The 571,688-nt window shown below is 30.7% G+C and overlaps 75 protein-coding genes and 7 long non-coding RNA genes across 128 annotated transcripts; 39 read left to right on the top strand and 43 right to left on the bottom strand.

Annotated features, from left to right (window-relative positions):
* The first annotated feature begins 1,197 nt into the window (after positions 1 to 1,197).
* LOC128389125 (RNA-binding protein Musashi homolog Rbp6-like) lies at positions 1,198 to 36,837 on the top strand. Of its 2 annotated transcripts, XM_053348647.1 has the most exons (11): positions 1,198 to 1,838; positions 2,037 to 2,202; positions 4,024 to 4,105; positions 21,648 to 21,732; positions 21,822 to 22,005; positions 26,052 to 26,134; positions 27,569 to 27,653; positions 28,165 to 28,197; positions 31,448 to 31,485; positions 31,844 to 31,969; positions 36,231 to 36,837. In XM_053348647.1, the coding sequence occupies exons 2-11, from the start codon at positions 2,106 to 2,108 to the stop codon at positions 36,330 to 36,332; spliced, it is 915 nt and encodes a 304-aa protein (XP_053204622.1). In that variant the 5' UTR covers positions 1,198 to 1,838; positions 2,037 to 2,105; the 3' UTR covers positions 36,333 to 36,837. The 2 variants fall into 2 exon arrangements, with proteins under 2 accessions (XP_053204622.1, XP_053204623.1); XM_053348648.1 differs by lacking the exon at positions 31,448 to 31,485 and having other exon boundaries at positions 1,268 to 2,202; positions 36,231 to 36,826.
* A 2,105-nt stretch (positions 36,838 to 38,942) lies between these two features.
* On the bottom strand, positions 38,943 to 40,463 carry LOC128389126 (replication protein A 32 kDa subunit-like). Its single transcript, XM_053348649.1, has 2 exons — positions 39,613 to 40,463; positions 38,943 to 39,498 (listed from the first exon to the last, which is right to left on the bottom strand). Exons 1-2 carry the CDS (start codon positions 40,379 to 40,381, stop codon positions 39,353 to 39,355), a joined length of 915 nt encoding a protein of 304 aa, XP_053204624.1. The 5' UTR covers positions 40,382 to 40,463; the 3' UTR covers positions 38,943 to 39,352.
* Positions 40,464 to 40,595: 132 nt separating this feature from the next.
* On the top strand, positions 40,596 to 43,412 carry LOC128389124 (endoplasmin-like). Its single transcript, XM_053348646.1, has 2 exons — positions 40,596 to 41,672; positions 41,763 to 43,412. Exons 1-2 carry the CDS (start codon positions 40,726 to 40,728, stop codon positions 43,084 to 43,086), a joined length of 2,271 nt encoding a protein of 756 aa, XP_053204621.1. The 5' UTR covers positions 40,596 to 40,725; the 3' UTR covers positions 43,087 to 43,412.
* A 1,382-nt stretch (positions 43,413 to 44,794) lies between these two features.
* LOC128389021 (beta-1,3-galactosyltransferase 1-like) lies at positions 44,795 to 46,048 on the top strand. The gene has a single exon (XM_053348528.1). The coding sequence runs from the start codon at positions 44,958 to 44,960 to the stop codon at positions 45,939 to 45,941; it is 984 nt and encodes a 327-aa protein (XP_053204503.1). The 5' UTR covers positions 44,795 to 44,957; the 3' UTR covers positions 45,942 to 46,048.
* Positions 46,049 to 46,349: 301 nt separating this feature from the next.
* Positions 46,350 to 50,058, bottom strand: LOC128389018 (WD repeat and FYVE domain-containing protein 2-like). Its single transcript, XM_053348526.1, has 9 exons — positions 49,207 to 50,058; positions 49,004 to 49,071; positions 48,057 to 48,336; positions 47,738 to 47,977; positions 47,559 to 47,664; positions 47,370 to 47,471; positions 47,148 to 47,278; positions 46,967 to 47,075; positions 46,350 to 46,892 (listed from the first exon to the last, which is right to left on the bottom strand). The coding sequence occupies exons 1-9, from the start codon at positions 49,353 to 49,355 to the stop codon at positions 46,851 to 46,853; spliced, it is 1,227 nt and encodes a 408-aa protein (XP_053204501.1). The 5' UTR covers positions 49,356 to 50,058; the 3' UTR covers positions 46,350 to 46,850.
* Positions 50,059 to 50,204: 146 nt separating this feature from the next.
* LOC128389017 (2-amino-3-ketobutyrate coenzyme A ligase, mitochondrial-like) lies at positions 50,205 to 52,102 on the bottom strand. Its single transcript, XM_053348525.1, has 4 exons — positions 51,838 to 52,102; positions 51,555 to 51,778; positions 50,611 to 51,475; positions 50,205 to 50,546 (listed from the first exon to the last, which is right to left on the bottom strand). Exons 1-4 carry the CDS (start codon positions 51,902 to 51,904, stop codon positions 50,389 to 50,391), a joined length of 1,314 nt encoding a protein of 437 aa, XP_053204500.1. The 5' UTR covers positions 51,905 to 52,102; the 3' UTR covers positions 50,205 to 50,388.
* Positions 52,103 to 52,304: 202 nt separating this feature from the next.
* LOC128389015 (uncharacterized) lies at positions 52,305 to 55,192 on the bottom strand. The gene is made up of 2 exons (XM_053348523.1): positions 54,540 to 55,192; positions 52,305 to 54,454 (listed from the first exon to the last, which is right to left on the bottom strand). Exon 2 carries the CDS (start codon positions 54,241 to 54,243, stop codon positions 52,444 to 52,446), a length of 1,800 nt encoding a protein of 599 aa, XP_053204498.1. The 5' UTR covers positions 54,244 to 54,454; positions 54,540 to 55,192; the 3' UTR covers positions 52,305 to 52,443.
* A 136-nt stretch (positions 55,193 to 55,328) lies between these two features.
* LOC128389019 (protein phosphatase 1 regulatory subunit 7-like) lies at positions 55,329 to 56,941 on the top strand. Its single transcript, XM_053348527.1, has 3 exons — positions 55,329 to 55,655; positions 55,804 to 56,074; positions 56,163 to 56,941. The coding sequence occupies exons 1-3, from the start codon at positions 55,580 to 55,582 to the stop codon at positions 56,815 to 56,817; spliced, it is 1,002 nt and encodes a 333-aa protein (XP_053204502.1). The 5' UTR covers positions 55,329 to 55,579; the 3' UTR covers positions 56,818 to 56,941.
* Positions 56,942 to 56,975: 34 nt separating this feature from the next.
* On the bottom strand, positions 56,976 to 58,032 carry LOC128389022 (very-long-chain (3R)-3-hydroxyacyl-CoA dehydratase-like). The gene has a single exon (XM_053348529.1). The coding sequence runs from the start codon at positions 57,824 to 57,826 to the stop codon at positions 57,143 to 57,145; it is 684 nt and encodes a 227-aa protein (XP_053204504.1). The 5' UTR covers positions 57,827 to 58,032; the 3' UTR covers positions 56,976 to 57,142.
* Positions 58,033 to 58,186: 154 nt separating this feature from the next.
* LOC128389016 (cyclin-dependent kinase 8-like) lies at positions 58,187 to 60,403 on the top strand. The gene is made up of 7 exons (XM_053348524.1): positions 58,187 to 58,391; positions 58,532 to 58,607; positions 58,698 to 58,808; positions 58,876 to 59,016; positions 59,094 to 59,497; positions 59,607 to 59,777; positions 59,860 to 60,403. The coding sequence occupies exons 1-7, from the start codon at positions 58,264 to 58,266 to the stop codon at positions 60,158 to 60,160; spliced, it is 1,332 nt and encodes a 443-aa protein (XP_053204499.1). The 5' UTR covers positions 58,187 to 58,263; the 3' UTR covers positions 60,161 to 60,403.
* A 1,430-nt stretch (positions 60,404 to 61,833) lies between these two features.
* Positions 61,834 to 62,832, bottom strand: LOC128389023 (zinc finger protein 830-like). Of its 2 annotated transcripts, none has more exons than XM_053348532.1 (2): positions 62,662 to 62,832; positions 61,834 to 62,604 (listed from the first exon to the last, which is right to left on the bottom strand). In XM_053348532.1, the coding sequence occupies exon 2, from the start codon at positions 62,540 to 62,542 to the stop codon at positions 61,967 to 61,969; it is 576 nt and encodes a 191-aa protein (XP_053204507.1). In that variant the 5' UTR covers positions 62,543 to 62,604; positions 62,662 to 62,832; the 3' UTR covers positions 61,834 to 61,966. The 2 variants fall into 2 exon arrangements, with proteins under 2 accessions (XP_053204507.1, XP_053204505.1); XM_053348530.1 differs by having other exon boundaries at positions 61,834 to 62,574.
* A 150-nt stretch (positions 62,833 to 62,982) lies between these two features.
* Positions 62,983 to 67,667, bottom strand: LOC128389014 (uncharacterized). The gene is made up of 3 exons (XM_053348522.1): positions 65,242 to 67,667; positions 64,150 to 64,412; positions 62,983 to 63,715 (listed from the first exon to the last, which is right to left on the bottom strand). Exons 1-3 carry the CDS (start codon positions 66,689 to 66,691, stop codon positions 63,464 to 63,466), a joined length of 1,965 nt encoding a protein of 654 aa, XP_053204497.1. The 5' UTR covers positions 66,692 to 67,667; the 3' UTR covers positions 62,983 to 63,463.
* Positions 67,668 to 69,148: 1,481 nt separating this feature from the next.
* On the bottom strand, positions 69,149 to 72,721 carry LOC128389013 (fragile X messenger ribonucleoprotein 1 homolog B-like). Of its 2 annotated transcripts, none has more exons than XM_053348519.1 (3): positions 72,518 to 72,721; positions 71,379 to 72,303; positions 69,149 to 70,422 (listed from the first exon to the last, which is right to left on the bottom strand). In XM_053348519.1, the coding sequence occupies exons 1-3, from the start codon at positions 72,630 to 72,632 to the stop codon at positions 69,549 to 69,551; spliced, it is 1,914 nt and encodes a 637-aa protein (XP_053204494.1). In that variant the 5' UTR covers positions 72,633 to 72,721; the 3' UTR covers positions 69,149 to 69,548. The 2 variants fall into 2 exon arrangements, with proteins under 2 accessions (XP_053204494.1, XP_053204496.1); XM_053348521.1 differs by having other exon boundaries at positions 71,379 to 72,300.
* Positions 72,722 to 77,962: 5,241 nt separating this feature from the next.
* On the bottom strand, positions 77,963 to 83,567 carry LOC128388922 (uncharacterized protein DDB_G0283357-like). Its single transcript, XM_053348392.1, has 2 exons — positions 82,220 to 83,567; positions 77,963 to 80,988 (listed from the first exon to the last, which is right to left on the bottom strand). Exons 1-2 carry the CDS (start codon positions 82,380 to 82,382, stop codon positions 79,607 to 79,609), a joined length of 1,545 nt encoding a protein of 514 aa, XP_053204367.1. The 5' UTR covers positions 82,383 to 83,567; the 3' UTR covers positions 77,963 to 79,606.
* A 148-nt stretch (positions 83,568 to 83,715) lies between these two features.
* LOC128388923 (trithorax group protein osa-like) lies at positions 83,716 to 86,553 on the bottom strand. Its single transcript, XM_053348393.1, has 2 exons — positions 86,201 to 86,553; positions 83,716 to 86,042 (listed from the first exon to the last, which is right to left on the bottom strand). Exons 1-2 carry the CDS (start codon positions 86,370 to 86,372, stop codon positions 84,772 to 84,774), a joined length of 1,443 nt encoding a protein of 480 aa, XP_053204368.1. The 5' UTR covers positions 86,373 to 86,553; the 3' UTR covers positions 83,716 to 84,771.
* Positions 86,554 to 89,342: 2,789 nt separating this feature from the next.
* On the bottom strand, positions 89,343 to 92,189 carry LOC128388987 (protein dead ringer-like). Of its 2 annotated transcripts, none has more exons than XM_053348478.1 (2): positions 91,867 to 92,189; positions 89,343 to 91,230 (listed from the first exon to the last, which is right to left on the bottom strand). In XM_053348478.1, the coding sequence occupies exons 1-2, from the start codon at positions 92,036 to 92,038 to the stop codon at positions 90,113 to 90,115; spliced, it is 1,290 nt and encodes a 429-aa protein (XP_053204453.1). In that variant the 5' UTR covers positions 92,039 to 92,189; the 3' UTR covers positions 89,343 to 90,112. The 2 variants fall into 2 exon arrangements, with proteins under 2 accessions (XP_053204453.1, XP_053204452.1); XM_053348477.1 differs by lacking the exon at positions 91,867 to 92,189 and adding an exon at positions 91,385 to 91,687 and having other exon boundaries at positions 89,380 to 91,230.
* Positions 92,190 to 94,257: 2,068 nt separating this feature from the next.
* On the top strand, positions 94,258 to 150,629 carry LOC128388946 (potassium voltage-gated channel subfamily A member 2-like). Its single transcript, XM_053348417.1, has 5 exons — positions 94,258 to 95,235; positions 146,143 to 146,382; positions 146,959 to 147,496; positions 149,113 to 149,857; positions 149,904 to 150,629. Exons 1-5 carry the CDS (start codon positions 95,141 to 95,143, stop codon positions 150,377 to 150,379), a joined length of 2,094 nt encoding a protein of 697 aa, XP_053204392.1. The 5' UTR covers positions 94,258 to 95,140; the 3' UTR covers positions 150,380 to 150,629.
* Positions 150,630 to 151,202: 573 nt separating this feature from the next.
* LOC128389110 (beta-galactosidase-like) lies at positions 151,203 to 158,454 on the top strand. The gene is given in 11 exon segments (XM_053348631.1): positions 151,203 to 151,551; positions 151,770 to 152,127; positions 153,300 to 153,633; positions 155,697 to 155,881; positions 155,985 to 156,138; positions 156,217 to 156,737; positions 156,801 to 156,960; positions 157,028 to 157,049; positions 157,052 to 157,287; positions 157,419 to 157,553; positions 157,736 to 158,454. Coding segments are annotated over 9 exon segments (2,079 nt in total). The 5' UTR covers positions 151,203 to 151,551; positions 151,770 to 152,127; positions 153,300 to 153,573; the 3' UTR covers positions 158,342 to 158,454.
* A 238-nt stretch (positions 158,455 to 158,692) lies between these two features.
* On the bottom strand, positions 158,693 to 168,825 carry LOC128389108 (sphingomyelin phosphodiesterase-like). The gene is made up of 7 exons (XM_053348630.1): positions 168,029 to 168,825; positions 161,930 to 162,115; positions 161,333 to 161,863; positions 160,409 to 160,575; positions 159,756 to 159,866; positions 159,042 to 159,659; positions 158,693 to 158,969 (listed from the first exon to the last, which is right to left on the bottom strand). The coding sequence occupies exons 1-7, from the start codon at positions 168,449 to 168,451 to the stop codon at positions 158,834 to 158,836; spliced, it is 2,172 nt and encodes a 723-aa protein (XP_053204605.1). The 5' UTR covers positions 168,452 to 168,825; the 3' UTR covers positions 158,693 to 158,833.
* A 505-nt stretch (positions 168,826 to 169,330) lies between these two features.
* On the bottom strand, positions 169,331 to 170,510 carry LOC128389115 (piwi-like protein 1; the record flags this gene model as incomplete). The annotated part of the gene is made up of 1 exon (XM_053348636.1): positions 169,331 to 170,510. A coding segment is annotated over one exon (1,038 nt), but the record flags the coding sequence as incomplete, so codon positions are not given.
* Positions 170,511 to 174,746: 4,236 nt separating this feature from the next.
* LOC128389112 (uncharacterized) lies at positions 174,747 to 176,523 on the top strand. The gene is made up of 2 exons (XM_053348633.1): positions 174,747 to 174,882; positions 174,999 to 176,523. Exon 2 carries the CDS (start codon positions 175,133 to 175,135, stop codon positions 176,495 to 176,497), a length of 1,365 nt encoding a protein of 454 aa, XP_053204608.1. The 5' UTR covers positions 174,747 to 174,882; positions 174,999 to 175,132; the 3' UTR covers positions 176,498 to 176,523.
* Positions 176,524 to 176,713: 190 nt separating this feature from the next.
* Positions 176,714 to 181,787, bottom strand: LOC128389111 (cryptochrome-1-like). The gene is made up of 6 exons (XM_053348632.1): positions 180,617 to 181,787; positions 180,167 to 180,364; positions 179,556 to 179,853; positions 179,143 to 179,346; positions 177,209 to 177,567; positions 176,714 to 177,095 (listed from the first exon to the last, which is right to left on the bottom strand). The coding sequence occupies exons 1-6, from the start codon at positions 181,128 to 181,130 to the stop codon at positions 176,719 to 176,721; spliced, it is 1,950 nt and encodes a 649-aa protein (XP_053204607.1). The 5' UTR covers positions 181,131 to 181,787; the 3' UTR covers positions 176,714 to 176,718.
* On the top strand, positions 181,769 to 182,935 carry LOC128389114 (pyrroline-5-carboxylate reductase 3-like). Its single transcript, XM_053348635.1, has one exon. It carries the CDS (start codon positions 181,833 to 181,835, stop codon positions 182,751 to 182,753), a length of 921 nt encoding a protein of 306 aa, XP_053204610.1. The 5' UTR covers positions 181,769 to 181,832; the 3' UTR covers positions 182,754 to 182,935.
* Positions 182,936 to 183,148: 213 nt separating this feature from the next.
* Positions 183,149 to 184,541, bottom strand: LOC128389075 (putative enoyl-CoA hydratase/isomerase YngF; the record flags this gene model as incomplete). Its single annotated transcript, XM_053348584.1, has 2 exons — positions 183,149 to 183,918; positions 183,992 to 184,541. Coding segments are annotated over 2 exons (999 nt in total), but the record flags the coding sequence as incomplete, so codon positions are not given.
* Positions 184,542 to 193,058: 8,517 nt separating this feature from the next.
* On the top strand, positions 193,059 to 197,330 carry LOC128389139 (uncharacterized). The gene is made up of 6 exons (XM_053348669.1): positions 193,059 to 193,560; positions 194,332 to 194,513; positions 194,835 to 194,987; positions 195,614 to 196,023; positions 196,246 to 196,390; positions 196,607 to 197,330. Exons 1-6 carry the CDS (start codon positions 193,346 to 193,348, stop codon positions 196,711 to 196,713), a joined length of 1,212 nt encoding a protein of 403 aa, XP_053204644.1. The 5' UTR covers positions 193,059 to 193,345; the 3' UTR covers positions 196,714 to 197,330.
* A 2,654-nt stretch (positions 197,331 to 199,984) lies between these two features.
* LOC128389140 (serine/threonine/tyrosine-interacting protein B-like) lies at positions 199,985 to 201,102 on the bottom strand. The gene has a single exon (XM_053348670.1). It carries the CDS (start codon positions 200,865 to 200,867, stop codon positions 200,220 to 200,222), a length of 648 nt encoding a protein of 215 aa, XP_053204645.1. The 5' UTR covers positions 200,868 to 201,102; the 3' UTR covers positions 199,985 to 200,219.
* A 125-nt stretch (positions 201,103 to 201,227) lies between these two features.
* LOC128389142 (RNA polymerase II subunit A C-terminal domain phosphatase SSU72-like) lies at positions 201,228 to 202,442 on the top strand. The gene is made up of 3 exons (XM_053348672.1): positions 201,228 to 201,598; positions 201,786 to 201,925; positions 202,141 to 202,442. Exons 1-3 carry the CDS (start codon positions 201,375 to 201,377, stop codon positions 202,359 to 202,361), a joined length of 585 nt encoding a protein of 194 aa, XP_053204647.1. The 5' UTR covers positions 201,228 to 201,374; the 3' UTR covers positions 202,362 to 202,442.
* Positions 202,443 to 205,224: 2,782 nt separating this feature from the next.
* Positions 205,225 to 207,418, top strand: LOC128389098 (tyrosine--tRNA ligase, mitochondrial-like). The gene is made up of 9 exons (XM_053348619.1): positions 205,225 to 205,381; positions 205,481 to 205,594; positions 205,668 to 205,997; positions 206,066 to 206,273; positions 206,336 to 206,524; positions 206,601 to 206,766; positions 206,844 to 207,035; positions 207,098 to 207,220; positions 207,281 to 207,418. Exons 1-9 carry the CDS (start codon positions 205,365 to 205,367, stop codon positions 207,313 to 207,315), a joined length of 1,374 nt encoding a protein of 457 aa, XP_053204594.1. The 5' UTR covers positions 205,225 to 205,364; the 3' UTR covers positions 207,316 to 207,418.
* Positions 207,364 to 211,780, bottom strand: LOC128389097 (coatomer subunit alpha-like). The gene is given in 3 exon segments (XM_053348618.1): positions 207,364 to 209,861; positions 209,864 to 210,996; positions 211,116 to 211,780. Coding segments are annotated over 3 exon segments (3,741 nt in total). The 5' UTR covers positions 211,469 to 211,780; the 3' UTR covers positions 207,364 to 207,606.
* Positions 211,781 to 212,447: 667 nt separating this feature from the next.
* LOC128389096 (diacylglycerol lipase-alpha-like) lies at positions 212,448 to 225,323 on the bottom strand. 6 transcript variants are annotated; one of them, XM_053348616.1, is made up of 9 exons: positions 223,778 to 225,323; positions 223,421 to 223,635; positions 218,615 to 218,894; positions 218,083 to 218,112; positions 217,726 to 217,810; positions 216,100 to 217,646; positions 215,930 to 215,953; positions 213,665 to 214,974; positions 213,427 to 213,594 (listed from the first exon to the last, which is right to left on the bottom strand). In XM_053348616.1, exons 1-9 carry the CDS (start codon positions 223,870 to 223,872, stop codon positions 213,569 to 213,571), a joined length of 3,612 nt encoding a protein of 1,203 aa, XP_053204591.1. In that variant the 5' UTR covers positions 223,873 to 225,323; the 3' UTR covers positions 213,427 to 213,568. The 6 variants fall into 6 exon arrangements, with proteins under 6 accessions (XP_053204587.1, XP_053204590.1, XP_053204588.1 ...); XM_053348612.1 differs by having other exon boundaries at positions 212,448 to 214,974; positions 223,778 to 225,320; XM_053348615.1 differs by having other exon boundaries at positions 212,448 to 214,974; positions 218,657 to 218,894; positions 223,778 to 225,320.
* Positions 225,324 to 227,681: 2,358 nt separating this feature from the next.
* Positions 227,682 to 230,688, bottom strand: LOC128389095 (F-box/LRR-repeat protein 6-like). Its single transcript, XM_053348611.1, has 4 exons — positions 230,549 to 230,688; positions 228,906 to 230,121; positions 228,409 to 228,807; positions 227,682 to 228,332 (listed from the first exon to the last, which is right to left on the bottom strand). Exons 2-4 carry the CDS (start codon positions 230,112 to 230,114, stop codon positions 228,030 to 228,032), a joined length of 1,911 nt encoding a protein of 636 aa, XP_053204586.1. The 5' UTR covers positions 230,115 to 230,121; positions 230,549 to 230,688; the 3' UTR covers positions 227,682 to 228,029.
* A 510-nt stretch (positions 230,689 to 231,198) lies between these two features.
* On the top strand, positions 231,199 to 236,968 carry LOC128388912 (RB1-inducible coiled-coil protein 1-like). Of its 2 annotated transcripts, XM_053348382.1 has the most exons (7): positions 231,199 to 231,380; positions 231,577 to 232,077; positions 232,243 to 233,721; positions 233,800 to 233,927; positions 234,655 to 234,725; positions 235,857 to 236,212; positions 236,281 to 236,968. In XM_053348382.1, the coding sequence occupies exons 1-6, from the start codon at positions 231,310 to 231,312 to the stop codon at positions 236,193 to 236,195; spliced, it is 2,589 nt and encodes an 862-aa protein (XP_053204357.1). In that variant the 5' UTR covers positions 231,199 to 231,309; the 3' UTR covers positions 236,196 to 236,212; positions 236,281 to 236,968. The 2 variants fall into 2 exon arrangements, with proteins under 2 accessions (XP_053204357.1, XP_053204356.1); XM_053348381.1 differs by having other exon boundaries at positions 235,857 to 236,968.
* LOC128388913 (GATA zinc finger domain-containing protein 14-like) lies at positions 236,955 to 247,098 on the bottom strand. Its single transcript, XM_053348383.1, has 7 exons — positions 246,884 to 247,098; positions 246,396 to 246,767; positions 244,168 to 244,317; positions 241,771 to 241,954; positions 239,488 to 240,038; positions 238,306 to 238,408; positions 236,955 to 238,234 (listed from the first exon to the last, which is right to left on the bottom strand). Exons 1-7 carry the CDS (start codon positions 246,941 to 246,943, stop codon positions 237,141 to 237,143), a joined length of 2,514 nt encoding a protein of 837 aa, XP_053204358.1. The 5' UTR covers positions 246,944 to 247,098; the 3' UTR covers positions 236,955 to 237,140.
* On the top strand, positions 240,144 to 246,025 carry LOC128388914 (uncharacterized). Of its 5 annotated transcripts, none has more exons than XR_008325373.1 (7): positions 240,144 to 240,603; positions 241,516 to 242,024; positions 242,175 to 242,241; positions 243,234 to 243,352; positions 244,182 to 244,435; positions 244,955 to 245,068; positions 245,175 to 246,025. It is a non-coding gene; the product is annotated as an uncharacterized LOC128388914 (long non-coding RNA). The 5 variants fall into 5 exon arrangements; XR_008325372.1 differs by having other exon boundaries at positions 244,179 to 244,435; XR_008325371.1 differs by having other exon boundaries at positions 240,148 to 240,603; positions 243,234 to 243,630; positions 245,175 to 246,021.
* A 7,133-nt stretch (positions 247,099 to 254,231) lies between the features above and the next one.
* On the top strand, positions 254,232 to 255,696 carry LOC128388940 (uncharacterized). The gene is made up of 2 exons (XM_053348413.1): positions 254,232 to 254,428; positions 254,659 to 255,696. Exon 2 carries the CDS (start codon positions 254,717 to 254,719, stop codon positions 255,296 to 255,298), a length of 582 nt encoding a protein of 193 aa, XP_053204388.1. The 5' UTR covers positions 254,232 to 254,428; positions 254,659 to 254,716; the 3' UTR covers positions 255,299 to 255,696.
* On the bottom strand, positions 255,399 to 258,146 carry LOC128388939 (U4/U6.U5 small nuclear ribonucleoprotein 27 kDa protein-like). 2 transcript variants are annotated; one of them, XR_008325377.1, is made up of 5 exons: positions 257,958 to 258,146; positions 257,398 to 257,877; positions 256,983 to 257,044; positions 256,308 to 256,683; positions 255,399 to 256,063 (listed from the first exon to the last, which is right to left on the bottom strand). XR_008325377.1 is itself a non-coding variant. In XM_053348412.1 (4 exons), exons 2-4 carry the CDS (start codon positions 257,866 to 257,868, stop codon positions 256,629 to 256,631), a joined length of 588 nt encoding a protein of 195 aa, XP_053204387.1. In that variant the 5' UTR covers positions 257,869 to 257,877; positions 257,958 to 258,146; the 3' UTR covers positions 255,399 to 256,628. The 2 variants fall into 2 exon arrangements, 1 of the variants encoding a protein (XP_053204387.1); XM_053348412.1 differs by having other exon boundaries at positions 255,399 to 256,683.
* Positions 258,147 to 258,158: 12 nt separating this feature from the next.
* Positions 258,159 to 258,985, top strand: LOC128388941 (uncharacterized). The gene is made up of 2 exons (XR_008325378.1): positions 258,159 to 258,316; positions 258,497 to 258,985. It is a non-coding gene; the product is annotated as an uncharacterized LOC128388941 (long non-coding RNA).
* A 3,049-nt stretch (positions 258,986 to 262,034) lies between these two features.
* Positions 262,035 to 269,549, top strand: LOC128388936 (CAD protein-like). The gene is made up of 5 exons (XM_053348406.1): positions 262,035 to 262,227; positions 262,406 to 265,239; positions 265,315 to 265,413; positions 265,481 to 269,010; positions 269,115 to 269,549. Exons 1-5 carry the CDS (start codon positions 262,146 to 262,148, stop codon positions 269,227 to 269,229), a joined length of 6,660 nt encoding a protein of 2,219 aa, XP_053204381.1. The 5' UTR covers positions 262,035 to 262,145; the 3' UTR covers positions 269,230 to 269,549.
* Positions 269,550 to 270,762: 1,213 nt separating this feature from the next.
* LOC128388937 (leucine zipper putative tumor suppressor 2 homolog) lies at positions 270,763 to 287,393 on the bottom strand. Of its 3 annotated transcripts, XM_053348407.1 has the most exons (5): positions 286,871 to 287,393; positions 285,207 to 285,373; positions 273,102 to 273,953; positions 272,030 to 272,173; positions 270,763 to 271,606 (listed from the first exon to the last, which is right to left on the bottom strand). In XM_053348407.1, exons 1-5 carry the CDS (start codon positions 286,902 to 286,904, stop codon positions 270,950 to 270,952), a joined length of 1,854 nt encoding a protein of 617 aa, XP_053204382.1. In that variant the 5' UTR covers positions 286,905 to 287,393; the 3' UTR covers positions 270,763 to 270,949. The 3 variants fall into 3 exon arrangements, with proteins under 3 accessions (XP_053204382.1, XP_053204385.1, XP_053204384.1); XM_053348410.1 differs by lacking the exons at positions 285,207 to 285,373; positions 286,871 to 287,393 and adding an exon at positions 275,103 to 276,039; XM_053348409.1 differs by lacking the exons at positions 285,207 to 285,373; positions 286,871 to 287,393 and adding an exon at positions 275,626 to 276,039.
* LOC128388938 (protein starmaker-like) lies at positions 276,221 to 282,243 on the top strand. Its single transcript, XM_053348411.1, has 4 exons — positions 276,221 to 276,939; positions 279,021 to 279,356; positions 279,675 to 279,840; positions 281,539 to 282,243. The coding sequence occupies exons 1-4, from the start codon at positions 276,559 to 276,561 to the stop codon at positions 281,667 to 281,669; spliced, it is 1,014 nt and encodes a 337-aa protein (XP_053204386.1). The 5' UTR covers positions 276,221 to 276,558; the 3' UTR covers positions 281,670 to 282,243.
* Positions 287,394 to 298,032: 10,639 nt separating the features above from the next.
* Positions 298,033 to 300,764, bottom strand: LOC128388863 (uncharacterized). Its single transcript, XM_053348322.1, has 3 exons — positions 299,860 to 300,764; positions 299,681 to 299,776; positions 298,033 to 298,911 (listed from the first exon to the last, which is right to left on the bottom strand). Exons 1-3 carry the CDS (start codon positions 300,138 to 300,140, stop codon positions 298,131 to 298,133), a joined length of 1,158 nt encoding a protein of 385 aa, XP_053204297.1. The 5' UTR covers positions 300,141 to 300,764; the 3' UTR covers positions 298,033 to 298,130.
* Positions 300,765 to 305,241: 4,477 nt separating this feature from the next.
* LOC128388857 (uncharacterized) lies at positions 305,242 to 307,397 on the bottom strand. Its single transcript, XM_053348316.1, has 3 exons — positions 306,394 to 307,397; positions 306,209 to 306,304; positions 305,242 to 306,134 (listed from the first exon to the last, which is right to left on the bottom strand). Exons 1-3 carry the CDS (start codon positions 307,227 to 307,229, stop codon positions 305,363 to 305,365), a joined length of 1,704 nt encoding a protein of 567 aa, XP_053204291.1. The 5' UTR covers positions 307,230 to 307,397; the 3' UTR covers positions 305,242 to 305,362.
* A 119-nt stretch (positions 307,398 to 307,516) lies between these two features.
* On the bottom strand, positions 307,517 to 308,583 carry LOC128388861 (uncharacterized). The gene is made up of 2 exons (XM_053348321.1): positions 308,426 to 308,583; positions 307,517 to 308,344 (listed from the first exon to the last, which is right to left on the bottom strand). The coding sequence occupies exons 1-2, from the start codon at positions 308,463 to 308,465 to the stop codon at positions 307,653 to 307,655; spliced, it is 732 nt and encodes a 243-aa protein (XP_053204296.1). The 5' UTR covers positions 308,466 to 308,583; the 3' UTR covers positions 307,517 to 307,652.
* Positions 308,584 to 309,148: 565 nt separating this feature from the next.
* On the top strand, positions 309,149 to 310,281 carry LOC128388860 (uncharacterized). The gene is made up of 2 exons (XM_053348320.1): positions 309,149 to 309,305; positions 309,459 to 310,281. The coding sequence occupies exons 1-2, from the start codon at positions 309,248 to 309,250 to the stop codon at positions 310,169 to 310,171; spliced, it is 771 nt and encodes a 256-aa protein (XP_053204295.1). The 5' UTR covers positions 309,149 to 309,247; the 3' UTR covers positions 310,172 to 310,281.
* On the bottom strand, positions 310,096 to 313,046 carry LOC128388858 (uncharacterized). The gene is given in 5 exon segments (XM_053348317.1): positions 310,096 to 310,700; positions 311,352 to 311,597; positions 311,665 to 311,910; positions 311,913 to 312,335; positions 312,588 to 313,046. Coding segments are annotated over 5 exon segments (1,410 nt in total). The 3' UTR covers positions 310,096 to 310,664.
* On the top strand, positions 311,374 to 313,735 carry LOC128388862 (uncharacterized). Of its 2 annotated transcripts, none has more exons than XR_008325352.1 (3): positions 311,374 to 311,505; positions 312,572 to 312,775; positions 312,891 to 313,735. It is a non-coding gene; the product is annotated as an uncharacterized LOC128388862 (long non-coding RNA). The 2 variants fall into 2 exon arrangements; XR_008325351.1 differs by lacking the exon at positions 311,374 to 311,505 and adding an exon at positions 311,922 to 312,060.
* LOC128388859 (uncharacterized) lies at positions 313,565 to 316,135 on the bottom strand. Its single transcript, XM_053348319.1, has 3 exons — positions 315,852 to 316,135; positions 315,405 to 315,760; positions 313,565 to 315,200 (listed from the first exon to the last, which is right to left on the bottom strand). The coding sequence occupies exons 2-3, from the start codon at positions 315,651 to 315,653 to the stop codon at positions 314,502 to 314,504; spliced, it is 948 nt and encodes a 315-aa protein (XP_053204294.1). The 5' UTR covers positions 315,654 to 315,760; positions 315,852 to 316,135; the 3' UTR covers positions 313,565 to 314,501.
* Positions 316,136 to 319,604: 3,469 nt separating this feature from the next.
* On the top strand, positions 319,605 to 320,949 carry LOC128388899 (adult-specific rigid cuticular protein 15.7-like). The gene is made up of 3 exons (XM_053348365.1): positions 319,605 to 319,761; positions 319,931 to 320,225; positions 320,298 to 320,949. Exons 1-3 carry the CDS (start codon positions 319,756 to 319,758, stop codon positions 320,735 to 320,737), a joined length of 741 nt encoding a protein of 246 aa, XP_053204340.1. The 5' UTR covers positions 319,605 to 319,755; the 3' UTR covers positions 320,738 to 320,949.
* A 243-nt stretch (positions 320,950 to 321,192) lies between these two features.
* LOC128388887 (uncharacterized) lies at positions 321,193 to 324,581 on the bottom strand. The gene is made up of 4 exons (XM_053348350.1): positions 324,288 to 324,581; positions 323,977 to 324,141; positions 323,312 to 323,834; positions 321,193 to 322,935 (listed from the first exon to the last, which is right to left on the bottom strand). Exons 3-4 carry the CDS (start codon positions 323,757 to 323,759, stop codon positions 321,833 to 321,835), a joined length of 1,551 nt encoding a protein of 516 aa, XP_053204325.1. The 5' UTR covers positions 323,760 to 323,834; positions 323,977 to 324,141; positions 324,288 to 324,581; the 3' UTR covers positions 321,193 to 321,832.
* A 409-nt stretch (positions 324,582 to 324,990) lies between these two features.
* LOC128388901 (defective in tip formation protein A-like) lies at positions 324,991 to 327,234 on the top strand. Its single transcript, XM_053348368.1, has 5 exons — positions 324,991 to 325,512; positions 325,741 to 325,828; positions 326,025 to 326,149; positions 326,676 to 326,804; positions 326,874 to 327,234. The coding sequence occupies exons 1-5, from the start codon at positions 325,455 to 325,457 to the stop codon at positions 327,056 to 327,058; spliced, it is 585 nt and encodes a 194-aa protein (XP_053204343.1). The 5' UTR covers positions 324,991 to 325,454; the 3' UTR covers positions 327,059 to 327,234.
* Positions 327,235 to 328,118: 884 nt separating this feature from the next.
* Positions 328,119 to 331,815, bottom strand: LOC128388893 (glycerol-3-phosphate dehydrogenase [NAD(+)], cytoplasmic-like). 2 transcript variants are annotated; one of them, XM_053348360.1, is made up of 4 exons: positions 331,518 to 331,815; positions 330,581 to 331,230; positions 330,149 to 330,308; positions 328,119 to 329,954 (listed from the first exon to the last, which is right to left on the bottom strand). In XM_053348360.1, exons 3-4 carry the CDS (start codon positions 330,190 to 330,192, stop codon positions 328,946 to 328,948), a joined length of 1,053 nt encoding a protein of 350 aa, XP_053204335.1. In that variant the 5' UTR covers positions 330,193 to 330,308; positions 330,581 to 331,230; positions 331,518 to 331,815; the 3' UTR covers positions 328,119 to 328,945. The 2 variants fall into 2 exon arrangements, with proteins under 2 accessions (XP_053204335.1, XP_053204334.1); XM_053348359.1 differs by lacking the exons at positions 330,581 to 331,230; positions 331,518 to 331,815 and having other exon boundaries at positions 330,149 to 330,493.
* Positions 331,816 to 331,851: 36 nt separating this feature from the next.
* Positions 331,852 to 333,320, top strand: LOC128388904 (uncharacterized). Its single transcript, XR_008325367.1, has 2 exons — positions 331,852 to 332,508; positions 332,780 to 333,320. It is a non-coding gene; the product is annotated as an uncharacterized LOC128388904 (long non-coding RNA).
* Positions 333,321 to 333,903: 583 nt separating this feature from the next.
* Positions 333,904 to 335,761, bottom strand: LOC128388892 (uncharacterized). Its single transcript, XM_053348358.1, has 6 exons — positions 335,541 to 335,761; positions 335,420 to 335,482; positions 335,259 to 335,359; positions 334,898 to 335,186; positions 334,581 to 334,813; positions 333,904 to 334,500 (listed from the first exon to the last, which is right to left on the bottom strand). Exons 1-6 carry the CDS (start codon positions 335,626 to 335,628, stop codon positions 334,132 to 334,134), a joined length of 1,143 nt encoding a protein of 380 aa, XP_053204333.1. The 5' UTR covers positions 335,629 to 335,761; the 3' UTR covers positions 333,904 to 334,131.
* A 2,381-nt stretch (positions 335,762 to 338,142) lies between these two features.
* On the top strand, positions 338,143 to 340,123 carry LOC128388900 (protein FAM76B-like). The gene is made up of 2 exons (XM_053348367.1): positions 338,143 to 338,885; positions 339,332 to 340,123. The coding sequence occupies exons 1-2, from the start codon at positions 338,651 to 338,653 to the stop codon at positions 339,706 to 339,708; spliced, it is 612 nt and encodes a 203-aa protein (XP_053204342.1). The 5' UTR covers positions 338,143 to 338,650; the 3' UTR covers positions 339,709 to 340,123.
* An 812-nt stretch (positions 340,124 to 340,935) lies between these two features.
* LOC128388889 (MFS-type transporter SLC18B1-like) lies at positions 340,936 to 345,879 on the top strand. Of its 2 annotated transcripts, XM_053348352.1 has the most exons (6): positions 340,936 to 341,474; positions 341,759 to 341,941; positions 342,250 to 343,861; positions 344,654 to 345,158; positions 345,244 to 345,337; positions 345,418 to 345,879. In XM_053348352.1, the coding sequence occupies exons 3-6, from the start codon at positions 342,994 to 342,996 to the stop codon at positions 345,466 to 345,468; spliced, it is 1,518 nt and encodes a 505-aa protein (XP_053204327.1). In that variant the 5' UTR covers positions 340,936 to 341,474; positions 341,759 to 341,941; positions 342,250 to 342,993; the 3' UTR covers positions 345,469 to 345,879. The 2 variants fall into 2 exon arrangements, with proteins under 2 accessions (XP_053204327.1, XP_053204326.1); XM_053348351.1 differs by having other exon boundaries at positions 340,936 to 341,578; positions 341,759 to 343,861.
* On the bottom strand, positions 345,841 to 351,843 carry LOC128388884 (nose resistant to fluoxetine protein 6-like). The gene is made up of 12 exons (XM_053348343.1): positions 351,405 to 351,843; positions 350,918 to 351,235; positions 350,169 to 350,265; positions 349,682 to 349,911; positions 349,514 to 349,607; positions 349,293 to 349,385; positions 347,853 to 348,018; positions 347,576 to 347,775; positions 347,383 to 347,500; positions 347,035 to 347,221; positions 346,484 to 346,626; positions 345,841 to 346,350 (listed from the first exon to the last, which is right to left on the bottom strand). Exons 1-12 carry the CDS (start codon positions 351,715 to 351,717, stop codon positions 346,048 to 346,050), a joined length of 2,262 nt encoding a protein of 753 aa, XP_053204318.1. The 5' UTR covers positions 351,718 to 351,843; the 3' UTR covers positions 345,841 to 346,047.
* Positions 351,844 to 351,962: 119 nt separating this feature from the next.
* On the top strand, positions 351,963 to 355,692 carry LOC128388891 (isocitrate dehydrogenase [NADP] cytoplasmic-like). 3 transcript variants are annotated; one of them, XM_053348356.1, is made up of 3 exons: positions 351,963 to 352,144; positions 353,763 to 354,503; positions 354,856 to 355,692. In XM_053348356.1, the coding sequence occupies exons 2-3, from the start codon at positions 353,774 to 353,776 to the stop codon at positions 355,362 to 355,364; spliced, it is 1,239 nt and encodes a 412-aa protein (XP_053204331.1). In that variant the 5' UTR covers positions 351,963 to 352,144; positions 353,763 to 353,773; the 3' UTR covers positions 355,365 to 355,692. The 3 variants fall into 3 exon arrangements, with proteins under 3 accessions (XP_053204331.1, XP_053204330.1, XP_053204332.1); XM_053348355.1 differs by lacking the exon at positions 351,963 to 352,144 and adding an exon at positions 352,661 to 353,198; XM_053348357.1 differs by lacking the exon at positions 351,963 to 352,144 and adding an exon at positions 353,436 to 353,625.
* An 87-nt stretch (positions 355,693 to 355,779) lies between these two features.
* LOC128388895 (probable 3-hydroxyacyl-CoA dehydrogenase B0272.3) lies at positions 355,780 to 357,095 on the bottom strand. The gene has a single exon (XM_053348362.1). It carries the CDS (start codon positions 356,993 to 356,995, stop codon positions 356,048 to 356,050), a length of 948 nt encoding a protein of 315 aa, XP_053204337.1. The 5' UTR covers positions 356,996 to 357,095; the 3' UTR covers positions 355,780 to 356,047.
* A 224-nt stretch (positions 357,096 to 357,319) lies between these two features.
* LOC128388890 (probable serine carboxypeptidase CPVL) lies at positions 357,320 to 359,245 on the top strand. The gene is made up of 2 exons (XM_053348353.1): positions 357,320 to 357,875; positions 357,943 to 359,245. The coding sequence occupies exons 1-2, from the start codon at positions 357,621 to 357,623 to the stop codon at positions 359,047 to 359,049; spliced, it is 1,362 nt and encodes a 453-aa protein (XP_053204328.1). The 5' UTR covers positions 357,320 to 357,620; the 3' UTR covers positions 359,050 to 359,245.
* Positions 359,246 to 359,387: 142 nt separating this feature from the next.
* On the bottom strand, positions 359,388 to 361,177 carry LOC128388897 (transmembrane protein 19-like). The gene is made up of 2 exons (XM_053348363.1): positions 360,718 to 361,177; positions 359,388 to 360,480 (listed from the first exon to the last, which is right to left on the bottom strand). The coding sequence occupies exons 1-2, from the start codon at positions 360,833 to 360,835 to the stop codon at positions 359,711 to 359,713; spliced, it is 888 nt and encodes a 295-aa protein (XP_053204338.1). The 5' UTR covers positions 360,836 to 361,177; the 3' UTR covers positions 359,388 to 359,710.
* Positions 361,178 to 361,736: 559 nt separating this feature from the next.
* LOC128388886 (probable serine/threonine-protein kinase DDB_G0278845) lies at positions 361,737 to 367,218 on the bottom strand. Of its 5 annotated transcripts, none has more exons than XM_053348349.1 (5): positions 367,121 to 367,218; positions 364,630 to 364,700; positions 364,494 to 364,562; positions 363,292 to 364,427; positions 361,737 to 362,156 (listed from the first exon to the last, which is right to left on the bottom strand). In XM_053348349.1, exons 3-5 carry the CDS (start codon positions 364,516 to 364,518, stop codon positions 361,776 to 361,778), a joined length of 1,542 nt encoding a protein of 513 aa, XP_053204324.1. In that variant the 5' UTR covers positions 364,519 to 364,562; positions 364,630 to 364,700; positions 367,121 to 367,218; the 3' UTR covers positions 361,737 to 361,775. The 5 variants fall into 5 exon arrangements, with proteins under 5 accessions (XP_053204324.1, XP_053204323.1, XP_053204322.1 ...); XM_053348348.1 differs by having other exon boundaries at positions 364,494 to 364,564; positions 364,636 to 364,700; XM_053348347.1 differs by having other exon boundaries at positions 363,292 to 364,448; positions 364,512 to 364,564; positions 364,636 to 364,700; positions 367,121 to 367,217.
* Positions 364,712 to 367,623, top strand: LOC128388894 (uncharacterized). Its single transcript, XM_053348361.1, has 2 exons — positions 364,712 to 367,137; positions 367,200 to 367,623. Exons 1-2 carry the CDS (start codon positions 366,238 to 366,240, stop codon positions 367,347 to 367,349), a joined length of 1,050 nt encoding a protein of 349 aa, XP_053204336.1. The 5' UTR covers positions 364,712 to 366,237; the 3' UTR covers positions 367,350 to 367,623.
* A 183-nt stretch (positions 367,624 to 367,806) lies between these two features.
* On the top strand, positions 367,807 to 369,949 carry LOC128388885 (acetylcholinesterase-like). Its single transcript, XM_053348344.1, has 3 exons — positions 367,807 to 369,332; positions 369,402 to 369,580; positions 369,660 to 369,949. Exons 1-3 carry the CDS (start codon positions 367,897 to 367,899, stop codon positions 369,695 to 369,697), a joined length of 1,653 nt encoding a protein of 550 aa, XP_053204319.1. The 5' UTR covers positions 367,807 to 367,896; the 3' UTR covers positions 369,698 to 369,949.
* Positions 369,950 to 370,099: 150 nt separating this feature from the next.
* Positions 370,100 to 371,033, top strand: LOC128388902 (DNA replication complex GINS protein PSF2-like). Of its 3 annotated transcripts, none has more exons than XM_053348369.1 (2): positions 370,100 to 370,270; positions 370,446 to 371,033. In XM_053348369.1, the coding sequence occupies exon 2, from the start codon at positions 370,476 to 370,478 to the stop codon at positions 371,007 to 371,009; it is 534 nt and encodes a 177-aa protein (XP_053204344.1). In that variant the 5' UTR covers positions 370,100 to 370,270; positions 370,446 to 370,475; the 3' UTR covers positions 371,010 to 371,033. The 3 variants fall into 3 exon arrangements, with proteins under 3 accessions (XP_053204344.1, XP_053204346.1, XP_053204345.1); XM_053348371.1 differs by having other exon boundaries at positions 370,412 to 371,033; XM_053348370.1 differs by having other exon boundaries at positions 370,404 to 371,033.
* LOC128388898 (uncharacterized) lies at positions 370,888 to 372,041 on the bottom strand. The gene is made up of 4 exons (XM_053348364.1): positions 371,887 to 372,041; positions 371,397 to 371,815; positions 371,248 to 371,330; positions 370,888 to 371,181 (listed from the first exon to the last, which is right to left on the bottom strand). The coding sequence occupies exons 1-4, from the start codon at positions 372,035 to 372,037 to the stop codon at positions 371,031 to 371,033; spliced, it is 804 nt and encodes a 267-aa protein (XP_053204339.1). The 5' UTR covers positions 372,038 to 372,041; the 3' UTR covers positions 370,888 to 371,030.
* Positions 372,042 to 372,165: 124 nt separating this feature from the next.
* Positions 372,166 to 373,254, bottom strand: LOC128388903 (50S ribosomal protein L20-like). The gene is made up of 2 exons (XM_053348372.1): positions 372,672 to 373,254; positions 372,166 to 372,563 (listed from the first exon to the last, which is right to left on the bottom strand). Exons 1-2 carry the CDS (start codon positions 372,969 to 372,971, stop codon positions 372,387 to 372,389), a joined length of 477 nt encoding a protein of 158 aa, XP_053204347.1. The 5' UTR covers positions 372,972 to 373,254; the 3' UTR covers positions 372,166 to 372,386.
* Positions 373,255 to 377,427: 4,173 nt separating this feature from the next.
* LOC128388882 (uncharacterized) lies at positions 377,428 to 379,288 on the bottom strand. 3 transcript variants are annotated; one of them, XM_053348341.1, is made up of 3 exons: positions 379,091 to 379,288; positions 378,422 to 378,592; positions 377,428 to 378,334 (listed from the first exon to the last, which is right to left on the bottom strand). In XM_053348341.1, the coding sequence occupies exons 2-3, from the start codon at positions 378,488 to 378,490 to the stop codon at positions 377,651 to 377,653; spliced, it is 753 nt and encodes a 250-aa protein (XP_053204316.1). In that variant the 5' UTR covers positions 378,491 to 378,592; positions 379,091 to 379,288; the 3' UTR covers positions 377,428 to 377,650. The 3 variants fall into 3 exon arrangements, with proteins under 3 accessions (XP_053204316.1, XP_053204315.1, XP_053204314.1); XM_053348340.1 differs by lacking the exon at positions 379,091 to 379,288 and adding an exon at positions 378,740 to 378,865; XM_053348339.1 differs by lacking the exon at positions 379,091 to 379,288 and adding an exon at positions 378,720 to 378,858.
* Positions 378,917 to 381,963, top strand: LOC128388883 (uncharacterized). 3 transcript variants are annotated; one of them, XR_008325365.1, is made up of 4 exons: positions 379,509 to 379,633; positions 379,807 to 380,161; positions 380,242 to 381,013; positions 381,105 to 381,963. It is a non-coding gene; the product is annotated as an uncharacterized LOC128388883 (long non-coding RNA). The 3 variants fall into 3 exon arrangements; XR_008325366.1 differs by lacking the exon at positions 379,509 to 379,633 and adding an exon at positions 378,917 to 379,054 and having other exon boundaries at positions 380,242 to 381,963; XR_008325364.1 differs by having other exon boundaries at positions 379,505 to 379,633; positions 380,242 to 381,963.
* A 7,285-nt stretch (positions 381,964 to 389,248) lies between these two features.
* On the bottom strand, positions 389,249 to 470,887 carry LOC128388930 (protein turtle homolog B-like). Of its 3 annotated transcripts, XR_008325375.1 has the most exons (9): positions 470,381 to 470,887; positions 469,940 to 470,145; positions 437,389 to 437,715; positions 409,205 to 409,501; positions 407,300 to 408,328; positions 403,122 to 403,244; positions 397,929 to 398,311; positions 390,364 to 390,533; positions 390,087 to 390,212 (listed from the first exon to the last, which is right to left on the bottom strand). XR_008325375.1 is itself a non-coding variant. In XM_053348401.1 (8 exons), exons 1-8 carry the CDS (start codon positions 470,584 to 470,586, stop codon positions 389,481 to 389,483), a joined length of 3,303 nt encoding a protein of 1,100 aa, XP_053204376.1. In that variant the 5' UTR covers positions 470,587 to 470,884; the 3' UTR covers positions 389,249 to 389,480. The 3 variants fall into 3 exon arrangements, 2 of the variants coding, with proteins under 2 accessions (XP_053204376.1, XP_053204377.1); XM_053348401.1 differs by lacking the exon at positions 390,364 to 390,533 and having other exon boundaries at positions 389,249 to 390,212; positions 470,381 to 470,884; XM_053348402.1 differs by having other exon boundaries at positions 390,071 to 390,533.
* A 642-nt stretch (positions 470,888 to 471,529) lies between these two features.
* LOC128388928 (rap guanine nucleotide exchange factor 4-like) lies at positions 471,530 to 487,399 on the top strand. 3 transcript variants are annotated; one of them, XM_053348397.1, is made up of 9 exons: positions 471,530 to 471,985; positions 472,471 to 472,556; positions 477,570 to 477,986; positions 480,879 to 481,518; positions 483,594 to 484,793; positions 485,457 to 485,839; positions 485,916 to 486,094; positions 486,217 to 486,514; positions 486,749 to 487,399. In XM_053348397.1, the coding sequence occupies exons 1-9, from the start codon at positions 471,859 to 471,861 to the stop codon at positions 487,058 to 487,060; spliced, it is 3,642 nt and encodes a 1,213-aa protein (XP_053204372.1). In that variant the 5' UTR covers positions 471,530 to 471,858; the 3' UTR covers positions 487,061 to 487,399. The 3 variants fall into 3 exon arrangements, with proteins under 3 accessions (XP_053204372.1, XP_053204375.1, XP_053204374.1); XM_053348400.1 differs by lacking the exons at positions 471,530 to 471,985; positions 472,471 to 472,556 and adding exons at positions 474,419 to 474,613; positions 474,755 to 474,826 and having other exon boundaries at positions 486,749 to 487,398; XM_053348399.1 differs by lacking the exons at positions 471,530 to 471,985; positions 472,471 to 472,556 and adding an exon at positions 474,419 to 474,826 and having other exon boundaries at positions 486,749 to 487,398.
* A 95-nt stretch (positions 487,400 to 487,494) lies between these two features.
* Positions 487,495 to 487,956, bottom strand: LOC128388929 (uncharacterized). Its single transcript, XR_008325374.1, has 2 exons — positions 487,733 to 487,956; positions 487,495 to 487,665 (listed from the first exon to the last, which is right to left on the bottom strand). It is a non-coding gene; the product is annotated as an uncharacterized LOC128388929 (long non-coding RNA).
* A 183-nt stretch (positions 487,957 to 488,139) lies between these two features.
* Positions 488,140 to 519,949, top strand: LOC128389001 (uncharacterized protein DDB_G0283357-like). Of its 9 annotated transcripts, none has more exons than XM_053348504.1 (16): positions 488,140 to 488,303; positions 488,382 to 488,472; positions 488,572 to 488,859; positions 489,125 to 489,338; positions 489,438 to 489,887; positions 489,989 to 490,365; positions 490,713 to 490,914; positions 491,363 to 491,506; positions 491,584 to 491,697; positions 499,656 to 501,436; positions 504,340 to 504,853; positions 516,012 to 516,119; positions 516,200 to 516,293; positions 516,619 to 516,706; positions 516,779 to 517,458; positions 518,133 to 519,949. In XM_053348504.1, the coding sequence occupies exons 10-16, from the start codon at positions 501,105 to 501,107 to the stop codon at positions 519,527 to 519,529; spliced, it is 3,213 nt and encodes a 1,070-aa protein (XP_053204479.1). In that variant the 5' UTR covers positions 488,140 to 488,303; positions 488,382 to 488,472; positions 488,572 to 488,859; positions 489,125 to 489,338; positions 489,438 to 489,887; positions 489,989 to 490,365; positions 490,713 to 490,914; positions 491,363 to 491,506; positions 491,584 to 491,697; positions 499,656 to 501,104; the 3' UTR covers positions 519,530 to 519,949. The 9 variants fall into 9 exon arrangements, with proteins under 9 accessions (XP_053204479.1, XP_053204478.1, XP_053204481.1 ...); XM_053348503.1 differs by having other exon boundaries at positions 491,363 to 491,697; positions 499,656 to 499,892; positions 501,010 to 501,436; XM_053348506.1 differs by having other exon boundaries at positions 491,363 to 491,697; positions 499,656 to 499,892; positions 500,238 to 501,436.
* A 146-nt stretch (positions 519,950 to 520,095) lies between these two features.
* Positions 520,096 to 525,571, bottom strand: LOC128389000 (uncharacterized). Its single transcript, XM_053348498.1, has one exon. It carries the CDS (start codon positions 525,345 to 525,347, stop codon positions 520,335 to 520,337), a length of 5,013 nt encoding a protein of 1,670 aa, XP_053204473.1. The 5' UTR covers positions 525,348 to 525,571; the 3' UTR covers positions 520,096 to 520,334.
* A 4,321-nt stretch (positions 525,572 to 529,892) lies between these two features.
* On the top strand, positions 529,893 to 537,548 carry LOC128389004 (homeobox protein 5-like). Of its 2 annotated transcripts, XM_053348511.1 has the most exons (4): positions 529,909 to 530,028; positions 530,268 to 530,464; positions 530,560 to 532,253; positions 536,024 to 537,548. In XM_053348511.1, the coding sequence occupies exons 3-4, from the start codon at positions 531,911 to 531,913 to the stop codon at positions 537,433 to 537,435; spliced, it is 1,755 nt and encodes a 584-aa protein (XP_053204486.1). In that variant the 5' UTR covers positions 529,909 to 530,028; positions 530,268 to 530,464; positions 530,560 to 531,910; the 3' UTR covers positions 537,436 to 537,548. The 2 variants fall into 2 exon arrangements, with proteins under 2 accessions (XP_053204485.1, XP_053204486.1); XM_053348510.1 differs by having other exon boundaries at positions 529,893 to 530,464.
* Positions 532,247 to 536,026, bottom strand: LOC128389011 (uncharacterized). The gene is made up of 4 exons (XR_008325388.1): positions 535,781 to 536,026; positions 535,118 to 535,690; positions 534,968 to 535,058; positions 532,247 to 534,115 (listed from the first exon to the last, which is right to left on the bottom strand). It is a non-coding gene; the product is annotated as an uncharacterized LOC128389011 (long non-coding RNA).
* A 52-nt stretch (positions 537,549 to 537,600) lies between the features above and the next one.
* On the top strand, positions 537,601 to 540,170 carry LOC128389005 (M-phase phosphoprotein 8-like). 2 transcript variants are annotated; one of them, XM_053348513.1, is made up of 3 exons: positions 537,603 to 538,676; positions 538,892 to 539,068; positions 539,219 to 540,170. In XM_053348513.1, exons 1-3 carry the CDS (start codon positions 538,448 to 538,450, stop codon positions 540,052 to 540,054), a joined length of 1,242 nt encoding a protein of 413 aa, XP_053204488.1. In that variant the 5' UTR covers positions 537,603 to 538,447; the 3' UTR covers positions 540,055 to 540,170. The 2 variants fall into 2 exon arrangements, with proteins under 2 accessions (XP_053204487.1, XP_053204488.1); XM_053348512.1 differs by having other exon boundaries at positions 537,601 to 538,676; positions 538,892 to 540,170.
* Positions 540,171 to 540,307: 137 nt separating this feature from the next.
* LOC128389006 (protein arginine methyltransferase NDUFAF7, mitochondrial-like) lies at positions 540,308 to 542,716 on the top strand. Its single transcript, XM_053348514.1, has 4 exons — positions 540,308 to 540,745; positions 540,850 to 540,930; positions 541,318 to 541,695; positions 541,816 to 542,716. Exons 1-4 carry the CDS (start codon positions 540,626 to 540,628, stop codon positions 542,437 to 542,439), a joined length of 1,203 nt encoding a protein of 400 aa, XP_053204489.1. The 5' UTR covers positions 540,308 to 540,625; the 3' UTR covers positions 542,440 to 542,716.
* Positions 542,717 to 543,009: 293 nt separating this feature from the next.
* Positions 543,010 to 545,207, bottom strand: LOC128389002 (MAGUK p55 subfamily member 7-like). Its single transcript, XM_053348509.1, has 2 exons — positions 545,010 to 545,207; positions 543,010 to 544,887 (listed from the first exon to the last, which is right to left on the bottom strand). The coding sequence occupies exons 1-2, from the start codon at positions 545,029 to 545,031 to the stop codon at positions 543,113 to 543,115; spliced, it is 1,797 nt and encodes a 598-aa protein (XP_053204484.1). The 5' UTR covers positions 545,032 to 545,207; the 3' UTR covers positions 543,010 to 543,112.
* A 340-nt stretch (positions 545,208 to 545,547) lies between these two features.
* Positions 545,548 to 546,876, top strand: LOC128389008 (vesicle-associated membrane protein 8-like). The gene is made up of 5 exons (XM_053348516.1): positions 545,548 to 545,735; positions 545,889 to 545,914; positions 546,053 to 546,210; positions 546,292 to 546,428; positions 546,513 to 546,876. The coding sequence occupies exons 1-5, from the start codon at positions 545,694 to 545,696 to the stop codon at positions 546,522 to 546,524; spliced, it is 375 nt and encodes a 124-aa protein (XP_053204491.1). The 5' UTR covers positions 545,548 to 545,693; the 3' UTR covers positions 546,525 to 546,876.
* A 92-nt stretch (positions 546,877 to 546,968) lies between these two features.
* LOC128389010 (vesicle-associated membrane protein 8-like) lies at positions 546,969 to 548,438 on the top strand. The gene is made up of 5 exons (XM_053348517.1): positions 546,969 to 547,143; positions 547,304 to 547,329; positions 547,493 to 547,650; positions 547,733 to 547,869; positions 547,943 to 548,438. Exons 1-5 carry the CDS (start codon positions 547,105 to 547,107, stop codon positions 547,952 to 547,954), a joined length of 372 nt encoding a protein of 123 aa, XP_053204492.1. The 5' UTR covers positions 546,969 to 547,104; the 3' UTR covers positions 547,955 to 548,438.
* Positions 548,439 to 550,620: 2,182 nt separating this feature from the next.
* Positions 550,621 to 552,530, bottom strand: LOC128389007 (interaptin-like). Its single transcript, XM_053348515.1, has 3 exons — positions 551,976 to 552,530; positions 551,562 to 551,871; positions 550,621 to 551,497 (listed from the first exon to the last, which is right to left on the bottom strand). The coding sequence occupies exons 1-3, from the start codon at positions 552,060 to 552,062 to the stop codon at positions 550,743 to 550,745; spliced, it is 1,152 nt and encodes a 383-aa protein (XP_053204490.1). The 5' UTR covers positions 552,063 to 552,530; the 3' UTR covers positions 550,621 to 550,742.
* A 481-nt stretch (positions 552,531 to 553,011) lies between these two features.
* On the top strand, positions 553,012 to 553,819 carry LOC128388924 (mite group 2 allergen-like Ixo r 2). The gene is made up of 4 exons (XM_053348394.1): positions 553,012 to 553,179; positions 553,260 to 553,364; positions 553,428 to 553,597; positions 553,664 to 553,819. Exons 1-4 carry the CDS (start codon positions 553,098 to 553,100, stop codon positions 553,748 to 553,750), a joined length of 444 nt encoding a protein of 147 aa, XP_053204369.1. The 5' UTR covers positions 553,012 to 553,097; the 3' UTR covers positions 553,751 to 553,819.
* The last annotated feature ends 17,869 nt before the right edge of the window (positions 553,820 to 571,688 follow it).

Here is a 571,688-nt window from a genome sequence, read left to right as displayed (position 1 = left end):
ATCGGCAATTCTGATTTACAATCAAGAGTAAAATTAAGTTTCTAATAATCATCACCAGTTATTGATTCTTGATTAATATGAACATGACGATTGTGAGATAATTGAACTTAGTACAATATATTGAATAGTTAATCGAGCTAATCATACCTTTGGTCAGGTTCAATTCTGAATTGAAAACTGAGAAAATGAATTTGTATCATAATTCATGGTAACATTATTTATCCATGATGATGGAGATGATGATAAACATTAAGCTTAATTGTTGGATTTAATTTACACAGAAAAGGAGGAAGAGAGAAAGTAAAAAAGTTTCTCCTCGTCATATTATCATTTCAATATATTTATTATTAGAAAATATTATTTATAATTCCCACCCCCACGATCATTTATCCACCACCACCTTCACCTCCTCCTTATTATTTTCATTTTGAATCATTATTAACGATACAATAATAATATTCATGATAATCATAATGATCATAAAATTTACACTATAAATATAAGTTTTGATTCTGAATTTGATTCAGTAGAAAAATAAAAAATGAAATACATAAATTAAATCGAAAGGGAGAGGAAGAGAAGAAGAAGAAATCGAAACCATAGAACTGTTCTGATATATTATCATTATCATCATCATCATCACCCATCATGCTCACCCCTGATATATTCATCAATATAATCATCATCACAATCAACTAACAATCTTAACGATTATCTATTAAACAAGAAAAAAAAATGTATTAGTAAGAAGAAGACAAAAAAGAAATGATTTAAACCCATATGATGATGATGATGCAAATGATGATAAGGATGAAGATGGAAAACAAAAAGTTAATAATAATTGAGCGTAAGGAGAGAGCGAGAGAGAGAGAGAGAGAGAGAGAGAGAGAGAGACAAGGAGAGAGACAAGGAAAAGGAGGACGAGGAAATTTCGAAGTCGTAGTAAAAAAGGAGAAGACAAGAAGAAGATGAGGAGATGATGATGATGATGATAAGATGGAAAAGAAAGCGAATCAAATTAATGGATTCATGATAATGAAAAAAAAAGAGAAAGAGCAAGATGATAAGGGAGAAGAAGATGATAAAATTAAAGTTCTTTTCGAAACCGTAAGGTGACACTAATCGAACGTCGGAATTGAATTGAATTTCTATCAAGTTATATTATCACTGGAATATGCGTAGACATACACACCATAGAATCTAACCAAAGTCTCACTTGGTTTATATCTCTTTTTTACCATCATCTTTTTCCTCCTCTTCATCATCTTCTCTTTCTTCTTCTCTCTTTCGCTCACCATCATCATCATCATCTCTCTTTTTCCTCTGTCTTCTATTTTTTTCCTTCTCCATCCTCATTCTTATTCTTATTTTCCTCTGAGCAACTATTCACTTTAGCTTGAGCTTCTTCTTTAGCTTTAGTTTTTTTCTTCCTTCTCTTCTCTCTTTTTTCTCTATCTTTCTCTATCTCTATCTCTCTCTCTCTCTTTTTCATCCTCATCATCTTCAACTACTCTGAAAGATTCTGTCATGCAAGTTATCATATAATTATTATTATCATTCAAAGTCTCTGTCTCTCTCTCTCTCTCTCTATTCCTGTGTGTGTATTAAAAACAATATATAAGAACCAGGATTTTGTTTGTTATCTGTGTTTTTATTTTGTATTATTATCATATTTTTATCAACATCAAACACCTCCAGCTGACCATCATTTAAATATCATCATCACCACCAACCCCATCAACACCATAACCACCACAAGCATCACCATCATCATCATCTCATCATCTTTGTGGTCATCGTCAGTCCAACAACAAATCAAATTGTTCTTAAAAAAAAAAGTAAATCAAATTCAAATCTCTTCCTCATAGTGAATCCAGAATACGAATAAAAGTTCAAGTGAAAATCTTTGTTGTTTCCATTTCCATTCATATATTTTTCTCTCTCTCTCAATTCTTTGGGATATTATCACCTTTTGATTATCATCATTTTATCATCATTCTATCAATCATCTTATATATATATATAATATTCTAAAGCCAAATTCAAAGGAAATTATTTAATTGTTGGGTTTTAATTAAAAAAATAAAACAACGATAACAACGAAGATGGAAACTGAAACCAAAATGGAAACCGAATCTACTAAAAACATGGAATCAGAAACTAAAATGTTCATCGGAGGCCTTAGTTGGCAAACTGCTCCAGGTAAGATTTAATTGTTGACAATTAAACCCCCAAATTAAATCAGAGGTAATAATGATCGTAGGTTTTTAATTAATCTTCTCACAATTAGATGAGTAAAATGGAGTAATTTTCATTCACATAACTGTAAATTCAGTTCGACACCCAAAAGTTTTACTTGTTGTCTCCAAAGGTCAAGGGCAACAATTAAAACTAAATTTAGAATCATTGATTAACTTGATTATGTTAACGATAACTTTTCTTTTTCTGTTTAATTGTTAAGATTGATTGATTAGCAAGGTAAAAAAAATCAACAATAACAACAATATCAAGTTGATTATTAATCTTATATATATGAAAAGTTAATTTTGTAACATTTTCTCAATGATACTTAAATTGTTCACAATTGATAAATTGTTTACCTTAATCTTGTTTCCAGAATGATTATTTAGTTTAATTGATTTAATTACTATATTAAATCAATGGTTATTATCTAGCTGCTGATGATGATGATACCATTTAAATTGTTATTAATTTATTATTGATGATGGCAATTAACTTGATTTAGTTTTAAAAATAATCAACTCAGTGAATTAGGTTAACAAATTGTTATCATTAATTTTTTATTACACTTTTATTGGTATTAATTAATTTTACCTGATTAAGATGATTAACGAATTAATTATTTAACTTATTAATGAATTTAATTGTTGAGATAAAGACCGAGACACAATCAAGTTAATCATGATAATCAAAGATAATCATTAAAAAAAAACTTAATTTCCATAATTTTCAAGTCTTTTTTTTAACGATTTCCAATTGAAATTAAAATGTCCTTTTTTCTGTCAGCAATTAAAGTTGATTGTTGATTTTAATTTGTTCAACTTGAGGGTAATTAAGTGACAAAATTGAGAGTAAAAACAAAACAATTAGTTGATTCAGTTTTCCTGGTTAATCCATAATCACGAAATTAATTGTCACCATTGAGCCTCATCATCTTGATTGTTACCATTTAAGTTATTATTATTATCTAGTGAGAGAGTAAACAAATCAATTACTTGATTGTTGGCGCAATTAATTGATTGACATGGTTAAAGTAAGAGAGAGAGACAGTTAATCTTTTGATAGTAATGATTAACTAAATCAAGAAGCTTTTGGATGTTGATTAGATTAAATTTACCACCACAAGAGATGAAGCAAAACAAAATAGAAATATGATCTTCTCAATAATCAACAAACAATCAAAGTTAATTGTTGCCTTGATTACTATTATGATTGTGAAAAAAGACACCAATCCCATTTAGTGGAAAGACTTAACTGTCATCCTAATCGTGATAATTTAAATTAGTTATCAAATAGTCAAACAAATTCAGTTAACAATCAAGACCGAGAAAAGTAAAGCAAAAAAAAATATAATACAATTTAAAGGTTCCAATTGATGTTAATTGTTGAAAAAAAAAGAAAGAGAGATAATCAATTAAGTTAATTTACTAATTTACCGCAACTACAACAACAATTTATAAATTATCTTTGGACGTTAATTGTTAATTTAAATTGTGTTTTACTCTTTCTCTTTTTTTTTCTTTCTGTTTGTTTTTTCTTGTGATTTACCATCAAACAATCAATCATCATCGTGTTCATCCCCTCACAATCAAATCAACAATTAACGCTGATTGTCAACAACAAACAACCAAATACAACAACAACTAAATAAATCACCGATCAACTTGAAAACAATCAAACAATTAAACACCAATTTGTTATTTGTGATGAAATTTTCTCGATGTTTCAACTTTAATCATGAAAATCTCACCTAATTAACTTAATCATCATTCTAATCATCAGAGAGCCTAAAAGAGTATTTCAGCAAATTTGGAAACATAACCGAGGTCATGGTGATGAAAGATCCAACAACTAGAAGATCAAGGTTAGTAATTAACTTTTATTCTTAATTGTTGACCTTTAATTGTTCCAGAAAAACACTTGATCGTATTGTTGACAATCAATCAACTAAACTGTGAATTCATTTTTTTTTTCAATATCAATTTCATCATCAACTTGATTGTTTACTATTCCACTGATTTGCAATTAAATTAAAAAAAGTAAACATCCATTCATTGGTTGATTGAAACAATTAAATCTTTCAGTTAATCATCATGATACTGATGCTGATTGTTGATTTAATTTCGTAATCCATATTGACCAGAAATCTAATATATTAATAAGTTGACACTTTTTTTTGTCATTTATTTAATTCACTTGAGATTGAAAAATTGTTACTTGATTTATGATTAACATAATTGAAAAGTTAATCAATCATTGATTAATTTTGCTAAATCCTGTCAAGAAGATAATGACTCTGATTGACTGATCATCATTATTAATCAAGTGTATATTAAATTTCATGATAATTTGTTTCAGATTTTCAAAGAGTAATAACAAAAAAAGTTCAGTATTTTTTTTTCTCATTCATATAAATTCAGTTCAATCAAAAATCTTATGATAGTAACATCATGATGATGATAATAATTGATTGACAATAAACACTGAATGACAAATTATATTGATCAAATTGTGAAATTGAAATGATAATGAGGATCTTGTTTTATTACTGATGATGATTATAATGCTGTTATTAATAACAACATGACGATAATCATGGTGATATTAATAGTAGCTGAAAAATAATAAATGAATAACATGATGAAAACAGAAGTTCTGGAAAAAGAAAAAAGCAAATTTTTTCCCAAACTTCTAATATGAACAATTAGAAATACTAATTACAATGGACATGAAAGTTTATTGTTCAATCAGCTATGGTTTAGTGAGTATGACATGAGAGGTGGGGGGAAGTTCATGGTAGAGAGAGAGAGGAAAAGTGGGTGGAAATAGTTCCAGGGTGGGAGTTGGGGTGGGCTGATGGAAGACGAGATGATGATAATCAACTGATCCATGTAAAAATGGTTTTTAATTTCGACTCATTCATCATTATAACGATAGAGAGACAGAGAGGGAGAGAGAGAAAATTTCTGATATTCTTTTTCACCTCTATTTCAACTTCCTCATCCCTTCAGTTTCATGATGATGATTATGATGATCCACTTAGTTGTTATTCTGAACATGGTTGACAAAAAAATTTATCAAAACCATGATGATGAACGATGATGATGATTAAGTTTAACAAGTGCTAAATATGTATTATTAATAATGATAATTTTATATAAATATCATCATTTTATCTCCGTTTTTTTGAATTAATTCAATGACGAAAAAAAAGTTCTTATTATCGTAATTCAGTGATTATCTTGAATTTTTATCTTCGTCATGTATCATCTTTTTATCCTCTTTGCCTTTTCTTTTGCTCTGAAGAAAACGACCTTGCTCTTTTCTTTATCTTTCGTTTTCTTCCTTCTCTCATTTTTATCTTCATCTTCATCTCTTTTCTTTTTCTACCTCCATTCTCACTCATTCACTCTCTCTCTCTCTCTCTCTCTCTCTCTCTCCTCCATCTAACTCACTCTGAATTTACCTCTTTCTCTTCATCCGTATCTTCGTCATCTTTATCTGCTACTGTTTATCATTCAACTTATTCCTCTCGGTCCACCCTGTGTCTTTATCTTACTTTTTTCTTCGTCTTTATATATCATTAAGATGAGACGATGATGAGAAGACAAAATGTTGCCAAAAAATTATTTCTTCATCTTCATCTTTATCATCATCTGAACTTTATACACAGAACTTTTTTCCAGTAAAGAAGACGAAAGTAAAGAAAGAAGATGAAAAATGATGATGAGTATGATTCACTCTCTCTCTCTCACTGGTTGCTTCATCTTCTTCATCATCTTGATCATTTTCTTGTAAAAAAATTTTATTTGCTCCATTTATCCGATTCCATGGAATCTCAGGAAGAAAAGAGATAAAGAAGAAAATTCTGATTCATTGTGTTACATTATCCATCCCTCTTGCTTATGATAATCCAACAGAATCATCATCAGGGATGAGAACACCAGTAACAAACTGGAAGATGATGTTGATGATGCTGATGAAGATGATGATGATATTAAACTGAGAAAGTGAATGATGATGATAATGATGATAACAAAGATGAATATGACAGAAACAAATTTTTTCATTCATTAATCTAATCAAATAATTCAGTAAATCTATTGAAGCATCATGAACAAAAGGAGATCTGAAAAAAGGCTCCATGATAAAGGATAAGTTAAAAGTTGAGTTGGTTTTTTATTCATTTGCTATTTTTATTTGTATTTAGATGATGATGATGATGATAACCTAATATCTTCAGCCTGTTATTAATTAATAATAATCACCATTATCTTCATCAATGATGAAGATAATGATAATAGGTTATCATCATCATCATCATCATCATCGCCCATGATGGTGAAAAATTTTGTTCTCATGTCAAAATATATAATTTTTTCTTCTTTCTTTCTCTTGAACATTTTTACCCTGAAAATGAATATATTAGTATCATGGTAATAATAGTAATAGCTCAAGTATGGGGATAATGTTTATGGTGAAAATGTTTGGTGGTGATGATGATGTTCAGGATAATAACGATGATAATGATAGAAAATGCTGAGGAAAATGTTATTATCTGATATAAATACCGTTAGTTTTTTCTTTCTTTTTTCTCTTGCCTAATTCGAATGGTATATATAAAATAGAGAGAGAAAAATTCTGTCGAAAATTATTCACAGACTTAGAACTTATTAGAACATTTTTTTTCTATTCCCCTTTTTTCTGCTCAGGAAATAATCTGCCCAACAGAGTGAATGATTTCGAGGAAAAGGGAAATCCGGAAAATGAACAAGATGCAAGAATTTCTCCCTCTCTCTCTCTCTTTACTCAATCATCATCAGCTCACTAATCATCCTCATCAATTTCATGATGATGATAAGAAAATCACCATGATGATGATGATAGTATCGTGATGATAAAAACTGAATCAGAAAAAGAGAGAAAAGAACAAAAAAAAACAATGAAATCGAATCCAGATCAAGTTATCATTTTCACTTCCTCATTTTCGGTGTAATCTTAATCCGATAAAAAAATTTTCTCATCTTTTATCACTTAACAATTAACTTTCATCATTATCATAAACTTATTCTGTCAAACTTTGTGTACGTCTACTTCTTGATTACTTTTCAATAGAAAGTAAATTATTTTTCATCTTTTCCTTTTCCGGTTCTTCCAAAAAATTACAATTTTCTTCCTACTCCTCATCCCAACTCACCCATCGCCCTCACCCTAACATACACACACACACATACACACACTACCCACCATCAACCAACACCCAAACTTGTCCATATTTAATACTCAATCTGTTCAAGGTTAACAATAAATGATGAACCATAAAATTGATTACAGCTTATTGTTACACTTACAATTGTATTATTGAGTTGAGATTATTACTTATTATAATCATGATCATGATTATGTCATTCATTGATTTTCAGCATCATCATCATTATCAATAATAATAATCTAACATTACGATCTTAATGAATGACATTATATACAAATGAATGATATAAGATTAAGATGCTTCTGAATATAAGAAGGAAAAAAACAAAATACATTAACACTGTATCGATATCATCACAATGATGATGATGATCATCTTTTACTAATGATAATTATATATTCTCATGATATATATTATCTAATAAATTAACATTGAAAGTGTTTCATGAGAATGTGAATCATGAAAATGAATGAATAAAGTTCATGGTTTTATCTTGATAGTTGTTTATTGTAATAATGATAATATTTTTGCTTTTCAAATTCTGTTACATGAAAGTTGTAAAAGTTTTATCATTTTTTTATCTCTAACAGTTATTATGACTCGAGAGAGAGAGAGAGAGAGAGAGAGAGAGAGAGAGGGTGGTTAAAGGATGAGGATGAGAGTCTGATGATAGTAGTGATGGAGAGAGAGAGAGAGAGAAATGTCGATTTTCCCTCCATATGAAATTGATGAAACAGAAGATGATCAAGGAAGAGAGAGTGAGTGAGTGGGTTAAAAAAACGAAAAATTTTGTTGATGAAAGAGTAACAATATAACATGATGATGATGACACTCTGATGAAGATGAAAAAAAGAGGAGGAAGAAGAGGATGAAAAATGGATGAGATATTTGATACAATAATAAATTACACCAATCAACGGTTCAATGAATGATAATTGATGCTTTTAATAAATAATAAGTCACAATCTATCAATTTTCAATCATCCTCATCACCATGTTGCATGATTTTTATCATCATTTAAATTGCTTATTTTTAAATTGTTCAATTGTTGTGAAATAAATGATTTGTAAATAAATGATGGAGAAAAATAAATTTAGAGACATGAACCTTGTTCTTGACCATCATCCTCATCATTTTACCACATGTTCCCCCTCTGATCAGTTCTTGACCAACAAAAACAATATAACAAAATAATCAACAAACAAACAACTCAAGTACACAAGAACCTTTGAAGATTTGAGTTATTGTTGTTGTTTTCCTAAAATTTGATGACAATTGATGATAAAATGAATTGCCCAAAGTAATGAACTAAGGTGAGGGTGAGATGGAAGTTGATATGAGGGCTGTGATTATAACTAAACATTGCAAGGTAATTTTGTTTACTAACCAGGGGATGGAGAGAAAGAAAGAAGAGAGAGAGAGAGAGAGAGAGAGAGAGAGATAGGAGAGAGGCCAAGGGTCAGTTGTTTCTATTAATACATTGGTTGTTTATGTGAGAATGAACTAAAAAATTACTTGTAATCTTATCAACTGATTGTAAAAAAGGTTAATTAACAGAGATCGAGCTGATAACCAAAGTTAATTGCAGTTATAGATGAAGTAAACAAGTTGAATTGTAATTGCAAACAATTAGTTAACTTTCCCCCGAATGGAAATTAATAGAAGAGAAAAAATTTCTCATCAATGATGAAATTTGATGAACAAGAACAATTTCAAGCATGTAAAGGTATTTGTATCCAGGGTAAGGAAAAGATGAGGATGATAACAATGATGATGGAGAAAGTTTCTCTCTCTCTCTCTTGCATAAATATGCTTTTTTTGCATTTCTCTTTCATCTCTTCATCAGCATCCTTATTAAATCTCGATCTTAAAAGTTTTGTCTCTCTCTCTCTCCATCATTATAATAGTTCGTATGCATTTTCTTTCCAACTTAATCATCATCAGCATCTTTTTTTACCTTTTACTTTTCCAACATCATCTCCCTGTTACTCTGTTAACGGGTCACAAAATTTCAAGAATGAAATTACTTCCTTCCATGCATAACTCATTTTCCACCATTTTATTCTGATTCCCTGATAATCTTGATGATAATGATATTATACCTGATTCAGAATTTATCATCCTTCATCCATCTATTTTTCCACTCCTTTTGTTAATCAGTCACAAGTCTAGACTTGGGTAGATATTTTTTTCTACTATATTTTTAATATACAATTGAAATTCATGGTATTCATTTAAATGGGGATTTAGATTTCAGGGGAATCACAAAACTTGGTTTACTTTTTTGTTCCCTTGGTTCTTACTTAGTTTATCTCTCTCTCTCTCTCTCTCTCTCTCTGATGTTCAATAACATTTCTTATTGTTATCATGGAGATGAAATTAATTGTGATGATTAAAGATGAGGATGATGATGATGGTGGTGATGGTTAGGAAACAGTCAAACAGAAAATTGTATCAGAATCTCGGATGAAGGAGAGCTGCGAATAAGAAAATAAGAAGAAGAAGATAAAGATGATGATAAAAAGGAATGAGAATGAAAATAGAAGAGAAAATAAGTTTTATCGATCTTGACAATCTTCTTGTTTTCATCTTCATCTTTGTCTCCCTCTTTTTCTTTCTTTCTTTCTCCTTTCCACCTTCATGGTTAATACTCTCTGAACTTCAGAATCACTGAAAATCTAACTGAATGACGAACACAAACTCTGAACCAAAGAAGATAAGGAAGAGAGATGATGAGAAGAATATATATATTTATAGTTATTCTGATTTACTATTAGGTATTATTACAAATGTATTATTTTAAAGAAGAAAATAAAAAAGGAGAAAAGAAAGATGAAGAAAAACAAGAGAAAAGAATAAAAAAATCTTTCAAATTCAGGGAGAGAGAGAGAGAGAGAGAGTTAAAAATTCTGAAGAAAAAAACAAAGATACAATTGGAAGTAAAAGTTGAACATATTATATCGATTCGTGGCCATCTAATTGAAAACGAGCTGAAATGCTAAGCAACCAAGGAACATTTTTCAGGATGAAAAGAAACTAAATGATTAGAACTATTATGATTAAGGGGGTGGAGAACAGAAGAGGAAGAAGAGGAAGAAGAAGAGGAAAAGGATGAGGATGAGAAGTGGGAGTGGGAGTGGAAGGAGAGCAGGAGGAGGTGGTGGTGGATTGAAAAAAAGATTGAAACATTTCGAATTGAAAACTGAAATGTAACCCAAATAACAAGAGGAAAAAGGAAGTTGAAAAAAAGTTAGAACTTTTTTATCGAACTTCTCTCTCTCTCTCTCTCTTTCTTTCTTATTCCATAAATATTAAAGTTTCAATCTTTTATCGTTATATTATTAATATGCATTCATTGTTATTTACCTCAGTTCAATCATCTTATAAATTGTTTCACCGATCATCTTATGATTAAATCTCTCATGAAATGAACTTTTCTGTTTTCTCAATTATCATTTAATCAAAAGTAATTTAATTTAAACTTTCCACTCTTTCCTATTATGTAAAAAAAAAAGTTGACAATTAAACAAAAACAGTTTAAATCTCTTGATTTAATTGTTTTTCGTAAGGTTGATTTGATTGTGAATTAACTTTCACCAAAAAGTTAATTGTTGTTGTTGTTATTTGATATGTATTTTAATTAATACCATTTACAATATAATATGATTATTGTCACACTAATTGTTGATTTAGTTAAGTTAGCACACAAATTATCATTTAATTGTTGATGATGATAAAGTGATCACTATTTAACCTTTGATAAAACTAATAAATCAAATTGTTATCATATTTTTTTATATATTAATATACTTGTAACATTAATAATATTAATACAGGTAATTACACCTTAAAATAAAATGATTAAAGGTTAATTTAGTTAATTCAGTTAGGTTGATTTTTTTGTGTTCTGCTCCTTGGACAGTAACAATTAGTTTATTAACTATTTCTATTATATCTGATTACTATGTAAAAAAAAAGTTAATTGTTGGTAAACAAAATGATTTTGTCCAATTACATAGACAGTTAATGATTACAGAGTAAAAACTGATATAACTAAATTAATACAATTAATTGTTAATGATCAACATTATGTAATATTAACACTTAGACATTTACCGGTGTCACTAATCATGATTAGTTTACTGGTGATTAAGATGATTAGGATGATTACAATTAACAGAATCATTAAGTGATAGGTAAACACATTTAAGGAAACAAAAAATTAATCTTCTTTTAATTGTTACAACAATCAATTCTTAAAGTTTACTTTGTAATTTACAAATAATCAATTTAATAATATCCAATCAATTAACTTGCTGGATATTAAATGTTAATCGTAATTACAATTAACCGATTAAATTGTAATTCAATATGATGATTGAATTAAATTGTTGAAGGAAAAGTTTTCCAATAAAATTGTCTCATCAACTGGATTAACTTTTAAGTTTTTGTTTTTGTTTCTTCCAATGATTTTGATTGTCAACAATTAAATTAATCGTCAAATGGATAAAACAAAAATTTATTACTATTGACACAATGATGACCATAAATATTAAACTAAATCAATTTGATTACTAAATTGAATTGAAAGATTTACAATTGATGATTAACCAGAAAAAAAAGTGAGCATGAGATGAATGTCAATGTAATATATATAACATATGATGATAAATGTATTGGGATGATAATGATGATGATGATGATGATGATGATCACCATTTTATCATCATGTTGTCAAGAAGATTGAGAATCATCAATTAACACACTAAATCAACACAAACAATTATTCCAATAATTCATAATTTACGGATTCAGTTGAAACTGGATAAGCTAATCAATCATTTATCATCATCATCTTAATCATCTTAATCATCCTCATCCCTTGTGATGATCATTTGTAAGTCAATCCGGTTAAATTGTATTTAGATAAATAATATCATATAATATTAATATCAATCTGAAGGTGTAACAAATGATAACAATGCTTGGATTTTTTTTTCAGTTTTATCATTGAAATTGAAGATTATCATGTTGTTGTTGTTATTGTTGTTGGTGTTGTTGTGGGTGGAAAAGTGGGAGTTTGAATTGATTGTGAGTGTTTTTTTATTCATTATCATCGTTTAGTGATTCTTGAGTTTGTCTATGTGCGTGAGTAGGGTGAGTAAGGTAACAAGAAAACTAATCATGATAATCAGGTAAATCATCAGGAACACAAAGAGACAGGTAGTTAAGTCAAAACATTAACCTGGTGGGTGGTTGATGGTTGGTTTAGTTTGTAAGGTTAAAGAATAAGATAAATGTTAACAATAAATGAGAAGGGAAAATATGTTTGTTCAATATTATTAGAACTCGATATCTATGGGATAATATTATGTATTCGAAACCATTAGACTAATTTGTCGTTCTCAAAAGTCATTACTTTTACTATTAATATCGACAACTTAATAAAAGAGGTAAAGAAAAAGAAAGAGATTAAAGAGAGAAAGAGAGAAGAAAAAAGAAACCAAATCAATCGATTAGAGATAACAATCGATATCATCATCATCATTATCATCTTCATTCCCACTTCCACCCACTTCCACCTACTTCCAAACTTCCTCTTACCCACCGATTCCCTTCCCACTCCCAGAACTTACCATGAACTCACTACGAATAACAGAAAACCAATTGATAACTTTTACATAACTCTCTCTCTCTCTCTCTCTCTCTCTCTCTCTCTCTCTCTCTCTCTCTTTGTTTCTCCCTTTTGTCTTGCAATCTTTCAAGATTAAGCTCACAGAATGAAAATTTTATTTCATCTTTTGTTTTTATTATCATCTTCATGATGATATATATTTTGTGCTTCTGACTAACATTTACCGTTATGATGATGATTATTATTACTGTTATTATTACATTATATCGTGATAGCGTGATGAACAATAGCTCAGCTCATTACTTGAGAACTCAGAACTCCCATGTAAATATGAGAGTAATTTTTTGCTGCTCTTTATACATCTCTCTCTCTCTCTCCCTACTCACTTTTCTCCCTCATGTATATTAACTCTCATTGCACTCATATTATTTTCCAATATGATGTTGATCATCATCATCATCTGATATAATTTTTTATTACATTGTCTTTGGTGAGTCAAGTATCATGACTTAAGAGAAGGAAGAAAGAAATAGAGAGAGAGAGAGAGAGAGATGATGATGATGATGATGAACTACTTTCATCAAGTTTTCATCATCTTCATGATGATGAAAATGATCATCTTCATCATTCTTAAGGTCTCATCTTGATTCTGAATTGTTTGGATAAAAGAGGAAAGAAAAACAAAAACTTTTTTTCTGACATGATACTTGCTTATCGTTTATTAGGTGTATCATGTTTGATTTGATATAATTGAAAACCAGGTAATCAGAAATAATTCACAGGGAATTGTCATCAGTTAATCATGATGATTAAGTTAATTTTTATATATTATTTTCTTTCCCCCTCTTTCAACAAATGATAGATCATCATCTTCATGTTGATGATAATTCATCATCCGATTGTCATTTTGTGTAACCAATATATTGACTTGAGGGATATTGAAAACTTGATGTGCCTTAGAAAGAGAGAGAGAGAGTTAATTGTTGTTTAATTGTTTGCTTTATCTTACATATTATTGATCTAATCAATTATCTTTACTGATGGACAATCACTTCATTTTAATCAATGATTTTCTACCAGGTTAGATATTAATATTATTGTATATGAGTTACGTTTCTCTTTTCATATAAACAATTTGATTGATTGTTATAATCAGATGGATCATGTTGATTGTCGGTAATCAAATTGATGGTATCTTACATTTGATTCACAGTTTCAAGATAAATTCACAGTGTGTGATGGTAATTATGATGACGATGTTGATGGCGAAGATTATTAAGATTAGGATTAAGAAAAAGGATAAAGATGAAGATGAAGATGCTGATGATGCTCTATTGTTGATGAATGAGTGTACAGATTGTTTTTGGAGTGGAACCAAACAAATGTATTGTAAAAGTTTATTCATTTACACTTTTACTCTGGAAATAGACCAACATTGAAAATGTATTTATAATGATAACCACGATGTCTATGTAATACAATGTGAGTTTTGTTTTAAAGATGAAGATGGAGAGGATAAAGAGGATGAATGAGAAGAAGATGATGAGAAGGATGTGAGAAAAGAGAAGAGAGAGAGAGATTTCTCATCTTTCAGATGAAGATAAGAAGAGAATAAGAAAATAAAAAGGTTACTATTGTTTACGATTGTGTTTTTTTTTCTCATATTCGAAATTCACTTTTTTTCCACAATTTTTTCTCTTCCAAAATGAGAACGATTCTTTTTCATATTAGATCCAATTTCATCATTTATCCATTTTCTCCCTTCATCTTTATCTTTCATCTTTTACTTAACCAATTGTATTTCAATCAATCTGATATCAATTGAAGTTGTTCAATAATATTAATAGATTAGATTGACCACCGAATGAAAAAAACAAACACACACACGAACACAATCAAGTTAAATTGTCACAGTTTTGCCTCAACTATTAGTGTAACTTTTGATTGGAACTGATTTATTGGTTGTTATCTTTACCATTGGCCAATGTAGTGTGTGTATATCAGGCTAATGATATTGATTGTGTCGCAACGACAATTGTGCTCTTGAAAAAACTACACCAACCGGAAACAGTCAATTCCGGAAACTTTGATTTCCATAGGAGTTTTTGCTCTCTCTCTCTCTCTCTCTCTCTCTCTCTCTCTCTCTCTCTCGCTTTGATTATTATCTGCAACCATTGAACTAACATTGACATTGAAATTTATATTATATTTAAAGTGACCGGAAATTCATTTAAGTTGGTCACTTTGTTTCTGTGTCATTCCCAACAATCATGATCACTGTTATTTATCATTATATTAGTTGATAGCAATTAACATTATTCAGGTAACTAAAAAACTAGTTAACAAATGAAGTAGATTAAATTGTGTTCCCAGAAATTTACAAATTGCAATTATCAAAACTAAATCAGTTGAAAAGCAATAATAAATTAATGCAAATGCAATGTCAATTTATATTATTCTATGTGAATTTGATATTTAAGTTGCTCTCTCTCTCTCACTCACTTACTCACTCACTCTCACTCGGTGACTTTTTAGTTGAACAAACAACCGGAAGAAGAGGAAATGAGAAGCAAACAACAGCAATAAAAACGCAAGCAAACAATAAGTTGCAATACACAGACATAAATAGAGTACATCTAGTAGTTAGTTGAAAGCATAATGATGATTATAAAGGATGAGGATGAGAGAGAGAGAGAGATTTTCGTTCCAAGGTAAATGTTAGGTGAATTTTTCTCTTGCTTTTTGTTTTCCTCGTTCTGGTAACTTTACTTTACGAGTAACAAAATGTTAACAGGAAAGTTGCATTTATCAATCCAGGTCAAAGTTTCGAAAAGTTGTAAAATGTTCAAACATGGGACCCGAAAGAGGAAAACACTGAGAAAAAGATAAACTTTAAGGAGATAGAACATGGAAATGAATTGATTGGAATCTGTAATATTACTTAAGAATCTTTCTGCAGAAAGATAATGATGCAAAAGAAAAAGGAAGCAAATTGATTTATCAGGTTTTTCCTATGCACACATGATGAGGATGATAACAAACAGAAGATGAGGATGATAAAGAAAAGAGAGAGAGAGAGAGAGAAAGAAAGTTGAAAAATAAAGAAAATTTTAAATGAAAAAGTTGATAGAATGATGATAAACATGATGATTTTAACCACTCATGAATCAAGAAACTTAGAAATGTGATGAAATTGAAGAAAATATAAAACATGATAACTCCCTGGAAAAATTGGAAAACATTGATTATTACATGGAGAACATGATTAAATTAGATTGGTGATGATAAATTAAACTGATATTTATTATTATTCTTTTCTCTGTTAAAACTCCAGAATTGATAATTTAACCACCAAAGTTGAACAACATTTTCACTTGCTCATGATAATAACATTACCCATGAATACACCTTGTTGATGACATTGATTCTTGAAGATGATAACATTTTCAGTTCAATTGAGTTTTTTAATTTAACTTTGAAATTTATTTCTTTCTGATTCCATCCTGAAAATCTTGATGATGGTAAAGCATTTATATAAATACACAGGAGAGAGAGAGAGAGAGAGGAAATGATAATAATGAAATATATATGAAATTACATAATATGAAAATAATATCAATCAAAGTTAAAGGGATGAGATGAAGAGAGGAGGATGCTAAGGTGGGAGTGGGAGGTGGTTGATGATGATAATATAATAAAGTATTAAAATTGTGCTTATCAAGCAGAAAAATGAGCAAAAGGAGGCAGAAAATATTATGACTGAGTTATCAGAATGAATTTTTTTTCGGGTTTATCCTTAAGGTAAAGAATCAATTTTGGGTTCATATCAGAACTTGACTATCACCTATTCACACCGTTAATTCATCTTCCACTAACTGAATCTTTATCATGTTCACCTTGATAATTTCAATAACTGATTTTTGTTTACCTTGGGATTATTTCATGAGGAAGAAAGAAAGAGAGAGAGAGAGAGAAAAGTTCTGTCAACATTTTGTTTCAATTGCTCTTAAATAAATGTCATTGATACTCATCGAAATTTATTAGTAACTTTCGATGAAATAAATTGCATTGATTATAAATGTTTAGAATTTATTTTCTTGTTTTCGTTTTCTATTTAAGAATCAATTGGAAATCTGTCTGAACATTGTTTCGACTTTTTCGAGAGAGAGAGAAAAGAATTAGAACTTTTAATCAAATCAAATTGTTTCTTTTTGACGGATTTCGATCATTACAGTTGATTCAGAACAACAGATTTATGTAATGATATATTTCAAGATCTCTCTCTCTCTCCCTCACTCGGTCTCTCTCATCTACATCATCCTCCACAACCACCACCTCCTCATCCTCCTCTTATACTTGAGAAAATAAAATCGATTTAGAAACAGTCATTTGTAATAAAAGAGGCAAGTCAAGGGAGGAAAAAGAAAGGAAAGAGAGAAAAGTTCTGAGTATGAACTAGGAATCTATTGGCATTCAGCCAATATATTATTATATCAGAATTTTGGTAAAGAAAGAGAAAAGAAAGAAGAAGATGATGACAGAGAAAGAAAGAGAAAGAGAGAGAGAGAGAAAAGTTCTGTCAACATTTTGTTTCAATTGCTCTTAAATAAATGTCATTGATACTCATCGAAATTTATTAGTAACTTTCGATGAAATAAATTGCATTGATTATAAATGTTTAGAATTTATTTTCTTGTTTTCGTTTTCTATTTAAGAATCAATTGGAAATCTGTCTGAACATTGTTTCGACTTTTTCGAGAGAGAGAGAAAAGAATTAGAACTTTTAATCAAATCAAATTGTTTCTTTTTGACGGATTTCGATCATTACAGTTGATTCAGAACAACAGATTTATGTAATGATATATTTCAAGATTCTCTCTCTCTCTCTCTCCCTCACTCGGTCTCTCTCATCTACATCATCCTCCACAACCACCACCTCCTCATCCTCCTCTTATACTTGAGAAAATAAAATCGATTTAGAAACAGTCATTTGTAATAAAAGAGGCAAGTCAAGGGAGGAAAAAGAAAGGAAAGAGAGAAAAAAAGTTCTGAGTATGAACCAGGAATCTATTGGCATTCAGCCAATATATTATTATATCAGAATTTTGGTAAAAGAAAGAGAAAAAGAAAGAAGAAGATGATGACAGAGAAAGAAAGAGAAAGAGAAAGTGAGTGAGAGAAATGGTAAAATCAATATGACCAAAGGCTATGCTTTGTCATGGAAAGTTAATTCTTTGCTTTCTTTTCTTCTTTCCCTCCTTCAATTTTTCTTCCCCTTTATCATCATCGTCTTCATCTTCATCTTCATCTTCATCTTTATCTTCACTTTCTCTTTCTCTCAATTTCGAACCTTCCATTTCGTCTATGGGCTTCTTCTTAGTGAGATGTAACTTCCTGTTTCCGGGTTTCTAAACTTATTCCTCTGTTGTCTCGATATAATAATAATAATCATCATCAATATCATTCTTGGAATCACCATCATCTTCTGGTCACTTGGAAAAAGGCTATTATATTATATAAATAATGTATTTTCATATAAACACAATCTGGACAGTCTTTGTTGTTCTTGTTATATATATACTTTAATGTTTTCCTTTTCTGGTTCTGAACAAAAAATTCCTGTTCCCTATCCTGTTATCATCAACTTGATGATAATAATCATCATGAGCATCATTTTAACCCAAACTTTATCATGGCTTCAATCATATGTAGCAAACAAACATTGAATTCAATCTTGTTGAAAAGGTATAAAAAAAAGTTCATGATACATTAAGATTTTTTTTCCCTTCTTCCTGTACTTTGGGTTCTGAACCTCTGAATTTCAGTGATTCATGATTCGTATTGATTTTTAAGATGATTAATGAATCAAGAATCAAAATTGAATGCGATTTGCAAATACAACTTTCTCTCTCTTTTTTTTTCTTTATCGTTAACAATCAATTCTCACAATCAATCATTGCAATTAAATCTAATACAACAAAATTAACCTCATTCACCATGAATCTATCATCTGTTTAGGTGTATAAGTTTCAAGGTAAATTCTGAGAGCATGGGAGAGGTTGAGATGGTGGGTGAATATGTTGATGGTGATGATTGAAAAGTAAAATCACCCTGAGGTGTTTTGTTTAAAGTAAACTGTTTTTCTTGGTTAATCTCCAAGTCTTTTCATTTATCATGAAGATGAAACTTGAAGATAAATCAGTGAGAGAGAGAGAGATATTGATGATAATGATCATGAAGATTAAGGTGTCGAAATCGATTGATAAATTAATGTTTGTAATAAGATGAAAACAAGAAAGTAAAATATACAAGCCGATAAATAATTTCTTCCGATTGATTAGTTGATTCATAATTTACAATTAACGTGTTAACCGTCAATTGATTAGCATTCAAACGATTAACTAATTTAGTTATTACGATTATCTAATATGAGAATTATTTTCTAATGTAAATTTTATCATGACAAACCAAAAAATCAATTACAATTTAAGAGAGAGAGAGAGGAAGAAAAATTCATTATTAATCATTGAGATTCACTTGATTAATAAATTTGATAATATAAATCATCTTGATTACAATTAACTTTCGTTCCAATGTAATATAACTTGACAATTTAATGATCTCTCTGTATTCACATTGATTAACTGTGTATATTTACATGATGGTGATGAAAAAGATGAGAGAAAAAATTATTTTTTTCTGATACTGAAAATTTGAAATTCTGTCTTTTATTCTGAATAATATCATGATGTGTATTATTATTGAAATGTAATAATGGTCTATGCTAATAAATAACAGATTACATGGAAAACTCCTGAACTCTGCTCTCTTTCTCTATCTCTCTCTCTCTTTATCTCTCTCCCTGAATTCATTGGATGATGATGAAAATGAATTATATCAAATCATACGTTACCCTGAATCAAACTGAGAGAAACCAGAAGGAAGAAAAAATTTTTCTCCATGATATCGATCCATATGAAAATATATATTAATAAACTTTGACTATGATTCCATGTTGTTGGGTGTTACATGAGGGAGAATTGAATTGAAGGAGTGAAGAGGTTGGTTCTCATGGAGATTCTCATTGGAAAAAAGAGAAAGAGAGAGAAAAGTTACTTAGAAGAAAAGATTTTCTTTTCTTCTCGTCACAAGAACTTTTCATCATCAGAACTTTTTGTTCACCCAAATGCTCCCATTCTGATACTCACCTCATTCAGAATTCATTACAATACTTGTACCAACCTTTGGCTCTCTCTCTCTCTCTCTCTCTCTCTCTGACTCACTCACCAGCTCCTTAAAACTCACCTTTAGGATTTTGAACAACTTATCAATTCAGAACAAGTTGAATTCATGTCAATTAGGGTTACATTTTTTTTCATAATTCACTTGAAATCAATCTTAATGAGATTTACCATGAAAAAGTGTAAGGATAATAATCACTTGAAGTGGATTAGGCTTTTGTTATCAAGAAATTATCATTGGCGGTAAATTTTTCCCACCTCCACCAAGAGACAACCATTATGCTTGTTAAGATGTTGATAATATTTGATATTTCATTAAAATATCACTTACCTGTTTTTTTTACAACATACAATTGTATTAGTTTAATTGTTTGGTATTAATTAAAGGCTAAAGTTAATCAGTGATGATAAAAGGATGAGGATAAAGACGATGATGATGATGTTCATATTGTTAATGTGTCTTCTTAACTGATTAACCAGAAAGAAAATTGCATCTAAACAGTAAATAAGTAAATAGCCTGAGGCCTATTTATTTATCTTTTGTTTATTCAACTTTGTGTTATTTTTTTACTTCATCATTTTCTCAATCACTTTGCTTTTGTGATGATCATAATCAACGGTGGGGTGGGTAAGATGCATGGAAGATGAGGATTAACAAAAAAAATCGTATTGTTATTAATCTTAACCCTAAGAAAACTCATTAAAATGATGATACTGATTTCTCATCATCCTTATCCTCATCATCATCATCTGATAATTTTTCACTTCTTCCTTTGATCTTTAAACTGGATTAGTTTTAATTGTGTATTTCTTCAAAAAGTCAAGTTGAGTCAATTGATTTACCGGTAAATCTGTACTAAGATATGTAATTATTATCATATAATTATAATCTCATCTGAATTAATCTGGTTTTAACTTGATTATAATTACAACACATATCAGACTAATCAGAGAGAGAGAGAGAGATAAACAAACAAATTATTGATACAATTAATCAATTGCCAATTGATTTATCAATTATCTATCTATTTCTTTGTCCTCAATGTAAACAATTAACTAATTGCAATTGATTACAAGTTTTTGATATTGAATAATACATTAGACTCAATTAATCAACTAAATCAATGGTGATTATCATCATCATCCAAGGACATTTGAAAGGCGTGATGAAACACATTGAATCAACATTATCATCATGATGATCATGATTACCATGATAGATTAAATTGTATTTCCGGAACAATTAACAATGAATAAGCAGAATTAAAGTTTATCAAATTAATTTTTTATTTCTTTTTCTAATTGTTTTTCCCTTAGAGGGTTTGGGTTTGTGACGTTTACAGATTCCTCGAGTGTGGATAAAGTTTTAGCGAATGGACCTCACGAATTGGATGGTAAAAAGGTAAAAAAGTTCGAACAAAAACTTTCTTGGTTCGATTGATTTTCCAGTTTGTTCTAAAAGTTTGACTTCTCTCTTCTTTTTATCGTTAGATTGATCCAAAAGTCGCGTTTCCAAAGAGAGCACATCCGAAAATGGTGACGCGGACGAAGAAAATTTTCGTCGGAGGTCTTTCAGCACCAACAACACTCGAAGATGTTAAGAACTATTTTCTTCAGTTCGGTAGAATCGAAGATGCAATGTTAATGTTTGACAAACAAACGAATCGCCATCGAGGTAAGAATAAGAAGCGAAACTCAAACAGAAAAAAGAAATATCATAAAATAATAAGAAAACTTTAGAACTTTTTTTTCGAAAAATTCATGAACTTCATCTTGGAATCATTTATTTTTCTCTGTTTATCTGGTTAAATGAAAAACTTTCGTCATAAATGAATAATGATGAACATTTTCACGAACAAAATTAAGATTCAAATCAATTTATCTTATTGTATCTTGATGCAAATCTTAATTCTCAATTCTGGTAAATGTTTATCGGGAATAATTCCATGATGATGATGATGATTATTATTATTACTCCCATTGAATGATACTGATGGAAAGGTAAATACCTTTCATTATAAATAAGATGCTGATTCTCATTGCGATCATCATGAAGATGATGAGGTAAAAAAAATCAAGTTTTCTTGTTTGCTGGTCCATTAATCCTTTTCCTCATCTTCATGATGAGCTGTTATTTAGACGATGATGATGATGATGATGATTGAGGAGGAAGATAAAAGTAGAAAGAAGATGAAGAAGAAAATGAAACTGAATAATGATGATTCTAAGTGAAGGTTATTCGACTCGATGAAATTTGATTAATGGTCTCTTCCAATGGGAAGATTAATGTAAATACAATAAAATGAGAAGAGAAAGTGAAATAAGATACTTTCACTTTCCATGATGATAATGATGAGGATGAAGATTATGATTTGCTTGAATCATCATCATCATCTTCATCAATGAACCTTTTCTCTCTCTCTCTCTATCTCTCTAGTTCGTTGTTCCAATTGATTTGATTCTATTGGAATCGGATAGATGGAACTTGATGAAAAAAATATATTCCATCTTCAAGTTACCATTATATTTACTGAACATGTTTTTTTTTCTTCTTCCGATATTGTAAATTTACTGTTAATAGAGATGATGATGATTATCTTGATTGTTATGTAGTTGAGTGTATGTGTGTGATAATAATAACAAGAAGCGTTGATTGTTGTTTATTTGATTGCCTATCATGTTTATGTTACATTTCATTCAGTGAGTGTGAGTGAGTTTGGGTGAGTTAGTGAATCTGATAGCTTAAAGGTTGAAACTTTGTGTTTTTATTGGCAAAATAAGATGAGGAAAGAAACATCGAGTTCTAATACATATCGAGTTCTTTTGGTGAATGTTATTTTCTTTTCCATTCTTGTCTGCATATCCTCTCGTTCCTTATATATCCTAATCATTATACTCAGTTCTGGATTCAGTTTTTCTTGAAACACCATCATCATGATGAACATTTTCACCCTGAAATCCAGAACTACAATTTTATCTTTATTCTCTCTCTCTCTCTCTCTCTTCAGTCTATCTCTCTTACTCCCCCTGTCTATCCCTGTGTGTTGTTAACAGTTTTGACAGAATTGAATCAATAAGAACTTTTTTTTTCTCCTTCTACGATTCTGATTGACTCGATGATCATCATAATGAACTGACAGGATTTACAGGGTGTGTAGATTCAGGGAAGGTTAGTTGGGTTGTATGGGTAGAAATATTTCCACTCTTCATCTAAAGATGATGATGGTGATGATGATGATGGGAGAAGATGAAATAAGAAAAGAAAGAGAGAGAAAATCTGAGATTCGATGTGAATGTTTTTCCTCGATTTCTATTCAATTTTATCGACAGCTATTAATGCATGATTCAACTTCCATGGTTATCGGATTGATTTCTTGAGTTTATATCATTTTGGTGTAATAATTAGTTTCCATTTATTGACCAGTCACATGAAAAGCATCATGAATTCAGGAAGAGATTCAACTTTTTCTTTTCATTTCAGTGGTGATGATGATGATGAAGGATCCAAAACAAAGGAAGTGAAAAATTTTCATGAAATTTTCCCACTCTCACTCATCATTCAATTTCAATCTTATATCAAGTTTCTCATGATGATCATTTTTTTCACCTCGTGGATTGAACTTTTTTTTTTAATTTCCGGTTCAATTTTTCTCCACATGAAAACCTACATTTTCAATGGTTGATTTAACCTGATCATCATCATGAGCATCATCATCATTATTAACCACCCACAATCTTACCAGGGGGAGAGTGAGAGGTAAAGTTACTCATTGAAGAGAAAGAGAGGAAAAGTTGACTCCAAATCTCAGGAAGAAGAGAAAAAATTTCGAATCAGTTCAGGTAAAAAAACAGAGGAAACTCGATGAAATAGATAGAAGTTGTAATGGAAGTGTTTTTTTCTCTATTCTGAATTTCGAATAGAACTTTTTCTCAGAACTTTTTTTCTCTCTCTTCTTTTATTTCTCAGTCTCGAACACATTTATTCATATGTGTCTGTTAAAATTGTTTCTCTATCATTCCCAGTAAATAATCACGTTCCGATTCAATTAAGAGAATCATCATCATGTTATTATTATGGAAACGAAGAAGAAGAAAAAAAATCTTCAATCTTGATGAACTTTTAGTCTTCCAAAAGTGATCTGTTTTGTTTTTTTCTCTTGTTCCCTTTTTCCTTCATGATAGACAAACTTAATCTTCAGGTAACAATCAAGGTAACATTCAAAATGATCCCAAGAGATGATGAGTTGGAAGATAAGTTGATGAGAAAATGATGATAAAGTCAAAAAATCAAAGGGTTTCAAGTCGACATTTTATCATTTTCATGGGGATACAACAAAAAATTACATGAAAGTCATCAAAAAATATCTAATACTCGATGATGATAATCATCATCTTGGATGAATATTAAAGATATCGTCCTTATCTTCATCACCATTTTCAGTCTCTCTCTCTCTCTCTCTCTCTCTCTCTCTTCATCTTCCACTTTTACTTACCCTTTCCTGTCTTGGAGGCTCAGGATAATTTGTCACTCCCTAGATCCCTGATGATGATATTAATAATATTTAAGAAGATGATAATAATTTTTACCTCCTTTGATCGACATTTACTTTGGGCAATTCTTGATATTGCTAATTTTGTTTTTCTTTTATGCAATTTTATCATGAAATTTCATCATGATCATGATGATGACAAGAAATACATTTCTCACTTAAATGATAAAATGATACTTGATATATAATAATAATTTATAAAGATAAATTTCTCTCCCACCTTTTAACTTGAACTTATCCTCCACCTTCAATGTATCCTTAGCATGGGTATTATCATTATTATTATCATCATGAGATATCAGCAACTTTATATAACTTATATTATTATTATCATGACATGATTCAAATTATGATTGTATTATAAATGTATATACATCAAAGTGTTATAAGATGATGAGGATAATGATGATAAAGGGGATAGAGATTGAAAATCTCATAGATCCAATATTAAGATGTTGATGTAAGATTATTTTCTTGTGAATCGACTTTATTTTTTTATCTTTTCTACTCTCATCATCATCATCATCATCTAATGAAGATGAGAATATCTGTCTTTTTGTCAGTCTTTATCTTCTTCTTCCTTTTCCCCCTTAATCTATCTTCTTATAAGACGATATAACTCATGTCCTGAATAAGTGTATTTCCTTGTCATGAGAACACGATCCAAGTGTGAAGATGAAGAAGACAGGGGAAAAGAAAAAAGTTCTAACGGAATAGAGAGAGAGAGAGAGAGAGAGAGAGAAGAAGAAGAAAAAAGTTCTGAGATGAATTAGAATTTTCTACCTTATCTTCGTCATCATTATCTTCATCTTCTATTAATCTTGACTATTCTCTTTCGAGAATTTATTTGAATAATCAGTTTACATTTTTAAGTCTTCTCTTCAATTCGATAATATAAGATTACCCTTCTCATCATTTTCCATCTTCATCTTCCTTCCAGTTCAATATCATCTCGAATTCAAAGAAAAGAAATATAATTTTTTTTTCTTCCATTTCGACTGAGATGAGCAGAAATTTTTCGAACTAACTGTACTTTTTTGGAGAGAAAAAAAGAACAGTTATAAAAAGTTCTAAATGTTTATTATTATAATAATCACCAACTGACCATCAAATCGATTAATTAATAGAATTTAATTAATTCAATTAACTTTTCTATTTTTTCCCTTTCCAGGTTTTGGTTTTGTAACATTCGAGTGTGAAGATGTAGTTGATAAAGTTTGTGAAATTCACTTCCATGAGATTAATAGTAAAATGGTAAGTAATCAAGTTGACAATCAACTAATTGTCAGTGAAAAATTAGTAACTATTTATGCTTTTATATGTTTTCGGTGAAAGTTTCATCAATCCATGGGAGGGAATATAAAATTTCAATTGTTTCCCTGAAGAAATATTTTTCTCACCATCAAGTAGTACTCACTGTTTATGAACCTCTACTTTTCAAGTAGATATTCAAGTTTCAAGTTTCAAGTTGAAATTTCAGCTTCTTCCTTTTTTTTTGCCCTGTTATTTTCATCATACTCATTATCATGCTCATGGTGGATTTATTTACAGGAATTAAAGCTAATCTCTTGTTGGTTTTAACCCACTCTTCCAAAGTGGAAATGATTTTGTGAAACTGGGAAAATGTTGATATTACTTTTTATTGTTTTTCCATGATGATTATTATCATGGTGATGAAAGAAACAAATTGATCATTTTTACCAGCATTTTAACCCTTAAGTCTTATCATGAACTTGAAAAACTATCAAAGCCAAGAGGATGAATAGTAATGATGATGATATCTTGAAATCTGAGAAGGAAGATAAAATCGAGAGAGAGAGAGAGAGAGAGAGAGAAGTTCATAATAGAGAATGATGAGAATTAAGAATGACGCAATTCACCTCTTTCTCTTTTTCGAAAGGTAATTTTTCCTTCTCTCAACCAAAAGGATTTCCTCTGAGTTCGTTACCAGAATTTCTAATGCATAGCATGATGATGATGATGATATGATAATAATTCTGAACGAGAAGATAAATTCAGCAAAGAATCAAGAGAATCCTTGAAAATGTTAACAAGCATCTACTTTTTTTACTCGCGTTGTTTTGGTTGATCTGAAAAGGCTAAGAATCAACTGGGAGTGAAGATGATGATAATAAGGGTTATTATATAATCTTTTCATTATATTATCATCTTCCACCCCTAACCAGCTCCTCCTCTTGCTCTTCTCTCTCTCTCTCTCTCTCCTCACTCATCATTATCATAATAAAATCATCAAAAAAGACAATGAAGAGAAGGAAAAAAAATTTTTCTAATGAATATGTTGTTGAGTGAATGAAATGGAAGATGAAAAATGACCATTGGTGTAATTTAAATGACCACAGAGGAGTTTCACTAATTAAAAGGTAGTCTAATTATCATGAGGAAATAAATGAATGAATCAGGATGATAATGATGATATAAAGCTAATCTTCAATGACCACGATGATGAGTATATAATGTTAATAATGATGAAATAAAATTCATCTTAATCTGTTGATGGAAAACAATTGAAACTTTTTCTTGTTAATTTTATCATAACTCAATTCTGTTGATTGAATTTTCCAACTTCCCCTGTGGGCTGATAATTAACCTAATAAAGGTTTAAATTGATTACACATTTTCAGGAACTAATTGTTGTCTTAATTGTTCAATTTTCACCCTGTTCTTCAGGTTGAATGTAAAAAAGCTCAACCCAAAGAAGTAATGATGCCTAATAGCGTAGCTCGAGGCCGTGGAGCGGGTCGAGGTGCCTATGGTAAGTTTAAATGGAAAATAGAATTTTATTTTTTACCGTTATCTTTTATTTTATTATTTCGACGAAAGAACTTTTCCCCCATATCTCTCTCTCTCACTCTCTCCCATTGTTGTTGGTGTGTCTCATTCCAAACCTCTGAGCATATTAATCATTCATACCCTAACCTCCCACTCGCTTTTTACACATCAATTTATCACAATCAACCAAGAGACATGACAACAAAACGATAAAAAAAACAACAATATGATAAACATTTAACTCTTATTATCAACACTTATTATCATGAAATTCATCATGATAATTTATTTCGCACTTTTCTTGATTCAATTTTAGACAAAAAATAATTACATGAAACTCACATGGAGAGAACTTTTTTCTCCCATTCTTTTCTCATTTCAACACCTTATTATTTTCTTATTGATTCTTTTTTCCATCTCCATCTTCATCTTCTCATCTTCTCATCTCTTTCTCTCTCCATCTCATTCTCTCTCTCTCTCTCTCTTAAAAACAGATTTAGTATGGCCCTTGGGTCCTATCACTGATGGTGAGTATCATTAACCAATTTAACTTGTCTCAACAAGCCAATTTAATATTACCTAAATTTCATATTATGATTTGAATCGCAGGGTAAACATTTCATGATGAAATTCACCTTAACATGATAATGATAACCTTTTCCTGACCTTTGAAATACTTTCATTTTCACTCCCAAGTCAAGTCCCAGTCTCCACTTTTAATACAACATTTATTACATTATTTTCTTGTTGCTACTGTAAATGTTTACCATTATTACTTTGAGTTTATTTCATTTCCCTGTTGACAATTAGATTCAAATTTAAATGATATTAATCATCATTGTTAACTGTTTATGATGATAATGATGATAATGTCTCCATGTTAATCATTGTGGTGGATAATCAATATTCAATGAATCATTTTCATGGCTTGATGAATGAAGATGATGATCAAGTTATGTTTTTTTCTGCTTCTTCTTGTTTTGTTTCTTGTTTTTGCTTATCCATTTTTCTGCTATTATATATGGTAATTAATGTAATTGTTAATTAGTTAATTATCATTATCATGATTCAGAAAATTTTTCTTCTTTTTCTTCCTTCAGCTAATGATATTATTTTCATGAAAATATTATCATGAACAGTTTTCGGTTAAGGTAACAGCCTTTTTATTATTATATAAAAAAAAACTTTTTTCAACATTTTTATGATGATGATGATTTTCATTTATCAGGAAACGGAAATGATGTAAATAAAAAGACAGAAAAACAACAAGAACAACAAAAGATAAGGTTAACTGAATGGATTTTTGCTCTAAATTATCTTGAAATTTGTTTCAAGACTCATTAAGAGATTGACTTTTTTTTTCTTTATTCTTTATAATTTCTATTAATAAATTATCATGAATAGAATTGAGAGAAAGTATCACGACAATAACAGTAAGTGTATGAGAGAGAGAGAGAGAGAGAGAGAGAGGATGATAATACTAATGACTTGATAATGTATTGTTACAATTAAAGTTTACGATGGTCAAACAACAATCAGTTGGATATTGGATCAGTGATTAAAGTGATTTAATAGTTTCACATGAACTCCACCTTTTTATCGTTTTGTGTTAAGAATTGAATCAGAACTTTTCCTCTCTCTCTCTTTAGAATCAAACATCCACCCATCTCCTGGAAAGTTTGCTAGCTCTCTCTCTCTCTCTCTCTCTCTCTCTCTTTTTGAATGATAAAATGATAATGATGATGATGATAAGCATCATTATCTTCCTCCTCATCATAAAACAATAGTGTAACAATTTAAAATCAAAGACACAAATAAATATCATAGTCCATTGAAATTGTGTCAAAAAAAACTGCAACAAACTCATTACCGTTTTCAATGGTTCCTCAACTGATATAAAAGTAGTAGCAACTTTTTCATCTTGAAATTACTTCACAGTTTTCTAGTATATGAGGCTCATTCAATTTTATCATCATCATCATCATGATTACATCTTATAACCTTGGTTATTTTCATGGTATTTTAACTTACAACCACTACAGAACCATTGAAATGATGATCATGATTCATTCAAATATCCACTCTTGACCAATAACGCCTTTATCTGGTTCCACTTTCAGATTGAAAACTTTTTTATTTCCTTTCCTGTTGTTAATCTAATACCTTTTCAAGTAACACCAAAGGAAGAGATAAAGTGAGTGAGTGAGAGAGAGAGAGAAAATATAAGAGATAGAATTCAGAATTTGGAATCAATTTAGATTGGGAAAAGATATTCAACTCACAGGAATCTCATTTTCAGCATGATTCCAACATGATGATGATTTTCATGGTGAATGTTAAAGTTAATTGATTGATTTTTTTCACGCTATTAAAACTTACGCTTCAATTTACTTGATTTACCTTTGATTTTTTTTTGTTTATTTCAACACCTTTTTCAAGTTTAATCTTAATTGCTTGTAATTAAGTTTAATCATCAATCATTAACACCTCACATTTACTGTAACAATTTAAATACACACATCTATTTATAGTATAACAATTAACTTTATATCTACATAATTATATTGATATTTTCATGAGTAAGTAAACGATAATAATAAATTATATATCTCTGTTGATAGTAAATCATATTTACCTGATTAGCTTGTTGTTTGCTTTTGTTTCTGATTAATTGATGATTACTATTAACTATGTGTGTTTGTGATAATTTACATGTAATTGTTGTTAACATGTAATCATCATCATCATAATGATGATAATAATATAATAACAATAACAATAACAATAAAAATCAACAATAACAATGATACATTTCCTATTAGATGATTGAAAATAAATGTTAACCTTATTAATGGTTAACATTTGAAATGCCCAAACATTAATGTTCAATTATATCATGATGATGATCATGTTTTATATCCAGTGTTAGATTAACATGATACTAATCCATTATTAATTCTAATTCTCTTTTTAAATTGTTGATTATGTTAATGATTAACTGATTCTCCTTTATTCCTGATACATTGGATGAAATGAAGAATCGACAATCGATTACCAATTTAATTTCTGTCTCTACCTTTTCCATCAGCTGATTAAGTGATTGTTGATTATTTTTTATCATGAAAATGTACAAAATTTTCATCATCATGGGCGTCAATTAATGGTAATCATTATGATTATCATGGTGATGATGATGATGATGGAATGATGTTGATTAATCTAATTATCATTGTTTGATGATTAATTGACACCATTAGGTGTGGCTACGATTCTGATTTAATCTATTGATTCATATTACACAATTACTATTAACCTTTACCTGGTTTTTTCTTGTTGTTTTTAATATCAAAATACTGAAAGAACCAAATTGATAAATAATTAAATAACATTAATATAACATTGTTAATATTTAACTAACTATCGTGTCTCAATTCAAATAACAACAATAGCAAATCAATCAATCAATCAATCAATAATATATTAGATTATCAATATATAAGTAATATTTAACTAGAGAAAACAAAAATTCAAATCAATATCGATCAGAATTAATATTTCAGTTAGTTGATAATATTGAGAAAATGATTTTATTTTAAAACTTTTTGATATAATTAAAGTGTCATTTAGTTTATGTGAAAGTTTTGGTTAATTTTTAGTCAAATGAAAGTAATAATAGGAAAAGGTTATCATTAAATTGTTGAGTAAATTGAGTAGATGATTAACAATTAAGAATTACCTGAGAATCTGAATGAACAATTTATCTCCCACCCAATTTAGTGTCTTACCCTTGCGATGATTATCTCGAAGATGAAAAGGTAAAATTAAACAGAGAAAACAACAATTTATTTGATTGTAAAAGTTTCTCTCTCTCTCTTTTTTTTTGATCATTTTGATAATAATAACACAACGACACTTGATTTGATTATCATCATAATCATAATCATCATCAATTCAATTTCTAATCAATTTGAAACCACACCCAATAGAAAAGATTGGGAGAGATAAATCTGACTCTTTCTCCATCATTCCAACATGATGATTATGATGAAAAATGATGATAATCTTTTCTTTTTTTTTCGTTGTTCCTTGTATTCCAATTGACTATCAAATCATTTCCTTATTTCTCATCCATTATCATCATCTTGTCTCTCTCTCTCTCTCTCTTCAATTCAGATTCACTCAAGTCCTTGTCTCCTTCCACATCAGTTCCCTTATTTCCAGGATTCCCTGGAGCCTATGCTGGTTACGCAGGGCGTGGTGGTTATCCAGGTTACCCTGGTTTCGGGTATCCCTTTGCAGGTATGACTCTCAATCAACTACAAGGGATCTGCATACCTTTGGACCATATCAACAATGTGCACGCCGCCGCTGCCGCATTACAACAATTATGATAAAACGTAACTAGGCCAAGTGTAAATTACACAAACACACACACACACACAAAACAAAACAAAAAACACACAACACAAACATACAAAACCCCACACACACACACACACAAAAACACAAACACAAACACCCAAACAACAGACACACTTACAAGAAAACAAAAGTCTATACACACACAGTGAATCAAATTAAATCGCAATTTATTAACTATGCAATTTGCTGTTTTAATTGCAAATGTTCAAAGTTGTTTCCTCTTTTTCGAAGTGAAAAAAACCCAAAAAAAAGAGAAACCCAAAAAATCACCACAAACAGTTTTCTTTTTTCATTAATTTTATCTCTCTTATTGATCTACTTTTATCTTTCTCTTTCATTATCTTCATCCTCTCATCTTCATCCCTCATCTCTCTTTATCTCTCACTCTCTCTCTCTCTTTTATCATCTTCATCTTCATCCTTATTAATAATTATCATCATCATCATCCTCTTCTTCTTGATCATTTGACAACAACAACATAAAAAATTACATGAAAATCAACCAAAAACAAAGAGATAACAAAAAAATCAATCGATTATCAATTACAAGGCTATAAAATAATTAACATGGAAGAAGATTTAAAAAAAAATCTCTCAACAAAATTAACAAGCAATACAATTACCATGATTTGCCTAATTGTGATTAACTCAATTACTATTATTTATATGATTTATTGATTAACTTTTCTCTCTCTCTCTCTCTCTCTCTCTCTCTCTCTCCTTTCTTTTAATCAATATGCTGAAAGTCATATATAATTATTATTATGATGATGGTTAACAATACAATTTAAATTAAATCAACAAACAAAATTGTCAACCAATTGTTCAATGCAAATTATAATCAAATCATTAAATCTCATCAAAAACTTTTCTGTCTTTCTGTTAATTGTTGTTGCCTCTCTCAATCCATTGTTTAATTACATATACAATTGGCTTCACAATTGAATTAAATTGTAAATTGTCAATTTAACTTCTCTCTCTCTCTCTCTCTCCATCCTCATCCTCATCCTTATCCTCCTTCATAATCATCAATAATTAAACTTAAATTGTTGATATAAATCATATTTTTCTTCATCACTTTTTCTTGTTGCTCTCATGTTAGTCCATTGGGATTTGTGTATATTCACATGGGCAAAGTTAATTGTTGTTAATCATTTGATTATTATCATTTAGATGACAATTTATCTCTCTCTCTCTCTCTTTCTCTTTCTCTATCAGTTGATTAACCTTAATTTTTCGGTTGATTTAAGTCGATGATAACAATTAATATCTAATAGATTATCATGATGATGATAATTAAGCTTAAGAAAAGTTAATCATTAATATTATTAAGATAATTTCAATCAATCTTAATGATGATTAGTTTTTGATCATCATTATCACAATTCACTGATAATAAGTAACCAAACTTATTGATGATAATTAGGGTTTAATTAAAGTCTAACCAACAATTAGAGGTAAACCTAATCATCATCATTAAAATTATCTTACTAATTGTAATCATGTCGATAAAGTTAATTAATAGGATTAACATGAATAAAATCATTAAATTGTTGAATAAGTAATCAAACCAAACAGGAACAAAAAAAAATAACAATAACAATTAACATGAAAATTTGATTCTGTAAAATAGTTGAAAACAATTAACTAATCAATTGTTGATTTACTGAAGAAAATCATTTGGGTTAATTTGAAAGTTAGTTAAATTAGAGGAAGAAAAAAAATGTTAAATTGTTATAATTTAATTAGAAAGAGGTAAAGTTAATTGTTTCGAGTTAATTACAAAGGAAAACGATATTAAAATAATAGAGAAAAAATTTTTTTCTCTTCATTAACTTTAACCGGAAGAGCAAAGGAGTTCACTCGGAGTGATAACCAGGGAGTTTTTTAATCTTCCTCTTCCTCCATCTCCTCCCTTCAATCATCACACATCATCATCATCATCTTCATCCTTAAAAGTCATTACAATTATAATGATAATGATAGAAAAACGTAAATTAATCAATATCATATCAAGTTTAATCTTTTACTATTATTTTGTTTTCCTTTTCCAGTTTTCTGTTGAGGTTAACCTGAACTTGCTGATAATCAACTCTTACATTTTAACCCTAATTGTATTCAGATAATCACCACACCCTTTAATCATCATCTCTCACCATCATCATCAAGTTAAATATATTCTTAATCATGATCATTATCTTTCAGCTGCTTTTGTATTCATGTTAATATGTAAGATTTTGTTTTCTCTCTCACTCCCTACACACTTCTTGTTGTCTCTTCTCATTCAGATAATATTATCATCTCTGAATTAAATAGTAATAAATTTAATTTGATTTTCTTGAAACCGCAAATTTTGTCTCATCAACATGATTGACATTTGAAATTTTTTTCCTTCTCTTCATCTCTTTCTTTCTCAGAATCATGTTGATAAAATTGATCAGAACTTTTTCTCAGAACTTTTTTTTTTCCAGAGACAAGAAGAGAAAGAACTTTTTTTTCACTTTCGTTTCTCTCGATTTTTCTCTTTCTTTTTTTTTTTGATTCTTCCAATTGATCATGATGATGATGATGATGATTTCGATTATCATAAACAAATGATTATTAGAGTAACTGAATTTCGCTCTCCCCCTGAAAAAGTTATTCAGAATTCACAATTTGTATGAAGAAATGAAAGCGAATAGAATTGAGAAGATGAGAAAGAATAAAAATTATAGCGAAAAAATTGTAATATAAGTTTTTCTTTTTTTTTTCTTCTTCTTTTCATTCATTTCAACGGTTTCATCTAATAAGGATTTTGATTCATTTACTATTCAATTGTTGAGGATGATGATGATTCCCTTGATTGTTACAATCTAACGATTGTTAACTTTTAATCTTGGTTAACTTATTGAATTGAATTCACCCGAAAGTCATCAAACAATCAATGACTAAATCACAATCGTAATCATCTGTTACTCTGAAATAAGTAGTAGAAGAATGAGAAAAAAAAATCTAGAAACAATTAGAATCAATTTCTGATTCAATTGCTTTTCTCCTTTTTTTTTAGATTTTTTTCTCAATTCATTCTGATTCCAAAGGGATGAGGATGAAACTCCAGGATGAAATCATCATGAACCATTTAAACTTTCCTTGAATACTTATACTTATATTTACTGTGATTCAATCATGATCATGATCATCCTCAGGCAAAGTTACAACGAAACTTGATCCATCTCTGATGATAATATAATGATATCGCCCAAATGATTCAAATATTTTATCAGAATCATTGATAATATCATTATGATGATGATATTGAACCTTGTGTTGGGTGATGGGGATGATGATTGTATTATTATCCCTTGTTGTGTATTATCATGATTCAATTAAATTGTGTAACCATTATTATGGTGTAACAATTAACTCGTCATAAGTTTTGCTGAGAAACAATTAAGGTTGTAATTAATATGGCAAAAGTACATTGGGTAGCACATTGTTGATCTGGTATGTAAAGAAAAATAAAATAAAACCAAATCATCAAAATAATTAACTCACAATTTAACTAACAATTAACCTGATTGTCAACAGCCGTTTAAATATATTTAACAATTAACTTTCTTAATGTCCAATGTCCATCATAATTGTTGATTCATTAAGTTTTTTTTAGGTTATCACAATTGTCACCCAATCTAATCAATACGTTTAATCAAATTGTCCAAGAAAATATTGATCAACTAATCTAATTGTTTACAGGCAATTAATGTATTAACAACCATTGGAAATAATTTAGATTAGATTGAAAGAAAAAGCTAATTGTAATGATTATGTATTAATCTGCGTTAATTATAGATATTTTTTACCGTTAATTACAATCCTAATTAGTTAATTGTAGGTTTTCATTGTAGTGTAAAAATTTGTTTCATGTTTTAATTTGATTAGTGATTAACTTTTTTTTTTCACTCTTTTTGATGATTATGATTTAATTTAATTTCTTCTGTTTGATTTTTACATAATTAGAAGGAATTAATTTAATCTTATTTTTTTTCGTTAATTTTTTTTCTCTCTCTCGTTTAAATTTGTTACAATTACAATTAAATCGAAACGAACTTTAAATTTCCTTTGGACCTTAACGATCTGGTCTTCGATTTCCTTGACCTTAGGCTTCATTTCGGCCTGGTATCCAGCTCCGGTCACAAGTCAACGTAGTTACGTTAAATCAATGGAAACCTCAACGGACTCAATTCGACAGGAATAGAGAATAAGAGAGAAAGAAAGTGACAACAATTAATCCAAACAATCAGTCAACAATCAAGTGATTAAAACGAAACAAACAAAAACTCACAAATATAAGACAAACACACAATCAAAGGATTTCCTTTATTATTTATATATATCAAGATGAAAAACAAAATATTAATAATAAACAAGCAAACGAATGGTGCAAATATCATATTAATTAATTATATACAAAAAAAAATTGATTAATGACCAAAAGTTAACAATTAACTTTACTTGAAAAAAAAACTCCCTGTCAAAAAATCAACTGATTGTATTTTATTTTTTTTCCTTGTTGTTGTATGATGATGCTCATGATAATATATATTAATGGTGACAATTAACATTGGGGTGTACAGTTGACAAGACTGACGACAAATGCAGATGATTATTATAATTGTTAATTGTGATGACAAGATGATTTATCATTCGTTAAAATGGTTGCTCTCTCTCTCTCTCTCTCTCTCTTTGATAATCTAAACAATTTACACGGTGGGTTGAATCGTAAATGTTAATTTTCTTGCTCCAACCTTAATTGTGGGTTAACCAGAATTGATATCAATGATCATTCTGATGGTGTTTTAGCCTTAAAATCCTTCAAATCAGATCCAAAGTTTTCCCACTCCACCCACTCACCTCTTCCTCTGTTTCCTCCTTATATCATTCCTTTTACATGGAGGGAAAAAAATCAAAGCAAGAAATAAAATCTCTCTCTCTCTCTCTCTCTCTCTCTCTCTGTCTCTTTCACTCTCCATCCTCATCCTCATCCCCATCATCAGGAATCTTACCTTGTCGTGATGATATTTATCACCAAGCAAAAAAGAAAGACAGAAAGAAAGAAACCATTTTGCTCATCATCATCATCATCATCATCAGTTGAGGCAAAAAAGGCTAATTCATTTAATGATAGCTTACAATCATCATCATCATCATCATCTAACTGATAACAATATAATCATAATTTAATAATAATGGTAATAGTATTAACATGATAACAACAATGATATTAATACAATGTAAAAATTGGTTGAGAATTGAAAATGAGACAATCAAAAGCCAAAGGAAAATATAATTTGTCGTTATTATTATTAACTGATTGCGTGATTTAATCACGATGGTCCAACGACAATGAAGGAAAAAAATTAACTTGATATATATAATATTTCCTATTATGATTGTGATTATTATTAATATCATCATGATCATGATCATTAATTTAAGGTGTAAGAGATACAATAACAAGAAAATCAATCGATTAACAATTAACAAAGTTTATTATAATTACTATTACATGGACTCACCATGATTTGTCTAATTGTGATTAACTTGATTACACTAAATCATATGTACATCATCATTTGATATGATTTATTGATTAACCTTTTACCTCTCACTTTTCATTGTTAATCAATAGGGAAAAATAATTGTCACGATGATGATGATGATGATGGTTAACAAAACATAAACAATTAAATTTTTGTCAACCAATTGTCCAAATTATAATCAAATCATTAAATCTCATATCATAATAATATCAAATATAAAAGTTTCTATCAACTAATTTAATTGTTTGGATCATCTCTCTCTCTCTCTCTCTCGGTTAATTGTCTTTGTTCACCACACACAATTAACCACAACAATTGAATTAGATTGTTGTTCACAATTGTCAACATTACTCTCATAGCCACTCAGGATTATCTTGAAACGATCAACATGATGATCAATTTTATTTTTTTTTTCTTCTTCTCATTTTTGAACAATAATCATTTCCATTGGTTTATAAATCACATTTTCCTTTGCATATCATTCAAAAGTAATGATATCCTTCAAAAATGATCATTTCAAATGTTTCATCATGAAAATCACAGTTACTATCATCATCTAAATCATATAAATATATGAATTTATTGACATGATGTTTCATTTCCCTTTGGAAATGATTGGACATGATAATAAGATGAAACTTTTACTCTTCCTATTCAGAATCGATTGACTCTTAACATGATGAAAAAAATTATTCTTCAAATTTTTCTCTCAATATATCAACAAGCTCTTTCTTATTATCATCATTTTCATCTTCATCTTCATCTTAATCTTTATCATCTCTCATCTTGCAATTTTTCAATATCATATCCCAATCAAAGTTTTCAAATATTCCTCATGATTGATTGTCAATAAGTAAAAAAAAAAGTAACAGTTCTGAGATAAATTTAAATTGTTCACTGATATAGTTATTATAATGGTGACAATTTGATTACAAATAATATTCATACATTTGTATCAAGGTGATCATATCATAAATCGTATCAATTTCAGGCAAATCAAAATGGCGGAAAAATGTATTCATATAAATAATTATTTCAACGATTACCTGGTTATTCAAACTTTAATTGCTTTGCTAATCACTGGTAATTTGGTTGGTAATTAACGGAAGAAAAATGTTATTAAAAGCTCAAAATTAAATAGAAATTGATATTAGCAGCAAAAAGCTTATTCGAATCAAATTAACCAGAATATTGATCAACTCAAATTGTGGACAAAATTTGCAACAATTAATTGTAATTCTTAAGAGCAAATTGCTCATTATAATCAATAAATTTATGGTAATAAATGGACTACCTATTATGTTTATTTAATTAAATAATGTCCCAGAAATTAAAGTTATCTTTACATGAGAACGTCTTAGATTTGATTAAATCTTATTATCAAACAATTGGTGAACAATTTAAATACTGTAGATGATTAAATATATAAATATAAATGGTTATTGATTGGGGAAAATTTTACATTCACTTGTAATAGTAACAATAGATTAACTTAAAAAGATTTAGATTAACAGTTAAGTCTAATTGTTTCACATTGTTTAAAGGATTATCACAATTTAGATATCAAGTAACTCTCATAGATTTGTAGATTTATAAATATTTTATATATAAATTAAATGTCGATTAAGATTGTAGATTTGGCAGATTAAATTTTATGATTAATTGATTGTCCTTGTTTGTTGTTACTCGGCAAACCAAACACTTTGATAATGATTATCGTCAATTGTATGATAAATATGAGCCTCGCAATCAAGGAAATCCATGGCTGCCTGGAACTCAGAAAGTGAAACCGTAGGAAATGAATTACGAATTTCTGACCTGGATAATCCTGGATAGAGAAAAGAAAATTAAAGCAATAAGAAAAAAAAAGAATTACAATTTGTCACAATTAGTGTACAAAGTATTAAATAGAAATCGGAAAAATTGTAACAATCAAACTTACCCTCGGGTTTTTTACACTGAACGAGTAGATTTAAAATGCTAGACTGTAAACCACTAAGACTCAGGAAATCACCAGGACCCTTTGAATTATCGGTAACCGATTCATTTATTTCACTTGTAGATGGACAAGGAGTATCATCTATCATAGCTTGACCTTCAGTTTCATTAGGATTAGTGGTCACTTCGGTTGTGTTATTATCGGTTTCGGTTTCGGTTGTATTATTATTAATTGTAATGTTTGTGGTTACATTTTGATTACTAATGCCACTGGTATTGGGAACGGTTGGAACTTTGAAAATCTTATTCTTAACTTGTCTCAATTCAAGTGAATCTCTAACAATTTCACAACAATGTATCGAGATTTCATTAAATTCAGTTATCGGGGACACAGAATAAACAACAAGACAAGGTAATCCATTGGTTTCCATTTTAATTTTACCAATAAATTTACAATAATCACCTTGATTTAAGATATTTGAATCAAAACGATAACCACGGTAACAAATGACTTTTAAACAATCAATATGAGAACCATCATTTACCTTAATAGTAATGTAAGTATCTTCCATTGATTTATCAACAATTTTACCAACCAATTTAACCAAACCAATTAGATGTTTATGAACAATTAAACCAATTGAAGGGACAAATAGTTTAATAATCTGGTTAACCGAAACACTTAACAAAGGAATACATTTCGATGAACTTATGGTTTCATTGATTCTATTAGTGGTTGGATCTAAAAGCGATGATTGTGGAATCCTCAACATGATTAGAACAATTAATTAATGAGAATGAGAAAGATAATAAACAATGTTAACTAAAAGAAAATGAAATTAACGAATAAATTTAGTTTAATTAAGCCGCTTTTTTGTTGTTCTTTTAAAAGAAAACATATGATTCGGTCGAATTTAAATTTGCCGCTTCTCTCTGATTGGTCGACCTGAATAGCCTCTCATAAGCTTACACATCGGCTTAAGGAATCTGAGAGTTAATTTAATGTTCACTTTGTTAATTTGATTTGGTAGTTTTAATTTAGTTTCTATTGTGATTAAGTAAATTTTGATTTGGTGTCTGTTTGGTTGGACGTTTGTTTAAAGAAAAAGGGTTAACCATGTCGTCTAATCTTGGTAAATTGTGTCTTCTTTTTATTGTTTGTCTATCATTTTCTTTTTCCTCTTCAGATGAATCTTCAAATTCGGGTTCTGGTGAACAATATCAATTCCAGGCTGATATGAATCGAATGATGAAATTAATTATCAATTCTCTTTACAGTAATAAAGAAATTTTTCTTAGAGAATTAATTTCTAATGCTGCTGATGCATTGGATAAAATTAGAGTTCTTGCTTTAACTGATAGAGATGCTCTAGAATCAAATACTGAGCTGTCAATTAAGATTAAGGTTGATAAAGATAATAATTTACTTCATATAACTGATACTGGTATTGGTATGACTAAAAGTGAATTGATTAATAATCTTGGTATTATTGCTAAATCGGGTACTTCAGAATTTTTGGAAAAAGTCAGCTCATCTAGTGATATCTCTGTAACCGAGTTAAATGATTTAATTGGACAATTTGGTGTTGGATTTTATTCCGCTTTCCTTGTAGCTGATCGGGTTGTTGTCACCTCAAAGTCAAATGATGATACTGATCAATACAGTTGGGAATCTGATTCTGCTTCATTTACTGTCACCAAAGATCCTAAAGGGGCTACATTAAAACGTGGAACCCAAGTTACCCTTCACATCAAGGAAGAAACTAAAGATTTCCTTCAAGAGGAAACTTTAAAATCTCTCATAATCAAGTACAGTCAATTCATCAATTATCCAATCTATTTATGGTCAAGTAAAACGGAACAAGTTGAAGAACCAATTGATGATGAATTAACACCCGATGATGCTGTTAAAGAAGGTGAAGATGATAAAGAAAAGGAGATTAAAGATGAGGATGATGTTAAAATTGAAGAAGACAAAGAAGACAAACCAAAGACAAAGAAAGTTGAAAAGACAATTTGGGAATGGCAATTAGTTAACACTGCTAAACCAATTTGGACTCGAAAGTAAGTTAAATTAATTCTCTACTCTTTTTCCATTCTAATCAGAATACTAAACAAATTGAATCTTGTTTTCTTTTTTATATTAATCTTTAGACCCGCAGAAATTACTGATGAAGAGTACAATGAATTCTATAAATCAATTACTAAGGATACTCAAGAACCTCTTGCCAAAATTCATTTCATTGCAGAGGGAGAAGTTACTTTTAAATCTCTTCTTTATATTCCACGTGTCCAACCATCAGAATCATTTAATCGTTATGGAACCAAAACCGATAATATTAAACTTTATGTTCGACGTGTTTTCATTACCGACAATTTCCAGGACATGATGCCAAGTTATCTAGCATTTTTACGAGGTTTAGTCGATTCGGATGATCTTCCGCTTAATGTATCCCGAGAAACTTTACAACAACATAAGCTTCTCAAGATAATCAAGAAAAAGCTTATCCGAAAAGCATTGGATATGATTAAGAAAATAACCGGTACCGATTATGATAAATTCTGGGGTGAATATGGTACCAACCTTAAACTTGGAATTATTGAAGATACTTCAAATCGAGCTCGATTAGCTAAATTGTTACGATTCCAAACCTCTGGACTGGAAAAGGGTAAATTAACCTCTCTTGAAGAATATGTTTCACGAATGAAACCAAATCAAGAGCATATTTATTACATGGCGAGTTCTAATTATGATGAGGTCGCTTTCTCACCTTTTGTTGAGCGACTTCTCAAAAAGGGTTATGAGGTTTTATACTTAACCGATCCCGTTGATGAGTATTGTATCTCAGCTTTACCTGAATTTGAAGGTAAAAAATTCCAAAATGTAGCCAAGGATGGACTTAAATTGAACGAATCTAAAGAGAAACTTGAAGCTCTTCAAAAACAATTTGAACCACTTACCAAATGGCTTGAGGGCACAGCTTTAAAGGATAAAATCTCGAAAGCATCAGTATCTCAAAGGTTACACGATTCACCTTTCGCAATTGTTGCCAGTCAATTTGGATGGACAGGTAACATGGAAAGATTAGCCAAAAGTAACGCTCATTCCAAGAGTAATGATGTAACTCGTGAATATTATTTATCTCAAAAGAAATCACTTGAAATTAATCCTCGACATCCATTCATCAAAGAAATGCTCAGACGAATTGAAAGTGACCCTGAAGACCCAATGGCCAAAGATATGACATCGATCATGTTTGAAATGGCAAACCTTGAATCGGGTTACATGTTATCCGATCCAATCTCATTTAAATCTAAATTAAGAAATTTACTCGGTGAAAAATTGGGTGTCGATGAATCAGCCATAGTTGAAGAAGATGATTTTGAAGATGATAACTCAGATTTACCAGTTAAATCATCGGAACCAATTGATGAAGATCAACTTGATGACCATTCGGATGAACATTCAGAGCTTTAAACAAAAATTGAATTTGAATACTTTTAGTTTCTCATTTTGATCTTTTGCAATCCCCTTTTTCTATTCATTCTTTCCAACAACAATTAACTTGTTATAATAATAATTTATTGTCATTAATTTACAACAATCAACAAACAACAAAACAAAAAGGTAACACCCATACCCACCTAATTATAGATAATTCCAACAACAATTCCCTAATTGTAAACTCTTCAAGCAAAAATACTTGTGTCACAAAAGTGTTTCACTTATCCTACAAATGAATTGAATACACATGACAATTAATCACCGGTTCTCAAAATAAATTACATGCAATTTTTACCTAATCAATTGTAGTTAATTTCTCTCACAATGATTATCGTCATTTGATATTCTTTTAATTTTTAATATTAAAAATCGAATCGAAATACAAATTTTCTATGGAAAAACATTCAAATCTTATTTTCGTAATTTAAATATTCAAAGTTTTCCCAATCGAAATGGAACAAATTTAAATTGTTGACATTTAATTGAATGATTAAGTTGATTGTGCGATTTTCTCAGGAAAAATATCAGGGAACTGAAAAAATCCATTTTCTTCATCACTTCGAACCTTCTTGAGTAAGTTGAACATCCAAGTGAAGTTCGAGGTTTCTGATTGTTTCCTAAATTGTTTTCGTCAATTCTGATTCTTATTTCATCTACAGTCATCGACAAAAGTTTACGGACAAAATCAACTGATTGAAATTCTAGTTCTGGTAGAAATGAATTGAAAATTTTTTCACAAATATCATATTCTCGGATAATATTTTCATAATTGTATTGCATTTATAAATTAGTTGACTAATTAGCTAATTATTGCTTTGAAATCAAATAGTCCATCGACTAATTTAATTGTATAATTACTTTGTATGAATATTTGTCTATCCATTGTAATTATTAATCTAAATGGGTAACAAATTGATCTATGATTAGATTGTTTCGTTGTATCGATTTTCTTTGAACGTTGAAAAAAGTTTTTCATTTGAATTGTTATTTCTACGAAAAGTTGCCTCGTTGATAAGATAATTAATTACCTTACAATTAATAGAAGAATTGACGTCATTTGAATATGAATCTATTCTCTTGTTTTAATTAGAATAGTTAATTAACGAGAAGAACTCGTTTTCTACAGTTACCTTTTATTTGGAATTGAGTATCTCTCAAAGTTAATGATTTTCTATCCATCGAAACTATTTGAATTTCTATTGATATTTAATCGATTCTTAAAACCAAATTGAATCAAAGTTATCCCTTGAGGCGATTCTTATGAATATATTAACTAAACAATCAAAAGCTTTTCATAGTTAGAATTCACTAATTTCATTAATTTGGACACTAAAGGGACAACAACTCGACGATCCATCTGAAAGGTTAATATTGACATTTGTCTCTGTCAACGACTTGATATGTAAATTTAGTGTTGATTGTTGTCAACAGGTAGCAATGATCTACACACAATTAACTAATTGTAAATCGAATTGGTTGGAATCAATAAAAGAAAAATCAATCTAAGATGTTCCAATTGGTGGAAGTTCATAATGCATAATCGACTTTCTCCTTGTCATCCAATTTAAATTTTCTCTTTCGCAATTGGAAGATAAATTTATCATCAGATGCTCACTTTTCTCTCTCTCTCTCTCACACTCATTCACTTTCATACTTGCTTATCTCCTGATCTTCATTGATTATTTATCATCATGTTGCCTTAGTTATGCTTATGATAATTACTATGGTTTGACAAACTAAATCAGTTTGTCATGTTAACCTTTTTCATTATTATGTTTTGATTTGATTGTTTCCTAATATTGACCCATTGTGATGGTCAAGGTGTTGATCTGATTGTATCGAGAATGGACTTTATGAAAACCAAATTAACTTTGTACATTCTACCTCATCGTAGGCGTAATTGTTTAATCATCTATTTAATTTTGTTAATTCTCTTTGTAACATTAGTTGTACACAAAATTTATCTCACAACGCGAACCTGGACTGAGGACGATTGGTTTAAATTAAGACCCACCGGTGGAATCATAAATTATCAACATGATTACCTGATCCAAAGTGAACCCGCTTGTGATGATTCAACTCAACTTGTGGTGTTTATATTTAGCCGACCTGAAGCCTTTTCCGTCCGATCTGTTTTACGGAAAACTTGGTTATCGATGGGACCTGAAGATCACTCAGTGGTCTATAGATTTATCCTTGGATCCGTTAAGGATGAAAAAACTTCCGCCCAGGTTAAAAAAGAGTCCCAACAATTTGGTGACATAATTTTAGATCAAACTTTTTCCGATTCGTATCAACTACTTGTCCTTAAAACAATTTCCATGGTCAATTGGGTTACTAATTATTGTCCAAATGTCGACGCCATGTTGAAAACCGATGATGATTCCTGGATAAATGTACCAAAGTTACTTGAAATTATACCAACTCTTAAATCCGGTATTCATGGTCATGTTTACAGATTTTCAGGATCATCGACTGACCCTAATGACCCTTGGTATATGCCACCGGAAACTTATCCGTTTGGACATTATCCCGATTTCACCAGTGGCTCAGGCTACTTGTTGGTTAACCATGGTACCCGATTGTTCAATAAGCTACTCAAAACTTTGTCCACGATACGAACAATCTGGACGGAAGATATTTTCCTAACTGGCCTGGTCGCTGAAAAAGCGGGAATCCATCGGTACCACCATGAGGGATTCAATCCAACCAAAGTGCCCACCGATCAAATTTGCCACTACAAACATCTAATATCCTCTCATAAGCTTAATGAATATGATTTGTCCCAAATTTACACTTCGCTCACTGATCCTAATTTGAATTGTTGACAGTTAATTAAACAACTTTTTTTCTATCTCTCTCTTTGCCTTTTCAATTTAGCTCAATCAAATTAAATATTTTCTCATTGTAATAAAAATTTAATTAACCTTAACAATCGTTAATTGTTGTCTCCTTTTGTTGACTCTTCCAACAATTTATTGTTTGATGAGTTTTTATATTCTCAGTGGATGATGATGATTAGCTTGAAAGCTACTAAATAACAGTTACAATCAATTTAAAAATGCAATTTAGTTGTTCATCGTTGAGACAGTTAAATTAACTTTATGACAACCTGTTGATTTTCAACACTAACTTAATCAATTTCCAAGGTTTTCAAACAATTTACAATCAAATTTGCAAAAGATTGACAATATAAATGATTTTGATCAAATGAATGAAAAAATTTTTTATCAAAATTTATCGATTATAATTGATTATCAAATATTTATTATAATCGATACAAGATATTGGTGTTAATTGTTGTTGATTGTTTCCAAGAGACATTTGATTTAACAGATTAAAAGTTAATTATTGGTCCATTTGATTTTTTTGTGTGAGAAAAATTTAAGTTGATTGTTAACATAATACAAAGAGTTTGAAAGAATCTCAATTGACAATCGATTGGAAACAATTAAAGATCAAAATTAATATTAAAGACCAATTGTTAATTGTCATCTTCTTTATCATCTTCATGATGGAAGATATTTCTTCATGAATTTTGCTCTTCTTTTGCTTCTTGGAACGTTTCTCTTTCCTTTGTTTGAAATTAATCCTCTTTCATTTTGTGTTGATTTTATACTCCAATTGTTTATATGTTTCATTTTAATTAATGATAATAACCAATTGTAATAATTATAATCATAATAATAGTAATAGTAATAAACATTCATCTATAGATGGTGGTCAAGGCCTCAAAATCATTGAGATGGACTAGTAGTTAGATTACTAATATCCCATATCTACAGAAAAGGGGAACAAAATGATTGATTAATATTAATTGTTATCGTCATTTCTAATTAATTAGCAAATTTACCTTAATAACTCTATCGGTACCGGAGGTCATTAAAAGTGAACGAGACTCATCCAGATCCGTGTGCATCATTGAGTGTTTAGTATCATAAGAAGTTGCCAACGATTGTAAACTAAATTATATGATAGAAAAATCAATAATAATTACGAACAATGAAATTGAAATTAACGAAATTAAAACTTACTCTTCATCTGCGATACAACTTTGACATTCATCGCAGATTCTTACTCGAAACTCGAACCCCATGATAGGAATATTACTTCTATTGCTACTACAAGAATCACAAACCGCTTTACCACAGCGACGACAATGATGCTAGAAAAACAATCGAAAGATAATAATTAATAAAGGTAGACACAATTAAGAAGCTATCTAATGAGGTGTAAGAATATAATTAAGAGCCAACCTGCCGTAAGCCGATAGTCTTTTGGTCCAACATCGCTTTTATATTCCAGAAAAATGGTCGGGAACAACGTTGACAATAATCGCTTTCTAACCAATCAGGAGTCTAAAATAAGAAACAAAAAAGTTGATTAGTGACTCGACTCTTTCAAACTAATTGTTAATTATCTTTCTTTAAATTTGTTGACACTACCTCTCGTCTTTTAATGTCCATCCTCCAGAAAACAACTTTAGAGTCTTCACTTGAAGAAATCAAAAGTTTGGCTTGATTGGCAAAACACAGGGAGGTTATTTTACCGCTACAATTAGACAGGAGAAAAAGAAACAAATAATTAACAAATTGTAAAATAATTATCAACAAGAGATACTCACTAGTGTCCTTGAAGTTCATAAGCTGTTCCTCTTTTACCACCAATATCCCAGCAAATGATAACCTTATCATAGCTTCCAGAAAATAGCATTTGCTTTTCTGGATCCCAGGCAAGGCACCGAATGGCATCACTATGACCTTTCAATGTTGTTATTGGTTTATAACTATTTTCCTCCAATTTAAGCATAGTAATTTGGCCAGTATGATCACCGATAAAAGTGTGTTTTGACTGTACATCGAATCTGTTGACAGAAAAAGAAAGTGGAAAGAGATTAGGAAAACAGATTCAATAAGATTCGAACATGATAAAAACAAACTTACTGTAGTGCTGTGCACGAAGAATTGAACTGAAATCCACCAATTCTATTCCCTGTTTCTGAACAATGCCAACAAAAATATTTGTCTTTAGATACACTTAACACCCATTCATGGAATACGGTGAATATAAGTCCAGTAACACGCTCATTATGAGCGATATAATTTCTTTTATGTGTTATTCGGTTATAATCATCTGCTACCAGGAATTCAGAGATGGAACCATTTTCCATTCCAACGAAAAGCCTTTTGGTTTCATGGTTAAAGTTCATTATGGTTCCAGCAGCTGAAAGAGAAAAATAATATTCACAATTAGAGAGTAATTAAAGTTTCACAGAGTTGATAGAATGAAGTTTAGAAAGTCCTAAATAAAAAGAGATTTAGAAGTAAGATCAATCATTTAAATTCTCAATTCCATTCTTTAAATGATAGTAATATATGTTATCCATTCAAGAGAATCATTTGAATGGATAATTAGTAGAGCAACAAGTTTGTATATGAACGAGGAAATTAGTAAATCTACTAATTGTCATAACAAGAAGAGGTACTTAGTTCAGTAATGAACATTTCTGACAGTTAGGACAACGAAAATTTCATCATTGTGATTAGAATGATAACCTTTTCCTTCCCAATATATTGATGCTCATTTTATATTCACTGATTTCATCTTAAGTAATTGTAACAATTGAGCTTTTAAGGGATGAAAGAGAGGTTGTGATTGTGTGAGAGAGAGATAGAAATGGAAGATAAAATTTCCTGTGACTAATATAATCATGAAATGATATTTGTATTAGAAGCAACGTCATCTTTGTTGGTGTTGATTTTTTTTGTGCATTAGAAAGATGAGAAAGGAGAGAGAGAGAGAGACTGAGATTGTAATGGATGAATTGAGAGTGAAGATGATCTTTGGGTGTTTCTGGAAAGGGCTCGACCAAATATGGAACTTTATTAACCTGGCATTCGATGACAAACACTTGGCCAGTAATGTCCAGCATCTCGTTTGAGCCAAATCATGACACTTCTGTAAACAAAAAGAGAAGACAAATTGATAAGATTAGAATTGTAATTATATGTTTACATTGGAAATTGAAGTAAACTCAATAGTTGATTGACATTTACTTGAATTTTTAAAGAGAAAACAAAATTGATTACTAACTTATCTTCACCAGTGCTGATCACACCTTCTTCATTTTTAAGCAGAATAGCAAAATTAACGACATCTTGATGTCCTTCAAGTTTGGCTACCAATTCAAGTCGCTTGTTGGATGAAGCACTTCCAGGGAAAGGTCGTATCTCAGCTGTCATTTTCTGATCGATTGATGGATGATGAAGACAATCAAATTAGTGAGATTAAAGTGTTTTGTTAACAAGAGAGAGAGAGAGATGAGGAATAGAATCGGAAAGGGTAATCAACAATAGATAATTGGGGAATGAATTGTTATAATTTATGATGATAATTGTGGTGAAATATTAGTAATTGTTTTGATAACGATGGTGATGATAAAGAGGAGAAAAATAATAACAACTAATTGTAACACAATCAGAGAGAAAGAAACAATAGAAGGTGAAGAAAATAAATTTGATCAATTAAATAAATCACAGAGTAATTAATTAAGCTGAAGGTAAGTAATTCCACAATAAGTGGAACATAATTATCAATGTTTTGTACAATGTATCCAGGTAAATACTGATGGCTAATCAACCGGGAAGGTAAAGGGGAGTACAATTTAAATTCAGTTATTAGCTAATGTTTTGCAGCTTGGGTGATAATGAAAGTAAACAACAGAGAAAGAGAAATAAAAAGAGGATGAAAGAAAGAGAGAGAGAGAGATGATGATGACAAATAAAGTGAGATAAAATCTCAAACAAGATTATGATGAAAGATGAGAATAGAAAAGTAAAGATGAAAATTCCAATAGTAATTTTGATGGAGAATTTGTAACAATAAGAATGAAAGGAAGAAAAACTTAATTTAAAGAACAAAAAATCTAAAATAATTAACACCACAATCTAATTGAAAGACTTTAATTAATGTAATCAAAATGAAAGAAAAACAAAACAAAATTTTGTTTTGTTTTCAAAAAAAATGTTTACCAAAATTTGGCGCAATTTTCGAAAAAAAATTCTTTTCCATTTTTAATTGATTCTAATTAATTCTAATTGAGAAATAGGTTTTATTTTTTTCGTTTTAAATTGTAACCGTTGTAGGGAATTTAATTAATTGACAATAAATGGATAATATCAATAGTATTTGTGAAAATTCAATGATTAAAGTTTGAAAAGTTTTGTAAAATTTTGGGCAAATTTTTCATTGTTGACGATTTTAATTGTTACTCGTTTAATTAATACATCCTAATTGTTTACCAGTTTCGATGAAGGCATTAACGGCTTTGTTTATATCTTCTTCTGTATGAGAAGCTGATATTTGTACTCGAATTCTGGCCTTTCCTTTTGGAACAACCGGATAACTGAAACCGATCACATAGATTCCTTGATCTGTGATGAGAGATGAAATTTTAGTTGCAAGTTTTAATTAACTTTGATTCCGTTGATAACTTACCTAACATTTTATCGGCAAAAGTAGAGGCCAATTTTGCGTCAGCCAGAAAAACTGGACAGATCGGATGTTCATCACCAAGAATCGTGAATCCAGCGGATTTCATTTGCGATCTAAACGATTGTGTCAACGAAGCCAATTTTTTGGGAAGATCAGAATTTTCCGTTAACATATCAAACACTTCGGAAGCTGAGGCCACAACTGGCGGGGGAATAGAGTTCGAGAAAAGGTAGGGTCGAGCTCTTTGACGAAGTAAATCAATCAACTCCTTAGGTCCAGTGGTGTAACCACCCGCTGCTCCACCCAAAGCTTTACCCAATGTCGAGTTGATTATATCAACGGAACCGTTGAGGTTGAAAAATTCCTCGGTACCTCGACCAGTTGACCCAAAGAAACCGGTGGCATGACACTCGTCAATAAACACCATAGCTCCATACTCTTTGGCAAGAGAGACAATCTCACCTAACGGAGCAACATTTCCGTCCATACTGAAAACACCATCAGTGGCGATTAACTTACGACGAGACCCTTTAGCCGATTCAAGGTGATTTCTTAGATCGTTCATATCTCGATGTTTATATCGATAACGTTGAGCTTTACACAAACGGATTCCATCAATGATCGAGGCGTGATTAAGTTCATCGGAAATGATTGCATCTTGTTCACCCAGAAGAACCTCGAATAGTCCAGCATTGGCATCGAAGCAACTTGCGTATAAAATGGCATCTTCTCGACCATGAAAAGCGGCAATTTTACGCTCCAGGTCACGATGAATATTTTGTGTACCACAAATGAATCGAACTGAACTCAATCCAGCCCCGTAGTCTTTTAAAGCCGTAATCCCGGCCTGAACAACTCGTGGATGACTCTGATGAAGAGAGAGAGAGAGAGTGATGAATTAGTTAGATAATTAACAATCAATTGAAAATCTAATTGTCGATACTCACCGAAAGACCGAGATAATTGTTGGCACAAAAGTTAAGAACCTTTTCCTTTTTACCTTCAATGTTAATCCATGAATTTTGTTCACTTGTTATGATTCGTTCGGTTTTATAAACACCCGATTCTTTAATTGTTTCCAATTCCGAATCTAATGAAGATTTCACCGAAGCCCAAGCATGAAGATTATGACGACAATCAACTAATCCACAAGATCCACTTCTAATCAGTCCTGGAGAAAATAATTAGTTTCAAATTGTAAACAAACTCAGCAATCAAACATTCACTTACCATTGGATGTTTTTGGAAAACTTAACAATCGTTGATGAAAATTTGTAACGATCTTTCTGATGATCATGTTTACCTTTTAATTGCTCATGTATTACAATTAGAAACAAATAGATTTACATGTAAACTGATTGTGAGTAAACAATTAACTCAGACAAGAAGAAGAAAATAATTCAAGGTAACTAATAGAGTTTACTGTTGATCAGAAAAAAAAGAAACAATTTCTTATTGGTTTTCGTTGGAAACTTTTTCTGGTTTATCAACTTTTCCAAACGAAGGGAAAAAAACAAATTCAAGATTATTATTAAATCATCTTCCATTTGATTAATCATCATAATGATGATTTACCTTGAGGCAAGATGATTAAAACCTTAGTAACAACATAACCATTTAAATTGACCATTCAATTGATTCTCAATGTTAATTGTGTTGATCAGATGATTTTAAATGATGAAGACAAAATTTTGAGATTTGAATTTTCATTAAGATTAGAATTGTTTTCACTTTAATTGTATCAATAGGTTTAGATTAAAATGATTAGATTTGCGAAAGGAAAAACAATTAAGATTATCAGTTAATTTTCACAGTTATCTTGTTGATTGTTTACAATTAATTTGGAATCAAACATTTAATTATCCATAAAGTTGGTTCACGAATTATTCCAATACTAATATGGAGACGACTTAATTCAAGTCCACCATAAGAGTCGATTATTTTAATTATTGGACAATTAACGAGTTCGTGGGATAATTTACAGAATTTAGAATCTTGATCAGTTGAAATAATCGTGTTCAATGGTTGGATTATTGTTTCTCCGTTCGATTGGCCTGAAGGATGCGATCGACAATTCAAATTGAAAAATGAACCATCGACACGGTCAAGTATAAAATAGATCACTTTAAAGTCAAAATTTTGTCCATCATTTTTGGTCCGTTTGTTTTTGTTTCGTTCATTTGAATCAAATTTATTGTGATACTTTTGTAATCGTTGATCTTTAATTGCCAATGTGTAAATGTCGGACGATGTATCGTAGGTGATGCCGTTTATTTGAAGGAACCGAGTGTAACCCGTTTCGACTGTGCGTTTACCCAAGTAAACACCAATCTCCTGAGGCTCAATTAGCGGTAACTCTGTCTGTTTAATGTGCTCATTAAGCCAAGCAACGGCTTCCCCGCCAGGGTAACAATGACAAGTAGTGGACGCATAATAAAACACAGCGATTGCATTGGCGAGAAACTGAAAGGTCACTAATGCCGCAAGAACTGACCCAAAGTGTGAAGCCTCACTATGGATTATACTATCAGTCTCAATGGGAATCCGTTTTGGTCTAATTGAGGTGGACTGGTCATCCGATGTTTGATCATCTCGATGTGTGTTACAAGTTGTCACACTTTTATGGCCTGTCAAAGCTTTTCTCAGGCCACCACGTCGACGTAAAAAATTGGTTGGTGAAGATTGAATTGGTTTTCGTACTCGCGGTGATTGATTAAGTTGTAAATGAACATCTGATGTTAATGGTGTTTCTTCAGGACTTTCCAGTGGTGAGGAAGAAGCCGTTGATGTGTACGGCGGTGGTCCCAAGGCCAACCATTCGGCCGGAGCTAATGGTTCGTATAAATTAACTGAATCATTTCTAGATCGGTCGATTGTAATATTATCCCAAAATGAATCTCGATTTTTTTCCAGTTTTTCTTGGTCGTCCATCTTTTTCTCTTCAGCTTCGAACTCTTCCAAAGAAGTGACCTGATATCCAAGTTTCCGACGTATGAGATAAAGTAACCAACTTTCCGTGTGTGGTTGCAAGGTGAAAAAACGATAGAAACTAATGGCGATCGCATTAGCGGCACAGGTATTCAATAACGGGTAACAATAGATGACCAGGTCAAAGTCCTTGTAGTTGCACAATGAGCATAGTACGAGGTAAGAGTAGGAAACCATGAAGGCACTTTTAATGCATCGTCGAGAGGCAAATGGTACAAATATTATGCTGAATAAAAGGTATCGAGGTAGTGCAATCAAAGTGTACCAGGTGAGTGTTGAAAATCCGAGATCGATTGTCGATCTGTTCAATAGATCTTTGAACAGTTTCGATTGAGACCAAACGTACTCACCCCACATGTACGAGTCTAATAAACTCGTGGTAATAAATGTCAAGTACGAAACTGACGCACACATGATGATTGACCTTCCAAGGGGCATAGTTTTCCGAATGACCAGTGAATAAAATACCATTGGAATAAAGAGTAAAATTGTCACCGAGTGAAAGCCGACAACAGTTATTGTGGCCAAGGCAATAAAGGTCATATTCCGTCGGGAAAACCATGAAGCCGTTGTGACGAGAACCATAAACATTGACAAAGAATTGGGTACAAGTCGAGATAAATTGAAGAGAAAATAAAATTGGGACATCGTTAAAAAGGTCAGTACACTTGTTGTATGATGGCCAAATTTTCAGTCACAGAACTACAATAAATAGCGAAACCGATTAAGGTCACAATGGAAACGCTTAGACGGGTCATCGATTGTAGAAACAATTTATCAAATGTCCGCTGGTAAAATGACCAGGGAAGAGTAAAGAAACTTGTAAGATAAGGTCCAATCATCGATTTGTGATCAGGTTCTAATGGTACGAAAAAAGAAAATGTATTGATCGATTATCGATTTGGTGAGATAATTAATTACTCGAGTAATTTTAATTAACTTACTTGGATGATCTTTGTAGTCCCAAGTCCAACCATCGTAATCATAATTATGGAAATTGTTGATCGGCTGTTTGTTGAACTTTAATTTCAACGGGAATTGTGGGTCAATACTAAAGTCAATTGTTCCATTGATTAGTTTACTCGCAATGTCCAAAGCTCGAGGTATTCCGAGAAAGGTGAAGTCAAAGATCACTTGGACATCGAAATACGATCCAGGTCCAGTGTAAGGGAATAGAAAAAGGTAAACAAAGGTCAAAACGGTAAGTCCAAAAAACTGAAGTCCACGAGAAGCGATTAAAAAGTTGACGATAATTGTCATGATTAGAGAATTAAAAAAGATTAATGATTAACTGTAATTAAAAGTGATTAATGTTGTTGTCCAGGTTAAAAAGGTTAAGGGTCAAGTGTGGGCAAAAAATTGAGTCTTTATTAATACCCTTTCAAGAGTAACAATCAACTGATTAATTTGATTGATTTGCAAATCAAATCAAAGTTAAAATTACAATAAGTTTAGTTTACAACAATTAGTTAACCAATTACATTAGATTGTCATTGAATTTGAATTTTAAGCAGGTTAATCAATGATCAACAATCAATTTATTATTCAGAAACAATTTAAATGTTTTAAATATAAATCAAAATTAACAGTTAATTAATTAGCCAAAGTAATTAAAGTAACAAAAAAAGTTTTCTGAAAACTTTTTCACTTTCAAATTTTGATCAATCAATCAGTCAATTAATTTGATGATTTAAAATATTTTCTGCTCTTAAATCAATTCTATTGATGATTGTTAGTTGATTCGCAATTTGTTGATGACAATTTAGATTATTAATATTTGATTGTGATTAGTAAATTGAAGATCCCTCGTAAAATGAAAATGGGTTGATACAAATGGAAAAGTAAGAGATTTGATTTGTTGATTTACTTTCATATTGTTGTTGGTTTACAATTTGTTTCCATTGTTAAATTACACTTTGATTTTACCTTATTATTGATTGTTGTGTCCAAATTACTTAATAATCGTAAATTATCTCGAATCAAAATGTCGGAGGTAGAAGATCAAAAGTCGATATCAACCGAAGCCGATGCCAATCTAAAAAGCGATGAGAGTGAAGAAGGTAAATTAAATTTTCTTATTCATTTTGGTTTATTCTTAATTCTCATTCTATCAACAAAGTCTAATCTAATTTGGATTGTATTCCCTTTGTTTTAATTGTGTTCCATGTATTCTAATCTAATTGTATTTCGGTCCAATTTTTCTTACAGAAAAGGAGATTGTCGAGGTCGAAGATCGAGCCTCCGTTGAAGAGATGCGAAATTTTCTCGCTCCAGATCAATCGTGTGTCGATCTGAACCACAGTCGGATACGACAGATCGACGGATGTGAAATGTTGGAAAAATGTGAAATTCTTGGCCTACGAAATAATCTCATCAAAACGATCGAGAATCTTGAAAGTTTAACATTACTCCGAGAATTGGAATTGTATGACAATCAAATAACCAAAATTGAGAATCTCGATAATCTCGTTAATTTAGAGTAAGTTAATCACATAGAGAATTTAAATTCTATTCTCTATCATGATCCAATATTAATTGTGAATATTTTTCTTTCATTTCAATTTTAGGACATTGGATCTTTCTTTCAATAGAATTTCGAAAATTGAAAATTTAACTTCATTGGTTAATCTTAAGAAGCTTTACTTGGTTAACAATCGGATTACTAAGATTCAGAATGTTGATCATTTGGTTAATCTCGAAATGTTGGAACTTGGTGGAAACAGAATTAGGACCATTGAGAATCTTGATGGTCTCAACAATTTACAATCTCTTTTCCTTGGTAAAAATAAGATTACTAAATTACAGAATCTTGATAAATTGGTTAAACTGAAACTTCTTAGTATCCAATCAAATCGTCTTACTAAGATTGAAGGATTAAATGGATTAATTAACTTGGATGAGATTTACTTTGATCATAATGGAATCGAGACCATTGAAAATTTAACTAACAACGTTAATCTTACACATTTGGATATTGCCAATAATCGTATCGTTAAATTGGAAAATATTGATCATTTGATTAATTTAAAGGAATTGTGGGCCAATGATAATCAAATTGAATCCTGGAAAGATTTGGAAATATTGAAAAATTTTCCTCAATTGGAAACCGTTTATCTGGAACGTAATCCAATCTCAGCTGATCCAATGTATCGGGTGAAGATTAGTCTTATTAATCCAAATATTAAGCAAATTGATGCTCTTTTGTGTAGAAATCAATCATAATCAATTGATCATTGTTACTAATTTTACTTCATCTCATTTAACCAAATCAACGGCCATTTTTTTCCAAGCCTTATAGTTGATACATTCACGATTATTATTATTATATTATTCATCTGATTCTCAATCTCAACAACTTAATCATTTATTGGAGAGAAGAGTTAAAAATTGATTCTGTTTCTTATTCATTTCAAATAAAATCAATTATGTATAACAAAATTAATTGTTTAAAATAAATGGATTTGATATTGAAATTAGTCAATATTCATTCAACTGGTTTGTTGTTGTTGACAATTTTTTTTTGCCTTGTTGATTGATAGTTAATTGATCACATTGAAGACAAGGCTTTCCTTGATTGTCTGTACATATGAGACAATAAAAGATATGATACTGGAACAATTAACAGATTTAAATATAATCTACATAAAGTTGGTAAATGGAATGAAAAATTTGCTTGATTGGGTAAAGAGATTGACCATTTTCCTGAAGTTTCCAATAGATTTACTGAGTAATAGATTGTAATTGCTTCCAAGATGATTCCAGAAGGTAAGAGAGGAACCCAAATTGTGTATCGAAGGAAAGTAATTAACTTAATTTTAAATCCAACAATTGAGGTTAAGTAAAATGAATAGCGAAAGATTTCAATTGCTGACCAGACCAAAAGTAACCAAAGTACAAACCATTGACCATGTTGAGAGGTGAAACAATTGATACACAAATGAAGGATTAAATTGCGACCACCAATTTGTACTAACGGAATCAACGGAGAACCACGAGTTAGACCAATCAAGGTGTGAACAATTTCAATTGATTGTAATCCTTGGAAGAAAATAAATCTCGTTGAAATTGTTGAATAAATTTGCTTCCCAGTGATTAAACCTTTCGGTTGATCGGAAAAAAGTGAATGACAAAGGTAATAAACAACATTGGAAAATCCAATCAATTGAATCAAATTGTAACCAAATAAATAGATTGTCGACAATCTAACCAATGGAGGTGATTTAGGGCTCATGTTAGTTAACTGCGAAAACGATTAATTTAAATTAGAATGACAAATAGAAATTAAAACAATAGATAAACAAAAAACATAAATTCTTTTAGATGAAAAAAAAGTCAATCATATGTTTAAGAGAAAAGAAAGAGAAAAGAGACTGAGAGAGTTAATTGTCTTCGTAATTAAGAATCGAGTGATTGTTTAAGAGTAGATAATTTTTCTTAATCAGTATAGATTAAATCTCTAATTAGATTGAGATTAAATTTATCTTTTCGTTTTCTATTTACATGAAAATAAAATGAAAATCTAAATTCTTGTTAACACATTTTGAAAAAAGCGCGAATTCAATTGTTTAGTTTTCTTCATTTTGTCCAATCAACTTTACTCTTGATTTTGATTTGTTTTCATTTTTATTTTACTAATTAAATGTTTCTCAATTGTTTTAATTGCTTGTAATGGATTATGAATTTAAGATTAAATTAACTCAAGAAAGAGCAAAAGTTGAAGATTTTTTTGAATATGAAGGATGTAAAGTAGGAAGAGGGACTTATGGTCATGTATTCAAAGCTCATAGGAAAGATGGGTAAGTAATTTTGATTCATCTTCTTATTTAGAATTTTGTTTTTTTTTCTTTGTTCTTTTTTCTTTCTTAATTGTTTTCGAATTTGACTTTTTATTCTTTTTACTGATTGACTTTTCTAAATGTTTCTCTTTCTCTTTTAGGTCTGATAATGAAGATTATGCTCTTAAACAGATTGAGGGAACAGGAATCTCCATGTCTGCCTGTAGAGAAATAGCAGTAAGTGTAAAACCTTTCAAATTCAATTGTTGGCTAACCTTATTTTTTTGTTCTCTTTCTTTTTTTCCCTTCAATATTTGAATAATTTAGTTATTGAGAGAATTGAAACATCTAAATGTAATTAATCTTCAACGTGTATTCCTATCACATCATGACAGAAGAGTTTGGTTACTTTTTGACTATGCGGAACATGATCTTTGGGTAATTAACCTTTTTCTTTTCAAAGTTTAACTGTCTCATCATCAATAACTGTTTTTCCCTTTTCTAGCATATAATCAAATTCCATAGAGCAGCTAAAGCCAATAAGAAATTAGTTAATCATCCCAAAGCAATGGTTAAATCACTATTGTATCAAATTCTTGATGGAATTCATTATCTACACACTAATTGGGTTCTTCACCGAGATTTGGTAAAAATGGCTCTTCGAAAGGATGAGAAATGAGTTGTAAATGTTTTCTTTTCGTATTGTCTATATTTTATCAACAGAAACCAGCAAATATTTTGGTCATGGGAGAAGGACCGGAACGAGGACGTGTTAAAATCGCTGATTTGGGATTTGCTCGACTTTTCAATGCTCCATTAAAACCTTTAGCCGATTTAGATCCAGTTGTGGTTACCTTTTGGTATCGTGCTCCTGAACTACTTTTAGGTGCTCGTCATTATACCAAAGCAATAGACATTTGGGCAATTGGTTGTATTTTCGCTGAATTATTAACATCAGAGCCAATTTTCCATTGTCGACAAGAAGATATTAAAACGAGTAATCCGTATCATCATGATCAATTAGATAGAATTTTCAATGTAATGGGATTTCCACAGGAAAAAGAATGGGAAGACATAAGAAAAATGCCAGAATATCAAACACTTCAAAGAGATTTTAAAAGAACCAAGTAAGTTTCGAAAAGAAAATGAAAACTTTTATCATAATGATTATCAATTTTATTTGTTTCCTCTCTATTAACTTCTATTCAAATTGATTCTTTTTCTTTCTTAAATCAGTTATGCCAGTTGTTCACTAGTCAAGTACATGGAGAAACACAAAATTAAGCCTGATAGTCGAGCATTTTTACTTCTTCAAAAGCTTTTACTCATGGATCCAACCAAAAGAATAACGTCTAGTGTAGCGATGCAAGATTCCTATTTCTCTGAAGAACCACAACCAACCGGAGAGTAAGTTAATCTAATATTTTCTCGAACTTTAACTCACCAAGAAAATTAATCATCGCATTTATTTTATCATGATTGTTTAAAGTGTTTTCAATGGTTATCCTATTCCTTATCCTAAACGAGAGTTCCTTAACGATGATGACAATGAAGAGAAACCTGATAACAATAAGGCTCAAGCCAATAATCAGCAAGCAAATCATGGGGATAATAATCATGGACCACAACCAAATAAACGCGTTCGTATGGCGGGTATGGGTGGACCAGGGGGTCCAGTCCAACAATCAAATATGCCCAACCAGGGGCATGGAATGCAAAATCAACCCAACTTACAATATGGAAATAATAATGGTCAACCAATGAACAATAATTTCCAACAAAGATATTGATGAGAGAAAAGTTTTTCTCTTTATTTTAATTCCAAATTATGTTAATAACTCATAAATATTTATATATTTCATCATATTGAAATTACGACCAACGATTTGGAAAAAATCATCGGATAACCACTAGACACATTAATCTATGGATTAAATTTGGTCTCAATGAAGAAAATATTATCTCTTCATTAGAGAGATATTGTAAAACTACAAAATTATTTACACAATGGAAAAGAAAAATTTCAACGAAAATTCTGATGATGATTTTACTTGGCCGGTAAATTTACAGTTTACAAAATGATAGAGAGAGAAAGAGACAATTTCGGACAAATCGAAATCATCTTCTTCACTATCGCGATTATCTTTAGTTACAGTCGTTGACTTCAGCTGACGATCTCACGGGTTCAATCCCAAGTTAATCAACCTTCAAGGTTACAATAGTCTACAATCTTCATTTGAGTCTTCATCTGAATCTTCATCAGAATTTGAGTCGGAAGATGAACCTTCTTTAATAGTTGTATCATAAAACAGTTTAATACCAGCGGCAATTCTTTCGGCTATTCTCGGGCTATGTTTTCGAAAAGCTCTTGGACAGTAGCAAAACAAGCATCCATATTTCTTTTTTGCACTGGTGTTAGTTTCATCTTTCGTTTAACGGGAATCAGTACCAATTCTTTCAGCTCATATTCATCTTCACTATCAGGCTGCCTGTGGGTATCTGTCTGGTCGGTTGATACATTTGGTAGAGTTGTGGCTAATGTAGTTGGAGATGGACCTGGTTGATTCGAAAAAGATTCTATTTCAGCCGGAGGGTCAGTTATATCATTTGGAACATTGACCTCATGGGCTTTGGGCTCATCTGGTATTGTGTGAATATCGCTTGGAGGAGGAGGTGAGTCATTTGAAGACATAGCCTTAAACTTGGGATTTGCTTCGATTGTCACTGGTTAAACAAAAATATGAAGAATTGATTAGTAGTAATTAGTAGGTAAAGGAAAATTGAAGAGAATCAGGCAAATTTTAATCCACAAAATCCACAATAACTTGATACTAGATGAGGTAACTGCAGAAAATAACAAGAATTTCTGAAAAAATTGAATATTCTTTTCCTTGAAACTTTTTGTTACTATTTCATTGATCGTTTTCATAAACTAAAATAAATTCACTAATTAGAGTTGATGAAAGCTTAAACTTTTCCTCTCTAATTATTTAGGCTCAAGTGTCTGATTGTCCAAATATTATCTGTCATTTAAAAGACAATCTTCAATCTTACTCCAGGAAAAGTTATGTTGACAAACAAGTAAACTTGTAAACAAGATAAATGGTCATTCCACTTCTTGACCGAAGAAAACTATCATTTATTGGCTAAATAAACTGATTTCGTTTTTTTAATTGACAGTAATTTGTTTTGAACACTGTTCAAAGAGTTTTATCGATTGGATCGATCATGTTTGATGTTCCCTGTGGATACATGTGAGACCAAAATTCAACGGGATAAAAGTCGGTGGGTGGCTGACGGAAACCTCTATTTTAGTAGGAAAAAAGACCCGCCATTGGTTGGTCACATAGCCCATGTTTTTGAAAGAATCCCAAACGAAAGGTAAACCGCCATCCCAGTCAGTAAAGCCATAGAATTGGGGAAAGAGTTTTTTTTCCTCAACTCGAACAAGAAATATCATCTCTTTATTAAAGAGATATTATAAAACAAATTTAATGTTATTTACACAATGGAAAAGAAAATTTTCAACGAAAATGAAAATGATTTCACTTAATTTTTCGATAAATTTACAATTTACAAATGAAAGAGAAAATTGATTATTTGGTTTCTTGAGTGATTGATTTCGCTCTCCATTTGGAGAAAACATTAATTTCGGACAAATCTAAATCTTCTTCCTCATCTTCACTATTGCGATTATCTTTAGATTCATTTGTTAATTTTTCTTTCAATTTTTCAGCTTTAACTTGTAGTTCATTCACTTTAGCCCATTGATTGATTTGTTCGTCAACTTCCTCATAGTCTCGATCAATTTGTAATTCTTCCAGTGATTCTTCAACCATTGTCTCTGCTTTAATTGTCTCAGCGACAATTGTTTTCTTAAAAAGGTCCATCTCCTCTTCCAATGGATCCTTGAAAGGAGTATTTCTTATTTTCGCATCAACTTTAGGATCATCGAAAAATCCTTTTGGAAGCTCTTTAGGTGGAGATGGAATTGGATCATTGTCACTTATATCAACTGTTCCATCCTTACGATCACCATCATCAGTAGCAATCAATTTAACTTTTTCATTTTCTCCAATTGTCTTTTTCCTCTTCTCAATCACTGAACAGTCGATCAATTGTTTCCTCTTCATAGGAACAGAAATTTTACCAGAGGCAGATTTAGAAGCCATCACACCAAATATCCAATTAAATCGATTATAATCTAGAGAACAAAAATTACAAACAAAAGAAACTTAATTAAAGACAAAAAGTCAAAAAGTAAACAAAACAAAATAATTTAAGAATTTACTTTGTCACAATAAACAAGAACAACACAAAAAGATTAGAGAAAAAGTCTCATCAATAGCAAGAACATAATATAAAACCAATATTCTTAATTACAATATAAATCGAGAAATTTTGAGCAACAATTAAGAAAATCACAATTAAGAGACAATTGGAAATTGATGCAAACATAAACATAAGATTTTAATTTGGAAACTGAAAATTATGATTCATACATTTACTTTCTTTTTTTGGCGCGAAATTTGAGTTGAAGAAAATTTTTTTTTTTTGATCAAACAATGGAAAGTGATTAAACTAATTAGAAATTATTGTTTTTCCGTTTCAATTATAGTTAAATTAGATTAAGTTTATTAATATTGGAAATCACTAAATTGGTTTATTTTTTGGTTGGCAATTGATATGATGTTACATTTAGAATACAATTTGGTTGCTTGGAGATTTTTGTAACAATTAAGCGAAAATGTTTAACAATTAATTTCTCATGTTACAGGAAAAAAAAGAGACTCAAACCTGATTATAAATCAGGAATGTTTTCCCATTGATTAATAATTAGGATGATTAAATAGTTTCAGGTAACTACAGTATTTTTTGATGATGAAAATGCATTGATGATTGTTGATTGTTGTTATGATTTGATTTTTTTGTTTGCTTTCTGTGTTGTTTTTGGTAAGTTTTAACTTTCGATGATTTAAATTAAAATTATTGTCAATTAATGATAATTATCATTATCATTATCATTATGCCATTTAGAAATTGTGTCAATTGGTTATGCTTCTCGTTTTTATCACAATTAATCAGGTGAAAAATCAAACTATTGTAACGTTAACATTTTTCAGTAAATGATTAACACAAAGTAATTTAGTTAAGTATTTAGAGTACGTTGAAGATTTTAATTTATTTGCTGGATCATAAAGTGTCCATTGACTCCAACGATCTTCGGTTGTATTTCTCCAACGATAAATTGTCCCGGTAATCACAGCGTGGCTTGGCCTTACATCGATGGTTAAATTGACTCTTTCATATGTAGACCAGGTTTCATTTGATCGTGGATAATAATACTAAATCAAATTGAGAAAAAGTTAATCAAATTAAATCAAATCAGTGGTTATTTTTGCATAAACAAAATGTAAACAAATCAATCAGTCAACTATAATTGGGTGTTGAGAAAGTGTCACAATAAACATTAATCTGTTTACAGAAAATTAAACAATAATCAGAATTAAATTGTTGACATAATTGGTTTGAGGGATCAAACTAAATCAAATTAATGTCTAACTGTAAAAGGAACAAATAATATAATAACAATGGTAACAATCAATCAACAATCAACGGTCGACTTGGTTAACTAATCTATTAGAAATTGCCATTCTATTCCCTATTATTAGATGTGACATATTGATACTTAAGGAAAATTACACTTTAATCAATGGCAATTTGATCACGAAAAGTTAATCAAAAAGTTAATTATGATAATTAACATAAGTAAACTAACCTCTCCGGCTAATGTTTTACCATAGGTTATTCTTGATCGACATTTATTTTTCTGGAAAATGACTCGTAATCCATCAACTAGACCTTTAGCTGCATCAATATGATGAGATTTTAATCTGGGATTAATCCCAACTCGACCATTACAGGCACAGTAGATCGGATTAACATTGGCATCGTCGCAGGTTCGAGAAATGGGAACCTCTTCACGAAACAATGAGTAGGCTACAGGTATTTCCTTTCGTCGTCCAATTGGATTAAAATTACCTTCATTAAAAGATATTAAACAATTTATAATCGATAATTTATCATCTCAATTGATCAATTTTCTGTTAACATCTCAAAATCTGATAATTGATCTTTTTATCGAAATAATTATCTAATATCTAAGAGAGGGAATAAGGGAATTAAGATAATTAAAATATCGAAGACTCAAAGAATCACGAAGAAAAAAAAAACTTTTTCTCTTCAACTAATAATCGATTCGAATCTACTAACAGTATATGAAAATAGAAAATAACATAATAATATTGATTAGTGGACTAACCATGAGTATGATTAAGTTTCATGCTGATTTTTCTAGTCTCTCTCTCTCTCTCTTTCTCTCTCATTGAAAACCTATTATCTATCAAGGTAGCAGAATATTAATGATACAATATAATGAAGGTAAAAGAAAAAAAAATCGAGACATGTAATAGCATTAGTGGTGAAAAGGCTAATCGATAATAGTTCTCATCATCTTCTCGAATGACAAGTTAAACTGATTATCTGAATTGTAAGCAAACAATTTAGTTAAAGTTATTATTATTTACTCGAATGTTTCCCTTAATCTTCAATTATTACAATCAATTGACTTTTTCTTTCGATAGTCACTCCAAAATATGAATAGAAAATGAATAAATATAAACATTACTATTACCAAATCAATGGAAAGTTGAATATCGAATATCAATCAATCAAGTATAATAGAAGAGTATTGAATCATTAAAGTTATAGTTCAATTATAAGCGAGAAAAACAAAAGTTTATCATCTCGATTATCATTATGATTCCAGAAACGTTTCAACTGTACTATTTATGGAGAAAGGGTTATTTACCTTGAGCAACGTCCAGAAGAATCTGATGAATATCGAACCAGGTAGATAAACGATCTTCATTAAGTGAAAGGTATTTTCTTAGAAGAGGAAATTTAATGTCCAGAGAATCGGGAATTCTAATTGCAGCAAACGGAAGACTACCTTCGAAACGTCCCATAGGTGAATCGGTTGGATCACCGGCTGTAGGTGTTACTTGACCTACACGAGAACCATGATCACCCATAACGATGATTATTGAATTATCCAGAACTTGAGTTGATAGAGATGATATAAATTGAGCCACAGGTTTATCGACTAGTTGAAAATTATTAAAATCTTCATGTGTCATTTGACTATAAAAGGCATACAAAAAATATGGATTCTGTTGGTGGACTAAAACGTTTTCCACAAATTTGGAGCACATATTCAAATACATTTCTACCTTGGGACCAACTTTCTCGAAACAATAATTTATCGGATCAACTAGTAAATCGATCATGTTTGATGTTCCCTGTGGATACATGTGAGACCAAAATTCAACGGGATAAAAGTCGGTGGGTGGTAGACGGAAACCTCTATTGTAGTAGGAAAAAAGACCCGCCATTGGTTGGTCTTCAAGAAAAGCGGTCACATAGCCCATGTTTTTGAAAGAATCCCAAACGAAAGGTAAACCGTGATCCCAATGGACACCGGGAACCGCGGAAGCTGCATCATCGGTAACCGCCATCCCGGTCAGCAAAGCCATAGAATTAGGGAAAGAGTTTTCCTCAACTCGATTTAATGATTTTAAATGATGAAATTTACCAATTTCGGCAAGAACTTTTTTAGTGGAAGACATGAATCTTTCATAACTTAAACGACCAAGAGATTCAATTACTAGTATAAGAACGGAAGGTTTAATATCATAAGTAGATGGAGAAGATGATGAAACATCAAAATTGGGAATACGAAAATGAATATTGCGATAGATAGTTTGATGAGTTATTCGATTGGTACAACTGGTATTAACGGCGACAACATTTCTTTCAAATTGAACACCTCCAGGAGATGGAATCAATGTAATCGGACCATAAGAAACAGCACCATCTGAACCAGCTCGATTTACCCAAGAATAGAAACAATCAACAGGAGTATTGGCATGACCATCAGGATTTTGGACAATTAAACGATCGCCCGGACTAGTTATGGCAGTTAATTGGTGGGGTGATTGGGGACAATTTAATGACTTATTTGTCAAGTAGACTAATATTGCAGGATCAAAGGGATCAACATAAGGTAATACACATCCTGGTTTGGTTTCATTATTGTAACCATTTTCCTCTGGATTACCGTTAATCGCTCTGGGAAAACAGAAATTTGTTTTAACCAAATGAGTGAAAACATCATCAAATGAAACGTTGGCGATTAAAACAATACCGGTAAGAAGTAAACATATTAAACTGAAAAGAGTTGAGACTTTTCTTCTACCCATGGAAATTCAAAAATGGATCAACTTATTAACTTAATGTAATCCAATTGGTCTGATTGAAATAATCAATTCTCTATAAACCAAGTGAATGATCATTTGATTCATTTACTGGTTATTATTGATTTTGGTATAACAGAAATGAGAAGAACGTCTGTTCCAAATGATAGATGATGAATTTGTCAGGGCAATTTTACATGGAGACGATTGTATAGATGGAAGAGAGAGAGAGAGAGAGATAGAAATTAGAGATTATCTCTGGTTTTCCAAACTAAGATACTGGTAAATTCCAGTGAATATGTTGTTTAATTTGTGGATCCAAAATGGCGATGAGAGGGATGATTAATAAGGTTAAAGATTTCCAGAGGTTTAAGATGAATAGACCAGTAGATTTAACCGTTTTTTCACTAATGTAGAGCCCATGTAACTGATAGAATTAGGTATAGATGAAATGGTAACACAGGGAGAATTTGATTCTCATAATCACAGTGGTATTAAGGTATGAATGTGATAAGTGAAAGAATTGATTGAACAGGTAAATAGAAGAAGAGAAAAGAATAACTGAAAACAAGGAAAAACAGAAGCTCGTAAGAGATTTGGAGCAAACAAACAGGGATTCGGTGTCATCAGTTAATTTTCATTATAGAATTAAATTCTATATTGATAATTGACCAAAAAATGAAATAATTAAAACACACAATATAAGAGAAAATTGATTAAAATAAATAAAATTGGTGATGAAAATGATTATGTGTCATTAAAGCTTAAAAATAACTAAAAGGTTAACAAGCAACAGAAAAGCAAAACAATCACATTAAAGAAAAAGTGTCCAACATGGAAACAAGTCAATTAGCGAGAATTAAATTACATTTTTAAATTAAACAAAGCAAAATAATAAATAATAAACAATTGGTGAACAATTAAAAGTGATTTTTGTAAACACAATTAAAAATTTTCGAGTTCAAATCGACCAAGAAAATGTTTTTCTTAAGCTCTAACAGCGACCTCAGGGGAGGCTTCGATCAACTAAAATTCGTCGTATTCGGTTGCGACTATGTAGGGATAGGGAAAAGGTACAAGGAAGGGAATTGTAATTAATAACAAATTTTCTCCCCTGAGGTCGAAATTAGTCAGGAGATATCAACTAACAATTAAGGCACAGCTAAATGGACAGAACTTCTGTTCGGCTTAAGCTTAACATGTTCTCCATGGACAAAAGTCCTTTCAAAGCAAATGTCAGAATGAAGCGATTATCTTAAGGTCCAAAAAGATTAGTTCGTTAGTTATAACTCGAAAGAATGAAAAAAGAAAATTAGAATTTGAAACTTTTAAAATGTGGAAACAATTATCATCTTGTGGTAAGAAAATACACTAATTCGAATTTTTCTCTAACCGATATTATTGAGGTTCTGATCTAAATCAAGTGCTGCAATTTTCTTCCCGCAGGCCAATTTACCGAACATCAATTCCGTGGGTATTGCATTGGGTGTGATGAGTTTATACCTTCGTTGAGCTGATACTCCAGTTCGCAAGTTAATGTCTAACGAATTAGCCCTCGAGGTGTTTCAAGTAGATTTTGATTCTGACGATTTATTGGAACCTTTTTATTTTCTGGTTAAATTATTTTGATCGTCGAATTTTTTAATTGTCAAATTGCTATTCAACCTCATCCATCGAGATTCATAATATGGGTTAAGTTATTTCTTCAGATTTTCTCATCAAAACAAAAGTTTTGCTCTTTTCGCTTGAAATTTAACTTAATTGTAATTTAACTTTTCGAAAATCAACTTGTAATTAAGTAAATTGTTCATTTAACTCATTCTTTCAATATTAAACAACAATTAGAAGAGAGTTTGTATTCTATTGTCCTATGGAAGAGAGAAAGTTGGATGTTCGAAATCTTATTAGTTAATGAAAATTCGATATTTTGTTTAGTTCAACAATCTGACGATTTAATTGTTTTATTTAATTCGTTGATTAACGCGGGCAAATTGACGACCGTCCTTTTATTTTTCTTGATTGCTGTTAATTAAACACAGAAATTGGATTTACACGCGACTTGTATCATTATAAAAGGAAGATAAAGAATCTTAAAAGCGTTTTTCTTTCCATAGGCTTGTATAAAATCCTTATACTAATTAACGGTGATTAAACTAATTCTCACAATTATTTTCTCTTTTTTAGTTTTGTCTCTCTAAATAATCATCGCAACAAAATTGTTAAACATTTATCAGAAATAATGATGTTTTTGCGAGTGAGAGAGAGAGGAGAGAGAAATAGGAAGATAGAAATAGACAGAGAGAGAGAGGAGAGAGAGAGAGAGAGGTGTTGATGAAAGAAATTAAATTCTTGTTGATTGTCATTGGCTCCGATAGAAAGATGAATGATTGAGTAGATTTGCCAAAAATAACGAAGTGTATGATTGTTCACCTTAAAACATACAAACACAATTAGAAAAAGAAATTTAAATTGTCTCATCAAATTGATTTGTTTTTCTTGATAAATCATTTGCTTTACACAAAGTGATAGATCCCAATTAGTGTAACACTAGTTAAGCAGAAAAAAATGAAATCATTTTAATTAAGGACGCGCTCCAAAAAAGATGAGATAGAGAGAGAGAGTTGGTAATTCTTTGAATGTTGATTTGTTTAACTTCTGGTTGTTGTTGTTGTTGTTGTTGATAAAGGTAATTATTGGTGTTATTGTTGACGTTGTAGTGTTAATTGTTGTGGTGGTGGTTTTGGTGTGTAATTTTTTTAGATTTAGTTGTTTTTTAATTTCATTTGTTTTGCTGGTTTTCTTTTGTTTTGTTGTTGTTGTTTTTGTTGATAAGGTTGATTTTATATTATTTGTTTTTAGTTGGTTAATTTGTGACTTTTTCAACTTCTTTAGAAGAAATTATTTCTTGATTTTTTATATTGATTGGAGGTGGATTGTTGGTACTATTTTCCACCAATGTTGATGATGTTGCCTCCTTGTTTGAGAGTCTTTGCTTGTTATTTGAGTTTCGATTAGATGTGTTACCATCTCTTGGTTGTGATCGCCTATTATCCATCATACCACCGGAAAATCTTCTACCAGATCCTCCACGAGATCGAGAATTACGAGATCTTTCATTTCCACCTCCCCCGCTTCCACCGCCACCACCAGCTTCTCTACCACTATTGTTACCTCTATCATGATTGGTTCCACCCCCACCACCTCCTCCACGATTTCCTCTATCAGTTCTATCTCCCCTGTCATTGATCCTTTGACCACGTGGACCTCGTCCACTTGTATCTCCGGTTACTACATAAGTGCCGATATCACCGCCACCAGTCCTGTTTACTGTTCCAGTACCAGGTAATGAGGTGGGTTGAGATGAAGCAGCATTGGATGATGAAGAGTGTGGCACATCTCGGTTACGCAATTGTAGAAAAATTTCTAATTTCTCTTTTCTGAATTTTTCCATCTCTAAAAGATGTGAAAGATGATAATCCAACAAAATTTTTGCATTCGCAATCGATTCTGTGGTTCCAACAAAAACGAATGGTACATTTTCTCGAGGTGGCTCATTTTCACTATCACCTTCAACCTTAACCCGAACAACACCAGATTTATCAACAATCTCCTGGATAACTTTACCATTACGTCCAATTACTTTACCAACTAAACTTCGAGGTACTTCGATAGCTTTCTCAGCATATTCCAAGATGTTTCGAGCTTTCCGACATGCTTCCGAAGAGTTTCCCCTTATTCTGTGTGTACAAAAATGTAAAGAGAGACAGCGAGAGAAAGAGACAGAGGGAGACAGAGGGAAAAAAAGAAAGAGAAACAAAAAAATTAGTAAGATAAAATATTTGAGTCAGCGTACTGAGAGAGAGAGAGAGACAAATCAAAGGAAGCATGTTAAAAATAGAGTAACTATCAAGAGAAATTGTTAGGGCAAAAAGAATGGAAAAAAGTCATGGTCCCCTCAACACCCTATGAGTATTTTGCATCTTCTAATTTTCGCCTTCGCAAAGACGACGATGCTAAACAACAACAAGAGGAAGAGAAAAAATTTTCTATGCAAAAGTATGAATATTTAGAAGAATAAAGCAACAATTGAACCATATCACAGTCTGATGATAACTTGAGAGACAAAACTAACCAAACATTAGAATAATTAGATGGTAATTATAAGAATAGATTGACAATCGACGATGGTTAACAAAAAATCTATTAAGAAAAATAATCAACAAGTTAATTTCTCATCTTTCATTGAATTTGGACTTTTGATGAAGCGAAAGAAAAAAAGTTCTCCTCTTTCCTTCCGAAGGTGTAACTAACATCAGAGACTTTGTAGAATCACAACAACGACAAACAAAAAACGAAGAAGCAAAAATCAACAAATGTTAAAAGCTAATTAGAAATTTGACGCTATCAGTTAATAGAGTAATTAAGCAAAACACAAGTGAATATCTGATTAAAAAGGATGAGAAAAATATGATATACAAAAGATTGAAGAGATTCGATAAGAGATTGAAACCAAAAAAGAAGATGAGAAACACAGAGAGAGAGGGAGAGAGAGAGAGAGAGATATGAAAGATAGTGATAGTTGTGATCGATTATTAATTTGTCTGTGATTGGTGATTGTTTTCTTGATTGTGTTGGTAAATTGTTGATGATTATCAAATGAGAAGAAGAGGTTAAAGGTGTTAACAAGACTTACTTAAAAGTACAACTATTTTCATCCAGTTCAATGGAAACAATACTTTCGACTTTCCTAGCGTTTTGGATGTTCGCTCCATGACTACCAATAGCCAGACCCATGAGATGACTTGCGACCGTGAATTCATCTACATAACAATTGGATTGACCACTAGAATATGGATGACCGGTTGAACCATAAGATGAATTGTAGCCACTACCTTTAGAAGATTCCAATTGTTTGGCTGCTTCCTCTTTCTTAGCGATTATAATCATCTTCTGTTTAAGATTTCGAAAATGCATATCACTGAGCATATTGGCTCTCTTTTTCATCGAAATAATCGCCAGACTTTTATCCTTTGGAGCATAACCAATTGCAATTAATACCTGTTTAGTTTCATCATATCTCACTACGATAGCTTCTATGTATTGCTTAAAGTATTTATGAGCTTCTGGTCTATTAATCCAGTTGTAATTGGTTGTTGTAGATTTAAGATCATCCGGTATAGGTATCTCAATCTTGAAAAACGGGTTTAAGGTTAAACAAGGATTCGGGTTTTTGAATCTAATCCTTTCAGAAGGTACTATCTCTGAGTAAGTACTTCCTTGACTCTGACTACCCGATTCACAGTTAGTTGATGAGGGTGAATTACTGTTGATAGATTGATATTCCACAACGTGAAAATCTCCTTTGATCATCTTAACGGTGGCTCGCCACCACCCACACTGTTCACCTTCATTGCTACTTGTTAATACTTCTACTTCCATGTTTTCAGTTATAGGTGCCATCTCTGAACCGTTACCACTGTCATTTGACCCATTGTCCAGATAATTGGTTGGAGGGGGAAGTCTTATCCTATTTATGGGAAATTCACTTTGTGGCTGCCAATCATTTTCAAAGGCTAAAGTGATCATGGTTTTGCAACTCGATGGACTATTACTTTCTGCTAGGTGTGTGTACAACAATTTATATATAAGTATATTAGTAATTGTGAGTGTGTGAGAAAGAAAAACATAGAGATAGAAAATGGGAGAGAAAAAAAAATAGAAAATAGATAGTATGAAAAAAAAAAGAAAGAGAGAAAGAGAAACATAGAAAGGGTAGAAAGAGCAAGAGAAAGAGAGAGAGAAAGTACATAAAATGAGAAGATTATTACTCACCATCATTTGTTAAATTAGAAATGTTTTCATGTACATCAACTATAAAGGCTTTGTAAAAAGCTCCATTATCACCTCGGACCTCGACGATACCCTCTTTCAACAGGTCAGATTCCATATTGAAAAGGAAGCGAATGAAACAAAAAAAAACGTGTGAGAAAAAAAATCTAGAGAAATGAGAAAAAAACAAAGAGCGACTTGAATTTAAGTGAGAAGAGTTTAGTTAGAATAAAATTCGACGGCGTCGCCACCGTCGTTTTCTTTTCCATTTCTCTTTCTTTTTTCACTTTTTCTTCTCCTTCTTTTTCTCTTTCTTTTTGGCGAAGATGATTCTCTTTTTTTTCTTACACTTTAATTTCATTTTTTCTATTGATTATTGTCTAATTAGTGGTCGAATTGGAATAATTAACTGGTCTCATCAAATGGAGAAAAAGATTCGATCTGAGACAATTGAGTTTTTTCTGTTTTCTTTCAATTTTCTCTTTTCACTTGATTGTGTTTCTTTTAGTTGATTTGGTTAATTTTTCTTTATTCTAATTAAGTTTTCAAGTTTAAACTGAAATTTTTTGTTTCATTTTTTATTGAGATTCAATTGTTTCATTGGAAATTTTGATTCGATTCGTTTTGTTCAGATGAGATTCTTGTTATTAAGCCGGTGAATTTAATGCAACTTGAATTTTTCGCCGGCGGCTCCGGTTTTTAACCGGCTTATTGTTTGGCTTAGAATTTGCGGCTTTTGGGTCTTTTTGTTTTCTTTTTCACACCGGTAAACCGATTGTTGTACTTTCTGTACATTAGACTTGATCGGTTGATTTTTCGAAGTGACCTGTCAATACAATTTTCTTTCCCTTTCGCATTTTAATTCAGTTTACAATTTAAGCGACTTTTCTTAATTTTCTTTCAATTCTTCGAGTTAATCAAGAAATCAGAGAAGAAAAAAGAAAAGAAAATCACTTCAAACAATTACCAATATTCTCCAATTTCAAACGATGAAAAATATAAAACAATCTCAAGTTAATTAAGGAGAAAAAAAATCAAAGAAATTAATAAATTGTAACAATTAGAATAGAAAATTTTCCCTCGCACCAATAGATGTCACTAGTGGTTCCATTTCCTCAATGATGAAAATTAGAAAGTTGATCAAGATTAATTGTCTTGTTTTTCCTAAAAGTATAAATTTTAGCTTGATTTTTATCTTCCCTTCCATAAGTTCAGCTTAATTACAATCCATTTTAAATCAGTTAAATAGTTCCAACTCATTAATAACCAAAAAAAAAGATGAAGAAGAAATTAAAATGATAATCTCTCAGCCTTTGGCCTTTTCCAACTTTTTAATCCCAAAGACTAATAAGATTTTCACTTTTTCCCCAGCAAAAAGTAACCCAAACTAATTCACATCCCAATAATCCAATTCCAAAGAAATGTTAATCACAATTTAGATTTAAAATTGACAAAAATTAAAGTCGAAGGAGCAAAAAAAATCAAATCACAAAAACGAAGAAAAAAAAAGTTTTTCATTTAGTTGAAATTTCGATCGCCAGATGTCACTAGTGAGATGGTTACTTTTCCATTTAAATTTCGTCTCAATTAACATTTGTCACTATGATCAATTTGCTCTGAAATTGATATTAATCTCAAACAATTTAATAACAAATTAATAATTCTACCCTCAATTAGCATCCACTCAAGTGATTTAATTAATAAAACATAAAAGACAATCTCTTCTCCATGAGAGAGTACACAAACAAGAAAAGTAATCAAAGTCTCCCAAAATTAATCTAATTTGATTTGTATCAGAAAAATTGTGATGACCGTTAATTGTCAACAATCAAAGTAAAAAGGAAAAAATAATTAATCTCATCTCATCTATATAACCCTGGATATCTTTCAATATCTTACTATTTATAAACCCATAGATCCTTAAGTAAAGATAACAGATCCATGTGGATTGTGTGTTTTATTTTAATTTAGTGATTAACTTTTGAATCAACGCCATCACCATCATCATCATCATCATCATCCTCATCTTCATCATCAATTATAATCAATAATATTTTATATCAATGATATAATAATAATCACAGTGATCATCATCATCATCATCATCATCATTTCTCCTCCCAAATCTTAATACTCTGCATATAACAAAAATGATTGTTTCCAATTTTTTAACATCATTCTAATAACTTATCACTTCACTGATTGTTTACTTAATTAAACATTATCATAAACAATATCATCATCCTCATCCTCATCATCTCTACATCATCATCATTAATATATTAACATTATAACTACTATTATATTATTTATATATCTACTTAATTGTTAAACATTTTGCTCCATGTTTACATTAACCAATTGACTGACAATTTTTATCTTAAAAACAGTTAACAAAAACTTAAAACTTTTTCCCCAATAATTTAATGTTTAAACAATTATCATCAAATAATAATCATGATAATATCTCCAAATCATAATCAACTACAATTAATAAAAAACAAATCAAAGACAGAAGAAGAAGAAGAAAAAAAACCAAAACAACTACAACAATTAACTTATAATATATATAAATTATAAGAGAAAAATATAAATATAAATATAAATATAATTCCTAATAAATTAACATAATTCTGTTCTTTTAATCAATAATAATAATAATAATATAAATTTCAATTCTAACACAATCAACTAATAATCAACTTCTAAACAACAACAATCAATTTTATGTCCTTCATTTTGTTTACCTAACCATTAATAACCCAAACTCCTAACTATATATAAATTGTATTGATAATATTATAACAATAACCAGAAAAAGGCAAAAACAATAACCCAAACATTGAATATCATTAAGATTAGTATATGAAAAACTAATGATAATCTTAATTTTTAGAGAAAAAAAAAGAAAACTAATCAATTATAAATTCCTCTCGATTATGATTACTAACAAGAGTAACTAAATCTAATAATAAATCAATGAACTTTGATTTTATTTGAATAATTTTAACAAGGGAGGAGATGAAGATGATGATGATGATGATGATGATGATGATGAAGAAGAGAACAAAAAAGAGAGAGAGAGAAGACAAAAAAGATGGAGAAAGACAGAGAAAGAGCAAAGAAAATTAGTAAAAGAGAAGAAGAAAAAATAAGAAACGAAGAGAGAGCGAGTGAGTAAGTGAGAGAGAAAAGAAAATTGAAGAGAAAAGAATTAATTTTCTTTCTCTCTCTCTCTCTTCATCCTCATCCTCATCATCTTCATCTTTCATCTTTCATCTTCTTCTTCTTCTTTACCAATAACCAAATATTTCCGGTATCTCTTTACATTTTAAGGGAAAAATGCGAAAAAGAGTCAAAACCTAAAACCAGTTTTTCTCTTCTCTTTCTTATCATCTTATCTTCTCTCTCTTTTTCCTTCTGTTTTTCTTAATTATTAATCAATGACATTGTATTATTAGGATTAACAACAATTAATTTTAATGGTCACGGTCAACCAGGTTAATTTTAATCATCATATTAATCAATTGATTTCTTTAGTTTTTACAATTTCTCTCATTATTTACACATCCGTTAATAATAAATCATTGACATATCAACAGGGCTTCACAATTGAATTAATGTTATATTTGATTTCTGATTTGTGTTTAAACAATCAACTGATTATATTTTGCTCTTTAACAATAACAATTAATTATTCACAATTTACATATTAAATACATTGTTGATTGTTAATTTATTGGTGTTTCTCATTTTCACTTTGTTTTTTTTTCTTGCTAGTTTATTGTTACCTTTTTAAAGTTAATTGTTATCCTTCAGAAAAATCAATTGATTCCGATTTTATTTTCAACAATTAAATGTTACAATTATTGTATTTGCTTTAGTTAATTATTATTATCATTGTATTTAAAAGTTAATTGTATTCTCGATTGATATTATTATTTATCATTATTATCATTTAATTATCAATATCCTTCCCTGTTAGTTAACAATTGAATTGGTTTTAATTGTTATTATTATTATTATTAATATTATGCCTTAATTGGGCTTAATTTAACCTTTTAATTTGATTTAATCCTTTTGTTAATGATAATCATAATTGACTGACCATTGGTCATCCATTAATTTTCATTCAATAGTAATAGCTAATTTATTGTCTTAATTGTTGATCACATCTATTCAATTTGATTTAGTTATTTAAGGTTCAACTGTTTTAATTGTGATTTACCAATTGTTGCACCAATCAATCGGAGATAGAGAGACAAATTTATTAATTGTCTCACCTTATTTAAGCTAATTGTTCAATCAAATATTGGTGACTGTTATTTGATTGATTGTTTTACATTGATAATTGATTGTAATTGTCCTTTAACACACCAAATAGCAACAATTAGTTTTAACAAGATAATTGAAAATCAAGTTAATCAATAAGGAAATGATTACAATTAGAGACAATAATCAATTCTAATTGTAGTAGTGTTTTTTTTTCTGTTTTCAATTAATTAACTTTAATTCTTGTAAAATGAAAATACAATAAATTGTTACTCTTTATGAATACTAATTGTTTGGGAGAGTGACATTAACAGCTCAATAACAACAACAACAATTAAAACTAATCAACTGATCAATATCGCGAAATCAAATCACTTTTATCAGAAACAATTAATTATAAACTTATGATTACTTTAAATTATCTTGATCTTAATTGTTTTTCCCCCCCTCCTAAAAACAAAACTAAATCAACTAATCAATAATTTTAATCATTTCCCAATAAACTTAAATTGTTGCTTGTCACCAATATTTATAATAACTTTGATTACAGTTGATAAATGAAGTTAATTGTTAAACAGTACTTACTTTTAATTAACGTTGTTGTTGTTGTTTTAATTGTTTCTGATATATATCTTAACACAGCAAAAAATTATAACCTAAATATCAAGTTGATATCAACAATTTAAATTGATTGTTGATTAACATACAAAACTAATCATAATAATAATAAATATCCCACCCAATCAATATAACAACATAATATGTATACACGAAACTTGTTTATCAGTTAATTGTTGTCAATCAACTGATAGCCCATCATCTTAAATATTAAATTGTCAGTCGTAATTGTTGATTAATAAGGAAAGAAGAAGAAAAATTTTCTAGTTAAATTAATTGTATCCAATGATTTAGAGAAAGTAATTAAATAAATTGTCAATGAGGAGAGACACATATTGAATTTTGTATTGAAAACTGTTTATTGTTTATTTTAATTTAATTGTAATTTGCATCATTATATTTGTCATCATCAAAAAAGTGGGTGGCGATGAAAGGGTTGAGAGAGAGAGAGAGAGAGAGAGTCATTATAATAATACAATTAATTAATCATTAATGATATAATTAAATAATCAGATTGGAAAAACAAAAAGTTTTCCCGACAATCAAAAAAGTAGAGGAACACAAAATGAAGGGTTAAATTGTATTGATTATATCAAATCAATGAAAGATGATGATGGTTGATGAGAGAGAGAGACAGAGAGGGAGAGATGAGTGTGTGAAATTGGAGGGTGGGTGGTGGTGTTAGTGTGGTGGTGGTGGAGGGAAGGGAGGAGGAAGAGGAGGAGGAGGAGAGACTGGATAAAGAGGAGGAGGAAAATATCAAGATGAAGATGAAGATTATGATAATGGGAGAGAGTGAGAAAGAGAGAGAGAGGTGTGTGGATGATGAGAATGATGATGATTCGGATGAAAAGTGAAGCGGCAAGAAAAAAATTACGTCGACATGAAATGAGATTTAATTAATTGTTGTAAATTTGAATGAAAATTAAATAGTTATCATTGATAATATAAATGAAGAGAGAGAGAGAGAGAGAGAAGGGGAAAGTTATCCAAGGCGAAAGTTAATTGCAACAACAATTTGATGGTAATCAATTGTTTCTGTTAATTGTTGTCTTCGTTGTCGTTGATGATGATATTATGTTGATGATTATTGATGATTTGTTGTAGTAAAAACTTTTTGATTATCTTTTTGTTGCAATTTAGTTATTTTTTTGGTTGATTTGGTTACGATGTTGTTGATGATGATGAAAGGCAAGAGCAAAAAACAAGTTAATTGCTGATGATGATTGTTTGGTGTAGTAAATTTTGATTGTTGGTGAATTTAAATAAATGAAGAAAAAGATGAAAGAGAGAGAGAGAGAAAGGAAGATGATGAGATATCATCTTCATCATCAAGTTGATCATCATCTAATCATCACTATTAATCAACATTTAATCAACATGTTAACAAGTTATCACTCGAAGTCAATTAAATTTGTTGTTTAGTTTTAATATAAAAAAATTGCTAATTGAATGAAATGTTGATTGTAATCATGATGATGGTGATGATGATTATTATTATTGTGATAATTATGATTACAGGTTGATTGTTGTGATGATTTTCATTGATGAGGTAAAATCTATTTTGTGTCTGTATAATAATAATTTTGAATATAAAAAATTTAAATTGTTTGATCACCACCAGTCAATCAATTGTAATTAAGGGAATTAAGGTAAGCATTTAAACATCAGCATAAATATAATAGTTATCATTATAATTATAATGATGATGAAGATGATGATGAGATGATAGATGATGAAGATAAATGAGGAAACAGAATGAGAGAGAGGAGAGGGAGAGGGAGGTGTAGGTGGAGGGAGAAGGCAACTGGTTAATTGTTGTTGATGATCAATGAAAATAAAAAAATTATCATTGATTATAATCATTAAGAGCATTAAAAGCATTTATCATTATTATCATTAAAGTTAACGCTTTTGTTGCATTGTTGATCAGTCAATCAATATCAATTAATATAAAATTGTTGATAATAATTATTGATAATTTAAAACACTCACTCATAATGATAGCAAAAAAAATGAGATGAAATTTTCTGAGGTAATAATGATGATGAAGATGCTGATGGCGAGTGAATGAGTGTGAGAGAGACTGAGATAATTAGAAAGAGAGAGAGAGCTGATAAATCCAAGGCTTTAATTGTGAGTAAATTAAACATTTCGCGTTGTTGTCGATTGTTGTTGATTGTTGTTGATTGTTGTGTCTTTTTAACGTTTCACTGGACGAGTTGCATATAAAATACCAGAGTAGATGATATTATTTACTTTCATACTCAATAACATTGAATTATTATTATTATTTGTCTCGAGGTTTTGATTATTTGAGGCGAGATTATTTATATGATTGTGAAGGACACTTAATCCGTTACCGTTTTTGGCTTCTAAGTTGATGGCTTCAGCTTGAGCTTGAGCTGAAGCGAAGCCGAGAAGTTGACCGAAAGAAAGAGAGTTTATTGAGTTATCTTCTTCGTCTTCCCCTGATGATCCTGAACCACAATCATCCATTGGAATACTTTCACTTTGATTTGTGTTCATCCTCGAATGTTGTTGTCCACTTCCTTGGCGACCATTATGATTATTGTTGTTTAAATTATTGAGATTAACACCGTTCATTAAGTGACGATTAACAAGTGAAAGAGGTGATGATGATGATGAGTTTTTCACATTTCGGTGGGATGATGATGAAGGTCCATTAAGTCCAGAATGGGCACTAGAATTATTGTTATTATTAATTGACGGTTTTGTTTCAAGATTAAGAGCTTCGGCCTGAGCTTGAGCTTGAGCTTGGGCTTGAGCTGATGCTAAGGCTAATAAAGGTTGGATGGAAAGAGGATGAATTGATGAAACATTATCATCTTCATCACCTGATGAACCTGAACCACAATCACCACTTCCTCCTCCTCCTCCTCCTCCACTTCCACCGACACTTCGTGAACTTGTTCCCATTCCTAAACTTGTTGATCTATTTCCATGTCCATTGTTATTATTATTATTACTATTAACACTTTGACCACTTATACCATTAATAAGATGACGATTAACAAGTGAAAGAGCAGATGATGAACTAAGATGATGAAGTGATGGAGTTGATACACTTCGATGAGATGATGATGCCGATGGTCCAGCCCCAGAAGATGGGCCACCATTATAACCACTTGGACCAACACTCAATCCACTCAATCCACTGACACTCATTCCGACACTTGGTCCAGCTAAACCTTCATTTGATCCTCCACCTGATCCTCCTGATCCTCCCGCACCTACAGGAGATCCGATCATATCTGAATAATGTCCATATGATGATCGACGACCTTCACGTCGATTACCATCAATTGCTTGTTGTAACTCATCAGGAGACGATAAATGTTCCTTCTCACATTCGTAGGGATACAAATACTTCATATATTGTGTTCGAAGGGTAAAAGCGGCACTTGTGATGGAAGAAGGTAAATTTAACCCTTTGGTTATTTCTCTCCAAATTTTTTTGTTAATAACTTCAACTAATCCTCCTCGGGCGACCACTAGTCGATAAAGTTCATATAGATCAAGAACTTGTTTCGCCATAATTGGAATCCTATTAACAGGAGTTCCTATCATCAAAAAAAAACGCAAACACACAAACACAATCAAAGAAGCAAAAAGAGAGAGAAAAAAAAGAAAAGAAAGAAAAGAAAGAGAAATATAGAAAATTAAAACAACAATTAAAACGAAATAAAATCAACATAATCAAGTCAATATCTAATTATTATCACATCATCGCAAGAGAGAGAGAGAGAGAGAGAGATACTCAGGTAGAAGGAGAAGAAAAATTCTCAGAAGAAAAAACGAAATCATGAAGAAAAAAGAAAAAAAGAAATAAATTAATTTTCTCCTATCACAAATATATCTGTTTCCATTTCGTTATCATTATGATTATATTTTAATCATTATAATGATTATGATGATGGTAATGAATGATTTGATGATGAGGATGAAAAAAAGATGAGAGAGAGAGAGAGAGGCAGAAAGTAAAACATGCATCATTAATCAACAATGTCAGTTTGTTTTGATTAACTATTTAATTGCTTAGAATTTTAAAATACAACAATTTAATAATTTTTTCATTATGAGTTTTTATATTTGTGGAGAGAAGAAGAAAAAAAAGTTTTTTTTTCTGAAGAAAAGATTCATTTTTTTTTTCTTCTTCTAGAGAGACAAAAATTTCTCAGAACTTATCATTTATGCGTTGGTCGATTATTATTATTATTAGTTAGCAGAATGAGTTTTTACTTCTTCATCTTCTCTCTCTCTCACTCTCTTTCTTTTACAAGGATGATGATGATGATGATAATGAGGAAAGGATAAGGACTACATTACTTTAGAGCTAAACTGATAGGCTAATTCACAGCGAGATACAATTATCTCGGTAATAGCAAAAATAGATTTTTTTTTGCAAGAAGATGAGGGATGAGGATGAAAACGAAGAGTCGAGGAGACGAAGATGATGATTATATTGAAAGGAAGACGGAGAGAGAGAGAGAGAAATTTTGTAAAACAGAAAAATCCAATAAACATCTCAAGATGTTGAGAGAGAGAGGGAGAAAAGGAGAGAGATGATGATGATGATGATAAAATGAGAGAAAGATATAGAGAGTGAGAGAGTGAGAGAGAGATGAAAATATAGGAGGAGAGAGGCGGTTATCGGGCGTGTCTAAGATTCGCTGGAATCTTGTTTCTTGCGAAAAAGTAAAAACAGAAGGAGAGAGAGAGAGAAAAGTGAAAAAAAAGATGATGATGAAAACGATGATGAAGATAAAAAAGATATTGGAAAAAAAGACTCACCTCTTTGTTGCATGAAAGCAAACAGGTCGTTTAAAAACGATCGACGATCCGGATGATCACTTAAATCGTAGAGCTGCTTAAATTGCTCCTCGTATGAATAACCTTTTAGATCGTTGACCAAATAGTTGGCACCAGATTCCTCATCGGATTCGCATCCCTCCATTGGGAGAGATGGACACGGCGGTTTTTTTCTCCGAATTTTGAACAAAAAATAAAACGAAAGAAAAGTTTTTTAATTTCGACGAGAGAGAGAGAGAAACAAAACAAAACAAAAAGAAGAAAAAAAAAGTTTTGTTTGTTGTTCTTCTTCACGTTGTTGATTTGTTGTGATGATGATGATGATGAAGAAAAATTTGAAGTTAATGGTTGAACATTAGAAACAAAAATGAACGAAATAGGAGAAAGATGATGAAAATAAGTGAGTAGGAAGATAAGGGGGAGAGAGAACGATAGAGTGAAAGGGAAGTAAGAAGGTGTCACCACCTATCGATAATCATTCTTTCCAATATTAAGACAGAGAGAGAGAGAGTGAGAGAGACCAGAGGATTAGAATTTCAAATTTTTGAATGAGAAGATGAGATTAAGCTAATCTGTTTATCTTATAACTATACCACCTGAACTTAGAGTTAATACCATTGAGAGTCCATAGGTAAGGGCAGTTAATCCGTTACCATTATAAATGATTAACATTTTTTTTTACATTCTTGTTAATCCATAAAAATCATTTTCGCATCAATTATATTGCAACATCTCAATTAAGATTTTGATTGTAATCTATTTATCTGATCTTGTTTGGTGTTGATACATTTTGATTGGAAAATTGTTGTAATTGTGTCAATTTATGATGAAAATGTGTTTAATTAATTGTAACAATTAACTTGTTTCTGTGGTTTTTTTTGTTTCGGTTTCCGGTTTTGTTGTTGTTGTTGTTGTTGTTGAGATGGATTAACCATTGAAAGTGGATTAAGCTTATTGATGATTAACATTGAACACCAACATTAAGTTTGTTTTAATTGATTTCATTGTTTATAATCAGTTGGTTTAAATGTGTGACACGAGTTAACAATTAGTTAATTTGGAGGAAAAAAACAACGAGTAATTAATAAAATTTATGTCTCATTGCGTTATAATTGTGTCATTAGTTTTTGATGAGAAATAAGAAATTAAAGTTCTTTTCCATTAACTAATTTTTTAAACCAATTTGATTAATCTGAATTATGGTGAGTTTTTTAGATAAGATTATCTAATCATCACTACAATTAGATTAATTGTTGGTTATTTGAAAAGCACATTGGAAGCTACGGCAAAAGGTTAATGGAAAAGGTAAAGCTCGGTTATTTTTCGCAATCAGCTGACAATTAACTGACCAGCTGATATTTTAACCAACATTCACCGAGTTTAATTCGGTTTTTCAGTTAATGGAAAAGCCCTTAAATTAACAAAAAATTAAATTGTTGATGATCAAATTGATGATCATAATAAATGATGAGGTAAGAAAAGGTGAAAAATGAGATTTAATTGTTGTAAATTGTGATTGGAAAATTAGATTTACTTTTCATTGATTGTGGTAAAAAAAAAGATGAGAAAATTGTCTCAAGTGATTAACTTAATTGTAACAATTTGATGGTGCACAATTGTTGATTTGTCTTCGTTGATTGTTAGGTTGATCGTTGTTGCTGATTCGTTGATTTTATTATGATGGTTTTTGGTGAATTTAAATAAATGAAGAAAAAGATGAAAGAGAGAGAGAGAGAGAGAGAGAGAGAGAGAGAGAGAGAGAGAGAGAGAGAGAGAGGAAAAAGATGATGAGATATCATCTTCATCATCAAGTTGATCATCATCTAATCATCACTATTAATCAACATTTAATCAACATGTTAACAAGTTATCACTCGAAGTCAATTAAATTTGTTGTTTAGTTTTAATATAAAAAAAATTGCTAATTGAATGAAATGTTGATTGTAATCATGACGATGATGATGATGATGGTGATGATTATTATTATTATTGTGATAATTATGATTACAGGTTGATTGTTGTGATGATTTTCATTGATGAGGTAAAATCTATTTTGTGTCTGTATAATAATAATTTTGAATATAAAAAATTTAAATTGTTTGATCACCACCAGTCAATCAATTGTAATTAAGGGAATTAAGGTAAGCATTTAAACATCAGCATAATGATAATAACGATCCTTCAAACCAATGGTCAAACTTGTTTACGGGCAAATGTAAATGCAAAAGTTTCTAGTCAATTTAAGGCTAAGCTTTTTTCTTGTTCAAATGGTCATTTGGTCACTTTGTAAATAATACAATTTACGAAACCAGAGCAATAAACATTGATTGTTTCTCTCTGTAAAAAAACATTAGGCTTGAGTTTTTCGATGAAAAATTTTTGAGGTAATAATGATTATAAAGATGACGGTGAGTGAGCGAGATAATTAGAAAGAGAGAGAGAGAGCTGATAAATCCAAGGCTTTAATTGTGAGTAAATTAAACATTTCGCGTTGTTGTCGATTGTTGCTGATTGTTGTTGATTGTTGTGTCTTTTTAACGTTTCACTGGTCGTTCTGCATATAAAATACCAGAGTAAATGATATTATTTACTTTCATGCTGAGAAGCAATGAATCACTTAACCCGTTACCGTTTTTGGCCTCGAAGTTAATGGCTTCAGCTTGAGCTTGAGCTGAAGTTATGCCGAGAAGTTGACCGATAGAAAGAGGGTTTACAAAGTTCTCTTCTTCCCCTGATGAACCCCCATCGTCCATGTCCATTCTTATATGTTGTTGTCCACTACCTTGGCGACCATTGTTATGATTTTTACTGATATTGTTAAGATTTACACCGTTTATTAAGTGACGATTAACAAGTGAAAGAGGTGATGATGATAAGCTGTTCACATTTCGGTGGGATGATGATGAAGGTCCATTAAGTCCAGAATGGGCACTTGAGTTGTTATTATTAATTGACGGTTTTGTTTCAAGATTAAGAGCTTCGGCCTGAGCTTGAGCTTGAGCTTGGGCTTGGGCTTGAGCTGATGCTAAGGCTAATAAAGGTTGGATGGAAAGAGGATGAATTGATGAAACATTATCATCTTCATCACCTGATGAACCTGAACCACAATCACCACTTCCTCCTCCTCCTCCTCCTCCACCGACACTTCGTGAACTTGTTCCCATTCCTAAACTTGTTGATCTATTTCCATGTCCATTGTTATTATTATTATTATTATTACTATTAACACTTTGACCACTTATACCATTAATAAGATGACGATTAACAAGTGAAAGAGCAGATGATGAACTAAGATGATGAAGTGATGGAGTTGATACACTTCGATGAGATGATGATGCTGATGGTCCAGCCCCAGAAGATGGGCCACCATTATAACCACTTGGACCAACACTCAATCCACTGACACTCATTCCGACACTTGGTCCAGCTAAACCTTCATTTGATCCTCCACCTGATCCTCCTGATCCTCCAGCACCTACAGGAGATCCGATCATATCTGAATAATGTCCATATGATGATCGACGACCTTCACGTCGATTACCATCAATTGCTTGTTGTAACTCATCAGGAGACGATAAATGTTCCTTCTCACATTCGTAGGGATACAAATACTTCATATATTGTGTTCGAAGGGTAAAAGCGGCACTTGTGATGGAAGAAGGTAAATTTAACCCTTTGGTTATTTCTCTCCAAATTTTCTTATTAATTACCTCTACTAATCCTCCTCGAGCGACCACTAATCGATAAAGTTCATAAATATCAAGAACTTGTTTCGCCATAATTGGAATCCTATTAACAGGAGTTCCTATCACCAAAAAAAACACAAACACAGAAGAGAGAGAGAGAGAGAGAGAGAGAGAAAAGTGAAAAAAAAGATGATGATGAAAACGATGATGAAGATAAAAAAGATATTGGAAAAAAAGAATTTCTAATCAATTATAATAATCGATAAATTAAACTTACCTCTTTGTTGCATAAAAGAGAAAAGGTCATTTAAAAACGAACGACGATCCGGATGGTCACTTAAATCGTAAAGTTGCTTAAACTGTTCCTCATAAGAATAACCTTGTTGACCATTTACATTTTCGGCACTGACCAAGTAGTTTGATTCGTCATCAGATTCGCATCCCTCCATCGGGAGAGATGGACACGGTGGTTTTTTTCTACGAATTTTGAACAAAAAAATAACTAAAAGAAAAAAACTATAAAGAAGTTGGAGTTGTGTTTCTTTTAAACTGAACAATTTGCAATGAAACGAAATAGCAAAAAGATGATGAGAATAAGTGAGCAGGAAGATAAAGAGAAAGAGGCAGAAAGAAAGAAAGAATGAGAGATAGAGAGCAAAAAAGAGGGAGAAAAAGAGTGAAAAGAAAAGTGAGAAGGGGTCACCATCTATCGATGATCATTTCCGATATTTGAAGGAGGGAAAAAAAAGAAAAAGAGTAAAAACAACAAGGATTGAGAAAAAAAAATTCTCTTCTAAAAGATTAACCTAATCCCTTTAATCTCATAAGAAACCACCTTGAGATCCAATTAATCCTTCATTAGAATCATGATGATTATCTTTTCCATCGCCATCAACCAACCAATTAAACAATAATCTAATCAAGTGATATCACTTTCGATTATCATTTATTAATTTAAACTGAAGAAAGAAGAAGAAAAAAATTATGTCAATCAATTTATCGTAACAATCAATAAATCAATCAATCATTTGCTAATCCTCGAGATGGACATAAAATGACATAAACACACACACCGACGATGCTCATCCTTTAAATGTATTAATCTAATAATATAATGAAATGATAATATCATTTTTTGATAATAAATATTAATGGTTAATGATTCCAAATCCTTAATTGCAGTTAAAAGGTAACAACAGGTAGGTAAACAATCAATAAATAATCTTATTTATATATATACGATAATCAAAAGTATCTTTTATAAGAAAAAAAGACATAAAGAAAACACCATTGAGAAATCAAATTGTGAATCAATGGCGAAACAATTTAATGATAATGATTAAAGATTAAATTGTCATCGTTTCTTTAAAACAATTGAAATACAAAAGTTTTTGATACTCGGTGAACCATTAACATCATATTCACTTCACACACTCATCACTTATTGTTACTCATCTTGTTTATCACCCACCTGTGTCATTTTTTTCATCATCATCATCTTCATCTTCATCTTCATCTTCATCTATATATCTATTGCTTACAGACTAGTTTTCCCGCATCAGTAAGTTTATCCCCTCAGGGTGTATAAACATATTCCCATTGATAGATTACATGAAATAATAATAATGATGTGTGATTAGTTGATTATAATTTAGTTTGTCATGGTTCCTGTGATACAATAACAACCTGTTGATAATAATGATCATATTAGTTTTTTTTTCCTGATTTAATATTATATTCATATGAAAGTTTATTATATATATAATATCAGCTACAAGGTGATGCATAATTAGGGAAAGTTAATATTAACAATTTAAAGAGGCAAAAGAAACTAAATTGACAACAATCAAGAAGATGAACAAGAAAAAAAAAGATGATGATGATGATGAATATATGAATACAATTGGTTAATCATTGAACAATTTCAATAGCATTTTATTGATGGATGGATGAAGAGTTAATTGTTCATCTTTTTATTCATCAGTCAATTTGATTTTCATATCAACTTTACGAGCTACACTGTATTCCCCATGAAATATCATGTTGATTATTGGATACAAATCGTATCATTATCATTAGATTGTTGTTGCTTTTTGTTTTTCTTACCTGTGGAAAAGGTTAATTTTTCTTGATTACCTTGATGATCTTGGTTTTTTTTGCTGTTCTGGAAAAAAAAACTTCTGAATTTTAATAATTATCTCAATAACTGATTACCTGATTATAAGTTGTTGATTTAATTGTTGCTGTTGTCTGATTGTTGTGTGAGTCAAGCGGATCCCCCCTCCAGTGATTTTAATTGTTGTTACACTTTTTTCATTTCATTTTTATTGTTAATAATTATCAATGTGTATCCAATTATATGTTGATCAGATTTTATGATTTAAGCTTCTCGCTTTTCTGATTAATTGCTTGTGGAAAAAAAAAAGTTAATTTTCCCTCTTGACTAAATTATTATATTATCATTATTATGGATTGGATGTTAATTGTTTCGTGTCATAATGATTGTGACAATCAGTGAGATGATGAGATTACAATTAATTGCAACAAACATTTAACTTTTAAGCAAAATCTTTTGTTTTTTTTGTTCTGTTTATTTGTGTATTAATAAAACGTATTATCGGTTGATTGTAAACAATTAACTAATCACTATTTTCCAAGGTAAGAAAGTGAAGAGAATTGTTTTTTCTCGTTAATTTTATCATTGTGATTACCTAAAGATGACCAGTGGCTATTTGGCGGTACAAAAGGCTTTCTCTCTCTCTCTCTCTCTCTCAAAGATGATGATGGTGATGAAGATGAAGATGATGATGATGAGGGTGATAATGGTGTAGACACAATTTTCCATCTTCTTTTAACTATTTCATTGGATATTTAATTACATAGGAAATACGAAGGAAAATTATAAGCTCAATTGTCGAGTGATTAACTATCGATACCAATCAATTGTCTTGAAGGAAAAGAATTTTTTTTTTCTCTTCAAAATTTGATTCATAATAAGAGTTTTATTGTCTTTCTTTCTTGGTAAATGAATGACATTTGGCCTCCGGGGGTCAACAGGTAACTCCAAAGGGAAAACAACTCAGAAAAAGGTATAACGTAAATAATAAGTGATCCATTGATTACACAAAAATACAAACATAATTGTCAACTTTTCTGTTATTAGAATGGAAAAGAAAAAAACAAAAACAAAATTTTTTCTTCTTAATTGTTGATTACTTTTAAATCTTATATATATGACCTAAGGCGATGTTCAATCAACTCAGATTAACCTTTGATATATTGAGATTAAATTTATTACTACTTTAGTGAGTATTCACTTAACAATTTAGATTAGAATCAATTTTCAACAGAGAAAATTGATTTTGAGCCTCATTCGAACTCGATTATCCTGAATGGTCAAGCATTGGAATGATTTTCTATCATTTAATTAATTGCAACAATTTAAGGGTTAATAACAATCGAATTAAGTTGTGCAACAATTAGTTGATTTACTATTTTCAGTTAATTGTGGTTAATAATGATCAAGAGCTTTTTTCATTGTTGGTTTAATGAGTATCATTGAAGTGCTATAACAATTAAAGAAAAATGTGACAATTAAGAGTGCAAGATAATTAAATTGAATCAATTCTTTTGGTAATCAAATTAATCACCATTCTAATTGAGAACTTAACAAATATACTCAACTAATTGTTGATTTGATTGTGAATTTAGATGATTACAAGTTGTTTCATTGGTATGAATAGATTGGATCACTTTAATTGTCAAGTTGATTTTTCGTATTCGTATGTTTAAATTAAGGATAATTAAAGAGTAAATATTTTAATTGTGAGAGTCAAGTTAATTTGAGTGGTGAGATGATTGTATTGATTTACAAAATAATTGAGATCAGAGCAAAAAAGGATTAAGGACATTTCTAGTCCAGTTGAACCAATAGTAAACACCATTGATTGTTACAATTAACATCGAGGAGAAAAAGTTTATTAATAAATTAGTATTGATTTAGATCATTTGAAAATTGAAATTATTTTATCATTTGAATTAATGAGAAATTGTAGACAAAAGAAACAAAGAAAATGAAAGATGAAATTTCCTCAGGTAACAAACATCATGAAGATGAATGAGAATCATGATAAATCCAAGGCCCTAATTGTGAATAAGTTGAACGTTCTTGTTGATTGTTTGAGTCTTTTTAACGTTTAACTGCTCGTTCTGCATATAAAATACCAGAGTAAATGATATTATTTACTTTCATACTTAATAACATTGAATTATTATTATTATTTGTCTCGAAGTTTTGATTATTTGAGGCGAAATTTTTTAAATGATTTTGAAAGACACTTAATCTTTTAGCTTCTAAGTTGATGGCTTCAGCTTGAGCTTGAGCTGAAGCGAAGCCAAGTGGACCGAAAGAAAGAGAGTTTCTTGAATTATCTTCTTCGTCTTCCCCTGATGATCCTGAACCACAATCATCCATTGGAATACTTTCACTTTGATTTGTGTTCATCCTCGAATGTTGTTGTCCACTTCCTTGGCGACCATTATGATTATTGTTGTTTAAATTATTGAGATTAACACCGTTCATTAAGTGACGATTAACAAGTGAAAGAGGTGATTTATCATGATGATTATGAGATGATGATGAAGGTCCATTAAGTCCAGAATGGGCACTTGAGTTGTTATTATTAATTGACGGTTTTGTTTCAAGATTAAGAGCTTCGGCCTGAGCTTGAGCTTGGGCTGATGCTAAGGCTAATAAAGGTTGGATGGAAAGAGGATGAATTGATGATGAACTAAGGTGATGAAGTGATGGAGTTGATACACTTCGATGAGATGATGAAGCCGATGGTCCAGCCCCAGAAGATGGGCCACCATTATAACCACTTGGACCAACACTCAATCCACTGACACTCATTCCGACACTTGGTCCAGCTAAACCTTCATTTGATCCTCCACCTGATCCTCCTGATCCTCCCGCACCTACAGGAGATCCGATCATATCTGAATAATGTCCATATGATGATCGACGACCTTCACGTCGATTACCATCAATTGCTTGTTGTAACTCATCAGGAGACGATAAATGTTCCTTCTCACATTCGTAGGGATACAAATACTTCATATATTGTGTTCGAAGGGTAAAAGCGGCACTTGTGATGGAAGAAGGTAAATTTAACCCTTTGGTTATTTCTCTCCAAATTTTCTTATTAATAACTTCAACTAATCCTCCTCGAGCGACCACTAATCGATAAAGTTCATAAATATCAAGAACTTGTTTTGCCATAATTGGAATCCTATTAACAGGAGTTCCTATCATCAAAAAAAAAACGCAAACACAAACACAAAAAATCACAATTAAAGTGAGAGAGAGAGAAACAGAAAAGTAATAAACAAAGATGAAGATATAAAGATATTCCAAAAAAAAGAATTGATTATCAGATAATAATCGATAAATTAAACTTACCTCTTTGTTGCATGAAAGAGAAAAGGTCATTTAAAAACGAACGACGATCCGGATGGTCACTTAAATCGTAGAGTTGCTTAAACTGTTCCTCATAAGAATAACCTTGTTGACCATTTACATTTTCGGCACTGACCAAGTAGTTTGATTCGTCATCAGATTCGCATCCCTCCATCGGGAGAGATGGACACGGCGGTTTTTTTCTACGAATTTTGAACAAAAAAAAATAACTAAAAGAAAAAAACTATAAAGAAGTTGGAGTTGTTTCTCTTAAACTGAACAATTTGTAATGAAACGAAATAGCAAAAAGATGATGAGAATAAGTGAGCAGGAAGATAAAGAGAAGAAGGAGAGAGAGAGAGAGAGAGAGAGAGAGAGAGAGAGAGAGAGAGAGAAACAGAAAAGTAATAAACAAAGATGAAGATATAAAGATATTCCAAAAAAAAGAATTGATTATCAGATAATAATCGATAAATTAAACTTACCTCTTTGTTGCATGAAAGAGAAAAGGTCATTTAAAAACGAACGACGATCCGGATGGTCACTTAAATCGTAGAGTTGCTTAAACTGTTCCTCATAAGAATAACCTTGTTGACCATTTACATTTTCGGCACTGACCAAGTAGTTTGATTCGTCATCAGATTCGCATCCCTCCATCGGGAGAGATGGACACGGCGGTTTTTTTCTACGAATTTTGAACAAAAAAAAATAACTAAAAGAAAAAAACTATAAAGAAGTTGGAGTTGTTTCTCTTAAACTGAACAATTTGTAATGAAACGAAATAGCAAAAAGATGATGAGAATAAGTGAGCAGGAAGATAAAGAGAAAGAAGGAGAGAGAGAGAGAGAGAGAGAGAGAGAGAGAGAGAAAGAGGGAGAAAGCGAGTGAAAGAAAGGGAGAAAAGAATGGAATGAAAAGTGAGAAAGGGTCACCAATCATCGATGAGCGTCATTTCCGATATTTCGGGAGGGAGGATGAAAAAGAATAAAATTAATTATTGAGAAAAAATTAAAAAAATTAAAAAAAATTCTTTTCCAGGAGATTAAACTAATCCCTTTAATCTCATAAGAAACCACCTCAGTAGAAATCTGGTTAATCCATCATTAGAAAAACTTTCAATCGCTAGCAACCAATCAAATGATTGACCAATAATTTAATTAATCAGCTCATGAAAGAGATTCAAGTCTCTTAATCATCAAAAACGATAAATTTAAACATTTAATTGAATCATTTCAACACAATTTAATTGTTTACATTGTCAATTTTAATTGATTAATAAAAACGATAAGTAGGTGATTAATTTTATTAATATTTCAATCTTCATTTATTTATAATTCACTATTCTAATCAAATCAATCAATGAATATCTTGGATGATTAGTTAATTGTTATTGTAATAGTTGAACATATTGTACACACACATACAATTAATGCAAATCTAATTGTTGTTTCTAATCCGTTTCTCTTGTTCACCAAATGATTTAAACTTTACTCAATTCAATTGATAATTAATCTACTAATGAGTAGGAAAAGGGAGGATAATTTGAAGATGATGATGATTATATATTTTTTTTGCCACTTTTGACCAACGGTCAAAGTAATGAGTCAGCGGGGTGGACTTGAATGGTCATCGGTTGTTTTTGTGCTGACTTTCATTTATATATATATATAATTATTACAGGTTGTCAGACTTGTCATTATTATTATTATTATTGTTGTTGTAGTTGTTGTTGTTGTTGCTTTTGCTGTTGTATTAGGGTCAAGGTCAAGGTTGAAAAACTGGACTGACCAGTTCAAGTTTAACTAAGTTTCCTGTCTCTGTTTTTAAAACCAATGGTCAAACATGTTTACGTGCCAATGTAGTTTCAACAATTTCTAGTCAATTTAAGGCTAAACTTTTTTTGTTCCAATGGTCATTTGGTCACTTTTTTCATATAATTTTCGAAACCAGAGCAATAAACATTGATTGTCTCTCTCTCTCTCTCTCTCTCTCTCTCTCTCTCGCTCCTCTTTCTTTCCTCTCTCTCTCTCTGTAAAAAACATTAGACTTGATGGAAATTCTTTGGGTGACCTTTCACAAGAAACATTAGGACTTTGTCTTTTCATTATTGGTCACTATTGGTCAAGAAATCTGGTTAAGGCAAAAAAATGGACCAAATATTTGGACCTAAATTTTAATTGACCTCGAGGGCAAAGTAAACAGTTGAGAGGTTAACTATTAACTCTTATTAGAGTTTTATTTTCTTCCCGTTGTTGAGAAAATGATGAAAAACTTTTTTCCTCTCTTCTTATCAATAACAACAAATCAATTTCGGAACAATTAAGTAAATAATATAATTATATTAATCTAAACAGTTCTAAATCAAAGTTTAATATCAATTCAAACAATTATCAATAACAATTAACTATTATTTTACAATCAATTAGCATTAATTATAAATATTAAAGTGCCAAATAAGCAAACACATAAGAGTGAAAATTATACTTGAATCAATTTGACACTTATAATGATAATGATCATTAATGATTAGCAAAATATTGAAAGAAATTAGTTAATTGTTAGTTTTGGTTAATTAAAAGACTATTTAAATGATCGTGATTATGACTGGGTGACAATTACGATTACGATTTAATTGCGTTTCGATTTTGATACAGATTGAATTGTATTTCAATAGATGGCATTAGAAGCTTTTGTTACGATTTTACTTTTTTTTTGATATCAAAAAGAAAGTGAGAGAGGGAAAGAGAGAAGATGATAAAGGGGTGGGAGAAAGAGAGAGGATTAGAGGTAAAATAGATGAAGAAGATGAGGGAGAAAGAGGAAAAGAGAGAGAGAGACAGAATTCTGATGTAACCATGGCAACGAGCAGGTACCAGGAACACTCAGTTTTCATTGAGTTTCTCTCATGCTTTTCATGAGATCCCAAAAAAAGTTCCAATCAAATTACCAAAGGGAAGACCAAGAAGAAGAAGAAAATAAAAAGACCATATCATCATCATCATCTCTCTCTCTCTTTTCTTTTTCGAATATTCTTACTTTTTTTTCTATCATTGAGAATTTCGAAAAAAAATTCATTCTTTCATCGTTTCATCTTCTCTTTCAATGTTTTCGTCATTTTTTACTGTTCTGTGAATTCTCAGAGTAACAACAACATTGTCTCCATTGTAATCGATATAAATTCAATATCTTTACATTGACACTCACTAAAAACAAAAGAGACTCATCATTATCTCTCCAACTCACTCACTCACTCTCTCGTTTTCATCTTCCTTTGATATTCCCAGTTACTATTCAGTTAAAGTTCTGATTCAGTTTCAACTCTCTGAATTAAATGACAAACAATCATCAACATATAACATGAAATGGTTTCATCATCAGTGATTTCATCTTATCTTTCATCTTATCATCCTCATCTTCATCACCATCATAATCATCATCATCATCAACATCATCGTTATCATCACCACAAGGATAAGGATTATCTTAATCTTCATCTTATTAATCTTGAAATGTGACAAAAAAAAAGAGACTCAACTAATTTTCATCATTTTTTTTTTTGCTTAATCTTAATCTTAGTTGTTGTTGTTGTGCTACTAATCCCAAACTGCTGAGTGTCAATTGTTCATGTACACAGAGTAATTAGTTAATTGTTATTAAACTGTGTGTTTGTGTATTCCTATTATCAATCTAATTATCTATTTGTTAGACTGACCACAATAAACTAATGTGTGTGTGTGTGTGTGTTAATTGTAACAATCAATGGCTGGAGCCTTAAGTATTGTTTCCGGTGCTCGAGCTGGACAAACACCTCAAGAGGCGATCCTTGAAATTTACACTGGACAACACAAATTCACGTAAGTACATGATTGCGATTTGCTAATCAATTGGCATGACAATTAAATAATCACCAATTATTGTAAACAATTAACAATTGAATGACAAGGGAAAAAAGCTGAAAGTAGATAATCAAATCAATCGTTAAACACAACAATCAACTGTACCCATTGAAATGCATTAATCATGTTATATTTATATAATCAAAATGATTATTATCAATCGATTGAAACCTTTCAAATTAATCATAATCAACTAATCATTACAATCTAATAACTTTATCACAATTGATTAAATTCATAAATTGGTCAAGTTTGTTTTCCTCTCTCTCTCTATTTAATCAGTATAAACGAAAAGGATTATGATTTGAGATTAAAAGGATTTTAAATCAACAGATGAATGTTTCGCAATTAAATTTGATTGTCACAATTAAATTAAAGATTCTAAATTGTTACAATTAACCCCAGACAATTTAGAGGAGAAAGAAAAAAAAAAGATTTTCTTTTTTGTAACTTATCCAAAAAAACTGTCATATATTTTTATCATCAACAAGATCCAAGGTTATCCTTGGTAATCAGAGTTAACAATCAATCAGAACAATTTGTTAATTGTTGTAAAATTAAAAGTGAAAAGTTAATGATGAGAATAATTTTGTTCCCAGTTTAATATTTAAATTTACCATTAATTGTATTACTAATATAAGTTGATTGTTATTGATTATACTGCAACTAAATTGTTATCATGTTCAATTTTCATGGTAACAATTTAGTTTATTTTTTTTGTATTATAACTTTGATTATTATTGTTGATCAATTGAAAACCTTTCATCAACTTGTAATTACATTTAATGAATGAAAGTTTTGTGATGATTGAGAAACTTTTTTTTTTTTAAATTGTTCATCAGTTTAACTATCACACAAACTAATTGAAATGAATAATAATCATCATTATCATAATCATTTCATGGTAACATGAAAATTTCAAGATATTCATTGAAAGGTTCATTCAGGTAGCACATGAAAAATATCAACATGATAATGGATGAAAATGAAAACTAACTTAATTTGATTAACAATTATAAAATCTATTGAAATTGTAACAATTTAGGAAGTAATAAAAAAAACAATTTCATTAACCGATCGGTCAATTAACTTTTAACAATCAGTGACATTTGATTAGTAAATTGCTTGTCTAACCATTTAGAAAGGTACATAATTATTATAAGAAAATTCAATTAACTGATTAACCAAATGATGAAATTGTTTACAATTAAAAAGTTAACATTTTCATTCATCACAATTGTCAAGATTCATTATCAAAGGTAAATATATAAAATGATAACAAAGTGATGAGGATGAAGATGCGGACAAAAGGACAAGAAGATGGAGAAAAATTGATGAAAGAAAATTTTATCATCCATTAATCTTGGAATAGTAAATTTCATCATCATGTTAACATGATGCTCGAAATGATATTTTAACTACACATTCAGATTCATATATATTCATATAAATTGTTATATTTGATTTCTTTGCTTGCAAATTCAGCTTATAAAGACTATCCTGATGATAGTGATGCTGATGATGATGATGATTATTATGATTCCTACCGAAAATTCAATCTTGTTGTTGTATTATCATGGTTACCATGTTATTATTATTGAATGAATAAGGAAACTGACAAAAAACTTAACCCATAAAGTAAAAGGTTTTGTTGTTATAATATTTATATAAATATATAACTTTTTGTTGTTGGTTAACCAGCACAACTAACAAGGCTACTTAACCCAGAAAAAATAACTCATCTCTTCAGAATCTGTATCATGATAACTTATCACCATCATCATCATCATCATCACCATGAATCTATTCATTAGTTATACAAAACACCATGTATGATGACCAATGGTGGTGTTGTCCAACCATTTTGACAAACTTTCAACCCAAAAGAAAAGCAAAATTAATCCATCAACTTATTGTAATATTATTATTACACAAATGTAATCATGTAACATTGTTATTAGTTAATCTTTAGCATCTCTTACTTATCTTCCCAGTCTTTGTATCCTGATTATCACTGTTATTGGAATTGTTCAGTTGATGAAATTTCTTTAAGGTCAAAATTCTGATCTCTTTGATTCTTTGGTGTTAAATGATAACATTATCCTTTTGTCTTCTTTACTGTTTTCTCAAAATTCTGAAAGCGTTCAGTTAATCTGGAGAATCTTCGTTTTCAGGTTATCTTCAAGTTCCATCCCCTCTTATATAATATAAAGACTTCAACCTCCTCATGAACTGAGAGAGAGAGAGAGAGAGAGAGAGAGAGAGAGAGAGAGAGAGAGAGAGAGTTTGTTACTATTATATTTTATTGATTTATGTGAGTCAATTTCCAGGTTCATTTTTACCTCTTTCTTTTGCTTCTTCAGGTATTGCTCATGATATTATATCACAATATTGAATAATCTGAATGAGTAGCAACTCAGTAATATAATATTAAGGATAATATTCTGGGTTGGTGATAATTTATAGCATTAAAATGATCAACATGTTATGTTGTTTAGATGTTTAAGTTAATTATGATTACCCTTTTGGTTTGGTTATCTTGATTATTGAATCTGAGAAGCTGAATAAAATGAATTTCATCAAGAAAATTTTGTTCACCCAACAGATAATTATCGATAATATAATCCGTGGTTCTAACTGTAATATGATGATAGTTATCATCATCTAAAATAAAATCAATTGAACATGATGATAGTTATCTTCATGAATTCAGTGTATTTATATATACATGATACTGTAAATTACTTATCCGAGAATGTTGTTGATGATGATGATAAATAAGATGATGATGATGATGATTATCATCTTGATGGTTAAGTTCATTACTAGAATGTTATATATTTAATGATGATTAGATGAACGAATAGGAATTTTCAACTTACTCGAATCAGATGAAGAAAAAAAAATAAATTCATTCTCAGGTAAATGATGATGATGATTAAGATGATAATCATCTTGTTTCATGATGATAATGGATCAAGAATGATGATATGGATTAGTTTAGTTGATTCTTAATGCTGATTAAATTGGTGGTATAAGTAATACAAGCAAATATGTATCGATTTTTGAACTTTTTTTTACCGTTATCATGATTAAACTAATGTATTAGTTTCATTCAAATCGTTGAACCATTAAAAATTTAATAATTGTTTAGTCAATTGTAAAACTAATATTAATCAAGAGCAAAAATTAGTCACCTGATCATTTTAATCATCAATGAACAATTAGTTTTAAATGGTTAAGGTTTACAATTGAAAAAGAATTGAAAACTTTTATTAATTGTTATTAGTATCTCGATTGTTACATTGTATTGATTTAGCTTAATTGTGTCAAGTTGATTTCAATTTTTGTTTCCCTTTGTCTCTCACATTAAACAATTAAAATTGATTATTAACTGTTGTTGACAGTTTTGTGTTAATAGTTAATAATGAAATTTTTTTGACAAACATGGTTAAGTTAATTGATTAATTAACTATTAGGAAAATAATAATAAGAATGGGGGAGAAGTTAAATTATCTCAGATTTGATTGAAGATTATTAATCATTAACCTTAATCCTTTCAAATGATGACAAGATTAAGAGATGAAGGATTAGTGAAAAGGTAAAGAAGGAAAAATTATCTTCTCGAGTTTACCTTCAACTTTTTTTCTTATCTGAATAATAATAGATTAATTATCATGACAGAATTTCGGTGATTATATCATTAGATTAATATTGTTTCATTATCATGAGTGAAATAAATCTGAGTTGGAAGAAAATTTCCATGAGAAATTCATAAGAAAACCAAGGAAAGTATAATGGAAACTGAATTCCCTGGATTCCTTGAACTGAGAAAGAGATAGAGACATATTATTCCAGTAGAATAGAAAGAAAAATTCTCATGTTCCCCTGAAAGAAACAAAAGGAATCAACATTAACAATGAACATGGAATGAGCTTGATAATGATTCTGATAATCAGCTGAATGTAAAATTTAAACCCTCAGGGTATCATGATGATATTAGGCTGCTGTTAATGCATCAAACGATTGAAATCATTTAGCACTGAATCAATGATGAACTTTTTTTTTACTTGTTCTCCTTATGATAACAATTAACTTTTTTTTGTTCGTCTTTTCAAACAATAGAAAAAAAAATCGAACCAAACAAAATGAATTCGAAAAATGTTCTTATAATATCTGAACTTTTCTCGAATTTGACCTGATTAGAAACATTTCGAGTCTCTCATTCACTTTTATTACGAATATACAAAACTAACAGACAGCAAGAAGAGTGAATTGCAATCAACTCATGACAGAATTTTGAGAAAATCGATAAAATCTATCGTTATGAGGGAACTCGAATTTCTAATAATAGTGATCAAGTTTTCGAGCTTCATGCAAACACGATTAAAATTATAATCGAATTTTTTTTATCTATTTTTTCCATTTTAAAATTCATTTCCAGTGCAAATGTATCATGATGATGCTGATGGTTCTTAGTTGATATCATGTTTAATCAAAAGATATAAGTTGATGATTAGTTTGAACATTTTGCCATCAGAATTTTGAGTTTTTTTTTCGTTTCGCTTTTGATTGGAAAATAAAGTTCTGGATTTTATAATAATTTCTCTCATCGTTGAGTCTCATGTAAGTCAAATGCTGGTAGAATTTTGTCAGAAAGAGAAAGATAGAATTCCATGTAATATTTATTACCATCTATCGATTCCTGAGCCTTGAAGGCTTGGTAATCCTTCATCATTCATCATGTTTACTGTTATTTACTGTTTGAGTACGAGTTGAGTTGATTCAATGATGATAATTATAGTCAGAGTTGGAAAGGTAAATAATGACAAAAATTATCTCCTCATCCCTGATTTCATCATGTTTACCCACCCAAAATGCTTAGATGTGATGTATTATTAATAGTAAATTGTGTTTGAGGTGTAAACTCATGTTTCTCACCAGAACCAGAATCCTGAATATTCACATGATGAGATACATGTATTACAGAAAATTTAATTCAGAAAATTTTGAGAATAAAAGTTTTTTTTTATTCAGAATTTATCCAGTTTTATCTCCAGGTAAAATTACAATAACTGAATAGATTTCTGGAATGAGAAGTTTCAAAATTTCTGAGAAAAATGTTTTAAACCAGAATCTGAACCAGAACTTTTTATGCATCAAATTTACCTTTAAATGTAAGTAAAACCTGAATGATTCATGATGATTGATCCAGAAATGTGGAGTAACTGTTGATAATATGAGACAGTTCATGATTATTTACTTTGAGATTTTGTTGATTCATCATGGAAAAACAATACTCACCAGGATGAAAGTAATACCTTCATGATGAACTTTGAATAGTGTTCAAGATGAAAGACAAAGATATCAAATAATATCTATCATGTATATTGAGTAAATAATAATATCAATTGAAATGTAATAGTGTGTCAATTGTTGTTGTTTCAATTCATGAGTCAAACTTTATCATCAATGAAATCTGAGAACAAAAAATTCCCAGATTATTCAGAGATTCATGAGTATTCATAGATGAACAATTGAAATTCATCTAAATGAGTGAGTGGGTGAGAGAGAGAGAGAGAGAGAGAGAGAGAGAGAGAGAGAGATAAAAAGTTTTCTCATCCTCTATTTTGTCCCATGAGATAATAACAGGGAGTTAGATTGATTCATTATTCAGGATTTAAATGTTCTAACGATAAAATAGTTTTATAATAGTAGAAACTCAAGTTGAAGATAAAGGTTCTGGAAAATAATTTCTAAAATGAAAAAACTACAAACATGATGATAAGATGATAAGAGTGAAGGAGAAGCTCACAGATGATCTTTTTTTCATCTTCTCTTCCTCATCCTCTCAGCTGTTTACTTTTATTTTTCATCATCTTATATGACTAAGAATCATTCATACCTCTTCATCTTCATCATCTTCATCACAATACTGTTTTTCATCTCTCTCTCTCTCTCTCTCTCTCTCTCTCTCGCTCTCTGAGTTTAACAGAATTTGATTGATGGTTAATATCTAAGAAGAAAATCTTATTTCGAGTCAGAACTTTTTTCTCTCCATCATGTTTCTTGTTCAGAAAGAAAAGGATATTCGTCTCCCCTTCTATCTCTACCTCACTTTCTCCCTACTTTCTCTGAATTAAGATGACGATGATCAGGGAGGTGGTGGTGGAGAGTAGAAGATGAAGGTTAAAGAAGAAAAGAGAAGGTGAAAAAAAGGTTAGTATTCTCAGGTAAAAATTCCAGTTTTTTCTCTCTTTTTTCTGTTTAGATATTTTTTTCAAAGTTCTTTGCTCATTTTCACCATGAGTTCTTATCTCATGTTAGATTTTCATCATCAAGAAGTGAAGCTCAGTGGATGTTTATTGAGATTCTCTCTCTCTCTCTCTCTCTCTCTCTCTCTCTCTCTCTCTTCAGAAGTTTATTATTACTCCCAATTCACTGAGCCACTCAGTAGAGAGATGAAAGCAAAGTAAAAGTATCCAGTTCTTACTTTAAGGATATTAAAGCAAACTCTTCATCTTCCTACTCATGCATACCCTCCTCATCCTCCATCATCATTTCATTTTTATCTTCACTCTTACCTTCAAATAAGAATCTTTTTCTTTCAAGTGTTCTGAGATAATTCAAAGCTAATATCCATTGAGAATAAATAACTTACAGGTGAATCGGGTATATAAATTATCATCTTTATCATAATCACCATGATAAAAGTGAGAAAATTATTCTCCATGCAAATTTCGATACATTTTAATTTCTATCTTCCCAATCAACATAACAATTTTTTGTGAACAGCTTTGAATAGCTAGTGAATCACTTTTGAATCAGAAGCTGAATCACAACGCATCAGAAATAAAAATGAATCGGTTCTTATTCGAAAAATCTGATTCAATAGCTGTTCTCTTTGTTTCTTGGATTTTTGATTAGAATTTTTTCTAGGAAATTAGAAATCTTTCAAAGTAATAGATTGTTGACAAAAAACTCATAAGAATCAACAGTAGATTTATTCAAGTTTCTGATTCAGTATTCAGTATGTAAATAAACAATCATAGATTTTTTGAGTAGAAAACAGTAAAAATATTTTGATTATTGATTGGATGGATTAACAATTTCATGGAAAAATAACAATTGTTAGAAAGAATTAGATCTAACTATATAGAATTCATGTTTATAAAAATAAAAGAATAGAAAGAAAAATTTAAAGAGTAAAAAAGCTTTGATTTGGCAAGATTTTCTGACTGGTGGAAAATTAGAATGACTTTGATTATTGAGATCATGATTCCTTGGCATTGGAAAATCGGAAATGTGAGATTCTTGGTAATTGATTCTAATAGATTCCTATTGAACTGAAAGAATAATCCATAAGCTCGAACTCCATGGTATAATCCATGATATTTTCAAATGCTTCATCAATTTCCATCAAGCTTTGGTCCAATTCGAAATCCATATAAACTGGAAAATCATATTCTTGTTGATAAATTGGAACAAATTTCCTTTCTTTTTGAAAATTTTGATTTTCTGACTTTTTGCCACAATTGATTGATAATTTTGACATGAGAAAGTTAAGAGAATTTCCCATTTTTCTGATTTAAACAAAAAAGCAAAAAAAAAATGTCAACAAAATCAAAAACCTTGTTTAGGAAAATAGAATCACAGATTTAACACAAGATTCACACTTTATACTAACCTTTATTTGATTGTCCCAAATTCACAACTTTGCACTTAATCACAAGAAATTTGATTGTTGAAAATTGACACAATTAAAATTTCACAATTAAAAGTAATCTAAATTAAAAGAAATTAAACAAAATGGTGGAAAATGACAACGAACGCGTCTGGGGCAGGTTGATTAGCTTTTTTTGTGAAAAATTCGAATCGAATTTTCTGAGGCGCGAACAGCTGTTTTTCTTGAACGGCTATTTATTTTTCAGAAAAATTTCCACAATGAAATCAGAATTATATCTGTGACTGAATGTTGTTGATTTTACCAAGATGACTTTCGAAGTAATTTCTGATCTTTCCAAGACTATTGAATCTTCCGACGTCTTTTTTATTGAATGAATATTTTCTAATTCAAACGAGCAATTTCCCGTGAATCCTCTGAAATCCAATTTCACGGTTTTTGTTATGTAACGTTTACAGCAGAAGAAAAATTGATCGTTGTATCCAATGATTTGGTTGATACAATAGAAAAAGCCATCATTGCCTTTGATTTTTGAATCATCTCTTCTCTTCCCGGTGCAATAGTGAAAAGTTGAGAATCTAATTCTATCGAATTTGATTGTTTTGAAGAATCTTGAGTTTTCGATTGTTATGTTTTGACAAGAAGCAATATTTGACTTCAGAAGACGAGAAACTCTATGTCTGGTTTCTAATGTTGTATAATTGTCAGGGATTGTTGTGAATTCGTGCCCATCTGATTGTAATGAGAAAAACTTTCGTTCTCTGGCAGTTAAATTCCATTTCTCAAGATATTTGATCTTATTTTCTTCGAATTTAGAATCTGCTGCAAAAAATCTAACCAACGATGATCCAATTTTATAAAAGCGGTGAACTTTCTTCTTTAGCTGACCCATTCTATTTTCCAGAGGATAAGAAGACATATTGCAGTTAGGGCCAAGATTAACAATTGAATCAGCCAAATGAGTCAATATGTGAAGGTTATAAGAGAGGAAAGTGGGTCCATATAACACTGAGAATCCTTTCTGCACTTCTTCAACCATATTTCTTATCTCTTCGATTTCTGTTGAATTTCCACTGCCAGAATGTGCCAAATAGTAAAGTCGAGATAGTGCCATTGTATGATGCAAAACTTTCGAAGTCAATAATCCTTGCGCAGTGGTGAAGAAAAAGTAGCAAAGAAAAGAATCAAATTCATTCGATTTCCAATACTTGGTATGATCCAATTCTCTAGGAGCTCTAGTGAACTCAGTTGGAACTTGTATAGACATTATTCTAGAGTTGAATATTTGCTTGAAATGAGCTTTTCGAATCGATGAATCTCGTATTTGGTTAGAATCCAAAACCAATAAACCTTTCATGAGTAAATTTCTGAAGACACCTAAGCTGATTGCATGCATAGGTTCAACTACAACACCATCGACTAGATCAAAATCACTTAATTTTAGCAACGGTGAAATTCCACTCAAACCTCGGAATCTTGGATTTTGAACAGGCACATTTTCAGAGAAAGAATTTTCCAGATAGTTCTTGAAATCTAGAAAGTCTTGTTTTTTTCTTTTGACTCTTTGTAATTCATTTCTTGTTTGGTTAGGAAAAAATCTCGCACCATTAATTGTTGAAGCCTCTACAAGGCACCAATCACACCCATTTATGTGATTGTATTGCTTGACGTTTCTAAGATAAGCTCTCATGGGAGCGTCTGCGATCAATCCAATAAGATGGAAAGTTGAAAGTTTATTTTCCCAAGAAATAGGATCAATAGAAAGTGATTCCAGCTCATCACATATTGGGCCCAAGAAACACTCCACTGGTGGCTTATTTTTGCCAACGAAAATTCCAACCAAAAAGAAAAATTTTTTTCTAAATTCAAGTTTCAAGTCATTTAGAGATATGAAAATTGGGAAAATTTTTTCTGAAGAGCTTTTTCCAACTGATATTTCATCTGCATGAAGAGTTAACGTGAATTTTGAAATTCCGTGCGAAGTTGTTGTTTGTTGTATCTTTCTTGCAAGATTCGAATTGCAAACATCATTAACGGTCGAATCAGAAATCCAACAATTTTCTGGCAGAATTTCGAGAATGTTCTCAAGCTGGGATCTCAGGGGCAAATGAATGAAATATTTTCCATTTTCAATTGTAGCAGGAACTATTTGATCTTGACACTCATAAGGCTCATAGAGTTTCGGCTCTCCTTTGTAGGGGCCATGAGAATGGTTCTTTTCACAAAGCAAATATACACTTAAATCACTTTCCTTAGCTCTACTCTCCCAATAATATCGGACACTTGGAATAATGATTGGGTCACTAGAAAATCTTTCTGAGATACAGTTGAAAAGATTCACTGTGTTGATCACAGAGCTTAAACTAAACCCATTGAATGAGAGGAGAGTTGAAACAAGTACATCACAATATTCCGAGAAACTTGGCTCTGTGCAAATAATTTGCAATCGATCAGATTCCATTGAAACACTGGAAACATTGCTACGATTGGAAACACTTTCGGTTTCAATAGATTGTTGATTTTCCAATTCATCGTTTATAGAATCAGAATCATCATGATTGGGAAGATTGTATAAATAGAGTGATTGTTGTTGATGATTTTCCGAGCGTTTTTTACGACTTGCATTTCGATTAGAAGTCATTATATTAATCACTTGACAAATTGACTTTTATTATTAAATAATAAAATGTTTAATTAAAACAATTGAAACAAATTAAATTAATTAAATGTTGACTGAAAAGATTAACTCTTTTAATGAGTAAACAATTGAGAAACAACGTGTTTACCATATGAGTTAAAGAGAAAAGAATTATTTGCGTTTCCATGGTAACTATGAAAATGGACCAATCAGAATCGCGCGTCAAATTCTATTCTTTTTAAAAAAAATTCTTTTCTCTTTATCAGTCAATTTTATTTTCTCTTATCAACCAGTTTCCTTTTTAGATAAATTTCAATTTTAAATCACATTTCTAGCAAAATGTGCTCCATTTTATTTTCTTTTTTATCCTGTGTACATGGAATTGTGTTCTAGAAGAAAAGTTTACACTTTTAATGTGAAAAAATCTAAGAGTTCAACGAAAAAGAAAAATTTAACAAATCAATCAACTTTACTTGGCTGTTTATTCAAATTGAAAATGTCTGAAAAGATTATCGGTGCTTTTATAAGAATCGAAGACCCAGAATTGAAAGAAAAATGTGTTACAGTGTGTTTCAAGACTTCCAACGAAAACATTCCGAAAGATCTCAAAAATATGGTCTACACAAGAAAGAATCTAATCAAGATTCTAATTCCTGGTTGTGCACCATTATTTGGATTAGCTATGATAATAGCTGGTAAGTTCATTAGAAATTAATTCAATTTAATTTTTTACTCAAAAATTATTTCTTTTGCACTTTCAGAGGATTCAGCGGATCTCTTTCAAAATTTCAAGTTTCTGGTTAGTAATGCTAGAGAAATGAAATTGAAAAATATGGTGAGAGCTATGACTAACTGGATATTTGTCGAGAATATTAATATCGAGAGATTTCAAGCCGATGAATTACCATTTACATCACAATCGGATTTCTCTGAAATTCTGAAAAAAGTGGAAATCAAGAAAAAGATTGACAAAGGAAAAGGTACACCGTCTACGTCTAAAGCGCCCACTTCTAAATCATCAGCTAGTGAAATCGTAATTCGACATTCGTAGATATTGGATTCGATTTACCTTTCAATGATTATTTCGATGTATTAAATAATTTCTTCAGACTAAGAGCTGGTAAATACAATGTTGTTGGACAAATTATAGCTGTCGCAGGTAAGATTCTATTCAATGTTATTGTGAAAACTGAAATTAATATTAAAATTTTCTTTTAGAAACTCCTCTCGATTTGAAAACATGCTTGGAAAAAAATAGAAAAATTAATTCCGAATGGGCTGATTGTAAAAAACTTCATGGAAACGGTAGATGGAAATTTTCTTTAACACATGAGCCACTTGGAAGCTCACTGGAATCACCACAACAAACTCTACTGGAAAGTGATGATGAGATTCAAGCTTTTCTTTCTACTTTGAAAGAATCTCAGTTTCAATCTCAAAATTCAATTTCAATGGAAAGTGAAACTGGGAAGAGTCAATCGCCTAATAACTCGCTGCAAACAAGTTCATTCAATAAAGATAGTGACGAAAATAGTGAAAATTCTAGCAAAGATTCTGGATGTAAATGTAATCATAAAACGAAGGATCGCTTGGAATTACTATCAAATCTTAGAGTGAAAGTTGATTCTATACAAGAGAAGAAGAAAGTTCTCTCATCATTTGATCCAAATGGAGCAACAATCATGGAAATAATTGACATTCTATTTCAAGTTTCGTTGATTCTAGATAAAGATTCCAGGGATGAGATTGCTACTACCATAGTAATACAAGAAGATAAAACTTACAAGAAGGAAAAGAAACAACGAATTTTCCTGGAAGGTGAACTAGAATTAGATCTGAATAAATATGAAATCGCTGTCAAGAGATCAAAGCCAAAAAAGCCTTGTTCATTTGCATACCAGCTTGTGAAAATTTGTTTTCCCGAAAATTACTATGCAAATGCAACCATTGGTAAGAAAAGCTATGACAAAGAAGAAACTGAAGAGATTCTAGAATCAGGTCATGATAGGAAAAAGAAGCGTCCACTTCCTTTTATTTTTGGATATGTTGACCCTTTTGAGTTACCTGGACAAGGTAATTTCAATATAATTCGAGGTCATAAAAGAGTTAATTCTTTAGTTGGTAAGTCAATTTAGTTTACAAAATTTTATGATGAATCCCAATTTTCCATTAATTAATTTCCATATTCCTTGAAAATTCATTTTCTATAGAGCATATTCTTCGAAAGTCTGGAATCATGGAATACACTGAAGATCAAGAAAATAAAATTCGTGTCAGCATTTCCAAAGCACTTTGCTCGAAAAATAGTATTGGGAAAATAAATAATACAACGAATAGCGATAATGAAGAAAAGGAAGATGATGAAGATGATATTTGGGATGTGAATTGTTTCATTTAAATAGAGATTTTGAATCTCGAAAGACAAAATTCTATTTTCACGAATTTAAGATTCTTTTGATTTTTTGACTTTTTTCTAAGACAATTTAATATTTCATTAATCAATAAATTTGTAATTTTCTGAATTCTGACATTAAACTTTTTGCAAAAAAATAGAATCTGGTAAAATATAATTCAAAACATTTGCGAAAGTCTATTAAAATAGGCTAGAAACATCTCAGCTATTATTCTCAGAATTCTGAATCTAAAAACTTTCTATAATTAGCGAGAAATTTGACAAAATTTCCATTTTTTCTGCATTTTCAAGCTGAATTTACTTCATTCTAATTCCTCAAAAATTAGAAACATAAAATCCACTTTTGAATCGTTAAAGAATCATCAATCTTTCAGTACAATTCAAAAATCATCCGATTCCAAACTGATTCATTTTGGTCATTTCTGCCTTCTTTTTGAATCAGTTGTGAATCGGAACTGTTGATTGGGTTCATGTTTATCATATTCGCTTCATTGAAACTCAGGTAAAAGAGGAGATGAAGTTGAAATAAGTTGAAACATTCATCATTATCATGATCATATAAGAAGATTCATCATTCTCATCAATTCAATGGGAGATAAAATTTCAAAGCTAAATGTGTATATATAAATTGAGATTATATAACAGTGGAAGTTCATCTTGAATGGAGAAAAGAAAAGGTAAAATCAATCTCATCATGAAAAGAAAAAAAAATCAGAATGAACAAATAAAATATTCTCTTCTTTTCTTCCCTGAACAATTTCATGATTGATATTTTCACATGTAAATCGTTGGATAAGTTGAAAATCCATCTAACTTGAATCATGTGTAAATAATATAGAAATTTTCAAGATGATAAAATGGAAAACCGGAAAAGGAAATGATGAAGAAAACAGGAAGGGAAGAAGAGGAGGAGAAGAAGAAGAAAAAAAATTAAATGAAAAAGGTAAATTCAGTTATCATTATTAATATGGAAACATAATTGAATTTGTAGTTTGAACAACAAATTATCATATGTAAGCTTATTATTATTCAATTTATTTGTTTCTTAATCAAATTGAATCTCTTATCGGATGCTAAGGAGGTGAAGTGGCTCAAGTGAGAGTGTGGATAACCATGAGGGTGAAGAAAAATTTTGTCTCATGAAATTTAATGAACAGATTAAGATGATTTACTTTTCTCCATATTGAAAATCAGTTTATTTGTTAACAGGATCTAACAAACAAATAACATTCATCTCAGCATTTTCCATGACGATCATGATGACGATCAGTTTTAAAAGATTAACTTGGAAGATAAAAAGTTCTGATAATAATCAGCATAAGCATGATGGAAGATAAAAGTTTAGTGAATCTGTTTTTTTAGGAATTTTCTTCTTTTCTTTTTGTTATTTCGAAGAAGAAGAAGAAAAAAAAGTTCGAACTCAATTTTTCCTGAACAACCTAAACATTCATGATACTAAAGTAAACATACAACAACTAAACAAGATATTCAGTTATCTTGAATACAATGAGAATAATTTTTCAAGAGAAATTTTTAAAATTCTTGAATCAAGAATTCATTTTTCACCAAACAGAACATGATAATAATAAGAACCAAGGATGATAAATATTATTCTAACATTTTAATTGTAATAATAAAGTTTTTACTTGACAGAAAATAACTATTGAAACAATTAACCTTTTCTCTTGTATTAAATTATCATGAAAAGTGAAGAAAATGAATTCACAAATTAAGTTGAACAAAAAAGTCACAATTTGAAAATTGTTATTAAAATTTTCCTCTGGAAACAGAAAACAAAATCAAATGAATTATCATCAACATTTCCTTGGAATTGATAATATATATACTTACATTAGTATTATCGTTGTTGGATGAACATTTTTCCAAGTCAATTCCAATTCTGCCATGATAATTATGGTGACAAAAAATGTCATGGATAAGAGTTAATTTAAGAAAACAGGTAGAAATTTATTATTCATGATTATATTTATTCAGATAAATATGATAATCATGACGATAATAATACTGAACACAAAACTGAGGATAAACTGAATAGTTATTATAAGATAAATAATATTGATAAATTATTCAAATCTCAACTGGGAGTTTATTTGTTTCATTATTACTTATCCATCTTCACCTCCAGCATCACCACCATGATAACCACCCAGTAACACCAGAATTCATTCACCATGATTGCCAATCACATGAAGATAAAACTTTGCCATTCTATTGACCAAGTTTCATTCATTTTTAATCAATTTTATCAACTGAATCATGATCAGAACTTTTTTTCTTTTTCGAAAACTTTTTTTTTATGTTCAATGATCAAGTTGATGTATATTAATAATTTTTTGCTTCTCAATATAAGACAAGAGGTTATGATTATATTTCAAATGATGATGAGATCAGCTACTTGAGATTATTACTATTTTTTTCATCATCATCATGAAGCTGCTAATGATGAAAGTATGAGTGATAATAATGAAGATAGTGAGACTTTGGGTGATGTTACAAATTAAGGATGATGATCAAAGTGATGATACAGAAAAAATTGATTCTCAGGATGATGAGGCTTTTAAATTGATGCAATTTCATTGTTTATTGGCTCTTACGCGATGAAGATGAGGATAATTTTTCTCTATCACCAGGAAGAGATGAAAAAATTTTCTCTCTCTTATCATCATTATCATCTAGTTAGCTTTGTGAACGCATGATTAGTGATCATCATTTGGAAGGAATTTTTTTTTTCTCAAAGTTCTGAAAAGTAAACGATAATATCCTCATGTATTCAATGTTGTTGTTTGTTGATCACAATTACTTTCTATTCAAGTTACACTTAGTTTGTCATCCATGGTATCGATTGAATTATCATCACCATCCAAGTATCTTCATCCTTTTGATGTTTCATCATAACATTCAGAATCTTAATCATCATTAACCTTATCCCTTTTTTTTTGTTGTTGTTTCCATCTGAAACTTGAGGCTATTTTGTATTCTCAGTCATTGATGAAAGTGATGATGATGATAGTAAACTAATTTACACCAAATTGTCATCATCATTATCATCCAAGTCCATTTACTTATCATCTTTAGCCATTATCATCTTTTGAAATTAAAGTTTCTTCATTTCTGTCAATATTGATTCAAGAATCTCTCTAGGGTTCATCTTGGAATCATCAGTTTTATCTGAAGATTTTTTTTTTACTTTTCTTCTTGTAAAAAAAATCATCATCATTGTTATCCAGTAGCATGATGATGAAGAAGAAGATGAAAACATCATCATGGAAGAAAAAAGTTGAACATGAATCGTGAGTTGAAACAAGTAAATCGATTGGCTTCGAACTATTAGATTGAGTGAGTTAGTGAGAGAGAGAGAGAGAGAGAGAAAAGTTCTGAACAAAACGAAAAGATCACAAGGAAAAGGAGAAAAAAAGTTCTCATTGGAAATTAATTGAAACTTGAAACCTGAATTTCCAATCATCATGTTGATAGAAATGTTTTTATCTCTCACTGAACAATTTGAGCTCATTTTAAGATATTACATGATGAAGATGATTACAGTTACTATTAGAAGATTAAGTTGTTTCATTCTACAATTAACTTAATCATTAATCATTTAAGTTATTGGAGAGATGTAATTAAATGATGAAATAAATTGTTAGAAAATCAAATTTGATCAACAACTTTTTTTTGTTTTCATCACCAATTTTATTGATTGGAATCATTTTTCATGTCCAATTGTCAAATACAAACATAATTGTATCACATTGATTCATATTTCATCCGATGGAGACTTGAAATTTACCGTTATCATGCCTTGAGAGAGAGAGAGAGAGACAAAATTGATGACTACAAACAAATGGAACAAAAATTCATGATAATATCTTGAACTTTTTTCAGGGAGAGTTGAATTTTCATCCTTTCCCATGATAACCATTAGATATTTATCATTATTATCAAGTAGACAATTTTTTTCCCGGAAACAACATTAAGATTGTACAGAAAAGTTTAAACAATTTATTTCCTCTTTCAATTAATTGTAAAAATTAATTGTGTTAACAATATTGTTAACTGTTTTCAACTGTCAGGGTGAGTTTTAACAACTAAATTGAATTAAATTGTTTCAAGAGTTGATTTCTGGTTTTATCATGAAAGTAAAAAACTTTATCTACACTTTTTGTTATAAAGTAATAATTTGATTAACGTTAATTTAGTTTAAATTTTCAGGTTAATCTTTATGATAAAAAGTTAATCTATTCCGAATGTATTAATAATATTGTTATTGTGAAGTATTTATTTAGGTTAATTCAGTTGTTTCTATCATGAAATCTTCATGGATCTAGTATGAGAATAAGATGAATAATGATTTGGAACCAAGAATCTGAACTTTTCCCCTGAATGTGAATTTCTGGTTCCATGGGGTAGGTTTTTATGTAGGTGAATGGATGATGATGACAAAGCTCACGCTATATTCAAGTGATAAAACAGGAGATACCTCTGAGTACCATGTTATTATCATGGATTGTTGTTCATGATGAACAAGAGAAAACATTTTTTTTTCTATTCCAAATTCAACTTCTGTTACTCATTGTTTTCGCCATGATGATAACTTGATGCTCATCATCATTTATCATACTCACAAATTTTACAGAATTCAGAGCTCAGCTTAACCTTTACCCATCATGTTACTATTATCACCATGATGATGTTCAATGTAATCGGAAAAGTTCATAATGATTACTTGTTTATTTTCACTCGAAGTTTGAACAAAAAATATAATACAAATCAGAATTATTATCTTTTTTGATTAGAATTTTTTCCTTCTTCTTTTCCATTTCCTTTTCCTTTCAAATTACAATGGGTATTTTATACAATGGAAATTCAGTTGCATGACAGTTTCATGATAATCTTGATGTTGATGATTATGATGTTCAGTTGATTATAATCAAAGTTGATTGAGTTAATCTTGAATATGGAAAGAGAGAGAGAGACAGAGCAAAAAGAGTTCTTGAAATCTGAAACATTTTAATGATCAAATCATGGTGATTATTCAGTTGGCATGAATTTCAATGATTCAATGATCTTGATGATGATTACTATTTGTATTTTCATTAAATATCATGTGGGGTAGAGAAATGATTTGAGGGATGAGATGGATTGATTATCTTAATTAAGATAGATTTTAGAGTTTTAATTACTCCGGAAAAGTCTGTAGACTTGAACTAGAAGATTCTCAGTTCCACAAATAACTGATTAACAGATTCTTTTAGGATCGTGAATTAAACTAAAACTTAGCACCAATGTTTTCACTTAATTCTAATGAATTGAGGAGATTAACAATTAACATGAAATTTTAATTAAACTGAAATTAAATGAGTGAATTGTAACAAGAAGAAACAAAGTTAAACATTAACTTGAAGAGCATTACAATTACTGAATAGAAAATGGAAAATTCGTTTCTTAGAAACAAATTATTGGGGGTTGACAATTAAATTGGGAAAAGAAAATTATAATGAGGGAGATAAGAAACAAAGAAAAAGTTACAAGTGTAACTAAGGGGTAAAGTTAACTGAGTGAGTTATGGTTAACTTATGATAAGATAAAGGTTTAACCTTATGGATAAGCTCATAGGCTTTCTAATGTTAAAACCTAAAAAATAAAAGAAAGAGAAAAGAAAGAGGAAAAGAAAGGGAAAAACGGGTCTCTTTGTTTAGTGTCACAATTTTGTTCACCTTAATTTTTAAGAGATTTTAAGTTTAACTCATTCAAAGAATTAGTTAATTGTTGAGGAGGGAAATTAACATTAATGAATTTTCATATATCTTTAGATATAGAAATCACAATGTGATTGGTTAAACAATTTGGGATAATTAATTGTAATAATTAACTTCATCAATTAACTAAGGATATTAATCAATTTGATTTGTTAATTACAACAATGGGGCAAATACAATTATAGTTGTAGGGATGGAGATTAATGAAAGTTGAATTGTTGTGACTACAATTGTAATTGTTAAATAGGGAAAATTAAGAAGCACAATTTGTTAATTGTTTACAATGAAAATTAAATGAAGAAAATTTTAGAAAATTAAATTGTTTGTTTTCATCAAGAGAAATCAAATCATAATAGTGATGAAATGAAAAACTGAGGATCTCAGAATTTCTACCCTTCAGTCCCTGGCACTTTGATGAAGATACTTCTTCAGGGTTTCATTTCTAATTCTGTTTTGATTTGGTGAGCTTGATGATGGAGTAGATGGAAGAGGTGAATTGTTGGGACTGAATTCTATTAATTCTGGGGGCGTCTTTGGATTTTGTTTCCTTGGGTCCTGGGAATTATTCAGGGAACCAAATGTTGATGGGGGATCCGGTAAATTGGCTAAAATTATTTCGGCGGCGGAGAGTAAGTTTGATGGTGGGCGGAATGGTGATGAATTTGGTGATGTTGAAGATGTTGGTAAGTCTTTAGACTTTTCTTTTTGTTCAATTGATTTGTTGAATGGAAACTTTTGATTTCCAATGGTATATTCATCGGGAACATTATTAGTTCGGGATGTTGATGGAGGGATGGAGAACAATGGTAATGAGTAGGTGAAAGATGAAGATGAAGTTGATTTTGGTGATGGAGCAGGAGAAACACAATTGAATGAATTGTATTCTGGGATTGATGGATGGCGGGTGTAGTAGGACCAATCGGTAGGCCATTTGGCTTTCTTTGATTCAACCAGTTGAGTAAATTTCTTGTGTAAGTAAGAAACTTTATCGTTTCTCACATAGAGTTGAATTGATTGGTTGTGGATTCCACGTCCGACTTCTTTGACCTTATTTTCGATTTCTTCCCAAAAGAAGAGATACATTCTCATAGCAGTGAGAGCTTCGATTGAGGGTGAATGAGATTGGGCTCGAATAGTGTAGCCACTAAATAGAATGAAGGCCAAAAGAGAAAGAGATGCAGGAGTTGTTCGGTATGGGGAGAAATATATTGTAACATCTCTGAGTTTTGGACGGAGAAAGTCAATTTCAGGGGGAGTAAGTTGGAGACATTGAAGTAAAGCTACAAGACCAGCACCGACTATTTGTTTAGCACAGGCGAGGTAACATAGACTTGATCACGAACAGAGGCCAAATGTTTAGCGAACTTGAGATGTTCCTTTTTCAATCCGTGAAATTGGGAATCCATAAAATTAATGTTCTTATAATGAACGAGGGTTTCATATACAGTTTTAAATTCCATCGATGATGACAATCCAAACGGGATGAGGAATGATTTTCTTTACTCCTTCGGAATTGAATCTTTCGATTCGCACATAAGCGGCATTGATGGAGTAAACGTTGGATGGGTCAGGGTGATTTTTAATAGTTTCATCTAAAAGGGCTTGATGATGATCTGAAAGATCTTCGACTTGTTGGTCGACGAGACTATTAAAGATGATGGAGGCTTTAGTTTTTCTGTTTGCTCGATATTCGAGTCTTTGTGGGTTTATGGTCGGGAATTGATCTAAAGTTACCAATTCTCTCATGGAAGGAAACCATTCTTTTATTTTTTCTTTAATTTCTTTTTGTTTTTCTTCACTCACTCGGTGAAGAGGGTTAATCGCCGTGAAGGGATTTGTTGGTTGACCAGCATCGGGTGATAACGCGATGGGTGAAAGAGGAAGATCATGATTGGCTTTACCTTGAGCAAGTCTGAGCCATTCTTCCGAGTCTTTGATTAAATATTGAGGGATTGGGTTTCTTGAGGAATTAGTTGACCAGGTAGTTCGAGGTCGGGAAGGAGCGGGAGCGTATTTAACTACGGGAGGAAATCCGATTTGACGAACAAACTCTTCATTCTCTGAGAGAGGGAGAGTGGGTTCTTTTGATTTGTTGAAACTTTCCCAAAATCCTAATCTTAGATTTGCATGGGAACGGATATTAATATCGGAGAGTAGAGGGTCATCAGGATGTTCTTCTTTTTGAACCAAAAGGCAAGCATATAACTCAAACTTTTGTTCAAAGTTAAACTCGTGGGTGGAATAAGAGATTTGTGGTTGAGGACTGAGCTTAACATGGGGAGGAATGAAATTGATTAATCTCTTTGGATTAATGATTGAAAGTTCCTTAACAGAGGAGCCATGGTGGAAAATTGGAATTGATTTTAAGTCGATTTCTCTGAACAAACCTAATCTACATTTTGATTCGTGTTCGAATAATAGATTTGGACTTAATTGCTTGGAGCAGAGAGTATAACGACAGATAAATTTGCAGCTTCGATAACTAACATAAGTTCCAGAATAAGAGATAGAACTGTAAGTGGGATAATCGTCTAAGGGGGCAAAAGTCTTTAAACAAGAAGGAAATAAACAGATAAATTTATTTGGCTTAGACGGTGGGGACAATTTAAGAAGCGCAATTAAATTTTGGACGAAAATAACACAATTGGTACAGTACCAATGGTTACAGAAATCACATTCGATTGGAATCAAAGCGATTTGTTCGCAGAAAAAGCAGCGAATTTTGTCAACGAAAGAATCTAATTGCTCATGGATAACTGATGCTTTCGAAATACCTTTAGGTATCGAAGGGAGAGCAATTGAATAAATTTCCTCATCTTGGTAAAGATTCAGGAAAAGCTTTTCTCTAATCATTCGATTATATTTCTCGAATTTTCTTGAAATTTTGATTTTTCATTAAAACTAATGACCTGACTTGATTGTATTTCTCAATTGATACATGAGCAGGAAGTTCTAAGGGAAGAGGAGCTGGAATTTCACCTGGGAAATTAGTAGGGAATTCATTTGGTTTTGGATACTTGTTCGGGTAGGAGGTCGAAGGCTTTAGACTTGGAGTTTTCGGCTCAATCATGACCTTACCTTTTTCTTTTTCTTCCTCCATTGGGTTCCTAAGTGAAACTTTTCTAATTTGTTTCGGTTGAGATGAGGCAAGAGAATCTAATGATTCAATTGAGATGGAACGTTTGAGGGTTGGTTGATGATGAACAAGAGGATTTTCAAATGAAACAGTTTTGAGTTCAGGGTTTTCCTTGGTGGTGAGAGTTCGTAGCACGGAAATTTCGGTTGAGGAGTTTTAATAATTGGTCCAGGTTTATACCACGATTCGGGATCACTTTCGTAACCGCAGAGAGATTTGAGAAGATGAGCACTAGCACGTAAATTGTTAAGAGGCACGGGTACACTGGAAGGTGATGAGGTTGAAGAAGCGTTTTTATCCATATTAAGGAAGACAAATTTTGGCTTTTTCTCTTCAAGATGATGATGATTAATTAGAAGATGATTAAGATGATAAAAGTTAATCACGAGAGCACTTTTGTTCGATGAACCGGAAGCACTTATGATGTGGATGGAGAGAAAATTTTTATAGCTGTAGCTATCGATGACAAATCGAACTAATTTAACTAAACTAAATAAGCTAATTTTTTCACTTTTAGAAATTGAAACAATTGAAAAGGAAAATGGAGAATAGAAATCTAGAGATTTCGAAGAGAACAAAAAATTTTCAAAATGGAAGAAATTTTCAAGTGAAGAGATTGAGGTAAATGAGATGTTAACTCTAACTGACCAAAAGGTTAAATGAGATAAGACAAAGGAAGGAGGCGGGTAAAAGTAACAAGTGTTCACAACGCCGTCGACTGTGGGAAAGGGTAACTTATGGTAACGAGGGTAATTATCATAATTGAAAAATGTGTTTGAAATCGAATTCAGATTAAAATTAAATTCGAAATTTACATTTACAGATGTTGACTTAGAATTTTCGAATCTCAAATAATTAAGATCATTATAGTGATTAGAGTTGATTTTGACGAGAAAATTTAAATTGTAGTCATTTAAATTATAACAATTAAGAGAATCATGATTTTCAACTAAATCATCTTTTTCATTATTAGCTTTTAATAATGAAAATGTTAACAATATAAAAACATTTTTGTTTCTTAATTGTTGGCGAGTTAAGATTTTATCTTGATTGTTGACAATCAATTGTTTTTGATCAATTATTTGTTGATCGGAAGTTTTGTATTTTCTTTTTGATTTTTGATTAATTAGATTATCATCTGTTTGATTATTAATTAATCTTTGAGTATTTTGATTTGATTCTTCAATAGAAGAAGATTGAGGAAAATTTTGAATAAAATCATTTAGATTTTGATCATCATTTTGATTAATTGAATTGGTAGATTCTTCATTTAAAAATGATTCTTGATTTTCGGTTTCAACTTCGTTAATATCACTAAGTGATTCGAGTTGTTTGTTCGCTATGGTCTCAATTTCAGGGGAATTGAAATCTTCTAATTCTAAATAAGAATCAGGGTTGAAGAAATTATCTCTTAGGGTTATCATCGAGGGACCTAATTTTCCAGTATACTTTTTGGTATTAGAAACATTACAATGGAAGAGATTATAATTTAGAGTATCTAATAATAATAGTGAACCTTTTTTAAGGCCACAAACTAAATAAGGACCATGATAGCGATTTCTCAATTTCTTAGAAATATTAGAATCTATCAACTCATTTTTTACCAAAAGAAAATCACCAATGTGGTAAGGGGAATTGAGGATGAAGAGATTTAGTCCGGTTAATCTGGTAAAGTTGTTGAGACTTAAGTCGCGCGTAAGCGAGTTTTCTTGCTTCAACTACATTCACTGGGGAATTGTGGTTAATGGACAAATAATTGTCAAGAGGCTTATTTGGCTCGCGACCAAAAACTAAAAAGTAAGGACTAAAACGAGTTATTTTATGAGTAGAAGAGTTAATTGCATATAGAGATGCTTGAAGTGCGAGGATGAGATTTTTAGTACCTTTGGTACATACGTAGGTTCTAAGGCGTTCGGCTATTGTTCGGTTACACCGTTCAACAATACCTTGAGATTGAGGGTGGTAGGGATTACTAACATCATGAATAATTCCATGTTTATTCATAAACTTAGAAAATTCTTCAGAGAGAAAGTTCGAACCTTGATCTGTTTGGATGTGTGTTGGAAATCCAAATAGATGAAAGAAGGGAGAGAGAAAATTAATTACTGTCGAAGCAGTTTGATTGAGAGTTAATTTCGCATAAACGAATCTAGTTAGCACATCAACTAAAACTAAAATATACTTTTTTGAATTTCCAATCGTAATTGGACCTTGAACGTCTAATTCAAAACGCGTGAAAATTTCTGTAGGAATGGGTTTAGCGGAGGGATCGATATAAATCACATTTGAGGGTTTGGCTAAATTGCAAATTATGCAAGATTCACAAAGTCTTTTGACTTCCTCGTAGAGATATTTGCACCAGAATCTTCGTGCTATGTTGAGATAAGTTTTTTCCGTGGCGAAATGTCCACCTAGAGTTGACTCATGTTCGAGTTTGAAGATCTCTATTAAGATATTTGGATCGATCACTAATCGGTTCCAAAGGGGTTCTTGAGTCCTTTCGATATAAGAGATTATCTCTTAATACATATCGCTTTGAAGCAATAGAATCAGGATTTTCCAATTGAGAAATTATTTCTTGAATTTCTGGATTATTTTCTTGTGCACTTCGAATTTTTTCTTTCCATAGAGAAAATTCTTGAGGATTGGATTTTGATTGAGGATTGAGATGAGCAATTTCGGAGGCGATTGAATATAAGATGAGTGGAGGTTCCTTGAGTTCATTGTAATTGAAGAGGGGAGAGTCGAATGAGAGATTGATGAGATTAAGTCCGATATCATAAGAGTGATGGCAAGATGGGTCTTCTACGTAATCATTCAGAAAGATTTTGTCAAGAAATTCTTCTTCCGGGTCGATTGTTTTCCTGTGGTCCCATTCTGATTGGTATCGCGAGAAACAATCAGGGGGATGAGATGAACCTTTTTTATAAATAACTTTAAAGTTGTACGCTGAAAGCATAATTGACCAACGTTGGAGACGTGAATTTTTAAAGTTAATTTTAGTTAACTGACACAGGGCATGATGGTCAGTCTCAATGAGAAAATGTTCACCATCGAGGAAGTGATTGTATTTATAAACACCAACTAGAATTGCCAGTAATTCCTTTTCCGATACACTGTAGTGTAACTGGTGTTTTAAAAGTTTTTGAGAAGAAAGAAATCGGAAGCCAGTCTTTAACATTTTCGATAGAATTCTCTGGATTAAAATCTTCAGATTTATCGTCTTCTTGCAGTAAAATTCCACCAACAGCAACATCAGAAGCGTCAACAGAAATTTTTCGACGAAGTTGAGGGTTGAAATGGACTAACATTGTAGTGTTAATCAGGAAGATTTTAGAGAATCGAGGGCTTCTTTATCGGGAGGGAGAATCTTGAATTTTCTTTCCTTAGAAATTAATCGGTACAATGGGGCAGCAATTGTCGAATAATTTTTTATGTACCTACTGAAGTAATTATAACATCCCAAGAGGGATTGAAGTTCTCGTACAGTTCGAGGATAACGTAGGTTGATTAGCGCTTGGACCTTTTTTGGGTCAGGACGAATTCCGTCACCAGAGACGAGGTGTCCTAAGAGGAGAATTTCTGTTTGTCCCAAATGACATTTTTCGGGTTTAATCTTTAGATTATATTTTCTTAATCGATTCATCACTTGACGAGTATTTTCGATTAAATCAAGAAAAGTTTTTCCAACAATGGGAATGTCATCGAAATAACCGATGCAATGAACATATTGAAGTCCTTCCAGAACTTTATTCATAAAGCGCTGGAAAATGAAAGGAGCGCCGGCAAGTCCCATGGGGAGTCGCTTGTATTGGTACTTACCATCAGGGGTAACGAAGGCGGTTTTCTCTCTTTCGGAGGGAGGAAGTTCTATCTGGTGGTAACCTTGGGCCAGATCGAAGAGATTGAAGAATTGACCTCCACGAACAACTTCGAGACAGTCGTCGATTCGAGGCATTGGATGTCTTGGAATTTTCGTAAGACGATTTAGTAATCGGTAGTCGGTAACCATCCGATAAGTTCCATCAGAGCGGGGAACGAGAAGAGAAGGAGCACCACCGAGGGCATCAGAGGGCTCTATTAAGTCATGTTCGATCATCTCATTGATGATATCGCGAAAAACACCACGACGATGGATGTTACAGTTGTAAGGTTTTTGGAAGGGAATTGGTTGATCTTCAAGATCGATTTTCACTGAGCAAATGGAAGAAGGTACAAAACCTAAATCGTGTTTGTGTTTCGAGAATATGTCTTGATATTCATCGAATAATTGGAGTAATTGTTCTTGTTGAGATGGAGAGAGATTGGGATTGATTCTTGATTTAATTTTCTCAAGAAAGGGTTGAACTTGATGTTCGCGAATTTCACTTTCACTAGCTAATTCACAACGAGCGATGAGAGAGTTTTGAGGGAAGTTTTTAAGTTTTTCACCTTGGGGAGGGTTAATTGTTTGAAGGTTTTCAGGGTGATTGGAATGAGATGAGACTGGATTAGAATCCAAGATGTAATCAGAACGAGCATTACCCGAAACTTTAATAGCAAAATCCATTATGTGTTCGGTTTCATCTGGAGTACAAAATCTAAAGTAAAAATCAGGCTCAGATAATTCAGGAGAATTAGGGAATTCCTTAACAGTTAGATTATATTCACTTCCATCGGAAATTATTTTCATATAATAAATATGAGCAAACGCATTTCCGAGTAGAAAGATCGGATCGAATTTTTCACAAATTCTAAACTTGAGAATTCGAGATTCCTCCATGCCATTGTGTTTTAAGATTGCATATGCAAATCCTAGAGAATCCACAAATACATTCGATGCAATACCTTTTAGACTTCTATTAGCCTTAATAACATGAGCTTGAAGTTGCTTCGCAAGAGTAGCGTCAATAACGCATGCAGAGGCTCCAGTATCTACTAATACTTTACCTTCTTTAACTCGGGATTTATCAGGCAAACAAAGGTTGAGGTTAACCAGGGGCATATGATTAATAGTTTCATCACCCAGTTGAGATAACTGCTTTATATCCTTAGATATAGCAAAACCAACAGCATTATTTCTGAGACCATTTTGAATTGGTTCAGGGGGAGAGGGAGGTCTAACTTCTTGAGGAGTAGGATTGGCGACAGTCTGAGGGACAATTGAGTTGATTGGGTTAACTGGAAAGTTAAACTGATGAGTTGAATTATCTGGGTTAACCAAACTAACAAAATTAGCGGGGGAAACATTTTGTTGGGGGTTTTGATTTCTGAATCCTTGATTTTTGGGTTGATAGGCGGGCTTAATCCCTGCAGCTTCTTGGGCTTTACGATAAGCAAGTTTTGAACATTGATCAATTGTATGATCGTCTGCTTTGCAGTAGTTGCAAAATTTTGCATTATTAGATGCGGAGGGATTTTCGTTTTTCTTTTTAAAGTAAGGGTTAGATGAGGAATTGTTTTTCAGCATTTTCTGAACTGAGGACCTTTCATACGGTTTCTCATTTTGAGGCTTGTTAGGTAAATTTTTTGGTTTGGGTTTACCTTGGTTGTTTTTGTGGTCGAAGTGGATGCGAGTGAGGTGATTATAAATTCGGGTTCGGTCATCATTAATACCAAGAGTGTATATATCATCGCGGATATAACGGGGAATATGTTGAAGAAGAAGAGAGTTGAAGAGAGAATCGTTTGTTTGGCCATAGGCTTTGTTGACCAATCGTTTCATATCCGAGAAAAATTTTTCCGGGTGAAACTCGGGATTGAAGCGACAATTTCGAAGTTCGAAATCCGCTGAGTACTGACTCTCAGGAGTCTTTAGATTCTCAAAAAGAGCATTGACATAACTGTTGTAATCAGTTATCTCTTCGAGACCAGCAGCACTTGTCTTGATCTCATGGGCCATTGACTTTTGTAAAAGTCTGAGTCGAGTTTCATCATCGACGTTTTCCTTGGAAAGGCGGTCTTTGGTTTTCACCAACCAAGAATATTGATCTTCACCAGATCTAAATTCAGGAACATGAGGGTCCGTTTTTAATTGTTTCATCAACTCGAGAAATGTTGATGGTGTGAGATTTTCATTGGAGTGGATGGATGGAGAGATGGATGAAGGTGATGGTTCGATTATATTCGCACCAAGATTATTAAGAATAATTTTAATCTTATTCAAGATACCAAGAGGGAGAGGAAGAGCAAAAAGTTCTGAGTGAGAGAGAGAAAAAATTGTTTCATTTTCTCGACCAATATTTTTAATAAAGGTCTGAATTTCTGATTCGGAAATTTTCTGATTTCGAAATTCATAGAGCCAAGAGGAAGTTGTTGTTGTTTTAAATCGTTAACATTCAGGGTAACAATTTCATCGGGAGAGAGATTTTCACCAATAAGGAGAAGATTGGTTGACACAGAGTCGATTAGCTTTTGTTAGCTAGAGATTGAATGGGTTCAGGAACATTCCATAATTGTAGGAGGGCAAGGATTTCCACGTGGGAGAGATCCTTTAGAGTTTTTTGTCTTTCAATGACGGTTGAGACACGAGTTGGAGGGTGGGGGTTGATTGGAGTCGAGAGAGATGGAGGTTGATGGACAATTGTTTCGTCCTCTGAGATGAATTCATCATCATCAGTTGGTTGAGGGTTGGTAAGGCGTTTCGAGGCCTTAGCTGCCTTAGCAGCACGAGCAGCAGCAACACGAAGAGTAGCAGCAACACGAGATTTTTTGGGTGGCATGTTAAATTGTTAGATGGATAACTCACTAGAGTTGGAATAAGGAAAACACAGAAGCACTAAAATTCTAGGGGATTTTCAATTACACGATCCTGCCTGGGTCGCCAATTTGTGGGGTAGAGAAATGATTTGAGGGATGAGATGGATTGATTATCTTAATTAAGATAGATTTTAGAGTTTTAATTACTCCGGAAAAGTCTGTAGACTTGAACTAGAAGATTCTCAGTTCCACAAATAACTGATTAACAGATTCTTTTAGGATCGTGAATTAAACTAAAACTTAGCACCAATGTTTTCACTTAATTCTAATGAATTCGGAAGATTAACAATTAACATGAAATTTTAATTAAACTGAAATTAAATGAGTGAATTGTAACAAAGAGAAACAAAGTTAAACATTAACTTGAAGAGCATTACAATTACTGAATAGAAAATGGAAAATTCGTTTCTTAGAAACAAATTATTGGGGGTTGACAATTAAATTGGGGAAGAGAAAATTATAATGAGGGAGATAAGAAACAAAGAAAAAGTTACAAGTGTAACTAAGGGGTAAAGTTAACTGAGTGAGTTATGGTTAACTTATGATAAGATAAGGATTTAACCTTATGGATAAGCTCATAGGCTTTCTAATGTTAAAACCTAAAAAATAAAAGAAAGAGAAAGAGGAAAAAGAAAGGAAACGGGTCTCTTTGTTTAGTGTCACAATTTTGTTCACCTAATTTTAAGAGATTTTAAGTTTAACTCATTCAAAGAATTAGTTAATTGTTGAGGAGGGAAATTAACATTAATGAGTTTTCATATATCTTTAGATATAGAAATCACAATGTGATTGGTTAAACACTTTAGGATAATTAATTGTAATAATTAACTTCATCAATTAACTAAGGATATTAATCAATTTGATTTGTTAATTACAACAATGGGGCAAATAATTATAGTTGTAGGATGGAGATTAATGAAAGTTGAATTGTTGTGACTACAATTGTAATTGTTAAATAGGAAAATTAAACACAATTTGTTAATTGTTTACAATGAAAATTAAATGAAGAAAATTTTAGAAAATTAAATTGTTTGTTTTCATCAAGAAATCAAATCATAATAGTGATGAAATGAAAAAGGATCTCAGAATTTCTACCCTTCAATCATCCCATTGTTTTCATCTTTTGATGCTTGATAAAGTTCATGAAATGTTCGTGTTCATTTCCAATTCTTAATGAACTTTTATCTCTCTCTCTCTTTTTGGTTCCATATCACCAAGAATGAGAGACGTAAAAGTTTATCCAACATTTTCATTGAGATAAAATTAAATGAGCCGAGCAATTAAATAGTCACAATAAGTCACATAAATATAACAATCCTAATGGTGTTAGTTAATTAACAATCTACACTCTTAATTATAACGATATAATATAAAAGTTATCATCATCTTCACCGACAATCATTTTCTGTGAGCATCATCATCATCATCATCATGAATAATGATACAATCATAATAATCCTTGTTTCTTATTAACTTATCACCTAATTTCATGTTCTGTTTTTTTCGGTAAAATTTTCTCTCTCATCCCTTTCATCCCTTTCATCCTCATCTTTTTTCATCTTTAAGTCAAATTTTAAAAAAACTCATAAGGTACAAAACCTCAAGAATCATCAATCATCCTCTCGACTTCATCATCTTCCTCCTCTTTTGCCTCCCGATACTTGTAACCATCAAGCCTATGGCTTAGAGGATGATACATATGAAGATGATAAAGATAATCCTTGAAACACATCTTCCTCATCTCTCTCGAGATCTCTCTCTCTCTCTCTCTCCCCCTCCCTCTCACCTTGTCTCATCATCCTAAAAGTATTAAACTTTTATATTCAAAAATAATGACAACATGAAAATTTTGGTTACATTTCATTTTTTTCATCCTCATCCCTTATCCACCCTCTGAGCTCATCCACCATCAATATAATCAACTTTTTTTCATACTCATCATTATCATCATCATCATCATCATCATCATAACAAGTTTCCAAGCTTAATTGATTAACTCAATGAATTTAATGTTGGTGGCAAAAAAAACACTCACACATCAAAGTTTATCATGACAAATGAATTATCATCGTCATCTCATGATAATATAAATAATCTGACTTGTTGATTAACCTTGAACATCAAATTAAAAATGGCAACCATAATTGTAATCATTAACACTCACAGGTATAAAGATATATATAAATATTTCAATTAACTAATAGTTGATAAATATACGAAAAAAAACTAATTACAATTAAATCAAAGAAAAAATTTAGTTGATTAGTTGACTGTGATCAAGGATGAGAAGAAAAAAACTTTTCCAATTCTTAAATGTTGATTATTAATATCGCGAATTATTATCAATAATATTTTGATGATTAACAATCAACCATGATCATTGATTTAACATAATTATCATCTAATTAATTGGAAATAATTTACTAGGAAAAAAAAGTTAAATTTAAATTAACTTTCAATGGTTAATTACAATGAAATGTGAATCAATCATTTGTAATGTTTACTATTAGGTTATTAAGCAAAATGACGATATTTTCGAATAACTTTTTTGTTAATTGTTTGATTTTCTGAAACTCTCTCAGATTGTTATTCATATATTCGATTATCGTTTTGTGAGATTTCAGTAATTTTCCAATTCCAATTCATTATACAGGGTCGCAAACAAAAGGTCAATACAAACCGTTTGGAATTATTTCAATTAGTTTTCATTATCGAACATATTACTAATCATTAGAATAAATAAATTTATAAAAAATTATGCAATTATCACTTAAATTGTGAATTTTATTCAAAAATCTATGAAAAAATGCACCAAAAAGTTCAGAAATTATGAAAATCTGAATAAAAAATCGTCATTTTCAGCATGAAATTGGGGGTGATTTTTTCGATTTTTTTTAATATTTACAAATTCTTTATTTTAATTCGAACTTTTTTTACTTTATAATAAACTAGAGAGTTCTGTCCCTAAAATGATGTAAAATAAATCGACGAAAGTTGATTTGTTTTCAGATATAAATAATAATTACTCGTTTGCTTTGGCCAGCCTAATATTTTTCATAGTAATTCATAATTTTCCTCTTTGCAAATTGATTGTTTGTAATTACATTTGATTGTTTGAGTTGATTAGTGATTACGATTTAATCATCATGGAGGCTGCTAATTGTAACAAAGTAAAATCAATTTATTCCAATGATTTATATTTATCTTTCCGATTACTTGTAAAAAAAACACAAAATTAAAGGTAAATGATATTGTAATTTAAGGTTTACCTGTAATTTTTTGTTGTTATTTGTATGTAACCTTGATAATTGATTTGAGGATGTTGATGATCACGATGATGAGGATGATGATGTTGATGAGGATGAGGAGGAGGAGGAAGATGAAGATGGGAGGATGATGATAAAAGAAAAGAAAAGTTAGTGATTAACTGGAAGAAGGTGATAAATTAGCCTCGAGTAGAATTCCAATTTTATCTTCTCTTTAATCTTTTTCATCATCTTCATCTTTCAACCTTTTCATTTTCTCTCTCTCTCTCTCTCTTTCTCTTTATCCCTTTTCCCTCTTTACCTAGTTTCCATTTTCATCTCTTATCTTCTTCCTAATCATCTTGTTTTTCTGACTAAATAACATCAACTCTCATCAAACTATCATCTTCATCTGTATCATCATCCTCATCATCATCGTCGTCATCATTATCATTATCATCTTAACCATGCCTTTCCTATTACTGATGATAATTAGGATAAGACAAAAAAATAAATTGTGTTACAAGGATTAGAGTAACAATGGATGATGATGATGATGATGATCACCAAGATGATGAAGACCTGATTTCCCATGTTGAAGGTGTATTAACTTTGAACAATGTTTGTCAATCGTTAAAAGTTTTCAGCTTCATATTGGGTGAATCATGTAGATAAAGATTCCTCATGGTTCTGATTATTATCATGATGAAAATAATGATTCATGGTGATGAGTATTGTTACTTATTTATTATTTGCATTTCTGATGATAATGATGATGATGATAATGATTGGAGGGAAAAAGTAAATGAATTGAAAAAAAATTTATCATAAGTTTTTTTTGGGTGAAAAATAAATTCTCAAAAAAAGCAAATTTATTACTCATGAAATAATTTCACTGAGTTACATGAGGTTTCATGATGATCATTATGAAATTCATTCTGTTTTCCGTTACTTTTAAATTACAATTTAAAGTTTCAGTCTAGTGTTTATAATGATGATGATAATCATGTTGAAAAATCATTTTTCATTTTCGTTTCAATTCAGATTCTGATTGCAATAAAATTTCAATCCATCATCAGATGATAAAAATTTTCATGATAACTCATGATGAGATTTCATGACCTTGAACTCTCTTTCTCTTTCTTTCTCTTTCTTGGAAAAGATTCATTTGAAATTGGGTCAACTCAAGCTCAATGGACATGAAACTAGAATCTATTTTTAGCCTCAGAAAAATAAGATTGTTTCAAATGAAAAGGAAGTAAATTTTTCCTTGACTTCCTTTTTCACCCAATTTTCCTTATTCACTTTATAATGTCCAGAACTTTTTGTCCATTTGTAAGATTATTTCCCAATCTTTACTTGAACTTTTTTTCCATCATGAATCTAATTGAATTTAACATGAAAAAAGTTAATCTTCCAACTTTTGGAATCAAATTTTTTCTTCTATCAAAGAAAAAGCAAAAAAAAATGATTCATATGATAATCAACTGATGAAAGTGAAATAATCACATCATCATCATCATCATGTTAACACGTTGGAATAATTTTCTCAGTCTCTGGATCCTTTTCCTTTATTATTAAATATTCAGAGTCCATCATCAGATTTTCCCCCTTACTCTTTATCCCAATTTGTATTCAGAATCCATTTGATATCATGAAAATGGTTTCACTTCATTTACTTAACCATGATCACCATGTAGTCTACCATGTATATGATATTAGAAATTTTCTCTTCCATCTGTCACAGATTCGGAGGATTGAAATTCATACACACATTCATTTCCATCAAATCATCAACTAGTCTCATCATCACCCTCATCAGAATCTTCAAGAACTCTGACTTATTCAATATTATCTTGTTTTGATCAAGATAATTGATTATTAGTAACAGTCTAACGATAATCACATCGCTAATGAAATGGTCAGCATTTTGTGCTAATGACCAACACCAACCAACCCTAATCCACTCACATAGCCAAACCCTTTCCAATTCTGAGCTGATTAAATCACTTTCTAAACTCAAATGAATTCATCTTCATCTCCCAATCCATGAAACATGCAGATCTGAGTTTCCTCGTTTTTGTTCAGCTAAATTCATGATTCAATCATCACACTAATTGCTGATGATTATGATTAAAGTAATAACATTAGTTGATTCTGATATGACAAGTAAAATGTTGATAAAAAAAACTGAGATAATAATATAAACCAATAAATCGGCTCACGTAAGTTGAAAGTAAAAGTTTAACAAAAAAAATTGATGATTTACAGTTATCATCAACCAGGGTAATTCATGATAATTATCATTAGGATATATGAATACCTTCAATTGTATTATAACGTGATTGTAATAATTTAAATTGTTTTAACTCAATCATCAAATGAAACTCAATGCTACCAACATGGTAATAAGATAGAGAAAGAGAGAAAAAAGTTCTGAATGAATACTGAATGTTGATGATAATCTTTTATATTCCAATTGATCATTTCAAGTGTATGTTCATTGGATTCCCCTGAATCTTTTCATGTTATAAACACAGAGATGCGTATATATAAATATTAGTCAGAATGATGATAAGAAAAAGTTAATAAATATCAATACCAATTTACCCTGAAAGTTGATCATGTGGAGTGGGAGGTGGTGACTTATGGGGTGGATTATGATGGCTCAGGAAGACAGGATCATTTCCTGTAAGACTGACAGAACCGGATACAATCAGTTTCCAATATGTTATATGCTTTTATCTTCATGATGATCATCATTATCGAAATTGTGGTGGAAAAAAAAGAAGCAGAGGAAAAAAAATCGAAAAAAAAAATTCTGAAACAGAATTAATATTATTATCATTTTGTTACTTCTTTTCTTTTCGGTTAATCATCATTATATTCATTGAGTATCATGATGATGATTATGATTGGTAACAAAAACAAGTTATCAGAATCTGAACTTATTGTTATAATCATGATTATTATCATGAGAAACATTGGAAAGTATTGATCCACCTAAAGAAATGATTGTTACCCCAATGGTGGAAATAATAATATTTTTTCTTCCTCCTCGACATTATCTCTTTCCTTTTCATCATAGAATCCGAATGTCACCAAATATGTACTTTTAATCTTCCTCATCATGTTATCTTATCCTAATAACAACAGAATTGATGATAGAAGAGAGAGAGAGAGAGAGAGAGAGAGAGAGAGAGAGAGAGAGAGAGAGAAAAGTTCAACCGTAAACATTGTGTCACGATGAAATAATAATAACCAATGAGGAAAATAAAGGATTGGTCAGAACTTTATCTTGAAACTTTCCTCCCACTCTCATCATATTTATCCTCATGATGATAATATCCAAGCATCTTCATCATGAAAGGTTGAGTTTTTTGAATGAAGAGACAAAAGTCTTTCACTAAAAGGAAATGTGTGGAATTGTTGATTCAAAGATCACAAAATATCACCAAAGTGATGAGGTTTAAACTTAATTATAGTTGAGATTAAAATGGCTGGAAAATTTAACTTGCCTTTCACGCCAAGTTATTCAGGATCTTTCAGGATCAACAGTGATTCAATTCTTTAATTGGTTTCAATTAGAGGGGGACTTACCAAGATTTATCAATTAACCAAATTATTGGTTTAAATGTTTATTAAAACAAATGAAAAAAAAAAACACTAATAAGTGTAAGAAAATGAGACTTGAGGTACTCTAATTGAAGAAAAGAACAATGATAATTGTTCAGGGAAATTGAATTGAATTGAAATTTTAAAAAGAACAAAGTTGAACACAAAAAAGGAAGTCGACTAATCAAAAGTTGAAAGTAAACTTAACTTCAATTGAAGATTAATCTTTGTTTCTAAACAAATTTAAGGGGGTTACAAATTAAAATGGGGGAAGATAATCAAAGTTGCTTCGATAAGCCATTAGGTCAAATCTAATCAACAAACGTTAGTTAAAGCTAAATGATGATAAAAAGTATAAAAATGAAAAGGTTAACAATTTAACATATTGTTCATCTTAACAAAAAGAAAGAGAAATTTGTTCTCTTTCTTAAATCACCAATTTTTGGTAATTTTAAAGAGAGGGGAAGGTATCATTAGATACCCTAATTAAGATCAATAGTTAAATTGTTTTAACAATAAAAATAAAAGAAATGAATTTAAATGAAATGAGTAAATATTAAAAGATATGAAATTAAATTCAATTAAGAATTCGGATCCAAGAATTAATTAGATCCTAATTTCCATCCTCACACTTCCGTTGGTTTTGATCAAGATATCTTTTTAAATCTTGGGAACGGATTCGACGACTGGGTTGAGAAGTATTGAAATCCATAGATTCAGAAGTTCCAGCGGTGGAGGAATCATTTTCGGAAACACCATGGTGAGCACTGTCGATTAATGATCCATTAGGATCTTCCTGTTGAATTTCAGGCTCTTTTTTCCTTGGGGATCGGTGTAGTGGCATAAAATCCAATAGATTTGGAGTTTCGGGGCGGAAAGTCTCATCAGGGATATCGTCCTGGGGAATAACAACATGTAGTTGTCCCTCTGAAGTATCTTCGTCTTCTTCTTGAATTGTTGACGATGCTGATGGAATGAGATCAATACTCTCACAAGAATTTTCCTTGCTGAATTGGAGTAGATCATCACTAGATGAATTGTCTTTTTCTTTTTCTTTTTCTTTTTCTTTTTCTTTTTCTTCTGGAATCACTTGACTTGAAACATCACTAGATGTAGATCCTTGTTCGGATTCACAGATTGATGGAATTGAAGAAGAGGGTGAAGCACAGTTGACATAGTCAAAATTTGGTTGGTTTCGAAGACCAAAATGGTAATAGCTCCAATCACGGGGCCATTCAGCTTCATTTGAATTAACTTTTTCTTGATAAAGTTCAAAAAGTCGAGAGACTTTCTTATTGTTACACGTGAAATGGGCGTTAGCATGATGAATACCATCATTAAGAATGCCAACTTGTTGTTCAATTTCCTTCCAAAAGGCCATGTAAAGCTTCATCGAGGTAATAGCCTCAACTCCTGGAGAATGATGAGTAGCTTCAATGGTGTAGCCAGAGAAGACTAGGAAGGCAATTAGAGAGAGAGAAGTTCCGATATTCCTTCTAGGGGAAAAGTATTGGGTGACTTCACGAAGTTTCGGTTTAAGAAAATCGATCTCTCGATTGGAGAGTTGAAGTCCACGGAACATATTAATTAACCCAGAACCAACAATGGTTGTGGCACAAGCCAAATAGGGTATGATTTGATCTCGAATAGAATTAAAGTTCTTTGAATATCGAAGATCTCGGAATCGAAGACCATGGAATTTAGTGTCCATGAAGTCAACGTGTTTGTATTGGACAAAAGTCTCGTAAACAACATCAAAATGACCGTCTACTATAATAATCCAAACAGGATTCGGTCGAGGGATGAGTTTTCCATCTTCGTATTCATTGATTCTGCAAAATCTCATGTGGATCGCAAAGGTGGTTGTTGGAGATGGATGACTTTGGATGTTTTCATCAATGAGTCGCTCAGCGAACGGTTTCAATGGTTGAAGATTAATTGTAGTTAATCGATTGAATTCCTCAGAGGCAGCTCGTTGTCGATTTCTTCTTACTATCGCCTTAGCGGGATTTTTTGTCGTGATTAATGGAGGGTAAACCTCAGGGCGAAAGTCTCGTAAAGTGGGAAACCATTCCCTTATATTTTCACGAACCAATTGTTGTTGAGATTCACTCAATCGGAGAAGTGGATTAATCCTCAAATAAGGGGTATCAGTTGATTGGATTTCACCAGCAACATCCACATCAATGGAAGCTCGTTGACGACCAGGTTTACCTTTGGCATAATTAAGCCAATCCTCCGAATCTTCTAAGAGGTAAAGTGGTACTCTAGACCATTTAATGGTTCGAGGTCGTTGGGTCCAACCAGGGTCAATATCACGACCAACAGTGGTTTTAAATCCAAGAGATTGAATGAATTCTTCACCTTCATCAAGGGGAAGGTAAGGATCAATAGATCTTTTTAAATTGTTGTAAAAATTTAAACGTAAATTGGTAAAACCTCGAATAGCAGTTGGGGTTAACAGGGGATCCTCAGGATCTTCATCTCGTAAATTCATGAGACAAGCCCAAAGCTGCATTTTTTCATTCCATTCACTAGAATGAGTTGAGTAACTGATCGAGGGTAATGGAAGGCACTTGAGATGTTGTGGAACAAAATCTAACAGTCTTTTAGGACAATTTGCCAATTCTTCACTAGAAGGACCATGAACAAAAGGGAGAGAAGAATCAAAATCAATATTTTCACGAATGAGTCCTAATCGACAACCATTCTCATGATCTTGGAAGAGGCCAGCGCTGAAAGATTGAGCACAATGGGTCCTACGACAGATGAATTTACTTTCACGATAGTGAATATAAATAGGAGTAGGATCAACAGCACCGAATTCAGGGTAATCATCCTTCAGGGAAAATTTGGAAACACATTGAGGATGAATACAGATAAATTTATCAGGGACACCAATAGGTGTAAGTTTGAGAGGGATAACCAATTCTCTAAGCCAATTGATACACTTTTTGCAGTACCATTTGTTGCACGATTTACAACATTTCGGATCAATGGATACTTGTTCACAAAACAGGCATCGAATCTCTTTGATTATTTTTTCAATTTTTTCGTTGATGATGTTGGCTTTTGGTATTCCTCTAGGAATTTTGGGTAACGGAACATGATAGATATAATCATCTTGATAGAGATTAAGATAGAGCTTTTCTCTTATCATTTTTTCAAATTTTTTACTTTGTTCCGAGAAGGTTTTAGCCTTAGCATCGATGTAGGCTTTAACTTCTTTAAATTTATTTAATGAGGTATACTCAGGGGGTTCTGCAAGGGGTAAAGGAGCAGGATACTCATCTTCCTCAAGGGGATATTCCTCAGGTCCAGGGTAACGTTTAGGTTTTACACCAGTTTCAATTTTTGTTGAGGTTGAGGTTTCAACCAAAGGGGAACAAAAGGATTCAATAGGATCAGCCCATTTAACAGCAGTTTTATTGGAAGAATCATCCGAAATGTCCATGGAAGAATTTGGTGTTTCAATTTCACCAGTTTTAGATTCGATAGAATCATGTGAACGTTTAACTGCACCTCGTTTCGGAATTTTAAGTTTATCCAAAACTTCTTTGAGAACAATGGGAGTAACAATATTAGGGCCTTTAGGTTCCATGTTAGATGAAGTTGAAGCTTCAATTGTTTGTTCAGTCACTGAACTAAATGAACTGGCACGAGATAATTGAGGTAATTGAGATGGACCAGGTATGGGAGATGAGCAAAAGTTTTTGGGAGAAATGGATTCACTAGTTTCACTAGATGAAGAGTTTTTGACACTGAGGTCAAGGGGAGATGACATTGTGTTTTTATAGTAAATTAACTTGATAGAGTAGAGATGATTAAGCTTTTGATTTAGTTTTAAAAAGCTTAACTGGAGGTGATTAAAGTCACAATGTAAATTAATAGTTACTGATAAGTAATCAAGGGAAACAAGATTAAAAAAGCACAATTGGAAAAGAATTGACTCTTCAACTTTTCGCTTCAACAAACAATTAGAAACTGTTTCTAGACAGAGAAAAAGAAACAATTTAATTATCGACTTTCGAAATTTGAGAGAGTCAATTTTAATATTGCCAAAGCAATTAATTTTTGAAACGTGAGAAACTTTTCCAAATTGGTAATTATCACATGAGAAACCAATAGGTTTGTGATAATTGATTTCTTGACTAATTAGTCTGAATTGGTCAGGGTTTAACTCTTCATCTTCACTTGTTAAGGTGAAGCACAAACAAAGCACAAAAGTGTTAATTTTCCGTTGGTTTAGTTTTTGTGACCTGGTTAAAGGTTTGTTTTGGTCTTGATGATTAATCACTTTTTGATTAGAAATCAATTTATCAGCGGTAATGTATTTTCGTTTTTTCTTAACGGTAACATCAATAGATGGGATTAAATTTTCTTCAAGATAATCGTTGTTTACCAGTGGTGGGGTTGATTCGATAGAATCAGAATTTTGGTTGTTAAAATCTTCGTTAATTTGTTCAGCATCATTAGATGGGTTAATAGAATCAGATTCAGGATAAAGGTCAATGTTAGTTGATGGAGGGTCATTCATTTGATCATCATTCTCAATATCATATTCATCATGGTGATTTCTAATAAAAGAATCAGCTAATTGTTCATCTAAAGATGATGCAAAGTCTTGATTTTCAAGAAAAGTAGAAGGATTGAAATATCGATCTCTCAATAATTTCATTTTCTCATTAACTTCTCCTTTAAAAAGTTTCGTATTTGAAACGTTTACACTGAAGATGACCAAGTCATCAATTTCTATAACAAAACAAGCACCTTTAGAAATACCAATAATAAGAAAAGGTCCATGATATTTTTTGTTTAATTTCTTTGAGAATTTTGGATCGATAGATTCGTTTTTGATCAGAATGAAATCACCTTCCTTATAGGGAGATTGGTGATGAAGCTTAGTTAAGCGGTTAATCTGATATAATTGCTGTGCATGTAAGCGAGCAAAAGCTAATTTTCTGGCATCGTTAACGTTAGTTAAGAAGGAATCAGAAAGATCAAGCAGATTATCAATAGGTTTTCTAGGATGTTTACCAAATACTAAAAAGTATGGGGAAAAGCGGGTTATCTTGTGGACCGAACTGTTAATAGCAAAAATAGACGCATCAAGAGCCAATTTCAATTTTCGTGGACCATTTTCGATCACATAAGACCTTAGTCTTTCGGCAATGGTCCGATTACTTCGCTCAACTACACCCTGCGATTGTGGGTGATAAGAAGTTGAATTTTCATGTTTAATCGCATTTTTCTTTAGAAAATCATTGAATTCTTTAGACATGAAATTGGAACCTTGATCTGTCTGTATACATTTAGGATACCCAAAGGTATGAAAAGAGTTAGTAAGAAAGTTAATAACAGTATCTGCAGTTTGATTAGGGAAAAGATCAGCTTGAACATAACGAGACAGAATATCGACGAGGACGATTATGTATTTTTTAGAATGATTTACCGTTATTGGACCCATTACGTCCAATTCTAATCGGTCGAAAATACTTGAAGGTATCGGCTTGGTTGAAGGGTCAATGTAAATTGTATTTGAAGGTTTAGCCAATTGGCAAGTAACACATTGATCACAAAGTTTCTTAACTTCTTCCCAAAGGTAAGGGCACCAAAATCTTCTTGAGATTTGATCGAAAGTCTTTTGAGCAGCAAAATGACCTCCAATAGGGGAAGTGTGATCATACTCGAAAATATCTTTGAGTATTTCTTTATCAATTACCAAGCGAGATCCAAAAGGAGTACCATCATCTTTACGATAGACCAAATCGTCTTTTAAGATGTAATTTTTTACGTTGGGAAATTGCTTTTCTAGAAGAGGTTTAACTTTTTGAATTAACGGATCAAGAGCTTGATGAGCTCTAACTTTTTCTTTCCAATAGGAAAATTGAATTTTATCTGGTTTATCAGCAAGATCTGGTCTTAACTGAGCAATTTCTCCTTGAGTATTATAAAAAATAATAGGAAGATCTTTAAGATCAGGTGAAAAAGGTAAACTTAAATGAACATTAATTATATTCATTCCGAGATCATAATAATGATAGTCTTCAGGGTCGGAACAATAGTTTACCAGGAAGAGTTTATCCAAATACTCTTCTTCGGGATCCAATCGTTTACGATGTTCCCATTCACAAGGATGTCGAGAAAAACAATCAGGAGCGTGTAAACTTCCTTTCTTATAAATCACAGTATAAGAAAGATTTCCCATCATAATGGACCAGCGGTTAATTCGCGAATTTTTAAAGTTGATTTTAGTCATCTGACAAAGAGCATGATGGTCCGTTTCCACTAGGAATTCAGCATGTTCAAGATAATGATTAAATTTGTTTACACAAACATGAATGGCGAAACATTCTTTTTCAGAAACAGTCCAGTTTCTTTGATTTGGTTGCAATTTTTGTGAGTAAAAACTCAATGGGCGCCAGTGAATAATTTTATCAATTGGAGAAGAGGAATCAAAAGATTCGGATGTATCATCTTCCTGAAGGAGAATACCTCCCACAGCGAATTCAGAAGCATCACAGGTAATTTTCCTGCGAAGATCAGGATTAAAATGGACAAGAAGGGTTTCTTTTACCAATGCATTTTTTAAAGTGTCCAAAGCTTTTTCATCTTCTTTTAAAATTTTGAATCTTTTTTCTTTCGAGACCAAACGAAAGAGAGGAGCTGCAATAGCAGAATAATTAGGAATATACCTGGAAAAATAATTGTAGCAGCCCAGAAGCGATTGAAGTTGTTTAACATTTTTTGGGTATGGTAATTTTTTCAAAGCTTCGACCTTCTTAGGGTCAGGACGAACACCATCACCACTTACGAGGTGTCCAAGAAGAAGAATTTCCTTGAATCCAAAATCACATTTTTCGACTTTAACTTTTAGGTTATATTTCCTAAATCGTTCAAGGACCAAGATTGTATTAGCAATTAATTCTTCAAAAGTTTTTCCTACCACAGGAATATCATCGAAGTAGCCGATGCAGATTTTATACTGTAAACCATCGAGCACTTTGTTCATCAGTCGTTGAAAAATGAATGGAGCACCGCTTAATCCCATAGGTAAGCGAGTATATTGATATTTCCCATCAGGGGTAACAAAAACCGTTTTAGTGCGTTCTTTTTCTGGAAGCTCAATTTGGTGATAACCTTGAGCAAGGTCAAACATATTAAAATATTGACCTCCTCTTACCACAGAGATAATGTCATCAATGCGGGGCATTGGGTAACGTGGAACCTTGGTAAGTCGATTTAGAAGACGATAGTCTGTTACCATCCTAAAGGATCCATCAGATCGTGGAACCAAAATTGACGGGGAACCACCTTCGGCATCAGAAGGTTCGATTAAATTGTGTTCCATCATATCTTTAATAATGCTTTTAAAAGCTTCACGACGATTAGGGGGACAATTGTAAGGTTTCTGATAAGGAACAGGATTGTCTCCGATATCAATTTCAACGGGACAAATTTCAGAAGGGACGAAACCTAGATCATGTTTATGATGAGAAAAACAATCTTGATAATTATCAAATAATTCAATTAATTGTCTACGTTGAGACTTATCCAAAGAAGGATCAATTCTTTTTTCAATTTTTTCAATGAACTCAATGAGTTTCATATCAAGTGGATCAGCAAGATCACAACGTGCGATAATAGCACTTTCATCATCAAGTAATAGCTTGAAAGTTCGTTGATCTGAATTAATTAGATCAATTTTAACAGCAGGATCATCAATCTTTGCTTTAATTTGATCGATGATAAATGAAGAGTTGGAATCTCCAGAAACTTTTGTTGCGGTTTGAATTATTTTTTGTGTTTCCTCGGGAGTGCAAAATCTAAAGTAGAAAGTGGGATCGAGAAGTTCACCCATAGGTGTTTCTTTAACCTTAATTTTATACTCAAGTCCATCGCTTGCCATACTCATGTAGTATAAATGAATGAAGGAATTTCCAATGAGACAAACAGGCTCAAAGTCTTTGACAATTTGAAGTTTTAGAACTCGTGATTCCGTCATATCTGGATGCTTTATTAGAGCATATGCATAACCTTGAGATCGAACATAAGAATTGGATACAATTCCTTTAAGAACTCGATCAAAATGAATGGTATGAACTCCAAGTTCATTTGCGACATTAGCATCTAAAGCTGAAATATTTGATCCAGTATCAAGAAGAACATTACCTTCCTTTAGGAACTCACGGTTCGGCTTGCAAAGTTTAAAAGTTGCTTGTGGCATATAGCGAAGAAAAGAAGGACCAAGTTGAGTAATTGGTTGAATAGCAGGCGAAACTGCAAAAGAAAATTCAGTTTGACGGAGAGCTGAAGATTCAGGTTCCGGATGAACTGTAAGTAAATTAGCATTAGCTTGAGGAGCGGAATTGGTTGATGATGATGAATTGGAACGAGAAACTGTTGAAGCAGGTTTTGGAAATTGCTTCTTTCTGGCGAGAACTGGACAATTGAAAACATCATGTCCTTCGTCTTTACAATATCGACAAGTTTCTTCCTTAGAAGATTTATATGAGTTAGAATTTGAAGGCTTTTGAGGTTGATTGTTTCGTTTAAACATTTTCCCAAAAGTTGAATTTTTTCCTTCGTTTTTACCTTTAGAGTCAAAAGGCTTTGAAGCTTTAGCTTTATTCAGCTTCATTTGTTGAGTGTATTCAAAGTGTTTCCTAATAAGGACATTAAAGATCTTATCTCGATCGGTGTTCACGCCAAGAACATAAATTTCATCACGAATGAATGAAGGTAAATGATTAACAATTTCTGCAGTGAGAATTTTGTCAGGAATTTGAGATCCATAAGATTTATGAACAAGACTTGTTAATTGGTCAAAGTAATTTGAAGGGTGATCGTCTAAGCGATAGCGAAATTGTCTTAATTCAAAATCAGCGGAGTATTGCATTGAAGGGCAATTTAATTTCTCCAAAAGAGCATTAATATAATCACGATAATTAGTGATTGAGGAATCGATAGATTTAGCGGTATTTAAAAGTTCATAAGCCATACCTTTACGGAAACAACGGAGGCGAGTCTCATCGTCGACATTTTCCTGTTGAAGCCTTGATTTGGTTTTGTTGACCCAAGCAATCATATCTTCACCTTTTTGGAATTCAGTTACTTCCGGATCTCTCCTTAGAGATTGAGCGAATTGAGCCAAGGACGAAACCAATAGTTCATTAGAATTGGAAGTAACAGGGGAAGATGAGTCAACATTAGTTGAAGTTGAAGATGAACCAGTAGGTTGATTTGGAGCGATGATTGAAGCACCATGTTCATTAAGAACATTTTGGAATTTTCGAAGAGTTCCCAATGAAAATGAAAGGGAAGATAAATCACAATAAGTGATGGTCAGAATCGTTTCTTCATCACGTCCAATTTTTTGGATGAACAGTTGAAGTTCATCTTCACTAATACCAGCAATACGAGCTGATGTAACCCATTCAGGAATTTCCTGATTTCTTAGATCATCAATGGGTAGTTGTTGAATTGTTGAAGAATCCAAAGATTCACCAATAAGTAGAAAATGTGTCTTTAAGACATCGATCAATTTCTTGGCCGAAATTGAAGCAAGTACCGGTGGTGGAATTGACCACGTTCGGAATAGTTCCTTAACTTCCTCAGAAGTAAGGTTTTTTACCTTAGTAACAGAAGTACGAGGCATAATAGTGTCAAAGCACAAGATACACAACACCAATTAAAGATGAAAGCACTACCAATCCTGGTGACAGCACCAAGTGAAAGGTTGAGTTTTTTGAATGAAGAGACAAAAGTCTTTCACTAAAAGGAAATGTGTGGAATTGTTGATTCAAAGATCACAAAATATCACCAAAGTGATGAGGTTTAAACTTAATTATAGTTGAGATTAAAATGGCTGGAAAATTTAACTTGCCTTTCACGCCAAGTTATTCAGGATCTTTCAGGATCAACAGTGATTCAATTCTTTAATTGGTTTCAATTAGAGGGGGACTTACCAAGATTTATCAATTAACCAAATTATTGGTTTAAATGTTTATTAAAACAAATGAAAAAAAACACTAATAAGTGTAAGAAAATGAGACTTGGAGGTACTCTAATTGAAGAAAAGAACAATGATAATTGTTCAGGGGAAATTCGAATTGAATTGAAATTCTTAAAAAAGAACAAAGTTGAACACAAAAAAAGGAAGTCGACTAATCAAAAGTTGAAAGTAAACTTAACTTCAATTGAAGATTAATCTTTGTTTCTAAACAAATTTAAGGGGGTTACAAATTAAAATGGGGGAAGATAATCAAAGTTGCTTCGATAAGCCATTAGGTCAAATCTAATCAACAAACGTTAGTTAAAGCTAAATGATGATAAAAAGTATAAAAATGAAAAGGTTAACAATTTAACATATTGTTCATCTTAACAAAAAGAAAGAGAAATTTGTTCTCTTTCTTAAATCACCAATTTTTGGTAATTTTAAAGAGAGGGGAAGGTATCATTAGATACCCTAATTAAGATCAATAGTTAAATTGTTTTAACAATAAAAATAAAAGAAATGAATTTAAATGAAATGAGTAAATATTAAAAGATATGAAATTAAATTCAATTAAGAATTCGGATCCAAGAATTAATTAGATCCTAATTTCCATCCTCACAATCACATCTTACAGATTTCACTCTTTATCTTGAATTTACCATGAAAAACAAAGGCAAAGTTTTCCTCGGTGAGGAAAATTTCAAGCTATATATTAATACATTTACCACCATCACCTATCATCAACTCCTCTCCATTCATGCATCATTATCACCTCGATAATAACACTTTCAACTATTAGATTTGTCAACAGCATTAAAATCACAATGAAATTCAATCGTAAACAATATTACCAAGCCAATGTTGGAATGAAAATCTTTTCCAACTAATAAATTCACTTACAGTTAACTAAAACTCTGAACCACCCCAATGAACACCAACTAAATTAGATAGAAGTAAAAAAAAACTAACATTTAGTTGACTTGATTCAGTGGGAAGGAGATACAATCACATGAGTTTCAATCTTAACTCATGAATTAAGTTTAAATTGTTATTTTAATGAGACAACAAACAATTTGATTACCATTTAATTTATAATGAACAAAGAAAATGATTCCAACAATTGAACAACAAATTTGTTACTTGATCATATTATCATTTTACTCAAGTAATATTATCATCATGATCGATAATATATATTATCATACTTATTGGTTTAATTTTATCAGAGTAAATTCAAACTAATAACAATAATCATGATGCAGGATAATTTGATGAATGAAATGAAATATAATCAGAAAATTTTGAAACTTTTCCCATGAAACAAGAAGCAAGTAAAAAAAGGTCACAGGGAGTGAATTTCAATGAATCAATCCTGAGAATCCACCATGAAGACTAAATTTAAGTGACAAATCATAACTTTTATCCAACCATTTTGAAAATTGATCTTACCTGAAGATTTGAAAGTTCAGAAATATCAGATTATCATCTTTATTTTTCATCATCATGGTTTACCGGATGAATTCAGGCTTTAAGAATTAATAAAAAGAAGGATTGAAATTTTCAATCTCTATCTTTTAGCTACATATTTCCAGGTAGATTCATATCGTATTCATGAATATTTCTCATGGAACCAGAATTCTGAACAATTTTCCAGCAGAAAAATGAAAAAATTTTCAATAAAACTCAATTGCTCAGATTGGAAAGTTTCATCATGAAAGAATTAAAACAATTTGAAACAAGATTTTGACTCAGAATTTTCAGAATTTTATCTCCTTTTCTCTGGTATTGTCATGATAGCTTTTTTTTACTTATATTTATGAGTCCAAAAGTTGAGGATAATAACACAATATAAACCGTAGAAATATATATTTATTATTATCATGATTGTTTCTTTGTTAAAGAAAATTGTAAGAACTTTTTTTGTTCATATTCTATCATGAATTCGGAAGATTTCTCTCTCTCTCTCTTTTCTTGGCATTCTATTATTACTATTGTTATCATCATCTGAGTTAAATAAAGTTCAACATTGAAATCAATTTATCAACACCACCCAAAGTATTTGGAACTGTTTTCTCAGTTTCTTCCCACTAAACATCGTCATCACCACCATCATCAGCTACCATCTCACCCACTCCACCCTGTTCACCCTGAACACCCTGAACACCATCAGTGTTATTATTTTATCACTTTTTTTATGCTATCATTATTATTCAGTTGTTGCAAACGTTGTTTGTTTATTGTTTGCTTGGTAATGGTATTTGTTTTTCATCTCATCTATTCAGAGTCTTGGTGTTATTTTTCATCATGATTCCTGAATCTTATCGTCTCTTTATCTTCATCTTTTTTCCTCCTCCTCCTCCATGATATTTATTATTAGTTCATTGGTGGTGTTAATTTCATCAAGAATGAAGATGATTGTTATCAATGTCTTCATTCATCTGATGATTTGTTTTCTCAATTGTTGGTCATCATCATCGTGATGATAATAATGAATTGATGTCGTTGGTCAAGTATGAAAAACAATCAACTGTTTGTTATCAAGTAAACTTGACCATTGGACTTAATTCATTATCTAAAGTGTCAACGAGAAGTTAACAAGATATTGAGTAGGAGGTGGTGGGAAAAAAGAGGTGGATGATATTATTGTCAGTTCTAATGATGAAGATGATCAAGATAAGATATAATCTTTCATTTCTTCATTGGTTGCGTTTCATTTTGTCATCATCATCATTCATATCATGATGATATTCATTAATTGTATTGTATTGAGTTTTCAGAGATGATTAGTTAATTGTTGATCGGGGAAAATATTTCTTCATCAACTCTTAATCTCCTCCTTGATAATTAAAGTTCAGTTGGATTTTTTTTTCGGTGAAAAAAATCAGTTCTCATCATCATGATGATTCCCTGGGCTCTAGATAATTATCAAATCAAAGGTTGATGATGATGATGATGATGATGTACTTGTTTACTTGATCATCTTGAGATAATTTCAATGTGTTTGTAAACTTGATGAATCCACCATGGAACTAGTGATAACTCAGTGTATTTATATTCAATTTCCTGATTCAGTTGATGATTAGTTAATGATTTTGATCCCCAAATGAGATACTGTTATTGAAGAGGATGATGAAAAATTACATGTCTCTCCATCTCTCAGTCTCTTATCATGTAACTTGAGGGGAACAGCGAAAAAAAAAGTTCAATCAATCAAAATGCAAAATGAACTTTTCCAAGACTCGAATTGCATCCAATGAAGCAAACTCATGATGGACAGAGTTGTTGATTATAACAATTTGCTTCGTCAATTTCATGATGATGATCATCTTATGATTGCAGTTTAATGATGAGGATAAGAAATTAACAAGAAGCAGAGAGAAAGTTAGTTTCACCTCAACACCGGAAAACGGATGTAAATGTTTACAATCCAGAATAAATTGTCGATGCCTTCAGGGTAAAGATTATGAGTATAAACATCGTCATGATGAAATATTGATGGTAAATCGTTGATGTGAATGGAGATTGAGTCTTTCTTTTTTGTTCCGATATCTCCAATCCTCAGCTCATTAAGTAAATAAATAATAACACGAATTAAATAGTAATCATGATGATTTCATGATGATGTTCAACTAATCATGTTTTTTTCATCATCCAATCGAGTATATTTATTTCAGTTCAATTATTCAGCCATCAGATTCATGGGTGAATTTAGTCTGAATCAGATGCATCGAAATGAACCAGAATCGTGAATCAGATAAATTATGAGCGATTAAATCTATCGAATTGAATAAGAATAAAGAAAAACGAACCGAAAATAACAACAGCATCGATAGAGAGCAACAACTATGAGGAATAATCGAGTTCTAACCCTAAAATTACATTCGGAAGGTTTCGAACTATTTTTTTTGTTTCTTTTTCATTTTTCGTTCCATTCAATTCATTTACCCTGTTTTCTCCCATGAAAAGCAAAGTTTGAACACCATCCAATTCATGTGAAAACAATGAACAAAACAAACACAAACATACACATGATAATGATTGAAACGATTCATGAATCAACCTGAAAGAGTAAAAAAAACTCAGTTAATGATGATGAAATTAAGGTTATCATCATTACCATGATATTCAATTTGTGGTTCCAAGAGGAAATGATAATAAAAACTTGAATCGTAATTTATTTAATGAATCGGAAAACTATTTGTCTATGTGAACTTATTCCTGATAAATGTTCAGTTAATAATGTTAATTGTCCTCTGATTGATGTTAATTGTTGATAACCAAGTTCAATAGTTACAAGTGACAATAAAATTGAAGATAAAATAACCAAAGTCATAAAGGTTTAACCAGAAGAAACCAGAAAAACCAATTACGATCTTGGCTAAAGTTTCACCTCTAAATGACCAGTTGACCACCAAGAGAAATGTCAACTCTTTAAGCTGAAAAAGAAAAAGATTTCGTTGGAACATTTTGTTACTATTATTATTATTTGGCTACTTATCTATTTCTTTTTTCATCTCAACTTATCCTTCCCTGAGATATTAACATGATTGGTGATTTTCTGTTGTTCACCGGGTTCGTTTCAGTTTCTGTTTGTTTTTGTCTTGAGTTTTTCTCTCTTTCATCAGTTTGTACTTTGTATACTCTCGAGTTGCTCAAGGCTTTTCTTCATCTCTCTTTATACCATCCATAGATTTCAGGGGATTCTTCTTGAATTCGCCATGAATTCCTCTGACTTTCTTACAAACTCAAACCATTTACGTTCTGACTGATTGAATAAAACAAGTATTCACTCACTATCTTCCACTTCTCTCTCGCTCTGAATCTTCATTGTCTTCATCTAATTCTTGATTCTTTTGCTACTCAAGGTTTTTTTCATCCTCATAAATTTCAACTCAGCTTTTGCTTCCTTTTCCTCTTCCTCTCTCTCTCTCTCTCTCTCTCTCTTTAAATATCGATTATCTCTCTCCCTTTCTCCCTCTTGTCTTCTCTTTGTCTTTTTCTTCCAAGTTCATTTCGACTTTTGAATATCCTTCTCATTGATATTGACTGGTGATCCAAGAATTTACTTTCTCTCTCTCTCTTATTTTCTTGAAATTATCTCACTCTTCTAGGGAATGAACTGATTTCTTTTCTTTTCTAATACCATGAAATTCTGAATAGTTTCATTTCTATCAACTGGATCATCATTATTATTCATTCTCGATCGTTTTCAACACACGAATTATCATCTCGTTGATATCTAATCTGTTCTCAATCCTGATTCTTTGTCTTTTTCACTTCGTTCCGATGATTTGATCTAAGATTGATTTCGGAAATTCTGCTTCCATGAAAAATGTTCAATGCATATTCACAAGTATTAGAATCAAATGATAATATTGATTCACTGATTGGGTTGTTCAGAATAAAAATAGAAAAGATTAACTTTCATCTGACAGGATTTTCAATTCTATCTAAAATCAATATCCGTTATTGAATCGTTATTAAAAAGGATTGATGAGAGAGACAAGATTCTAATGATTAACATGATTGCATTTTCTTGTTTCCCTGTTAATATGTTGAAAGAAAAAATTTATCATCCAAATTGAATTAACTTCATCTCTATCTCTCTCCGTTATATATTAGGAATGTATCCAAAGCGAGCGGGAACAATGACCAGCCCAGTGAAAAGGCCAAAGTTCGTAGCGGGTCAGAAACAGCTCTTGGCAACTTTAATCCGTCTCATCGATTTGAACAATTAGAACACGATCATTCCCTTTGCGAACGGGTTATTATCAATGTTTCTGGAACTAAATTCGAGACACAATTAAGAACATTAAACTTATTTCGAGATACATTATTAGGTGATCCACTTCGTCGAATTAGGTAAGTTCAGTCAACTGATTTTTTCGAAAAAAAAAGTTTTCGAAAAGTTTTGAAACTTCTCTTCTTCCTTGATTACATTTTCTCTTTCATCAAACATATTGTCATAATTAAAAGCTTAATCTATTGTTAGAAATTGAAAAAGAAGCAATTAGTTGAACGGAAGGAAAACAATTAACTAATTGTTAGAAAGACGAGTAATTAAAATTAATTGAAAACGATTCGATTATGGTTTAGATATGAAAAGAAAAGTGAGAAAAAAAAAGTTTTACCAATTAAATTGATTGAATGACCAAATTTCGCAATTAAATTTAATTATCTCACTGTAAACAAAGTAATTATAATCCTAATGAATAATAATTGATTGTTGATTGGAAACAATGATTAGAAACAAATTGTGACCATTAATCATTAAGAAAACAAAATATTACATTTTTATCAATGGAAATATTAATAATACAAAACAATCTACTAATTAACTTTTACTTAACCTCGAGAAGTTTGTTGATTATTAAAAATAATCGAAACAATTAAAAAGTTTGGTAAACTTGATTGTCTATTATTTTTGAATTTCGATAGGTACTTTGATCCAAATCGGAATGAATATTTTTTCGATCGATGTCGAATAGCCTTCGAGGGAATTTTATATTATTATCAAAGTTGTGGACGTTTACGGAGACCCGGAAATGTCCCTTTGGATATTTTCGTGGAGGAGGTTAAATTTTACGAACTTGGTGAGGAAGCATTGGAAAAGTTAAAGGCGGACGAAGGATTTGCCGCCGATAAAGAGGATCGACCACTGCCAACAAATGAGATCCACCGGAAGTTATGGTTACTCTTTGAGCACCCAGAGTCCTCTCAGGCCGCGAGAATAGTGGCCATCACCTCAGTACTGGTCATTATTGTATCAATAGTGATCTTTTGCCTGGAAACTTTGCCTCAATATAAACACTACAAGATTTTCACCACCAAAGACAATAAGACCCGAGTAATGGAAGACGATGTTCCCTCCCCTGAGAATCCGTTCTTCATCATTGAAAGTTTATGCATAGTTTGGTTTCTCGTCGAATTCATAATTCGTCTATTAGCTTGTCCATCGAAAATAGAATTTCTCAAGGTAATTAATTAACTTGATTAATATTCGATTCCTCCCAACCAATTGGATCCGTCCAAAAACAGTAAATGTTCCAATTCAAATCCATCTCTTCATGATCATTTTCTCAACTAAACTTTATTCAAATTCATTTCCTGATGATGTTATACTTTTTTTTTGTTCTTCCTTTCTTATTTTAATTATCATGATTATACAGTCGATATTTATATTTAATCAAATGATAAACTTTTTTTGTATCATGTTAATCGTAATGATGACAAATGATGAGTTTGTTAGTTTTCCATGATTATGAAAAAAATATTATTTGACATCAGAACTTTTTTTTCATCTTCAGTATTTGACAGATGAGTTGATTCAGAAAATTCAGTTTCTTTTCATGGTGATCTTTTTGCATTTGAAAAACAGGAGGAGAGTGTGGGAGATGCTGAGAGAGAGAGAGAGAGAGAGAGAGAGAGAGAGAGAGAGGATGATAGAGCATGAAATTATATCATGAGAGCTACAAGGAGACTGAGAGAGAAAAAAAGATTCTGATGAATGAGAAATTGAGTTTTCGGAGAAAAGGTAAATTGTGAAAAAAGTGATTTGAATGAATCACTGATTCCAATTTCAATCTCAATTCTGGTTCTGAGTTTTTTTTGTTGTTTTCATAGGAAAATTGAATTGATATAAATGTTTACCATGTTGACAATGGACATTGAATAATCATCATGGTGAAATTATTGATCACGATGATGATGATGATGATAAAAGGCTAGATGATAAATCTATTTGATGAAAGGTAAGATGAGGAGGAAGATAAATACAAGATGGACTTTTGTTATTTCCTTTGATCAATTTTACTTGGAGTTGAGAAAATTCTGAGTTTTATCTTATCCTTTGTGATGATGTTTACGTTAAAAGGTAAAAGGTAAAGAGGGTGGAAAGTGGGATGAAAGGAGGTAGATTTCAGGGGATTTCAAGAATTCAGGTTCACAATTGGCATTTTGAGCTGACATTTTGATTTTATGGGTCAATTGGTGAAAGTTTTCTGAGTTGTTCTAGATTCTGATTAGGTTCATTTGGATGGCTCGAAATCATTATTTTCATGATATAAGATGATGAAAAGATGAAGACAATGGATAAGATGACAGGGTGGGAAGAGTGAGAGAGAAAGGGAAGAAGAAAAAAAGATGAAGTGGAAAAGATTCATTTCCTTTTTACAAAGTGTATCCTCTTCATTGAAATCCAAGTGATGGAAACGAAATACAAATCAAATTTTTCTTTATGGTCATTGAAGAAGAAGAAGATGAAGAAAATCATCTTTATCATCAATCGAATCATTTAATGTCCTTTTATCATGGTAACAATTCATTCAGATTAACTAGATATCAGAACTGAAGGGAAGGTCATGTTCATCAGCGATAGAAAAAAAAAGAAACTCAAAATTTTGAAACAAAATTTGAGCTCGAAAATAAAGTTTCATGATAAATCACCATGATTATCATCTTGGAATCAGTGAGTTCCTTTCCTCTGTTTGTTTATGCCTCAGGTTAAATATCCATTGAATTATTCTCGAGATTGAAATCTTTTTCTTTTCTTCTCTCAACAATTTTTCCTTGATAATGAAATTCTCAATTCAGGATATAATGAATGCAATCGATTTCATGGCGATTGTACCTTTCTTTATCACTTTGGGAACCGTTTTCGCGGTTAAAGATGATCCTGCCAAGACTTTTCATGAGAAACAAAATCAAGGAGCTTCACTGGCCATTTTGAGGGTCATCCGTTTGGTCCGAGTCTTCCGTATATTTAAATTATCCCGACACTCCAAAGGTCTTCAAATCCTTGGGATGACCTTAAAAGCCTCACTTCGGGAATTGGCCTTATTAATGTTTTTCCTTCTTATCGGTGTAATCCTTTTCTCATCGGCTGTTTATTATGCCGAAGCAGGTTCAGAAAGGTCATACTTTAAATCAATTCCAGACGCTTTCTGGTGGGCAGTGGTCACTATGACCACCGTTGGCTATGGTGACATGGTTCCCCATGAGTTTTGGGGTAAAATGGTTGGATCACTTTGTGCCATTGCCGGTGTACTAACCTTATCTCTTCCGGTTCCTGTGATAGTTTCCAATTTTAATTATTTTTACCATCGGGAAATGGATTCATCAAATTTACAGTCAACCAACACGAACCACACTCTTAGTTGTCCCTTTTTACCTGCAATCGTAGGTCCAGATAGACTAAGACGATCTTCATCCCTTGAATCAACCGTTTCATCAACAATATCTCAACCACCATCACAACAATTATCATCATCTCTCAATCAACATCAACCTTTAACTCAACAAAAATCAACTCAATCAACACATTCAGTTCATTTTTCACCAACATCACCAACTAATCATCAAAATAAAAGCTCACAATCAACTGGACATACATCAACAACAACAACAACAACAGCAACAACAATTACAACCTTTATCACCTCAACAATCAATTAAATATAATTCAAATTGTTCTCGAAGTGATTCAATTAACTCATTTAAATTTAATAATAACATCAATCAAAACAATCAACGGATTAATAAACATAATCTTAATCATGATGAGATTTCAAATGTTGCTCTGTCAACTTCAACATCTAATTGCTCATTACATAATTGTTACACCAATCATATTAATTTATCATCAAGTCAACAACAATTACAATCTCAATCATCCTCATCTTCAACATCTCCATCTTCATCAACAATTGGTCACCATCACCATCACCATCATCATCATCATCATCATATTACAACTAATCAACAACAACAATTAAAACAACATCAAGGGGCTTCTCGTTCAAATGAGAGTTCAACTAATAATGTTTCACGAAGCTGCCTAAAAGTAAACAATTGTAATTAGATTTAATTTGATATTATTAATAATTATTATTGTCCCTTTATTATCAATTACATTTATTATTATTATTGATTATGATTGATTCTCAACAATGTTACGAGATATTATTGGTTACAATTAACTTAACTTTTTCTCTCTCTCTCTTTGGTTTTCTTGTTTTTGTTTTATTGTGTTCGAGTGCGAACCCAAATCAACATCCATTGATTAATCAATTAGAATAAGAAAATTATTATTAATAAACGAAAAGAAAAACAATTTATTGATTGTGTAAATAATTCATTTAAATCATTCATCACCGATCCAATTAATCAATTTGCTTAATTGTTGTTGTTGTTCACATTTTTGTTTACATTTTAATAACAACAAACTTTTTTTGGTTAATCTGGTTAATTGTTGACCAGAAAACAATTAAAAAAAAAAGACACAATTCACTCTTACATACATATATCTACTATTAGTTATCTTTACTTTTCAATTATCTTATATTGATTAAGTTAATTGTTTACGATTTGATTATGAGATTTGATTGAGTTTTTTTTTCTGTCTCAGTTTTGGTTTAAAGATACAAACTTTTCATGGACCAATTGTTATATTAACAAGGTTACTTTTCTAATTTAATTTAAACAGAAAATGAAAGTAAACATTGACACAAGAGATTGTAAACTAATTGTTAGAATTAATTTAATCAATTATCTTAATTAAAGAAAATTTTCTAATTAATTTTTGGCGCCATCTGGTGGATTTTAAAAGAACTAAAAAAGGTGAACCGGTAAATTTTTTTCTCTTTTTTCATCTTGTGATTAATTAATTTTTCCCTCTTTGTCCCCAATCTTTTTTTTCTTTTATTAATTAATTATTTCTCCATCTTTTTTTTTCTTCACCTTTTAATCAGTGTTAATCTCTAGATTGGTGAAATATGTTGCAAAGATTTTAATCAATTCTCTCTGGTTAATTGATTGTTTTCCATGTTGTGTTAACCCTTTTGTATCTACTTTTTTTTGCCTCTTCTAGAATCTTCAACATCTAATGTTGGATAATGTTAGTTGATCCGAATCATGATTATTTTAATTTAGTTTTTCGTTTTTATTTCCAGTTAAATGTAAATAGTAATTGAGTTATCCCTGTTAAGGAGAAAGACGGAGATTGACAAGTTTACTTTGGAATAAACTTACAAGGTAAAAGTACATATTATCCATTTGGAACAAATTTATTTTCTATTTAGATTGATGATTCAATTAATGGGAACATTTCTCTCTCTCTGTATACTTACGTTTTTATAGAGAACAAAAATTTACACTCTTTTCTCTTTTCTTTTTCCAAATTCTATTCTATTCTATTCTTTATGTGTCTTGTCTATTGTTACTAATCATTCTCAATGTTTCCTTGATTTCAGGTTGACAATTAGACTTGGACACAGAACCTTGAGATTGGAACCATTAGAGAGAGAGAGAGAGAGAGAGAAACAAAGACTTTTCCCTGACTCAGCTCATCTCTTAATTGCTTGTAATTGGACACTGGTCAAGTCATAGATTCATATGTATACACATGGGCTATTCTACTTTTTGGTTTCATTGTAATTATCTTGTGTTGACAGATTTGGTCAACATGGTTTTTGGTCACTGATTAATTCAACTAAAAGTCCACAATTACCATTATATCATCGTTAATACCTGGAGCTTTTATTTCCCAATGAATATAAATCAACAATATGAGAGTTTTATTTTCATGCTCACCAGTTTGTTGACTTTAAGGTAAGTGTTTAATTTATTTTCAAATTTAATTAGTAGTAGTACAACAATTTAATATTTATCCACCTACATACACATGATATCATCATCATCATCACCATGAGGATGATGATTATCACTTTTTTCCTCCATTGAAAATCACTGCTTTTGACACAGAGTATGAGAAATGTTTACAATTTGATGCATCATTAATTGTAATCTTGTCATCTTAAGTGTGTGTCTTGTGTTATTGCCAATGATTTAATTTACAATTAAAAGGTTTAACTATTAAATTGTTGTATCATCAGATAATTAATGCTAATTACTTAATTGATAAAAAATTGATGACAACATTTATTAATCAATATTGGTGAGTAATTAAGACAAAAAATTTAATAACCAACCAAAAAATTTATTTATTTCATTTTCTCATTGAAATATTGATTCTTAATGATTAATTACTCAAAATTAACTAATTATGGTGTGATTTCAATATGAAAATTTAGCAAAACTATTATTTATTAACTAATAGAATCACATCTCCATGAATTACTGATAGAAAAGCTTTAATTAACCGCTAATTGTGTTGATTTAGTTACTGATTATCTTTTCCAATTAGACTAATGGATTAAAATTTTCTAAATTCGATTTTAATCAAATTTACTTGATCAACAATCAGTAAATGATATCGCTCACTTTAAAGTCTATTTTCTTGATCAATGACTTTCATCTTCTATCATCATTGTTATCTTCATCTTCATCTTCATCTTAACGGTTTCCTTTTGGAACTTTTTTTCTTCATTGAGAAAACATTCTCAATGTATCAGATTTAATTGTCTCTTTATCTGTTGACTGATTAATGCTGACAATTAATCACTTTCAAAATCATTGAATCACTTGAGCTCATCCTCTTCTTAATCACTTGATTGTTTTGATTTTTTCTCTCTCTCGTTGATTCTTTAATCAATTGATTGATTATCATCTCAATCCATTTCTCCTTAATTGTCCAGTGTTAATTTATCTCTTGTCTCTCCAACAATCAAGTGTCATTGGTTTATGTCTATTAATAATAATCCATATGGATGATCCTTTTTTTCACTATATTTACTGGAATAATTATCTCAACATCACTAATTTTGATAATTATATTGCAACAATCAACTAATCAAATCAACTTGATTTTTTTTACTCCTCAGATACTCCTATTAATTGTTTGAATGTGTTTCCATTCAATGATCAAATCTAAATCTCAGTGTTAATTTTTTTTGCCTTATACTCAATTTTAATTGGACTGATTTGTAATTAGTGAATTGAAACTAGTTTTTCCTAAACTAATTAAGTTTCTGTAAAAGCTGAATCAGTCAACTTTAACCATCTCATCATCATTATCAACATCATCTTTAGTTTTCATATTCATACCTTGAAATCATCATCAGTGATACATCAGAAAAAAAGACAAAAAAAACATCAATGAATTCAATTCATATCATGAGTTTATTGACTCTCCTCCTCCTCCTCCTCTTTGTACAGGTAAGTTTGTACTCACCTCTTAATTAATTCAACCAATTATAATTAAATGTTAAATTGTGATATAACTTTTCTCTCTTAACATGATATCATCACCAAGATGATGATGATAATCATGATGATTCTCACTTGTAATCATCACTTTCTTTCAATTCTGTTCTTGACAAGGAAAAAAAATATATATATGTTTACAATTTAATGCATCATTAATTGTTATGTTATTGTTATTGTCAATGATTTAAATTACAATAAAAAAGGATTCACTTTGACTAATACATAACATTGGATAGATTATGATGATAATATCAATTGAATGGGGTAAAAAATTGACACAAAATACAATGAGAATAGAAAAATCTAACATAATAGAAAGAAGAAAAAAAAGTTTTCTTTTTTCTTGTTTACTTGTTTGTTTATCTTTTTCTTCTTACATTTTCATCCTCATCTTCAGTCGCCATTTTTTCACTCGTAGTTCCAATCATTTTGTCAATTCCTCTGTTAAGGTTAACTCTCTCTCTCTCTCTCTCTCTCTCTCTTCATCTCTTTACCATTCTGATGATAACAATGATGAAGATGATGAAGTTATCTGATAAATGGTTTTATTGAACCAAATCAAATTGAAACTTACTCTTTCTTTGGGTTCCTTTGGATTTCGTATGAGCATCTTATTGAAGAAATTGCTTTCTCTCTCTCAGTTACTCACTTTCTCCCTGAAGATACATCCAGTTTACTCTTCTCCCCATCATCCTAAGTCTATTTCTGATCAAATTGATGTTAATCACAATATGATGTAAGATCATCAACTTAATTGCTTCAACTCAATTCAAATCAATTTAATATGTAACCTTAATTTTGATGTTTATCCTCCAATGTCAACTTGGTTTCCATCTTAATTGTAATGTTACTTTATATTTTTATTTGTTGATTAATTAATTGTTGTTGATGATGATGTGATCAAACTTGATCAATATAAATTGTTATTATTATCATCAATTTAATTGTATCCATCGTAATGTTAAATGATATAATATGATGTGTTTGTGTGTGGGATAAATATTACTTATCATTTAAATATTGATTACAATTAATTATATTATAACTGATTGTCAATTTAATTTTATTAGTTAAATAAGTTTGTTTAAAATTAACTAGATGATCTGTTTACTTTATTCACAATTAACTGTATTTATTTTATGATTACGCTTTTATACTTAACAATTAATTGATTAATTTAGTTTAACTTTCTTCTTAATCCAATGTTAATTGTTCAATTATCATTAAACTAATCAATAAGGTTACTGCTTTTAATTAGTTTAGGTCAAATGTTATGAGAGAGTTAATATAAAATAAACAATTAAGTAAACAATTTGTAATTTGATTTTTAATCAATTAATCCAATTGTATCATTATATTAATTGTCCAATTAACTTTCATTGATGATGATTGTTTAATTGTTGACAATTAAGTGTATGTGAGTATTGAGCAATAACAATGATAAGTATTGAATGATTGGTAAAAATTTTTGCCCAGTTAATTAACTAACTATTATTATGTGACAACTTTGAATACTTGTGATTAGGACAATTAAGTATGATGACAATTAACTGATTATGATCATTTTTCTTATATTGATTCACTATGAATGAAAGACAAAAGATTTTCTGTTTTTATTGATTATGATTAATTGTTGATCGTTAATCATTTGATTTACTTGATCAACTATCAATGGAAATGAAATGAACGTTTGAAAATTAATGAAGCCAATTTTTACCTTAAATCTACTCATCACTTGGGTGGAGTTGATTGTTGTTGTAATCTATTAATTTACTGATTGTCATTAAATTGTCTGCTGTTAGCTGGTTTTATCTCAACAGGAAAACCCTTGATTTTCAAATCTATACAATCAAGTTAATCATCATTATACTATCCCATGTGATTAAGTATTAATTGTTTTGTCATTGATTGTCATCATCAAAATACTGAGCAATTATTAAAAATATTAATACAATTGATGATGATTAATGATTGATTTTGTTTTGAATTTGATAATTTTTGATGGTTGATAGATTTCAGTTGGTCAGCAGCAACAAAAACGCTCATTTGACATTGATTGGTCAAACAATACCTTCCTTAAAGATGGACAACCCTTTACCTACATTTCCGGGTCACTTCATTATTTCCGGGTTCCAGTTGAATATTGGTCAGATAGGATGATGAAGATGAAAAAAGCAGGACTCAATGCTGTCCAAACGTACGTTGAATATTAATTATTTGTTTTTTTTTCTCTATCATCAAATGTCCAGTCAATCATATGGACCAACTAATTAACTAATTGTCCATCATTTACTTTTCAGATACATTGAATGGCGATCCCATGAACCAATCAATGGAGGACCATATGATTTCAGTGGTAATCTTGATATATTTAAATTCATTGAAATTGCCAAGGAAAATAATCTACTGGTCATCTTACGGCCTGGACCTTATATCTGTGCTGAACGTGACATGGTAATTAGATTGACCATTATTGATTATTAGATTTTTTTTTCTTCTTTCTATTAATATCTTTGTTAATTGTTTCCAAAGGGTGGTTTACCTTCATGGCTATTAAAGGTTGATCCATTGATGAAAATACGAACCAGTGATCCTGTTTATCTGTCCTATGTTAGCCGGTGGTTTAATTATCTTCTACCTCGACTTGAACCTTACCTTTACAACAATGGTGGACCGGTGATAATGATGCAGGTTGAAAATGAATATGGAAGTTACTTTGCCTGTGATTACAATTATACTTATTATCTTCGAGATTTGATGGTCAACTTGACCAATAACAATGTCGTTCTATTCACTACCGATGGTAATGGTTTAAACTACCTTAAATGTGGACAAATCAATGGTACATTGGCGACAATTGATTTTGGACCAGGGGCTGATGTAAATCTTTCCTATTCGTATTTAAGATCGGTACAACCTAATGGACCATTGGTTAACTCTGAATATTATACAGGATGGCTTGACCATTGGGCAGAGCCTCATTCAGTTACCTCTGATAGTTTAGTTGCCCTTACATTAGACACTTTACTATCAAAAAATGTCTCTGTCAATATGTAAGTTATCATTTAAATTGTTCAACTATTCAACAATTTAATATCAAGATATTGATTATCCAGGTATATGTTTCATGGTGGAACCAATTTTGACCTTGGTGCTGGTGCTAATTATGGTGCTAATTATCAACCACAACCAACCAGTTATGATTATGATTCACCAATAACTGAATCTGGTGATTTAACAAGTAAATATTTTGCAATTAGATCAACAATTTCAAAGGTAAAAACAATTGATCTTAATTAAATCTTACAAATATTATAATCAACTCAATTTACTTGACTCTCAGTATTTTCCTGTTGATCATTTAATTGACCTGAAGTGAGTCCTAAAATGTCATTGACCATTACCGCTGACCTAGTGTGGGATTGGAATACAATAATTAAAGGTGGACAAATTAAAATTAACAATTTACCAATGTCCTTTGAAGCTCTTGGTGTATCAACTGGTTTTGTGGTTTATTCAAGTTTAATTAATTGTACTCCAAGTGATCCTAGTCTATTGACAATTAAGACTCTTAGAGATCGTGCAATTGTCCTTGTTGATGGGGTAATTATATACTATTATTAATAAGATAATTACTAATTGAAATTTAGTAATTAAATGGATTAATTATCCATTTTCTATACATGTAATATTAAGATAATTGTTATTATATATTAATTGTATTTTTCTAACAGAAACTTCAAGGAGTATTATCAAGAGCTGTTTCGATTAACTCATTACCAATCGAGGCTCGATTAGGTTCACGATTAGATTTAATTGTTGAGAATGAAGGTCGAATCTCATATGGAAGTTATATTAGTGAGGAAAAGGTAATTTAATCAACGTTGATTATGAATACGAAAATCTATTACAATTGAAATCATTTGAATCAATTATATTGATTTTTTTTTCTTTACGCTTTCAACTTTAATTGTTATGGTTTCTCTCTCTCTCTCTCTCTCTCTCTCTCTCTCTCTCTCTCTCTCTCTCTCTCTCTAATTGTGATTTGCAGGGTATCATTGGAGATGTTAAATTGGGAGCAATTACAATTACCAATTGGACTCATATTTATTATCAAAAATTGGGAAACTTAATGGATTCAGTTACTAATCATTTGGTGAAAAATAAATACACTGATGAACATAATAATCATCATGATAATGGAAGTATTGAAATTAACAAGACACAATTAGTGACCAATGAATCTCCACCCCCACAATCTATTTCTCCCTCACCGGAAGTAGTTAAATATCCAGCAATTTTCGGTAGTAGTTTTCAACTTCCTGTTGGTGTCAAACCAAGTGACACTTTTTTAAATTTAAGTAACTTTACCAAAGGAATTGTTGGATTTAATGGTCATCTTTTGGGAAAATATTGGCCTCACACTGGACCTCAAGTGACACTTTATGTTCCAGGAGTTTGGTTTAAATCTTATCCAGATTATAATCTACTTACCATATTGGAGACTCTCCAAATTAACTCATCATCATCATCAGCTGATAAACCGATTACAATTCAATTCCAGTCACAACCAATTCTCAATGGATCAATACCTTTTTCAAATGTTAAAACTTACGATTATTGGTTATCCAAATTACAGGTCAACAATCAACTTTAATCTAGCTGATTATTGATTGTTTTTAATTTTATTTTTATCAACACAATTGATAATATAACTTTTTTTTTGTTCATTTTGGTATATAAACAAAACTATTATACATTCAAATCACATCAACATTAACAAAAAACAACATCATCAATCAAACAACATCATTTTAATCAACTCTTTCTGTGTTAACTATAAAATATTTTGTTACACTCTTTAATCAGTAACAATTAACTTTTGAAAGTTAACAATTTTCGTCTAAATTAGTTACAAAAATCGAGAGATTTATGTAATTTAATTATTGCGTTTCTTTTTTATTTACATTTTCAATTAATACAATTATAAACACAATGATGATGATGATGGAGATGATAAAATATTTATAACTTACTTTGTGATGGATAATAACAAAAAATAATATTAGGATGATGAAACAAACGTCAACTTGTATTGAGATGAGAAGATGATTAAAAAAAATTGGTAATCAGTTTGGTTGATTGTTAATTAACTATGATTTTTGCGAAATGCTTTGGGCAATTTACGCCAAGAAACATAAACTTTAAGCTCATCAATAATTTCTTGTTTACATGATAAGGTGCATGGTTTGTACAGGGTAACATCACTGAAACGAGAAAATAATCTGATGGGAAAAAGGAATTGATTAGTTGATTGTGATTCAAACTCGGGAATTGTTTTGTTTTCCTTTACTTACTGATAAAATTTTTGGAAATCTCGTTCATTGGAAATTAATCTTTGAATAAATAGATCCCAATTTATTGGGTCAAGTGAAGGTATCTTGAGGTCAACCAGAGCATTATAAGCTAACCTCCAGACTGGACCATAGAGTCCATTTGTATTGGCTTGAGTTAAATTGAAAAAATAGGTTTCATGGTTAATCACTGAGCCTTGAGTCGAGGTGTGGTACAACCTGTAGGCTGGATTGTTACCCTTGAATGAGGTTATACTTGGTCCTATGTAAGCGTTTCCTATCGGTGCTCCGGTTCGTGGGGAATAGTAGACACGAAACTCATCTCGATGAGTGTGTCCATAAAATTGGGACACTATTGTTTCTTGAAAACGGTCAACAATTTGCAGAAAATTGTCAACCCAAGATGAGGTACACTCTCTATTGTCCGGTGCAATGTGACCCACAATTTGAACCTTTTCACCAAGTATTTCAGCTTCGTAAAGTTGACCCACCAACCATTTCAATTGACCACCAGGATCTTGAGGGTCAAATAGTGTCCAAGGGTTAAGACGAGCACAATAATTAGTGTTCAATGCAACCAAACGTAATCCAGGAGACAAAGGTAAAGAGTAATAACCTCCTCTAATAAAGTTAGTTAATTATTAATTAAAATGAGCAATAAATAGATGAAAATAATTAGTCAAATTGGATCAATTAAATCAACTGTTTACTATTTACATTCGTAGGGTTGCCAATGCAGTCTCTGGAAGCCAAACTGACCATTCAATAGCCAATACCTCATATAACCAGGAAGCAGATAAATGACCTGAGATACCAGGGGGTGGAAAACTAAATTAAAATTAAGGAAACAATTAGTAATCAAATGATAATGTAGACGAAAATGATTAAAATTGAATAATTATTGCAACTTGAGACAATTGACTTATAGTCTCAATTTAACCACAAATGAGTTAAAAAGAAAGTGACAATTAATAATTAAATCGACAAGGAAGTGATCAAGTAATTGACAATTAAATCTGATTAGTAATTGACAATAAGGAGAAAATCACAAAATCAAGTTGTCAATGCGAAAATTTTAATTCTAACTGAAAGAAATTAACTGAACCACATAACGGTAATTCATTAACTAATTAGCAATTTAAGTTACAATCATAATCATCATCATGATTGACTAATCATTGATTCAAATTGTAATAGATTAACTAAATAATGAATCATTTAACTTGAACGTATCAAAATCAATGGCCAATATCAAGGTATTAACAGTAAATGAGATTAATATTTTGTTAGTGGTCACTTAATGTTGCAAATTATTTTAATTGTTGTAACATTAATTGTTAATCGTAGTTCTGGTTCTCAATTATTATTACCTGTTGGCTGGAAATCCCTCATGATTACCAATTACAGGGAAAACTGGAACCGAAGCATATTGTTTAATTAGATGAGTTATATATCGAACATGGTTCAGAATTTCATTTCGACTAGAGTTCCAAATATCATGAGGTCCAATGTCACCCGTCCAGAGCCAATAATCAACCTGATTAACAATTAAAAGAAAATTCATTATTAATTAATCATAAGAGTTTCAATTAGACTCCCAAGAGAAATCAGTTAATGTTCATTTTCATGATGGAATGAAAAAAAATATTTAATTCACTTGATTAGATTGAAATTCATGTTAATCGTCATGTTAATTTAACATTTTCAGTTAATCTGTTTTTTTTTGTTATTAAATTAATTTAAGATTAACTTTAACAACTAATTGTTTAACAATTAATCTCCTCAGATTATTAATCTGTTTTTCTTTGGGACAACAATCAGATTATTTAAACTGAAGGGATTTTTTTTTCAGAGATTAATTTTACCTGAATAAGATTATTATTAGATTATTATTATTCAAAATGATCATTGAATGTACAGAGTGATTGAAATAATGATGATAATCATCATAATTACAATTATATTGTTGATGATTAAATAGGAGGTACAATTGTAAGGTAAAGATTTGCTTCAATGAATAATTATAATTAACCTTTCAATTACTTACAATTACATCTAATGATAATTTAATTTGCAATACCTTTTGATTTATAATATGATAATAATAGTTTAAAGATTAATATTCAATGTAATCACAATTAACCAACAATATACTAGGACATTTATGCTGAAAATGAATGGGGAAAAATTGATTCAGTGATTGGCCGAAAGAGTTGATACACTTTCGGATGAAAGATTCAATATCATTGGTGAATTTGATGACAATTAATTAAAGAGGAAAATAATTAACTTACATCAGGATGATTAGAGGCAATATTTTGCAAGGCACTGATTACAGTAGCTACTGGGGTGTCACATTTACCATAATCGCCCCAGAAACCAGCTGATCGTCTTTTGAATAAACTATCAACAGAATCACTAGTAAGTGATGATGATGGTGAAGATAAAGGTGGATTAGAAGATGATTCATCTAATTGTCTATCATTAGAAGATGTTGTTGATAGAATATCCTTGGATCGGCAACAAACGGGTTTCCCACATTCAGCATTAGAACCCGGTGAATAAAAGAGATCAGCATGAATATCGGTTATGTGAAGTACTTTGGTTATCCTTAATTGATCTGTTGATGATTTGATTAGTTGATTATTATTATTAATATCATTACGATAAGGTGATTGATTAACCAATTCAACCTTATCAGGTAAATGAATTGACCAGTTTGTTTTTAATGATGAAGATGCTAAGGCACAATTACCACCTAATAGTGTTGAGCACATTTCGTTAGCAGTTAACTTGGTATGGATTCCAATGTAATCTAAATCATCCTGTAAATTAAAAGTTACAAACTTGATTAATCTTTTGATACTTTAATTGTTGATTAATTTACTTACAACATAGTTTTCAGCTATTCCATCACAAACTTCACTCTTTTGTAATCTCAATGAATTACATGTTGTCTTAATTGCTGATGATAATCCAATCTTTGAATACATTGGTGATTGATATAATTCAGTTGCAGCAAAACAAGCCATACATGATGCCGATGATGATATACCATTTTTCATATCCTCGATAACCTAATTGTCAAGATTAAATTGTTACAATTTAGTATAATAATTGTAGAGTTAATTTTTATTTTAATGAAAAAAACTTTATTTTAATACAAAAACTTTCTCTACTGAAAAGGAAGGAAGATTCCAACATGGAGATGGTTATATTTTAAAAACACAAACTGAACTCGTTAATAATTTGAGTCCCTTTTTGTAGGTCAAAATGACCGTTGGAAGATAGAGAGGATAAAGGACATCTGGACAGTGAGTGTTCAGAGTGTACCCTCGAGGTCAGAGGTTAATTGATAGTAAAGTAAAAGAATAGAGATAGAGTTAATCCGAAGATTAACTTGAGAGCTTAAATTGAAATCTCACTATGAGAACTCGTTTTGAGATCTCATTTTGAGATTTAACTCTGAGAGCTCATTTTGAGATCTCATTTTGAGAACTAATTAAAATTTTAAGTTAGATTAGTGAAAAGGGTTTGTTAATTATTATTTAGTTGGAAATATTTTAAATTTTAAGATAGGAACAGTTCATCTCCCCCTACTTAATTAAGTCATGACTCCGTTCATGATAAAGGGTTATGTTTGAGATGTGAGCAATTTGTTCCTTTCCATTATCGTCGGTATATGTGATCGTCTTTGGATTACCACCAAAACTTTTAATTTCTTGAACTTCAAATGGTCCTTTTTGAACTCGCTTTTTACCTTGATATGAATATTTTACCAAAATTTTATCTCCGATTTTGATTTCGATTTTACCATTGGTTCTTTTGTCGTTCATTTTTCGTATTTTCAATATAGAATTTTCATCTTTTGGTTTTTCTGATGCTATTTGATTTAATTGCAATCCAAATTTCTCGTCTGCTGGTAAGATTGGACCTTCACCGTACAACTTGTACCAGGGTGTACATCCGATTACTGAGTGATAACTTCGATTAGAGTAGGAAATAGCGGAAGAGAGTAGACCCTTCCAATCAATTCCAGATTCTCTATATAATCCAATGAATGTTTTAATGTCTCTCATTTTTCTTTCAACTAAACCATTAGCTGCTGGATGGTAAGGTGAGGTGTAGCGAAGCTTGATTCCTCTGGTAACAGTCCAATTCTTCATTTCACGTGACGTGAATGCGGTGCCATTATCAGAAACAATTACTTTTATTTGGTCAATTCTACTGAATGAATCGAGAAAATTAATTACAGCCAATGAAGATTCTTTCATGGCTTTTCCCGCGACAATACGAGTAGCCTCATCGACTAACAGCAAGAATGATTTAGTCTTTTTATTGACATCAGATTTCTTTTCTAGTTCACCAAAATCAATATGAACAGTATCAAAGGGTATTTTGGAATGATGGGGTAGAAAAGGTGGGTCAAATTTAGGCTTTGGTTTATTCAACTGACAAAGATGACAAGTTTTTATGTATTCAACGATATCTCTCTTCATACCTGGCCAATGGAAGCGGCTTTTTATCTTATGATATGTTCGCCAATATCCACCGTGACCACCTGAGTCTCTATCATCATGATAAGCTTTCAAAATTTCATTGATTTTAGTCTTTTCTAAAGGTTTAGATTCAATTTGCCTTGAGAACTCATTTTGAGGTTTCACTTTGGGATCTCGTTCTGAGATCTCATTTTGAGAGCTCATTTTGATTTCTCGTTCTGAGATCTCATTTTGAGAGCTCATTTCGATCTCTCCATTTGAGATCTCGTTTTGAGAACTCGTTTTTAAATAAGAAAAGTTCGATGAAAGTAATGCATAAGCAAATGGTTCTAAGCAAAGTCTCGACAATGCATCAGCATCTGAATGTAATCGACCTGGTCTATGATCTATTTTTAAATCGTAAGACATTAAGAACAATTGCCATCTAGCTAATCGTCCTTTTGGTTCTTTCAGATTCATGAGATAAGCTAGAGCTGCATGATCAGTATGAACAACAAATGATCGACCTTCTAAAAATGTTCGAAAATATTTTACTGCTTTTATGACTGCAAGTGCTTCTTTTTCTGTGATTGAATAATTTATTTCTTGTTTTGAAAAGGTGTATGATTGGTAACCAATAACTCTTAATTGTTGATTCTTAGGCTTTGTCGTGTCTCTTTGATAAAGAACAGAGCCTGAACCAAGTCCACTAGCATCGGTACACAATTCAAAAGGTAATTCAGAATCTGGTAGACTAAGAATTGGGTTGGAAGTTATTAATGTTTTCAACTGATCAAATGATTTTTGACAGTCCTCAGTCCAAACAAATGGCTCATTTTTTCTTTTCAATTTATCTAAAGGCCTGGCAATTGAAGCATAATCTTTGATAAAAGAACGAAAATGACCTGTCAATCCTGTAAATTGTCTGATTGAGTGTAGATCGTGAGGTGGTAACATTTTTCTAACTTTCTCAATTGATTCAACTTTGGTTGTTTTTGTATTTCCGTCGATAACTCGACCGAGAAACTTAACTGAGGGTCTCATGAATTCTGATTTATCGAGATTAATTACCATGTTAGCTGCATTAAGTTTACTCAGAACTTGGTAAGTAAGTTGTTGACATTCTTGTTTAGTCTTCGAACCTACACAAATATCATCTATGTAAACACACACTTTTCCTGTTTCTAGCAAATCAGATAGAATATTATTCATGTGTCTCTGAAAGATGGAAGGGCTATTTTTCCATCCGAATGGTAAACGATTCCATTCATAATGACCGAATGGTGTAACAAATGCTGAGAATTTTCTTGTCTCTTTTGACAAAGGTAATTGCCAAAATCCTTCTTTCAGATCTATTTTTGAAAAGTATTGACATCCTCCAAATAAGGAGATAATATTATCGATTAAAGGAAAAGGAAATGGATCTAAATCTGTTTGCTTATTAATTTCTCTATAATCAATGCAAAATCTTAATTCACCATTTTCTTTTGGAACAAAAGTAACTGGTGATGCATAACTCGAAGTTGAATTGGTGATAATTTTTCGTTCAATTAAATTCTTAATCTTCTCTCTAGCATAAGCTAATTTATGAGCAGACATTGAGTATGGTTTACAACGTACAATTGAATGCGATTCTTTTAGTTTAAAATCAACAAAATTAATTGAATCAGGCAATTCGTCTAAACATAAATTCGGAAAATTACTTCGAACATCATCATGACTTTCGATTAATGGTAAGGTGAGAAATGAATTATTGGAATCTTGACATAATTTGATGCCTAAAGCATTTAAATCTGAGTAACCTAAAATGATTGGTAAAGGAAGAGTATCAAGAAGTAACAAGTTTATTTTTGCTGATCTCTCATTGAAACTAACTTTGGCTTCACAAATTTTATCAGAGTTGAATAAATCACCATTGATTTGTCTTGTTACTTGTTGATATTTAGTATATTTCCAGTTGTTTTTAAAAACTACATCAGATCGAATAAAACTTTTGTCAGAACCAGAATCTAATACACATTGAAACGATTGACCATTAACTAAAACGAATGTTTTAGGATCACAAACATTGATACTTTCATCAAAAGTGTTAGCAAAATTTGATTCCTCATTTTGAGATCTCACTTTGGGATCTCCATTCGAGATCTCATTTTGAGAGCTCATTTCGATATCTCCATTTGAGATCTCATTTTGAGTGCTCATTTTGATATCTCCATTTGAGATCTCATTTTGAGTGCTCATTTTGATATCTCCATTTGAGATCTCATTTTGAGTGCTCATTTTGATATCTCCATTTGAGATCTCATTTTGAGTAAGATTTAAATCTAATTCAGAAATCTCTATTTTTTCAGGGGAATTCAAGGAAATAAACCCATCTGATGGTTTGTTCGATTGATTTTGGTTAGAACTTTGATTTTTATTAGGAGGTTTGTTGCTACCCTTGCCGTTAGGAGGATGAGACTTACCCGATCGAGGTGGTTTGATTGTTTCAAGTGCTTCTCGTAATTCTTGTTTGGTTGAGAGTTGACGGGAAGAAAGTTGATTTTGAATTTCATCTGGTAAGCCAAGTAGAACCATGGTCACAAAGTTGAAATCATCTATGTCCGGAAATGCAAGTTGTATCAGTCGCTGTTTGTCATAGTAGTAATCAAAAATGTCACCACTTCGATACTCCCATTTTAATGCTAAAGATGCACAACTCACTCGATTATGACCGAATGATCTCAGAAATGAGCTTTTCCACAGTTCCCAATCCTCACTAATATTGTCTCTAATCATACTGTTGAACCATTTTAGCGCGTTGCCTTCAAGATTAGATTTGAGTCCATTCACTTTGGCCTTATCTTCTCTCCAATTATTGTGATCGCACATTTTTTCATATGTACACATCCAAGTCTTAGCATCTTCGGTTTTTCCATCAAACTTGGATATTTCCATTCGATGAATTTTTTGAGTTGCTAATGGTCGAAGAGATTCTTGAAAACACTTTAGAGTATTGTTGAACATTTCTTGTTGAGCTTTTATCATCTCAGCTACGGCTTGAAGCACTAGTGAATCTTGCGATGCACCTGATGATTGAGTGGAAGGAACACTTTCCACTTCTAGATCATTTTCATCACTAAGAACACTGCCAAAGTCATTGTTGAGATAAGGTGATGATTCATCTGCATTGAGTTGAACAGTGAGAGTTCGATGATGAGTAAAATTTTCGAGAGCGGACGCTACGGAGGGCTTCGAAAATAATACCTGATGAGATGAACTATCACGATGTTGATTATCGACAATTGTCCAATCACTATCAGCGAACAATTTGTACTTAGATAATTTGATTTGCTGATTTTCAGCTTTAACAAAATAAAATTTAAACTTGTTGGACATCTTCGCAATCCTGTCGAATGCGCCAAATTTGTAGAGTTAATTTTTATTTTAATGAAAAAAACTTTATTTTAATACAAAACTTTCTCTACTGAAAAGGAAGGAAGATTCCAACATGGAGATGGTTATATTTTAAAACACAAACTGAACTCGTTAATAATTTGAGTCCTTTTTAGGTCAAAATGACCGTTGGAAGATAGAGAGGATAAAGGACATCTGGACAGTGAGTGTTCAGAGTACCCTCGAGGTCAGAGGTTAATTGATAGTAAAGTAAAGAATAGAGATAGAGTTAATCCAAGATTAACTTGAGAAACAAATTGAAATCTCACTATGAGAACTCGTTTTGAGATCTCATTTAGATTATCTGAGAAACTCATTTGAGATCTCATTTTTGAAACAATTAAAATTTTAAGTTAGATTAGTGAAAAGGGTTTGTTAATTATTATTTAGTTGGAAATATTTTTAAATTTTAAGATGGAACAGTTCAATAATTACCTGTTGATTGTTTTAATTCAAATGATGAAATCTACAACTAATGTATCATTATTATTATTATTAGTAAATTGCTATTAATAGTAATAATTATAATTGTAGTTAAATATACAAAAAGTTTGTTTCAAGTGATTACATTTTCATTTTTAAAGTTAATTGTTGTTGATTTTGTGCTGTACTGGATTAGGGTTTGATATTAATCAAACTTAATATCATTTTACGGTACAATTAACTAACTGTTGGATAGGAAACAGTTAAGCAACAATTAATTGATAATGATTTATCATCAATTGAGATTGTTAATCAAAGAGGAAAAAAGAGAGAGTGAAACTTTTACTAAATTAAACTTTCTTTCTGATAAGTTGATTGTTATTAATATTACGATTAGTTAATAATCAATCTGACTTTCATGAATTGATGCTTAATTGTAACGGGATTTTTTCTTCTTCTTGTTGTTTGTTCAAAATGCTTAATTACTATTAAAGTAAGTAACCAGCTAATTATAATCATGTAACAACTTTTGACAATCAAGTTACAGTAACGATTGACTATTTTCAGGCTTAAGATTAATTATGATTGAGTTATTAGCATTTCATTGAAAAATTAAAATTGATTTAGTTTAATTTTTGACAATTGATTGCTTACCTTAACAAAATTAGCTCGGCTTAATCCATGTTGATTAGTTAATGTTGTAATTGATTCACGTAATTTAAGTGTGAGATGAGGTCCAAATGATCCGAATATTAAATTGTTTTCATTATCATTGGTGTCTAATTGTTTTGAATCTTGTTGATTAGTTGATGATGATAATGGATGATAACCATCAACACGATAACTTGTTGAAGATGATGATGAAGATGAGGATGATTGCCATGGAAGAGTAAAAGGAGTTAAGTGTAGATTCCAAGTTGACCAATTGCGAAATTTTCTCCAAATTGAGCTGATTGAAAATATTGATTCGGATTGTGAACAATTAACGACTTGACACTCATTTAACCAGATAATGGTTAATGTAAACAGTATCAATAGACACCAATTATTACCACTGATTGTAAAAGTAGTTTTCATTGTTGATAAAACTATCAAGTGTAATAATAATCATCGTCTTGTTGAATAACGAGACATTTTATCAAAACTTTGTAACAATTAACACTGATTAGCACATGTGAAGTTATATCAACTATGAATTACTATTATCTCCCTTGAAGAAGTTGCAATTAATTCAAATCAATCAAAGTTCAGCTTCTGTTAGTTGGTTGACCAGTTAATCCATTGAACAATTTAGCACAAATTTATCTCCTCTGGTGATGATTAAGTTGAGAAAAAACAATAAATCCTTTTTCTTGTCGATTGTCAATTGATTGTTGATTAGCGACTTCACGAAGTTTGAAAGTGAAATAAAAAAAAAACTTTTTTTAGTATCAGTAACATGAGAGAGAGAGAGAGAGAGAGAGAGAGAGAGAGAGAGAGAGAGAGAGAGAGAAAGGTAAGAAAAAAGTTCGAAAGAAGATGAAGGAAGAGGAAGAGGAAGGGGAGAGAGTGGGAGATTATGATGATAATGATAATGAGAGAGATAAAAGGAGAGGGAGTTACAAGATTTGGAACTAGTTTAAATTGACGAAATAAACGCGAACTCGTTGAAGCGCGCGACCGTCAACATGGTAACATTAATTTTCTTTAAGATGGGAAAGATTAAAATCGAAATAAAAGTGAAACGAAATGATAAAAGAAAAGAGGGTGATTGAGATAACGATAACATGATAGAGAAGATGAGAAGATGAGAAGGTGATGATGAATGAAGATGCAAAGTGGTTAATATGGATTAAGTTCTTGTAGAGATGAAGTAAACTTGATGATCCATTAACTTCAGTTTTCATGGTTACACTTTCAAGATTATGTCTCATTTGAATATTTGATGCAACGAGACGATGATCAAAATCAATGACTCATAGTGATGATTAAATTGCCATTCGAGTTGATTCAGTTTAAGAATTTTACCTGAAGAATGAAAGAAAAACAGTTTAACGATTAATTGATTTTATAAAGTAAATGATTAGATAATTGTTATCCAATCAATAGAAATGTATATCTATGTAATATATTGGTTAACGTGCTTATCCAATTCCTTGCGAAAGTTGAAGTCGTTTCTCATATTCTCTGACATTCCCGTTAGAAGGCACAACTCCGGGACCAGAACAAGATCTTTGGTTATCCCACCGCGTTGTTGCCGATCCGTTGGATTAACCATGAGAAGCGGTTGCTTAGTGTCTTGAATTTTAATCGCATATTGAGTGAAGTAATAAGTAACAAGATTAATAGATTCTCCTTTTCGCTCAAACAAATATGATTCCGGATTTTTATCGAAAATGATATCATCGATTCGGTAGGTTTTCGAATTGTACTTTGACATGACAATCGAACCTGCCAGCTCACGTCGAGCATAGTCTTTAAAATTGTCTCGATTCTGAGACCAGATTCTTCTCAATATATCCAGAGCAGTTTCCTTTCGAATTATTTTATTCAAACAATTTACCACCATAAGAATACCTCCATCATGTTCGTTAATAGCAGTTAGAACTCCAGGCCAGACTTCAACAGAATGTTCGGGAATCCTTTTGGCTTGATTTTTGTCGAAAAAATTTCTCCCAAGTCGAGTCATTGAAAGGTGAGTCAGGTTACGTTTCATTTGGGTGTTGTAGAAACGCATCATCTCCGGATGGCCCCAGGCAATTCGTCCTGTGGGTTTAATTGTAATCTGAATATTTTCATTATTATGTTTATCAACTGCCGAAACTGTGATGGGTCCTGTAAGCTCATGGAGAGATTTAATCGATTCACTTCCATCGAATATGTAACTGCTATTGAACATTTCACGATTTTGGAATATTAGTGAGCGTCGAAATCGTAATGATTCAACATTCGGCTCGAAATGAACATGATAATCGTAAATTATCACATCTTGAGGTGTTTGTAGTCGAAAATGGTTACTAAAAAGACGAACCGCTATTCCACCTTCCCCCACTTTCGTCAATAAACCCGAAGGTTTAGTTTTAAGCGGTGGTTCGGCTGCACGGGAAACATTAGATGAAGACAACGGCTTAGGTGGAAATTCAGCTGAAGGTGGACTTCACTTTTAGACAAAGAAAAACAGTTTAACGATTAATTGATTTTATAAAGTAAATGATTAGATAATTGTTATCCAATCAATAGAAATGTATATCTATGTAATATATTGGTTAATGGTTAGTTTGGTAATGATTAATTAATTGTTAGAAAGGAAAATTTGTTAAATTGTTTGAATTTTACCTTAAAGGTTAATTGTTAATCTAATCAAATGAGTGTGGGTCTTCATTGATTTCTTAATCACTTTTGCTCTTCCGTATATTAAATTATCATCAACAGGTAAATTGCTCTGGGTTATCAGGTGAAGATGATGAAATAGTTAAATCAAAGTAAAAAGTTTTTACAATTAATTCAGTTAATTAAGGTTAACCTTTTTTTTGACTCTTCATCAGAACCAGTAATTTAGTTGGATGATTTGATGATTGTGTTTTTCCCAACTGATTAACATTGATAACAATCTGATTCTTTTTGGGATAAATTGATACAATTAAAGGTAATCGTTGGGAAAACAATCAGATTTAAGGAAAACAAGGTGAATACAATTTGAATCTCCATCTAATTAAGATGATCCAATAATCCAGTAGTTTCATCTCGTGATTAGTAAATTATTATTTGTACATCACAATCATATGACAATCAAAATCAAATCTAATCATTGATAATCTGATTTCCCTATTTTTTATGGATTGTTTCATCATTTAATTTCATCAACCAAGACAAAAATCATCAAGGTGGTGATGATGATGATGATAACTGATTGGTAACAATTAGTGCAGCTTCAAGCACAATCTGATTAGTAAATTTTTCTTATTTTTAAACCTCCAATTGATGAATTAAATTGGAGGTTTAATTAAGGTAACAAAACGAAATTATTTTTCACCCTTTTTCTGTTGTTATTATTAAGGGTTCCTGGTTTAGAGTTTGTTGTTGTAAATGAATCAGTTGATGATGGAAAAGAAAATGATAATTACAATTAACACGTTAACCTCTCATTGATTGCGATGACAAAAAAACAACAACAACAACCCAAGAGATGATGATGAGATGATCACATTCTGATCCATCTTGATATCCTTTTTTTTCCTGTTTTACCCTTTAGGCCTTTAAACTTTCACTTTTCCTTAGCTAATCAATCCAATTCTGTCCTTGGGTTAATATTAACTCATTAATTGTGTAATGATTATTCACTAATATAATTATACTAAATAGCGATTAGTGTTTGATTATTGATTATTCAGCTTCCATGTTACTCAAGGCTTTAAATTGATGTGTCTCTCTCACTTTCCATCATCATCTCCTTTAATTACCTGTAGCAATGGGAAAAAAATGAAGAATTAACAATTTAGTTAATCATATAAATATGTGTATGTATTTATATAACTATAAATGATAATAAGAAAAAAAAATGTATTACAAAATATTAATACACAACCAAATATTACACTATTGGGTTTACTTTTGTATCTAAATTTAATGTATTAGTGATTTAGTTGAACTAAATTATTGGTAAATAAAAGGATATTATTGATGGAATGAGATGAAAACTGGTTTACCTGTAAAATGATTAAATGTTATTAATATGATAATCATGATGACTTTGATGGTGAGAGTTGATTAACAGTCAATCAATAGTAAATTAATTTGACAGTTGACCGTGATTCCTTTAATGAGATAATATTAGAAATCCACCATTTTGAATGGGTTTTATATATTTTACTTTTCCTTTGATTGGTAAGGCCTTTTGTTTACGAGAATTCCTATTATGGAGATAGAGAGAGAGAGAGAGAGAGAGATCAATTAAAGATAAATTAATTATATCATTTACTGTAATTGTGTTGCTTCAAGGTGAATTCGGTAATTGGTAAATCAGGAAACAAAAGGTAAACAATAGATTGAGAGTCCACTTTTTGACCAAACGGTCAAAGAAGAGAGTCAATGTCAACAATTAGAATAGATTGAATGAAGAATTAATCAACTCTAATTGATTAATAGAATTATCTTCTCACAGTTTTGATTCAGTCTCTCTATGGAAGTGACCACAAGATGGACACAACGGAAGTAACAATTGCATTTACAAAGAGACACAATTATGAGAGAAACAAAAAAATATAGGAAACAATTACTTACCTTTGATTGAGATGAACAAAAAAAAATAACTGGACAGATAAAATCATTCAATAGATTAACACTCAACTAAACGAGTTAAATAAATTAGAATTTGATTGAAATTTGAAAAAAAAATCAATCCACATTTCCAATCAATTTAATTAGATATTAATAGTTGATGACATCAAAGAGAGTCCAAAGTATCAACAACAAAATGGCGACCAAATTAAAGTGGAAATGCAATTGGAAAAAAAGAGAAACGAAACAATTAACAGAGAGAAAAACATTAATAATTAGTAGATTAACTGTAGAGAATTGAAAACAGAAGAGAACAATTTAAAATCGTTAATTGAGACGAAATAAAAAAAAGAAATTAACTTTAGTTGATCAACAGAAGAAAAAAGAAAATGACTAACATTTTATTTAGAAAAGAATATTTTTTTTAACCTTAACCATCATTTCCGTTGAGAATTTGAATGTTATTGTTTTTCTCTTTGTTCTAAATTGATTTTTATTCGCAATTCAATTGTTGGAATTAATTTTTTTTCTCTTCTTTTCTTCACTAATTAAAATCTTCTTAACATGAAGATTAATGTTGGTAAAGTGTTTATACTTCAACGGATTTTTCTACTCTGTTGTTTAACTGGATGTGCCATTCAATTGGCTCATTTTGTTTCCAAATTTATTCAACACAGTGTCGTTTCCAAGGTTGTCCTTAATTATCCTGCTTCCTTAATTGTTCCCGATTTAACTGTTTGCTCAGAGTATATTGATGTGATCAATTATACCGCTTACCTGGATAATTATCCTCATTTAATTCCGGACGATTGTTCAGATTATAATGTTAAAACGGAATCTGGTTTACGTTATTGTTTCTCATCAATTGTTGGCTATGTTAAGATGAGATCATTTATCTCATCTACTTTGACCATTGGTCAATTTTACAATGTCACTTATGAACCGGAGACAATTTTCCCTTCAATTGATGTACCTGCTAAAATGAATGGTCCAAATAGATGTTCAGTTAACTCTTTGTTCACCTCAAATAGAATCTGTTATACAATCAGTTGTTTCTATGGTTCACCTTTAACCATTAAACGTTATACTCTTGCTGAAGGTGACCTTAAAGGAGCCATGATTGTGATCACTGTTAATCAATCAATTGTCCGTGATTGGGAGTTTACCTTTATCTATGTCCATGAACCTGAAACTTTCCCCTATGGTTATGAATCATCTTGGATTGGGTTGACCTTTAATCGATCACCTTCACTTTATTTACTTAAATATAAGCTAATTCAAGTTGACCTTCTCCGTAAACCTTATGTTACCGCCTGTCGTGATTATGAAGAGATTGGTTTTGACAATAGGTTAGACTATTTTGACCATTGTATCAATCAACGATCTCAACAAGAATTAGGAACACCTTCACATCGTACCTTTATCCTCCCCACCCTGAACATATCATTTCCCTCCCTCCAACTAAGCCGTCAATCATCAGCGTATCGAGCCATTGAAAGTGATTGTATTCTACAAATATCTCAACCTCAATGTCATTACCGATTTTATATCGCATCAAATGAAGGCTGGTATCCAACGGATGATCAAAATTCCGCGATCATGTTATTAGCACCAAATGAGCCCGATCTTCATGCAATTACCCTTCCCGAATATGGATTTTATCAATTCCTCCTTTTCGCTGAATCAATTCTTGGAATTTGGTTTGGTTTTAATCACTTTGGTTATGGACAAAAATTGTTCAGTTTTCTTTACGATTATTCAAAAATGGAACCAAAGTTAAGATGGAACATGATTAAGAGAAAAATTATTCTTGGTAAATTTGATCAAAAAGGTAAACTAGATGAGAAATTTAATTTCAAACGTAAACGAAGCCCAAAGGTACAAAATGTCATCGAAACGATACCAGTGACCAGTAAACATTGACCCAATCTCCAAATTCAATCGGACTCCCAATTGTAAATATAAAATTTATCCTTACAATTAACCCAAAAGTATTTTCAATTTGTTACAACCTACTGGATGGATTATGTTGACAGACATTATATGGAGATTATAATTGTAAATAATGTTCCAGTTAATTATCAAATGAATCTGACAGTTGTAATAGTTAAAATTAATCTATTACAATCTCTGTGAAATGAAATGATCAGCAAATTTTAATCTATTGCGTGAATGATAAACTCTATACACCGGAAACAATAATAGAAAATTATGACTGTGATTGAAAGAGAAGGAAAAAAAATATAAAATTCGTAAGTAATTAAAATAGATCTATAATGTGAATCTTTCCAAAATTTTCATGTATCGATTGGTTTGACAATCTACTAATCAATTTCTTTAATTTTTCCTCCTCTTTTCCTCTCTCTAGATTTATTAATAGTTCAATTCGACTCCTCCAGTTTGCCTGAATCAAAAGGAGAGAAAAGAAAATGATATTTGTATCAATCAGCGAGGAATTAAATTTATTGGAATTAAACCAACTAAGGACGAAGGAATAATGTCATGAAGTGTGTTCAAGTTTTCTCTCTAATTGGCTGTTCTTACCAACTAATTAGTCTTTTTGTCAATTTTTTTCGATTTGATGTTATCTCGGTGATAGAGTTTACATTTCCAGAGGAAATAATAGTTCCCGATGTTACCCTATGTACAGAATTAGTTCATTCCGTAAATTATGAGACCTTTTATTTAAATCATTCGTCATTGATCCCATCTAATTGTTCCCATGTAAACAATAGTAATCAACTTCGTCATTGTATTCAATCAAATTTTGGAACGGTTCGATTTGCTTCATGGATTGGTGAAAACTTTAATGTAAAAACGTTCTATTCTAAATTGGCAATCAAACCGGAACAACTTTTCACGAATATTAGTTTCGCGAGAAAATCATTGAGTCAATCGAATGTTCTGAAAGAGGGAATTTGTACCATCACACCTTATATTCGAGATCCACTGTTATGTTACACGATTAATTGTAAAAATCGAACCAATCATTTGATACTAAATCAGAATGATTTAAAAGAAGCACCAAATCTAGGAGCAATTTACCTACTGCTTATTAATCAATCGTTTTTTAACCAATGGAACAAGACTTCAATCTACTTTACACAACCGGGAATTTTGCCCCGAGGGTTTGAATTTTCGCAAAAATTACTCGATTCAAAGCCTTTTGAACCAATTTTGTTCTTTGTTAGTTACTTAAGGATCTACGTTAAGTTACGACCATTTCCTTACCAATCGAACTGTTTAAATTACTCCAAGTTATATGGTGTCTCTCATCGGAACGAAAGATTCGAGAATTGTCTTAATGATGAAACTTCCAAGAAATTTGAGTCCATCACTTATTCAACATTTATCGATGTTCAATCTAATCTATCATTCTCCAATCATCTTCGCTCTAAGCTTACTTTTAAACAGGAATTCACGAAGATCGAAGCTGAATGTGCTACTAGGATTATCCACCCTGAATGTGTCTCGAACTATTTGATACCGATTAATGTTGGTCGCGAATTATTCAATAGAAAATCCAATTACAGCGGTTTCGTAATAATGGCCCCAAGTTATCCAGATCTTAGGAAAAAAACTAAACCTCGAATTTCATATGAGGATCTTTTTATCTCCAGTGGGTCAATATTGAGTTTCTGGTTGGGTTTCAATATTCTTCATCATGTTGGTCAGTTTCTTTCGACGGAGAAAAGTTCAGGAAAGATCGAAAACAATTTGAAAAAGTCTAAATTTCGAGCTAAAATTGGGCGTCGAAAAAAGTTATCGGGAAAATGGATTAACCATCGATTGGATCAGCAATGTAACTTGAAGGATCAAGAAAAATTCAGAGCTCTCAGATCATCAATCCCAAAACTGAATTGTTGATTAGTTGTAATTAAACTAATCAATTGAAAATCATCAAATTTACTTAAGAATATAAATTGAATTTTAATCAAATTAATATTTATGTTTTGACATAACTTAACATTGGATCATTTTGTTAATCATTGAATGATTAAAGTGTTTTGTATATAAACAACCTAATAGGAACAATTAAGAGACATAAACAATTGGAATAGTAAATTAAATGTTTAATTGTAAACATATTACGTTTCCTTTTTAAGATCTAATCCTTTAATTAGGATACGGAAAACTTGTTTCATCCTTTCTTGATTAATTCTCATTGCCTCAATATGATCAACAATCGGCTGAGGATAATGTTTACCGATTTTACAATTAGCCTCTTTTTGTACTTTAATCGGTGCTTTCCAAGGTTCGTGAATATATTCATTGGGAATATTTCGTAAAACCGGAAGATACCGTCGAATATAATCTCCTTGAGGATCCATTTTTCGACCAAAAGTAACCGGACAATAAATGTGACAAATTCGTTGAAAAAACGATGAGCAACTTAACCACATCCAAGTACCAGCGTTAACTGACCAGTCGGCATCGATTAGAAGCTCATCGAATATCTTCATACCTATGGAAAGAAAGATAAAACAGAGAGAGAGAAAAATATGAAAAAATAGTTCGATTTTTCGAATTTTCAAACTTCCGAACTTTCCCCCCACCCAATCACCACCATCTATCTACCTTCTTCCCATGAGATCCACAGGATTCCTCTAGTAAGGAAACAAACTGTTGCATGTTTGGCTATCTGATGGATCCAACCTTCGCGTCTTAATTGTGTTTGAATTGCATCAATCCAAGGGTATCCCGTTTGACCATTAGCCCATTTCACCAGAGCCTCAGCATTTGAATTCCAAGCAATTTGAACACAAAGCGGATTATTTTGCATCTTATCGAAATTGGGATTATTTGTAGCCACCGTGTAAAAAAATTCCCGCCACAACAATTGTCCATACAGAGAAAGTGGTGGATTTCCTTGTTTTAATTTAGCGAAAAGGTTGGTCAGTTGGTGGTAAAGGAGTCGAGGCGAAATACAACCAAATCTAATGAACAGAAAAAAAGAAGAAGAGAAAAGTGAAAACTCTAAATTGCAATTAAATTAAATTGTGGAACCAGAAAAGAGAGAGAAAAACAAGAAAACAATTAAATTGTTCATTAAATTTTTCTTTCTCTCTTGAAAAACAAAATCATTTGATTGAGAAAAACAAAACAACAGAAGAAGAGGAAAAAAAAATCAATCAAGTGATTGATGAGAAGATGATAAATGATTAACAGAAATTAATTGAATGTATATATACATTTAAACTAATAAATATATCAATGTAACCAATTGAATTCATAGATGTGCAAAACTAAATTGTAATGATTGATTAATGAACACAATGATTATGTTGATGATAATCAGAAACAACGAGAAAACAAAAAGTTGCAATGAAAATTTTGGTTAATAAGTTATAATTGATTACCATGGAAATCAATTGATTGTGTGGTTAGTTGATTAATACAATCAATCTGATTTCAATTTTTTTTTAATAACAATCAAAATGGTAATAGGAACCTGAGGTTAGATTAAGTTTAGAGAGTTGATTAATTGGGAGAAATGATCAGTAAATTAATGTAAAACTTTGACAAGAAAAGTTTTGTTTTCATCTCCATTTGATGAACTGTATTATTTTTATATGAATATTACATGACATCAATGGAGAGGAAGAAATATAAACATAGATAATCTGTTTGTAAGAGATGAGGATGGAGAGAGAGAGGAAAAAATAGATTAGGTAACATGATGAAGATGATGAAGATGAAGATACTCTGGCTAATATATATTAATATAAATCGAAGATAAATTCAAATAGTTTAAAGTCAATCAATCAAAGTGTAAAATCTTCCCACTTATATTTTTTTCCCTTCGTTTCTCACTCACTTTGTGTTGCCTCTTCCCTTTAATTTCACTTCTATCATCAAAATCATCATCATCTTCTTCATCTTCTCGTCTTCATGATTAACATCATCATCATCATTATTTACTATATGTACTTTTATAGTATATTAGATGTATATTATTATGGGTTTCGATTGGTGTTCTATTTACAGTTGATAGAGAAAATAAAATAAAACTTTAACCTTCGCCAATTTTTACTGAATTACATGTGATCCATGTGACTATTTATCTGTTGATCCAATGGGATTAAATCAATTGGTATTTAGAATGCTGTCCACGTGAGTTAATAGTTATCACAACAAGATGATGATGATGATGATGATTAGAGTGTTATAAACATGATGTAAGCTTAATCTTCATCTTTGACAACAATATCAATGTAATAGTGATGAGAATAAAGAAAAAGGCTAAACCATAATAATCCTTAAATATTGTTCAATCTAATTAATCTCTATCCTTTTCTTAGTTGTGTAGTTTTTTTTTATCATCCCAAGAATAAGGATTAGTGATTAAGTTAGTGAACAAGTTTGCAATTTGATTGAAATGATTATTACTGAAACTAATCAACTTTATCTCTTTTTCTTGTACCAATGGGTTGACCTTATTTTGGGTCGATTGTCTTTATCCTTGGATTTTTTTTGGATTAGTTTTGGTTAATTTTGGTTTGAATTAGTACCTTAAATAAGGTCCTAAACCCGTTTGAGGGGCACAGAGAAGGGATAACGAGGTTGAATCGGGTTTTCCAAAGGTCGCCACCCAAGCTTTATGTTCGAGGTGTCGAGCTAATCTTTGTAGCGCTTCGGTCTCTCCACCGATCCAAACTGACCTTTGATTCGAGTTGTTCTTGAATCCCAATTCCTCTAGCGTTGGTACGGCATATCTTAAGGGAAGAAAAAACGAAAATGAAGGCGAAAAGTCAATTAGTGATCTGCGAAACAATTGATTGATCAAGAAGAAAATGAAACGATCATCCAAAAACATCTCGAACAGATTAACATGGTAAATGAATTGAATCTAATGTTGAACAATTTAGAAATTGTATTCTAAGGGGAAATTGTTTTCGCTCATGAGGAATTATATTTATCTAACTTTTTCACATGATCTCCGGAAACTGGTGTATATGAATTTCCAATTATATCGAGAGTTATTGTTTGCGCTGGTTCGTCGGGTTTCTCGAGGTCAGAGACTATTGTTTGAAACTGTAGGTAAGTCAGAGGAATCTCACCACCACAACGGTCAATTATATTGTCCAGTTTGTAGAGAGTGTGAGAGGTTTCACAGATCACATGGAGATTCATTTCTTTACACATTTTCGTTATTTTTGCATCGCGAATCTTTCCAAATGGTTCAGGATCTTCTTCGAAACTTAAATGTGTAATTGACCATTCTAGATGAGAACAAAGAGAAGAAAATGTATAATCAACCAAAAGGAAAATACTAATCAATAAAAATAATAGAAAATTAAAAACTCTAAATGATCAAAATAAATTTAGAAATAAACAAAAAGGGTTGAGATTATTATAGAGAAAAGTTTGGTTAACATAAAGGAGGAAGAGATGAGAGATTCAGATGGACAACAGATGAGATGGATTAACAGATGAGAGAATATAAATTAAAGAGAATAGAAAACAACCAGATTAGTGTGAGATTAATGTTTTTAAAAAGAGAGGAAATAGATTAGGATTAATGATCTGGATTACCTTTGAAAAGAGGAGGAAAAACCTCAGTGGGTTGGCCCCTGATGACAAACAGACGAGAGCCCAATTTATGTAAATTGTTGTCAAGATCTTCCAGTGATTGTAATAAGAATCGCCATTTATTGATTCCACAATTAGACTGTGTGGAAAACCAGGGATCAATTAAATAGACACAGCGAAAGGTTTGACATCCTTTGATTCCTTAAAAACAATAACAATCAATTAATCGAGCGGAAGAAAATTTTGTTTACAATGTTGATCAAAATGTAAACAAAGAAATTGAAGAGAAATGAAAAGGAAACTAATTGGTTTAATTAACACTGATTCCATTTGAAAAGAGAGAGAGAGATGATTTAATTGAAGATAATTAATAGAATTACTCTTGTTCTATAATTTAGAGAGATGATAAGATTGTAACAATTTAAGTTAATTAATTGAGAGGAAGAGACTTACCTTTAAGAAGAGCTGGTTGATCATGAAGACGAAGACCTTTGCGAAACCAATGGACCAGATTTTTCACTTGACCACAATTAAAATTAATTCCGTTGGTGTGATCATTTCTCTCACTAATTAAGGGTTTATTACAATTAAATTTATCACTCTCGTTGCCATTAGTTTGATTAATTTGACTAAAACTGTCAACAGTTGATGTTGTTGTTGTTGTCGTTGTTATTGACTTGTTATCACTTTGTTTACAATCAGCTGAGTTATTGTCAGTAGTTAATTCATTATAATTAATTGTTGTTGTTAATTGTACTGATACTGGTGGTTGTGGTTGGGGTGTTGGTGGTGATGAGGATGAGGATGATGATATTGGTGAGTAAAGTTTGTTATCATTTCTTTGGTTAATAGTTTTTAATGTTGTTTCATTGATTGTTGGTGTTAATTTATCACTGGAATTAATTTTATTACGACAAACTAATTTATCTTTATGATGAGATGATGAATTATCAAATGATATGGACATTTTTAAACAGTCAATTCATTTAATTTACAGAATTAACAGAAAACTTTATTAATCATTAATCATTTTCCTCTTTCTTTTTTTACTTTCTTTCTCTCTTTCTCGAGAGTTAATCAATTCTCAACAATCAACTCACATTTAGAGAAACTAGTTAACTAAATATGTAATCGAAAATAAAATCAGATTGAGAGAAATCAATGGTTTGAACATGAGCATAATTTAGTTGATAATCAAGTAAATCAACTGTTAATCAACGTGATACCTGAAAGTAGAAAGGTAATTTTATTCCAATTAATTAATGATCAAATCAAATGGAAGTAAAAAAAAAGTCGTAATCGTAAGCCGATACATTTAGTTTAGAGGGTTAATTACGTTGGTAATTAAGAATTAATTTTTCTAAACATTAAAGATTTAACAATGGAACCATTTTGACAGGATGGGATGACATTAATTGAGAAAATTAAATAATAGGTAAACAATTTTCTCAACAATTAACTTTACAATTATTTGTACATTTTACATTTTTCCACAACAATGATCAACAACAATTGAGTTAATTTAACTTTCGCCATTAATTTGTTTCTCATTTGGTTTGGTTAATCAATTGATAGTTGATTAAGTTTGGTCTCTTGTGTTAATTTTATCGTCTTTCTTTTTTTTTTGGTCAATCTAAATTTGTGATTAGTTAATTTGATTCAATTGAATATGGGTCTAAGTAAACGGAAGCGATCCAAGTCCCCTTCGAAACCATTGGAGCTGGAAACGGCCAAAATCGGCTTCATTGGGGCCGGTAAAATGACCGAAAGTTTGGTCAATGGTTTCATCGATTATGGTAAAGTGGACAAGAAGCGTATCTTTATTGCCGCTCCGACCGAAAAAAATACCGTTCGTTTCAAGGAGAAAGGTTGTAATGTCACCAAGCGTAATTACGATATTTTCGGTAAATTTGATTGTGATGTTATCTTCATTTGCTGCCCTGGTTCCGTTGTTCTTGACTGTCTTCGAGATCCTAAAAAACCCCAAGCTCTTTGTACTAACTTTATCCCGTTGACCAATAAGGATAAATACATCTTCTCACTTGTGTCCGGTGTCAAGTTGACCCAATTGTCGGCTACTCTTCTTAATCCTGATCATAAGGGTAAATACATTCTTGAGATGCACCGGATTGTAATTAATCCTGCCTGTGCCTATGGATTGGGTATTTGTGCCATCGATGTTGAACCAGATTCAAATAAATTGTCCGCTTCCTTACGAACCCTTCTATCGACCATATCTAAACTTGAATATGTCCCAGAGGAGCAAATGGATGCCGCTTGTGCTATTTGTGGTGCTGGTTTGGCCTTTGTTTACTGTTTCATCAAGGCAATGGCGGATGGTGCTCTAAAAGCTGGACTTGATCGTAATATTGCCATCAAATTTGCGGCCAAAACACTCCAATGTGCCGCTCAGTCGCTTCTTGAAACAGGTAAACATCCAGGGGAACTCAGAGATCATGTCTGTTCACCTCGAGGTCCAGCAATTGAAGGTATTAACAAGATGAACAATCTTGACCTTAACGGTTCCATCATCTCGGCCGTTGAAAAGTCCAAAGAGTTTGCGGATAAAAATCTAATCAAAAGAATCTAAAACAATAGAATAAAAGAAAATAACAAACAAAGAAATTAATTCTATTGGAATTAAGAAATCATATCAATTGTGTTACTCTTAACAAGAGAAGAAAAAAAAATTTTATATTCCCTAAACTCTAATTTCCAAACTCAATTCGTTAATTGTTTCTCCTCTTTTCTTGTTCCCTCTTTTTAATTGTTGTTGTTGTTTGTTTTACATAATTAACCGTCGATTTAATCATATAATTTCTATTCTAAAAACGAATTTCTCTTTAAAAAAAACAATTTATTCCTCCCCTTTAAATGATAATCAATTTGGAAAATAAATTATGTTATCAAATAAATTCTTACTTGTGTCATCATTCATTGATTTAATTTCTTTTCCTTTTTTATATATACACAGTGTATATATAAAAAAAAGATTACCTGGATTGTACAATAATAATAACAATTTATAATGCGATTAAATAACAACAATACAATTTTGATCATCAACGTAATTGTTATTATAAAGTGAAACCTTTTTTTTCAAGAAGAGGGGAAAATTAGATTGTTTTAGCTTCTGGTTAAATTAGTCGAATCGATTCATTAAATAAATGATTTTCTCAATGGGTGTGGTATTAGTTAAGGTATCATGCTGTTAGTTAATCACCTTGAGGGGTTGAAAGATATTAGTTTGTTTCTGTTGCAACGAAAAATACTCACGGTCCTAAAGGGGGAAAATTTAGTTTTTATCTAGAAAATTTCTGGTTTATGTTGGGCCATAATTTCATCTTGACTGTGAATTGCTGTGGCACCATGACGTCCGATTCCCTCTTCGAGGAAAAGTTTAGCTCCTTTAGCTCCATTTTCTGACATTATCGGTGAACCATTACTATATTCAAATTTCAAGGCTTCTTCCATATTCTCACTGGATTGAAAGGTTGAAGTGTAAATGGATTTACGATCAGCTAGTAGAGCATTTTGATCAAATTTACGTAAACAGGAAGCCATTGAAATCGCTTTACCCAAAACCGATCCAACGGCACAAATTTCGTTCACTAGGCCCATGTTTAATGCTTCGTGAGCACTGATTTTTTTACCATTTAGAATTAAATCAAGAGCACGAGATAGACCAATAATTCGTGATAATCGTACTGTTCCACCATCTAGAAGGGGTATTCCAAATCGTCGATTGTAAAAGCCTAATGAAAAAATGAAGGAAAGAAATTAGAAAATCATCATCATCAATAAATTCATTTTATCTTTATAACCAACCTAAGAAAGAATCTTCTTCACAGGCTCTGAAATCACAGGCCAAGGCTAATTCAAGTCCGCCCGCAACAGCGTAACCTTCAATTGCCGCGATCATGGGCTTAGAGATCATCCATTTATCAAGGCCAATTCTTTGACGAGAGTTAATTGATGAATCTGAGGCCAGTTCATTCAAATCAAAACCGGCACAAAAATTACCACCTTTACCATAAATTATACCAACTTTTGATTCATCATCACCTTCAAACTCATCAATAGCAGCAATTAATTTCTCAGCCATCGGTGTATTAATACAATTACGTTTAGAGGGACGATTAAGTTCAATCATAAAAATACCATCTTCTTTGATTACATTAATAGGATCACCTTGATCGGTCCAAACTGAACGAGAAAAGGGTCGATAACAACCACCAATACGCTTAAAACCGCCGTAAACATGATCCCAATTAATTGATGACAAAAACGAAACCCAAATCAATTTAACTTTACCGATTACAACCAAGCAAATAAAAAAGACGCTCTTAATTTTGATCAGCTGATTTTCACATGGGTTTCATTAACCTCTAAGAAACTTTGGTGATCCAACCCTAGGAAATGATAATTAAAAAGTTGATCAACTTAATACAATTAACTTTAATCCAAGTTCAAAATCAAAAGAAAACACTTTAAACTTAATCAACAATTAAGATAAATTAATTTGCATTAAAAGAAAATCAAATTTATTAACCAAAGAATAGACAGTGAAGAGAGCAGAGCCCTCTAGGAATAAGAACACAAACAGAATAAGAATTTAAGGAACTCTTTTCGTTTCCACCAGATGGAAGCTCTTTAATCGAATTTAGGAAATTCGATTTTTCCTTTCTATTTGTGTTCTCGTCTCTTTTTCGGTTTTGACATTTATCCTTCTCTCTCTTTTTACTCTCTGTCTCCATTTATTGGCTCTTTCTTTATCCGTCTGTCTGTTATCTTCTTCTTCTCGGTTGTCTTTTCTCTGTGAAAACTTAACTATATTATAGTGATTGAAACCTATTTGTGAAAACTTTCCCCGTTACAAACTGAACAAATCGACATACAAAAACACAAGAAACATCAGGTAACGTGAACGACACCTTGATTAAATTTGTGACCGTGAATCTACACCGGAAATACCATCCAAACCAGCAGTGAATCCACCCGCTGAGAGAAGACATTAACCACCTTCAAGAACCACCAAAAAAGAACAACGATGCCAAGACCACGAAAGGTAAGAATATACAAAACTAACAGAATGACAACCAAGCGAATGAATTCATGTAACAAAAGAAATTTACCACAAATGTACTTATAACAAATGCATTTCTAAAAAACACAGATAAATATCTTCCCGAACACAACCTCGAAAGAGGAAGAGATCATCAAAAGATACAAAGAAGCCCTGACACGTATGAAAGAAACGTTTGGCGATGAAAACAGTAAAAGAATCGACAGAAACACATGGGTAACAAATATTGATAAATGGGACGAAGCAACCATAATAGAAGACATCAATCTATTTAAACAAGCGCTGAAAAACCCAATCGACGAAGAAGGTAACGAAGTAGATGAAAATAAACTCAACATGTTCAAGACCAATATAAGGAGATTAGAATCTTACATGAAGAAGAAGGTTGTAACAGCTAACACCGAAACCGTGGTCGCCCTGGACGAATCCTCAGAGGGATCATCAAGCTCCTCCGATGAAGAATCGTCAAGAAATCAGCCACCAAAAAAGAAGGTAAAACGCTCAAGAAATATAATAATGCAACACACAGATCAAAAAGTACCAAGAAACTGGTGGTACTGGGGAGAAGTGCAGAGATACTTTCGACTTCAGATCGAAGGACCGGAAGAACTCCGTACGGTCCCAGTAATCACAGAAATGATTTCACGTCTCAACAAAACCTACAAGTTTAAGGTTATATACTGGAAGAAATTTTCCTTGATAATCACGTATTCGGAACAAGATCGTGAAAATCTCTACAAAGAAATAAAACCAGGGAAAATCAATATCTTTATACCGGAATGGAAACAACCATCGATTAAACTATTGTTTGTTAAATCGCCCGAAAACGAAAACTGGACCACTTACGTTAATCGAATAATGAGACTTAATGGTTTTAAGAACGAGAAACAATACAAGCTAAAGTCACATTTCAACATGGGCCAAGATAAATTTGGAATTGAAATAGAAGTCAACCCGGCCATAAGGTCGGCCATAGAACAGAACATGAAAGGCCGAATGACGCTTGGTTATACATTCACGATGGTCAGAGACGCGTTTGAGATAATAAACTGCAGACTATGTCACAAGTTTGGTCATACCAGAGCCAAATGTGTCAATCAAATGCGATGCACGAATTGTGCAGAGAGACACACTAGACAAAACTGTCACTCTAATGAGACGAAATGTGCATCATGTGAAAGACCAGGACACAGAGCGTACTCATCGATGTGCCCGCTGTACCGAAGCGAACTTCAGATGGCGATCTCCCAGATAGATTACCATTATGACTATCTAATGATGTGAAATACTAAGAATTGATCATTAACAACCAAAATAGGTAACCAAAACTTGAAATCAAGAAGTAAAATGAATAGACAGTTGTAAAAGCTAACTCCAAACTGAGGTTGCCGATTAAAAGTAACCTAACTTAACTAATATCACTATGATTATTTAATTATGAAAAACATTTAAATCAATCATTAACAACCAAAATATGTAATCAAATCTGAAACCGAAATAAAATGAATAAACAACCAAAGCTAATCCCGAGCTAAGACCGTCGATCAAAAGTAATTTAACTTAACTAATGACAAGTTGAAACCAATCAACGGAAAGCTGAGAAGATTAACAACAATAAACCCAAAAAGAAAAACAAAGTAACAAATAATAAGCCATAGACTAAATACTTAAAACAAACAAATAATTAACGAAAAATCATTAAATATCACTTATACAGAGTAAAAGCAATTAACTCAAGACGAATAACTAAGAAACACAAATCAACGACAAAGCCAATAATTAACAAAACCGTCAAAACTCCGAGACAAACAAACAAACTAATTAGCCAAGAAACTAAATTAACACTTAATTAAATAATTAGCAATCCATTCAATAAAGTTAGGAACAGAGAAAACAAATAATGCAATTAGAACTCAACACAAAACAATTAACCAAGAAACAAAGTTACCAATTAACTGAATACAAAAACAACAGCGAGGTGTGAAAAGCTAACTCCCAACCGAGATCGCCAATAAACAAGCTCACACGGAAAGTGAGCGGACTCATCAACCCGAACATTCAAAGCTTGAAATCACTTCAGAGACAACTTCGACCTTTGACAACGTAAACATTATAACTGAACATGATGGACTCAACCTTAGATGAACTCATAGTGAAACTAAAAAGTGAAAAATTAGTAAACGAGAACTTCATAGAGTGGTGCGTAAATGGGGATAAATTCAAAGAATTCCTCACGGATGTGACAGCAAAAGAAATAAACAATATAATATCCAAATGGAACTTAAACGATTCAATAATTACAGGTGCCAATGTGATTGTTTCTTTCTTGGTACAACAAGACCCGGATTCCGAGGCTCCGACCATCCAAGAGAAACTACTAAAAATGATTAACACCGAACTAGATAAAGACTCCCTGGATGGAGACATCCTGGATGAAGAAGTGGTAATATACCAGAATGTAAACAGAAGATGGACTCCACCGACCTTCATAAATTCGAGAATAGCCAAGACCTTGGTAGGAAAACGGAAAACAATTTTTCTGATAACCAGACCAATGGGTATGAACGTTATTGAAGAATTCTTCTCGGAACTACCGGAAGAAACCAACATAGCAATCATTGACTGGTATGTAATGTCGGGAAAAGCCGAATCAACAAAACAAATAAAAGAAGAACTGAAAGAGGAACTGAAAGAAATAGAACATTTTATTGAAATGAAGAAAGAAGAACAACAAGTTAAAATCACTCTGTTCATTAAAAAACTAGAAGATTACAACAAGTTGAAGAAACGATCACCCACGATCAAAACTCCAGATCAGGAAATACACTTAATCGGCAAAGCCAAGTTCGGGCTATGCCATAAGTGCCCAACCTTGTTCCAAGGATGGCACCAGACTCATTAGGCGAAAGCAGTTAGGCCGTAGCCCCATCGACAACAGACAAAAAATCATTATTATCATGATAAAAAATTAAACAACCAGGGGTATAACACTCAAGTAATTCCTCCAATGACTTGTAAATGTCCCCATTATTTACCTCATAATAAAGATCATCTTTTGCACGTAAATTTATAACGGTGTGCCACCCAATTTTCTTATCACCCGCGTCAGGTATGCGAAAACGATCACCCAACCTCTTTCCATCGCGTTGGAAAAGAGGGTAAACACTAGTAAAACCATGTCGATAATAGGTCTTTTCCTGACCATTGACACTGATAGTAAATTGCTCCTCCATTGAAACAAAAACATCCTCATCCTCAATCAAACGAGATTCAAGATTAATAACCAGAATAGGAGGTAGACGAAGAATTTTCAGGTCACTCAGGGACCGATAGCGACTTCCACAGATAGAGCCATTAACCTTCTTAGAACAAGTCAAAGTTATACTAGTGATCCAAGTGGATTCATGAGAAAGAGCTTTACTAATGAGAAAAGACTCTCCTTTCTCACAATAATTAGCATGTAAATGGAAAACAGGGAAACTGTAGGTGAACTCTTGAGCACAGCCACGACAATGTCGACACTCGAAAACACCCTGAACTACGACCATCAAAAGATCATGAAAAGCCTTATGATCCTGCACGAGCTTCTTACACAAATCGGTAAAAGCAATATCCTCATTACCGCCAGGGGTGGAATAATTGGGTGAAACGAATTCCGAAAAATGCCGAAGTAAACGAGTTTGATGATCGTCCAGATCAAGATCGTTAGTCGGCTTGACCTTTGGCGGAGTACGGACCTTCTTATGAGGCCAAAGCTTCTTCTCAAGGCCACGAGGAATATTCTTTATCTCAAAATTCTCAACATAAGAAGCCTTTCGAACGTGGCGGAAATGTTCATAGACACAGCAAGTCCACAGATATCGATATTCACCACCAGCTACGATAGTTTCACGCTTAAAAGGAGGGACGATACGACCGCGATTGATTTCACCGGTAGCCATCAGAAAACAACGGAACAGAGTGCGTACAAAAGGCAAAGAATGGAAAAGAGGCACCAAAGCAGCATTCAAAAAACAATGACCACGCCAGTTGGGCAGAGGCACGATCTTCTTAGGCTAAAAGAAAATCAAAAAAAAAAAAAAAAAAAAGGGTGAGAAACGCTGACTCCAAACTGAGATCGCAAGCCTACCATAAACAACCGAGGATAATCATTCAGGATAGTACTAATCAATTGATAACACGACATATCGTAAGCGCGACTGAAATCGACATCGACACCATGACCAAATACAAGATCACCATCATGACTAAATTCAACCCGACAGAGGAAATACTTTTTATCACCGCGCTGATGCTCGCAATAGAAGTACTTTATCTGCTCAATACCGACACCAGGCAAGGTAACAAATTCACGTTGGAAATTATGCTTGGAACCACGTTGGAAAGGGCTATCGAGCAATTTAACAACTATCCCAAGACGGGTCTGATAGGGAAGATTAACCTTTACGAACTTCTCAGGTATCGATGACATTATTTGAATATCGGCGCCAGAGGTTGCCTGGAAACGAAAAGAAGAAATGTAAATAAAAGAAAAGTTTTGAGAAAATATAAATAAAACAAAACAAAAATGATGAAAATAATTGAAATAAGACATTTAAATTGTGCTAGAAAACAACAATCAACGAAGAAAATGATCAACAACACACTAAAAAACACCAACAGAATCTCATCAATAAGTGAACCGAATATCAGAGTGCTAACAAAGCGTATAAACAACTTCAACATGTTCGGGAAGAGCCACCAAGCACTGGTGATCTCCCACGACCTGACAGCAATACCAATCTACAACAAAAGCTCGACAGTATGTGCAGTGCTAGTCAAAGAAATAGACACAGTGGTAGTTACAGCATATATTAGTCCGAGTCGAGGGTGGAAAAGCGAGGAGCTAAACATCCAAAGCATGGGCATCATAAAAGAACTGAGCGAGAGATACAAGGGAAAAAATATGATCTTCATGGGAGATTGGAATACTACTTCCAAAATATGGCAAAGAAACAAAAACAGTCAGCACTCCAGCGAAAAAAGAAGAAGGCTAATGGAAAAATGGGTAACAGACTATGAATTGACACCGGTATCCGATGAATTCGAAACAACCTACAAGCGATCGAACAACGTATTGGACATGATATTTATAACCAAAGAAATCAAAAACATCGAGACAAAGCTCGCGGATGACGGCCACTCCGACCACTACAAAATAATATCGAAAATAGAGACAAAAAGAATCAAACAGAAAAGAATACAAAAGAGAATCAAAAGAATAAGATCGTGGAAACTCAAACTACAAGAAAAGAATGAAGGAGAACAAAAAAAGTCAGCATTAGTAATAAACTGCAAGAAAATAATCAATTTTCCAGACACACATGGAAGATGGACTTACACATGGGGAAAAAGAAATAAACTTAAAAGACTAATGAAACAAAGAAAACGAATTATGAAAAGAAACAACACAGAAACAGAGAAACAACAACTTCAAGCAATCAGCAAAGAAATAATCAGAAAAATTAAATCCTTTTCAATTGCGAGAATATTGAATAACACAAAAGACTCAAGGAAACAGTGGAAAACCATAAACGACCATATACTGACCAGACCACCAAGGATTGACTGGGACAGAAAAGAATTAGCAGAGAGTAGAAAACTTTGGCTTGAGAAATTTACAACAGATAAACCAAAATACAGAGACGAACCGAGCAACATAAAAGGCAAACTATCAACACAAGAAATAAAGAAGATAAACAAGATGAAATTTACAACGTCAAGTCTCTCCGCAGACACATTCGACAACCACAATTGGAACCGCTTTTTCAGCATCAATAAAGAAAAGATAATCTCAGTAATACAAGAAATGTTCACAATATCACACATACCAAATGTAGTAACAACTTTGGGTTGTGGCTTCGTGATAAAAAGCGATGGGAAAACAGTCAGAATGGTCAGGTCACCCAATTACTTATATAAGATTGTAGATAAAATATTGACAGATAGACTCCTGGAAGTGGCAGATGATTATCTAATGGTAAACACGCAGTTTGGATTCTGTAAAGGGAAAAGAAGAGAAGATTACTACTATGAATTAATCAAGCACGAAGAGTACGAAAAATCAACAGTGATAAAGATTGATGTGAAGAAAGCATTCGATTGTGTGGACCTAGCCCCAATCTGGGTTCGGCTTAAACACATGATAGACCCATCGACTCTATCGATGATCAAATCCGCATACACGAACCGATGGCTAACATACTACATGAATAAAAGAAAGTACTACATGAAGGATGAATCAAATGTCGCTCAAGGTACCTCAGCCTCACCAATACTCTTCGTATTCGCGCTGGACAAAGTGATAAGGAAAATAAGATCAATGGGAATATTTATAATCGCATATGCCGACGATATGGTACTTCTAGTTGAACCAGGGAAAGAAAACGAAACAATTGAAACGATGGCCAGAGAATTAAAAAAGATCAATTTAGAAATAAACAGGGAAAAGACAGAAGTACATAGACCAGGAGGAAACAGAATATATGAAATAATTGGGTTCACAGCGGCGGGAACTAAAACATCCTACACTAAAATAAAGACACTAGTTGAACAAACCTACACGAGCGAGGTCCAAACGAGACTGTCAAAGAACTGGCCGGATACGAACAAACTGAAAAAGACGATAAAAAAACTATTAGTAACATCGATACTGATGACAAAAATGTATAAGCATATACTGTGGTCAATAGGGAATGATCAGAAAACAATCGAAATGATTAAACTTATGGGCTCGATAACGAACCAATTTCTCAACCGTAGCCAGAGAACAAATCGCTGGATGTACATGGTAGAGGGTTACGGTGATATATTCAAACAAGCACTAATGTTTGATTATCGATGGAAATGGAAAAGGGATGGGGTTAACGAAGAAAACATCAAATGGCTGGATGAGACACTAATACCAATAAAGAAGATCGAATGGCGAGAGATCGACTTGGGGAGAGGGAGAATAAAATACATGACCTTCAGTTGCCAAGGACAAGGACTACTGATCAAGATAGAGAAAAACAACGAAGAGAGATACATCAGATTATCAACGCTAGGAACGGACAACTATTACCAAACGATACTAAATGGCCTGCGATGGATAATCGAGAACCACGGAAAAGACGGAATAACAATAGAATTGGATCAACTAACCAGTAAATATCTTGAAGGAGAGTCCAGATTCGCCAGAGGAATAAGACAAATTTTATCCACGGAAGGAGAATGGACGTATATTAAGCACGCCAACCAATGGACCTGGAGGGAAATCGGATCCTTGGACGTACCTCTTCTGCAACCATGGGATTTAATAACACAAGAGAAAACAATTAAACAAAAAGCCGAAGCTAAAATAAACCAATTGTACCAACAAGGTAAATCACAATTTAACATCTTCAACGTGGACCTCAGAGACAAACTCACCGAAGAAAGAATAAAATTAATGATGAGAATCACGGGTTACAAATACCAATTCAACTGCTGCGATAAGAGGAAACAAACAATAATCCACTATGTTAACGACTGCAACTGGATGGGAAAAGAAATACCGGAACTAAAAGAAATATTCCAAAAAAAGCTAATCCACTGGAACAAAAAAGAAATCAAAATTGTAGAAAAATTCTATTTGAAAATGAAAGAAAAAATCAAAATGTAAGAAAGCGGTTGAATTACATATGACCGCTCAAGAGTAGCACACTGAGGCTGCTCAGTCATATGACGACCGTAAAGGTCTTACATTGCAATAAATTCTGTCTGTGTCTGTCTCTCAGCTTTCTCATCTCTTCCTCTCTCTCTTTGTCATCATTTCTCTTCATCATCAATTTTGTTTGTATCCATTTTTTTTCTCTTCTTTTTTCTGCTCCTTCATTTTCTCTCTCTCTCTCTTTTCTCTCTTGCTCTCGTTTAGTGATTGTGTATATGTGTTGACTGTGTGTTCTAATCTCATCATCTTCATCTTTTTTCTCTTTTTCCATCATCAATTTTGGCTTTTCTATTACACCTCAAACCAGGATCATTTTTTGTATTATTCAGTTTATTTGGAGAGAAAAATTCGCTCGTATTAAATCATCATGAATCCTGGAGATTTAATTCTTGTTACCGGTGCTTCTGGATACGTTGCAACAAGTGTGATTAAACATTTACTCGAAGAAGGTTTCAAGGTTCGTGGAACAGTTAGAAACCTTTCCAATGAAGAGAAAACGGAACCTCTTCGAAAATTGACCAACGCCGATAAAAACCTTGAATTGGTTGAAAGTGATCTACTCAAAGAAGATACATGGAAAGAGTAAGTAATTCTTTTCTTCTTCATCTCCAATCTCTTTCTCTCTCCATCTCTATGTTATATTGCTCTCTCGCTCTTTTCCTTCGCATCATCATCTAATTTGGGCTTGGTTCATCTTCTTTTCTACCTTAAATTTTGTTTTTTTTATTCTATGTTCTGATCGCATACTTATCATTATAAAAACCGAAAACTATCATTATCATCAGAACAAATTAACTTCATTTTCCTCCGTTTCATTGCATGCATTTTTTTTTTCTTCTCTGCTACTTTAATCAAATTAACATCTCACAAATTATCAGTTACACGAAGAAAAAAAAGAGATGCTTCCATTTTGACTTATATTTAGAGGAAGAGAAATGTAACAATATTGTTTAATCCAATAGGAAAATCGGTGAACAACAGATGGAGATGAAAAATCAGATAAGATGATTTCTTTTTCTCAGTTTATTTAAAAGTATCAATAATGGTCACTTATTATCTGTTTATGGTCAATCGATCAGTTTTACCTCATAGTCCACGTCTTCATCTTTATCCTCTATTTAGTGTCCTAATTGCATTTTCACTCCTGCATTTTATTTTCAAAAATGAACGTTTTTTCCCAATTCAACTTATCTCATCTAAACCTTGTCTCTCTCTCAAATACTGTTATTAGTGTAATACAATTTTAAATAGATTTGAATTTGTTTTTTTTTCTCTAATTGATCGTTTTCTTTTTATAACTTTTTTTCCTTCTCTTCTTTTTGGCTTGTTCTCTCTTTTTTCTTATCCCTTTAGTGCTGTCAAGGGTAGTAAATATGTTATTCATGTTGCATCTCCGTTCCCATCGACCATTCCATCGGATCCTGAAGAACTGATCAAACCTGCTGTAGATGGTACACTTAATATACTCAAAGCTTGTGCTGAAGTTGGTGGCATTAAACGTGTTGTCTTAACCAGTTCAATTGTTGCTGTTTACGGTAATTGCGTTTTTTTATCATTCTTTAAACAGTAAATTCTTTTCCCAATATTCTCTCATTTTCCCCTTCATCTCACCCTAATCATACATTTTCCCATCTTTTTTTCATCTCTTTTTACTCCACCTTCTTTTTGTTTTCTCTATGGTTTGCACATTAATATTTCATTCTTATACTTTTTTTACTTCTCTTTCTCCCTCTGTTTGTCTCATGATTTAATAACATTTTCTCCTGTTTTAATTCTTGCATAAATCAATAACATTAATATTTTTTTCCCTCTCTCTCCCTCTTTCTGTCTATATCTGAATGGTGGTTACATAACAGATCCATCTATCCCTCCTCCCAAGGAACACGAAGAGGATAAAGCTTTCAGTGAGGAAGATTGGACCAACATTGAGGACCCGCATCTTGATGTTTACGCTAAAAGTAAAGTTCTGGCTGAAAAAGCTGCATGGGATTTCATCAAAGAATTACCTGGTACGTATTAATAGTTTTACCTTTTCATCTGTTAGTTCAAGAAAAGCAACAAATCAAATGGTCTCTTGGAAAAATTTGGTACCAACAACTTTTTCATTTTCATTAAACTCTCTGCTCTTTATGGATTGTGTGTCCCTCTTAAGTCCTAATCATTTTCATCATAATCATCATCATTATCTCTCTGCCTTTCACTGTCTACTCTTCTCCCCCCTCTTCTGTCATTTAATGACCCTTTAACCTGCCCATTTTAAAGCAAGAATAACATGCAACGTGCTTTAATCTACCTTATCACGCCCTTTTATCTGTCTATCTCTTGTTAAAATTTTCTTGTTTTTCTTCCCAGAATTTTCTCAATTATAAGCATATTAAATGAGAAAGCGAACCATAGAAAGAAAGAGAAAAGAAAGAGAAAGATACATAATAAGTAAACCAGGGATCAATGACTTGGTTATCTCTCTCTCTCTCCCTCTCTTCTTACTCACTCACTCATTTTAAAGTTTATCAAGGTCTTACCTTGAAATAATTTGTCTCTTTTTTATTTTAATGTTTTGAAAATTATTCTTTTAATACTTGTCATCCTCATCATCATCTTAATTGTGGTTTTATTTTGCTTTTTTTCATGACAGACGAGAAGAAATTTGAATTAGTAGCCATAAATCCAGGTCTTGTTTTGGGTCCTCTTTACAGTAAAGTAGTTCCCACCTCTTTGGATTTGGTCCGTCGACTCTTGGATCGAGCTACTCCAGCCGTGGCTAAACTCTGTTTACCCATTTGCGATGTTCGTGATGTTGCTGCTGCCCACGTCAAGGCTCTCTCAGTACCTGAAGCTGCTGGACATCGACACATAATTGTCACCGACTCTGTCTGGATGAAAGATATCGCCATGGTGTTACACAAAGAATTTAAAGCTCTTGGTTATTCCATTCCCACCGTAGTTGCACCCAATTTCTTTGTATGGGTCTCTAGTTTCATGGATAAAACTTACAAGCTTGTCCTTCCACGACTTAGTCGAGATTTCAAGTATGATACCAAAAGAGTAAGTTACAATCATCACCATGGCCTCCTTTTCTCTCGCTCTCTCTCTCCCTTTCTTTTTTTGCACTATTTATTTCTTTATGTCTCACTCAAACATTCCAATCTCCCTCTTTTCTTTTAAATTTAACGCTTATTAGATTATATATTTTTTCATCACTAAATTATATCTTCTCTCTCTCTCTCTTTCTCTTTCTCTTTCTCTAATGAACTCAATTCGTTTTAGATGACCGAAGTTTTGGGCATCACTCCAACAGATTACGTTAAAACTATCGTTGATAGCGGTCATAGTCTGATTGAAATGGGAGCTGTTAAAAAGCCCAAGAAATCTAAGAAAGCCAAGGAACCTGAAAAAATCGATGAAAATGAAGGTTGGTTACTCTTGGATTGAATTGAAATTGTTATAAATCACAAACAAATAACAAAAAAAGAAAAAGGATATTATAATATATTATAACACCTTCGGGCGTTTTCTTTACAAAATATCGTCATCTTGTCTTATTGTCAATCTATTTTCTTCTTTCATTATTTGTCATCATCTTTATATTAATCCTTCCTGTTTTTGTTTCTTCTTTTAATTCTTTTAGATAAAGTCAACGAAGCTAAAGATGAAAATGGAGTTTCTAGTGAATCAGATTCTGCTGACAAAGCAGCTTCAACTGAAGCATCAGCCACAGCCGCTGTATCTTCATAAAGATAATGATGTTAGAAACACAATCAAAGATGCAAAAAACAATAATAACAATTGAAACGCTGCGCACAAGCTACTACAATTTTCAATCACTTTTCAAATTTCAACACAAAAAACACAAGCAAACAAAAAAATATTCAACTTTTACATAAAGAACCTCCAAGACTCAAGAGTTTTTTTTCTATTATATTAATTAATTTTGAAGATATTAACCTGTCTTCTTGAAAAAAAAATGTTCGATTCTCTATTCCTGCTTTAATATTAATTCCTATTAATCTCACAAATAAGATATTCTAATCTCTCTCTCCAGTCATTTCTAAATGTTTCTACAATTCAATCATTCTATTATTACAAAACTTTTCTACTTGTCGAATTTGTTTCCCATTTTTACCAATTCTTTTTTTTACTCACCATTATAACAATATTCATCTCTCTTGACAGCTCCAAATCCAATGATTCCATAAAACGGAAAAGGAAACTCAGCACAATTATACTTGGAAATACGTTTTCCTCTTTCTCTTTTCCTCTCATCCATTTCTGTCTGTTTATTTTTCAATCGCTTATGATTAACAAAACTATTAACTTTCTATGTTAATAAATGCATCTCTCTCCCACCATAATTAATTAATTGTCATTGGTTCTATCTCTTTAAACCAAATCATTTGATATATTATTTTTTGTTCACTGAAATTAATTGTTTTTCTTTGTCTGGAGTTTAATTATTACAATTTAATATTTGAATTAACAACAATTCTCTTGATTAATAATTTACTTTGTCTCGTTGTTTGTAATTCAAAAGAAACCAAAGGTTATGAAGAGATTCATGTTCCAGCTCTCGAGCCAAAACCTTTCGGTGAAAATGAGGTGAGTAGATTATTCAACATTCTTAATCATTTATCTTCGTGCTTACCCCAATTACATTGAATCACAATATATTCGGTAATATTAAGAAGAAGATCAAAAAGTTTCGATTATTTAGATTTCAATCTTCATTTTGAGTTTTCGCAACTTTTAAATTAACATTTTTGTTTTCTTTCTTCCAGCATCTTGTGCCTATTGATAAATTACCTGCTTATTCCCATCCAACTTTCACTGAATTTAAAACACTCGAATTGAATCAAGAGTCTATTCCTCTGCCATGAAACAAGATGAGAACTTGTTGATTCGTGCTCCTTCTGGAGCTGGTAAAACAAATGTCGCTCTTTTGTGTATGTTGAGAGATTGGTAACCGATGGAACTATTAACGTTGACGATTTCAAGTGTATCTATGTTGCACCGATGAGATCATTGGTACAAGAGATGGTTCGAAATTTCAGTGACCGGTTAAAATCTTATGGTATTAAAGTGGCCGAATTACTGGAGATCATCACCTGAGTTGTGAACAAATTAATGAGACTCAGATAATTGTATGTACACCAGAAAAGTGGGACATTATCACGAGAAAAGGCGGTGAACGTAGTTACACACAAATTGTTCGTCTTATTATTTTTGATGAAGTTCATTTACTCCACGATGATCGAGGTCCAATTATTTGGATTTTTCGGACTAATTCTCGATTAAAATCTGAAAGGTTTAGATTTTAGTCAAATTAATTGTTCTAAATTGTTGAGGACATCTCTCTTATTATTTTAATGAGTTTGAGATGAAAGTTCTAAGCTATCTTGAAATTGAGAATTGGGCTTTTTTTCGAAAAATCAGAAATTAAATACAATATGAAAAAAAATCGAACATAGTTCTACCAAATTCGAAAATTCGAACTAACGAGTCGAATATCAGATAAATATGATAAGCTAACCCAGAATTATAAGCGCTCAAAGTTCCGTAACTTTTCTTGAATCAACCTAATATTTGATCGCAGATTGAAAAACCAATGCCGATTGTAGCACTTTCTTCATCTCTAACCAACGCTCGTGATGTTGCTGAATGGCTCGGATGTAAATCTGCTACTTTTAATTTTCATCCAAACATCCGACCAACTCCACTCGAACTGCACATTCGTGGTTTCAATCAAACACATAATGCCACTCGTCTCATGTCCATGTCCAAACCGGTTTACCAATCAATCGTCAATTCCTCTCCAAACGAGCCGGTAATTGGTTTTGTCCCTTCAAGGAAACAAACACGAGTCACACGCCAAATACACGGATCCTCATTTCAAGACCAATCTACTGTTTCAAGCTCACTTATCTCGAATGACCTTACCCGCTGAACTTCAATCTGACACCGAGCATATTTTAACTAAATCAATTCGTCTCATTCAAGCTTGTGTTGATGTCCTCTCGTCAAATGGTTGGCTAAGTCCCGCTTTAGCTGCCATGGAATTGGCTCAAATGGTTACTCAGGCTGTTTGAAATCGCGATTCTTACCTTAAACAATTACCTCATTTTACCTCTGAAATTATCAAAAGATGCACCGAGAAAGGAGTTGAATCCATTTTTGATATCATGTTAATTGAAAATGATGATGATAGGAATAAACTTCTTCTTCTCGACGATGCTAAGATGGCCGATGTAGCTCGTTTCTGTAACCGTTATCCGAACATTGAATTGAATTATCAAATTTTAGATGAAAATTCAATATCTGCTGGAGATTCTGTTCATGTGGAAATTAAATAGAGAAGAAGACGAAGACGAAGGAGAAAAAGTAAAAAAAGAAATTGGCCCAATAATTGAACCTTTTTTCCCTCAGGTGAGTTTTTGGTTGATTTTTCACAGAAAAAACATTAGGATTGATTGTTGATTTTTGTTTTCTAAAAAAGTTTTTTCTTTAATCCAAAGATTATCTTTTATTTTACCAGAGATTCATTAGTAATTTGTTGCTTTGTTCTGTTCATTAATTAATAGAAACGAGAGGAAAGTTGGTGGCTTGTTGGCTGTTGTGGCTCGAACCAAAATCAAATTGACTTATTTCTATCAAAAGGATAACTTTGGCGCAAAAACAAACAATTAAATTGGACTTTATTGCTCCTTCGCCTGGTGATTACTCTTATACTTTAAATTTTATGTCGGATGGATATTTGGGATGTGATCAGGAATATAAATTCAACATTAAAGTTGACCAAGGAGATCGAGGAATCAAACGACGTGCCAGTGATAGTGATTAATAAATGAAGAGAAATAAAAGTTAATCTGGCTTGTCACCGTGAGATTAATTTGCACTTCGAGTAAAGAGTATTCATTAATTTAACTTGGATTAAACTTGAGTGTATTAATTTGTTTTTTTCGTCATCATTTTCATCACGACCATTGATTATTGTTATCCCACTAATAATATATAGCTCGTCAAATCCAGTATCATTTTTATCATCACAAGAAAAAGTGTTATAACAAACATGACCATTAACATTAATTATAAATAAAGAAAAACATACAAAAGAAACTGTAAAACAAATCACATGGGTCCAAGTTTCAATTTTGGCTTTTCAACGAAAAAAAAATAAAGGAAAAAACACTTTTTTTTAAACAATGATGAAATTCTCTGTCCAATGAACATTTAAACGAAAATCTTAATCAACCAGTAATTGCTTCTTCGATCAATTCATGGCCTCGTTTAGATGGAAAGTTTCGCATAACATTCTGAGCTCTTAAGATCGGCTCGTATTCCAATAGTTGCCTTTGAAAATTGGGATTCGGATGAACACAATATCTTTTACTTTGAACAAGAGCTAAAGCGTGAGGATAACTTAATTCTGAAACATCCATTAGGTAAGAAATAACCAGGGATGCAGATCGAGATATACCAGCATTACCATGAACTAGAACTTTACCATGTTTATTGAGACAATCGTTGATAAAATCTTTTACTTGAGAGAAAAAAGGTATTATCGCTTGGAAAAAATTGTCTGAAATATTAAGAACCATGTATTGAATTTGACCAGGAAAATTGGGTTTGATGAATTTCGATTCAGATTCATCTCGTACACAGATAATATGAGTAATACCATCTTGGTGAAGCTCGTTTATTTTTGACCTTGTCGCCGACGAATAGGGACCCAAATAGATTCCAGGAACAATCTCTTGTCTATCCCGTCTCATAGTATATTCCCAGGTATCCGAAGAATCAGGAGAAGACTGGAAATTTATATTGTTATTACTTTTAACTATATTATCATAAACATTATCCATTGTAGTAGAACTAATATCATCATAACTATCCATAATTAATGTCACAAAGAAGATTAAAACAAAAAAAAAAGATTCAACCGAATGGAAAATAATAAGAAAGGCCTATAGACGTAAACACACACAAACGAATCACTTTAATTGTGAATATCAACTCATAAGTTGAACGCAGTTTTCAACAAGAACAATTAATTGTTCAATTAAACAAGTGACCACAATTTAATGTAAATTCGTAACATTGTTACATTAATTTTAAAAGAAACTAATTAGGAACTGAAAGGTTTTCATTAAGAAAAAATTTAGAAAAGAATAACAATCGAATCAACGACCTCTGGTGTTAGAAAGAAAAAATTTTCATTCCATGTTTTTGGATAAGAAAATTTTTCTTTTCTATGTTGACATTTTTTATTCTCAATAGAATAGAACTAAATTAATTTGATTATTCTTTTCCTTTCTTTTTTATTGTTAATTGTTTTGTTCGAAATTTATTATTGTTTTCTTTTCTTTTGATTAACATTTAGAGCTATTGGTTAGTGAATAGAAATGACTGGTAAAGAGTTAAGATTAGCTGTTGTTTGCTCTTCCAACCAGAATCGTAGTATGGAGGCTCATCAGGTGCTTAATAAGAAAGGTTTTAATGTCCGATCATTTGGATCAGGTAATTGTGTCAAATTACCTGGACCTTCATTCGACAAGCCAAATATCTATGATTTTAATACAACTTATGATCAAATGTATAGTGATTTGATTAACAAAGATAAAACCCTGTAAGTTGATCCTTTTCCCTTCCCTTTGCCTTTCATATTTTTTTTTCTTTCTCATTTATTTCATTATTTTGTTTACTTTGTCGGTTTTCAATGTGAACAATTTATTTTCTCACTTTTAATTAATGTTCTAATTGTTGTTTTCTTTTTTGTAATCCAATCTTTAATTGATAAATTGCTTCTCAAATAGATATACTCAAAATGGTATTCTTCATATGTTGGATCGTAATAGGAGAATCAAATCTAAACCAGAAAGATTTCATGATTGTTTTGACAAGTTTGATGTTGTCTTCACTTGTGAAGAAAGAGTTTATGATCAAGTAATTGAAGGTAATCAATTAAATCATTAACTGAATTCATCAGCATTCGAATCTTGAAAATGGTCCACCTCCAATAATCGGCCAAAACCTTTGCTTGTTAAAAATGGAAAGATGGATTAGTTAAACTCCAATAGAGAAGCGATTGTTTTCTCAGTTATAAATTGTTCTCTTAATTAATTATTCTGATAAATTATTTTCTTTTCTTTTCTCTTTTCTTTATATTAGAATTGGCTAATCGTATTCCTACCGATAATAGTAAAGTACATGTGATCAACATCGATGTCCAGGATAATCATGAAGAAGCGACTATCGGTGCTTTTCTCATTCTTCAATTAGCAGAATTACTTCAACAATCAGATGATCTTGATAATGATATAGATGAATTACTTCAAGAATTTGAAACTAAAGCTGAAAGAAGTTTACTTCATTCAATTGCTTTCCAATGAATCAGACTGATTAAGGATTAATTCTGATGACTTAGTGGTTTCTATTTATTTTTATTTAAAAAAGTTTAAAATATTCTATAATTTTCTTTGGCTCTAATTATTGTGATATAGTAATTAATTTAAATAATCTTGACTTTTCATCTATCAATCAATTTGTATAATGATCATCAGGATATCCTCGTAATCAACACAACACTCAGGTTTCATTTCATCATCAACTGATTAACCCAAATCAATCTGTGATTTTTTTTCTTCAAAATTATTTAACTCCCGAGAAAAAACAAAATTGTATCAACCAATATAAATTGACAACAATTAACCTAATTTCTAAGTTGGTGTGTGTGTGTGTAAAATGATAAATGTTTGAGAATAATTTAATTCAACATTCGACAATTATATTGATAACTATTTTGGAAAATCAATCTCGATAAATTTTCAATAAGAATGAAAAAAAAGTTATTGAATTATATTGTCAAAGTGTTTACACATTTACAAAATTTCACGCGAAAAATTAATCATTAGAATCGCTGATTTTTTCGTTAATTATATATATGTATATATAGGTAATCTTTTGGCTTTTAAATGTTCATTTAAATTACATTATTAATGAGTTATTAATAGATAAACAGGGTTGCACTGAAACTGTTGATATAGTTGATGAATGATTATCGGTAAGTGTTGATGTTGGTTGGGGTGATGAAGATTCGGATGATGATGAAGTAGATTGTAGATGAGAAAAGTCAACAAATGTGTGAGCCAATATTTTACGGATGTCAAGATCTTTACGAGCACTTAAAGCACTTGAAAATAAATTTGATTGGAAAAGTTTCTCTCTCATTGAAATTTGCTCTCCAATGAAACAATGTAATGAGGCAACTTTATGACGAAATGGGATGAAATTTTCTTTCATTTCTTGTTTACAATAGGAAATTAATTTCTCAGTAATTTGAGGACCAGCATATTGATGAGAAAATCCAATTCGCGATAAAATGTTTCCGGGTAACATTCGTCGTCTAGCAGAATCTGAACCCGATTCGGGAGCTGAAGGTTTGGGCTGTTTAATGAGGTTCGACCAGTCAATGTCTAAATCTTCAATTGCTTCTTGATCCAATGGTGAGGCTTTTGGTTTACTTGTTTCTTCATTTAAATTTGATTCTTGAATTTCTCCTTTACCAATTATGGCATCACATTCATCGTCACTAATTGATTCTAAGGCGTCATCTTGAAGGGAAGAACAAGCATCTTGTGATTCAATTGAAATACTATCAGCGGTCGAGGGTTTCATTGATGAAGATGAAGGTTCGATTGAGGGAATCCTATCAATCTCTTTCAATAGTGATGAGGATTTTTCTGTGGAATCAGAAGGAGGTGCATTAATTGATTCTTCCGATGGCATTTCCATACTACAAATTGGACTACTTTTGTCTGATGGTTTGTTTAACATTTCGTCCTCATCTTCACTCCAATCGCTGAAATTTTCATCTGAAACAATGTCTTCACTTTGTTTAACACTTTCTTTGGCATCATCATCAATTAATGAGCTTTTATCAGGTGTAAGATTTGCCTCCATAACATCAATATCTCCTAAACTACTGCTATTACTTATTGGTGACATATCCTCAACTGGAGCTATTGTTGGTTCACTTTTAGATTCACAATTGTCAAACATTGAGGTTCCATCAGGAGAGCCAACAGAATCACATGGAACAGTTGAATTAGATTTTAACAGATCAATGGGTTCATTTGATTTTTGGTCAATTAACATTGGTGAACTTTTTGATTGTAATTGCAACACAGGTGTTGGACTTTTCGGTGCACTTCGGACAATACTTCTAAGTTTAGACCTGGGCGGACTTTGAGAAGGTGTTCGAGCTCGAATCTCTCCTTGAGAGCGACTTGAACATGATTTAGGACTTCTAATTGGACTTCGAACAGGAGTTAGATCTCTACTAATTTCATGTACTCTTTTAACACGAGCAACTCGATCTCTTTCCACAATCCGATGTCTCATGAGTTTTTCTTTTTCCAATTTTTTCATCTCCAACCTTCTATCTCTTTCTCGAGCGGCTTCAATTGCCCTTAATCTTTCTTCTTCTCTCAAACGTCTGGTTCTTTCTCTTTCCTTATCTCTTTGAACCTTGAAACGTTTAGAATCTCGATCATCCACAGGTTTAGGTCCACTAACATGACTCTCCCATTCAGTTTTACGGACTAATGCTTTCCGTTTCTCTTTCTCCCTTAAAGAAACTCGGATGTTACCATGTCGATCAACTTGAACCTGACTACCACTTTCACCAGGATATCCAAGGGCGGGTGGATGTTTCCTATGTTCTTTCATGTCACTAGACAACAAAAGATCAAAATTAAACACACAAATTAATCAAATAAATAACCAAACAGATTAAATTAAATGTAAACAATAATCTAAAAGTCTTTAAATCAGATTCAATAACTCGGACTCATCCAAGTATCGATAAAATGAATTATCGATATTTAGATAGAAAAAAGCGCCAAGTTTAATTATCGAACGAAAATGTAAAAAGAATTAGAATTAAATCCAAGTTATAATGAGAGAAATTTTAATCAACACAGATAATTAACTTTAAATGAACAAATAGAAAATATTATAATATTCAAAAATATTATGATCTATTTTTATGTAACTTAAATAGTTTAGAATTTTTTTCTTAATCAATTTTTTTTTCTTTACTTTTTTCGAATAAAATTGTTGAAGATCGATTTTCTCATGGATCGGATTAATTTGTTTCCATCTTTCTCTTTCTTTTTACTCTTACATTTCTAATCGATCTTAAAGTTCAATCATCTATCGAATGGATCTAAGGGAACTAATCGATTTCGGTTTCTTTGGTTAATCGACTGATTAAATTATCTCAACATGTGATTGGAAATGTTTAATTAATTTAGTTTGTGCCTCTTTAATTGCTCCAATTTTTGTATCAATTTATCAAAGTGATTAGTTATTAACTAAATTGCTCAATCATAATGTTTAAAATCAGACGGTAAGTAAAAAATGAAATCATATTTTCTTTGTGATCTGTTTTGTTTACTTCTTGTTTTTGTAATTAAATTTTTCTTTTCTCATCTAATCTAATCAATAGTAACATTTTGATTAATTGTCATTCATTGACAATCTCATCTCGAATGGTCTCTAACAAGTTTATAACTCTTCTGGAGGAGAAACAATTGATTAAGGACTGGTTACCTCAGAATAAGTAAATAGTTTTTCGGGTTACTGTTACAATTGTTGACTTTAATTTCGTTTATTTTTTATTTACTTCTCAATAGATTGTCAGAAATTAAGAAGCTTTTTGAAACCAAGCAAACAATTTACACTGGAATCGACCCAACAGGCCCTAGTCTTCATATTGGTAATCTAATGGTCATCATGACGATGCTTCATGCAGTTAGACATGGACATCGAGTGATTTGCTTAATTGGTGATTCGACCGCTACAATTGGTGATCCAAGTGGTAAATTAAAGGAACGTGAAACAATTGATAGAAAAACAATTGATTCCAATGCTTCCAGAATATCATCTTCATTGTCTTTCATTTTCGCAAATCACTTGAAATACTTTTGGAAACCTCATCATTCAGAATCAATTCATGAACCAATGTGAGCATTTAATCAATCAATAACTTTAAGTTTCCATTGAACTCAAAGTATCACCTTTTATCAAACAGAATCGTACACAATTCAAATTGGTATAAAGATATTAAATTGTTGGACTTTCTATCAGAGATCGGATCAGCAATCAAAGTTAGAAATTTGGCCCGGAAAAGTTTCGTTGAGGATCGATCAAAAAATTTAACATTCTCACAATTTACTTATCAAGTTATCCAAGGATATGATTGGCTTAGATTGTTTGATAAACATGATTGTCGATTTCAAGTAAGACAAAAAAAACTCACGAATTCTAAAATGTACTAACTGTTGGAACTAATTTTCGGCAGATTGGTGGAATAGATCAAACTCATAATATCGAAGCTGGATTTTCACTTATCCGTAATTCTCGTAATCAAGAAGCCTTCGGGCTATTTGTTCCTCTTCTCCTGGACAAAGATGGTAAAAAAATGGGCAAAACTGAAGGAAAATCCTTGTTTCTCGATAGATTTATCAATTCTCCATATTCTCTGTATAAAGTAAGTCTTAATTGTGAACAATCAACCAAATCGAAATGACAATTTATGCAACTCTTATTTCTCTCCTTAATTACAGACTATCCTTAAATTACCACACAATCAAGTGAGAAAGTTTCTTCAATATTTTACTTTCTATGATGAAAATGAAATTGAGAAAATTATTCAGAAAAGTTTAAAAAATCAGCAAGATTTATACGCTCATGAAAAATTAGCCGATAGTTTAACATTGTTAATCCATGGAGGTAAAGTAATCATCAAGTTTGTTAACAATTTAATCCAAAATCTAATTGAATAACTTTTCATATTTCATTTGAAACAGAATCTGGTTTGAATCAAGCCAAAAGTACAATCAAAGCCCTTTTACATGGTGAATGGTCAGCACTTGGACAATTAACTGATGATGATTTATATCAAGTATTTGGTTCAAACTGTTTGATTCACCACGAATTAATTCCTGAAGTAACAACTTTAATTGAGCTAATTAACAAGGCTAAATGTTTTCAAAATGAAGGTAATTAAAAAGTGACCATCTAATTGTAATCATAATTACAATCTAATTCTAATCAATCACAGAATTGGCGATGACAACAATTGAAAAAGGAGGTATTTTTATAAATAGTAAGAAAGTTACCAATCCTGGTCACTTATTTGACAATAATGATATTCTATCAAACAATTTAACAGCAATTAGAATAGGTAAGTCAAACAATTAACTCTAATCATCTTGATCTAAACTATTTTTTAACTTACATTCAGGTACCAATCGAGTTTATCTCATTCGTTGGCTCTAAATTTCATCATTAAATTAGTTTTTCATATTTAATTTAAGCAAATGACAATTTGTAAATAATCTTAATTGTTTAATTAAAGTTTAATTACAAGGGAACAGACAAATTGTAAAAACGTTGATACAAATCATAGACAAAGTTGTTTAATGATTTGACTTTTTTTTTCTTCTTGTTTTTAAATGTATTGATTTGTATTTAGGTTTTGTTTATTGGTCTCTCTTTGTTGATTTAGCAATATAATAGTAAATGAATAATAATTGTTTTTAATTGTAATTATATATTATTATTAATAACCTAATAACCAGTTCGACCTCCTCCTTGTAATGATATTCTCAATCCGGTTGCTTGTCTATCGATTGCTGAGATGGTACAAATTTTGCATAATTTACCCTTAAATTCAGGTAAATAGGAAGCACTACAGAAGGGACACTTTACTTCCGGTTTACCTCGATAAATTGGTTTATAAGAGTAGCCACAGATAACGAAGGGATTATGTTCATCGTATTCTAGACGGTATTCATCATTTGGATTTTTCTCCGCTAATTGTAATAACTTTTTAACCTGAGCGGCAACATCAGGCTTGGGTCCCAATTCAAGTAACCTTTTAGCAAACGATGCAGCGGTTTTGTAATTTTTCAATTTAAAAAATAGATTGGCTGCTGTCCGAAGGGTCAATATGGTGTGAACAGGCTGTAATTTACTGTGGGTAAAGTAAGCGGCCATTTCACAAGATCGTTTCTGTTGATCTAATGTCTCCTTGGCCATTGCTTTTCGTTCAGTTTCAAGTTGTAATCCAAGAACATACTCTTTACATATTTCTAATAACTGTTTAGCCTCACTGATTTCTTGATCACCTTCAACTACTAAAAATGTGATTTGTAATAAAATTGATCGGAATTTCTCAATCGCATCCACAAATTTACCTGCATGGGTCAGTGAATAGGCCGCTTGAAGACGTTGGAAAAGGTCGGCAAGTTTTACGGGAAGAATTGGTAAACCTCCTTTGGCTCCGGCATCTCTCCAATTACGCTGAGGGTAATTGTACATTGAGGTTAAATAACAAAGTCCAGAATATGCGGTTCGTGATCGAGTGTAAAAGGTTACAACTGATTGTTTCAATGGTTCAAAGTTAACTGCTCCTATTTGATCATTTAACAATCTGAAAGCAGTTTCAAATGATCCAGCGGAGATGTGATCGATTGCAAGTTTCGAATTGTTTAACCAGGATTGGGTTAATGGGACACCATGAGTGGGTGCGACAAAATAACTATCACCACTTTTAGATTCTTCACCGGGTTCAACATCGGGTAATTCTAAATCTGTATCTTCCACATCCCAACCAGCGTCACCTTCTTCTAGGTCTAATTTTTCCTCGGCTGGTTTACCATCACCACTTTCATCCAACATCAAATCATCATCATCTCCCCAACCTGCACCAATAACATCATCTTCATTTATGTCAACCGGAGATGTCAAGTTACCCGCTTTACCCTTGGTAGCGGCCATTGCACCTTCAAAGAAACCTTTGGAAACCGTTAAGAGTGGCCAGTTATCTTCACAATGTTCAATTGGAACTGGAGGTTGTAACAGGTCAGCATTTGGATCGGGTTTAGGTAATTGTTGACTATTTTTCAAATTACGAGCAATCTCATCAGCCTGGTCAGTTAATCCATGGGTAGCAGCACACAAATAGGCAAGTGAAGCTTGACCACAATTTTTAATCATTTTGACTCTTTCTTGAACATCACCAAGGAAAAGAGCAATTTGAAATTGTGCCGATGAATCTTTACGAATCTCGGCAATTTTCATCATTTTCCGAAGCTTTTCCAGGTTACCGGTAATCAAATAGAGAAAAGCGAGTTTGTCGAAATTTTTGATCCTCTGATAAGCCATTTCGACCACTTGATGATTACCCTGAAGAAGAGCAGATTCAGCTAATTTCTCCCAACATGTTTTATCGTCCAATTTACGTGCAGCCTCAGTTGCGATCTCAATATTACCACATTCAAGTGCCAAGGCAAATCGAGTCTTTTCATCTTTAACAAAGTGTAAGGCAACTTCCGGATAACCTTTCTTCTGAAGGTAGGCGATAATTGATTGACCAATTAATTTACTTGTTCGAACCATATGAAGAACTTCATCGTAATGGCGATTAACTAATGCCAACTTGAAACGGAATTCGGTTGAATCAATGGATAACTTTTTGGAAACACATTCACGACTTAAACAGTAAACAGAGTTATCCTTAACTTTAGTTAGATAAATTGGCAAATCAAGAGTACGAATGATACCATGATCACCATTAATGAGAGCATATTTAATATGATTGGCGGTGGTATAAATGAAAACACCAGAATCATCCCAAGTGCCACTTTTAACCGGTGTAGTCTCATTGATTGAACATTGATTGTCAAATTTACGATTAACAATGATTACTGAATTACGCGATAATAGAGCTACATATGACATATCAGCATTCCAGACAACATGTTTAACTCCGGTCACTTTGGCTGTTGCGATGGCTCGACTTTGCTGGACATCGTAAAGGAAATATCATTTGCTGTTTTGATCAAAACTGTTCCAGTTCCAGAGAAAAAGATATCATCGGTTGCAGTGACCAATGTGAGTTTCTTGACCACTTGATTTTCCATGTTCTTAATGCAAACATTTTTATGAACATCTAGAACTGCGAATCGATTACGAGCAACCCAATAAGCTGATGTTCCAGCAAACCTTTTACACTCTCCCATTACTACATTATTTGGATCAATGTCTTTGGGTAAAATGTAAAGATCATGATAAGAATGTTCAATTTGTGCTCCTTGACTCGATACCAACATAGCGTTTTCGGCGGGATTGTAAGAGAGAGTAGAGAGTCGACCTCGTTGAGTTGGTCGAAGCTTCAAGATGGGAATATCTTTGAATGTTGTAAAATCGAGACGACGAAGGTAAAGATCTTTCACATAATACAAGAAATTGCCATGCAAAGTGTAAGCCGGTCTCTCTTTAGCTGTTTTAAATAAGAACATGCCACTATCATGACCAGCGGCTAGAAGATTTTGTGTTGGGTGAGTGGCGATAATCCAGAAACGATCGTGTTCCCTTCGGTAGGTGTGTAATAAGGTTCGCTTGTTTAAATCCCATATTCTTAAACTTTTATCCTCTGAATTGGACACAATCAGGTCAGCTTTTGCATGGAAAACGACACAAGAAACATTATTGTAATGAGATCTACAAGTATCAACTTCCCATCCTTTAGTATCATTAATACGCCAAATTCTGAGGACTCTATCATCAGCACCGGAAACAATTAAAGGTAATGTTGGATGGAAAGTAGCCCAATTAACACCTCTCTCATGTCCTTCTAGAACATGTTTAACAATAGCATCTGACTGACCGAAAAGATCAGTATGACCTGGACCTTTCATTGATTCATCAAGGCCTCCCGGTCCTGGAGCAACATTTTTCTTTCTCAATCCTGAAATATCCCAAACACGGACAGTTTGGTCAAGTGAAGCTGAAACAACAAGATCCTCAGTAGGATGAAATTGAGCACACATTACATAGTGATTGTGACCTGTTAAAACAGAGATACAGGTACGTGACTGCCAATTCCAAATACGGATTGTTTGATCATCCGAGGCACTAAGAATCCATGGATACTCATGATGGAAGAAAGTTGTTCTATTAAAAAAAACCAAAGAGACAAGAAAAAAATATGTAAGTGAATAGCCCAATTAAAGACAGAGGAAGGGTATAAGTGAATTTATAGATTATTCTTGATTTCCCCAATCAATACTAACCTAATGTAATCCAAATGACCAAGAAGAGTGAAGAGACACCGCCTTGTCTTGTAATTCCAAACCTTTATTTTGTAATCATCACCACCAGAGACAAATAAAGGCTGTTGACTATGGAAACAAATACCTCGGACTGGTCCTTCATGTTCATCAAATTTATCAATTAAAGTGCTAACTCGGTAATCCCAGAGTTGAATAACACCATTGTGAAGAGCAGCAAGAATCCATGGTCGTTTGTGATGGAATGATAAACCTTTAACTCGAGCCGATTGAGTTTCAAATTTGATTAAAGGTGCCATATGCCTCTCCTTATTTAGAGGAAGCTTTTCAGCAGATTTGGTCAAAACAAAGAGCATAAATAGGGAAAAATTATAAAAGAAAAAAGGTCAATCTTGGTTTCTCTCCAATTAAATTAAAGAAGAGGCCAAAGTGTAAAGAGAGAGAAGTGAAAACAACTATAAATATGGTAAAGAAAAAAAAACAATTTCTCTCAACGAACTGTTCCTTTCCTAAAAATGTCACAAATGGTAATTAACTTATAGATAAACGTTCAACAGTAATCTACTGCTCCAATTAATGGAAATAACAATCGGAAAGAACAATTAATTAAATAAATTGTGATTAAAAGAAACAAAAATTAAGATGACAACAGACAAACCAGAGAGTCAATAACGTGTCATTACGTGTTCTTTTTCTGCGCCATCTAGTTTTTCGATTCTCAACTAAAATTCGGCTGAATTTTTTTTCGAAATTTAATTAGCAATTAAATTTTAATTCTTCTTTTAGATTATTCATATGATTATGTTTAGTTAGATTTTCTAGATTTTTCCAATATTTTGTTATGAAAGGAATACCAATCATTCTGATCTTCTTTGGGTATTGGGTAATTACCTTGAGGTGAAATCGTTGATCATGAACTCGAGTTGATTGCAGCAAAAATAAAGATATTGGTAAACTCATGATGATTGTTGATTATCCTTTTAATTAACAATTCTAATCACTGATTGTAATTATATAACATTTAAACAAATATGTAAAAAAGGTTATAATGATTGCGAAAATTTCAAAATGTAATAACTATTGTTGTTTGGAGTTGAATCAAGAATATGAATAATATAAAACTAGAAAAATTATTGATCTTTCATTTTTAAATCATTAAATTGATTTGGTTCATATCATTAACCACGCAAGTACAATCAATAAGATGATTAGATGATTTTTTCAAACAATTTAGATGATTTTTGATGGCGATGAAGTTTCAATATCTAATTTAATATCTTTGTTACAATTAAACTTTTCTTTGTTACTGACTGAAAAGTTTACTCAATTTAGTAATTGTTTGAATATAAACTTTATTAATGATTAAGATGATACAGTTAATTGTTATGAAATTAGGTGTCAATGGATGGAGGATTTTTTTTCAGGAGTTCATAAAAATATATAATTTATTTGTTGATTACAATCGGAAGGGAGGTAATTGAGTTGATCAGATGATTGGAACAAGAAAAATTAATTATGCTGGTTAATTGTTGAAAAAGTTGATTAACAGTTTGCCAAATTAAAATGCTGCCAGAGTGATAATTATCAATTGTTGACTCTTCATTAATCTCCATTGAAAGTGAAGTAATTAGTTAATTATCATTGATAATTGATCACAAAAAAATTGGTTAATTTATCAATCACTTTTCAATTGGTTAGGAAGCAAAAATTGTAAACAATTAAATTTTTACATGATGATGATTATAATCAATGGAATTGATAACTGATCATGATGATGATTCAATTAGTTAATTGTTAATTAACAAGATAAGAACAGAGTTGAGAAGGTGAAAGTGAGCATAATTTCAGGGACTAGAGACTTAATTGTAATTAATTGTGTTCATTGATTAACAATTGAATTTTAAACTGTATCATGACTTTGAAGTTATCATGGTTGTTAAATTGTTGTTGGACGAGAGTTAATCCAGCTATTGATTATGAAGATAATCAGAAACATTTGGTTTTTGAGCTTTTCCAGTTAAATTAATCACTAATTTAACTGATTAATTTGGTTAATTGTTGTTCACTTCATTGGATCAGTTTTAAGGTAAACGATTTTTGCTTTTCATCGGTTAAATTTTGATTTCTGTTGTTTTTGGTCCTGATTGTTGGTTCTTGTCTTGAGTGACAAATATGATCAGTGATTAGTGATACAATTAACATTATTGATTCTTAATATAAAAAAAATGGTTCAGGAATTAAATTAAATGCAGTAATTTGATGATGAGACAGTAATTAAGCTTGGAAGGCATCACAGGCAGGTAATTCATCAGCTGATGATTCAATTACTTTTAACTTTTGAAAGAGTAACCGAGATTTGGGTGAAAGGTCAGGGTGATCACTAGCTCGTAGCGAGGCCGTTGTCGGGTGAGTCCTGATTTCTTGACGGAAAACTTGAACATCATCTTCAAGACAATTTAAATTAATCTCTTCGTGTGATCGCCTAAGGGGTGGTAGATTTTCATTAGATGACTGAGAGTCCGACATGCTACTCAAACTGTGACAATAATTACTCGAAGTCGAATAGGTTGAATTGTCATTCTCTCCAATGTTAATCCGATGCTCTCTGATTCCACTAAGAAGACTTGCTCGAGATGAGATTCGACGACCATCCAGATCAATTTCCACTTCATCATCTTCCGTTTCCTCTTCTCTGATAATATTTCCACCTCTTCCTCCACCTCCTTCCGAGTGGTTAAGATCATTAAGTTGACCATTGGTGGTATCGATTGATTTAAATGATGCTCCAGATGAACAACCTTCACGATCTAAATTGAATCCATTGGTTGATGATCCACATCCACTTTCAATTTCATCATGTTTATTACGATTATCATATTTAGCAATTAGCGAATCAAATAAAGCATTTGGATCTAAATCAAGTCCACTTCCTGTCGGTGATGGAATGTAAATCGGTGATGTTAATTGTGGTGAAGTGGGTGAAGTTGACGGTTGATATTCAGTTAAAGAGGATTGATAATTATTACTTGAAACATTCGATGTTCCCGGTGAAACAATTAATCGTCTATTTTCACCTTCTCTTCTATCACCTTTAACCTCTTCCTCTTCTTCCTCTTCATAATCATCTCCTCGTGAATTAATCTCTTCACCATTGGTTGAATTAGTTTGACCACCAGAAGAAGCTGAAGGTTTAATCGACAAGTAATAAGAAGTTTGATCAATTTGCTCAAGAACAGAATAAGATTTCAATGAACTGACATTGAGATTAATTCTACCATCAATAGTTGACCTTTCACCCACTCCACCGATACTATTAATACCATTTCCACCCTTGATACAGGCACTTCGAGAAGAGATACTTGAAGATTCACTGAAGGCTTCAGGAGTAGCTAAAGGAGCCATTCCAATCCAATCATCTCGAATCAGATCAACTTTACGACTTTTCCGTAGGGCAGTTAACAGGGTCGGAGGTCGTGAGGTGAACCGACCAGTTGAACCAAGGATTGAACAAGAATAGGAGGGCATATATCTGGGCTCATCAAGGTCCAAACCCACCGGTTGTAAATCGGTGAACGATGTTTCCAATACAACTCTATGAGATGGAGTTCGGTCTAATGAATCGGGTGTAATTGTCCCACTTGGGTAGGTCATCAATGGACGTGATATATGGTCAATATTATTTGCCGTTAAACGGCGGGTCGGCTTTGGTGGACCAGTGGTGATTAACAGTTTCTCCAATGCTTCCAGAACTTTATCAGGCATATGATCTTGTATCATGACTGGTGAGATAATTATCTGATCATATTCAGTATTATCCACCCACAATGCTTGATAAACTGAATCCTTTTTACCGACAAATTTTCTGGAACAAAAAAAAAATAAACACAATTAATGATCAACATATCGAAATTAAATCATAAACATTAAAATCATTACTCATGGGTAAACAATTTAAGGGCGACAATCAGCGATTAAACAATTTAAAGAGTCAATTATTAGCAATGATAAGCTCATTTCTTGATTCATATATCATAATAATAACTATATCAATTTTTCATGGTGATTTTTACCCTCCGGGCATTGAATGATTAAATTTAATTGTTAAAGATGAAACCTAAATATGATTGTGATGATTTTATCTAATATTTATTATTATTGAAATTTAAATAACTAATACAGTAAAACCTTGCTAAGGGAATATTTTGTTACGCCATCTATTGGTTCAAACTATTTTATATGGACAAATTTAATTGACCAACATTAGTTAATGGAAAAAAGAGTCAAATCAATAGGTGACATAATCAAAATAAAATATTCCCTTAGCAACTGGCCGAGAGGTTAGTGTCTTGGACTCTAATTCACGATGACGTAGGTTCAATCCCGGCTTGGTTACTCATCTGAAAATCGAAAACATTAAAAATTCTAAAAATAATTTTTTAATTGATTAACTGATTATGATTAATCTCTTTCAATCATTCAATTGTTGGTTTAACAAACTATTAATACAACAAATTGAGTTGATTACTTTGCAATTAACAATTAACGATACTAACTTGGTTAATCACAAGTTAATTATCGAAATTAATTAATCATTTAATCGTTGTAGAAACAACAATAAGTATTAATTAATCAATACAATTAAGGTAATCTTAATCGTAAAGTTTTCATTTCTAATGAGATTTGTTGATTTATTAAATCATTAAAAGTTTGATTATTTTGCACTTTGATCACATCAACAACAACAATCAAAGTTTCATTTGTATAAATGGTTAATTTGATTACGAAAAACACTAAATCGTAAATGATTAATTTCTTACCTCCAATTGTTGTTTTTGGAAGCACTGAAGATGAAGACAAGAAAACATATAATTAGATGAGGATGATGATGATGACGAGGATGAAAAGATCATTAATAATAATGATTCAACATATTAATAAACACAAATAACAATCAAAGTTTTCTATGATTAATCAACAATCAACTTACTCTTCTTTTGCTGGATGATTACGAACGATATGAATTATTTTACCCGGAGGGTAAAGAGGTTGATGAACAGTTAAAGCGATCGAGGAATCATCTGGATGAGCTGATAACTCCTTTTCTCCTCCTGTGATTGATGTTATATCATCACAATTAATTGTATTAATTTTACTTTTACCATCATGAGAAATTAAATCTTGACCAACACCGACTAAACTATTTGAAGGTTTAACACTTTTCTTGATAACAAAACCACTGCCATCATCTTTAATTTGATTGTTAACACCATCAGGGGAAGTCGTTGTTACCTTGGAATTGAGTGTTTCCGTTTCCGTTGCAAGTGTACAACAACAGAAACCCATTCCAATTGTTTTCCATTTTGGGTCTTTTGATTGTTTGATTACGTTAATTAGATCAAATCTTAATGTTTCCATTTGATGTAATCCTAATCTTGGAACAACATCTTTGCCCAAAACCACTGAGGTGATGAAATGTTTAGTATATTCAACGGCGGGTAAAGAGAGTAGCCCACCGGGCGGGGAGAAAGCGTAACAGACTAGATCGGGATAAGTTTCTTTAAGTAGAATGGCCAGAATGGCCGCAGTACCCGCACCCAAGGAATGGCCAACAAGGACTAGTGAATAATTATGAGTTCCTTTACAGGGATTATGGGTCAACGCTTGTTCCAAAATTTTTTCATCGGTCAACTTTTTCTTAATATAAACAGCCGCTTCGACCATCCCCTTGTGCCCAAGCCAATTATCACGAACAGGATTGGTCGGTAATAGGTCACCTTCAGCGTTCAGGTCAGTGATCACATCTTGTAGGGAGAGAGTACCTCGAATGGTAACAACAATGGTCCGTTTATCATAGTCAAGGGCCACAAAAAACGGCGGCTCAGCGATTTCAACATGATAAGTTGCGTAAATTATTTCAAAATTATGAGTTTGACAAATCTTTTGGAGAGCAGCATAATTACATCCACAACAATTATCACCCAATATCATGGGCTCAGAAATGGGTGAAGTTGTTGAGGGACGAGGACTTGTCGATGAGGCTGATAATTTACGTTCAATTTGATTGGTGACCGTTGTTGTTGTCGTAGTAGTTACAGTTACCGTTGACGTTGAACGATTTAGTAGTGGACAGCAACAAAAGGGATTGAAACATGATGAGGATGAGGATGAATTTGGTGATGAAAAGCAAGTTGAACATCTTAAATAAGGACAAAGCTGAAAACATCCGAACGCTTTGTTTTCCATCAGATAAATGGGCCAACCGTAAATCGCTATGGCATAATGAAGATAATGTATTAGTGTTCTAATGTCTTGGACAACCGCATAGTGGGTCACATCCAAGAATCGCGTTTCCGGACTTATGGGTAACCCGGAAAGGAATTGATAAGTTTTATTGGCTTCTTCACGAACAACCAATGAACTTTGATTTTTCTGCTGTCGTCGAGTCAATATGAGACCTGCGATCACATCGGAAGGCACCACGTCCAAATCACGAAAAAATTCTGATAATAATTTGGCAATTTCTGTAAAAGAATTCTAAATTTTATGACAAAAAGAAAGAAAAACAATCAGTTAATCCAATTGTTCAACAATCAGGTAAATTGCTCATTCTCACCTGACGCCTATCAGATTTACCAAGGCAACAAAATAATAATTCACACCGACGATTCCAACTATCCTGATATTGTCTCATCGCTTTCCTGTAACAATCAACAATTAATCAACAATTAGAAAACTGATTTTCCATGAAAAAAAAATGATGAACCAATTTGATTTCAATTATAAATTAAAGTCTAACCAATTTTCAACATTATCAAGTTGATTTGGTTATCATGTGTTGCCAATCACAACCAGTGGACAATCAATTTACTATAATCACCATTTAGATTATCAATTTATAGTAATAAATGTATGGAAAAGTGATAAATTAAAAATTGATTGTGACAATTAAATCAAAATAAAAATAAAATACCTTTTCAGATCTAAAAGCTCAGGAGTTTGCCTGGCAAATTATTAAGATACAAATCAAATTTGAAAACAATGATTTCCAATGAAAAAATGATGAGGAAAAAAAAAGAAAATAATAAAAAAAGAATCAAATTAAATTAAGCAAATTAAGAGAAAAAAAAGTTAAAGTTAATTGTAATTAAACTAATTGTAAAACACATGCATAGTTGCATTGTAACTGGCAACAAGTTTTCATCAAGTGAAAAGATTGATGAAAACAAAAACTGATTATATTAACAATGAGGATAATTTGTGGTTAATCTAAATTACAATTAGTTAATCACAATTAACAAGAAACATGTAAAAACAAAAAAAAAGGATACATGATCATGCAATTGACACATTGAAAATTAATTGACTCTGTCATTCATTATATTAATTGATCATTATGAAACAAGATTAAGATGAGTGCGAGATTGTGTTGATTGTGATGTTTGATATTAACTTATCAAAGTTAATTGGTTAACCAACTAATTAATGAATCAACAGAGACAAACCTGTGACGCCAATTACGATGAGAGTTACCCGATCTCTTGTACCTGTATTTGCTTTGTCCATCCTTGAGGCTATTCTGATATCGTTGCATCTTGACCCATGAACGTCCAGCAGTATCAAAGGTGCACCAAATTGTGATAAAAACTGAAGCAATTATACAAAAATTGCATATGATGATAACTAGAATGGCATCTCTGGGAAATCCTGGTGTACAGGAATCATAGTGCTGTCTAATCCAGTAGATTCCCATGATGAGCCAGAAAATTTCAATCACCAGAATCCCTGATGAAAAGGTAAACAAAGAAGGTAACAATTAACAACAATGATTGATTAATATGAATAGAAAATTGGAAAATTTTTCTCAATAATTAAAATGGTTCAACTCAATAAATCAAAATGGTTCCATTGATTTTGTCTGATACATCAAATAGTTTAAGATTGACGAGTAACAATGTAAATGTCAATATATTGACAATTTTATCTGTTATTATATCAATGAAATCATGGTGAATATAAAATAGTTACTATCATGAAAGATGAGAGGGGAAAAAATGATGAGGATGAGGATAAAAAAAAGTAAGATGAATAAACTTTCAATATGATTTAACATAAGATTGATTAGAATTGACTTTATAATCAATGGAGGAAAAAGTTTTCATGGGAAAATATTATATTCAGAGTACAGGGAATTTCTGAAAATTCTGGAAATGAATAGCAAAGACTCATCATGTTGATATTATGATAAAAGGGGGAAAAAGTTGAGTATTCACCTTAATATTCATGGTAATCAATATAAAAGGAAAAATATTAAATGAGATTGTCAGATAATCATGAAAACAGAATCAAAAGTTGACACTTGAACAATAAATCATGAACGTTTAATGGATAACAGTTCAATTATGATGAGACAATTAACTGAATAAGTGATCATTAGCAATTAGTTAACTATTGAAATTTTGTTGATTAAATTGATTAGATGGCAAATAGTAAGAGAGCTCAATTCTTAATCAATATGATCAAATGTATTAGCAAGAAAAATCGTAAAGTGTAGTTAAAGTTAATGAACAAAATTAAGGTTAAATTGGTGATGATTAATATTAATCAGAATCAATTTAATTGAATGGTTGATCTACAATTGGGATGGAAATTTAATTCCAATAGGAGTTGTTAACCTTTTTTCTTGTTCTTTGTCATGAGTTACATTGAGAATCAGGGGATTCTCATGAAACCTTTGGTATTCAGCTCGATTCTCATCTTTATCATCCTTACACCTTATTCCTAGTTACTTATACTCTTCCATTGTCAATCTCATATCTCCTGAAAATTTCAATCATTATATTCATTGGTTCCTGTCTAATATCAGAGGCTATTTAACTCAGGAAGATTCAATTTGATGTAATCAACTCATGGGGTTCCCTGGAGACATGATAACAATAATGGTAAAAGAAATAAGGACGAGAATGCTGAGAATAGATGAAAAAAAAAGGAAAAGAATTCTGAACAAAATATATTAGACAAAATAAAGAAAATAATAATAATAGAGAATAAAAAAGAGAAAAAATTGTTCCAATGTTGTTAGTGATTCTTTTCGACAGAATCATGTAGATAACATGGAGAAAAGTTCATCAAGTTATTCAGTTCTTTTTTTCTTCTTTGTTTTTCTCTCTTTCTCTTTGATTTATTTTTTATTTTCCACTGAACTTTGGATAGTATGATAAGTTTGAGACAAAATGATAAGGTTACAATTTGTATTTTCCTTGTTAACTGATTGTTGCAATTCAATTGTAATTTAGTTTTAAACATGATCAATCTTGCATTAAATTTGTGAGCAAATAAAAAGTTTCTTCATCGTGATAATTTAATTTGATTACTTTGTTTTCCACCAATTTCAATTTACAATCAAGTTTAACAATTGATGAGGTGGGAGGATGAGGAGGAGTTTCAATGATAATCAACATCTCGAGTTTGAACATTTCGTCCTTCATTTAATATTAACACAATTAATTATTATAATCATTTGCTCATTGGAATAAAAATGAACCAATTAGCAAATCATTAATCATTTATACACAATCACAATCACAATCTAAACAATTACACTTTCAAGTTTGTTTAAATCAAATCGTATCATCATCAACAAGATGAATATATATCAAGAAGTTTATTATTATTAAATCAACTTCATGATTAACAACTGATTAGTTAGGAAATTAATTATTCTCATTCTGATGGCAAAGGAAAAGGTAACAGAAATTCAATGATAATTACCATTGAATTTTTCATGATAATAATAAAATCATTTAAAATAATCAGTATGTTCATGTGAATTTTGATCAATTAAGAATCACAATCAATTCATGTTGACTGATTTTCATTTTGTATCATGATTAATTAACACAGTTAAGATTTAAGATTAATTGATTAGTGAGCAATCAAGCAATTTAAATGTAAGATGGGTAATCAAAGTTGGTAATAGATGATATTAATTGATAAATGCTTTGAGACTAATGGAAATGTTAATTTTACTTGATTGGACTTCATTGATTATCATGTTTAAGATGCTAATAGTATTTGTTGATTATGCTAATATCATATGATGTTCATTGATATAAACTGAATCAACAAAATTGAGTTGTTTTTTTTCCTGTTGTTCATTTGATTCAGTTTCACCATGATGAACAATTGATACAAGAGATTCAGTCAAGTGTTTCCTTGATTATATAATACAAATAACAATAACATCAATAATAATAATAAAAATAACGATGTTGATACACAGACTCAATTCCAAGTGACATTTGACCTTTTTTCTATCTCTGTTTCCACCCAAATTTCCGGGTTTGAAATTTTGGACAATTATTGAATCTTTTATTATGTTAGGAAAGGAAAGGAAGAAGAAAAAAATTCACAATCGTATCATGTGATGTAAAGATTCAAGGAAATGAAATTTCATGATATATAAATGCTGAGAAAGTGGATAAGAACCCCTGATGATGATGATGATGATGAAAAACACACAGAGGAAGAAAAAGAATCAAGTTAAATATGAATAAAAGTGCAAGTTGAGTATTTTTCCAACATTTTGAGCAATATTTATAATTCTATGTAGATTATTACATTAAGAATTATTCTGAGTAACATGATGGATTCTGTGTGAGAAACTCTGGTGATGGTGGGTAAAGAAAAGGGAAAAATGTAAAATATTTGAGTTTCCAGTCGATGGTAAAGATGTTTAGATTACATGAACATTTTCATGGTACAATGAATAATCTGAAACTAAAGAACTTTTCAAATGAGAGATAAAAAGAAAGAAAGAGATTACTTCATCATCTTCATCTTCCTCATCTTCCTCATCTTCCTGTGATATATATAAGTTCAATTCTAAGGCACAATGAGCATCCATGGGGAAGATGATGAGGTGGATGAGAGGTTATAACAACAGCAATTATCATACATTTTGCATATAATTTACTTTGTTAATCGCTATCATTTTAATCAAAACATGTTAACTAATCATCATAACTGTTGACTTTGTAATCAAACTGATTGTCATTTGTTTCAGGATAAACATTTGATTAGGGTTATTATCATGTCACCTTTAAATTGGGTGTTGAGGCAATTAGGATTTAAATTAGATTAGTTTTCTACTTCAACAGCTTAAAGATTAAGAATTGGGTCAAAATTAATAACCAATTACAGTTAATTTTTTTCCCCTTTCATTTAATCCTTTATTTTTTTTATTAATTTATGAAAGTAAATCAATGTATTGAACAAAACAAAAACGGAAGAGGAAATCAAATTATGATGAAAACATGATTACCAAAGCAACAAAATATTAGTTTTTCAATCAACAATCACTAAGTAATTGAAATGATAAAAATTATCAAAGATAAATCAACTAATATGTATAAACATATCAATCTTGATGAGAAGAAAAAAAAAATTATATAAATTGTTAGAAAGTTAATTTGATTGCAACTGATCAAATCATTAAGCTAACCAACGAGGCACATCAATTATAATGAGCAATTTAATTCAAACAATTAATTTCCTCATTTCAATATAAACCAATTTGTAAATACATTTGTATTGTAATAATAATCAACTAATTGCTGATCTACACGTTATGTCATTGATCTGATGATTTAAAGGTAACCTTATATTTTAGGTTCTAAAGGTAAACAAAAAAAAAGGTAACTGAAAGTTCACATTGAAAGGCTCAGTAGTTTAAAAGTTAACACGGAATCAGGAAGAGCTGAAAGTAAAAACAATCAACCTTGAAAACTCAGGTAGATGATGATGATGATGGTGGTTCATTAGCACTTCACTAATTTTGCTCTTCTTTTTTCTCATCATCATCTTCCTCCCTCATACATCTGAATGGTCTGAAAAAAAAGATAATCTCAACTTGAGACTGTAATTTAAAACTTGGAAAATAACCAGAGAGACACAGAGAATAAAGTAAATGAGATGTGAACATTTCTTTTTATATCTTCTTCTTGGTGTAACAAAGTAAACACAGGGAGAGAAGAAAAAATCTGAAGAAAGAGAAATTCATGAGATCGATCAACAGTCAACCATGAGACATGATTTAACTGTAATACACCTTGATTGTTATGACAGCACCAGAAAAGATGATTGTGAATCAAAAGACCGGGAATTGAATAAGTTGTTACATGATAACGGTGAAAATGAAACCAGAGTTGAATATGATTTTGATGATGATAAAGGGGAAACATTAATGGTTGAGATGAACTGAATGAACTGAATCAGCTGAATTAATCGACAATTAGATGATATTAACTTACCTAATCTTACATAGAGAAGGTACTGCATTGATGATCGAGGTTCGGTATCCAAAATGGTTCCTCTTGAACTGACCCAAGCAATAAAGAGCTCGACAATTAGACAGCCGATTAGGATGATGGCATAGCCGATAATATGTTCGTGTAAATCGATCATACATTGTAAACGCCATTCTCTTTTCTCTCCGGATACCAGAATCAATGAAAGAACAATTAACCTAATTAAAGAAAGAAAAAGAAGAAGAAAAAGAAAATTAATTTGTAATCAGTTTGATTTGTTTCCAATGTATTGTTGTAAAATTAGCATGACAATTGACGATGATTTAACTGTTTCCATGATGGTTCATGATAAATACTCACCAGACAATATGAACAGTGAACAGGATAAGTGCAGGTACAATTAGATCATCAGAGCCAATACTCCAACGTCTTTTGAACACAATGATACCTGGCATTTAGTTGATTATTTCTCAGGTGATTAATAACATTCACCGGCATCACATATATGAAAAATATTCACTATCAATAAAATAGTAACTGAAGTAAATTATTTACACATTTTGATGAGACACAATTTTAGAATAGAAAAAAAAATAATGAAAAGAGAGAGAGAGAGAGAGAAGGAAACACTTGATTGAGGAGCTGATTCTCGATGTTATCTCTGCTCAATGATGATTAATATCAATAGAAATTGTATCATCATCATATGTTTGATAGAATTGATTCCATTTAAACTGATCAATATAAAAGAGTTGAGGATATTTAAGTTTCTCTATCGAATCTGGTTCATCGATTAACCCATCAAGTAAAGATCTTGGATTAGTAGTAACCATAAGAATACACGAGGAAAATTGATGTTGAGATTATATTGAGAAGCAAAGATTAAGATGAGGATGAAGATTACAGATTAGAGATTAAAGTAACTTAGATAACTGAAATTTAGATAATCACTTAGAATGAATGTAATTTGATGAAACCATAAGATGCTTTGAGAAGATGATGTTGGTTAGTATTTGAAGATGATTGTTTTCTGATGAACAACATGATTATCAGGGTGAAGCAGAAAATCAGAAAAGATTATCTGTTGATGGAACAAAAAAAAAGAATATTTTTATTATTTTCTTTCTCTCTCTCTCGTAGAAAAAGAATCCGATTGATGATTGATTGACTTGAGAGAATCAGTGATGATTAAATTGAATAGAGAAAATTAGACAAGTGAAGAAAATGATGAGAGAGAGAAGAAGAAGATTCAATAACAACAACAACAGATGAAGAAGATGATGAAGACGAAGAAGATATTAAAATAATCGAGTGAAGGTGAACACTTTTCTCTTCATTTGCAGTTTTAAATTGGAATTTAATTTAAATTGTTGAGGATATTTCGCCATTACGAATACGCAATAAATCACAAATTGTAATTATAAATTGGAGAAAATGGTTGCTAATTATCACTCAGGAGAATAGAAAATATTTCCACAATTAGAATGAGAAAAACAGAGATTCGATTATTTCGCAATTGGAAAAACAATCAAGAGAATAATTAAACGATGGATATCATTAAGATGATGATAAATTATCCACAGTTAAATGGTGAATTAATTAGAAATTAGAAAATGAAAAAATAAACAATAACAAACACAAAGGAAAATAAAGTAAGAAAATGCAATTTGAAAGGTTTAAAGGCGAGATTTGTTTTCCATTTGGGATAATCTACCGGTTGGAGATTAACAGAGGAAAAGAAAAACAAAATTACAGTTAATTGTTTAGCTAATGAACACTTTCAATGTTGATGGTTAATGATGGTGAATAGAAATGAGAATGACTAGAAAACGATTTTATCACAAATGCTGTTCAAGAGAAATGATGAAAATGATTGTCTACATTTTAGAGATGTTGAGGTGTTACTCATTCTGAGGTCTCTCTCTCTCTCTCTCTCTCTCTCTCTCTCTCTCTCTCTCTCTCTCTTTCTCCCTCTTGATGATACACTAAAAGATGAGGAAGATGACGATGGCAATGATGATGATGATTCTCAAAGAAAGGAAAGAGAGAAGATGGAAATCTAGACCTTTGTTGTTATACGAAAAATCCATTGGTCATGTTCGGGTTTATGCGCAAAGAGAATCTCATCATTTGGGTTAACCTTTGACCCTCGAATTGGAGTCGAAAAGTGATCTCATTTTTTGTTATTTGTTCCTTGCTATGGATTATTGGATTACTCCAATTATCGTGATTAATTTTTAATAATTGTCAGATTAATCAATTAACCTTATATGAGAACGAACAAAAATCGAAACAAATTTTGATGAAAAAGTTTCGAAAAGAAAATGATCTGGTTTTCTTTGTGATTCTTTCTAGTTAATTGTCACTTTTAGATTATAATTTCGATTAAAATATGATTGATTTGATTAGAATTGTTAATTGTTCCGAGTTGTTCGATGTTTAGTTAATCTAAATTGCTGTTGATTACTTTGTTTCGTTGATTTGATTGCGTGTCAACAACAATCAGTGACTTTTTGTTTTGCTTTTCTTGTTTAATGTTGACCATTGGTGTTGATGCTTTAAAAGTTAATTGTTGTTTCTAATCATCTCAAGGTTAACAGGTAACAATTTATAATTCCAAAAGTTTTAAGTGTTAATCTTATTTGATTGTTAATCAAATTCAAGTGTCTTAATTGGTAATCACAATCGCAGTCAAGGTAAATTGCTCTTCATTACTTGATTATTGATAAAATCATCTGGAGATGATCAATTCAAATAAGAATCTTAAATTGTAATTGTTGATTAATCAAACCTCACAATCAACTTGGCAATATTTTTAATTTAATTATGTAAATTATCAAGAATTAAAATGATCTTGATAAACTAATCAAATTAATGGTCTTTTTGTATGTTAATCAATTGTATTGCTATTTCCTTGTATTTTTATTGATTTAATTGTCAGACAGTAAAGGTAAACAATTAAACCGATAATCAATAATCAACAATAAATTAAATTCAACTATTTAAAGCTCATTGAGCTACTGTTGATTGGATTGAGAATTCTGATAATCAAGACAATTAATGTGCCAATTAGATGTTGATAATAATTGGGAAAGAATCAAATTTCACATTGCAATTAATTGATTGCCACTGTAACACTCCAAGGACATTTGATTGTAACAATTAATCGAAATGATTAACTGACATTTGACCAACAAATCATCAGAATTAGGAACAGTCAGACTCATAGAAGATGAAAAAAAAAATCTATGGTAATGATTGGGGGATTTTTTGGCTCTTCGAATTGTAAACAAACAGATTAATGGTAAAGTTTTGATTGTCTTTTCATATTCGATTGTAGTGATTAGTTAATTTTTGATCGTTGGTAAACAATTAAATTAACTGTGAGAATGAGTGACACAGCCCATGCCTATTTCACGGCTAAATTGTGTTTGGTTGTCTTCAATGTCGGAAGGATAATCCAAAGATTGGTTGTCTTTGGTTTCTCTTTATATGAAGATGGTTATTATAAGGATATCGAACCGTTGACCGTTAATGGGACAGTTATCACCCGTTATTCAACTCGATTACCACTTGGCCTGGTTATGTTCACCTTAATTATGTTCATTGGACTCCATATGTTGGGTGTAATTGGAGCAATTAAGGAGAACCGTCGTTGTCTTTATTCCTATGCAACAATTTGCCTCTTTCTCAATATGATATCACTTTTTGCTCCAATTGCTTTTAATCCGTCCATGTTTATAATCTACCTGGTCATGATTATACTGGCCATTGGCTATGGAATCATGTTGAAGCAAAGAGATGACCATCAGCTGTTGTATTCACCAAGAAATGTTCAATCAATTCAGGCTTGAATCGCATCACCGAGACAGTTAAATGTTCCCATTGTTTGTTACCAATACAGAGAGAAAGCAAGTCTGAAATGAGAAAGTTAATTGTTGATTAATTAATTGGATGACATTTGATTGTTTAGTTAATCATAATTCTTATATTAATTCTAATTCAACTCAATTAACACTCACCATTTGTTATTATGGATCAAATTCTAGGTTCAATTTATCCTTTTGCTTTTACAGATGAATTTTGATTTATCTTTAATGTTAATACTTCAAGTTAATTAATCTGTCATTTGAGATTAATTGTAATCAATGTTAATTACAAAAGAAAAGACAAAAGATCTCAATCAATTACCATTAATATCGACTGGATGTTATCATTAAAAAAAACTATCAATGGATAAAAAGTGAAACAATTAGATGACTCATTTGATTGGGATTTAATTTCCAATCAGGTTAATCAAAACGATCAACAAAATTGGATATTGTTTTGTTTTAATTGTAAAATTTTGTCAATCCTTGCACTGTGTTTTTATTTCAATTAAATGCTTTCTATATAATATTATATTTATCATTATTTCAAATTGTTGATTTTGTTAAATTATTGTTAAAATGGTTTTGTTGTCAACAAATCATAAAATGATGATTATTGTTAAAACACAGAAATAATCCATGGTTGATGAATAATTTGATTTCCATGGTTAATTGTTAGGTGAATAGGTGGGTATATATAATATATATTATGATAAAGAACGAGGTTGTGATAACATTTTGTACTATTGATCAAAATCTTTGTATCGACCATTGATAATGTCATTGCGAAATGCAACAACCTCTTCGCCAACAAAAACGCGTTTTGTGCCGCGAGGTAACGCACGACATGATTGAAGGTCGATTAGTCTCAAATTTTTACAGTTTCTCAGAAGTTTTTCAATTGAATTAAAGAGAACTGATGATCCACGAAGGGTGATTGCGGTAAGTGGACAGTTCTCTACACTTGAAAGAGCTTCCAATGCATCGGAAATACCTTCTTGATGAAGATTGTGCGATATATCCAACTCGATTAAGCTGTGTTTCCACTGTCAAAGTAAATTACATTTTCAATTAGATTGTGATTATGATGATGGAGATAAGCAAAGAAAAATATCAACCCACCTTGTTAATTATATTTTCCAAACCAGTGGAGAAAATTGTACTACAGTTATCGATTGCCAAATGTTGCAGATTCCAGGCTGAAATTTTAATTATGCAACTGGCTGTAACTCGAGGTGAACCGCGAATATCGAGAAGCTTCAGATTCTCAGCGTCTTTAGTTAAACTACTGATTACAGATTCGCTGTAACCATGGTCAGAATTATTGCACGGAATACTAAGTTCTTCCAATTTAGGAAAACCGCGAGCGTTTCCACTTTTAGGTGGTTGAATGAAAATGTTACCAAGTCGAAGGATTTGAAGGTTTGGACATGATTCTTGTAGGGTATCGACTCGAAGTAAAAATGATGATGATGATTGTATATTAGATAAATCCAAAGATCTGAGATCAAGACAATATTTCTAAATGAAGAGTAAAGAAGAAGAAGAATAATAAAATTAGTCAACAATGAATGAATTAAAATTAACATTGAATTTGAATATGAAAAAAAGATTCTCACAGTTATGGCGGTGAAAACATGGGTCAAACCATTTATCTTATTCTCAGATAAGTTGAGAGATTTTAATTTGGAACCATTTTTGGCTAAATAATTTTGGAACGAAGGAAATAAAGGATAAGATGTTTTTTTGACCTTATTGCAGTTTCGACCTTTTTTGATGGTTTGATCTGATGGAGAAGTTCGGGAAAGGTCAATCTCTGCCAATAATGGGCACTCATCGGAGAGAAGATCAAGAAAGGCTCCATCAACAGTGTAACAACCTCTCAGAACGATACTGGTCAATGATTTACCACAAGTTGTTAAAATACGAGCAAGACAGGGAAGGGTCAATGAATATTCCCAACCAGTAAAATTAAGGTAACTTGTGTTGACGAGAAGAGATGAAAGTTGTGCTAACTCGGTTTCACTTGGTTTCTTATTGAATTCACTTAGATCAACTGATCTCCACAATTTGGGTGATGATAAAATAATTTGTCTCCAAGTTTCACAAACACGACATAAATTAAGAAGATTAATCATCACTTTTGATTCATCTTGTACAACAAACTCAAATATTTTGACCAAAATCTCATTGGGTAAGATTGTTTGTACTTGATTTGATTCATCAACGGTTTCAAAAAAATCTTTCAAAATTAATTGGCTTGATTTTACTGAGACAGAATCGCCAGTTGAATTATTGGTAGTTGTAGAGCTACAATTAGTATTACCAACGTTATTCGGTAATTTAGCAGCCTCGTCAACCTCCTTCTTCTTTTTAGATGGTCTCTTGTCATCATCTTCTTTTTGGTCAGTAATTTGGTAATCGTAATAATCTTCATCTCCTGAACGTTTTTTAATCTTCTTCATTTTCAGTAGAATCCTTTCATCTTTTATTGGCACTTCTTGTCCTAATTTACTTGTTGGCGGTTCTTCTGTAGATGCATCTTTTTCTGGTGATGTGAGTTTTTCTGTACCAATGGAAACTGGCGGTGGCTCAGGTGGTAAAGGTTGTTGTTTTTCTGTTTTACTCTTTGAGTTTTTTCTCCAATGATGACGATGAGAATGATGATGATGGTGATTACCAGCTAACTGACCTTCCTCTTCGCCTTTTCCTTTAACTTGTTTACCTTTATCACTTTTACAAGATTTATCTTCCCATGATTGATCGTCATCATCTTCTTCAGGCCATAATTCACCACCAAGAGAAAACAAAACTCTCGATTCACCCATTGTGATTCTTATCGATGACAAATATATTAAAAAAAGACAATAAAAAAGAGTAAGAAAAAATAAATATCAAAAGAAAACCATGAAAGTAAAAGAAAAGTCATCAAAAGTAAGAACGAGTAAAAATAATCCAATTAACACCAAAATTTTTCGACAGTTAAATTTTTCAAACTCTAACATTAACTCTTGTTTTGAAAGAACAATTTTCAAATCAATAAAATTAAACATCATCATTCTAACTATTAATATATTAAAATGTAAAAGTAATAAAAAATAATAGAAAATAACAAGAGACCTATAAAAAGAAAGATTTTTACTCTTATGTCATTTTAGAAAAGAAAAGAATAGAAAATCTCTTCAACCAAACCCAATCAATAGATAACAAGAGAAACATTTTCCACATTAATTGCAACAATTAAATGGAGTAAAAGACTTACCTCAATTTGAAGAATGGATTTAAACCAAATTATGATTAAAACAAATTAAGAGACAATCAGTTTGATGTTTGCTGTCATCAACCCAATGAATGAACTTCATTCAATGAACGATTGTCTCAATACTCGATCGATACTTTAGCTTATTGATATTTTTTATTCGATTCGAATATAAGAAAATCGGAGAAAATCGAACATCAAAATCGCAAATTTCAATCGATTTTTACGATTTAAATTTTAAAAGAATTTTAAGTTTTCCATTTTAATTTTTTTCTTTTCTCTAATCAAAGTGGAAATGATTAAAAATCTCATAATTAATATCAGGGTGAAAATATGTAGAAATTGTTCATGTCCTTATGATCAAGTTTACCAAATGGATCAATCGAAAAAACTGTAAACTGAGCCGAATTTTGCTAATTTTCTTTCAGCTGAAAAAAAGCGAAAGAAATAAAAAGAAAGAGAAAAGAAAGAAGAAAATGTCCCTCAGTCGATTTTCGACTCACTTCTTTTCAGCCGATTCTCTTTCCAACTGATTGACTAAATTTCGAATCACTAGTGACCTCTGGTTGTTTCTTTTAGAACTTTCAATGGTTCGACTAAGAGAAAAAGAAAGAGAAAAGAAAATCATATGACTTTCTCATGATCGATTTTAAATCGAAAATTGAAAACAAAAACAAATTGAGAAAATTTTGTTCTTTGTTCCCAATTTTATTTCTTTCCTTGTTAATTATAGTAATTAATTATTAGTTAATTACGATTTAAAAATGTTCTTATTTGTATTTCAAGTGGACAATGGGATGACTTTTACTTTGGATCTTAATCTTTCCACTGAAACGTAAGAATTTTATCCAATTCCAAATTGTTGTTCTTCTATTTTTTTGTCCTTTGTCTTTCTTTTTTTCTCTATCTCTTTCTCTCCATCTTTGTTTTCCTTTTTTCTTTTAATTTTTTGTTCGTTTTATTTTTTTTTTGCTAATCTTCTGCTTTGTTTTTATTTTAATATCTTTGCTTTTTTAATATTCTTTCTATAGGATTCAGGTATTAAAACAAAATATTTACGTTCGAACTGGTATTCCAATTGATAAACAAGCTTTACTTCTTAGTGGAGGTGAAACACTTTTCGATGATGCTAAGGTTTCATCATATCGCTCTGCTGGTACAGAGACTAATCCTATCTTCCTGTTCAATAAAGAAGTTGTTGATCAGGATAATCCCCCATTCCCTGTTATTGATAATGTTATTGACGCTGATATGAAGACCAGAATTCAATCTTGCTTTAACATGGAACCTTCATTTAATACGGTTATGACTCGATCAGAATTAGCTCAGCAATTGTATGCAGTTGCTCAATCTAATATTGAATGTTGTCAAAAATTGATTCAAGATCAACATTTTCAACACCAAGGCTGGAATGCTGTTCTAGCCAATATCGAAGATCTGTCCAAAGTTGTAGCTAATAAACTGGAAGCTTTAAAAATACAATATGAAAAGTTCAAATCTCGTGGACCAATTTACAATCAATCTATCGATCGGTTAGTATCTTTCACTTTGAATGAAAAAAAAGCAAAATTTCACCCAACCAATCAACCTGAATATCAATGACGTTGTTGGAAAAATCTTTTTTGAAATTCGCTTTTTTAATGTCATCATTCATTTATTTTATATACTAATTAATTGTATCTTGTTTTCCTATTTAGATTACAAACTGATTTAGAGGTTTTGCACAAAATGCCATTATTACCCTCGTTAGTTGAACCTTCTCTGAAAAATAGAGAAAACAAAGAAGATTTATCTTTGGCTGATTGGATTGGCTTCCGATGGAATAGCCTGAGAGATGTTGGTGCTATGGTTAACAGTGTTCTCGAATTTCAACATAAATCTCATGAAGAGTTCATGGCCAGTATTGAGCGAGATAAAAAAACTGTTCTGGAAACAATTAACTCTAAGGAAATCAAAGAGATCAACGGACTACAGAATCGATTACAAATGCTTAATAGTTCCTGTACAAGGGCAGCTAAATTGGCCAGTGAATTGAATGAATTTGCTCAGGCTTTTCATTCTAATCAAATAAGAGTAACCAACATGCGAGATAATTCAATTCTTCCAGACTTATGTGCAACTCATGAGCAACAACTTCGAGTAGTTGGTGATAAATATAGTGAACTCAGTGATATTCGGGATCGATGTGCTGCTGCTAAACGAGAGTTTTGTGGTGTTATTCATCGAAGGCTTCAATGGGCCTCTCATATTTCTAAACTTATCAGTAGTTTATCTCACAAACAAACATTATGGATCAGCTCTTTCCATCGAATGGAAAAGTTTATCAATGTTTTTGATCAGATTAATCGGGCTCCAACGATTTACTTATCTTTTATCGGGGAAATTTATCGCCGTCGACATACCTCACAAAAATTTTTAACTTGGGCCTGTGCTGTTGCCAATCAATCTCGAGATTTTTATGACAAAGAAATTGAGCTTAGAAGAGACTTTGAAGGAAAAACATCTCAACATTTTCTCAAAGCTCTGTTTTGGGGTATGGGTGATGAGCCACCACAGTTTGCTAACCAAGCACCCGAGCCATTTGACGATAAGCTACCTGAGATAACCGAATGTGATATTATTAAACTCATCAATCTATTTCCTCAGTATCGATCACTGTTGGAAACACCTGAAGATGTGCCTTTTCAAACCGATAGACTTAACTTTTCACCTAAACGACGGATAGTCACCATTGAAGATGAACCAAAGGAAGAATCATGTCAAGATCAACTAGAAGAGCCTATCGATGAACCAATAGACGAGCCAACAGAGGCAAATAAAGATGAAAACGTCGAGGCCCCAATAGATGAACCAATCGAAGCTCCAATAAGCGAGCCCATCGAAGCTCCAGTAGACGAACCAATAGATACTCCTATTGATGAAACAATAGAGACTCCAATAGATGAACCAGTTAAAGAATCATGTCAAATACCATCTCAAGAACAACAACCTCACTCACCTCGAGAAATGTATCAAACACCAAACCAAACTCCACCTCAAACACCGGTGCAAGAACCATCTCAAGAACCCATTCAAGCACCTAAAGAAGAACCTTGTCAAGAAGCAACAGAAGAAACAAATCCACTACCTCCGCCGATAACCTCAACTCCAGACCAAGAAAAGATTTCATACTTTTCGTAAGTTTTTTTCTTCTTCTCATTTGTCAACAATTTTTAATCTTTTTCTTCAACCTTTTTCTCTCATACTCAATTCAGATGCGATATCGGCGATTTGGTCCTACTGACTTTTAATCCTGTTCATAATTGTTACATTGCTTTCGTCAATTCAAATTTTCCACATTTTCTTCACCAAGATTGCCTTGAACCATTAGGTTTCCTTACAGGTAATTATATCTTCCAATATATTTTATATATTTCACTTGTATTAATAGTTATCTATTTTCCTTCCTATCAAATGATGTTATTTGTTATTTAGTTTGTTTGTTTTTCGCTATCATGACAAGTTTAACATTGCACTTATCATAATATTGGAAAACTAACTCATCTTTCACCATCTCTCATGCTAACAAGCCCTGAAAATGATTGGTCTTATTTAACTTACATTGAGAACCGTGAAAATACAACCTTGTTTTCCTCTCTCTTAATTCAGTCTCTCTCTCACACACTCACTCTTACGCCCATAACTTTTGCAACTTATAATCATATAATTGTGATTTAAAAAACTAGCAATCTAGAAACATTTTTTTCTTTACAATTTCGTAAGTTGTTTATATTACACAAATCGAGGCTTGTTAGTCAAAAAGATCTCAAATTGATCTCTAGATTAGTGTATTTGGATAAAGAAAATTGAATCACCTTAACATTATTAGATTGTTGATTTTATGTCTCTCTTTTTTGATTTCATCAAATTACTCCTGATTACATCTAATCAAAGAAGAAATAAATTCTAAGTACTCATTTTTAGTCAATGATCACTAATGATACCAATGAACTTTATCAACCTTATCATCATTTTTTTTCATGGTTCTTTGGTCTGTAATTTATTTGACCAATTCAAATTAATCCAATCGTTATTAATCTTTTTCGTTATTTTCTTCATCTTTTCAACAGGCAATGGAAAAGAGGTTCCTGCTTATGGATTTGGTATCATAACCGAGAAAGCATTTTGTCAAGCTTCCAAGGTAGATATTTCCTTTTTCATTTAAATCAATTTTTAAATATTAACCAGATCAATTGGATTGTTTATAATTTTATAATTTAAAACAAAACTGTTATAACTTATCAAATAACTAGGTGGGCCAAATCTATGCTCTGTTTTCACTCAATATAAAAGTATTCATCATAGCCTCTGGCACAGATAACACAAAAGTCTAGTTTAATTTAGGCCAAACTTTGTTATATTATATTTTGCACCTCTCTCTCTCTCTCTCTCTCTCTCTCTCTCTCTCTCTCTCTCTCTCTCTCTCTCTCTCTCTCTCTCTCTCTCTCTCTCTCTCTTGTTTGATTTCTTGACTCTACACCTCAAAGATAATCCAATGTTGTGTCAAAATTTGGCTTGATGAAATGATTAGAAGCTTGATTGTGTAGACATCCATCATTAATTTCACTAATCATTTTTCAATCAAACCAATAACTAGCCCAGCCTTTTGTTTCTTTCTCAATATTTATCTTAAAATTTTAATCTCTTTTTCCTTTTCTCTCTTCATCATCTCGATTTTACTCCCTCCTCCCATTCTCTTATCTTCTCCTTGTCTTGTTTCTCATCATCTATCGACCCGTGTGTACCAATCCTTGTATTGTGACTTCAAGAAATTCATTTAATTTATCAAATTGAACTGTTGATAACCGTAGTAATTGGTTATAAACCGATAAACACAAATCGAGAACAGAAAAACAAACAATCTTACTAACAAACCTTTTCAAATCTTATTATTATTTTATTCTTACATTCATATTCCTTAATAATCAAATACAAAGTTACAAGTTACTTCATCATTTTTTTTTCTCCAATTGTTGATCTTGATTTGATTATGTTAATCCTTTTCCATTTAATATTGATTATTTTGAAATCCTTGAACAATATGAAATTATATCATCATACTTGTTGACCCATTTACCATATGATAGTCATGATGATAATATCAATTTCTTTGTTCTTTATTTGGTGATAAATCTAATGGAAAATTATGAGGGTTTTTCCATTCTTTTAAATTAATGATAGAATTCATTTTTCGTTTCTCTATAATAATAATACCGAAAGAAGACTCATCAAAAATACTAATGTTACTTTTCTCGCTTTAATATCTTTTCAGCCTTCAAATCGATATAATGTTCCCATAAACACTCGATTCTATCGATTCAAAGCTAAACCATGGCCTAAGATTGCTACCGTTCGACGACCTCCAATCCCAATGATTCCTGTTGTATTCCAACGGGAAAAAGCTTCAGCAATGACATTGTCAATGGATCCAAATTCTCGATCAGTTCTACCCTGCGAACTGCACTTCTCAAGCCACGCAGAAATGCAACAAAGTCAACTCTCACCAAGTTGCATCACCATAAGTTCAACTCAGCCCAATACCCCTGTCACCGCTATTTCCTCTGAAGAAATGATGAAATCAGTCAAAGATGAACCAAAGGAGGGCAATTAATCAATCATATCTAAAGGGTATCACAATTTATCTAACAAAACTATTTAGATAGATTAGAAAACAAAAGTTTAATTGATGTTTTCAGTTTATTTCTTTCTTTCTTAGATTATCCCTAAATGTTTTCACTAATCTTTCCAAGTGAAATGCTGATGATTATCCTTTGCACTAGTATTGAAAGTGTTAAATGTTTTAAACTTTTCCCTCTCCCCTTTTTCTCTCTCTCTCTCTGCAATGAGATTAAGTAACACAAACAAATCAACAGAATCAAAATCAACATATAAATATATATTTTGTAATAATTTATCACTTATCTTTTGTTCATGGTGTTGACTCTTTACACAAGCCTTTTTTAGTTAGTATTAGTTGATTAGACTAAGTGATCAGCTGTAATTAATATCTCAAGACAAAAGTTCATCGCTTTGAACCATGAAATGAACCCGATTCATATTCAAAAATTGTACAAAAATCCACAAAACTAGCACCATGAACAAAATCAAGTGATTTATCATTCATCATCTCCTCTCTCTCCTCTCTCTCCCTCTTACTTACCTCTGTAATCATTATCTTCCTCTGATAATCTCACAATTCCCATTCAATACTAAACAATTAGTTAACGCAATCATTTAGATTACCCTTCATTTCAAAATCTAAACTTAAACAAAATTGTTCATTTCAATATGTATCATTAATTGTGAAAACAAAACCATTTTTTTGTATTATGATTAAATTCAAATGATTGATATTAAATGAAATCATTTGCTGATTAACAAGAATCAAGTTTATTCAATTTTTTTCATAATAATGGTAATAATAATAATAATAATAATTAGATTGATTGACCAGTAATGTTTTACAAATTATCTAAATCATGATAATATGAATAAGTTATACATGGAAAGGTTGGAAGAAATTTAGGAATAAAAAATAGGTTGGAAAATTAGTTAATTACAATATAATATAACTTTCGGTTGGTTCGTTAACCAATGACCTTGATTTAAGGTCGAAATAGTCTGGGCATGATGTAACTTCGGTACCATTGTCGTTTATCCAGAAACGGGTGAAATCAATGTTATTGTTTGAATGTTCATCAATTGATGATGATGATGAATTAATGTAATGGTCAGTTGATTGTATTAGGATTGTTGAACTTGTTAAATGTTCACTTTGATTGTTGGAAGTTGAATTATTATTGTTGATTGATGGACAATCGTTGATAAAGGCATTGCTATTGTTGGAATGATGATTATGTTGATTGTTGATAATTGATTGACTATTTTCTGTTTCATGATCTAATTTATCTAGATTATTGTGTTGATTAATTAACCATTTAGAGTCTGTATAAATTTGCTGATGATTATTGGCATCTTGATATTGAAGGTAATTTTCACATATAGGAACGTTAATTGTTTGTATTTCTAATTGTGAAAGTTTTACTTCAATTTGGTCAGAATTATTTTTATCAATGTAACCTGTTGGTGACATTGGGGTGGTACTTGATACCTCTGTTGGTGTTGATGGTGATGAGGGTGGTGGTAGTGATTGAGGTGAAGTTGTTATTATAACGGGTGATTGTTGTTGTATCTCTGATTGATTTGAAATTACTGGGGAAGTTGATTGTTCACAAATTGTTGGCTGATTAAGGGAGGATGACATTCTATCAGTATCAATAACCATCTCATAATCACCATAACTAACAACTGAATTTTCAGATTCACCGATTATGGTTATGCCATTTTCATCACTATTAATCAACCTATTGGTTTGTTCATTTGGACTGAAACTATTACCATCAGATTCAATATACATTTGCTCATGTTGACGATGTTGATGATATTGTTGATATTGAAGATATTGATAATGTTGTTGTTGATGGTGATGATGATTTTGATGAGATTCTTGGTGATTATGATGAGAGGTTGTACTTTCAATTTGCTGATTAGAAATTGTTAACGACTGATTACTATTTGAGCCATTATAAAATGTACACGAAGTGTTACCACCATTGGCTAGATTAGTTGATAATCCATTCAACTGATTAGCTATGAAAGAAAATGAAGAAATTTAACCAATTAAAGTCAATTAATTTAATTTAGAAAAAAAATTAACTTACTTTCAATGGGTGTAAATGTAGTCTCAGTGATAATTTCATCAGTTTTAGTTGAATGACATAGATGATGGTAATTGATTCCAAAATAATTAGATTCATCGTACAGCTAAAATATTGGAAACACAGAGAGAGAGAGAAGATATTATTGTGATAATAAAATTGATTCGTAAACAATTTAGTGAATCAAATCAATTGTAACGATTAAAGTTTCATATGATAATCAGAGGAGATAATTTTCATTCATAACCGTACAGATAATACATATGCTACCGGTAGATGAATGAATAATTTAACTGCTAATCAGAAATGATAAAAATCAATAAGCTAATCATCTGCTAATCATCATCATCAACATGATGCTATCAACTTTTTGATTGGTACATCAACATCATCCACAAAGTCAACAATCAAATGAAAAATGATAAAAGCTCAATCTGCTTTCCAATAAATAATAATGAAAATTGTTGATTTTCTAGGATAAAAACGATCAGATTTAAATAGTATATTAGTTAATCATTAATAATCTAACCCATATTATGTATCAGTTAGATTTTTGTCTTTTGCTTTCAACATCAGAAGAGAAAAAAAAATTGATCATGTAAAGGAATCAACAAGAGAGGGAGAGAGAATTGAAAAAGGTAATTGAAGAACATCCTATAAATGTGATGATGATAAAAGAAGACGATGAAACAAATGATGAACGAAGAGAGAGAAAAATAATAATAAAGAATCAATGGTTACCCGCATATAGAATAGAATATGCAGTTTAGAATAGAATTTATCGTATATTCTTCTTGTTCTCCTTTCTTTTTGATAACTTTACTTTATATTGGAAAAAAAGCAGATGATTTTCTCTATTGATTATCTTAATTTCTTCTTGATCATTTGAAGCCACGCGAGCTAATCCATGAAAATGAACAATTTTAAGGCTTTTATCATCATCAGCATCTCTATGAAACTAAATTCACTCGTGTCAGTCGCGTGTTAGTTAACATCTTATGTCTCTCACCTTGACGATATTTAACTTATCACTATTAATCATCACAGTAATTAAAAGTCTATAAATATATAATCACAATAACAGAATGTTATTTATTCATGACTTTCAAAGATAATTGTTATAGGAGTTGACTAATTATCCTAATTAACTAATAGATGAGTTAAATTATTTGATGAATTATTTACCTGAAATACTGGACCATAATCGGAGGTTTGATGATTAGATGATGATTCAGGTTCAGTTGATGAATCAAGATAATTTGATCGATGGTGGTAATGTCGTAGGTAAGAAGTATTTTGTAAATTATCAACCGAATTAGAGTAATAATTGTAACCATTGGTTGAAGAGGATGATGAAGAGGAAGACGATGAAGATACGGCTGAAGATGAAGTTAAAGATGAACTCAAAATGGTTGCCTCATTGGAGGAAGATCCAGTTGAGGGTGGAAGCGGATATTGATGTTGAATATGGGGTTGGGGTTGTAAAGATAAAACTGGTGAAGATGGTGAAGGTTGAACAGATCCCTGGTGATGATGATGATGATGGTGATTATGGTGATTATGGTGATTATGATGGTGATGCTGTTGATTTTGTAACTGTTGATGATTAGTTGGTGGAATCGGTGGCAAAGGTAAAAGTTGAGTTGATCCATTTGACTGGTGGGAGGTGGAATTGAATGAATATGAACAACCACACTGAGAATCATAAGAGAAACATGATAAACATATTCCAGGATCTATAATTAATGAAGAGAAATTGGAAAGAAACATAATTAAACAAATGAGAAAACAAATTGTACTGAAACAAATTTAACTTCGAAGGAGAAAAATTTGAAAGAGAAAAAAAAAATTCTTCTTGATCAAGACAAAGAGAATAATTAATAATTCTAATAAAAGAGGGCAGAGCAAAAGGTCAACTCTTTGTTTCGTTTGGGATTAATTTCCGTTTCTTTTTAAATCCAAATCAATTTAATTTAATTTTCTTTTCTCACACATTCCAATTAACTAATTGTTGGATTATCCATCAAGTCTAGACTAATTAATTCGCTTCTCTAACATGAATCATTGTTTCTTTTGTTTTCTTCTGACTTCTTTCTTCATCTCCAAGTGTTCATCTATAATCTCCTCCATGTTTGTTTTTCATCATCTTCATTGGTTATTGATTTTCTTTTCTTTTTTTCTTTTTAATTAATATTCTTAATTGTTAACCGTTAATAGTGAATTAAATATGGATTATTTGATATATGGTCAACATCATCATCTTTTTATCTATTAAGTCATATTTGTGTTTTCATATTTGGGGTAAGTGTAATTGACTTTTTCTCTTTTGCTTTTTCTCTATCAAATTTTGTTCTCTTTTTCTTTATTCTCCCGGAAGAAAGTAACATTAATCATATTCTTAACTGTCCATAAATTTAGCCTTAAGGTTAAAAATGTAACACCAATCATAATTGTGGTTCCTTTTTAAAATATGAGAAGATAAATATCATCGGTGGAATCAATTTTTACTTTCAATCATCCAAACAGAGAAGAGAACAAAATTGAAACCCTCAATGATTAATGAACACTTTTCATCAACCTTCCTCTCTCAAGATTATTTTCTTATCATCATCATAATCGCCATTTTATTTTATCTCTTCTTCATTAGTCTCATCATAATTATTAATATCATCATCTTGTTAACCATAATGATTGAATCTTAATGTTCAACAGAATGATAACCTTTTCCTCTCTTTTCTTATTATCTATTCCTTGTGGTTACTAATATTTTCCTTTTTTTCTCTCTACCCCTAAGATTAATCATAATTAGCTAAACTCTAATTAGTTGTCGGTTTTATCATAATCATAATCAATTTTGATTCAATTCAAAATTCTTGTTTGGTTAGTTTTCAACAGAATTTAGATCAAATTTGTCATAATTATTTTTACTGATTGATAGATAATTGTATTAATTAACAAAGCTGATAAAAAAAACATTGAGATTCAATTAACATCGCAAAGGTAAAGAGACCCTGCAGGGAGAAGACAATCTTTATGTCAATGATTTACCATTTTAATCGCTCATTTTGTAATATCATTATTTTATCCTCTCTCTCTCTCTCATCATCATCATCATCATCATCTTCTTCTTCTTCAATGAAATGAATTGTTAACTAATTATCGTTTTAAATTTTTATTTATCTTTATATCATCTCTAAACTTGATCCTCTTCAGCATCATCATCAGTGGCATTCATCTCAATTTTGGATACACTTGAAGGCGCTAACATGAGGAACACCCAAGTAACACCCTGAAGGCTCTCAATCCTTAAGATTATCTAACAGATTAAATTATCTGAATAATATCGCTACTACTACTACTACTATTACTATTAGAATTACTATATAAATTTTGACAAGTTTCTAAAGAAAAGTAGTAATATGGTCATGAAATTTAAACAAAAATTTTTATTTTCTGTAAATCACTCACCTGATTTCCTATTAATCTCAAAGGTAACCACTGAATCCTTAGGTGTTTCATGGATTGTTGTTGATCCTTTCATGGGAATGTTATCCACAAATGTATCAGTTGTTATATTTGCTTTGTACCTACGATTGAATGTCACCTTCTCTTCAACCTCAATCTTACATTTAACTCCTTTTATCGTTTGACTCTGGAAATGAAACAAAAACATGGCCCATATTTAATTTAATAGGATAAATCGTCACCATGGATATCTAAAGGTTAGTAATTTTTATCCTACTGTTTGTTTGCCTTGAATCTATGAAAAATCAATCAAGAATCGATTACCAATGAGCTTATTGATAAATATTGAAACAATTTCAATTTCTGTTCTGTTTTTTTCTTCACATATTCAAATCAACTCTCATCAGATCAAATGGCTTTGACATCAGTAACTCGTGAACTTGATCAGTAATTTAGGAAAATTTTCAATTAAAAGTAAGTCTTTGTTATCAATCCTATAGCAATTTATAGTACATTTATAATCATCATGTGAATTTGATCACATGATGATATTAATCTACTGAGCAAATATTAACAGAGGAGTATCTTTACAGAATCAGAAAAAAATAGAGGAGGTGGATGAGAGAGATTAATACTTGTTACTCTATTTACTATTGATTTTAATCATCTCATTGTATGATTATCTTCATGATGATGATGATTGTTCAATCCTAAATAACATTAATCAAACGAACCGTAATCGTTGAATTAACTTGTTTATATTTTGAATCTTTTCATGTATCATTTTCATCATCGACCAATGAACATTATGTTTACAATTAAACGAACTGTATTACTTTAAGGGTTGATGAGATAATTGACACAAGGTGAATTTAGTTAATTTAATGTCTCTCTCTGTTATTTTTAATTACTCTTTAATCTTAACTAATTCATTAACTTTTTTGCTTATTCACTTTACTTTTTGAGAGGAAATAATTTTGTTATTTTTTTCTGTGGTGAAAATTTTCTGAAAGTTCATCTTATCGTTTATCATTTATCACTTATCAACATGATCATTAAATTTAATGGTTAACTATTAAATTACATGATGATGATTTATTTTGATAGTTAAATCATTTGAAACTAAATATCAATTATAAATTGTATCAAGTATCTTATTTTAACTAAAACATTTCTTTAATTAAAGGTGATCTGTTTTAAATTAAAAGCTTATGATTTAACTCCATTCATGTTAATAACAATCAATGAACAAAAAAGCAAAGATAACTGTTGATTATCTTTGTTTTATAATTAATTAGTCTGTTTACCTTTTAACGAAACAATACAATTTACCTTTAACACTTTACTTTCTCATTTTGTTTACTATGTGATTTTTTATGCCCTCGAGTAGTAAACAAAAACAACCTTTGACTCTGAGACTATTAATGAATGTATGTATTTATCTCAACTCTTTTTTTTACGTTCAGAAAAACCCAAAGGACGAAATTTACTCTGTGATTATCGTAATTTGTAAATCGTATCATTTTTTTTTACCAATGGAAAATCAATGAGAGCGACTTGGACTTCGGTGAAAAAAGATTGGCCTGTAATATACAACAATTTAAATTAACTCAAAGTTGACCAGAAGCAAAGGATACCTAATGATAGCGATAAGACTCACTCTTGATGATGATGATGATAATGATGATGAGGATGAAGATGATAATAATAACAATGACATAGAAACAAATAACAGGTCGCTAAATGAAGAGTAACTTTTTTGTTGGCGAAACATCAATTATGGTATCATTATAGATATAATTATGATTATAATAATCATCATCATCTTCAGTCTCATCATCATAATCATCATTTTTCATGCAGGTATTCACCTTTTCTTGAGACAAGTTTAGTACTAATTTAATGTAATTAATATTTAACTTTTGTCTTTTTAACCTGTTTAAGGTTTGAAGTTGCTTTGTTTTATTGTTATTTCATTGTTTATACAAATTGATTAAAGAAAACTGATCAATTTGTTTTACCAATTTAATTGTAACAAAACAAATTGATGTAATGATTGTCATTTTAGTTAATAGTACGTTGTTAATATCATTAACTGATAATAATAACTGTTGTACAGTCTTTAGTTTATAATGATCATAATTATGTATCAACATAATTGATGCAATTAATTTATCGTTCATTGAATATTCAATCTTGATTGTTACTAATTCACTTACAATTATGATTTTTGTCTAAACAGTTAAGCAAAAATCATAGTAATAGTTGACAATTAAGGTGATCTGTTGTTATCTATTTAACAGCAACTATAATTATCTCTGATTTGATTATTAGTTATTTAAACTATATATTTAGATATTAATAGATGATTAGTTAATTACTTTAAATCTAACAACTTACCTTTAATCCAGCAGAAAGTGGTAATGTTGTGCTAAAGATGCTATTAGCTAATCGAGATGATTTAATTGCTCGCATTGTACTTTGGCCCATTCGACGAGCTTCAGCACTGGCCTTTGGTTCTGGACGGGGATGGTCGTGACTTCCTTTGGCCTAATAATAACGATTAAAGGAAGAGACAGTTAAAGTGATAAGATTAACATCTAATTTAATTTGCTGATTGAATGACCATAAAATGAACGATTATCATATGGTTATCACTTGGTAAAAGGTCATTAATTTATAATAGTTGCTTCTTGTTAAGTGTTATTATCGTGATTGTTGAGTGTTTTATTAAACCTTAATCGTTACCTGTTGAAAGCAGGTTAAGATAAAGGTAAAGAAAGTTTAAGATTAAGTGTGATATATGGTTAGTAATTACCCGCCGGGGTTTTAGCCTGTGATAACTGTTGATAAGAATAATAATACTACTAATCATCAACAATTGGTAGCTAATTTGTTGTTAAACAAAATTAACTTCTAATCAAATTGTGAAACAAAGTGATCAATAATTGTTATTATCCAATTCAAAGATTAACTTGATTGAGATCAATTAGTCTGATAAAACAAATAGTGTAAGAGGAGGGAAAATAAACTAAGAAAGAGAGATAAATTTTTATAGTTTTTGCTTTAATTGTCCTTGCTAATTGCTTCTTCTTCCCTTTGATCATGATTAATAAATTGTGATACCTGAAGGAATTAGAGAAACACCTAGAAGTAAAAATCATTATTTAACTTTTTAAATAAACAGAAAATCGCTGCTAAACTAATGATGTTAATCAAGATGAGATAACTAATCGGGTGTCCATAAAAGCGCAATGAAGATGATGAAGATGACCATGGACTCGAGTTTATCATAATTAAGGTGCTCTCTCTCTCTCTCTCCTCTCCCTCTCTCTAACTAGTTAACTAATCATCAAATCATTGACTTATTTACTAATTTTCTCTCTTTCTTTCTTTCTCTTTTTCAGCAATTAATAGTTTCTGATCCTGAATGGCAAATGATTTGAAGACAAAGATGATGAGCATCACCATTTTCAAGGATCATCATGAAGATCAGAATCATTTTAAAGGAGACATTTAAAAAGCCTCCTCCTCCCTCTCCTCCTATCAATCATATCGTTAGGCTGCTTGTTAACTCAGTGGGTGGCAAGGAATCATCAACATGCAACATCAACAAACTCATCATCTTTGTTTACATTTGCTTGTCAAACAAAATCATCATTTCTCATGATGATGATGATTTTTTATCTTCAATCAACAACGAGATGAAATTTTTTTTCTTCGTCTGTTACTATTAATTATCTAAATAATGTTACAATTTGATTTTCTAAATCAAAATGATCATTCTTGATTAATTTTCATCATCTTCTTCTTGTTAATTTGATTAACCTTAATCAAATTAATTACATTTGATTGTCGTTGGATAATTCAACTTAAATAATTTGTATTCATAAACCACCGGAAGATGATTGAACGATATTGTTTCTAATTATTACACATTTAATTAATCATTAATTGTTTATTTAAATTGTTAATTGTTATAAACTATAGGGGTAAACTGTAGTTAACATTATAAGGGTAAATCAACCTTATTAACAATTAGTTTTGACCATTTAGTTAATCAATATAAGATATTTAATCAAATGTCACTGTTTTAATTAATTCCTATTTATTGACTATTCATTAATCCAAATCAAACCAATTCCCTTTAATTCTGATTGGCACAATTAATTAATTGACATTTTCTCATCAATCAGAATAAAATGAATCAAATAATAATTTGTTGACATTTTAATTCAATTGATAATTTACTAATTATGTGAACAAGTTAAGATTAAGTTATTATATTTGTCTAATTTTTATTAGTAAATTGGTTAACATTGAAATGGTTAAATTTAATTTGATTTTAATCATATTAAAATTAAATCACATTATTAACTACTAATAACGATGATTAAAATTGTTAATGTGTGAATATAAAACTAATTTAATTTAATAATAATAATAATGAAATAATGATTACTTTGACTTGTTATGTGAAATTTTCACATAAAGTAATTAAAGTAACAATTAAATTGTTGATATATAAAATTAAACTAAGATGATGAAAGATTGATTTGAAATAAATCAAAGTGTAACAATTGCGATATTGAATAAATTAACTAATTAATTAATTAATGTTCACTTACCTGGAAAAGTATAGCAACTCCTTCAATCTTTTTCCAAAAGTGGGTCACCGGGTATCCACTGTGACCTCTACAGGGAAGTACTTCTAGTTTACCTGGACACTTCCGGTTCGGACATGGTTTTCCTTGTTGCTTTTTCCGAGCCTTATCACAAATAGCAGGTCGTAGATGGACACGATCACCATTGTCGAGGACACATCGAAGTGAACAAATCAAAACACCGAGACACGATTTTTTCAATATCTGAACATTATGATTGTTAGTATTTCTCATTGCCCATCCCGATAAATGCCTCCGGGCTTCATCACAATCAATTCGATAAACATAACGCACATGTCCATCAGTCCATTCTTGGAAGTTGTCGAAACTTGTTATCTAATTGTTGTGTAACAATTTAAAATTATATAAGAACTTAATTATTTCCAATCTCTTTCTCTTTCTCTCTCTCTCCAGGAAACTTGGACAATCAATAATCACAAAGATAAACTTACCTTGGGAATATGGTTATCATTAATATCCCACTCTTGGCACATATTACTGATTAAACACATAGACACAGTTAATTGTTAACACAATTTTCTTGTTAATTTACTGATTAATTGACAATTTATAAGAATAACTAAATACAAATAATATCCATGTAATGAGGAGTAGTTGATGAACTTTTCTACTTGTTGTTATTGTTTATTTTCATTTAGAAACTTTTTCTTTGTTGTTATAACAAGTTAAGGCTAAGCACTAATAGTAAACAAAGTTAATCACAATTAAATTTGATTCATTGATCAACCAATGAGTTTAATACAAGACCAATTGGTAAACGCCTTCTTATCTTCTTCTCTTTCTTTTTCTCTTTCAAAATGCTGAGAAAGAGAGAGAGAGAGATGATGATGATGAGATGCTCATTTATCTTCCTTCTTTTCTCATCTTTACCTTTACCGTAAAGGTAACAAATTGTTTGGATGATGAGGATGAGAACAAAAAGAAAGAGATGAAAAATGTTTCTTTCTATAGGGAATATTTTTTTTCGAATCAATTTTTTGTTCCTCCTCCCGATTAACCTGATTGGCTGAAAAGAGAAATAAACATTTTCTCTATTGTAGTAACAATTAATTCGTAACAATTAACATTCATTGATCATATATTTAATATACTCTATTGATCCTTGATTAATATGATTACCTTTTAATTCATAATTTTATTGATCATTTGCAATTCTCATTGAACATTTGAGTTTCCATTTCATTTCTTACAACGAAACGAACAAAACTTATTCACTTTCTTTTATCAGTTTTTTCAAATCGTTTAAATCATCGCTATCTTCAACATTTAATTTCTAAATTATTAGAATTAACTGTTAGAATTAATATTATTACAGTTAATTGATTTTCTCTTCTTTTATCGATCAATTTGAATGACGCGCCTTCGAAATTTTAATTGATCACATGACCGGAGGAAAGAGGAAAGAGTTAAATTACCAATTAATTGTTTCCTTTAATTGTGATTTTAATTTCTTTTGTCACTTTGATTTCTCTTTGATTTGGTTTAATTAATTTGTTGATTTTTTCGAATTTCTAAATTCTGTCATGTTGCTACTCGATATTAATTGGAAAACTAATCAAATGTTGACGATCAATTGATAAAATGTTTGTGTCTTTTTCTGGCCTCTAAATGTTAATTGAATTGGTTCATTTCTTTATATTTACATTTATTACTTTTAATGTTAATTGTTAGACTAATTTGTAATTGAATAATTATTATCTTCTGTTGATCTGTGTGTTTAATTAACTGTTTAGTTATTTTTTTATCTTCTCCTCTTCTAGAAAGGTAACTATTAACACCGATTATCATATTACATATTAAGAGAAACAAATTTGTTGAAGCTTCCAAATACATCTAATAACAATCTCAAGGTATGTATTTTAATGTTGATCTTTCAATGTCTTGTATTGTTTATACCGATTATTACAATCATGTTAATTTTAATCATACTAATCATCATCATCATCATCTTGTTCTTTTTAAATGAGGTGTTTCATTATTTTCTCTTCTTCTAGTTAAGTGTTTGCTCTACAAATGTAATTGAGAAACGAGATTATTGAGGAAACGGACGCTAACTGGCAGTTTTGTTCATCGATATTGATGATCATACATATTTGAAGAGTAACTTTAAATAGTCAAAGTTTAAACGTCGGAGGTCAATTTCACCTTTTTGTTTTTTTACTGTTGGAAGAGAAAAAGTGAAATCGTTCCAAAAAGCCTAATCAAGAACCCAAGAAAGTTAATAAACGAAAAGCTATCGATGATTATGATAATGACGATGATGAGAAAGCCAAAAGCGATACAGTGGAAATGGCTTTTTGTTCAAATCTAATTGCTATTTTGTTTAGCACTGAGAGAGTACGTTGTTGGATAAAAATGAACGGTAATTGGTGGATAATATGGATTCCCTAATGACCTTTAATAGGTAATAATGAGATGGACAAATTGGCTGTTACCTGACATAGTATTTTGAAAGGCAAATACAATAATCGTTTACAAGAAGATAAAGATAAAGAAGACGAAAAGAAATGAAGATAATGATGATGAAAGAAGAAAACGCAAATCCAATTGATATTAGTTATTGGTCAATTTACGAAGCTGATTCTTCAGATGTTTAAAGGAAAGGAGAGTTAATTATCTCAACATAATAATAAATGGAAAATCATGCATGGAATTTGTGAATGATCTCAATCTGTTGTTATTGCTGTTTAACCAACTAATTCAATAATAATATTACCAATTGAGACGGACGTTGTTATGAATTATCATGATTAACTAATACAAAGAATTGATTCTGATACAAGACGAAAGAAATGTAACTTCATCATCATCAAATTAATTCCGGTATTTCCGTTTATGGTTGAGGTAAACAAAAACAAATCTATTTCAAGGTTATACAATTGGTAATCATTATGATAACGATGATCAAGATGATAATGAAGGGAAAGAGGAGGAGATGATGATGAACAAGAATCTGAAGAAGCCCAAATAGTCATGGAAACAAAACAAACCACGGAAACACTTACAGAAGTCAATATGTGAGCATATACAAAATGTTATTCCAAACCAGCTAATAGATTCGGTAACAGCCTAAGGCGACTAATGCCCTAATCTCCACCGATATTGAGGCCAAAACTGTGGCCAATGGACTGACTAAGTGTTATCTTAATCGGTAATTCATTTTTCCATCAACTTAAATACTTTTCTTAGCATTTTACTATCAACAATTTAATCGATTCATTTTTTTTTCTTTCGTCTGTTTCACAGATAATTTTCCGTTTTCGCATGTCCATCAAACCTCCCACCCCATCGATAGTTTCCTTTGACTATTTATTGGAAATTGATTCTTATCATTTAGCTGATTTTTTATTTCTAATTGTCAAATTAAGTTAAGATGTTTGTAAGTCTTTTGTAAATCTTATTCTAAGTTCTAACCCTTTCTTAATATTCATTTTTTTTTTGTTTTCAGATTTTCTTGGATTTTTTTCCGCCATTGTTGCTATTCATTCATATAAATGGAAGGTAAAGTTTGTGATGTATTTGCCACGAAAATGGGGAGATGATCATGATAAGAATGGCCAAAGAGATACCTCGATATTAACCAAGTGAGATAAATCGCTTTGATTGTAACACGATCAATTTTGACTTTTCCTTCTGATTTATTTAAACAGTTGATCAGCCAACTTGGTCTCCAGTTGGTGAAAATTTTTCTCTCTTCATATTATTCATATATCGCCACTTGAGAGAGAGAGAGAGAAAAAGATGATGAGGTGGAGGATGAAAATAAGGAGTTAAATTGTCATATTCTAACCTCTCTACCTGTCCTTTTACCTTTTTTTGTGGAAAGATATAAACAGTTGATAAAATTGATTGTAAATCATATTTTTTGTTAATCTCACTGTTTACCTCCCATCAGGGTTACAAAGGTATTGTACATATGTCAACAATCAACGGGAAGTTTATTTATCTCTCTCATCTTCATCTTCTATTGATATTTTATCATCAATTTTATTTCTCTCTATTTGAGATAAATTGATGTCTTTTTTTTCGAGCTCATTTAGTCCACTTTTCTTTTCTCTCTCTCTCTCTCTCTCTCCACGATTATCTTAACACTGATCTAATTCTTAATCATTTTAATCAGTATATTAACAAAAAATATGATTTACTTGTTTACATCAATTATCAACAGAAAATCTACTCAGCTATTAACTAATTCAGTTCTTTTCAAAGTTATATATTTCTGTCCATTGATTTCCATCTCTATTATGTGGTGATGTCTTTTTTTTTATATTATATCTTAAATCCGGTTATTCAATTTCAACAATTTAACATTTTCCAAGTTAATTCATTGTTTCCTCAATCAACTGTTTCTCTGTTTAACTTGTCTCTTCCTCTTATTAATCTGTATTATTAATCTTCTTAATCTTACCTTTGTTATTATTTCTTTTGCTTCTTGTTTTTTTAATCTCCATCTCTTTGTGAGGTTGATTTGATTCCCAAAATCAAGACATTAATTTGTTTTATTTGCTTGATGATCATGATTATATACATTTCGAGAATATACAAACAATTGTATGATTAAAATTGATAATTATGACCAATCAATTTTAATCAAATATCTTGTTTGTAATCACAATTTAAATGTATTATTATCGGTATGTTTTCATTCAGTTACATTTAAATTATATTTAATTTGAGATAATCAATAATTATGTTTACGGTCTTCTGTTGACTGAATTAACTTACTATTGATTTTTGATTTTCTTCAATTGTTAAAGTCTTAATTTTGATTTATAAATTGTTACTATCATGTATGTTGCTCTTTGTGTCTTGATGGAAAATTTTTACAATTTAACATCAACATTTGAACGTTAAATTGAATAATTAGTTGATTAAGATGAATTGTTTTTTTGAAATCCTTTTGATATCTCTGTTATTAGTTTGATTAGTTGTATTATTTTGTTTGATTAGTTGGAGAATTGTTTGTTAATTGTTGATTGTTGATTGTATTTGTTTGGTGTTGAGAAGTGTTAATGTGAATTTGATTAACCACGAAGTTGGTAAAAGTAATCAAATCTGATTAGATTTGGTTCTTTTTGCTTCTGAATTTTGATTTAGTGTAGAGTTGGACTAATTATGTTAATATTGATCGTGATCAAAGTATGTTAATAATTATTGATGAGTTAACAGCTTAGAGTTGTTGGGATTATGAACTGGATGTTTTTCTGTTGTTTTTTTATCAATGAGGTTAACCAACGATTAGGGAATCAACTGTTGGGGATGAATAAATAATTATGATGATGATGATGATTCCTATTGAAGTTAGATCAATTGGAATGGAATTTGATAGTTAATGTCTCAATCAAAGAGAAGAGAAAGAAAATTATTCATATTTATCTCCCAGTTCACCAAGTTTAGCAGTTGATCATTATAATTCCAATTCAATAATTATAAATCAAATCAATTCACTTGATTCAATTGTTTCCATTAAATCTTTTGAGAATAATCAAATTTCTATCGCTTTGGTTATCATGAATTTGTATTTCAAGAATGATATTAAAACGTCACCCAAGCAGGAAAAAATAATAATAATATTGAAGTGAAGATGATAATAACAATAATGATGATGATACTCCAGTCACGCCGAGATTAATTGCTAATTTAGATTGAGTAGATTTCAATGATCTCCAATCAAGGATTAATAAAGCTCCACTTGACCATGGTTGATTACAAGTTGATTGTGTATATAATTATAACAAAACAAAGTTAACCAAATTCAAATGATTAAACTGGATTGAAAGAAAATACTTTCATCTATGTAATAATAGCATTGAAAATCATCTTTAGCATATTGATTACAATTTAACTTGCAGTGGATTTGTCAAAATAGATAATTACTGAATTGTAAGTAATCTCTACTTATTGAAGATTAATGCAATTGAAATGTTTCTCTTCCTAGATGAATATAAGTGAAGATCACCAAATTGATCACCTTTAACCTTGTGTATTTGATGTTAAAATACAAATTACGATTAAAATGAGGTGTAATAAGGCAATTTGTGTGTACTCTCCATCGATCTGCTTGTTTAGAATAAAAATTTATCAATGGATAATCAAAAATCCATTTAATTTCCATTGAAAGGCCATTTCAATAGACTTAAATGTAAGCCGATTGTGTCTTTCTCCTTTTTGGTTTTCCTCTCGCTAGTCAATTTTTACCTCATCACCATTGATCCCATTGTGTGAGTTGAAACCTATGTGGCAATAAAAATAATAATACTGATGTTAGTAATGATACATATAAATGTCATAATCAAGTGATATTTAAACCATAAGCAGATAAAGAGAAAGGGAAATCTCTAAGGTTGTTGCTGATAATGATAATAATAACAATCAATCAAACATTGAATAGGAAACTTAATGAAATCACAAGATATCACATCAAATAAATATAACATTTGATAAAAAGAAACATGATGAATAATCATCAATCTGAAGATACGATGTATCAATTATAAACTAAAGAGATGAACAAATTACTCCAGTAGTGTGGTGGTGGTGATGACGGGTAACCTTGATCACACTGGTAATTAATGTTAATTATAAAGTAAATTATGTTTGATGTCACTGGAAAATAAACACAATCGAATGATAATCAAGCAAATTTAGAAATGTAATACACTTGAAGAGAAGAAGCAACAATAACACTTCCCATAGGGAAAGAAGAGATGACATAATTAGAGTAAAAATATTATTCTAATCACAATTTGGGAGAAAATTAAATCGTAATCATGACACACTAATGGAAATTATGATTAAGAGAGAAGAAAGAAGAGAACATGGGAAACTAAGAGAGAAGAAGTCAAAGTCCATCGGGAAGAGGGAAAAGGTTGTTTACCTCAAAAGAGAAAAACTGTAAACAAAGCGAATTCCAATCTCTCTTTTGGCGCTTCTATTTTCCCGCGAACGAACATTTAAACAAAAAAAATTCTTTTCTCTTTGTGGCCATTTTTTATTCTTTTTTTCCCTCGCAACTTCGTTCATTTGCTTGATGAAAATTCTTTTTACCTTTCAATTAGATTAATTGAGGTAGAACTTTAATATCAAGATTAAATGTTCAAGTTCATGTTCAGGAAAAAAAAAGATTTTATCTGATTTGAGTTATTAAAAAGTGAATTTTCCTTGTGTCAGCATTTTCTGTTTTTGCGAGAAAAAAAAATGAGTACTCAAAGAGAAAACACTCTTGTGATAACAGAGAAAATGATCACATTTCAACAATATGGATGATAAAGTAGATGAAAAAAAAAGAACAAATTCTAATCTGATTAACCGATAACAATCAATATTGGTAAATCACTAAAGACAAAACTGCCACGTTACCAATGATCTTTGGAGCATAGAAAACAAACAAACTAAGCAAAAGAGAACAGTTAGAATGAAACAAAGGAGAGCAAACAAATAGAAAAATAAGTGATCCTCTAAATTTCAACATGAAGAGTAAGAATCTAATTAAGATCTAGAAAGAAAACAATTAAACTCAAAGAGACAAAAAGAAAAACAATAAATAAACAGAGACAGAAAAAAAAAATCGGCTTAAAAGAAAAAAAGAAAAAGTAAAAGTGAAAAAGACTCACCTAAATTACTCAACAAGCTATAAATCCATGAGAAAATAGCAAATGAAAAGATGATTAACTAATTGATGATTAATCTAAATCATTAAGAATCAATTTGACAAAGAAAAGAAAATTAAATTTAATGATCAACTAATTAACCATTTAATTGGAGACAATGAGACAATTTTTGGCGCTTTCAATTGGCAAAGAAAGTGAAGAATTTGACTCTGCCATCTGGTGGAAACCGAAGGAAACTCGTAGAAAATTCGATTAGCCACCAGATGGAAGCAGAATTGATGCGGTTCTGGCTTTGGATTTCTCAATGTGGAGAGCAACGTGTTTGGGTTTTCGGTCTCTTTAAATTATAACAATTTCTGCCAACAGGTAATTAAATTAATTTTGATTATTGTTATTAATTGTTCTCTAATTTCTCCAATTTTAACACTTTATCTTGATGTTGTCTAATGTCTTTAATTCAATGGTGACCTTGTTTATAAATTAGTGTTGTAATCAGCAACCATATTTTTCCTCTTTACCGAATCACATTTTTTTCTCTTCTCTCTTTTCTCTACATTCTAATTTATATATATACACACACACACCACATATACAAGTCTACATCCATTAATAGTTACCACACACATAAATATATCTACACATTTTCTTACCAAAATGGAAAAGGAGTTGAAGGACCTTTTTGGTGATGATTTTTTGGTACCTTTATCTGAATTTTGTGAAAGTCTAGAATCAAATGATATTGACACACTATTAGACAAATTTGAAGATGATGACCCTTTTTGCGATATTATGGATGACAATTTTTCCCTGTTTGATGTTTCCCTTAGTCCATCATCATTAGAAAGTGAATTCTCTACTAGCAGCCACCAATATACTTCAAATGTCCACCAAGAGAGGAGAAGATCATCATCTAATTCAATCAGCACAATTAAAGTAGCCGATACTAAAGTTGATTGTTCATCTAGGTGTGGAAATTGGAAAGTAGTTAAACAAGAGACCAAAGTGATCTGTAGTAGTTCAAGGAACGATGTAAAGAAAGTGAAAAAGAAGAAGGTAACTGGAATATCTCTACTCGCAAAGCCACCTAAAGTTAACAAAGCTAAAAAACAGTTAAACGGAACTAGGATATGTCCCACTAGGTTTGCAGCTTACTTTTATCAACATCATGATTATTGCTCTAATCCCAATAAGATAGCAAATAATAGTTCTACAGAAGCAACAGCATCATCTCCTTAATTAAAATCTCTTCCGCTAAATACCCTTCTCCAATCTAACTAACTATCTCTCGCTGTCTCTATCTTTCTACCTCCTCTCTATGTATCTCTGTATCTCTTTCTTTTCTCTTTCTTTTCTGTCTGTTCTAGTATATCTATTATAATCTATTTCTCTCTTTCTCTTTACCTTATTCCTTCTTCCTTACTTTTTCTCTCTTACATTTCTCTGTCCCATATTCTCACTCTGATTTCTCTCTCTCTCTCTCTCTCTCTTGTTCTTCAACAACAAAAAATCCTACAAAAAAAACACAAAAACAAACAAAAATTGCTTGATAAAAAAATAAGATACAACCAAACTTTGGCTAAAATATGTTTATGTATTTCTCAAGAAATTAATAATAAATAAATAAATTAATGGCATTGGTATGTGCTTCAATTAAAGTTATTACAAAGGCTGTACACACATTGATTGTTTATCAGTTAATAATAGAGGAAAAAAAGGAAAACAAAACAATGTTGATTAAGAAAATTAATCAATAGGTTATCAAGCCGGTACTTAAATACACTTGTATGTTTGGTGCTTTTATGTTAACAGATGTGAGCTGGCAAATCATTGAGAATACAATTAAATATCTCAACGTTGATTGTGTGAGTTGATGATTAGTGTTAAATGTTTATTATTAATATTAGATGAAAACAACTCATTCATTTCATTGATTAATCGCATTAAACAGGCCAAGTTAAGGTGTGATCGAGATTAATCCTGAAACGGCGATCATTTTGGTCTCTTGATAATTTAAATGATCCAAATGAAAGAGAGAGAGAAAAGTAAGAAACATGATGAAAATAAGAAAGAGAATTTGTGGGGAGAGAGAGAAAGAGAGAGAGAGAAATGTCGTTCAGTAAAGTGAGTTTGTTGTTGTGGCAATTCAGCTTTACCATCAACTCCTCTTTTCTTATTTACTTCATCATCATCATCTCAATCTCTTTCATCTCTCTCTTTTGCTGAATTTTTCATCATCATGACTCACTTGCCGGCGTGTTGAATATTCTGGCTGTTGAGATAAATTTTTGTGAGAGATTAAATTGAGTGAGCGAGTGAGTTTGTTGTTTGTATGTGTGGATGTTGATGTGTTGGAATAGTTTTTCTCTCTCAGCATTTTGACTCCAACGTGGACGAGTTTCTTTCTTTATTTTTTATTATATCTTGTACTTTGTCTGTCTGCTTGTTGCTTGATTTTCTGGCTTTTGCCTTTTGCTGGTTTGCTGAATTTGTTCATCTTGATATTTGTTGTTTTAATTGTTGATTGCTTGGTTTGCCTGTTTTACCGGATCAATAGCTTCCGTCTAACTTATGCCACGAAATCAAGAGGACGATTGAATCCACCCTTACGGTTCATGTATTGCCTGGAGAATAGATAATATTATTAATGAGAATTCAAAGGTTGATTAAAGACCATTCAAACATTAGAAAACCTCTTTCTCTCTCCTAATACTTAATAAATCATCGACAATAAAAGTCATCATTTCTCCTTCGCTCTCTTTCCTCTCTCTCTCTCTCTCTCTCTCTTTCTCTCTCAAACAGTTGAAGTATTTCTCGATTATTTTGATCCCTAACGAAGTAAGCGAGGGATAAAATGCTGAATACGACATGAGACAATCTATTTTTTTCCATCTTTTATCAACATTATCTTTCTTTGACTAACCTATATTTACGTTTGTGTATCACATGAACCGCTGACACGTTATTCCCAGGAACTTGTTTGCCCTTGATGTATAAAAAGAGATTGAAAAAGGAAAAAAAAATTAAATGGTTAAAAAGAAGAAGAGAATTGAAAGGAAGAGTATTAACAATATTGTAAAAAAAAAGACAGAAAAATGTGAGGAGAGGAAATGAGAGAGCAGAAAGAGAGAAAGACAGAGAAGATATTAAAAGAAAGACAGACACAGATAGACAGAGAAAAGAGGAGGGGAATTGATGGGAAGATAAAGAGCAAAAGTGAAGAATGAAAGTGAGATTTGATTTATGGAATAAAAGAGACATTGGAAGAGAGAGATAGAGACAGAAAAAGACAGGAAACAAATGGAAAAATCTTGTGATGATTAAGTAATTACACCTACTTTGGTTGTATCGAAATTACCAAAGCCCATTAGCTTGAGCATTTCTGCTTCGTCGGTTTCACCTCCAATTGGAGTTGAATCTTTTGTAGGTTCGTGGACTTTTTCGACACGAGCAACTCGATCTTTTTCCACTGTTCGACTTCTCGTACTTTTTTCTCTGTCCGATTTTTTCACCTCCGATCGTCTATCTCTTTCTCGAGAAGTTTCCCTTGTCCTTGATCTTTCATCTCTTTCTCTTGAACGTCTGGTCCTTTCTCTGTCTCTATCTCGTTGACCCTTGAAACGTTTAGAGTCTCGATCGTCCACAGTTTTAGAACCACTTCCATGTTCCTCCCAATCTGCTTTACGAACTGAAGTTTTCCGTTTCTCTCTTTCCCTTAGACTGGTTCTCGTGTTATCATGTCGATCAACTTGACTACTACTTTCACCGGGATATCCAAGGGTAGACGGATGTTTCCTATGTTCTTTCATATCACTAAACTGCAAAAGAACAAAATTACAAATTACAAATTAACCAAAATCAATAACCAGATAGAGGAAAAGATTAAATTAAGACATACAATTTAAATGTAAACAACAATTCAAAAGTCATAAACAAATCAAATTTAACAATCGGATCTTTTTGAGTGTCTTGTTAAAATAAGTTGTCGATATGGTTACAGGAAAAGCGCTAAGTAGAGTTAACGAGAAATCCCACAAAAGCACAATTAAAATAAGATCAAAGTTAAAATCAGAACAATTTAATTAGATTAATTATCTTAAACTTGATAAGAAAATAAATTTAAAAATTTTTTCTAAATTCTGATCAAAACAAATTCAACTGGGATTCGATACTATCGGATATCCACAGCTGATATCGATTCCATTTTCTGTGTAAATAGCTTGACCTTTTTTTCTGGTTTGTTTTTATTTTCCTCTGGTAAGTAAATTGTTAATTTAATTGCTTGATCTTTAATTTAATGTAATTGCGACAATTTATTCGTTTACTAATCTTCCCAGTGTCCCGGTGCAATTTAATCTCCAATGATTCGATTTTAATTTGTCTCTTTTTCTCTCAATCAAAGATGATCTGATTTTTTTCTCTTCTATTTTCTTTTAGGCCTTTAAAATTTTCCTTGGTACTTGTTAGCGTTTTCCCATTTTTCTGTTCTAAATATTATCATGGAACATATTCCCAGGAACAGTGAATATCATCCCGCGAATATTTACAAACCGGGATGGTTCAAGACTAAAGGAGGTTTGATTGGCATTGCTGTTTTCGCTCTTTCGGTTGGACATGCCGTGACTATTGCTAATTGGAAGAACATTTATTTTTACGATTTTGATCATTCTAATAAAGGAAAAAGATTCAGAGGAGTAAAGGAATGATTAAATCAAATTGGAATGATGATGATCTTGTTTGTTTATCTAATTTCCAAGAAAACAAAAGTCATGTTTACAAAAGCCTAACCTCTTAACCTCTCCCAGAATCATTTGTTCATTTAAACTTGTTAGACTTAATTTTGGAAAATCATCTTAAAGATTCTCAAATCTTGTGTTAAACGTTATAATCAATTGAAATGGAACAATTAAATATTTAATTATAATAGTTGTAAGAGAATTAGTTTCAATTCTCACTGAGAATTTCTCAGTTAAACCTTCGTATGTCATTCAAAGTGAATAACATTTGCTGTGAAAATAGAATCAAAACAAATTGAGTTTCTACCGAAAATCATGTGTTGTTTTCAAGTGAACAATTTAAATTATCTCATCTAATTGAACTAATGTAATTCCATTGATAATTATTGTGTTAATTTCGACAAATTGTGTTGACCATGAGATCAAATTTTCTGTTCAAAGCGAAAATCAAATGGACAAAATGGTCAAACAGTCACTTCTTCAAGTATGGATTTCCTTTTCTAGTGTTTATGGTTGGTTCATCATTCGCTCTCACCGAATTTACCAGTGTCCGTTACGAAGTGACCGCATTAAGACAAAGATCAGCTCGTAAAGAAGGAAATAAAGCCGATGGTGAAATGGTCGATTATACATTCGATTTGACCAAAGTGTATGAGGAAATGTCTTCAGATTTAAAAAGTGATTATGAAAACATCCGAGGACCTCGAGACTATGAAGACAATTCTGAGGCCATGGAATTGTTGAAGAAAAAGATTGAAGAAACTCAGAAATCAAAACAAGGAGTAGTTGTCCAAGCCTTAGATCTTTTAATGAACAAGTGAATTCAATCAATCACAACAATTAACTATCGTAATCATAACCAGTGAATTCATAAAATGTGAGTACAAATGTCTCTGTATAAGCCAAGGCAAGAAGATGAGAAATTAGTAAAATCAATTGTGAGAAAAGTTCAATTCAAGTTGATCATTGAACTAAATTAATTATCTCTTTACAATTAATCTATACCCTTGATTGTTTACTAATTGTTTTTCCTTGTTTACTATTTCTAGGGTCCGGTTAAGTTGAGTAAACTTAAACTTAAGTTGTGTAAACTCTAATTGTAACCAAACCTTTATCATCTCAATGTAAAAATCAACTTGATATTTAATTAAATGTGAATATTTAGAGTAATTGATTAATTTGATGAGAAAATTTTCTATTTCTTCAATTGACTAATTATACAGTCGAAGGTTTTGATAAAAGATGATTAAAAGCATCAGAAAATGAGGCCACTTCCGATTCGAATCGTTTTCGATTCCATCCATTGGGAGCCCATTCGTAAATTAAATTAGCAGTTTCTTGCCATCCATTTGGAACAATATAATCGTTAATCAAATAACAATAAGAATAATTATCATTCTTTGAATAAGATCGTTTCAATCGATAACGAAAAGTGGCCGCAGCACTTGCAATGGAAATATCGGTCTGCGAACAACTGATCATTTTACCAATTCGAGAAGACGATCCTCTGAAATTTCTGAACACTCGATCATTCGGAGAAACGTCCATCCATAACATTTGCGCCTTCGAACCTCGAATAACCGTTGGTAAAGTGGTCACTTGAATTACACTCGAAAATTCAATTGAATGAGATATTTTCTCAAGTAGAACAAGTTGTAAAGGTAAACCACCGACATTACGAATCTCACCCAACGATGTTGGTCCAATATTACATTCACGAAGTAACTGTAACTGTCCAGCACCCAAACGAACAGCTGATCTCCAACCAAGTAGATTAACATTGGGTAAAAGGCAAACCATTGATTGTGAATTACTCTCAACAATTGGTTGACCTGTCGGTTGAAAATCGGGTGCCAAGTTAACCGGTAAATCCCAACGGGAACTATAAGGTTGTAAACCACAGGAAAATGCGACATCCTTGGTTATCCTAATTAAACTAATTATCGGTGCTGGCATAGTCTCATAATAAATGTGTGTCTCCATATTAACCTTACCAAATGAACCACAAGCTCCCATGGTAATTAAATCACGATTAAGCTGACAACAGGGTAATAGATATGCTTTCCTAGATTCTGAATCATAGAAATCACCAATTCCAGCCAAATATAATTCAATATCTCGAGGAACTTTGAATGAATATTTTTGAAATATTTTCACCAATTCTTTGCAAATTAGTAAATCAAATCCTCTTGAATGAAGAATGGTATAAATCCGCTGCCAGAGTAAAATTGTACAATAATAAGTAAACATTGATAGACTAATTTGATTGGAGAAATTTTCATCACCTCGACAGGTCACTTCGTATGAGGCCTCGATTAGAACCATATAGTGAGAGAAGTCCAATTTGAATATATTGTCTTCGGAAACCGGAACTAAACTCCGATAACCTGGAATAACAAAGTTCCGTTGGACCATAACATCGTCTTTGTCATTTCGTTTCGTTGACATGATGGCCTCAGGCAAGAATATTTAATATTTGGTGAATGAGAAGAAGAAGAAGAAGAAAAGTAAAAACAATCAATAGAAAGAAGGAAAATTATCAAATTGTAATCAGTTAATTGTTAGAAAGTTGATTTCTATTTGCAAACTGATTCGTTGCTAGAACCTGAAAAGCAAATGTTGATTGAATAGAGAGAAGTTAATTGTTGATTGGTGATCTAAATCAAAGTGGATTCAATTCAATTTATACGCGGTAAAAAATTTGTTAATTGAAAATTTAAATTTACTCATTTAAATTAGTTAACTAATCTGATTGATTTAATTTCTGTAAAATGACAAAACAAAAAGTTTTTTTTTATATAAATTTTTTAACTTTTTATTTGTTTTGGCTAATCAATTTGACATTTTAACGTGACAATTAACTCTAAATTGAGTTACAATTTAAATATACATTATCAATTAATCATTAATCAAAGATATTAATATAAACAATTAGAAAATTAAATTAAATACAATTTAATTGGAGAAAAGTAGTAAAATTTAATTAATCATTTGTTTCGTTAAATTTTCACCAAAACCACTTTCATTTGGTAATCTAGTCGACCTCCAACAATTTAAATCTCTGATTGGGTAATTACCAAGAGGCACCAATTTAACTAAATTAAGAACAATCAATCAAATGAAAAAATTAATTTCTATTCAATTATTGACAAATAAATCGACAGATGGAGTCACAGTTTTTTCTCCATTGGAAAAGTAAATGTGAAAGTGAATGGAAAGTTTTTCCACTTGTTGTAAATTCAGTTAAATTTTAGGCGTTGTTGAAGTAGCGTCTTTTTTTTAATTTCTTAATTAAATTTTAATTGTTTCGTATTTTGTCTTAATTCTTTTATCTAATTGTTACCTTTCACATGGCTAAATTAATCACTTTGGATGGTGTTCAATTCGCCGGAGAACCTTTTGGTTACATACAAGAAGTAACCGGTGAACTTGGTGAGTTTTGATTTGATTTTAATTTTCTATTCTATTTTTGGTTGATTTTCTTTTCTGCCATTTTGATTTTCGCATTTGCATTTTCTTTAATATATATAAATTATTGACTTTTTTTTATTGTTAATTTTTCTAATTGTCTGGTTAATGGGTTAACTGTATCGTTTATCTGTAAATTTAGTTTTCCAAACTGGTATGGTTGGTTATGTGGAAGCTTTAACTGACCCTTCGTATTTTGATCAAATTTTAGTTCTTACCTATCCTCTTATTGGTAATCATGGTGTTCCTGATTATCAACAATTAGACGAATTTGGTATTGCAAAATTTTTTGAATCAACCAAAATTTGGGTAAAAGCTTTGGTTGTTGATGAATTGTGCCTTAATTATAGCCACTGGAATGGTAAATATTCACTTGATGAATGGCTCAAGGTAAATAAAGTGTTGGGAATCAAAGGTATTGACACCCGAGCTTTAACCAAATATATAAGAGATAAAAAAACTCAAATTGCTCAGATTAAGTTAACCTCTTCAAGTTTAACCACAATACCTCAAAATCCACTATACATTGGTAATTATGTTGCTGCTGTTTCAACCCGTACAATTAAAGTTTACAATCAACAAGGTAGTCCAAATATTTGTATGGTTGATTGTGGTGCTAAATTTAATCAGATTCGTTGCTTTTTAAATCGTGGAGCAAAAGTTACTCTTGTTCCTTGGGATTATGATTTTATTGAGAATCTTAATCTGTTTGATGGTATCTTCCTCTCTAATGGTCCTGGTAATCCTGAAGATTGTGACATGATAATTAAACGAGTTCGTCATCTTTTAAACAATACCACAGATCGATCAACAATCAAACCCATTTTTGGTATATGTTTAGGTCATCAAATTTTATCTCTTGCTGCTGGAGCTTCAACTTATAAGATGAATTTTGGAAATCGTGGTCATAATCAACCTTGTCTATTCAAAGACACCAAACGTTGTTTTGTCACCTCACAAAATCATGGTTACGCAGTGGACATTGCAAGTCTACCCTCTGAGTGGTCATCTTTATTTACCAATGCAAACGATGACTCCAATGAAGGCATTTATCATACCGACAAACCTTTTTTTAGCGTTCAATTTCACCCCGAACATAAAGCTGGACCCGATGACTTGGAATCATTATTTGATGTCTATTTAGATTTAATTAGAAAACATTCAGAGGGAATTAAGGTTATCGATTTAATAACTGAACATTTAAATATTCCAAAACCAAAAGAAACACCTAAATATAAGAAAGTATTAATCCTTGGATCAGGAGGTTTATCAATTGGTCAAGCGGGTGAATTTGATTATTCGGGTAGTCAAGCGATCAAAGCAATGAAAGAAGAAGGAGTTTCAACCGTTCTGATTAATCCAAATATCGCCACTGTTCAAACGAATCCTGGACTCGCTGATAAGGTTTACTTTTTACCGATAACCCAAGAATATGTTACCGAAGTGATTAAACTTGAACGTCCGGATGGTGTTTTATTAATGTTCGGTGGTCAAACTGCTTTAAATTGTGGAATTGAACTGGACAAGGCTGGTGTTTTTAAACAATATTCCATAACCGTGATGGGAACCCCCATAGAGTCAATAATTAACTCAGAAGATCGGAAATTATTTGCTGAACAGGTTGACTCCATTGGTGGTAGGGTTGCCCCCTCGGGTGCTGCTTATTCAGTTGAAGAAGCGATTGCAACAGCTAAACGATTAGGTTATCCAATTTTAATTCGAGCTGCTTATGCACTTGGTGGCCTTGGATCAGGATTTGCTCATGATGAATGTGAATTACGAAAAATTGTTTCCAAAGCATTAGTTCACTCGAATCAAGTTTTACTCGATAAAAGTTTAAAAGGATGGAAAGAGATTGAATATGAAATAATTCGTGATTCATATGATAATTGTATTGCAATTTGTAATATGGAAAATCTTGACCCGCTTGGTATTCATACTGGTGAATCAATTGTTGTCGCACCAAGTCAAACCCTTTCTGACTCAGAATATTATCTTTTAAGAGCAATGTCAATCAAAATTGTCCGACATCTTGGAGTAATAGGTGAATGTAATGTACAATTTGCTCTTAATCCAGAGAGTGAAGAATTTTTTATCATTGAAGTTAATCCGAGACTTTCAAGGTCATCAGCTTTAGCAAGTAAAGCCACCGGTTATCCATTAGCCTATGTTGCAGCAAAATTATCTCTTGGGATCTGTCTCTCTGATCTGAACAACTCAGTAACCGGATCGACGACTGCCTGTTTTGAACCAAGTCTAGACTATTGTGTCGTTAAAATACCGAGATGGGATTTGGGTAAATTTACTGGAGTCTCTCGTCGTATTGGCAGTTCCATGAAATCGGTCGGTGAAGTGATGGCCATTGGTCGCCGATTTGAGGAAGCCTTTCAAAAGGCTCTACGAATGGTCCACGAAGGTTGTTCCGGTTTCGATCCTGGTTCTGAAGAGCCCACACCACAAAAACTTGAATGTCCAACCGACAGTAGAATCTGGGTTCTAGCAGCAGCACTTCGAGACAATTATTCAATCGAAAAGTTAAACTCACTGACCGCTATTGATAAATGGTTTCTCTTTAAGATGAAGGGTCTCATCGATCAACAGAAATTACTTAAAACTTTTTCCTCTTCAACCATAACTTCAGAGGTTATTTTACAATCGAAAAAACTTGGTTTCTCTGATAAGCAAATTGCCTCGTGTATCGGTTCAGTTGAACATAATATTCGAGTCCTTCGAAACTCTAGTAATCCTCCGATTCGACCTTTTATTCGTAAAGTTGATACAGTTGCCGCTGAATATCCAGCGACTACTAATTATCTTTATCTTACTTACAATGCATCTGAAGATGATGCTGAAAACATTTATTCATCTGAAATAAATAAAAACGCCGTTATCGTCATTGGATCGGGTGTTTATCGTATTGGAAGTTCAGTTGAATTTGATTGTTGTGCAGTTGGTTGTGTTTCTCAACTTCGTAAGGTTTGTAGCTGAATTTTACGATTTTAATTTGTTTTCAATTTCTAAGTTTGATTTTCTTTCTTTCAATATAAATAGATGAACAAAACTACAATCATGATTAATTATAATCCTGAAACCGTTTCCACTGATTACGATATGTGCGATCGATTGTATTTCGATGAAATATCATTCGAGGTAAGATTTTGATTTTGTCTTCATCCTTTGAGTTATTAATACCAATTTTTAATTGTTGACAATTTAGGTTGTAATGGATATTTATGAGATTGAAAATCCTTGTGGTATAATTTTAAGTATGGGTGGACAATTACCTAATAATATTGCGATGGATCTTCATCGGCAAAATGCTCGAATACTGGGAACATCTCCAGAGTCTATCGATGGAGCTGAAAATCGTTTCAAATTTTCTCGACTTTTAGATATTAAGGGAATCGATCAGCCCAAATGGAGAGAATTAACCGACATTGAGGGTGCGAAAAATTTTTGCGCTGAAACATCATACCCTTGTATCGTTCGTCCATCTTATGTTCTAAGTGGAGCAGGAATGATCGTCGCTTTCAATGATAACGAACTGTCCAATTATTTGGCTAAAGAAGCGACTGTGAATCGAGACCATCCAGTTGTAATCTCGAAATACATTGTTGGTGCTAAAGAAATTGACGTTGATGCGGTTGCTCGTGATGGCGAATTGGTCAAAATGGCCGTTTCGGAGCATGTTGAAAATGCTGGTGTCCATTCAGGTGATGCAACACTTATCACTCCTCCAAATGATCTGAATGAGGAGACACTTGCTAGAATTAAGGAGATCTGTGCAGCCATCGGTCAAGCTCTTGCTGTCAATGGTCCATATAATATGCAGTTAATTGCGAAAAACAATCAACTTTACGTGATCGAATGTAACCTTCGAGTATCGCGATCTTTTCCATTTGTCTCTAAAACTCTTGATTTTGACTTTGTTGCTTTGGCTACTCAGGTAATCATGGGAGCCTATGAACCAGTTAATGCCGATTTTATTTTCAGTCCAATTGTTACTAATACAAGAGTCGGTGTTAAGGTTCCTCAATTTTCATTTTCTCGATTGGCTGGAGCTGATGTTGCTCTCGGTGTTGAAATGGCCTCAACGGGAGAAGTTGCTTGTTTTGGTGAAGATAAATACGAAGCTTATCTCAAAGCTCTCATGAGTACCGGTTTTCGTATTCCAAAGCGTAAGGTCGCTTTTCTATCGATTGGTGGCTACGAAAGGAAAGACGAACTTTTGGGAAGTGTTCGACTTCTTAAAGCGATGAGATATAAACTTTACGGAAGTCAAGGAACAGCTGATTATTATACTCACAAAGGCATTAGCATGGAAGTGATTGAGTGGCCATTTGAAGAGATTGGAAATGAAAATCCAACAATTAACATAGTTGATGCTATTGTAACATCTTTAGCGGAGAAAGAGTTTGATCTAATTATAAACGTTCCCATGAGAAGTCGAGGAGCTCGTCGAGTGTCAACTCTTGGTTATCGTGCCAGAAGATTTGCCATTGATCATTCGGTTCCCCTAATTTCCGATGTTAAATGTGCTCGATTATTGATCGATGCTCTTAATTTCATTGAAGGTTCACCCAAGGTTAAAACTCACATTGATTGTTTAACAGCAAGAAAAATTATTCGACTTCCAGGTTTAATTGATGTTCATGTTCACCTTCGTGAACCAGGAGGAGAGGAGAAAGAAGATTTCATTAGCGGAACCTCGGCCGCTCTAGCCGGAGGTATAACAATGGTCTGTGCAATGCCAAACACGAATCCGGCCTTAGTTGATTCTGAAACTTTGGCCAAAGTCCGTTCATTGGCCAAAGCAAAAGCTAAATGTGATTATGCCTTTTTCATTGGAGCCACACCTTTGAATGCTGAATTGATACCTGGTTTAGTTAAATCACCAAGTCCCGTTATTGGATTAAAAATGTATCTAAACAACACCTACGGAACTTTGACCATGTCAAATTTTTCTGATTGGATTAAACACTTTGAACATTGGCCAAAAGATTTACCAATTGTTGCTCATGCCGAGGGCCGTGATACCGCTGCAATTATCATGGTTGCAAGTAAATATCAACGATCAGTTCACATTTGTCATGTTGCCCGAGCGGAAGAGATTTTCATCATTAAAGCAGCTAAAGAAGAGGGTAAAAAGGTCACCTGTGAGGTGTGTCCTCATCATCTTTTCTTGTGTGAAGACGATGTCCTTACGATTGGTGAATCTAAGAGTTCAGTGAAACCTCCACTAGTTAAAAAATCTGATCAACAAGCTTTATGGGCTAATTTAGATGTGGTTGATTGTTTTGCAACTGATCATGCACCTCACCTTTTAGCTGAAAAAGATAAACAATTCTGTCCTGGTTTTCCGGGTTTAGAGACAATTCTTCCCCTTTTATTGACCGCTGTCCATGAGAAACGATTAACACTCAAAGACATTTTAACCAAACTTTACATTAATCCAAGACGTATTTTTAATCTACCGGATCAAGACGATACTTACATTGAAGTTGATTTAGATGAATCTTGGACTATACCTGAATCATTGCCTTACACAAAAGCTGATTGGACTCCGTTTGCTGGACGGCAGGTTAAAGGTCGAGTCCGTCGAGTTGTACTTCATGGTGAAGTTGCTTTCATTGATGGTCAAGTTTTGGTTCCACCAGGTTTTGGTACTGAAGTTTGTCCATTAACAGAAAATGACCGATCAAAGGAATTACCTCGGCTAATCGCTTCCGAGATTTATTCTGATATGATGGGTGAACTAAAATTAACTGACCTTGGAGAAATGACCAGTAAACCAGATGTTATTTTGACCGGTGGTGATAAATTGTCACTTCCCACTCCACCGATCACCATGATTACTCCAAACAAAGAATCAGTCGCTATTTCTAAACGTCATCCCAAGTACATTCCAGTGACCTACGAAGACGATACCCTACGTAATAAAGATATTCTTTCGGTTGACATGTTTTCCGCTCGAACACTTCATGTTCTTTTCAATTGTGCCCAAGAAGTTAAGAAACTAGTCGAAAAGAGAGTCTCCATTTGTGATATTCTTCGAGGCTTCACTCTTGGTCTTTATTTCCACGAACCCTCCAGCCGAACCTTTCACTCATTCAACACTGCCATGATACGTTTGGGAGGTTCCGTTGGTAAATTTGACCCTGAAGATTCATCTCAACGTAAAGGGGAAACTTTCGAGGATACAATTAAAACGATGTCTTCCTATTATGATGTTTTGGTTATCCGTCATCCCGAAATTGGTGCCGCTAGAAAAGCCGCCGATGTCTCTCCTATTCCAGTTGTTAACGGCGGTGATGGAACCGGTGAACATCCGACTCAAGCCTTACTTGATGTTTTCACTATTCGTGAAGAAATTGGAACAGTTAATGGACTAATTATATCTCTTGTCGGTGATCTTCTCAACGGTCGAACTGTTCACTCATTAGCTAAACTATTGTCTCATTACAATGTTCGATTGCGTTTAGTTTCTCCTCGAAATCTGCAACTTCCTGATTCGGTTAAATCTTATCTGGTAGAGAAACAAATTCCCTTTGAAGAGATAACATCACTCGAAGAGGCTTTGCCCGATTCCGATGTTATTTACATGACACGAATTCAAAAGGAAAGGTTCAAAAATGAAAACGATTACAACAATTGTCGAGGTTCTTATATAATTACACCCGAACTAATGTCCAAGGCCAAGAAAAAGATGATTGTTATGCATCCGCTACCTCGAAACGACGAGATCAAGTAAGTTTTGTTTCTTCTCTCCATTAAGTAACGATCAGTAATTTAAACTCCGATCAAATGAACCAACAATTAAATTTGATTTTCATTTTTTTTTCCTCTAACAGTTCAACCTTTGACAAAGATCCTCGAGCTGCTTATTTCCGACAGATGAGGAACGGAATGTTTGTCCGAATGGCCTTACTTGCAATGATTTTTGGCCGAACAATTTCATCTACTTAATTATCCTTGACAATCAACGAGAAGAAATCAACTTTTTTTATATTAATGACTTTAATTGCAACACTTTTTGTTTTCTAACTTAAAGATTTTAAAACTTTTTTTACATGAAGAAAAAAAAATCAATCTCTCAACAAATGATTTTAATTGCGTTCTAATTGCAATCATTTTGATTTTACTAAATGGATTTTATTAATGAACAATTTCTTAATTACTGACACACAACTGAACCATTTAAACATAAAGAAAAACATTCCAACTAATTAATTGTTGTTTGTCTTCTTCTATTACAATAAAGATCATTTGTTTTCTTTTGAGAAAAAGTTGTTCAATTTCACACAATGAACTTTTTCTAGACTCTGGTCAAATCTTTTTCGATGATACAATTGTTAACTGTTTAATCAATAAACAAATCAGTTGATGCACTTTCCACCCTGATTCAGAATAGATAATCTCGTTGGCCTTTAGATTCATGATAGAAACTTGAGTGATTGTTATATTGGTCAGCAACATAAAAAAAGCATGGAGCTTAAAGAACTAGAGACGGTAAATTTTTATAAGAATGAATATCATCAAAAGACGACCAAAAAAATGAATACAAAAGTTGCCTTTCTTCAAACCCAAGGTCAATATATCATAATATCAAGGACACTCAATGACTCTTTCCAAGTATGACGAGTTGTTGAACGATCCACGATTCCAAGTTCAAGCGCATTTAGATTCTCTAAAAAAACCAAATCGAATCGGAGGATTGGCTTGGTGAAAGGGCTAAGCAAATACTGAGAGAAATTGAGCAATTCGCTGTTTAAATGTATATCATGTGCTCCTACAAGAAATTCAATAATTGAACATTTTTAACCACAGTTGATCTTTTTTATCTGTAAATTAAGTGTCTCCACAAAAGATTGTCTCCTCAATTTAAGCTCTAAAAATCATCCCATGATCGAAGTTTGGACGAATAAATTAAAACAATTAACAGCGTATCAAGATTTTTGTCAATTTGCACGACCGACGAATTCCATTAGTAGCGATTCAAATTCTGCACTTACCATATCAGTGAAATCCCCTGGATGTGTGAGATTTTGATCACTGCAATTAACCAAAATTTAGATTATTCAATGTGTCCCATTGGTTTCCAGGGGAGTCAAACTGATCGATTGGTATATTTCCATCCGATTCCAGTTGCTCCTTTGACTTTATCAAGATGAAACGTTTAATTGATTGCGACTCAGATCCTTAATTGTTAAACTATCAACTGTCACATTTACATTATTGTATTAATTTTGATGAAATTCATGAAGCAATTTCGTCAATCATTTGAAAATTACAATTCAATGTTTAATTTATTCAGGAAAATTTCAAATTTCAAAGTTTATTGAGTCGAAATCAAATCACCAACAAATTGATCAAATTCAATGTCACTCGATTGATCAATTGAATGTTTAATTGTTTACCGATAATCATTTTTGATTCTACTGAATTTCTTTATTACTGACACACAATTGGACCATTGAAACAAAGAGGAAAACATAGCAATTAGTTAATCGTTGTTTGTTTTTAATCAAAGTTTGTTTTTTACAATAAAGATCATTTGTTTTCTTTTGAGAAAGTAATCAAACAGAGTTGTTATTAATTAATGTATCAATTGAGAAGACGAGAAATCACAAAAAAAGTTATAATATAAATTTAAGATAATTAGTTAATTGTTTTCCTTTGATCAAAGTCAACAAGAAGATTCCTCGGGTTTAGTTAATTCCTTGGTCCTAATTATGTTGGCCAAATCGTGAAAAATTTTATTCGCGTTCAACATTTTCTTGTAATTAGATTGTAATTGTCGCTGATATCGAAGTACTTTCTCCTTCTCATCGGCCCAGGTTTCCTTTTCCTTGGTAAACTTATTCTGTTCAAGAGTTAATTGCGATTTCAGGTTAATTACTTGACTTTGTAATTCACGTTTCTCATTGATTAAAGTATCATAGCAACGATTTTTTTCATCTAATTGTTTAACCAGATCAGCTAATCGTTCACCCATCGATTGAATCTGTAAATTACAATGATCCTGACAAGCGGCCAACTCTTTCTCCAAATTGTTAACCTTGTATTTAGATTCTTCCATTGATTCATTGGTTTCAGCTAATTTATCTCGCAAGGAAACTAATTCAGTTGATCGATAACTAAGATCAACTTTAGAATCTCTGATTGATGTTTTAAGTAAACCAATCTCTCCATTTCGTTCACATAGAGTCCATTTAAGCTCATCAACCATTTTCTTTACGTTGGTCAGTTCATTTTTAAGTCCAGCATTTTCACTCTCCAGCGATTCAACCTTCTTCCGAGTTGATTCGTAATTCTGTTCAATCATCTCACGGTCAACTTGATTCTGTATTCCAATAATAATAACAAATTAAGGAAGAGAAGAAGAAGAAGAAAAAAATTATCAGGTAAGTGGGTGTTGAGAAATTTATATTTATATATATGTGAATGAATATAAAGACGGAAGAAAAGATTAAGTTAATCATGATGATCGCCATTGATGAATGATCAACATAAATTAAACTTGAATTGACAATTGATAATATGAGAAAGGTAATTGGTATCAACCAGAATAATGTGATAATCATGATAATCAAGTGAACTTTAAACATCAGGAACTCAAAGATAATTCAACAAAGTAATCAACTGGACAGTAAATAAATAATAATAGTTTCTCAGTTAAGTGACAATCTGAATGTTAGATTATTATTATTATGATTCTTGTATCATTATCATTGTTTACCTGTTGAGATTTTAAAGTGACTTTTACCTGTTTATTTTGAAGAGAAATCATTTGTTCTGCTCGAATTGCTCTTTGTTGATAATTTTTCAAATTCAACTCATATTGTGACTTTAATTTTTTGAATTCTCGTTCCCAACTCTGGCCTTTTTCCTCATAAACTTTGAAAATAACCTGGAGCAATGAAGAGAGAGAGAGAGGAGAAAAAAAGAGAACAAGAAATTAGATTTAATCTACCAGAGAAAAAGAAACGAAAACAATTCATAGATCATTAATTTTCCAATCGTAATTGTCGTTGTAACGAAATAGAACAGAAAAAGAAAAAAAGTTTTACCAATCAAAATGATCATTTCGAAAACAATAAGAAAACAATTGTAATGAGAATATGATATTATGTATAATTATCATGATGGTTTATCATTTAGATTGTAATGGTTAATTGTAATTGATTTAGTATTCAATTAACTCTCACTTTCTCTTTAATCTTTGATTTTCAGGTTACTCGGTAAAGATCATGAAAGAGTTTAAATTATATTCAGTTTGGGATTATGATTGTAAGAGGGCTCATCGTTTTTTTAGATTAACGATGAAATTGTTGGTTAATTGTAATTACGATATTGAGGATTAGGATATATAATAAATGAATTTGGGAAGATGCTGTTAAGTATTAAAGAGGTTCAATTTGAGAAAAGCGATTGCTGTTAACCACGATTTACAAAAAGATGAGATATAATTGTGATTACTAAATTGTTCTGTAAATCTATCCCACAGTAAAATGATGATGGTTCGTGAACGAATTAAAATAAATCATGCTAAACTAAATCAGTTAAAAGATTTTTATCAATATCATCATCATCATCAAGAGATAATCATAAATGATAATGGTCATGATAGATTTTTTTTTTGAAAAACAAAAATTGTGATCATCAAGTTGATGAACTTTTGTTGAGTTTGATTATCATGGTTGGTGTTTAATTACATTATAAAACGGTGTTAATTATCATGGTTACTTTAACTCTCGCTTATTTTGTCTATTGTTAATTGTATTGACATGAATTAACTCAACAATTAATTGCGTTTATTGTTACTATTGTTTGCTTACCTGTTCATTTCTTTCCAAGGTTTCTCTTAGGTAACTGATTTCTGAATCTTTCTCCCTGAGCAAAGCTTCAAGTTCAACAATAACTGAATCATTTGGAGATGGAGTTTGACTTAAGTAATCGCTTGAATTGTACATTAATGGCCGTCGACGAGCAGCCGTTAAACTTGTTAAATCCCAATTTAAAGGTGGCATTTTGAGGACACTTGAAGGCGGCGGAGGTGGATCAAGGTACCAATGATCATCATCTCCGGGAAGACCTGAGCAATGGGAAAGACTTGCTTGACTTTGGCTCAAATTTGACTTAGTTGTTAATGTTTCCACTCTGTTTAAACCATTTACGATTAATTTTCCTGAATCGGTTTCAGAGTCAATGGATGAAAATGGACTTGAATAAACGGAACCATCATTTCGTGGTGTATGAACATAATCATTATGCAAATGATGTGAATGATGATGTGAATGGTTATTTGAATGATTATGATGATGACTACTGAGAGTTAAATGATGATGAGGATTAAGTGGTTGAGATGTATTGATAATTGATAATTGTTTATGATGATGATGTTGTTGTTGTTGTTGTTGGGATGTTTGCTGGTGAATAATAATATTATTATTGTTGTTGTTGTTGTTGGTGTTGGTGTTGGTGTTGGTTAACACAGAAATTGGTACTTGTGAGGTTGGTAATGAAGACGGTGAAGGTTGAGTTTGAGGTTGGGGCGATTGTACCGATGCTGTTTGGACACTAGTGTACGATATTTGGGATGCGTGTTTCAATTGGACTGGTGACATTACTTGTCCATTAGATGTTCCAATGCCGAGTTTATAAGCAACAGGTTTCAACACCTTACGAAACTGTAGATTGGAAAACAAGAATAACAATTAATATTCAATAAGAAATACGGACAAAAAGAAACCAAAAAGTAAAAAGATGATGATGACATAAAGGATTAGGCATTTCGAAAGGAGGATTTTAAGGTAAAATAAAGATACGAATCATTTTCAAGATAATTGTAAACAAATGATCAAGTTGAAACTTATTAAATTGGTGGGATGACTGATGATCATCATCATCAACTCATCATCAAGATTAACCTTCAACTAAGTTCATCTTTTTTATTCATGGATTAAGATGAAACTTATCTCAACGGACTGAATAGTGATGATGAAAAGATCCTACAATAACTCATTATGTACATTTATCATGAACAAATTTGAGATAATGACTGTGAGTTAACAGGTTCACACCTTGATTATGTCCTGATTAACAATGAAGATGATATAATAACAGAAAACAAGATAATAATAATAAAGGTATATTCCTGGTAATCAGGATTTAGGAACAGTACAAAAAGTAATGGTTAATGAATTAGTAGCAGTCAAAAGAAGAGGGAAAAAGAGGATAATTTGAATACTAATTAGCAATAAAATCTAACAATTATGGTAATGAAACAATTACTTTCACTATTGGTGATAAAATTGAATGGACACGAATCAAATATAATTCTGATGAAAACACTGTGATTAACAATCATCAACTATCAACTAAATTCAATCAACATGATGAAAGTTTTTTTCTCACTTTAGTAACAACAAACACTGAATTTGAAAGTTGTTGATATTTGTGATTACAGATAAATCCGAAAGGAAATCAACGATTTGGATTAACACCAACAGGTAATTAACAAAGTAACAGAAATTTGCGAACAATTGAAAATCAAGTAAATCGTTGAAAAACAAAACACAATCAACAAAACTGTCAACCTGAAGGTTGACAGTTTGGTATAAATTTCGTCAAAGGTGTGGAACCGATAATAATATTATTTTTCAAAGAATAACAACAAAACTGAATTAAGAATTGACAATCGTACGAATGGATTAAGATATTATCTCTTAATTGCTTCATTGATTTCAATAGTAATAATGATAATTTAAACGACAAGAGGAATCGAGAAGAGGAAGAAAGTGAAAAGAAAAAGTGAAATCAGAAACCGGAATCAATACTTTTTGTTTCGTTGTTTTTTTCACTTGTTGATATTTTCTGAACATTAAACAAAAACTTATCAAGTGATCTGATTGTGAGAACAATTAAATTTGAATAAATTGTTGATCAACAATGAGAAAATAATCACACAAATTTTGTTCACTTAAAAAAAACACTTTCACTATTGAGAGAAATTGATTTGATTGTTGTTGCTGTTGATGTTGTTGTTGTGGTGATGGTGATGTTGATTGAAGGACTAATATGTTTACATTTAAATGGGGAACAAGAAAAAAAAAGTTCAAGTTATCATGAAAAATAACAAAAGTAACTGAATGAAAATCAGTTGGCAGATTAGTGAAATTGATTGTTAATAAAGTAGCACAGAGTAATGAATAATGATAAGGTGTAATTTAGCTAACGGTTAACAAGATAATAGCAGTAGATTTGGTTGATTAGCTAATAATAAAACTATTGATTTCAGGATAAAATGAACAATTTTTTCATCATCATGTTGATAGTTGATTAATTTTTCTTGAAACTCACAGCAACACATAAGCAAATTAATGTGACTACAAAAAGTATAACAATGAGCAAGGAAAAAAACATTATATCAATGATGAAAAAATCAACAAATTCACTTGAATTAAATGTCCACAATAACGGTAACTGGTAAAACATTGACGATACTCATGTTAAGTTATTAATAATTGTTTCCTGATCACTTTCTGTCGTTTTAATTATATAATCATCATTGTATTAAGATGATGATGATGATGATGATAGAAATGGGTGAGGTGTAACAAGTATAATTGAATAGAAGTCACAAAAAAACAAGATTAGGCTTTTGAATACAATTGGACAATAAATCAACAATCAAAAAAAAAGGTTTAGTTGCAATTAGGTGATGATGATGAAAGAAAGTAGCAATTGGAATCTCAACTTTTTTGACTATTTTGTTAGAGAATGAGAGAGAAAGAGAGAAAGAGAGAGAAAAACAATCATCATCATCATCTTTTTATGTTAGCAAAAGGTTAAGGAAGAAGAGAGAGAGAAACAAATGTTTTTCACTTTCACCTTTAAACTTTATTTCCGTCTCAGGTAACCCATAATTTCCGGTTTACCTTTAAAAATGAAGGAGGAGGAGGCGAGTTTGATTGTAAATTGTACAAGATAATCAACTAAATTGTATTAATCACAATTGTAAGGTAGCGTCTCTGATTGATCATCACGAGTTTAATATAAATTGATGAGAAATGTTTTACTTTCAAATCATTTAGTGTTTTCAAATTCAACCATCAACAACCTTAATTAGTGAATTATCTGTAAATTGTTGCTGTACAATTAACAACAATTATACTGATATTGTGATACATACACATATTCATTTTGTTCATGGTTATTATTACATGAAAATAAATTACAATTATTAATCAAGGTGTGTGTTTGAGTGAGTGTAGTTTTTGATATAAAAATTTAATGACAATGGAAGTGAAATTAATACCTGGCTGGTCACTAATTACAATTTTATTATTAAATATCATGATAATAAGTACCAATGGATTCAATTTTAAACGTAGTATTACCAGTAACCTTGGATCATCATCATCATCATTAAGAAATCAAGGTAAATCATCATCATCATCTGATGGTCACTTTGGTAAAAGTGATAAACATGGTGATGAATCAAATGATGGGTCAAGTAGATGGTCAACTAGTGGTAAACAATTTAACATGGACAGTAATGATGATTCATCTTCTTCATCATCACCTCATCATCTTCATTCAGATTCTGGTAAAAATGGACGACAAGCAGCTAAAGGAGACCTTTTATCCGATCAAGAATTTCAACAAGCTCGGGTGATTGATTGATTATTTTTCTTATTTTGATTATTTGCTATTTATTTTTTTTCTTCATCATCTTCTTCTTGTTCAGCATCAATTAAATATCATCAAAACAATCAGTTGATTGAGTTGAAAGAAACTGTTTATTGATGATGAAATAAGAGGGATAAGTTTTGTCATGGTGATGCTTTTGATTCACTTGATTTTGTTGAACACAAGAAATGAACAAAAAAAAATTGATGATAAAATGATGTTACTGATTATGATTCTGTGTTAATAATTGATTGAGTTGATCCTGCGAGACGGATTTCAAGTTAATCAATTCAACAACTGATCACAATTAACTGTTTCTTGATTGTTTATGTTATATCATGAAGGAAACATCAACTTTATATACAAAAGTTCATGTGAGAAAATATCAAACAGTTTCCTAAGAAAAGTAACTATTTTCAGCTGAGCTTTTCCTGGATAACATGTTAACCCCGTAACCAATTGATGATGAAGATAATGAAGAAAATGATGATGATGGAGATGATTATTGAAAGACAGTCTCTTTCCTGTGAAATTTACACAAAAATCTTGTAACTATCATCTTCTCATCTCCATCTATCAACAATGAGTAGTTTCATACAGAAAGTTGAGTTATTATGATTGCGTGTTCGTGTTCATGATATGCAACATGCATCCTTTTGATTTATTAATTGTTGATTCTGTAGGTCCAGTGTGTAGGTCATTAAGTGATTATCTTTGACAATCATAATACATTTGAATTTACAATGAGTTAATCACGTCAGCCTCTTGTTAATTGTTACAATTGAATATGTGATATCAACACAGTTGCAGTCTAAACAGTTTCCTTATTTACCTGCAAAGTTCAGGTCAAAGTTTGAAAACAAAACCAAAGTGTTAATCTTGATTGTAATTCAGTAGTAATTGAAAAAGTATCTCTCATTAATAAAGTTAATTGTTAATTACGATGAAGAAAGACAAAATGTCAACAATATAATTGATAACATCTCGACACTTTTGTTTTTTTAAACCATCATCATCATTTTGATTAGTATTGATGATGAAAAAAAAGCTAACAATTACTGTTGTAACAATTAAAAGAATACAAGTTAATTGTTAATTATTTTAGGTCAATATACGATTGAAACAATTTAATGCTCCATTTCCTTCATTAGAAAAGGTAAAAAAGAAATGAAATTGATTAGTTTTACTCAATAACTCATCGTAATCATCAAAAGTATAATTAATAATATAAATATGAAATCTATTTGATATTAATTGTTGTTATCAACTGATGGTGATGAATTAGAAAGTGATTAACTAATCCGAAAGTATATTACAGATTATCTGAAAAAATAGATTGTAACAAAGTAAATCAGTTAATTGTGATATGGATAAGATAACAATCAACTGAAAATAAGCTTTTTCTTCGTGACAATTTGTTGATTGTTAGAAAATAACAACAAAAAACTTGGTCATCATGGATGTGTGAACATTAGATGATTATTATGATGGGAGCAAGTGAAACAAATCATCAATAATGAGTTGATTATTTACCTGAGAATTGGTGAGAAACTGTGATGATGATGATGATGATTAAAGTTGATTGTTTGAAAATAAACGGGATGAATTTTGATTCAGTTAATTCAATGATTATAATTATTTACCAACAATCAGAATCAATTGATTATCTTATTTCTCATTTATCATGAAACTTTTTCTTTCCTCCTCCTTTTCAATCATCATATCGCATTTTCAATTGATTGTAATTATAAGACGTATTTTCTGAATAACAATTTAAATCATTAAGATAAATTTACTCATCAACCATTTCCGCTAATCACAATTAAAAATATTACTCCAATCAATTAATATCTTTCTTCCTATTTTTCATGTTTTCGCAAAAATAATCAGTCGTTAATTATTTTTGAAAACTCGATATTTAATTAGATTAACTTGCTTTCCATTAACTGTTTGTCAATATATTATTATTTAAAGATAATTTAAAAATGATTAACTATCATTTAATTACTATTTGTTTACAATTAACTGACTAATTTAATTTAATTTAAACTCTCATGTTTCAGGATTGGAAAGGTTTTGTTGATGATTGGGAGAAAAAAGCAAAAGATGAATTAGCTGATGCAATTAATGAAAATATGAAGATTGATACATCAGGTAAATCAGATGATGATGATGGTCCACCTAAGGGTCAGTATGATAGTGGTTATCATAGTAGAGATCATCATGATGACCATCCCACCCACCACCGAGAGGCTGGTCAACGTCATGGTAAAAATGATCATCAAAATCATGATGAAAACAACAATCATGATCATGATAAACACATTGAATCAATTAGGATTGGTAAAGATGATTCTAATTATGGTAATCAAGCATCTAATTGGGATTGGGATAAAGAGGTAAGATAATTTATTCATCATCAACATCAGATTAATTAACAGAATAATTAATCACAACAAATTTCAAATTGAAACATCTAATTTGATGTTACAATTAAGATTGAAAATATTAACTGTTTATTATTCAATGAAACAATTTTCACAATCAACAATAAGTGATGATAACAATTTCCTGGCTGACCAATTTATATAATACATGTAATAGATTGACCAGTTAATTGTTAGTAATTAAATTGTCGCACAGAAATTAATCTGATTAAAGCCTTTGGTCAAACGTTTATCCAAAAAAAATGAGTAATCAAATTACCTTTAATTAAGGCAAACGGAGCTTGGACCAAGAAATCAGATGATGGTCAGAAACATGATTTCGGAAAATTTGAAAAGTATCACAAAAAGTTTGCTGACCATGAACATGCAAGCAAAGGAGATGAATTAGATGAAGTGACCGGACATAATGAAGATAAATCTGAAGATTCAAAGTATGGTAAGTAAAAGTATTTACTTTCATGATTATCTGAAGCAAATGCCCAATGGTCAAGATTAAAAATCGCATCTATTTTTAGTATAAGAAAAGTCGAGAGCCATTTTTTTTAGGTCAAAAAGAGCATAAAATTGACGTCACTAGGTGTGTGTATTTGTATGTATTGGAAGATAGGTAATAATAACAACCTAAACTGACCAATGTCCAGATAACTAGGCGAGAGAAAAAAAAACAATTTATTTTAAGTATTATTAGTTTTTTTTTCTCGTGCTCATCCTGGCTTAGTATTATTATCATTGTGTCTCCTCTTCAATTTACTTTGTGAGCGTTTACCTGTTACCGTTGAAAATTAGGTCGCTTAAGGTCAATCAATGGTCAATATTTCATTATAAAAGTTATTATATAACAAGAGAGCAGTTTAAATTGTTTACCAATCAATTTAAACGTAACCATAATTATATAATTTAGTTTCCTGTCCATCATGAAGATGAGGTTTCAATGGTTTTTCAATTTCGATTGGACTTAGATTTTTTTCAATGACGTTACTAGGAAAAAATATCGAGGTCATCATACTGACCCTTCGTCTTTATCATCTTCGAGCTCTCTTATTGTAATAATGGAGATGATGCAATGAACCTTACCTGTGATTTTAGATCTTGATTGTTATTTTTTCACTGGTTAAAAATAGATAGTTAATTTGCTTAATCAGGATGATTTGCTGATTTTTTTTTCTCCAATATATTTGTATGATTTGATGGGGATTTTAATTGTTTGCAAACTATTACTTGATTTTAAGCATGATTAACTTATTAATTAAGTCATTGTTTACTTAAACTTAAATCATCAGACAATGAATCAACAAATTAACAACAATTTAATCGTTGAAAACGATTCCCTTAGATGTAACGTTAATTGGTGATTTAGGTCAATTTAGTTAATTGTTGCTACTGTTAATCAACAATTAACAAATAAAAGGGGTTAAATTCATGAAGATGGTAATACATTGAATGACATCAACTAATTAAACTGAGGTCATTAATTGCTCAATAATCATTAAATAGTTAAATCATGATTTAAGACGCCAATAGTTAATTAACTTTTAAAAGTCAGATTTTGATTAACATTTAATAATTTGTAAAGCACTGAAAACAATTAGGTTAATCATATGAATTTAATTGTTTTTAATTCAATTCACACTAGTAATTTGCTAACGGTTTATATTACATCAAACACAATTTAATACTAATTAAAATATGACAATCAACTAACGAAATTATCAATTACAATGAAACGTAGGTAATACATTAAGATTTGCGGATTTAATTTAGTTAACCAAACAATCAAATTAGAGGATAACTGTCAGCTGAGATACGGAATTAACTGATTAAGAAGATTAATCAAAGATCCTTAACAATCAAGAATCAAGTTTCAATCAAATTAACCATCAACAACAAATAATAATAACACAACAGGCTTGGTAATCAGTTAATCACAATTACAATTTGATGGGTTGGATTTTTTTTGTTGATATTATTAAACCAAGACAATCAATTGATTGATCCACAAACAAACAAGATTAAGATTAATCATAAAATGACTTTATAATGAGAAGAATAAGATAACCTGACAATTAACTAATTTCTTTTTTGTTTTCTCCTTAATCATCTTCTTCAATCTTTTAATTATCTTGCAACAATTAAGGTAAAAAATTAGGAGGTTGGAAGAAAACTGCAAAATCGGGTGACCATCATTTCCAATCAGGACACAACAAGCACACCTCACATAATAATAAATTTGATTCCAACGATTCATTCAAAGGTTGGGACAATTAACTAATCCAATTCAAGTTGGACAACAATTAGCCTGATATCAGAATAGTAACAATAAATAAATCAAACAGTTTGATTAACATGAAAAAGAAGAGGAAAAAAAAGTTCTGATAACAAAGAATAAGATTAATTCAGAAGCGTAAACCATAACAATTAACTTATTACTATTAATATAAATGACGATGATGATTGATTGTAATAATTTACAGGCTGGTTCCTGATTATTTTATCAGTTGATTTAATCAATTTTTTTCTTGTATTTTTTAATTATCAACCAATGATTTGTTATTATCCATGATAATCAAGGTTTGCCAGTGAATTTATCTCAACATGAACACCAAAAAAGGATCAATTAAAATGTAACTTAAACAATAACAAATCGTTGGACGTTTATCATGTTAATCGTAATTAAAAGATGATTAACTGATTATCGGATAATCTGTTACCGGTCTCTCATGAGAAAGTTGAAGCAATTAATTAACAGTTAATTGTTTTTTTTTTCAAAATATAAATTGTAAATATAAAGTTAATAAATTGCTTACTGATTATCATCATTTCAGTGAAAGTTTAATTGTAACTGAAATAGTTTCATATATGTTTTTCATGATAACATTTCAATTTAATATTTACAGTAAATATTAGATTTTATAATTAATTGTTAACTAATTTAACTTTAATCAAGAGGAGAAAAAGTACCGTTCGTAAATTTAATTAAAGTTAATTTCGTGATGGTTGAACTAATTGTAAAGTTATATTATTAATCGTGCGAATGATAAAATAACTAATTGATCGTACAATTAATAACATAATATGTATGTATGAATTATGAAACAATGTTATGTTTTTAATTGTGAAACTTTTCAAGTGTTAATGTTTCAAATTATCAAATGAAAGAAAATTTAATTCATTATTGTAAATATTGCAGTTAATCAAAATTATCAACATGGATTATGATTAGGCCGATGATTATTGTTGGTTTATAGTAAAAACCACAATCAGAATCAAACCAAGCATTAACTTTTCTGCTAAGTTTCTCATACTTTGTGAGTTTCAACAATTTTCACCATAATCGCAGAGATAAATTGATCTCTCAGGGTAATGGTGATGATGATGAGAGAGATTAAGAGAGAGAGAGAGAGAGAGAGAAATAGGCGGGAGTTAGCATGATAAGTTGATGTTGATTATGATTATTATGATTACGAATGTGAAGGAAATGGTTACCGGTGAAAGTGGGCATAATATATTGTTTCGGACTGTTGGAGGTACAATAAGCAATGGAAACCATAAAGAAAGCAAGAGAAACATTTTCATTTACTGGACATTGATGATGATGAGAGAGATAAGGAAGATAAAGGTAAGAATAATAATAATAGAAAGAGGAAAAGGTAAGAAAAAGTTTTCCACTAAGAACATGGTTAAATCATTAATGATTCAATTCTGTAAAGAAGAAAAAAAAAGATGAAAGAGTAAAAAAATCATTATCATCATCATCTTTTCATATCTTACATTTATTTTCCACTTCTTTTCATTATGTCCATCATGTTAACTTGATTATCATCTTTACATCATCTTCCCATGATTGTTAACAATCAAAATTGATCTAGAGGTTTTCATGATAATGAATTTTTTTCTTCTTCTTCAACTTTTCAGTTATCAAAATCTTGATAAGTTCATTAAATTTTCAAAGCCTCGACAATCAGATTCTGTTTCATGTTATCATGAAAAAATATCTTTATCATGAATGGCTTTTGGATTTTTATTCCCGATGCTCAAATTATTTACATTCAACTAATCAGAATCTCTTGACTTTAATTTTGTTTCATTGATTGTCAAACAATCAGCTTAAAACTTTTACTAATTGTTACTATTATCCTAATTAATTGTATTCCTCAATAATAACCTTCAAAATTTATATATATAATGGTAAACACCTTAACCCGTTTTTCATCATTGCCGATTACGATACAAACAGGTAACGTTTAATTTTCATTTTTCAACCAACACAATTTGTTGATTAATCAACAAGCACCTTCATCTAAATGAAGCACAATTGACTGATCAACTTAATGATGATTAAATTAGATTGTTGTGAGAGGAAAAGTTTAATTAAAATAAGATGATCATCATTCATCGTAAAGAGAAGGTTGAGAAAATTAGATTGTTTCATGTTTGTCAACAGTAAACAATTGATTCAATAATCAACCTTGATTGTGTTACCATTTAAAGGAAAGATGATGTTTGTTGATTTATAATCATCGTGTTGATGATTAGTTGAGTCTAAATCTGTCAACTAAATAGGTAACAACAATAACAGAAATGATGTATCAACATCATCATCAAATATTATATTAATATTATTATCCAATTGTCTCTTGCCAGTCCCTATCATCCTCATCATTATTTAGAGAGAGAGAGAGAGAGAACAAAAGTTACTCCATTTTTTTTAAGGATGAGTCTTAATTTTCAAGGGTAGATAAACAATTTATTATTACCATAATTTATTAAGCATAATTTTTATAGCAACAATTTACTAATTGTTGTGGCTCTCGTATAAAGTTATAAAGAGCACTCAACTTAAGGAACCATTTCTGTTTCTATCAAAGGTCAAGAACAATTTTCTTACTACTTAAGTTGACAAGTGATCAACGTAAGATTACAGGAATTAACTTTTCATTGTAACAATTAAACAATATACATCATCATCAAGCCTTAAACATCATCAACAATCAACAAACGTTTACTTTTCTTTGTTGATTGTTGTTTATCTCAACTTTGGTCTTTAACCTGGAAAGTTGTGTAAGTGTAAATATTAATCAAGAATATAAGTTTTATGAGGTTAATCAGATTTTGATAACTTTTAATTATCTTGTCTCCATTTAAGATGATAATTGCAAACATGTCTATTAAAAGTGTCTCGACACATTAATTGATCATTTTCTATGATATGATTGTATAGAAAATGGTGAAAAAAAACAAATCCAATGATCAACAATTAAAGTGGTTGAATTGAATACAAGATGGACAAGGTAATCAAATTGAAGACTCTTGCTGTTGATCAATAGATTGAATTGGAAAAGATATGCTAAATTAATCAGAATCAAATTTAATCCAATCAATTCATTGAGAATCAAATTGAGCAGAGAAATGATGAGAATAGGGAAAAAAATGAGATGATGATGATGATTGTGATTGTGATGATGAATAATAAATGATCATGTAGATGCTTAAATTTTGCTTTCTTTTTCTGCTTATCTGATGATGATAATGATTCCCGTTTACATTAGTCGAAGGCAATAGGAAACTGGTCTGGATGGATGAAGAAAGTGACTAAAAATGATCATCATGTTTGCAGATAATATGAAAAAAGGGAGGAGGAGGAGAGAGAGAGAGAGAGGGACAGGAACTGGAGGAGAGAGAGAGAGAAAGGAAGATGAGTCGATGTGGATGATGAAGATAATAAGCAGATAGAGACAATTGTTGATTCATCATCACGGAAAATGTGATTGCACCATTTCCAGTACATTCGATGTATGGACTTACATTAGACGATTCAAGGACTCCACTTATCGGCGCGATTCTTGGTGGACCGGATTTGTCAATATCTTCGTAAATATGTCCAAGGGCTTCTTCTTCACTTTTACTATGATTTGAATCGTTTTCACTGGAAATCGCATTAAGAACGTCCTCAACATGGTTAGAACAATTTTCTAATTAAGGAGAAAAAAGTATAAACAAAGACAAATCGTTAATAAGTTAGTTAGAGATTAAACTATTATTATTAATCTACATAGAAGATTAAAAAGAGTCAAAGTTTGTAGGATCAACTTTGTTTAGAACTTTTATCCATCAGAAAATCTTGTATTTATTTCATTCTATTCTGGGTTCAGGTTAGTTTTTTTCTCCATCTTTTTTTCAACCCAAACTTCTTCATGGGAACTTGATGTAACCAAGGAAATGTTTGTTTACATCAGTCAACATGATTATTTTTTTCTTCTTCTTCTCTCATCTCGTTTCTCTTTTCTCTTTTTGGAAAAGGTTTCTGTTTCTCTCGCTCTCTCCTTCTCTCTTCCCTAACAACTACTTTGTTCTGAAGTTGTTGTTGTTTTTGGAAGTTCAGGATGAAAAAAGAGATAGAAAGTTTTACTAGAGAAAAAAAGGAAGAAAATAAAAATTGAGAAGAACAAGATTGAGAAGATGAAGAAGAAGACGAGGATGAGGATGAAGATGAAGAAAAAAAAACGAATAGAAAATAACCAGGAACGTTGTTGATTAGACCTTCAAACTGACAAGTCTCCGGATCTCTCAGAATTTTATATACAGTCCTCGGCAAAAGTTTAAGGACAACAATCAATTGATTATAACTCGAGTTCTGGTTTATGATAAATTTATAAATTTTCAGAAATATAATAGTCATTGGTAGTAGTTCAAATGAAGAGAATTTTTATAATTTCTATTAATTAATTATTTAATTAATTATTAACATTGCATAGCGATCAACTCGTCAAAGTTTAAGGACAAACGGCTTTTGAGTCTACCTTTTTTTTCGTGAAAGGTCAATTTTATTTTTGGATATTCCTTAATTGTTCAAGATTGTAAATTAGTTTTTGTTGATTTTTTCCTCTTGAGACATTTTAGGCCAATGAAATAAATGATAAATCAGACAAGTTCGTATTTTTAAAATGACCTCAAAGTAAAATAGTAAGATTATTAGGAAAAGCTAATTAAGTGATAATTTATCATTTGTGCTTTAAAACACCTAGTAAATTTATTTTCTCAAGTTATTTGAAGTTCACGATGAGTTTCGATAGTTGCAAACTCGAAAATTGGCCTCAATTGATAATAATATGCGGTCTGGACTCAAAATTTATTACCAATAAATGAGAGAGGTGAGCGTTCAAGGTGGACTTGAAAAATTCTGTGATTCTTTTTGATAGATTTTGAGGTCAAAACAGTGACGATGTTAATAACATATAATACATTATAATAATTGATTTATCCTTAAACTTTTGCCGAGGACTGTATATGAAAAAAATTCTTTTTTTTTTGGTTTCGATTCTTTTCTCTTTTCTATTGAGAATATCAAGATCAAGTCACCTTAAGGTCATTCAAATGAAAATCACTTCTCCTTAATAACAGAACAAGGTGGAAATGTTAATGGAGAAGAAAGTAAATGAAAGGGATGAACAAAGAAAATGAATACAAACCTAATGACTGATCCGATTCACTTATAGCAGGCATAACTTTTTTTTCTCATCCGAGTAACAATTAGAATCAATTAATTATATTAATCAATTTGTTGTTGTTAAAATAGAAATTGGGAACAAATTAAATAGGATAAATCACTTGGTTGAGAGTAAACCTGGAAGTTGACGATCACAAGGGATTCCGATAAGAGAATAGAACAATTAGAAAAAGAGAATAGAATATCAAATGTGAGAAGAGAATAAAAGTGACAATGGATGATGATGATGATGACAAGGTTTTCCAAGATGAAGAGAAACACAAAAAGTTAACAACAATTAATATCCAAAGATGATTTAGAAAATGGTTACCAATAAGTGAACACAATTAGATGAGAAAAAGAAAAGAGAAAAGAAAAATAATCCAAAAGAGAATTTGATGAAAATTATGAGAAGAACAAAACTGATGACGAATTATGTTAATAAAAGAACAATGGTTCAATGGATTAACCTTTAAGATGGTCACTTAATCTATTGGATTAAAAGTTAATTAGAAATTAATAAAATTAAGTTAATTGTTATTTTGGTTATTTGGATGTTTATTGTTGCACATCAGAAACTCAACTAAACCAAATTTAAGAAAAAAAGAGAAAAAGAAAGAGAAAACACTAGCGACCCCTTTCGGAGAAAAAAGAACTAAGTTCTAAATCTAAATTGTTGAAGTTAATTGTTTCTAATTAAAAGCTTCATGATTACTAATCTAATCGGTTTTTTTAAGATAAGAGTGAGATTAAATATCTCATAGTGTTTGCCTTGAAGGTAAATAAAAGTTTGATTCGCTTTACCAAAGTTTACGATGAACAGTCAAGAGAAATCGTTAATTACAATTAGATTTTAAATCGTAAATGTTTTCACAATTAACGAATTTAACTAATCTTTATGTTTAGTATTAATTATTTAAAATGGAAAGAGAGGAAAAAAATTCGATTCATAAATGAAGTGACAATTTCCTGTTAATTGTCATTCACAATTGATATTCATAGTAAATTGGTTCACTGGAAGCGTTAATTGTTTCAATTGTTTCTGGTTTAGATTAACAAAGTTTCATTATCTTAATTAAGTTAAAGATGATAACGTAAAGATTAACAAGAGCAACACAAAGTGACAATTAAATGATTGAGATTTGATATAAATAAGAGATTAGGATTAGAATAATAATAATCTACACTGAGCACCGTAAGTAAGTTGAATTTTTGATTTTGTTAGAAAATTGTTAATATCTTTTCAATTCAGGCTCAATCACACAATTAAACTAATGGTAATTATTAAAACAATCAATAGAAATAATTTTTAATGATTTAAATTCAGATTCACTAATTAGGAGAATTTCAGCTTCAAAATCAGTTAATCACACGAAACTGTAAGTAAGTTGAAATTTTTAATTTAATTTTATTTTTGGCTAACTATTGATGTTAGAAAACTAATATTAATTTAATTAGTTTTTTAGGTTATTAAGATTAATTTGAGATGATTTTGACCAAAATCGGATGTGAAATAAAAAAAAATTTGACATTGAATTTAACATTGGGCTCTATGGACAATGACGGGTTTTGGCCTTTTACTCAGTGACGATTAAGGCCAGTGCCATGAAAATTCAGGTACTTGTAGTCCTTTTAGCCCTAAACAATAAATTGTATTCAAAATTTTTATGTTATCACTTTTCATCATTTTTTGAGACCAGGCAAAGTTAATTTTTCCTTAAATTGTTAATTGAATGGGAGATTTGTATTGATAAATTTGTCCATAATGGAAAATTAACTTTGCCTGGTCTCAAAAAATGATGAAAAGTGATAACATAAAAATTTTTCTAATTGAATTAATCTGAATTTAAATCATTCAAAATTATTTCTATTGATTGTGCTAATATTTACTACTAGTTTAACTGGGTAATTGAGTCTGAATTAAAAAAGATATAACCATTTTCTTACAAAATCAAAAATTCAACTTACTTACGGTGCTCAGTGTAACTTGTGAATATCTCTGGTCATCTAATGTCGTGACCAAAGGTTAATCTAATCAAGTTAATTTCTGTTGATGGTAAATTAGTGAATTTACCTTTAATTGTGAGCCACACACAGTTAAATCTAATTGTTGGGATTTAAGATTAAGCCAAAATAAAAAGGGCGAAGTCGAACATGTGAGAAACTTGTTTTATCCATAAATTGTCCCAGTTAACAAGGGAAACTCAAAGTAGAGATTCAAAAGATTGAAGATAATGGATTAATCCAAGTTTCTCTTATTCTCCTTCTCATCATCATCATCATCATCATCTCTCTCTCTCTCTATCCTGCGGTATTGTTTCAAGCTTAATCAACCCTCTTTTTTTACTCTCTCTCAATTCAGCTTCAGGGCACACCTCATGGTAAAGTCTAAATTGTTATCTCATGCGTGTCTACATTTATTCTGTGCCCGTGACCAGAGTTGACCTGATTTACGGTTCATCATGATGATGCTCTTCCCAAATGAGAGAGAGAGAGAGAGAGAGAGAGAGAGAGAGAGAGAGAGAGAGAGAGAGAGAGAGAGAGAGAGAGAGATGAAAAAGAACCAGATTTCATGTTTGATGCTAATTCTCATGATGAAGAAGAAAACAAAAAGTTCTAATGATGATCTTTACCTGTGCGATGATATTGTTACATCTTCAACTCTCTTACACTTGAAAATACAAGAAAACTAATTATTACAACCATCATCTTAATCATCTCTCTCTCTCTCTCACTTGATTTGTCTTAATTTCCACCCTCAACAATCAACAAAACCTGATCATCACATTTTGGGTCCTCATAAAAATGAATCAGGTTAAATTTGGGAGATTTGAAAAGGTTCAACAAGTTAAATTGCAACAACAATCAAAACTTGGAAAGTTTAACAATTGCAAAGATGATTAATGAACAATTTAAAATTATTGGTTGGTCATTTTTTTTTTAAATCTACAATTTACTTGACCACTTCAAGAATCTCCTCTTTAATCATTTCCTAGTAAATCAACAAGTGATTATCATCAATAATTATAATCATCATCAACTATTGACCATCAATAAACAAAATTTGATTAATCAATTGATTATTGTAATTTAAATGGTCTTTTATTATTTAGCAAATTAACCTTAATCTTTAATAGTTGTTGTTACTTATATATATACCAAGGTGGAGGAAATTAATGATACCGATTTCGTCGCGACAAAAAGTCATGAAGTCTAGTCTCTTAGGTAATTTCCAATATATCAAAAGAAAGAGTTTTTTATCCCCTTTCTATCATGTCATTTATATTGTTGTCATTAAAATGACCAGGTCAAAAATAGCTGATTCAGTGAGAATCAAAATAGCTGAACTTTTAGGCGCAAATTACTCAAGAAAACGTATAATTAGTGAATTAAAAAAAGAAAATATCATCGTCAGTTCTTATTTAGTGTCCACCGTGAAAAAAGAAATAAATAATATACCAGTTCGAGTCAAGAAAAAAAAACGCCAACGAAAAGTTGGAAGGCCGAGAAAACTAACTAAACTTCAGGAATATCATTTGGCGAAAAAACTCAAATCGGACAATCCACCGACGATAAAAGTCTTCGGATAAGTTCAGTGTCTCTCGAACAACTATCCGATATTATCGAGATAAAGTTTTTGGCCTTAAAAAGTTGAAAAAGAAACGAGTTCACGCGTTAAACGTTCGATCGATATTCCAACGTCGATTACGTAGTTGGCCCTTGTACGAACTAATAAGGAAAAAAGGACTCAATAAATTCATCACAAGTGATGAAAAGACATTTTATCTACCTGATGATACCAAGGAAACGGAAATTTATTATGTCGAAAAAGGTCAAAAATATCAAAAGAAGTGCAAGAAAAAAAGTGCTCATAAGAAACTCGGTCTCATGGTTTGGGCGGCGATCTCCATGAGAGGTAAATCGAATCTAATTTTCGTCGATATAAAAGCAAAGGTCAATGCTGATTATTATATCAACCGTATTTTGAGTCCATTTTTCGAGTTCGATTTGCCTAAATTATACCCTGATAACAAATATATATTTCAACAAGACTCCGCCCCTTCGCACACCTCGAAAAGGACCTTACAATTCATGAAATCGAAAAAAATCAAATTTTTACCACCCCATAAATGGTTAGCTAATTCCCCAGATTGTGCACCGATGGATTATGCCATTTGGCCTTATATGAAGCGACTTGTTGACAAAGGAATCCACGAAATCTCAAAGCTTTAAAAAATGCTATAAGAGCGGCTTGGAGAAAATTGCCCCAATCAACTATTGACGCTATGGAAGCCTGGCCTCGTAGATGCCGAATGATTTGGTTCAATAAGGGTAATAATATCGAACATTTGAAATAAAAATATCAAACAGATCAAAAGTTATACTCATTCGAATTCGGTATCATTAATTTCCTCCACCTTGGTATAACTGTTACTTTCTAAATTGCTACAATTAGCATCTTCATTTATTTACGATCAGTTAATTGTTATGTGTTTACAGTTAACAATTTAGCTAATAAATGTATAAATGTATTGAGAGGGTAAATTAAATTGTTCCAACAATTATGATTATCGGTTTTAAATCAAAATCTTTTTTTTATTGTAATGATAATGAAAAAATTGTCGATTAACTTTTTTTTTCATTCTATTAATTAATTGATGATTAACAATCGATAACCAAATTAAATGATCTTATTTTTGGCAACAACTAAATCAAATTTAAATGATCAATTGAAAACCATCAATGAAAAACACACACACACAATAATCATTGAAATGATTAACCTGATTGTTAACTAATTACATCAAATTTACATTTACTATTGAACAGGTTAATTAAATTGGATTAGTTAATCAACTGAAAAAGGTTGGTAACCAATAGTATTTAATGTTAATTGTTATTATCAAAGTGAAAACAAAGTATATAAATCAAAATTTAGATCATTTTAATTGCCTAATTGACTTAACCTTGATTTCTATTGATTGGTAAACAATTAAAGGTTAATTGTAATTAGAATATGAAAAAATCGATCCCAATTGTTTTTCATTGGAAAACTTTTTCCTTTTGTCAATGTTTGTTTCCATTCGTGAGCAAATTGTAATCATTTACTTTTCTCTAATTAATTATGTCTTTCAATTAATTCTAATTAGTTGATTATTCTTTTTTTTTCGCCACTAATTAGTGTTAATCCAGTTTAATCGAAATCATAAATTCTAATTGTAAAAAGATAAACATGTTAACATATGAGAGAAGAAAATTTTTTTTTTCTGTTTACATTTTCGTCTCATTTGTTTTCTTTCCTGGACTAACCAACATTTGGATGGAATTAGATTAATGTTGCAATTAATTTTCTATTCTAATTAAGTTAATTGTTCTTCCATTTTGCCCATATCGTCTAATTGGGTCTTCTTTTAATTCTGTGGCCCACCCGTTGATTTAATTAGATGTAATAGTCAACAAGCGATGAGAGTTTGTGGCTACTTTTGGTGAGAGTGTCCATTGTTTTGGCGAAATGGTGACAATGTTTTCGTCATATTTGTCCAATTACAATTAATATTTGCAGTTAATTTATTGCTCTTTCAATCTGGTTAACCGGAAGTAAACTGGACACCCACTGTAATGACCTTCAGTTATAACGGAACGTTGTTGTTTATAAAGTGAGAGATTATCGGAAGAGATACCAGAAAGGAAAGGATGACGACGATTCTATTTCCTGTTGCCTATTTTTGATTCTCTCTCAATCTCTTTCCACACCCTTGAGATAAAATATCAACTTTTCTGTTGACCACTGTTGAGATTAATGTCAACTGACCCTTGTCCGAAAAGCTGAGGATAGATGAAAGAAGTCCACTTGTTGTGTCCACAAGAAGCGATTCCCTTGAAGGCTGGAAAAGTTTAAACGGAAATGAACATTTACTTGACTGTAATTATTGTTGTTCCTCATCTGGACCCTGGAATTTAAATTAATTGAGTTCTAAATTGGCTTAACCATTTGAAAGGCGAATATGTTGATTCTAATTTACTAATCTAATTTCATTCCATTATCATGTAAGTGTATTAATGTATTATTATTATTATACAAGAAGAATAATTTTCTCATTTTGTTTTCTTCAGGCTTCTCATACCACTCTCGCTTTAAGGATGCTAATTATTCAAGTCTCGTTGCAATTAACAAGATGGGATAAGATAACAATAACATGATGATGATAATTTAACAATTGTAAACAAAGAAAACCATCAACAATTAACTTGTTTTCAAGTTTATCAATTGGAGCAAATTGGATTCGGTTAATTGCAAACATTCAAGGCCTATGGATGTTTTTTGCTTTTTCCGATTGATTTGATTTTCCAAAAACAATGGAAATATTAATGATAATGTTTACCGATGAGAATTAAATTCTGTTTTTGTTCTCCTTGATGATCATGATAATGATCAGGTTTTCTCTTGATTCTACTTCTTTAAAGTATATCAATAAGTGAGAATAGATGATAACAAGAGGATGGAGAAAGAAAAAGTAAGAGAGAGAGAGAGAGCAAGTGAAGAAATTTCGAATTAATCAATGGAAGAGAAAGAGAAACGGAAAGGAACTTTACCATTAAGAAAACATATGGAAAAAGACAAGTCACTTCACCGACGGAGGAAAATGTAGCCTGAATATCCTATGGGTCATTTCGGGTTCGACTCCTGGTAACAGTTTACATCGCAGATGGAGGACGCGTGTGTCTCTGTATCTTTATTGGCTCTTTAGATCCAGTTTTCTCTCTCTCTTTCTCTCGCTCTCTTTATCATCTTAACTTTTGCGCGTGCAAAGGCTTCATAACACGAGCTAAACTGTAGCATGTTGATGATTTTTTTTCTTTTAATCTCTTTTTGGATTCTGTAGACAGTTTTACCTTTTGAATGACAGTCTCTCTCTTCTCTCTCGTAAGTATTTACGGATAACACGAAGGTCAACCACAGGCCACAGAGGTTATTTACTCCACTAGGTCATCAACTATTTACTATCATTGAACAGTAATTTTCTCTCTTTATTTTTATCATCATTATCTTTGTATTTCTCCTCTTCTTCAAAAGGAACTGGTTTTGGTCAAGGTTCTCGTCATGAATGGATGACCTTTACTCTCGTTACTCTAACTAATTTAAAAGACCATTTGAAATACAAATGAATGATATAACCAACATTTAGTATAATTATTTCATTGAATAACTTTCTATCTCTTTTTAAATAATCCAGAGAAGATTTTTTTCTTCAACGATAATTACTCTAAATTATATTAATTAATATATTTTTCCCCATTTTTATATCTTCCAGAGGGCGACAAGCAACAAGAGGAATAATTAACGAAATGATGACAAGTTGAAGTCGCTTTTTTATCTGCACCATTTCCGGAGTTTCTTCAGTATCATTTTCCTTACATAGAACCATCATCATCTTAGGTCCCTTTAAACAAGCGTTAAAAGATCAGATCACTTCCGTAGAGATGACGGAAAAAGCGTAAACCTTCAACAGGAAAAGCAACTAAGGTGAAAAAGAAGCAAAAAAGAGGTCACTTTGTAAGGTGGACGATAGGTAAGCCTTTCTCCCGATATCTAGTTTAAAATCTCAATGGTTTTCAACTTGATTCGAAAAAAAGTCTTTGTTGATAATTTCCCTTTCTCTCTCTCTCTCTCTCGACCGATCGGCTTTCACCAGGTGAATTATCATCACAAAAGATTTTGACCTTTTTCCATTCACGAATTTTTAAAGAGACACAAAGATGATGGCGATAAAAAGAAGCTCAAATGGTTCAAATTTTTGAAAGGATCTTCAATTCCACTATTACATCGTATCTTTACCGTGTATCCCAACAAAAGGATGATAAAGAAAGAGGGATGAGGATGCTAAAGGTTATTCACCATCGAGAGCCCCGAAAATGATTAAATTGAGTTCTAACCATCTGTCCCTGGTTACCTGAGGTCACACACAGATGATTAACGCGTGCTGGCCCTCCGTTCAATTGAATTTACCTTTACCATTTTGGTCAATTATCAAATCAACATCACAAACATAATCAACTGAATCAGCAAGAAAAAAGGGAAACCCAAGATGATGATTATCTCAAACCATCAACAATTTATCCCTTAATTTAACTAAATTGTTGTTTAATATATTTACTGTTGTTGATGAACAAGAAAACTCATCAACCTTGACAATCATCATTAACCATTTTGATCAACAACAACAACAACGGTTCTGGTTAACAATTAGATGAACAATTGATTTAATTCAATCCATAGAATATTATTAATCTTTTAATCAACCTAACAATTAAGGTTATTACCTTTTTTTTTATTTACTCTCATTGGATTATAATGATTAAATTTACTGATTGATTACTTTATGATTGTTGATTGATTATATCTCATTGTAATTACTGATTATGGTTGCAATTAATTTCTATGTGATTTAAGTTTTTAATTTCTTCTCACAGATTTATCATTCCCTCATCAACTAATTGATTTAAAATAAAGATAATCAATTGATTGTAGTTTTGATCAGAAAATTATTCTCACACAATTTAGTTTATCCAAATTGTATTAACAATACAAAAGATGCTAATCTCATATTTATCAATTAATTATACTAATAATAGAAGAAGACAATTAAAACTAACCACCAATAGAATTAGATTAATTTAAACAAGATTATGATTTCGCACGATGCTACAATTAATATCTTAAATTAGATTCGATTTGTTCTTGATTTTTCTTTCTCGAATCTTGGTACTCGGTTCTTAGTTCTCAATCTAGCCTTCGATCACTGATTGATATTTTCTCGTATATGGAAAACCGTAGATATTGTATTCAATTGTAGCCATTAAATGTATTTTTATTTCAAGTTATTTATTAGTTTGACAATTTAAATCTACCATGGATAGTGTGCAATATATTGCATTCAATTTTTTTTCTACCGTTTGATTTATCAAATTAGTGAAACTTTGCTTGGTGTTTTATTAGCTCATTCTGTCGTGTGTGGTTTGGTCTCGAATGGTGAATTTTGGTGGCAGGAAATTCCAACAGCTGATTTGTCAATAACTTGGTAACGATCAACTATTGCAATATTGATCTTAGGTTTATTATCATTAACATGAGGGATGACGCAACCTCCAGAATGAACTGTGAAAAAATTGTATTCAAAATATTTGGACTTGATTTTAATATTTATATAGTTAACCTGATAGGAATAATGTTTACCTTTAGCCAAAATTCATTATCCATGTTGATTAAATGACCAAGTTTGATACCGTTTCCAGGAAATAACAATCGATCCATTGTATTGAGAATCTAATGATAAAAAACATTATCTGACTCGAGATCTTAATAAAAGTTCATGTATTATGATCGAACCTTGATTTTCGTTGAAACTTTTGTCCTGCTGAATTTACTTATCGCATAAAGATGAACACACAAACTTTCTTGCTGGGGAACAAGAAGAAATTGACAATTACAAGGACCTTAACTCAGTCATTAATTTACTTTACTCACTTTGACCACGCAAAGACCATTAATATACGAAATCAACGCAAAAAAGAAAATAAGAATCATCGCCATATATGTAACACTATGAGCAAAAACTTTCGAATTCGTTTGAAAAATTAGACCAAAGAAGATGCATATATCTGCAGTGACAACTCCAACTATGTAACTTAACAATAATATGTACCGAATCGAATCAGCTGTTTTATTTAAATTGTAAAAATATCCGTCAATTTCCTTTAAAAGCCTAGTAATATTCACGCCATTGCTATTGTATCGTAATGCGACAGCAGTATCAATACAAGATAGTAATCGAGAAGTATAATAAGCTACGATGTATGAAAAAAAGTTTCCAAGGCCGTAACATGTAATAATTATGTGCACTACTGAATAAAATGTTATGAATCCCCATATTAGTACAGTGATTCGCAATTTAGCAAGCTTATAAAACCAAGGGTTAATCATGAATGGACTAGCTACGAATGCAAGGCTGAAAGGAATTGCAGAGATTATCAATCGAGTAAAGAAAGTAGAACTTATGAAAACATATTTGAGATATTCTCTCATTCGCCGATCAGTGAGTCGATAAAATTTTGGATCTGAAACCGTAGGAATTTTATTAATGAACCCATACCAAATGATTTTACCTTTCATTTCAATATAAATCATCCATTCTCGAAGTATAATGAAACTTGTTAATCCAACGAATATATTTAAATTAATTGCCATGTGATCTTGTGAACGGAAAGCTACATCTCCCAAAGCGATTTGGGTAGACTCATTTTCAAATGATAGCAAAAAAATTGAGCGTAAAATATAAACAAGAAAGAAAACTCGAAGTATGTTGATCCTAAGTTTGTAATAATTCACAATAAATAATTTGGTTGTTCCCTCTAAATAATAACCAAGATGAGGTATAAGGAAAATCTCGTAGAACACATTGAACCAAAGAAGTGATTTGATGGTCTGTTCCCTGATATCGATGTCATCCCGAGGTAAACCGACAATCAATCGGTAAACTTGCCTCAAGTTTTCAAATGAAGAATTTTTTTTTCCTTTCAAAGATTTCATTATGTTCCAACTGAACCACTTTTCTGATGATCGAACGCAAATTGAATATGATTACGAGCATATATTAGTTGATATTTGCAGAGTTGCTCCTTTGATAATGACGATCCGCAATAGATAAAGTTAAATGATTTACCTATCATTCTAATATAATACGAAAAACTATCATAAGAAATTCTCTTCTTTTTAACTCCTTTGGCGATTGAGTTCGATCGATGATTGATCCATTTGAATAATAGATTTAATTGTCATAACGATTCCTGAGTGAAACGAAAAATTGATTTATGAATTTTTACACAATTGATAGTCTGAAATACTCAATATAGCATTTCTCAGTAACTTTCGCCGAGTTACCAAGAGGTTTAATCGAGTTCCCATTTGGATTAGTCAACCTGATAGATGGCAGAGTTTTTTTCAATTAGTTTTCAATGAGTTTGGCAGATTATCATTCATTTGGTCAACTTCTCGGAACAATTAGTCAATTACAGTGTAGCTTTCTCATTAAGAAGACAATTAAAAAAAATGGTTTCAAATCACAATTTAATATTTGCTTTCGACTTTTAATATTACATTTTTTCTTTCGATTTTGATTTAATTATCTGAACGTCGATTGTCGATTGGAAAGTTCAAATCGATAGTCGAACTGATTAGAACTGGATCAAACTACGTTTTTCTTTTTCATTACATCTTCTTTCATCTTCCCTTTTTTCTGACGTTTGGTCACTTTGGTCACCTTTTTGTTTACTTTTCCAATCGGTTTGTAGCCTCGTTTTCGTAATCGAAACTTTCGAAAAAGTTTGACCAGATACTTGAATAGTCCTAAACGGAAAGGGATAAAAATAAAATACAACACGGTAATAAGAATGGTGCTCATGAACATTGAGCCAACAGGAGTTCGAATATCGAAAATTGTGGTCGAAGAAAAGACCCGAAGACGAATCGCACCACGAATTTGATGAAATTGGGTACAAACGTAAATCGCGGTATCTCTTAGCTCAATCTTACTGATCTTTAAAGTACCGTTATTTTTATTACTAACAACAAATCGCATAAATGTAAATCCTCTGATCTTCTTACAACTTTCAATGCACTGATACCAAGTGACTGAATCATCTGAGGCTAAATATTCATCATCTTGATCAATAGCCAAGGGTAAACAAGAAAGTTCAATCTCAAAAGATTCATCGGCATGAAGAGTTTCAAAATTTTGAAACTGATCTGGTCTAAGCTCAAGTTTCGGCCTTCTAACGGGACCTTTTAATCGTTTCTTCAAATCACCAAGATTGATTTTATCCATCGTGACCGACGCGATTTCGGAAGGACATGTCTCGGGTACACAATCCTTATAAGTGACACAATCTTTATAACCTTTAATTTTATCAACATGCTTACGAGCTTTCTCATATCGAGCCTTGTCGATATAATTCCATCTTGGTTTTCTTTTCAATCAAAACAAAAAAAAGAAAGAAAATACAGTGTGTTATGAAAAGGACTTTAACACTTTGAGAAGCTATCGTGCGGTAGGGGTTTGTGCATTTTCCAATTTTTTTTCTGCAAAATACTGTGAAAGGTTGTAGAAATAATATATGATAAAGAAAATTCAATACGAAAAACGGGTGTCTCACAGTATCAACTCCAAGTTCAATCTTTTACGCAGTGAATTCGTCTCCCATTGAAACGCATTGAAGAGCTAAGTCTTTTGCTCTTTGTGATAGAAATTTTTTAGTACTGAATGACTATCTAGGGTTTCTTCTGAAGTATTGAAACACTTTTATTTCGACGATATATTCATTTACTGAGAATTGACACTGATTTTATTGAGTCCGAAATACCCAATTTTTACTAGAAGTGAAATTTTTCAAGAACTAATGTGAACTTGTCAACAACTAACCCGGCGTTGCAAGGACCGACTAATGAAAAGTACTCAACAAAAAATTCAGTCCAAAATAATAGTCTTCTTAGAAAAATTTTCATTTGAATTGATAGTTTCAAATTTTGTTTGTACGTGGATTTTCTCAATGTAAAATGCGATAAAATTGAAATGACCTCAGGTATATCTAAGTTGGTTTATTGTCGACAAAAATTCACTAACAAAAAATTTCTAGAATCGCTCATGATGCTGTGAAATTAAATCAAACAGTTAAAGTGCATTTCATAACACACTGTAAAAACTTAGTCCAGTTAATCGTAAATCAAAATGATATTTACTCAAATATTCCGAGAATTGAACGAAGGCCAATCAAGTCAGCAACTTTTATCGAATCGATATTTTCGAGACCAACCGAATTTTTGACCATATCGCGACTAATGGTAAAGGTTTAGAATTGATTTGAATGATTGAGAATCAAAGGAAGAAAATTATTCTCTAAACTAAACAATTAACTCACCACTTAATATTAGTAGTTTTTTCACACTTGTAATAAAAAACAGAACCGACAACCATCAGCTTGGAAACACTTTTTCGAGTCCCATTAGTAGAAGTCTCATTACCTAAAATTTCATACCAAACGAGCGCCGGTTGATGAACCCAAACGTATTTAAGTTCCAAAGGCTTTTCTATTATATCATCGGCCAGATTATAGTCGATTTTCCAAGCATTGGTGAAACTCTCAAGGAACCCTGAAAGTAAAAGTACTCTGAAGGTTTCACGATCCAATTTCAAGTCCATTTCTGACTTTTTTACACAACCGGACTCATCGATTTCTGCCTTTGGCTCAACATCGACAATGATTTCAATCTCATTTTTTGTTTTATCATCTTTACGAACACACTTGAATTTACCTCGAGTTCTCAAATCTATTTTAACAACAATCAATTCGAATCATAAACCCACCGTATAGTTTACTTTCGAATTTGAATATTTTCCTCTTTCAACTGGGGCCAATTCTATCCAGCTTATCCAAGAGTCAGAATCGAATCTATTATAAAGCCATTTGTACTTCTTATGCAGTTGAAAGAGGTTATATTGGTCATTTTTATCGTCCACTAAACAAGAGATTGCCAGGTTATCGCCTACGTTTCCTACTTTAATTGTTTTGTATGCTGAGAGAGATTCATTGTAATCATAATGCGCACCGTTGATTGCTGGAAATACGAATCTGTAATCATCATCCCAACGCTCAATACAACTGTCATCTCCCTTAATCACAATTTAAATACTGTAAAGAGATAATAATTTGCTATTGATTATCATTAATAGCTTTTGATGATGAGCAAATAATTTGTAAACATTTACATTGAATAACTTTTCTTAAAATCAATTTAAACAACCACTTGACTATAATAATGATGATTACATGATTAACTTGGTATCAACAACTAATTAAATAATTAATTAATTAACATCTAATTAAACTAACCATTCTAATTGATGTCTAATTAAAATCCTCATATTGGTAAAACAAGCAAACAGCGTCATCTATATACAAATTTATATAAATTGTAATGAAATCAATAATTTATCTTTTAATTTAACTGTTGTTTAATACATTTATATTTACAGTTGTTGATGAACAAGAAAACTCATCAAGCTTGACAATCATCATTAACCATTTTGATCAACAACAACAAATGATGCTAATCTCATATTTGCCAATTAATTATACTAATAGAAGACAATTAAAATTAACCATCAATAGAATAAATAGATCGATATAAACAAGATTATGATTCGCAAGATGCTACAATTAATATCTTAAATTAGATTCGATTTGTTCTTGATTTTTCTTTCTCGAATCTTGGTGATCGCTTCTTAGTTCTCGATCTAGCCTTCGATCACTGATTGATATTTTCTCGTCTAACATGAAACTTGAACTTAAAATAAGGAAAAACCAACCATGTAGATATTGTATTCAATAGCCATTAATTATATTTTCATTTCAAGTTATTAATTATTAATAGTTTGACAATTTAAATCTACCATAGATAGTGTACAATGTATTTTATTCAATTTTTTATTCGACTGTTTGATTTATCAAATTAGTGAAACTTTGCTTGGTGTTTTATCAGCTCATTCTGAAACTTTTTTCATTTTTTTTGCTCGCATCATAATAATTGATATTTTCTGTATAAAATCCCAAAATATAAAAAATTTTTAATCAAATTAAAATAAAGAAAAATTTGATTACAATCATCAAAGTGAATCTTCTGCAAGTAAGTAGGGTAAATCGCTGGAAAATCCTAATTTTTTTCATTTTCCAGTTTTTCTCTATTTTAATTTGATTAAAAATTTTTATATTTTGGGATTTTATACAGAAAATATCAATTATTATGATGGGAGCAAAAAAAAATTAAAAAAGTTTCAATTTTTAAGTTCATTGTTGCTTTAGACTAATTTACTCACCTTTCACCATGTTAAATCTCCATAGGAAAAGCTACTGTCCTTAATAATGTAAAACTGTTTTTACAATGAGAGAAAAGGTAATCAATCAACAAACAATTATTACGATTCACGATTTTTTATATAAAGATTTAAGAAAAACTAGGAGCCGTACAGATATGGAAAACATATTAACAGAAAGAAGACAAAAATCTTCAACAACAAAAAATAGAACCAATGTCATAGGGGGTCAGGGTCAAAAGTTATTAATTAATGAAAAAAACGGGGCGTTAAATTGACTAAATTAAAATGTTAATTAGATTAATAAGAGGATTAGATGGAAAAGAAAGAGAAAAGGGGAGAGAGAGAAGGGATGAATTATGACGTTCGAGGCAATGAAAGGGGAAGAGAAAAGAAAGAGCATCAGATGAATGTAAGTTTTTCAATTGTATCAACCGCACGCCCTGGGATATTGAAACTTTGAGAGGTTAATCAAAGATACGATTAACTACTCTGTTTAAATTAAGGTTGACAAAATTTTCAATAAAAAAGACAGAAAAGATGACATTCGTGAATTCCATCTTCTAAAATTATTCAGAAAAGCGATCATGTTGATCGCTTGGTTTTCCTTGTTTTAATTATTACTCATCAATGGTTAATAATTTAATTCTAATTATTGGTAACTATCATCTTCTACTTATGTTCTATCAATTTAGAAAGAAAAAAGTATTTAAATTGTTGTTAATTGTGTTTTACTTACTGTCCCTAATATTTTGAAACGCAGTGTATTTAATATTTAATGATTGATCTTAGGTTTATTATCATTAGCATGAGGGATGAAGCAAGTTCCAGAATGAACTGTAAAAATATTATATAAAATATTATTTTATTCAAAATATTTGGACTTAAGTTTACTATTTATAGTTAACGTGATATTAATAATGTTTACCTTTAGCCAAAATTCATTATCCATGTTGACTAAATGGCCAAGTTTGATACCATTTCCAGGAAATAACAATCGATCCATTGTATTGAGAATCTAATGATAAAAAACATTATCTGATTCGAGATCTTAAAGTATTCTGATCGAACCTTTATTTTCGTTGAAACTTTAGCCTTGCTTGATTTACTTATCGCATAAAGATGAACACACAAACTTTGTTGCTGGAAAACAAGAAGAAATTGACAATTATAAGGACCTTAACTCAGCCATTAATTTACTTTACTTACTTTGACCACGCAACGACCATTAATATATGAAATCAATGCAGGAAAGAAAATAAGAAGCATCGCCACAAATGTAGCACCATGAGAAAAAAGTTTCGAATTCGTTTGAAAAATTAAACCAAAGAAGAGGAATGTATCTGCAGTTACAACTGCAGCAACATAACTTAACAACAATATGTACCGAAGCGAATCAGCTGTTTTAGTTAAATTGTAAAAATATCCGTCAATTTCCTTTAAAAGTCTAGTAATATTCACGCCATTGCTATTGTATCGTAATGCGATAGCAATATCAATACAAGATAATAATCGAGAAGTATAATAAGATACGATGTATGCAAAAAAATTCCCAATGCCGTAACATGTAATAATTATGTGCACTGCTGAATAAAATGTTATGAATCCCCATAGAAGTACAGTGATTCGCAATTTAGCAAGCTTATAAAACCAAGGGTTAACGATGAATGGACCAGCTACGAATGCAATGCTTAACGGAATTGCAGCGATTATCAACCGATTAAAGAAAGTAGAACTTATGAAAACATATTTGAGATATTCTCTCATTCGCCGATCAGTGAGTCGATAAAATTTTGGATCTGAAACCGTAGGAATTTTATTAATAAACTCGTACCAAATGATTTTACCTTTCATTTCAATATAAATCATCCATTCTCGAAGTATAATGAAACTTGTTAATCCAACGAATATAGCTAAATTAACTGCCATGTGATCTTGTGAACGGAAAGCTACATCTCCTAAAGCGATTTGGATAGACTCTTTTTCAGTTGAAAGCAAAAAAAGTGAGCGTAAAATATAAACAAGAAAGAAAACTCGAAGTATATTAATCCTAAGTTTGTAATAATTCATAATAAATAATTTGGTTGTTCCCTCTAAATAATAACCAAGATGAGGTACAAGGAAAATCTCGACGAACACATTGAACCGAAAAAGGGACTTGATGGTCTGTTCTCTGATATCGATGTCATCCCGAGGTAAACCGATAATCAATCGGTAAACTTGCCTCAAGTTTAATGAAGAATCTTTGTTTCCTTTCAAAGATTTCATTACGTTGTACCTGAACCACTTTTCTAATGACCGAACTAAAGATCGAATATAATTACGAGCATATATTAGTTAATATGCGAAGAGTATCTCATTTGATAATGATGATCCGCAATAGATAAAGTTAAATGATTAATCTATCATTATAATATGTTAAGAGAAACTATCAAAATAAATTCTCTTCTTTTTAACTCCTTTGGCGATTGAGTCCAATCGATGATTGATCCATTTGAATAATAGACCTAATTGTCATAAAGATTCCTGAGAGAAACGAAAAATTGATTTATGAAACTCTACACAATTGATAGTCTGAGATACTCAATACAGCATTTCTCAGTAACATTCGCCGAGCTATCAAGAGGTTAAATTAGTTCCCATTTGGATTAGTCAACCTGATAGATGGCAGACTTTTTTCAATTAGTTTCCAATTAGATTTGCAGATTATCAATTCATTTGGTCAACTTCTTGGAACAATTATTCAAGTAGCTTTCTAATTAAGAAGACAATTAAAAAAAATGGTTTCAAATCACAATTTAATTGTTTTCATCTCCAAGTACTTATTTTAGTAAACATGCTTATATCTATAAGGTTGACTAATCCAAATAGGAACTCGACTTAACCACTTGATAACTCGTCGAAAGTTAATGAGAAATGCTGTAAAAATTAACAAGGGGCGAGCGATCAACATGAACGCTAAGCTTATACAATTGGTTTCGTATATGAAGAGCTAAAACCCGCCACTTGCTAACTTAACTTCACGAATGCGTTCTTGGCTCCCATACGATCGTATGTCACAGACCAGGTCATTTCTGTGGACGTACGATTACTTTAAATTTCTTTACACGACTATTTCTCTCTCTCTCTCTATTTAGATTCTTTTTAACAACAATGTAACTGTTAAACAATACTAATATTATAATAGTTGAAGGATACGAAAAGAAGACAAAGCCAAAAGAGAAAATTTGAAAAAATTATAACTTTTGACTTTTGATCCTTACAACATTGGTTCTATTCTATGTTGGTGCAGAACTCAAAAAGCTTTCGAATGAGCGTCTCGATTTCTCTGTAGCACTTCAGGTTCTTTCTCAATGTTTCCATCAAAAAAACACGAATCGTAATAATTGTGTGATCACAATTAATTAGAACAGATTTAATTAAATGGTAACAATTTAATATTTGCTTTCGACTTTTAATATTACATTTTTTCTTTCGATTTCGATTCAATTATCTGAACATTATTGTTGATTGGAAAGTTCAAATCGATTGTCGAACTGATCAGAATTGAATCAAACTACATCTTTCTTTTCCATTACATCTTTTTTAATCTTCCCTTTTTTCTGACCTTTGGTCACCTTTTTGTTTACTTTTTCAATCGGTTTGTAGCCTCGTTTTCGTAGTCGTAACTTTCGAAAAAGTTTGACCAGATACTTGAATAGTCCTAAACGGAAAGGGATGAAAATAAAATACAACCCGGAAATAAGAATGGTGCTCATGAACATTGAGCCAACAGGAGTTCGAATATCGAAAATTGCGGTTGAAGAAAAGACCTGAAGACGAATCACACCACGAATTTGATGAAATTGGGTACAAACGTAAATCGCGGTATCTCTTAGCTCAATCTTTCTGATCTTTAAAGTACCGTTATTTTTATTACTAACAACAAATCGCAAAAATGTAAATCCTCTGATCTTCTTGCAACTTTCAATACACTGATACCAAGTGACTGAATCATCTGAGGCAAGAACTTCATCATCTTGATCAATAGCCAAGGGTAAACAAGAAAGTTCAATCTCAAAAGATTCATCGGCATGAAGAGTTTCAAAATTTTGAAACTGATCTGGTCTAAGCTCAAGTTTCGGCCTTCTAACTCGGACTTTTAATCGTTTCTTCAAATCACCAAGATTGATTTTATCCATCGTGACCGACGCGATTTCGGAAGGACATGTCTCGGGTACACAATCCTTATAAGTGACACAATCTTTATAACCTTTTAATTTATCAACTTGTTCACGAACTTTCTGATAACGATCCATATCGATATATTTCCAGTTTGATTCGCTTTTCAATCAAAACAAAAAAAGAAATAAAATAAAAACTTAGTTCAGTTAATAGTAAATCAAAATAATATTTACTCTATTTCTCCGAGAATTGTACGAAGGCCAATCAAGTCAGCGACTTTTATCGAATCGATATTTTGTAAATCAACCGAATTCTTGACCATATCACGACTAATGGTAAAGATTAAAGGTTTAGAATTGATTTGAATGATTGGTAACCAAAGGAAGAAAATTATTCTCGGAACTAACAATTAACTCACCATTGAATAGTAGATGGTTTTTCACACTTGTAATAAAAAACAGAACCGACAAGCATCAGCTTGGAAACACTTTTTCGAGTCCCATTAGTAGAAGTCTCATTATAAATACAGGGTAAACATTGACCTAAAATTTCATGCCAAACGAGCGCTGGTTGATAAACATAAAAAACTTTATGTTCAAAATATTCATCTTTTATATTATCGCTTATAAATTCATAGCTATTCCAAGGATTCCACATGGTGAAAAGTGAATGGAGCCCTGTCGCAATAAGTAAATTCAAGGCTTTACGGTCCAATTTCAAGTCCATTTGTGACTTTTTTACACAACCGGACTCATCGATTTCTGCCTTTGGCTCAACATCAACAATGATTTCAATCTCAGTTTTTGTTTTATTATCTTTACGAACACACTTGAATATTCCTCGAGTTTCCAAATCTATTTTAACAACAATCAATTCGAAACATTTACCCACCGTATAGTTTACTTCCGAATTTGAATATTTTCCTCTTTCAACAGGGGCCAATTCTGTCCAGGCTAACCGAGGGCGGGTATTGAATTTATAATAAAGCCATTTGTACTTCTTATGCAGTTGAAAGAGGTCATATTGGTCATTTTTATCGTCCACTAAACAAGAGATTGCCAGGTTATCGCCTACGGTTCCGATTTTAATTGTTTTGTATACTGAGAGATCGTGATCGTTATACACAGACCGACGGGGGCTGACTGCTGGAAATACGAATCTGTAATCATCATCCCAACGCTCAATACAACTGTCATCTCCCTTAATCACAATTAAAATACTGTAAAGAGATAATAATTTGCTATTGATTATCATTAATAGCTTTTGATGATGAGCAAATAATTTGTACACATTTACATTGGATAAATTTCATTAAAATCAATTTTAACAACCACTTGACTATTATAATGATGATTTTATGATTAACTTGGTATCAACAAATCGTAACCATTTAATTAAACTAACCATTCTAATTGATGTCTAATTAAAATCCTCATATAAATAAAACAAGCAAACAATTAGCGTCATCTATATATTTTACTTACAATGATTAATCAAGTTGTTAAGAAAAAGTGAATAATTGATGATGAGAAGTAATAAAATTTATATAAATTGTAATGGAATCAACAATTTATTTACTATTTAGATATAATTCATTTGTATTGTCTAATTGATGTAACATTGAACATGTTAAATTGCAATTTAGACAGAGAGAGATTTAGATTGTTGTTTAATTGTTTATGATGATTTAGCAGCATCGGTCATACCATTGCAAACGTAATCTAATCCTTTTTCAATCTTTTCGAGGTTTGAACCTTTAGCGCTGACCAAGGTGTTGATAAGAGCATCGGAAATGGCTTCAGATGAGTTGGCGGTGCTCATTGTTTGGAATAAATCACCAGCGGTGTCGATGTTGGCTAGAACATCAGTGACGGTGTTAAGTGGAGCGATAGCACCTCCGGTCATCTTGTTCAATGAATAGAGACCTTGTTCAACGACCTTAAGGCCAGAAATGATATTCTTAACTTGACCGTTTTGTTGGAGTTGATCAATGTAGGGTTGGAAGATTGCGATTAAACCACCGAAGCCGCTCTTGTTAAGAGTGTCAAAGATACTGGTGACCTTAGTGAAAGCACCGGTAACACTTGAGGCGACGAAACTCAAAGAGCTGGTGATCCATCCTCGAGATTTAATTGTTGACTTGACCAATTTTTCGAGAGCGGGAAAATCTTTTTCTACATCATCGATAGCTTGTTGGTAAATTTTGGCCTCATCTGCACTAGCGGTTTGGAGTCGAGCAGCGGAAAAGGTAAGGGAATCAATGGCATCTTCAATTGATTCGAGGGCTTTGATATTCTTGGAGGAATGAGCAGCGATCAACAAATCGTCCAATTGGTCCAAAAGTTGATTAACTTGACTGGAGCCAAAAGCTAATCAAATAAAGAAATGAGATAATTTATTATTAGTGATTAAGAAAATTAAGAATATTATCAAAAATAATGTTAACTTACCGGAGGCAATAACAAGGGTAAATACAATTAATGACTTCATGATTAACTGGTGCGATTTAATTTCTTCTGATACTTGGACTGACGCCAAGATGCAATAATCAATCTGATCACAGTTTTAATTGTTACCTCTTTTTATATATAAACTATTTGAAAGCTAAGTGAATATACCCAGATAATTGTTGACTACTTTTCTGTTAATTGTCACCTGAATCTTGCCTAATGATCAATGATTGACATTAATTATGTTTTCATCAAAATTTCCAGCTGATGAAAAAGGTATCAAACTTTGATAATTGACATCAATTGAAACAAAATGACAATTTGATGACCTTTAACTGATTGCAAAGTAATTATTTCAACAATTAGCAAGTAATCAATGTTAAATCGCAACCAGAAAGTTATTGTTAAACAAATGAGATACACCTTTGATGTCAATTGTTGATTAGACAATTAAATAATTAGACAACATTTGGTTAAATTTTGAAAAGTTGATCCTGGTTTCATTGTTCCAAATTGTCACTGATTAAGCTTCATGATAGATTGATGAATCTAATTATATAATTAGATTAATAATTTGACGATGATCTTAATAATAATAATCAAGTGCAAAAAAATATGACAGAAATAAAATTTTGATCTAATCAAATATGAACGATTAGACAGATCAAAATGGCATTGAAATTAATTCCTATGGAGAAAAAAACAACAATAAGTTAAACAATAGACAGAGAAAATTAATTACAATATATAAATACCTTGGGTTAGTTGCAATTAGATTTAATTGGATTGTTAATCAACCAGCTCAACATCTCAATCATCAAAATGAAATTTTCAGCAACTTTAATCACCATCGTTGCCTGTGCAACTTTGGCAAGTTCAGGTGAGTGTTTAGATTGATTGAATCATGTTATTTACCTTAATTGCAAATTTTAAATTTAAAAAAAAAGATGCAATTATAACATAAATATTATCAATATTTGAATGAATTAATTGATTTGTTTTCATTTTTTTTTCTTCTTCAATTGTCCAACAGCTTCTAATGATTTCCAACAACGAGTTAACGGTTTAATCTCATCTCTTAGCTCCAAACTTGACCAAGCCTCAGAAGGTGGACAAGCAAGTAAATTAATTAAGAATGCTCTTAAATTGGTCAACACTGCTTCCTTTGTTGGTCCAGCATCTGAAGCCGCTCAATCCGCTCTTACCCACGCCGAGAAAATTGTCCCACAAGTAGAGAAATTACTTTCCAATGGACCAGCCTCACGAAACAGCGCTGTCACCATGATCGCTGGCTTAGTCGGTCAACGAAGTGGTCTTCTCGGTGAAGTTTTAGCCAAGTTTGCCAAGAACATGGAAGCTTCAGGTAACCAACCTTTGGCCGCCATCTTTAAAACCGCTGCTGAAACTTTCCAACAACAAGTCTTGACCAATGATAATGCCCGAAATATGGCTAACAAGGTTGCCGATGGTATCGATATGGTTGAAGATGCAATTAACCTCCTCAACAACATGTCCGGTGGTATGATTCCTCAATTGAACACCATCGCTGGTGCCATCAACACCTTAGACGATGCTTCTGACACCCTTCTCAGCCGAGAAAAGGATGATGATTCCAAAAATTTGATCGTCTCAAAGGTTCTTGGTGTTCTTTACAAGATGAAGGATTCAAACAACCAATTTGCTTTCGACGCAATCAACAAGGTTTGCGACAAACTCCACAGTTCCCAAGCTAAAAACTCAGCTTAAACCTTTGTTGATCCAAACCTACAATTTAGGCGAGAAAAGAACAATAAAAAAAAGTAATTAATCGCTTAATCATTAGTAAAACAATAAAGGAAATGATTTATTGACATTAATTGGTTATAATTTGTTACTTTCTTTCAACTCCAAATCAACATTGTTTCTTTCAACTAATACCAAATTTCAATGCTCTTACTTGATTGTCCGAAGACAATTTACTTGTGAAGAAGAAGATATGAAATGATAATTAAATTAGAGCTCATGGCAAAGAGCATATTAGAATAGTCAAATTTGCTTCCATTTCAATCTACCTGAAAGGTAAAGTGGATTAAGATGGTGATTGGTTTAAACTAATCCTTTAAGCGAAAAGATTAAGGTAGTCAATCGAAATCGTCGATATAAAAACTCGTGTATTCAGAGAGTTGAATGTCTTTTATGTTTTGAAAGTGTTTCTATGTCCAGTTCAGTGTTTTTTTTTCTTGGTCGATATCGAGACTGTTTAGTGAAATCGAAATGAATTCAAGTAAATATAAACCTGTAAGTGAATCAATTCGTGAGTTGATTATTCAGCGGTACAATGATGGAAATCGGGTAAGTCAGTTGGCTACAGTTTTTGACGTAAATATCAACACAATTTACTCGATTATCAAGCGATACAAAGCATTTGGAAATGCGCCAAGACCCAGAGGAAAGAAAAAGCGAAAACTGAACCAAGATCAAATTGACCAAATTCGAGCTTTCAATGAGCTAGGAAACGCTTGTAATGACCAGCAACAAGAACGTATCACATTGACCAGTGTCCAGAATTTTATTTCCACGCAGTTTGATGTGAACGTAAGTGTACCAACAATCAGTCGCTATTTAAATTGACTAAGAAAAATTTCAACGATTCGTTTTCTGTACAATCTTTTTGGCACATGGACTAATTGCTTTTCTGTGAAATATGCAAGTGAGTTCATCATTAATTTTGATGACAATCAAATTGCAATCAATTATTGAATAAAAACTTTGCCATTTTCCTTCCAAGAAATAAATTGTTTCAATTATCTTCCTTTACTGAATCTTTGAAACTTTCCATTGCTTTTGTAATGAGCATTCAAATGAAGCACCAATTCAAAGTTCTGTCACTTAATTTGATTATCAGTTGTGATTAAGTGAATTGTGAGTTGACAGAATTTCAACTTACTCTATTGGTGATTGATTTTGGTGTTGATTTCAAGTCTTGTTCACCTGGTGGAACATAAATTGCTGCATTTGGTATTCGCAATCCATTGATTAGTTCATTGTGATTAAATTGATTCGACAGGTACAATGAGCCATTATCATCGTCATCAGATCGCGTAAGTAAATTGTCCTCGTGATTACCAGTAAATAAACGTTGGTTTCCATTGTTAGGTTGAGATAAAGGGGTTAATCCCAATTGGCCATTTTTCTGTTTTCAAATTCAAATTTAAGTTTAATTAGAAGTTGAAATCACTTTTTCTTTTTAAATTACTCACCATTTGGGTGAAAGGTGTGACCTTTCTTAGTTTACGATTGTTGGCCTTTCGACTATAAATTATACCAACAATTGTAATTAGAATTAAAATAACAGCACCAACGGTAAGACTTAAGATTAAGGTTAAACTGTAATCATCTTTGGATCCAGAATTTTCTGCAGCCTCTGGATTAATGGACGATGAGGGTTGGGTTGATGTCTCTTGTTTTTGCTGTTCTTGCTCTTCAACCTTTGGTACAAAATCTTTCCAACAGCAACAATTATCTCACCTTTAAAATCATTGAAATTAATTCCAGTTGAACTTAATTCACTTTCAATTTTATCAACAATTGCTTGGAAATCAGATGATGTCACATTAGCGGTTTCACTTTCTTCAGGCCAATAGACCAAATCAAAGGTAACTTTAAATGTATCTGGTATAATGATTACATTTTGAATTGAACTATCAGGAAGACCAGTTAATTGAGTTAATTGTTTTCTCAATAATTCAATAAATTCACTTGACTGATTACCAACAACAATTGAATAATCAGCTTTAAATACAAGAACCATTGAAACAACAACCATCACCTCGGTAACATTTCCCTCGTCTTCTGGAAAATTATCCGAAGGTTCATCGTCCAAAGTATCGGTTAAATTATAATCAACTGGATCTAAAGTCCCAACAATTATCTGGAAGAAAATTAAATAAAATGAAAAAGAAAAAGAAAAACAATCAACTAAATTAAAACAAAATCCATCAAATGGTCAATAAGAAAAAACGAAAAAACGAAAAATTCTTTTTCATTTCTGTCACGTTAGATGTCGCCACTTGAGAGAAAATTTGATTTGGTTTGATTGAGAAAAGAAAACAATTTCTGTTTAGATTAAATCTTAATTGATTAATTGTGTTCTTTTAATTAACCTAGTTTATTCTATACTTACTGGACCTTCTTGACCATTGGATGGAGGACAAACGGTGAGACACTCGTCGGTTTCTGGGCAGTAAATTGTTCCTGAAGTACAATAGTCAATCTGTTTAGTTAAACTCTCAACACAAACAATATCCAAACATGTTAATGATGAGGCACAGAAAATAAACTCATCGATACAAAGTGGACTTCGTTTTTTAGGTAATAAGCCGACATTTAATTGTCGATTATTGTTATTATGATCATCACTCTCATCTCTTTTACCTGTGTCACCCGAATATTCATAAATTTTACTCTCATTCTCGTTGAATCTTAGATTATGTTTAACTGACCAAAATGATGACGGATATTCAATGGTTTCTATATTCTTCCTGGAATTTGTTGCCGATAATTTATTAATTGGAAACAATATTAACATGGTCATTACCATTAAAGGATAACCATTACTGTTGGATAATTTTGGAAACACCATTTGAACAATCAGTTAATCTCCAATCAAACAAGTTCCATGGGATTAACACATGACTGTTGATCTGATCACGTTTGATGTAAAAAATTTTCAACAACAAGGTAACCATAACCGTCATTATGGAAACCTATTAATTTATAAATTGTTAAATTTTCAACAATTTATAGATTTGGATTATTTCACAATCTCAACGAAAACATATACTCCTAAAGGTTAAAAGATATCACAGTTATATTGTTTATCTTTGACCAATACAAGATATTGCTAAGGTAACTATTGGATTCGTGGAAATGATTAACAACAATACTAATCATCATCATCATCATCATCATCATCATAATTAGATTGTAATATTTTTCACCATTTAATTGAAATCGATAACAGAATTGTCATTAATCATAAACAGAAAAACAGTCTGGGTCAGTTAATTTTTAGAATGATAAATTTTCAATTGATCCGAAATGATTAAGAAAAAAAAAGAGATCAAACCAATAGAAATTAATTGTTACTTAGATTGGAAATCAATTTGTTACCTCAATTAATCAATTGTAAGTCAAATTATTATTGGTAAATTTTGTTCTTATTGTTAATATTAATCAGATTTTTCTCAATGAATTGACATTGGTTCTGATTGTTGGTTTGATTTTAGAGACCAAAATTGAATCTCTATTACAATATTTCCAGTGTAACAATTAACAGTTGTAATTGTTTTTCTCTCTTGCTGGGAAATTAATGGATTTACATTAATTGACAATATATATTCTAAATTTTAAAATAATATCGTAAATATTAGTAATTAAAAAAAAGAAACAAGGATCAACTAATTGCACAAAATAATGATGACATTTAAGGTAACAAAAAAAAAGTGATTGATAAAATTGGAGGGAAGTGGAAAAGGTTAATCAATTGAGGAAATTAGAGTAACATGACATGAATCAACTGAATTAAGGAATTAGTTAAGAAATATATTCATACAAATTGTCAATTAATTGAGTGCAATTTCATTTGATTCTTGCCTGTAATCTGCTGGGATATTAGATAATCATGATAAATGGATGACCACGACGACGATGATAATGATAATGATAATGATCACAATCCAATTTAGTTTGATTGTCTTTCCAAAATGATTTGTCTTGATCATGTTGATTAACTTTTTCTTTACATTCAATCTAATGAATTAATATTTGTGTTTATATTAATTGTTGTTGAAAGTTAATCATGTCTTTTTGTCCAGTTTTTCATGATGATCGGAATGACCTTTGATTGGTTGATTAACATTAATTGACTGGTGATCAAGCCAAAAATGAATGGAAATACAAATAGAAATGTAATTGGATCAATTGGTTAAAGGTGATTGTTGGTGTTTAAGTGATTAAGTCAGTGAATGAGTGAGTGTATCTGAGTGGTGGGTGATTTGAGGAGTTGTAGTGTTTGGTTAATTGATGTAACAATTAATCAATTACATGACATCGCATCGGAAACTTGAGAAATTGTGCAAGATTGAACTTCAACCTCTTCTTCCTCTTTGAATTTAATCTCGTACTGTTTAACTAATTGTCGCAATTTTTCATTCTCTTCTTCGAGTTTCTCTTTTTCCAACCTTTCCAAGGTTAATTGATTTTCCAGCTCTTCTTTAATTTGATCAGCTCGATTTTTCTCCTCCTGTAATTGTATCTCTTTACTTTCCAATTCACCTCTAAATTTGCGAATCGCTTCATCCAATTCTAATTTTAATTTAATATTCTCTGTTTGTAAACCATCAACCTCATTAGTTGTAACCAGATTGGTTACTAATTGTTCAATTTTCTTCTGTGATTCATTAAACTCTTTGAATATGGTTGACAGGGAAGATGAATTGGAAGGTGATGAAAGTGATGATGTTGTCGCAGTAATACCTCCGGTAATATTGGACACAAGCGCACCCGTTGCATCAACACCAGTCACCGAAACGGTTACAGGGGAATCCACAGTAGCCGAAGTGGTAACAACAACGGTGCTCGAAGGTCGATCAGGGTCAGTTTGAATATACTCAATTCGACGAGCTGGTTCTCCACTTGAAGTGACCACATAATTTTCAACAGCAAATGAATATTCACCAAAAGGCTCTCCAGTGGTGATTATTTGTTGACTAACTTCGTCATCAACCTGAGTTACCTGAGAGCGAAATCAAGAAAAAGAAAAGAAAAACAATCAATAGAATAACAATGAAATAAAAATAATTGTCACAACAATTGTGAATTTCTCCATAAGGTTCATTTATATAGAGAATAGAAAACAATCCAAGTGAAAGTTGATTGGAAAATCAATGTAATTACACAGGATTAGTTTTCTTTTTCTGGTCAATGTTTTTTTTGTTACCTGGAAATTGGTAGTTGGTTGTAATCCTTCAAGTCGAGCGATTTCATCTTGATTGTTATCATTGTGATTATGTCTAAGGTAATGGCCCATCACTTTTCCGGCATAAGTTGTGATCTTGGCCGGGCAACTATTTTTACGGCATTTCCAGTAAACCTTTTCATCTCTACTTTTATTTTTACGGAAAATATATTCACCAGCAATCAGGGTCTCATTGTTACGTGAATTTTTTATATACCGGATAAGAGTCATTTTGATACGATGATAAAAATAGGAACAGGAAAATCAAATGAATGAGAGAAAATGTCAACAGATGATCAATTGAGATGAGCCAAATATTAGTTTCTCTCCTTCAATTACTGTAAATAAAAAGGAAAAATAAAACAACACAAATTAATACTACTGATTGTAGTGTATTTAAAGCAATTAAATCTTATAGAAAATAATCACCAGGTAATTAACAATTATGATTATTGAGTAAAATCAGATGAAAACAATATTGGAAAATGACTAATGTTAAAATCAGATGTTTGGTCAATGGTGATGAAGGTAAACTGATTCTCGGTTTACTAATCGATAAAGATTCACAATTGCTCATGACCAATTGATGAATTCATGGTAATCAACAGAATTTGATGGTGAAATATTAACAATTTAGCTTTAATAATTAGAATTAATTTAAACAAACAAGAGAGACGAAAAAAAATTCAATTGTACTTATGGTTACAAGAGACACAGAAAAAGATAAACAAATGATGAGGGAACACAAAAAGCGAGGCAAAGTCAAATTCTGTTTCTTTATGGATTAACAATTAATAGAAATTAAATGTTAATCAGTTGATTAATTAATTGTTTTTATTTTAATTTCTTTTCTTCTTTTCTTCCTAAATTGTTAATCAGTCTATTGATTTCTGTTCAATTCTATTGATTTTCTTTCTTTCCAGTTCATCTTGTTGATGGTTTACTTTTTTTCTTCTTCTTTAATTGTTGTTGGATGTTAATTATTTTTGTATCTCTTTAATTTTGATTAGCAATTAAGATTGATTTTGGTGATGATTGTCCATTCTAATTAGAAATAATTTAATCAGTGATAATCAATGTTTGCATTGTTGCTGTTACAAAATGTTACCCTCAAAGCGTTGATTGCTCTTGATTTTTGTGCTCTTTTGATTTGATTAACTATCGGTTTTTTTGTTGTTGATTAACTTGATCAATGATTGATTGATGTTTGCTGTTAAAAACTAATCAAATAAAACTAATGAGCACAATTAATATCATGTAATCATGTAAAAGTTAAACATTACAAGAGATAATCAAATAACACAACTGTTAACTAAATTGTTGGAAAACATTTAACGTGTTAAATTATTACTCAAATTTAAGAATTGAATTAATTACTTTCTTTCCTTGGTTAAATTGTTTATCAATTTTCCTTAAATTAAACCAATTACAAACCGTTAATCTTAACAATTAAGCCTAATCCCATTTTACTATAACTCTTAATTTGGAAAGTGAGTGAAAAAAGTTTCTTACCAACAATTAACTTAATTATTGTATTGATAAGAATGAAAAAAAAAACTTTGAAAAAGGATAAAAGATGAACAACAATTAAAGTGACAATTTAAATCTAATACCACAATTGATTGGTAACAATTAACAGAAAATTATCCTCAAGTTAATTGGTTAATTTTTAGCAATTTACAAGTGAAAATTTGTCAAATCATAACGAAACCCAAAGAGTTTAAATTTACCTAATTAATGAAGATTTAAATAAATTACAAGTTTCTTAATTGTCCCTCTATCGAATCGATCACTTAATTGTAATTAACTTTCTCTCTCTCAATAACAAACACCCAATAATATATTTAGCCTGAAGCATCAATACAATTAAAGACAATGAAAAAAAAAGTTCAAGTTTAAACAAAGATTTGATTACCTTGATTGTGCTCCAAACAATTAATCATGTTAATTGTTAACACAGATTAAATATAACATAGAGATTTTAATTTTCTCAATTGAACAATTAACAATTTACATAATCAATGGTAATTTTTCAATGAAAAAACCAAATCAAATCAATGGTAAATCTCCCAAGTGTCAAGGTAACTAATTAAGTTTACAATCAAGTTAATTGTTGGTCATCAATCAATTTGATTATTACAATTTCCATGTCAATCTTTAATCATCATTTTCACTTTAATTCCTTGCTTTTAGATGTGAATTAATGTTCAGATTGATTGTTTTATCTGCAATGATTAAGATCAAGGTGAATTAAATTGTAACCATCAAGATCAACTAATGATCATATTTGAATACCACCAATTAACTAATTATGATTATGCAAACATTTCATCAATTTGATGATTAAAGTGAATCAAATATCAAATAATTCATAAAACAATTTAAGATATTGGTTAATATTGAATCAGACAATTAGTATGATTATCTGTTTGGAGATTGATTTGATTGTTTGAACTTTAATTATTGTAATCGATCTGGTTAATTGTTGCATCCGATTTTCGTGAATAACAACAATCAATAAATTAATTTAAACTGGATCAAGGTATTTCTGTAACAATAATTAATATACAATGACAATTATACAAGATAATTTTTCGGTTCTCAACTAATTAGTTGTTAATCACTTGAAAAAATTAAACTGGATTAAGCTAATCGATCAATTAAATTAATTGATTAACTTAATCGACACAACAATCAAAGCACTAACCCGAAAGCGTTGGCGATATAAACACAAATGCGTGAGTGATAAACAATTAACAATTAACTATATCAACAGAATCAAATTTAATAATATTCTGGATAAAATAGGAATTAATTTAATTACAACAATCAATTGATAAAAATGACTCCAAACAACATTAGAAACATTAATCGAGATGATTTGTCATTGATTGTTGCTGTTAATTGAGATGGGCGATTGATTGTTATCACCAAAATCAATATTTAAAATGGTTAATTGTTTAGTTAATTGCTCCAAGGTTTTTAATTGATTAGTGTTCAGATATACATTAAATTGTAATAATACAAATTGTTGGGTGTTCACTTTATTATTACCTTCATGTTAATTTTTAATGATTTAGTTACCCGATTATCGTTCAATATGTTTAACAATTAAGATTATCATTAGTTGATTGACTTACCAGCAATTAAATTGTTTGATTTATAATTTATGTGTGTCTGTTTTAAGTAATTTAATTAAACTTGAGATTAGTTTTGACCGTTAATTATAAATCGACAATCAATAAACTAACATGTTTGGTGTGGTTTTTATTGAAGGTTAAACCATTGAAATGATTTTCCTTTAATTTTTACTTTATTACAATTAACTGATTAATAACAATTACAATGGAACAGGATAGAAAATTAAATCACTGATAATCATGATAATTAAAGCTTTTTAATTATAATCAATGGGACACTAATCAACTTTACTTTTCATCTTTAACCTTAATCATCAACGAGAAGTCTGTTATTAAAAATCAAATTCCTCTGACAATCAAAAAGTTAATCATGTTTAATGATTAGAATCATGTTTCAATTATTGATTGTAATCACAGCTAATTACAATCTTAATTGTTTTCCAATCATTTAAGAGGCCATAGCTACAATTATGTTATTACCTTGTTACTATTAATAAATTATCAACCACAGTGTTGCAATTAAATTTTAATTATCATTTGTTTTTAGCGATCCCGAATCAGTTTAATCAACAATTAATCAAATCAATAGACACACAGGTTAATTAATCAGGCTACTGATTGTCAGAGATTAACTTTAATTGTTAATCTAATTGCTGGTCTGGGTTTGAAACTGTCAAGTTGATTGTTGTTGATTTAATTGTTCAATGTAATAATTGAATCTTTTGTTATTTTGTTTTTCACAATTTGATTTCCCATTGATTTTATTTTCTATCGATATTTAAATTGTAATCTGAGTCTCAGAATTAATTGTAATGATTAATTTTAAATTTTTCTTTTCTTTTTCTCTTGTATCTTTGTTAACAGTGTAATCGAGCTTAATTGTTACGAGTTAGTTATGAAGGATGGTGTTGGATTAATGAAGGACAATCAAGGAAGGTAAAAGAAGGAGGAATTAAATTATTGATTAACATCAATTCCTTTCAATAATAATACTATTGATGGTGATTATTAACCTGTTGTCTTTTGATTGTTGGGTGGGAACCAACAATTAATGGTCAGTTTGGTGGGAGATTGTCCTCCGATCGGATTTGGATATAAAAGTAAATTGTTTCTCGATAATCAACTATCACTTTCAATCAATCCATTTCTTGATCAACATCTAAAGTCCAACAATCAAAAACTAAACACCAACAATGAAGGTAAACTTTCAATTTGTTTTCACTTTAAATTGTGATCTTTTAATTTTCTCATTAACCATTTGGATTAAATATTTTTCTAACTCGTTTAATTGATTAGTGATTTCATTTTCTCGTTAATTGTGAGATTGAATTTTAATTGATTCCTTTTTCTTTCTTTCTTTTTGTTTAGGTCATCGCCTTATTCGCACTCATTGGTTTAGCCACCGCCGGTTACGCTCCAGCCAACATCGCCAACACTGGATCATCAGTTTCCACCCGAACTCAAGATTCCGTTGGTAATTACGCTTTCGCTTACACAGAAAACCATGCCACCGGTGGTACATCAAGAAAGGAACAAGGAAACGCTTATGGCCAAGTTGTTGGATCTTATTCACTCGGTGTTATCGACGGTCGTCAACGAACTGTCAACTACGTAGCTGACCCAGTCCACGGTTTCCGAGCTCAAGTTATCACCAACGAACCAGGTACTTGTCATTAATTGTGTTTGATTGACAACTTAATTGTCTAACTTTTATATTTTGCCATTTCTTTTCTAGGAACCGCTCCAACCACCCAAAACACCGCTGCTACCGTTTCAGCTCCATCAGCTCCAATTGTCGCTGCTCCATCATACTCAGCACCAGTTGCTTACGCTCCAGCACCAGTCGTCACTAAAATCGCCGCTCCCGCATACCATGCTCCATTAGCTGCCCCAGCTTACTCATATGCCCCAGCCCCAGTTGTCACCAAAATCGCCGCCCCAGCTTACGGATACGCTCCAGCTCCAATCGTCGCTAAAGTAGCTGCCCCCGCTTACTACCAAGCACCAATCCCAAGCTACTCATACGCTCCAGCTCCAGTCGTCACCAAAATCGCCGCTCCAGCTTACGGATACGCTCCAGCCGTTTCAGCCCCAGCTCATTATTCATCATACGTCAGCCACGCCGCTCCAGTCGTCACCAAAGTCGCTTCACCAGTCTACCAACAACACTACTAATTAATTAAATTAATTAATTAATATCAATTATATAAAATCTAATCTATTTTTTTTATTCTTCGGCTCGAAAAACTCCAAAGGACATATCATTTTAACACCGATGTTTTGTTTTCAGGAATAACTTTAATTTTTTATTTCTGTACTAATTTAATTGAAGCCATTTCAGAAAAAGCAATTAAGAAAATAAATCAAAGTTTTTGATTACAAAAAAATCATTCATCTAATTACTCATTTTGTTGAAAGAAAGTTGAATGAAAAGTTTGAGTTTTGTTTGAATATTATAATAATTAATTATTTGGATTGAAATTCACTGACAATCAATCAAACCCCTTTGTTGATTAAAGGAAAATCAAAAATTAGTAATTCAATTCGTAATTTCCGTGTTGATTGTTTGATTTAAATGATTCTAAACAAATTAATGTGATCATCGAAATCAATCAAGAAATTGAATATTATTATTGTTGTTTTCAGGAGTTGAAGTAATTTAATATACTAAAAATTTGACAAATTGTTGAGGATTAATTGTGATCTGTCAATTAAATGTATTGAGGTTAATTTTTTTACACGAATTCATGAAATTAAATTGTCAAATTATTAAATAATCATGAAGCAGAGATTGGGAGTAAAGAGGGTGGGACAAAATTTATATAATTCGTGAGTCTTTAACAGTTTATGGAGAGATCAGTTAATTAGCCAATTAAGGAAACTAGAGAGATTAATTGTGAATAGAAATTTAACTGATTTGTCTCCATAAGAAAATTAAATCATCGAAAGATTAATAAGACAATTAGGAGAGGAATTGGGAGACAGGAAACGATTGAAATGGTTAGTAGGAAATCAAGAATGGGAATAAGGTACAAGAAGGGAAAACAATCATCATGTTTTCATGGGACATCTTAAAGTAAAGATGATTGAATTGATTTTTACATGAACATATTGAATTAAATTTGATTTATGAAGTTGATTCAAGAATATAGATATTGACAAATGAGTTGAATATGAGTGATGATGATGAAAAGTAAGGTGAGAAGTGGAAGCGGTGGAGACATAAGGATAAGGGTCGCAGAATTTGATAAATAGCGGGAAATTATTCTATTATATTCCTGGCATAATGAATGAGATATTGTCCATTAATTTATCGTGAATTTCCTTGGGACATCCATTGGAATGATCGACTAACCTTGTAAGTCCTATAAGAGAGCCCATAGAGCATAAGGTTGAATCAAGTAGAACGGAAAATGAGGCTGTACTAGCGAGACCTGGACGATCGCCGATTCTTTTACCCAAAGTGATGAGAGAATCGCCGATAAGTTTAAAATGACAAGCGGCGTCAATATAACCGGGAATATTTTTACGATTTATGGTTGACTCTTGACTTTTCGTTGAGTATTTGGGAGTAACTGAAGATAATTTTGAAATAATAGATGATTTTGAATGACTGGTGGTGGATTTTGTTGCTGAAGGGGTTGTAACAGGTTCTTGGGCAGCTCGGTGCATATTCTGAGCCATTTTGGCGGCTTTTCTTTTCCATTGCATCTTCTCTTTGTTGGGTAAAGTTTGCCACACTTCTCCCAATCTCTTGCTAACATTAGCAAAATCTAAAAGAGGATTACTCTGAGCTATTTTTGAACGATTCTCTCTTGCAAACAGTGTATATGCTGTTATCAATGGACCACGTTTCTTTTTCTCGGGAGATTTACCATCAGTTGGTGTTTTAAGTTTAGATTTAGTTTGTCGTTTATTTGATTTTTTATCCTCTTTTTCATCAGCCTCCGGGGTTGCTTCAACTTTTGGAGTTTTAAGTTTATTAACATGAGCCATTGCCGATGCTAAGGAATCTTGGGGATCTGTAGCAATCACCAATGAAGCTTCATCTGAATCATTATCATCTGAACCAAAATCGACATTATTGACAATTCCATATTTAAATTTCCTACGAAAACCTTTACGTCGATGGTCAATATGAGGTGTACCAGAAGTAATTTGTTCAAATAGTTTATTGGCCGCAGAATCATTATCAACCATTTTACGACTTATTTTAATCGGTTTGACAGCAGGTTCGGTAATGTAACAACTTTCAGAGAGAGTTGATTTTTTAGTTGATTTCTCATGCTTTTTGGTGGATAAAGTTGAAATGGTTGGTAAAGGTACTGAAGATGGTATTATGGTTGTTATGGGTAGTACTCCAAGAGCAGTTCCTATGGAATAATAAGAAAAATAATAGAAAACAGATTAAATTATAATGAAGAAAATTAATCGACAACTCGAAACATGCCAGATACAAGTGGAAGAACAAAATAATCAAAACATCGATGTAAGAGATGGAGATTCAAGACAATACACAAATTCCGTTGATTTGTTAACTAATATTTATGTTCGAGATGATCTAAATTTGGAAATGTGAAACAATATATTGCACCAGGAGTGGCGCCTAATCTAAGCTCTTTGAGAATTGTCATTAAATGACAAAAAAATTGAGGCAAAATTTAAATTCATTAAGAATATTATTTTCCCCTCTAAAATATAAAACATATGTAATAAAATGAATATTAATTACAAAATCTAAATAATTACCTGTATTATTGGGAGTTGAATTTATTATGGTTGAAGTTGTTGAATTGGTTAATGTTTTAGTTTCACCAAATTCTGTACCTTCCATATTTTCATCTAATAAATTATCATCTTCATCATCATCGTCATCATCATTAACATCTTCTTCATTATCATCATCTCCTTCCATCATAACAGCATCTTTAAAATCACCATCAACCGGTGGAATTTTAATTTTAAGCTTCTTAGAGCTTAAAGAATTGGTAAAATCTCGTTCAATGAAACCCTTTTTAGGTGATAAACCATTATTGGTAATTCCAATGGTAGATAATCTAACAGGTTTAACTTTATCAGTTGATTCGACGGTTTTTTCGGTCTCTTCCATTTCGATAACTTTAGCTGATTTTTTTCTTATTCGACCAGATCGTGAAATACCCGCTACTGGGGTTTCGGGACTAACAACACCAGCCATGTTTTTCTGTCACACTAAATAGTAAATATATGATATGTAGAAATGGAAAATCAAGTAAATAAACACAATGAAAACCTAAAGTTAACCAAGAGAAAAGAGATAGAGAGAAAGGGAGAGAAAAGAGAAGAAAACAATTAAAAACTATTATTATAATTACACGAAATTGTAAGAAATAAAAAGTTACAGAAAAAAAAACAATAACATAAAAATGGTTAACCTCTTGGTATCCAAATTAATTCCCACTGAGAATCAAATCCTGCGTAGATCGGATCTCCAAAAGCGCGAGATATAAACTCACAGTGAAAGAGAATATAAATTGAAAGAAAATTAATTCCTTTTCTCTTTTAATTATCATCGTAACAATTAGTTGAAGTAGAAAATTCTGTGGATCAATTAAAATTTAGAATTGTAAATATTAAATGTTGAAACAAAAGAACAATTGAGAAAAGAGAAAAACTCTAAATGTAAGTTAAGGAGAAAAAAAGAAAAGAACAAAAAAGAATAGAATAAAAAAATTAATCTAATTACCTTTTAATTAATTTCTTTTTGATGGTTTGATTAGTAAATTAATCACTGGAAGTTTTAATTTTAATTGTGATCCAAATTTGATTGTGAAAAGAAACTCAACCGGCTTAACTGATGGTTTTCTTGAAGGAAAATCAATTGGAATTGGAACCAAATTAAACGATTAATTTTCGTCAATTAGAATCAAGACAATTTGATTAATTATTCGTTTCACTTGATTGGAATTGTGAAAGTGAATAATATGATTAATTAAAAATGTGTTCGAGTAAAAGAAAACAATGAAAAAGAAACAAAATGTCGATGGAATAAAGTGACAAACGAATCAAAACAATAAAGAGAAAAAGAGACTCACTTATTTTTCTCTTTCTTTTTGTTCGCTTGTTTATTTTTTATTCTCTTTCACCTTTTCTCTCATTTACATTCTCCATCTTTAACTGATCGCTTTTCTTTTTTCTCTAAAATTCTAAAGAAGTTATTTTTTATTCCAAATTGTTAATCTTTCTATCGCCCACTCACTCGACTGGACTGTGAATTAATCTGTGTTATTAAGTGAAATCAATAAGTAATAACAATTAACTTCATCTTCTAGTCTCTTCTTTTTTTAGTAAATTGTGAATTCACTCACTCATTTTCTCTTTCTTTCTCTGTTTTCTTCTTTCTATTCTATTCCTATTTCTATCTTCTATTCTCTCTTTTTTCTGTCTTTTTTTCTCTTTCTATCATCTTCCTTATTTTTTTACTCTCTCTCTCTCTCTCTCTCTCTCTCTCTCTGTCTCACTCAGCGATTCTTGAATCAAGAAAGTCCTTCTTTTTGCGTCTTTCCAAAAGACTCATTTCTGTAAAAAAAACAACTTCAATTCTTATCTCTTTACTACCTAATTTTGGGAGATATCTTTTTCTCTATCACCCAAAGTCTTTTTGGTAATCTCTTTGTAAAAAAAAGCTAACCTTTAATCAAAGATTAACCCAATTGCTCAAAACAAATTTTTGTGATATCAATTCTCTTTCTATCTCTGTCTTCATTTCTTTATCTCTCGCCCCTTTCCTCTTTTCTGTCTTTCTAATTTTACATTTGTTAACCACCTTGTCCAGTCTCACCATTAACCATTGTAAACTAATCCCCCTACTCTTTGGTACCTGTTTCATAATCACCACCACCAAACACCAACTATGTACGCGATACCTAAAGGACCAGCAACAAATAAGGTTTTAGTTAAATCTCGGCGAAGTAAGTACCTCATCTCTCTCACTCACTCTCTCTCTCTTTATCTCTTAGTTTACTTTCTTTTCCCACCTTCACCTTAATCAAAGTGTTCCCAGTGTATTTTATACCTCTAGTACCATAATCCTTTCTAATATGTCCTCAATTACGTTCCTTTCCAAATTATTATCTTCCAAAGATTCTAAGAGTTTTCCCCAATTTATCATTTGGCTTTTGTTTTCTTCTCAACAATAGGTTTACCACCAAGGATGGATTCTTTCGAGAATAATCGTGGTAACATGAAAAATAATCGCCGAGAAAATTATCCCATCAATGATTTAAAGTAAGTATCATGATATTGAAAGAATCTCTGTTTTTTTTGCCAAACCGGCGAATACACTATTGTCACTCTCTTTGTTGTTTCTTCTAATATGAAAAGAGATACAATTACCAACCATATTCATTTAAACTTCTAACTAATTTCACGCTTGTTTTCTTTTCTTTTCCGTGTCTTCATCTATGTTCTGTCACGTTTATAGTTCTCCACGGCATGTTTATCATAACTCATCTTCCGGTAAAAAGACTTATCATCACCACCACTACCCACGGGAATCGAGGGTCATAAGTCCTCAACATCAGGAAATGATTAGTTACATCCATGGAAGTATGTTATTAACTCTATAAATATAAATCTCACTGAACACATTATCCCTTCTTCCTCAATCTCTTTCCATTATTCAAAATTATCTATGAAACTGTGAGTCTCACAACGAGTTTACCAACAGAACCCGTGTCAATGTTTCAGTATTCATCCATCTTCAAATTCCTCCATTACATAAGATGATGTAAAAAGTGTTACTTCCATCTATCATCTCTCTCTCTCTCTCTCTTTCTCTCTCAACCACCAGCTTATTCTATACTGATGATTGACTATAAGCTTTGTTTTTCATCATCATCTTTATGTCTCTAAATGAATTTAGAGTTTAAAAGCCTTTTAATTCTGATCTCTAATGCGTTCCAATACATGTTTCATTTACCTTTGCCTCTTATTTCCTTCAATTCAACTCAAAACAATGTTAACAAATCATTTTTTCTTATTTTCTTTTTTATCTCTTTTCTTTTTTTCCCTTAACATTGGATTACGTCACCAATCTAATCATTTTTTTTCTCTCTCTTTTTATCTTATATAGATTGGGAAGGTGTTATGAGGCAATATGAAAGCGATGCCCAACTTCACCAAAACATTCCAATATCTGGTAAAAGACTTCCAAGAGTTGCTTACTATAAACATAATGATAATTTATCTCGCCATTCGCCAAGTAAGAGCTACTTGGTTAATCTCAAATATAATCACGTTAATAATAATCTCAATTGTTTGTCACTTAGAGATGGAGAAATCGGGAATCGAGACAGTTTGGGGTCAAAGGATCTTCCACCACAACAACAATCACAACAACTCCAACCACAACCACAACAGCAACTCCAACAACAACCACCACCACCACAACCACAACCACAACCAAAACATTCCTCATCATCCACCCGCTACCCGACTATGAATCTCCCTAAATAAGTTGACCAAATTTTTTTTGCTGATTGCGCGTATTTATTAAAAAAGAAATCACATCTCGTTGAAAACAAAACACGAAACAAAAAAAAACAAAAAAAAACAAAGATAAATATTTTTTGGTCTATGAATTTTTTTACTGCATGAAAATAAACTAATTATATTCATCGTTTGGAACCAAATTCAAGGTCGGCCACTTTTTCCCTCATCGTCTTTTCTTTGTCTAAGAAACTGTGCCAACGGCAAATTTGATTATAAGTCTTAGAAAGCGAATCAAAAATGATCACTGATATTCAAGGTTAATTGAAGATTTGGACAAAGGAACAAAATGTTTGGGTCGTTTGTTATTAGAATTACAATTTACAAGGATCAATATCAACAATTAATCATCGAGGTTCAATTTCTGTTTACAATTAACCACGAAAACTTGAATTGTAACCAAGATTATCAATTTAAATTTCTCTCCCATCGGCGATTCGTTGTGATTATGATTCTCTTGAAAACTTTTCTAGTCCACTTTTGATTCTTTAAATGGTCGACAATCAGTTTTTCTAATTGTTGAAAATTTCTTCCAGTGATTAACTTGAATTGTAATTTTCTAGATTCTCTGGTAAATTGCCAGAGATTTTTGTCTTCTTTCAATTCTCATTGTGAATCAGGTGAATTAAGGTTAACTGTTGATTAATTTTCTCTTCAATTTTTAATGTTTTTCTATTCAACAATTAACCTTTGGTTTCTTCCACTTCCCCATATTAATAGTTAATTGCTCAATTCTTTATTTCTTATTATCATCAAATTTTTTTAATGATTTAAGAATCAACTTAATCAAGAGAGTTAATTGAAGTGGAGAGAGAAAGAAATGAAAATGACAACTAAATTGTAGAAACTTAAATTGTCGATCTTAATTATGATGATTGGAAAAAGTTGATTAAGCTAATGAATTGAATTTAATCAACACTCTTGATTTGAATCTTACAATCAACGGAATAATCAAATCACAATGGACAATTTCAACTAATCACAAGAGATGCTTGAAAAAACTAATCAATGTTGGAGGCAATTACGATTAGTATCAGTTAAATCATCAGCATTATTGTAGTTTAATTGGTGAAGAAAATGATTTAACTTTCAAAGATAATTAATCAAAAGCAATCTGATTAACTAATACAAAGAAGTTCAATTCACTGATTACGAGTTGGAAATTTAGTTTTCTCCGTATTCAAATGATCAATTTCTTTGAGATTCATTTCTTAATCAATTTTGTCATAAATTGTTTTCTTGTTATGGATTAACCAACAATTAAATATACTCATTACACTTTTGCATAGTTAATGATCACTTTAACTGTGACAAAAACGATTTACACTTGTAACAATACTTAATAATGGATGATTTTGTACTGATCAATGAACATTTTCCAGCTAAACTTAATTGTTGACATTAATTATAACAATAATTCATCTTTGTCATGTGTATAGTTTTGATAATAACAACATAATCAATTAGGTGAATGTTAGAGGAGGAAAGGTTAGTTATGGACAAAATTTGATTTAAATGGATTAACATAAACGATAGAGACAATATATTTAAATGGATTAACAGGTTTATCGGGATAGTTGATTAAATTTGAGCCATTGTGTAATGATAGTTTAAATCTAGAGCCGGTTAACAATTAGAATGGTAGACTTAATTGTTGCTTAATTCTTTTCACGTTGGTTTACCTTAAAATATGTTTACTTGAATCTTTGCCAAAGAGGCGAAAAAAATTGGAACACTTTTTGAATTCTCTTTTCTGTCCCTGTATCTTCAACGATTCTTTAACCTCTTTGAATTGGATGGATCTTTTCTCGTTGTAAATAAATTTGTCTTCTTCATTTTCTCCTCATCTCTTTCCTAATCCGTTGGTTCTTTCCTTAGATATTCAACCAATGATGATGGAGGTGAAATACCTTTACAAATCATGGCGACACCATAGAAAAGGGGAAACTGGTCGGTGACATTTTTGGCTTCTAATAAATTTAATACTTCGTAAGCGGTTTGAGGTCCTTGGAGTCTTTGTCCATTTAACATTTCCTTTTCTAGTTCTTCGATTGATTTTCCAGAAGTGACAAAAGCTTCGGACACTTTACGATTTCGACCACCATAACAGGTTGTAATTAGATCGGCGACACCACAAGATTCAAAAAATGTCGCTAATTGGACATTAGATCCATAGAAAGTATTGACAAACCGAATCATCTCTTTCAATCCTAATCGGATAACAGCGGCTTTTGTGTTATCACCTAACTTGAGACCATCGGCAAAACCCGCTGCACAACCGACAATGTTTTTCAATGCTCCGCAAATTTCAACAGTATACCGATCACGGACAACGGTTACCCGGAAATTTGGTGTATCAAGAAGATCTTTCAACAATTTTCCAGAATCTTCATCATCACAACCAATTGTTGTTTCACAAAATTTCTCATCGGCAACTTCGTGAGCTAAATTTGCGCCCATCAGAGCTGATACTTTAATTCCAAGAATTTCACCGATCAGATCAGAGATAAGTACCAATCCACCTCCAGGCTTCTCACCGAATCCCTTGATTAAACTAAGGCCAACAGCGTTCGGTTTAATGTTACCTTTAAGAGGAGCACAGGTTCTCTCGACAAATTGATGGGGAACAACGAAAATGATTATATCCGCATCTTTGGCAGTTTCAAGAGCATCGGGAACCGCTAAAATAGTTTCAGGCAATTTATGTCCAGGAAGATATTTAACATTCTCATGTTGAGTGTTGATTATTTCGGTTAATTTACGGCCATCAACCATCTCCTCATAGACATACATTTTAACCGTTTTGTCGAAATGATCAAATCTGGTAACATTGTGACCAACGATTTTGGCAATAGCTGATCCCCTGTAAGAGCATAGATAGAGAGTGAGAAAAAGAAAAGGAAAGGAAAGAGAAATATGTTATCATCTAAAGTCTTTCATTTCAAGACATTAAATTTGGAAAAAATCGTCAAAGAGAAAAATGATAAGCGTAAGGAGGGAAGATAATGATTTCGAAAGGCGCAAAAGGAAAATTATTTCATGCGAAAATGAACTTACCAATTACCGGAGCCAATAAGACAAATTTTCTTAAGAGCAGACATGATAAAAAACTGTCAGAGAAAGTAGATTGTAAGGAGATGATGATGTTGATCGATTGGATTTGTCGGATAAAGATGACCTGGTCGGGTTGATACCTGATGGAATTTTTTTGGGTCAACTAATTGAGAAAAAAAAAAGAAAAGGAAGAAAAATATTAACAACAAATATAGCAGTTATAACTGAGAAAAGAAACACAATAAGACAAATGAAGGTGAGAGTGACTCTGGGAACAGTGGAAAAGAGGCAGAAATGAGTCAGAGGAAAAGTAGAAAGAGTATGAGAAAGAGAAAGAGATGATGAGAGTAGGTTAAAGGAGAGACAGAGAGAAAGAGAGTAGAGTGAGAAAGAGAGAAGATGAAAACAAGAAATGGAAAAGGTCCGAGGTATAACCTTTGATTATTGGAGAATCCAAATGTAGAAAAGGAATCAGAATTTATGTGGTAATAAGAAAACCAATTATTACTAATGAATTATTCTGATTTCGACCAGAATTTAAATGGTCCGCAGTCATCATGTGAGCCTTTATGATTGGTTAGAAAACGTGAGAATAATTGTTTATCTTTTGTTTATTCCTTTTTTTTCCATTTAACTTAGTGATTTATCACAACGTTCTCTCTGCATTTATTGTCGCCATTTTATCTCTCTCAATGGGCCCCATAGCTGAGAAAATTTCCTTCGTTCTCTCATCATCATTTAAAGTAATGGAATAACGATGAATAATACTGAATGAAGGCGGTGTATAAAATAGAAACACCATATCAACCAGATTTTATCTGGAAAAGGTTGCGGGAGATTATGATAAGAGAATCATCATCCTGGTTAATGAAACAACACTATGAGAATCTCAGGTTGTAGGAAATCACAATTGTTTGTGTATTCATCTTGATTGATTGATTCTGGTTTGTTGTTGTTATCCGGTAGCTAATTTATTACCAATCCCTTTGTTTGTTTTTCTATTCCTCGTAATGCAAAGTTGGGTTAAAAGTGAAAACAACAGGATCCAGAATAGAAATCAGCTAACCAGATCTAAAACTGGTTACCTAATAAAAATAGAAAAACATACAGGGAAATAGATTAATAAAATAGATTACCAACCAATAATGTCGAAAACTCAATGATAGAAAAAAAATCCATATTCTAATCTAATTTAAATCATATTTCCAAATCTGAACAAGCACAATTTCCTTACTCAGTAACACCAGAGATGAAACAAGTGAAATAATTTAAGAACAAAAAAAAACATTCACCAACAAAGAAAGAAAAGATTAACCAGAAAATTAGGGAAAATGGTGAACAATTAAAAAAGAAAATTAAAAATTAGCCTTACCTTAATTCAATGGTTGATCATTGAAACCAGAAAACCAATAGGGAAGCAAAAAGATCAATTGTAACACCAAACTGAGAAATCGGTTAATTGAATCAACCAAAATTACCAAAGAGAAAAGTCAAAGTTAACAGAAAATCTTGACCACACTTAACCATAATCAGAGAAGAAAATGAATTGATCACAAATTAATTAACGAAGAGAGAAAACAATTAAAAAAGATGTAACCAGGAAGAAGCAAAAATCCATTGAGAATCACATGTAACCCTTTTCTTTTTAAAAAGAGAACAAAGAAAAAGGGAGGGAAAAAATTGTTCTTTTTGGAGAAGAAAAAAATTCCATTTTTAATGTTTATCTTTTTTCTTGTTCTATTTTTTTTAATCACCGATAGTTAATCAATTCTTTTTCTGTGAATTAACTTGTTTACTAAATCAGTTGATTCTGTTGTTAATTGTAATCGATGTGTTTACTATTTAGAAGGAAAAAAATCTCCACAAAAGCTTCTCCCTTTCTCTGTTTGTCTCTCTCTTCATAGAGAGAGAGAGAGAGAGAGAGAGAGAAATTAATTTCCAACGTGTGTTAATTATCTCACATTTGCTTCCGTGATTATCTGTTTTCTTATATTAATTTCTAATCTTGTTGGCATTGATTCAAATGTTTATCTAGATGACAATTGATCACATCGCTACTTGATCACCGGATGATTGAATATCCCAAGTGAGTAACTATTAATTGTTTCCCTTTGCTTTTTTTTCCAGGTTAATGGTAACCAATTTTTGGTTTTATTCCAATCAATTTAATCCATGACTTACAATCTCCGACAATCGTTATTAACATAGTCACAAATCAATTAAACGCCAGTTCAAGGTACAATTGCGACAGGTCAAAATGTGGAACGATAATAATCAATAATAATAAACAAGACCCAACAAAAGACAACAATTAATAAGTGGAAATTACAATTTTCCATTATAAGTGTTGTATGTTTACCAATGTTAGTATTTTATTTCAAATTAATTAATCTTATTAACCTAATCAAAGTCTATCGATCATTTTTACTGTTTCCATTACTAATCAACTAATCATTGTTATCAATGTCTCTCAGTTTCAGTTTAATTGTAAACAATTTATTGGTTTACATTATATTTACAGGTGATATTGATAAGTTTCACAACCTACAAACACTTTAATCAATTAATTATTGTTTTCTTTGTTTTAATTTACCTTTTTTTTTATATATATATTTATTTTGTTTTTATCATTAGGAGAACATCATCTTAATCATCTTTAATCAATTTAACTTAATTGCGGTTGATTTGTTCATCATCAATTTCTCAACATCAATCAGACAACAACAAATAACAGTTAAAATCTTAATTATGGTGATAAAAAGGTTTCCATCTTCAATTAAGATAATCTAACAATCATCACCTGAATTAACAATCAATTTAATCTGTGATACTACATTATATTGTTATACTCTTATGTTTTAATCAATTGTTGAGATGATACAGTTAATTGTGAAAAATAATCACAGGAAACCGACGGAAATTACAAATCAAATTGGAAAACCATTGCAATTGAATATGGAGAAAATTAAACAATATAATCAAAAGAAACAATCAAAGGAAAATGTTTAAATCAATTCCCGCTATTTAAACGATAAACAATTAAGAATACCTCCTTGGGTGAAATCAACTTGAAATGGAAACAGAAAAGCTAATCAATTCTGTCAGTTGATAACAATTAACTCAACACATTCCTTGATTGTGTTTATTTAATTATTTTACTAAATCATTTCCTTAACATGTCTAGTTCATTTGTTTCATTAGCTACCAATCATAATTCTGATTGTTATCACTCTTGCTCAATAAGATTACATTACATGTACTATTTGATTAAGATGTCTTAATTAGTCGGAAGTAACATTCAACTGAATTTAATTTAATTGTGTATTCATGGAAAAAAATGATTAATTATCTGAGTTTGAGTTAATTATGAAATGTTACTGTTATCTAAAGGTTAACGATAATATGATAACATTTAATTGCTGCAATTATCAACCATTAACGATTTGATGATTAGTTGAAAATTATTATCAAACTGATCATTTTCATTGAGCAAAACTAATCTAACAATCAATTGACACTTTTGATTTGCTAAAGTAATATTATCATGATAACAAAAAAAAAAGTAATAACAATTTAACTTCAATTTCAACAATTTGATCAATAATCAATGACGAAATCACTATCATCATCAATTTAATCATCTTTTCTGGGTGACGATTTAATTTAATTGTGTCTCTGCGAGATTATAGAGAGAAAAAGTTGATTATCTTTGTAAGATGAAACCAAATTAAGATGAAAATAATTAGATTGAAATATAATACCAGTTAATTAAATTTAATTAATCACAATCAAGAATCAAGTTCATGGACAATTTCAATCGCCAATCTATTGAAAAGACAATCAGTCTAGTTAATTTCGTTGATTAATTTATGGATAAATTTCAACAATTATCCTTAAATTGTAGCAACGAAGTTACAATTAACATGGAAGAGATCAAATTATTATTATTATAAAATAGATTTTGAGAAAAAAATCTAAATCTTCAATTAATGGTCCAAAAAATATGGAAGTTGATCAAAGTATTTGAAGAAACAATTTTTCATGAAATCGAAGCCGAAACAAATACGTTCATCACGATGTCCCAATTTAGGCCAATCGGACGGCTCTTGTTCGCAGTTATAATAGACGACAATTGATCGACCCAATTTACTGGAATAAGCACTCAAATAATCAGCTGATTTTTTCGTAAAATTTCTGTATCCTCTGAAATCCAACAATTTAATCTCCGGCAATAATGATACCAATTCTTCAATATTATCATGGTTGATTTCGTATCTGATTCTGATGGCGAGATGGTTCAATTTTGGAAATTTGGACAAAAGACTTCGTAAAGATGTCCAATCTTGAATAATGGGCTGAATATTAACGGAAAAGAAAAATGATCAAGTTGATTGATTGATCGATTTGTGGATAATTGGATATAAATTATATTTACACTTTCGACGACCAAGTCTCTTAGATTGTAGTTCTTCTTGGATTCCTCGAAACGAAATGGGGTAGTTGACAATTGCAAGAATAAACTTTCAAGAGCTGGACAAAAATCTATTACATTGTAACCCGCACCGTGCGTCTCTTCCCACGAACTAGTTGAAAATTCGAGTATCAACAAGTTGGAGAGATTTTTATGCAATCCGAAAAACAGCGGGAAAAAGTCCTCTTCCAAGCATTCTGTTGTATAAGAGAAAATTCCAAGACAGTAAGTTATCATTATGTTATCACGTCCGAATAGTTCAAATTGCAACGACTCTTGACCTGTTTCTACGTGGATTCGCTTCAAATTGGTGAAAGGCACAAAGAAAATCAAAAACTCAATACTCGTTTTGGTTATATGAAATTGTGTCACCCGATTAGGACTTGGCATTTCCGTAAAGGGAAAATCCACATCGCTAGCGATCATTTCGATATTATCAAAAATCGTCAAATCTTTCGACTCTGGATCAAGAGGTGGTGCAATTAATCCTTTAATCCTTGGATTCTCAGTGATCAGTTTTTTGAAAGCTTCAAAATTCCATTGTTTTGAATTATTTTCAAACTGGAAAATCTATTGACGAGAATTTGGATTATTGTAATTTAATAAAATCGAATCTTAAATTACACTCAACATTAAACTTACCTTAAAATTGGGAATGTATTCAGTTAGATTCAAATTGTTGTTCATTGGAAAATCATCATTAATCATCAGAGTTTTGGACGGATCGTCTGATCGATTACCACCTAATCAAAGGGTTAGAATATTCATCAACAATAAAATTTAATTTACTTTCATCTACTTACCACTTAATAGATATTCAACTTTGGACAATCTTAGAGAAATTAAATCAGCCCATCTAGAACAAACTAAAGAATTAAATTAGTAATTAATTTTTTCTTCTCTCCATAATTATTATTTGTTTACCTTTGGATAATTGTATCAATTCTTCAAGAGAATCAAAGTAATCAAAGATCATTAACAGGCAATCATCAGGTAATTTGTTGAAGAGCATGTTAATTAATCGATTGTCAATTGATTAAAGAGAAGAGAAATTAAGAGAAAAGAAAACAATTGACTAATTAAAACTGAAACTGAAATTTTAATTTTATTCAACCGTTAAAGTGATTAACTGAATTAATCATCAGCTGATGAATCAACATAACGGTTTTAGTTTCGAGGGGTCGACGCCAGGAGATGACGCGGGAGCTTTTGTTTTAAGGTTCAACCCTTTCCAGTTAAGACTCGAGAGACGGTCCAGGCCATTTGCCCGACGTGACCGCCTATGTTATTCATCCCAATGGAGGATAAAATTATCGATAATTATTACTCGTCCCTGTCACGGACACAGAGCCCAATGAAGGCCAATAAGCCAAGGCCCGGCACCGATGCTACTGGACTTGAGTGGGAAGATTCTGTCGAGTGATTCAATCGAGAGGTAAAATTAATTTTCTGCTAGAAAAACATAATAAAACAATTGTAATGGTTCTGAAATCTTTTCTTCGCAGGCCAACAGGTCGAACTGAGCCAAATGAGCGGTAATCGCGATGCCGAGAATCGTGAACATTTTAATTCGAGGTTTTCGATCCCTGATTATCTCACTTTCGTTACTAGAAAATGATAGTTGATTAACTTAATCATAGTAATTTGATTATCACAAATTACTAATATGAATAGTAAACAATAATTATTGTTAAATTATAGCAATTAAAATATATAATATCACTCAACAATTAACTCCAGGGAAGTAAAATATTAAGAGTTGATGATGAAGAGAAAAAAATTTCTCTTCCTTTGTTAATCACTTCCTCTCTCAAGTTAATCATCTTCTCTTTCATCTTCTCTTTCTTTATCTTCTTCTCTCTTCCTTTTAATCAAATTTAATACTGATCATGATTTAATACGATGATTAAGGATGATATTGATTAGATGATGAACATAGTAACTACAATTTACAGTTGCTGATCAATTGATGACTGAAATTGAATGTAGTAAATCAAGTAAATAAAATGATAGACAATTAATTTTCAACCCTGATTCTTGATTCATGATTAAAGTTAATCAATCTACCAATTCATCATAAGTATGCTATTAGCTATTTATAACAATGATTAAGATGATGATGAGGATGAAGATGAGGATTAAAATGATGAAAAATAAAGTGAGTTGTTAGCAACATTAGGTAATCTGATTAAGAAACTCACTCTGAGCAAATCTGAACATTTCAAGTAAATTACAGTAGTTTGTTAATTGTTGTAATTAATTGTATAGTAGGATTGTTATCATTTAACACTACAATCAAAGGATGATAATTTTTCATTAATCAGTCAGATTATTGATTCAATTCAGCTGATTATTGTTGTTATTATTGTTAATTTTTTACCCAATCAGCTAATTGTAAACATTTCAAGGTTTCCCATCTCAGTAAAACCACAAACAATTAGTAAATTGTTGATGATTTATTTTTTATTTCAATCAAATTTTACTTTCATCTTATTGGATCTCATAAGGTTAGGGTAGTTAATTAATTTCTTGTTAACTTAATTGTTTCCACCACAATTAATAATTGGATAATCTCAATCAACAATTAACTTGACCCATAAATTATCAACCTCATAGTTGTCCTTCAAATGATTAATCATTTGATTACCGAGGTTAATTGTTTCATTATTATGGTTTGATAACCTTGTTAACAATGATAATTATCAATTTTAATAAACTGGACAATCAAAATCAATTGAAACAATCAACTTAATTAACCAAAGAAATAATCTTGATTCCCTTTCTACCCAGACAATTAACACCAAAAATTAAATATTAATTGTAATTAAATGATTATCACAACAACAATCACATCAAAATTATCACTAACAATCAGATACAATAATCTTAATTGTACAATCAAATAACAACAACAACAACTGATAATTAAGCTTTTGATATAAATCAATGATTAGCTAATGAAAAGCTTTCTAATGATTGATAACAAAAATGCAAATTATTTTACACCTAATTGTACAATTAACTATTAATAAAATTAACTTAATCAACAAACAATATAATCATCCAACTTGGGAGAGGTAACAAGATTATATTAATTGCAATTAAGAGTTGATAATTAATATATAGACAAACGATTAATTCAAACTTGCAACCACCTTAACAACCACTGACCTTAACCTTGCAGATTATTAACTTAATTGATTAAGATTATTACAATAATCATCTTGTTATTACTACTCATGATGATGATCATCATAACTATTAACTAATAATATTAATCATCATCATCTTAATCATCCAAATCTGGTTTAATCCGAACTGATTGTTGAAAATATCAACATGGGAGTTCATCATCATGAAATTAATATCAACCATATTATTATTACATATAAATACAATTGAAAGAAAAAGTTAGTTAATTAATTTTCGTTTTTTAATCAATAGAGAAAAAGAAAGAGACAAAGAAAGAAAATGTTAATGGTAAACAAATTGTTATTAGTTAATTGTAAATAGTAGAATTGGTTGATTATTGATTATCAAGAGTTTTAATTACGTAATTAAAGTGATAACAATTTAGAGTCTCTGGTTTAGAGCGGCTTGGAACTTGGAATCATCATCATCTTGTTACTTTCTTTTGCTTTCCACCTCCACCTCCAACTCCATCATCATCCTCATCCTCATCATCATCACCACCACCACCTCTCCTCATCATCTTACTCACTCTTCATCATCTCCATCGTCTCTCTATCTATCTCTCTCTCTCCCTCTTACATTTGATTTCGTATAAAAAGTCATGTAACATGTTAGTTGATAATCTGAAGGAAAGTGACATTGAGCGAGAAGGAGAAGAAAATAAATCATCATTTTCTTCATTATTTATCATCCTCATCATCTTTAATCATCATCATCATCATCAATATTTTCTTCTCACTTTCTCCTTGATTGTTTAACCACCAAAATAAAATAACAACAATTAAACTGTTTTCTTCATCTTCTTCACTCTCTCTGTGATCTCAACAATTAACATCAAGAAAATGTTTCTATTCAAAACCAATGATACCTCATCATCATCATTAACATCACCATCAGTTAATCATCATCCTCATCAATATCACAATCACAATCATCATCACCATCAACACAATTATCATGAAAAATTCAATTCCAATGGATCATCACAACAATCATCATCTCAATTAACAGCAACAATCATCTCATCATCATCATCACCATCTCGATCAGTTACTTATTACTTTAAATTAGCCACAGGTAAGCTAATCAACAATTTAAAATTAATCCTCTAAATCAATTGATTACAATCAAATTATCTAAATTAATTGACACAAACAAAGTTGTATATTTGTTAACAATCAGTTTGCTGATCAACGGAAACCAAATGTTAAATATAAGAAATCAATTAATCAACAAATCAAAATTAACACGCAACAATCGAGACAATTTAACCCTGGGATCACAATTAAACCTTGATTAGATTTTTCCTATTAAATTGTTCATCATAAAGTCCAAGGTTAATTGTTGATTGATTAAAATAACGATCAACAATTTGATCGACAATCGCGTGTACAATTTAATTTACATTGAAACTCGATAATTGATTGTAATCGTTGACATTTTCTTTTAACCTTTAATCAGTTAATCAATTAAATTAATTATTCTTTTTCCTCTTTTCCTCTTCTTCTCTGTCATTTTAACAGTTATCCTGTCACTCTTATTCATCTCAACAATTAATTGTGACAATAAACTTGGACTAATTGACCGGAACGATGAATCTCTATTAGCCGAGATCAAAGATCTTAATAATAAGATTGATTCATCGGAAAAGGTATTGATTAAATTACTATTAAACAAAGATGTCCAATCGTCAACTGAATTAAAGGAACACGTTGAAAAAATATTGGATTACCTGAGATTCCGTAAGGATGGGATTAACACTTGGAAGATTAATTATCAACAATTTGAGACAATGAGAGATGGGATTAATAAGGATTATGCTGCTTTACCTTTTAAAATTGTTCACATTTTAAGTCAAGCGACAAAAAATAAGATAATCCATATCGTACCTTTCAGTTAAATCTTAATCTTAATCTTAATCTTAATCCATTGATCAGCTGTTTTATTCATAGTTAACAATTGGTTTTGTTTTTCCTTCTTGTCATTATTATAATTTAATTTATTTGTCCATCACCATTGATCATCATCATTCTCATTGAATACTGTTAAATTATCTTGTTAAATTGTCGACCAATAATCAACAATTAATCAAAAACCAATTACAACAAATTTAAATCTAGAATTTATTATTATCCTTTTTTTTTAATTATCTCTCATGTTGATTTTTGATTTGTTTCCCTTCATTATTATTTGACAATTGTGTTAATTGTTTTTGATTTTGCTTCTCTGTTTTCTGTTAATTGTTTGAGAGGACACAATTTAATCAAATACTCAATAATCTCAGGATTAAAACATATCAAATTTGTTAATTGTAACTTTTTCTTGATTCACTTTTTATTATAATAATTTGCTTGTTCTAACAACTAATTGAAATAGAATTTTAAAAAATTAGTCAAATTAGTTAATTGTTCCTTCTTTCATTTCAATTCTTATTTCGTTGAAAACTCAAAAGTACGAGATTAACTTTTCTAAATTAAATTAAATTAAATTGATTTTTTTTCTTCTAAAAATGGAAAGTTCAAAAATCGCGCGTCAACTTTAACGACAGAAAAAAAGTTTTCAAACTTTTCGCTAATAGTTTTTTGAACTTTTCGTTTTCACAACTCGTTCTGAAATCATTTTAAAATTTGACCACAACAAATGAAGATAAATTAACCCAACAAATCGCTAAAAAATGAGTCAATCTACAATTTAATTAGATTGTAACTCGACCCTTAGACCCAAATACTTGTATAGACACACAAAGAGCAACAAAAACAAGGAAACAATTAACTGTCTTCAATTTAGTTAATAAACTTACCATTAATGATGATAGTTAATTATGGAGTTTCGATGATATTAAATATTAACAATTCTTGTTTCCTATTAACATCAACAGTCAAGGTCAATGAATTTCCGATACACGAATAATATGAAAAATATTAAGAATAATTAAAAGTTAATTATCAATAAACTGATCACTTGAAGGGATCAATGTGATGATGGCGATTACCTTTTTCCTGGAACTAGCCGACAGGTAAATCAGGTTGACCATGAGAAGAAAATTCTCTAAAGAGAAAAGAAAACCGGTTTAAAGAATAGAAGAAAAAATTGTTTTTCTTTTTTTTTCTATTCCATTGGTTCCCATGTGAGAAGAGCCAAAGGTAACAAATTCTTTCCACTTGTTGATCTAATTTTCAATTCCATTGATTTTCTCTTCTTCTTCTTATTAAATTCTAATTGTCACCAATTAATCAATTGTCTCTCCATCTATTTGACAATTTAACTTTTTAATTGTTCCCTCGTAATCATCATCTCTATCTTTTAATTGTGTTTACCGGTTTTCCTCTTGTTTTTCTTCATGGGTTTGGTTTGTCCTCTTTTTCTGATTGTTTCATCATTTTAAACTTAAATCACTTTCTGTTGGGTTTAATTACAATCGGATTAACGGTTTAATCTCATCTGGATAATCTTTCTACCTAATGGTGTATATTTAAATTCACCTTTGGCTCTTCCAGTTTCTCTTCTAGTGGAAACTAGAAGTTTCCTTGGAAAAATATTGCCTTTGTTTTTATCTCCATTTGATATTGTTATCAATTTTTATATTCTATTGTTTTTTCTCGTTAATTAAGTGCCAATCACTAATTAATCACAACTAATTACCATCAGTATAACCTTTCCACTTTCGTGAGTAATTTGTATTAACCATTTAATCAAATCTAAAGGTGACAACTTTAAATCGCAATCAGTTTGTTCATCTCTCAATATTAATGGTCCAGTGTAAAACAATTGTAATTATTTTCATTGTTAATTGTTGATTTTAAATATTGCTCATAATCAGATTATATTGATTATAGTTTCCCCTTGTTACCAATTGATTAACTAATACAATTGATTTCAAGATATTGTATTACATTAATTTCTGTTACATTGATTATCTAATTTCATTTTTTTTTCTGCCTTTTTTTCAGTTCATATGAACGGTATCGCCCAAACAAAAATAGGCTTCCATTTATATATTAAAGTTGATACAATTAACTGATTATCATCATCACAATTAACGTTGTCATCTACCAGATTATCTGTGTTATTGATTGGAAATTGATTATAATCAAATGGAATCTTTGATTTTTGTCAAGTCAGGGGACGAATGTGTAAGCGAAGCTTCTGTGATTTATTTGCCGGCTCAATAAGAAAGACCATCAATAGTAATTGATTTAATTGTGACATTCACACAAAAAAAGAAAACCTTTTACCTTGAGATTAACCAGAATTCTGATCTCAATCCACTGAGTTTCCATCACCATCGTGACTTTGGATCAAAACATAACAAGAAATATAATTGAGTTGATCGGTGTTTTATTCATTCGATATTCTTAAATATCATCACAGGAATAGAAAGAGACCTTTGTAATCAAATCTATTGTTTCTCCCTCTTTCTCTCTCTCTCTCTCTCTCTCAGGCTCATGTCAATCTAACAAAAGCCAATCAACAATCGTCAACGTATCATCCTAATCACATTAATCATTAATCAACCCACTCTAACTTCAACCATTTTGTTTTTCTTTATCAAAACCCAAACACAATTAGATGACAAACAGATTAACAAATTCTGTAAATTAGATTTTACTTTCTTCTTTCTCCACTAACCACAATTAAACAACAACAACAACAACAACAATTAACCTAATCCACTAATAATCAGAAACTGTTTCCCTTTAATTATCATTTTATATTTTTCACTCTTAATTTGTCTGTGATAATCAATACACACTAAACACTAACACCTTTCATCATCATCAACACTCAAGGATCTGATATATTTAATTGATCTAGTCTTTATTGACGATTAATTGTGAACAAAAAGCAAATCAACCAGTGTTAATTAAATCATTTCAACTGTAATCAATCATCAAGGAGAAAACAAAATGAACCGGTGTTGATAAAAAAAAAAGAGACACAGAGACAAAGAGACATAAAAGTAAAGAGAGTGGAAAAAGTTTCATTGAGGCCAAGCAAAAGTGAAGGAGGAAACAGCACCTTCTCCATATTGAATTCACCGTTTCCACCGTCATCATCACCATCGTCACCGATCATCAATCAATATTATCATCATCTTTATCATCAATTCCAACACCAAGCTCATCATCAACCCTAATCATCTGTTAATAAAAGTGAATCAAGGAGCTTGTGAAAAGGGGAAAAGATGAAACCAGCACGTCGAACGAGTTCTGAAGTCAGTAGACTTCAGAGGAACATAAGTTACGCGGAAAGGCAGCCATTGTTACGAACGTTAGTTAATAATAATAATAATAGTGCCAATAACAATTCCACCGCCAATAATAATCAAAATACTACAAACGCTTTGAGTCGATCCATTGAGAAAGGATTATCCCTTGAGACGAAAATAACAGCCGATCTACTTGTTGTTCCAAAAATAGGTCGTAAAGGTCATTTAAGTGAAAGTTCAGATTCTTGTGATAATGTGACTTTACCTTTAACTCATTCACAAAAATGGATTTTACTTTGTTTATGTTTAGTGGATTTTACCGCTTTCGCGTCAATGTCCATCATTGCACCATTTTTCCCCCTTGAAGCTTCACTTCGTGGTCAATCAACCTACATCGCTGGACTTGTCTTCTCAACCTATTCTCTAACCGTGGTCATTGCTTCCGTCTTTTTTGGACCACTTTCTGCTCACATTGGTCCTAAATTTATGCTCCTTGCAGGTATCGCAATCGCCGGTACGGCAAATATCATCTTCGGCCTTTTAGATTTCATAAACAATGATACAACTTTCATCGCTTTGTGTTTCATCATTCGTATCATTGAAGCTCTTGGTGCAGCCTCTTTTAACACTGCCAGTTTGGTTTATGTATTTGAAGTATTCCCTGATCATGTTGGTTATGCTTTCTCCATGACAGAAACTTTCACCACCCTTGGAACCACCTTAGGACCCGCAATCGGTGGGCTACTCTACTCATGGGGTGGTTATAGTTTACCTTTCTACGTGCTCGGCGTTTTCTCATTCATCACCATTCCCTTGTGTGCATCTAAATTACCAAGAATTAGCAGTAAGTTTAATCAACCATCTCATCAACCGATTAATTTAGTTTCATTTTCAATTTTCCATTCATTTCAAATTGTTCAATTTCTCGTAACTTTATTGATATTTTTGTCATTCCATTCATTTTCTAGTTGAGTAATTGTTTTAATTACTACGTTTCACTTGATTTCATTTCCTTGATTAAGTTCATCATGAGTTTACTTCTAGTTCACTGATCATTAAGATTTGTTTTTTTTAATTCATTCAATTAACATAGTAAATTTATCTCATTTAACCTTGAAAATTTGATCATTAAGTAACTATTAGTTTGTCTTATTTACTTAAATCATGTTGTTAATTGTCAAATCAATCTCATTAAAGGATTTCAACAAGTTTACATTTTCAAATCTCAAGGTTATCATGATAGATTTCAGTTTAATTTAAAAGTTATCATCAAGCTAATACAATTAAGATTTAATCAATTGATCCATTTTTTTGTGTTTATTATAAGAAATTACCTTCACAGCAATTAGTTTAATCAACTTTACTAAGCAATCGGATGTCATGAAAAAGTGAAAATTATCAACTGATTGTAAAGATTTGAAATACGTTTCTATTTAATTGTTGTAGTAGTAATATGATTCATTTAATCAACATAGGAAAATTTTCATCGGAAATGAGGCTAACTGATAATCTAATGGAAAACAATACAAAAACTATCAATGGAAAATGATTATACATATTTTTAGACAATTAATCTAACCTTTACCTGTAAACTCATTTAAATTGTTGACTAATCATTTTACTAATTAACTTTCAGAGGCTCGACGCAATATGACATCAAGTGCGAGCTATTGGCAACTACTGAAAATCCCCAAGATCGCAATGATTTGCTTAATTGTTCTGGTTCTCGCTCAGAGTATGAGCTTCTTGGATCCAACGTTAGAACCTTTTTACCGATCTCTTGGATACGATGTAAACATCGCATCTCTCGCCTTCTTCATCATGTCAGGAACAGTTTGCATTTTTCTTCCTCTATTCAGTAAACTGGTTGAACGAGTTGAGAATGAATTTCTTTGCATGTTCATCGGTCTAACAATTAACGCCGTTGGTCTTATCATACTTGGTCCATCTGATTTCCTGAATATCAATCCCACCCTGGGTTTATCATTAGCATCCATGGTAATCATTGCCCTTGGTTATGCTCTCGCCTTCATCCCAACATTTGAAAATATCCTTTCCATTGCCATGGACCACGGGATGGAGGATAATCTTGCTACTTATGGAACTGTTTCCGGTCTTTGGTCAACCATGTTCGCCTTAGGGTAAATAATCAGCAATAATTAATTTCACTAAATGAACAATTAACTCATTCGAATTGGTTTTTTTTCTTCTCATTCCAAATCATAGGGAAGCAACAGGTCCAATTCTTGGTGGTTCCTTGACTGATGTTGTTACTTTCTCCATGGTCTCATCATTCATGGCGTTATTTTCAATTGTTATGGTGAGTTGATTTTCGAGACAATTTAATTTCATGATTAACTAATCATTCATCTAATTGTCTTTCTCTCTTTGTTTCTTTAGGCAATTGTTGCTGGTATTGCAATGACTGTTCGTTCCAATAGGAAATATTAATCAAGATGATCAGAGATACTAATTAAGTTGTAAATAGTTATATTAACAATTCTAACTCGATAGTGATTCGTTTCAATTACTATCTATTTCTCACATTTTTTTTACAAATTGAATTAATTTATCATTACTATGTTATGATCAATCGTCTAAATTGTTCCAATTGTACAGTTTAAATTGATTATCAATTGTTCATCAATTCCTACTCTCTCTCTCTCTCTCTTTATCGCTCACTCTTTTCTCATTGTGCCTTACCTTTCATTTGTTTTTAAAAGCAAAAATTTTCACTTGCCTTTAATTGCTTTCTGTTAATCAACAATTATCATCATCAAGGGAATCAAACAAGAGTTAATTACAATGATTATACAATAACCATGATAATAAATTGAAAGTTTTAATATTTTTAAAAACTAACTTTCTTTTTTTTCGTATTGTTTTTAAAAATAGCACAATCAGTAAAAAAAAAGTCATTAAGTAATTAAATTGCAAGTAATTAAAAAAAGACTGTATGTAAAAATATCTTAGGTATTAATTGGTTGGGTGAGGATTGGCCTAAATCTGACCATAATTAGTAAAATTAGATCAATCTTGTTTAACATGATTCGATTCATTCTTGGATTCTAAATTATTATCTATGTTGTTATTGTTGTGATTTATACTATTTTGGTTTAGATGATTAGTTGATTTTTTCAATTCGGTGTTAATTTCATTGGTTGATGATGATGTCGGTGTTTCTGTTGTTGGTGATTGTGTTGATTTAGATGAACTTCTTCTATTGGAACGTAATGAAGATGCCAGTAAATTAGACGTTGGTGCTTCGACAATTAAATGTAAAAATCCACCAAGAAGAATACACATCAATAAGGACATAATTCCATAAATGATCTGCGTCAATTAAGAAAATAGATTATTAATTAATAAATACGTACATACATTTACTACTCTTGGGAAATATAAAATTTCTGGGTTTGCATTTGTAGGGTGAGAACATTGAAAGTTATCATCATCAGTTAATTACCTGGTTGTAATTAGTGAAAACTAATGGCTGTCTTTTTGTACCAAGATCATAAAACATGTAGACAAATTGAATCAATACAATCGATAGTGACATGTTAGATATTGGAGTGAAAAATTTCCAGGCGAATAATTTTTTTAACCAAACTGAAAAAAAAACAAATCAAATGATATAATTATTAATATGTAAGTTCATCAAGGTTGATTATAATTAGTGACTCAGACAATATGCTTGTAATTGACATGAAAATCTGATTGTTTCAAAATTATCTTCTTTTTCATATGTATATGCGTAGGTAACTAAATCCCCTTTGATATTAATTGATTGTTAATTATGAAACAATGTTAATTTAGGTTGATTTTTGTAATGATAATTTGAATCATTTTGCAAAACATCTTGATCTCGAAGTGTCCAACTAGATTGATATGTAACGCAGGTTATGGTTTCAGTTTCATCATCTGAGTTAGTGTTACATTATTGTTTCTAATGTCAATCAAATCATATTGTTTTTTTTCAATAACTGTAAAAATGATGACGTTGATTAAAAATATCACCTCCTGAATTGAATGAGAAAGCATAAGTTGCCCAAGCAAAACCAACAACGACCAGAATCCTATGGAAACCAATGAACATAAGCTCTCCGAATCGAGTAACGTTTGGATCAAATTTGATTAAGTATGTAAAGTATAAAGTTGATAAACCCATGGATACACTGACAATCCATCCGATGGTAAAAAAATTCTGTAAATAACAAATAAAAAAGTACAATTAAACTACAGGGGGAAAAAATAGAAAACTTTCGATTGCTATAATAAGAACAATCAATACCAACGATTATTTCATATGTAAACGTTAGTCAAATTTATGTAAATCGTTGCTATTGAATTGAATGTTTAAATTACTTTTATATTTGGTTTCTTTTTGATTGCAACAGCATATCCAGAAAGCACTCCCATAATGTAGCTTTGAATATGTAAATGAAACGGAAAGTAAAGATCAGATATTCCATTGATTGTTGTGCTGTATGTGAAAATGAAAAATAAACGAAAAGTTTTATGATTCAATGATTACAAGATTGACCGATATTGAACATACATTGTCACTGATCTCATATCTATAAGCGGTTTCAAGTCCCGACGAGTGGCATCGTACATCATGTAAAGTGCAGAACCAACGATATAAGTGAAACATGTAAACAGTCCGAGTTTAGGTTTACGATGAAGTAAAATAATCGGCAGGTAGCTAACAGCATATAATTGAAAATCTGAGCTCAAATACCAAGTAGCGGGTAAACACTGAAAAAGTAGAGAAAAATAAAATATGAGATATCGATAAAAATTATATCGAAAATTGATGAGGAAAAAAAACTGACCATATCAAATATGTGCTGATAATTGTTGATGAAAAGTAAATTTCGCCACCAATGTTTAGCACAGTTATCAGTTTGTTTGGCGGCCAATTCACGGAAAAACGGACCAGACCCAAGTCGAGGCCAAATAAATATCAAAAATATCGATGCGATTAATGTTGGTGTTGTTCTGGTAACGAAAATAAAAAATTTGGACAACAATTAGAATTGTAAATGTTAATATTTTAGTATTTGATGGTTTTGATGAATCAATTGATTGTGATCAATGAAATGAAGAGTGAAAAAAAATGACCAGAGTCAATGAAAGGTCACCATTTTCAGTAAATAACCAAGAATGAATGAAATCCTTGAAAATTTTCAAGACTCATATTGAGATGATTATTACATTATTATTATTTCTGCCTGGTATGATTATATTGTTTACTCAAGGTTTAGAAAAATAATAATCAATAATTAATAGTGATTATTATTATTTCAATTGGAAAGACATCTCGGCAGTAGATGAGAAATCAAGTAAAGAGAGAGAAAAAAATGTTCATTAAAGTTTTTGATTTGACGTCAATTAAATAATATCGAATCTGTTGTTTAGTATTAACAATTAGATGGACTGAGGTCAAGTTAATTGTTGTGGCTAACATAATGTTGTAAACAAGATATAAAAAAAACTTGTTTGTACAGTTATCAATTTGATAACATAATTATGTTCAACAATTTAATCTGATATGATCGATAATCATCACAATCAAGATCATTCTCTTTGATTTCATTGACAATTTATACAGAAAATCAGATGATAATTATTCTGATTATGTGAATTTTAAGTTTTGGTGAAAATAAGGAAAAATAAAGCCAATCAATCCAACAATTCTTACAAATAAATGAGAGGATTTTTCTTGTAAGGATGAGGAAAAACTGCTAACAGGTAATTTGCAGGTAATGAGATAATATTAAGAAACGAACTAGAAATATTTTTTAAAAGATGAGGAAAATTTTGGATCATCAAAACAACAAAGGATGTTAATTACTTAGAATTTGTTTTCAGTGTTTCGCTATGAGGTGAAAATTACAATTAGTAAATCAAGACTTGTTGGTTAAATAATCGTTTGTTATGAGATAAGTGTTTAAAGTTAATCGAGACGAAAGTGATAAACTTCAATCATATTGACCTGACAAGAATCAATGTTGACCATGAAAATTATCACCATTACTTTTTTTCAACTAAATTAACTGACCAGAAATGAGCTAATTCAAAGTTTATTAACATTGAATTCAGTAATCATAGTTAGTCTATTCACATGATTAAGTAAATATACTTGAAAAAGTTGTAAATATAAAAAGTAATAGCAATAGTATTTTAAGATTTGATCATTGACTTTTTGATTATTTCCGTTGAGTTGATTAGTCTTTAAGTTTGTTTTGGTCAAATTAATAATGAAATCATACCGTAAGTAGCGGACAACCATGTATTGGATGAAAGATAAACGACCTCGAGTTTTATCCAGAACTTGATAACAAGTGTACATGGTAAGGACTCCACTGGAATGACATGTAATAATAAAAGAAAAAAAAAATTAAGTTTCAAGAGAGACAAAAATCCATAACCAGTAGAGAAAATAATATCTGTACATCGTTCGGTATGATACTCAATCGGTTTGTCAACTCACCCAACGAAGATGATAATCTCAATGAAAAGAAGACAATTTGATGATAACTCCCGTAAAATTGCACTGTTTGAAATGTTGTAAGAAAAAATTCCCACTGGATGCGAAAAAAAAAGATTAAGTGAATAATTAAAATGATAAATTAAAATCTCGGTCATAATGATTACTTACTGTACATTGGTGGAATCAGAGTTCCCATGATGTACCAAATATGGCCGAAAATTGAAAGGACAAGGTAATAAACTTTTCCTCCATTGATGAAATTCAAAGCCAATTTATCGGAATCATTGGTCTCTTTCACTAGACGATTAAGATTTCTAATAGCAGAGAAATGCTTTAACCAACCTTGATCGAAAATCGTTCCAAGAATCGTTAAGCCAATAAGGATTCCAATAACAGTACTGAGGTGACAGATGAGAAAAAAAGATGTACCCGTTATTATTGTTTGTTTACATGATAATAATTGTTATGATGGTTCATTATGTTCATTATCAAGGTAAACTGAACTTTCTGTCAAGTTCATCATGTTAACGTAAGTTTTGATTGTTTTTCTGTTGGTCAAAAAGCATCATGAGTAATATTTCCTTCTTCCTTTATAATATTTTGTTTCCTAAAAAAAATCAATCAATAATAATAGAGTATCAATGATCGTGCTTACAAGGCAATCTTTTCAATTGTCGAAAAAGGTTCCTGGTAAGTTTCTTTGGTATCACAGAAAGGCCCCAATTCGATGGTGAGACCAGTTTGATGAGTATCTGTTAGTAAAAGAGAGAGAGAGAGAGAAATGTCCAATTATTGGATAATCATCAGAAATTATCGATAAATTGTGTAAAAATAATAATAACCATTGACCATCAAAGAGTAAAGAAATTATTTTGATTTTCTAACTTGATATTCAATAGGTTTAATTGAAGGTAAATTGTAGTTAAAGTGACATTGAGATAATTACGATATCGGAATGTTGGTATAATCAGTTAACTGTAATGTAATTAATAAATTGTATAGTCATTCAACTTGATCTTTATGATTTCAGCTTATTCAAACGAACGGGGGATTATTGAATGGGTTGTATTCGATCATTGTGATTAGATTCTAATTATTTTTTTTAACTGTAAGAATTAAGAAGACAGGGGGAAGAGATTCGGGTAATGGAGGAAAATGATCTCTTTTGTGGGAACTTTTGATGGATTCAGATCAAATGTCGATAAAATTATCTATTCAATGGATCAGTTTCTCTTTGTGAAACAAAGAAATTTACTTTGAATTGAATGTTCAACTGATTACGATTTCCTCTAAATTGTTAGAGGGCAATTAACTCATAATTTAATATGATTGACAGAATGGAGAAACGTGCTCCATGTAATTTTTTTCTCAGAAATTAAGATGAGAATATATTTTTAAACTCACATTTGTTGATTGTTTCCGATAATTGTTTTGGTTGACATGTTGATGGTAAACAAATTCCAATCTGAGGTAAACTAAGTTTCAATTGCTCAAACGAATTAGATAGAAATTCAATTAATGTCCCATTCAGCTTAGCTGATGACACTTCATCATCCACAATGGTTGGTAAATTTAATTTAGCAAGACAGTATTGACCAGTAAAAGAAGAATCCAATTTTGAATCTCCATGAACGGAAAGGGAAAGACACTCATCATAATTTCCTAAATCGATGACATAATAATTTAATAAGCCACCATTTCCACGACCAGAAGCATCAAGAACTAAATATAAAAGAACATGAAAACAGAGAGAAAGAGAAAAGAAAAAGAAAATTAACAAAATGATTCATAATGTTAAATAGAAAAGGTCAAGTTAAGCAATGACACTAAAAGAAAATGAGAGGGAAAATGGATTAAGACAAAGGAGAGATTAAGAGAAAATGTTACTTACACTTAACCGCCCAAAGAGCATTGATTTCAAGCCCTTTTTTCAATTTAACCAAACTGGAGACACAAGATGATTCCAGATCATTATGGTTTATAAATAGATCTAAATAGTTAACAATCAGCTGAGTATGTGGATAATAAAGTGTATTAAGATATTGTAATAAACTATTGTGGGTAAGATTAGACGATGAAGAAGGTGATGATAAAAAAGATGGAGGTGAGATTAGAGTTGAGGTTGATGATGATGTCGGTGTCGATGAAGAGACAGTTGAGAATAAGAAAATTGTAATTAAACACCAAGGAAAATGAGTTAACATGATAAACGAATTAACTGATTAAACCGATTAAGTAGAAGAGAAAAAAATTATTCTTAATTGTGATTAACTGTTAAGTGAACAAAAGTAAATGATTTAAATAAGTGAAAGAGAATTAACTTTTTCCTTCTCTATTTTCATCTTCTCTCTCTCTCTCTCCTTTTATTCTATTCTCTTTTCTCTGTCTACTTTTCTGTCTATTTTTCTCTTACTCAATTTCTCTTCTTCTTCTCACTTTCTATTGAATCAATTCACTTTTGTTCCTGGTCTGAGTTAAGTGAAATTTGTTATTCTTTTTTATTGATTAACTGTTTTAATTACAATTTCTTTTTATTCTTAGTAATTAATCTTTGATCATCTTCTTATCCAATTAATTTTTTTGTTAATTTAATCAATTGTCTTCTCTGTGAATCTTGAAAGTGTTCAAAAGGTGAGTTGATTTTTCCTTTCGTTTTTCATTTCCATTTGTGTGTCTACTCAATTCATCTATTAATTTGATTGTTTCTTTTTAATTTTTCTTATGATTACTGATTAATTTATTAACATTTCATGTCTTTATTGATTTCACCAATTAATGAGAGCTTCCATTTTTGGTCTTTTATGGTTCTCAATGTTTGTGAGATTTTCTTTTGGGGGTGTAATGTGACATTTCCTAATTTTACTCAGCATTTTTATCGTTCTACTTATCTGATGCACTTAAATCCATAAATTTCAGGGTTACACTCTTATTATATTGTGAACATTGTTCCAATTTGATGTATCGATACTTGAATATTATCAACCTTTCCAATTGTCATAACTTAATTCTCTATCTTATCTTCATTATCCATCTTCAAGATAATCTCAGTTTACCAATGACTAAACATCATTGTAAGTGTAAAGTAGAAAGAGAGAGAGAGAGAGAGAGAGAGAGAGAGAGAGAGAGAGAAGGAAAGAAAAAAGAAAGCCAGTTCTCTTCTTGTCAGCTTATTCTCTACTCAATTTTCACCGGTTCTTCTTGTAAACATCCTGATTTATATTGTTCTTATTGTTATTCTCATCTTAATCTATTAATTACCCAACTGACCACCAATTATATCACCTCATTCGGTTACATCACTAGTCCTTAGATACAATTTGACCAATAAGTGTTTCCAAGAGAACCAAAAATCCTCAGTCTTTGTTTTCTCTCTCCAATGATTTCTTGTGATTCCTCTTCTTTCATCCAATGGTTTCTTAAATCAAAAGATAATCTGTCAATTCTTTTTCCAATATAAAAGACATCCTTTCATTGTGATTTATTGTTTCATACAATTTCCATTGCCAGCTCATCTGTTCTGTCTGTGTGTTCATACTGTGTATGTTTCTCTCTCCCTCGTTGTTGCCAAGCATAATTAAGACTAACCAGAAAACCTAAAAATTAATCATGTTATCCTTTATGGTCAGACAATCAAGTCATCTCATCAAATCATCAAATGTTCACAGTTCATCAATCTATTATAATTGTGAGTCTTTTTGTTTTTTGTAAACAACCATTTCAAACACCCAACATAAAAACAACTCACTCCCTATCAGCTGTTGACTGATCAAATTACAGGGTCTCAGTTGTTATTTTGATGTTGATTCTACTCATGAACTATCTTTTAATTCAGATGATCATTTAGTTCTATTATTTATTACCCTGCTCTCTGTCTCTCTCTCTCTCTCTCTCTCATCTCCCTCTCACCCAAATGATGAGATTATTATACTGGTAAAACAAGTTTAACTAATAATTTTATATCTCTCAGTTGAATATCAACCTGATTCTAAGCCGGTTTAATCACTAATCATCCATCAACTGTTACCACTCGTCATAACCTTCATTTAGGGTCATCCCCATTGTGGTGCTATCCCTTGTTTGCTCAGTTTTGCTCATATTAAACACCAACCTTGGTAACAGAAAACATCTTCATCTCTATTAGAACAAATCTCTCATTTTATCATCACTTACGAAATCAAAAGAAATTATTTTCTTCTCGATTTATATTAATACAATTATTTTGTCTTTTTGTTCAACTCTATCAATTTAGCAATACGAAAAATGTCATTCGAAAAAATCAAGTGTGGACCCATCGTGGAAATGAAAGGCGATGAGATGACCCGTATCATTTGGGAATTAATCAAGGAGAAACTAATCTTTCCCTTCGTTGAACCTGAGCTTCATGTTTACGATCTTGGAATCGAAGAGCGAGATCGAACCGATGATCAAGTTACCATTGATTGTGCTGCTGCCATGTTAAAGTATAATGTTGGTGTTAAATGTGCCACAATTACTCCCGATGAGGCTCGAGTTGAAGAGTTTAAGCTTAAGAAAATGTGGCTCTCACCAAATGGTACAATTCGTAACATTTTAGGTGGAACCGTTTTCCGTGAACCAATTATCTGTAAAAATGTTCCCCGACTTGTCCCTGGATGGATCAAGCCAATTATCATTGGACGTCATGCTTACGGTGACCAATATAAAGCAACCGATTTCGTTGTACCGAGTTGTGGTAAATTAGAGATTAAATTCACCCCCACCGATGGCGGAGAAACCATTGAGAGAACCATTTTCGAGTTTAAAGATGGCGGAGGAGTTTCTCTCTCAATGTACAATACTGATAAAAGTATTAATGATTTCGCTCGATCCTCTTTCGTTTACGCTCTCCAACGTGGAATGCCTTTGTACCTAAGTACTAAGAACACCATTTTGAAACGTTACGACGGAAGATTCAAAGATATTTTCCAAGAAATTTACGAAAAAGAGTTCAGAAGTCAATATGAAGCTGCAGGTAAATATCATCTTTGTTTTTAATATAATCCAATATAATGTTGATCGAATGTGATGTTGATTATTTATTTTATCAATTTGTACCTGGAAGTGTAAATAGTTTAGTCTGTTAGGGAAAAATTAACGTCTATTACAATTAATTTCATTATGATGATCTGATCTTTATCGTGATTACTTCCTTGAATTTTTTTGTTCACTAGTAGAATCTTAGTAAAAGGAAAAATGATCATAAAGCCGGAAATTATCATGAAATTACCAATAGGATGATCATTTTCATTATAATTGTGGTTTGTTTTTTTCTAATTAATTTTTAACCAATAAAATTTTTTTGCTTCCTTTTCCTCTCCTCTCAGGTATCTGGTATGAACATCGTTTGATTGACGATATGGTTGCGCAAGCAATGAAATCGGATGGTGGATTTGTTTGGGCTTGTAAAAACTACGATGGAGATGTTCAATCTGATTCAGTCGCTCAAGGCTATGGATCCCTTGGTATGATGACCTCAGTCCTTATCTGTCCCGATGGTAAGACCGTTGAAGCTGAAGCGGCTCACGGAACAGTAACTCGTCATTATCGACAACATCAACAAGGAAAGGAAACCTCAACCAATCCTATTGCTTCAATTTTCGCTTGGACTCGAGGTTTTGCTCATCGAGCAAAATTGGACAATAATGATCGACTCGCTAAGTTTGCTGATACTTTGGAACAAGTTTGCGTCGAAACAATTGAAGCTGGACACATGACTAAAGATTTGGCCATAAGTATTAAAGGAATGGCAAATGTTACATCAGCTGATTACTTGAACACTTTTGCATTTATGGATAAATTGGGTGAAAACATGAGAGTCAAACTTAATTGTTGACCGAAAACAATTAACATCCAAAACTGTAGACCAACAGTAATTGCAAAACTTTAAACACAGAAATTTCTAGCTAATCATATTTATCTAAATACAATTTTTGGATTTAACTTTAATCCATCATAATCAATCTATCCCTTGACTCTGGTAAAATAAAATTGATTGTTGATCGATCAATTTTGCAATTTAATCAATAATCAATTCCTTTTTCCTCTCCTTTGACACAAACACTTTCCAATATGTTTCTCCTTTTTATTTGGAAAACTTTGTATTTTCACTTGGTTTAGATGCGATCATTAATAATAAATTTATATTTAATTTTATTATTCAATCGATTCTACCGAACAATTAATTGAGAATAATTTCCAGTTTAAAACGTTCAAAACAAACAATTAACTGAAATTAGAAGAAAAATAAATTCGAAAGGAAAAACATCAATTAAATGTTAGATTTTTAATGATCAAGATCATTTAATTATCTACAAATTATGAATTAACATATAGAAGAAGATTAAATGATTAATTCCAATAAAAAAAATTGATTGTTGCAATAGAAAAGAAAATCAATTGATAATTTTCAAAATAAGAGCCTTTAGACTGTAATAATCATTTGCTCGATCTGATTGTTGGCATGTTATTATATTAATTGCACTCGATAATCAAGAGCATCTTAATTAATCGGTGTACTTATTTGTACTCATAAAAACCTTTACCAGACTTTTTACCAATTCTTCCGGAATCAACCATTTCTTTCAACAATTTGGATGGTTTAATCAAATCAGGATCTCTCTTGATCCAAGCATCGTTAATCAATTGGACTGTATCAAGGCCGACATAGTCCATTAATTCAAAGGGGCCCATCGGGTAACCGGCACCCAATTTCATGGCTGTGTCGATATCACGAACTGAGGCATCGCCTCTTTCCAATAATTGTAGCGCTTCCGCCATGTAAGGTAATAGAAGCCGATTAACAATGAATCCTGGTGTATCTTTACATTTAACCGAAACCTTGCCGATCTGTTTAACATAATCAACAAGTGAATCAAATGTTGAATCACTGGTTGTGTCCAGTTTAATTACTTCAACCAATTTCATCAAAGGAACAGGATTAAAAAAGTGGAGACCAGCGAAACGAGATTGATTGGTAACATTGACACCGATCTCTTTACATGAAAGAGATGAAGTGTTTGTGGCCAGGATAACATTGGGACAATCTTTAAATGTATCATCAAGTATCTTGAATAATTGTTGTTTAAGTTCAATTATCTCGGGAACAGCTTCAATTACCAATAAATTATCAGTAGATTTTGGTTCAAGTGATGTTGAAAATGTTATCCTATCCATGATTTCAGCAACATTGATTGAACCATTTTTCACTTTAGCCTTTTCCAAATTGGCCTTGATTCGGGCAGCAGCTTTGTCCAATGCAGTTTGATTAACGTCTTGGATGACGATTGATTTAAAATTAGGTCCACTTTGAGCCGAGGCTTGAGCGATACCAGAGCCCATTAAACCACAGCCAATGATGAGCATATTATCAATTTTCATTCCGTTTAATTGTCTACCAGTACTCAAGTACCGGCTCGATTGTAGGTAGAGCGGCGAGGAAGATGAAAAGAACAATTTAGTGAACATAATTGACTAATTATCTAAGCAAGAAAAATGGAAATTAAGCAACACAATTAAGAAATTAGATCAACAAGTGACAAGAAAAACTGAAAGAAAAAAAAATAGAAAATGAGTTGACATTATTACCTAAGGTGTCGCCACTTGTACATTGGAAAATCAGATTAGAATTGTTGATCAGCTAAATTGTTGTTTCTTTTCTTAATTGTTACAATAGAACTGATTTGAATTTCGTATTCAATTAATCAACTCGAGCATCTTCATCATTAAATACAATCGAAATATCGAAATCTTTTCGAAGTTGTTACCTCGGTAATTAGCGATTTTCTTACCTGTTAATCGATTCTTACATTTATCGATAAATTCACTGAGTAAATATTTGGAAATTTTCAATTTGATTGTGAGACGATCTTGATTAGTTATTTGGGCGTTAATCTAAGTGCATCTTTATTAATTGTTCCAAGTTGATAGTCGACAATCAATAGTAAACAATGAAAATGATTATTTTGTAAGAGAGAAAGTAAGTGAGTGAGTGAGAAGAAAATCATATTAAACCAATGAGAGATTCTTGATTGTTGGCATTTGATTTTAATTCTCCTAATTGTCAACTTGATTGTTTTTATTATCAAAGAAAATGTTACAATTTTCAGTTAATTGTTTACTCTTTTTAATCGTCACCATTTTTCTGACTGAAAATTCTGTTAATTGTTCATCTGACCAAAAAGGACTCTTGTTGACACCTCTAATTAAAGCGGGTCGAGTCCACGAAGCTCGTGCAAGGTCAAGGGTTTATCTTCCGAACGCCCCACCGGTGGAAAGTTATTCTGGTTATCTAACTGTTAACGAGGAAAATGGGTCAAATCTTTTCTTCTGGTTTTTCCCATCAAAGGTAAGAATTAATTAATTGCCTTCGAACGGTCAAAGATAATTTTCTATTCTTATTGTGTATCAATTAGAATGTTTCTGCTCCGGTCGGTCTTTGGTTACAAGGTGGACCTGGTGCTGCATCGACTTATGCCCTTTTCAACGAAAATGGACCTTTCAAGGTACAATCGAACTTGACTTTAACCCTTCGAGAATATCCTTGGACCGATCTATTTGCCTACCTTTACATTGACCAGCCCGCTGGAACGGGTTTCTCTTACACCGAAAAGGAGGCCGGTTACGTTAAGAACCAAGTCGAGGTGGGTCGTGACCTTTACCAAGCTTTGTTACAATTTTATACCCTCTTCCCTGAATGGAGACCCAACGACTTTTATGTAACCGGTGAATCTTATGCTGGTAAATATGTTCCCGCAATCGGTTACAAATTACACCAAGAGAGAGAATCGTCTGGAATTAATTTCAAAGGTGTCGCCATTGGAAATGGCCTTGTTTCGGGTGCTCTTATGTTCCGTTATTCTGAAATTCTTTACCAAGTAGGTCTATTTGATTATCGACAACGCGATCAAGGTTTAGCAATCGAAGCAGCAATTCGTAAGGCAGCCGATGAGGAACGATGGAAAGACTGTTTCTACCTTTCAGATCAATTATTGGCCGGTGATCGAACCCCGTCTCTGTTTACCAATGTAACCGGAATTACCAACTATTTCAACTCTCTGTTAACAGTTAATCCCGTTGATACAACTTATTCCGATAAATATTTGGCCATTGATGCCGTTAGGGAAGCTCTTCATGTCGGTAATCGTACCGTTGACCCTGGAGATCAAGTTTACAATCATTTGTTGGATGATTTTTGCCAATCGGTTTCTCCGTGGGTCGAAACTCTTGCCGATGCAGGTTACGAGGTTCTACTTTACTCTGGTGCCCTTGACATCGTTGTTGGGGCCACTTGTACCGAAACTTTACTCCAAACCCTCCGTTGGAATGGTGCTCAGGGCTTTAATCAAGCTGAACGGAAAATTTGGCGACTCGAAGGTGAACCAATTGAAGTTCAAGGTTTTATCACTTCTTATCAAAATTTCCACTATGTTGTAGTTCGTAACGCAGGTCATATGGTTCCTCACGATCAGCCCAAAGCCGCTTTCGAGATGATCAACAAATTTGTCAACCGAAAACTTTAAGTAACAATCTCGACAAATCAACTAATCCAGATACTCTAATCTCAAGTGTAATTAGTGTTGTTAATCATTAGCAATCTTTTAATTTCTCAACGGGATTTATTTTACTATCTTTTCCTGATTCTTTTAATTGTTAACTAAACAATCCTAATTGTTTTATTTTCTTATCATCAACAAGATTAAATCTCTTGACAATTAACTCAAAGTTGCTGTTTAATGATTGATTAACAAAGAAAATTAACTAACAATAACTCTTTGTTGTGTTTCTACTGATTATAATACAATTTGGTAGCAATTAAGTAATTAATCTAAATCATAATAATGAAACAATTATTGAGATCTCAGGTTAGAAAGGATTTTTGTTTATATTTCTTTTAATTGTGTTGATTAAAACACAAAATGGTTGACAAAATTTTCGTATTAAAGTTGAAAAATTGTTCGATACATTAAATTAACTATTACAATAGGAATATGATTTGATTGGAAAACAATTAACCAATTGTTGTACAAAATAGAAACGATCTGATGATCGTTAAAATATATTTTTCAGCTTAATCATCAACGTTAATTAGATAATAAGACACAAATAATTTAAGACGGTGGGTAAAGTTGATTGATTTGATGAACGAAAAGATTAACAGGAATTGTAATTGTTGGCAGTTGATTATGGCCAAATTAATTGCGATATAATTGGAGTAATCAAGGCCATAGAAATTGATGATAATAAATTAACAGTGTGATTGTTAAAAACAGGAGATCCACTAATCCATTGGACATTTTTACCCGGTGTTTCAACGATAGTCCCGGTGCTTTTATTTAGACCCGAAAATTGTAGCGTAGCGCCAATAAGGGAATCGACAATTGATCCAAATAGACCAGCGATCAACCCACTAGCGATAATTGGCCATTGAGGTGGACTAATCGAGAGAGTCGATTGGTCCACTGAGAGTATAACAAAGAGGTAGTAAATTAATCCAACCACAAGACCGCCAAAGGCTGAAAGGATGAGGCCGATTAAAGTGACCCCTCCATTGGTGCCTTTAGGAACCTGTCGTCCTGTGGTTATTAGTCTTGGATTACTTGAACCAAGGGCAAGGCCCAATTCCGATGCCCAAGTATCGCCATTACAACAAGCTATACTTCCCATGACCCCCAAGGCAAACCAGGAAGAGTAGTAATTGTTTACTAAATTAATCGGTATCTCGGCGGCAAAACCTTGATGATATATGAAAATAATAGCAAATAAAGAGGCCACTCCACCGTTACAAATGACCTGAATCCAATTACGGCAACTTGATTTCTCGTAATCCGATTCAATTTTACGCTTTAAATTACTCTTGTATTTAGTTGCACGAGATGAGGTGAAAAAAAATGTCAACATACAGGCCATAAAACACATATTGCTGATGGTCAGGATAAAACCAACAATCAAGGCTACAAGAAAGGATGAGAATATGAAAAATAATTAGTAAATTGAATTATTGTCAGCCATTAATTGGAAAATATAAATACAAAGGAAAATAAAACGAGAATAATAAAATCAAAACAATCAGAAAAAGGTAAACAAAATCTATTAAAGAGACAACAATCTGACTAAGAGACCTGAAGAGCCTTTGATTGTTAACAATATTCTTGAAAAATGAGACAGTTGATTGTTGGTTAATTACTTACCAGTAATTGCTCCGGTCCAGTTTAAATTTTTCTTCCGATAACCATGGATAACAACTAGAATTGGGATAACAAATGAGATTATCCATCGGATAAAAGTGGGTGAACTTGAGGATAACATTTCTCCGATAATTTCAGCTCAATTTTCGGACTTTTTTCGAAATTTAAAACCCAAAACTTAGCTTGAGAAGATTTAAAAAGAAAATTAAATAATTAAATCATTTAAACTTTAGATTCTCTAATGTTTTTGTTTTTGTTTTTGTTGTTGTGGCTAAAAATACAGAAAACAACTCGTTTTAAGATCAGCTGATTATTTCCACGAAAAATTAAGTGTAAACACAGAAAGTAAACATTTGATATTCATTCAAGATTTGCAATGTTAAGAAAAATAAAAACAAAAACAATCATCATCTTTTGTAAGTTAAACTAATTAAATCAATTCCAAGTTTGGTAAATCACAAAAATGAATTTCCATCATAAGATTAATGTGGAAACGGAATCGATAGTGAACAACCGAACCACTAGGTGTCACTCGGTCGACTTTGATAAGAATAAAAGAAAATTAATTTTGAATTAATAGATTGACCATTTTAGGACCAAAGTGACCACATTTTAAAGTGACAAACACAAACACAATCACTAAAACTAAAATTCTAAATACACCAATGTGAAAAGACTTTCCATAAAATGTATTAATCGTAACCTCGAATGTGATCACCGAGGACGAAACAAAAGTTTCGGTCAAAATTTTGTTCTTAAACAATGAACGCAAAGGTGACCTCGATCGCTGAAGCCTTTTATCATTGAATGTCAACCTAACGGCATAATGTTTTTTCTGTTATTACAAATTTATCAATAAATTGATTCAATTGATTCGATGCAATTAAGTTAATAATAAAACTAAATCAACACGCAAATGAAACGATTTGGATAGCAAAATAATGTTTTGCGTCATTGATAAATTAGAATTAAAATTTTCGAACTTGAAATAATACTTATTAACTAATTTAATTTGCGTAAAATTGTTGTTGGAAATAATTTAATTTAATTGTGGATTAAGTTTATGAGTGCTTGTTATAAGTGAACTGGCCAGCTCTTAGGTGACCTGGTCCAGATTTTTTGGTACATTTTGGATATTGATTGAGTTGAACCTTAGCCGGAACAGGGTGAACATTGTTACGAGCTTGACCAGTATTCTTTGGTCGTTTTCCTAATTGAGGACCAAGACAGGCCTTCTCATGAGCGGCAAGTCTATGCGGGAAAAAGGTTCGACTACACTTTGGGCAGGGTGTAAGCTGCGATTTAAAGTGTTCCCACCCTGCAGGATCACATCCCGTTATCGATGAAAACGACGCTCGATGATCACTTCCTCCACCGCCGTGAGTTGAGGCCATTGGAATCCGCTGATTTGGAGGTAGAACTGAATTATCATGTTTCCATTTCTGAACAAAAAAAATGCAACAAAAAAACAGAAATAGTATCACTTAATTGTTCAGAATAATCCTAATCAGACTAAGCTCATAATTAATTGATCAACCATCAAATCAATTGTAATGATTATATCATCTTTTTATTATCAATTGATTATCTATCCCATTGACCTAATTTTATTTTGTTAACTGACCACTAATTGGCCATAGGATCATTTCAGACATTAGATTATAATTTGTACGTCTATTAAATATGATTTAATGTCTAATGTTAAAACAAAAGTAACAATCAAAATTAATGGTTACTATTGATTAAGATCATTGATTGTTTCCTTCATTGTTTGTATTAAGCTAATAGTTGACAGTTAAAACATGAATTGGTTAATCAAACAATCAGTAGATAATGATTACTTTTTTTCACCTTAGTAAATATCAAGTATCAATAATTGTTATTATTGTTACATAAAAGTAACTGTGAATTAAGTTAATTTACCGATGAGAAATCAATTGTTAAGCTACAATTAGAATCAAAATCAATCAGATATAGAAATTGGAAAATCGTTAATTGTTAATGTTAATCATGGTAGTGATTAGAATCACTAAATAACAATTCAATGTCAACATTTAGAATTTTGTATAAAATCAATTGGAAACAATTAAAATTGGAGCCAATAAGTTTACTAGATTAACTTTAATTGTTATACATTGAAAAGCTTCAATTCCAAATGACAAGTATCAATTGTAACCTTAATCGTTTTCTGTTTTTCTAAATAATATCATTATAATTGTGATTAATATTAATATGATTTCTAACAATCAAGATAATAATAGAAAATAGTTTTTCATAGAATCGCCTGTTGCAATCAAGGTTAATACATTGATCTAATAACAATCAAACATTAAGGTAATAATAATCAATAATTTAGATTATATTTTCATGGTTGATAGGTTAATAGGGTGAAAACAATAAGAGTATCATCACAATTAACGATTAATACATCATTTCCATGTTACAATTAACGATCAAGGTCAAAGAAATGGACAAGGTTTCAAATTGTCTTGACCATTGATTAGTTTTCATCCAATAAATGAATTGATTGTTGACATTTTTCAATTGATATTTTCAATTAGGGAACAATTAACTTACCTCGAAACATTCAATCTCATGGATTTCGATGTCATCAGTTGGAAAGTCTTGACGACAAAGGTAACATTTCATTTGAAGAGATGAATAGTTACCCTGGTCAGTTGGTTCGATTAGGTCAAGATCTTTCAAGCGGTTACTCTTATTTCGTCCATTTTCATCATCTTTATCATCCTCATCTTCTTTAGGATGTTGATCGAAATCAGAGGAAGTTGATTCATGTTTACCATCGTTTTCAAGAATCACTTGATTACTGTTGTTATTGTTTATGTCCGATTTGGAGGATGTTCTTGGTGAAGACTTGACCGATGGCGATTTTGAACATTTGTCTATCGTTTGTTTCTGGATTAAACTCTTATCCTTTGTGGGTGATATATTGACACGAGAGTTGTTATGAGAGTGATGGAGATGATGATGTGATGATGATTTTCCATGATGACTGTGAAGTCTTTCGGGTGCTGATGACCAATCACACGAATTACAAACTTTCTTAATGGTTTCAGATCGACATGTTGATGCCGTTGATGGTGTTACAAGAGGAGGAGGAGGTTGTGGTGGATAAACTTTACCACCTCCAGACCATCCAGAGACACTACGATTAGATCCTTTGTTGATGTTTCGATGATTAGTAATTCGTTTTGATGTTTCAATTTGAGTTGTACCATTTTCAGGAATACTTTTAATCGAACCAGAATTGATTAACTTTCGACACAAACACGAACTCACATTGGCACTAATATTATCTTCATCTTCAACTTCAATTGTTTTCTCATTGATTACAGGATGTATTATATTGGGTGTTGGTCTTTCTAGTTTTTTGGTTCTCGGTCGATCACTTGACCGACGTTGAACATTAGTCGTTGAATTCATGATTTGATGATCAGTTTGAAATGAATAAACAGAATTAGAGTCAACAGAATCAACCTTCAATTCTGAATCGATATAAGTTCCAACCAGTTCGAGTAAACAACCAATCAGATGAGCACCAGTTTCACTTGTCGCTACTAATGTGTTACAGGTCGAACAGCGCCAATGAAGATTATCTCGTAATCGATGAGGTGGGATTTCCTTAATCCGCTGATGAGATGATGAAGATCTTGATGAGAGAGCGGAAGAGTTTAACAATCTAGTCGATTCATCTGAACGGTGGGACAATTTATCTAAATTATTAGACGATTGTGTTTTAGTATTATTATTATTATTACCAATATGTGGATAATTACGAGGCATTCAAGGCATAAATGACAATTAACAGTTACAATTATTGAAGAGATCTAATTATTTAAAAGAAAAGAAAATCAAATAAACATGATAATCAAAGAAAAGGTTAAAGATAATTACTTTCCTTGGAATCTATTGATTAACTTTTCACTCGATTCCATAGATTTTAACATTAATGATTGATTAGAACACTGAACAAAAAAATAACAAAGAAAATGAATTAAGTGAATTAAGTGGTGACAATTAGAGAAACACAATTAAAATGAATGAGAAGAGAACAGAAAAATAAGAGAGAAATAAGAAACAAATACTTTGATTGTTTTCGATTTTAGTTAACAACTATTATTGGAAGGAAAAAACTCCAATATCATGGAATCAATTTAAGAATAAATTGTCGATTAGGTAAACAATTAACACTTAGAATGAAGAAATTATCAGAAGAGAGATAATCTCAGGTAAGAATGATAACCTTTTCTCTTCCATTCATGTAAATGTTATGGTGAACTTTTTTTTTCGATTCTATTCCTTTTGATTATCTTCTCTCATTGGAGCCAAAGAATTTAATTGATGACAATGAGAGATGATTATCGATCGAAATTCAGGTGAGTGTCTGAAGGTTTGTGAGCATAGAAAATATATTATTATTATTATCGTAATCATGGTAACTATTGATACAATTTTTGTTTTGATCTCTCACTTAAATACTATTAATCCTCATTCAGAATAATAAGATGGAGAAGAAAACAAAAAGATACACCTTGATATACTTTTCTCTCTTTCCATTCCTTTGGATTTTTCTTACTCTAACCAATAATCTATCATTGATTTGATTGGTACGATTAAATAACAATCAATTAAATCCTAAGAACGTTTTACATTTGTATCAAATATTCATTCTCATATTGAAATTTAAATCCTAAATTTAGCAAGAAAAATATGTTATCCGTAACACCCTTTAGCTGAATTTGTTAATTAGGCTGCAAAAAACCGTCTTAATAAGAAAGCATCTTGACTTATTGTTCCCAGAACTTAATCAATTGCTAATCTGCGAAATTCATTGAAAACAAATTGTGAAAAAATCTATTGGGTTGACTGAATCAAATTGGAATCGTCGAAACCTTTTGGTAGCCTGGTGAAAGTTACTGAAAAAATCTCTATTATTGTAGGAATCATGTTGATCATTTTACTTATTTTCGTTTGAAGATAATCTAAACAAAAATCTATTATTAATTTGATTTTGAATAGAATGATAATCAAATAATGAGAAAAATTTCAATTATAAAGAGTAAACACTTTCTATTAGTTACCAAATTGAATTGAACGTTAATTCTTATATTCTTAATTTATAAATAATCATTTCGAATGTCATATTATAACTTTCAGATCATTTTTGTGAGTAATTTTCATTCATTAAAAAAACGAAAAAAATCAACACGTTGATTGATGAAATCTAAACAATCTTGAAGTGATTGTGATCAATCAAATAACAATTATTTTGCGAAAATTGCTTGAGTAAATACTTAATTTGTGGCCTTTTTTCTTCCGAATTCGAAAAAGTTCGAACATTATGATTCTTGATCAATCTTAACCTGTCACAGTTAAGGAGAATAGACTGAGTAGAGTCTTTATATTGAACCGATTTCGATTTATTCGTTCAATTTAAAATCTTGTTCAACTATAGTTGAGTGATCGAAAAGAATAACGAAAAGTTTACTTGAACATCGAAGGATGGATTCGAAATTGAAAGCACTCAATCCATCGAGTATCGTAACAAGATCTCTGTTGAAAGGTAAAAGATCTCAACTTATCAGTTCTTTGATCATTTCCATCGCTTATTTGGGCAATGGTATATTCAATGTCATCATGGGATCTTCAAAAAATGGTAAAGATTTCGGTAAAAAGTATCGATTCATATCTGGTTTATATAATATTTTTCTTTCGGCTACAATTTCGTACCAAACATGGAACCGTCATACTTATGTAAAGTTTATTGAAGAAAATCAAAAAATTCTATCGACCAACTTTTCAAAATCTCGCCAGATTCTTGAAGAGATCCGTTACTATCCACGAATTATAATCTATATCATGATGTGTTCGTCAAGTATCATCGCACTCGGATTGTTCCCTTACTACACATATAATATCTTGTACGAAGAAAGTCCAATTTACTATATCATGATCCTCATATTCACCGCTATGAATGCGCTTAGTTGGGTTCTCACCAAGCAAATGATCATTGAAAGTTGTCTCTTTTTGAGAGGGTCTTTCGTGCTAATAAGTTATCTAATATCCGATGTAAAACAAGACTCGAAAGCTGAGAGACGCATCAAATTGATTCGTCATGTATATGAAATGGCCGCACAAACTACTCACAAATTGGACGTATTTTTTTCTGTAACGATATTTGGTGGTTATCTTTATATTCTGATCAATAGTTTCAGTTTCTTCGTTGAACTCGCACACAGAACTGAAATGTTCATCGTTTACTCAGCCCAGTTTATAGACATAATCATAAGTACCGCTCATGTTACGTATCATTTAGTTTCAATCAATCACTTTGCAAAGAAATGTTATGATCAAGTATACGAATTATCATTTAAAATAACATCACCTGAGGCTCATAATGAGGCAAGTTAATGATCTTTTAAATCAATTGATCGGACAATCAATTCTTTTTTACTCAATTGTAGATCAACTTGTTCCTAGAACGAGCTGGACGCGCTAACATTGGCCTGTCTTTCGTCAAGATATATCTTATAACTCCGAGTTTCGTTACGATGATGGGCTCCATCTTATTGTCCATGGCACTTGCAGCACCCGGTTTAGTGGCCGAAGGCTAGGAAATCCAATCGTTCGTCTTATTTGATTCATAGTATCGTTTCAATATGAACCAACCATTGGTTTGCTTGGAAAGATAATGAATTCATTAATATTCATAGAAATGATCATGATAATCTAATCATCATTACAATTTTGAGTGAGATCAAATTTCAAGGCAGAATTGGTCCTCTTCCTTGTCTAACTAATTAACTGAGTTTAATTGTGATCGGAGTTACTATTTATCAGCTAATATTTCAATCAATGTAATCAAATTAAAGTCAATTTACTGAGCCATCATCTTTGATGATTCGAATTTGTTTTTCGTTTGAAAATCTTTTCATTCAAATGATTTAACCTTGAAAAATTGTTGTAACAATCAATTAGAGTCATTAAAAAACACTTAATTGATTGTTGTAGCAACTACGAGATTAAAATTAAATAACAAGGAGGAAAAAGACTGCTCTTAGAAAGTTAAACAGGTTTTGAGTGCAATCGAGATAAACAATTCACAATTTAAATGATCTTCTTGTAGATTGATTGTATCATTGTTTAGTTAATTGCGAAAAGATGATATTTAAGTTGCTAATATTTGTGCTAATTTTAATCCAATCGATTAAAGGTGAAATTTCACCAGGTAACCCAGAGATAAAACTTGAAACAGGTAAGGTTAGAGGTCAATTGATTAATTTCCGTGGGTCAATTGTCTATGAATTCCTTGGGATACCATTCGCTGAGCCACCAATCAATGAGCTTCGATTCAAAAAACCAGTGCCAGTTAAGCCTTGGAATGATGTTAAATCGATGACCAATTGGCCCCCTCATTGTACTCAAGCCCTTTTTCCTGGTTTCAATTCTGATTATCAATTCAGTGAAGATTGTTTAACTCTAAATGTGATCACACCATCGGCTCTTGAACATGGAGATAAAAGATTGAGACCTGTTATGGTTTGGATTCACGGCGGTGGTTTCGCTATTGGTTCAGCTCATTTCGATGCTTATAATGGGACAATTTTAGCCGCTACAGAGGATATCGTCTATGTTGCCATTAATTATCGTCTTGGAGCATTAGGTTTCTTACATTTACCCGAACATGGTGTTCCTAGTAACTTAGGACTATGGGATCAGCTATTGGCCCTTCAATGGGTAAAAAATAACATCAAACAATTTGGTGGTGATCCTGATCAAGTTACGATATTTGGTGAAAGTGCTGGAGGCATTTCGGTTGCAGCATTAGTTGTATCACCTCGGGCGAAAGGATTATTCAAAAATGCGATCCTACAAAGTGGCTCAATTCTGAACATTGATACATGGTTTAATCCGAAATCGTCAGAGATCATCATGGAAAAGAGTAATTGTAATTCAGCTGAAAACGTTTTCTCGTGTCTACAATCAGCCAATGAAAGTGTCTTCGCCTCGGTTAACGATTTCCTCTTTTGGCCTGTTCATGGTGACGATTTCTTACCCGAAGATCCAAATAACCTAATCAAATCAATTGATTCAAGTGTTAATATTTTACTTGGTACTGTTGGTAATGAAGGTGCTAGTATGTTGACACTTACTGATCCCGTAACTTTTGATGCAGTTAACCCAGTTAATTTGACATTTGTTGAGGCCAAAACCATCATCGGTGATATTTACGGTGATGAATGGATTGGATATATTGTAGATAAATTTTTCGACAAAATTGATCACAATGACCCAAACCAACTTAGATTAGCCATTGGTCAGTCACTGGGAGATATTACACTCGCTTGTCCAACTTACATGTTCGGTAGAGATGCAGTTAAATACAGTAAATCAAATGTTTACGCTTATTATCAAAGCCATAAACCATCAAAACCAATATTCAAAATAACTCCTGAAAGTAATTGGATTCCGGCGACTCATGGGGACGATGTTCCAATGATGTTCGGAGGTCCATTGAACGATTCAACTTATAACCAAGAAGATACAATTCTATCAATGGTTATGCTTGATATTTGGGGGGAATTTGCAAGAACCGGGTAAGTGTAATTAAAATCATATCGAATGTGTCGATTCATTCACTTATTCTTATTATATGAAATCATTAGAAAGGTTCCAAAGGTTGGGTCAAGGGAATGGTTGAAATGGACATCCGATGAATCTGGAAAGGTTGAAATGCCGGTCAAGGAATTGAATTCACGAGGATTGAGCCAATTCAGTAATCAAATCGCTTTGGACTGTCAGAAAAATTGGCCTTTCCCAATCAAACAACTGAATACAAATTTTGGTAAGGAATTGAATTTTTCTCTAGAATAAGAGTCACTTGGATATTAATCAATATTTTCCTTATTCATCTTACCTTTTAGGTAATAAAATTAAACCCGATAACCATGAAGAGCTTTAATCAAGATCATCCTTGAGACTTGCACTTGATAATTTTCACTTGAAATGTTTACGGGTGAATTTTATGGGCAATCTGATTATCTCTTAACACTTGACATCTTATTTGTTACCAAATCATGAGAAAATCAGGATCCAAATGAATAACAATCAACACCAAAATAAAAGAAATCTAATTGTTATGGAAGAAAATAAAAAACAACTGATTGGAAATAAATTTTAACTCCAAATAAATGAAATTCAATTAATCTTCTTACCTTTAAATCTATTAATTGATATACGTTGACCATTTTCCATAAATTGTTCCGACCAAAAAGTCAACGATTTAAATTAAAAACTCTTAGCTGACAATTAAACGAAATGAGAAAAAAGAACAAATTTTTTCAAAATTTGTTCCATTTTCCAGAAAACAGCTGATGTTTATTTCTTTTGTGAGAAAAAGCGCCAAATGTATTGAGCGTTTCTCCTTCAATCGTCTCATCAATTTAATCTTTTTTTTTAAATTTCTAATTAAATTGTTACCAATTAATTCACAATTGAAAGTATTCCAAGTGTCACAACAATCTAAACCTTAAAGGTGAGTCCCTAAAACGTTGAATTTTTGATTTATCAACCAATTCAAGTGATTACCTAATTTTGATTTTTCTTCATGTGAACATTTTAATTTTCTCATTATGTTAATCAATCTCTATTTTATTGTTTTAATTTAGTTATTAAGTAATTTTCTGTTTCCTTTCATGTTCAACTTGTAGTGGTTGTAGTCTAGGAAAATAAAAGGAAAAATGGACTTCTGTGAATTCCTTGCCGAGGAAGAGCTTATTGAGATCATACCTAATTTCAAGTTCAACAAACAATTAAATTTAATTTCTGGAGATTTTGGACCATTTGAACCTAATGTACCAGTTAAGGTTCCTATTTGGATGGCCTTAAATTTACACCAACAACATAAGTGTTCCCTTAAATTACCAAGTTGGATTAAGAAACTAATTGATTTACAAGAGCAACAAGAAGTAGCTGATCGGATGCTCGAGATGCCCTCAGAATATTACAGAGAGATTATTAAATTGTTACAACAACATGTCCCCTCTATTCCTGATTGTGCTGATTTAATTGAACGACGAGAAGCATTTCTCAAGACTTCAATTGCTTCCCTATTTCAACATGTCTATGAAGAGTATAAGGACAATCTCGCAGTTTCAACGGTTACACTTCACAATGTAACGAAAGCTGAACTTTATTTGATCAAGAATTTCGTTCAAAAAGCTTTCACCCTTTTCCAACAACTACGAACCACCGCAGCATCGATAAAACATTAAATTGCTGGATCAATTTTACTCTCATTTTTGCCTTTTAAACAATTTAAGTGCTTTCATTCGTAAGAAAATCATCCGTTGTCGGGCTCGTCTAAATGCGGTCACAATTTGAGAGATATCGCTCCACAATGGATCGAAAGTGTCGTTGGTTTCGTCTAATTGTAATCCAAGAGAACTGTCAAAGAAAATGAGTCAATTAGAGACAATCAGTAATCAAACACTAGGAGAAGATTAAACTAACCTTGATTGTAAAATGATATTGAAATCTATTGATATGGATCCTTTTGATTCGGTGTAAATTAAACCCAATGGTTCATAGTGATGCTATTTGGAGAAGCAGTGAGAAGATGATAACATGATTGTATTGATTGGAAGAAAAAAATTACTAACCTCTTCTAAATCATCTAAATCAAAAGAATAATCAAGAAAATGTTCCATCAATTTATCGGCTATTCTATTGGAATAAGGTCGAAACATCTTAATTGATCTGGAATATCTTCCAGGTCGACATGGGAAACCCAGGATTCCAAAAGCTTCAGTTGACGATCGGCCGAATGTGTGATGTTTGACCACTCGAAAATAGAGTGTAAATCCTTTGACAATTTCTAATTCATTAGTTGATTTAGTTTGATTGTGAGAGACAATGAATTGAAACGGAGCTCCGATCGAAGTGATTTCCGTTGAACTGTAACATCTATGAGTTAATCCACATAGAGATTTATCATCACCATCATTTGGAAACCAACCTTGTGATGGTTCCAACCAGAACTCGATGTGAACATTTTTACCTTTAAAGTTTATCAATTTGGCTGAAAAGAGAAAAAGAAATGAGAGAAAATTAAAACTTGGAATAATTTGAATCACAATCAAATTAACTTACCAATTTCTCCAAAAATAACAACTTGACTATTGAAGGAGGAAAATTTATCCATCTCATTGGCTAATTGTTCAACTTTCGATGATTTTTCACTTTGTTTATCTTTCTCTTCAACTAATTTGGAAGTTAATTTATCATTGATTGGGTTGATCATCGTTTTTTTTTAAATCAAAATTATCCACAAAAAAAGAGATGAAATTGATTCGGTTGTCAAGTTTGTTGATGTTTAGATCTCATGGTTACCTTGGTCACCATGAGCTCGATTAGTTTACAATTGTCATGTTGTTTTCAACATATTAATTTATTTAATTGTTGGGTAAAACTAGTTACAGTAAGTTGATTATATTGGATTAACTTTCTACATTGGGCAAATGTTTAGTTTGATGAACATTGAGCTTGGATTGATTGTGTTTGTTGACAAGATTAGCAACCAAATTTTACAAATTTAGATTAGTCCGTAAATACCGTTATATAAATTTACATTTTCCATTTATCTTTGTCGTTTAAGACTCTTTCAACATTCCTCTTGAGATGACACTGACGGGTTTTCGATGGTCCATTAATGGATTTCTTTGATTGACATGATGAAATTCTTTAGCTAATTCAATGAGAGATTTAAACGTTCGAGGTTCCCAAATTGCTAAATTAGACAAAGTTTTTCTATCCAATTCAATGTTCATCTAGTAAAATAGACAAAGGAAAAAGATATTACATAAGAAAAGGTTAGATATAGAAGAATAAAGAAAATTAAAAACACCAAAAAGCAAAGAATAGAAATAAATTGTTACCATTGGTAAAGCTGTGATGAATAAATGGAAAGGGTAATCATGTTCTCGGCAACTGGCTACAAGCCTTTGAGAAAATAGATCTCGTAGTTCAATTTTTTTACCTGGACGATCACGATTCTCATATTCTATCTTTTTGGTCCATTTATTTACAGCATTTTTATAAGTATTACGATTTCGACCATAAAACGCACCAGTCATTCGGTACAGGTTATACTTTTTGAAATATCGACCACCATTTCTCATAGGCAATTGAAACCAATGTGGCATATATTTCATCAATACATTAGTTAACTGCACCATGTTGAGAAAAGAGTTTCGATTAACAAACTAATAAAAAAGGTAGAACAATTAACTAAGATCAAAGAGCAACAATTAAGAAAAAATTTCAATCAATTTCCAAGAGAAAACAAAAAAAAACGGTTAAGCCTAAATAACCAGAAATGGGATCAAGTCTTGGATCGATTCAGTTAATCAGTTAATTGACGATTTTGAGTTCGACGATTACAATTAGATTGATGACTCAGATAATTAGCACGTTTACACGAAAAATAGGGACAATTTGAACACCGATACTTGAAATGATTATTCACAAGTTTCAATAAACCTTTGTTTTCATCTCTTAATGAATTTTTTTCGGATTTTTCTCTTTCTTTCTGTTGCCGTAAGGTGACGAGTCGTCTTTGAAGCCGAGTATTTTCACCTTGAAGCCGAGTAATTTCACCTGATTGCTGGTCATTGATAGCCTCGAGCTCACTCACTCGCTGAAATAACCAATCGTTTCCAAGATTATCACCCATTACAAAAAATTCATTTGATTAATTTGAAGATTATATAATTAATAATAAATGGCGGATAATATTAGATCTAATTTTAGGATATATTTAATTTTAATCAATTTTTGCGGGTAATTCAAATGCAGTTTTGATGGAAATTAAGAAAAATTTTTCAATTACAATCCGGACAGTGATAAAATTCTTTGCGAGGTACAGAAGTTAGTCCAACGCATCTGAAGTGGTACCAATTGTAACAACTGTCACAAAAAATGACCTTGCATCCTGATGCCTTATTACAATGACCACAAAGCCATCGCTTTGATTTCAGGCTTGCAACTAGATCTTTTAGTTTTTCGAATGCATCAGGTTCAAAATACGACTCAATGATACCAACATTGATATCCTTGTTCCTGAACTTTTGAAGAATGAGCGTTTCCAAGCCGTTCACGTCGTCAGCTGTGATCATAATCTGCTTACCAAGAATCGCTTCAGTATTCCGGCTAAGATTGAGCCAATTTAACATTCCTATTGCGAAAAAAGAAAAATTTGGATTAAAAAAATAGATCCAATTTTGAGATCTCATTTTTGGATCTGAAATAAACTTACTCTTTCTTTTATTAATAAGGTTGAGTTCGGTAAAAGTTTTTAAGGTAGCAATTCTTTTACCCCTTTTACCAACTCTCTTGGCTGTTATATTGACAGGAATAGGTGGAAGAATGAGCTCTTTGATTTGTCTTGTGTAGCAATGATCAATCTCAGGTGGAAAAGGCTCTAAATCGTCTATTGGAGGTGAATCGGTTGGTTCTTTTTCTCCATAGATCAATTCAATTTGATCCAAATTAGAGCAAATATTGATTCGAGTAAAATTTTCAGTTACCAAACTATTCAGATCTTGACTTGAAATCTCACTTTGAATTTCATCAATTGACTCATCACGATCATAATGCAAGGAAGAAACTAAATTTTTAATTGCCAATCTTTTCAAGGCTTTTGCTCTCAGTTGCTGTTTATTCATATACTTGAGACTAATATCTGAGTAAATGGCATCCGAACACCTCCAACAAGTCAAAGGTGATTCTGGGTCAAATCTCAAGTCATAATCTGGTGAAAAGGCATTTAAAAATCCATGACATGTTGAGTGAGTTATCCTTTTGCAATCACTGCACATAAAAGAATCAATATTGAACTCTTTGTTATTAATTAAACAGAAGCAATCTTGTGATATTGGCTCCTGATCTTCGGCTCCTTTCATCTCTTTTGATATCGCCAACATTTTTTCAATCATCTTCTTTTTAAAAGCTTCTGTATCCGACAAAATCATACGATAAACCTCACTTGGTTGATGAGAAATTATTTCTGCCAAGTCTAATACACAATCTTTAACCTCTCTGAATTTGCTCGACTGAGATCTCAAATTTGGATCTACATTTTTTTTCGTCTTTTGTAAGTGTAAATTTGAGTCCAAATTTTCAGTTTGCATCAATCTTTTTTTAATAGCAGCGAATCTGTCGAGCGACCAACGAGTTGAGCAAAGCTCGGGCAGAAATTCATCTTCTCCAAGCTCTCTTGCAAGTCTGAAAATATGACGACACGGTAACTGCATAACATGAAAAAAAGAACAATCACAAGAACTTGTAGTGGTTGTATAAGATGTTCCATGGATATTGAAAGTTGCAGATTGATTGACCAAAACAGGGGGTTTCAAATCGTGAGATATCTCATACTGGACTTTTAGTTTCTTGAAAGCATATTCAGTGAGGTGTTGATTGTAATGAGAAAGAATATCAGGCAGAGCTTCTGATCTTTTTTTGAGTACCATGTTGAAAGCTCTTTGATCTCTTTCCATTCTCATTGCTTTTACAGCAACCATGATATTGGAAAAACAATAAGCAATTTTACCATATTTAATCGATGTATTTTGAAGCTCTCGATTGAATCGCTCTAATCTATTATTTGTTCGATTCATGAAATGTGACATCGAGTTTTGTCCATACATAGACCATTGTTCTCGTAAATCGTGCCAGTTATCATTAAAATAGTCACTCACTGAAGAGAGCTGCATATCCATTAATTTTTTATAAAGAGTTTCATATTTCAACTCGGAGTCAGCATAAACCATATTTTGCAATATTTTTAAAGTCTCGTCTCTTTGCTCGACGGTTATATTTCTTTTGTTACAAGTAATTTCACGAATGAATGTTTGCATGACGTGAAAAATACAGATATGTACCTTTGAATGGGGAAAAACCTAGAAGAAAAACGATAAAGAAAACAAAATTTAGATCTAGAAATTGGAAACAAAATTTAGATCTAGAAATTAATAAGAAAATTTAGATCTAGAAATTAATAAGAAAATTTAGATCTAGAAACTGGAAACAAAATTTAGATCTAGAAATTAATAAGAAAATTTAGATCTAGAAACTGGAAACAAAATTTAGATCTAGAAATTAATAAGAAAATTTAGATCTAGAAACTGGAAACAAAATTTAGATCTAGAAACTGGAAACAAAATTTAGATCTAGAAATTAATAAGAAAATTTAGATCTAGAAACTGGAAACAAAATTTAGATCTAGAAATTAATATGAAAATTTAGATCTAGAAATTGGAAACAAAATTTAGATCCAGATAAAGGAAGAAATGAACAAGTTAAACTAAGTCTTACCTTATCGAAAGCGTTTCGGTTAGCCATGTCTTTGTCTGCCATTATGATATTTGTTTCTTGGTGATTACCAACAGCTTTAACGAAACTATTCAAGGCACCAGTCGTACATTTCTCAGACTCACCACGAAGAAAAGAGAGGCCAACAATACCCGATTCACCATTTCCATCAACAACCATTATTACCATCAAACACATCCGATTCTGGTTCAACTTGTATGTTGAATCAATGAGCAAAATTTCAGGAAAACTATGATAAAGTTCTCGCATGTAGCGATCTTGGAAGAAGACACAGTTAACTAAATTTTCTTCGTGCTCAATATAAATTGAACTCTCGGATTGAGACTTCATCATTTCTACCAATTCTTCACAATCACTCATTTTATCTCCACTCTTTCTGGCCATTGCTAGTACATTTTGTATATCTTTTCCGGTGATTGTTTTACCAAATTCATCTTGAAATTTTGTTATAATTGACTTGGTATTACCCAAACAGCCCTTGATACTTTGAATGAGCTCACGTTGTTTATCGTCTGGTCTTCTTTGTCTTGGTAATCGCATGTATATTTCGCGGTTACCAGCGATTTTACAAGTGTGCATTTCGTTCATGCTGGTAACCAACAATACCGTTCTATCTTTAGACAAGTTGACATTCACTCTAAAAGGGCATTTGTCTTGAAAAGTCCTAAATGAATAAAACCCAGTTGAGATTTCAGTTTGTTCAAAAAATTTTATAAACTTACCTTGTTTTACGTTTTCCTTTGGAGCATGTTTTGAACTCACGGCCACCGGCTTTACAACATAAAACAATATTCGAATATCCAAGCACAGAATCTGGTAAAATTTTGCAAGTGCGTTTATGCAATTGAACAAACTCGTTTTTCTCGTACAAAACAATAAACTCATCGAGTTGTTCTTTAGTTGAAAACACTTTCCCGATATAGAAATATGGATCGTTTTCATCTATAACACTAGATGCACTCATTTTAGTTAATTTTAACTGAGATCTTAAAATTGGATCTATTTTTTGAAACAGTAAAAAATAAACTTAATCGTTCAACACTACAAGTAAAATAAAGTTTTGATCGAATCAACTTGATCGATTGTCCTATTGTTTTCATTCGACCGTGAGATGGAGTTAGTTTCAGTAACTGGCTGTTTAGGCTGGGAGCCTAAACAACCAGAAATTTCTGGTCGAATAGGCTGTTCCAAAAAAAACAATCGAAACATGTGTTAGCTTTTCGTAACCATGGCAACCGAAAGAAGCGCTTTTTATAAATTGCAACGAAATTGTTTCGTTTCAATTGAACGAAACAATTTAAATTAACATGATGTAACTGTACATTTATTGGAACCTTAAATATACATAATTTGAGAGGAGAGTGAATGGGAAAAGTTACAATTAACAATGAAAAGAGTGTGAAAATTAATTGAGAAATGAAATGTTAAGTTGGATTGGTTTTGAGAGTTAAATTTGTTTGTTTTGTTATCTGAGACAAAATTAATTGTTTGACCAAAATTGTTTAGATTTTTTTTTATCCAATTGTTAACCACAAGATGATGGACAGTGTTCACAAGGGCAAGCAGGTTGACCATTAACCGATTCAGAGCAAGATGAAGCGGACAATTTGGTTACCTGGAAGTTTTCATCGTAAAGTTTATGGGTATCACTTGAATCGAGGACAAAATCAATTTGATAAGGAGAATGACCAAGATGACCATAATCCGAGCCAAGATATTTAAGTAATCGTTCAGGATTACATTTCTCAGCTCCCCAGGGTTTACAGAAAACATCGATAACCCGTTCACCGAAACGAGTAATATTTTTACAAGAATCATAGAAAGTGGATGCAAATGAATTGTCAAGGAAAACATCAATTTCACCGACTTGCTCTTTGTCACCTTCATCGGTCATTTGTTTTCGTAAAATTTTCACAAAATCAGCCTGATTGGGTGAACAGGTAATATGACATAATAGCTTTTGATAATTAGCGAAACAGGAAGGGCAAGTTTTCAAGAAAAGGCCAAAAAGTTCCGTGTGACTTTTAAGATCTTCAATTTGTTCCCGAGAACAACATAAACCAGATTCACTTGAAAGATGGGGACACATTTCCGTTAGAAGGCCTTTGGCTGAATCGTCGGTCATTGGCTGAGGTGGACCAGAGTGGACACAAGGAACATGACCAAAAGCCGCTTGTTCACAAAGTCCCATCATGACACATTGCGAACCCTAAGAAGAATCAATTTTGTAAAGAAAATAACAAAAATCAATTTATAAAACAAAAGGAAAACAAAACAATCAGAAATTAATGTTTACCTTTGAAGGAACCCAAAGTGAACTAATCAAAACGATTAAGGTGATAACTTTAATCCAAATATAATCCATAATCACATGATAATCCGCATTCAAACAATTAGTCCAACAATCAGAGAGAGAGAGATTAAATCGAAGTGAAAAAAAAAATTCTGTTGACACTTTTCAATGAATCTAAATTATGAGAAAAGACAATCAATGATTAATTAGAATTGATAATTTTTCTTTTTATATATTGAATTCAAGGCGACATTTAATTAACTTTAACTCATTAATTATCAATCTCCATTCAATTTCTTACCTTCATTTCTATTTGTTTACCTTTATTATGTAAATAGTTTTTTCCATCTTCAAAATTGTCACTTGTTCCATTTTAAAATGATCACAATTAATTTTAATTATCTTTTTGTTACCAAAGAGAATGTTTTTTTCTTTCTCTCTAATCAAAGATTATCAAACCGTAACAATTGATTATATGAACATTGAACAATTGACAATCGTTCAACCACCACAAATATACACACACATATTTAGACAGTGAATCTATTTTAAAATGTTAATAATAATCATGTAAACACGCAATCAAATCATTAGTTAATTAAAATTCACAAGGACAAACAATTAGGACCATTGAATGTGAGTCTTTGAGCTAATGTAATGATTGATATTTACCTTTGTCTCCATTAAGTGTGGATAAGTCAAAATACAATCAACGTTGATTAGTTAATTGTCTAATTATGTAGGCATCATTTATCCATTGATAGAGCAACTCCAAGACAATTAAAACCCAATAGTTAATAAATTCCAACAAGTTGATTTCAATTGCAAATAATAAAGAAAATCCAACAAAGAAAAAAACCTAATCAACAACATGGAAACACCGATCGATTAATTCATTTAGAAATTAAATTCTAAACGAGTAACAGTTTACAGAATAGAAAATTCACAATTTAGATCAAGTTCCGGAACAAATTGTGGAAAAAAAACACTCAAACAATTAGAAAAATAATCAAGAAAATTGCGAATTAAAATTGAGAGAAACAAAACAAAAATCAAGAAGAAAGAAAAAAAAATCGACCAATAGAAACGTTCGAGTCTCTATAGAGAAACAGCTGATTAGCATTAATCTTTTTCCATCTTAATGTTTATTTGTTTTCTAATTAAATTAATTGTTAATTGTTAGTTAATTGGATTTTTATTTTATTCTTTTCTCTGGTATTTATCTTGATTTCTATTCTTTACCTGTGTCTCCGCTGATCTAAAGATAATCTAATGATTTCTCTTTAGATTATCAGATTGTTACGGTTATAATATTTTTCCAATCAAATGTGATCTTTGTTACTGATCAGTTGATTTTAATTTTTCTTTTTCTTTTTTTCTTCCAACAGAATTAATTAGCTGATGGTTGGTGTTTATTTCTCTCTTTTTTTCTTCTTCTCCTTGCCTGGTGATAATATTAGAATATCTAATCCAAGTTCTTGATTTGACTGATGGGCTGTTGATTTATTACTTTTCGTCATCATCTTAATTACCTTTTTTCTCTTCATCTAATATTTTTTTTTCTTTTTACACCGAATCTATTCCCTGATATTCATCACCGAAACAACGATGTTGATAGAAGATGAAGATTAAATTCTTCTCAAAAGTCAACAGAGAGTGTGGAGTTTTTTTTCTCTCTCTCTCCTATTTGATATTCCAATGTAATTCAATATCTAACCTCTACCCAGAGGCTTTAACAGCATCGTTAGTTTCACCCACCGCCGACATCCAACTTCCAACTACCACCATCTTAATGTTTATTTATTTCATTTTTCTACTTTCAGAATAATCAAGTTGACAATCAACTGGCCACCAGAACCGAAAGAGGGAAAACATGGAGAGAGAGAGAGATATATGCAAACAATCAAGTTAATAATAAATCAGTGTCAATATCCAACGAATACAAAATGACACTAGTAAACCGGTTACACCATTTTGGAGGTAAAATTTTGCAGATTATCTGGTAATCCATGTTCCCTTGTCAACCTTCAGTAATCATCTTTCCCCGGATTCGCAATTTTAACGGATTAAAGTGAAAGTTAATAAACCACCGTAGAGTAAATCAAATTTACTATTGAAAAGCGTAACGGATGTTACGATGATATTACTATTTGGAATCTATTTGGAAGATGAAGATGCTGATAAAATTATCTAAAAGATGATAGAAGAAGAAGAAGATTGAAAGCAAAGGAAAAGAGAAAAGTTGTTCTAAAGTGAAAAGGGATAAAGTCAATTGGAATATCAATCACAAAAATGACCAGTTGATTGAAGAAGAGAATCAATTTGGTGATGGACAAGAATGAAATTTCTGTTGACATTGGAAGAAAAGGAAAATAATTTAATTCAATAATCAAATCCCTGTGAACCAGTTTGATGATAAAACTTAAAGTAAAACAAGGAGAAACCAATTGATTGAAAACGAAAACAAAAAAAGCTAATCATTGATAATTGGATATTATTATTGATAAGGAAACAACAAAAAAATCAACTTGCAAGTAACAATTTAACAAGAATCAAGGGAAAATCATCATTGGAAAGGAATCAACAACTATCAATGTAATACAATTAATTCAATGGAATCATCCAATTCTCAATTCTCAATTTTCTTATTCTGCTGATTAATATTAACTTAATTAATTGTTTCCAGTCATTGAGGGTGATAAAGATACAACAATGCTAATGCTACATGAAGGATAATATCAACAACAATGATACTCTCACACTCAGGAAGATAATAACAATAATACCCTGGACCCAACCCATGGATTTGATTATTATTATCATGATGATAATGATAATGATTGGTGGTGATGATGATGATTATCAAAGGTCTTACCTTTGGGCCTGAATATAAGGATAAAGTTAAGATGATTAACAATCCAAGTTACAATTATATTAAATGGAAGACACTTGAACTCATCCTAAGATTAAGCTTAATCAGCGGAAACACAAAACTAAAGTTAAACATAATCATCATCTAAATAAAAGGATAGAGAGACAACAATTAACCATATCATTGATGCCAATCTCAACAATTCAACATCTCTAATTCAATCAAGTTGAAATCAATAAGATAAACAATGGATTCACAATCATGATAAATAATCATCATCTTTAATCAAGTTAATCACCTTTAACCATGATCACTACTACAACTACAATTAACCCCATGGTTTAATAAACCTCACCCAAGAACAAGTAATAATTAAATTTCACCAACTGATCAAGAAATTTGATTAATCGGATTAATGATTAACATATAATCGTAACCATGAAAAAAAGTAATCTCAATCCAAATAATACATAAACAGGTATTTCTTAATCAATAGTTAACTTAATCATCTAAACAAATTCATCAGATAACAAACTATACAATTAATTTTCCTCTTTTTTTACCCCAATTTTAACCAACAATTAAAATCAATTAATCATTAGTTAATCATTGACATTGTCCACTAAATAACAATCCAAGTCCAATAACATATTAAATGATCATGAAAACGTAATATCTTTTTTTATTATCATCAATTGTTATATTATTAGGTAACCAAGTAAATAATGATACGATTTTTTGTCTCATTTTCAGATTTATTTTGAGAAATTATTAATTATAATAGAAATTAATTGATAACACCATCTTGTAGAGAAAAAAACAAGCTTTCTAATGATATAAAATTTATTTTAATACCCTAATTAGTTAAACAACAATTAAAATTATCCAAAAACAATATTTTTTGAAATTTCAGCCGCCGATTTCAAAGCCGATAATTTCGGCTTTAAACTCGGTGGAAAATTTTGAAAAGCTCATCAATCGATAGCTTGACCATCTGAGTCTCTTCACAAAAAATCTCACTAATTGTTAATTGGGTTCAGAAAATTCCAACAATTAAACAAAAAAAGATTTAACATTAATTTTCCATAGACAAAAACTTTTCGAGGATTTTATCATTTTTTTCTTTGAAAATAAAATTTTCAATGTTAAAAGCCCATAGGAAATTTTCAGTCTTTTTGTTTAATTGTTGGAATTTTCTGAACCCAATTAACAATTAGTGAGATTTTTTCGGTGAAGAGACTCAGATGGTCAAGCTATCGATTGATGAGCTTTTCAAAATTTTCCACCGAGTTTAAGCCGAAATTATCGGCTTTGAAATCGACAGAAATTTAAAAAATATTTTTGGATAATTTTAATTGTTGTTTAACTAATTAGGTATTAAAATAAATTTTATATCATTAGAAAGCTTGTTTTTTTCTCTACAAGATGGTGTTATCAATTAATTTCTATTATAATTAATAATTTCTCAAAATAAATCTGAAAATGAGACAAAAAATCGTATCATTATTTACTTGGTTACCTAATAATACAATAATAACAATCAAAACAATTTATTCATAACAATAATAATAATCAACTAACAATTTCATTGACTATTGACAGTTTAATTTAATTGTGATTAAACAAATACAATTCAACACTTGAACACAATGGGAAACATACAAAATAATGGGTTAAGTTTTATACTCAATTGTTACTTGACCTTTTTCAGTGTCAATGGTGAAATAAATAATCAATGGTCATTGTCAAGGTAACTCAATCCTTGTCCACTACTTAAAACTGACCATTGGTCAGTTAGGCGGAGTAAACATTTGAAAAAGAAAATTTTTCTTGATGGAAAAAAAATCCTTCACCTTTTCTTATAAAATCCATTTCTATATTATCATCATATTCAAATGTTAATTTAATTGTTATTAAATTGTTACCCTCACAATGGATCACAATTGTTAATCATTGTGTGATCAAAATAAACAACAATTTAAATTGCATCTTGAATAATGTCAAGGTTTTCTTGGGAATTTAAATCAATTTTGAAATGAAAATTGATTGTTACTTGTATTATTATTAACATATTCACAATTTACTTTATTTTAACCCTAAACAATTAACTAACTAACAATAATTTACTACTACTAATGGTAATACGGTTTTTCGTGAAGGTATCAAATTTAATCAAGTAACAATTTATAAATTATGGTCTGAGTTTCCAAACCACTTAGTTTAACACAAGAACAACAATTTAACATTAAATTAACAATTGTTTAGAGATGAAATCAAGTTGAATCTTAATCATTTCATTTGGAATCAAAATCATTGATTCACAAGTTGAGGTTAAACGTTTAATTTTCCTTCAAATCCTTAATTGTGGTCGATTAACTTTTCTAATTGATTTAATTTTTCAACCTCTGATGATTAGCAATTTGATAGTTAACCCTACAATTGATCTAATTGTTTGATTAATCATAATAATGTACATAAATTATGAACCAAAGCTTATAGACAAGTTTGATTGTGGTTAAGTTAATTGTAACTTTATCCTATTGATTTAAGTTAATTGGTACAACTATGATTATATTAATATTAATACTATGTGATGATCACCCTCCAAATGACAATTAACTTAATCATTTTAATATGTAACTTTTTTTTGTAAAACTAATTTAATTCACCCCAAATGATTTATTTGATTGTTACCATTATTATGATTAAAATTAACTACTAACTCGAGTTGATTTTGTAACAAATTGTTGATTAAAGTTACAATTATAACCAATTGTATAATTAGTTAATCAATTTCACCCAATTTACCTAATGACAAGATACAGTTAATTATTATTATCATTACATTATAATATTATCAATCATAATCATTAAGTTAACTGTTTCGACAATTAAACTTTTGCTACACAAATGAAAAATTAACCAAAATAAAACCAATACAAACCCTCGATCATTTTAATCACAACAACAATTTAAACTAATCAACCTTTTAATTACTGCATAATGATAATAATCAACTGTGAGTGTCTAGTTAATTAGAAGATACAATTAAATTTGATTGTTGAAAATTAGACTTGATTTTCATTGGAAAACATTTTGATTTTTTTATTTCCTTTCAACTAATGAAAAAAAAAGTCTTCACGTTAATCAACTGATTAAATTGATTGTAATTATGATTAAACATAATTGTATGTTGTTGCATCTGAATTACAACAACAATCAACTCTGATCAACTTAACCACGCCTTGTTAATCATATTTACTATTTGTTAAAAAAAGAAATCCTTAATTGTAACAATACACAATTAAGAAACACCCTTAACCTTAATTTTCAATGGAAATTGAAAGTTTTTCATTACCAATATCATCAGTATGATTATTTAATTGTAAAACTAATCATCAGAGTCTTAATAATAATAATAGTTAAAGATAACAATGATAATAATAATGATGATGATTAACTAATCATAATAATCAAGATAATTGTGAACAATAATGAACAACAACAATCAAGAGTAAGAAAAAAACATCGACATCATTTTTTTTCATACTTAACATATAATCAACCATAGTAAACACATACTCATTACTTTTCATGATTATAATCAATGAGATTGTGATTCAATTAAATTAACTCAGATGCACACATGATCATTACCATGATTAGTTAATTATTTACCGTTATCATTAATTTTTTTTTTAAAAAAACTTCAACCTCATAAAAATGATGATAGGAAAATATTATCATCATAATTTATCATCAACTCCCAATGATATTAAAATATTATCACAAAGATTATGTTATTAGTTTTTACATGATGATTTTCCTGTTGACTCCGATTTAACTGATTGTTCATGATAATCACAATCAGGGTATTCACCATGATTGGAAATAATCTCATATATTCATTGAGAATCCAAGTTTCCAATGAAGACGAATCTCAAATGATCGGAACTTTTTTGTAGTCCGATCAATTATTAGGTCAAAGTTTCTAATAAAAACTGATACAGTTTTTGCGGTTAAAGGTTCGAGGTCAAATTTGGGACACAATTGCCGTCATTGTATGAATATGATGTAATCTTAGGATGAAAAAAAATCATCATAACAAAAGGTGATACAGTAAATCAACACAGAGATTTAGATTATCATGATAATCAGTGTATTTGTATTGTTATTGATGAAAAACAAGATTACCTGTCAAAAGGTGATGATAACATTGTAACAAATCAGTAGACAGTTTCAAGGATCAAGGTAACAATCAATTGATTATTGATTATTGTTCATCACTTTTTTTTCCTTCTCTCAATCAATAAATTTTTTCTCCATGTGAAAACTTGGTGTTAATTGTTATACAAATTGATCGACACTTGGAGATTCTAATAATATCTTTATTTAGAAAAGAGAAAACTTTTTTTAAAAACTTTTCTCTGTTACTCCAACTCTCAAATCTAATGAATAATTTGAAAGTTTCAATTGATTTTGATTGAATTGGAATATGAATAATTTGTTTTCCCATCTCAATTGATTGATTTAATTTCTCAGGATCCTAATGATAATATATCTCTATCTATCTCAATCATTCTGTACATTTATACAATTCTGTTTCCTGATTCTCATCCATGGTGAACATGTTATCTCCATTAGGAAGGAAACTGATTCCATCAGAATCATTATCAATTCTGTGAAAATTAAATGTTATAACGGTTATCATGTTATAAGTATTATATGTTGTTAGCCTTGTTATATATTAATAGTTGAGATGGTTAATTGTTTACACTATTCACATTTTGGATAATCAAATCAAATCAATTAGTTAAACAATCAACGAATTTGTTGTCTTCATTTCAAATATTCATTTCCAATGAAACAAAAAAATATTAAGTAAAGAAACAAATCAATTTTTATTCATCGATTATTATCAAATTCAATCATCATCTCAGTTATTATTAGACAACAATTTACCACGAGAATGAGAAAATATTATCACCAAGAAAGGAAGAAAATTAATTAAACCCAAGTTTCAAAGTTTCGATGTTAGAACTTTTTTTTCTTCGAATATGATAAAAGTGACCATTCAAAACGAATTAATCACAACATTGATCAGTTCTAGTCGAAAATGAACATTATCAATTAAATGTTATTCCAAAAGCGATGATAAATTATGTAATTGGCTCGAAAAAATGAAAAAATTATCAACAACAATTAACATTTTAATCTTCTCGCCAAAAGATGGCGCAGTCATCGATTCGTGTTTGATAATAAATAATGAAATAAACTTTTCTCATTGTTAGTTAATTTAGTTTAACTTAATAGATGTACAATTAATATTTAAAGTTGATTATGGTTAAGAAATTAATTGTCCATCTATGGTATCCGTACACACCTAATTGTAAACATGCTGTTGAAAGATTTAAACATTGAAAAGGATTTTGGAAAAGTTTACCTTAAAGTTTTGATTGTTTGATTTTCTAGAAATGAAAAAAAAAAGTTTCTGGTTCCACCCGAAAATTATTATTATTAAAAACCCAATTATAATTGCTCATCAAATAGTTATGGTTTTACAATTAATGGCTATCATGATCTGTTGTTGATTACCAAGTAAGTGAAAAATTTAATTAATGGTTACATTATATATAAAAGGTTATTTGATTAGGGTGGACCATGATTCCTGGTCAGTTATCATCATGATTATCATTATAAATTTAAACTTGAATTGAAACATTGAAAGGAAAACAGGAAAAGTGAAATTCAGTTAAGTTTCATTGGTTATCATGAAAAAAATTGAGCTTCACTTTTGCTCTTGGAAATTTGTCTCAAATTTTCATCATGTATTTCATAATCTAATCATGAGAAATGAATTTAATATCATGATGATGATGATGTTGATCATTTTTGACAGACTAGAAGTTTAAAGTTATCATGAGGTGACAGAATTGGTGTTACTTTAGTTTAATTCATTTTCTTTCATCATTGTTTTTTTCATATTCTTCTTTTGCCTTTGTCAGAATGATGATGATGAGGATGATATTTATGAAAGTTACACATAAGATGATGATGAAGAGAAGATGTCAAATAAGAGAGAGAGAGAGAGGAAAGAGTGAGAAAAGTTCGAATTTTTCTTCATTCTCTCTCTCTTCTTCTTTTGTTCTGTTCGAAAAGATTATCAAATTTACTGTAGCATAAAATAAACTGTTTCTCTTGATGATGTAGAAAGAGAGATGAGGATGAAGATGAGGATAAACATGAAGATGATGGAGTAACTCATTCAACTACTGATGTTGTTTAAGACTTTCTTACCTGGTGTTGATTAGAGATGGATGTACAGTTTAGACACAATGGTTAAGGTGATAAAAGAAAATGTTTATGTGTAGAAGAAAAAAAAAGTAAGATGATGATGAAAAGAAGAAGATGGAAAATGTTGGCCTATTGATGAGGTTCAATACGAAAGAACAAAAAATCTTATCCCATTCTGATGTAAATCGACAAAAGGTAACATGTTGATCTACATCTAATAAAAGTACAATAGTGTTTACATTGTGAGTAACAACGAACTTGCAAAAAAGTAAAGAAAAAAAGTTTCGACTTAGAAAAGGTTCAAATAATTTGGTTAGAACTTTTTTCCCGCTTCCTTACTAATCATCTATCGATTCTCTCCCTCTCTCTCTCTGTCAATATAAGGTTAGTTTAATAGAATATGTCATCACCCCCTGTTGACTTTTATCGACGATATTAGAACATTTTCTTTTCGAGTTTCAATTTTTTCTCTTTTACCGTTTTTACCTTTTGTCTTTTTGATTACTTAAGATGATACATAAAGAAAACCATGTCTCTTACCTTGATAAAGATCAATTGTCACGAAAGGTAATCATTATTACACCCAAATAAGAGATACAATAAATTACAGTTAGACAGAAAAAAACGTTTCTTTGGTTCATCTTCATGATGGTTTCATGTTGATACTCAATTCAATTCAATTTCTTATTATTAGGAATCGATATTGAATCGATACAATTGTAATTGCAAATGTTAAGGATTATTTTTTTCTTCTTTAACAAGTCACTTGTTTCTTGACCAATGTCTAGAACTTATCAATTAATTGATTCAAATGAAAATCACAATTCCAATTCTATTAATAGGAATAAAGATTGGAAAAGTTTTTCGAAACTTTTTCAAAGTCAAAAAGTTTTCTAATTCTGATTGGATATTAATGCCTGAATAGGTGATTTAATTTGGTTAGATTTATGTAAATAAGTAATTAATAAATTAACTCAAGTGAAATAATCTAAATAAGCAATTGGAATAACCAAATTACCATTGATAATAATCAAATTAACTGTCAATTGGCAGCACAATTAATCAGGTCCATTGATTAAACCAGATTGAAATCATAATCATTTACATATTTGCTTATTGAATCCAGAGATTGATTCAGTTGATTCAGTAACTAATCATGGTGATAATGATCATTAATCAGTTTACATGGACAAAAAAAAAGTTAAATCTATCAAATTATCATTAATCAGATTCTCTAGATCAATTCAACTATTCAACCTAATTACAAGATAAAAAAACATAAATAATTAAACAAGAGCAGCACCAAGAAAAAAAAAACTTTCATATCGTTGATCATGTTATTATTATCGGTATGAACTTTCAGAGTTCATGGTTCAGTCTTATTGATTTGAAGTTATTCATGAATCACCATGAGGAGTCAAATCATATATTAATATATACCCACCATTAGGCAAAGGCAGTGGGGAGGGATAAAGATGGACACTGGAGTGGACAATGGGTAACTATGGTTATCATAATGATGAGAATCAACTTTAACCCATTAATTTAATAACAATGAATTTAATATGATTATTATTATTTTTGATTAGCCGATAATCATTAACCTCTTTAGGTCTATAATTGTTAATTGAATGAAATTAATAATTGTCCTCATTATTATTGATTGTATTTTTATTAATTAATTGTTGTTATTATTATTACAAGAAATTGAATTATTTTTTGTTTTACTTTATTTTCATTATTTACACAATTGATTTGCTTAATTTTGTTAAATTGTTGTTGATTTTTTTTTTATTCGCAATTGTTTGGGTGACAATTAATTGACAGAAAATAAAAAGTTTCAATTAGCAAATTTGATGATGATTCTGTTAATTAAAATGATAATTTGGGTGATGATTATACATCCGTATGGTGATGAGAATCAATATCATCCGTTGATCTAATGGTAAAGGTGCTCGAGGGCAACACTCGTACCCGCCGTGGGTACGAAAGGGTGGCAAAGTGTTGGGGATGATTGGATGATGAAGATGAAGATGATACCATTGATGATGGAGATGATAAATTATTTGATTGATAAATATCCGAATGATTTAAATTACTCAATGGTATTGATCCTTGATTCAGATAATATGATCCCGGTGTTGTTGTCGTTGTTGTTGTTGATGGTGTTGATGAAGATGAAGATGATGATAATGATGATGAAGACAATATTGTAACAGTTCCGGTATTTAAATGATTATTGTTGTTGTTGTTGTTGTGATTAGTTGATTGTTGATAAAGACTAGTTGGAGAATCACTTGAAATCATTGATTGTATTAATTGTGATTGTGAGGGTAAACGATTAGTATTATTGTTGTTAATTGTTTGCAGATGATGATGATAATTAGATGAAGGCACTTTTATTGAAGATGATGATGATGATGATAATGATGATGAGGTTGTTGCTGTGATGATATTATTATAATCGTTTAAATTAATTGTTGGCTGGATCATTGATGTTGAATAATTTGATTGACCATTGATTGTGTTGTTATTATGAACATGATTTTGATGATTATGATTAACAGTATTATTACAATTAAGATTATTATTATTGTTGTTGTTATTACTGATGATTCCTTTCATTGACTGGAATATTGTTATGTATAAATCACCAACAATCAGTTAATTTTTTGCCAAAAAAAAAGAGATCGAGTTAGAAATAAAAAAGATTCAGATTAGATTGTCTCTTTTTTTAAATCTCTTTGATTTTGATAACATATATAAGTTTTATAATTACAATTAAAATCTCGTGCAAATTAAAATAATGGCGATGATGATGATGATCAACTTGTTAATCATGCAATTAATTAATTGAGCACAACAATCAGGATGCAGGAAACGAAATAATTAAAAACAAAACGTTGGGAATGATTTTTTTTTGCAAAGCAACAATTAAGTTAATCAAAGCTGAAGTTTGGGAAAGAAAAAGTTTTTAAAACAAAATTAATGATGAAAACAAATGAAAGTAAATGACAATTAAATGGCTCAGTAATTTGATCAATATAAATGAATGACAATTATATCATGTTGATTGTCATGATTGGTAAATAATATATCATTGATTTACCAAATGATTACCTTGAACTTTTTTTTCTGATTCCTGTTAACAGTTAACATTGACTTTTAATGGTTTCACTGTTTCTCATTCTCAATTTGGATTCTGATAATAAAATATCATGATGATTACGATGATAAACATTATAATAATCAGCATCAAACTAGTTTAATGGATCAACAATATAACATTTGCTACTTTATCATTCACCCTGATGATCATCATGATAATGATTCAGTTGATTTCTCATGATATCTAAGGTTAAACATTCAACTCGACGAACAAAAAAAAATGATAAATCACCAATTCGATTCATGGAAAAAGTAATAATATTATATTTCTATCATGTTCAAAGGTGCCAATGATTTCATGATCAACAGCATCATCACCATGAACCATAAGCTCATATGAATTTTTCTCTCTCAAATAATCAACCATTAACACCCATGAACCATTAACTGGATTGTCGCAATTTGAAGTGAAAAACTTTGAACAACAATTAACTTACTCGATACAATTACGGATTTTCAATATCAAAAATCAATATTAATAGATTTGAAAACCAATCCAAAGTTTCAAATATTGATTGTAATCAAATGATTCAATAAAAAACAATCTCAATAAGTGATGATTAGGTGAGCAGAAAGTTTATCAACAAAGCTACGAACTCATTGTAATCATCATTACCATGATCCGATAATTGTTCATGATGTTTCATGAACCTTTCGCCCACTAACTAGATCAACAATTGACTAATCATTAACCATGAGCTCCTTTCATCAGGTAGATTAGCATTTGATTATAATCGTTTCAATGGGAAAGGTATTTCTGGTGAAAAAACCATCAAAATAAAATGTCACCATGATGATGATGATCATCATCAGGGAATCATCATTATCATCATAATGAGAAGATGAAAAGTTCACCTACTGAAGTTGAGGGAAGATTTTTTTTCTTCTTCTTTTCTTTTTTTATTTTGATGACAGAATTTGAACTTTCAAAGGTAATCAACATGGGATTTTCCATCTCAAGACTATTATGATCATCTGATGATGATAAAATATAAGAAATTACTCTCATGAAATAATAGACAACTAGATGACCTTTGATGATCAGTTATTGTTGATTGTTTTTTGTTGTTTTCCAACTCAAGTATATTATCATTTTCATCATCAAAACTTATCGAATCAGTTTATCATGAATGGTTATATTATTATTAGTTGAGAAAACATTATCACATTTTTTTTGATACAGTATCGATAATCATCATGTACATGATAAAATAAATTTCAATCAACTTTTTCTTTATCAATTTTCATAAAAAATTTCATGATTATAGTTAATCAGGTTGAAACAAAAAATGTTTTATCTTCTTGATCACAATCCAAATCATGAGTAACCTTTAATCAACTGGACATCATGTTGTGTTTTTCAGCTAAATCATGATTTCTGATGATGATGATGATTGAACTTTAATATCATCGAAATCTAGTTTAATATCAAATATCGTGTATCTTTTTCTTTAGAGATGACCAATACTGACCAGAAAGAAAATGAGAAAAAAATGTCAAGTATTTCGTTTCCAGTATAAAGATGAGTGAGAGATGTTCACAATGAGAAATTGATATTGTCCATGGTTGTGGAGTGGGGTGGGTATCGTGTTTGATGGAGAAATGTTCAAAGATGACATGATAAAGATTCAGCGGTTTAAATTGTAACTGTAATAAAGATGAGGTTGAGAGTTGATCATCTTCGAAGATGATAACATGATGACAAGGTTTTGACCAACTCGACAAAAAAAAGATATAATATTTGATAATTTGAAGATTGGAAGATGAGAACAAAAAAGTTCTGAACTCGAGTTGAATGATACCATGAAAATGAAAGAAAAATTCTCCCTCAGAGAAGTATTTTTTCCACCCTTCATCTCTCTCTCTCTCTCTCTCTCTCTCATATTTTGGAGTGGAAAATAGAGAGAGAGAGAGAATAAAAAATTCCACTCTGAAAATCTGAACTGAAACATGATTTATCTTTGATTGTGCTGAATGAAACGCGAATTTTTCAGAAATTATCATCATCATCATGAACAATATCTTTTGATCAAACACTTTGATACTTTTTCCCCTCCCACCTTCAATTTCCTGATCCATTTCTCTCTCCCTTTGGTTCAAAGGCAAAGGTGAAGATGCTCCTCAAGAGTCCAGAGGAAAAAAAACATTTACTGATAATTTCATGATGATTTTCAAGGAGGAGACTCAGCAAGAGGCAACATGATCATCTTGAGATGAGGATGATCAAGTTGAAGAGGTTTTTTTTTCTTTTGACGGTGGTGGTGATGGTGGTGTGTGGATCCAGAATCTGCTGATAATGGATTTTCATTTGTGTGTATATATGATAAGGGATAAGGATGGAGATGAGCAGGGTAACAACAGGGACTGAAAAATGTTCATGATCATCATGAAGGAAAAGCAATAACACACAAAATTGATGATTGAATGAATTTCAGATTTTTTTTCAAGCTCTTCTTGACTTTAGCATCTTCATCATTATCTTGAAAAAGACAGACAAAAAGATGATGATGATGATCAGAACTAAATCTAAACCTTATTTTTTTCTTATATAAAGTAATCATCTTCACCTTTTTTTCATCATGGAAAGAAAAATATTATTGCAATTTTCAAATTCTAACAGTGTTAATATCAGTAGATTCTGAACAGATTTAACTCAACTAAAGTTACAGAACTTGTTCAGAACAAAATTCTGAGCATGATAATCTCTCTCTCTCTCTCTCTCTTAGATAATAATCGTAAGATAATAAAAGTGATATCATTTATTAGAACAGAAAGTTGAGACTTCGAGTTACGAACTTAAATTTTTCTCTCCAACTAATGAGACACTTTTCTTTTTTTCTGATAAATAATCAGATTCTTCTGAAAACAATGAACTTCCAATCATGATTCTCAACTTCGACTTATACTCATCACCATGAATACGAATAAAAAAGTTATTATAAGATAATTTTTTCGTTTTTTATTTTTATTCTTTAACTTATTTATATTCTATTGGAACTCTTGATCCAGAGATTTTTTGATTTCGAAAAATATTATAATAATAATAATGATAAGTTCATTTATTTTGATAAATTTTCTTGAATTTCTAATAAACTTTTATTCAGAAGATTTGAATCATTTTCAGTTCTAAATTCCAACTTTTTCCCTGAGCTCAAATCAGAAAAGAAATAGTTTTCATAACTATTGGAACAGAAATTTACATGGTAAACATTATCCAAAGTGTGTATAGTTACATGATAAAAATGAAACTGAATCATTATTGTTACAAGTTCATGATGATGATATGATTACTATCGCTTTTAAAATGGAAAACAAAATAGATGAAATAGTTTCATGGTAACTCACAATTCCCATGAAAGGATATCAAGAATAAAGAAATCAAAGTTATGTAATACAAGCAGAAAACTGAATCAATTGATTGAATTGATTCTGAACCATCACCATGAATTTTATTCAGTCTATTATATTAGAATGGTATTGTTTCATCATCATCATTATTATTATCATGAAACAATATGAACCAAGTTGAGATTCATGATTGAGTTTTATTTTGTAACTCATTCAGTTTGATGATTTGATTTTCATATGTCAAAATATGAAAGGTTATCATGAACTTTTTTTTCATCATATTGCCTCAGGTTGAATTGACTGAATAAGATCAATTGGATTCAAGAAGATTTCAAAGTATATATAAAGAATTGAACCTTTTCTTAAATTCAATTCTGATTGATCTATCAAAATATGAGCCAATTAACATGATAACTATCATGATAATCCTTTGAAGAAAACTAATATTGATCATTTTGGAAAATTTCAGAACTTTTCTCTCTCTCTCTCTCTCTCTTCTCATATTCACATGAAATGATTCATATAAATGTCATCTTCCTATTCAAATTGAAATTAATCATCGATAATGAACAAATAATCATGACAATAATGAGTTCATTCATGAAGATCAACTTTTTTTGAGTCTATTTATACACATAACATGATTATCATCATCTTATTATGATGATTTCTTTACATGATTATCATCATCAGCCAATTAGCATCATTACCATGAAAAAAAATGCTCAAAATTTCCGAATCAATTTCAAGTTCAATAAACTTAAATTTCAAACAAATGCACCGAGGATAAAAAAATTCAGGATTCTGATAATGATGATGAAGTTAATAATGATCATCTGAACATCATCATCATCATCATCATCATGATATATATACTAATGATGATAAGAGATGAAGAAGAAAAAAAGAATTTGAAAATTTCCTAAATCTATTTAAATGTGAAGTCACAATCATGCATGATATCGGAATCTGTTCAGAACTTTTCAGAAACTCAACCCTTTTTATCTCAATCATTACTATCACAATGTGCTTTAGCCCATGAAGAAGAAGATGATGAAGATGATGAAGATAAGCAAAAGAGTTAAGACATTATTTACTTAAGAGTTTTTTTTTCATTCGCTTTCTCTCTTGTTCAACTTACCCTGAACAAAAAAGTTCCAACTCAATGTAACTATCATTAGATTGTGAATATAAATGTTAATCTGATTGGTTTCAAGTTTTATCTTCAATTTGGAACTGATCTATTTCCATCTTCCACCATGATGATGATCATCTTTAAAGGTTCTTATGTTGTTGTAAGAGTGCTAGAAAACTTTACTCTCATCTTGAAAACCCACTTCCACTCTGTATCCACCTCTCCCTCTTGCTCTACCTTCATCTGAACATCGATCCGTAAGCAAAAGTATCAAGAAAAAAAAACCTCAGGAAAAAAATTCTGATTCAGTTTCAACCACCATTACATGGATATTGAATAATGACTTTGAAAAAAAAGGATTTCCAACATTCATCTTAGATCAACTTTATCCATTCCCCCTGGTGAAAAAGGTTCAGTTTCTGTTTTTAATGTCATCCAACATGGAAGTCAATAAATTTCATGATAACTTTTCACCCAGAAAAATTGAGCAAAGTAAGAAATCAATGAAAGTTTCAAGAAACAAAAGTTGATCAGATAATCAGAATCAACTCTTTTTTTTATATAACAGTTTTCAGGCTGAAAGGAAACAAACTTTCAATTTCTTATCAATTAAAACCTAAAATAGACCAGGAAAAGTTACACCAATTAACTTTTCTATCAATTAATTTGATTGTTGACAGTTTACTGACTTTCTTTCTCTCTTCTTATCACAATTAACTCGATCAAAGATTAATTAAATCAGATAAGCCTCACAATCAATAAGTTTGATAGGTTTTCTTCATTTATAATCAACGATTGTGACATTTTCAATCATCCAAAGTAAACAATTTGATTGTTATATGATTCAGTTCAATTGTCATTCTCAATAATAACCATGGTAACTAAGTGAAAAGGATAAGCTAATAAATTAATATTATTCATTCACATGATGGTAAATTCATTCATCATGAAATTATCTTCTTCTCCTCTCTCTACCAATAATAGTAAACTCATTGATCAGATTGGAAACCTAACCTGTTATCAGATTAGGTGATTAAACTAAATCAAGACTATCACCTGAATAAAATGAATCAACAATTAACTCAACGATTTACAAGTGAAAACCTCTGAGAATTGAATTGATTGACAATCAAAGTCACGGTCCAAAAATGAAAACACTATTCCAATGAGATTATCATGAATTTACATCATCCGAATGAATGAATATTTTTTTCTAAGAAAAATTGAAAATTCGAAGAGAAAAAATTTCATCAATTTTTCCTTTTCATGGTAAAATTGAGCCTCGTTAATTCATATATATTGTATTAGAAAAAGATTCAATATTTTTACCTCCTCATTCATCAAATTTCAATAGGTGAGAACGGTAAAAGTTGGTTGCAGGGTCGAGATCCTAATCTACAGGGTAAAATTGTATATAAATTTTGTCCTGAACTTTTTTATCCTGAAGAGACAACATCATCTTCAATATTATCATCATCATGAACCAAAAGGATGAAGATACTAAGTGAACTGGAATCAACCTCATCTGATGAAATCTTTTATTGAAAGTAACTGTCAACCTCCTCCTCCATTGACCCTCAAAAGGCTTATCTTTTTATTTATATTTTATCCTTAATCATCATCATCATCATCGCCATCTTTATTTTCATCTTGTTGACCAATAACCTGAACACTAGAGACTTGACCTTCCCTTTAAGATTTTACCTCTTTAAATGTCCAGTTGATACTTTCAATGGCCATTTTATTGGTTATTCACAACGAGAAGGTTATCCACTTTATCATCATTCCCATTATTATTATCATCATCATCACAATAAGATGGATATGAGATAAAGGGAGAGAGAGAGAGAAAGATAAAGATGATGATAATAATAAAAAAAGAAGATGAGATTGATGAATGAAAGGTTAGAGAAAAAAAAGAGAAAGTGAATGACACACTTTGTGAATAGTGAAAAACTTTTTTTTTACTCAAGAAAATATTAGTTTTTCATCTTATCATCCGCATCCCAAGAAAGATAACAATGGAAAAAGAAAGAGAAGATAAGTAAAGATGAAGAGAAATATTTCATATGGTAAGTGACCATTTCCATGGATGATAAGCTTTTCAGAGAAATTGAATCATTCTCTCTCTCTCTCTCTCTCTCTCTCTCTCTCTCTCTCTCTCTCTCTCTCTCACTACCCTGAATTACCAAAGATTTTGAATTCCATTACTCTTTCTCATATCCTTTTTATCATCTCTTCCATCACCATCATCATCATCTTTTTCTTATAAAACCGTTTTTTTATCATCTTTTTTTTCATCTTTCTCCTTTTTCTTGTTAAATCCTCGCTTGAAAGTACATTACATCCCTTTGAATTGGGATTTATCATCATGGCTTGGAAATTTTCATGGCAATACCTTTTCAAATCCATTGAATACCCTTGGTGAAAATTTAGAGTTTAAAGGTCAAAGAGATTGAGGAAAGAATAGAAAATTTCTTGAAAACATTATCATCTCATCATTTACACTTATTGTGATGACCATTGGTCATTATCAAGTTATTATCAGAATAAAGTTGAGCAATAAAAAAAGTTGATTAGCTTTGTCATTCAAGATCATAATTATACTGGCAAATTAATTGGCAATTTGAAAGGTTAAATAATGATAGAAACATAATCAATTAATTTTAATTTGATTAGCTGTCAATACTTACCAAACTTTGACCATTTTGAATGTTATTATGTATCGTTGAGGATAAATTGGTTAAATGATTTGATTGATTTGAACCCATTGGATTAACTAATGGTGTTGATGTTGAGGTAGGTTGTTGGTGTATTGTTGGTGGTGGTGGTGTTGGAGTTGCTGGATGACCAATACTTCCCCCTGATCGCCAGTGATTAAGTTGATGACCAGTTTCCATTAATGGACAATTGATACCATTGGTATAAGTGGCTTGACATGAGGATGAATTTGATAAAAGTGGAGCGGTCAATGGATTAGTGGAATCAAGTTTTTCACTTATCATTGTTTCATCTTTCATCATGGTGGTAAGATCACCATTTCGTGATAATGTCTCAGAGCCATTAAAGCCAATATCTAATGAAGAAGAAGGAGAAAAAAGTTCAGTTAATGATCATTAAAACATCATCATCATCATCGTCATCGTCATACTGATATTGATCATTGTCGAATTGATAAAGTTCTGAAAATGATCCAAGTTAAAGATTAGAATTGAGAAAAGAAGCGGGAATTCTGTGTGATTCAAATTATCGAAAAGGAAAAAAAATAAAAACGTCACAATATAAACGCTCAGTCCAAAGAGAATCGTTGACATTTGACTCGAAATTTAGCTGAGAATATGGATCAAAGTTCTGATCCAGTTTACCTTTTGTTCATCTTTACTTATCACCATCTTTTTCCTCCTCATTATTATCAACAATTAATCAATCGTATTACCTGAACTCTAATGTCTTAAAGGTAATTATTTACAATCTATGGCTGTAAGTTAATTCAAATTAACGGTTGACCTACTAAACACAATATCTTAATTCAGAAAGTGTTTTTCAAATTATTCATTTCCCATGAAAAGTAAAAAAAATCATGAAGATGATTATTGTCACCAAAAAAGTTTCCATCACACAATTGATGATTTTAACAATGATAATGATCATGTTGATGGTGAAGTAAAGTTCAATTGTAAGGTGTAACTCATGTAAAAAGTAATTCACCTAATAAAATGTTGATTAAAATTCATTTTTCTCTCCCCCTCCTGGTTAATTGTAATTATATTTAATTCATTAATTAACATGAAGCAAAAATGTTAATGATAATCAAGCCAAAAGCTAAAGATAAATAATAAATAATATTTTCACTTGATTTCCAATGATAAGAATCAAGGGAAGAAGCAAAAATCAGATCCATCATCACCATGAATATATTTCATGATTCATGATATGATTTATATATTAATATATATATTTGTACATGGAAAGCAAAATCCTGAGTGAGCAGCTTAATTGTCATTATACTATTTTGATTATAATCATTATTATGATTTGATGATGATTAAAATATTAATCAATTATTCAATATGATTATCAGGAGGCAAGAAAAGCTGAAATATTCAATTTACCTTTTTTCATCATGAATGAATAACAATGAAAATCATCAGTACCATGATAGTGAATGATGAAAGAATATGAAGAAGAAAAAAATAATACTCAGTGGTTACTGAACTTTTTCATTATTGCTTCCATGATGATGATGACAAAGTTGATGACAAGTTTGCAACAAAAAGTAGTTATCATCATAATAGTGTAAATGGTTGATGATAATAATAGAATGAGAAATTGTCATAATGAGTTCTGAACATTATATACAACATACACTCAGAATATTTCAGGATAAAATATGTTTTCATGGTTTAGGTGAAAAGAAAGAGAGTCAGGATGAGGAAAATATTTCACAATTATCGTTATCATCATCATCATCATCATCATCGTCACCATTTGAAATGCATTAGTTGTGTAAAAGAAAAACAAAAAACATTCAAGAATTAATTTGACAACTTTAATAGACTCTGAATATTATCATGATAATAATAATTCTGGTTCAGGGAGAGCAAGAAGAGAGAGAGAGAGAGAGAGAGAGAGAGAGAATGGAAATGAATACAATCTTTTCTCCTCCCTGATAATATTAATGATAAATTCTGAATTATCAGTTGCTCTTGAGCATTTTCACCCAAAATTCTGAGTAAAATGCTAAATGTATTATTATTTTTTTCTGGTCTAAGGTAAGAGTTTTTTTAAATCTTCTTAATATTTACCAACCAATTACTATTATCTCAATATATTCACAGGGTTTATTTACATTTTTGTTTTTCAACTTTTATCAGAATCATTCAGCTCATTCCCTGTCTCTCCTCCTCTAACTTATTATTAGCATTACTTATCATCATTATGTTTATTGTTATTATATCAGAATTGAATATGAATATCAGGTTTGCTTGAGAAAGTGTAATTTATCAAACGTTTCATGGGTCATTAGATAACCTTCACCATGGGTTGGAATTCACCTCATCCCATCTGAGTAACTTGAATACATATAAAAAGCTTGACCATAAGGTCAGTGCTGAGTTTTCATCAGTTGATTGGCCAGAATTTTGAAACAAAATGTTATTCAAATGGTAATCATCATAATCCATCATAACGATTACCACCATGAATTTCATCATCTCTGAGTGATAAAATGTTCAAGGTTGTTTGAATTTATTTGAATGAATTCTCATTTAGACTCAATTAGATAATTGGAAACATTTATCTCCAATCAATGGAATTCAGAACATTTAAAACAATCATCTTTTCCTAATTAACTGATAATCTAACGGTTGATTAACAGAATTATTCTTCTATCATCAGAATTATCTTCTTGGAATTTTATTCTTTTTATATATCATGATAGAAAGTGAATTCTTGAGCTAATTTGAAACATTCTCAAGAAGTTTGTTTCATTTTTTTCTCATTAACAACTAGAGGTAAAAGATGAGAGAGAGAAAAAGAAATAATTTAATTTTCTTTTCTTTTCTATCCTCACCTCATGTTCAATGAACTTTCACCATGGAATTGAAACAATGTATCTATTAGTTGACAGAGAAACAAAGAAAATACATATTATCCATTATCGTCATCGTCGAGCCAGAACATCTAGTTCGAGGATTAGAACTATTTTATTCTTCACCAAAAAAAAAAAACGAAAACAAAGAATCAAAAAGTAAATCCACAATTTCCAGAGTTCAACTGAAATTCTGAACTATCGTCAGGATGAATATTCTCAAGTGAAGATAATAATTTTTCAATCTTTTCATTGGAAAATATCAGTAAACTCATTTAGTAGAAATATGGAGAAAATCAAATGTGTTACCTTTTGGTGTTCAAGTTCATGAGTGTAGAGAGAAAAAAAAGTTCTGATAATCATGATTCAGAAGATAAATTAATCCCATGACAATCAAAGTGTAAATACTAATGTACAATTTATGTTCAATTAAATTTCGATAAATTTTTCATTCTCAACTTCCAACAGAATCAACATCTTCCCATGTAAACGAATTAAATTTTATGTACTATTTTCCCCTTCCCTTTCTGAAAGATGAACATTGAAACACCCCCAGGGTATTGTACTTTTTTGTTTACCATGCTGCTCTCACTTTCTCACTATCAATGTTATATCATTACAATAAACACAATTGTAATTCAACTGAAACGTTAACTAATAACAACAGCAATCAAATTAATGGAGGATTTGGTTTTACCTTTTAAGAATCAAACAATATTCAGTTAAATATTTCTTCATGGTGAAAACTTTGCTTTTAAAGATAGTCAAGTTTATTAAGGATACGATTTTCAATTGATTTGAATATCAATTAGAAATTGATATTCACTTATTATGAGATGAGAAAAGTTTTCTTTCTATTATCATTTGAAACTGGTTCAGTGTTTTGTTCAGAACTTTAATTCATCATTTCTCATGGAAATTTTGATTCCTATTATCTAATATTAAATTCTGTTGTTGATGTTGGAATTATGTATCATTTAGATAAACATATTGGACAGATTATGGGAGAAGAGGAGGAGACGGAAGAGGGAAAATCTATTATTAGGTTGATATTGTTATCGGTTAATGGATAAGTGATATTAGAGATGTAACTTTCATGTAGATTTCAATTCAGTTTCAATGATTCTGAGAGTAATGGTTATGGTGGTTATAAAGTCACCAGGGTGGTAAATGACCTGAACCAAAGGTATTAATCTGAAGAGCTGTTGAAACAGATTGAAAACTAACACTTTCAGACAGATGTAAGTGATGATGATGATGATGATGGAAATGATGATGAGAGTGGATGAGGAAAAGGAGGAGATGGAGGAGTGAGAGTGGGATTGAGAGAGGCAAGGTGGATGTAAAAAACTAGAAGATGAAGAGTAAGTTTTGGGAAAAAAAGGATTGGTGAAAAAAAGTTTAATAACGATTTAAAAAGAGAGACAGTTAATCCTTTCTGAAAATGATGAGAGATGAAGATGAAGATGAAGATAAGGATGAAAAGTAATTTCTCTAAGTAGAGAAGAGAGAAAATTTTTTAAGCTTCATGATGATCATGATATAAAAGAAGAGTGAAAAACAAGCACACTGAATTCAGGAAGAACATGGATAAAGAACCAATTGAAAAAAAAAGATCTGCTAGTTTCTTAGCATCCACAGGATTATGGATTATCTTTTATTATCTCGATCAACATTATCATGGAGAAAATTGTGAGTCTCCATTCAGTTAGACTTTCTTGCGAAAAATTGTTCTAACGAAAATTTCTAAATTGAACTGAAAATAATAACTAAAAGTTCATTAGTTGGTAATTTACATCAACTTATGATCCAGTGGTTATTAACTGAAACATGATGATAATGATTTATATCAATAGAATTGTGAAAATTTCCAATAGAGATTACAACTTATAATCAGTTAGAAATTCTGGTTGCCATGGCAACGTTTCGAGTTGTTATTTGGAAATTGATAATGATTGCGAATTTCCTTCTATTTTTCCTTCAATGAATTATATACAATTCATGAATTCTGATTCACCAGAATACGTTTAAAGGTTTGGCTTTAGACTTTCGTTTTCAGCGTGAAATATTATCTCACCATCTTCATGATGATTCTCATGATGAAATATAAGAAAGAGATAATGATAAGAAATACTCTTCTTTTCATTTACTTTCAGCTGAAACTTCCTGTTCTCTATGATGATTATTCAGTAATCCTAAAAGGTGGATTTTATCATTTTCTCAAAAGAAAAAAACTAGTTCGTTTTCATGGTGAATGACAGAACTCAAAATATTCCTGGAGGATTCTGAAACATACCTGGAATTATATCAGGACATTTGTCATCTCCATCACCACAGGTACAAACGTCACACACTTCGTCCCCGGCGGGTTTTCGTAGTGGAGTAGTTTGCTTAGGGTCCTTTTCATCACCATTGGAACCTTGAAATTCAACAAAATGGAAAAGTTTAAAACTCAATCAACACCACCAATCCCCATGAACAAACGATTTGATTTGAATCATTCAGATTCAGTAGTAGCCCAAATTTATGGTAACCAATTGAATATAAATGTCAGAAACAATTCTGAATACAATCAATTAACATGAAAATCAATATTGATTAACAGTACAAATTATCATCTGAATAATAATAAATCATTTATCAAGCCAGAAAAATGGTTATCATATTATTTCATGATAATCATCATGAAATAACCAGGAGATGATGAATTAAGATTAAATCAATTTGTCATGAAAGAAACTTAATTTCAAATGGTTACATGTTTATCGTTTTGATCAATTCAAATGTTATTAATGTTTTTTTTTGCTGAAACGTTTCAATTTGTTGATATTTCATGTTTGAATTGATGATGATTACTGTTCATGAACGATAATAAAAAAGTATTCAATTCAATTGAACAATGTCAGGAAAACTATTCAGATAATTGTTATTGTTATTACCCTTCTATTGGATAAGATTATGCATTCAGAATTCTGGTCAGAACTATTATCATGAGTTAGATAACTTTTTAGAATGAAAAATAAATGGTTAAAAAGTCTAAAATTCTGTGATGATTCTGATTTGAAACTATTCTGTAAATAGCCTGAAGCTATCGAGGAGCAAAAGTAAAAGTAATATTGAGACAAACTGATAAAACTGATTCATTTATTTTTCCAAATTTTCTCTCATGGTAAAGTTCTGAGTTCCATATTTATCTCTCACCTGAAACATCAGGTAAATGAGTTGAGTGATTAAGGAGATAATTTCATGGTACATGATTAAAAAAGTTTCTTAAAATATAATTGAATTACTAATATACAAAAGTTTCAAGAATTTAAAGATAAAAAAAAGTTCTGATGTAAAATTTTCCATTCTCAGTTAATATTCATGATAATCTAATTTTGAGTAATATAATAAAGTGTTAATTTGAAAATTTAATAACCTTAATCTCAGTTAATCAAATTCATTGGGAGATTATGATGTAAACCAGTTAATATTTTGATTCAACTGATTAATCAGCTGATTTCTATTCAAATAATCAAGTTGATTGTATGGTTAATCTAATCAACCTGATCTTTATAACTTACAAATCAATTTAATCAATGTTATGGCGATAAAACAATCAAAGTAATTAAGATAATTGAAAGAAATGTAACAATTGACTGATTAGATTTACATCGTTAATCAGCTGATAAACTGATTGAAATACATTTAAATACTAATACAAGATGATAAATGGTTAATGATTAAATTTGCAAATCTATCAGACTAATTAATTGCTTGTAATCTTATCAATTTAAATCACTAATTCTGATGAAGTAAAAAACAAAAGTAATTATAGCAAATAATTGACCATTGCAATGGGAATTATTACAAACTGACCCCCTGATTGACCTTTAAGTAAGTGAAAGAGAGAGAGAGAGGAGTGACCATTACAATGCCATGGTGTTTTCTTGTAATTTATCTTAACATCTAGTGGTCATCAGGGGGTCAATGTTATCAATTGGTTTACCTTTTGTAAGAATAAGATTATAAATTAACCCAAAGAAAAAGTGATTATAACTTCAATTTACCTCAATCTGTGTTACCTTTAACATTTTCACTGGACACACTGACCAACCCACAATCACCACAGTCACAACCACCACCCACCAGTGTGAATGACACCATAGTAACATTAAGGTAATATCAAAGTTTTACTACAGAAAACCAATTGTAACAAAAGTCTAATTACTAATCAGTAAACAATCAATATGAATAATGATGAAAATTAGATAATCAATTGGATATCCAATTAGTAAGAACATTAATCAATTTCAATTACGATTAATTGTTGTGTAAAGATACACAACAATTACTTGCTGTTACCTTGACACCTTGACACCCTTTTTTACCTGAGGAAAATTCAATTTGCTCAAAAGATTATCATGATTCTTGACCATTTATCTTGTATGATACATGTATGTATATAAAAGGAACTACATTAGTTTCAATGTAACTTTTTTACTTTTACCCTGAAATTCATTGAAAAAAAAGGTGAAACTTTGTTTCCTTTTTCTCAGGTGATAAATTTTTCACTAGAATTCATGAAGAACAGAAAAAACTCAACTGAACTGAAATTTTTTTCTCTCTTTGTTGTTCAAATATATCCATAGATTTTTACCTCTCTCTCTCTCTTCTGGGTTACCTGTTAAAACTCATGATGATTTTTTTGTTCCATTTGATTGTTTCATGCATCAATATCATCCCATGGGAATTTGAATATCATGTTATAAATATATCCTAATGGATGCAAATCTAACCTCTTTCCACCTTCTCCTCCTACACTTTTTCCGCCCTAAGAATTTGATAATTTTTTTCTCGTTGTTTTTTTCATAATATGATGTAAATGATGATCATCATCAAGGGTTCAGCTCTCTCATCATCATCTCTCTGAATAATCAAAACCTTCAGGCGAAATATATAACGTTCAGAAGAGTTTTAGAACTTTTTTCCTCTTTCCATCGAATTTTTTTTATATAATCATGATAATATTTGAACTTTTTCTCTTCATCTCTTTTGTATTTCAATTCTCAGGCGAGATTGTTACAGATTCTTTATGGATGATTCTCCCAAATGAACGAAACAGAGAAAGAGAGAGAGAGAGAGAATTTCGAAAAATCATTAGAACTTTTTTTCCTTTTCGAATATTTTTCAATGAATAATGAAAAATAGTTGAAGTAAAAAAACTTCGAATTTGGAGAAAAAAAAATTCATTATTATAATTACTGAATCTAAACTGATAAGAGATTAAATTTAGTTTAATTAACAAGAAAGTCTCATGACTTTTTCCATGTTGATGATGAAACCGGAAATTTAAGTATCTTCTTCATTCAAGATTCATGGACAATGAACAAAATGATAAGAACTATTTTCGGTGATGATAATTTCTTATTCAAACACTATCATCACCATCATCACCCTCATAATCATCAGCAATGCAATAATTATAATTTAATTTTTTCCAGTTGAAAAGTTAAGATAAACTTTCACTATTTCCGTTTTCATTTCGTTGGTAACTTCCGTTTCCATATCAAGTAATAAAAAAAAAGATACAGTTACCATATAGTAGTTATCATAGTATTCATAATCTATCATAAGTGAACAACAATTAACCCAATTGGATTTGATTCTAACACGATTAAAGGTATTCTATTTATTGGATTATAAAGTTGAGTAGCAATCAGATTTATCAGAATTTTGTCAACAATCAATCTATAAATTCACTTGAAATTCATCATCATGTATTTATCATGAATCATTATAATCTATTTTTCCATCTAACAAAGTATAATTCATATTCTGAGATCCATGAGGAATCAATTCAATCAATTCTGATTCAAACAGGCAACAAAAAAGGTAAATTGAAATGATTGTTTTCCAATCATTGGAAACAACAATTTACAAACTAACAGCAATCAATGATAATCAATTGTGACATGAAACCAATAATCATGATTACAAATAATTAGGTTAATTTGTATTACCATTTAAACTGATAATTGTTAATGGTTATTAATATTATTGATATTGATTAGTTTTTTTTTCAAAGGGATATTAATTGCTGTTACTTTGTTAATTGTTACTGATGTAATATCAGTAATATTAATCGACAATTTAAATCAATTGGTCAAGGATAATTATTAGCTATTAATAGATTTATATTATCAGTGTGCTAACCTAAATCCAATAGTAATTGTTGTTAATTATATTTATGGGAATTTGATTGTTTCATCTATTCATTGATAATTGTAACAATTTACAATCGCCATTGACTTGATACTGATTGTTAATATCTTAACTATTGAATTGTAATCAACTTGATTGACTTTGATTATATTGACTGGAACTCAACTGTTTAAGTTTAAGAGTTTAATTTGAGTTCTGATTGAGTTTTTCATGTTAATTGTTTGTAGTTTTTAAGTTTTATTTTGGTTAATTAGTGAAAGTTTTTACCTTGATGTTTTCGTATCCTTGGTGATGATGGACACAATTTAAGGATCATGATGATCAATAAGGCAAGAACCACAATTATGGTCACAACGGTGATTAAGATAAGGAGGAAAGGTGAAGCGGTCAACTGCCAAACTTGACCTTTACTGGTTCGATTGGCCGATTCGGGAAGAGAAAGGGTTGTCCCTGAAAGAGTTTCTGGTTGACTTTGCCCCTTGGAATTGACAGAGTAAATTTTCAAGGTAAACTGAGTACCTGGTGGAAGACCTTTGGCAGTAAATGAAGGCCAGTTAGTAGAAATGTTGGCCTTAAGGTCAACGGGAAAATATGAATCATAAACTTCCATAATATAATGTTGCATGAGTCCACCGTCATAACCTTCGGTACAATCGACTCGAAGTGAATCTTCACTTGAATTAACTAGGGAACAATTTTTCAATGGATCGGGTGGACCAGCGGGTATCACAGTGAACACACAGGGCTCCGATTGTGAGCCCACTGAATTTTTGCCCCAACAAAATAAAGTCCCATAATCATATTCCGTTTTGGGTACATAGGTAACTATGGATGAGGCACCGTCCGATGAATGATTGGTCAGTTCAATGTTTTCATTTGAATTATTGAAAGACCAGGCAAACGTTACATCAGGTGGATCGGCTTCCAGGTCACATTTAATTTTAACCGATTCCATTCTTGCTGCACCATAAAGGGCTTTCTGTCGCTCTTTACAAACAGGAGAAAATTGTACCCGAAGGTGAACCGCATTAGATTCACCCTCTCCCTCCGAGTTAAGAGCGGTACATGTGTACCTACCTCGATTGACACGTTGAACCTTTTGCAGTACCAACGATTGATTGGAGACAATAATTCCCGCTGAGGTGTTTGTATGCAATTCTTTGCCCTCAAACCACCAGCGAATCTCGGAAACTTTTGGATTTGATCTAATGATACACTCGAAGTAAACATCGTTACCCGCTTGGATGTGCGAATGTCGAAGTTTATTTCCCAATCGAAGAGACAATTGTGGGACATCTTTACCATTCAAATAGAAAGAAAAAAAAACACAATCAGATCGAACTTGACACTTTCGAAAATGTTTCGAAAAAAGATAGACCAAATTCGAAACTTTGAATTCGATTTAAACTTTTTCATTTTCTCCTTTCAATCAATTATCATCTCGAACTAATTTTAAACTAATCTTTTTCCCGCTCAACCATTTTCTCCAAACTGATTTGATAGATTACAAAGTAATTCAGTTTTAAATTGTTGATAAAAAATCAGTTTCTTTTACAACGATTATTAGCTTAATCATAACCAGCTCATTTAATTTGGATCATGATGATAACAATTTAATAGCCAATTTAATGTTAATTTAATAATAAACGTAAAGGATCATCATATATCTCTTGCTTAATCTAGTTAGTGAATTAACTTTATCACCCTGATTGTTATCCCTAATTGTGTTGGATAAGATTGAAATTTAAAGATTAAATTGTTGATTAAAGAAAACTGTTAATAAAAAGTTAATTTGATCATGTCACTATTGGCTAATTGTTATTGATTACCTAATTCAAATTTGTTGAAACAAAAAAAAAGTTGAAATGAAAAAGTGATTAACAGTTAATCAGTTTACAATTAAATTTGATTACTCTAAGTACGTTAGTTGTAAAGGGAGAAAAAAAGTTCATTCTCAACAATATAATTAACATGATGATCAATTAATTAGATATAAAGTTAATCACTTTCATCATCATAATCAATTCATGACTAATTAACTTTCGAATGTGAGTGAACTCGATTTGAAGGCAAATTTTTTCCGAAAAGTTCTAAGGTTAATGATAAAGAAGATGAGACGAAACTCTTTGTGAAAGGTCAAAGTTAACATTCAGTTAATGTCCAGTAACTTACAGTGAATGGTCAGTTTCCAACTATCCTCAATAGCACTTGAAGGTATCAATGGATTCTCAGCTCGACAAAATAAATGTTTACCAGTATCATCGGCACTTGGCTTAAAGGTCAGTATACTGGTCGTTATGTTGCCATCGGCAGAATGTTTTTCCCGTGTCTTTTTTAATCGAGTTGTCCCTAAATACCAGTTAATTGTTGGCGCTGGACGGGAACCAGCGGTTTGACAGGTCACCTCACTTGGTTTTCCCGAGGAAAAGGCTTTATTATCACCTTGAATTCTAACCAAAAGCGGGCGGACTATTCAGGCCAAGCGAGATTTGGACACCAAGAAGGACGAAACAAAAAAAACAAAGTTTTCATTTAGTTAATTTGATTCAATGGTCACTCTTTTTATTAGTAAATTGTATTGCATTTAAAATTAATCTCTCTCTCTCTCTCTCTCTCTCTCTCTCTCTCACTTTGTGGTAAAAATAATTAATGAATTATCATTTTGGTAACAATTTAGTTACAGTCTATTATTTTCAGATAATCGTAGGTACAAATTGTTGAGGGGCAAACAAAAACCATTCGAGGTCAAAGGCGATCAGACTGACCTTTAGGAGGCGGTCAAGGTTACGCCTCATAAATTTTCATATACGATTTTCAGGAAAACTTTAAATGATCATTTTTTTTTCAGGTCAGTTTCATGTATCTCTAGTAATAGGTGAGGTCAGATCACTATTAACATTTGGTTATTGTATAGATTGTAATTAAATTGTTTGTTAACTTTCTGATCATTTGATAAGCAAAATGAAAAAAAAATTAATTGTTTCGTTAATTGTTAACAATCAGTCAAAGTCTAATTTACAGGTAAGCAAAGTAAAAAAAGTTACTCTCGATTAATCAATATTAAGATAGACACCAATGTTAACTAATATTGATAATAATCTACTTGAGATTAAGATGATTTATCTAATCATGTTTATCTTGATTAAGTTGTTTAAATGATGATTTATATAATTAAATTGTAACAATTAACATAGAGTTGAGTAAAATATTGGGTTTGGTTGTTTACTTTAATCACCTAACTCATTGTTGAGCAATTAATTAATTGTTTACCATTAATCTTAATGCTTTGGTAGATTCAAATGATTATGGAAATATTTTTACAACTAAATTAAAAATGTTTAATCAATAAAATCAGAGCAATTAACTATTGAAGTTTAATTTGATTGTTTTTGTTGATTTTTTTTTTCATTCTTTTCTTCACCAAAAATTTGATTGACTTTGAATTTCTGAATGCGGAAATGGATTTAATTAGATTAACTTTTAATTTTCTTGGTCGTAAGTTGATTTAATTGTCACTTTGTCATATTAACTTAAGAATATTAGTACAAACAATCAACAACAATTAACTAACAACAGTTAAATCTTATTACAAGTTTATTCCAATGGAAAATTGTTTACTTTGAGATTTTTATTTTCTCCCTTTAACATATTAACTTATCATGGACATGATATGAAATGTTCATTGACCTGAATTTCATACACCAAGAATTATATTGATGCCTTAAGATGATGATATGGATGACAAAATGGTTAGTTGATTGTTTACAATTAGTGAAGGCTAAAAGTTCAATCAGAGTGGACAAGAGAGAGAAAGAGAGAGAGAGAGAGAGTCAATATCATGAGATGAAAGTAAGATGATGAGGATGAGGATGAGGATGAAAAGGGTTTGTCTTCATATACATCAAGGTGAAAGATGTTGTTACTTTCTCATCGGATTAAGGTAATCAATTACTGAGAAGCTCAGAGTAAAGTGGGAGTTAGAATGAAGGTTCGGTGAGTATTCCAAAGAGGTATTAGTATGTGTATTAAGCTTAACACTAGGCAATAGTTTCTTATAGTGAACATAAGGATTATCAAGAAGATGAAAGAGGAGAGAAAGAGAGAGAGATGAAGATGAAGAAGATTGAAGATGATGATGAGAATCGAAAATCTTATATATAAGGAGAAAGATGCTATTTCTCACCTTCTCTCTTTTGCTTTTTGTCATCATTATCATACATTCTCTTTCTCTCTCACAATCATCTTCATCTTTACCCTGAAAACTGATGATGTAAACAAGAAATTCTGGCAAAAAGCAATTCAGTTTCCTCTACGATAACAATAATAATAAACTACTATTTCTCTTCTTTGTACTGAGAAAACCCCTTATAAACAACGAGAAACTACCAGTTTCTAGTTAATCTTTTTCTCCGTAAGCTGTTCACCTTTACCCTCTTGACTTTCACTAAGATGAAAGAGAGAGAAGGGATTGAAATTGTTCATCCTCATCCTCGATTGTAAGTTACATCGATAGCATCGTGGTAAATTGGATTTACTAAGGTATTTAAGCAAAACGAAAATAACAACAACAACAACAACGAAAAAAACTTCAAACGAAGTGAAATGTTTGTTGTTTCAATCTAATCCATTGGGAGGATAAAAGGTATATAAGAGTTTAGGAAAAGTGGGAGGGATAAGATGAGAGAGAAGATAAACTTTTGGGAGGTCTAACAAGATGATGGAGATGAAGATGATGAGGATGATTGGATATGCTTCAATTAGATTAGAATAGGTAGAAATGGTTTTGGATGCGAAACAAAAGTTTGACCATCAACTCTCAATGATGATCTATGAGGAAACAAAAAGTTCTGATGTTACCATGAAAACTAATCAGGATTTCATCATATTTCATCATTAACACGTGAACAATTGACTGATCATCTTGTTAAACATTTAAGCTGAATTATGTGTGTGACAATTAGCATGGTAATTAAGTGTAAATAATTTAACTATTACTTTAAGTTGTCAGATTATGGGAATAATAATAAATTTAATTCAGTAAAATTGATTGGGAAAATTTGTAAGAAAAAAGTTATCATGATTTACTGAATAAGGAAATTATTACGTTAACTGAATTAAAATTGATTTCTAATCCGAGAAACAAATTAATCCCCAATAATTTAGGTGACAATTTATTACTCACTTTTAACACTAAACTTGAAGCCCATTTTTTGCATGTTAATTATGATTTATAATCACAACGTTAATTGCTTACAATTAGTAATTTGGTGATAAATTAAAAAAAAACTAATTGACCAACGAAAGTTTAAAAACTTTCAATATATTAACTGGACATTCAATTGATATTATCAAGACCAATCACCATGAAAATGTAATGATAATAATGATTAACAATAATTCAAGTTAATCATGATATTAAAACAATAATAATCATCAATGAGAGATATAAAAAAAATCATCAACCATTGGTCAGTAGATGATAATTATTAACCATCATCATTAACCTGGACTAAAAGAGTGACCCTAAACCTGATTATCCGATAAAATGAATTACCATGTACATGAAATGAAGAGAGAGAGAGAGAAAAGTTCGAGAACAATGAAAATGAACTAATCATTATCATGATGAAGGCGGTGGGTGATATTGAGGCTACATGATGAAGATGGTGAGAGTAATATGAAAAAAAAGGTTACTGTTATTTAGATGAAAAGAGGAAGATAAAATAATGAAGATAATGATAGTAGACACGAAGATTAATAATTTGCATTCACAATGTCACCATTGAAGGTGATGGTGGTGGTGGTGAATGAGGAGGAAAAGGAGGAGGAAGAAGAGGAGGAGATGATGAAAAAAGAAGAGAAAATATTTTCGTTGAAAGAATAAGTTTTTTTTATTCTCTTTTTCCTTTTGTATTTCAAGTTACCTGAGCGTGCACTGAATCCATCATTAACCAATTTCCACCATGATAGACCCACCGAGAGGGAGACTCAACACACACACACACACACACAAATATACACACTTACATACACACATGCACTCACCAAGACACATATTCACACATCTAAATGACACCCAATAGTAATGAACAATTTCATTGAATATTTTTTTTTCACCACCTTCCATATATACACATTACCTTTCACCCACATGGTAATAATAATGGTATATATAAGTGGGTGGGGTGGGTAAGATTGATATACAAATTCCACTTCTGAATTATATTATTACGCTTCAAATGATCAACATAATATCATCAAAATCATCCACTTGCTCCTAATACTTTTGTTTCAACATCAACAAGATGAAACATCATGTTAATCATCATGTGTTTGAGTCTTGGTGTTGATGATGATGATGGTGGTGGTGGTGGTTGTGGAGTGTGTGATGTTTATTGTGATGCTTTGGATAAAGTTGACAGTGGGAAGTAAATTTAATCAGCTAATCAACAATTAGGATAATTGTAAATCTAGAGATAAATGTGTGTATGCTCACTAGTTTACAGGGAATTTTCATTTATCGAACTGAGTAAAAAAAAAGTTCTAATACTAAGTGTAAATAAATCACCTTCGGATTGATGAAATTTCATGGGGCTTTCATGATCATTTCTATTAAATTAGTATAACATAATTTTCGCTACATTTTTACTAGATTGATTCTAATGGGTTCGAGATGTTTTTTGTTTGGTTCTAAAAAATTTTCAAGAACCTCTGAACATTTGTGATAAAAAATCTCGAAATGATTAGTAGGTGTATTATCGTTATTATCATGATGAAATCTTAGTGTTTCATGTTTATGTTCAATTTCAGTGATAAATCAAGATTAGTTGCTGGGAGGTTGTTAAAGTAATAAGTTCTGATTCTTTGGTGTAAATATTGATTATATAATGGAGATTATTTATCAGCTGATGGGAGCTAAGATTCATTAGTTTCATTTTTTTGATTGAAATTCATGATGATTTGATTTAAAAGAGAAAAATTTATGAATATTTCTATTTACCTTGATTCAGTAAAGAACCAGAATTCTGGTAAAGACAATTAATGTTCTGTTTCATGGGAAAATTTCAGAAAAAAGGAAGAGGAAAGAGAGTAAAGAGAGTAAAGGGAGAGATTATCTCTCATGAAGTAACATTTTCATGGAGAAAATGTTTTGAAATTGTATTTTATTCTTTGATGACTTGATATGCATTCTGATGGATTTCCAATAATTCTGATACATTCTGATAGGAATATATACCTTAGAATATGAGAACATGAAGATCGAGAAAGAACAAAATATTTTCCAATTGTTTTCTTTTCCATTCTTTTCACAATCTCTCATGAGCATTCAGATAAATATTATTATTATTACATATATACAACATGATGATCATGATGTGATCAGAATGTTCAATTGAGATTCAATTCTTGTTAAGTTCAATTCTTACGTGAAGATGTGAGTGTGTGGGAGAAAGAGAGAGAGAGAGAAAGTTTATTGGAATCAGAATCAATTCTCTGATAACATTTATCATGCACTTGAAAAATCAGATGAAAAAAGTTTTCAACAATTTCCACTTCCTCTTCAATTCTCAGTTTCATTTCCACCCATGAAAATCCAAGAACTGACCTGAAACTCATTGATTATATCGCTAAAAAATAGGAATCAACTATTGTGATTTATTTTATTTCCTTACAATTTTCAGTCAACATATTACATGATTCAATTAGTTAATTGTATTGGAACTTTTTTCCTTCATGGTAAATTATTTCAAATTTTTATCTCATTACTTTGATTGTAAATGATTTCAATTGATTGATTCAAATGATTTGTGAAAAAAAACTTTCTCTTCCTTTTCAAATTGTAATAATAATTTCCAATCATTAAGACATCACCATGATGATATTAATAATAAGGTAATTAGTCAATTGATTTACACTCTCGTCTTACAAGTTATTATTGATGATTTACTCTAATTATCACACTTTTATCATGATTGTTACTGAATAGTTTCAAAAAATAATAGACAAGATAATGAGATGTAAGTGATTAGGTAAAACAATTGGATAACATGAAAAAAGGCGATAACATCAATTGTGATGTTACTTTAGCAATAGTATTGATCATCATCAATCCACTTCAATTTTGATTGACCATATAATCAAAATCATTGATTGTGATGAAGATGAAGATGAAGATGATCAAGATGATAAAAGTTCTATGGGTTAATCTGAGCAACTTTTCCCCTTCTTCTCTTCAAGTTGAATGAAATAAGATTTTCTCAGAATCTCAAGTTCTGTGATCTCTATTTTTTCACCCAAAGACATTTGGATAAATAAAAGGACGATGAAAAGCTGAGAAAGAGAGAATCGGAGAGAGAGAGAGAGCGAGAGAGAGAGAGAGAGAGAGAGAGAGAGAGAGAGATAAACTTGAATAAAGAGTAATAATTTTCAGGGTAAGGCGATTGAAACTCAACTTGAGACTTTGTAGTTGGAAATTGTTAGTAGTTGTGATCGAGAGTAGCATTTGCAAACCCATGATTATCATGATGATGAGATGATGATAAAACCGTTATTCCTTAATCATCATGCTAACCAAGTTCATTGTTAACTTTGAGTGGGAGTTGTAACAATGTTACAAATTCTGATGGTCAATCAAGGTAAATAAACTCATATAATGATAACAATCGTAAAAATTTACTTTTATCATTTAATCAATAAAACAACAATAATAATATGTGATGAAAAAAAACTGACCAGTAGTTCAGGGTTATGATAATGTCTGAGCAATTAACCCAACATAATATAATAAACACACCAGACAAAGTTCAGTAAATGTCCAGAAAATGAAGCAAAAAATTATGACACAATTAAGTTAGTCAAATATATAAATTATCTTGTTACAATTAATTGATAACTGACAAATTCATGAGACTTATACACCAAATGACTCATACTTACAGGTACAGTTATTGATGATTAGACTGATTTTTCATCATCTTATTATGTAAACATATCATCATCATCATCATCATCATTGATTTAATGATCAAACAAATAAGGATCAATGGATGAGTAAAATAAAGGTTAAACTTTATATTGAAATATTATCATAATCTATTGAAACTGTTTCACATCATCATCATCTGTATCATGATCATCACCATGATCATGTTATTGAACTTTTTTCAGTCTGTTACATTGTGTAATATATATCAAAAGATTCAGGATGATTGATGCAAAAATTGATGTTTCCATATAATAATAATATAAGGAAGATGGAAAGAAAAAAATTTCCTCAAGATCATCATCATATCCATGAAGATGAGTAAGGTTATATTCTGACAATGATGAGTTCAAAAGATGAACCTTTTTTTATCATCAGGAAATTATGATGATAATAATGATAAAGACGACGTTAAGTTGTTAGGGAAAATGACCAATGTCCATTGGAGATAAGGTGATAAAGATATTGATACAAGAGAGACAATCTTTTGACTCTCTCTCTCTCTCTCTCTCTCTCTCTCTCTCTCTCTCTCTCTCTTGTTTATATCATTTTCAATCACCAAATAATCATCTCATAGGTATCATCATCATCTTCATGATACTTAAGGTTGACTGAATCGCTGAAAATTCAAGCTATAGATGAAATTGTCTCTGTCCAAGTGGATAACATGAGATAATATAAGAGTATCTGAAAAAAAGTTCTGGATCATGGACAGAATCATCATCAGAAATCATGGTTGAAACATTGTATCTACGTTACCTTGAGCTTTCAAATCTGATAGAAAAATTTGAAAGCAAAAAGAGATGTTATTATTTTTATAAAAAAAAAGATAACTTTTCATCATCATTTCCGTTTCCTGTTTACATTAACGTTCATATTAAACTTTGGAAAACAACAACAAAAAAAGTTTTCAAAGTGTCACAAATGTACAAAAATAATAATAACAATATAACCAAACAAATTTATAATAGTACATATCAATAAGTTGGTATATTATTAACCATTTACAGTTACGATTTGTTAATTGTTGATTGATATTATCAATAGCATTTGAATGGGTTCCAATATAAATTACATGTAACTTGAAATTATCATGATGATGATAATAAAAGATGAGGATGATAAAGATAACAAGTAAGAAAACAAGGATTTGCTTGTGTCTTTCTCTTATTTCTTGGGTTCATCTTCACCAATGATTGGGATCATGATTGATGATTCCCATGGAAGAGGAAGATGATCCTTTTTTTTCCTATCAACCATCTTCATCTTCATCTTCATCTTTATCATTATGATTATCATGAACATCATTATCTTCACCATCACCATAGACCAACAACTCGAAATAAACAAACAGATGAAAAAAAAAACTTCACACTCACAAGAAAAGTCAATGTTAAAGTGACATAAAGTAAACAGTTTACTTAATGAACACTTTCTGTCTTTGATATTTTTTTCATCATCATCTTCATCATGTAATCACCATCACCATCACCATCAACAACAGCAACATTTCATCATCAATGAAAACTGAAACTGGGAGGGACATTGAGGGCATGATGATGGATCCATTTTTGAAACATGATAATTCATTAAAACCAACTGACAGTTAAACATAAACATAGACCATGATGATGATGATTATGATAGTAATTGATTATTCAGATGATTCATCTTAAAGTTAATCACAATTTAAAGTTTCTCCTTCTTGTTGAACATTTAATAAGTATATTTACCTGAGATTATCATGCAAACAATATGATTAAAACGTTAACACCAACATGATATCAGATTGTTCATTGGATAACAATTGAAAATAATAATACTCAAAGTAATCAAATTTTTCTGTTGCATTATAATGAAAAAGTTAATTGTTACCTGGAAAATTAGACATTGATTACGATTGATAATCAAATTTAAATGGACAGTAATTTACATTATAACTAAGAAACCTAAGAATCAAACATGATTAACCAAAACAATTAACCGATTGTTATTACAACAATAAGATAAAACTAATCCAGTTACAAATTGAACAATCAATTGATTGGTTTTATTTCATTGAGAAAATTAATCAAATCAAAGTAAATTGTTGTTATTAACAAATGATTGTGATTCATGATTATGATATCACGCTAGAGTCATTAAAGTTAATCATGATTAGAGGCGTGGGTTTTTTGATATATATAAATATAAACAATTTAAATTGATTGTTATTATATTATTAACATGATACAGAAAAATATAAAACAAAAAATAAAACTTTTATCATTACGATTAACAATCAATGAACAATCAAAAAGGTGAGATTAAAGTGGGAGAGGTAATTACATCCTCATCATTTAAAAGCTTCAATCATCATGTTAATCAACAATTTAATCAAAATCAAAGCTCTCAAATTACAATCATCATATTTTCATCTAATCAAGAGATTATCAGAATGAGATAATCATTATGAAATCTACCTTAAAGGTAACCTTGATAAAGATGAAATTTATCATCTTCATCTTGATCAGAATTTGTATCTTTTCAGTTTCTCTGTTTTTCTGCTAATTTCTCATCAAATTGATTAAAAGGAAACTCAATCAAACTACCAACAATTAAGATTATTAACCATGAAAAAAGAAATGGTAACAGAGCATAAAGATTGAGATTCATATGGTTTACCTGTTCAGAAGTGAATTTACCAAGGTGGGTATCAATTAACTCTCCCATTGAATATCAAGACTAAGAAGCAAAAATTATGTAACATGAAATTACAGGTAAGCGAAACGAGAGAGAGAGAGAGAGAAAAGTGATAATAATGATGACCATAACGAAAATTTGACCACTGACCACTACTGTTTACCATCAACTTTTTGTTGCAATAAATTGAAGCTCAATAATTTGACCTTTAGCCAGATAAATATATGAACTCTGGTGGGTCAATTGGCTGTTGGATTCGTAGACACAAATCAACACCAAGATGTAATTAACAAGGTTATCATTAAGTTTCGGTAAAGTGACCTGATAATAATAATCATCTGGTCATCAAAAGGTCACCCATTTTCTTGGCAATCATAGATGTAATATATGATTTGTTGTCAATCATTTCTAGTAAATTAAACTGTGTCAAAGTTTCATGACCTAAATTCAATAATTATCATCCATTGGTAATCATGAGAAGTTTTTTTTTCATCTTTCAAATTGTATTAATAAATTGCTTGCAAATTGTTTAAATTGTTTCCTTAATCACAGACAATCAAAAGTAACACCAAGAAGGAGCTTATTGATAATACCAATTATGTTGGTGATTAATTAGTAACATTTATCATTCTGGTTAATGTTTCATGATATAAAATTGAACCAATTCAGGGGAGAAAAAGTTCAAGTCGACAATTGAAATAATAATATAACATTGGAACCGGAAAATCAGATATCATTAGAAGAGTAAAAGTTTCAAATTGTATCAGCTGATTGAGATTCTGTTAATTTTCATGATAATGAATAGTTTTCAATTCTCAACTTTCATGAGGATTTCAAAGTTTTACTCTTTTTCTTAGCATCATCTTAATCTTAAGCAATTTTCTTTACTTTAATCCTATTACTTGGAATCCCCTGGATTCAGATGATACCTTTGCCATGTACAATTCAATTTCAACTGAATTTAACTTTTTCTTCATCTTCCTTAAACATTTATCATCTTAATTATCCTGCTAATTTATATTATCTCATTTTAACATCATCATGATGTTCAATGATTAAACTTGAGATTATCAGGTGAATGAGATAATGTCAATTTCTGAAAACTTTTCATCATATTGAATAAATCATTTTCTCATCTTTTTCATGGAAACTCAAAATTCATTCAATTTGTTTTGTATATTAACTGATTATTTTATCATTATCATGACAAAATTTCATGATAATCAGGGTAAAGGTGAATAAGAGGAAAATTATTATCAAGAAACAAACATGGTGAAGGTTCAGTCAACATATTGAACCAGAATTTCAGTACAGTATTCTTGAGAGTAAATGAAACATTAACTGAATTATCATGTTACAGATGAAGATGAGGATGATAAGCATGATGATAAAGTGAAAGGTGAAAAAAATAACCTCAAATGATCAGAGAAACATAATTTTGCTTTTATCCTTTGGAAATCATAGTGAGAGTGAAAAAAAGTTCATAATGAAAATGAACTTTTTTTTGTTCAGAAGAGTAAAAAAAAAATCTCCACCATGATATTAGAAATTGTTAATTTGAGACTATTTTTCATGGTAAAAAAATGAAAAGTGTTACTTATTATGTATTATTTATCGTAGGGAGATTATCATGCTAATGATGATTATATGTAAGTGATAATATGAATTCATGATAACTGAATAATAACATTGATATATGATTAAGAAGATCATGTTGAAAATCATGTTGATATGGTGACAGATTTTTTTTCTTCAGGGGAAACTCAAAGATAAACTTTGTTTTCATGGGATAATCATGAGAAGTGAAATTCAGTAGGCGGAGAGGGTTAGATATCAGAATGGATTCTGATGATATTAATTTCAGTTGAATTTATCTTTTGAGTTTCTGTTATTGTTGTTGTTTTTCCTACAGAATTTAAATGCAATGGGATTTGAAAAGAAACCTTTTTTTCAGACCTCTTCATCTTCATCATGATCATCATGATACTCAACTGATTGCAAAATGGAATGAAGAAAATTTCAAGATTCAGTAAGCATTGTCATGGTAATTTCAGGAAAAATACAAAAGTAAGAAAAAGTTTTCAGTTGAATTTCAGTTCTGGAAATTGAAATTATCCTTGATGATGATGATGATGATGATGATGATGATTGTTGTTGTTGTTGTTGTTGTTAAAAGGAAAAGTTTTAAATTGTTTTGTGTGATGATGATTATGGTGATAAAAAAAGGTAAAGGATTAGGGATGTGGATTTGTTGATTGTGAGGAAAGGTGATTGTTGCAAAATGTTGTTGATTTTTTGGTTTGTTTGCAAATTGTATCTTGGAAAATGCTTTGTAAACAGTTTTGTTTGCAATTCACTCTTGATGTTGGTTGTTGATTTTTTCTTGGAAAATTTTTTTCACTATTATAAAAGTTAAGGTGAAACCTGAATCCTCTGGTGAATTAGTAATGAAAAAAAGCTACTCAAGGATTAGGTAAGATTAACACAGAGAAAAAAGTTGAAAATCATCATCATCATGAGGGAAACCTGAGATTCTGGAGGGTGGAAAGTTGATTTTAGGGTAAATTAAATGATGATAACATTACAGGGGCTGGAATATATTTTTTTCTGTATCCATGGTGTAAATGGTTCATCGATTTCATAGATGATCATGGTGATGATGATTCGGATGATAAACAGTCGAATGGACAAAATTGTGCAAAAAAAAAGCTCAACATAAGGTCCAGGCTAATGTACAGTCCAATGTATTGCTTTTCCTAATGGTAGCCTATCAGATTACCAAATGTTCAGTGACCTTTACACTTTAATTGATTTAGTTTTTCAAGTTAATTGTTTTTCTTTGATTTAATATCCTCTCTCCTTGTATTCAGATTAAAAGATAAAGTAAAATATTTAATCATTTTGTAGATATTGATAAGGATTAACTTGGAATAGAGTAATTAACTCAACTAATTACATTTGTATTCATTTTCAAGGGTGAATCGAGCAAAAATTTTCAGTTATTAATTGTGAATAATTAACGTAATTTGTGATAATTTAAAAATGTATCGGTCAATTAATAATAATCAATAATGATGTGAAATTTGAGAGTGAGAATGAGAGAGAGAGAGGAAGATGAATAATTGCAATTAGATTAAATTGCAAAAGATTAAGGGACAAATCAAGGTAATCAAACGTTATTAGTAATATCAATTCTCAATGTCCATAAGGTCAAGGGGCAGATAAATAACAAAAAATGAGCAAGGGATCAGGTAACATGATGATGTTTTCCAGAACTTTTTTTCTGTTTTGTTTTCCATAGAGAAACATTTACCCTCCCATTGGATTTTCAATGTTTATTTATTGTCAATTTGATGTTGTTTACCTTTCGATGAGGAGGAAAAAAATAGTTAATCTGGTTGGTTTATCTTTCTGTTAATTCTGAAAGATAATCCAGTTTCTATTGTAATTGAGAGTCTGTGTATATAATGTTCGGGATAAGATCGGAAAATGGTAAAGTATCATAAGGGAAAATAAAAGATGAGGATGCTAAGGAAAAGAGAAGTTGAATTTTATTCTATTCTCTCTCTCTCTCTCTCTCTCTCTCTCTCTCTCTCTCTCTCTCAATCTGTGGAAAGTGAATTGTGATTCAGCAAAATGAAATTAAAAGTGATGAGGATGAAGATAAGCTTAGAATCCAGGTAGAGAAAAGATTAAATGTTAAGAGAATTGAAAGAAAAGAATATAAGAATTTTTCTTCGTTTTTTTCAATTTCATTAGAAATCAGAGAGATGAACAGGAAAAGGAGAGAGAAAAGAAAGAGGAAGAAGGAAGATGAGATTGGAAGATGAAACTAAATCAAATTATTTGTTACTTTTTCCTTTTTTGATACTGATGCTGATTTTTTTGTCTATTTTCCAACAACAACAACAACAACAACAACAACATCCACTCATTCAATCCACAAGAAAACTTTGGGTTGACTTTTTCCTTGGGAAAAAATGAAGGATGAGGAAGATGAAATAAAGATGATGAGGTTGATGATGATAATCTAATATCGAAAAGATGAAATATCAACCATTGATAATATTCCCTTTATCATACAGCTGATCAGATAAGAACAAATTTGATTCTATTCTATTTTCAATATTGTTCTATTTTCTGAAAATTTTCCAGTCAACATTTTTTGGTGAACTTTCACTCAGAATCAATTAGATTGCCTGAGAATATGAAACAATGTACATGATACCTGTTCTTTGGCTGATTTTCTTGTTCAAAATGATCATTTTCATCAAATTTATTCAGTAATTACGATAACATGATGATCATGATAATGATTAGATTGAAAATGAAGGTTGGACATTTTTTCATTTTTAATTATCTTCATTAAATCAACGGACTGACCAACAGATTTGAGACCAAGCATGAAATTTAATTAACCGGATAACTTAATCTGAATCCATAGAAAAGTTTAGATTTAAAATTGAGATTAAAAAAATGTTGACCATCACAAGAGTCTATTAATAATATTTGATGAAAAGTTGACTGACCACTGATGACCAGTAAAACTTGAAGGTAAAGACTCAAGCTTCAAGGTAAAATGATTAAACAAAAAATTTAATTACTTCAAGTGATAAAAATAATGATTAACTGTAAACAATTAGTGATAATTTTGGTCAACATGAATTCATCCTTACAACTGGACACAGTGTTGATGGTCAACCTTGCATGAGAAAAGTCAATTAAATAACAATCAGACATGAATATTTTTTAAAGTCAATTGGATTAAAGAGATTAGATTCTAATAAATTATCATGAATAAAGAGAGAGAGAGAGAGAGAGAAAGTTCAGGGAAAACTGAATCATTGGTTACTCATGTTACGTTGAGAATGGAATCAAAATTCAGTATGAAATATCAGAATTTTATGGTTTCCACCATGAACATGGTGTATTTTCATTACATTTGGTGAAATTTTTGAAACAAAATGATTAGTTGATTACAATTTGATTTCACTCATGATCAATGGATCAATTTCCATTACTCATTTGTATCAATTTCATGAGGTCACCTTGAGATTACCCTGAAGGGTTTCATCAGGTAAAAATGTTCCAAGTGAATTTATTTGTTTAAATATCAAATGTTGAAAAAGGCTCTTTGAATGATCATGATAACCGTGTTTACATGATTATCATGGTAAATGTTTTCTCCTTTCATGATAATAATTGAAACTGATTTAGAATATAAATTGTTCATATTTAATTCAATGAATCGTTTCAATTGGAACATTTTATTTTATGGAAAATATTTCCATAGGTAATCAAATTAGCAAAATAATGTGAATATTACAACAGCAAGAAAAAGAGAGAGAGAGATGAATTTTCATCATGAAAAAATCAGGAAATTTTGAAAATCTATCGAATGGAATTGAATTGCTATTAGCATTTCGATATTATCATGGTGATTATTGTAATCAATTGATAGGAATACATGAAATGTAAATCAGCATGGGTGACAAATAAATGGAACATTATATCAAAATGTAAATCAGAATTGAATCATGAAAAAGAATTGGAAAAGGAGATTGAACATTTTAGGAACTTTTTCCCTTATTTTAACCAGAATTTTCATCCTTTTTTCAGATTTCTCCATGTTAACATTGCCCTCGATTCTGCATGAATGATAATATCCAGTGTGAAGGGGTTAAACTCAGAATGCTACCACCAAGTGCTACGTTATAAAAATATCGATAAAATTACAATTCTCTTATCATGGAAAAATATTGACCATTTATCGATCGCAACTTTCCATGAATCATCATCATGTAACCATCAATTTCTGACCTCTATTATTTTTCTCATTCAGAGTTTCGAAAGGGTTTGTTTTTGACAGAATTGCTCTACTTTGGAACTCAACTTTCTCTCTGTTTTAATACGAAAATCTCATCATGAAGTTAGCTCCAGAATGAGAATGAGTTTCCATGAAATGTTATTGTTGTTGAAAATTCCAAGGCAAAAAAAATCAAAGGATTAAGATTCATCTTGAACATTGTAAAGATAAAAGTTCATGATAAGTATTCATATTGAACTTTAGGTTTATATAATATATGTACTTTTATTTACTCTCAATTATATTTTACTACATGAGAAATCATAATGGTCATTGTCAAGTATTATATTCCCTTGACCACTATCAACATCAACTCATATTATCATCTCTTATCAACATGATAAATTTTACTTGTTTCATCACCATCATGATAAGATGATTATCTTTAGTTTTTATATTTTTTATGAGCAACTATTTTTTTCATCAGCTGTAAATCCAATGTCACATCATAATAATATTAATAACTGTTTGGATTACATGTCATCTTCATTTTTTTCATCATCATCATAATCATCATCATAATCATCATCATAATCATCATCATAATCATCATCTTATTCAGGATTATCACAGATTTTCATGTTACCCTTAATTTTGTCAGAATCTTTTTTTTTCAGCTTTTCCCTCATGAAATGATAAAAACAAACATGGTAACAATAAATACTTTAGATACATACAATTTGTACACATTATTATTATTAAGGTAAGGAAAAAAGTTCTAACATCGTGTCGAACTGAATTTTCATGGTGACAGTTTCACCATCATCATCGTCATCATCACTTGTTTACTCTGATTGTTATTTCATTCAGTTTATGATTCAGAAACGGAATATAATTTCACCTTAACTGATGAATAAACCAAGATAACATCATCTTATTGATTTGTTTGTATCATCAACATGGTGGTTTTCATCAATATACTTTGATTGTTAATTATTGATCATGATTGTCCACTGATAAACATGATTATCTCATTGGAAATTGAACTTTGATCTAAATGGTTTCCATGGTAATATGATGAATGAAACTAATATGTACTTGTAAATGGTGAATCTGATTCATTATCAACAATCAAAGGGAAACAATTATCATTCTGATTCAATTTTATCTTTTATTCAGTTTTTCATGGTTTTCTTATTCAGTCCAATGTTCATATTTCATCATCATGGTTACATGAAACGCTTTCAGGATAAAATTACTTTCTAACAAACAAAATAAAAGTAATTACTTCAAATGAAGATGAAATCTTTTTTTTTCTTGTTGATTAATAACCATCATCATGATAACCATTAATTAAGATGATAAGTATTCATTTATTTATGTATCAATACATGTAAACATGAGGAAGATGCTGAACTTTGATTCTCAAGATTATCAACTAAGCTGCTAGAAATTAAATTCTGAGAGTAAGAGAATTGAATTGAAGTTATCATCACCATGATTACTGAATTTTTCAGTGAAAAATAATAATACATGTATGAGTTTGGTTGAAATTTCAAGGATAAATGAGCAATGATTGAGTAGATTGAAGGAGGACAAGTTCAGGGTGTGAAAGTCACAGTAGGAGTGAATAGATAAAAGATGAATAGTAGAGGGTGGGGTGGGTCATATATATAAAGAAAATTCTGTATATAAATTGTCCACTGGGGATAGTATTAGTAAACGGAAAACTGGATAAAAAAAAGAAGATGAGAGAAAATCATCTTCTTCTGATCATCCTCATCCTCATCATGAATGAAATAAACACGGAAGTAAATCAACATAGGCAATGAAAATGCAATGAGTTGTTTGAAAACATCACCATGAATCAGGAGTATTTATATATCATGAAAATAACAGTTATATCAGATTGATACAATGTTCAAAGTTTCAAGAGCAAAGTTATGTCATCATTATTATTATTATTACTATTATCATCATCATCATGTTTATCATCATGGTAATAACAATAATAAATGTGATATGTAATAATAAAAAAAAGGTGATATGTTGAAAAGAAGTGAAATCTTTATATGAACATGATAAACATGATATAAGAATGAGAGAAACTCATGAAACATGATTGGAATCATTGGTTTCATCAATCTAAACCTTTTTTTTCCTTGGTTCTGTTCATGATAAACGATAACATAACAAGGTGTATATTAGTTTGGATGTGCTGGGAGTGGGGAAACTTTTCCCACCGTCATGAAAGGAAAGAGAAACAAGAAGCAAGAAAAAAAAAGTTTAGTTACATGATAAACAACAAATAGGATAACTGAACTTTTCCTGATCAACTTTTTATCTTACAGAAATCATCTGATTCTGAGTGAGTGATTTATATTGAACTTTAGATGCATGAAAAGTTTTTTTTACTACTTTTTTTTCATGGTGAAAGTTCAAAGGATAAAAACAATTACATTGATATTTGGTGTGTTTACATTGTATTGTTGTTGTTGTTGTGAGTCTATGGGTTGTTGTGTTGTTTCAGCAATTAGTTTATCTGATTGTGAAGGTTGATAAAATTGATTAAGATCATCTAATTATCTTAAGGGGATAAATGGACATGAATTGTTAAGCTTCATCAGATTAGATTGTTATTATTAACTAATGAATGTGAATTGGTGATAATCACTGTAGGAGGTTGTCCAGATAATCATGATGATTAACATCATCATTATCATCATGAAGATAATAAGTTTTATTGTTTTCGAAGCTTTTTCTTTATCAATTTTCGTCTTTTCCCAGCAAGATGAAAGAGACAGTTAATATAAACCATAATACTAAACTAAAGGTAGTTAAAATAAGGAATGATGATAATGTTCATGATGATGTGGGGTGAGAACGGGAGTGGGAGGGGGAGTGGGTAGTAGAATGGGCCAGAGAGAGGGAGAGGGAGATGAAAAAATAACATCAATCTGAGTTCGAGAAGCAAAAAAAGTACAGAAAGTGATCTTTGTTCACTGGCGAGTGATCAGCAAATGAACTGTAAATGATGCGGTCGATGACCATGAAATATGAAATTAGAGACTGACCATCTACTAAGGTTGTGTGTGTATACATTGAGGGTGAACATTGTGTGGACAGAGGATGATAATGTTTTCGAGGACGAAAAAAAAAGGCCAGAGAAAAACACAAGATGATGATGAGAAGGGAAATAAAATGATTCTGAAAATGGTCTCGATTCAGGGAGTAGATCAACACCGAAAGGTTTACTCATTGATTATTAAGCTTCCATGATGATGACAGAAACAAAAAAAAAAGAGAAACAGAAACAAAATTATCAACATTGTAAAGGGAAGTATAAAAGTCCATCTAGAATACAATACAAGTCATTATTATATGAGAGGTGGGTGGGGAGGGCTCGATGAGGGTGGAAAGAGGGTAAAGTATCTGTGAGGGTCACCGAGGGAATAACAGAGTAACTCAAGGTTACCTAAAAGTAATTTCCTAATAAACAAAATCGAGAGAGAAATGTCCAGAGAGAGAAAGAGAGAGAGAGAGAGAGAGAGTATGAGGAAGACAGGAAGAGATAGATGACTCAGAGAGGAAGATGAAGGAGGAAAACGAGCAGATGATAGAGTGAGGGTGGGGTGGAAAATCATAATGATCTAAATAGGCTAAAGATGAGGAGTAAAAATGAATATCGGATAAATGATAAAGATGAGGTTCGGAAATGAGTTTGCATGAAGAGCACGAGAGTCAATGATTAAATCTCATTGGGTACTGATCCTTATTCATGGATAACAATTGGATATAAATTATTATTGATTAATCATTGAAAATCAACTAAATGATACATGTAGTTGATTCATTGATCATTATAAACACAAAACATTATCTTTGAACAAATCAAATTGTATCTCTTATATGTATGTGTATTATAATCCTGGTTAATATCAAACAATTAACTAATGACTTACTTTCAGTGTGTTTCCTTGAATAATAACAATCAAAATCATCTGATTATTGTATTAAAATGAAGGGATAATTAAGCATAACTAAGTGATCACAATTGTAACAATTAGTGAATTATAAATGTTGTTGTTTAGCTTAAGTGATTAATTAGAGATGAAGTTTGTTTTTTTTTATTATTTTACTCATTCATTTGTATTGTGTATATAAAGATAATCAGAAAATTAAAATGCGAATCAATTTAGTTGATTTAAATTGTTTAAGATTTAATCATCTCGATTGCTTGGTTAATCTGGTTAATGCAGTTAAATTAAATTTATCTTCATCCATTATTTGTGAGAGTAATCAACTTGAGTGATAATCAATTGATTAACGTTGTTAATTTAGTTTCATTCTCAGTGTTAAGACTGATGATGATTTGTTAATTGTTTACCAGAATTTACCAATTTGATGAAATGATTAAAATAAAAAAAAACTTTGCATTTACGATCAACCTAAATTCAATCAAATTAATAATACAATCAACACACATACACAATATTTAATTCAGTTTGTCACATTGATCAATGATTGAGTAGATTTGATCATAATCAATAAACACATTGGAAAATATAATAATAATAATATGATGATTCTAACAATCAATTTGATTGAAAGTTGATCTTTGATTCAATTGAATGAATTTGTTTTTTTTTTCACTTTTGACCCAGGAAATTAATTGTAAATCATTTTCAGATTTTCACCAATCAATTAATTCAATTGGATAATAACAACAACATTATGATAAATTATCATTAAATGAGATGACCAATTGATGACCAATGAAAAAAAAAGCCTCAGGTTGAAGATGAAAAATTATATTTTCCTTATTCTGATCCTGTTTTTGTTGGATTCAATGGTCAGTATAACAATATGATGACCATTTTATGGCCTGTGATTGACACACCCAACTCTTATCATCTTCAATCACTCTCATCATTATCTTCATCTTTATAATCAATTTTTTTCACCCTGACATTGAATGACAACTGAATTAAGATTGAAAAAAGTTCATATTGATTCATATAATAATAATAGTTACAATCTCATTAATATTGACCAATTAAATGTATTTATAATTATGTAACTGACCTTAATCATCAACAAGTATTTTAATTAAAATGAATAGTCAATGTTGATTAACGGAAATCATTTCAATAATTGTCAGAAAAATGAGTCAATTTGATTTGATAATATTTGACTGAATTGAATATAAAAATGCTGAAGTTTGTTCAGTTCGTTTCCATGGAAACCATAAGTTACCAAATAATGGATTCAAATTGCATGATAAGAATCAAGGTGAATAATATTAAGCGATTATTATTATGTTGTAATAGAAAATGATAATAATAATAAAAAAGGTAAAATTATTATTCAGTCGGTTCTGAATTTCTCATGGGAGAAGGTGAAAATTTCTGGGATGTGTGTACATTATCAGGTTAGTTTTCATGATGAATGATATTCATGATTATCATGAATATTGAAGTGCAGGGTCACCATGATGAAATTGTTGCTCTTTATCAAACAGAGAATAAGAAAAACAAAGGTAAATATTACTCTTCATCTTTATCTATCTTCAAAAATGATTAGTGTCAAATCATCATCATCATCATCATCTTTCTGATCATGTTTATCATCTGATGAAGTCAATTCTAGGAGAGAAAGAGATTATAAATTTACCTGTTATCATGAAGAAATAAAAAAAAAGGTGAAGCAATAGATTCATTTCTGATCAAATCTTCAATTCTGACAGTATATTATTACCATTCATGGTGATTATCATGATATTTATTATCATGGAAAAAAACTATTCGTAAAATAGTTGATGCCTTTTTTATCAAAGTTCCCATGAGGCTCTTACATCAGAAACTTTTATCAACAATAAAACTGAACACTTTTTATTCAACAAGAAGTTCTCATCGAGTTTAATAATAACCATAAAAGAATAAGAATTAGTTCATTTTCATGGTAAATCTGGAATTTCTATTGAATTTCTTTAGATAAGCAAATATTCATTCGTGGTTATTATTAATAAATGCTGATAATTTGAACATTTAGCTGAAAATTGTCAACGAAAATAGATGAAATAAAAAGTTCAAGCTCGACTTTTTCTTATCTCGAACTTTTTTCCTTCATGATAATCAACATCGTCTACTCAATTCATTTTGTTAGTTTCTCTCTTTCTCTCTCTCTTTCTCTCTCTCTCTCTCTCTCTTGCCCTGGATAAAAAAACGCATGAAGATATGAAAAAATGTCTCAATCAATTTAACTCGAATCAGAATTTTCCCCTGAAAACTGCTTATGAGTGCTGGAAATGACATAAACCTCACTCCCCCTGAACCAGTTACTATATGAAAACTGAGGAAAAGCAAAGCAAAAAAATGAATCTTTTCATGGGAGACAATAAATCACATCAATCATGAAAATTAAGATCAACTAAAAGGGGAGATGAAAAAAAATGCTGATCAAAGCTCAACAAACGATAACCATGTACATGATAAATATCCCCATGAATGTTTATCGGTTTGGAATCAGATGAACTGGACACTAGAAATTGAAAGTGAAAATCCTTCTATTAGTTTCATTGATCAGAATTGATTAGTTTTCTGTTGCATGATGATGGTTGATAGCGAAAGGAAAGGTTAACAGGTCATGAAGATAAAGTTGATTCGAATCATGAATTTTTTATCTCATGGAAATAAAGTTCATTTCTATTCATGGAGATTGATAAATTATTGAATATTACTTGAAATTGCTTTGGGGATTTATGGAAACAATGAGCTTTCATGATACACAAAACTCATCCCCCTGGTTAAAGGCTGAGGTGGAAAAGGAAATTGAAAACTTATCAATTGTAATATCATTTGTCCTGACATGAAGCTCATCACCATGAGAAGTGAAAATGGTACATGAATAGATAAATTCTGATTCAGGGAAGAAGAAAAGTTAATATTCTTTCATATCGAATCATCATCATCATTATCGGAACAGAAATCGTCATGATAAATCATAACAATTGTGATTTTCTGATGAAAAATGATAACGATTGACAGTTATCATCATTTCCTCATCATCTCAATATAATATTCCAGGTCAAACTGATCCCAGTTCAACTTCATGATCATCATCATGAAGTCTATCATGAAATTCAACAGAAAATATAAAAAAGAAAACAAAATGTAACAAATACTCTGAGAGATCTTTGGAAAAATATAAAATAATAATAATTGAATCGATTGCATATTGAAAATTTCATGATAATAAAAATTCATGAAACTTTACCTTATCCAATAAGAATCTATTATCTTTCTCATGATTTTCATTTTTCTTCAGAACTTTTATTTTTCTACTTTCATAACAATTGCTTCTCATGGGAATCAAACAATTCCAATGTAAATTTATCATGATAATAATCGTCAACAATTAACCGTTTAAATAACTTTTCCTTATTTAATTTCAACATTTTCATCATCTTCAGCTATCATCGTGTTCATGATACACATGATAGATGATGAACTTTTTCTTGGGCGTTTAAGTTTCTAAATTTCAAATTAAATGAAATAAGTTTCAATTATTATTAGAACTTAAATTTCCCCCTTTGCTTTTTCATGATAAATTCAAGTTTTTAATGTGTTCCTCATTCGGAGTTATCTCACTTTGCCCCCTCTGAAAACTCATGAACTTTTCGAGTACAACCAAAAAACCATAAAACATTATCATGTTAGTTGAATGTTTTTCCTGAACTTTTTTTTCTTGCCTTGTTCAGGGTTCATTAAGTTTCAAATCATCTCATTTTCATGATGATTATCATTATAATTTGTATTATTAGCCCATGAATAGTAACCAAAAAAAACAAGGGAGGTAAAAACAAAATGATTATTCAGCCTGAGGGCTAAATTGCTGTGGGCCTTTAAATTGAAAGAGTTGAAAATTGGTTAATCTTTTAAATTAGTTAATTGAAAAATGAAAAGAGGGAAAGTAAATATTGATTAGAAAAGAGGGAGAGGGAGATCTCTCTCTCTCTCTCTCTCTCTCTCTCTCTCAGGTAGGTGGAGATCTTCATGACAGGTAAGAAATGAGATGACAATTAATCAACTTGAATTTCATTAAGTTCTTTTAACCTTGTAAATTAGGTCAACCTTGAGATTGGAAACTTTCAGAATGAGAAGGATTAACTCTATGGATTAAGGAAATTGTTTCGTAATTTTTTTTAAAGATAAAGAGATGATTGATTCTGATAAGAATGATAATCAAGATGATTATTCTCTCTATTTGAGCGAAACTCTTGTTTTACCCTAAAAACCTCATGAACTATTCGGTTTCTCCTTTGAGATTAGCTGATTGAATGAAGATGCGATAATCCTCATCTGAAAATCTTAAACTTACACTTGTATAGAAAAACAAAGTGATTATAATGAGGATGATGACAGAAGATAAAATGATTCAGTGGAATAGAAAAAAAAACTATTTTGTTTCACTTTTTTCCCTTGCGAATTGAATGAAAATAGAAAAAGAGAAGAAAATTATTCTTTTTCATTTCCATTGTTTTCTAGGGTGAATTTCATGATGATCATCATTACCCACTCTCTACAGTAGCACCATCATCATTATCATGATAATTATCATCTCTCTCTCTCTCTCTCTCTCTCTCTCTCTCTCTCAAGCTTCAAAATGCTCATCTAATTAAAAAAGTGTTTGTCAACATAATGATTATAATAACGATGGAAAAATATTTATCATCATGATGAAATTTCTGAGCATCTTTTAGACTCAACTGACGATGATGATTCATTGAAATTTACACCCTCAGGCTAAGAAATGGATTAAAAAATTCAATGAATAATCTGTAAGCTACTGAACTCAAAGTTCCATGAGTTTATCATTTTTTTTTCCTTTACATGGTAACATCATGAACTGATTGTATTATTACACAAGAAGAAAAATTTTTGCTTGTGGCTCGTTTTTTTTATCTTCTCACTGTTTCCATCTCCATCTCCTTCCTTATCATCATAATCATCATCAAAAACAACATCTTTCCATGAGGTTTCAATGAAAGTTCATTTTCTAATTTTCTTTTTTTTTTCTTATTCACTCTATTCTCTATCCATTTCTCTCCTGTTAATGTCAATTTAATGAAACGATAAATGAATCTGAGTTTCATGGTTAAAAGATGATCCTGCAGAAAAAAAGATGAAGATGATGAAGGAGCAAAAAGAGAGTGAATATTAACCTACAAAGAATAAACATAATCATGATAATAGTAACTTTCTTTCAGGGGGGAGAAAAGAATAGATGAAAAGTTATATTATTATTAGAAGATATAAAAAAAAGTTCTGAACTTGAGATGCCCTGTAGACATGAAGTTGGAAGATGACTTGAAGAAGATGATGATGGAAGAGCAAAAGGAAAAACATGAGATTTCCTTCAACAGATTGGAAATGAACTTTCATGTCCTTCATTTGGACAGAAGATGAAGAGGAAGAAGATGAAAAAACGAACAAGAAAATTGAATTTCAATTGCAAGTTGGAAAACAGAGAAAAGATAAAAAAGAAAAGAGAAAAAGATTCCAACTCAATGTAACCATTAGAATGAATAAAATCAAGTCTTCGTTGACTTCGAACTGATCAATTGTCATCCATTCAAAAAGATACATTGTAGATAGAAATGGAGACAGTTCTAAATAGAATCGAAAGTTGAGATTATTATTATTCTGAATCAAGTTCCCCTCTCATTCCCTGTGTGTATTTGTATTGGTGTCTCCTAAATAACAATGATAAAAATACGAATTATCATCAACGTTTGAATAAATGTCAATTTCTTAACATTTAGCATCCCCTTCATCAACATCATGTTTGTCCTTTTCATTTATCATCACTATCATCATATGTTTTAACATGATAATAACAATAATGATAACATGGCGATGACAATCAGCAAGAGAGAGAGAGAGAGAGAGAGTTGAGTTATTCATGATCACATAACAATAATGATAATAATATGTGATTGTTGTCAATTGTCAATATTATCATTCAGTTCACCAGATTCCAGTTTCCATGTGTCAGGGTGAATGAAAAAAGAAAGATGAAAATCAAACTCCCCCTGAAGCTATGAATGTACAATCATGATGATGATGATGATGATTGAAAAGGTAAAAATAATCAAAGTGAAAATAGTTTACAAAGTTAATCAAAATTTCATATGAAAAGTAACAATCAGAGTGATGAGAAATTGATGATTGACAGATTTAGGAAGGAAAATTTTCTCATTCCAAATCAACTATTAGAATACATTAAGAAATGTATTAGAAAAAAATAAAGAAAAAAGAAAAGTTCTAAAAAGTTCTAAAAAGTTCTAATCTACCTAAACAAGGTGCTAATGATGATGGTGATGATGGTGCTAAATGATAATGATACTGGTATATATACACATTAAGGATTTCTAATTGAATGTAGTGATTAAATTGATAACAATTAACTCTGTAAACGTGATTTAAACTAACAAGGTTAAGATATGATAATTACAGGTAACATTTAAATTACAATATCTAAACATTAAAGGCTTGGTCAACAATAAAGGTGAAGCATAATCATCATGAAATGTGATGATAATTGAACCTAATTGTTACCCTTAAGATTTCAAAATAATAATAATAATCATCATCTTACTGATGATAACATTTAATTACATGTAGCATATAATATAAACAAGGGAACTGAAAGATTCAATTATTATTATGCAAAGTTGATGATAATCTGATGATAATCATGATTAAAATCACCTAAATCCAAATGAACCAGATTAAAAGTGATAATCATCAGAATTTTGAAAGGAAGGAGAAACAAAATTAATCCCTGGACATTAAATAAATGGTCAAGATATTGATATTTACTATTTACCAATTGAATAATATGTTGACTATACACTTTCACTTTGCTTAAATGTTGATTGTTTGACTTTTACATGTTCAAAGCCTCGAGGGTATTTTACTTTTACTTTTATCATTATTTTTGTTCATTTATATATAAATACAAATGATTATGAATTTGTTGATAATTATCAACATGTAATGATAACAATTTAGGAAGATAATGATAATCAGGATGAAGATGATGATAAAAAATAGGATTGGCTTTTTAACGCTTCAAGAAATTATCACAGGTATTTTTTTCTCAATCAATTGGGATGATGAGGATGAGGAAGACATAACAAGTCTACTGATGATGATAATGATGATATTAAAGTGGATTAGTTATCTCTCTCTCTCTCTCTTTTATCTTCTCTTGGGAAGAAAATTATCATTTTCTTACCTAATAAACATAAGTCTCTCTCTCCCATAGACTTTACCTTATAATCTTGAGCATCTTCAAACTGCCCTAAGGTCATCATCAGGTTTACCTTCATCATCTTCATCTAATGTTATATATAAATTTTCAACTGAAATAATAATCAACCTTTAAAAGTATCAAATTGTAATGGCAACATCTTAATTGTTAATCATAAGTATCCAAAAGTTTTCAATCACCATTAATTAGTAAAGCAGAAAACAAATCTTAATTACTCCCTTAATTTCAATTCTAACTTCAAGTTGATTGATTAACTAATTTATAATTAAACATTGGAAATTATTGATTTAAAAGTTTCATCTAAATGAAGACCAAAGTTGATTTTGAATGTTTTGTAAGTTCGTTTTTTTTTTGCTAAATTAATAAGATTGAAAATAATAAAAACGAAACAATTTTCTGTTTTCTCATTCAAAGTTAATTAACATCATCATTAATCTTAATCTAATTCATTTACCTGGTTGTGTGTCAACAATTAAAGAAACAAATTGCTAAACACTAAAGGCTTAAGAAACAATCAACAAGAATATAAAACTTATCGATAAACAATCAAAGTTTACATATCATCATATTAATAATCATCATTATCCAACCAACTAAATCAATATGAATGTTTAATTGTAAACAATTAGATGAAAAACAATTTAGTATTCAGGGTGGCCCAAAATTGTGGATCATAATAAACGGAAAATGTAACAATTCAATATCATGGGATCGGTTCAATGTACCATGAAAATAACTTTTACCTGGAAAATAAAGACTAGTAGGTAATTGTAACAGAGGAAACAATCAAATCCTATGGATCTAATTAGTACCTATGGTAAAAAAAAACAGTCCAGGTAAGTATCAAGTGAATGGTAAAAGTTTTTGGGTGAAGTTTGAAAAGGTAAACATAATAATAGGTAAAGTTTATATTCCGATGGTGGTCATCAAATTTTGCGTGTAAAAGCAACATGGACTGACCTTCCTACCGAAAACTACAATTAGCCCACCAGAAGAGTTGATATTTGGGTATGATTATCAATAGATAGACAGAAAAAATCATAATCATCATAATCATAGTTAATAATCAATAGGTAATTACCCTTAGGCTATTTTCTTGTATTTCGAGTGAAATTGTTTTCTTGTTTCCAATTGATTCGGGATATTAGATTATCTAATCTCTTCATATTGTAAACAATTAAAGATTAATTGATGAATATTGAGATAATTGATTGATTTAAATTGCGATGAAAATGATTATCTATTATTAATATTGTATTCAAATATAAAACTTTTACTGTTCATCAACAATCATGATTAGTTGATTAATCATGATAATATTTATGAAGATGCTGATTAATCAACAATCTGGTTGAAAGATTGATGATTTTTAAGTTAACTGTTTGTTTGTTTTTAAAACAAATTGATCAACAAACAGCAAGAAATTAATCAACAGTTATTAAATTATTCAGTATTCAAAAAGATATATATGAATTAATGAAATGGGTTTCTATTTGTTGCAATACAATTTAACTTGTTATTTAAATCAATTGAGATTATCAAACTTACAATTTAAATCAACAGTGACACTTGACACTTGGGGTGATGATATGTTATTATTTGATGCTTGGCAGGTTAACACAGCCATTAAATCATGACGTTGAAGTACTGGTATCTCAAGGATATTCCTGATGAGTCCGGATCCGGAAGTAGATATTATTTCATAGGAATCATCAAGTAAAACTGATTCCCTCCACCAGGTAAGGGTGGGACGAGGTTTACCACCGTTAACCTCACACTGTAAACTTAATTTTTCACCCTCATTAAAAGGTCCTATTAAAGATGTCAAAGGTTCAACTGATTTACCATCAGTAATAATTGGCTTATCGGGTGGAACTGTATATATAATAAATATCAAATAAACAACAAGATTAACATGAGATTAGGATTTAATTTAATTCAGTTATTATTATTATTGTAAAAGTCTCAACATTTATCACTCTGGTTTTCTTGAATTCATTCAACAGGATTTGGAAACACTAATCGTAATTATCATCAATGCTTTTCAATCATAAAGTGACACTTTTGTTTAGCACATACGGATTACCCACCGGTGGGTTATGCCCTCTCTCTCTCTCTCTCTCTCTCAAGGCGAGGTGGAACATTTCAATTACGATTATTTGTAATTATGTATTAACAATCAAAACTAATTCATCAACGTTGACGTTAATTGTAATCACTTTTAACAGCAATATATCCGGTTGCTTATTTGATTGTTGCTGTTCAATTTTTCACCATTTCAGTTTTTAAAACTCTGAAATTGTGATGGTTTTTCAATATTCATCATCATTACTGTTTATTACCATGAGCAATTCAGCTTTCATGGTAATATTTATGCCTCCAATAAGATGAATGTGTGTATATAAGATTTTTTTTCCCTTCTTCCTTGGAAAAACCGGAAATTGGTTTACCGGAAATATGGAGTATCTATCATGTATTCATATTCATTGTTCAAGTATCATAAAGATGCCATTTGATAGTCTATTGTCAACATCTTAATGATAATGATGATGGATTTAAATTGCTTCATTAGAGTTAAAAATGTCCAAATTTCCGGTCAGAACTTTTCTCTCCCAAATATTTACAGTTAATCGTAATGTTAACACATCGGCTGTTTGTCAAGCAATTAGGTTAACAACAATTTCCAATGGTTATCAACTAATTATTGTTGATTAACTAATTTAGCTTTTTTTGTTGTTTTTGTTGTCTACTCGTTGATTGTGCTTGACAATTTAGATTCACTTAATCAGCTAATTATTATCTTTTTTTTTGTCTCTCTCAAAACTCATTTATAAAAGTTTTTCTAGTGTCAAAGTTGATTGGATTCAAAATGATGAGGATGATGAACAAGGTGAGTTGACAAACGGGAAAAGGAAATGATAAACATTGGTAATAATGAAAATCTCATCATCATGATGAAAATCAGAATGATGATGAATATGAAAAGAAGAGGAGAAAAAAAAAATTTCTCTCAATTAATTTAATTTCAATATATATGGAAAAAGGTAAATAAATTTGCAATTAAACTGATTGCAAATTACAATTAATAGTTTTACTTGAAATAAACTCATGAATTAATTAGTTATTGACTTTGTAGAGTAAATTAATTGTCAGATTGTATAGTAAATGATGGAGACTCTTTTTTTCACCAAAACAATTTACTAATTATGTTGATTATTTTTGGCGCTCAACATGATAATTAGTTACAAGCATTTGTAATTAGTTTTGAATATTTGAATGAGTGTGTTGATTGTGTTTTTCTCACGGGTAACCACAAATATTGTGATTAACTAACAACAAGATTAGTCCAACGGCATAAATTGAATGACACAATAAGATAGACTAAGAGAGAGAGAGAGAGAGAGAGAGAGAGAGAGAGAGAGAGAGTGAGACAAACAAAACAAAACTGTCAACGAAAATGTCACTCATGTTACATTTTATCATTATTATTATGCTGATTGTCAACAATTTTGCTCTGTGTGTTTATCATGATAATAAGATGATGATGATGAAATGAAAGCTGAACATGAAAGAGACGAGAATGAGGGAGAAAAAGATGAAGAGAGAGAGAGAGAAATTCTTATTAATATGATGATGATGATGATGATAACTATCATCAAGCTTAATCTATTCGATGATTTTTTTTTCTCCAACTATGGAGATAACAATCAAAAAGGTAACATCACTTGTTAATCAAACAATTTGTCAAACAACTCGCAAGATAATGTATATCTTATGGGATAACCCTCGAGGGTTTTCAAGTAACAGAAATTATTGTAAACACTGTTAAAGAATCATCATCATTATCATCACCATTGTTTCACCAGTGATTTGATTAACTTTATTTATTCACATTGGATTGAAGGGAAAGCTTTAGGAAAATGATGATTACTTGATTGTTTATGAGAAAATTTTTCACAATTAACCAGCATCATCATTCATTCAGTTTCAACAATTATAATGTAACAATAAGATGATTATGATGCTGGTGATGATGATGATGATGATGATGATATGGATTAAGATATGAAGGTAGAATTGAATTTGTAGAGAAAACTTTTTCCTCCTAAATTGATTGTCTTAAATAAAAAGTTGATTAACCTTTCTAAGTGTTTATCATTTAGTTACATTAATAAATCATCATCAACATAATCAAGAAATAATCAAGTGATTAATTCAACTAATATATTCCCGGGTTACATTTTAAGTTAATTTGTTTATCTAACCAAAAAAAAGTACTTATATCAATATGATATTTGGGTTATACTCCCAGTGGATAATATTATCATGATGAGAACTGTTGACATTTGCAAGAAACGAGGACAAGAAAAATTAACAATTGATGATAATAATTCAGTCTCTCTGAATTTATCTTCCATTAACATAATCATTGACATAATGATGATGATGATTGTTACGATTGGAAAATGTTAATAACTATTGTGAGTGAGTCAGGAAGATGATGAAGATAATCAAATGTAAAAATCGATTCAAATTGAAAAGAACCGTTAACCCAAGCGAATCTATTTTTTCTTCTTCTTTTCCTTCACATTGAATTATTACCACTGAAAATTGAACTTTTTTTCCGAATAGAATTGAAACTTTACTCTGTCTGAATTCAGTTGAAATCATTTCAATCATGTAAATTCAGGGATTGAGTTTTTAAGGCAAATTTACGTTGACGGTGAAATTTATTTTAATGTAAGCAAAATGAATCGGATGAAGTTGATGTTCATGATGATGATGATGATGATGATGATGATGATGAGAATGCTAATCATTGAGAAAGAAAAAAATTTCAGAACTTGATATAAACATAAATATATATTTTCCACTTCCCTCTTGAAATCGTAATCCACCTTATCCGAAATGAAACAATGTCTATGGATAGAAATGAAAAATTCTGGCTCATGATTATATAAATTGTTTCAGTTGTTTAGGTGAAAGTTTAACTGAGATAATCTAATGAATGTCATTTCAAATTGTCATCCAAAGGCGTGGTACTATTAAGTTGAATCTTTTAGACATCATGAAGTGTTCATGAAAATAATGATTCTGAGTTGGAAGACATAATCATCATCATCATCATCATCATGATAATCACAATTTGTTTGTATTATCATCAGAATCATAGGTTATTCATGTTCCAACCCAAAAATTGATTCAAATTGAAAGTTTCCAAATTCTGGCTTCTGAATTATATCCTTGGGTTAATATTTTCATGATAAATTTACTTAATTATCATCAAATTAATCATCGATTAAGAAATTAATAAGCTAAGGTTGATTGTTATCATTTCAATTGCTTCTTTATGTTAATCAACAATTTTCTTGTTTACCTTATGTATTAAAATTTGATAGGAAACAATTTATCAGCTGATGATACAAATTAACTTGTATCTTTTACCTGATGATGATTATTAGTTAATTGTCTTTAACTTGATTATTGTTATAATATGTTTACTGTATATAATTTTCTGTTGTTCAACAAGCTAATTGATGGATAATTTCAACTACGCAATTAACTTAATTGTGTCCGAAATGTTTTTCTGAGTGTGTGGTCGTAATCATATAAATCATTATCTTCCCAATCAACAGTGAGAGAGAGAGAGAGTCTAATCATCAAACAACAGGTATCAGCAACAATTAATCACGATCATGATGATGATGATGATTATCGTTGATTATTATCATTATATTCATTTGTTACAATTGAACCATTTGAATAAAATTAATATTGATCACCAGTGGTCATTTTATTATATCAGATTGACCATTGGTTTTCAAAATTCAATTCAATTCAATTTGAATCTTTTATTGATTAAATCGACAGCCATTGATTGATTATCATTAAACATTTTTTTCCTTCAACAATTGAATCAATTGTTGATCAACATTTCGCCGTTATCAATTTAATTGTTACTAATTTTCATCATTGAAATGATAAGAAATCAAATATTGATCAATTGGACTTTTTTTTATCACATCAAATGTTGTGATACAATTGATGATGATGATGATGATGATAAGATAGATGATGAATTTGTTGCAAACAATTACGAAGCTGGAAATGATTTTATTTGATTGTTTTTCCAATTGTATCTGTATCCTGTTCAATTGGATATTCAATCATCAACACATCATTTACTCACGTTGAATAAACTATTTTTTTCATTATCATTATTATTTTTTTCTCAATGTTCATGATGATCCAGGTAGAGAAAGAGAGAAAAAAAAATTTTCGAACAAAAAAAACATGAAACTAAACATTTTACCTGGAAAAATAGATTAAGTTGCAAAGAGATAAACTCACAATGGTAATACAACTTAGTGGGTAAACCTGAGAGAGGAGGAAAGTGGGTAAGGGGCAGTAGTTGTAGCGGTGGTGATGGTGGGCAAAGGTGGAAACAGGGGGAGTGAGAGCGTGTTAATGCATTTTCATGCAAGAAAATTAATTTCAATCCCTCTCTCTTGATCTAATCAAATATCCTGAATAAGATCAAGAGGGGTGATGGTTGTGGTGGGTGGGATGTAGAAGTGATTCATTGCTCAGGGAAAGAAAAATCTAAGCTCAGAATGTGAGAGGTAATGAAATTGGTAGTAAAAGCAGAGAGAGAGAGAGAGAGAGAGAGAGAGAGAGAGAGAGAGAGAGAGAGAAATTGCCACTGTGATGTTTTCACTCTTGATTGAGGTTAGCACAGCGGGAGAGGAAAAGGAGGTGATATTAGTGGTGGTGGTGGAGAATGTGAATTTGTTTATATTACAACATTTACCTTACTCTTAATCATCCTCGACTGTTGAGTATTTTATCAATTAAGTATTTCTTACCTGTCGCATTTCATTATCGTTCCCTCTTTGATATAACTATTTTTTTTATACATATAAACCTCAGAATTGTAAATGTATCACTTCAAATGTCCAGTTGAGTTTTCCTCATCTCTCCATCTTATCTGAGCTCTTGATATAACCTATGAGATGAACTGAAATGACGTTCAAATACCCTGAAAGTGATTTATATATGTGAGCTTCGTTTCGTTTTTCTTTCTCTCTCCTTCTTTCTTACTTTTCGTTGCTTCTTTAATTTAAAACAATTTAGTTAATCAAAAAGATAACAGATTAAGCTTTGATCTCTCTTTTAACGTCAATGTCAAAAAGTGTATTAAGACAAGTTACTAATCTTAAGTTATCAAGGTAATTAGCAGAAGCTTTTTTCTCAATTATCGAGTAAAGTGTTTCCTTGGAAGAGGCAGAAGAAAAAAAAATCATCGAAAACTAAAAGATAAGAAAAGAAATGGATACAAGGAGTGGTTATAGTTGGGGTGGGAAGATGAGGAGGAGGTGGGAGAGAGAGAGAGAGGAGAGAGGTTGGTGGTGGGGACAAGACGATTGGTGATTATGCTTTGAGGAGGTGGTGGTGGTTGTGGTGTTGTGATGATAATGCAATAAGATGAAGATGCTGAGTAATGTAAAAGGCGTGATTAGCTTTGAAATCATTAATTGATTTACTTTGAAATGTCTTCTTCTATCATCATCATCATCATCATCGTCATCATCATTAGCATCCTCATCCTCATAATCATCACTGCATCACTTTGATCATGTATGTTGATATCAACTTAATAATAACTTAATTACCTTTTTATATAATAACAATAATCAAGGATTCGGAGCTTGTGATTGTAATCATTGTAATTATAAGGGGATTCTATTAAATTGCCAAGTAAACAAAATGCTTACAATTAACTGAATAACAATCAATTGTTTAACAATAAACATAATTTTAATTTGTTTGTTTAATCAGCTGATTGTTTGCTTATGACATTAGTTAACAATAAACAGAAATAGCAACGATAATATACTTGGAACTGCTTTTTTTATTGATATAATATAATTGTGATAATTATCATGATAAGTATTAACCTTGAATCAATTTCAATCAACTCGAAATTTTTTTTTGTCTATTTCAATGGAAAACAAAATTTTCTCGATGACATATATTATTTTATATATCATATTCAGTTCTCATCCAATGAATTGAGAATTCATCTCATGACTTTCTTGTCTTACATGAGATTTTTTCTTTTTTTTCTCCATCCAAAAAGATGGAGAAAGAGAGAGAGAGAGAAGGATGTATAAGGTAATAGGTCGAGGGTTGATGTTTATTCCTCATGAAAGAAAAATCAACATCATATTCTGATAATATATCAATGAAATGAAGAAAAAAATTCCAAGTCACTGAGAAAAATGTGATATCAGAATATGAATTTTTCAATGTTTGTAAAAAAGGGAAATTGGTAAAACCACAACGCGTGAGAATCCACTACCAACAGTATTCACCATGGTGACATATTATATGCAAAATTCTGAGCATCATGTGAATGTAGAGAAAAAGATGAATCAAAAATGAATCATGAATTCCAAATGGCAACTGACATTCTTCTCGAATAAATAACAACAAATACCCATAAAGAGAGAGAGAGAGAGCAGAATTATATCTCAAGATTGGAAGGAAGAAAAAGTAAAAATTCATATTCGAAAAGAGAAAAAGTAAAATTATATGATATTCTTTCAATGTTACTAATATCCAACATTCATCCAGGTAACAAAAAGATTATCCTGAGCACGCAAATCTCATCAACATGAAACCAACAAGGTGAATCAGTTTTTACCTTGATTCTTATGGAAGGAAACATTTTTCTTGTCTCAAGATATTAAACATTTTCAAAGATTAATCAACAACAATCAAACCGACAAAAAAAATCCATTTAGGTTGATTAACAATGATAGATAATGATTGTTAATCTAATATCATGATAATCTATTAAATCATTTTGTTTTTCGTAACAAAAAAATAAGCTCAATGTGATCATCATCATCATCATCATCATATTGATACTTAATCTACAAAACTGATTAATTGTTAAGTAGTACAAGTTAACCTTTAGTCTTACAATTAACCTCTTCTTGGGTCAGGTATCAACTCAATTTAATAACAATCATAATTGTAATCAACTTATGGTCAGTATTTTTACTCTCTCTCTCTCTCTTTTTTTTTTTGTGTATTTATGATGATACCTTTTTTCTGATGCTCTGCTTTTGATTCATATTCACATGAATTATCATCATCATAATCATCATGACCACTCAGGAACAGTTTGATACAGTTAATCATATGTTACCATGAAACATTAATATCATCACGAAGCATCAAATATACATTATATCATATATTAGATTTTTTATTTATACTTCGAATGGTCAACTATTAACTGACCATTTGTATATCTAAACAAATAGTAACATTTGTGGTCAGTTTATTACATTTTTGTAATCATTTTTTTTTCTTCCTCGATTCTTTAATTGAAACTTTGCCTATTCACTAAATTAAAATTGATTGTTGGTAACTGTTTGAATCATTAGTTATGGTTAATCAAGTTATCGAGTTGATTGTAACATATTTTCCTGTTAATCTTGGACATTTGGATGATGATAATTATGGGTGTGATGATAAGTGAGTGGATAAGGTGATGATGATGATGATAAGTTTTGTATCTGTTACGATGATGATAGTAAATGAATAAACAAAAAAAAAACTTATTCTCAGTGATTATCAAGATTATTACTTTAGCATCACTTTGATGGTCAACAGCGTAAAAATTAGGTAACTAAGCGTGAAAATAAGGATGAGGATGAAGAGGAGGGTCATCATCATATGAACATGTATTTGGGTGGAGGGTAAGAGAGAGAGAGAGTGAGAGAGAGAGAGTGAGAGAGAGAGAGTGAGAGAGAGAGTGAGAGAGAGAGAGTGAGATAATATGTTAGTAATATTGACTTGATAGAGGAGAGATGATGAGGATGACAAAATACTATGAAAATCAAATATTAAGAGTCTAGACTTTGGTCAAGCTTCTAGAAGTGGACACTTGATATTATATTAAATAGTCACACAACTGACCTAATATGACCAATCATCTTTATCATCATTTTCATCGTAAAGGCTTATTATTTACTTGGAAGATGTGAGAGTGAGAGAGGGAGAGAGAAAGGTAATTATTATCATTTTCAATATGTAATAAAAATGACATTATTATTATGATTGACCAAATGGTTTAAATGAAAAAATAATATTGACCATTCAAGTATTTTTCATTATTATCCCTTGAGGCTCATTATGTTGACAATGGAAATGACAAAAATAACAATCAAGTTAATTTGTTTACCTTTGCAAATGATTTTTATGTTGATCAATTGGTTGATTACAATGTTATCATCGAGTGGGTGATGGACAATATAAAATGATCAAAATAAATTCTAGTGTAAATATATCAACTTATTATCATTTAAATGGATTACATGAGAATCACGTGTTTTTTTTCATTAAATGCGATGAATTTCATGATAACAAGAGATGAGGAGAGGATGCAGGAGATGCTGATGGAAAAAGGGAAAATGTAACCCAAACAAAAAGTACATAAGATTTAATATTTACTTTCTCTCATCAGTATCATCTCTCTCTCTCTCTCTCTCTCTCTCTCTCTCTCTTTGATAAAATAAACATCGATGTCAAAGGCAAATGATGATTACTATCATCATGGTATAACAATGTAATAGCATGTAGAGTGTAAAATATAAATTGAATGAGATGAAGAGTGAAAAAAAATATTCACATGGATAAACAATCATATTAACCGTGAATTTTTGTTATATTTTTACCTTGAATACCCACAGATGAAAAGACACATGATAGAGAGAGAGAGAGAGAGAGAGAGTTTAGTTGTGGTGGAAGTGGTAAGAACTTGTATCATAAACACCATGAAGATATTCATGCAAAGATCTAATAGTTCATATCTTATTCATTATGAGTACATGAGATTTTATGTTTAATAATAAATTGGCTTAAGTGATAATCGCGATCATTATGTTAAATTGAGTATCGATATTTTGATGATGATCAATGGAAATCTTTACATTTGTTTTTAAAAGAAATGAACAAATGAATTTATTGATGAACAAAAATTCAAACCCGGAAAAGGAAACGATGAGAATCACATAAATAGCAAGAAAAAGTAGAATCTCTCTCTCTCTCTCTCACACACACACAAAAATCACCTCAAAGGTAACAAAAGGTAACAAAAGGTAAGAAAAATAATATAAAGGTAAATACAGAAGCAAGAAAACTGGTTCTCTTTACAAAGGGCAAACATTTCTACATTGGTGTTGATGTTTTGGTCAATTTTGTTGCAGAAAATTGACCGATAAAAACATTCTTTGAATAGTTTTCATCGACATTGTTGTTGTTTACCTGTGGATTATCAAAAAGGGATTAATGTAAATCCTCACACAGGTAAATTGATATAAGTTCAATTTGCATGGAAACAAATTAAACATAATACTAATTATCAACCTCCAATGGTAACTATCATTTTATCATCAACAATGATCAACAATATTTACCAATCATGTTAACAGTTGATTATCAAGGTTATCACATAGGGATTAACACAGTTGCGTGAAGATGAGGATAAGGATGAGATGATGATAATCTTTACATTGGAAATGAAAAATTACCTGTTTAAGTTAATTTACATTTTTCAAATTATATCAACTATTATTTTCAATGGTCAGTGGGTTTGCTAATCTATTACTTTACTGTTGTTAATATTTTGTAAAGATGAAAATGATAATCATGATGATGAAGTAACAAATTATGGTTTTGTAATCGTGATCAGTAGTAGCCCTTGACCATTGGCTAGCTAAAAGTTATGAATGTAAAAAAAAAGTTACAGATAATCACTGTAAAGGTAACACTGTTTAACAATAGTAATAAACAATTAACAATTTACCTGAAGGAGGATGAGATAAGTTGATAAACTGACCAAACCCTTGAGGGGTTTTGAAAAACAATTTTTCAAACTTTACCTTTTCTGTTGGTCAACACAACTAACAAACTGACCAATATTTGAATTATTATAAGAAAAATAAAATAACTTGATCATCATCATCATTATCATGATATCTTGATTTACCTCTTAGCTTGACCAATAGATGACCATTGACAATTAATACACAAAAGATTGAACAATTTATCACTTTGATTGAGCAAAAAAAAACTAAATAGTATTAATCATTTTTGGATTATTATTGTTATGAGAAAAATGAAATTAATCATTTACTATCGTTGTCCAGTTAAACAATTAACTATTAATGTATTTTGATTGCAGTTAAATGTTTATTAATCATCAACAATCAACTACAATTTGGTTGATGTGATTAAAATAAAAGGGAAACAAAGGAGATGGTTAGAAAATAATTGGAATGATAATTAAACATTAACCATTTATAATCAATGTAAATTGTTGATTATCATCTAACAATCAACATAATCATCATGATTATTATTTCCCTGTCATCGTAATAATAATCAACTATAATTATTATTTTCATCATGATGATAATTTGGTGTGGAAACTAGTTAATTGTTGGAATCATTTAAATCATTTTGATTCACCTTCTATCAATTGTTATTAACCATCATCACCACCAACAGATTTATAAGTTAAAACAATTAACTATTATCATTATCATCATTTTAAAAAAAAAGGTAACAATCAAGAAAAGTTTTCCTTAATTGTAAATTATCAAGGAAATTGATACAACAACAATTAAGCAAAAATCATCAATAAGAAAAACAATTAAAATCAAATCAAAAGTTTGTTCCCTTGCAAATTGAAAAACACCAAATGAAACAATTGACAAGACGTTAGTTTTTTTAATTGTGATTAAATTAATTATCATCATCACCAATAAGCCCTCAAGGTAATCTAATGGAAATGTATTTTCACCCAATTGATAATTAAATATTAATTATTGATATTCATTAGTAACAAGGAAAAGTTATTTTAATGATCAACTGTAATTGCAAATCATTTAATTACCAAAATCATTTGTAACCTTTGACTGCCATTGACCTGAACCTTTTTTGTTTTGTTCAAAGTTCTGATTAAATTTGATTGTTCAGTGTTATTCATGATCATGTTATTGTTAATGATGTTGTTCAGTGAATTGAAACTTTATCAAGTAATGTCATTATGGTACATTTTATTGAATTGATTGAATTTTTCAATTACCATGATAACACCATTCTGTAGGAAAAAATTTTCATCTGTGATTGACAGAAATCTTTTCGAGCTAGTTATGACATTAGAAATTTGATTAATTCACTACTGATTGTTGAGTTTTAAATTCAATTTTCTAATTATCATAACTTTTAATGATAAACCGGAAAGATGTAGATATCAATAGATAAAAGTTGTCATCTGTTAAAGTGTCACCTATGCATGAGGTCATTATGATTAATCAGAAATGATTCTGAACTATTCGAAACCGGTTTTATGTTAAGGCTTTCGAAGTTTTGACTAATTAATCAAATTTCTAATGTCATAACTAGCTCGAAAAAGATTTTTGTTAAGCTTAATCGATAGATGAGATTTTTTCCTACAGAATGGTGTTATTTTCATGGTAAAAAGTTGAAAATTCCGTCAGAAATCTTAATTCAATAAAATGTACCATAATTTTTCCGCACAGGTTAAATATGTACATTTATATGTTCAATTTGCCTTAAGGTTTCAAGATAAGCTCAGATTCACAGGTAGATAAGTAATAATATCACCATGATGATGATGATGATGATAATTGATGAATTGTTTTGAGCTATGATAGTCAGTTGAATATTAATTATCATCAGTTGTAAGTTGATTGTTGCATGACACATGAAAAATGATTATCACTTTTTTTTTCATTCAGGTAAAGTTAATTTGTTTTTTTTGACTTCTTTCTGATTCCTTAATTGTGATAACATTTCAATTTTCATGTTAATTGAATAGTTTGATATAATTACTTTGACTTTTACTTTTACTTTAGCTTCATCATTTTTCAATTTATGACAATTTAAATTTCACACTTAATCATTTCGGTGATGAGATGATAAGAAACTTTAACTTACTCTTATATATGATTGATTGAAATCAAAGTAATTTATCTGATTGAATGTTGATTAAGGTGTGAGATAAGTTAAATTGATTAGTTGAAATAATCAGTTGAAAATCAGCTGATTCTTTCAACAGTTTTCTCTTAACAAATATATATTATGTACATTCAGATAAGAGATAGAGTTAAGGTAATTTATTACAAGTAATTTACTAATTGTTGTAATAGGAAAGTTTCTCGTCCGTTTTAATTTGATTTTACAAACATTGAAATAAGAAAAAGTTTACCTCTTATTTTTCATGGTTTAATTATTGTAAAAATTCATTGCAATCAAATCAAATTATGATTAAAATCATCCAACAGACTGTTAATGCAATGATAATCATGAAACCAGAATGAAAATACAAAAACAATGATGATGAAGATGAGGATGAGGATGAAGATGAAGTAACCAGTTTTCTAGTGATGAGTGGTAAGTGAAGTAGTAACTACAATCATGATTTACTCAGGTAAATGAATTGAAGGTTGATAAAAACAACGAGAGAGAGAGAGAGAGAGAGAGAGAGAGAGAGAGAGAGAGAGAGAGAGAGAGAGATAAAATTACACCAAGAAAAGTTCATAATCAAGTTTCACCTTAAAGTTAATCATTTTAATCAAGGTACAGAAATTACCTGTTAATGATAATCTTTAAATTAAGAGGATTTAATTAGCTTCCATCTTAAAATATTACCTAATACAATTCAGGGGATAGCTAATCCTTGATACTAAATTATTATACTTCAATTTTATAATAATCACATTGGACATTGTGTCCATTATCCCTTAGGCTATTTGAAAGGTCAATTTGTGTTCACTTAAAATCTTGTGGGTTTCCAACAATTAACTGATTACCATTGAAAATAATTGTATAATATAAACATTCATTGGTTTTCTGATGGGAGAATCAAAAATTTCAATAATAATTTATCACTTCTATTAATTGCTTGGTGATGATTAACTCAATTAATCAATTAAAATCTTAATACAAGTCTGATTGATAGTAAATTGTAGTTTTATTGTTCAATTGTTTTGTGTTTTATTAATTGTATGAAACTTTGATCAAGTGTTTGATGATTGTTTACCAAAATAACAACAATCTACTAATTGTAATTGACCATTAACTTGATTGTTGTTAATTGACAGACAAAATTGGATATATAAATAGCTAATTATTTCCGATTGGTATCAATTTAATCAGTCTAATGATTAGATTGTGTTGGTTTAATTGTTTTTAAAGGTCAATCAAATGAACGGAAAAAAGCACAACAACAACAACTCTTTCAATAGTAAAGTAATAATAATAAATTGTTCATCTCATGAGAGTTTAATTGTTGATTAATTTTCAAATACAAAGGACTTTGATTATTGTCTATCACCATTAAAAGGTCAATACAATTAAAAACAAGAGGAAAAATCAATTAATCTTCATAATGATTAACCAATAGATTAATTCATAACCCAACAATGGTCAACAGTTAATCCTAAATCATAAATCACAATTGGTACATATTAAAACAGATAAACTAAATTAACAGTAATAATCAACTGAAATTATCACTTTCACCTTGTCATGTTAATTGTTGTTGTTGATTGCGTGATGATTAACGTTAATGCAACATCATCATTGGTGAAAAGTTTTCCCATTGATACAAATACAAATAATTACAACCAGAAGCAAAAGGTGAATACAAAATGAGGTGAAAAAAAAAGATGAATAAAAATAAAATAAGGAAACATTTTCATGATTCCCTTACAAATCAACTTAATCAATTTAAAAGTGATAAGTAATCAGGATTAATAACATTGATATAAAAATACACGGATTAATGATTAACAAGATACTATTATTATTATATTGCATTTGCTGTACAATAATCATCATCATCATGTAAGCATATGTAATGTATGTGCGTGCATGTTTCCCATAATGGTATCAAAATGGTTTGCAATAATATCACAAAATCATCATCATCATCATCAGAACAAAACATGAAGATAAAACTTCATCATCATGATCAAATAATTTAATAGTGAATCTGTTATTTTCCTCTTTCTCTCTCTCTAAATCTTCATCCCTCTATCATCATTATCATCTGAAACCATTGCAAAGGTTTTCCAATTGTGTTTGATTATGATGAACGATCAAGATGAAGATGAAGATGAAGATGCAAAGATGATGTTTCATCTGGCTTTGGCTCTCACTCGTGGTGATAATACAAACAAACAATATGAGCAAAGTTTATCATCATCATCATCTTTCATCCTCATCACTGTTATATTGTAATAATAGTACATCGACATGCACCATGCAAGTCAATTCATTTTAATTTACCCTGAAAATGAGCAAAGAAAATGCAAAAATATGAGTCTAATCATTTGCAGTGTAAAAATTTTTTTTTTGCTTCACCGTTTGTTGTTGGTTGCAAACAAAATTGCCACACAATTGCAATACCTTTGCAAATGCATCTACGCAATGGTGTTTAAGGTTGAAAAAAACAAAACAAAACAAAACAAAAATACACCACAAGGTATTCAACGTGCCAATGAAACCTTCAAGCTTATCAAATGTACGTTAATGATAAAGATGAGGAAGAAGATAGATAATGATGATGAACATATTGGAGGATAAAAGATTGATGCTAAAATCAAAACAATTTAATATACAAACAGAATTGAGTAGATTGATTGTTTTCCACAGAAAGAGGAAGAAAATAGAGAGAGAGAGAGAGACGATCATAAATCACGAATTAAACAGTCAATCAATTGTTAAATTGTTGCCTGCCAATTAAGAATGAAAGAAGTGGTAAAAATGAGAGAGAGAGAGAGAGAGAGAGATGATCATCATCATCAATGATGATAATGTTGATGAAGAAAAAATTTACTTCCACTAACAACACAATAGATGAGGTTTAGGAGAAATTGATTTTTATTTATTATCATCATTGATTGTTGATGTTTAATTGTTATCATTTGAGAAAGGTATTAGATATTGATCATTGTTTAATGTTGCTTGATAATGATTTCAATGAGAATATTGTATTTCTATTTATTATCAATTGCATCACATTTATATCAATCAGCTGATTAATTTTTCTTCTACCAACTAATGATAATTACGGTTAAATCTTGATGATAATCTTTAAATAAATGATAACAATTTGAAAGAGATGATAAAAAAATAAATAACCTTAAGATCCTGTTGATTGGAATTGGGTTTATTGTATTAGCTCATGTTCAATGTAAATACTAATTTCGTTGGTCCCCTAAGTCCGTGGTGGTGGATGTAAAATATATAAGGGAGATGAGGTGAGCTAGAAGAGGGAGACGAGTGAGAGAGAGAGAGAGAGAGAGAGGATGATAATGATGATAACCTAGCCCATGATGAATAAAACTAACAGAGATTGTAAATGTTTACGTTTTCATTTGCACGACGAATCGGTGAGTGAATTGTTACCTTTTATTTCCCATCAAAACCTAACCTTTATTTTTTTTCTTCATCATCATCATCATCGTTTTATCTTCCTCATCCTCATCATTTAACTTTTATCTCTCTCCTTTTAGTAAACAAACATCATCTTCATTACAATCGTCATCTTATTGCGAGACAAACATTATCAATCTTGAGGTAATTTGGTAAATCATAAAAACTTAAATTGTAAAATTATTATAAGGTGATTAAGGTAAACGGATGATTATCATTTAATTACCTTAATTATAATCAAATAATAAAAATGAAAAACTTTCAATAGTTTTACGAAAATTGATTCTTTTTTTTCCTAATTAATTGATTGTTAATCACAATTGACAAGCTAAATCACTGTGATCAATTATCATTTGAACAAATAAACAGTTTCAATTAATTGAAATTGTTGCAACAATCAGACTGGAAACAAAATTTACTAGTTACAATTTAAATTGCTGTTGTTTTATTAAATATCATTATTATTGATTGTGTTAATACAATTCTTACTATTAGTATGATAGTTAATAAGTTGCACAGGTAAATCTTTGAGCTTTTGTTTTCATGCCCTCAGGGTGTATAACCACTCAGGTTGAATTGTATTAATATTATAAAACAAGAATCATGAAGGGAACAAAAATTGATATTGATAATAAATGATTATAATCAAACAAGTGTTCATATTTTAGAGGGTGAACTGGATTTGAATTAATAATTAGCATGATAATTAAACATTTTTAAATTAACTAAATCATGAAAAAAAAGGTATGATAATTATAACATGTCAATTTTAATCTTTTCCAGGTCAATTAGATTAGCGAGTGATTAATATTGGTTTTGGTTTTTTTTCGGAGATAAATTTACTTTGGTTGAGAGTTTCAATCAATAGATCAGCTGATTTATATATTAAGGATGCTGAGGATCATGAGGAAATTTAATAAGATGAGAAGGTGGAATGAGACTGATGATGATGATGGTGATGGAGATAAAGATAATTAAATGAAGATAGAATTGGAAGATGATATTAGTCAGTTTGATATCGATTCTGAGGAGATTCAGTTGGAAATCTGAAATTGATTATAAGTTGAAAGTGATGCGAAAGTAAATTAACAATGGAAGAGGAAAAAAAATTCATGGAGAACTGAGAATAGAATCTGAGATGAATCTGATTTCCTAAATGGTGAAAATAATCTAGGAGAGAGAGAGAGATAGTTGATTCTGTGAGATTTTCCATGAAAAATAAACCATGATGATGATGATGGAAAAGAAAACAACAATCACAAGATTGTCTAATCAAATTAAATGAAAGATTTAAATTTAAAAAGTTTACTCATCATGAAGATAATCAAAGATTCAATATCATTATCATGGTTCGGGCAAGAGTTGAGAGTTCATGATGATATTATCAACTCAATTTCAAAGATTTAATTCTGATGGTGAAAAGAAAATCAAAGAGATAACATTTTATAATTGAATTTTACACAGGGAAAAAAAGACCATCATGAAATTTCATGGAAAAAGAAAAAAGTTTCAGTTGTGTTTTCATCGAACAACGAGAAAAAGTTCATTTAGTGAATTCATTCACTTTTTTTTTCTTGAAACATTTTCTGTTATATTAAATTTCATATAAATGACTCAAGAGGAAGACTAAAAAATTAACTAAGATAATTAGTTAATTACTGTAATTTTCAAGGTAATAAAAATAAAGTAACAACAACAACAATCATCATCATCATTATTATCACCAGTTACTATCAAAATATTATCATTATCATTGTTAAATCTTATCATCCTTATCATCATCCTAATTAACACTGAAACCTAAGTCATTGACTTGATAATGATCATGATTAAAGTTGACAGTTTTTCAAGATTCAAGAGTTACATCATGTTTATGATAATAATTAGCATTAACTATTTAAATTATCACCAAAGCAACAGAGAGAGAGAGAGAGATGAAAATTATGATGAAAAGTAGAAAAAATTGAACTGAGTTACATGGGACTCAGTTGAGTAGGAGATAAAATTATTATCCCAAGAAATTGAGTTCTAACAAGTTCTGAGTTTAATGAAGTCAATTGTATCATTATTATCATGATTATTATTTTTACTATTCAAGTTTATGTATTGTTAGTTCAGGTTAATTATTATAATAACAATGCTGATGAAGATGTTACTTCTGATAATATTTCCTCGTAACTGAAGGTACAAGTGAGTATACATGTGAGCTCATGTTTTCATATATGAATACAAAAATCCAGAACGTAACCATGGTAACGAAAATAAAATTTTTTTCTTCTCTTTTTAATCATAATTAGCATAATTATTATCTTCATCTATCTATTGAATTTAATGGTGTATTTACATGGGAAGAGAGAAAGAGATGATGATGATGATGATGATGAGAAGGAGGAAGTGGAGGTGGGGTGGACACGAAGGAAAAAAGTTCTAACCCCAAATCGACAATAAATTATCTCTCTCTTTTTCTGGTCGGATCTTGATTACAATTAACTTTCGGCAGTTTAATTATATCATTAGTAATTTACCTTTAAAATGATTATATGATCATCGATGGTTGATCAAGTTAGTTACCTTTTTTTTCATATAATTGCCATGAAAATTAAGCTATTAAAATGTTTTAGTTAATCTGGTTTCATGATGATCATTATAAAGGTTGATAATTTCATGATATTAATTTTAATCATCATGAGTTGAAAACTTTGTAACTTTATTATTATTTTCACGATGATGATTAAATAATAATCAAGATACATTATCAGTTTAATTAGTGGGGGAAAAAAGGTAAACAAAACATTAATTCGTTATGTTAATTGTTGATAATTCACTTGATTATCTTGTTAAATGTCAAGTGAGGCTGTTAATTGTTTGTCAATTAACGTCATTATATCCATTGGGTGATAGAGTTTGGAACGTTTCATTTTTAGAACTTTTTTTTTCTATTTCTTGGTTTGATGGACATTCGATACTGGTTCATATTTTCATTAGGTCATTTTCACTTTAGATTTGATGACCAATCAAATACAATGTTATACAAAAGAAGAGCCTCTTGACCATTATAAGAGTCCATCTTATCATCTTCTCTCTCTCTCTCTCTTTGTCATCTTTATGTCTTTTCTCCTGAAAATCTGTCATTATCAACTTTTTCTCAAAATGTTCCAATAGTTAGAATATTGTTAAAATTGACTTTAGAAATTTTCGACTCAAAAAAAGAAGAAAAAAATTTCTAATGAAACGTTTTCCAAAGATAACGGTACTTTCTGTTGAGTTCAAGTTCTAAAAATAAACTAACCATGAATAAAATGTGACACAAAAATATCGATGAAATATTTATCATCTGAATCATCAGCATCGTCATCATCTCAAGAAATCAAAGGTCTCATGAAACTTATAAGAAAAAAAGAACAAAAGAAAAAATCAATCAAGAGTTTTCTCTCTCTCTTTCTCTCTCTTCATTTTCCCTTGAAAGTTATCATGGAATTGGGAATTATCATTTTGTAGCTAAAAGAGAAAAGGGCGAAATGTATTCTAGGAGAAAGTTGTGATTCTCGATTCTCTTGCTCTTAATTCAATAAGATTCAACTGAAATCTCTTCATGAGAAATATTTTCACCTTTTTCATGAAGAGAGACAGTTGACAATTAAAAGAAACGAAATGAACAGAAACGAATGTCGAGTAAACAAAAAAAAAGTTCTGAAATAAGACTGAATAGATGAAAGAAAAAAGTTCAACAATTACGAAAAAGAAAAGTTGAGAGACTCAGAATTCATGGTAACAGAATTACTTTGACTGACAATTTACACCAAGAAATTCATTGTTTGATATATGTGTACATTCAATTGTCTGTTGATTTATCATGAAAAGTAAGCACACACATACAATTCATTATTAATAAAGAACATGTTAAGATAATAATGATAATATTGAATAGAAAAAAAGAGAAAATTCTGTAAAGTTCAGCTCTGAATAATGGACAGAATATTTTTTTTCACCAGAAGAAAAAAAAATCCACCATCATAATAACAGTAACAATCATGAGATATAATAACAATAATGTATAATATCAACACCATGTTCACATGATGGTGATAAGAATTGAGGAATAAATTTCTTGAGCATTCAGAACTTGATGTTTACAATGATTTAAGATTCAGATTTTGGAAACTCATGCAAATCAATAATCATGATAATAATCAAATACAAACAGTAAAAAACTTTCACCATGAGTTGAATCAGTTATTATTTACACTTTCATGGAGAGAGAGAGATTGGATTCTGTATTCATGGTGTTGATTTTTTCTTCATCTTCTTTACAATCAAATGTTAATCATGATGAAAGTTGATGAAAAAGTAAAATAAACTTTCTCTCTCTCTCTCTCTCTCTCTCACCAGTAATCAGACTAGAAAATCAATTCCATGAAAAATTGGCAAGTAAATCATTGTTAAGAAAATGAGAATAAAAAAGTTCAATGATAATTCAGTGGAAATTTTCATTAGAACTTTTTTTCCTCCTTCTCTTTACAATCATAGATTCAGATTAATTGAGTAGTCATATAATGATAATAATAATATGAGGAGCAATTGTTTTATTGGTGAGATAGTATTTGTGGGAGCAATTAATTTTGATCATGAAAAGCAGTAAGATAATTAACTTGATTATATTTGTATTGGTCACTAAGGGTTTGACCAATAACAGAAGCACCAACAACAACAACAACAACAATTACAATAGTTAAGTGAGAGAAGGCAACAAAATCTAGTTAGATAAATACATATAAGAAAATTATCATCTTCTAATTCATCCTCATCCTTTTTCATCATCCTGGTATCTTTTTTGCTTCTTCTGGTATCATGATAATAATACCAATTGTCATCTACACTCACATTTACACTTATCATCATCATCTTCTCATCATCATTATCATCATGATTCATTATTTTCTTCATCTTCTTCTGGTTCATATATATAATATAAATGTAATTCCTATTTACAAGTTAATCACTTTGCTCCATGATGAAAATCTGAACCCAAAATCCTGAATTCATTTGGTGAAAACAGGGAAAGAGATGATGGAAAAAAAAAGTTCATCATCATGATCAATATCAACATGATACTGAACAAATAACAATCTTTGCTGTAAAAGTTTTCCAGTGGCATGTTAACAGCAATTAATTTTTATCCATTGATTGTTAACTAAGGTGTGATGATAAACAATTTAAAGCTAAATAAATACACAGCAATTAAGTTAAACAATCAGATTCAGTTTCCAAATTCAATTGGGAATATTTTGTTTTCTTCATAAAAATCAATCCTCAATAGGAAAATTAATATAATAGTTATATTAACGTACTATTCATGTAATTATTTTAATTTGTGGAAATGATTATCCAACAATTAATTGTTTATAATAATATTTTGGTCATTACAATTTAGCTAATTATCAAATACAACTATTAGATTAATATTATTATCATTGTAATCTCATTGTATTTGCAATCAACTGATCATTTCAATTGGTTTCAATGGTTAACTTTACAACAACTCATCACAATTTACTAATCATTAACTAATCGTGTTCATTATCATAAGTTAATCATCACGAAAATTAAACTTAATAATTAAACATGAAATTAATGAAGTTCAAGATCAACCAACCAAAGACAAAAGGATGGAAAAAGTTTCTGATAATTACAATTAAAGATAATAACTAATTTAATTAACTATATTATCAACCAGATTTACTAATCATAATACAACAACAATTAACAATTCAATCTCATTGATTGCGTTTTCCTTCAATATTTAAGGTTATCACTTAATCCAATTGTAAAAGGATTAACAATCTTTGAGATTATCTGTTAATCTTTACAAGTTAATTATTAATCATTGATAACATTATCTATTCATAAAGTTGATTGTTTCAATAATTTACTCTGATAATCAATGATTGATTAACTAGACGGTTTGATAATCAATTTAAATTGTTAGGGTTAAATATTGTGACAGAAATAAACTGAATTAATAATGAAAATTGAGCAAAGAGAAAATGAAATTAGGTTAAATCATTGGAATCGTTAATCATTAATAGTAATCAATAGTTGTCTAATTATCTCGAGACAATTTGTTGATTAGACTGATGGAAGTAAAAAAATTCATTGATTTGTTAATCTAAATCAAGATCTAAATTGTCAACCAAACATACTTAATGTTAATCTAAGAGAAAGTATTTTAATCAATCGAAAGCCCAACAAACTGAATCAATCAATATACTAATTGTTGATCAAATCAAAGGTAAATTGTTAATATTATCATGATCAATATGATTTATCATTCGTCTTCAGATTTAATCTCATTCAGTAATCACTTGGTGGATTTACATCTGAATACCAATGAATCAAAACTCGGAACTTTTTTTTTTACCTCATAATTTGTACTCTCTCAATCTGTAAATTGTTGTGATTGTCTATTAATCATAATCATTATCATCGATAATCATTAACTTAAATATATTACCATTGTTATCATTCTGATCATTATTATCGATATCTAATAATCTAATTTATTAATGATAATCATTTCAGGTTGGCAATCAAATTTTTCCCATGAAAGAAAACTGAATCAATGTTAATAACTTTTGTCTCCAACAATCAACTTGTAATATTTACCAATTGATTGTCAGAATTGTGATTGTTAAATATATTAACTATGATCGATAATATAATAATATGAAAGGGGCAAAAGAAAATGATTCACAATTAAAAGGAAACAATCTCAGTACGATTACAACAATTAAATATTACAATTAATTGTTGGTAACATGAGAAATTGTAATTGTGATAAAAAAAAAGTTTTAGTTTCATGTTACAATTTGATTGGTAACAATTTATGAGTAAATTGTTTCACAATGGTACCGATCAACTGGATTAAACTAACTGATTATTAGCAATTAAATTGAAAATCAATTAATTTAATAGATTCTCTCAGTTTCGTTGTTGTTGATTTTTCACTCGCTAATTTAATTCCAGTAATTTACACTAATTAACAATTGAATCGATTCTGATCACGAAGTTAATTGTAAATTGTAATTTTTCAATTGGCTTAATTGTTGATGATGGTGATGATGATAAGAGGATGGATGATAAATGTCATCTAATTGCTATTATCAAATCAACATTGACTTTGTAATTAGATTGTAAAATGATTATCACTCGTAAATTGTAATGGTTAAAGTTAATCAACAACCAAATCATGGTCACTATTATCATCACCATCATCGCCATCATCATCATCATCAGGATGATAATTTGCATTTACATTATTATTAATGAGTAAAGACAAAAAAATCAGGTAACCAGAAAAAGTAAATTAATTTATGAATGGTTGTAATTATTTTGGTTTAATCATGTGAAATGATGAGGGATAACAAGGATAATGATGATGATGATTATGGATAAGGGATGAGGATGAAAGATGAGGATGATGAGAGGATGAAGGTAAAGTTGCTACAGACAAAAAAACCGTTATCTTGGGATTGACACAAACGTTTGGTCAAAAGCTTTAACAGGTTGTCATCTACATGGATTTTGAATATAACATGATAATAATTTCCTGTCAAAATCATGCTTATCATCATCATGATGATGATGATAATTTTTATCTTTCATGATGAAGATGAGTGAAAGAAAATGAATCTTTAGGTTAAGTCTTAATCGGATCAACTCTCATAGTCCATTAGTTTATCACTAATTGTAACATATTCAGAATTGGGAAGGAAAAACACAGAAAAGAAACTTTCATAATCATCTCTATATGTTTTCATGATGATGATAATATTTTTCATGCAAAGAATGTTAATCATGATGATAGAAGAAGAAAAAAAATAACGGAATTACTCAGAGTCAGAGGGATTTCATGAGGTTATTGCTTTTTGTTAGACATAAACAAATTGCTTTCTATGGATGAATATTAAACTTACTCAGAGAGAGAGAGAGAGAGAGAGAGAGAGAGAGAGAGAGAGAGAGAGAGAGAGAGAGAGAGAGAGAGAGATCAGAATTCATGATTGCATGATAACATAATAGATGATCAAGATTACATAAACATTTAACTGTGGTGATGATGATGAAGGAGGTGGTGGTGGTGGTGGTGGTATTGGTGGTGGTGTGGAGAGGAGATGGAGGATGATGAAGATGAGGAAGTGTAAGAATTTGATTCTCATCTAGATTTCTGATTCTTTTCATCCCATGATGGAATCAAATAGATGATTCTGAGTGGGCATTAAATGGTTATCACGTTATTCATGATTCAGATAATTTCTCATCCATTCCAAACTATTTACCCAACAATTTATCCTCACAATCGTATCTCACAAATGTCCAACGATTAATAATAAACAATTAATCATCATCATCTTAATCATTTATCCACAATTAGACTAACCAATAAATATAAATTCACTTCTATTTTATGTACATATTGGGAACGAATCAAATATCTTGGTGTTATTAATTAACTTTGGTAAAAACATAAACTAATTAACGGTAAACAATCAACTCTAATTGTCATTTGGTTCCATCATTATTGTTGTAAAAGTTTCATCTTTGTTAATTGTTTCCTATTAACAGAATAAATTTCAAAATGTTTTCAAGTAACAACAATTGGATTAACAATTTAATACCCTACATGTGATTAGCAATTTAATTTAATTCACTTGGTGTATATGTACACATATTACATGCTAATTGTAAAGTTAATTAACCGTAACCAAAATATTCTCATCTCATTTTTGTTCCCTATCAACAATTAAACAACAATTTAAATTCAATTAATAAGTAACAAGATCAAGAAGGAGAAAAAAAAATTCTAACATTAGAAATAAACAATTAACTCTAAACAATTTAACATGAATATTGATTGATCAATGGTAATGATTATATCTATGGATCAGTAATTGTAATATTTACTAATCACTACAATTTATTAATCATTAAAAGGTATTTATTTATATCAACATCATTTGAGGTTAAATTATGTTTACTTAATCATTCAATGGTTATTATTATTATTCATTCAGATTAAATGTTCATGGGTATTAATATACACACCAAGCATGAAAATATATTTGGATGAACAATTTATATAAACACCAAAGTAAATTTAAATTGTGTTGGTGTGTAGTTGGTATTTCATGTTGATCAAATTCAACCATGTTAATCAAATTTGATTCACGATTCAGTTAACTTGAATGTATATCTAAGGTGCTCATTGAATAAAAAAACATCATCATCTTGAGGGATGAGATGAGAAAAAAGTAGATCATGATAACAATTTACCTTCAATTTTTGATCAACTTTCAATGTTTACATTTCAGAGGTTGGAATTGTGTGAATGAGTGGTGATGAGGATGCTGGTGGAGGGTCATTATTGTTCAGGAAAAGGAGAACATGAATCAACACTTTGAATTTGTATGAAGAAAATGATAAATATTAATTGGAGTTAGTAAATTGATTCAAGATTAACAGTTAACTGCAATTTAATTGTTTCGTTTTTTTATTGAATCGCAATTTGATTAACTAATTGTCAAGAAGCATCTTTTTCTAATATGATGATGGGAGAGTCGTTGGTGGTTTTAAATAATTAAGAGTTTCGAATGAGTTACTTGAGAGGTTACGTCAATTGTTGTACGAATTTTGTCAAGTCTATTAATTTTTTTCTTCTTTGTGAGTACTATTGTCAATAAGAAAAAAAGTACAGAGAGAGAGAGAGAGAGAGAGAGACGATGATGATGATGATGATGATGGAAAAATAATCAGAATCAGCTGAATGATAGGGATGGATAAAAGTTCTGTAAGAAAAGTAAAGGTGTCTTCTCATACTGAGAGACTGTAACTATTGGAGAAAAAGGTGATTCTCTCTTTCATTCAATGGAATTTTTTTTCATTCTATTCTATCATTTCCTCTTTCCATCTTCTGTCTCTCTCATTCTCTTCTTTTCTCTCTATCTCTCTCTTTTTCTCATCTTCCGTCTTCTCTAGCGTATATTACCTTTACAGAGTGAGATTTTATTCACCAGAGGATAAGATACGATTAGATTCAAGGGAAGCACATGAAAAGAAGATGAAGAAGAAAAATGAATCAATTCAACTGCAGTTTCATTTCCTTGGCTTTTTTTCTCATCATCATCTCATCATCTTTTATCTTCCATCTTCTTCCTTTTCTTCTGTGTTTTTCTTAAAGAAACAAAAAAAAAGAAGAAGATAAAAGGAAAGAGCAAGTGAAGATAAACCAATGGAGAAAAAAACTGTAGCTATCTAACTGCCACCTTCTTCCTCTTCCTCTTTATCCTCTGGAACTTAAGTAAGATGAGGATGAGAAACAAGAAGATAAAGTAAGAGATGAAAGAGAAACAATCATCTGATATCAAGGTAACTTCATCTTACAACATATTCCAAGCGATTTTTTCATCTTCTTCCTCTGAATCTCTTTTGTTTTTATCCCTAAATAATCATTTCCCTTTTCTAAATCCCATCTGATAACTGAATAAGGTATGACCGGTAAAGAATGGAAGTAAACTTCGAAATTTAATAATTACTTAATGAATTTGGATTTCTAAATAATTTTTTTCTTGATAGACTGATAGAGTTACTAGAGGTCAAATATAAGGTTAAAAAAATCGAAATCAGCAAAAGCCCGACGTTCAGATCGCTTCGATCAAATTATGGTCAAAAATTAAGAGAAATTTTTTTTAACTGAATTTATCTGATTTGAAAGCTCAGACTAAAATTTTGATAGTAACATCATAACCAGCACAATCTAAGCTTCAAAATGATATAAAATTTTTATGTTTTTGAAAAACAATTAACTAATTAGGACAACTTTATTTAATTCAGATCGGTGAAATCGAGTATTTTTATTAAATTCGCGCGACAATTTAAACAACATTGTTAACTTTTTTACTATTTGAGATAATTTGAAAATTTTTTCGGTATTATTCGATGTAGAGTATGAATTCAATATGGTTCTGAGAATAAAAATGTGAAAAAAATTCGAGGTTCCGAAGAATTCGTGAAAAAATGACGCAATATCCGGTTCGAACTTTTTTCGAATTTTGGACTAGAGAAAATAATTTTTTTGTTCTAAAAACACTTTAACATATTGAAACAACATTCAAAAATATCACAAATTAAAAATTTCACTCATTGGCTCTCTTTTCTTAAAGAATTAGATTGTTACCTCACGTTACCTCTAACAAATGTCACTATTTTCTTTTGGTACATATTCGAAAAATCGAATTTTTTACAACTTATCATGATTGAATTAGCTCAAAAAATATATTGAATTGAAGGTGAAAAACTGCTTATTAATAATATACTAATTTCAAGAAAATAAATTCAAAATCAGAAAAACCATGAAAGTTTGAAAATATTACTTCCATTCTTTACCGGTCATACCTTAGCTTTCAGTATATCAATGATGTTGCTCATCATGATCACCATGATCATCTACATGATAATGTTAAAGAGAAAATTTCAAGACAATTTATCTCTGGATTTTACTCACTGTCTACCTCTGTCTTTATCATGATAACCATCATGGGAGAGAAAAAAATATCCAGACAAGAAAAAAAAAGAGGGGAAAAGATTTCCAAAGGTTATTCAGAATTCACATGATAATATCTCCATGCTAAATGTTCATCATATTCATAAATATATGATTATCAATGAAAAGAAAAATTGAGCAAAGAATTTTTTTTTCTTCTAGTTCTCTTTCTTGTCTGTTTGAATATCGATTTTTTCGTTCACTTCAATATTGTAAAGAATAGAGAGAGAGAGAGAGTTCTATTTTCATCTCATCATGAATTCTTGGTTCGTATTTAATATAATTAGATTGAAAGGTAATTCCATAAGAAACATGATAAATTCATGGTAAGAATTCACATGTAAATGGTTCAAGATTAAAAGAAAGTTGATGATTTTCTCCCTCCCTCACTCTCTTTCTCTCTCTTTCTGTCTCTCCTTTATTCTGTTTAGTTGAAACTGTTCATGTTTATTTCCAGAGGATTTTTTTGTTTATATCAAATAATCATCATCATCATGATTATCAACAGATATCTTGATATTACCCCGGCGGTAAAAAACTACATTTACAGTTATCTGAACACTGTTTGACAATTAGTTGATTGTTATTAGTTACTTTTTTCTTGTTTGCTTATCCATACTCATCTTCATACCCTACGATTCTGTGTGTTCATCATTTTATCATCAATTCTGATTCTGGAAAGTATTAGATTAATAGAGAGAGAGAGAGAGAGAAAATGATGACTTTCATCATGTATCTTTTTCACTCCCTCATCCACTCAATAGGAAGACACAGCATCTAGCTTTACCTCTTTAACTAATGTAATTGCTTCACAATGTGACTATTATTTTGTCAAATACCCTCAGGCAAAACTGTATGTATATAGTTACTTATAATATTACAAAGTGTATTTTCATCAACAAAAAAAACCGAGAGTAAAAGGATTTAGGGTAGTGAAAATTTCATTCAGCGTAATGGATATTGTATTTCATTTCAACCCTTGAAAATGATGATGATTATTATGATAAAACATGATCATTTTGATATAAGTATGAAATAAATAAGGAAATAATTTATTTTCACATCAATAATTCAATTTGAGGTTAAGGTGTGAAAAACTCAGTTAATTCATACATGAATTTTTTTCTCAATGAAAAAAAGCATCACCATGAAGCCTGAATTTATCTGAGTTAAGATAATCGCATCAGTTGAACACATCGAGGATGATAAAAAGAAAGAAACAGAGAGAGAGAGAGAGAGAGAGAGAGAGAAATAAATCGATCTACAGGTAAACAAAATGATGAGAAAGATTAATAATAATTTTCTAAGAATCCCCATGGTTTTTCATTCCTGAGGTTTCAGGGGAAACATTTGAAAGAAGAATCATTCTCTCTCTCTCTCTCTCTCTCTCTCGCAGTGTTATTTTTTAATTCTTCTTATCTCAACATTTATAAATTCATCGTTGAATTCAGGATAATAGAAGGTGAGATGATGAGCTTTTGGTTGAATTGTGATCATTTTCGTGTATTAATTCACAAGATGAAGGTGATCATGATAAAAGATTGCAGATTCAATTCGTCATGAAATTCATCGTGACTCTCTTTCTCACCCATACATATGAAATAGATGTTAAAGTAATTTATTTACATCGAGAAAAAGGAGTTAATCGATAATCATAATAGAATAAGGTAAAAGTGAGACAAAGAGAGGGAGAGAGAGAGAGAGAGAGAGAGTTACAGATAAGATGATGAGGATGCTCAAATTAATGATGATGAAGATGGTTATTGGAAGGATAATCTAAACAGAGAAATCAAATATAAGATATATAAATGACATCGTGTATCCTGTTGGTATTATCATAACATAGACTATCAGAATTTGCAGTTTTATCATGATAAACATTTCATGATAACTTTATCTTATCCTCATCATGATTATCATGATACAATGATATTTACCTGATTCTTTAGTTACTTTTTTTTCTTGTTGTTCTTATACTCAGAAAGACAATCAAGAAGAAAAAAATTGTTCTGATTAATCTGATTGTGATTCTGTCTTGAATCAGACAAAAGAGTAACCCTATTTTCATCTGATTACTTTGATAACTGATCTTATTACATGATGATGATGATGGAAAAGATGAAGATATATATATCATCCTTGTCATCATCATCATTATCTTCATCAAAATGAATCCTCATTTATCTAATCAATTGTCAAACTTACAGATATAACAATACATTGGACATTCACTATAATATGTTATTGGTCAAGTTTTATATCCAATGTAATATTATTATTACAGTTACATTATTATACCTTTTTCTGGGTTGATAAAAATTAATTACTTTTCCTTTTATTGTGTCAGATAAATAAATTGTTAAAGATAATCATTGTTATTATATTTAACTATATATAACTATAACTGTAAATTTCAATTGTCAAAATCAAATTGATGGTTAATACTCACACTCTTAGGGAAGGGGATAGATACAAACTGACACTGTAAGTAAATTTAATGATAATAAGAGGACATTAGATATTATTAGTATTAGATAGATAGTGTTATCCAACTGAGAATCAGTAATTTGATTAATTTGAAATTAAATTTTTCCATTTTCCTTTTTGTAAATAACAAAATATGTGACAGATTAGATTGAAAAATCTATTATTAAAGTATTATTATCATGAGAATGATGATCAATAATATTATCCTATTCTTTCACTCTCAGTGTCAAGATTAAGCTTTGGAACATGAATTAGCTTAATCCACTACAAAGCACAAGGTGTTAAAAGCTAAGAAGATGATTAAAGAGAGAGAGAGAGAGAGAGAGAGATGAAGATAATCAGATGATTGTCATTGCCTTGGTTTTGAACATTGGGCTCACTGTTACTCTCTCACTCTCTTTCTCTCTCTCATTTACTAGAGTTTGAGGTTTTCACTTGTATTCAAGTGCATTCAGGAGGCGGAAAGGAGGAGAATTGATGAAGATGGAGGAGGATGCAAAAAAAGATGATGATGTAAGGGAAATACCATAGATATTGTTTGTGTGTAGTTATTACACAATTTGGATGATAATACAAGGAAGAGGAGGTAAAAGTATTAACTACTGAGAGAGAGAAGGAGAGAGAGAGAGAGAGTTTTTTTGGTTCTGTCTTTTTCTCATCATCCTCATCATCTTCCAGATCCTCTGATATTCAAGGAGCGGGAAAAAAAAGTAAACACATGTAAATGTATATCATGATCATCATCTTCCTCTCTCGTTAATTGTTATGATTATATTGCTCAATACAATACAAATAGTTTCACTGTTTGTGATGATGAAGATGATAAATTTCATCAGACAACCGTTACTAATAAACTGATGATGATAATAATAAAATAAGTTTTGTTTCTTGTATATTTGTTTGTTTCTTGGTTTATCCCAATCAACTTTTAGCTTATATTTTTATATATTCATTTGCAGTGTTAATGTTTAACAACAATTAACTCATTTTATTGATTATCATTAGTTTATTTTATCAGATTAACTTGATTTGTTTATAATCAACACTCACACAATTAACTATTTTTGTTTTCTCCTTGGATTTGTTTCTGGTTTACAAATATAACCAGATACCCGATTTACCACCTCAAGTGATTAAATATAACAATTTAAAGTAAATCAATTGATTTATCTCTTTCTATTGATTAACAATAATCATGATTATCATCATGTTAATGTAACTCATTCATTTCAATGGTATAATCATCATTAGTAATGGATACAATATCTTAATGATGATGGTCAAGCTTGGACACATATAATATGTATAAGATTTTCATGATAAATTGTTTCTAATATGAAACAATAATTTAATTCATAATATCAACGGTTAATGATTATCATTAGATGAGTACAGAAATGTAATAAATATATTTACAATCAGGTGTTGGTCAGTTTTACAAAATGAATGCTAATAGTGACCATAGTGATATTTATGACTCAGATATTATCATCATTGATTATATTATCATTCAATAGTATTCATGTAATTTAATACAAAAGGATGAGGATGATGAGGTAGAGGAAGAGGTAACTAAATCATGGTTAAGGTGTTAAGGATTAAGGTTAAGGTTATTATTATTTCTGGTGAGAGGATTAACCAGAGAGAGTGAGAGAGACAGATAGTAATATATGGCTCCCTGCTGATTAAATGATGAGAGGAGTGAGGGGATAAGATGATGAAAGATATTATATAATGATGATAACAAAATCATCATCATGTTAGTTTATTTTATTATTTTACTTTTTTTTTGATTAACATGAGTGTGTGAGTGGCATTGAGATGATGATGATGATGATGATGATTATATGATTATCATCATCATGATTAGATGAATATATTTTTACCATGTATCCGTTTTGTCTGAATTTGTGTGTGTGTGTATGTTTCATGGAAACGGAAATCCCTCAACTCTTCTTGTTTTATTCTTGCCTTATACATTTATAAGGAACACTGTCCATGTTATTATCATCAGAATGATGATAAGGAAGATTGGAAGAAAAATTCTGAGTAAATTCAATGATATATTTTGTTGGACTTGTCACCAAACTCTTGACATTATTAACAGAAAGATTGAGAGAGAGAGTGAGAGTGAGAGATAAATCCAATCTCCAAGAAATTTAGATTAACATTTCGGTGTTAGTGTCATTGTTTATTGTAGATTATTGGGTGGACACTAACTGACCAGTCATCTCTAAGAGGTTAGAATCTTTTACTAGTCTTTTAATGTCTCATATAAGATTGAAGGGTTTGTCATCTTATTTTTTTTTTCTCTCTCTCATCTTATTTTGATTGAATTTCCGAGGCACTCGAATTTCTTGAATCATCAAACATGGCAAAATATCTAAGTGAATGATTCATTTTGACCAGATAGATAGATAGTGAGACTTACACATTTAATAGCGGAATAATAATGAAGAGAAATGATTAACTTACCTAAAATTTTAAGATAAACGACAAAATTTCTAGTCCGTTCTTTCTTGAAGTCAACGCGACACCGATACTCACCGGCGTCGTCTTCTTGTAATTGTTCAAGGGAAAAGGTTGCTGGACGTCGGTCAATGTTCATATAAGACCGAGAGTTGAGAATATCATTTGATGCATGTCGAGCTTGGTCAAGTTTACCCTTTCGAGCATCCAAACTATTGGACACACGGAACAAGAGACACAACAAAGAAACACAAAAATATTCACAAGAAACGCACATGATGATGAACATGGTGTAAGGTGATGCGGATCATGATGATAGGGGGAGGAAGAGAGAGAGAGAGAGATATTGATAAATGAAAAGAGATTTGAAATTTAAATCCATTGGTATGAGTGAGGATAATCAAGGTTAATCCATTAAAATTTTACATATCATTGCAAAAGATTTACCTGTAAATTGGTGTTGTTGATTCATCTTTGTACCAGAGGATTAGCGACACCGCATCATCCGTTGTGGGTGGGGTGATGTTACAGGGTAGGGAAACTTTACCACCGGCTACTCCGATTAAATTTTCCACTGTTTCTGTTGTACTTAAAGTTGATGGTAATAAATTGATGAGGAGACACAATAAACACCACACACTAAGTAGGAACATAATTGTAGCTCAATTTATTATTTTATTTGTATTTATATCCAACTGGAGGGTCACACATAAAGAAATACACAAACTAACTGTTAACTTACAGAAGCTAAACTAACAACTGATGGAACAAAATTGGAAAAAAGAAAAGAGAAAAAAAAAAGTTTTCTTCTAATTACCAAATTCGCCGCCAGGTCTCTCTTCAATCGAATCCAATGTTAATCTAACGTAGAAACTATCGCCATCTAGGAGAGTTCATTTGAAATGATTTTCGATTTTTCGAAAAAAATTTTTTTCTTTTCTCTTTCAAATTGTTTCACTTTTATTACGAAAAATAATGGAAGAAACAATTATATAAACTACAAGAATAATAAATTTTCTTCTTTTTCTGTTGCCTTGTATTTGATTAGAAAAAGACAACTGTGTCTGTTGAGTTTTAATTTTCATCTATCGATTGTAACTAGAAACCGATTAAGTTGTTAATCTATTGATTAGATGATTACAATTGATTGTTAACTTTTTTTTCTTTATCACAGATCCAAGTGAAAAGAGAATCTCTCTTGACAATTGGAGTTATCGTTCAAAAGGTGACGCTCAGAGTTTCATGTGAACATGAGGGAAGATGATGAAGATGAAGATGGAGTGGGAGTGATAATGTGATGATAAAGTTTTCTAGGCCAAGAGAGAGAGAGAAAGAGAGAGAGAGAGAAAGTACAAAAAGAGAGGGAAAATGTAACAACAAGTAAGACAATTTTATCTTCATCATCATCATCTATTGTTAACCAACAGGTAAGAGGAAAGAAGATAAAACTTGATGAAGATAAAGAAGAAGAGAAAAAAAAATTTTTCATCTTCATTTTATCATCTCAATGATTTTTTGTTCCTTGTCAGTATTTACCATGCGCTCTCATTATCTACCTTTATCATCTCTTACTTTCTCTCTTTCTTTTCATACACTTACATCTTCATCCTCATCTAATCAACATCATCAATTTGCTATCAACTTTATACTCATATGATGTAACTACAATTATCTAATCATCTTCATGTCCTTTCAATACAATAACAAAGATTATCAATTAATCCTTTTACTTCCGCTTCCTTTATTTGATAATCTCAAAAGTCAAATTTCAAATATCAAATGTTAATCAACAAAAACAAGCAACATCAAGTTAATCACCTGAAAAGTTAATTGTTTATTTGTCTCCTTTAAGTGATTTTGACACTTTGTTTTAATCGTTTCACTTTGACTCAGTTATATGTGATTAGGATTAACACTAATCCATTATGGATAATCCGGAAAATTTGGTTAGTAAATTGCGATTAACTCAATTGTTTCATCGTATGCATCCATCTTTATTACAATTAATTTGTAAACACTCAATTGTTGAGAGACTCGATAAATCAGTTGTTGGTAAGTGATTTTAAATTTTACAATTAAAGCAACAAAATTAATATAATTAACTGATTCATTTGTCTTTACCAATCACAATCAATCATAATCAATAACAATTTGAATCAATTTGCTAACTGAACATTGAATCAAATGAAATTAAAAGATAATCAATTACCTTTTATTTGGTTATTGTTTGTGGGCTAGTTGATTAATATAATTAAGACTAATCAATAATCAATTAATCATTGGTGATTAGCAAAGTGAATCAAGTTAATTGGATTATGCAATCGAAACGATAATCAAATTTAATTGATTGAAATTAAGACTAAAAGTGTTTAGAGTTCATTTTTTATGTTGGAAGATTTTTCTTAAAATTTTATCAACTCTAACATTTATCTTCATCTTCATCTTCATCTTTTCCTTTTCCTTTTCCTTTTTTTTTCATTTCATCTTATCCATTGTTATCAATTCTTATTGATTAATCATGATGATGATGAAATTAGTTTTCAGGCAAGGTGATAAAGCTCACAATTGGTATGCTGTTGTCAATGGATCTCTTGATGTTCAAGTTATTTCAACCAAATCAAAGGTAAAGATAAATAATAACCTTTATTCCGACATCATTTCCGTTTCCAGTTTCCATGAAACAATAAAGAGACACGTAGATTTCATATGATGATACCTTTGATCAATTGATCAGCAAGTACATTAAGGGACATTAATAATGATAACAAGCAAGTCTAATGGTTCGTCTTGATGATTATAATTGCAAATTCAATGATTAAGAGTCAATATTTTATCGAAATGCAAGAAATTGGGAAAAAAATGAAACATGATAACATTGACAAGATTGAAATTGTTTTCCTCATGAACAGTCTGAACTTATTCAACCTCATGAATTGGTTGAAATTTAATTGCGATTCCTATTTTCATGGTAACATCGTTTAATTGAACTCGTTGGAGTTTAACTTAAGAAAATGTTTAATCCTCCTTAAGTTTAAGTTATAATGATAAAGCCGATAAGCTAATCTCAAGTTTCCAACTCTTGAATTTGTGTTGATTTTCATGATCGATATCGAAAAGAAAATTGAGTTTGATAAAGTAAAAAGAATTGAAGAAGAAGAAGGAGAAAAAAAGTTCTGAGCGAATTCAAAGGAAAAACCATGAAATCAATGAACTTAAGCTTCTCATCTTTTCTCATTTATCTTGAGTTGGTTCTTAAAGAATCATGAAGATGATGATGATTATCTTGTTTTCTTGGATGCAAATGATTCCAGTTCATCTGGAAATTATTATTCACCATTATGATGATTATCTACATTGAACTTTATTCAGAGCTCTGAACCATGTTCATTAGGAATTAGCTTATAATGATGATTATTAAATAAGGAATGATGAAAATTTCATTGTTAAATTGGGTTATCATGAGACCTTTTTAAACCCTTAGGGTGAAATTTTTGAAAACTTTTCCGCATCATTATCATGATATTTTTATTATTATCATCAGGGAGTCACAAATGATAAACATTGCAAATTTTTTGCTACCTTTACTTGATGATAATGATTCTGATTGTTGAATGAAATATTCATGATGATAACATTTCCTATGGACACAGGTAAATGTATCATGTATCTAAATGAATATCTTGCCTTTAGCATTTATCTTTTCATGTAATTCTGATCATTTTTGGCTCATGAATTAAAGCATATTAATCATGATGGATTCAAGAATTTTTCATCACTCATGATAACTTTCAACTCTCTCAAAGCTGAATAACTGTAAAAGTTTCATCTCTTGATAACTCGAGGGTTAATTTGATTAAATTGTTTCTTTTTGTTTTGTTTTCTTCTTGATTTTCAATCCTAAATTATGAACAATTTGATTACTTTTTTAATGGTTGATTGTTTGTGCTTGCAATCAAATTTATTTCTTGTATCATTATTATTATTATCATCTGACAATCAACAATTAAGCTCTGACAATTTAGTATGATTGTCATTTATTTACCTTACGATTGGTTAAACTAAATCAATTTATAACCTGAAGCAATTTGTGCTCAACAAAATGTAATCCTAATTGTTGGTAAAAGTTTAATTAACTATTAACTGTATCAACTATTAGAGTTAGATGAAAATGTAACGATAAATTTAATAATTAATCAAGTTAATTACAATTGATTTTTAGAAGGGTGTTAATCATTAGCATATTAATAATCACTAATGGTTAACAATCAATTTTAATTAATACACCCAAAAGTTTAGTGCAATTTGATTGGTATAAATGTCAACAACAATTAACAGACTAGAAATTTAATCCAATCATTAAATTGTTTAACATGAAACTGAATTAACCGCCTCTGTTGATGATATTGAAATTTAATTATCATATTATTATTATCCTGACGTAATCAGTTAATCAGATCAATTGTTAATCAGTGTAACAATCAAGAAACACAATCAACAATTTAAACTGAAAGTACATCTCAAGTTGAATTAGTTTTAACCAACCAAATGCAATCAAATTAAAACAACAACAACAACAATCAGAGTAATCAATCAATTACAATAAATGATCAACGTGTACAATTAATTTTAATCCTGAGTCGCAATTAATTTACAATCAAGAATAAACCAACAACAACAAAGGTAATTTTATTAAACAAATTGACAGAATGACAATCAAATTTATTTAAATGAGTGTGATGTTAATTATAATGTTAAAAGTGACAATTAACATTCATTTTGATTAGTGAAAATTTAATTGTGCTCAATGTTAATCACAATTAGATTATGTTGACCAAAAGGAAAGCAATTTACTGGGTCAATGGGAATAATAATGTTACTTCAAAGGATCCAAAGGTAATATTTACAATTTTGTTTTCTCTTCCTATTCTTGATTAAATCTTGTTGACCATCTCCATCCATCTTGACCAACACTACTCTCATAGACTGACCAATACTTTGCTCACAGTATTATAATAGGAAACAATATATATTAATATTGACAGGGAATTGAATAGACTTGAACCTGATTTTTATATTGAAATTGAACTTTTACCATGAAGAGGGTCAGTTGATGATAATGATGATGATGAAGATGTGTTGATCTCTATTGGTCATCTCTTGACCCTAAACCTCTTGATCTAAATTTCATTTTGTTCACAGTTCTCTCATTATTAATATTAACTGAGGAAAAGTAAATTAACCTCAATCTTTGTTGGACCAGAAACAAAAGGGAACAAAAAGGAAACGGAAATTGACATGGAAAAACTTTCAAAATTATCTATTGTTTGGTAGATTTTTAATTTCAATTCTTATTCAAGGGATAATCAGAGTTTTAATTGTTCTGTTAATTAGAGAAAAAATAGTTTCAAATGATAGAAAAGGGATCAAGGTAACTTTGAATTCTAGGTTTACCTGAGTGAATGAATTTCCATCATGATTATTCAGCTGAATTTTTTTCTCTATCTCTTTCTGTTTATTCAACGGTTTCAGCTACTTTTTTTTGCTGTTTTATCGTTTAAATTGTTGATGATTAACTTTTGATTGTCATCATCATGATGATTTAATTTGTTTATTTATATCAAACAATTTGAATTACATTATATTCAAGCTTGACAGTTGATGAATTAAGATCAATAGTTATCCCATGAAATTCAAGTTGGAAAGTAAAAGAATCACAATTTCTGAGCAAAATCAACAATTAAAGTGACAATTAGATTATTTTTTATTGTTTCTATTGATTCTAATTACTAATTGTTGTATTGATTTAAACAATTAGAGTAAAACTTTCGAATCCTTGTAAATGGTTTTAATTTGATTACGTTTAATCATTTGTTTCATCAATGATTTGATTGTTTGATTCACCAATTGTGTTAATTAAGGTCCATTAATTGATTCATGTTAACAATTTAAGCTAATTTAAAATGAACAAATTGGGTTGATCAGTTATTAGGAATTTAGATAATAATGGTAAGGGAACAATTTAAATTGGATTGAGAATCAAGTTAAATACATAGAGGTTCATGTTGAACGATCATGTTTCAAAAGTTCTGATTCAGGTTCATGAGAAAGTTGATTATTGAACTTTACCATGAAGTTGACTTTTCCATCTCCTTTCCTGAGCGGTTTTTTTTCCTTTTCATGATATGTTCAAATATTGAATATTCTGAATTGTGAAGAAGAAAATTTTTGCATGAAATTCTGAAAGAAATGATGGAAAAGTCATGAAAGATTGAAACTTTTCCATTTCCATCAGAATTTTATCTTCAATTCTAATGGAAAACTTTTCTTCTTTATTTCTTTCCACAAGTTGACTCATCATCTTTCATTTTCTTTGGGTCAAAATGATTCAGAATCTTTACCATGAAATTTTCTTTCCACAAGATCGATTCAGCAAAATGAATCATTGACTGAACCAATTTTTCCTGAAAATACTATGATAAACATGGTAAATTGTCATTGATGATTGATTTAATTGGTTTACTATTGATTGACGTAAATTGATCAAACTAATCAGTTGATAATAAAGAATCTCAATAATCATGAATGTGAAAGAATTTATCTTCTATCATGAATTCTTATTGTTCTAATCATTCAGATAAAAATAAATCGCCTACGAATTTAATATGAATAAATCTCTATATTTAGAACTTAAATCTGATAAGTTTAATGGAAAACTATTTACATGTGAATTAGATGGTAAGTTCATCTTTAATCTGAATCATGATTCATGGTGATCATGATTCTATTACATGAAGATATGGAACTTATGAAAAGTTTATTGAGAAAAAAAAACACAGTTTGAACCTTAGAAGGTCAGAATAAAAAATAAAAAGAGAAAAGAAAAAAATAAATTCGATAAAATTAGTTATCATGGTTTTCTTCATGACGATGAGCTCGATGCTTTCAGAATCGTTGCAATATTCAGATTTTCAGTTAAATATTGACACAAATCGAGATTTCTATTATTTACTCTCTCATTTTTTTTTTCGAAGAAACTTTTTTTCTTTTCTTTTTTCTTCTCTTTCGAATATACAAAAAATTCGAAAAGTTCTAAAATTTCCTGTGTATACATTAAACATTCAATTCGCTTCACAAGGTAACAATCTCCTCTCTTATTATTAGTCTCTGGAAGTGATTCCATTATTAGCTCAACATTCAACTGAATAATTGGGTTAGAATATTTTTTTTTAATTCTTCAATTTAGTAAATCATCAAGATGATTTAATGTTTCTAATCCGATAACTTTACAACATATTTTAACAATATTTGTTTAAAATGATTAGCAAACCATAATCCAACTAATCATCTTGAATAGAAATCAGAAATTCAATTAAGAAAATCATGAAAAGTTCATAAAAAAAGATTTGAAAGTTGGTATCGTGATGAAATTTTGGTTTATTGATTAACTTCATTAACGAGATTTAGATGACAAAATCATCATGATGATACTTATATATTAATAAGATTCATTACGATGAGATAATTTAATCATTAGAAGTAGTGATTAATTAATAAATTCACTGGAAAGGTTATTCATTATTAACCTCAGAATTATTATCAATTTAACCTTTTACCTTTTTCTCGCCCATTGAAACAGGAAGTGGTCACTCTTTGTACTCTGGGCGTTGGAACGGGATTCGGTGAATCTGTGTTGACAGGTAAACCTCATTCAGTTTCGGTGATAACCAATGAACCATGTACCTTATTGCGAGTTCGTCGAGATGAATTCCAAGAAATCTGGGAAGGTAATTCTCACCTGATGGCGGACATTGTTACCCCGCTGGTGGGTCTTCGGTGCTTGAAAACCGCTTCCTTTAATAGATCTCTAAGTATTCAGGAAGAAACAAAAGCAACAGCAAATTCTGTACTTAATCCAGTTTATGATAATAATTCGACAAATGGGACTAATAATAATGTTAATAATCTGAACAACACCAACAACAGGAAAAGTAATTCAACTCAGAAAAACAATTCCCTTGATAATTTATCAGATCGATTCAAGTCTACTGAATGGGTAAGTATTGGTCAACATGAATTCAGCAAGATATTATAGTTCACCACCAAGAGAAAAAAAATTATCATCATTTTATCATCATCTCTCTCTCTCTCTCTCTCTCTCTCTCTCTCTCTCTCTCTCTCTCTCTCTCTCTCAGTAAGTGTATCTGTGTCCATGGTAGTTTTTATTTCACTCCATGGTAATGAAAAAATAAACCTAATAACTTTATCTCAGTCAAAGGTAAATGTTCATGGGAACGAAGAAAGAGAGAGAGAGAGAGAGATAAGTAATAATAGTTGTTTCGAACTCATGTTGGAACTTATTACTCTGGAACTTTTTATTCTCATCTCTTCATCATCTTCAGCTACTTTATTTTTCTCATGAGCTAGAATCTTCCTTCTCTCTCACTCTCTTTTCCTCTTCTTCCAGAACTTCATCATGAGCCTTACCTGAACTTTTCCTCCTTCAACCATTAATATCTAACATCTTGAAACTTTTTTTATTATTACTCATTGGCTCTCATTCATTGCAATCTGATTACTTAGAAGTTTTTTTATCTCTTCCTCTTTATTATCTTGATCATTATTTTATTGTTTCTCACAATCTGAATCAGATTCCATGATGATAGTTGTTCCCTCCCTCTACATCTCTCTCTCTCTCTCTCTCTCTCGCTCTCTCCATGATTAGCACAGTTTCATGTGTCTCTTTTTTTTCACCACCATTATCATGATATTTTATGGATTCTGTAGATTCTAAAGATATTATCGATTCACCTGTAAGTACAGTAATACTGGTAACCTTATACAATAGACATTGTTGATTATTCAAATTGTTTTGTTAGTTTTGTTTACTCAATAGTGTTCATTGTGTAGCCATTTAATTTAATCTTTATCATGATTACTTTGATTTATACAATGAAATTTTCAGTTAATCACATTGCATTTTAATCAGATTTAGAGAATTAAATTAGGTTAATACAATCAGTTGGTTATAATATTATTTTTAGTTTCCATTGGAAACTAGTTTTCAACTCAATCAATTGATAGACTGATATTGGTGTTAATTAATTGAAATAATCATGTTGATTGTTGAATGAAAAGTTGTTACATTATCAAGGTAAACATTAAAGTCTTCAGCTTAACTCAGCATCTTTTTTATACCCTCATGTTAATCTCAACTGAATTTCATCTTCCTCCTATGCCCACCTACACTTGAGTGATGAGGATGAAGATAAAGATGATGATAAGGATGATGATGATGATGATGATGATGATGGTGGCGGTGGTGGTGGTGGGAAGAGGTGGATAAGAGCAAATTTCCCATTGATTTCCCTTGAGGTGAGTATCTTAAGGTAAAAGATGCAATGTCGAAAAGTTTATCTTCCTTTACCTTGGCTTCTCATCATCATCATCATCATCATCAGGTATGAGTGAATCTCTCATCACTGTCTCTCCATCAGAGATACTTACTTGCCTTTTGTCATCTTCCATCATCATTTATCTTCATCTTAATCTTCATCAATTTCATCCCTTATCTAATTATCTTCATCTTGTATTAAGTAAATCCTTTTGCATACCTTGCATTAAATTATTACCTGTCCTTGGATAATAATGATAATTTATTGCAATCTAATCAATTATTTATCATCATCATAACTCAATCCCTGATTATCATGAATTAAATTCAAGATTCAACTCAATCTCGATAATTTCATTTGTTGATTCATTCAAATTGTTATACTTTTATTAGGGGGGAAAAAAGGTTAAAACAATTCAATTTGATTGCTTCTTCTTTTTTTTTTAATCAATAACATTTATCATCATGAATGCTAAATAATCATCATGTTGAACATGAATTCAACTGTTGATTTGTGTTTATATGCTTTCAATTGTATTCTTGTTGAATTAATTTACATGAGAATACAAGATGGAGGATAAGAAAGGAAAATCTTATATTCAGAACTTTTTCCCTGCATCATCATGTCAGAATCTGAATTTCTAATTTTCTTGTCATGTTATTTTTTTGTTGTTACTTGAACATTGATTGTTATCAGAATTACAACAGAAAATAACAGCAAAAATTTAACCAGCGATTAGATAATCAACTGGGTTAAATGCTTGAAGCGTGATCAATGAATTTTCAACAATCAACAAATTGTTTACTCGCCTATTTGATTATTCAAATTTTATGTTGATCTTTGTTGATATTTACATGATTTCGGGTAAAAGTTAATCGGTTTAAATTGTTTTCTCATCGTATTTCAACTGTAATTAAATTGCTCTGGTATACAAATTGTTCAATCACAATTAACTTTTTTTTTCTCATCACAATCAATTGCAATTAACTCTCTTTGGGGACTTTGAAGATTATAATTGAATTTGGAAATTAATAAAAACATTCAATTAGAAAAAGGTGAATTATAATTGCTTCAGGAATAAGTTTAATCATTAACAATTCACAAATCTAATTATCTTTGTCATTAAATTTGATTGCAATTTTCACAAACAATTAGCATATTTAATTGTTAGTAGACTTGATTAATCAGATTCTAGATTTTACCAGCAATTAACCAATGAGATTATTTTTTTGTTTTCATTAATCCATTTGATTTGTACTAATGAAAACATTGGTGATGATTGTGTTTAAATCACAATTAGCTAATTATTACCTCGATAATGTTTTGTTAATTAGATGAAAAATTGAAGCTTAATAGTGATATCGGAAATGATTAGTTGATTGTTACATATTTGTGTATCTTGGTTTGATAAATATTGGCTTTGGAAATGAACTTTGGTTGATGATGATATGATTTTCTTGGTTAACCAGAATCTAATTAGCTGTTGATTGTTGGGATTTTGATTGTAATGATTTATTTTTCTCTTTTTTTTTGTTTTAATTGGTCAATAATAGGATGGACCAATTGATCTTAATTTGATTGGTAAAATTTTCCATCATCTAATTATCACTTTTGATCCAAATATGATTCGAGATCGTAAAGATAATCCAAGTGGAATTTTTCATCGAAACTGTTTAATTGGATCAGAATTGGTTGACTGGATGCTAAGATCTTCCATGGTAACACTTAAACATATTCATTCAAGAGGTCAAGCGGCGACCATGTTTCATGTCCTTCTCGAAGCGGGTATACTGACCTCTACTACTGGAGAGCAACAGTTTTGGGATAAATTTATTTTCTACCGATTTAAAGTTGATTGTGTTGATATTGATGAAGGAAACAGTAGTGGTGTTGATGCTGAAAGCTCATGGAATGGTCAACACTTGGACAGGGAATTAGTTGACCTATTGAATGATAAAAAGCAGAGAGATATTATTCTTGGCCAATGTTTAGATATTTTGGATTCCCTGGCACCGGAAGCAAATTTCAGGTTAATTGGGTCAAAAAGAGCCTCAGATCGGACACCGGAAGAGGTGGACTTTGTCTATGATGAACTGATGCACATTAAAGCCTTATCTCACCTTGGAAATTCAGTTCGTAAGGAATTGGCTTCCGTTATTGCTTATGAAAAACACTCAAGAAAAGGAACCGTATGTAAGTAAATCGAGAGATTAATTTTTCCATTTCCGTATTAATCCTAATGTAATGAATAAGAACAATGGTGATATTCAATCGAAGAATATAAACTCAATTAGAATTGAAATTATTCCTTTGTTATTCTTTGTTATTCTTTGATAATCTTTACTTTGATTCCTTGCGAAAGATTTTCAGTTCAGTTTGGAATAAGAATTCGATTGATGATATTTATATTCATATGAAGATAAAATTCTGAATGAGGAAAAAAAATATCGATGATGGTTGAAAGATAATCTGATTATCTCTTTGCCATCAATCTAATCTTAAATTCTGATCCCATGGTATCAATAACTTAATCTCAATCTGAAAATTTTGTTCTTACTTTTTTTGGCTCCAGATTAACTCATGAAATTAATTGATTGTTGATCTCTGTTCTTATGTCAATTTCACCTCAGAATGAGACAGGGGATGGAAAGGAAAAAGTTGTGCTTCAAATCAGGATATTCATTATTCAATGAGGTTCTTTGTAAAGTAATGATATTATTCAGATTTCAATTCTGTTTAGTATCATGAAGATTCATTTCTGTAAAAACAAACATCAATTTTGATCTAAACGAAAAGGTTCAAAACTATATCATGAAAAATCATCAACATGTCACGTAAGAAATGAACTGATGAAAATTCATGAGAGTAAAAGAAAAAAAATGAAAAGTTCTGATGGAAAAAAAAGTTCCAACTTAATATTTACATGGGAGTGAAGATCATGAATAACTCAATTATTATGAGAAAAGTGTAAACTCAGGGTGGAGATTAATAATGACTCGAATCTAATTGTGATTAAGTGAATAATCACCATCATGGTGGTGAGAAATTAACCAGAACAGAAACATAAGTAACCTTTATTCAGAAGTTATCTATTTGTTTACCATCATGAAACTTGGAATGGTGAATATTGTGAATAATATTCAATTCTTAGCGAAAGAGATTCACAATTTTTAGATGAAATTTGTTTCTTTTTTTTTCTTTTTCCATGAGATTTGAAGTTCCATTTTACTGATGAACAAGACTTGAACTTTTCTCTTTTTTATTTTCTTTCTCTCGTTTATTCATTTACTATTCTATCATGAAGTCAATTGAATTCACCATGAAGACTATATTGGTGAATGGAAATTCCAAAAAAAAGGTTCAAGTTTCCCTTGAGAATTGTATGAGTGTGTTATTATTAGATAATAATCAGACTGAAAAGTTATGTTAATTTTATCGAATCATCTTGAATTTGAACTTCCAGAATTTCCTTCCTTTTCACCATGAACTGAGGAATCCAAAGCATCATGTGATTGATTTGATCCAATGAATCAATCCAGCCTACATGAACTTACGCCTTAAAGGCAATTGATTGTCAGGTAATCATTGAAATTGAATATTCAAGATTTTTTTTTCTCCTCGACTGTGAATTTTTGTCATCAGAACTTTTTTTCTCTCGAAATTTTTTTACTCACTTTTCTATTCACTCAGAAACATTTTCTCTTTCATCTTCTCAAAATAATCATTTCAATGACCTATTGAGCTGCTTTTATATTCTCTCAATGATTTATCTTGATGAGATTTTAGTTTTTCTCTCAATAATATCAATATTTACAGAACTGATAACAATATCATGGGAGTGAAAATGAAGATTCGACAACAACGAAAAAAATCCATTCGATTCTGTTTTTTTTTCTACACTCGAAAGGTTCAAGAGATTTCCCATTGAAAGGATGATAGTTTTTTCTGCTCTCTATTAATATCACGAATTGTTATTATTAGTTTTCCATCAATTTCGATGATAAATACTGATCATCATCACCATGAATTCATTTACCTGATGGAAATGTAATCTCAATGTTATGAGAAAAGAGAAACAATTTCTGAGATATTTTTTTTATCAATCTTTCTCTCTCTCTCTCTCTCTTGTTCATGATGACAAAATGTCATTTGTATCTGTTAATGGTCATCATGGTCATCATGCTCCATGATAAGTTCCTATTCATGAAGAGTTTTCTTTTTTTTCATTCCATCAATTGATTGATTATTGATTCGTCTTTATCTCTAAGTGTTCAATCAGGGTGATCCTGGAAAAAGTTGGTACATTATCCTGAAAGGAACCGTTAATGTGGTCATTGTGGGTAAGGGTGTGGTCTGTAATCTTTGCGAGGGCGATGATTTTGGTAAACTTGCTTTGGTGAACGATGCCCCGAGGGCTGCAACCATAGTGACCAATGAAGATAACTGTCAATTCTTGAGAGTAGACAAAGATGATTTTAACAGAATTTTAAGAGATGTTGAAGCAAATACTGTCCATCTAAAGGAACATGGTAGAGATGTTTTATTATTACGAAAAATGGTTCCAAAGATCATCCAATCAACTGGTCAATCGATTAATAAATCAGTAACGAATAACAATCAACAACAATCGTCTAATGGTCATTTCGCCTCATCGGTTACTCATTCAAAATTTGTCTCTAGATTTTTACTCTCATCATTATCACCCTCACCTTCACCTTTACCCTCTGCTTCAGCCTCGGTCACAGTTCCGGTCAATCATTACTCTTCCCATTATAAGTACATGGTATTAGCTGGTACACCTGAGAAAATGTTGGAACACCTTTTAGAGACTCGAATTGATGTGACCTCATCGGCTCGAGAAATGGTTTCCAATGTTTTCAACAAACGACCAGGAAACGGAAACTCAACCAATACTTTAACCCTTGAAAATCTCTCAGGAGTTGACACTTTTCTTGAAGATTTTATATTGACTCATATAATTTTTTTACCTGTTCACCTTTTGTGTGTTTACCTGTTGAAACATTACAGAATTGATCTACTCAATACCCGACAAGAGAAGGAGTTTATCATTGCCTCCAAGAAACGGGTCATCAGGTTTACCAAAATTTGGTTCACCCTGATATCGGATGCACTTTACATAGATGATTATGTAATGAGTTACCTGGATGAACTTATTAACCTGTCCAAAAATGATTCTCCCAAATTTGATAATCAATTGATTGAAGAGTTAACCCTTTTGGAGGGTATTCAGTTTGAAAGGAAACGCTGGCAAGATGCAATGTCAACTCGAGGTATTCAAAAGTACAAATCAGATTTACCTGGACCAATACGTCGTATGTCAACTAACGGGATCACCGATAATCTAATTGGAATCGGTGATGATCATAATCATCAAAAAAATAATCGTAATCACGATGATTGGAACACAATTAACAATCATTATCAATCAATTCAACCCACAGATGAAAGTAAGTTGATTGTATCCTCTGATAACTTTGATTGCTCATGATAATCACAATTAAACCATTTCAATTGTAACTAATACTTAATTCATGTACAGTTAACTGTATTTGATTGTAATTCAATGGTTGAGATTATTTTATTAATAGAATTGATATTAATTCCTAGTGAGTGAGTTAATCGAGAGATGAGTAATTATCATCTTATTACAATCATTTCAAGTTTAATCAATGGTGAGAATGATGATGATTTCATGGTAATCAATTGTTATCCTCTTGAATCAGAATCCATGATTATCTATTGAACATTAATATGGAAAAAAAACTTTTTACTCAACTTGTATCATTATTAATATACAAGGAACATGAGTTTTCATTGTGATTATTTCATGAAGATAATATTCAAATGAAGCTTGATGAACAATAATGAAAAGGAAAAACAATTCCATGATGATGATAATGATGATGATGATGATGATGATGATAATGTTAATATGTATATAAATATTGTAATATGAATATGTGTGTATAAATAAATGTTGAGGATTTTCAGAAATATGAATATTTCATTAGATGAAAAAACTATTATTATGAATATTCAATGGTGATGATCATGTTAATCGTAATTGGATTGAATTTTTTGTTGACATTTTTCAACTTCTTTTGGCTCAGTTATTTGCAGGGTTTATTGTGCTGACCATACTTATACTACCTTGAAGATGACCATTGATTCAACCGCAAGAGCTGTTAAAATGTCCGCTGCTGATAAATTGGGATTAAATAAATCTGATGGTGAATTAATTCTGGCTGAGGTTAAATCTTCTGGTGAAAGGGTTTTATTCAGCAATAAGGAAGTCTCAATACAAACTGGACTCTCAGTTAATGGTCGTATTTTTGTCTCACTGATTGACCATATCGATGCACTGACCCCTTTACCGGAACAGGAAGGACCCAAACATGATTCATTTTTCTCAGCTCTAGATGATGTCTCATCTCAGGATATCGCTTGTTACCTTACCTATTACTCGTGGATATTATTTCAAAATGTTCATGAGGTAAATTGGTTGACCATTGGTCAAAGAAAAGTTGATTTAATTTTGATATTCTCTTCTTGTTTCTATTTTTCTCTAGTATGAATTTATCTATCATGTTTTTGGTCGGTCAAATTTCGGTAAAATAACGGCAAATCTTGACCTTTTCCTGAGGCTATTCAATGAAATTCAGTATTGGGTGGTCACTGAAATTGTACTGACCACTAGTGTCTCCAAGAGAGTTCAAATATTGAGAAAGTTTATCAAAGTCGCTGGACTGTAAGTTGATTACGATAACTGTGTTTCTTTTTTATTCCAATCATATCATTTGTTCAAGTGATAACTTTGGAAGAGATAATTATTACAATTAGTTAATTGTGATCTCTTTGCATCTATTTCAGTTGTAAAAATTATCAAAATTTGAGCATTTTTTTCGCCATCACAATGGGACTGTCCAATATCGCCGTGTCACGATTAACGCAAACTTGGGATCGGCTTCCCGCTAAACTGAAACGGACTTTTACCCAATACGAGTCTCTGATTGAACCTTCTCGAAATCATCGAAAGTATCGAGTATATTTGTCGCAACTTGAAGCACCGATAATACCATTTACCCCGTTGATACTCAAAGATATGACCTTTTGCCACGAAGGGAATAAAACTCACATCGATAAAAGTTTAATAAACTTTGAAAAAATGGTAATAACAATTAACTAAAAGACAATCAACCTATTGATCTAATTAAGTGGAAATTCAAATGTCACGTTGAGGAGAAAAAGAGAAGAGAAATTTTTTATTATCGAAATTCTCATTAGTTCTGACAGAATTTTCTTTTTTCAACTTGATTGGAATTTTTTTCTCCATTATAATTGATTAGTTAATATAAAAATCGATTGGAATTTAATTTCTTTTTTTTTTACTTTCTCTCTTCAGGTTATGTTATCACAATCTCTTCAAACTTTCAGATTCTGTCGGAGTAAACAAATGCGATTCGATTCAATGGTCAATGGTTCAGTCGTAATCAATGGAAATAATAATAATCATAATAAAGAATCAAATGGTTCAAGTGATTTAATCAATAATTACAATCCAATTGTTAACAATTTAAGTAAAGGAGTTAATCTTTTCTCGGGTCGGAAAAATTCATTAGTTAAAATTGATCAATATATTAAAGATTTAAAAGTTATTGATAATCAACGTCTTCTAATTCACATATCACATAGTCTAGAAAATAAGAGAACCTAATCAGGTTAATTGTAAGAAATCAAAAATCGAATGCAAATTAATTAAACTGTTATATTTATTCAAATGTAAAACCAATTCTAAAATACAATCAACAATTTAAATCGTTATTTATATTATATATACACATAAATGTAGCACCTTTTAACTTTTATTATGCTGATCAATGATTGTTTAATTTAACAAAATAAAATTTCTAATTTATTAAATGTTTACATTGATTGATATTAATTTAAAATTAATTACGAATTATTATCAATTATTTGAAAAAATTTCCTTTTTCTTTTCAATCGATTTTATTGATGCCAAATGGCTAATGCTTCAAACATTAACTCCAGCGGACTGGAGGCTCTTTCGAGCACTGAACTAACCGCTCAGTTTGGGTTCGTTTAAATATCATGTTTAAATATTAGTGTTTGAATCTTTATGTTTGAATCTTCGTGTTTAAATATACCTGATGTAGGTAAATGTATTAGAGGGTTGACTCATTAATAGATTTGTCCATGAAAATGGTTGTTTGAAACGAAGATGAAAATCGGGTCCAGAGGTAGTTTGACTCATTAGGTTTGTCATGAAGAGAAGGAGAAAAATAAAATTAGGATTTCAATCTTTTCAACAAAAAAATAAGTTTGAGATAGAGAACTTGAGTTGCATCAAATTAACAACAAAACTTACCAATAAACAAAATGGTTGAAGTTATTACGACGCAATAATAGCTCAGTTTTAAGGGCAACAAAGAAAAACACCAAAGCCACTGTCGATCTATCATAATCCTGGTATCAACTTGATCCGTGTAACAAGACGAACAACAATAACACAAAAATTTTAATCTTAAATTCACAGGTAATATCGATCAAATCAAAATTCATCAGGAGCGAAAAAAGTTAAACTTTCCCCAGAACTCATCGATTCGAAAATTTTATTCGCCACTCGTTAGATGGCAGCACACGTCGAAATTAGAATTTAAATTATATTTGAATTCGATTCGCTAGATGGAGCCACTTTACCTTCTTTGTTTTTCTTTTTTTTGTTCGAATTTTTTTCCACCTTTTAATTGTTGACAATTTAAGTTAATCATTGTAATTAATTTAATTACTAATTTAACTTGTATAGTATTTTATTCGTGTGGATTTTGATTGATTGACCTGAAATTAGGAGAATTGAGGCTTGTCTCTATGGGTGGAAATTTGGATAATTTTTGTTAATTGTCTCTCTCTCTCTTAGGTAACCCTTTCAACTTTTACCTGTAAGTAAATTTTGTTAAATTGTTACCATTTAATGGCCTGATTAATGTATAAATTTAATTTCTCTTTAATTGTAACAGATAATCGCTGCTGATATTGGTTTCATGAGAACGAAATTTAGATTCGATTAATAGAAATGATTGACCAGCAATTTGATTTTCTACACTTTTGGTAAGTCAATTATATTTATAAGCTTCTTTTGTGATCTCTTTTTTTTCTTCTTCTTCTCTCTTTCTAATTTTCTCTTTATTCTCTTCTTTCTTTCTCCAGGATAACCATCTCAATCAATTTACGCTGATTGATGAATTAAGATTTATCAACTGATTGATCAACCTTAATCGAGATAACTTGAAATATTTTCTCTCTTTCACCTCATATCAAGAACAGCTCCTTAAACCTAACGTTTAACTGGCCTGCAAGAAGAAAACGTGATTAAGTTTCAATTTTTGTTTCTCTTTCTTCCTCCTCTTCACTTGGAATAACATTGGAAAACATAAGATAATCAATTTCTTTTGTCTCAAAGACACTCACACATATGATACATGTATCATGATGAAAGTAAAGTATTCTATCAATTTTCTCTTTCTGTCCATTATCCAACCTCCTTCTTGCTCCTTCTCTCCATGATGATATTGAATGTGGTCACTTGTTAAGATGATCATCTACACCTGATCTTCTTGCAATCAACTTGAAAATCAATCAACAATTCTTTCTTCATTGATTGATCCAATCAATTTTTTCTGTTTTGATATAACCGTTACTCATTTATTACCTCATTTCTCTTAATTTTCCTTACTCTCTCTCCATCTTTTGGTATCTTCAGATTGGTTATTCTCTTGATCATCGATTTACACAATCAAAGGAAGAAAAGAGTAAAACATGAAACCAGATTTAACAACTAAATGGTAATTCGATTCCAGATTCAGTTCCAAGTTCATATAAAGAAAGAACCAAAAAAAGAAGCGAATTGCAAATCAATGAATCAAAAAAGGAAAAGAAAGAGACTGTAAAAGCTAAAACGAGATTGATGAGTGTACGTAAGTGCGTTAAATCTGTTCAAGGCCATTAAATGACCAGTTGATTACCATTATTAATGTTTCTTGAAATTCTGTTTCAATTTTTTTTCCTTCTCCCAGATCATATCTAATACCTGTGTACAAGAAGATGACAGAAAAATATATTCCCTGGAAATTACATGTAAAATCTTTGTGTCGACTGTCACATTTACACATTACTGGCGATTTATCTGAAAGAGGAAAAGGCTTGAATATCTGGATAACAATCAAATTAGAGCGACAATTGATCAACGTCCAAACTGTCTGAAACTTATTGACAATTTGATCCTTAGTTCAGCTTATCTCTTTCTCTCTCATAAAGATCAGACGGTTATTAAATTAGTATAACTTGAACACCATGAATTACTGTTAACCTAATAGCTAATGATAAATTGTTCTGGAATTCTAATCATCTCAGAATATTTGAGTCTCACAATACAATTTATCCACCAAGTTATCATGATCTTAGAGAGAGATAGAGAGCTACAAAAAAAGACACCCTGAACTCTTGTAACATCAACACCATTTTGGGTAATTTGTTTTCACATGTGATCCATTTATCTGACATCCATTTAACAAATTCAACTAAATAGTTTACAATTTGTGTTTCTTTTTTTTCTCTTCTCAATCAGATATTCATCATCATCTATTGCTAGGATACTAAGGAGCAGCTGATTTCCATAACAGTAGAATTGACATGATTATAGCGGTTGAATTTTGAATCGATTTCACCAGAGGAACCGCCGTTGAAACAAACAATCAACTTATCATTTGGAAATGTTCAATGACTAGACTCAAAAGTTTGAGAATAATGGTTATCCTCAGTGACGATTTCAAGATGATTTTATTATCATTCTTTTTCTTTTCGTCTCCATGAAAATATTATTTTGAGCCTTGGTGGAGATGCGCAGATTTTACTGGATTATTCAAGGTTCAATTACCTCGTAATGGTTATTACAGAATGAAATGTTTACATGTTTCTATTCAGAAACCAGATCAAGATCAGTAGGTGATTATCTTGTCTCTCTTGTTATTTTACTCTTTCTGTTTAATCTTTGTGAAAGTGCATGAGAGAGAGAGAGAGAGAGAGAAAGTGAGACAAGGGCACCATTGATGAACTTGGAAAAAAATCTAATTGGATCATTCAAACAGCTGATTTTCACAAGAGGTTTTGAATTGTCCCATTTTGACGAAATATTAATGAGACAATTCAATTTCAAAGTAGATTCTCAAGCAATAATGAAGACTTTACGATTTTTTTCATCAATTGTTCGAGAGTAAGATTCGATAAGGTTTGATAGGATTCGATTCCATTTTGTGGTTACAATTTAATTTAATGTAAATTTTTCTTTCCAGATCAATTCAAATATTGACCTGGAACTGATTTTTCATCTTTTTTGACTGTTAAAACAAATTCAGAACGATAATCATTGAGAGCCATCTAAATACTTACAATCTCTGGGGATCTTTTATTATTATTCTGTTGATGTTTCTATCATCTCTAACCCAAAAGTCTTGCAGAGAATGCGTAAAGTTGTACCGGTCTTCAATTCTAAATGTAAGTAAAATAGAAAGAGAAAATGATGATAAGGGAGCAAGTTAGAAGGAAAAGAAAAGAGAGACTTTCAGTATTGATGAAATGAGGAAAAGATGAAGAAAAGGTTTCCTCTTTTTTCCTGCAGTATTTTTATATCGACTGTTTAATATTAACGGACTTGGTTGGATAACTCCCACTTCACCTCACCCGTTTCTCTCTCTCTCTCTCTCTCACTCGCATTATCTTCCACTTTCCCTCTACCTCTTGAGACTATAACCGAAGTGACCAGCCGTTGACTCTCCTTTTCCCGCTTCTCTCTCACTCTCTTTCTCTCTCTGTGTTTATCATCACTTTCATCATTTCAAATTCAAATAACAACAACAACCTCACCTTCAAAAAGGTTGAAAATACTGTGCCAACGTTTAACCCTGTTTTTCATGTTCATTGTCAAATTATTACTACACCTAAGGAACCATTTTGCCAATTACTGGATTAACTGTCAATTTATTTGATTACCAATTACCATCAGGATTTATACCAAAATTTTTGGACAATATCTCAACATATCACAAGGAAATACTATTATTTATGTATAAAGACCAACAACAACAACGTAATTATTATTTCAACTTTAACATTAACTTTTCTCTTTCTGGGTCACCTTGTTTATTTTGATTCGCTACCTGACAGAATCAAACGCAACGAAACTCTCAACTTACTTTTTTTCTCTCTCTCTCTCTCTCTCTCTCTCTCTCTTTCGTGAACGTCAATATTTTGGAAACGATTTGAATACGATAATTTCAGGTAAGAGAATATCAAATTCGATTAATATTACTGTTGATTATTTCCAATGAATTTCTCTTTGGGTTTATTATATTTTCTTGTCAGTTTTTGTCTCATCTTCTAGTTTTTATTGCAATTTGGTGATAATCATGACAACACCCTGAGTATGTATAAAATTGAATTTTATCTCTACCTGAGTTTGCCTCATGATTATCTCCAAACAGCCAGAATCGTTCTTCGTCTGATTCTGACCTCCTTCTCCTATGTAAGTTTCCTAAATGATTATTGTTTTTCTCCCTTTTTTTCTCACTCCTAATGGTTTAATCAATTCTCCCTCTTTTCACTCTCACTCTCATTCTACTTTCTAATTGTCTTTGTTGATTTGGTTTCTCTCAATTGACTTTTCCAATTGATTATTTCAATTGAATCCTGTTGTCACTCATTTACCTTACCAACAATTACATTCATTATCCTTTAACTGGATTAACTTAATTGTAAAATTTACCATTGTTATCTAATCCTTTATTTGGGTTATCAGGTTTTCATCTTATCCATATTTAAATCTTATTCATCATTTCTTACTCATCTTATATTTCAAACTTCCCATGAAATTAATACTCACAAAATGTCAAAATAATTAACTTTCATGTTCAGTCTAACATTCAATCCTAAACTAGTTGATCAGTTAATTGATGGTGATGATGATGATTAAATGGTAAACAATCTATGAGTTATTCCCTTTAAATCCTAATACATTTTTCTCAATCCAATGACATTTGATTTCTACCTTCAGTTTATGATTAGAAATTAATTTCCAATTTATCTTGATTGTGATTCTGGTTTTCCTTCAATTTTTACACCATGAATCAAATTAGATTTTAAAAAAATCCCTGATTACCTGTCATCCATTATCTTCAAGGATCTTCCTACATCGTCCATTATCATCATTGTAATTTCATCATCATCATCATCACACTTATCATCTTAATTAGTTTTAAATTTATCTTACCAAAGATCAATCTTGATCAACTTTCTGATATTCATTCAAGGCTGGTCAACAATTAAGGTAATAGTTTGAACAATTTAATTTAATAAACACCAATTTTTCATCATGATCAACTGATTTAAAGTCACGAAATTACAATTAACTGTTCACTTTTTTGATTATGACTTGATTGTTACAATCAATTTGAATATAAACATATTAACGACACGAGGCTGCCACAAGTTAATATGTTTTGTTTTGTATTACCTGTTAATCAAATTACTTTGATTAACAATTAATTTGATTGTTTACCGTTTTTACTGAATGATAAGTTAATTATTGTGTCAATAACATGAAGCTGCAGTTGATTGTTACACGTAAATTCAATTGATTAATTAATTGTGGCTCATTGTATACATTGATATAACTTTTTTTTGAGCCAGAAATCAACTAATTGTTAATCATCAATAGTTTCATTCATATTTCATTGACCTTTTAACTAACTTAATTGATTAATATTATTTATCTCAACTGATTGGACTAGATTTCATGATGTTGATTATGATTAAGAAACATGAAACCCTTTATAGCCAAAATTGATTGATAGTTAAATTGAATTTCCATTAATTGTTCACTTGATTATTATTTAATTTATTGGAACCATGGTGATTAAATAAACCAAAATCTAATCAATGTAAACTTTTATTTTTTTTCCTCCATTGTCACAATTAACTTAATTGTCAACCCTTTTCAATTCCGCCAAGTCGTTTACATTGATTAGCTTGAGGCAAATTTAATTATTACAAAAACATGAACACAATTAGATTTAATTGTGAACAATTTGGTTAGAATCAATTTATCCTCAACAATTTCAACTCAGTTGCTAATATTAAATGATGAACAATTTTTCAATCAAATTGTAATCATTGGAATAATTTTATTCCAAGTTGATTGATTAATTTCATGATTAATTTCATGGCTTCAGATTGATTCATTTATCTCATGAGATTTCATCATGAATCCATGTTAAGAAGCATAAGAAATTAAATGGAAAACTTTTCTAATTGTGATTAATCTGATTACCTCTGGAACTAGAAAAATCCCTTTGTTACAATTAACAATTAATAAACAACTCGAGCCTTGATTAATAGAAGATTTAATTTAAAAAAAAACTAATCATTATATTCAACACAATCAACAAACCCAATCAACACCAAAAGTAATTAAACTGATTGTTGATCAATAATAATAAAAGTGTGCGGTTAGTTTGTTATTATTTTTGTAACCAATTTTAAATTGTTTACACTTGATTAGATTTGGTTTATATTAAATTTGAATGCATGATAAACAATAATCATCATGATCAACAATTAAATGGTTAACAATCAACAATTAATGAATAATGATAATAATAATAATATTGAACAATTAAACAATAACTATTATAATAAAAGTAAAAGTCAAACCTTAATTTTTACCAATGATTGAAAAGTGAAAGTTTTCATATTGGTTGAGATATGTGACAATTATTATTAATATTTAACAATTAACTCGTTCAATTAAATTGTTGATTAAGAATAAGAAGAAGAAAAAAAATCAATTTAATTAAGATGTTAATCACTTTTTTCTCTCTCATCTTATTCAGATAGACCAATGAACTATCAACAGTAGTTGATTATAATTCAAACAATCAAGTTGATTATCCATTCATTGGCCATTAATTGTTTACCTGGATTTTGTTGATTACACCTTTTTTTAAATATAATACAACAATGGATTATGATGATTATGTTTAATCTTGATCCTCTCACGTTCATTGATTTCCGAGTACAATTTAATTCAGTTACATTGTTTACCTTTAAATCATAAAGTTTTTTTTCTCGTGAGATTAATGATTTAATTCAATCTAATTCTTAATCTCATCTTTTTTTGTTCATCAACTTGTGTCACCGATAAACAAAAGAGTTAATTAATTATCTCTCTCTCTCTCTCTCTCTCTCTCTCTCTCTCTCTCTCTCTCTCTCTCTCTCTTAATCTTAATCTTTTTGATTAGCTTAATCTAATACGTTGTAACCTAATTTGCCTCTTGATTGTCGTACCTGATTAACAATTATCACTCAATATCATCATCATGATTAACATCGTCAACTTATATTACTTGTTAATCTTTGATGTTGGTCTTAGATTTTGATTGTTGAGTTAATTGTGATAACTATTTTGAGATAAATTTACTCACAATTTAGCCTAATTGTCAATTAATTTAAACTGTTGTGGTTAATTTAGATCAACCATTTAATTTGTCTTAATCATAAATCTATCAAATTTGTGTGTTATAATATATTTACTTTTCTCATTGGTTAACAATTAATTAATTGTTACCTTTTCCTCAATTTCTTGACCACACTAATCATTTTGACTTTACCTTTGGGCACTCCTAATAGTTTATTAGTTTTAGTTAATTAATTGTTACAATATTAGTTAATTTTTTGTTTTCTCTTGAAAAATTGTTAATCAACTAATTTAATTTAATTGCTTATCCTTAATTTGGTTTAAATTGCCTGATCTTTACCCTCTTGTCTGGTAAAGTAATCATTTCAATCAATCCAATCATTTAACTTGCCCTACAATCACAATTAAGTTTAAATTGTTTCCAAAACCAATATTAATAATATTCAACAATCAATCCTTAATTAGCCAACAGCAATCAACAATTTACCTCTTTTTTTAATTTGATTTGATTCTGTTTAGTTTAAAAAGAAAATTTAATTTTTAATCAAATTGCTCTATTATAAAACATAATCATGTGAGGTCTTAATTACACTCAACAATTAAATCATCACAATCATAACTAATTACGATTAAAAAGTAATAGTGAGAAGATTAAATTATTGACTAACTGTTTCTGCTTAACAATCAATGTAAACGTTTCCGGATTTATTAATAATTACATTGGTTCCAGGTTTTATATTACATTAAATAGTTAATATTGTTTAATGATTGACGAGAAAATTAATCAATCAATAAACTTTACAATTAAATTTATTGGCTCACTGATAATCATTACAAATTAACTGGATTAATTGTTAATTGATGAGAAGTTTTTTCTTATTTCCTTATATTTATGTTTGAATATTTTTCTGTTTCTAGATAAGTAAGTTCATCTCTCTGTCTACTGGTCAACAGCTAACATTGACCTTGGTCAGTAAGAGTAACTGACCAACCCACTTACAAGTCTTAGCTATTTCCTCCCCTCAGGCTATTGATTTTATTTTTAGACATGATGGTCAAGGTTTAGCTCTCTCTTTCCCTGGTCATTGGATATTTCTGGTTAACATTTAAACCAGATTAGGTGAATCAATTGATCTGATTTGATTTCTAATCAGTCTTTGAACCTGATTTAATCTGATAATTAAGACTAATCATGAAAAAGATCACAGCTACCATGAAGTCAATTTGCTTTTTCGTGTTAAATTTTATCATTTTTCTTTGTGGCTCCCGATTGTTGGGATAATTTTGTTTACCGGAAATACTTTAGATGAAGAAGAGGATGTGGGTAAGGATGGAAAAAGAAGATAGTAAATATTTGAAATTCTCTGATGATTTAGATTCCATTGATACTCTCACCGAATCTTAATCATTTTCTATTGGTAAACAATCTACTGCTTCATCATTATTTCTCTCTCGCTCTATCTCTTCCTGTTTTTATTCATTTGACAAGATTCTCGGTATTCATCATGTAAATATTGTGCTGTGTAAGTATTTATATTGATTTTCATTGTTGATCATATTCAGAATGAAACTGATTGAATTGATTCATTGTGACAAATACAGATAAACAGATAAGCTGAAAAGGCTCAACCCAAACTCTCATATCCATAGTGTGTTGTTTATGGTGGTTTTTACATGTGATTGTCATGGATGTGATATTTTTTGCTGGGATAACCCTGAAAATGGATGATAATGAAGGAAGAGGATCAAGATAAGGAAGAGACTCTGCACAATGATGATAATAATAGTACATGATACTGTTAATTGTAGAGAGACTCAGAGAGATGAAGATGGAAAGAGAGAGAGAAAGATGAATGAAATGATTACTTTGATGATGCGGATGAAGATGAAGAGATTGCAATCCATTCATCTTGTATTGCTCTTTTGTCGATGTATCTGATCATCATCATCTTCTTCTTCTTCATACTCTCTTTCCATTTTTTGTTTCTTTCGTTCCTCCTTCTTCTTTGTCTTTCATCTTCCTTATCCTTTCCTACTCCTTCCTCTTCCGTTCCTTTTAAATGATGTTACCAATTTTTTTTTCTCCATCGAACTTTTTTTTCTTCTTCTCAAATGAATTTTGTTTTTCCATTTCAATGTTACCAGAAAAACAACAACCTATCATCAGCTGATAAGTAGTTTCATCATCTCCATCATTATACTTGTCTACTTACATCCTCATCTTTACAATACTAATATATATTTGTCATCCACCCTGACTTTTTATCATTGGAAACCTTTCATTTGAATTGTTATCATCTTTCACAGGGAAACAATTCAATGTTAATCACAGGGTGGTGATAGTTGATTGTTGCTGTAAAATTTCAAGACACAATTACAATCGCAATCAACTGATCAAAATCTAAATTGTCTACTAATTGTTAGCTTTTTTTATTCACAATAAAATCTATTGATTATTATCTCGAGTATAAAATTCAAAAGTTATCCATTTATGATGATAAGTTAATCAACTGAAGATGTTGATTAACGTTCACCCCCTTGGATATCACAATTTAAATGATGAAAATTGAGATACAATTAACTGATTGATGATGAACAGAATCAAATTGCATGTAAATTAACTGATTAAACTTATGCGAATGATTAACTTGATTATAACGGTAAAATCTTAAATACAATTAAATGTGATTCATTGTTAATTGTTTGTTATTTTTTCATCAATTATCATCATTAATAAATCACTAAAAAAGTTTTGATACAATTCAATTCAATTGTTATTGATAATTTTTTTGTATCATTTAAATATATTTATCATGTTGATCAATCCAATGAACTTAAATCGTGATTGACCTGAAATAATGTTAATCAAAACAATATCAATAATAATATCACAATAATAATACAATTTAATCATCTATTATTATCAAGATTATCCAACCCATTGTATTAAGAGATATTAATCTGATCAGATTTCATGTAAAAACCAAAAGATTCATTCTCTATCATGAAAATGAATATTTTTACCTGAATCCAATTAAATCAAGGTTTTTAATGTCTATTTATGTATCATCATCATCATCATCATCATCATCGTCATCTTGATTATCAACAATCAATAACTTTCATCGCTTTTATTGATCAATAAGTTTCATTTTTTGTTTGTTTGATCAATGGAAAGTGATAATTTCATCAATCAGATTAATCTGATAGGCAAAATGAATATCCTTCAATTCAATGTCAATATATTTTGATTATCTTATAATATGATAAATATTAGATATAAAGATGAAGATGAAGATGAGGATGATTAAAATAAGGGTGTTGATGGGAAGATGATGCTGATATTGAAAGGATAAACTCATTGGACCGTAAGAGTAGTAATTTTTTTTTTCTTTGCCATTACATCATTAATACAAACATTGCCTCTGGAGATAAACAAGATGATGAGGATGCTGATAATTCCCATAATGATGATGTAATCCAATGATAATAACGGGTTTCCTTGTTTATAACCAACACATTAACCCACTTACCTGTTATTAAAAAGTTATTATATTAGTTTTTCATTTGGAAAATATTGAAAAAAAAACTTTCTGATGAAGATCAACACTCATGTAGATTAAATTTGATGATTACAGATGCCTAATGGATTAAGAGTTAATCTCAGTATAAAAGGAAATTCAATTTCAATGGATTCTCAACATAATTACATGTTCTCATCACTTCTACCTTGTTTATTAACTCTTCTTCCTCCTCCACCCTCCTTGAAGATACTCTTCCTCTCCCATCATCTCTCTCTCTCTCTCTCTCTCTCTCTCTCTCTCTCTCTCTCTCTCTCATCACTACTTTTGCTGGTGATTTATGTTGATTACCACCAATTGATTAAGTGTAACTTAAATCATTTCCATCATTGGTCACACTAATTTTCATGCTTCCTTAAAATACTAAACGGAAAAGTTTACTTGATTCTTTTTCTGAAGAAACAACAAAAAAAAACTGACCTCAGGTCACTTGTTTTGTTGTTGTTTTCATTATTGATGATACGTTGTCTTACCTTTGCTTACCTGTTTTTTTCACAATCATACCCGATCATTAACAATGAATTTTAATTATCAATAAACCAGGGGTCATATTTTGGTTTCTTTTTTGTTTCCAATTACCTTGTTGGTCAATACCTTGACCACAGCATGATATGGAAATACACACAGAGGGAGAGAGATTTGAATAATATAATAACATTTTCTGAAGGGATGACCAGGAATTAATTGTAGTCTATTTTTTTACAAGTAAAGAAACAACAACACTAACCCAGGAAACGGAAATGATAATAATATTTACCTTGAAAGTTGAAAAAAAAACCATAATAAAAACCAACATAAGGTTGACCCGGAAATAGTTTCCTAACAATATTGTAATTAAATTGATTATAATCGTTGTCATAGCTAAAACAATTAACTTGAAATTGTGAAAACAATTAACTCAAGTTAATCATAGTAATTACAGTTAGTATATTTTGTAATTAACGATCAACTGATTACTCTTGAACTGGATTAAAACGCTAAGCAAAAAGTAAATTATCAAACAATTAACCTTGAGACTTTTACTTTCTTTAACCTTTTACCCTAAGGGTAAAAATCAATCGATTAACCCACTTTTCCCTTGTTGTTGATAAACAAATATAAATAAATCCTAAGAGAAATCAGATTATCAAACATTTGATGATTAACTTTAATTGTATCTTTTTTTGCTTCTTTCATCATAACAGATTCACAATCCTAACAATTAACTCAAATTGTAACTCTCTCACATTGGTGATTTACATTGACAATGAAAACATTGAATTGGATACAAAATATGAATCACTGATGAAATTATCATGAGAAATCAAATATAACCTTTGGGAATCAATTACAATCATCTCGATATTGAATTGATATGAATCATCATCATGTTGGTAATCAGTTAATCATTGAAAAACGAATATAAGAAAATCTCTCTCAAGGTAAACATTATCTTTTGAAACGTTTTCTTTTCTCATTTACTCACCAAACAACTCACCTTTTATCATGATGATGATCATGTTTGTAAGTGAGTAAGTGAGTGGAGTGAGTGGAGTGAGTGGAGTGAGTCAAAACTTTATCAGTTTACCGTAAGACGTTGATAAGCTCAGGTAATCATGTTGTTATCAAGTTACAGTCCCACACAAAAACAATCATCATCCTGATAACACACTCACACACAATAAAGGTAAACAAACATTATCATCACTCTCACTTTTTTTTTCTTCTTCTTTTATCATCTCACTCATGTTACTCACACACACACACTCACAATTGATGGAGATTAGTCTAACAAATAATCAACAGGTAAAACCAGTGTCGTTTTTCAATGAACAGTAACAACAACAAATATTAAGTTAATTGTTTAGATTAACTTACCTTATTGATTTGAAAATTTGTTTAATCATCTTTACAAAATGTTTGTTTGTTAATCAACTTTAATTACAATTGATGTTACCTCATCATCTCATGTTAATAAGTGTTTACTTGTGTGAGTAAATGATGAAATATCAATGATGGACAATTTGTGAACTCGTGCCAACATCATTTTCAAATGTTCATCTTCAAGTAGAATCTTGTTTTCTTTTTTTCCTCATCTTCATCTTCATCCCTTACTCTCTCACTTTCTCTGTTATATAACATGGACTCAAGTCAAAAGATCTAAACTTCGTTTCTCTCTTTTATCATCTTCCTCTCCATCCTCATCTCTCTCTCTTTCTGTGTACTTTTAATCTTCTCTTTATCCTCTACCCTCTATCTTCCTTCTAGGCCTACGATATATTTACTATCGCCCTCTCCCTCTCTTCTCATCCTTATTTTCATCCTCATCTTCCTCTTCGTCCCAAACCCATAGTCTATTAAGACTCCGTAGATATTAGATGATCTTTCTTGTACTAACTTGAGGCCACCAACAATCAACCATTAAAATTAGAGCGAAACTTTTTCTTCTTAATCCTAATCTTAATCTTTTCTTGTTTTTCTTTGTTACTTTCTCTCTTTGTTTATGTTTATTTTTCTCATCACATTTGTTCATCTAAATGGTTAATATCATCACACCAGTGACACCAATCAACTTGATTGTTTTGGAATAATCAATTATTCAAAGAATTAAAGTTTCAAAAGTTATTCAATTTAAAGAGGAAAACAAAAAGACAATGACCAGTGACATTGGATTGACCACAAGTAATAAACAATTAGTGTCTCAACAAAACCATCAGGATAGTTGTAAAAAGATCAACAGTCCAAGTGAAACCATGAAAGAGGAAAATAGTGAGGATTATGTAAACAATACGATCGCCTCGAATGTCCAAAATGGTCAACAAGTTCGACACCTCGAACCTCGACCATTTCGTCCATTTAAATCATCAGAGGAATATCTTTATGCTATGAAGGAAGATCTTGCCGAATGGTTAAATGCCCTTTACAATTTAAGCATAAATGTTGACAATTTCATGGAAAAACTGGAAACTGGTGTAATACTTTGCAGGTAATTAACTAATTGCTTACAATTAACTTTCTATCTCATATCTTTTACCTTTAATTACTTTGTCCTAATAATCCCAAATAATATCACTAATCCATTTGCTATTCATTGTTGTTGTTGTAATAGTTTTGTGCTTTTGCCTTGAAAATATTTTTGTTACAATTAACTAATTGTTGACTATTTGGTAACCATAATCAACTTATAATCTTGATTATCAATTTAACTAGAATGTAAAATATGATTGCATTGACTTTTCCTTTTACTTGGTTTACTTAAATTGTTTTTGGTTTATATTTAATTTAGTTAATTAGTTAATGCACAATTTAGTTGATTACTTGGACTCTGACCGATGGTTAATAATTAATGATGAAATGTTAAATAAGAAAGTGATTAACTTGATGAACTGAATTAATGATTAGCTTAATTCATCAATGAAAACGATTCCAAGAATTGGATTTATTTTCTTTACATTTAATTGTTTAGGTTTATTTACCTTTTAATTGTTGATTGGTTTTCGTTGATTGTTATATTACAATAATAACAATTAAAAGATGAACCTTAACAGTTACTTATTGTTTGCTAACTACAAACGCTCAATGGTGACAATTAACACTTTTTTCAATTGATTTGGTAAAGGAATGACAATATTATCACCTATTGGTGACAATTAACTAATTGTGATGGCCAATAAATGATACAAATGACAATTTTGATAACAATTAACTTTATTGTGAATAGGAAATCCTTTTGCACCCTTTGATTTTCATTTGGACAACAATTAACTAATCAACTTTCAGCATCTTTATTACAATGTATTCACCTTATTTTGTTTCCTTAATTGTTGTTAAATTGTAATATTTTTTTCGTAATTTATTTAACAACAATTAACATATTGTCAACCCTCCAAGATGATGATCATCTTTGCTTCCTATTTGATTGTTAATGATTGAAAATAAATCACTAAACAATTTGGTTCCCAGTTTATTCAATAATCAACTTCATTGGTTAATTGTTGCCAAATTGGCAGAAAAAAAATCTTACTTTGTGGTTAAAATTGATTACAATTAGTTAATTTTATCGTAATTTTTTCTTCCTCCTAATCATTTTATTATTATATTTAATTTAGTCGGTAAAGTGATTAGTCAAATTGTTTGATTATATTGTTGATTACGATTGAAACCAGAAATGGATTAACTCAGTGTTATATTAATAGTAATAACTAAATTTAATTGTCACAATTATTTGAACGGGAAATTGAATCAAAGTTAATTGTTGAGCTATTCAATAAGTCAATGGTCTTTGAATCAATATTGATTAATTTTCAATGAGTTGATTGTTAATTGTTGAGAGGATAATTTGATTCTTTTTTTTGTGTTGAGAAATTTGATCAACAATTAACTTTAACTTGTCAACTTGAATGTTAATTGTCAGAGTGATGAGGAAAATAGGAGGAGATATCGGAGTGGGTTTCTATTAACATAGCGGGTTTTTTGTTTGACCTTCAGGTCTTGGGTGGGAGAGAGCGGGTTCTTATTGATGGTCAGTACTGTGGCTCTTTCAGTGTAAATATTAGTACTTTTTAGTTGAATCTACAAAATGTAAGGTCAAATTGTCACTCAGCGGGAATTTGACGGGACCGTCGATTCTGAAGCCAATTGAAATGCTACATAGCAAATGATTGTTAACATTAAATTGAAGGCGAACAAAAAATAAAGAAAAGAAATCTCATCTTTCCTCTCGTCATCCTCATCTTCTGCTTCTCATCAATGCCTAAAAAAGGTCTCTCTCTCTCTTATCTTCCTCTTTCTTTTCATCTCTCTCTCTCTCTCTCTCTCTCTCTCTCTCTCTCTCTCTCTCTCTCTCTCTCTCTGTACTTTCCTTCATCTTCTCATTTATTCTTGGCTGTTCTTTGCTCTTTCATCTTTATCTCTTGAAGAAAAAGAGAAAAGCAAAGTTGATGAGATGAAGATGATTTGGATGAGAGAGAGAAGAGATTTTTAAATATGACCTGAACTGTTAACTCTCCGCCCTGGTTATTAATGGATGGAAGAGAAAAAACTGTAAGTTCGACGAAGCAAAAAAAGTCTCTTTCATTTAGTATTTTTATTCCAGAGATGAGAAGGAGGATGAAGATGAAGTGTAAGATGTTTCGTAATGATCAGTATCATCATCTTAGTTTATATTCCCATGAAACTACTGTATTTAGCATCCATGTTCATCATCAAAATAATGATGATGATGATGATGGTGACCTGATGTTAAATGACAAAATAACCTCTTGGATCCAAAGTTTACAAAATCAAATTTTGATTACATATTCTGACTTGAATTGAGTTTAAACATTAGTGTCAATCAATGCAAATATGAATTATTGTATTTACTCAATAACAATTATGATGGACAAAAGGTGGACAATGAAATTCATTACGAGGCAAAAGGGAGTAATGGAGAAAAAGATGAAAAAGATTGGAAAGAAGAGAAAAACTTTCTGACCAATGGCCAGTGACCAATGGAAAATGATGATGATCCATTTTCATTTCTAGTGTCATCGTATCTTTGTCTTCATCTTTGACAATCATCCACTCTTTCAAAAGGGAGAGTCAAAATCTCTCTCAAAGATTCGCCCTTTTATTAATAACATTATCTCTCTCTCTCTCTCTCTCTCTCTCGCCAAAAACAAACTTTGCTTGACCAAACAAACTTGAAAACATTTATCATGACATTCATCATGAAAGATGATGAAAAGATACACCTCCCACTCTCACTAACCTTTTCCACCTTTACTCCCCATTATCACTGACCAATAACATCGTGTAGGTGATGATGATGATAAATGAGATAAAATGATGATCTATTAATGGAACATTTTGTTTTCTTTTTCTTTTTCTCTTTAATCTCTCTCACAGACACGCCAACAATATAATCAGAAAGGCTCGAGCCAATCCTAATCTTGTCAATAATCATTCTGGTGGCAGCGGTGGTACTAATCCTAATCATGGTTCTATTCCCATTGAAAAGGAGTTATCATTTCGTGCGGATGTTAATCCGGGCACTTTTCATGCTCGTGATAATGTTTCCAATTTCATCTCATGGTGTCGAAAACTCGGTATCATGGAGTGTCTCTTATTCGAGACCGATGATCTTGTCCTTCGAAAAAACGAGAAATCATTCATTCTCTGTCTTCTTGAAATCGCTCGACAAGGAACCAAAATCGGTATGATCGCACCAATGTTGATCCAATTAGAACAAGAAATTGATCGAGAAATCGCTCAAGACGCTCAATCATCTATCGAAAACGATAAACTGACCACTACAACTAAAGGTAAAGATGAAATTTCTTCATCATCCACGCCCATCACATCGGACGATAATAAAGAGAATCGCAAAGCACTCGAATCGATGAAAAATCTTCACGAAATGGTAAGAAAAATATTCGAAGTTCTATCATTTTTTTTCGAAAATTCAAAATTTCGAATATTTTTTTCTTTCTCTTTATAAACAATTTAATCTCCTACAAGATTAACAATGAATTAAATTCAATTTGGATAATCCATCATCTCAATCTAATGATAATTAATACTGTTGATTAATTTTCTCCAGGCTTAATCAATCAATTAACCTTTTTTATTAATCAACTTTGATTCTTTTAAATAATTCACTTAAATTCTATCTAAATGAGTATTCAATTAATCAATTAACTTGTAATTAGTAAATAAGATAATTATTACATGTCAGAAAGATGATCTAATATGATTACTAACAATTTAACTTTAATTGTCAACCTGATGATGATGATTAACCTTTTTTTATTTCTTACCCAAGGATAATCAACAATAGGAACATGATCTTGCATCATGATTAAAATGTTAATTGTCAACAATCAACGAATCATAAAAATTGATCAAACTAAACCAATAAGTAAATACACATTTCTAACCCTGTTGATTGTGTGTTTACAATCAATTTAAAGCATGACAATTAAATCAACAAAGATTCAATATTGTTAATCCTAAAGACAGAAACCACAAAAATTACAATTTCCGTTTTAATCAACAATTTAAATCAACTTTTATTTACCATTAAGATTAACCTTGACTATCATTGACACTCCACCCTTCAGTTAACCCACCGCCTCCATCATCATCATCATCATCTTTTGTTGTCCATTCAAATCCATAATGATGAAGCATATGTAACAATCAACTAATCATTTCCATCCATCAGTAAACAATTTAACCCACCGTTAACATCCCACTCCTCCTCATCACCCACCGTCATGATAATAGTATGAATTTTGATGAGCTACTATTTTTTCATAGCTAATCAATAATTGATTTGATTGTTTGATCTAATGGTTTGGATATTAATGAATTTAAATTGTCTTGTTAATCATTGTGATATTTAAATGGTTGGTTAATCATGATGATTGAAGGTCTTGACCTAACGTTCAATTTGCTTTCAATTTAATCATGTTGTAACTTTTTTCTTGGTAACAATTAACTAATTCAAGATGATTCAATTGATTAGTTTTGGTTTCATTATTTAATTCAGTTTATGTTTATGTCTACCTTTTAATTGTTTTATTAACTTTTTTTTTTCCTTGATTGTTATTTAATTCAATCTGATTTACATAACCAGTTCAATGGTAACAAACTTTAATTGTTGGTTAATAATAATTAACCATATTATGACTTGGGTGTTACAATTATGATTAAATTGATTATCATCATCTGAATATTATTTTGTGTCTAAATTGTTTCAATATTAGTTGATTGTTGATGATTTTTATTTTGATTGATTATCAATCCAAGTTAATCACTTTACCCTTTTGGATTAAGATAGATTTAGATTTATCATTTGTGTTAATTGTTGAGTTTTCATCATCATTTCTGGTGATTAACAAAAACCACCCAATCACAATTAACTTGTTGTTAACTAATTGTCTTGATTGTATAGCTGTGAACAATTTAAATGTTATCTTGATTGTAACAATTAAGAGAGGGAAAAGGTTGGTTAGAATTGAAAGTGAAAAGTTAAATGATTAACCTTAATTAACTTGTTAATTGTCTTGATACGATATGATTATCTGTATACTAATTGTAATTGTTCATCTTTAATTGTGATTAATTTTTTGTTTCTTCTTCTACCTTTACCTTTAATTATCATAATCTAAATCAAATTAATTAGTAGATGAAACTTTTTTGGTCTGTAAGTGATTAAGATTGTGCTTATAATTAGTTAATTAATCTTGATGAGACTAATTAACTTTATCATGTAGTGATTAATTTTGGATTTTTATTCATTTTTTGATTGTAGTGATTAATATTGATTAAACTAAATTAATCAACACTTAACTCTTGACTTTAAGTTTATTTGAATCATTGCAAAAGTTTAATTTTAAGTTTACTATTAAATTGATTGTGAATTAAACAGTTACCATTAAGAAATTAAAAAAAAAGGTTAATTAATTCATATTAACGGTAAAATATGAACCGCAATTAAATGATAATCAATTTAATTGTAATTTCCTGATTTAATAATCAAGGAAGTTCATCTCACCCACCAACTCCCACTTTTAATCATCTTTCAGTTGATCATCATTAACTAATCGTTGATGATCAACAATCAATAAAATTCAATCACAATAAGCAAATAAACATGATTAAAATCCCAAAATCGTAACAATTTACCAACAATTAAGAGACAAAGGATCAACAATTTACAACTCTCAGTGTGAGTATTAACCTTGAAATAAAAAAATCAAATGAAAATTGTTGATTAACTGTAACTGAATCAACTGATTTACAATTTACTTGATTTATCAATGATTCCGGTTGGTCTATGATTGTTAACAATTAGCATACTAAATTAGCAATTGAAGGTCAATTATATTAGTTACAGATCTTAATCATTTAACTTAAATTAGTCTTAATTTAAAAAATTAATCCATTGACTTTGATTTACAACAATTAACTTGAAAATCACAAAAGTCTCCTATCAATTATGATGAATTGATATATTTAAATTGTAGGTCAAATTTTTAATTAGTTTTACAGTTTAAACTTGACAATCAAGTTAACCAGATTTTTGATTGTCAGAATTAAGGTAAATTGTTACAAAAATTGATTAACAGTTAATCATCATCTTTGGTGTAGGTGGTTGTTTTTTATTAACTTTTAATTTTTCCTAAAGGTAATTTAAGATTGAAATCTAATTGTATTATAAGATTAAGTTGATTGTTATTGATTGTAGTACACATCAGGAAGATGATTAACCAACAATTTAACAATTGATCTTAATTTAGCTCCTCTCGTGGTTAGGTGTGTCTCCGTTAATTGTTACTGTAGTTAATTTTTTTCACATTGAGAACAAAAAAAAATAAAAGTTAATCAATTTTCACAATGATCAACAATTTAACTAATCATTTGACCTTAATTTAGTTTTCTCTTTAAATTGATTCTAATAATAATTAACAATTTATTGAGATGATCATTTAAATAGATCAAGAGGAAATGATAATAGACTTTTAAATGATCGTAATGACAATTAATCCAAAAAATTAATTGGGAAAATTGTTCACTTTGATTGGTAAAATCATTGGAAATCTAATTGTGTCAATTGTGATTATACATTGATGATGATTAACTATCACAATTATCAAGTTAATTATGTATTCATAGTTAAAATTATTTCAGATAATTAGTGATTACAATTAAATATTCATTATATTGTTATGTTTACCTTTAAACATGATTAGTGGTTTAATCATTTGGATGATTAACTTTGCTTTTTTTGGGATAAAAAGGTTAATTAATTAAGTCTTCATCATCTTGATTAGTTTGATCATCTTCCTGATTTCTTGATCATCTTTATCCTTAATCATTATCATGATGATGATGATCAACCAATTCAGGTTTCCAATGATTAACTTGCGATGATACAAATTTTGTTTACCTGATTAACCTTGAATCGCAACTGAATCAAATTTAATTATTTTGATTATTGATTAACTGTTTTTTTCCTCACAAGAAAAAACTTGTTCACCCATAAACATACTTACTATTTTGTTGATTAACAATCACAATTAGTTAATTGTTTACCAATGGAAATTGAGTAGCTTATTGAGAAGTTTTTAAATTGTAATTTCTGTTTTTTAATTTTCTATTAATATATTTATATTATAAACTTTTTTTTTAATTCTTGTAATCCATTGGCACGATTTTAATTGTTCTGATTAATTGGATAACAATATATATTAGTGATAATCTTTGATTATATTCAACAATTTTATATTTTGAGATGAAACCAGAACCAAATTTATAATCTGGTGTTAATTTTGTGAACAATTAATTGTTGAACACAAATTCAAACTGGTTAACATTAATTTTAACTCTTAATTGTATTACTATTTAAATAGATGATTAATTGTTGAACAGCAATCAACTAATCAGACTTAATTTCAATATCATCCTTTTGATTATCATCAGTCTATTAATACATGATCACGATTTTGTAATAGATTTTAATTTTGGTCTTTTAGCACAATTAACACACCCAATGTTAATTGTTGTGGTTAAATTGTTACTCTCTCTCTCTCTCTCTCTCTCATCAATAGTTAATGTTAACAATTAAAACAATCTGGTAACTCGGTTAAGTATTGGATTAACTTAAATTGATTGTTAATTGTGATTATAACAAATTCTTTTGTATTTTATGTGCGCTTCTCGTTGCTTTTGAATTCGAGGCCATCGATGGTGTTAGGTTATAATTGGCCTCCTCACGTCGTTACGATTATATCGGTCGTGTGGTGATCGTAAAGAACTGAATTGATTGTCATGAAATTACAAGGAATCCAGAATTTCTTGATTCATTTTTCTTCATTGCTCATCCTATTTAAATGAGTATATTTCTTATTTCAGTCTTTTTATCAACATGAAATTTATTCACACGGAGGTTGATTGAATGCGACCTTTCTTACAGTACACATTCAAATGACCTTTAAATGCGCTCTTGAAGAAATGACCGCAAGTATCTTGAAACTATTTATCCATTAATTTCTGTTAGTCTCTGTATCCTATTTGTCAAAGGGTTAACGGGTCATGAATATTTTGGAAACGGTTGTGAATATCCTTGTATGATTATCTAAATGCGTTCAATTGTTATTCACTATTAAATGTTATTGATTAACTTTGGACAGTTGATGTTGATTAACATAATTTAAGTTAATCACTCTTTTCATTTACTCACGTGTTGGTTAATCAATAACATGAATTTTACAATTAACTATCACTCGGTGATAAAATGAATTGCGTGATTAAAACAAACTAATTTGATTTAGTTTTGTTTCCTTTTACTCTTACACCAGTGGAACAATTAACTAATCATCAAACTAATAATAACCATCAATTTAGGTTAACTTTTTCCCTAATCAACAGCTTGATTAGTTGAAAATTAGAATTGATTCTCTATGATGATTAAATACAATTACAATTTTCACAACAATTAACTTGATTCCTTATTAGTTGATTAAAGTTCAAATTGTTACTACTCAACAATTAAACAATTTGATTACAATCATTTTAATAGTGTTTCCAGTTAGACTTAAATTGTTGATTGATTGTTGATGAATTGATTTTATTTTCCTCCATTTAATAAATCAATACCAAGATTCTTGAAATAATCTTAATTGTTAACCTTGACTTTGTATAAATAATAATAATTTAATCATATTTGGTAATATAAGTGATTAGTTAATTGTGGTTGTAACAATTAAACAATCAAAACGTTTTAACCACTCCTGAAAATATTGATGAGGAAAATTAAGATTTTAACCAAATTAACTTGACCAATTCGTGTTGATTTTTAACATCTAATCAAATTAGATTTAATTGTTATTCACAATTAGACTCAGTACGTGTTGAAGGTGTGCCATTAATATATTTTCAGCAATTAGATCAACAAATAACTTGCTAATTAGTACAAAAAGTAACTTTAATTAGAATCAATGTAAATTGATTGTTATGTTTTCAATTTTTGTCGAAATGAGGATTCAAATTGATTCCTATTAATCAACCAGATCACAATTAGATGTTGATTAATGTTCACCCTCCCACTAATCTGCTCCTCCTCTTCCCACCATGATATTTATCATGATGAATTGACAATCATTGAAACTGAAAGTTCATGATTAGGAAGCTAATTGTGTTTCCACACTGAATTAAGAATAAGAATTGAAAAGTAATCATTATAACCAGTATACCTTTTCTTATGGTTAATTAATTTGATTAACTAGCTTTCTCTCATGTTTCTCGGTTGATTAGCACCAACAATTAACTAAATTATCACCATGATATCAATGATAATAATTATGTTAGGTCAACAATCAAATATTAACAGTTAATTGTAATGGTTTCACTTTAATTTTTACTTTTAAATACACCAATCAAAATGTTAACCATACAAATTGTTGTTTTACCAATAGTAACAATTAGATTTGATTCATAACCGTTTTTTAAATGTTTAATATCTACAATTTACTAAATATTGATTCTTGATTGTTGGTTTAATTATTTTCCAAATGATTAGTTAATTGTAATGATTTTGCTTTTCTCAGTTACAAATTCAATGTTTTCATTTTACTTTACCGTTATTTTTAATTCTCGTCACAATCAACCTTCTAGGCAATTTAACCCTTAAGCAATTTACTAATTGTTGATAAAATATTTTCATCCTCATCCTTTTTATCATCTGAATCTTTATCCTCATCACTTTGCTCATCTTTTAAATATCAATCCTTTTATATAATTGAACCTTTTAAATTGATCTTTTTTTTAACTTGAATTTGTTTCTTTTTTTTCAACAAATCATCAACCAAATTGTTAACTAATAGTCAACAATTAACTAAATCACTTTACTTTATTTTCCCACGTTTAAACTATTTCATTACCTTAATTGTAAACAGGATTTTAATCCGTCATTTTTGATTGCTAATTACAAAGTATATTTACAATTAATCACTAACGTTGATTATGATTATTTATTGTCTTTAATGATTAAGATGATTAACCTTTAAAATTTTTTACTATTAACTGTTGATTATTGGAAATGAAATTTAACAATTTAAATTCAGCAATTGATTCAACTGGTCAGTCAATCTGATTGCTTGACCAAACCTTAAAATAAAAGTTATGGTAACAATTAAATTAACCCTTAAATTGTTTTTCCCTTTACATAATTAATTTAAATGATGAACTAGTTTTCAAACATGCTAATTAACTAAATATATTAATACAACACAAACCCTTAAATTGTAAACAATTAAAGGTTAAATGTTGTAATACTACCATGATGATTAACCTAAAAGCTTGACACCTCTAATTGTGATTATGTATTAATTTGCCCTGGATCTTAATTTTGTTTTTTTTCTGGCCAATTTGTGGCTAATTAACTTTCAAAATTAGTCTAACAATTTATTAATCATAATAATTAGTCGTTTAAATTCAAGTTTAATTGGAGTTTGTAAGAGTAAGATTTTCGTGTCCAATGTAAACATACACTCACATGAACTTTGATATATTATCATCGTGATTAAATTTAACTCAGTTAAAGACTCGGTATGATTAACAACAATTTAAAACCAACACTAATCACAATTTAGGTGATGATGATGGTGATTAGTTATATCAATCAGAGAGGCCCTTTAATCACCCAAAATAATAACAATATTAAATTGTTACTAAATGTTAATGGTGATCATTTGTTTCGTAGGATTTTTTTATATCATTTTGTTGATAATCATAAAAGGAAAATGGCTGACATGTTGTTTTCGTTGGTGTTTAAGTTAAAGGTGAGAGTTTGTTGTGGTCACTTTAGTTGCCCACTCTTGAAATTTTCTGGTTCCTCCTTTTCCTTGCTCTTCAATCTGATATCTCTTAATCCACCAAGACCTGATTTCTTATTATCACAATCTAATTGTCTGAATCATTCATCATTCTGATAGCATCTTTGTGCCGCATCACTTTTTTGCACATGGAAAAAGGTCTTTTCTTTATCAGTTCTAATGATACTGACCAGTGATAAGTATAATAAACATTTACTTTTAATCAAATTGGTCAATTTTTGCTGTTCCTTATTATTGATTTATCTTCCTACTCACATTATATTGTTTGTTTATTTTTATCATCTTCATGTTATGTAATATAAGGTGATGAAGATAACGATTGATGAACATGTGATAATGAGATGACTTCCTCTTCCTCCTCTTTCAGCTCTCACTACGAGGTAACTTTATGTATGTCCAACCATTTACATGGATTAAAGTCTTTCCCTCTCTCTCTCTCCATGATTAAGATTATCATCCTTATCCTCCTCATCTTTATCGTCATGTTATCTTCCTCCTCTTGCTTCTGAATCAGCTTGAGAAAATCAAGTGAGAATTTGGATCTTTGATAATCTTTCACTTTCTGAAAGATTGAATTGCCAATTCTAAAGGTGGAAATTTTTTCTTCTTTTCCATCATGATTGTCATCATATCGATAATTATTGTCACCTCATTAGTCAATAATTAACTCATCATTAGATTAGACTGATTTTAACTGATTAGTATTAAAAAGGTCACAGAAAAATTATTACAATCATTAGGAATTTGATTGAAACCCTTAAGGGCATTCAAAAAGTATCATGAAATTGCCTCAACCCTTTACTTTAAATCCTGTTGATTACTTTATCATGACGATGACACAAGTTTCAACTTAATTGTAAGTTAATTACGATTAACCATTAATGACCTGATATCAATGATATTAAGTATTGGTTAGTCCAGTTACCAATCAATCCAAGTGGATAAGTTGAATTGGTGACAATTAATTCAAACTTTCAACTTTGTTTTATTTCATCTCATTGATAATCAACTTGTGGTCAGTATACAAACTGACCAATATTCAATCAACTCAGTTGGACTTTACCCAGGGAGATAGAGGGAAATATAAACACTGAAACCCCGCCGTGGGTTTTAATCAACCCGTTGGACATGATTCAATGTCACGATTATCATGATGATGACAGATTTATCATTTTAATGGTCATCACTTTAGATTTTGCCTCAGGGCAAATTGATTGAATACAATTTCAATTCTTCAAGATGAAACTAGACAAAATAGTTAATTGTTTCTCCGATTAAATTGTTTACATTAATATTAAGTAATCAAGTATTTGTAAGTTAATTGTGTTGACAACTTTGATTTGATAAATGTATTACTTTTTGTTTTTATATTTAAATGTTATGACAAGTTGATTGAATTGTTGATCTTAATTTAGTTATACTTATTAAATGTAACAATTTATCAATTTAACTTAAATTATTAATGATGATTGTTGATAGTTTATTATATTGTATCAATTTATTCAAATGATTTAATTTAAATTTTGTTTTTACTTCATGATGATGATTATTATTATTATAATCAACTCGGAATGTTGATTAATCATTAAATTGTTACAATTTACGAGCTTATTAGTTATTTCAATGATTGAGAATTTTTTTTTCTTCAAAAAAATGATCTAATTTTAAATCAACTACTTAATCAGACAATTAAAATAACGATGGTTGTTGTTTTAATAGTCCAAATAGATTAATCATCTTGTTGATTTGATTAAATTGCTTCAGGTTATTAAGTTAATCATTTTTTTCAATTTTCAATTTGTTTGGTACTTCGTTAATTGTGATTAGAAAAAATTGAACAATTGGTTTCGAGTGCTGTATATTTCTGGTAGTTTGATTTCCAGGTTAATTGTAACAATCAACTGTCATCAACAGACACACAGCAAGACATTGATTGAGAAAATATAATCAAGGTCTTAATTAACTTAGAGAAAAGTTAATTGTTAACAAAATTGACAAATTGTTGAAGTTACTCTTTATATGTAAGATTTTAATTTGATTGTCTCGATTTGATAAGAAAGTTTAGTAATTTAGTTAATCATCTTTACTTTTACGTTGATTGTTAAGGCTTAATTGTTGTGTGTGGGCAAATTGTTAACCCGTGATTAAGATTTTATTAACAGATAGTGAACTTGATTAACTTTAATTCAGTTTGTATTTTTTTCAATCTAATCAGAAAAATATGATTTATCATGATTCAAATTAAACACAATCAACCACGCGTTTAAATTGTTGAGGATTTGATTAAGTAGCTGGATTTAATTTTGACAAAAAAAGTTATTAATCCAACTAATAATTAAAATCCGAAAAGTTTTAATCATCAACTAATCAAATGGTTTGATTGTTTTATCAAATTATTTAATCTTTAATTTTTTTTCTGTTAGTTAAATTTTCAGTCATTTAGTTAAATAAGTTAATTAGTCTAAGTGCACTTTAATTGTAATTGTTAATGATTGATGATTGCGATTAAGAAAAGTTGTGGATTAAGAGAGAGAGATGATCATTATTATGATTATCACAATTAAGAAAAAAAAGTTCTGATCACAATTAAAGATATAAACAATTTCTCAGCTTGATTGTTGTTGTGATTTCAATATGCTTAACAGATTTAATCAACAGGCCGGAAGAATCAGTTGATTGTGTTAATCGCGATTTTCCCTCACTAATTGTGATTGTAAATTTGATTGAGACGAAGTTGGAGGAAAGTATATTCACAAACAACTGACAATTAACGTAACAATTAAGAAAACTACGTTTGTTGATTAGGTTTGATTTTCTGTGTAATCATTTCCATTGATGATTAATTGATATCGATTACAATCAAACCCACAGTTTCCTGAGTTAAATAACCATTAAAGTGAAAGTTTAATTAATTGATTGTGATTAATATTCATTTCTAATTGTTGCCTTGAAGATGAAAGTTTTGGTTATTATTTGGCAATAAGCTAATTTAATCTTAATTATTGTTTACCTGATTATCTGCCTCTCATCAAGTGGCCCTTAATTATGAGGCCTTAGTCAAGTCTTAATTGTGTAGGTTATTATGCTTGTTGTAACAATCTAAATGTATTAATAATTTAATCAACTAATTGGATACAATTTTCATTTTAATTTCATTCATAGGAATGATTTTTTTTACTATAATTATCATATCATGATTAAGGTTCCACCCAATGATCAGCCTTGAGACTTGAATTGTTGACAGACAATTAAAAGTCTAGGATTTTTGGTCTCATGATTTAATTGTCACAAACAATCATTAATCTTGATTGTTATCATTAACCACCGAGAATAAATTGTAACTGATACAATCAACGGTCACTATTAATGATTGTAAACATAATCAATCACTGACCAGCTCTATTGTTATGATTAACTGATGATCATTAATTTTAATCACCACAATTTGGGTGAGAAAATCAAATGAGAAAACTTTTTTCTTCTGTTTTTATACATATAAAATATTCTAAGTAAAGTTAATTGTGATTCGATTAACTGATTGTTTGGTTGATTGTCGAGAAGGGGAAAGTTTAGAATTGATTGGAAAGAAATCAACGAGATTAAATTGTTTATCGAAAATTCTGATTATTGTTACTAAGTTTTCGATTTTCTAATTGTGATTAACTGTCTCGTTCTCAGGTTGTTGATATTTTAAGTCGATGTTCGTGTCCATCCGCTTTTCCGATGGTCAAAGTGGCCGATGGAAAGTATCGAATTGGTGATACTAAAGTTCTAATCTTTGTTCGGGTAAGAAATTGGACCATTTTGATTACAATTAAATTTGCTTCTTCCATTAATAGTAACTAATTGTTGATTGTTTATTTCAGATTCTTCGTAATCATGTTATGGTTCGAGTCGGTGGTGGTTGGGACACTTTAGGCCATTATTTAGATCGTCATGATCCTTGTCGATGTCGAGCAGGTACTTGATTCATTTTAGTGACGATTTAATTTCTCACGAATTTAGAATTTAATTTTAATGATTAACTAACGTTGAAAATTAGAAGGGAAAATATTTAGGTTAACTATCAGGAATTAATCATAAATGATATTGATCAACTAATGAGAGTAATTAAAATTTAATCTAATCGAGGACAGATTAAGGTAGCTAAGTCAATTAATAAATCACTGGGAAGATATTACTTATCAGAATGTCACTTAATTATCTTGATAAATTATCACTTGTTGTTGTTAATTACCAACACAATTTATTAATATTAATTCTTGTATTTAAATGTAACTTTCAGGTCATCGTTTCTCAACCTCCGCAAAGGTCACTTTCACCGACATCGGGGATCCATCATCTGGACCTCAAATGGTTGTAACTTATAATCGGTAAGATAATCTCAATCCCCTTAATCCTCTTAATCCATATAGATAATAATTAATATTTTGTTTTCCCTTTAGACCGGAAGATCCGATTTCAACTCCAATGGGTCAAGTTAATAACAGTATTAATAACAGTAATCTAATCAACCGAGCAAGTGTGACAATCAATCAATCACCTAATCACAATTTAAAAAGACGTGCCAATGGCTCGGTTACATCGGATTATCTTAATGGTCAATCAATTGTTACCACTCCAAATGTTAACACTAATAAATTTATCAATAGCAATGGTAATGGTAATGGTAACAGATTAGCTCGACGAGATTCAATCACTAATCCAGTTAATACCAATGAGATTACACCAAGATTCCCATCATCAATATCAACATCATCAACTTTATCATCTTCATCATCAACATCGTCCACAGGTTATCCTGACGGGCTTTTAATTGACCGGCAGGAATCACGAACTTCCCATTATTCAGATGATTCAACTGATGGTTCGAGTGTAATAATGGAAAGTCCTTCACCTACTCAACAATTAGAATCACAATTAGACGATTGTGTTGATCAACATCAGGAATCAACCAACAAATCATCAACTAAATTAATCAATGAAAATTCATCTAAAATGAATAATAAAACAATCAAACCAATGACAACAATTAACAAACAAACAAGAGGAAATTATCATGATTCTTCATCGTCAGAATTTTCTGAATCTGAAAATAATCATAATTGTGGTAAAAATTTATTAGGTAGGTTGATTAGGTTTCTTTTAATTGTTTTGATTATCGATTAAAAGTGGAAATTTTTATGAGTAGATATTAATTGTAATTACAATTTAATTTGAGATTTTTGTTTCTGTTTCATCGCAAATTGTTAATCAAACGAAAATCTAATTGTGACCTCGGTTTGATTACGTTGTTGTGATACTACATTTACACTGCCAATTAAATCAAATGATATCGATGTGGGATTACAATTAAGTCGGCGGTGAAGGTCATTAGTATATTAAATTGTGTGTGTGTTGATTGTTGATTAGAATTGAATAATTTATCTCAAAAAAAGGAAGAAAATTTTAGATAAAAATAAGATTTTTTTGATTCTTCTTTTAAGTTTGAAGATGAAAAGGAAAATTGGAACACTAATTGTGAATTAGAATTGTAATTAAATCGTTATCGAGAAAATGAGTTCAAGGAAATCAGAGAGATTTATGGAAGTTGTTAATTTCGTTTTCATATTGTGATCATATTGTTATTTCAATCGAATATTTTTTGACTTTTTCTCGAAGTTTTTGATTCTTATCCAGTTTCGACTTTGTTTTTTTTTCGATTCTACGTTTTCTCTTTCACTTTTAATTGTTTCTTTTCCTCTAATTGTCGATCGATCCAATTTCTAATTTGGGACTATTTTATTTTCCAAATAATAGGTGGCAGTAGAAGAAGATGTTCACCACGAAAGATCATGAAAACTTCTGATCTTCTTGGAACGGAAAAACCTTCTTGGGCCTCGGACGATTTTACCATTGATAATAAGGATTCTTTCGTTAAACCTGAAGGCCGTGACTCTAGGATTGATCGAATGGCCTCCGTTAATGTGTCTTCATCACCTTTCCAACGGAATTGTCGTTATCGACGCTCAGAACAAAAAATCTCCACAGCGGGAAGTAATGGTTTTAATGGAAAGGGATTTTCAAATGGTTCGGACGATCAATACAAGAACAAGTCTCGAAGTAGTGAGAATTTATCTCAGATTGACTCAAATTCCAATGGTGGAGGAAAGATGAACTGGAAAAACCCGATCAATACTCGAGCTCGAGCTGTTAATTCAATATCTGCTTCTCCCGCTCGAAAGATTTCAAGTCCAAAACGAGTTGGTACTGAGACGCCCAATCAGACACCGATTTCGTGTTTTGAACGAGGTCGCAACTATTATGCCTCTTTACCCAGAAGTCGATCAACTTCCCAATCTTCTCGAACTCCATTAACAGATAATAATAAAACTATTCATGGAAACACTCCGATTGGTACATCACCTTTTGTCCGCGGTTCTCCAGGTCGTTATTCATTGAACACTCCTCGTGGTAGTTTACCAGAATCTCTTTCCTTGGGCTCATGTCGATCAGATAGATTTGGTTATGGATCTTCAGCCACAGGAAAATTGAGCCGACAAAATTCAACCGAAAGTGGGGAAACCATACGAACCTGGGCTTTCAAATCTCGAACCAGACCCGCTCTTGATCCCGATCTGTTTACGAAGCCAAGTGATTCTAGTCGATCATCTTTTCGTTATGGTCATCGTCCGACCACAACCACACCGATAACAACGAAAACCCCTGGTCAAAGGTCCAGAAGTAGTGATTCCTCACCTAGTCGAGTTCCTCTCCACACAACAACGGCCAAAATGACCAATGGTGTGACCAATAGACCCGCCGTTAAATTAATCAACCAATTAAATAATTGTCAAGTCAAATCGTCTTCCCTAGTTGGTGATGCAAATAACAACCATTTCAGTGAATTAAAAGATATCAATGATAATAATAATACTAAAGAAAATGTTAATAATCATGATGATCAAGATGATGATGATCAATTAATTAATCTAGAAAATGATATCATGAAAACAATGGAAACTCTTGTTAATCAATATCAGTCGCGTGTTGAACGTGCAACGCCTTGTAAAATTGTTAATAGTTCAGAATCAATTAATTCTGAAGTTGATTGTGATGGTAAATCAAATGATTCTGTGATAAATTGCTCACATCAAAAGTTTAATTCATCCAAAATACCGATGCCCATCAGAGCCACACCCAGGAAGGAATATTAATCAATTCATATCATCATCTTTTCATCATCAATCACCAATTTAGATGAATATATTTGAAGAAAAAAGAAATTCAATTTCCATCGATAATTAAATCAAACAATTAACTCAATCAGAGAAAGAAATTGTTTCTTCATAACCAGATTAATGTTCAACTTGCTCAGATCATATGGTCGACAATTAATCAATTACGATGAGATTGATTTAATTACAATTCATATTCATACTTGGATTGATTGTAAAGGTTAATCGTCAATTGTGATTAACTGTAATTGAGAAATAATTAATTGTTATATTGAGAGGAAACAAAAATCAAGCACAAACTTTGAATCTCTTTCTTGCAATTTAAGTAAATTTTGTTAATTGCTCTTTGATTTAATTCAAATTGTGTGTAGTTTTTAGTTCAATTTGATTTTAATTGTATAAACAAATCTAATATTCATCATGTATAGAAACAAATTAATATTGATTGTCCATAGTTGCCTTAATTAACTAAATAATTAAGAGTGTATCTTGCAATCTAATCTTCCTCACCTTTTTAATTCATCAAAAAAAAATGACGAATTAAATTTAAATTAAATTAAAGATTCAATTTTATTAATCAATTATTAAGAAATTAAACTTTTTTATATAATTATGGTTAAATTTGTAATTAAGTTAATAACTTTGCTTGGTAATAATAAATAACAATGATAATTAAAAAATGAAAATGAAAATAACTGAATAAAGTTAATTTCAAGAATTAAAGTTAATTGTGATTAAGAGAGAGAGAGAGGGAAAGTTAAATGGTTTGATTAAAGGGTAAAAGTTAATTAGTAAAACCAGTTAAATATGCTTGATAAATGATTGCCTTATGATGATCAGTGGTTGTGGCAATCATGAACAATTGATTGGGTGAAATCCAGAAACAATTAACATCATCAACTCCTTTGGTAATATAATGTTGATTTAATTGATTAAATTGATCTGATTTACGATCATATTGATAAATGAATGTTTTATCAGCTGATTTACTTGATAGGACGAGGTAAATTTGATCGCTCACAATAAATGAACTGATTGAATTAACATTTAGATTCATTGATTGTTGCAAGTTAATTTGTCGTTCTTGTGAAAAATTAACTCGATAAACATTAACCATTGAACTAAGATTCTCAGTTGATTTAGATTTAGCACAAACACCAGTTTCTAAATTGTTACCAACAATTAGATCAATTTGTTTACTTTGAGGATATTCAATGAACTTCATTGTTAATGGATTTGGAGTTGATACTAATCCCAATTCAGTGAAATTTTGGTTAATCCATTCGAAGATTGAAATTGTTGAGTTTTGTGAACAATCAGAAGGCTTCGTCATGATTGCCAGTAATTTCTTGTTCAATTTAGATGAGTTGATCATTTCCATTGAAATTGAATTCGGTTTATTCAATCGGCTAATTAGTCTACACGGTTTCTGACCAGTTAGAGCTCTTTGTCCACATCGATAAATTTTGACCATTGATTGTGATCCTTTAATTGATCTCAAAGTGACCAAGATAATCTCATCATTATCCAAGAAATAATTGATATCAGAAAATAACTCCAATTCTTTAAATCGATAAGTTTCCGAAATTTCTGACCCATTGGTCAGATAATCAATCGTAACTGTTGATACGTAATTTTCTTGATCAATTTCACAATCAGTTAAATTGGTAAATGCAGAGACACTGATTGAATCATCATCTCCAATCGAGAATGTTGTTAACGGGAAATATTTTCCATCGGCATTAATCAGTCCATCTTTCAATGACTGTTTACTATTCCCTTGGATTTCAAATGTTGACGTTTTTCGTTGACAATTATCAGATAGATTAGCATATTGTAGATAAACTGTTCGAGTAAGTTGTTGATTAGATTTACACTTATCAGCGACAGAACAGTAATGTTTAGAAATCGAAATCTTCTCAACACGATCGGTATCAATGTCGAAATCGTTGAAATAATCAATGACATCGAAATCATGGAATTTCAACTCTCCAGGATCAATTTTTGCAGAATAACGAGCTAATAACATGGTTTGATTTCGCAATTCACTTTCTAATTGTTTCAAGTCCATTTCAAGCCAATTGCTTGTATTTCCAAGCGATTTAGCGAGTCGCACTGAAGCACCAGGTCCATTGACGTTATCATGAGTTAATTTGATTCCTTGTTCAAAATTGGCATCACCAGCGAAAACTATTAAACCAGGAATTGGTTTAGGTGATCGTAAGTCCACAGATCGATCTTTAATCTCAGATAAATCAACGTTGTTAACTGTTGAATTTGGGTCCATAATTAGATCACCATGAATGTAAATCTTATTTAGCATATATGATCCGTTTAATTGAGTTGAACGAAGTGTTGAGACAAAATTTTCAATTGGAATACCATTTATACGTTTAACTTTTAATTGCTGGACATTAACTGGATCCATAAATTGAACGGAACTTTGTTTATTGGTCAATTGTCGACCATGATGACTTGGAACTGTTAAATTGTCCACTTCGATTGGCTTGGTGAATATTGTTTCTTCTGGTAAGGTTTCTGAAGTTGATGTTAAAACTAATTTACTTAAATCAACACCACTCAATGATGATGATTCAATGTTGTTCAGTACAATTGGCTGATTGGAGGTGAAAATTTTCACTCCATGAATAGTATTAAAACTTCCTGGTTTAATTAGATTTTCGTTTAATTGGGTTATATTGATTCCGTTGATTGTACCACGTAATTGAACATTTCCATTAAATGTCACATCACCATTATTGATCCGAAGCGATTTGAATACTTTGTGTCCAGTAATTTTCTGATGTCCAGCTGATTTTCGTACACAATCAGAATAAATTGCTTGTAAATCAACACCATTAATTGGACCAGAAATAAATAGTTCATCAACATAAACATCATTAGCAAAGGTGAATGAGGAATTGAAACTTTGATGATTAGAGGAAACAATTCTAACTTGATTAGACAATTGGTTAACATCGACTCCATTAATTGTACTTTTGATTAGTCTTAAATTACCAAGAATGTTAAGCTGATTAAAGTCAATTGGTTGATTAAAGAGTAATGCTTTTGTTGGATCTCGATGCTCAGTTAAAAGGGTCATTTCATTTAGAGAGCAATTGTTGATTACTCCAGAGCGGACAATCAGCTGATTGTCAATGTGAACACTACCACGAATCCTCATTGGTCCATCTAACTGAATTGGCTTGTCTAACGGTATCAGGTCAGCAGGCCGAATACCGTCTAATGTTGCCGTTGGGCTAAGAGTTAAATGGTCGATGGTCACTGATGAGTTGAAAATGACCTTTCGATTAAATCGATTATCAATATTGGACTGGAATATGATGTTTTTCAGTTCCTCTGTTGGTTGATTATTCAATCGACCAGTGATTATGTTACCATTGATTTTTAAATTTCCATTGATTGTGATTTTACGATTATTATCTGAATCAATGATGGAAGAAAATTTGTTCTGAAGATCAAAACCATTGATCGAACGAGTGTTTATCGGATTGTCAAATGTAACCTCGTCTTCAAATCGTAACGGCGAGTAAATGGCCTGAGGGGAGTCCAGATTTACCACGTGATTGGCAAGTTGATTCAAATCAACACCGTTAATTGTTCCTAAAAGATCAATCTCATCGGCGACTAGACCACCATGGAAATCTTTGTTTTCCAGAGTAACCGATTGTGAATCACGTAAAACAAGATGATCCAATTTTTCATCTATTGATTGTCCGTTTATCTTATTAACCTTGAGGCCAGAAGGGAATGATATTTGGTACGAGTTAACATTTGAAGTAAAGGTCAGTTTACCGGTTATGTTCTGTGGTCGATCGGTTAGCATCACATCTCGTTCCAAGTCCAATCCATTGACTTTTTCAGCGATAATATTTCCCAAAACTTTAACCGAAGAGAAAACCTTCCGACCATAACAGTCTTTTCGTCTTGTAGGGTCATTCTTAATTGTATCGATTGATTTTAATTCAATTCCATTCATAAATCGACCTTTCATAATCAATTCACTTTCGGTATCAAGGGTTAAAGAGTTGAACACTTTACGACCTGTGATCACTTGTTCGGCTCCATTGGTGTTTATTTTAACTAAATCTTTTTCAACTTGTAATCCATTAACCGTATTTGTGGTTACCGAACCAACAGAAAGGCTTCCGTTGAATTTTGTAGGCCAGGAAACAAATTGATCACGAGAACGGGAAAATAGCCTGGCTATCAGATCATCTATTTGGATACCATTGATTGTTTTAACTTTCAAATTTCCATTGATGGTTAAACTGTCCTTGTAAATGACGTTACTACGACGGGAAAATTGTGCTCCATCAGATGCCATTGGATCAAGAGAATCGAGATTGATGTGTCTCAATTTGTTTGCTCTTGACTTTAAATTGCGAACTTTAACATTGTTATCGAAAACTTTTGTTCCATGGACAATTTGAGGTTGAGCTGATAGACGATAAACTGTATCTCGAACAATGTCCACACCATTTATCGTACCAATGGTTAAATTAGAAATAAATCTAACCCTTCCATCAAAGGTTATGGGTGCAGAAAGATTTTGTAATGACCTTAAAGTCACCAGATCATCTGGAACTGAGAGGCCATTTAATTTTCCTCTTAAAATTACCTTTTCAGCATTCAGGCTACGAAAGGTTTTAGAGCCCGATAATTTTATCAACTCTCCAGGTGTAAGTCCAGATTTCAGATGAGATATATTTATATTATTCACTGAGCGAGCGTTTAAATTTTTGATTGTTGGCACAGTGGAAAATGTTAACGAGGTCATTATTGGACTTGGTGAATTAATGTTGATCGAACGAGCCACCAGATGATTCCAATCACGGCCATTAAGGTTACCCGTTAAATTTACACTGTTCATGGAAAGGACTTGGGTAAATCTCTTAGATCCCGTTATTGGTGTTGACAGGAAGTTTTTTCTAAAAACAAGTTCATTTTTATCAATCCCGTTGATTGAATCAAACATAAGTGACCTCAAGGTTGCTTGTCCAATTTTAAAACGACCAGTGATCTCTTGTTCAATCGGTGAATTGGTTAACAGTATTTTGGACATGTCGATACCCGAAAGTAACCCTTTAACCTCTAAATTGTCAACGAAAAGGGTTGAGGTGAATTTCCAATGGCCGGTGACCGTTTGATTACCAACTCGACGAAGGACATTGGTCTTTAATTCCGCTAAAGATATTCCATTAATAACGGAACTTGGCTTGACCGTTTTGATAGTTATTCTGTTGGCAGTAATTGGACTAAGAAAGTGAATGGTTCCATTGATCCTTTGTTGAGGTTTATCTTTACGAACTACTTGATGGTCAATCTGATAGGCGATTCTATCAACATCTCTGGATGCTTGAGTTAATCTTCTTTGAAGATTATCATAATCACCACGTTTTTCATCAACAAAGGCCTTTGTGATGATCACATTTTTAGGTGTTAATCTATTTAGTACTCTTACGTTACCATTGACGAAAACCTTTGTCTTTAAAGTTTGCGCTTGATTGGTGACCCAAATTTTATCAACTTTAGCCTTTAATTGCTTGACCAAGTCTTCACGTTGCTTTAATTGCTTGGATAAATCATCGAGACAATTATTTAGCTCTACGAAGGTGTTTCTACCTATTCCATGTTTCTCCAAATAAACAGTGATTAACTCATGAATTTTTTGTCGATTGTCAACCTCATCTTGTCCATTTGATGAACAATCAACTGACGGAACCAACGATGACCACAGGAAAAGTAAATTATAGATGGACAATACTAATAACATGATTTGAAACTTTGATCTAAAAAAACATAATCAAAACTGAGAAAATTAAAAAAAAGGAACTAAAATAATTAAGGAAATTAAATTAAGACGATTAATTGTATTGTTTTCACTTAAGAATCAAATTGTTTTCTGTTGATTTTTGTTTCTTCTAATGGTCAACCAACAAAAGAGTAACAATAAATTCACCACTTTTTGTACAAATAATCAACTAATCACTTACAATCTATTTGATTGTCAAGTGATCAATTGATGGCCAATCATTTGTTGATAACCTTAATTGTCCTTTGCAATCAAACCATCAAAATGAAGCAAATGATTGATTTTTGATGAAAAAAAAAGGTGAAAAGGTTCAGACAAGTTTAATTGTATTTCTCTTGAGACAATTAGTTTTAATTGTGAATTTTTAATTTTCCTCTAATTTCACAATTATATTTATAAAACTAAATTCTGTTGTGTTTTTTTTCTAGATGATTAACAAATTGTCTCGAACTGATGCCAATTGGGTTGGAATCAAGGATTATAATCTCTATGCTTTATTAACCATCAACAATTTATTTCCATAACAATTTCTCAAATTTTGTCACAATCAAAATACAATTTAGAATCAAAATTTAGTAAGATTAACAATTTATTAAGTATAAATTGTGACACCACATTAACCATTTCATGGTGATTATGATGAGACCTTTAATTATGGAATCAGGAATTAAATGGTTTCAACAATCAAAAGTTAAATTTTTGCGAATGAGAAACAAATTTAGTTGTCGGATCAACAAATAAATTAAGGATCAAAATCACAAGCGAAACAATTAAAATTAACCATCATTAGGCCTTGAAATTAGATCAAACAATTTATTGATTGTACTACATTCATTAGACCGGATTAGTTAGATTGATGTTGATCAAATATTTAAATTCACCTTTAAACTAATCATCACAATCACAATCAACAAATGATGATGATGGTTTTATTGTTCAGGTAAATTGTGTTTTCCTTTTTAATTTTTTACACTATTGTTCAAACGATTAAGACAATTAACTTGTTATTATTTGGGTAGATCGTTTTACCTACAATTTATTAATCGTTATTGAGTAAAAAAATGATTTATTAAAGATTCTAATCATCAAAAGTAATTGTGACAATTTAAATCTTTCAGTGATCATCTTGGATTAAGTAAAACAAATACTGGAATGATTAGTAAATCCGGTTGAAAGGATTTCAAGGGCTCAGTTAATCATCATGCTAATCTTCATTATTATTTAAATCACAATCGATCATCATCTTAAATTGTCAACAACATTTTAGATGAAAAAAAATTTAACTTAATAGTAAGAGTTAATTGTTATTAGCTAAACATGGTAATCTAAATTTGTCTTTACGTTTCAAAGCAACAATTAAAAAATTCTTAAAGTAATTAATCACTAATCTAAATGATTAACTTATAATCTCTGTGAATGTTATAATTTAAACTCTGGAAAAAAATTTAAATTATCAACAAAATGAAGTTTACATTTAACTTTTAAAGTTAATTGTTCAAGGATAATCTCATAAATATATCAATTAATTTAACGATTAACAATTTTTCATGAATTAACATGAAAGACACGTTCTTTACACGTTCAACAATTAATCAAATTAACAATTAATTTGGTTTGCCAATCTTGTTTAAAATATATTAATATGTATATATTAATTGTTATAGACTTTCTTGTTTTGTATACATTGAAAATCAAATTACAATTTGGTTAATTATTATTAATACGTTATAATTGTATCCAAATTGTTGTTATGATTTTTTTTTCACTCGAGAAAATGATCTTAATCTCCTTTTTAAAGATACCTGGTAATCCGCTAATCGGGTGTTTCTCTACGTGATTCGGACATAAAATGGACTTCCGGGAACATGAACACCTTCAACTTTAATATCGATCACAAATAATCCCTGAGCGGTGGGTTTATAAGCGCACTTGAAGGTTCCGTCTCCCATATCGGTTATTTTCAATTGACTTGAGGCTCTTTGAGGATTTTTAATGTGAACAGTTAAACCGGCGGTAATATTGGCCTTACGTCCATCAATCCAGAATTCATTTTGCATACAACATTTACCAATGGCGATACCTTTACCAGCGACATCAACTTTGGATACTCGTTCAAGTTTAGGATCTTTCTCACCGATCACTTCAACCTTGTATGGACTTCCCTTTATGTGTTTACCGTCAATCTGAACGGTCACTTTATATTCACCGGGAAGAGGTGGAGTATAAGTTATCTCCAGGTTACCATCGTCCATGGGTTCACGATTTGCCGAGGGTTCAGCGGGTCCGTCAATGGTACAGTTAACTCGTTCATAGTTACCCTTGACTCCACGAACCAAAAATTTACATGGTTGCCCGGTAATTGTTTGATCAACACCAGCACCCACAGCAATTAAATCATTTGGATTAATCTTGGACATGATGATGAGGACAAACACAGAAAAGGAAGATGATGATCAGATTAAACGAAATGTAAAGGAAAAAGGAGAAAGGAAAAGGTATTAATTATATGATTAGTATTAACTTTAAATTGAAGAGATTAACTGACTGGATTAAAGTATAAACACCATAAGATCATAAAGAATTTAATTATTTCAAATGTTATTTTGGTTTCATGTGATTCAGAATCTGAATTTACTACTGTCTTAAAATTACTCTCTCTTTTCAACTCAAACTCTCACTTACTTTCTCTCTCTCTCGCTCATGCAATGTTGATTATTTACATACTACTGACACACTACTAAATTCTGCTTAACTCAGTTCATTTCATCTTCTTCTTTCTTTTCTTTCTTTTTTTGTTCGAATTCGCAAGTGTAAAGAGGATCATCTTAGGTAAATTTGGCTTCAATTCCAACATTTCTACACCCATGGGTGGATGATATTCCATATTATAATAACATCATCATGATACACGGTGGGAAACTTGTTCTCGAAGTAGTAATAGTAGGACGAATACTTATCATCTTTTTTTATCGTCTTCTCACTTTCGAGAGAGAGAGAGATGATTATGTTAAAAATAAAAACTTCTTTCATCTTCTAATCATCATTAACCACAATCTTCTTGTAATCCGATGATCTTAATAACAAAGATGATGATCCCTCTTTCCTAATCCATTAATTTTTTTGTTTGATTTAACTAATCACTTATGTAATAATAGACTAATTATCACTCTAATGTTTTAACTACTGTTATGTTTAAATGGTGAATATAATTGTGTTTACAGTTACAGATGACCAATCAAAATTAGATAAATCAACAATTTTTTAGGTCAAATTGAGGGAAATTAATTCAATTGTAAGCAGAATCATGTAACCAATTAAACATGATCATCAAGGTAATTGTTATTAAAGTCTGTCTCTTTTGAAACATTGTTAACGATTGAATCATTAACACAATCAACTAATTTGCTTAACTATCCAAACAATTTGATGAACATAAAGTAGTTTTACCATTAAATAGACTTAAAGTTTCAACTTAATTAATTAACTATTTTAATGGTTAAAAATGTTGTTCCAAATGTAGCAATTTAAAGCTAATTTGTTAAATCATTTCAATACTCAAATTGTTGAATGTTAATTGTTGAAGAAAACAAAATCTATTCATGTACTGAATTAGTATCTTGTTTATCATTGGAACTGTTTATTTAAATGATTTGATTGTGTGATTGGAAAAGAGAAACGAGTTGTCAAAATAAACTTTCTTTTCTAATTTATACTCATAGAAGTAAATTAGAATCTGTGTTAATCTTTCATCTTTTCCCTCAATATAATTATTGTCAATTGAATCTACAAATTATCTTGAATAATATTATTCTTGATTGTCATGGTTAATTCACTGCTGATAAACTGTGAAGGTTAATGTCAAAAATTTGGGTTCCATTTATTTTGAGGCCTTTCCCTATGGTGAATTTTCAACAGATTTCAATCTATTTCTCTCTGTTTCTCTTTCTTTATCTATCCTCCCCCAACCCACCATTTTCTCATAAATATCTCTACACATTATCAGCATCATGATAATACTCATGATAATTAACTGAATTCACTTGAAAATCCAAAGTCATCATCATTTTCAGCCATAAACCTTTAGCTCACCTCCGCCTACACCGACAGATTAGGATATTAGGTTAACATTGAAAATGATAAAAAAAGCTCATATTTTAGATATTGAGGTTGATGGTTTACAATAACATTAAATCATAATCTCAACTATGTACAGTTAATTAGTAAATCACAAAGTTAATCTTACCAGGAAAAGAAAATTTTGTTTTAATATCTCAAAATATTCAAAAAGAGAAAAGAGAAATTCTCTTGAAGAATATTCAAGAAAAGAGAAAGAAAAATTTTCGAAAAAAAAAATTCTTTCTTCTCCACCTTCATATCTAATCCACACACTAACAATTCCATTAATTAATTAATGTCAAAAAATTTAATCTCTAATTGTGAAACAATGATAATTAGAAAGAAAAATTTAAATTATAGAGAAAAAAAGAAAGAAGAAATTAAAAAACAAAATGGTTGACTTACCCATAGAGATGTTACATTTTCCCCCTTAAGTGAAGTGTGATCTTGATGATGACGTTAATCCAAAGTTTAATTTCATCTTAATTAACAGCATTATGAACACTACATGGAACATTAACAAATTGTAATTAATTTAGTGTAGAAAATGAAAAATTAAGAACAAAATTAGTTAATTTCTCGTAATTAACTAATCCTTTCGTTAACTGTCACCGGTCATTTGGTTAGTTACCATTGGAAACCCAATCAGGTGATTCGGTTGCCATGTTAACCGTTTTTCCCTCTTAATTTTTTGTTCTTTTCCCAAATCAATTTGATTTTTAATTTTCTTTTTAATTAATTAGTTTTATTATTCTTTTATGTTAGAGATTGAATTAATTGTCCATCTATAACCATCAACAGTGTGACATTATATTGGAATTGATTCTCATGTTAATTTAAGTGTTTTTCTTTGTTTATGTTTCTCTGGGATGGAAAATTTTGCTTATGTGTGTTCCAAGAAGATGTTTGTTAATCAACTTTGGTTAATTTCTTTGGTAATTAATTAGTTAATCTTTTTCAATGTGAGTAAACCATTTCAATCCTTTTATCCATCTTTCATTGTGTGACAAGTAAATTAATTAATCATATCTTAAATTGTTCTCTTACTTGTTTACAGGTTTCATTTGGTTTTCTTTTTTTTTTGGAATATGTAACCAAGGATTTGGTGTGTAAATCGCTCGTTGTTTTCAAACAAGATGATGAAAATTAAAGGATTTTTTATCTATTCTTATAATCATCTTAATCTATTCCTGGCAACCATGATCTTAAATCATGTTAAATTCACCAAAATACTGATCGTAGGAGAGGGAAGATAACAAGGAACCAATTTAGTAACTAGAGATGAACAAATTATGTGTCAATAATAATAATTTCTATCTCGTTCACTGGTTAGGATCTTTAATTAACTGCCAACAATGATGATGATGATTAACTTACAGTAACAATCAAGTGAAAACACTCATTACAAGAAACGAAATTGTTATCACAAGAACGTGTTAATTGACTTTGCCATGAAACTAAAAGAAAATCTCCCAATTGGATCAAATTAATTTCCAACATTTTCAAGCCCTAAAGTTTAATTAACACAATTAACTTTACAATATTTAATCATCATTCGCATATACAATCAATTATCAATGGTTTGTCCTTAATTTTAATAATCTAAATGTGAGATTATCATTATATTCATTGAAAAACTGTTATTTTCACTGTAACAATTTACAATTTTGATCCATATCAATTTAATCACCATGTTAAGATAATCAGATAAATTATATTATCTCAATTGTTAGAAGAAAAATTGATTGTTTAAATGAAGAAAATATCATTTCATTCCTACTCAATGGGTTACAATCAAATTAACCTAAAAGATTTTAATTGTTTTTCAATAATAACAATTCAATGATAATCATTATTGAAAATTTTACATGACAATTATGATTAAGGTATTCCAATGATACTTAACAATCAAGATCAACAATCAACAATAAGATTAATCTGACCCCATGTTAATTGTCATTCATAATGTTAAGTTAATCATCATCATCAGAACGATTAATATAATTGTCGATGATGTGAATTAAATCAAAGTGTTTGTTGTTGTTGTTGTTGATTCTTGAAAACAAGTAAACAAGTTTTCATCTTCAGCTCCTTAATATTTTATCATCATCATCATTAACTTGATCATCATCTCACTCACTCAATTCAATTGATCATTTAGTGTTGATCATTTCATTTCTCTCACTAATCACAATCACAAAAAGAATCACAATTTACAAATTGTTACCTTTCATTTGTTTACTTTGTTTTGAGTTATTGTTAAAAGAATTGATTTTTTTACCTTCTCTTAAAAGTTAATTGTTTCCAATTCCATTTGATTTAATCAACTACATATTCAATAGAAATCACTTTAAATTTACTAATTGTGATATTGTAGAAAACAAAGTTAATCCATCACAATCATCATTATGGTTAATTGTTGTTGGTTAACATCTTTACCAGTGATGTTTGTGGTAATTGTTGTTTCCATTGTTATTAATTGTTTACAATTAACTTTAACCGAGGAAATATTTGATTCCTCTCCCGGAGGTGGACTTGGTGCTGGTGCTGGTGGTGGAAATGAGTTTCGGGATAATATTCATAACGGTAAATTTGTCATCTATGATCAAATTGATCGGCAAATGGTTGAATCTTCAATGGATGAAGTTATAGCCTCAGGGGAAGATGAATCTTTCCCTTTCATGACAAAAGTTTTACCTGATTATCAACATAAAGATACACAAACTATTCACACTTACATGTTACCTCCAGGTAAGTGATTTAAATTTAATTTTCTCAACAATTAAGTTACAATTAACGGTAAACCATAATAGTCAATATATATAGATAATGACAATTAGGTGAGATTTGATTGTCAATAATTTGAATCTAATTTGTTATTCCAATCGGTTGATGGTTAAAGGTAAATTTTGTTAACAGTTTTCAAGTTAATTAGTTTTGTATTTGTTGATCAATTTTATCACTTGATTGTTGATCATTAAATTCAATTAGGTTAATTTTGTTTAGCTGCGTTGTATTTGCTTGTAATCACAATTTGATTAGCATATTTGGTTAATTGTTTGAGTGAAAATTTTTCTTCAACAGGTCACAATTAATATTCATCAAGTTAATTATTGATTAAAAGGTCAGTTTTGTAAATTTACTTTAAATTGTACAACCGACAAAAATTGCTCAATGAATATTGTAATTAAATTATCAATTAAGACAATATCAAAGTTAATTAGTTGAATGAATGAAAAATTGATTGTTAATTATGAATCAAAGTTTCACATCAGGAATCGCAATTATTTAGAAACTTAGACTATGAGAAAATCTAAATTAACTAATCACAATTGATTAACAATCAAGAAGGGAAAATAATGATGATGAAAACAAAGAGACAAGTTTACAACCAAACCTATTGATTGTTGATTTTTCTCGTTCCAATTAAATTGATTATTTTGTTCACAATCAGACAAATTGTGATTAACAATTTGTCTCATTTTTGGGTATATCACAAATGTTAATCAATAGTTAATAATTGTAAATGATGATACGGATCATGATGAGAAAAGAAGATGGAAAAATGATCTTTTTTGTCTTAATTCATTTCTCACCTTGAGAAATGAGTTTAACTGGGATGATCCACTAATCCATAAGTATGAGCGTGAGCGTGTGATTGTGAATTAACGCACGGAGGTCGAGGGTGTAAAGAAGACGACGACGAAGACGATGACGATCAAACCAATCAAGAGAATTGGACATAAATGAAGCGAATAGAAAATTCATCTAAACTGGAACAATTTAAGATGATTAACAGCTAATAGAAGATGAAGCGACTTCCATTTTATTATCATGATGATTAAGGGAAGAGTAATAATTATGCTGTTGATAATAAAGGTACTGGTTGGTTATGGATGAATAAAGGTGAAGATACTCCCGTTGATTAACAATTAACATCCTCCGCAGAAGCCTAAATTGATCAATAATTTAACTAGCAGGAAGTTGATTAGTTAATTTTACTCCTTTGGATTTAAATTGTTATTCGAGTTGGACGAGCAAATTGATTTCTATCAATTTTGTATCTTTGTTAATTCAATGGTTAGCTTTCCATTTGATTATGTGCATTAACTGGTTGATCATCTGTCCGTTCATTTGGTTTAATTGTTAATTTGATGGCCATTAATTAGTAAATTTTTTTTGTTTGGTTTGGTTTGATTGAGTGAGTGTATGTGTGTGTGTGTTTGTCTGTCAGTGGTTTCTTTTAGTGGTTAATGGTGATGATGTTAATTGTAAACATAACGAAGTTGAAAACAATTTGATCTAATTGTTCAATCGGGCTTGATTGTTTGGTGTTTGGCATCGGTAAAGAAAGCGAAATGAATTTTTGAACATTTTCATTTTTCGACTCATCTGACCCTGTAATTGTTTTCACCTGTTCCCATCAGAAGAAATAATTAACTTGATTAACAATCAGGCACAAGAATTTTCACTTTTTTCTCTTCTTAATTATCAATCTAAAGTTGATTGTCCATCATTTATCTGGTTGATAGCAAGTAATGTCCATCCAAATGTCCAATCACACCAGTTTTAGGCCAAAATAAAACAGGCTAATTAATGTTGTCGCTAATTAACTAGTTAAGAAAAAGAAATTAAAAGAAAATTAATTCTAATCAATTGAATTGATCATTTAAAGAAAAGAAAAGAGGAAAAAATTTAACCGATTAAATTACTGAATTAATTGTTAGCTAATTGTTGAAGACATGACCTGAGTATTGATATTAATTAAGAAAATAAATTAATTAAAGGTCAATAATTAAACTAAATTAACTTATATTTATATGAAATAAATGCTATTAACAGTTTAATTGTTGTTATATCATTAGAAAGACAATGTTAACCCAACCTTAAAACTTTGGTTGATTAATTAATTGTTCGAGGGATAAGTTAATTTGCATCATCCCAACACTTTGATTAAAAAGAAAACGTTTCAAGTAATTAACAGGAGAGTCAATGGTCAATAGTAATTATCATATGAATTAGTTTCCATCTAATTGTATTATCAGGATTAATAACAATACATTTCTGTTAGATGATTAATATTGATGATTAACAAAATGCATCATTGTTTTTTTGATTATTACCTTAATTGGTAAACTAAATAGTTGACATAATATGTTTTTACAGGTAGAAAAATCTTAAAGGAGATAATAGTTGATTCAGTTGATTGATTTAACCATCAAATGGTAATGATGAATAATATTGATCACAATCATCACTTATTGGCATTATCATTATGTATCTACCTTTTTATGGTAAATAAAAATGATGACAATTTAAACATAATCAACAACAATTCATTTAAATGGTTTGATCAAAGAAAAAAGAGAAACTCAATACAATTGTATCACAATTAATTGTAATCGAAAAAGGAAACAAAATTTCATCATTTTTAAGTTTATCTATAAGTTAATTTGTGAATTTACCTGATTAATTTCATGATGATTATCCTTGTTGATTGTTTGTTTCTTGTTGATTATGATAAAACGCTGATTAATGAAGGTAATTAATTTCAACCTAATAATAGAAATGTAAATTGTTAATAAGTTAATTCTTAATGGTCTTAAAGGTGTTACCTTAATCATTTGCAATTGAAAGTTGTTAGTGATCAACAAATTACTATTACTTGTATCAATATACATTGTTGATCATAACAATTAAAAGTTTTCCAATTACATTAGTTTAGTAATTAAACAATCGTTGTCTCGCTTAATCACAATTGTAATCCGTTTTTTAGTTGATTAAAGTTGGTGCAATTTAAGGTGATTGTTGTTATTAGATTAATATTATAATTATAATTGGTTTTGTTGATTCCTTTTGTCTTCCCGATGATCATCATTTCCGGAATTAATTTCTTTTAATCTTAATTCTTCATTGACTATGACACAATCAATAATTAATCAATTCGATTTTTTTTCGTCCAATTCAAATTCCAATCATGTCGATTTTAGGTTGATCTTTTCACGTTTTTAACTAATTATAACTCGATATTGTGTATTAATTGTTAATTAAGAGCTTTATCTAAATCATTTGTTTCCTGTTTCCAATAAACAGTAACAATTTGTTTTTCTTTCGCTCAAATTCTGATTATCATTCAAAATTCGCAACTAATTTTCCAATTCCTCTAGGCGATTGATGAGAATCTTTTTCTGGTTACATGAAAAAAAAAAAAAGAGAACGAGATTAGAAGTAGCAATTCTTAAATCAATTACACATCAACTGGATTAACAATTATTTACCTTTGAGCACAATTGTAACATCTTCCTTATCGTACAAATGTGTATAAATATACCGTTTAATTGCTTGAGAAATTCTTGATTGAACTTAATTAAATTAGAGTATTACTTTCACTTTGATGATAAAGATGAGATAGACTAATTTATGAAAGTTGTTAATGTCTTAATGTTTTATAATCAATCCTGGCAATTGAAATTATCCTTTTTCATAACACCAATGGTATTTTCTTTCATTGTTATCACCAGAAGCTGAAGGCCACTTTAATCATCATTTCGCTAGTCCATTACAGTTGGATGTTAATGATAAATTTGGTTATCATGTTAGTGGAAATCATCAGATTCAAGCTGAACGTCCATTCAAGCAGCCGGGCCAACGAAATTTAGCCTTTAAAACAGCCGAAAGTATTCAAAGTCCAGTTTTTACTGCCAATGTACCGACAGTAACGACGACGACAACAGTGAAACCATTATTCAAGATACGGCCAAAAGAACGTCCAAGTTTACAACCAACTTCTTTTATTCGACATTCTGATAAAAATTCACCAGTTTTTCCATCAAATGATAAAATGTCAGCTGAGAAGACAAAAGTACCACCACCAGTTTCCACAAATTTCTTGAACAATATCAACATAACACCGATGCCTAATTTATCCTATCCACCAACGGTATCAACATCTTCATCAATTTCATCATCAAGCTCTATTAGAGCTGTTCATGTCCCTCGGGAAGATGACAAAAAACAATTGATCAAGACGCAGAAACCAAAAAAATATTTCCCAGAACCAGTTAAAATGACCATTAGTCCAAGATTCGAGTCTCTTCGTATCAAATCACCAGAGGCCCAAGCACAAGCAAAAGCAGCAAATGCAAAGTCTATCTCATCAGTAACACCATCAACTCCTCAATCAACATTCCCAATACACTCTACAAGGCCAATAACGATCGTTTCCACAACGACACCACCAACCATTTCCACTCCATGGAGAACCAATTCAAGATTTCCATCATGGAGTAATGGTAACAATCAAAATGTCAACATTGGTAACAATAATCAGCACCATCATCATCATAATCATAACAACAATAATAATAACCATCAGCAGAATCATCAGCACAATAGCAATAAACATTTTGAAGACAATGAGTATTATGTTCATGGTGATAAAATGCCATCTCAAAGTAATCCCCATCGTTATCATGTAGAAAGCCCAAGGGGATTTAAAAATATCCACACAAATCCAATGACAGCTCATTTTACTGATCTTGATGATTTTGAAGGTACATCGGCTTCTGATGAGATTCACTCGGTAGCTCATCCATTAGCTGAATTACACAATAATGATCCTCTTCATACACCAACATCAACACGAATCGCAGTACAAAATCATCCCGATTTAACAGACAAACAGAGAGATTCACTGTTGAAAATTTTAGAATCATATTACAAACTGATAAACCAATTTAATTTAGATTTTAGAAAATTAATCAACGATAATCGAGGTAAAAGTAGCACATCCTCCAAACAAAATGGAACCATAATAATTGAACCAATTTCCGTTGAGCCAACATTTAATTTACAAGAAAAGTCAACATCAAACACCATGAAAAATTCACCAAGAAAACAGAGACAATCAATAAGACACAATCTCTCAAGATGATGATCAACAATAAATTAATCAAAACAAACAAAATCAAGAGAGTGAGAGAGAAAAACAGAGAGAGTTATGAAAACAAAAAAACAAGATCATAATTAAGGATTAACCGAGAGAGAGATGAGAGGATAAAAGCAAAAAAAACATAGATTAAAATCTAAAAAATCAACAGATGAGTTGAATTAACGGTCAATTGTAGGGATGAGAAAGAGAAAAAAAAATATTTCAATTAAATGGTTAATTAATTAATTCGATTAATTAGGCGAAGAGAAAAAAGGTGAAATGAGTCACTTGAGGTGTTGGAGAACATTAAATGTGTGAGCAAAATGGTTGATCGAATAAAAAAGAAAAGAGAATAGAAAATGAAAAAAGAGGGAGAACATTTTTGGAGAAAAGATTAGACAACAATCGACCTTGATTGTTGAGACTTTAACCCCCAAATCTTCAAGTGATTAACAAGTGAAGTGTTTAAGGTCCTAATTTAATTCTACTTAATTAGTTGATTGTTAATTGTGATTCTTTTCTCTCTTTCGCTCTCTCTCTCTCTCTCTCTGTGTTTCTCTCTCGATTTTTCTATTATTAGTGATTAACTTTATCTTCTTCTCAATTTTCACCTCTCACTTTTTTCTCTCTCGCTTTTGTTTTTCTCTCATTTTCTTTTTTTGGCTACTTTTTTTTTCTCTGCTATTTTTCTTATGCCATAAACTACAGGTTGACATTTTTTTCTTTCTCTCTCATCATCATCTTTATCTGTATTTCTCTCTCCCGTTCTTCTGTTCTGTTTTCTTTTCTTACTTTATTCCATTGTCGTTAATTGATTTTTGGTTGATTTTAATTGGTGTTTAAAAAAAAAGTACAACTATTCATATAAATCTTGGTTTTGTTTGCGCTTTGATTGTGCTAAAGTGTTTTTGATAATTGAGTTGAAATTATTGTTCCCTCTCTCTCTCTCTCTCTCTCTCTGGCTTGTTGGGCATTTTTGTCCGTTTATCTGAGGATAAATTTTAAGAGAAACAAAATGGCCGAGCCTCATGTTGATGGTGATAATAAAAATGGTGGACATGAGGAATATGCTGTTGAGGCGATTAAAAGTAAAAAAATTATCGATGGTGTTACTTATTATCTCGTTAAATGGTTAGGGTGGCCGTTAGAGGAAAGTACTTGGGAGCCGGAGGCCAATTGTGAGAAATGTGAAAATTTAATCCAAGAATATGAGGACGAACAACAAAGAAAAGCTGACGCATTAGGTAATCATCATTCTTAATTAGGGAAACAAAGATTAACCATACGATAGATCCTTTGTTTTTTCCATTCTTTCATCATTAAGATTATTTCCAGTTTTCTTTTCACTTTGTTTCATTTTGTTTAATCTTTGATTTTTTTTTGTTCTTTTCTCTTTTTTTCTTTGTTTTTGGTGTTTTTTAATCGTCTTCATGGACCATGTTTTGTTTGGATAAACAAGTTAAAGCTGAAGATTCATCTAATTCATCTGATGTTGAAGTTATTTACCGTCGTCGTAAAAGAGGCCGAAGGAAAAATTTATCTTCGAGAAATAAAATTGATTTAACTGTGGATGGTGATGATGATGATTCCGATTATGAGAAATCTCGTAAATCTAAAAAAAGGAGAGTAAAAAAAGGTAATAACTCTTATCATGAAAGTGGCTATTTGAGTACCGATTTTCTCAACGATGAATCAACAACTACTGTTGATTCAGATTCAAATACCATTCCTAAGATGAAAAAAACACGACTGGTCAGAGAAAATGAAGCCATACAAATTTATTTAGGTTCCAGTGGAAGTGCAGCATCTCGATCACGACATCGATCAAGTGGATTTTCAAGTGAAGACTCAAAAAGGACAAAATTACCAATAACATCATCAATATGTGTCAATGGAATAACAAAAATCGAAGAGGTTGACCAACAGCAACCACAACAACAACACCAACAAGAAACCATTGAAATAACCTCAAGTCAACCATTGGAACAGCCAGTTAATCACCACCAAATCGATGAATCAAAATTTGAACCCAAATTTGAAGTTACCTTTGAATCGCCATTCGAAAGCAAATTTGAAATAACAGATGAACCAACATTTTTACCTCCTTTAGAAGATGAAAAGCCAATCCTGTGTATTGAAAGTTCATCAGATGAAAATGATGATGAAGAAGAGGAAGAGGACGATGAGGAAGATGAAGATTACGAGTCCTCATATTTTGGTTGGGAGAGAGGGAAACAGATTGAAGAAATACTCGAATGGTATGGATACCGTAATGAGATTCTTCATCTTGTCAGGTACACTGACGGTGAAGAAGAATATGTTGACGATTCTTATACCTGTCGAAAATATCCTATGCTTGTTTACGAAATGTATCGTCGATATATTGGTGAAGAATTGTCAGAAAATCAAACAATTTGGTTTAATTATGCAATCCAACGGTTCCAAGAGATTGAAGAGAATGGACCTTATGAAAATGAATCATCAGGAGAAAAACAATCAGCCAATGAATCACCACCACCGCCATCATTATCATCTGATGAGGGTGATGAAGATTCTGAAAATAATGAGAATAAATTAGATCAAGAGATACGAGATGAAGTTGAAATTGATTTTGCAAATTGATTATAACTGTTGTTTGTACGCATTGTAAATATTAATCAAACAAATCAACCAAAACAAAAAACCAAATTCATTCATTGTTTTTTACATTTCAATAAATAAAATCATTTCTTCACTAATTTTAAAGAGAATTTTTTTTTCTTTCTGTTTCAATCAGATTAAAATTGAAGAAGAAAAAAAAATCACCTCAAGGCTAATCTCTAATTCTAATCCATTTTCAATCTTATCTTTTCTCAATTCCAATTCCATGGTAACTATGATCATCTACTCACTTTAGTTGATGAGATGAATTTTTTTCTCTCTCCATTCATTTGACTGATCGAAATTCATTGGAACAGTTGATCGGTGTTCGATTATATTTTTGTTATTCTATTTGTGGGTCAGTTGGATTGTTTTCTTCTTCAAGTGAACATTTAAATTCTTGTTTCACTTTTCTTCCTCATCTTCATTTCCTCTCTTTCTTTTCCTCTTTCTTTCTCTTGTTTACATTGATTATCTTCCCTCACGTACACCATTCACTCTCTCTCTCTCTCTCTCTCTCTGTTTTGTTTCCTTGTTCTCGCTGATTCTCATCATGTTTAAATCGGTTCAACGTCTTAATCCACTTCATCGACAGATCATCCAACGGATTAACTTCAATGGACCTTTGACCATCGCTGATTACATGAAATTAGTTTTAACTTGTCCATCAAGTGTAAGTGAAAATGTTTCTCATTTCTAATGTTGATTTTTTCTTTGTTTACCTTTTGTTTTTCTTGTTTTTTTCTAATTTTCTATTGTTTTTAATTTCTTTTTCAGGGTTTTTATATGAAACAGGATGTGTTCGGGCGATCAGGCCACTTTATTACATCTCCCGAAATATCGCAAATCTTTGGAGAGGTTGGTTTACCTTTGGGTTTCTATTGTGCTTTTCCTTTGTTGTTGTTGTTGTTGTTGTTGTTGTTGTTGTTGCTATGGTTCATTCATTGGTCGTAATTGTAGTTTGATTATTATCATGGAAACATGTTAGATTTATCTATTTGATTGTTCTGATAACCAGTTAACCAGATAATTAACGTCATTTTTGTTATATCATCAAACCTTTGGATTGGTGATGAAACTGAAACATAGTCTAAGGGTTTACACTGTTACTTGATTGATTTCCATAGATATTGATTGTTAAACTTTTATTGATTTGATAATCTAATCAGTGAATTATTTTGATTGAACAATTCACCTTGAAAATAGTTTGCTGATTGTTTTTTTTTTGCTCTCCTCATCAATTAGCTGATTGCTGTTTGGTTCATCAATGAATGGCAACGTTTCAATAGTAGTCGACCTTTGAGAATCGTTGAATTAGGACCTGGCAGAGGAACTTTGGCCTCGGACATTTCCCGTGTTCTTAATCAGTTCAGTTTCGTTCGAGATCAAGCATCACTTCACCTTGTTGAAATCTCACCCCACCTCGTTCAGATTCAAGAACAACATCTATGTGGAAATGTCTCCGTTCTTGGTAAAGATAATTTCACCCGACACGATTCACAAACTAAATTAGGTTTACCAATAACCTGGTATCGGTCATTAGATCAAGTACCCGAAGCTCCAGGTTTTACCGTTTACATTGCACACGAATTTTTGGACGCATTGCCGATTCACAAATTCCAGGTAACATTGACAATTGAGATTCTCTTTCAATTGATATCATGTTGGCCATTTACATGTATAATTGTTGTTTTGTATTCTTATAATTAATTTTCGATGTTTATTTTTGATTGTGGAAAACAGAAAAACGAAGCTGGTGAATGGCGAGAGGTTCTTGTCGATATCAACGCCAATGAGGAGCTTCGTTATGTCCTCTCTCGACATCCAACTCCAGCCAGTAAACTTTTGATTACTCAAAATCACCATGACTTAAACCTTGACCATCTAGAGATTTGCCCTGAGGCTGCATTGGTGGTGGAAAATATCAGTAAACGTTTAAATAACAACGATGGTTGTGCTCTTATCTGTGATTATGGTTACGATGAGAATGACACCAAATCTCGTGACACATTCAGAGCTTTTCGTGACCACAATCAATGGGATCCACTGAAAGAACCAGGGTCAGCTGATTTAACGGCTGATGTTGACTTTGGTTACCTAAAGAGACACGTTGCCGATCAATCTCATTTCTATGGTCCAATTGATCAGAAAAGTTTCCTTGAAAATTTAGGAATCGGTGTTCGACTCGCTATGCTATTGAAAACCGCCGATGAGAAACAAAAGGAAGATCTTGTTTCGGGAGTTCGTATGATTCTGGATGACATGGGGCCGAGATTCAAATTCATGTCCATGTTTCCAAGATACTCTAAGCATCTATTCAAAACTGACCCACCGGGATTCTCGTCCGTCTACAAATCGCCCATCTAATTGTTGAAATTTTGTAGTCCCATTGTTGCGATTACAAAAGTGCCATTGATTAGTATCTATTTTTTAATCGACTTTTGTTTCCTTGTGATAGTTTGTCCTCGAGCTTAATATAAATTGTGGAAAAAAGATCCTATGTAAATGACGTTTTCGACTTTTTCTTGACTCTAATTCACTTTTCAAGTTCGAGAATTTTTGTCTTCGATCTTTCTATGTAATTAATTAGTGAAATTGTCTCTACAAATCTTATTGATTAGAAAACAATCCATTTCCTTTTTCATTTGTACAATTATTTTTTATTTCGCAAAAAATAATAGCGTTTACATTTTTATCCAAATGTAAAATTTGTTGATTGTATTTCTTGAAATTAAATCACAAATATTAGATCAACTAAGTTAATTGTGGTTGAAGTTGATTAGATGATTAGTTACTTGTTTTTTTTTAGTTAAACTAAAAAATAAATTGTATATAAACTGATTTAGATTTTGTTGATTGTTGAGTATCAAATGTGATGACTAGAAATCACTAAATATTGTGTAATTGTTTGAAAATGATGATCATTTGTTGACTAGGTTTAGTTATAAGTTTAGATTATTACTAATTGTTAATTATTAAATCAATATTGGCTTTTGATGTTGATTATGATGATTGATAGTTGTGATTTGCTGAAATTTGATTACTCTGGTATCCAACTCGCTGGAACCCATTGATCTTCAATATTAATTAATTTGACAGTATCAAAGAGACATTTTTTAATCTGCTCAACGTCCTCCACAATTAGAATCCTATCAAAATAATGACTGTAAAGATATTCTAATTTCATTGAATTTAGAGCCATTTGTTTGAGATCAATTGACTGGACTGGTAGATGATCACTATTAATACAAAGAGGAATAAATTTAGATGATTTCTGGAAGAGTAGATCATAAGATGGCCGCAGGAATACAATGTATGGTTTGATTATTGGAGAGTAAAGTAGTTTGAGTGCTCGAGGATTCGGATTAAGAAGACAAAGTTGACCTTTCTCGATTATTCTTAATATGGAGGTAATATGAATACCATAGTAATCTTGTTGAAATTGTCCATATTCTGGGAAACGGGAACATTTAATTTCATCGAGAAACCATTGAGTAGAAACAAAATAATAATCAAAACCATCACGTTCCCATTCAGCGGGTGAACGGGTTGTGTGAGGAACTGGTCGAGTGAAAAGTTTAGAATCATGGTCAATAAGTGTATCCAAAAGACGATTGGTGTCCAAAGGATAAGGGGCAATGAAAACTAATGGTCGATAAGTTGAATGTGTGGTTGAAGATTTTAGAAGAGAAACTTCAAGGTAAGTGGAAATGTCTTCTCTTCCAAGTTCATCGGCATCTTTAACTCGGTACATCATTTTTTTCACTTTTCGATATTTATTTAAACTTCGTCTTATTTTATAGCGAAGTGGATGGTTTAGTTTAAGTTTTTTTAAACGTCCAAACTCTCGAAGATCACGAATATCTCTTGAGGCAACTATCCGTTTCTCTTGAAGTGATTTAGACGGGATTAGACCTGCATGGATGACCGAATAGTAGAAAATGTCAAGAGAATCATCTTCACGACGAGCTTGCCACCAATCGTCTTCATCCATGTTAACAATATGAAGAATATCACCTTTCTTGAAAGATAGTCCAGCTTCGGGACACGGATGGTTAGGGTCTTGGGAGGGAAAATAATCAAATAAGGCTTTAACTCGGATGGTTAATTCACTCTTAATCCGACCAGAGGAACCATAATCACCAGGAAGAAGTTTAAATGAGATGATAGAGTTTCGACATTCATGCTCTAACATGGTAAGTATTTCCATGAAAGAACGTCCTTTTAAAGAGTAACCATTTACCTCGAGAATACAATCGCCTACGTTGATTAGGCCACTTCGATGAGCGGCACCTCCATAGATAACACGAGAAATGACAATGTTACCAGTTTGATCTTCAAACGTAACTGTAGCTCCCAATGGTTCTTGATTTTTAATCACTTGGACAATCTTAACTGAAGCCATTTCGTCATCATAATTGGGATAAAATTCCATAGATGAATCTTCATACTCTTCTTCAGGTAAACTTGGTTCAAATTGTTTATTGGCGACAATATCATGAGTCCAAAGAAGAGCTTGTAAATGTTCATTATTCAATATTTTACATAAGCTCTGTGCTTCATCAATCCATTCCTTAGTCAGGGAATCTCGAACATCAATAGACATCTGAAAACCATCAAGAAACATTGGTGTCCATTTGTGGTCATTTTTTTTATTCTCAAGAAAATCTGAACAAATGGAGGCCAAGGGTCGAATCTTCTGACCATCCAAAATAGTGACCACACTTTTGATCTCACTCTTATCCTGAGTTAACACCGATCTACTTGATTCACTAGTCACCAGATTTCTCAGACTTTCCAAGACAAGTTCATAAGCTAAAAGAGAATAGAACAAAAAAAAACAAATGTAAACACAAAGAAGAGAAAATGTAAAACAAAAACAGCGAATTGTAATTCTTGTCACTGGTCAATTAGATCGATTGACCTAAACCTCTTACCTTCGTTAGATGCCTGAGTCATTTGAGAATCAAAATTAACGAAGAAATTAATTCACAGAATTTTCTGTCAACTATTTTTTCCTCTCCAATAAATTAATCAAATTTCATTGAGAAAAAAAAATTCTCAGTTCGAAACAATTTCATCTCTGATTGGCTCTTTTTCCATTTAGGCGGCAAATTCAAAAGTTCGAAAAAATCGAACAAAATAATAATCGAACTAATTTTTAATTTCTCTTACAATTTTATAAAAGTTCTATTCAAATTTTCCATTTTTTTTAATTATCAAGCTAATCGACTAATCAACTAATCTATTAATCATTGAGTTCTATTGATCATTTCAAGTGATTAAATTGATAGAAAACCAAATTGATTGATGTCAATCAACTTGAAAGATAATTAAATTGTTTAATTTGTTTTTATCTTCTATTGTTAATTAACCGTTTACATCATCACTGTGATGATTAATGTTTGTTTTAATCTTTCTGATAAGTAATTAATGTTAATTCAATTTCCATCATCAGCTGTGATCAGCTGATTCATTGTCTCTTTAATCAAGAGGCGTAAATGTAACTTTGTGTTTCTACATGTTAACAATTAGTTAATTTCTTATTCTAAATTATTTATTTTAATTAAATTGTTTCTTCTATTCTCTTTCATCTGGACAATTAACTAATTGTAGAGAAAATGGCGGATAAATCTAAGAAAATGGATCATCAAGTTATAGATGTAAGTCAATTTTTCTTGTTTTTTAATTTTCTTTTTTTCTTTTCTCTTTTGTTCCTTTCATTTTTATTGATTATCTTTGATTAATTTATTAATTGTTGTTTCTTTTTTTTTGGGTTTGGATTCCATTTTATGATTGGCAATTGATTTGATTAGGTTGAACCATCAAATTCATCAGAAAGGTGAGATAAATTTCCTTCAAAGGGTCAGTTTGATGTTAGGCCTGAAGTTGGAATATAATCTATATGATTTAATTTGATTTGGTTAATTTTTCTATTCCATTCTAATTAATTGTTTGTGTGTTTGTCCCCTTTAATTAGAAATGTGCCATTTGGAGAGCCTAGTACATCATCTGGTTCTCAGCAAAAGGTTGTTCAAGTTCAACAACAAGTTCAACAGGTGACTGACATTATGCAAGAAAATATCACCAAGATACTTGACCGTGGACAGAAACTGGACAATTTAGAGGACAGATCAGGTAATTAATTAATCTTTTCTCAATGCAATTAACGTATCAAAATTCATTCTATTCACTTATCTCTATCTTTTTGTTTATTAGCAATTTTATCATCTAAATCGGAAGATTTTCGGGTTTCTGGTCGGCGACTTGGACGAAAAATGAGATGGCAGAACATGAGGATAACCATAATTGTAGTTTTAATTATTATCGCTCTCATCATAATAATTTACTTTGCTGTTAGTATCAAATGGAATCAATTTTGATTACTAAATTAACTAATAACAATCCCCTTTTATTATCATTTTTCTTTCTCTATTCAGGTTAAGCATTGAATCATATTGACACCTTTTCATCATTGACAACTGACAATTGATTCTGTTTCCGTTTCAACCTGCTATTAACTCCAAGATATTATCAACACCACAATTAACTAATCAACGATATGTTATTTGACTAAGTTTTTTATTCTTACAACTCTCATTGTAACAATTAAATCTTAACATCATCAAATTTTTATCCATCTTGGTGTTGAGGTAATTTATCATCGTTATTTTCACTATTTAAAAATTGTTACCTTTCCAATCAATCGAAATATTTTTTTATCTAACAAGCAAATCAAACCTGTAACTATCTTATTCTCATGTGCAAATGATAAACAATTAAATCAGTGTTTAATTATCGGAATTTTGATTGAAAACTAATTAAATTAATCGAAAACTCTACATGAACGCCATCTGTTGACAGAATTTCTATCAACAGCTGTTCCTTTCAATAAGATTGAGATTTTGTTCAATCATTTCTTTGGATCTTTTTAATTGTCTGAGGTTAATTGTTTCGTCATCTAGTGATTTAAATATTTAATTCTAGTACTGAGCCATCATTTGATTCTAGTATTAACTGAACGTTATAATCATGTCATCTAATAATAAATCAGATTACCAAGCAATCGATGTAAGTAAAATGAGAAGACATTTGTTATTATTTTCCAATTTTTATTTTCTTTTTAATTTTAAAATTTTTTTCTTTAATTATTTACGTAAATTTTGTTTAATTATCATTCTTATGACCTTGATCTGTTTCCTACCTTCTCTATGGTAACGATTTTGTTCAGGTTGATACACCAACTTCACCAGAAAGGTAAGATGATTTTCTATACAATTTTTCTTAAAGAATCAACTGTTTGTCCTTGGTTAGCAACAGTCTTTACATTTAAGCTTAATTGTGTCTTTTTACTTTAATTGATGTGACAGTTTTGAGTTATTTTCTAATTGTTCTTTTCTTTTCAATCTAATCTTATTAGGTTACAACCTTTCGGTGAGCCTAGTACATCATCTGGTTCTCAGCAAAAGGTTTCACAAGTTCAACAACAGGTCAAACAAGTGGCCAGTATAATGCAAGAAAACATCTCTAAGATACTGGACCGTGGACAGAAATTGGATCATTTGGAGGACAGATCAGGTGAGAGAGAAAGAATTTCAATTATTTATTAAAAATAGAAATGGAATTTAACTAATCATCGAAATTATATCTTCTCTTTTAGCACTTTTATCGTCAAAATCGGAAGATTTTCGAGTATCTTCCCGTCGACTTGGGCGTAAAATGAGATGGCAGAACATGAGATTAAACCTTATAATCGCTGCGATTGTGATAATTATAATCATCATAATTTACTTTTCGGTGAGTAACTATTTACTGATTTGTCTAATTACCAAATCTAATTCCTTTATTTTTCAATTTATTCACATTTTAGGTAAAAAATTAATGTTTACATCAAAGTGGATGAAAATGGTCGTTTCTGTTTCTATACAATTACAATTACATTCCATCAATTAAACATCATCGCAATTAACCATCAAATGATCACATTTGCAATTATCAATCTGATGAGATGCACCGGATCAAACAATCAACCCATCATCTAATTGCATTTCCTTTATCGCCAACAATTAGCTTATTAACTTTTATAATATACACCAACTAATTATGTAAATGGAAACAAATTTAATCTCAAATGTTGGTTTATATTTTTAAACTCACAATGTATAAATCTATGTAAGAAATATCAAAATTAATCAGTCTCCCACCAAATCAAATTATCAACACCAACAATCAATTAATTATCTCTTAAAACATGCCAACAAAATGGGAATCGATATCAATCAAATTGTAATTAAACCGATTATAAGATGAAAAACAATTACAATCAATACAAATGGTAAACAACATTTGTAACTTTTATTTTTCCATCGATTGAAAATCAAATCATATTGTCAAATTATCTTAGAAATTGTTACAATTAACTAATTACAATTAAGGTGAATTGTTGAGAAATCAAGGGGAAAAAGATCGTCGCTTTTTCGTTGAAATTAATGACGATTATTGTTGATCGTATTTTTCGCCTTAATTGTTGACGATTTAATTTTAATTCTTCCAGTGAATCTATCTAATTGTTCTTGTAATTTTTTTGATTTAATTTTCTCTTTCTCTAATTGTTCAAGTAAACATTGAATACGATGATAAGCCTCTTGTTTACATTCCTCTAATTGTTTGTAGCATTTATCTAAATCAGTTCGTAATTCATCAGCCTGAACCATCCTATTCAAACTAATTGGATCAAAACTAATTGTCTCACTAATCAAAGGTTTCTCATTGATTAATTTACCGATTTCTCTTTCATAATTTTCATGATTCGATCTAATTAAGGCTTCGAGTTCGAGAATCGCTGTTTCTTTTTGCTCGATGCGTTTTTGTAGACATTCAATTATCGTTTCGAGCACTTTGGGAATCGCCTTGTTGGTTGTCGATGTTTTTAATTGTTGCTGCGATTGTTGGTCGTCCATCTCATCGACTTCCACTGGTTGTGAACTGTTTTCACTTTCGAGCCTCGATTTGAGTCCATTCTCCGATTTATTCAATAGAAATTCATCTTTCTCCGTTAATAGTTTACTATATTTCTCCTTCCATGATTGAATATGTTCATGTAGTAAATTGTTTTCCTTTCGAGTTAATTCAATTTGTTCAAAGTAATGAGTTTCCGATTCAGTGATTGAGTCACTTAGCTTTTCGATGTGATCTTTAATGTCCATCACAACAGTCAACAGTTTGGCACATTTTGAACATTTCGTTGAAACGATTGACTCGATAATTTCATCGGTTTGAATGCTGATCGTTGTTTTAACCAATTCATTTGTTTGATTTGCTTTATCCAATTTAACCAATTCTTTTGGCTCAAATTGATCATGTTCATTAACCACCATTGGTGATTCGAGTGTTAAATTGTCCTCAACAATTGCCGGTGTCTCATCTAGATCACAATCAACCGTTGTCTCTACGTCCTCATCTTCAGCCTCGATTGTATTTTCATCTTCATCAATTTCATCTTGGCAATTTAAATTTTCATTAACTGATTGTAAATTCAATGGATTTTTATCTAATTCAGATGAAAACAACACTTCACCTTCACTTAATTCATAATTAGAATCAACTGATTGTCTAGTTGGTTTAATATTTTCATTCTCAACAATTGTTGACGTTGATGTCGTTGTAGATGAAGTTGTTGATATAATTGTTGAACTTGATGTTGTCTCTTCATCATCAACATTTTCACAATTAATTGTTGATTTAGTTTTCCTTGAATCTTTATGGTTATGATTTAATTTCATTTGAGCTGAAATTTCATCGGCATAAACACAGATCAACTTGAAATGCTCATGACGAAGTCTTTTCAATTCCATAACTAATTGTTGATTTTGTCCACGAACCAAATCAAGTTCACCTTTAAGTGCAATAACTGTAGTTAAATCAGCTGATAGCGATCGACCCTCCAACAGATTGACCAGTCTCTCCAAACTCGGACAATCAATGACCACATCAGACCGAGAATTGGACTCATGAATACCGAATAGTATTTCCTTCATTCCCAATTGTAATCCTCGATTTTCATCTTGTAAAACTTTCAAATGCGAAACCATTTTGGCTCTTTCATCATCTAATTGTTTGGTTTCACTTTGATTATCAATCCTTTCAACTGATTGTGATCCTGATGATAATCTAATTGCTCTCAATTTCTCTTGAAGAGCAATTTTCTCATCTTCCAATTTAATTATCGTTTGCTGGAGTCGTAATACTTTTATACGATCATCCATAATCTCTGGTAATATTTTCTCAGTGTCCAGTGAATCTAAACCATTAAGAGTTGACCCACTGCCCATTTCCTTAAGAAAATCAAGTTGATCCTCATAAGAATTTAATTTAATACTCAACTGATTAAGATCTTGAATCGCTTCCTCTAAATGTCGCTCCTTGGTTAATAATTGTTTCTTTAACGCTTTAACCTCATTCAGCGCTTCGGCCAGTCCATATTCACCCCGTTCATAGGCCATTTTCATCTTGGTCACTTGATGAAGTTCATCATCTTTAGCTTTCAATTCATCTTCAAGTTGGTCAATTTTAACCTTCATTTGTTCAACCTAAACAATTAGGAATTAGAAATTAGAAATTAGAGATAAATCATATTGATCAATAACAATTATCAGTAACAATTTGTTAATTCACCTTTTCTTTGATTGTTCAACATTTCCATCAATTTCGGACTGGTCATTTGTTGGACTTTTACTTTGTTTGGTCAACTTTTTAATCAACTCATTCTGTCCCTGAATTGTATTCACTGCTTCAGTTAATTGTTCCTTTAGATAGTTAATTGTTTCACTCTTTTCAGTTAATTCTTGAAGTAAAAGTGAATTGGATTTCTCGTTAATTGAGCTTAGTGATGGTGGTCCAGGTTGATTTGATCTCGAACCATTTAGTTGACCAATCAAAGTGTCTTTTTCCTTAATCATCTCAATCAACTCATTCATCTTATCATTTAATTTACTTGTTGTATTATCATGTTTCTCATGAATGGAATCCAATTGTTTACGATAAGAATCATTTTCTTTTAAAAAATATTCTTTTTCTTTGATTAGATTTTCATTCATCTCTTGTATACCCAAACATTGATTTCTCATGGTTTCCATTTCATCGGCCGCTGATTTGACCTCATTCGTGGCAAGGGACAGTTGATCTTTCAGTGTTTTCACTTGACGGGCCAGTTCAACGTTAGCACGTTCCATTAGGTCCAATTCATCGAGTAAACTTTGAATTTGTTTATTTTTTTCTCGAAGTTTTTCCAAAGGTTCAGCAGTTTCAGCGATAGAATCTCGAAGACCATGTTGACGAGTTTCCATCTCTTCCTTAAGAGATATAATCTCATCTTGAAGTGATTCAATTTCCTTCTCATTTAATTGTAATTTAGTCTCCAAATCCCCTGATGATTAAATCAAATTGCAACAATTAGAAGAAAATTTCTTAACAACAAAAGGCCAATTTACCTATTCGACGCTTAGATCGGGACAGGTCATTGTTTTTCCCTTCTAGTGTTTCCTTTAGATCAGCTAATTGATTCTGATAATCTTTAATCTGGCTCATTGGGTCTAATCCATGTTGATTAACTAATGATGATTTATACAAATCAACTTGTTTTCTAAGATTTTCCAATTCATTTTTGTCATTCTTTTTAATATATTCCTCGAGCTCTTCAACGGCCACATCCGCTTGTAGCGCCTTCACTTGCATTACACATTTAGCGGCTTTAAATGCACTTCGAAGTAGATCAATATTTGATTCATCTGATGGATTAACCTGTCAAACAATTAAAGTTAATTGTTAGCTAAATATCACATTGATTTTTGGGTGGACAAAGTTGATTAATATTTTTTTTCCAACCTGGAAAAGTCAACACTTACCTCAATCAGTTGATCATAAAGTAGTTCAGCTTTTTCATCATCTAAATCATCAAGATTAACTTTAACAATTAAATCCCAATCAGTCATGATGATTTAGTTTTAGAACAATTTAATTGTTGATCAGTTGTGATTAAATCAGAAGCACACCTTATCATTGATACTTTTGTTTTGTTATTGTTTTTGTTTCCAAGGTAACTGTTGGTGTAATTGTTAATCATGTTGCTTGATTGTTGAATGAATCAACAAATTGCTGTAACTATCAACTGGCAAATAATTAGCATATCGGTTGACCAATTAATTGGGAGATTTAATTGTTTTCAATTTCATTTATTGATTCCTAACCGATTGTTATTCAGTATTGAAGACAAACTAATCTAATTGCTTGGAGATTGTTAATTGTTTACAACCAAATTAATGGACAATTTATTGATTTTTTGGATATCCATTAAAACTGATGAGACAATTTTGAAATGTCATTAACTTGATTACTATTCATGGGAACTTATTGTTTAGAAATTGCTTTTTAATTTAATCATAATTAGTTAATCGTAATTAGCATCAGTCACAATTAATTTGGTCTTTTGATTTAACAATTTATCAAATGATTAGTAAATTCAATGTAACTAATTTTCACCACTGTTAAGATAACCAATTAAAGCTAATCAGAATCAGATCTTAATCAATTAATTGTGAGACTAATTAGTTTATCTGATTATTGGTACAGTTGAAATAATTATTGATACTATTAATATTATATTATTGATAGTTAACAATTTAATTAGTTTGTTATTAATTTTGAATAAAAAGTTTCTCATTTGATTGTCAACTAATCAGCTTATTGATTAAATATTTGGACTTTAATTCAAAATGATTAAATTAAGTAATCAAATTGAATGTTAATACAATTAAAATACCTTCATCCTTTTCCTGATTGTTATAACATAGACGATAACATAATTAATTAACTAATCACAATGATAATTGTGATAATATGATAACAATTAAACTGCAGATGATTATATAAAAACTCATAGTAATCCAATCAACTATTAGTCGCTAAGTTAATTACAACAGTGTTTCCAAATTTTGATCCAGTTAATTAACCATAACAATCAACTGAAAATGATCCGATCACTTGTTACCTTGATCTTAATTGTAGCTACAGTTGAAGCTACAGGTAAAAATATTACCTTTACAAATTGTGGTAAGTTAATAAACAATTAAAAAATACACACACAACAAGCTGATCATGTTAACAATTAACTAATTGTGTTTGTATTTCAGTTGATACTGGAAAAATTAATTGGGTTACCGTTGATCCTTGTGAATCTGAGCCATGTACCTTTCAACCAGCAATGGACGTTACCGTTCAAGGGGAATTAGTTTCTGGTAAGATTTTAATTGTTACCAACAATCAGATGAGTTAATTAATGATTTAATTACTCTCCCAAGTATCAACTTCAACCGCTCCTAAGCTCGAGGTTCAGGTCAATGTTTTAGGCTTCTGGACAACTTATCCTGACCTGGATTCTGACGGTTGTAAATATCTTACCTGTCCCTTGACCGCTGAAAAGGCCACTGCATTCAAAATTGTCTTGACCACTCTTGATTGGCTTCCACCGGTAAGTTAATTAACCAAACAATTAAAATTCAAATTGATTAATTTGCTTTTCCTCTATTATCATTAGATGAAAACTCAAATCCGATTCATATTATATGATAACGACGGTGTTACTGAGCTTAATTGTGCTCAAGCCGATATTAAAATTGCATAAATAACCATGTTAATTGTGAACAATTAAAATCTGATAAATAAATTAAATTACCTTATGAAATCAAAACAATTTCAATCTCAATTTATCATTATATAATTTTAATTTGATTGTGAAACAAAAAGATGAGGATAAACAATTAGATTAACATTGATTGGTTTGAAATTATTGTTGAGATGATGAAAAAAAAAACAATCAAATTTAATCACAATTGAATGTTGTATGATTACATTAATCACTATTTACCAATTGGTTGATTTAATTAACAGGTTAACTTAACAACAATTAAATGAAAAAAGTTATTTAACTAATCACAATCAAATGCAAGTGATTTCCCAAAAACAATTGATAAAATGGTTAATATTTTGTTCAAAGGTTGATCATGATTAGCAAACAAAAGGTGACACAATTTGATTAATGATCGCAAGTTAATTTACTTGATTAACTGTTGATTTAGTTAATATTTACTGTGGTAAATGAGGGATAATTTTGTTGTTGATCAACGGCTGAAGATGAGGTTGATTGTTGTTGTTGATGATCAGCAGTTGATGACCAGAACTTTGGTAATTGAAGCTGACCGGAAGGAAATGATTTCCCTTGGACAACAAATAATTCATTTAAAATGATGAAAGTAATTATACCAAGGCTAATGAGGATATTATCTGTTGTCATTAATGAGAAAAGATTAGCAAATCGGATTAGCATTAACAGTCCAGCAAATAAGATTAGATTTGGATAACTTTCAGTTGCGACTGACCAAACACCATAACTGTAAATGGTCAAGACAAGGATGAAACAGAGAAAAGCAAATAGACCAGTGACTTTGGGATTGGAAAGATAATCAACAATTGCAATTGATAAATTTCCAACAATTAGGGTGGAAGTTATGGTTTTTAATTGCTCTCGACTGGAGACAACGCTTTCCACTTTGTGTCTAATTAAATCCAATCCTTTGGGTCTATTAAGGTTGAAAGGTCCACTTGATGGTGGTATTAATTGTGGTTCATCCATTGTAATAATCAACTGATCAACACTAATTAAGTTGAATGTAATATTGGTCAGGGAAAACAATTAAACAAAACAGTATCTCTTTATTAGGATTAACACTGAATATCAAATGGCAAGTTGATGATGTTAGTTAATTGTGATCATGTCTTTTGATTGTATCGGTATCATTGTGATTAATTTATTAGCATCCTAATTGTTTAAGTCTCTTTGTTAATTGGGAGACATTCATTGGGATCAATTGTAGGAGTTAATTGGCCCAATCCTTTATATTTATGTTACAATTAATCCTTAAGAGTTAATTGTGTATATCCCAAATGAAGGATTTTAATCAATTAAAAGGCAAACAATTTAGTCAATTGCAAAGGAAAATCTTTTTTGTTTTATTGGTTTGATTTCATTAATAATTTTGATTGTTTGTAGATGGAAAAAAAATTTAGTTAATTGGGATGATACAATCAATGAGAATAAATTAAATTGGTCCTGAGAAATTTAATATACAATTAAGGTAGAAAACTAAAAAAAAAAAGTTATCAAATTGTAAATCGTTGGGTTCGTTTGCTTTGGTGGTTAATTGTCTTCGTCTCCTTTTCGTAGTGGTTCAACTTCAGCTTCAGCTTCGATCACGGCTTCGTTTTCACTGCTACTACTATTACTTGTACTTGCTTCGTGAATAATGGCCTCACTTGGACCTCGACTTGCAACTCGACTGTCCATTCTACTTACATTTCGACTTGTTGCTTGACTATCAGCTCGACTGTCTGGTCGACCATCACCTCGACTTGGACCTCGACTTATAGTTCGAGCTTCGCCCAAAGGTAAACTACTAGCACCCATGCTACTTCCCGCTTCAGCGGCTTCTAAATTACCAGTGCTTGTGGCTCTATTCCTAAACGTGGGTTTGACAATTTCATGATGTCGCTGTTGCCAATGATAATTCAAAACTTTCATGTAATAATCTTCAGGTTTACAAAGTATACCTGTTGATACGCGTAACGATAAACAGATGGCACAAACAACTCCAGGGTATGCCCACCAAACAGCGGGCGTTTGATGCTCGACGAAAAAAATGATATGTAAAGGTGCGTCCAAAATAAAAGCAACCGAACACCATTCAATTTGGCCCTTTTCCTCGAAAGTACCGCAAATGACACAAACAAGAACACCAACGCTAACAAGAAATAAAGTGCACATATAAGTGTCAGATCTCTTGAAACTCGTATCGAGCCAAAGTCCAAAGAAAATCGTGATAAATTGTACAATCGCGGCAAGAAATCCTCCGTATTTACCAATTGTGAACATTGCCTCGAACCATTCGCTGATCTTTGGCTTGGACGGTGGGGGTAATTGCGCTTTAACAGCTCGAGTAGGTACAGAGTCGGTATCTCCTAGTGTTCGCTGTTCAGCAGATGTGATCGTTGGGTCTATCGTTACGTCTGGAACATTAGTCATTGTGCCCACTGCACTTACCGGATTCACTAATGAACCCATTGTTGTCGTGTCGGGTGTAAATCCTGGTTGGTCCGTGATTTGTGCCAATCGATCAGGTTTAACTATTTGACATTTGGCAATCGGATGTGGGGTAGTATAACGAACTGTTGCCGAATCGTCAGAGAAGTCATCTTTCGGTCCGGTACTACTGTCGTCACTGCTAAAGGGGATGGAGACACTTGGTACAGTCGTTTCGTTACTGGAATTTTGAGTACTTTTTTCCGAGCTACTGGTACTATCGTCTTGACCTTCGGTTGGAGATTCGGTCGGAGATTCAGATTTAGGAGAGGAAACATCGGACGAAGAAGGCTCTTTGTCGATACTTTCCTCTCGAGATGGACCTTGAGTTTCACGACCTGAATCCTGGGAGAAACCTTTCAATATATTTCGTAGAGCCAATGGTTGAGGTGGTAACATCGCCGGTGATTGTTCAACTTGGACACTTGGGTTAACAAGGGATGACGATCGATGATCTCTCGGTAAACCCCCCGGGGCCACGTCGACGGAGGCCGATCGATCTCTGGTACTTGATTGCATACCGACAGGTTCATTTTCTGTGGGACTTTGTGCTGGTGAAGACATGATGATCTATAATGATGAACAATTAAAAACAATTGGAAACAATCAAAAGATTTAAAATTTAAAACTGATTAAGAAGGACCAAAGACAATTAAAATGTTCGATATGAGAAGACAATTTAAATTAACTGGATTAAATTGTCACACAAAATGAGACTTTAAATACATTGACACTTAACTTTTGTCCATCATCTCAATGACCCTTTCAACCAATCACAATTAAATTTGATTCTTTTGATTTGATTCACCTTCAATTGGTTAATCAATCGGTGGAAAAGGTTAACAAAATTAAACGATTAACCAATGAGAAAGTTGATTAAGCAATTTCCATCTAATTTAAGATTAACAATAAGATTTTAATTGTTCAGTGTAAATAATTAGATCTTCATTTTTTTGTTGTTGTTGATCAACTGTCTCGGAACAATTAATTGATCAATCAATGAAGGTTAATTTAAACCTACAGAATCATTGGATTTATATTATTTACACTCACACAATTAGTTGATCATTGCCATTTAATTGCTTTTCAATTATTTTGATATTTCTTTTAATTACCTTAATCACAATTAATCTTATTGGTTACCAATTAGATTTAGTTAGTTGGTAGTAATTTAATTTTAATTATCTTATCTTGATCGGATTAATTTGCTTCTTGGTCAATGAAAGTTTTCAAGTTTCCATTTGATTTTGGTTTTCAATTGTGATTCCAATTGATTGGTTAACCAAATTAAATCGTAACAATTTCAAGTTCAAGTTGAGAAAACAAAGTTAATCTTAAATCACGATTGACCAACTAATTAAAATTCTCAAATATTAGATCAACTGATAAAGTGTAAATTGTTCATCACGATTGAAAAATTCTCTCGTCTAATCTAATTAGTGAATCAAAATGATCACAATTAAAATCGGTGAAAATAGCTCATTGACTATTCATCGAGCGATTTACTAGCGATACCTTTTGGTGAACTTATCAACTAATTTTTCGAAATTTAATTTTTTTTTCTCAACTAAATGTTGAATCTTTTTGGTGACAATTAAATTAACCATTCAAGTGGAAATTGACAATTTAGATCATGGTTAATTTTCAAGTTACTTTCAATTTCATGATATAACAAGGCAACAATTTCCTAATGAAAGTGTCATCGTGACATTCAAAACAATTATGTGACCATCATCATAATAAAATTTAATCATCACAGTTAATCAACTCTTATTTTTTCAATTCTTAATCAAAGATTAACTTAATCATGTTTATTTAATTACTTTGGAAATCGTTACTTCCTCTTCCTCGTCTTAATCCAATTCGATTAATCATTTAACAATTACCAATTCTCTTTTGATTAACTTTCTAAACATTATATTCAATGTCAATGTTAATCATAATTAACAAGATTTAATAATCACCATCACAATTAACTAATCAATCTCTAAAAAAAAATTAAACCGTTAATTGTTAAAAAGTATTTCTGATTAACTAATTTTCTTTAATCTTCTTTTTTTTTGTTCAATTGATTTTATTTTTACCAACTAATCAATTTAATAAAATTGAATCATTTTTATTTTAATATCAATTAACAATCAATGATCAAATGATCAATCTAACTAATCAATTGAATGTAAATTGTAATTAACTAATCATTTATCATTATATATAAATCAATCGGATAGGTTAATCAGATTAGATTAAAATTAATTGATTGTTTCAATTAAGTTTATTGATAACTTTTGACAAATCAAACCCATTTATAATAAATGATAAATTTTACCACCAATTTAATTAGCAGGCAACAATTAACAATTCAACAATTAACAACTATAAAAGTGAAGTGAATCATTTAAATCATTGAAAATGAAATGAGCAATTTAATGAAACTGATTAATTGTGATGAAATTAATCAATGAAAATTTTTCAATCACGATTAATATCATTTTGATTGCATTTGGTTAATACAACAATTAACTGTTAATATCTAATTGTTGATACTTTCTAATTCTGTTAATTGTAAATAACAATAATTTAATCATCATGATAATATATTATTCTTGTTGATTATTAATTTGTTCATTGAACTGGACACAATATAAAAGTTAATGATTGAATAAGTAATCACCATAGAAATCACCTAGTTGAATGAACTGAATTCAACTTAATCATCTAGCTAATCAAGTTAATCATTAATTTTTAATAGTAGATTGTAATCTTTTTTTAAACTAAATAACCTCACAACAATTTATTTTAAAATAAGCAAAAAACAAAATGATAATCATAATAATCAATCGTGATCTCATCAAGAAAAATTCAAGCACAATCAATGTAACAATTAACAATCAAACAAACAAATAAACTTGATAATTAACTGATTACATTTGAATTGAATGAAATAATAAAGATATAAACATAATTACATATTATTATATATGAAAGATATGATAATCTAGAAATTAGAAACCCTTTTAATCAACAATTTACTAAACTGATTACAAGTTAATCATAATAATGATAATCTTTCACACTCCCACCGTGGCAATTTGCCCTCCGGGTCTAAATAGGTTTTCCTAGTGTTCCGGGAAAGGGTAAGAAAGTTACTAAAGATACTCAGGTCATCGTCATCAATTTGTTTCATCCTCATCATCATCATAATCATGATGATAATTAACATAATCATCATGAAAGTGTTTCTTATGTTAAATCACTTTCACCATAGGTGAGAGAAAACTTTCTCTTTTTTTCCCCAAAAAATTGCGAGAGATTAAGATTAAGAATTAAGCTGAAAGTATAATCAACAACTGCGATTGAGATTAAATTGATCAGGTTATCAACTTGGTAATTAGTTACAATTAATTTTAACCAACAACCAATATAATAAATCAAAAGCTCTTGAAAGTATCAAGAGAAAAGTAAAAGTTTTGTTTCGATGTGAAAAATGATGGATGAGCTTAAATTGTTTCTGATCATTAATTTGGTTGATTTAATTTTCTTATATTCATCATGATAATGTTAATGATGATTTAGGAATTAAATCTGACCAACGAACTTTCTGATTTCTCTCTTTCTTTTTCCTCTTTCTTTCTTAGAACTTTCTTAGAACCCGAACCCGAACAATGGCCTTTTGGCTCTAAACTTAACATCGTGATTTCTTTGGGTCTGATTATTAGAAAAACTTTTTCTTCATTATTATTATTTTCTTGATTAACTTTCTCTCTCTCTCTCTCTCCAAGTTCAGTTACATATGATAATAAAAACGATAATGATTTTAACTTAAAGATGATTGACCTCAAGTTGAGTTGATTGTTAATCACAATCAAGATAATAATCAACATAATCATTTATTATTCTGGTTTTATTGTTATATCAAACTTATCATACTCTCCCTTTGTATTAACACAATCGTATTAATAATTAACATTGAATAAATTATTATCCATCCTAAGAAATTGCTAAAAAAATCATTTCTAATTTAGTCTATGGCGAGTTGAAAGTAATCACTTAATTGTTAATTGTTTCCTCTCTCTCTTCCTCTAGTTAATTGTAAATCCAACGGTAAATCAACTTTTCCTTTTGTATATTAATACAATCTTTGATTGTAGTAATTAACAATTTACTAAACTTTTACATTGTAATTTATTCATTATATCAACAATACGGAAGTAAATTTGATTCAGCTATCAACATGAAAATCAACGTTAATTGTTGTTGATGGTCAAGTGATTTTCCATCGTAATCAAAATTAACTTTATATTGCGTAAATTGTTTTAAGGTTAATTTCCTTTCTTGACTCTCTCTCTCTCTTATAACCATCATAATTTATAAATTGTTATTACAATTTAATCTTGTCTACTAGTTAGTTGAAAACTAAATCAGTACCAAGGTTAAATGATGCAAAAATTTTCAAATAATCAAATCTAAATTGATTGACCTTACCTTGTCAAAGTAATAATTGTAACCTTCATTAAAATATATATAAAAATCATTGATTGTTTTGATACGTTAATTGTGATTACTGGAACATCACTTTTCCCTGTAACAATTTAGCAAACAATCAATTTGATTATTTGTCAATAAGGATTGATAAATGTGTATATTTATATATACATGAGAAAACAAAATTAGTAACTAAATTAATAAATAAACAAAATGTCCTAAGGGTAAATAATCAGTAATCATTTTTGATTATAATGGTAACTAAATCTCATTGGATGAAATTTAATTCCTTATGATTATCATTGATTAATCAAAATTATTATTATTTGTTGACCTAATTTTGTGCTTTTATTGTGATAAAATTATTACAATTTATTGATTAGATGAATTTAAATGACATCACTTAATTATTATCATCATTATTATCAATGTAATCATGATTGTTACACACTAGGTAGAGATGTAATTATGATTATGAGAAACGTTTCATTTACTAATCATGATTAACACCAAATTAAGTTTAACATTGAAATCTTTAATTGTGATTCATTTTCGTGTATTATAATTATGATTTTTGTAGAAAAAAAAAACTTTTTCTTTCCACTTCTTCGAACTCAATCTCGAACTGACAAAAACCTTATAAGTCCAAATTTTTATCGAATTTTAAAATTCAAAATCCACAAAGTCATTCCAAAGGCAGAGAGAGAGAGAGAGAGAGAGAGAGAGAGAGAGAGAGAGTGGGTCTAAATATAAACAACGGGCGTGGACACATGAGATCAGTTTGATATCATTTGATTTTCCAACGTTAATTTTGATCATGATTAGGGAAAGACAGGTAAGGTCAATCGTTGGCGAAGTGTAATCAAAATAACATTGATATTACATTGGATAGTCAAGATTGTTAATTGTTTGAATTGCGAAAAATTAACAAGCCCAATGAGAGACACAATTGTATAAGTATTTACCTTGAAAATAGTTAACTAACTTTAATTAACTATATTTTCATTAATCTTCCTCTATTTCCAGATTCATCATAATCATAATCATAATCATAATCTTGAGAAGGTCATTTTTTGCTTCGGACTGACCAAAGTTATAATAATATTTGTTAATAACACTTAATGGTTATTTACATCAAGGTCAATTTTTAGATTTTCCTAGACCCATTGGTCAAGGTCAGAGGTTTGGTCAATCAAAAATCATCAATAAACATTGATCACTACAATTATCATAAACTTGTTAATACTACTTTGTTTTTTACATATGATACCTGTTGATTATCAATGGTTAGCTAATTGTTGTCAATCAAAGTCTTGCCATCATCAATTGGTAACGTTTTAATGAACGGATAACAAAACAACATGGAGATAACTATTATTATTATTATTATTATCATGATAATAGTAATGATGATAACGATGGTTAAGTTGATGATTTAGTTTTTTTGATGATGAAACAAGTAGATTGTTTGAAAATGAGAGAGAAAAGTTCATTATGAGAACTGAATTAACTTTTCCAAAGGTGGAAAATTAAAATAACAGGTAAAGTCATTGGCCTATCAACAGGTAAGTTTACTTACGTAATGAGAAATAGTATAAAAAAAATAACAACAGCAAATAGTTAACAATATCATTACGATGTTGAAACAATTTACCTGTTGTTGGAAAAACAAAGTAAAATTAATATTAATTCATGATAATTCATGATAATTGGTTTGATTGTAATTAATTTCGTATCAAATGTAATGCTGGCAATTAAGTTAAATCTAGTTGTGGATATCTTGTCATTATCTTCCTATGGTTAAATTGTCACCATGTCAAGTATTATATACACTATTAGAAGTGATTAAATTGTTGATTTGTTGATTGTGAATAAAGTAAATCACTTTACCTGGTTAACCAGGAATCAGATGAAAAGATAAACTTTAAATGAGAAGAAGAAAAAAATTTAATCTTAATTGAAGATAATCTGAAATGTTTGTTGGTCGTCATTCAAGTTACAATTTTTTTCATCATCATTTTCATGATACAGTCCAGAACTGTTATCTGATCATCATCATGAACATTATCTTCATCTTTGTGTTTCAATCATTTGGAACTTGAGTTTTTCCAGTTATCATGAACATACTCACAAGCTGAAGTTCAGGTTTACCAAGTTTCAATATCAAGTGAACATTTTTGTCTTTCCATCTCCTTATAAATACTAACTAACTTTTCATTTTGATTTTCGATAATTAACTAATTAATAATCATTCAATTCACTACAATTTGATTATCTGATTATCTTGTTGTTTTGTTTTAATTATCACCACAATTCCCAAACAATTAACATTTATACTGTACGAATACTTTTCCATATGAATTTTTGAATTGTTAGAAAGCAGCAAAGTTTTGATTACTTTTTTTTCAGATCTAAATTGTTACAAGGTTTTTAATTAACTTTTTTCTATTATCATTAATTTAATTTATTATTTGTTTATTTGATTGTTAATTGTTCATTTTGATTTATACACAGGAAATTGATCAAGGATTTTGATTAGTTAATCATGTGTATGTGTCTCTCTATGTGTGTGTAACCTTAGCAATTTATTTAATTTAGTTCATGGTCTCATTTGAATTTCTTAGCTTCAATAGCTGATTAGTTTAATTGATTAGGACAATTAGCTGATTTTTATGATCAATCTCAACTATTGAACCTTGCAAGGTTATAATCATCAATTTGTTTGAGTTAAATTGTTCAATCAATTTTAATGTAATAGTAAATTAATATCATCGTAATGATTTAAAATTCAATGATAATTATGATAATTAATATAAATAACAAGTTTGATTAGGTTGATGATTATGAATAAATTTAACTGAATTAATTGATAATCATGTTAACCTTCAATCCTGGATGATTTGTTAATTGTTGTAATATAGATAATGTTATAAATAGTAACTAATGATTGACAATTAAGGCGACACTTTTTAATGATTTAACAATCATTTGATTTGGTTATTATATGATTCGGATTAAGTAAATTGTTAAACTATCAATTTTAATCCCAATTAAATTGTTTCAGCTTAATTAAAAGTCCAAACATGTTTCTAGGGGTTTGCACAATTTAATCAATATTAATCCAGTTAAATTGTTGATTTACTTTTCAAGTGAATTTAATTTTAAACAGGAATCCATTTAAATCTCAACCTTGATTATCATTAAATCAAACTAATCAAATTTGATTTGATTTAGTTTAACTAATTCAATTAATTATAAGCTAATTGTTCAGTTTTGTTGATACTTGATACTGATTGTTGTTAATTGCAACTGTAATTGTGAAAATTGATCATTTGATTTTAATATTTTTGGTTCAAGTTTCATAATAACAATTAAACAAATTATGATGATTTGATTCATTAGTTGTAATTATCCTTTGATAATCATCTTGATGACAATTAATTGTTAATGATTTAGGATAATTTTGGTTTTTACAATGTTCTGATTGAAAAAACTAAACGAATCCTTTAATTGTTACTGATTTGGAAACAATTAACAATCAATTTATGTGTCATTAGTATTATCCATTGACGTAGTAAGAGTGGGTTAAGTCTGATGACGAAATAAATTAATTGATAGCAATTAACTAACCATTAGCAAAGAAACAATGAAAACTGGACACACACTGACCAGTAGTTGTCCCAACAATCAGCTGATGAGCAAGAAAAACAAAATCAATTCAAAGAGAAAGAGGAAAAAAACAAATTAATTTCATCTAAATTGTAATCTGTTGATTGTAATAATCACCCTTGTCCCTCATCCTTTTAATTACAATTTAAATTAATTGTTATGGTTCTTCCTCTTAACTCATGACTGATTGCTGAATGGAATCCATTTTGTAATCTCTTTTTTTAAAATAATTTCTCATCTCAATGATTTATAAATGACAAATTTTAAATTGTCACCAAAAGAGATGAACACAATTAACCTTGATTTTAATTTTCCAACAATTTAATTTAACAATTTTAACCAAGTGACAATCAGCCATCAGAAAATGGCTTCGAATCACAACTTGGACATTAAATTGTTTACATGTTATTCAATCTTCCTTGTTTCTTGTTTTCTTTTTAATTTCATCATCATCTTCCTCATCTTCCTCATCGTCATCATCATCATCATCATCATCATCATCATTATCATCCTTCCTCATCGAAATGGCTTCTACTCAACTCCTTCGTCGTCTCTCCCACGAAACGTACTTGAGAATCGTAATTGAAAAGGTCATCAGTTTGGATTCCGATTTCCGATAACCTCGAGCATCTTATTGATTATCAAATCATTTTAATGTCTCAAGTTTCAAAAGTAATCAAACAATTAACATAATTAAATCACAAGAGCCAATATGATGATAATATCATCATGATAATACTCATGATTTAAGTTAATCAATCAAATCATTTTCTCTCTCTCTCAATCTCAATCTCTATCTTAACTTAATCAATTTCTTTGGTCTCTTTTTCTTAAAAATTTACCTGTTGATTGTTAATACGATTAACAATCAACATATCAATCGGATTTGTCAATCTATGATTACATTGATTATGAACCGAAAACGTTTTGTATTTGGTTTTTTTTACTAATTCATTTGTCATTGAATTAATAAAATGACAAATGTTATGATGATTAAATTAATACTGATAATCAAGGTTTATTCATACCTGACATTTTGTTATTGAAATATAATTTAAACCATTTGAGTTGATGAACAGCAAGAATCAAAGATTATATCAAATGATTAACTGACCATGAGGACGATTAGGATTAGGGATTAGGATACTCAGATTATGTAAATGGCTTTTAAATGGTTAACCCTTTGATGATTTTACAACAATTTTCTTAATCATTCAACTGTTGATTGTATTTACTATTAACAGTATCAGGTTAGTAGTTAATCAGTATGATGATTATCATGATTTAGTTGTTGATGGATTAAGTGTCTTACACAAATCATTATCATCAATCTTATCTCCTTATTTACCTAATCAAATCAACTGTTGATATTTAAATTGTTCACGAAAAAAACAACAACAACAACAATCAAGATCCTTAATTGTTAATCACTTCCTATTCTTGAAGTTTTTGCTCTTTGATTGTTTGATCATTGAGAGATAATCAGTCACAATTTAAGTTGGACATTCGTCATCTTCATATTATATTATATTAACAATCATCTCGATTTCAATTTGAGAGATTTAAATTGTTTTCAATTCCGCTACCGGTCAACAATTAACTAATTGTCAACAAAAAACACTTTTGACTCCTTTCTCAACAATTAGTAGTAGATTGTAAATTGCTGATGATCAAGGTAAATTTTTAAATTGTCCAGTATGATGACTTTTCAATTGATTGATTGATTGGTGAAAGATTAAACTAATTTGGTTAATGGCAACAATTAGAGGTAATTTAATTATCGTTAGTAAGATAAATAGTTAAAGTATCTTTACCATTAAGATTTGATTGTAATCAAGAATCATTCTGACAGATAATTAAATTTAAATCTTAGTGTATTTAAGTATTGATGATTTACAAGTTTGTAATCAATTTAATTTTCAACTTAATTGTTGGCTAATCAAGATAATAAACGTTAATTTCTTGCGTTATAATTTTTAATTAGTTTCTCAATAACTGTATACAACTATCAACAAGATGACATTTAATTACCATTAATATCAATAATAGTTAATTAGTCACCATTTTGATTGGCAATTATAATTTGATTGCTGAAATAATCAACATTGATTGTTATTATAAAATTCAATTCAAATAATTAAATATTATTCATATAAATGATGATAATTAAGATGATAGAAAAGTTAATCAATTGTTATATTACATTAAAAAGGAGATGAAACAATTAAATTAAAATAAATCACTTTATTGAACAATTAAGTGAATTTTATTAATACAAGAATCAGCTGATTGTAACGTTAATTGTTGTCAAAGTTTTGATTGTTTCATTTGATTTATTGAAGGAAATTTTTTTCTGTGGTTGATTGAGACACCAAACATCATTTAAACTTCCTGATTCGTAATTAATTAACCATCATCAATAAATCAAGGCCTAATCATTTTGATCATCATCATCATCATCCTAACATTTACCTCATCTTCCTTGATCATCATAATAATCATCTTCCTCTGTAGGTGTTTACCTTAATTAGGACACCAGAAAAAGACGATAATCAAATTTTTTAGTAAAATCGATTAACCGAAAAGGTTCAAATTTCAAATTGAACATTTAACGCACGTACCTCGAACTAAAATAACATTCATCCCGTCAACTCTGGGCTCAATTCATCATCTTCAGGCTAATCATCAGGCTTAATCAGGGTAGTTAATCATTTTCCCCTGCTGATTTAATCAAAAATCATCATCACAATTAATATTTAAGCTTGAAAGTGTATTTTGTGTATCATTACTTGGTAAGAATCGTTTCTCATTTCATATTAAATTGTTTGATTGGCTTAATTCACGATTTTTTTTTAATTTTACGATCAAATTATAAGACCATTTAGTTAATCGTTAGTAGAAAAGGTATGTAATCAGTTGATTGTTGGTCGAAAGTAAGAAGAATCAAAAAGAGGTGACAATTAAAGTCTCATCATCATCGATCATGATGAACATTGAGAATTCAATTTACTGTTATTAACGAAGGAAAAAAAAAGTTTTACAATACAAAAGAATAGGAAACAACATCGAGTAAGATCAATTGTCAGAATTAATTAATCAACAATCGTTTACAACCTTGGCCTCGATTTAAGTCCCAATCAAGAGAGAGAGAGAGAGAGAATGAGAGAAAATTCATCCGAAATGAGTCTCGAATTGTTCGATAAAATGTTCACATCGAACTTAAAATTCTGGTTGAATTTTCTATCTCAAACTTTTGAAAGAATCGCATGTGAATCAGTTAATCATATCGTTCTTATATTAACAATCTTTTAGATTTGAAATTTGAAACTTCTACATCGATTGATAATGATACTATTTAATTGTCACATTTGGGTGTTAATTGTCATCATAATTAGTAAGTTTGTTTAGTCAAAACAATGTATTGTCATTTACTCAGGTAGAAAAACTTGTTATTCCAATTAACTGGTTAACTGGTCAAATTGTGATGGTTAATCTGAATCTCCAACAATCAAGTGACAATCAATTATAATGGTTGAGCTTTTAACCGGATCATCAACTTGGCTCTCTCTCACTTTTACTCTCCCTCTTTCTACCTGTTGATTATGAAGATGATGACGATGACGAGAGAGAGAGAGAGAGAGAAAGAACCAGGTAAGTGAAATCTCACTGGAAACACTTTAATTTAAATCAAATTAACTTTCCACTTCTAATCTAATCCAGTTTGTTTTTTTCTTTCTCTTTTCAAACTTGCAATTCTCTATTCAATTTACAATTAAAACCTGATAGTTATACTTATATCATTTTCTGATCCAATATTGTAACGATTTGAATTCACTTGATTCGTTGGTAAAACCAATTAATCCAATTGGACAGAAATTGTCACCTTGTTAGGCAAGAATGATAATCTCACCTAAGGAAGAGATAATCTTATAAGATTTGAGGTTTTATCATTGAGAGAAAATTATTATGATAAAACTGTCACTGGATTAGGATTACGATGAGTATGTTAAGTAATCAAAACAACAACAACAACAATTTGACCCTTATGATGGTACATGAATGACCTTGAGAGAGAAATCAAGGTAAAAAAGAAGAAGAAAAAACTGTCAACATATGAAGATGATTATTTTTCTTAATGTCATTACGAATGAATGTCCTTTAAAATGAAGATGGAAAAAAGTAGTTTGATTTAATTTGATGGAATTACCTGTAAATACCTGGATTTATCATCTTCCTTTCAGAGAGATTGTAAAGAAGAAGATCAAGGAAGACAAGAAGAGGAAGAAAATTGTACCAAAGTAAAAGGAAATAAAGATGACCAGTAATCGCCAGTGTCCAGAGGCAAGGATACGACAATTAAGACTCATCATTTTCTAGACTAAATTACCGTTAAATTGAATGGAAAGTTTTCATAATTTCGATTCGATTCTGAGTAAAATTTGATTGTCATCAAGTAAATTGTTGGAATTGAACACAGAATTTAATTTCTTCAGGTTCTCTCTCTCTCTCTCTCTAGTTAATTGTTTGATTGATGATGAATCTAATCGGATACAAGATAAACAATCTCTCCTTGCAAGGTTATCATACTCTTAGATTGTTGATAATCAACCTACAATTAACAGAATTCATTTGGAAATAAAGAGTTAACTTTTCCCAATGATAATTAACTGATTGTACCCAAATAGTTAACAAAAAGTTATAATAGATTAAGGATTTTCCAATGTTAATGATATTAATCAAAATCCAATATTAAACAATTGGAAAATCACAATTAGCATAAACTTTTTTCCTCTTTTAATCACAATTAACCTTCAACAATCAATTTTTGAACCAATATTTGAGGTAAAAAAAATCAATTCATCATCAAAATCATCTTGAAAAATATCAATAATTGTTAATAACAACAGTTAGTAAACTTAATTGCTGGAAAATGAAACTAATTATTTAGACTGATTGTTTGTTTTTTCACAAGGTTGGTGTCAAAAATTGCGCTCAAAATAAACCAATGGATTTAAATTGCTACTGATTAAATGAAAAACTTATTATCAATATGATGATTAAATTAAATGATGTTCATCGTAATTAATTGTTGATAATTTATATATCATTTAACAGTTTCTATTATAAATTAACAGTAAACTCCTTGAGCCATTTGAGTTTGAAACCTTCATCTTCATCATCACCTTCAAGGTAGAGTAACAATTCAATCAATCAAGGTAACATAAAGTTAACAATTAAGTTAATTTAGTTTCTTTTTACATTATGATTACTGATAATTTAGTGATTTTCATCATTATTATCATCACGGAAGAGGATCATGAATGATGAATAGAAGAAAAAAACAACAAGATACAGATTCACCTCCAAAATAAACAACAATTAACATCTACCCTTGGAACAATCAACACAACAATTAACCATTACTAACAAGTATCTTAACACATAACGTTAAATTTAGTCAGTTGATTGACAATCAATTACATCACAATTAGTGGTTGTTAAATATTTACATCAGTCATGATGGTTAACATAATGTATTAGGAACAAGTAAACTTCAAACAATTAACCAAATTGTTGATTAGTTTTGAGAAAAAGAAAAAAAAATCTCATCGTTGATCACAATTAACAGAAAATGACTATTGATTGTAATTAGTTAAATAATATTAACGAAATAATAAAAAAAGGTAATTTTAATTTTCTATGTTGATTAGGAAAATCATGATCATCGTGTTTAATTACAATTTTAAAAAGACAAAATTGAAATTGATTAACCTAAATTGTTAACCGTTACAACACCTTAATCACCATTTACCCTTGGATATTAAATTAAAATAATTAAATAACTAATTTAAATTAATCAACATGAAAATTGCCAGAAAAAAAGTGAGAAAAAAAAGTTTCCACAATCAACTGAAAATAACAATAAATATCATTTAGAAAAGTTAATCAGTGATTAACGATTAAATCAGTGATTAGCTGGAAAATTAATTTCTATTGTATTAAAATGGTTAACTCTAATTTCACAAAGTTTTAAAAGTGACCTCAAACTTGACCTCAATTTTCACGATAATCGTGTAATCATAATGGTGATGAAACCACCATGAAGATAAATATTGTGAAGATGAAGATGTTTCCAAGTAACTGACATCTTCATCTTCATCTTCATCATAATTATCATCATAACCACAAAGAGAAATGATAATAACAATAAATGAATGAAAAAAAAACCAATTGTAATCAACAGGTTCTCCTCTTAATTATGTTATGGTAAAAGCGACAAATTGACCTTGCTTCAATGTCATTTGGAATCAGATTTTCATAAATTGTTGATTATAACCATTATTGTGATGGTGAAAATGATGATGATGATGTTACTGGAAATCCAAGATAATTAATAATAACAATAATAGTAATAATTATCGAAAGCAAAATAAACAAAACTTTGATTAAACAAACAAACACCTTCTTCGTTGGTAAATCCATATGATAATTGTTGATAGTTAATGAGTCATAATTAATTGATCATTTCTCCTTTGTGAATGGTGATAATAATTGTGTTGATTATTGTTTAATTGTTGATAAATTGGATGTAAACGCAATTTTCTGAGTAAATTGTCCACCAAAAGGTCAATCTCTAGCATGGAAACTGCTCATGATTAGTTAATGATTCATTGTTTCGCTCCTTAATTACTCTCTTTAAGTGAATTGATATTTGAGAAAACATTAAATCTAAATAATAGAAGAGAGAAGATTAAAATCAATTGTAATGATTAGTAAATTGTTTTCCTAAATGAGACAATTGAAATTGAAAATTTTTCCCAATTCAAGTGATTTGCCAAGAAAAAGCGAAAGGAAAAAAAAGTTTCCAATTCAATTGGATAACATTGAGAGGAATCAACAAATTGTTCATGTAACAAAGTTGATAATTAGTAAAGATCAATTGTAATCTATTAGAATTGTTGCCAAATAACTGATATTGGGAAAAATTCATTTTCTATTCTCTCAAAGAGGTAAAATATCATTTTGAAATAGAAGAAGAAGAAGAAAATATAAGAGAGTGAGAGAGGGAATTTAGAAGACGATTCTTTCTGAAGAGAGAAAGAGAGATAGAGAGAGAAAAGTGAAAGTGGCTTTTAAAAAGAAAGTAAGAAAGAAAAGAAGATGTAACAAGGAAAGAGAGTAAAGATGACGATGATTAGACTGGAGGCGAATAAGAAGAAGAAGAAAATGATGATGGAAGATGAAGATGATAGGGGAAAGAAGAGAAAAGGTAAGA

Source organism: Panonychus citri, unplaced genomic scaffold (genome assembly GCF_014898815.1).
Source record: "Panonychus citri isolate SS breed McGregor unplaced genomic scaffold, ASM1489881v1 Contig00104, whole genome shotgun sequence".
NCBI classification, from domain to species: Eukaryota; Metazoa; Arthropoda; class Arachnida; order Trombidiformes; family Tetranychidae; genus Panonychus; species Panonychus citri.
Note: the sequence above shows the minus strand (reverse complement) of the source record. Positions and strands in the feature narration are given on the sequence as shown.

Coding starts and splice junctions, on each gene's coding strand:
- LOC128389125 (XM_053348647.1), top strand. CDS start 2,106: ATGGAAACTGAAACCAAAATGGAAACCGAATCTACTAAAAACATGGAA. Junction 27,654..28,164: donor AGCGGGTCGAGGTGCCTATG/GTAAGTTTAAAT, acceptor TCTTAAAAACAG/ATTTAGTATGGCCCTTGGGT. Junction 28,198..31,447: donor CTTGGGTCCTATCACTGATG/GTGAGTATCATT, acceptor CACCCAATTTAG/TGTCTTACCCTTGCGATGAT.
- LOC128389126 (XM_053348649.1), bottom strand. CDS start 40,381: ATGTTGAGGATTCCACAATCATCGCTTTTAGATCCAACCACTAATAGA. Junction 39,499..39,612: donor TCAGTGTAAAAAACCCGAGG/GTAAGTTTGATT, acceptor TTCTCTATCCAG/GATTATCCAGGTCAGAAATT.
- LOC128389124 (XM_053348646.1), top strand. CDS start 40,726: ATGTCGTCTAATCTTGGTAAATTGTGTCTTCTTTTTATTGTTTGTCTA. Junction 41,673..41,762: donor AAACCAATTTGGACTCGAAA/GTAAGTTAAATT, acceptor ATTAATCTTTAG/ACCCGCAGAAATTACTGATG.
- LOC128389021 (XM_053348528.1), top strand. CDS start 44,958: ATGGACTTTATGAAAACCAAATTAACTTTGTACATTCTACCTCATCGT.
- LOC128389018 (XM_053348526.1), bottom strand. CDS start 49,355: ATGACAGCTGAGATACGACCTTTCCCTGGAAGTGCTTCATCCAACAAG. Junction 49,072..49,206: donor ATCAGCACTGGTGAAGATAA/GTTAGTAATCAA, acceptor TTTTGTTTACAG/AAGTGTCATGATTTGGCTCA. Junction 47,978..48,056: donor TCTTCGTGCACAGCACTACA/GTAAGTTTGTTT, acceptor TTCTGTCAACAG/ATTCGATGTACAGTCAAAAC.
- LOC128389017 (XM_053348525.1), bottom strand. CDS start 51,904: ATGATCATCAGAAAGATCGTTACAAATTTTCATCAACGATTGTTAAGT. Junction 51,779..51,837: donor TTTTCCAAAAACATCCAATG/GTAAGTGAATGT, acceptor TATTTTCTCCAG/GACTGATTAGAAGTGGATCT. Junction 51,476..51,554: donor ACAATTATCTCGGTCTTTCG/GTGAGTATCGAC, acceptor TCTCTTCATCAG/AGTCATCCACGAGTTGTTCA.
- LOC128389015 (XM_053348523.1), bottom strand. CDS start 54,243: ATGTCCCAATTTTATTTTCTCTTCAATTTATCTCGACTTGTACCCAAT.
- LOC128389019 (XM_053348527.1), top strand. CDS start 55,580: ATGTCGGAGGTAGAAGATCAAAAGTCGATATCAACCGAAGCCGATGCC. Junction 55,656..55,803: donor AAGCGATGAGAGTGAAGAAG/GTAAATTAAATT, acceptor TTTTTCTTACAG/AAAAGGAGATTGTCGAGGTC. Junction 56,075..56,162: donor GATAATCTCGTTAATTTAGA/GTAAGTTAATCA, acceptor TTTCAATTTTAG/GACATTGGATCTTTCTTTCA.
- LOC128389022 (XM_053348529.1), bottom strand. CDS start 57,826: ATGAGCCCTAAATCACCTCCATTGGTTAGATTGTCGACAATCTATTTA.
- LOC128389016 (XM_053348524.1), top strand. CDS start 58,264: ATGGATTATGAATTTAAGATTAAATTAACTCAAGAAAGAGCAAAAGTT. Junction 58,809..58,875: donor ATGCGGAACATGATCTTTGG/GTAATTAACCTT, acceptor TCCCTTTTCTAG/CATATAATCAAATTCCATAG. Junction 59,778..59,859: donor GAACCACAACCAACCGGAGA/GTAAGTTAATCT, acceptor GATTGTTTAAAG/TGTTTTCAATGGTTATCCTA.
- LOC128389023 (XM_053348532.1), bottom strand. CDS start 62,542: ATGGCTTCTAAATCTGCCTCTGGTAAAATTTCTGTTCCTATGAAGAGG.
- LOC128389014 (XM_053348522.1), bottom strand. CDS start 66,691: ATGGGTAGAAGAAAAGTCTCAACTCTTTTCAGTTTAATATGTTTACTT. Junction 64,413..65,241: donor TCTTCTGGACGTTGCTCAAG/GTAAATAACCCT, acceptor CTTTTAATGAAG/GTAATTTTAATCCAATTGGA. Junction 63,716..64,149: donor GTAAAACATTAGCCGGAGAG/GTTAGTTTACTT, acceptor AATTTGATTTAG/TATTATTATCCACGATCAAA.
- LOC128389013 (XM_053348519.1), bottom strand. CDS start 72,632: ATGGAATCTGACCTGTTGAAAGAGGGTATCGTCGAGGTCCGAGGTGAT. Junction 72,304..72,517: donor TTCTAATTTAACAAATGATG/GTGAGTAATAAT, acceptor ACACACACCTAG/CAGAAAGTAATAGTCCATCG. Junction 70,423..71,378: donor GAAAATAGTTGTACTTTTAA/GTAAGTCTTGTT, acceptor TTGTACACACAG/AATAAGGGGAAACTCTTCGG.
- LOC128388922 (XM_053348392.1), bottom strand. CDS start 82,382: ATGGAGGGATGCGAATCCGATGAGGAATCTGGTGCCAACTATTTGGTC. Junction 80,989..82,219: donor TGCTTTCATGCAACAAAGAG/GTGAGTCTTTTT, acceptor TTTTGATGATAG/GAACTCCTGTTAATAGGATT.
- LOC128388923 (XM_053348393.1), bottom strand. CDS start 86,372: ATGGAGGGATGCGAATCTGATGACGAATCAAACTACTTGGTCAGTGCC. Junction 86,043..86,200: donor CTCTTTTATGCAACAAAGAG/GTAAGTTTAATT, acceptor TTTTGGTGATAG/GAACTCCTGTTAATAGGATT.
- LOC128388987 (XM_053348478.1), bottom strand. CDS start 92,038: ATGGAGGGATGCGAATCTGATGACGAATCAAACTACTTGGTCAGTGCC. Junction 91,231..91,866: donor CTCTTTCATGCAACAAAGAG/GTAAGTTTAATT, acceptor TTTTGATGATAG/GAACTCCTGTTAATAGGATT.
- LOC128388946 (XM_053348417.1), top strand. CDS start 95,141: ATGGCTGGAGCCTTAAGTATTGTTTCCGGTGCTCGAGCTGGACAAACA. Junction 95,236..146,142: donor ACTGGACAACACAAATTCAC/GTAAGTACATGA, acceptor GTTATATATTAG/GAATGTATCCAAAGCGAGCG. Junction 149,858..149,903: donor ACATTCAGTTCATTTTTCAC/CAACATCACCAA, acceptor ACAATCAACTGG/ACATACATCAACAACAACAA.
- LOC128389108 (XM_053348630.1), bottom strand. CDS start 168,451: ATGAAAACTACTTTTACAATCAGTGGTAATAATTGGTGTCTATTGATA. Junction 161,864..161,929: donor GAATAGCTGAAAACTATGTT/GTAAGTAAATTA, acceptor TTTAATTTACAG/GATGATTTAGATTACATTGG. Junction 159,867..160,408: donor GAGGGATTTCCAGCCAACAG/GTAATAATAATT, acceptor ATTTTAATTTAG/TTTTCCACCCCCTGGTATCT.
- LOC128389112 (XM_053348633.1), top strand. CDS start 175,133: ATGAAGTGTGTTCAAGTTTTCTCTCTAATTGGCTGTTCTTACCAACTA.
- LOC128389111 (XM_053348632.1), bottom strand. CDS start 181,130: ATGTCCATATCATTTGATAATTCATCATCTCATCATAAAGATAAATTA. Junction 180,365..180,616: donor TCAACCAGCTCTTCTTAAAG/GTAAGTCTCTTC, acceptor ATTGTTTTTAAG/GAATCAAAGGATGTCAAACC. Junction 177,096..177,208: donor GTGGATCTCATGGGAAGAAG/GTAGATAGATGG, acceptor TTCTTTCCATAG/GTATGAAGATATTCGATGAG.
- LOC128389114 (XM_053348635.1), top strand. CDS start 181,833: ATGGGTCTAAGTAAACGGAAGCGATCCAAGTCCCCTTCGAAACCATTG.
- LOC128389139 (XM_053348669.1), top strand. CDS start 193,346: ATGAATCCTGGAGATTTAATTCTTGTTACCGGTGCTTCTGGATACGTT. Junction 194,514..194,834: donor TTCAATTGTTGCTGTTTACG/GTAATTGCGTTT, acceptor GTTACATAACAG/ATCCATCTATCCCTCCTCCC. Junction 196,391..196,606: donor AAAAATCGATGAAAATGAAG/GTTGGTTACTCT, acceptor TAATTCTTTTAG/ATAAAGTCAACGAAGCTAAA.
- LOC128389140 (XM_053348670.1), bottom strand. CDS start 200,867: ATGGATAGTTATGATGATATTAGTTCTACTACAATGGATAATGTTTAT.
- LOC128389142 (XM_053348672.1), top strand. CDS start 201,375: ATGACTGGTAAAGAGTTAAGATTAGCTGTTGTTTGCTCTTCCAACCAG. Junction 201,599..201,785: donor ATTAACAAAGATAAAACCCT/GTAAGTTGATCC, acceptor CTTCTCAAATAG/ATATACTCAAAATGGTATTC. Junction 201,926..202,140: donor TTATGATCAAGTAATTGAAG/GTAATCAATTAA, acceptor TCTTTATATTAG/AATTGGCTAATCGTATTCCT.
- LOC128389098 (XM_053348619.1), top strand. Junction 205,595..205,667: donor GACTGGTTACCTCAGAATAA/GTAAATAGTTTT, acceptor ACTTCTCAATAG/ATTGTCAGAAATTAAGAAGC. Junction 206,274..206,335: donor AACATGATTGTCGATTTCAA/GTAAGACAAAAA, acceptor AATTTTCGGCAG/ATTGGTGGAATAGATCAAAC.
- LOC128389096 (XM_053348612.1), bottom strand. CDS start 223,872: ATGCCAGGTATCATTGTGTTCAAAAGACGTTGGAGTATTGGCTCTGAT. Junction 218,895..223,420: donor CCTTCTCTATGTAAGATTAG/GTAAGTTAATAT, acceptor CCTTTTCATCAG/GGATTCTGGTGATTGAAATT. Junction 217,811..218,082: donor GAGCTTTTAGATCTGAAAAG/GTATTTTATTTT, acceptor TGATTGTTACAG/GAAAGCGATGAGACAATATC.
- LOC128389095 (XM_053348611.1), bottom strand. CDS start 230,114: ATGGGTGAATCGAGAGTTTTGTTTTCTCTTGGTGGTGAATTATGGCCT. Junction 228,808..228,905: donor ATGTTTTCACCGCCATAACT/GTGAGAATCTTT, acceptor CTCTTCATTTAG/AAATATTGTCTTGATCTCAG. Junction 228,333..228,408: donor TGGAAAATATAATTAACAAG/GTGGGTTGATAT, acceptor TTACTTTGACAG/TGGAAACACAGCTTAATCGA.
- LOC128388912 (XM_053348382.1), top strand. CDS start 231,310: ATGTTCTTATTTGTATTTCAAGTGGACAATGGGATGACTTTTACTTTG. Junction 231,381..231,576: donor CTTAATCTTTCCACTGAAAC/GTAAGAATTTTA, acceptor TTCTTTCTATAG/GATTCAGGTATTAAAACAAA. Junction 232,078..232,242: donor TACAATCAATCTATCGATCG/GTTAGTATCTTT, acceptor TTTCCTATTTAG/ATTACAAACTGATTTAGAGG.
- LOC128388913 (XM_053348383.1), bottom strand. CDS start 246,943: ATGTGTTTAATCAGTAATATGTGCCAAGAGTGGGATATTAATGATAAC. Junction 246,768..246,883: donor ATGATAACCATATTCCCAAG/GTAAGTTTATCT, acceptor CACAACAATTAG/ATAACAAGTTTCGACAACTT. Junction 240,039..241,770: donor TGAGATTAATAGGAAATCAG/GTGAGTGATTTA, acceptor CATTAATTATAG/ATCCTGGAATATGTTTATCA.
- LOC128388940 (XM_053348413.1), top strand. CDS start 254,717: ATGGAAAAGGAGTTGAAGGACCTTTTTGGTGATGATTTTTTGGTACCT.
- LOC128388939 (XM_053348412.1), bottom strand. CDS start 257,868: ATGAAAGAACATAGGAAACATCCGTCTACCCTTGGATATCCCGGTGAA. Junction 257,045..257,397: donor GTAATTTCGATACAACCAAA/GTAGGTGTAATT, acceptor TTATACATCAAG/GGCAAACAAGTTCCTGGGAA. Junction 256,684..256,982: donor ATACACAAACGTAAATATAG/GTTAGTCAAAGA, acceptor TCTATTCTCCAG/GCAATACATGAACCGTAAGG.
- LOC128388936 (XM_053348406.1), top strand. CDS start 262,146: ATGGCTAAATTAATCACTTTGGATGGTGTTCAATTCGCCGGAGAACCT. Junction 262,228..262,405: donor AGAAGTAACCGGTGAACTTG/GTGAGTTTTGAT, acceptor CTGTAAATTTAG/TTTTCCAAACTGGTATGGTT. Junction 265,240..265,314: donor GTGTTTCTCAACTTCGTAAG/GTTTGTAGCTGA, acceptor CAATATAAATAG/ATGAACAAAACTACAATCAT.
- LOC128388938 (XM_053348411.1), top strand. CDS start 276,559: ATGACAATGGAAGTGAAATTAATACCTGGCTGGTCACTAATTACAATT. Junction 276,940..279,020: donor AAGAATTTCAACAAGCTCGG/GTGATTGATTGA, acceptor CTCATGTTTCAG/GATTGGAAAGGTTTTGTTGA. Junction 279,357..279,674: donor ATTGGGATTGGGATAAAGAG/GTAAGATAATTT, acceptor CCTTTAATTAAG/GCAAACGGAGCTTGGACCAA.
- LOC128388937 (XM_053348407.1), bottom strand. CDS start 286,904: ATGCCTGCTATAAGTGAATCGGATCAGTCATTAG. Junction 273,954..285,206: donor GAGTCCTTGAATCGTCTAAT/GTAAGTCCATAC, acceptor TCCAATCTACAG/TTTCGTAAGGTGTTGAAACC. Junction 272,174..273,101: donor CCTTGGAAAGAAATGAACAG/GTAAGCAAACAA, acceptor TCATTGCTCCAG/GTTATTTTCAAAGTTTATGA.
- LOC128388863 (XM_053348322.1), bottom strand. CDS start 300,140: ATGGACTTGAAATTGGATCGTGAAACCTTCAGAGTACTTTTACTTTCA. Junction 299,777..299,859: donor AAAACTACTAATATTAAGTG/GTGAGTTAATTG, acceptor CTTTACCATTAG/TCGCGATATGGTCAAAAATT. Junction 298,912..299,680: donor TCAATTCTCGGAATATTTGA/GTAAATATCATT, acceptor TTGATTGAAAAG/AAAACCAAGATGGAATTATA.
- LOC128388857 (XM_053348316.1), bottom strand. CDS start 307,229: ATGATAATCAATAGCAAATTATTATCTCTTTACAGTATTTTAATTGTG. Junction 306,305..306,393: donor AAACCATCTACTATTCAATG/GTGAGTTAATTG, acceptor CTTTACCATTAG/TCGTGATATGGTCAAGAATT. Junction 306,135..306,208: donor ACAATTCTCGGAGAAATAGA/GTAAATATTATT, acceptor TTGATTGAAAAG/CGAATCAAACTGGAAATATA.
- LOC128388861 (XM_053348321.1), bottom strand. CDS start 308,465: ATGAAGTCATTAATTGTATTTACCCTTGTTATTGCCTCCG. Junction 308,345..308,425: donor TACCCTTGTTATTGCCTCCG/GTAAGTTAACAT, acceptor TTATTTGATTAG/CTTTTGGCTCCAGTCAAGTT.
- LOC128388860 (XM_053348320.1), top strand. CDS start 309,248: ATGAAATTTTCAGCAACTTTAATCACCATCGTTGCCTGTGCAACTTTG. Junction 309,306..309,458: donor TGCAACTTTGGCAAGTTCAG/GTGAGTGTTTAG, acceptor ATTGTCCAACAG/CTTCTAATGATTTCCAACAA.
- LOC128388859 (XM_053348319.1), bottom strand. CDS start 315,653: ATGACTCTTATCCGGTATATAAAAAATTCACGTAACAATGAGACCCTG. Junction 315,201..315,404: donor AACCAACTACCAATTTCCAG/GTAACAAAAAAA, acceptor TTTCGCTCTCAG/GTAACTCAGGTTGATGACGA.
- LOC128388899 (XM_053348365.1), top strand. Junction 320,226..320,297: donor AGTTATCACCAACGAACCAG/GTACTTGTCATT, acceptor TTTCTTTTCTAG/GAACCGCTCCAACCACCCAA.
- LOC128388887 (XM_053348350.1), bottom strand. CDS start 323,759: ATGGCTGGTGTTGTTAGTCCCGAAACCCCAGTAGCGGGTATTTCACGA. Junction 322,936..323,311: donor TTCAACTCCCAATAATACAG/GTAATTATTTAG, acceptor ATTATTCCATAG/GAACTGCTCTTGGAGTACTA.
- LOC128388901 (XM_053348368.1), top strand. CDS start 325,455: ATGTACGCGATACCTAAAGGACCAGCAACAAATAAGGTTTTAGTTAAA. Junction 326,150..326,675: donor GATTAGTTACATCCATGGAA/GTATGTTATTAA, acceptor TATCTTATATAG/ATTGGGAAGGTGTTATGAGG. Junction 326,805..326,873: donor TTTATCTCGCCATTCGCCAA/GTAAGAGCTACT, acceptor TGTCACTTAGAG/ATGGAGAAATCGGGAATCGA.
- LOC128388893 (XM_053348360.1), bottom strand. CDS start 330,192: ATGTCTGCTCTTAAGAAAATTTGTCTTATTGGCTCCGGTAATTG. Junction 329,955..330,148: donor CTTATTGGCTCCGGTAATTG/GTAAGTTCATTT, acceptor ATGCTCTTACAG/GGGATCAGCTATTGCCAAAA.
- LOC128388892 (XM_053348358.1), bottom strand. CDS start 335,628: ATGCTCTTCAACAAATTACCTGATGATTGCCTGTTAATGATCTTTGAT. Junction 335,483..335,540: donor ATTGATACAATTATCCAAAG/GTAAACAAATAA, acceptor TTAATTCTTTAG/TTTGTTCTAGATGGGCTGAT. Junction 335,360..335,419: donor AGTTGAATATCTATTAAGTG/GTAAGTAGATGA, acceptor CCCTTTGATTAG/GTGGTAATCGATCAGACGAT.
- LOC128388900 (XM_053348367.1), top strand. CDS start 338,651: ATGTTTCTATTCAAAACCAATGATACCTCATCATCATCATTAACATCA. Junction 338,886..339,331: donor TTACTTTAAATTAGCCACAG/GTAAGCTAATCA, acceptor TCATTTTAACAG/TTATCCTGTCACTCTTATTC.
- LOC128388889 (XM_053348352.1), top strand. CDS start 342,994: ATGAAACCAGCACGTCGAACGAGTTCTGAAGTCAGTAGACTTCAGAGG. Junction 345,159..345,243: donor TCAACCATGTTCGCCTTAGG/GTAAATAATCAG, acceptor TCCAAATCATAG/GGAAGCAACAGGTCCAATTC. Junction 345,338..345,417: donor CGTTATTTTCAATTGTTATG/GTGAGTTGATTT, acceptor TTGTTTCTTTAG/GCAATTGTTGCTGGTATTGC.
- LOC128388884 (XM_053348343.1), bottom strand. CDS start 351,717: ATGTTAACTCATTTTCCTTGGTGTTTAATTACAATTTTCTTATTCTCA. Junction 346,627..347,034: donor TTTCTCATTCAATTCAGGAG/GTGATATTTTTA, acceptor TTTTTTTTTCAG/TTTGGTTAAAAAAATTATTC. Junction 346,351..346,483: donor TTTTCACTAATTACAACCAG/GTAATTAACTGA, acceptor TAATTGACGCAG/ATCATTTATGGAATTATGTC.
- LOC128388891 (XM_053348355.1), top strand. CDS start 353,120: ATGTTATCCTTTATGGTCAGACAATCAAGTCATCTCATCAAATCATCA. Junction 353,199..353,762: donor TTCATCAATCTATTATAATT/GTGAGTCTTTTT, acceptor CTATCAATTTAG/CAATACGAAAAATGTCATTC. Junction 354,504..354,855: donor AAGTCAATATGAAGCTGCAG/GTAAATATCATC, acceptor CTCTCCTCTCAG/GTATCTGGTATGAACATCGT.
- LOC128388895 (XM_053348362.1), bottom strand. CDS start 356,995: ATGTTCACTAAATTGTTCTTTTCATCTTCCTCGCCGCTCTACCTACAA.
- LOC128388890 (XM_053348353.1), top strand. CDS start 357,621: ATGTTACAATTTTCAGTTAATTGTTTACTCTTTTTAATCGTCACCATT. Junction 357,876..357,942: donor TCTGGTTTTTCCCATCAAAG/GTAAGAATTAAT, acceptor TGTATCAATTAG/AATGTTTCTGCTCCGGTCGG.
- LOC128388897 (XM_053348363.1), bottom strand. CDS start 360,835: ATGTTATCCTCAAGTTCACCCACTTTTATCCGATGGATAATCTCATTT. Junction 360,481..360,717: donor CTGGACCGGAGCAATTACTG/GTAAGTAATTAA, acceptor CCTTTCTTGTAG/CCTTGATTGTTGGTTTTATC.
- LOC128388886 (XM_053348345.1), bottom strand. CDS start 364,518: ATGCCTCGTAATTATCCACATATTGGTAATAATAATAATAATACTAAA. Junction 362,157..363,291: donor ATGAGATTGAATGTTTCGAG/GTAAGTTAATTG, acceptor TTTTTTGTTCAG/AAATGGAAACATGATAATTC.
- LOC128388894 (XM_053348361.1), top strand. CDS start 366,238: ATGGATTCGAAATTGAAAGCACTCAATCCATCGAGTATCGTAACAAGA. Junction 367,138..367,199: donor CACCTGAGGCTCATAATGAG/GCAAGTTAATGA, acceptor ACTCAATTGTAG/ATCAACTTGTTCCTAGAACG.
- LOC128388885 (XM_053348344.1), top strand. CDS start 367,897: ATGATATTTAAGTTGCTAATATTTGTGCTAATTTTAATCCAATCGATT. Junction 369,333..369,401: donor GGGGAATTTGCAAGAACCGG/GTAAGTGTAATT, acceptor TGAAATCATTAG/AAAGGTTCCAAAGGTTGGGT. Junction 369,581..369,659: donor ACAACTGAATACAAATTTTG/GTAAGGAATTGA, acceptor CTTACCTTTTAG/GTAATAAAATTAAACCCGAT.
- LOC128388902 (XM_053348369.1), top strand. CDS start 370,476: ATGGACTTCTGTGAATTCCTTGCCGAGGAAGAGCTTATTGAGATCATA.
- LOC128388898 (XM_053348364.1), bottom strand. CDS start 372,037: ATGATCAACCCAATCAATGATAAATTAACTTCCAAATTAGTTGAAGAG. Junction 371,816..371,886: donor TGTTATTTTTGGAGAAATTG/GTAAGTTAATTT, acceptor TTCTCTTTTCAG/CCAAATTGATAAACTTTAAA. Junction 371,331..371,396: donor ATTTAGATGATTTAGAAGAG/GTTAGTAATTTT, acceptor TTCTCCAAATAG/CATCACTATGAACCATTGGG.
- LOC128388903 (XM_053348372.1), bottom strand. CDS start 372,971: ATGGTGCAGTTAACTAATGTATTGATGAAATATATGCCACATTGGTTT. Junction 372,564..372,671: donor TCATCACAGCTTTACCAATG/GTAACAATTTAT, acceptor CTATTTTACTAG/ATGAACATTGAATTGGATAG.
- LOC128388882 (XM_053348341.1), bottom strand. CDS start 378,490: ATGGATTATATTTGGATTAAAGTTATCACCTTAATCGTTTTGATTAGT. Junction 378,335..378,421: donor CACTTTGGGTTCCTTCAAAG/GTAAACATTAAT, acceptor GATTCTTCTTAG/GGTTCGCAATGTGTCATGAT.
- LOC128388930 (XM_053348401.1), bottom strand. CDS start 470,586: ATGTTCCTACTTAGTGTGTGGTGTTTATTGTGTCTCCTCATCAATTTA. Junction 398,312..403,121: donor ATGTCCTGATATAATTCCAG/GTATGTTTCAGA, acceptor CTTCTTCATTAG/ATATTGGCTTTAATGGCTCT. Junction 390,213..397,928: donor TTCAAAATGGTCAAAGTTTG/GTAAGTATTGAC, acceptor ACAATATTCCAG/TCAATGAAAGGAATCATCAG.
- LOC128388928 (XM_053348397.1), top strand. CDS start 471,859: ATGGATAATCCGGAAAATTTGGTTAGTAAATTGCGATTAACTCAATTG. Junction 477,987..480,878: donor GATTCAAGTCTACTGAATGG/GTAAGTATTGGT, acceptor GGTCAATAATAG/GATGGACCAATTGATCTTAA. Junction 481,519..483,593: donor CTCAAGAAAAGGAACCGTAT/GTAAGTAAATCG, acceptor TTTATCTCTAAG/TGTTCAATCAGGGTGATCCT.
- LOC128389001 (XM_053348501.1), top strand. CDS start 501,105: ATGACCAGTGACATTGGATTGACCACAAGTAATAAACAATTAGTGTCT. Junction 504,854..516,011: donor TGAAAAATCTTCACGAAATG/GTAAGAAAAATA, acceptor TCTCGTTCTCAG/GTTGTTGATATTTTAAGTCG. Junction 516,707..516,778: donor ATGGTTGTAACTTATAATCG/GTAAGATAATCT, acceptor TTTTCCCTTTAG/ACCGGAAGATCCGATTTCAA.
- LOC128389000 (XM_053348498.1), bottom strand. CDS start 525,347: ATGTTATTAGTATTGTCCATCTATAATTTACTTTTCCTGTGGTCATCG.
- LOC128389004 (XM_053348510.1), top strand. CDS start 531,911: ATGGTTAATTGTTGTTGGTTAACATCTTTACCAGTGATGTTTGTGGTA. Junction 532,254..536,023: donor CACTTACATGTTACCTCCAG/GTAAGTGATTTA, acceptor TGTTATCACCAG/AAGCTGAAGGCCACTTTAAT.
- LOC128389005 (XM_053348512.1), top strand. CDS start 538,448: ATGGCCGAGCCTCATGTTGATGGTGATAATAAAAATGGTGGACATGAG. Junction 538,677..538,891: donor AAGAAAAGCTGACGCATTAG/GTAATCATCATT, acceptor TGGATAAACAAG/TTAAAGCTGAAGATTCATCT.
- LOC128389006 (XM_053348514.1), top strand. CDS start 540,626: ATGTTTAAATCGGTTCAACGTCTTAATCCACTTCATCGACAGATCATC. Junction 540,746..540,849: donor TTTTAACTTGTCCATCAAGT/GTAAGTGAAAAT, acceptor TTTCTTTTTCAG/GGTTTTTATATGAAACAGGA. Junction 541,696..541,815: donor TGCCGATTCACAAATTCCAG/GTAACATTGACA, acceptor TGTGGAAAACAG/AAAAACGAAGCTGGTGAATG.
- LOC128389002 (XM_053348509.1), bottom strand. CDS start 545,031: ATGACTCAGGCATCTAACGAAG. Junction 544,888..545,009: donor GACTCAGGCATCTAACGAAG/GTAAGAGGTTTA, acceptor ATTCTCTTTTAG/CTTATGAACTTGTCTTGGAA.
- LOC128389008 (XM_053348516.1), top strand. CDS start 545,694: ATGGCGGATAAATCTAAGAAAATGGATCATCAAGTTATAGAT. Junction 545,915..546,052: donor CCATCAAATTCATCAGAAAG/GTGAGATAAATT, acceptor CCCTTTAATTAG/AAATGTGCCATTTGGAGAGC. Junction 546,211..546,291: donor CAATTTAGAGGACAGATCAG/GTAATTAATTAA, acceptor TTTGTTTATTAG/CAATTTTATCATCTAAATCG.
- LOC128389010 (XM_053348517.1), top strand. CDS start 547,105: ATGTCATCTAATAATAAATCAGATTACCAAGCAATCGAT. Junction 547,330..547,492: donor ACACCAACTTCACCAGAAAG/GTAAGATGATTT, acceptor TAATCTTATTAG/GTTACAACCTTTCGGTGAGC. Junction 547,651..547,732: donor TCATTTGGAGGACAGATCAG/GTGAGAGAGAAA, acceptor CTTCTCTTTTAG/CACTTTTATCGTCAAAATCG.
- LOC128389007 (XM_053348515.1), bottom strand. CDS start 552,062: ATGACTGATTGGGATTTAATTGTTAAAGTTAATCTTGATGATTTAGAT. Junction 551,872..551,975: donor TTTATGATCAACTGATTGAG/GTAAGTGTTGAC, acceptor ATTGTTTGACAG/GTTAATCCATCAGATGAATC. Junction 551,498..551,561: donor CCGATCTAAGCGTCGAATAG/GTAAATTGGCCT, acceptor TTTAATCATCAG/GGGATTTGGAGACTAAATTA.
- LOC128388924 (XM_053348394.1), top strand. CDS start 553,098: ATGATCCGATCACTTGTTACCTTGATCTTAATTGTAGCTACAGTTGAA. Junction 553,180..553,259: donor TATTACCTTTACAAATTGTG/GTAAGTTAATAA, acceptor TTTGTATTTCAG/TTGATACTGGAAAAATTAAT. Junction 553,365..553,427: donor TCAAGGGGAATTAGTTTCTG/GTAAGATTTTAA, acceptor TACTCTCCCAAG/TATCAACTTCAACCGCTCCT.